This window comes from Elgaria multicarinata, chromosome 1 (genome assembly GCF_023053635.1).
Source record: "Elgaria multicarinata webbii isolate HBS135686 ecotype San Diego chromosome 1, rElgMul1.1.pri, whole genome shotgun sequence".
Lineage (NCBI taxonomy): Eukaryota > Metazoa > Chordata > Lepidosauria > Squamata > Anguidae > Elgaria > Elgaria multicarinata.
This window is the reverse complement of record NC_086171.1, coordinates 182947031-183523746: the sequence shown is the minus strand read 5'-3', so window position 1 is coordinate 183523746 and position 576716 is coordinate 182947031. Positions and strand designations below refer to the sequence as shown.

The window sequence follows — 576716 nt, the reverse complement described above, 5'->3', positions numbered from 1 at the left end:
GATAAGGAATGTTGAGAGAAGAATCAGGAACGTAGCCAGGGTCAAGCACAAAAGATAGCAGACAAGTATAATCACAATCCAGAGGCAGTGTCAGGCAGAAGACCAAGGTTGATAATATGGAGGTCCAAACATGAGACAAAGGGCATTTCTACACCAGCCCTATATTCCGGGGTTGTCCCTGGATTGTCCCTGTGCATCCAATTGATACAACCCAGGGTGACCAGGGACTTTCCTTAGGATATTTGGGTTTGCAGAAAACCCAATTTTTCCACAGTCTTGGAACCATCCTGAAGAGGTAAAAGATTTTTTTAATCCTCAAATAGGATTAAAGAAAAGAAGAAGCCTTCAGGATCAATTTACACACTCAGATATTGACCCTCCTAAAAAATGTTTGAACACCATTCAAGGTCTTTTTAGATGTGGGGGATGTACTGTCTGTACTCTAACCTTGCAAACAAGGGAATTCCAACATCCTTTGGATAACCAGATTTTTCCGCTATGGCATTTTTCAAATTGTTCCACAAAACGTGTTATTTACGTTATCATTTGCCCATGCAACTTAATTTATGTTGGTAAAACGATACGCAGTATTCGGACAAGGATCTTTGAACACAGCTCCAAACTGAAACATAATATTTTGGAAGCACCATTGGTTCAGCATTTCATTGACAATTCACATATATATGATGATTTAAATTTTTTGGTGATTGACAGGATCTATACTCACCAACATAATTAGTGTGATTATAATAATCTACTTCTCAAAAAAGAGGTGGAATGGATTTTCTGTTTAAATTGAACAAGCCTAATGGACTCAATATCAATATAGATTATTCAATTTATTTGGGTTAACCATGGCTGTTTGCCAATTAGATATCAGCCTTTCACTGATAAAAAGCCTTTAAATGAACTAACAGCCACCAGTTGCTATTAAGAATATTCTGCTTGAGGTGTTTGGCTGGGTTTTCAAGGTTGGAGTTTCTCTATTTCTTTACTGATTAAATACTAATGTTTAAGGATCACATCCAAGAATATATATCTATATACATATATACTTTTTTACAGTGATTATACATGGAATGGAGGTTTGAACTCCCCTTTTCTCCATGGCATTAGTTCTATAGTTGGTGGTGAGTCTTACACCAAACTGAATATTTCTCACACCAATAATATTATGATTGGATTTTCAATTTGTTTTTGGGGGATAATAATATATATTTTTTATCTTTCATTATTTCTTTTCAGTGTCTCTGATGAAGCATCTGCGAAAACAGGATTTTTAAACTGGTAGCCTGTTTAAATGTTTCAAAAACACTGAAGAGACAATTTTGTGTCTTAAAACACAAGGTTTAAAAACACTTAAGGGACCATTTTGCATCTTCACACTATGGATTCCTATTGTAACTATATTACATTGTATTTTTTTTGGTTATAATACTCTAGAGCAGCGGTTCTCAACCTGTGGGTCGCGACCCCTTTGGGGGTTGAACGACCCTTTCACAGGGGTCGCCTAAGACCATCGGAAAACACATATTTCCGATGGTCTTAGGAACTGAGCTACATAATTTTGCTACATAACAGTAGCAAAATTACAGTTATGAAGTAGCAACGAAAATAATTTTATGGTTGGGGGTCACCACAACATGAGAAACTGTATTAAAGGGTCGCGGCATTAGGAAGGTTGAGAACCACTGCTCTAGAGATTTATTCGTGTCTCAACACTGTAGATTATTATTATTATTATTATACAACATGCATTTGTTTATAATTTTCTTGTTAAGATTGCTTTTGTTACAAAATTGTTGAATTTTTGTTCTTGTTATAAAACCTTCTGCTTGTTATAATTGTTTACCCTATCTTTAACTTCAATTTTCATACTACAGTACTTGTGTGCCTCGTACACTAATTCGGTTGTATCTTGGGAGTTGTAGTCAAACACAACTGGAGGGCACCAAGTTGGAGAAGGTTGATATCAAGGATTTTTTCCCCTTGGAAAAATTATACATTAGAGCTAGTGGAGGTTGGTGGCTCCAATGTCAGTGGGGCAGTGAACCTGCTCCGGGCTTCAGTCGGAACCAGTCAGAACTCTAAAGCAGCACCTTGGATGGCTCCTTTTGAGTTCTGACTGAAACCCAGAGCAGATTTATCACACCACTGATATCAGACCCACCAGCCTCCACTGATTAGAACCCCTTCCCCAGAAGTTACAATTTCAAAGTCACAAGAGCAAAGTAGACATGTTGATTCTTACTGTAAGTCAAGGCAAGATGGACATTTTGTATAAGAATGGAAGATGAATTCTGCTGGATCAGACCAAAGCTACATCTAATTGACAATATTGCTTTTCATGCTGGCTAGCCACATGCCTTCAGGAAGCCCATGAGCAGGTCACAAAGGCAATGGCTAAACCATGCTTGTTAAGCATTTTGAGCTAAACATTATGGCTTAGCATGTGAACCTTTCCTAACTATGGTGGCTACATAACCACATTTTAAACAGACTCACTAACCACTTGCTGAAAAAAGATTAGTGGCCTAACCCAGTGTGTTTTCTGAACAGGCCTAGTAGTCCTCTCCTGCTATTGCTTCCAAGCAATCGCTATTCTGCCTCTGAACCTAGAGGTTTCACATGGTCACTATGTCCTTCGAAAGAAAAAAAAATCACATTGCTCTGCAGGAATTGTGCTGATGGGAGGGATGTTTTAATTGATTATGTTATTATATGGATGTATATGCTGCTGTTGAAATGCTCAGTGCTGCTCACAAAATAAAAATGAAAGTGCAATAAAACATTCAAAAACATAAGACACTAAAGACTAAAAGCAGTAGGATCCAAAATCTAAAACAGCAGTGTCAGATCCTTAAGAAGATAAAGCAGTTTAGTTTAAGAGACTAGGGCCATAGCTAGACAGGGCTTTCTCCTGGGGCGATCTCTGGGATCATCCCTGTGTGTTTACATGATGCACAGGGGATCCCGGGATCAGGGAGGAGTGATCCCTCTGTTGCCCTGGGATATGGCCCTACACTTTAGGCCCGCTTTTCCCGCAGTCTCGGGCTGATCCTGAGACCGTGGAACGTGTGGCCAGGTGTCGCAGTTTGTCCCGGCTCCTTGCAGTTACTCATGAGGAGCTGTGACCCGCGCACAGGGCGCAGAGCTCCTCTGGAGCTCTGTGCCCATTGGGGGTGGGGTGGGGTGAGCAGGATTTGTTTTTTAAAAAAACCCAGTTACCTTTTGCGCACTAGCACTCGTGCACTCCTTCCTTTTTTAAAAAAAAACACAAAATGGCGGGTGCGACACCCTCTCCCGCTGAGGTTATTGTGCTCCATGTGTAAACAGAGGGGGAGATCTCCTGATAAAATAATCGCGAGATCTTCACCCCTCCGTCGCACTAGACCGATAGGTCTAGCTGAGGCCTAGGAAAAATAAAGAAGACTTCACCTGGTGCTTAAATTATATCAATGTAGGTGCCAGGTGAGCTTCCCAATCAAAAACTTTCTACAACCAGGATACCACTACTGTACTGAGTAGGCCCTTTCCCTGCCACCCACAAATATTCCAAAGTCTGTTCGAATGGTGTTGTGATGGCAGGCTGGTCTTTAAAAGAGGGTAGCCTTCACATCCCTTTGAACATTCACTGGTGCATTACTATGGCTGAACAAAGGTGGCCTCCCCAGATTCTCCATTCTATATGTAGGCAGAAAAATTGGGAGGGGGCAATTCTTGTGGGTGGGTGGGTGGGTGGGGGAGGAGGTGAAATTCTCCAATGGTTTAGATGGGGGTGAAAAAGCAAATCTTCAGAAAAATTCTCAAAACAATCTCTTCTGAGAAATTTCAACTCAAAAGATTGAATAAAACTCTATTGTGACTGATTGATTAAATTTATATACCGCCCCATAGCTGAAGTTCTCTGGTGGATGGAAACAACAATGATGTAGTGATTCCAAACCCTCCCACCGAGATGTGAGACCATAAAGAGATCTGTCGTGCAATCCATAAAGCTTTATTCAGTAAACAGACATGTCTTTACACCTGAAGGGAGCATGATTGCTAGTGTTAGCATAAGGTGACTCCATTTTCAAAAGGAAACTATGAAGCAGCCATTAAGCAGCAAACGAGGCATCACGTACGCGAGAGTGTCTCCTTGTGTGTCTCCTTGTGTCTGTCTTATCTAACAAAAACATAGCCTCGGCTCCAGTGCAAAAGTTAGCTTACAGTAGAGCAAAGGGATTGTTTAACAAAGATTAGCTATGTTCCAGTGTTACGTTGTGATTGGCTCACGCTGCTACTGGGAACTGCCCTTTGCAGGCTTCAAATGCTGTACTGAATTCCCTATTTCTCTGTCTGACTGCTCGCCTTTGAAGAGACTCAGATCTTGATTATAATCAATAAAGCGCTTTTGAACCCTCTGTCGCTGAAGTGTGGAGTCGTGCTTAGGGGCTGATTGGATCTCGTCCCTAGGGCAAGAACATTTATCTAACACTAGGAGCTATCCTCTAAGCTTAATTAGAGTAACAAAGCAAGGCAGTTGCCTATCAACTAAATGGATGGTTTCCTGTCCGGCTCAACAGGGCTTTTACCAAAACCCTCCTTCAGGGAGGGTCTTCAAGCTGTAATCTCTGGCGAGTGGCTAGCCTATTGCCTCCCACCTCCTTCAATTCTGCCTGCTTGACCCTGTGGTGGACTCTGGATCTGTTGTGAGGTCTCCTTACCCTACCTTTTTCTACCCCTCCCAAGTCCAGGATGCTGTAAGCTTTGAAGAGATCAGATTCCTTTGACGCTAACAGAGTTCTGTCCAGGGAGACTCATTAGGATTGGAAGAAAACTGCTTCCTCTGCTCCTAGTTAATCACTGCTTCAAGGATTCTTTAATCTGTAAAGGAGCAAAGTACATTCACTCTCCCAAACATCACAAGGAAGGAAAGGTAAATGTATCCCCCCTACTCTGCACTATTCTGCTGAACAGCTCCCACTTCACCTAGCTCTGAACCTGTCATCAGCAGCTTATGGCAACTGCCCTATTGCTGCAGACTGTGGAGTTTCCATCCATGTGAGGAGGAAACAACGAACACGTGCTAAGAAGCCTCATGCTATTGTGATATGATGAAGGATATTTCTCAATCATTTATCCCCCTACCCCGTGATTCCTTGCAAATCCTCTATTTGCTCACCAAATTTTGTTCATTCAATTTTTTTCAATTTTGTGAACTGCCCAGAGAGCTTTGGCTATTGGGCGGTATAGAAATGCAATAAATAAATAAATAACATATCAATGTATTTTTAATCTCCACTGTTGTTGATTCTCTTGCTGCCGCTCCTAGCCCAGCGTTTATAAGTTTTATGATGGGATCAGGAGATACAATGCTAAGCGTTCTGTCTATTAGCATTGCTGGGGGATAGAAATTGACAAATCTGTCAATTTTGGTTTAAGTTCCTAATCTTTCCAAAAGTAAGTTTGGTTCATCCCAAACTTTGAGATAATTCATATGCATTTTAGTATGTATTTCTCCTAATATATGCAGTTCTCTATGCAATTTTGCATAGTCTACACTGTTTTGCATGCAATTTTGATAGTACAATCATAGAATAGAGTTGGAACTATAAGGCCATCAAGTATAAGGCCATCAAACTATAAGGCCATCAAGTATCAACTATAAGGCCATCAGGTATTTCAAAGCATACCTGAAAGATGGCTGTCCAGCTGCATCTTGAAGGCCTCTAGTGTGGGACAGTTATACTGCTCTAAAAGTCAGAAAGTTTTTCCTGATGTCCAGCTGGAATCTGGCTTCCTGTAACTTGACCCCATTATTCCATGTTCAGCACTCTGGGATGATGGAGAAGAGATCCTGGCCTTCTTCTGTGTGACAACCTTTCAAGTATTTGAGGAATGCTATCATGTCTCCCTTCAGTCTTCTCTTCTCCAGACTGAAATGTCCAGTTCTTTCAGTCTCTCCTCATAGGGCTTTGTTTCCAGACCCCTGATCATCCTCATTGCCCTCCTCTAAACCCCCTCCAGCTTGTCTGCATCCTTCTTGAAGTGTGGTGCCCAGAACTGGACGCAATACTCTAGATGAGGCCTCACCAGTGCTGAATAGAGGGGAGGGGAACCAGTACCTAATGTGATTTGGAAGCTTTTTTTAAAAAATGTTATTTTACAAATACACACGTTTCTGGGTGTACTTTCCCCAAATATGTTCATTTTTGTATACTTTTTTTTTGGGGGGGGGAGTGTGAATTCCAAAGGATAATGGTTTCAGTTTTGTTATCTTGGTTTGAAAGATAAATATATAAAGTGCAAAATTAAGTAATTTCACATTAAAATACGAACCAAATGAATTTCTTCCTCACCCTACTGGGGAATAATGATGAATTCTATTCTGAGCCCTTTCTTTCTTCTTTGAGTAATGCTTTTTATCTCCTTAAATTCAGTGAATGTTTGCATAGTCTCAAGCCATCTTTGATTTGCTAGTCTTTGTGCTGGGAACCAGAATAAGAAAAGGTATCTTAATTTTGTCTTTTTTTTGTTTACGGAGACCCAACTCGCTATGCCAAAGTGAGGTATTGTCTTATTTTGTCTCTAATAATAATAATAGTTATAAGTAGTAGTATCATCATCAACATACATAGGGTTTTACACAATATTGAAAGCAAAAAAACCAAATACAAGTCCCTTCTTTGAAGCTTTTAACAGTAAGGAAATACAAGAATGGAAGGGAAGGAAGAAATGGAAAGGCCATGGTAATAAGAGATTAATGTAGTCAAGTAAGGAAGAGGAGGATTATGTACGCAGTCTTGGGTTCCTTGGAAGAAAAAAGGTGGGATATAAATGAATCATCATCATCATCATCATCATTCTAGGTTCATATATACATGGAAAGGATTTGAACTGAGAGCAACTGTGACGTTACACTTATACTAGGCCTGCTGCATAAACTTTTCTTAGGGCTTTGCTAGACCTACCTTGGAATCCGTGCAGGAGGAGGGGCGAGCCCGTGCTACAATCTCCGTTCCCCCCCCCCATCTCCCCACCCTGCCCTGATGGCCGCAGCGCTCCTGTGGAGCGCTGAGCGCCGTCTGCTGCTTTTCCCGGCTACTTACGAGTAAGTGCGGTAGCCGGGCAAAGCAGCAGACCGATCTACAAGCCCGTGGTCTCAGGCTCAGCCCAAGAGCGCGTCTTTATTAATCTTATCCCTGCTATCCTCCCTTCCTTGCTTCATATTATTAATTTTTCTCTTTCCTCTGGTTCATTTCCTTCTGCTTTTAAACATGCTACAGTCTCTCCTATTCTCAAGAAACCTACTCTTGATAGGCTATCTCTGTCTAACTACCGACCTGTCTCTTTGTTGCCGTTTGTTTCAAAGATCCTGGAGCGTGTGGTCTACTCTCGTTGTCTTGACTTTCTGTCTAGTAACTCTGCTCTGGATCCTTTTCAATCTGGATTCCGTCCTTTGCATTCCACTGAAACAGCCCTTACTAAGATTACCAATGATCTTCTTACTGCCAAGTCTAAAGGCCATTCCGTTCTTATTCTCCTTGATCTAACTGCAGCCTTTGACACGGTTGATCATGATCTTCTTTTAGATTCCCTTCATGACCTTGGATTTTGTGGCTCTGTCTATAACTGGTTTGCCTCCTATCTAGCGGGTCGCTCTTTCAGCGTGTTGGCTAATGGCAGCTCGTCTTCTTCTTTTCCCCTTTCAGTAGGGGTTCCGCAAGGCTCGGTGCTTGGTCCGTTGTTGTTTTCTTTATACATGTTGCCCTTGGGTAATCTTATTCAGTCTCATGGCCTCCAATATCATCTGTATGCTGATGATACACAATTATATCTTTCATCTCCAGATCTTTCTCCTGATGTTCACGATCGTATCTTGGCATGTCTTTCAGATATCTCAGCTTGGTTGCTTCATCGTCGTTTGAAACTTAATATGGCAAAGACTGAATTGCTTGTTTTTCCTCCTAAACCTTCTCCTCATCTCTCATTCTCTCTTACTGTCAATGATGTTACGCTTACTCCAGTCAAGGAAGCTCGTAGTCTTGGCTTTATATTTGATTCCTCGCTCTCCTTTATTCTTCATATTGAGGCAGTAGCTAAATCCTGTCGTTTTTTCCTGTATAATATTGCCAGGATTCGATCATTTTTGTCTGTCTCTTCTGCCAAGACTCTTGTTCATGCATTGGTTATTTCTCGGTTGGACTACTGCAACCTTCTTCTCACTGGCCTTCCTTCTTCTCACATCAGTCCGTTGGTTTCTGTTCACCACTCTGCTGCTAAGATCATCTTCCTGGCTCGCCGCTCTGACCATGTTACTCCACTTCTGAAATCTCTTCATTGGCTTCCAATTCACTTCAGAATCCAATATAAACTTCTCCTGTTGACCTACAAAGCTTTTCACTGTCTAGCTCCTTCCTATCTCTCCTCTCTCATCTCACACTATTGCCCTGCTCGTGCTCTTCGCTGCTCTGATGCCATGTGTCTCGCCTGCCCAAGGGTCTCTACTTCCCTTGCCCGGCTTCGTCCATTTTCTTCTGCTGCCCCTTATGCCTGGAACGCTCTTCCAGAACATTTGAGAACTACAAGTTCAACCGCAGCTTTTAAAGCTCAGCTAAAAACTTTTCTTTTTCCTAAAGCTTTTAAAACTTGATTTTGTTCTGACTTTATACTGTTAGTTTTACCCTACCCTGTTTACCCTACCCTGTGCCTGTTTGCATGCTCTTCCCCTCCTTATTGTTTTATTATGGTTTTATTAGAATGTAAGCCTATGCGGCAGGGTCTTGCTATTTACTGTTTTACTCTGTACAGCACCATGTACATTGATGGTGCTATATAAATAAATAAATAAATAATAATAATAATAATAATAATAATAATAATAATAAAATACCGGGCCACAAGCGGTGCCGGTTACCCCGAGGCCAGGGAGGTTCGACCCCTGCCTGAACCCGGGATCCCCTGTGCGTCATCTGGACAGGCTAACCCCTCATCTAGCAAAGGCCTTAGGCTAAGCATCACCATTTGAAAACCTGAGGGAGGGTTAAATAAAAACCTTTCCCCTTGCTATGAGGGAAACAGGTTAAATAAAGGATCTATTTTTAAATGTACTGTGGGTATATTCTGGTGAGGGTGTTTGATAACTGTGAGGCAGGTAAATAATGCCAAGCTGACACGTGGTAATTGGTAGCTAACAAACTAATAATAAGTTTATTGTAATGTTAAAAGCTTTAAATGAAAATATAATGCTTCCAATCCTGCCTAATCCAAACTTTCCACACACCAACCACCTCTCTTTCTCCATCAATCCTAAATCCCTAGCAATTAATCTCTCACTCCACAAACAATTCCAATCTCCACTCTCAACAACTACTACTAACCCAACACACTAACACCAACTCCCTCAGTCACTCTTTATATACTCCTTACATCACAAACCACACCCACTCAGTTCTAACATTCCATACTCACCAGATATACTAATTCAGACTCATACAGGATACTCAATTGTGGGGTAATGCCATAGTAATTAACCAAGGAGGAGATCTTGGGATCTGTTTTAGTATCCCATTTCATGCTGTGGCAAGCAGCTAGATTTCTCTAGATGACGAGTCACATTCTAGGAATGAAGGAGCCACCAGCCTGGTAGTACAGGCCACTTTGGCTTCCTTGTGTGTTGCAATGCATGGAGCATGTCCTAAGCATTTTTAGGAAGGAAGAGAAGGAAGCATGGTTAGATGATGGCACTGCCATCATCTGGACAAGATGTCTTTTGCCTTCTTCTGCACTGCCACGGCTGATCATTTGCTCTTTCCCTCTTTAAAAATAAGGGAAAGGAGAAATCCAGTCCCTTCCTGTCACTGGTAAATGGTGTGGGTGCAACAAACAAAAGAATGAAAAAGGAATCAATTACCTACCTACCTACAATGCTACTTGCCAGTTAGCAGGAAGGGAACGAATAGGTTCCTTTTACTTTCTATTTTCAAAACACTTTCCAGCGACTGCTGCACACACTGACTCCAGGCTGGAGACAAAAAGTTTTGAAAAAGAAAAAAAGTGATCCATTTGATCCCTTCCTGCGGTACCACTGTCTCACCACCACCACCACCACCACCACCTTTGGTGGCAGGGAGTAGCAGTGGCAGTCAATGCAGCATTTAACTCCCTCCTTTAAAAAACAAAACTTCTTTGCAGAGTGGGTGTGCTGGCTGCTGTGGACCAAAGCTCAAGACAGTTGCGCCTGCCATTTTAAGTTCCCAGTGCACCTCTGGAGTTCAGAACCCCTGGAGCTGCAGCCCAATGGCACCACTGTTGTTAGAGAGGGTTATTTTGTTTTTCAAACTCCTGCTTTGAAGGCAGAGACAGCTGCACATAGTACCAAGAATCTCTGTTGTTATAAACCACAACACTTAACCAAAGAGAGTGTAGCTTTGTGTGTGTACTTGAGACTTACTTTCTTTAATGGTATTTCCCCTCATGCAGAGTGTCCCACATACAAATTGGGAACTTGCAGCTGGTTTTAGTAATAAACTTACTACTTACATCTCTACTTCTGTTCTCCCACAATCAGAACAGACTGTGTGTACACACACAGCGTCTGTCAGTGGGGATCACATATCTGAATGGTCCTCTACAGTGCAAACTCCCTGCACATAGAAAGTGAGGATGTCAGGAAGATGGCTAAAACTTCTCCCCTAACATGCTGCTTTTCTATTTGCAGAGACATTTTCATGGAGGGTCATTTAAGTATGTGATTTCCCTCATGAAGTCTGAAGTGATGCAATCCGGAAAGAGTTGCATTGCATGATTCTGTTGCATGGGTTGATTCTCTCCAACAGTGCAATCTTACACACATCTACTCAATGGGGCATACTTCAAGCTAAGTGTGGATGGGATTACAGCCTAAATCACTTGTCATGACGTAAGTTAACTTCAATTTTAGCTGATTCACAGGAGTCTGGCAAAAGAAATAGGAGATCAGGCTGTGAAATTATCCTTAAAATTCACATCAAGAGATAGAAATCTAATAGACATCATGCAGCAATGATGGAGCAATGCTAACAATGGTAGTTTTTTTTTTAAAAAAAAACATATTTATTTCGGGGAAATTTCAACACTGACTGTATTAAGTTTCTCCACAATTTCTATAGTGCATTTTAATGTTCATGGCCCTGATGCTGACTTCACAGCTGTTACAGACAACATTTTCAATTAGCATTTATGTTTCCTATGTGGAACCGCTCTTAATGGTGAAAACATCACCTGCAACAATTTGAGTGATTGTTTGTAAAATTTGTAAAATTTGTTTACCAAAACTAATAGGTTACCATTACTAATAGGTTGCCACATATAAGGAAATGATTGGAGGGGGGAAAGGAGAACGGAGAACTCCGCTTGCATTATGAAAAACAGCAGAATGAATTAAAATAATCTAGTTCGTTTCTTTAACAATTTGGAGATAAAAGGGACCTTCCAAAATATTCATGCTCAATTAGAGCATGATTTCAAACATTATATCTTGGGAAATATTTTTGACATCAACTTGTGTGCAGAGAAATTCCTAAATACTGCAGGGAATTCTGGGATGTGTTCCAGAGCACACACTTGTATGTGGTGCCGGGGAAGCCTGCTGGGCCTTCCCGTGACTCTGCACGTATGGAAAACAGAGAAAAACACAGTCAATACTCCCTTCCAGCTGAGCACTGCAGCATAAATTGTCTTTAATTGAGGACTGCCCTCCACTGATGACCTTCCTACTGGGGAAGCCTTGATAAGCTTGCAAGGAAACTCAGGATACCCCGGAACATACTTTGAAAAGCACTACTCTCGAGCATTGGAAATAGTTCCAATGCAGAATTTGTTTTTACCTATAAAGCCTTACTTGGCTCAGGATTACACTACCTGATGGAACACCTCTTCTGACCTAAACATACCCGGACACTACGATCAACATCTTTCCCCTCCTCTCGACTGACACCTCCAAGGGAGGCTCGGAAGGTGGCAACAACGGAGAGGGGCTTTTCAGTGGTGGCCCCCTGACTGTGGAATTACTTCCCCATAGAGATCTGCCTGGCACCAACACGCTGTATTTTTAATGTTGCATTTTATTGTCTTATGAATTATTGTACACTGCCTAGACAGCTTCGGCTATTGGGCAGTATAGAAATGAAATGAAATAAATAAATAAAATAGTTTTAAACAAACTATGTCAGCTTTTGAAAGTAGACTTCCCTCTTGGCAGGAAGTATTCTCTTCAAATCATTTCCTCCTCTTCACCGGCTTTTAAACTACTCAGCCCCGGAACCTATCTTGAACTAGATTTGCCAGGTAACAACTTTGAGATTTGCATCTTTCTTTAACGTCATGGTAGCTACAAGAAAAAGGGAATGTAACTGCAGTTTCTCCCATTTTGTTTTCTCTCCCCCCAAACTAGCTGGAGTAAGCAAGACTTTTGTTTTGCCCCAAGATATATATATATATATAGGAGGGGAAAGTGGGCAACAGGACTAGAGAAGTTGCATCCCACTTTTCAGCTGCAGATTTGTTAACAGAGATGATCTTTGCCCAGTAGCTCCCACTGTTGCTTTATTTTGCCAGATTAAGAGACACCTAACAAAACGTGTGAAATAATGTTTAAATGCCAGTCGCGGGGGGAAAGCCCCATTCAGACGTTAAGAATGATTACTGGGATCTTTGAGTGGAAAGGCTCCAGCAGCTTTAGAACACCCTGTGCAGGTTCATCAAAACCCCATTTTGGTGGGAAATAATGGAAGAAGTTTTTTTTATTATTATTTGGGTATCTGAATATAAGCATCGGGTCATCTGAATAGTGTTGTTACATTTCACTACATTTTATCTTCAGATGTTTTATATTTTAAAGTATCATGCTATACCATAAACTACCCTGATCTACAGGACGGGGCACCAATATATAAAAGCAATGTCCTGCTAACCAAAGACAACCTTATATAGAAGGATCAGCATCATCAGCAAAGAGTTGTGTGGCACTTAACTGATGTATTGTGGCATACACTTTCATGGGCTAGAGCCCATTTTGTCAAATGCTTGAAAATGCCCATCTCTATTGTCAGATAGATATAGACAGATGTAGGGATGGCCAAATCTATCAGTTTGGGATTTTCCTCAGTTTCTCATTTTCCAGTTAAATTCGATTTGTTCTAAACTTTGAGGTTTTTTTTGTTTTGTTTAAATACAGAGAATTTGTATGTATCCAACATGCTATATACCTACCTGTTTTAACTTCTGGTAAGACTTCATTTGAATTCCAGACATAGAGAAAACTGAATTCACAGCTGGGTGTATTATTATTATTATTATTATTATTATTATTATTATTATTATTATTATTATTTATTACACTTATATACCATCCCATAGATGAAGCTCTCTGGGTGGTTTACAAGGATACTATTTTAAGAATATAGTTATGCCAATTTTATTTACATAAAATAGGACTATTTCAAATTGCACTGTTATTTTCCTTTTTAATTGAATTAAACCCGACCTTGACAATAACAAATTTCTGTCCAAAGACATAAGATTGCAATATACATTCTAATACCTAATAAATGGTGAGCAATCATCAATCAATTTCTCCTTAAAATGTTCAACACTTTTTCCATTTGTGCCATTTCCTTTTATTTTTTCACAATGAATTATATCCAGGTTATTGAACTAATAGTCTACATAAGCCTTCAAACTGCTTTCATTGTTTTTCCAGGACAAATAATATATTTTTCTATGGGCGAATTTTCACTGTTCAATTAATTCATAAAGCAACATATTTTGATCTTCTGCATATTATTTACCATTTTTGCTATATTTTGGAAACTTTATTTTCTCCTTCCTGCAAAGAACTGCAGTAGTAGAAGAAAGAATTTACAGTCGCAGAACAGTTTAAAACTGCTGCAAATACGATTTTACTTTTTAAAATAATAATGAGTCATCTGTTGGAGCGAAAGGTGAATCCTACGGAACCTTATAGTCTAATTCAAAATGCTAATATTTCTTCTCTGAACAGTGAAGCAAACAAAAAGTACAAAATAATATTTTTCCTGGTGACAGACTGTTACTCCGTTTTTATTAATTTCCCATGTAAATACTCAGATATTGGAATAATTCTTGAAATCTCAAACAAGAACATTTCCAAGCAAAGATTCAAAAGTACTTTATAGTAAACTTTCATTGATCTGAAGACGTGCAGAAATGTGCTAAAAGCTTCAGGAAATAATAGGAAGAAGATATTAATGAATAAGAATTTAGTTTTCTATAGAACAACTTTAAATTTGGTACAGAAAAAGAAAAGAAATGAAAGATATACATGCATTCATGGATTAATAAAACAGAACCTACTGTATTAAAAGAGAAAATAAAAAAATCATGAATTTTATTGAACTGGAACCAAAATTCAAAATGTGAATATGCAAAACAATTATTTTAAGTTTATGGAATAATTTAAAAATAATTCTTTCAATGTTTTGTCAGGATTCACTAAGCAGAAAATGCCTCTAATTTAGCAACTGGTTAGAAAAGTATAACGAAAAGTATAATTTAAAAACAAATATATCCGCCTTTTGTTATTAATACAGATTGTAAGAACAAAAGAACAATGGGCACAGAAGGAAAAGTAGTCACTGTTGTCATCATGAGATTATACTGTGCCTTTCAGAAAAAACCAATGCATTTAATACTGCATATATACAGTCTCTATTTCAACAACTCCTAAAAATGCAAATGCCGCATCTATGTAGCTGATATACAAAATTAAAAAACAAAAAAGACACAACAAAGCAAAGGAAACACAAAACCAAAATGATAGTTGGTTGGGGCGGGGGAAGAAGGAGAAGCAATAAAATTGGAACAACTTTTATGAAGCAAGGCATTATGCAACATAATCAAATATAACAAATATTTGTTTTAAATGTCAAAATAAGAGCAAATAGCACAAAATATCTGAATTCTAAGAAGATTCGTTTTAGGTTTTGAGTTCTTGCTCCCCCCTCCAAAAAAAAGTTGCAGAAGTGTTTTGTTGCTGTTTAGACCTAAAATGTAAACATTTCCCTAGGATGATAAATTAAAATGCAGAGAAAGAATGATCAGTAGAGAAATTAGTTAATTTCACCCTACCTAAGTAGCAAGTGGTTATTGCATTCATCACTCACAAGTGCAAATAAGAGCAGCTTTTCTCTCTTGTCTTCCAGGTCTGCACTCTGTAGACAGTACAGGCAATGCTCCTAGAGCTTTTGCTACCTCCCCTCCCCTGGGACAGCTACAAAGCTTTCCTTTTCTATTCTCTAACCTCCTGGAAGAAACCCGCACAGAATCTCTCACAGCCAGCTCCATCAGGGTACCTGTGATGGCTCGTTTCTTCACCCGGTCCTTAAATTTACTGCATATGGTCAGGTATTTATTTTTCGCCCTTCTCTTCACTCTGCTGTTTTTCTGACACACACACACACACACACACACACACACACACACACACACACACACACGTCCCCCCTTCACCCCCACCAATAACAATAATAATTTGTAAACAGGAAAAGTGTGTTCTTGAGCTTGATCCTGTGTCATTTTAATTCATGGAAAAATTCCATTGACTTCCATGAAAAAGGCACCAGATGCAAGCCAGACACAAATAATTAAAAGGTGCATTAGTGCCCTCTGGGGTGGGGCGTTTAAATTAAATTAAACTCAGTTAAATTGAATTGAATTGAAATGGAATTAAATTAAATCAATCAATGTTAAACACCCTATATCCAAGCTTGAATATATATATATATATTTGTATGAACTCCGAATGTACATAGGTGATTATTATTTGATCCTTGTAACCAGAACTATGCAACAATAAACATTTATTTTTTAAAAAAAGGTGCATTAGTAAAATGCTCAGCTCTGAAGTCCTTGTGTAAGGACCAATCCTGTCTGATGGCTAGGAAGCAAAGTGTCACAGTCAGAGATTTAATAATTTGCAGCTACTACTAATACATTTCACGAAACGTGTTATCTGCTGCTTCTGTGTTGATTTACAGCCACTTTGTGGTATCATTACAATGTTGTTGTTTTTTCAGTGTTGAGCCAAAAATGCCGCTCTACTTCCACGATCCCATTTGCAGGCACCAAAACTGTGTCGGTGTTTTGACAATTTCTTGGGAGGTGTTAGAATAAATTCTAGAAAAATTCAGGGGCTGGAATGCTTACTGCAACAAGCTGTAATGGTAGTTCTTTTCCCCGCCTTGTTCTTAAAAACAAAACAAAACATAGGCATCCACCACCACAAGCAGAGACGGCCCTACTTTCATAGGAACATAGGAAGCTGCCTTATACTGACCTGGTTCACATATAGTAACAATCCATGGTTAACAAACTGGGTTGTTGAGAAGATAAGCAGGAGTGCCTACCTGCCTGCTCCCACTGCAATAAACAACTGTGGGATGCTTCATCCCTGGGTTGCTTATCTCCCTTTATTGGGGAATGAATAACCCGGAGTTTGATCCATCATCCCTCGGTTGTTTATTGCAGGATCGGGTGAACCTGAGGGAACCAGAATGTATTTATTTATTTATTGCATTTATATACCGCCCCATAGCCAAAGCTCTCTGTAAATTCAATCTCACTTGTTCTCTTAACAATCCATGGTTTGTTAACTATGCATTGTTACAATATGGGAACCAGGCCACTGAGTCAGACTTTTTGTTCATCTAGCCCAGTATTGCCCACAATTTCTGGAAGTATCTCTCTGGGATTTCCAGCAGGAATTTTTCTTGCACAACCAGGAGACACTGGATATTGAGAGCTCCATCAGATGAGTGTTTTATTGCATGCTCCTTACTGGGCACTTATGGATGTTCGTGGGTCCCTCTCACAATGTCGTTTGCTTCCCACACCTCCTGCCCCTTCCAACCTTCTTCACGCGACAAAAAAACACCCCAGTAAGTCTGACTTATTTTTAAAGACGGAAGTTGGCGCTGTCTCCTGCTGTGTGCAGGAGAAGCAGTGGGATCAAAACGGCCCACTGAAAATGGGCTACGTGCACATTGTTTACTTCCTCTTTCAAAAGAGGAAGTAATGAGGGACAAATGTGTTGGTGGAGAAGAGACGGTAAGCAAATGCGATTTTCTCCTGTGTGATGACGCTCTGAATCTTTGATCTTCTGATGTTAAGCAGGTTCTTTATCACTGCATATGGTCTTCACCTATATCAGCAATCTGGTGGTCTATATGGAATGTGTCCTGGACACAAACAGTTGTCACTACTGTTATAAACCATTATAAAGCAGCAGTGTAGATCCTGCCTTATTCAAAACCTGAGAAGTACTGAAAGAATGGGCAAAATTACTTGCTCATCCATGTACTTGTAGCCTGATGGCACTTCTTTTTGTTTTGAAAGCCAATTTGGGAGGCAAGAAAGAAGAGAGCGCTTAACCCTTTGCTTACCTGCTGGGTTTTTTTCTTCTCCAAATTGCCCCATAGCTTTCCCCCTGGACAAAAAGCTGCTTGAGGGTTGCTAATTTCTTCTTCATCATCTTCTTAATCATTAACTTTTATTTTATTTCAAAATAAAGTTAACCAAATAAAGGCAACAAAAAGAACGCACATAATAATAAATCAAAATCACGAAAGAAACAAAGAAATTCACTAATTAGAAAGCTTAGTCTATGAGCTGCATTGGACAAGCATTTTATTGCACGCTCATTAGTGGGCATTCATGGATTTTCGCAGGTCCCTCTCACCATGTTGTCTGCCTCCCATGCACCTCCCACCCCTCCTAGCCTTCTTCACATCACAAAAGCACTCCAGTAAGTCTGACTTATTTTTAAAGATGGAAGTTGCCACTATCTCCTGCTGTGTGCAGGAGAAGCAGCACAATCAAAATGGCCCACTGAATGGGCCATGCGCAGGTTGTTTATTTCCTCTTTCAAAAGAGGAAGTAATGAGAGACAAACGCGTGGGTGGAGAAACGATGGTAAGCAAATGTGATTTCCCCCCCCCCCCCCGTGTGATGACACTCTAAAACTGATATGCTTATGGAACATTTACAGTAAAATGACCTAAGTAGGAGCTCAGTACCTAATGAAAGTAAAAATACATGTTGTACAACACAGAAAAGGCATGTGAGAAAATGTATGTCATTTTGTATGTATTAGTCAGAAAAAATATGGACACTGTACTTGGTTGGATGTTTATCAAAAGTTTGAAATTCGGGCTAATTTCTATTGGAACAATGGCAGACAGGGATAACGTTAAGAATTGCCTGTCCGTGCTGCTTCTCTGCACTTGCATCTTCCAGAAACAGCTTTAAAAAAATAAAATAGAAAAGGCCATGAGGTTAGAGTAACATGGACATGAACTTTGTGTGATTTGGTTCTATATTGCTCCTACTGAACATGATCCTCCCTCCATTCTTTCAATGATCCATGTCATTTACAGAAAAGGGGGCTAGTTTATGTTGTGCGGAATTGGTGGCCACAATTTTCACACCTTCCTCTTGGTAGAAAATCAAAATGCTCTCTGCCTGAACAGCTCTCAGCTTTATTGATACAAGGTCTGCACGATCTTGTTCAGAAACCTCCATTTCTCCTATGCTTCTCCTTCCCTTTTTATTCTGAACATTTCCCTCATCCATCCACTCCAACAAAGCATTCTATGCAAATTTAAACCCTTTAACAATAGCTGATATAAATAAAAAGGTGGTGGCCAACATCCACAGAATGAAGCAAATAGTTCTGCACATCTATGAAAACTCTGAACGTATTTCTTTAACTCATGTTTTGGCAATGCCCCGTAGTTGCCCCTTTTGGGGAGGAGGTTATAATAGGATGAACTTTGTACTGAAACAAACAAATTCCATATAGTATGGAATAATGTGCATGTCCTCCTCCTAAATTACCTACTGGCTTCTTGGAAGGTTACATATGGTCAGCGCAGATGGATCACCAGAGCCCTTATGACAGCTAAAAGATTTATACTATCACATTGGAAGGACAAATTCACACCTCGCATAATGCAATGGATCGAGGACCTAACAATATTATCAACTATTGAATGGGTGTTATATAGCTGCAACTTGCAAGTGGATAAATATATGGGTATCTGGTCTGCTTTTCTTGAAACCTTTGTATAACTCCTCCCCCCCCCCTTTTTAATGGTACACATGGTGAAAAATGATGATAATCTTATATGTGTAATGTATGTTTTTTTTTTCTTCTGTTTTCATTATGTATTTTCTGTTGTTTGGTGATATTCAAAATAAAATTTAAAAAAAACCATTTGCTTGTTGCAGCCAAGCGCACCGTACTTTTGAAAGCAAGGGATCTTTCAAAAGTAGTTTCTGATGTGGCATGGTGGTGGTGGGCTGCTGTTCAAAGAAAAAAATAACTCCCAAGTCTTTGAGAACACCCCTTTGTAACAAAGTAAGAAACTGTGGTCTAATTTCTGTTTACTAACAGAATATGAAACCACTCAAACACGCAAAGGGAAGGCAGAAGGAGAGAGGTGACACACAGGACAGATCTGTGTTTCAGCCAGTTTCCCTGAACAATGGTCGATGAAGCCAGGATTGTTATTCCCAAACCAATCCATTTTCTCACTGAGTGTGCCTCAAACCTTATTTTAAGTGCTGAGAAAGACCACGTGTATGGATCCATTAGTTCATGTCACTCCATCTTCGCTCCCCCAAATAAGCATCCGTTATTTATATAAAAGAATTTCTACCCAGCCCTTCTAGGGCATACACATCCCTCAAGGCAGCTTAAAATTCCGATCACAACAACAACATCCTAAACTACAATATCAACAAAAGACAATGCAAAGGAGGCGGGCATAACCAATCAAGCAGGTCTAATTGCTCTACAAGTAGGTCGGACTTGCGCGTAGAGCAAATAGGACTGAAGTGAGCGTGGTCCATGAGGATAATAAAACAATAAACAAGTAAATATTATTGGAAATCGTCTTGCTTCATCCACCCTTTCTTAGGTTCTGCTGTGCACAGTGGCAATGCAAAATGAAGAAAAAATTATACAGGGAAAACCCCACAGCTGATTGTATTTTTGGCTTCCCCCCCCCCCGCCAATTTATAAACTTCGCTAAGTCTTCCAATAATGCCCCTTATGTTCCTCATAACTTGCACAAAACCACACTGTTTTTTTGGCATAATATATAGTCACAGCTAGTTTAAAAAAACAGTAAGATAAAAATACAAGGCCCCAAAGGCTGGTAATAAATGCAGTGGAGTAAGCCAAAGAAAGGGGCGGCATTGAGATCACAAGATGGGAAATTGCAAACAGAATAGAATGTGGGTTGTGTAGTCCCAGACGGTCTGATCTGAATAGGGAGAACGTTTCCTCATGTAGCTGCGGATCTTCTTAGGTCTGCATGCTTTTCTTCAGGGCTGACATCAAGATGTGTCAACCAGTTCTGGATGGGGTTACACTCCCCTTGAAAGACTGCGTTCGCAGCTTGGGGTGCTTCTGGATCCGTTGCTCCAAATGACAGCCCAGATAGATGTGACGGGCAGGAGTGCCTACTATCAGCTTCAGCTGATATGCCAGCTGCGCCCCTTCTTAGAGTCAGAAGACCTAAAGATGGTAGTGCATGCGCTGGTAACTTCGAGGCTCGACTTCTGCAATGCGCTCTACATAGGGCTACCTTTGTGCCTAGTCTGGAAATTTCAACTAGTTCAAAATATGGCAGCCAGGCTGGTCGTTGGTACACCTAGGGGGGACCACATTACACCAGTTTTAAAATCTCTTCACTGGTTGCCAATTAGTTTCCAGGCGAAGTATAAAGTGTTGGTTATCACCTTTAAAGCGCTACATGGTTTGGGTGTAGGCTACCTGCGGAATCACCTTTTCCTGTACAATCCGCCCTGCACACTCAGGTCCTCTGGGAAGAATCTACTTCAGTCAGTCAAAGTTAGGCTGACGGGTATTACCCAGAGGACCTTCTCTTCTGCTGCTCCCAGACTGTGGAACGGCCTGCCAGAGGAGACTCGTCAACTTTACAGTCTATTAGCATTCAAGAAAGCTATCAAGACTGGTCTCTTCCGGCAGGCCTACCCAGGGGAATTTTAGGATGTTTTTAGGATGTTTTAACAATGTATATTATGCTCTTAATTTAGTTTTATGTATTTTATATTTACTGTTGTTCCCCACCTCGATCAAAATGGAGAGGCAGTTAAGAAATAATAAGCCACTCCCCAGCAAGGAGTGGGGGCACTCCCTCAACTCCATGGCTCTGCTGATCCTCTTCCTTGCCATCGTCATCTGTCCGTGCATCCTCTCCTTTAGAGTGTGCTGATAAGCAAGCAGTGATAGAAGCAAGGAGAAGAAACACCACCACCTACCACTGCTACCTGCTTGCTTCAACTCTTTCCCAGGAGGGGACTGCTGAGCCAATCCATGTGGAGATGGAGTGGGGCCAAAGAGGTGGATCTAGCAGAGGGAGATTTCTCCTTTGTTCTGCCTCCAGTTTAACCAGTTGACCTGGACAATCAGTCAATTCTTTGTGGATGCTTCATTTTATAACAATTTTATAACATTTGTCACAACTTACATAAAGTGTGATAGGCACTGGTCTGGATCCATTGGTGAGGATTCATATAAGGGACCTTGGGGATAGACCAGGCAAGACCAGACAAGCATGGGGGATGCGAGCTGGCCATGTCCGTGATGGTGGAAAGGGATTCACCGTCTGTGCCGTGGTGTGTCCGAGGCCCTTCCATCCACTACCAGTGTTCCTGGCATGCAGGCCAGGAAGAGGAATTGGTCAGCGGGCAGGCTGGCCGATTACAGGATCCACATCCTATGCTGCCACCAAGGCTATTCAAGTGAGTCAATAAAGTTGTGGCCAATTTATTATCCCAGCTATGCCTGTGTGTCTGTTTTGTCTCATCGCTTTGCCACACAAGCACTGCCTACACAATGTTTCTCTTTCTTTAAACTGGGCTTGGACAAGATAGCCCTTCAAATAGAGGACTGTCCTCTGTAAAGGAGGACACATGGCTCCCCTAGCGGCTGTCCCTCCTCCTCAGTGCCATCATTGTTTTTCTAACCTTTCTCAGTCCTGGCAAAATAACACCCCTACTGAGTGTTAGCTCACATGCTTCTGCAGGGGTTAACCAAATTGGCCTGGCAAGACTTGCAGAGCCGTTTCAAACAGGAGTTAGAATCACAGAATCATAGAATAGCAGAGTTGGAAGGGGCCTACAAGGCCATCGAGTCCAACCCCCTGCTCAATGCAGAAATCCACCCTAAAGCATCCCTGACAGATGCTTGTCCAGCTGCCTCTTGAAGGCCTCTAGTGTGGGAGAGCCCACAACCTCCCTAGGTAACTGATTCCATTGTCGTACTGCTCTAACAGTCAGGAAGTTTTTCCTGATGTCCAGCTGGAATCTGGTTTTCTTTAACTTGAGCCCGTTATTCTGTGTCCTGCACTCTGGGAGGATCGAGAAGAGATCCTGGCCCTCCTCTGTGAGACAACCTTTTAAGTATTTGAAGAGTGCTATCATGTCTCCCCTCAAACGTCTCTTCTCCAGGCTAAACATGCCCAGTTCTTTCAGTCTCTCTTCATAGGGCTTTGTTTCCAGACCCCTGATCATCCTGGTTGCCCTCCTCTGAACACGCTCCAGCTTGTCTGCGTCCTTCTTGAATTGTGGAGCCCAGAACTGGACGCAATACTCTAGATGAGGCCTAACCAGGGCCGAATAGAGAGGAACCAGTACCTCACGTGATTTGGAAGCTATACTTCTATTAATGCAGCCCAAAATATCATTGGCCTTTCTTGCAGCCATATCGCACTGTTGGCTCATATTCAGCTTGGTTGAAGCTGAAACCAATTCCTGGTTTGAATTCTTAGCAGTTTCCTCCGAAGAAGTAACAACCCACTACAACGGTGTTTCCCAGGAAACGGAGTCCAAGCAATATAGCAAGTGTGTCTTCAAAAAGCCCTTCTACCAGTTTTGTGCTTTTCTGAACTGCCTCCTGATTTTCTGGAATGTTGGTGGCTTTTTATTAGCGAAGGCCTGTTTTCCAACTCGACCCCTTCAGCCTCCTTCTGAACCAGCATGCAGCTGAAGTAAGGATCATAATTGTTTTGAATGAGTGGGAGTTGCACTGAATCTCTGATGGACACCTTTGTTTGGGTATGGTAAGCTCCCTGTAAATGCTTTGGTTTTAGGTATTCCTCTCCTGGGGTTCTGATGATCAGACTATCCCTGCTACAAAAGTGTTATTTGAAGAAATTATCACGCATATAGAAGGACAAGCCTTGCTAAAGAAGAGTCAAACTGGCTTCTAGAGTTCTTTGAGAGTACCAACAAGCACGTGGTGGCTAGCTTAATGAAAATGTCGAACCAGTGTGCAGCTGCTGTGAAAAAGGCTGAAAGAGTGGCATGGGGATTTGGAAAAGTAATTTCCAAATGACGCACAGGGCATCCCGGGAGCATGGAGGGATGATCCCTCCCTTGCCCTGGGTTATCACCCTACAGTTCTAGCCCACTTTTTCCACTGTTTTGGGATGATCCCAAGACCACAGAACATGTGGGCATGCGTCGCGGTTTGTCCCGGCTCCTCGCGACTAACCGCGAGGAGCCGGGAGGCAGGCATGGGGCACAGAGCTATTCAGGAGCTCTGTGCTCATCGGGTGTGGGGTGGGGGAAGCAGGGAAATGCAGTTATTTTTTAAAAATGCTCACCTTCTGCGCACGAGCGCTCATGCGCTCCTTAAAAAAACAAAACAAAATGGCAGCCGTGATGTCGTGCGCCGCGAGTAAACCAGTGTGATGATCTCACAATCATAAAATCGCGAGATCGCCTCCCTCCAGACCCCCTTGTCTAGCTCAGGCCTAAGTGTTGTCACACCATAGATTTGCATAAAGGCAGTGTGACAAACCAGGCAGGCTTTGAGCTTTCTCGTGAACTTATCATTACGCATAACAAAGTGCTTTTGAAATTGAGGGGACTTTCAAAAGAGGTTTATTTAAAATATAATGGGATTTTAAAACAAGGAAAAAGAAAAGTGATATAGAAAATATCTGAAATAACATAAATAAATAAACATGGGGATGTATTGCTCAGAGAATATATATATCATACATACATACATACACACACACACACACTATGGGAGACGCTCAAGCCCAATTCAGTTTAATGAAGATTTTATGGCGCTTGGTCCACAAATTCAGAAGGATGATCTTCATGCAATGCTTTTGTCCAGACATCTGCCAGTTGTTTACACGATGCTCAAAGTACTGCTGGCAGTTTGAATGGTGTTGATGAATTGTTTGGAGATGGGGATGCTGAATCTAAAATTCTCCTTCTTTCCTCCCTGCTTGAGTAGCTGACTGATGTTACCAAAGCTGATGATACTGGCCACCTATTGGATGGGTATACTTGGGCTGGGTTTTCCATGTAGCATACACTGGTATCTTTGCAGTGAGCCTGAACTAAATTCCTATAAACAAATTGATGATGATGCATTGTTTGTGGTAAACCTTGGTTTATGATTGTGATGTTCAGCTGCCTTAATATGTATTAAAAGTAAATATATGCAAAGTTAATGGTTTATATTATGCATAAAGTTTGAGGAAGTAAGCAGGCCTCAATGTACTTACAATTTCTATGCACAGGTTGAGTATGAAAGTGGAATGGGTGGGTGGCTGGGTGAATGCCTGAGGGCTGATTGGATAGTGGCAGGGAGTGCTTGGATTGGCTGTGTGAGAGTGGGAGGAGCTGGAGAAATGTAGCGCTTTATATAGTCTGGACTGACAGGAAGTGTGTGTGGGTTATGATTCTGGCCCTTTCTACACCTAAAGATTACCCCAGGAAAATGGAGGTATCATCCTTGCCTCCCCTGGGATCCCCTGTGTGTCATTTGGATGCACAGGGATGATCCTGGGGGGGGAAAAAGGCAGGTATAGAAACGGCCTCTGTGAAGTGAAGGGTAGAAGTGGATGATTATAAGAGATTTAGTGTATGATTCTGTGAGAGGCAGATACTGAATAGGAAGGTTTGGTGTGGGTTATTGTGCTTTAGAATAGATAGTAGTATTCTATAGTGGAACCTTTTAAAGAAAGAACTGATAGAAACCATTACGCTTAGGAACCTTGTAACCATACGCATTTGAACGGAGGAAACCAATAAGCTTATGTACACACAATTACGTTAATAAATTCTAATTAATTAAAACAACTGGTGTGGTCTGTGGAGGAGTGACCGAGGAGAGAACAATTAATGGTGGCAGCAGAATGGGAAACGGAGGGCTAGGTTGCTGGGCCCTAAAGAGTAAAGGAGAGATAGGAGCAGCAGCAGTAGGCCAAAACCCTCACACACGTCATCAGCACAGGGGTGATTGAAGTGGTCCTGAGTGCTAATGTTGTGGATAATCCTGCCAGGTAGCTTGTGGGCATCTCAGGTGAAGCCAAGACAACACAAGTGTGTAGGACATCACAATCATGAATGATTGGGCTCACTGCATTGTGCCCATCACACAGTCAGTATGGTTGGGGAAAGTACTATCTTCCATTAATTTCCAGAATGCATTAATTAAGATCATAAAAAGAGCCATACTGGATCAGACCCAAAGCCTAACTAGTCCAGCATTCTGTTTCCACTGTTGCCAATCACATGCTTATGGGAAGCCCACAAGCAGGACATGAGTGCAATAACACCCTCCTGCTCCACTTCCCAAATTTCCCCAAAATGTCATTATTGTCTTAAATAAATCCAAATTTTACTTATTGGCAGAAAAACACATTTTTAGTAGAATAAACAAAAGTAGATATTGTGCAAGAGTTTTGGAAATTCATCCTCGATCAGCATGTACCATTTCAAAGATCCCCCCCTCTTTTTTCCTAGGATCTTTGTTCTGCCTGAATTTTTGTTTAACAAATTCTCTCCTGATGAACCAATGAGTGAACTAGAACAGAGTTGCACTCAAATTTCTCAAATTTAGTGCTACAGTTCTCAAAAAAAAAAAAAAGTGCACTTAAAAAAAAGTGCACTTAAATGTACATAATCATGAAAATATAATAAAAGTCAATAATAGAGAAAATAGTTTGCAAAAAATGTGTACTTAAGCAAAAGTGCACACAAAATGCATTCATTTGGAGTAAGTGAATATGTGTATTAGGAGTCTGTATATGAATTTTCATTTGGACTTGAAAAACAAATCATACTGAATTTAAGGTTCAAAAAAGGAGTAATGGAACATAACAAGAAATTGACAGATTCTCCAATCCCTAGTCAAGACTGAGATCTTGAAAGACAGGAGCTTTCTTTTCTCAACATGCTGTGAACCATCCCACATCATGCTTCAGAGGGACTGCTTAGAAATAAAAGAAACAAAGAAAGAAAGAATGCTTCTTGCCTCATTAAGTAGAGAGGGTTTTTTAAACCCATAATGAGGCTTATTGAGTAACCATGAATGCAAAGTGACTAAAAGGCAGGCATCATTACTGTAGCTATTGTCAACTAAAATGATCAAGGGACTGGAGCTTCTCCGCTATGAGGGAAGATTACATCAACTGGGATTGTTCAGCTTGGGAAAAAATGAGGCTAAGGGGAGATATGATAGAGGTGTACAATATTATGCATGGTATGGAGAAGGTGGATAGGGAGACGTTTTTCTTCCTCTCCCACAATACTAGAACCTAGGGTCATCCCATGAAGCTGATTGATGGGAGATTCAGGACAGTTAAAAGGAAGTAATTCTTCACACAGTGCATGGTAAACTATGGAATACTCTACCATAAGATGTGGTGATGCCCACCAATTTGGATGACTTTAAAAGGGGTTGGATTAATTCCTGGAGGAGAAGGCTATCAATGGCTGCTAGTCCTGATGGCTTTGTGCTACCTCCAGTATCAGAGGCAGTAAGCCTGTGTGCACCAGTTGCTGGAGAACATGAATGGGAGGGTTCTCTTTCACTCGTGTCCTATTTGTGGGTAACTGGTCAACAGCTGGGTAGCCACTGTGTGAACAGGGTGCTAGACTCAATGGACCTTTGGTCTGATCCAGCATGTCACTTCTTATGTTCTTACCATGGTTAGTGGTCAAGTAAAACTAATAGGGACACACTGTCTCTGCCCAGGGCTAGATCTACACCAAGCAGGATAAAATACTTTGAAAAAGTTTTGAAAACTGTATAGGAGTGTGCCCTGGGCCTCAACAGTTGTCAAAACTGTTAAAAACCATTTTAAAGCTGCAGTGTAGATCCTGCCCAGTTCCTGGTGTAAATTGTTCACCAAGGTGACCAAAGCAGTCTCCGTTTTATAACCAGGGCAGGATCTACACAACTGCTTATAACGGTTTATAATGGTTATGACAACTGTTCAGGCCCAGGACACATTACATATACAGTTTTCATACTGTTTTAAAAGTGTTATATCCTGCTTGGTGTAGATCGGCCCCAGGCCTGAAGGCAAATTGAAAACGATCTAGATAATCCATTTCATTCCCTGGAGCTGAGAAGCCACTACATGTTCCAGCACCTCAGGGCACATCTACACCAAGCAGGATATGTCACTTTGAAAACAGTTTGAAAATTGTATATGGAGTGTGTGTCCTGGGCCCCAACACTTGTCAAGACTATTATAAACTGTTTTAAAGAAGTAGTGTAGATCCTGTCACAGTAGAGGTCAGGGGTTTTGTTTTGTTTTGTTTTAAACAAAGGCCTCACCACTGACTCTTTTAGGCAAGACAGAATTATGCCTACCTGCATTTTCTCCTCTCTTCTGAAAGCCAATTGTGGATCTCCCAAGACTAGTTTAATTTGGCCCTCAGGTTCCTCTACCTTGTGTATCAAGTAAATCAATGTTTGAAAATACTCACATAAAATCAAGGAACAAACTAACACATGAAAAGAGTTAAGAAGATTGTTTCAGCTCACACAAAAGCCATGCATCTTTCAGACGCTGATTCATATCCCCCAAAACACAGTTATGCTATTATTTTCAAGGAAATATATTATGGGGCTGGAGCCTGGTATAAATCTAATCAATTAATGAGGGAGACTAATGTTGCCCAAATGTATTGCTTCGCTTTAGTAACATTATAATGGCATTTATATTGTCAGGGTTTTCCTCTAAAAATACTAGTTTTGCCTTTTTCTATATAACAATGAGGTCTACAGGTTTATTTTAAGCCCAGATCATGAAACTTTCCTGACATAAAAAGTCTCATTTCATTTTATACATACAGAGAGCATGATTTTATGCTTCTTCTAGTTTCTATGTTCAACTTATGGACATATTATAGTTTGAGGGGAGCTTTTTTTAAAATCATAAAATGGCGTATCCTTCTGGTCCCACTGCTATACTCAAATTTGCAGACTCTGCCTGCCCCCCCACCCCCAACACACACTTTGTGTTCCGAGGAAAAACAAAAACCAGGAGATCAGTTACAGATTTCTTGGTGTCGCATGTAGTTGACCTGAAAAGGTAAATGAGAAACCTAGGGGCTATACACTCTATCTATATACCCTGTTGAGGCTGCGCAGTTGCACCCTGTTATTTATCTGACACAGCCGCCAACTCTCAGCGGCATTGCACTATTCCCTGCGAAATTGTGCTTTTCGGTGTGTCATTGCTCCGATGTCACCACGGTTGTTTGCTGCTATTAGTGGTGGCTTCAGTTTGGAATAAGAGCATGGCTTGTAGTTGGGGATGGATCCCAGTGCAAGGTAGTCAAGGGAATGCAGACTTGACGAGGCTAGTAATGGTCACCATCGTGTTATTAAAGTCTGGGGAATACAGTTATGATGAATATTCAATGAACTTTCCAGGCTTTCAAAGTTGTGGACCGTTGCCAGAAAAAAAAGGGGGTTGGTTCCTCGATATCTGCTGCCCATTTCTTCTGTCTGATAATGGTGCTGCGATTTTTCCTGGATGAATATCCCGCACTCACTCTTGCCAAATAATCCTATCACTTCCATTTCGCAGCAATGATGCTATGGGGTTTTGGGGAATGAATAGGTAAAGCGGCATCGTATAGATGGGCCCCTATATTGTCTATAACAGCCTTCCACGATCTGGTGCCTTCAGATATATTCAACTACCACTCCCATAATCCCCCAGACAGCATAGATTATGGGAGTTGTAGTCTGAAATACATCTGCAGGGCACTAGGTTGGGCTAGACTGATTTGGAGGTGGATTGGATTTCCGCATGAACAATGACTCTACCCATGCCATAACAGAGACCTGAAGGCACTTTTTGTGTTATGTGTGAAAATGCTGTGTCTACAGAAACCTCACTCATTTCGAATTGAAGGACAGAAGGTCAACTACTTTGTGAATTTATGTTCTTGACTTCAAACAGAAATAAAAAAGAAAAAAATATTGGCCATAAAAGACTGTAAGAATCAACAGATGGGTAATGGTTTATATTTATTGGTCTGCTCCTGGAGGTATAACACTGTTCAGCTGTTCACTCAGGCTCAGGTTAACAACAGGATTTTTTTTTCATTCTTATATAATATGGCAACATTTATCACCTAGTTCATCTTTCGCTTTGTAAAGAACTGGACAATAATAACTTAATCTTCCCTGCTGAGATTTTTCTTCTTTTACCTTAAATTTCACAATTGCCCTTAGAACAATGTTTAGTTTTTCAATATAAAATCTCCCCCCACACCTCCCCACAAAATGACATGTTACAATAAATACTCTTGTTAAAAAACATGCTTTAAGTAGCCACTTATATTTTGAGGGAAAAGAAGCCAGGGGACCCTGATCTGGAATGTGCGTATTCAATCAGGATCAGGGCTGAGGTGTTTTTGCTGTGTTACAAAAATCCTGCTGCTGCTTTTTGTACCCAAAGATGCAAAAGGCAGTGAAGAGGGGTGATTTTTGGCAGCAAGGACACCCAATCTAGGCTGGGTGGACATTTTAAATTAGGACACCATATCAGCTTTTTCTTCAAACTATAAGTAACTAATTTAAGCACAATGTAAGCAGTTAAAAAAAGTGTGAACAATATTATGTGGAATTTAGCCCCAAGAAATAGAGAAAGACTGTAGCTCTATTTAGGCATTATTAAAATTAGTTAAGGAAAAATTCTAATAGGAACGGGGCTGCACAAGTAGCTTCTTTCGTGATCTTGTTATAGTATTATGTACGTTCTTCTTTTTGTTGCTTTGATTTTATTTTAAATGTTATGTCAAAATAAATTACATTTTCATGATAAAAAAAAACCACAAAAAAAACCTATAAATTTGTTGATGGTGTTGTAAATAATTTGCATATGTCTCAGGGAATACATTCTAGATTATTTCTCTGATCAATGGTTTATTTTTTTGACAACAGACGTATCTTTATTAAATGCCTCTAAAATACAAGGTTTTGAATTAGAACTATCAAAGGGCACTTGGGGTGTTGTTAGTATTAGTAAAATGTATCAAATGTTGCTTAATATGATGCTCAACCTAAATGAATGGGTGTGGATTTGGAAAAATATTCCATTTAGAGTGACTTCAGTTGACATAAAGGAATTTTTTACAAAGTTCAGTATCAATGGTATCTCATCCCTCATAGGATGTCATTAATGTATAATATAGGATATAATGGGTGTTTCCATTGGTCAGCAACTCCTGCTGAATTTTTCAATATATTTTAGACACAACTAGTTATTAATCAATTTTGGAAAGAAGTTATTTGATAATTGAATAAATTATAGGCTACTCTTTATCAGAAGATCTCAAAGTGAATATGCTATATTGTTTGAAGAATATAAGTAACAGAATCTGTTCTAGAGTTAACAATTAATTTACCGACACCAGCTAAGATGGGTATTGCTGGTCACTGAGGAAGAAAAAGTAATACTGCTCTAATTTTGGAATGATGTTTAAAGATATGGTATTTGCAGTCAAGTCTAAGCTTACTTATCTTGTATATTTGTAATTTTCCTCAAGAAAATTATGAACCATCCAGAGGACTTGGTCTATTGGCTGGTATAAAAATGTAATACAAATATTGAACTTTGTTAGTATTCATTTAAATCGGTTCAATTGATTGGCAACACAATCCTATATATACTTACCTTGAGGTTAAGTTGCACTAAGTTTAATGGGACTTAGGTCCAGGTAAGTGCGCACATGAGTGCAAGATATATTTTCATGCATTATCAGTTTTAGATTGCCTGTAAGGAAGGAAATGTTTTCAAAACAAGTTGGGCTTGAATAATTTTTGGTACTTCTGAGTATTATTTCTGCCCCGCTCATTTGCAACCTTAGTATACAAACCTATACCTGGGAGTAAGCACAATTGTATTCATTAGGACTTACTTCTCATTGTACCACAAATTAGTTAAAGCATTTTGTACAGGCTAAACTTTTAATCAACTTAAAATAATTTTTGAAGTCTGAGGAATTTTGCATACATGCACTATTTGGGTTGGAAAGTATAAATGCTGACATTTGAAAAGTGCTCAGAAAGTTATCTAGTAACAACTAACTAAGTAGTAAGAGACTTCAGATTCAGAAACTGGAATATGTTCTTTCCTCCAAAACAGTGGCCTGTTCATTTTGTCTTTAGGAATTATGATGAATGACAAATCATACGTGCAGCTTACAGGGGTTGAACATTTATAGTATTAGATTAGGTTTGATGTTAGAAATCCACTTTTCTGGATGAGTAATTTTCTTGAGAAAAACAGTTATTTTAAGAAATACGATGATTCCCTGAAACCACTGTTTGTCACAAGGCTGACTCCCTGATTCAAAGTGCATAAAGCGTGAAATCATTGGGATTTTCTTCCATGCAAAATATTAGGCTCAGCCAGTAAATCTAGGAATGGAAAGATATCACGTATGTCAAAATTAAGTTAGCAAGTTTTACTTAGACAGTATTGATGTATGAACAGAATTTTACACATCGATACGGGCTAACTGGGTTCTTTTTTTACTATTATCTTCACCAAACTTCAATGGCAAAATTTTAGTTCAGATTTTGGGATGCAGGAACGTCTTAAAAACATCACATAAGGTCAGAGTGTCTTGAATACTTCCAGCATAAGAAATATTACTTCCTACCAACAGTCATAAGTCTACAAACATAATTGCCACATACCTTTGTGTTGTTGCTGGCTACTAGATGTCATTCAATGATCTGCTTCTTTCCTTGCAAATAGCACCAGTTGGTGAATTAAAGATGCTTGTTGTCTTGTTTATATTGCCTATCAAATTGGCAGGGGTGGTGCCCTCAAAGTGTTATTCCGCCCACCCCTTAAATAGTTGCTGTCTTCACCCCATTAAGTTTGGAGAACTTTTGCAAGAGCAGATTTCAGAATGCTTTCATCTGCTCCACACATGAAAAAAACCAGAGCGCCTATAGGTCACCTTTCAGAGAAATAAAATGATTGGAATAAATATCCCTTCTTTCTCATGATGGAATGCAACGTGCTGCTCCTTGTATGGATTACTCATGATTCTCTGCACCATATCAGGCCAGGCTCAAGGCATTTTGCTGCCTGAGGCGAATGGAGAGATGCTCCCCCCACCCCAAAATTCCACATACAGAATGCAACTGGGCTGACCAATGACTCTTACTTCTACACAACCTCCACAGCACCAGAGAGCAGCAGGCTAAGTTACAGGTCTCAGAGAAAATGGGTAGGCAGATGCCACCAAACCTATAGCTGCTGCCTGAGAGAGCTGCCTCTGTGGCCTTAGCTAGACCTACCTGGTCTAGCGGGATGGAGGGGTGAAGATCTTGCAATAAAAATATTGTGAGATCTCCCCCTCTGTTCACACATGGCACGCGACGACCTCAAAGGGAGAAGCGTCACGCCTGCCATTTTGTTTTTTTCTTAAAGGGGAAGATGCACACAAGTGCTCGTGCGCAAAACATAAGTACTTTTTTAAAAATATATATTTTCCCCGCTCCCCCCACTCCACCCCTGATGGGTGCAGTGCTCCTGAGGAGCTTTGTGCCCCATGTGTGGGTCCTGGCTCCTCGCGAGGAACCGGGATAAACCGTGGCGCCTGGCCACACCTTCTGCGGTCTCAGGCTCAGCCCGGGACTACGGAAAAACTGCGCTCAAAGGGTAGGGCGAGATCCTGGGGCAAGGGAGGGATCATCCCTCTCTGATCCCGGGATCCCCCGTGCGTCATGTGGATGCACAGGGACGATCCTGGGGATCGTCCCGGGGTTTCGCCCCATCTAGCTAAGGCCACTCTGCCAGACCTGTATGATATTTTGCCACTTTAGGGGACAGCTTAAGATGTTGAGGGGAAAGAACCACAGCTATATACGGCGTTTCGTGTCGATGATTAATAATTCACTTGCATAATTCGATTGCACACAGTAAAGCCAAAGAGATTACTAGAAAAATGCTTCACAGCCTATAGAACACAAACTTCAGTTTTCCAGGTGGGAAAATGGAAACTTAACCAAGGATGTTCTATTTCCAGTTCAAAGATGCAAATCATCCTCCACATGATTTGGTCCTTTCAAATAATGTATGAAAGTGTAAGGTTTGTTTGTGTAAATTAGAATCCAGATTCTAAATTAGCGCTGCCTATTATTTATCTGTGTGATATTTACCTGTGTAATTTGGGTTTTTTAATTGTTATATGTGTGTGTGTCTGTGTCTGTCATGGAAATCCCTTTTATAATTTATCATTAATATTTTGTATTGGGATAAGGGAGTTCCATTAGGATTGCCAACGGCAAAAAGGAAAAAAAACAAAAACAGTCCTGCTTTTATCTCAAGAACTGCACAGTTCTGAAAAATAAGGTTGTTTAACCTCTTGGTCAACTGAGACATTTTTTAAAAAATGTTCCAAGTTAAGTTTCTTCTTTAGTTCAACTACTCTGGTTTGAATCAACACATGGCTGTTGCTGAACTTTGTCAGAAGCAGCTGGAAGTGCTTGGTAATTGCCTGATACCTCTGCTAAACACTTCTTCCGCAGGGGTTGGGATTTCCGCTTGGAATTTCCCCTGGAGCTGCTATTTACCAAGCATCTCCTCTACCCTGCTGGGTTGCATGATTGTAAGTAAACAGAGTAGGGGGAAGATGTGCGTTCACAATTTAGGCCATTAGTAGCAAACCTGTCACATACCCTCATCTTATTCCTTAGGGTAAGGACTGCAGGGTGTGATGTATCCAAAGCTCCTTAAGAGAAGGCCTAGAAAAAGCCTGGAAAAATGGTGAGTGTGTGTGTGGCGGTTCACCCTTCAAAGGAGCATTTTTTATTTTATTTTTCCCCAAAAAGAAAAAAGAAATATTGAACAATTTTGGATTATGAAATATTTTGTTTTAGATTTTAATATAAGGCATTTCTATATTACCTAGCCTTTACTCCCCCCTCCCCAAATATTTCTAAAACCATGTAAAAAGAGGCTTTTATAGAAAGACTAGAGATGTAAAATGTCTGGAAATAGTAAAGCTATGGGGAGTTCTTTTATTTTATTGATTGATTAGTGATAGTTCTATACCACTAAGGGCAGAATCCAATGCTGCCCACCCACTAGTGGAACTGGCTGATGATTCCAGTCTGTACATGGACACTGGCCAGCCCTGCCAATTTTGTTCCACAAGCCTTTCTGCTCATGTCAGGTTGCCCTGGAAGCACTAAAACATCGTTCCACAAGTGGTAGGGACTGCTTGAGGAATGAAATTGGTACAGCTGGCTGTGTGCGGACCAGCTCTGCTAGCGGATGGACAGGATTGGATTCTGCCCCAGAATCCCTAAGCATTTATTAGTGGCAAACATTAGATTGTTAGATTCCTAGCATAGTTATTTCTTCCGTTTCTTATTAAAATTATTGATCTTATATATCTTATCCGGACAGACATTTAGGAATGTTTCAAGTCATGCTCAGTTTCCCAGCATGTGAGTAGAGCCACCTGCCAATATTTTTTTAAGAAAATAACTTTGAGGCTTGGGTCTATTGTTTTTAGACTGCTACAGTTTTTAAGTACTCAGTTAGACCACACCTCTAGGAAATGCTCCCTCAGCTATAAAAACTTTTAACTCCGCCCACTAGAATAAACTCTCTCTACCTAAAAAGAAATTCAGTAGCTTGGTTTGTATGGTGTAGGTACGGGATTGAAACTACCACTCGAGACAAACTTTTAAAATGAACAGCAAAGAAGATGTTCATTAATGAAAATTATTTACAAAAGAAAAAAATCACACTTCAAAAAAATAGGTTGAGATTGCTTAAAGGTTATTAAATTAAACATGGTTGCTTATCATTCTTGACAGGTGATAAAGTTTTTCCCAGCTAAATAAAATATCACAAGCATTCCTTTCAGATCAAATTTCCCTAAACTCTACTGCACAAACTGGAACAGGTTTAGGAATTTCCCTAAACTTCCTTACAAACAGGAACAGGTGCTATACAACAGTCTTCCTCTGCTTCCAGTTCATCCTGCTTCTTTTGGCTTCTAGGATGATTCAGATGTTTCAGCATCTACTTGCTGAAGTTCCCTCCTGGAGAGAATCTACACGTCGTACTGAAGGCACTTGCATGCGCCCCCAGTACGCCCCCAAAACGATGGTGTAGATTCTGCCTAGCTGCAGCCCAGAAGAGACGGAGAAGGCGGCGGCTGGGGAATCCGTCCGCGTCCTTGCCGCCGCCGCCTCCCCGCCGGCCTCCTGCTGCTGGGGTAAGAGCGACCCGGGTCGGAGAGCTCGGTGGAAGCCCGGGTCACTCTTACCCCAGCAGCAGGAGGCCGGCGGGGAGGCGGCGGCGGCAAGGACGCGGCTGGATTCCCCAGCCGCCACCTCCTCTGTCTCTTCTGGGCTGCAGGTAGGCAGAATCTACACCATCGTTTTGGGGGCGTACTGGGGGCACATGCAAGCGCCTTCAGTACGACGTGTAGATTCCCTCCTGGTCAGACATAAACAGGAACCTAAAATATGTTATGTATAACTTAGTTTGCTCATAAAATTATCATGTTTGGTATATTCAATTTAAAAGTATAATTTATTCAGAAAATAATTACAAATTGACTGAGTTTACTTTCAAATGCTTTTAGACATAATGATAATTTTATAAGCAAGCCTGGTTATACATAATATAACTTTAGAAACTTAAAGGCTGTTTTATGTTCCTAAAGCAGCCCTTCCCCAAAACTGCTGCCCTGATCATTGGCCATGCTGAGGTTGATGGGAGCTGAAGTCCAAAATATCTGGAGGGCACATTAGGGAAGTCTGTCCTAAAGAAACAAAGTGCATTTAGATATGTGAAGACCATTAAAAAAATAAGTATTGCTTATTTTCAATTTTCCCCTTGAAAAATCACCAGCTGAAAAAAACACACACACCCCACTCATAACTTCACAATTTCCATAAATTTTACAGCTCTGTCTCTGTTGTCCAGGCATTCACAATGACCATACAAGTAATCTAAGCAGAATCTGACTCACAAGATAGAAATAATGTAGCATTCTGATGGATGAAACTAAAACAAATATGAACTAAAGTTAGTGCTGTGCCAAAATAGTCTTTCGTTTTCTCCCCAACCAACTATTGTCATTCAATTTAATAGAAAAGAAATTGCTTTTGAAAAGAAATTCGAAAGAGAAGGAATTTTTTGGAGTGATTCTCAAGGTTTGGAACCCAACCCATGAGAATGTCTCTGAACTTTTCTTGTGCTTTCTTTACTTATGAGGTGGTTAAGGGGAATGTATAAATGTACAATTGTATCGCCAGCAGACTGTAGCTTCCTTGGTTTCCTGCACTTCAATTAAAGCCCAGGGGAAGTCATCATGACGTAATTCGTCCCACAATGCTTTCTTGGATTAGAAAGCACAGGCAGTTGGGAGGCTTCAGCGCAATGTAGAGATGTGTAATAGAAAGAAAAAACACAAAGCACCTGTAGCCACCTCACAATGATTAGGTAAGCTCAATAATACTACCAAAATAAATTTTAAAAAATTATATAACGCCCTGCAAATGAGGCAGAAAAATGGTAGTCTTTTCCATGGGGGAATGAATTGGAGGATAGATAAGCATGGGCATTAGGGACAAGATGTGCTGCCAATCACCCCTCAGAAATGTAATGTTTGGAAGATTCTGGGGAAGGTTCTGAACTCTGAAGAAAGATTACTAGAGCTGAGGCAAAATTTCTCAGAAGACATTATTGTCTCTGCAGAATTTTCTTCATCATCCCCGCCCCTCCAGTACTGGCTACCTTCTTTCCTCCACTGCCATAACGCCCTAGAATACCAGAAAGTATGGGGCATTGTGGAAGATGCAAAGTGTGTGTGTGTCTGTGTAGGGGCATGCAGGCAATACAATTGCTGCTGTTGCCATCCTTAGGCAACAAGAATAAATTTGTGCTATTAGTCCTGACAACGGTGAACCCTACCTGTGAGAAACTGTTGGAGAATGTCTCTTTCCCTTGAGGAAAGTTGGTGACATTTCGCTTCCCACCAATAAGGTGCAGAATTTCAAAAAGCCAATATACAGTTTCTTACAACTATACATTTTTGCAAGTGATTTCCCTTGTGATTTTGCAAGTGATACAGATAAAAAAAAATTAAAAATGGGGCGGGGGGAGGAATGGGTCCCATTCCTCTCCCCCCCCCCCACCGTTTTAATTTTTTTTATTTACCAGGACGCACGGGGCTCTCCCGAGCTCCTGGAGGTCTGCCTCCTTCCCTGTCCAGCTGATGGCGACAGATCAGGGGGCACTATTGGCTGTGACCTGCCTCCGCAGCCAGAAAAGTTGGGGTAAGTGCCCAACTTTTTTTCAGTGGAGTTTCTTGGGTTTGCCTCTGGATGGCTTTGCAATGGCGGCTGCATCATGTAGATGACCTGCTGCTACCGTGAATCCACCCCAGGTCAAAGCCTTTGTCAAGACAAGTTTCTGGTTTGTGTGCTGGTTTGGAAAGCGCAAAAAGGAACTAACTGAATTTCTCACACATCTGTACTGTCAACGTAGGGCCAGTGTCAGGACTCAGTGTGGTCAGGCACCTGCCGAAGCCCACACCCCAAAAGGAGACCTATCACCAACTACCAGAGCACCCACCCATCCCAAACACCTTGTTGCTCTTTCTATTTCTCACCATTGCTGCTCACTCATCTACCCTCTCCCTTGGTCAAGAGGATCAGTGAATAAGAATGAGAAGGAGAACTGCTTCCTTCTGTATGCTTATTTTCCTGCCCCCTACCTTTGTGCAACAGCGGCAATTCAGTCCATGGTGGTCTCAATCCCCACTAACTGTAGGTGAAGCCAGAGGCCAGGTACATGATGCAATGGCTTTAGGAAACAGCAGTTAATCATGTGTCAAGAGCCTTTTTAGCAGCTTTTAAAGACTTACGTCTGGATATGTAACCCAGAATCAGACTTTGCAGAGCTCTTTCAAACCTGAAGGAGAAGGAAAAGATGAACTGAATATTTTGTAAGAAAGTTGCAGCCCATAGAATCATAGAATAGCAGAGTTGGAAGGGGCCTACAAGGCCATCGAGTCCAACCCCCTGCTCAATGCAGGAATCCACCCTAAAGCATCCCTGACAGATGCTTGTCCAGCTGCCTCTTGAATGACTCTAGTGTGGGAGAGCCCACAACCTCCCTAGGTAACTGATTCCATTGTCGTACTGCTCTAACAGTCAAGAACTTTTTCCTGATGTCCAGCTGGAATCTGGCCCAATCCTATGCAACTCTCTTGAATGCAAACTCCTCTGAACACAGTGGGACTTAGTAAAACTGCAGATGACTTCAAAAAAACCCTTGAGTGCAATCTTATTTAGCCAGAAAAAACTCCTACAATTCTCACCATTCCCCAGCCAGCAGTGCCGGGGTACCTTTTCCTTTTTAACCTGGCAGCCAGGGAGCACTGCAAAGGCAAGCACATGCCCCGATACAGATAAATTGGAATGGGTTCAGAGAAGGGCAATGCAGATGATCAGGGGACAAGAAACTAAAAGCATCATCAGATGGGGGAAAGTCACGTTTCCTCCCATCGCTTTGCCTCCTGCTCCTGTCCCACAATAGGGACAAACAGCTTCTTTCTTCACATGGGGAAGAAAGAGGAAGCAAGACATGACCACGTAGCCCATTCAGTGGGCGTTTTTATCACACTGCTTCTCCTGCACACAGCAGGAAATGGAGGCAAGTTTTGCTATAGCCCCCAAAATCTCTGTCTTATTTCATGACAGAAAAAAGACTAGAAGTGGAGATGTGTGAGAGGTGGACGTCATCATCAAAAGGACGTGCAAAAAACTGTGAGTGGCAATAAAATGCTCATCTGATGATGCTCTGAGACTGAAAGACTGAAGGAAGTGGGAAGAGAAAACTGAGGTGGAGACAGAGGGAGGGGGGAGAGGTATGACAGCACTTTTCACAGAAGAGGGCCACAGCTGATTCTCTTTCATCCAAGACTGTAGGACACAAAATAACAGGCTTAAGTTACAGGAAGGCAGATTCCAGAAAGGAAATGAACATCCTAATGGTCAGAGCAGTCAGACAATGAGGTAGTGGTGCCCTGTCACTGGAGGTATTCAAGGAAAGTCTTGACAACCATCTATGAGGGATGTTTTAAACTGGATTCCTGCACTGAGCTGTGGGTTGGACTTGAAGGCCTAAATGGCCCCTTCCAGCTCTATCATTCCAACTACTGTCTTTATTTTATGTGAATCCCTGGGGTACGGGTTAAGAATAAATAAAAGAAATGTAATGAAACCCCAACCCCCTACAATAATCCACTACTTATCAGTCTTTTAGCATTTAAGAAAGCTATAAAGACTGATCTCTTCTGGCAGGCCTATCCAGTGGAATTTTAGGATGCCTTTAGTATGCTTTGAGGATGTTTTTAGGATGTTTTAACAATGTATACTATGTTTTTAATCTGTATTTTATACTTACTGTTGTTCTCCGCCTCAATCCAAACGGAGAGGCGGGAAAGAAATAATAATAACAACAACAACAACAACAACAACAACAACAACCCATAAAAAAGATTTTTAAAAAAGAAGTGAACTATCTCCTCTGCTGTGCTGCCACCGATTCAGAAGCAATCACACAAGAAATCACTCTACTTGGTTGCTCTCTACTGAGCTGACTAAGCTATTGAGCTCTCCCATCACTGGCAATGGAGTGAGTGACTCTCACAGACCACACAGCTACTGGAGTTCAAGAAATGCAGCAACACAACAACAGGTTTGGCTTGGGGGTTCCTTAAACCACCCCATCAAAGCGTAAAATGCAGTCTCCTGATTGACTTAAGAGACACCTATGTAACCAACCCCAGTGAAGGTGTAGGACATTGCTGTGTAGTGGTGCCCAATGATTTTTTTTTCCATTTTTGTACAGCAGCAGCAGCAGCAGTCTCCTATGCTGGCCGCTAGAACAGACTGAGGGCAGGCACGGATTATTGGAACCCCATAGCACAATAATCCCCCAACACTGTCTAATGGAATTGACCACAAGGAGTGGGATGTACAGTGCAGTGCATTCTACTCTCAATCAACGCTGTCTACCCAGAAGGATAGCATGGTTGATGGTATTAAAAACTGCTGAGAAATCCAAGGGACCAGAATCTCCTGTAGGTTGTCTGTAGAGCAGAGCTCAGGTGCCCATGCCAGCCCTCCTGTAGTGCCAAATCTGGCCCTATGGGGTTCCCCAGATGGCCACACCTCCTTATACTAGTCCCACTCCTGTTCCTTCAATCACGGTCATTTGGCGGTTTCTTCATTTTTGTGCAGTTCTGCCCCACCCCCATTCTAAAAGACTGAAATGTCTCTCCTACAGCATAATTATCGGCAGTAAAAGTTTTAAGCTACAATATGCAGATGAGGGAATGGTATTAAAGGCAAAACTGAAGTACTTTGGCCACATAATGAGAAGACAGGATACCCTGGAGAAGAGGCTAATGCTAGGGAAAGTGGAAGGCAAAAGGAAGAGGGGCCGACCAAGGGCAAGATGGATGGATGATATTCTGGAGGTGACAGACTTGACCTTGGGGAAGCTGGGGGTGGCGACAGCCGACAGAAAGCTCTGGCGTGGGCTGGTCCATGAAGTCACGAAGAGTCGGAAACGACTGAACGAATAAACAACAACAATGCAGATAGTTCTGATATTTTGGCCCCATCCCTTTTTCATTCAGCTCCACTTACCACTGGAATGTGCCTCCCCCACAGCTTCTTGGAGCTAGACTTCAGCTTTCCAACTGAAAGAGGTTATGAACTCCTGTAGGGTTTCAATAGCCTTGGAGCTCTGTTAATCCTTGCAGCAAAACCCTGAGAAAAGTCCCAGAGCTAGCCAAGAGCTTATCTAGCGAGGGAAGCCCATGACTTCCCTCCCCAAATAAGAGACAGTGAAAAGGGGCGCATATGCCTACACAATTTGGTGTGTGTGGGTAGGTAGATTCCTGAGATTCTTAAATCTGCACTACTGTTTCATAGCAGTACTGAAGAGCACTGTTAGGGCACAATCCACATTCCATATACTGCTTTCACAATGTTATATCTGCTTTTTATTCCACGTTCGTAATTATTTGACACAAGGAACTCCATCATACATAATTTCCCCCCTGCCTTCCTTCCACTTTTTTTAACCTCCTGTGCATAAGCGCATCAAGCTTATGGTCCCTTTCACTTGAATACGCTTCTCTTTTGATTGTTTGCTCTTCCACTCCACCCCACCTTGCTCCACCTCACCCCTTCTCTTTCTCCCTCCAGTTCATTGGTTGCTCCTTCCCCTCTTTTAACAAGACATATACAAGCAGGTCCTGTTAAATGAGTACTTCAGCCTTTCTGCCTGACAAAAATGGAACAACCATTTAGTCTGGCTCTTTGGGGGCATCGAAGGAGTACAATCCTGTCTCTGCAGAGATTCAGGCATTGTACGATTTTAAAAATCACTTTCGAGCCTGGGATGCAAGGTTTGGGTTTTATACTGAGGCTTGGAGCCAGCTGCTGGGAAAGATCGTTTTTCCCTGCTAGGACCTGATGCAATCCATTCAAGCCAACAGCAAGACTCCCATCACAGCACATGCCCCTGACAAAGAAAAACATGAGAGTACAGCACTACATGGAGGCTTAAGGGTGCATTAAATGCGATTAGGAAAATAATCCAGACTTTAGGCATTCTAGGGAAAGACAGAAACAGGCTGGGCAAGAAGCAAGGTGTCAGCTGGACAGGCACGGTGTCATGTGAGTACCGTGCTGCAAATCCGCACACCACGCATGGCGAGAGTGTATTAAATTGCTGGTGTGATGGAGCCCAAGGTGTGGATGTGTCCTGAAGACTGTAGAAAAGGAACAGCAACATAGCTGTGTTAAACATGCCTGCTTATTTGGTTATGCAAAGAACTTGGCAACTTGTAAGAAGGGTGGAGTTTCGCGTTTATTCAATCATAAATCCATTCTTCCCAATTTCTGCATCAGTCTGCAATTTCTTTTAATGAAATGCATGGAAATAAATGCACGAAAACCTGTGTTTCATTTTTGTATGCTGCTTTTCCTAATATATCCATTTTTAATGCAGTTTTTGGGCTAACGACTCTGTTGCAAAATTTGGAGAAATGCACAGTCCAAACCGAAACGCACATTAGTCTCGGAAGTGCAAATTAGGCCAATTCGCTTAAGAATGTGGACCAAATGAAATTATTTCCTCTCCCTACCGCCAAGCTGAATATAATTGCAAGAAGCTGAATATAATTATTAGAAGCAGTTTCCTGAAAAAGCACCTAATTTTATTAGGGGAGAGACACACATATTTAAATGATGGGAGTTGTTTATTTCTTTTTTGTTGATGTGTTTTGAATTGTTTTTTACATTTTAATTATAATTCTGTATTTTATTACAGTCATTTATCTATTTATTTTTATTTATTTGTGACATACGCTGTGGTGGGACATGGGAGAGGGCTTTCTCTGTTGTGTCCTCACCTTGGAGGCTCGACTGGTGCCGGCACAGTCTTCATTTCAGTGCCAAGTTAAAAAGTGGATTTTTATCAAAGCCTTTGATGGCTAAATTCACCAAAGTTGCACATAGTTTATTGTTTCTATTGCTTTTAAATTCTATTCTGGTTTTAGCTTGATTAATGGTTTATTTTTTTAGCTGTATATATTATATTTACTGTTTTATACTATGTGTATCATTTTATCTGTATGCTGCCCTGAGATCCCAGTGATATAGGGCAGGATACAAATGTCTTAATGAATAAATATTCCATCTTTTCCCCAAGGCCCCTGAGGTGTTCTACATGATCTTCCTTCTCTCCATTTCATCCTTACCGCAGCCCTCTAAAGTAAGTTAGGATGAGAATCAGTGACTGGCCCAATATCATATATCAATATTGAGCATCATAGCAGAGCGGGGAATTGAGCCCAGTTCTCCCTAGTCCCAATTCAACACACTAACCAGTACACCACACTGGCTATTGTTTGATGTCTCGAACACTATTTGTAGTGGAAATATGGGATATGAATTTAATAAATAGATAAATAAATAAAATATTATTACATAGAAGAGCAAAATAAAATATGCTACTTGATGGGATAAACCAAACATTGATCCTGTTCAGAACACACACAAAGCCACAGTGGTTAAGCATTTTGAGCTAAACACTATGGCTTAGCATGTTGTGAGAACCATGAATTAGTGCACTGTGTGAACCATTCCTAACCACAGTGGCTACATAACCACAGTTTAAACACGCACACTAACCATTTACTGCATAAGGGTTAGTGGCCTAACCATGGCTTAGTGTGTAGTCTGAACAGGCCCATTACTAATAAAGACAATATATTACGACATATAAAAACAATTTTTAAGGTGACAAAGGAAAGAAGCTGACATTGATTGTTGCTAATGGTGAAAATCTCTTTCTTGATCTCAACAGCAGCGACTAGTTATGCCCCAGCTATGAGGCAAAAGCGCTAAGATTCTTCTTACAGGAAGCAATTTCTTAGCTTATCACAACTCCACATAGGTGTTGTTAGATTTGGTTTAAGGCTTGAAGGAAAAATATACCTAGAATTCCTTTCATCCTTGCAACTTTTTTTCCACAAACAATAACATTGAATCTCTCCTAGCCTAGGTGTAATCCTTCCATCTGTACTTGTTCCTCTGCTCCTCCACCAGCTATCATATAATTACTGTATGGTGCATAGTCATATGACAGACCGCACAAGTGAAAGTAACAAGCAATAATGAGAATGACTAGCAGCTTCCAGAGTAGGAGGCCTCATGTTTGGGCATGGTTGATGTCCAGGTCCTTTGCTCTCAGAATCATAAGAACATAAGAAGAACCTTGTTGAATCAGACCAAGAGCCCATCTAGTCCAGCACTCTGTTTACACAGAGGCCAGCCAGCTGTCGCCCAGGAACCCACAAGCAGGACATGGATGCAACAGCACCCTACCACCCTTGTTCCCTAGCAACTGGTGTATATCGGCTTAATTTTGAGCAGTCTGGCTGTGTTTGCACAATAATGGGCTGTTTTAGGGTTGTAGGTGGTTTGTTAACCACACCAACAGCGCCCCCTCACCAGGTTTGGACAACACAATGACCTGTGAGTGGGAGCTGGGCACCCAGGATTTCTACAAACCATGGAAGTTTATTTAATCCACCATGGGTGACAATGTCTGTGTGAACCAGATCACTGATTAGGGAATAAGACTCACTGAGCACAGTGGGATTTGCTTCTGAGTAAATAGCGGAGGTGGTGGAAGAAAAGGATGCAATTTTGTTCTATGCTATATATCAGGGATCCCCAACCATTTTTGGACCTGTGGGAACATTTGGGACTTGGAGAAACTGCTGTGAGCACCACCACAAAATGGCTCCTACAATAGATGTGGCTAGATGCATAATGGCTACTGTTGAGATCCAGCTGGTCAAAGGACAAGTAATTCACCTTACAAGAAGAGGGAAGATCTTAAATCCAAAGCCAATCCACTTATTTGACTCCACAGAAGTGTAACAGAATAGACATTTCACAGAAGACAAATTAGCCGTCTAACCTTTAATCAGAAATCCATCTGCCTCCCCACTTCTCTCTCTCTCCCTCCCTTTGGGTAGTTTTGGCACGTGCTTCATAAAGTTTTCTTTTTAAAATTTACCTCAGGATGCCTCAGGAGGCTTCCAAAACTGGAAGGCTAGGTAAGAAATACCTTAAATATATACACACATACAATAAAGTCAGTGTGGTGGCTTTAGAAACTAGCTGGCCTCTCACACACATGTAGTAAAGAGGCTAAAAATCATGATTTTCCTGGGACAATGAATCACCCCTAATTATCAACAGATATTCACAACACAGCCAGATGATTTGGGACAGTTAGAGGGTAAAGAGCACATCTGGAGCTTGCAAAAGGGTCTTGTACTTTATTACCAAGGCAGAGACCCCATGATTTTTACTAATAAAGCTATTAAGAGGGATTAGAAAGAGGCCCTGGCAGGCTGGGGGAAAGTTAGTTTGATGACCAAGCCTTAAGACCATAAGAAAAGCCATGCTGGATCAGACCAAGGGTCCGTCTAGTCCAACACCCTGTTCACACAGTGGCCAACCAGCCATTGACCAGGGACCCACAAACAGGACATGGTGCAACAGCACCCTCCCACCCATGTTTCCCAGCAACTGGAATACATAGGCAGACTACCTCTGACACCGGATGTAGCACATATCCATCGGGACTAGTAAGACTTCAGGGCTGGTGAGAGAAGAGAACTGGGGAAGAGGACTGCTCTACCATCCACAGCAGCCTGCTGCTTGTGCCACTGCCCCGCCCACCTCCCAGTTCCATTGATTGCAGAGTGGAGCCAACTGCCAAGGTTCTCTCCAGCCAATTGGCAGAAGAGTGCTGTCTCCAAGCCTGTTGAGACCTTGAGGTTTGAAGAGCATAAGAACTGCCCTGCCACGAGGCTGGGAAGACTTCAGGGCTGGTGAGAGAAGAGAACTGGGGGAGAGGACTGCTCTACCATCCACAGCAGCCTGCTGCTTGTGTCACTGCCCTGCCCACCTCCCAGTTCCATTGATTGCAGAGTGGAGCCAACTGCCAAGGTTCTCTCCAGCCAATTGGCAGAAGAGTGCTGTCTCCAAGCCTGTTGAGACCTTGAGGTTTGAAGAGCATAAGAACTGCCCTGCCACGAGGTGGCAGGCCGACCCGGTCAGGCCGTCCCCGAAGGGGGCGACACCAAAGGGGGTGTGCCCCTTTGGTTTGCCCCTTTGGGATGCCATGAGGGTGAGGGTGATTCTCGGTTTCTCTCTCCTCCCTGGGCTGTCAACCCACTGCTTGTTTTAACCATTACCTCGGTTGTGTGAGAATAGTTTCCCTGAGTGAGAGCAGGGATCTCATGGGAAATGATATAATTACTTTTTGTGTCCTCCCCACCCTGAGTGAGAGGCAGAGGTTGGGGGCTTCATATATTATAGCTGCTTCATCTGCCCAGAGTGAGAGGCTGTGGTACTTGAAGCAGGAGGCTCCCCTGTGTGAGAGACAGGGGGAGGAGTGTGGCCACACATCACGTAGTAGTAGAATTAGCCGTTACTAAGGGAGGGAGGGAGGGAGTGTGTGTGTGTGTGTAAGCACTTTATCACTTAGTTGGTAGTAGCCTGATGTCCATCTGTGACCAGTGGCTGGTTACCACAAGTGAGAAATGTGACTGTGTTGTTTGTATGGCTAAGTGTGGGTTTGAATGGTGAATGAGTGCATAGGTGGTGTAGGTAAAGATATTCTTGGGAAGCTGTGATGCAGGGACACATGGAGGGGAAACCTCTATTCCAGTGATTTGGGGCAGAAGGAGATATGGCAGGAGGAAGGGGTTGCAACATCAGCGTAGAACGGGTTTCAGGTGTCTTCACACAGTTTCCCTTCTACCCTCCTCCTCTAGCTCTCATGTACCTGGTAGCTCATCCACTGCGCCCTCCTTCCTTGTGGTGCTACTCCTTAATGCCAGGTCAGTCCGCAATAAGACCTCTCTTATTCATGATTTAATCCTGGATGAGAGGGCTGACCTGGCGTGCATTACTGAGACTTGGGTGGGTGAGCTGGGTGGGGTTGGTCTGACTCAGCTCTGCCCATCTGGGTACTCAGTGCAGCACCAACATAGATTGGAGGGATGGGGTGGGGTGGGGTGGGGTGGGGTGGGGGGTCGCCGCCGCCGCCGCCGCCGTGATTCATAGATCTTCTATCTCTATCACCAGGAAACCACTCCATTTTGGAGCGGGCCTTGAGGGTTTGCACCTGGTGTTGGGCCAGAGAGACAGATTAAGGATGCTGCTGGTATACCACCCAACCTGCTGTCCGGCATCCTCCCTGACCGAGCTGGTGGAGGCAGTCTCGAGTGTGGTGTTGGAGGAACCCAGGACGGTGGTTCTGGGCGACTTCAACTTTCATGCTGAGGCTGTCTCTGGAGCTCCAGCTCGGGACTTTATGGCCTCCATGACAACCATGGGGCTGTCTCAGTTTGTCATTGGCCCAACACATAAAGCAGGGCATACCCTTGATTTGATTTTTGCTCCAAGCTGTGAGATGAGTAGTCTGAAGATTGGGGGGGGGGGTCCAAGTAACCCCTTTGTCATGGTCAGACCATTTCCTGGTGAGATTTGAACTCATGGCATTACTACCCTCCTGCAAGGGTGAGGGACCCATTCGGATGGTCCACCCCAGGAAACTGATGGAATCCAATGGATTTCTGAATGCTCTTGGGGATTTTCCAGTGGAGAGAGCTGGTGATCCAGCCGAGGCCCTAGCCTCACTGTGGAACGGTGAGATGCGGAGGGCCATCGACTTGATTGCACCTGAGTGTCCTCTCCAGTCCTGTAGAGCCCGCTCTGCTCCTTGGTATACTAAGGAGTTGCGGTCAATGAAACAGGCTGGACGTCGGCTAGAGCGCAAATGGCGCAAGACTCGAAGTGAAGATGACCGAACACGCTGTAGAGCGCATAATCGTGCCTATTGCATTGCAGTGCAGGCAGCAAAGAAGGCTTATTTTGCTGCCTCCATCACGTTCTCGAGTAGCCGTCCAGCGGAGCTCTTCCGGGTGGTCCGGGGGCTGCTAACATCCTCCCCAGCAAATGGGGCCCTGGCCCCGTCGAGGGCCCGCTGTGACCTTTTTGCATCACACTTTGAGGACAAGATCGCTTCCCTCCACAGTGAGCTTGACGTTGTTGTTAGTGCAGCTCCATTTGAGGTGTCCTATGCCACCATCTGCCCAATTTTGTGGGATCAGTTCCAGTTATTGCAGCCTGATGATGTGGACAAGGTGCTTGCAGCAATGCGACCGACCACTTGCCCTCTTGATCCCTGTCCCTCCTGGCTTATAAAAGCAAGCCGAGGGGGTCTGACTGGGTGGGTCCAGGTGGTGATAAATGCTTCTCTCCGGGAAGGGGTGGTCCCTGCTGTCCTTAAGGAGGCAGTAGTGCGACCACTCCTGAAGAAGCCCACCCTGGACCCGATGGTATTAGGCAATTACTGCCCAGTTGCTAACACTCCTTTTTTTAGGGAAGGTACTTGAGAGGGTTGTGGTGGAACAACTGCAGGCACTCTTGGAGGATACTGATTATCTAGACCCATTCCAGTCTGGGTTCCGATCTGGTTACAGGACTGAATCAGCCTTGGTCGCCCTGATGGATGACCTTTATCGAGAGAGGGACAGGGGGAATGCAACCCTGTTAATCCTGCTCGATCTCTCGTCGGCTTTTGATACCATCGACCATGGTATCCTCCCGGATCGACTCCGTGGGATGGGCATCGGAGGCACTGTGTTACAGTGGTTCCAGTCCTACCTACGGGGTCATTTTCAGAGAGTAGCATTGGGTGACCAGTCCGAGGCCTCTTGGCAATTGAGCTATGGAGTGCTGCAGGGCACCATCTTGTCCCCAATGTTATTTAACATCTATATGAAGCCGTTGGGAGCGGTCATTAGGGGATTTGGAGATAAATGCCATCAATACGCTGATGACACGCAGCTCTATCTCCCTGTGACAACTGAATCAGGTGAGGCTGTGCAGGTCCTGGACCAGTGCCTAGACTCAGTAATGGGCTGGATGAGGGCCAATAAACTGAGACTGAATCCTGGCAAGATGGAAGCTCTGTGGGTGAGGGGTTCCTGAGTCCGGGAGACAGGCTCATTGCCTGTTCTGGATGGGGTTGCTCTGCCTCTGAAAGAACAGGTTCGTAGTTTGGGGGTACTCTTAGACCCATTTCTGTCGTTGGAGGCTCAAGTAGCCGCCACGGCTCAGAGTGCCTTTTACCATCTTCGGTTGGTTCGCCAACTACGGCCTCTCCTGGACAGGGATAGCTTGACCACGGTGGTACAGGCATTGGTAACATCAAGATTGGATTACTGCAATGCGCTCTATGTGGGGCTGCCCTTGAAGCTGCTCTGGAAGCTGGAGCTAGTGCAGAATGCTGCAGCTCGGCTGTTGTCTAGAGCTGCCCCTTTCCAGCATGTAACTCCTCTGCTGAGGGAACTGCACTGGCTGCCTATTCGCTATCGGGCCAGGTTTAAAGTTCTTGTACTTGTGTACAAAGCCCTAAACAACTTGGGACCAGGATACCTGAGAGAGCGCCTTCTCGCTTACCAACCTGCCCGGTCACTGAGGTCATCCGAGGGCCTGTTCCTGGTGGTTCCACATAGATCCATCCTCTGATTGGAATCCACCAGGGGAAGAGCCTTCAGCGTGGTGGCGCCCCTCCTGTGGAATTCCCTGCCTCTGGAGGTCAGGCAGGCTCCGACCTTGTACTCCTTTCGGCGCCTCCTGAAAACATCTTTATTCCAAGAAGCCTTCCCTTAATATGCAGCCTTGAATCTGTTTTTGCTTCTTTTAAATTTTGTTTTAACTGTTTTAGTCTGTTTTTATTTTCATTTTATTTTGTACACCGCGCCGAAATTTTTCAATGGGGAGTGGTATATAAATATTCTAAATAAATAATAATAAATAATAGTAGACCTCCAAGAATCTATCCAACTCCTTTTTAAAGACATCTAAATAGCCATATATACTATTTATTAAACTACCCAATAGCCGAAGCTCTCTGGGCGGTTCACTATTTTGGTTTCTGCCTTATGTATGGCACGTGGAAGTTAACGCAGTGAGATAAAAAATATTCCATTTACTTCACCCACTTACTGGCCAAGTGATTCACTTTCTGTGGTGGTAGTGTGGGCACATGACATTAATACATGATATTTATGTTTGTGGTGAACTCCATGTGGAAGCCAATACAGTATATATAATAAGAGTATTACGCAGTAAGAGCATTGAGTTCAAATATTCTGGTATTTGGGGGGTGTTTGCCCCCCTTTTGCCAACCCACTCCTGGAATGTGGCTCCCAAGAGCTTCTCATGGGATTTGGTGCTCAGACTGACAGAGGGTCAAGCCCTCTGCTTTAGAAGAATTATGTCAATGAGGCAGTTGTGTTTGTGATTTAGATTTATATCCCCCCTATCCATCAAATACTATGGTGACCATGTGGAAAGGAAGTCAGGACTCCTGCATCTTTAACAGTTGTATAGAAAAGGGAATTTCAGCAGGTGTCATTTGTATGCATGCAGCATTTGGTGAAATTCCCTCTTCTTCACAGCAGTAAAAGTTTATTTTTTTTTATTATTTATTTATTACATTTCTATACCGCCCAATAGCCGGAGCTCTCTGGGCGGTTCACAAAAGTTGCAGGAGCCCTGCCCTCTTTTGTATCTGGTCAAGTTTTGGAGTGCATTGTCATCAGTACACTGTTGACACGAAGCTCTATTTCTCCTTCTCATCTTTATCAGGGGAGGCTGTGGATGTGCTGAACCGGTGCCTGGCTGCAACAATGGACTGGATGAGGGCTAATAAACTGAAAATCAGTCCAGACAAGGCTGAGATGCTGTTAGTGGGTGGTTCTTCTGACTGGACAGAGGGTATTCAACCTGTTCTGGATTGGGTTGCACTCCCCCTGAAGGAGCAGGTTCGTAGCTTGGTGGTTCTCCTAGAACTATCTCTGTCACTTGAGGCTCAGGTGGCCTTGGTGGCACGGAGTGCCTTCTATCGACTTCAGTTGGTGGCCCAACTACGCCCCTATCTGGACAGGGATAACCTGGCTTCAGTTGTCTATGCCCTGGTAATCTCCAAGTTAGATTACTGCAACACGCTCTACGTGGGGCTGCCTTTGAAGGTGGTTTGGAAGCTGCAGCTTGTGTAAAATGCAGTGGCCAGATTGAACCAGAAGGTTTGAACATATAAGACCGACTCTGACCCACTTGCATTGGCTGCCTGTACATTTCCGAGCCTGATTCAAGGTGTTGGTTTTAACCTATAAAGCCTTACATGGCTTGGGACCACAATACCTGACGGAATGCCTCTCCCGACATGAACCTACCCGTACACTATGCTCAGCATCGAAGATCCTCCTCTGAGTGCCTACTCCGAGGGAAGCTCGGAGGATGGCAACAAGGGAGAGGACCTTTTCAGTGGTGGGCCCCCCAACTATGGCATGATCTCCCTGAACAGGCTCGCCTGGCGCCAACATTGTTATCTTTTTGGCACCAGGTCAAGACTTTTCTCTTCTCCCAGGCATTAAACAGCATATGTTGAGTTTCTTAACTGACCCCTGGATAGTCAGTGTATTTTATGCTTTTTATGGTTTTAAATTTTATATATTGGTTTTTAAATGTTCAGTGTTTTTAAACTTTGTAAATTGCCCAGAGAGCTTTGGCTATGGGGCAGTATATAAATGCTGCTGCTGCTAATCATCATCATCATCATCATCCAATGGAAAAATAAAGGCACTTGTTGATCAGAGGGACACAACACCTTACCAGCTTATTTACTTATTTGGAATAGAAATGATAGCTTTAGAAACAGTGACAGCTGTGCTCCTAAGCCACGAAAGATTGATTTGCCTCATATTTTAATCTCTTGCTGAAGTTTAATTTTCTTAATTTGGCTAAGCTTGGGGAATATTTATGCATATGTATTTTACTTTATAGTTTAGGGACAGCTCAGATTTTTCTAATTTGCTTTTGGGTTCCTGGGGGCAAGTTTAAACAATTGATTTGGATTTGAAATGATACATTTTTAATCCTCCACAATGTAATAGTTTGAGTTTAACTTTGGGTATAGATATGAGGAGATTTAGATGTGAGCGGATGTGGTTGTGAGTCATCTGCAAATAAGCTGGTAAGATGTTTTGTTCCTCTGAACGTCAAGAGTTACCCCCCCCCCCCCATTGGCTTTTAATGCTACCTCCAGTGGATTTAGCTGCTTTTTCTTCTTGAAGACTTGAATAAGTCCCCAAAGCTTACTTTCTTACTGTTACCCAGTTAGATAAATGCTTATTATACCTGGTTAGATTAAAGTAAAGGTAGGGCCAGTCTGAATTGTTTTGTTGTTTGTCATTGGGTTGAACAGTGCACCATGGCTGCTTTATAATGGTATTGAAGTGCACTGATAACTGTTGGGGTTCATTACACATTCCATATCCTGCTTTCATAGTGTTATTTCTTGTTTTTTATTTTGCATTATCCAAAATACTGCAATAAATGTCACTGAGCGTTTATTTCTCGCTCGCTATTGCCCAATCTCGAAAGTTTGCACGTCCTTTGGACAACGTCGTTTACCTCCCATGCACCTCCTGCTCCTTGCGCTTGTTTTTCTGTTGCAAAATAGACTTCTTTTAATACATCTTTTTTTATTTAAATAGAATGTGCCACCATTTCCCGCTGTGTAGAGGAAAAGAGGTATGATAAAAATGCCCCCCCCCCCCGAAAGGGCCACATGGTCATTGCTGCATCCTCTTTCTCGCCCCATATAAAGAGATCATCACTATTGTGGGACAGCAGCAGGAGGCCATAGTAATGGTAGGGAAATGTGAAAACCCACCCATCTGATGACGCTCATTGTGACTTACAAGGTATAAATGTGCAAGAGTGATTTAGCATTAACATGATGGGATTGTAGTGATTTCACACAAGGTATAGATCTGGCAACTGCTATAAAACAGTAAATAAGAGACCATATACACCAGTATTAACAAATGAAAAAAATGGGGCATCCTAGTGTAATCTTACCATGTTTATTCTCTCATCATTACCTGGGCTTCCCTTCCCCACTGACATATTGCTGAAGGCAACACACACTCAAAATTTGTAGTATGAAGACTATAGAAGTAAGACCATCCACAACATTAGAGAATGATGTTGTTGTAGGCCTTCCTTCCTCAGCCTGGTGCCCTCCAGATGTTGCAGGCTACAACTCCATCATCCCAGACCACTAGTCATGCTGGCTGGGGCTGATGGGAGTTGCACTCTAAAAGCATTTGGAGGGCACAAGTTGTGACTGCTATTGTACACATATACAACACCCAAAACTAAGGTGTGTTTCTGCACAGAGTTTAATGTTATAAAGTTCAACTTTATATCCAAATATGCTAATGCTAGTCTTTAATATTGTGAATGAGTGAGAATATTTCTGACCATATAACAATACCCTTTCAGTTGTTTACTGCAAAATTTGTGGTTTATTTCGGCTCCACCCACTCCATTCCTATTTCTCAGATGGCAAAAACAAAAACACATGTGCCTCATAGTTTTCACTTTGCGCTCTCTAGAATTGGGTATATTGTAATTTTGCCTGTACAAATCTAACACATTTATGCTGTTGATGCGGTAATTCTATGTGTACTTATCTGGCAGTAAGCGCCACTAAAGTGAGTGGGTTTTCCTTCTGCAAAAGTACGTATCAGATTGTTCTGTAAATTTGAGAAATATAGCAAATAGTACAGGCCTACGTTTATTGCAGTTGAAGCAATAAATAAGTTTAGGTTTGATAAGTAAATAACAGAATGGAGGGGTAGATCTCCAGCCTAGGGTGGCCATATGTTCTACTTTACAAAGGACAGTCTTCTCTTTGAAGGTCTGCCTGAGGACTGCCCTCTATTTTTAAGGTGTCCTCTATTTGAATGGCTGTCCAGTCCAAGTCTGGTTTAAAGAGAAACAACCATCAGAAGGAAGAGATCAGACTTGAACTTGCCTATCAAGAACACCTGTACAGCAGATTTTGCAAGGCACTCAGATCACCTGGTTCCAGTCTGTCTCACTATGGTGAGGTGATCAGTCTTTCTATTTAAATCACAGCAATAATGTCTATATTTGCATCTACGCATGTAAATTAGCACATGCAGAATTTATGCAAATTGGTGCCCTCTTTTCTCTTTTTTGGTGATGTGTTTCCTCTTTCTCGGTAATTCATAAGTGGCCTCTCTACTCCCATCCTATCCCAAGCTTTGCTAGCTCACACTGGCCAAGGCAGAAGGGTGTGTGTATGTGAAAAGGCTTTTCAGCCAGATCTTCATTTTCTCAGACAGTTGCTTGGGAACAGGAATGGGACAATACTATTGCATTCATGTCCTGCTTGTGAGCTTCCTATAGGTGTTTAATTAGCCAATGTGGGAACAGAATGCTGATCTAGATACGCTTTTGGTCTTATTCAGCACGACTCTTCTCATGTTCTTAATTTCCTCCTAACTGACAGCAACAGGTGTTGGGGGTGGAATTAGCTACCTCAGCTCCAGGGGATTGGAGAGGTTTTCGATTGTCATTTTGATTACCTATGTTCAGTAGGTCTTTCTGTTGGCTACCGCTAGTGGGAGAAATGCCAGCAGCAGCTTTCTGTCCAAGGCCCAATCTACATAGGGAATTTACTGCGCTGCTACATCATCACAGCTGAATGTATTGTAAAAAATGATTGTAAAAAAAGGAGGGAAACTTGTTGATGTCTCGAGACTCCGCCTACATAGCCAAATTAATGTGGTTTAAGATTATTTTTGCCTCACAGAAGTGAGATTTATATCAAGTCTACACTGGATTAACTGGCTACGTGTGTCACGGGAGAAGTAGATGTGAATTCAAGAAAATGTGTTTTTAAATGGCATCAGCATTGAAAGATGCTTCTGTGCAGATTGGGCCCATCTGAGTGCAGTGGTGGCTTCCACCATGACAGAACCTCCTCCCCAGCAGCACCTCACACTCACGACAACTCCATAGCAGAATTACAACAGATGTCATGATGATCATCATGCATTTCCACTTTTTTGGCAGTTCATAAGCGGCCACCCTTCTCCTGCCATATCCCAAGCTCTGCAAGCTCACACCGGCCAAGACAGAAAGTGTGCGTGCATGTGTGTCATCAGACTTTTCAAAATTAAAACTATAGTCATAAATGGATTCAGGGCTGGGCAAAGCTGGTAGTAGGCCCAGGCCAGATGGGAAATGTAGGCCCCATTTTTCAAACTACTCATTAAGTATTTTTTAATCAGTTCTAAATACATATGAACTAGAACGATTTATAAAAAAGGTAATGGCAAGCACTTTTATTCAAGATGTATACAAGACATCACTTCTTCACATTCAGAAATGCTTTACATGCTTTTCTTTGGGCAAATTCATCAACAGAGAAATCAAGCAACTTTGCCCAGTGGGACTTCAAGTAGGCCCCCTCAAAATCGTAGGCCCGTGCCAACTGCCCCCCCGAATGGATTAATAGCTTGTCCACAAAAGGAATGGTATTCCTATTATTGCACAACTTGGACTGCCATTCCTTTATTTTTCTATTGATTCTTAATTGATTTTATGGCTTTATGCCTTATTTATTTATTTAAAACATTTATATCCTGCCCTATATCATTAAGATCTCAAGGCGGCATACAGATAAAAGCATACAGTATAAAACAGTAAATATACACAACTAAAAACAAATTATAGCGATGCAGCAACTGTGTACCCAAATCACTGAACTGCTCAACTTGTTCCAATTTCTAATATGATACTGCCCTCTTGTGTGCACATTTTTATTGTTTTGAAATATAATCTTGGCGGTGTTAATTATTCTTCCCATCTCTCAGTGATAACAAGTGTATTCAGTCCTAAGAAGGCATTTACACAAGCAAGCTCAGCTTTTTATTCTCCCAGTATTTTAACAGTCTATAAATTAATTTTAACTTTGCTGTTCTAAATTTGAATTTAAATTTGTATTTTTGCATTGCTGCTGATTTTATCTTGGTTGTGCTTTTATACTGTATTTTACATTATGGTTTTATACTGCTGTTTTACACTTTGAATGGTCTTAATTTTGTAAACTGCCCAGAGAGCTTTGGCTATTGGGCGGTATAGAAATGCAATAAATAAATAAAACGTGGCTTTTTTAAAAAACAAAGCAAAATGCCTTTTCTTCTCTCTTCCCTAGTGAGACAGTTCTGCATTGCTGGTTCCTTATAAGGACGTTGGCTAACTGTGTAGAATGAAATGATCACAGCAACTGCCTAGGGAATTGGATTTAAGCTCCACTTTATTATAAATGGTATTTTGGACATTGTAAGTCAATTTACTTAACCATAGCAATGTGGGCTTAATTTTATGAGGTAACATCTGAAGACAAGAGAATGCATTCCTTATGTCTATTGTTAATAATTTCCAGAAAAAGTAAGCAAACCAACATTTGCTTTAAAATAAGTTTTTTTTTAATTGTAAAAAGATATATGTGCTACAATTTTTCATCATGTATGGGACCTTCAGGGCAGCTCACACAAACAATCATATCTAAAAAACAGGACAATAAAAATCAATTAAACACACATGCAGCAAATCCACAGCTGATCAATGATATACAGCAACCAGAGTGAAGCTGCAAATGAAATTGGCTCTACGCACATTTTCATGTCTAAATAAGATTATTTTAACCTGATACCAAAATGCATTCAAAGATCACATGGCAATTGAGTGGAAGAAAGTGAGTGGTTCCCGAGTCCAGGAGACAGGCTCATGTAATTTATTTAGTGTCAGTAAAGCTTCTTACTGACCAAAGACCGTGAGTGCTTCTTTTTTGTTCCTAAATTCAAGCTGAAACCATTTCCAGCTCCACGCTGCTGCTATTAGCACTCTGCTATATATTTTTGGGTAAGCAATTACCCCGATAGGTTATGCGCCCAGAGAAAGTCTGGAAGGCATAATTTTTGGTTGCTGGAAAGCTTGAGAGCAAAGGAACGCTGGAGGGAAAGACGGAGTCTAGCTCAGGCAGTTCATCGAGCTCAGACGGGTCTGTATCCAGTGTGAGTCGCACTCCAGCCCAGCCGGTGAGGATGGCCCAGGTTCAGATGGCATCCAGTATTCCGGTGGAACGGCTGAATGAGAGAAATTACTTAACGTGGTCATTCAAGATGGAAATGTTTTTGAAGCGGGACAGATGTTGGAACGTCGTGAGTGTCCCGAGGCCGGCTGGTCAGACTGCTCAAGAAGCACAAGTGTGGGAAGAGCAGAATGAAAGGGCCAAAGCAAACATTGTCTTGAGTATGGAGGACTCGCAAATTGTCCATATCAACAGAGATGAGACGGCAAGAGACAGCTGGAATGCGCTGAGACAGATTTATGTGCGTGCGTCGGCAAGCACACGGCTGAGCCTGACCAGAGAGCTGTATCGGTTAAAGTTGGAGGAGGCTGGAAGTTTGGCAAATCATCTCCAACAGGTGAGATCTCTATTTGTCCAGTTGCAGGAGGTCGGAATCGTTTTTACGGAAGAGCATAAGTGCTACCTGATTTTGGGGTCGTTGCCTCAAAGCTGGGACATTCTGACAACCAGTCTGGAAAGTATGAAGACTGATGAACTCACTCTTCATTATTTAACGGGTCGTTTGCTTCAAGAAGAGAAACAGCGTCTTTCCAGGAAGGAGGAAAACTGCCAGGAAAGGGTTAAGCAGTCAGCCCTTGGCAGCGGAGAAAGAATGCAGAAAGATAAGAGTTTCCAAGGCGACAGTGTGGAGAGAGCCGCAGTTGCAGTAAGAAAGTGTTATTTTTGTAAGCAGCCAGGCCATATCAAATGCTTCTGTAAAAAGAAGAAGGGAGTTACACAGGCTCGAGAGGTGAAGGAATGCTCGAATGCATTTGTCTCGGCCACAGTGAGGTGTAACGAGGCCCAAGAGGTTTGGCTGATTGATTCTGCGTCGTCCAGAACAATTTCTAATAATCCAGAGGCGTTTCGGAAGTTGGAACCAAGCAAGGTGAAGTCAATCACGCTTGCAGATGGACGAACGTCGAGGGTGGAAGGAATTGGCTGTTGCTACGTTCCATGTCTGCAAAAGGAGTGTGAACAGGTTCTGTATGTTCCAGATTTAGATTTTTGTCTCCTTTCTGTCAGTGCTCTAACGTCTGAAGGATACGTTGTTACGTTTCAGAAGGATGAGTGCCAAGTGATTAAGGATGGACAAAAAGTGGCACTGGGACATGTTAAAAATGGACTGTTCTACATGGGTGCAGGTAAAGAAAGGGTGGCACAAACTGGTAACGTGCCAGACCATAAAAATTGTGTTCATGAGTTGCACAGGCGTTTAGGTCATGCAAGTTTTAAAGTGTTAAGTCACATGCCTCAAGTGTGTACAGGGTTAAGCTTGCAAAACTGTAAAAATTTCTTGGATTGTTCAATCTGTCATCAAACCAAATCCCGGGTGCAGAACATCTGCAGGAAAAGTGACAGGGTGTCACAAAAGCCTTTTGAATTGGTGTTTATTGACTTGGTAGGGCCATTCACGCCTACACAAGGGGGATCCAGTTACGTGCTTGTAATTCTGGATGATTACACACGCTTTAGTTGGTGTTATTTACTGAAGCAAAAATCAGAAGCTTTTGAAACTTTTAGGGATTGGAAAACTTGGGCGGAAAAGTTCTTTAACAAGCCCATTATTTCTGTGCAGTCGGACCGTGGGGGTGAGTTTGTCTCTGGAGGGTTCTGTGAGTGGTTTAAGAAAACAGGAATCACACACAGGTTAATAGATCCCCAAACTCCTTTTCAAAACGGGTCAGTTGAGAGAAGAATTGGAGTACTTCAAATGAAGAAAGATTCTCTCATGGCTGATGCAAACGCTGAGCAAGATTTGTGGGGAGAAGCATTTTTAACCGCAAACTATCTGTGTAATAGAACCTGGAGCAGGGTTACAGGCAGTTCGCCTTACTGTTTACTTTTTGGTTCAAAGCCAGATTTGTCTCACTTGAGAACATGGGGGTCTTGGGCATACGTGCATATCCCAAAGTCCAAAAGGTCTAAAGGTGAAGCCAAGTCTGTGAAATTACGTTTTGTGGGTTATTCAGGCATGCAATCCAAATCCTGGCGTTTTTCCCTAAGTCATGGGAAGGTGGTTGTTTCTAGGTCTGCTACTTTTCAGGAGGCAGGTTGGGACAGGATTCAAGGTTCCCAAGTTCTGTTAGAAACCGTGAACAACCAGGAAAAAACAGTAACTCAGGGGTTAACTTCTCAGAGCCCTCACATCTCTGAGAAGAGTGTTTCCACTCCCAAAACTGGAAGGGAGGAGGGAAATGAAAAGGAGGAGGTAATTCCTCGTCGTTCACAAAGAAAAAACAAAGGAATTCCACCTTTAAGGTTTTCAGATGAATTCAGTGTTTGTTGTGTGAAGTCTGAACCCGAGAGTTACAGTGGTGTGTTGAAATTGTCTGAACAAGAGCGAGAAAAGTGTTTTCAGGCAGCGAAAACTGAAAGGGGGTGTTTTCAAACACACGTGTCTGTATGCAAAGGGGCAAGCAAAAGAGTACATGATTGTGGAGCTAGTGGTTCGTCTACTGGTGGCAGGGAGTTCCCAAGACCACATTCAAGAAAACTCAGCCCAAAGCTGCAGGAAGGGTTGAAACTGAAGTCTCTGGGGAAAGTTAGGTGTTACCTTGGTGTAGAGGTAGAAAAGTTTCCAAAGGAAATTACCTAAAAAAGCCAGAAGCAGAAAGTTTTAAAATTGCTGAAAGTTTGCAAGTTGGAAGATTGCAAAGTAGTTCAACGCCCCAAAGCACCAAGTTTTTCAACAGTGCTTGGAAGAAGAAGAAAAGAAAAACTTACATATAAATAAGTCTCTGGGAAATGTAACACACAGAGAAAGGTTACAATGTTGGGATTGTTGTAAACATGTAAAGTTGATTTCTTACAGGTGAAATGTAATGAAATGTAAATTGTATTTTTTCTGTAGTTAAAAATGAAAGGGTGTTGGGGTTAGGTTTTTACCCACAGAAGGAAAAGGACTCTAAAGAGTTAAAAAGATGTCCTTGGCCAGATTGTCTCTGCCAGGAGAAGTCCAGTATGAAGCAGATTCTTCCCTGGCCTACGTGTGGTACGAGAAGTACAAGATGAAGAGACTATTGGTTAATTGGGCCAAGGAGAAAAGTGTATTTAAGAAGTCCATGTTGTATGGCTTCTTACTGCTGCTGCTGAAACTGCTGCTGCTGTAACTGATGACATTATCTTCACTGCTACGTTGTGTTGCTGTACTGTTGGTGAAAGGACTGTATATATGACCATTTATTCTGTAAGTAATTTATTTAGTGTCAGTAAAGCTTCTTACTGACCAAAGACCGTGAGTGCTTCTTTTTTGTTCCTAAATTCAAGCTGAAACCATTTCCAGCTCCACGCTGCTGCTATTAGCACTCTGCTATATATTTTTGGGTAAGCAATTACCCCGATAGATGGGGTTGCACTCCCTCTGAAAGATCAGGTTCGTAGTTTGGGGGTACTCTTCGATCCATCTCTGTCGCTGGCGGCTCAAGTGGCCATGGTGGCTCGGAGTGCCTTTTACCAGCTTTGGCTGGTTTGCCAACTACGGCCTCCCCTGGACAGGGTTAGCTTAGCCACGGTGGTACAGGCATTGGTAACCTCAAGTTTGGATTACTGCAATGCACTCTTTGTGGTGCTGCCCTTAAAGTTGCTCTGGAAGCTGGAGCTAGTGCAGAATGCTGCAGCTCAGCTGTTGTCCAGAGCTGCCTCTTTCCAGCAAGTAACTCCTCTGCTGAGGGAACTGCACTGGCTGTCTATTCACTACCAGGCCAGGTTTAAGGTTCTTGTACTTGTGTACAATGACCCAAACAACTTTGGATCAGGATACCTGAGAGTGCGCCTTCTGCTCTATCAACCTCCCCAGTCACTGATATCATCCGAGGGCATGCTCCTGGTGGTTCCACATAGACCCATCCTCTGATTGCAGTCCACCAGGGGAAGAGCCTTCAGCATGGTGGCCCCTCTCCTATGGAATTCCCTGCCTCTGGAGGTCAGAAAGATGCCAACTTTGTATTCCTTTCAGTGCCTCCTGAAAATGTAATTGTTCCAGGAAGCCTTTCCTTAATGACCAGTTATGGTTCATGGTTCACTTTACATTTTGCTTCTTTTAAAAATCTATTTTAAGGTGTTTTATTCTGTTTTTATTTTATTCTATCTTGTACACCGCTCAGAAATGTTGAATGCAGAGCAGTATATAAATAGTGTAAATAAATAAATAAATAAATAAATAAATAAGAAAGGGCTTGTATATACTGTTCTGAGGCTTGAAACTTTGAGCATTTTAACCCATGGAAACACCCACTTCTGGTGTCTCTGTAGAGAACAACATACATTATTCCCAGATAATCTTTTTCAAAAAGATTAACTAATGCCATGTTGTGCATGTATGTGGATGCACCCCCCTTTATATTCTATATTTAAAAATCATCATTTGCATCCAAACATATATTGTGGCCTTCCCCAACCTGGTGCCCTCTAGATGTTTGGGACTACAACTCCCAGCATTCCTGATCATTGGCCAGGCTGTCTAGGAGTTGAGGTCCAAAACATCTTCTGAGCACAAGGATGGGGAATGCTGAGTGAGATGAGTAGGGCACATCCAGCGTCTAACTTTACTTCGGCATTGTGGCAGAGGTGTCTCTGGGCAGATGGCAAACCCTGATTGGTTGCCATCCACCTGGGCAGAAGGCAGGGGTGGGCCTGGCAAGCTGAATGGCCGCTGGAAAGCCTGAGCCCCCCCCCGTGTTGGGATTAGCCGCCACCACCCTACTGCAGAGAAAGTGTGGGTTTTCCCGAAATGTGGCGGCCACCCACCACCATCAAGACAGCCCTCCAGACTTGGAAGAGATGATTATTTGCAGCATTTGTAGAGCTGAAAGCTGCTTTTGATACCATTGATTGTGAGCTTTTGTGGTTTATGCTATCTAGTACCAACATTCAGCACTGACCCGTTTCTTGTTTGAGCACTCTATCCTAACTCCTCCTTGAGGGTGAGATTACCTTTCTTCTCTCATGGGATCAATTCTAGCTGATAGAGGGGTGATACAAGGATGTATATTGGTACCAATTCTTTTCTTTTTTTCCCCATCAATGACATTGTTCAATATATGAACAATGACAAATACTCCATTAATTAGGGCAAGAAAAGTACATCCTAATTGGACTTGGAAGATTTTTGGCTAATCTGGAAGTATTTTGTCAAATCAACAATTAATAGTTAAGTACTGAAAGACAAATGTGATAGTCTTTAGAAGTGGCTTAAACACACACACACACACACACACACACACACACACACACACACACACACACACACAGAGGGCAGGATCCAATACAGTTGGTGCACCTTCGTTCGTTCCAAAGCATTCACAGGACCTATCGTGAGCATGACAGGAACTAGTGATTCCAAAAGGAACCCAGAAAGAAGTGGAAATGTTCATTTCTGGAACAGGACAAGTCAGCAGTGCTCCATTCTCCTAACTATTGCATGAGAGGGAGGAGTGCAAGTAGAGTGGGTGGGTGGGTGAGTAACTATACCAGATGTATCATTTTTAGTAAATAGGAGCCAGCCTGAACTTTTTAAAAAAACTGGCTAGAATTTTATCAGCATGCAATCTCAAAATGAAAATGCTCTTAGTCAAATACATTAAAAATGGTTACTTTTGAAGTTCTGGTGGATGCGACCCACTTCTCTGATCCATATTATGGCAAGGGGAAAAGAAAGGGGAAAAAAGCTTTCTTCTGTTCTTTTATGAAATTGTTCCCAATATGGCTCTATTCAAGTTTGGCTCCATTTGTTGAAACTAATTCAGTACTGAGGGAATTTACTGTAGTTCTTGCTGTAATTCCAAGTTCTTAAAACTAATATATACTAATATATTCAGCAAAATGTATATATAGTATATCATTTCCCAAACATCTGATGGAATGAGGTAAACTTTATTTTTGAGTAAGAGTTGGAGACGTACATCACTGTTACTGCTAAAAAGCTATTTTTTGGGAGGGGGTCTTTTAAATAACTAGCCACTTTCAGAGGAGCCTACCTCTGCATTTTTGCATGGGCTACTGTTCTGAATGTGCCTTCTTCAAGGACTAATAACGCTATTGCACAGGACCAGCCTTAAGTCAAATGATGTCACAAACAAGGAATGTCTTTGGTCTCTCCTTCCAATGTTCGACTTTTAAATGTCTATTTTTAATTGCCTTTGTAGCCCATTTCACAGCTTTGATGTACAATCTGCATGCCCAGTTTATCCCAATCACAGAGGACAATGCACTGCATGCTCGGATCTGATCACAATCGCTCACACACATATTGTTTGTTAAATGGCACTGACATTGGAGGCATTCAGATAACACAATGGTCAATGCTGGGTTAATAGTCAACTCCAAAGTTGATTATTGAGGGGGTACTCCCGACGCAATGTGATTATAATCAACCATGGTTGGCCAGAATCGAGTTGACTATTAGTCAACAGTGTGTTTGATTGACACATCCCCTACCCTCTCTTCCCCCCTCAGTCCTTCTGCTGGTATCCCATCAACCATTGTAAGTTCTGCTAGCTGGACTAGAGTGGTAGCTGCTGCTTTGGTCGCTCTTGCCAGGGGACTTAGTAGACACAGAAAATAACCAACTGTGTGCGATGAAATAGTCAATGGTGCCCGACATAGAACACAATAACCAACAGTTGTTCAGATAATCAACTCTGCACAGTGTTGGTTATTTGTGTTGGTTATTTTGGCTGAATAACCAACTGTGGTGTGAAAAAGTTCTGACAGATGACACAATAACCCTCTGTTGACTATTTAGCCCACCATTGACTATTTAACACACCATTGGTTATCGTGTCATCTGAACCCAGTCATTGGCCATAGCTAGACTGGCCGAAATCCCGGGGCGATCTCCAGGACCATCCCTATGCATCCACATGACGCACAAGGGATCCCGGGAGCTGGGAGGAATAATCCCTCCCTTGCCCCGGGAACTCGCCTTCCCCTTTGAGCCTGCTTTTTCTACGGTCTTGAGATGATCCCGAGACCATGGAACGTGTGTGTGGGTGTCGTGGTTTGTCCCAGTTCCTCAAGGTTACTCACAAGGAGCCGGGACCCATGCATGGGGGTGAGGTGGGGTGAGCAGGGAAATTAATTTAGAATAAAAAACCCCTCACCTTTTGCGCACAACTGTTCATACGCTCTTCTTCTTTAAAAACAACCAAAAAATGGCGGCCGCGACATCCTCTCCCTCCAAGGTCATTGTGTGCCACGTGTAAACAGAGGGGGAGATCTTACGATAAAAATATTGCGAGATCCTCACCCCTCCATCGTGCTAGACCTGTAGGTCTAGCTGAGGCCATTGTGTGGTTTCCCATGACGAAAAAGTAAACATTAACTCAGCGCTGGCTGTGGAGGTCAGCATTGCCAGCTGTACTAGTGAAGATGAATGTTTATGTTTTGTGGTACTATTTGTTCCATGTGTTATATGGATAGTTGAGTATATGAATGAGTAATTTATTATAGTCACAGACCAATAAGAACAAATACAGCTAGTTAAGAACAAAGAGATAAAATAATTGCCTACACAGCTTACAAACTTTGGGCCTGCAACCGAAACAGAGAACAGTGTTCTGAATCAACCCGTTTGTAGAAGATCTCCTTCCAGAACAAGGCTAGTAGCTGCAGGCCATTGCCAGTCCCGTTCCCCCCCACCCCCCGCCCAGTTTGTCTGGATTTTGTCATGGTAAAGTTATCAATTAGGACCTCATACTTTACCATAATAAAAGAAAGTTGTCCTCAAATCTGCAGCCTAATTCACACTTTGGCTGCTGGAAGGAAGATATTGGGAAGATGCTGCTTCTAAGTGATGCATGGGCAAATTGAGTTGTGGGGGACAGGAAGGATTTATGACTTTGAAAAGAAAGTTTTAGATAAAACAATTGGGTTTTAAAAGGAGGCCAACACATTTCCCCCTAATTTGCAATGAAGTAAACTAAAAAATTTTTTGCAACCCTTTCACTAATATAGGTTCAATCATCCCTTGAGCAGAACAATACCAAATTTGAAGATCATCTTTGAAGAATTCTTATTAAAGGGAAAATCAACTCTCTCTGCAGTCTCCATTCAAATTATACTGCAGGATGACATGATCAACAGACTCTATAACTCTGATTCCACACAGATGTTTTTTCATCGGGAACTTATTAAATTGTCCACTTAACAGTGCAGAGGGTAGCAAGTTGAAATGAACAAGCATGAATGCTTTCATCATCATCATCATCATCATCATCATCATCATCATCATCATCATCATTAAATTCAGTTTATATCCTGCCTATATACCGAATACCCTAGGTGGTCTAAAAGGTGAAAACTTATTTGGAAACAGTTAGTGTATGCAGATACAATGCTCTAACAATTCCATGTTTTCAAGGATTACTTCAGAATAATGAGGAGCAGGATTTATCAGCTGCCATTCTCAAACACTGGATCTACTAATCGCTTTATAATCAAGAGTTGTGCCTTCTTGAAGGCATAATTGCCCAGAACCTCAATAAAAAAAAAACCCAGTCTAAGGGCTGTCTTCTCCATTTCCCTCATCTAATGGCTAACAAAAGAATATTAAAACAATATATGAATGTAGCTAGCAGGAGCTGCAGAAAAATGCAACTATAGCAACCATTTCAGGGCATTGATCCAAATCTGGCAGACAACTAATTGAATATCCACTTCCAGACAAATAGTGATATCTCCATGCAGGGAGGTAAACTGGAATCTTCTTAAGGAAACTAGATTGAACTCTTTCCACTTGAGAGTTAAATCCAGGAATCCAGATTGAGATGCCAAAGGTAAATCAGGCCAAAGTCTTAGCTTTATAAGCTTGGTTAGCAGAAGGTATGAAACAACTACCTTGCACAAAGAAAAACCTTGAAATACCTTGTTGGCTACAGTTAGTGTAGTTAATTGCCTCCTTCCATTGTTCAGACCAAGGGCATGTCTACCCCTAAGGGTGTAGAGGGAGGGAGGGAAGAGGATCACAGACTTACTTGCTTCCATGATCCTCCCTCAGCATCTAGATGGCCGTGCGACGTCCCAGAAAGGAAGAGGGACTTTCCCCACCATTTTTCCAGAAGAGACATTCGCCCATGGGGCGAAAAAGGTATAATAATCTCACCGCACCCAATCCCCCCATCCCTGGGATGGTGAAATTGCTGCCTCCAGACCCGAAGGACATGGAGCCTCCCCCTGCAGCTCTGTGCCCATTTCCAGGGCTGCACTTATTCATGAGGAGGCGGGATCGCGCACTACACCTCCTGCGGTACTCGGGATGGTCCCAGGACCACAAGGAAAATCAGGGATGACTCCGCGAAAATGGAGTCATCCCTGGTTGCCCCCCCCCACCTGCCGGATCCCCTGTGCATCATTTGGATGCACAGGGATGATCTAGGGACAAAAAGCTGGTGCAGACATGCCCCAAGAGTCAATGCTCTGCATTTGTACACCTAGCATACTTGATTAGATAGTTCCAGTGTGCACACACAAATACCAAACCTGGGACCCTGGGAGATCACTTGGAACACTTGCCTCTAAATCTGGTCCTGTAACTATGTATCTAAATGATACAAGCATGCTCAGTGCAAAGGCATGCCAGAATTTTACCCTGCCAGGGTGCTGAGCAGGAGGCAATGGCAGAGCAATTAATTACACAGACAGCCCATGGGTAGCCGCTTCCCCTGTTGATGGGAACTTGGGGCTCACAAGGGCTTTTAAATGATGTATTCCTCATCAATGCTAGTGATACTTGAGGATTTGTTCATTCCACATTTTGAAGTGAACCAACCTGATTCACGTTTCCCAGAGTAACTGCAGATCAGAACACATCAATCCTTTTTGTTTTCGTATTTCTCTAAATGTTATGATACAGTTCTTAAGCTCAAAAACATACCAAAATGCATATAAACATCTCCTATGTCACATTAGCCTCAGTCCAAAACAGCATGCTAGTCACATTTTGCATGAATATATCTATACATGCCCAGTGCGTTATACATGGTTGGTGCTTTTAGTTTTGATAATGCTACTAATCACCTGCTTTGGAAGATGTGGAGGGTGGTTAATCCAAGCTCTTCTTCCCCATGAAATGGAAGCTCCAGAAATTTACCCACTCCATAGGTGACAGGCATGGTCAAAGCTGATCTAATGTATATAGAATGCTCAAAGCACACAACTACACAACATACATGCAGTGATAGACAGTTATAATCAACCCCATTTATTTACAAATATATAAAAAACTGATGCATAACACCTGCATGGTCATCAATGGCAAACTAGTTGCCTAATAAAACTGTGTGTGAAAAGTACTCCTGATACAATAATTCTTTTTCAATAATAATTTCCAATGTATAATATACGTAAACCACAATCACAGTTTCTGGACACAATACAGTGCTAGTAATGGCATCAGTATGGTACCTTTTTAGACATATCTTTATAATAGGAAGTTATATTTATTATTTTCTAGTTCTTATCATATTTATTATTTTCTAGTACTTATCAGCATTGTAGATTTTATTTATTGACAGGTCTCCGTGGTTTATTTTCCTGTTTTCGTTTGAACAAATGCTGTTTAGAAAGGCTGGCTGATAAGTGTCCACAGTGAAGTATTCTTCCACGAAACTGTGCTGGTGGTTTCTTTCAAGAGAGTTGCCTCTCCAAGCTGCAATGTACAAAATTTCTTCTTCTACAGCACAGTTTTGTGGAAGAATAGTTCACTGTGGACGCTTATCAGCCAGCCTTTCTAAACAGCGTTTGTTCCGACGAAGCTCTCGCGAAAACAGGAAATAAACCGTGGAGACCTGTCAATAAATGAAATCTACTTTTCACGCACAGTTTTGTTAGGCAACCAGTTTGGAATTGATGACCATGCAGGTGTTATGCATCAGTTTTTTATATATATTTGTAAATAAATGGGGTTGATTATTACTGTCTATCACTGCATGTATGTTGTGTAGTTGTGTGCTTTGAGCACTCTATATACATTATCATTCACACTACTGCCTTCTTTTGTTTGAACGAATGGTCAAAGCTGATAGCACTAACCATCTGTTCAATAATACCTACCCCATGTTTTTCTCGCTTTTGTTGTTTATTTATATCATGTCTTTCTGACAAAAAATAGTGCTCAAGGCAGCTAACAAAATCCAGATTTAAAAAAAAAACTTATTTAAAACATAACAAATACATTCAAACACAACAATAAAAGAGCATAAAACACACCAACAAATGAATAAACAGCATCAACCAATTAAATTCTCCTTCAGCGATGGACCAGCTTATATACCAAAGGCATAGCTGAATAAAAATATATTTGCCTTCAGGCAGGCAGACAGACAGCTTAGAGGGAGCCATCTTGGCTTCCTTTGGCAGAGAGTTCCATAGCCTAGGAGCAGCCACTGAGGCCATAGCTAGACAAGGGCTTATTCCGGGGATCACCTCGAAATCATCCCTGTGCATCCACGTGATGCACAGGGGATCCCGAGAGCAGGGAGGGATGATCCCAGGATTTCCACAGAACTTGCCCTACCCTTGCAGCCCAGTTTTTCCATGGTCCTAGGCTGATCCCGAGACCTTGGAACATGTGGCTGGGCGTTGCAGCTTACTCATGAGGAGCCAGGAACTGCGCATGAGCCACAGAGCTCCTCAGGAGCTCACACCCATTGGGGGTGAGATGGGAAGGGGGTGCGAGGAAACATCCTCTCCCTCCAAGGCCATCACGCGCCACGTGTAAACAGAGGAGGAGATCTCGCAATAAAAATATTGCGAGATCCTCACCCCTCTGTCACACTAGACCCGTAGGTCTAGCAGAGGCCTGAGACATCCCTCTCACACATCCCAACCAAACTTGCCACTGATGGTAGCAATGGCCTAATCTACACCAAGCAGGGTATTGCACTATGAAAGCGGTATGAAAGTGGTGTATAAAAGGCAGGAGCCACACCAAGCAGGACATAGCACCATGAAAGCGGTATATGGTATGTGCCAATGGGCCCCAACAGTTGTCAGTGCACTTCAGTACCGCTATAAAGCAGTAGTGTGACTCCTGCCTTTTATATACCGCTTTCATAGTGCAATATCCTGCTTGTTGTAGACAAGGCCTATATTGAAGCAAGAGCTTCTGCTAAGATCTTAACACCACAGCAGGCTCATTTGAAAGAAGGCAGCCTTTCAGGTCAGGGACGTAGACTTTTCAATTTTGGAGGGGGTGGGCGTATGGTCCTAAATCTAGGAAAGGAAGCTAGGCTTATTTGTTTACATTTATGTATGCATTTATATTTATATTTTTGGAAACAATCCTTCATCAGTGGATCCTAGACTGTTTAAAGCCACATATTAAAATAACCAGTACTCAACAAAAATGTTACATTTTGATTATAATATTATGATAGTTTACACACTACCCCACCTCCTATACAATATACCATTCAGGTTGAAGCCTGAGGGGGGGGATCAATAAACTCTTTTTATGAATTAAAACACATTTATTATAGTTAACCACAGGGAGCATTGAAGGGTAGATAACTAAAAAAAGCACCAAGGAGAAGAAATACATTCAGGATATGCACTGCCTGCCAGTGGGACTGTGAGCTTACTGGTTGGGCATTGCCCCATCTGGGAAATCTGGGAGGGGGCTTGAGGCCTGCCCCCCTGTAGTTTACACCCCTGTTTCAGGTAGGGTGGTCCCAAATTGAAAATGGCTTTAGAGGTCAGAAACATCACTTTGAATTGTGCCCAGAAACAGGCCAGTAGCGAGTAAAGCTGTTGTAACAAGAGAGTAATTTGTTCCCTGTAAGTGGCTTCGGTCAAGAAACTAGCCACAGTATTCTGGACCAGCTGAAGTTTCTGAATGGATTTCAACAGCCCCATGTAGAGCATGTTACAGTAGTCCAAACGAGATGTAACTAAGGTATGTATGATCATGGCCGCATCAGACATCTCTAGAAATGGGAGCAGTTGGTGCAGTAGTCTCAGCTGTGCAAATGTGCTCTGGACAATTGCCTAAACCTGGGCATTCAGGTTCAGAACTGAATTTGGGAGTACACCCAAACTGGGAGCCTGACTCCTGAGGAGGAGTGTAACAACAACCAGCACAGGTTGAGTCCCTTTTCCCTGATTGTGTTATGCAGGGACAGGCTAATATCTAATCGCATGAGTGTGTGTGTGTGTGTGTTTGAGAGAGAGAGAGAGAGAGAGAGAGAGAGAGAGAGAGAGAGAGAGAGAGAGAGAGAGAGAGAGAGAGTTAGTTATTCTGAAATGGCCTAAGAGTTGCACCAATTAAGCAGAGGTTCTAGGGAATTTTATCAAATGCTTAAAGTTGTTTTGAGGTTTTATTAACAAAATCTTTCAGTTTGTTCTATAATTACTACCTCTAAATATGGCTATAAGAGTTTTTGTTGTGTTTTTCTCAGTTGTTACAAGGTTATTGGAATATGAATTTTTTTAAATCAATACAGTATTTTCTAATAATGTTGCCCAAACGAACTGTAAAACACTCTAACTTATATAATTGGACTCTCATCAATGGATTCAGCTAACAGTGAACTTACACTGCCACCTAGCTTCCAACTCTTCATATTTTCCCTAATATTCATTGCAAAATTAATCCTCAAATAGTTTGATTTTCCTTATACATCACTTGACATTGATCCTCTAAAAGAAAAAAAAGAAAGAAAGAAAAGAAGAAGTAAAAGATGACAACTGGTGGTAGTGGACAGATCTGAAGTGCTGAATCCCACACATCTTCTCTCAACCCTTAATAACCTCTCTAGCATGTGTTACAGAGAAAATTAAATTGCTCTGAACTCTTAACATTTGCAAAAAAGAAAAAAAGAAACATAGCAGCTATGATGTCTTATTCTGTGAAATGGTGGAGGAGATAGATCTACATCTTTGCTGTTAGGACTTTATTCTCGATGCTTTTACACTATGATATGTAATATATATATATATATGCAGATTTCCCCAAAAAGGCTGCTCTGAAGTGCTTCACAAACATCATCTTGTTCTAATCATTTACAACAGGCCTGTAAAGTCTGTATAATTATCATCCCCAGATGGGGATGGATGAAGTGGGTGGGAGACTGAGGCAGAGTGGCTTGCCTAATGACGCCTAGGAATTCCATGGCAATGGTGAAATTTGAAGCAGGTGTTTCCAGGTTAACAACTCTGTGTACTCTACTAATGGAGAGTGAAGTCAAGGTCAAGGTTACACACTGCGATGATGAAAAGTGCTTCACGGAAAGAGTGGAACAAGTCGTTAGTTGTCTAGGGCAGGGGTGGGCAGAAGGTAGATTTCCAGATGTCTGGGACTACAGCTCTTAGAGCCCCTGCCAATGGTCAGGAATGCTAGGAACTGAAATCCAAAATATCTGGAGATCTCATTTCTGCCTGCTTCTGGATTAGGGAACTAGGGAATAAGGAGTGCTCAGGGTGGGTGGGCAACAATAACAATGGAGTAAGAGCTCCTAAGAACTGTGCAGACATTACGATCAATGCATAGAAGGAGTGGCAATGGAGTTGCCTTTGCTTCCATCCTTGTCATGTGCAATTCAGTGAGTACACAGAGTACACAAAGACAAATCCCTCTGTGCAATTGAATCCTTGGAAAAAGGAAGGTTCTTAATTGCATGGAGAGAGCCCTATATGTGTAACAGTTTTAAGCAGGCTTGGTTCCATGCAGATATTAAACTGATTATTTGAAGTCAGGAGGTGGACAGCATACACAGTCCCTTTCCTTTTCTCCATGCTTTCATCATCAACTAAATGTATAGCTACAAATGGACCATGCCAGCATAGAAAGCATGGATGGAGCTATGCATGAGAAGAGACAACAGATCATTCGGTCCCTGGTTCTGCTAGACTTGATGCAGAAATGCAAGCAGCTGCATGCCGACTTTTCATAGAACTTTGGGCCTCTCATGGAATAAGGCCCACTTCATACTTCTAAACAGTTGTGTGGGTGGTCACTTTAAAATGTAAGTATACTGAAAAGGGTTGTGTTGCAGGCAGAGAGACAGAGAGGTTCTCTGTAGTTCTAGCAATTTCAAACACCCACCACAAACTATGAAAAAGGAAGGCTTGACTTGCTTAGGTTGAAATGATTAGAATCATTTTTCCAATATGAAATTTGGTTCATCCTGAATTTTGAGATTAAAAACTAACAAAAACATTTGAATGATAATTCATAATCATTTCTCCTAATACATGCTTTTTTTGGGCCCAATGTGTGCATCATTTCCCCTGTGTTTTGTATACATTTTTTTAAATGGGACAACTATATTGCAAAATCTGAAGAAGTGTGAATTTGGAAGGATAACAGTTTCAGTTCACATAGTGATTTGGAAGTGCAAAATTTGGAAAATTTGCATTAAAATGACATACATAAATAAATGCAGCCTGATTATTTTAGATGTAACATTATTTTACGTACAACTTCTAAAGCATCTTTCCAAAGAATGACAGAAACGTTTGAAGGAGGGAAGCAAGATTACTAGCATAAATAATGAATGGCAGTAAATTAAATGGGCACAGGTATGCCCCTTTGGTTAAGGTGAGTTGTAAAAAACAACAACTTTCCACTATTATAAACTTTAAAATTCTACTGCCTATAACAATGACATTTGTAGAGTTAATCAAGTGAAACCTGGCATCCACAATCTACCTAATGAGGTTGATTGTGGCACACAATTTCAAACCAAATCCAATACAAATTGCCACAGATACAGGAAGATAAAAAGTGCTGAAAATCGGCTCATTTGTAGTGCAATGTGCAACAGACAGGCATGGGTCAACTCATGGAAGGATTCTTCTGGCAATAGAGTAAAGTTCAGGTGCTTCACAAAGCAATACAGGACCAGGAAAATGTGAGAAATCTTTGCTGGTCCCAAGTTCCTTATCCTCCCCATCTGGATTTCAGCCTGAAAGACCAAAGAAAAGTGTGTGTGCATGGAGCGTACGTTATAAGCAAGCACAATTTGTGAGATTGCACAGCATCATTACTGATCACAGGGCAAGGCATCAGCCTTGGCTTCCAATTTCCTGGCTTTGTGGAGCTCAAGCCAACATGAAATAGCCTGAACTCTGGTCTTAATCTGGCAGGCTTTTTGTTCATTGAATAACTATTGGATTATTCTCTCTCTCCCATAATACTAGAACCCAATGGGGGTCATCCCATGAAGATGATTGGTGGGAGATTCAGGACAGGTAAAAGGAAGCACTTCTTCACACAGCGCAGAGTTAAACTGTGGAATTCACTGCCATAAGATGTGGGGATGGCCACCAATTTGGATGGCTTTAAAAGGGGATTAGATAAATTCCTGGAGGAAAAGGCTATCAGTGGCTACTAGTCCTGATGGTTAAGTGCAATCTCCACTATCAGAGGCAGTAAGCCTGTATACACCAGTTGCTGTGGAACATGAGTGGGAGGGTGCTGTTGCACCATGTCCTGCTTGTGGGTCCCTGGTCAGCAGCTGGTTGGCCACCATATGAATGAACCAGAGTGCTGGACTACATAGACCCTTGGTCTGATCCAGTATGGCTCTTCTTATGTTCTTATATACTATGTCAAATATTCCTCTTTTGGTGTTGGCTATCCGATTTTATGTTTAACTGTTACAGCAGGGGTGAATACCCCTCTCAAGGCCAACTTTGCTTTGGTGCTAATCTGCTGGGGGCTGCATCTAGTAGTAAAAGAGGCCAAAGCCAGCAGTGTGCAGAGTCACCCTGTTTCTTTCTCTTTTTCTGAATCCATCTCTCCCACTTCCTTTCTCCCCTGCCCTGTAAACCCCCCCCCCACTTCCCTGTCCAGCAGGCTGCTGGTGGGGAAAAGGACCGAGTGCTGTTGCCAGAGATCTGAACTGATTGCTTGTAGAAATTAGGTAGAGGGCTACATAAAATTAAGCTGAGGGCTGCAGGTTGCCACCCCTATCTTTGTTATTGAAAAGTACATGTGCTATATACTTGATAGAACTATCAGTGCTCTCAGTTGAAAGCACTAATTCCTCAGCCAGAAATGCCACAACTGTCCTTTCCCATAAACGCTTGAAAGGTTTTCAGTTTACTGTAGCTGGCTGCTGGCCTCCACACACTGTGATACTATTTTGATTCAAAATTATTTCAAATATCATTTACTTCCTAATAAATCATTCCTTTGAATTGCCTAGTGACTTGAAGTTTACATCTTTTTAGACTGGATTGTAGGAGTTTTTTTGACCCGTCCCTAATTTCAGGAAATATGCTTCTCCTGTAGATTTCTCAACACATCTGTTCATCTTCTGAAATAATAAAATGAAGGGAGTGGGGGTGGGCAAGACGTGCTGTATTTTAGTTTAACACTGACGAATAACTGTAAGGCATAAGGTTTTATATCATGTATTGCAAAGGGTGGACACACAGATTTATGGAAAGTTATTGGCAAGAGAGATCTTGAAAAGGAACATCAAACAAAACAGAATAAGACATAACTGGTCACAGTCTTCCACACTATGGTGAGATGTACTGTATTTCTATATAAATGATAATATAGCTAAATTTCCATCCATATAGATAAATTAGCATATGCAAATTTTATGCAAATTGCTATCCTTTTTTTGTGCTGCTCTTCCTTTAAAAAAAAAAAAAAAAAAAAATGATTCAGAAATGGCTACCCTGGTTCTGGGATGCCTTGCCTGAGGGCCCTAGACAAGCGACAGAGGAAGAAATGGTACTGACCGAAACACAAGAAATATTTAGGTCTCTTCTTGGAACTCTGGCCATTCACACAAGAACCCTGAAAGCAAACCCATGAGAATTTCTCTGAAATTTCTTCTCCCTTGGTTGAAAAATATGTGGGTGAATTTTTTAGCACAGCACTAATTTAAACCAGAGGAACAAAACCTCAGGGCAGATCTGGGCTTCCTGGGGTTCTATCCTGGCCCTCCAGATTTCCTCAGATGGCTGCATCCCCATCTCCTGTCCCCGCTCCCTTTTCCCATCAAACATTCGGTCATTTCCTGGGTTTCTCATTCTAAGAGCATCCTCAGACGAGTGTTTTATCGCACACTTGTTACTGAGCACTCATGTCTGGCTCCCATGTGCCTCCCGCTCCTTCAGCCTGTTTTTCTGTCACAAAAAAAGACCTGAAAAATCCGATTGTGGGGGTTGTAATGAAACTTGCTGCCATTTCCTGCTGTGTGCAGGAGAAGCAGTGTGCTAAAACCACCCACTGAATGGGCCACATGGTCATTGCTGCTTCCTCTTTCTTCACTGTGTGAAGAAAGAAGAAGGTGTTCATCCCTATTGTGAGGCAGAAGCAGGAGGTAAAGTAATGGGAGGGAAACCCGATTTTCCGCCTGTCTGATGATGCTCTAAAAAGTTGAAATGCTTCTCCTAAGGTGTAGTTACTGGCAGTGGTTTAAACAAACCATTTCTAGCTAATTCTTTCTTGGTACAGCATCTTTTGGGAAATGTCCTGAATGGGGGCAGACTTTCATCCTTCCTAGCTAACAAATGTTGGAATCCAAATGCCTGTGCATAAACCACAGTCCGTTTCAGACTGAGAAAGGACAGAGAGCTGAGGGCTTTTTTTTTTTTTAAACTCTGGGAACTACCAGCAGCTTGTGGTGCAGGTTGCTTCCCTGGGCATCTGATATGGGAGTCTGTTGGAATGGTTAACCTCTACCCTGACCTCTTCTCAACCTGTATATTGCAAGTACAAATATTGCAAAATGCCTATATACCTCCAGGGACCTCATTCCAAAGGAAACCAAGCCTGGCTAAGTGCTGTACCCCTGAAACTTCCTACCACTTGGACAATTGTGGGGGGCAACTAATAAGCCACCTTGGCGGCATTTTTTCTTGTTAGAAAGCCAGGATACAAATAATACATGAATATCTTTGGAGGATGACATTGGTCAGACCAATGCATTCACCCAAAGTAGAACCCTGTCATTTCAAAGAAAGATGTTAGTTTGCATTTTACTGAAGACAGTGGCAGAGTTATCAGTGCTACAGATTGTCTTAGATTGCACCTTTTGAGTGCACCCATTTAGGAATTTCCTCATGCTACTGGCTTGGCACTTCAAACACATCAAATGGGTCATGTTGCATGGTGTTTTATGCTACACTAGCGAATGGATCTGGCTTCACATGGGTTGGAATAGTCTGTTGTTTGGTATAGCAAAGCTTTCAAGCAAAGTTATGCAGCTATCAGAGTTGGACACATTGTGCCTGTCCTGTATAAGAGCTTCATCAGATGGAGGGGGGGGGGAATCACGTTTCCTTACCATTGCCTTTCCCCTGCATCTGTGCCATGATACTTTGTCTTTCTTTGCACAGGGGAAGAAAGAGGAAGTAAACAATGACCACATGGCCCATTCAGTGGGTGTTTTTATCGCGCTGGTTTTCCTGCACACTGCAGGAACGGGCAACACATTTTGCTTCCCCCCAAGAAGTCTGATTTACCAGGGTCTTATTTGTGGCAGAAAGAAGACCAGAAGGAGTGGGAGACATGCAGGAGGTGCTCGTCATCAAAAGGATCCACGAAAAACTGTGAGTGAGCAGTGTACTTTAATACCACTATAAAGCAGTACCGTAGATGTTGAGTGTCATCACATGGGGGGAAATTACCTTTGCTTACTGTCACTTTTCTTCCCACCTGTTTGTCCCTCATTTGTGGTGCGATGAAGGCTAGAAGGGGCAGGAGGCGTGCAGGAGGCAGACGATGTTGTGAGAGGGACCCATGAAAATCAGTGAGTGCTCAGTAACAAGTGTGCAATAAAACACTCATCTGATGGAGCTCCTAGCCTCAGAAGCCATAGGATGCTGGGGATATTTTACTTTGAGGCTGTAGATAATGTTATGAACTTGGATTGGAAAATCTAAGTGGGGATTTCCATCTACTCACCCTTGCTCCTCCCATCCTCCGTGATGAGCTCTGCAGAGGCTTCCTGTCCTGAGGCAGGTGTTGTGACCTTAGGAGGGGAGGAAATTTACATATAGGGGGACAGGCCAGTGAGTAGGAAGGGGAGAGGCCATGGATCCACAAGCTTCTTAGCTTGTCCCTGCCTCTGGCAGTGTGACTCAGCTAGTTGGGTTCAGGCACTGCTCTAGCAAGAAATGCAGTTATGGAGGATGGAGGAGTGAAAATAGCATTATCCCACCCTTCCAGCAAGAGCCTGGTAGGGCATGGAATACTCAGAAGCCTCTGAACTCAGAGGTGTCCATCATTGAGCCAGCAATCTAATGGGAATGTGCCCTAAATGAGAAAACTTGTGACTTGAACAAAAACTTCACTTAATATTTACCATGTTACCATAATTAACAGATGGAAAGTTTCCTGTCAGCTTCAAATCCCAAAAACCTATATGAGGAATCGAGATGGATCAATGACCTTACTTCATATGCATTCTACTTATATAAAGACTGCATCACATATTCCTACCTTAAAGTGTTATAGGAATTACAGTATCTTGTTACATGTATAGATACTGTAACACATGACAACCCTACATGTCAGTATGATGTAGTGGTTAGAATCAGTGTGGTGTAGTGATTAGAGTGTTGGACTGGGATTCAGTAGATCCAGGTTCAAGTCCCCACTTGATCATGAAGTTCACTGTGTGACTTTGGGCCAGTTACTGACTCCTTTGCCCCTCCCAGCCTCCGTGATAAGCTCTGCAGAGGCTTCCTCTCCTAGCTTACCTTGCAGGGCAAGACAAATATAGTGCTTTCTCCCCTCCCACCCCCACAGCCTGGTATCACACAGGAGGAAGTAAGCTTCAAAGATTTTAAGCCCTGCTAATACATTACAGCTGGTTTCTCATGCCAGCCATTAAAAAGCTGAATGGACTAGTTTCCTGGAAATGGCAATTTTAATTATTTTCAGAGCAAACGTCTGGATCCAGCTTGCTAGACTCCAGCATAGATTCTAGTCAAATGATGAGCTTGGCTTTAGAACTATAACAGACTGAAAAATAGGGGTGGTTCTATCTATTTATATTGATATATTCCTCTATCTAGGGATATTATATTTAAACTTAAACATTTACATCTCACCTTTCTTCTACTATGGAACCCAGAGAGGCCAACACCCCAAGAAATTAAAAATGTTCCCATTACAGGGTTTCTAATGATTGCTGCTTATATTACAGTAATTCAAGCTGCAGCCAACAACAAAAAAGAACTATGCAATGCTTTAACTGTTTTTAAGAACATAAGAAGAGCCATGCTAAGTCAGCCCCAGGGACCATCTAGTCAAGCACTGTTTACACAGTGGCTAACCAGCTGTCAACCAGGAACCCACAAGCAGGACATGATTGCAAGAGGACCCTTTCACCCATGTTCCCCAGCAACTAGGCTTACTGCCTCTGCTACTGGAGGTAGCGCATACCCATCAGGACTAGTAGCCATTGATACCTTTCTCCTCCAGGAATTTATCCAACCCCCATTTATATTTATCCAAATTGGTGGTCATCACTACATCTTGTGGTAGCAAATTCCATCGTTTGACTATGGGCTGTATGAGGAATTAATTCCTTTTATATATCCTAAATATCCTGTTAATCAGTTTCATGGGATGACCCCAAGTTCTAGTATTTTGAAGGAGGGAGAAAAATGTCACGTTCTCCACACCATGTATAATTTTTTACAACTCTATCATGTCTCCCCTTACCCTAACCCCTACCCTCTTTTTTATTGTTGACATTTATTGTTTTCAATTTGTATGGTGCTGGCCATTTTGGATTCTTAAAATAACAGTGTATATTGAAAATTATATAATTTTACGATTTATAACACCATGGCCATAACTCAGCTCAGTACAGTATTACATAATGTCATTGGCATTCATTCATTCTGTTTGTTGACAATTGTTTAAATTAAGCCATCCCCTGATCATTAACAGACATATTGTTAAATTTATCAGGAACATTCATTTCTTTTTAATAAGAGCTTTATTTCATCAAAATTAAACTGCTAACATTTCTATGGGCATATTTGGATGAAAACTTTCCCTCCAGTGGCGATACCCATGCATTTGGATGGCTTTAAAAAGGATCCCAGGACAGTGTACCTAACCAAATATAATGACAAATACCATGTAATAACAAAAAGAAAATTATAAAATATGAGGCATAAAATCTATTCAACTAGCAAAACAACAACAAACAAATGAATTCAATTTAAAACGCTCAGGCAAAAATGAACATTTTGATTTGGTGCCGAAATGTCAATAAAGCTGGGGCCAATTTATCTTCCTTGGAAGGGCATTAAAAAGTTGGGGTGCCATCATAGAAAAGGCCCTCTTTTTTCTAAGCACATAATGTATTTCTCCTGCTGCTAGTATAGGAAGAAATGCCTCTTCTGAAGATGTTATTATCGAATGATATGGGAGGAAGTGCAAGGTACAACACAGAAAGGATTTGCATGTGTGCTCATTAGTCACACAAACATATAAATCCTAAAATCCTTTCCACATTGCAGATGCAGTCATGGAAGTGATTTGCAACTGCCGAGATATATTTAAGGGATTTTTTTTTATAATCTTATTTTTAAAAACAACCCTCTTGTAAAACAGATGCTAATAATCTGTCAGTTTTATTTGACTTTTCAAATATTCTCCGCTTGAGAAATCTCAACGATTCTTCGGTTTCCTTTACATTATTTAATTCTAGTTGTTTCCTTACCATCAATAACCCCTTACATTTTTTAGCAGAACATATCTGTTTAACACATTTTTCTAAAGCCTTTATCTGATTTTCTAAGACTTTGACCTCTTGCTTTCTCTTTTTTGAAAGAAAGGGACTCTCTTGATAAATTACTTCCCAATTACTGTTTTGTATGTATACCAAAGCATTGGCCATTTGAAACAACAACCACTCAATTGTAGCGTATTTAATCCATCCATCTATCTCCTTTGTAGTTCTTTCATTAAATCATACTGCAGAATAAATATATTTTTAAAACAATAAAAAAGAAAAGAAAAAGAGCCTCATACTTATCTTGGCCGGCGAAATGGAGATGATATGTATGGATTGGGTGCAATGGACACATTTGGGGTCATGGGCTTTCTCTCTTATCAGGGATTTGCATGAACTAAGTTCACAGGGAGACCATCAAGCAAACAAACTTCCTTATGGCCCCTGTAAATGCTTCTTTTTTTGCACCTCATCCTGCCAAAGACATCTTCTTTCTTTAAAAAAGAACAAAAAAACTGCCTTATCTCCTTCAGTCTTTAACCAATTTTCCTGAAATTTACCTGTTCTGTAAAATAGACATTCCTTTCTGCCGTGTGCTATTTTTTTTTTTTTAGGAAGATTGGTAAAACTCTTTGGATTTTATTAAGGTTAGAACAACCCACCACCTTGATTTCCATTAAACCATACAGAGCCCTTATTTTACTGATCACCTTATCTATTGTGGCTCCAATAATAAGAAGGATTTTTGTGCTTTTAACAACTGCATCATCAGTTAAACATTTCTTATCACTGCATCTACATAAAGAGGCAGGGGAAAAGCTTCACTTGCAGAATTTTTGGCCTGTCCTCCACTGCTAAGTTTCTGCTTATTAAAGTCTCAAGAGCCAGTGTGGTGTAGTGGCTAAAGTGTTGGACTGGGTATTAGGAGATCTGGGTTCTAGTCCTCACTTGGCCATGGAAGCCTACTGGCCAGTCACAGACTCTTAGCCCAGCCTACCTCACAGGGTTGTTGTAATGAGGATAAAATGGAAAGGATTATGCACACCACCTTGGGATCCTTGGTGGAAAAAAGTCAGGATATAAATGCAAATAACAAACAAACAGTTCTGCCAGGAAGGAAAACAAGTTAACATCTCTATGTACATGAACTAGAGCATGTGGTAAGGCACTGGAATGATTGTTTTTAATTTGTGCTGTATTTTACGATATGGTGGAGTAATCATGACTGCTATACTAAACATGACATGCCTCAAATGGTAAGGGCCAGCCCACCCATGAAGCAGGGTGAAGTACACATATCAGGTGGCAGAGTGGGAGGAGTGGCAAATTGCACCACTTCCCACCACCACCACAGCCTCCAGTGGGTGCTCTGGAGAGTTCCACCAGCCACTCTCCCACCGTGGCATTTGCTGTTGGGGTCTCTAGAGTGGCCGACTGCCCTCTCCTTCCCTCATTTCACATGGCGAGAAGATGTAGCCATGTGCAGAGCTGTTGCAAGAGGTTGTCTGGGTCTCTTGAAACCCCCTGAGAGCTCTTGCAACCAGGGCAAGACCAGGGCGCTCAGTTCAAGTCCGGGCCCAGCGACGACGGAGCAGGAAAGTGGGGTGGGGGCTTGCCTGGAGCTGCCGCCGCACGTTCCCCGTCCTGCTGTCCCAGCATTCCTGACCATGGGACATACTGACTTGCATTGATGGTCGTCGCAGTCCAACACCTTTGGAGGGCACCAGGTTAGGGAAGGGCTGCTCTAAACAAAAAAAAAGAAGTAGGTGGCTCTAAGTTGTTCATCATCCATTTTCCACAACCCCACAGTCACCTCTGCATATCCTATTCTCCATCCTGTCCTCATGGTTTATCTACTTTGGAAGAATGAGAATTTCACTGGTACTTTCTGCCTCCTTAGGGAGGATGTGGCGTTAAGGCTGGTGAGCCTTAACTCCCAATTTCCCTGCTTTTTGGTGCTTGGTGGAAAACTGTACATCCTTAACGTTGTTTTGTAAACTGTAGGTTTTTTGTTTATTGAATACACACACACACACACACACACACACACACACACACACACACATTTTAAACGTTTCTTCTCTTTATAATTCTTGCTCTGCAAGCATATGTTAAAAATTAAGCTAGGCATGTCATAGCTATTTCTGGTCTAGATTCCAAACTCCCTCAAGGATAAAAGAGCTCGTTTATTATAGTGGCTAAGGGGCTAACAGCACAATCCTATATATGCCAACTGAGAATTCATTCCTGTTGAGTTCAATGGGGCTTACCCCCAGGTAACTGTATAGAATTGCAGCTTAACAGTGCAATCTTGTCTACTACTACATATATGTCTACTAGTACTCAGAAAGAAGACCCACAAGGTTCAATGGGACTTAATCCTAGGCAAGTCCTTATAGGACTATAGCAAGGTTTGGGATCAGTTCTTAATAGAACTTACTTCTGAGTAGAATAGGACTTGGTACTTCTGAATAGCTGAGGCAAAAAATCACTACAGATCATGAAGCCCCTGGTTCAAATATTACCTCTGGTTATAAACTCAATAGGTGGCCTTAGGTCAAAGATTTTCTGTCAGCTTCTTGACCTTCCACCATAACATAGGGATGATAGCACAAATCTACTTTACAGGGTTGTTGTAAAAATAGAAACACAATAATGTAGATGAAGCACTTTGTACACACAAGTGGGCTATATATAGATGATGATTGATGATGATGATTAAATGATGCACAATAGTTTTGCTGGTTGAGATGAGAATAAAAGAAACTTAGATCTGGAAGGATACTCCTTCCTGGAAGAAGTTGAACTGGTTCTATTCCTCCCGATTTATAAGCATGCAGTAGAGACATTTCTGTTTTGCCTGGCTTTTAATAGCTTTTAACATATGAAGGTTTTAATTACTTCACTGCCATAGGTTGTAAATCTCTTGTCTTAATTGTATTTTGTTGTCTAAATTGTGTTAGTCATTGTTTTAATGTTATTCATTGTTTTAATGTTATTTAATGTTACTAATATCTCAAGCAATAAGCACCGAATTGAGGGGGATCCAGATGCAGCAGGAATTGTCCTGCTTTGCCACCATGCTGAAGAACCACTGCCTCTTAGAGACCATTGTTGCTCCTGGCAGCAGAAGTGAGAAGGAATCATTCTACTGCGAGCCTCTCTGATGGGAGTTGCACTTCAAAGAGGCCAGGAGGAGGAACCCAAAGGCTAATATCATCTCATAAGCGCCTCCTTCAGCCAGTGTCACCACAAAGTGTCTCCTCATTTCCCCCTCCCTGCAATGGCCCTCCTGCAGCTAGACAAGCCAAACATGGAGTAGGGCGTCAGTGTCTACAGTGTTTAATAAATAAATGAATAAAAATAATGCCCTTTATGAATGAGTATTCTATAAACGTTCACCTTAAAAAAAATTCCCTGGATGCACACCCTAATGAAATGTGCTGCACATGCATATGATGTATTTTAATCTTATATCAATTTCTGCTGCGTGGTTTTATCCTGGTTGTGCTTTTTATACTGTATTTTGTATTTGTGTTTTTAGATGTTTTGTTGTTTTATTATGTTCTTCATGGTTTTAATTTTTGTGAACCACCCAGAGAGCTTCGGCTATTGGGCGGTATAAAAATGTAATAAATAAATAAATAACTTCTAAACTGCCTTGGTGGGTCTTTCTTAGGGCCAAGAGACAGTCTAGAAATGTTATTGGAAATAAATAAACTATGGGTAATCTCATACAAGAGAGATGGAGGTGGTCCTCCAAATGTTGTTGGACTCCAACTCCCATCAGACTCAGCAAGCATAGCCAATGGTCAGCAATGATGGTCATGGTAGTCCAACAGTATATGGAAGGCACAAGTTCCCCATATCTGACATATAGCCTCCTGTCTTGATCACATTGGAGATGTGTCCCAGAAGTACAGAAAGAAAAAAAAGGGAGGGCAAAGCTCTGGTGCTATAAATCTTTATTTTTATTCTTAAATTAGTTCTTCAATGTACTCAATGCATTTCAGACATTGTCCTTCGTCAGGAGCTACATATGAAAACAAATAAAACTGCCAATTAGAAACACATTAAATTGAAAATAAATAATAAAACAGCTCAGGATTAAATGTCTAAAACAAGTATAACTGTCAATTACATGAACAATTTTTTTTTAAAAAATAAAACATTAGATCGTTTTAGGTTAAACAATGGGTATCACCCATATGAAATAGTGGATCAACTTCGTACAAAACCTTTGCTGACATCCCAGGATTAGAAACAAAACATTGATCCATTGGCCTGAAATCAAAACAAATGAACTGACCCGAAGAAAGAAATGGAGAAGGAGAAAAACACTAGACTGTAGTTTTGCAAATCCAATTGAAATAGTCAAAACAATGATAAATTATAAAAGAAACTCTTAGCCAAGTATCTGTTGTTTCTCGAAAACTCTCCTTCTTCCGTTCTGTAGCCAAGGCCAGTTGGAAGCAATTTAAGTTAATCTTCGAACACAGTCTAGTGTTTTTCTCCTCCATTTCCTTCTTCGGGTCAGTTCATTTGTTTTGATTTCAGGCCAATGGATCAATGTTTTGTTTCCGGTCGTGGGATGTCAGCAAAGGTTTTGTACAAAGTTGATTCACTATTTCTTATGGGTGATGTCCATCGTTTAATCTAAAACTACCTAATGTTTTACTTATTTTTTTTAAAAAAAGTGTACGTAATTGACAGTTATACTTGTTTTATACATTTAATCCTGAACTGTTTTATGTTTTATTTTCAATTTAAAGTGTTTGGCACTTTAATTTGTTTCATATGTAGCTCCTGACGAAGCTAAATGTCCGAAATGTGTTGAGTACATTGAAGAACTAATTTAAGAATAAAAACAAAGATTTATAGCACCAGAGCTGTGCTCTCCCCTTTTTTCCTTTGGTTTGGTGTGCTTCTTTCCCTCGCTTCTGTCCCAGAAGCACAGCCACCCCTGTAGTTGATTATTAGTTGCCTTGGCTTTTCTTTGTAGATGAAAGGTATGTGCAAATCATTTATTGTTATAATTTAATACACGCTTCCATTCACACTCATCACTACCTCTCATCTGTCTCTATTCTTGCCAACAATGGCAGTAGCAAAATGACAATTACACAATATAGAAGGCAGCAGTTGAAATGAACAAGATTTTATATATTGTCATATTAGAACCACAATATATTTACAATATAACAGAAGATTGTTAACAATATCAGGCATGTGATATTTAGTGCTCCGACCACACAAAAAAAGTTTATAATTGCGAGACGCCTGATAAACAATGAAACATAAAGTTGTTCACAGTTAAACAAAAATAGTTTATAGTTGCAAGACGCTTGATCGAAAACTTGTTTTACTTGATTAAACAAAAGTTATTTATAGCTGCGAGATGCTTAGTAAGAAACTTGTTTAACAGGCTGCCGGCTTAATAAATCCATTTCGCTTTAAGCTTCTTCAGACTGAAAAACATAATAAGAGATATATTATCTTATAAGACCCCAACAAGGCAGAGGCTACATATCTAAAACATTCATATATCAGTTGTAAAGGCAATCAAACTCACCACCATTATAGTGTTTTTGGCTTGGGAAGGAATTAAAGTGTTCTTTCCTCAAATTGAAAAAAATATATTATCATCCGTAGTAGTTATTTACTCATACATTTCATTTGTTAATGATACTCTTAAAATTGCTGATAACATAAATGGATGGAGTAAAAAACTCCCCAAGCCTTGATTCTCGACCAACGCACGCCAAATGCTCCCGAGCGGTATATTCTTGACCAGCTGTAATTGATAGGAGTTGAGGGCTGCTATTTATGTGTAATCATAAGGATAAAGCGTCTAAAGTAGAAACAGATGGTAATCAACCCAAATAGGGTCAGTATTCTAAACTTGGATTCAAGCCGTTGGGCTGCAAGGAGTTTAACTGGAAAATCCATTCTGACTCCCTTCTCAGAAGTATATTGTCATAATCGCACCAGTTGTAGGTATGTGGATAAATTCTATCAATGACCAAAAATCTAAAGTCCTCATATTGGTGGGAATGGTCAATAAAATGTTGCACCAAAGGTGCCTCCAAAACTCGATGCTTTAATTTTGTCCGGTGTTCAATAATCCCAGTGCGGATATTCTGTGTTACTTTGCCAACATGATGTAATGATGTAAATAACTCGTTTTGTAGAGCAATTAGAGAAATGGTGTAAAATAAAATTCTGATTGTCTGCAGAATGTTAGAAGACTGTTGTTTGTACAGATAAGGCAAACGCTGTGCACCCGCTACAACGAAAATGCCCTCTGGTTTTTCCCAATGGTTTATACGGAGGTTCTATATCAGAATGGACCAATAGATCTCTTAATTTTTTTGTTCTTCTTAGTCCCAATTGTGGACTGTTATTGCATCCTGGAAGATGGTTCATCATGTGTCATTGTTTTCGTATAGTTCTCATGATGGCATGGGACAGATGAGAATGTTCAAAGGAACAAATAATTCTATTTCTTGGAGATCTAGTTGAACGTTCCAAGATCTAGACTTTTGAAATGTTCTATCTGTACAACAACGGTCTTCCAACATCCTGCAGACAGTTGTAGGTATTCACATACCTGCAACTGGTGCAATTATGACAATATACTTCTGAGAAGGAAGTCAGAATGGATTTTCCAATTAAACTCCTTGCAGCCTGACAGCTTGAATCCAAGTTTAGAATACTCACCCTATTTGGGTTAATTACCATCTGTTTCCACTTCAAATGATTTACCCTTAAGATAACACATAAATAGCACCTCTTAGCTCCTATCAATTACAGCTGGTCAAGAATATACCATTTTGGGAGCATTTGGCGTGCTTTGGACGAGAATCAAGGCTTGGGGAGTTTTTTACTGCATCCATTTATGTTATCAGCAATTTTGAGAGTATCATTAACAAATGAATTGTGTATTTGTGGGAGTGTGTGTATTTATAATACCTACTATGGATGATAATAAATTTTGTTCAATTTGAGGAAAGAACCCTTTAATTTCTCCCCACGCCAAAAACACTTTACAACTTTTGTTTAATCAAGTAAAACAAGTTTCTTATCAAGCGTCTTGAAACTATAAACTAAACAAGTTTCTTACTAAGCATCTTGCAACTATAAATAACTTTTGTTTAATCAAGTAAAACAAGTTTTCGATCAGGCGTCTTGAAACTATGAACTATGAATTTGTTTAACTGTGAACAACTTTATGTTTCATTGTTTATCAAGCATCTCGCAATTCTAAACTTCTTTTGTGTGGTTGGAGCACTAAATATCACGTGCCTGATATTGTTAACAGGGGTGTGCACGGACCCCCCGATCCGCTTCTCTTCCAGATCCGCAACTTCCGGATCGGATCCGCTCCACTCTGCCTATAGTCCACTCTGGTTCGCTGCGAAGCTCCGGATCCGGATCAGAGCTCCGTTCCCCCCCCCATTGGCTTGCATTGAAATCCAAAAAAACCTACAACTTTTTTTCTGTTAAAGTTAGAAACCTCAAGTTCAGCACCATGACACCTCATGGACGTATACACACGCATGCCAAGACTCAATCCAATCCAAGCACCCCCTGATTTTCAGGGAATTTTTGAAACTCGGACACCCCATTTTCAGACATGGGATTTACTCTGACATTTTGACAGATAAAAACTTGGAAGCAGGCACCCTCACAGCTGCCATCTAGATCCACATTTATGGCAAGTTTCAAGCAAATCCCATCATCCCCTGATTTTTGGCGGGGCTTTAACCTCTAACGCAGCACCCATAACCCCATTCACACCCCTTTCGATATCTCTGTCAATTTTCACGTTAGAAACCTCAAACTTGGCACCATGATAGCTTATCCATTGTATACACATGCATGCCAAGACTCAAGCCAATCCAAGCCTCCCCTGATTTTTGGGGATTTTTTGAAAATCAGACACCCTATTTTCAGACATGGACTGTTCTCCAACATTTTGACAGATAAAAAAATTGAAGTGGGCACCCTCACAGATGCCATCTAGATCCACATTCATGGTAAGTTTCAAGCAAATCCCATCATCCCCTGATTTTTGGTGGGGCTTTAACCTTTTAACTCACCCCAAACCAAGTCCCATGCTAGAACTACGTCAATTTTCACGTTAGAAACCTCAAGTTTGGCACCATGACACCTCATAGAAGTATACACACGCATGCCAAGACTCAAGCTAATCCAAGCCTCCCCTGATTTTTGGGGAATTTTTGAAAACCGGACACCCCAGTATCTCAGGGATTTAAAGCTGCAGACAGCTCAATGGGGCCATTTCAAAGGAAATCCCAACATGCCATGAATTGGGGAGTAGATAAACCTATATGAATCTTCTTCCACACTTGAAAAATTGATTTGGAACTTCAAAAAGTCTAAGTGAGCGCAGGAAGAACTTATCCCCTGAGTCAAAGCAAGACACACACAAACCATCCCTGCGAGGCGGGCAGGGGAGGAGGGAGGGAAGGCAGGCAGGCAGCAGACATTTCTGGGGGCACAAGGAAGTGAGCCAAGGATAGTTTCAAAGCCAGTAATGCAAACCATCCCTGTGAGGTGGGAGCAGCACAGAGAGATGCCTTTTCTTTTGAATCCCATAACTAGGAGGCTAGGAGGATAAGAGTAAAGCTTTGTGATCCTTGCTTCAGAGTTGATTGACTGCACTGTGATCACAGCCATTATTAAACAACAACAACAACAACAATAGTAACGTTAATAATAGCATTACTAATTAATATTAATAGCAACAACAACAACAACAACAACAATAAGGAGTTGAACCACAATGAAAGCCTGCCTGACTTCACTGAAGAGGAAAAGCCAGGAGAGCTTGGGCTATGGGGTGTAAATATAAAATGGAATAAATAAATAAATAAACAAAGGAGGGGTGGAATTAAAAGCAGCAGTGTTGCTGAATAAACAACAAGAAGATTTTTTTTTAAAAAAGGCTATGTCTGTCTTTTACCAGTAAGAGGAAAGTGGACATGCCCAGGGGGAGGGAGATATGCCATTTTTTAACTGGCCCTAAGTAAGTACCAGTCTTAAGAAGCTACCTGTCACTTCAACTCATGATAGGCATTAGTCTCCACTGGTTACTCTTTGGAGGGCTCTGATGACCCTCCAAGGGTGGGAGAGTGTGTGCACTGGGCACGTCCACATGCCCTAGGGGACCTCATCCCCTTGCACCACATCTATTCAGTTGTTCAACAAGGTTAGGGTGGGTAGCAGTGCTGTGATTCCTATCTGTTATTTATTTGCTTAGTATATGATTTCAGGTTGTGTTTGTGCATTTGGTGGGGCTACTGTTTTAAAAAACACTGGGAAAAGTCCGTTCAGACTAAGAAAGAGAAGTTTCCCAGTATCCCAAGTTACTAGTATCCCGTTTTGCCCATCCCCTCCTCCAACTTTGGGATCATGTGATCATAAATCTGCCTCTCAGCACTTCAAAAAGGTACCTCTCCCACTTTTTTTACCCGATTTTTAAAAAAATTCTAGCAAGCGAACCGCACCACGAAGAGTGCTGAGAGTAGGCTCAAAATGACCCCCAGCCACAACTCTCTAAGCACAAGAAATTTCAGAAAGATAGCTTTAAAAACAACACAGTTATGCCTTAATCTTTTCCGCAATGCAATCCTATGGGCGAAATGATCCGAAATGGCGGGCGGAGCGCTCCGTGAAAAGAGAAGCGCTTCTCCTATGGCCGCTTCTCTTCACCATGCTTCTAAGGGTCCGCGGCCCGCTTCTACTCCACCTCTGGGCAAGGCGGAGCAGGCCAATTCGCTTCTGATTCTCCGATTCTAAGCGGAGCGGAGCACATCCCTATTAACAATCTCCTGTTATATGGTAAATATATTGTGATACTCATATGACAATATATAAATCATTTCTTTAAATCATTTACCCCTTTTCTGTTTATCATTCAGGCCTTAGCTAGACCTACCTGAAAGTCCAGAGGCCAGATTGGTTAAAGTTATTCACAACATGAGGAGGGGAGACCTCATGTTGTGAATAACTTGAGATCTTGCCCCCATTTACACATAAGGTGCAGCGACCTCAGGAGGACAGGCATTGCGCCCGCCATTTTTTATTTTTAAAGAGACAATAGTGCAGGAACGCTCAAGCGACCCACAGTGAGTTTTTTTTTTAAAAAATAATGTCCCCTGCTCCCCCGATGGGCGAGCGCTCCTGAGGAGCGCTGTGTGGCTCCTGACTCCGCGCAAGTAATTATGTGGAGCCAGGTAAACCCGCAGAAATGGGCCACACGCTCTGCAGTCTCGGGCTCAGACCGAGACGATGGAAAAAGCGGGTCCAAAGGGTAAGCCTGTATCCTGGGGCAAGGGAGGGATGATCCCTCCCTGATCCCGGGATCCCCTGTGCATCATGTGGACGCACAGGGACAATCCCAGGTATCACCCCGGAATATAGCCTGGTCTAGCTAAGGCCTCAGTATTGCAGTTTGTATGCTAGTAGCAAAATGACTCCATGGCACACCTGAACAAATGCACCCACCACCCTAAATTATGCTGCTGAAATGGGTGGGTCACCAGGGATGGTTTATCTGGGATGGTTTTTCCATTCAGTTATGGTACTCAAAATTAATTCATGAGCTCAATTTTTTTTCAAAAATTTGATGTGTTAATCTTTTGCATCAGATTCTGGTTCCAGATCTCAGGATTCTAGTAAAAAGCAAAGCTTGAAGTCTCCCGATTACTGGCTTAGAGTTAAGTACGTTAATTTCCCCCCAAAAGTTAAGAAGCAGAATTATAAACAAAAACAGCAGGAGCACAAGTTATGTTTTTAAAGCCATCGCAACAAAAATAAAGTGTAGCGTTCAAAGCCTCTAGATCAACAAGGATACTTTAAAATATACTTAAGCACCCCCTGAGAATTGGGACTTTCCAAGAACTGTATGACAGAGTTTTGTTTCCTTTGGATCAGAAGGAGCTGGAGACTAATTGCAATATTTGTCACTTTTTACAAACATGCTAGCAGAGTATATTGGAAGCAAACAGACACTCTTTCAGTAGGCAGCAGATTTCTACAGGGACCCTTCGCTCACTTCACATCTCTCTCTCTCTCTCTCTCTCTCTCTCTCTCTCTCTCTCTCTCTCTCTCTCTCTCTCTCTCTTCCCCTCTCCAAAATTCAGAACTCAAAGTGCAAACTGTCTCTAAACAACAAAAGTTCAACAAGCATAGCACAATGCAAATACATGTTATATTTTAGACTACTGTAGATATTGGGATTGTCATTCCATCTCCATGAAACCAAGAACATTAAAACCCCAAGGAATTTCAGAAAGCCGCAACAATTGTGACCTTGAAAAAAATGATTAGATCACAGAGTCAGCACACCTAATGCAGCCAGTTCCATGGCTCATATAAAACTCTGACCGACTATATTTGTAATTGCTAATAAGAATTAACAACAAATAAACAGCAAGCCATAGGAAACAGGAACATATAAGACATTTTCAAGGAAAGCTGAAAAAAAAATCAGGTGGTGAGGCAGAGAAAGGACATGGAGACAGCAGAAGAGGGGTTAGGAGGGAAAGGATTTTGTTTGCAATTTAAGAAGATGCATGACCAGGTCTGTTCCTACCTGAAAAGAATGTGCCTCTATTTATTCTAACTTGGGAAACAAAAACCTCTAGATTCTCCCTAGTTATCTGGAGTGGCCTTCCCCTTTAATAAGTTGTAGGTTCACAGCAAGAGAAATCTGGCTCAAATGCCTATTAAGGGTGGGGGGAGTCAAAAAGACAAGGGCAAAAGTAGTGGGAGGGAAAGAGCACACCGGAGTTTGGAAGAGAATCAAACCCAATACAATAAATGAATAGGATCCACATATTCCCTGCACCTTGAATCCATCAGTCTTCTACCCCCTGGAACCGAATTCATCTGAGAAGAGGAGGTGGGGGATGGGAATGCCAGCACACAATCCTCTTAAATTCCCCCACCCCAGATGAAGACTCCATCTACTCAAGGAATGTAGTATTATTTTTTTCTATCATCTCTTCCCTGGTTCTAATTTGCAGTGAAATTCACAGGCCTTCTTGATTCATTTCCGGTCCCTTGTAAATCAAGGGCACAGGCTTTTCGGTGTAAACAAGAAGTTCACTGTTTTGCTTTAGGCCAAGAATGCATTTTCTACCTTTAGGTTGTCGACTATAGGCCGGATCTACACTACTGCTTTAAAAGTTTAAAGCACTTTAAAGTGCTTTATAACAGTTTTGACAACAGTGTATGTGTGTCCTGGGCCTCAAAAGTTGTCAAAACTGTTTTAAAGCAGTAGTGTAGATCCTGCCTATGACTTGTCAATAAGAAAGCGCTATTTGGTAATAAGAGTTACACTCCAGCAAAACTCCAGCAGCTTTAAAAACACACAACACCACTCAAAAGTATTATTATTCATTTTGTCTTATATATGTCGGAGAAGAGTAATGTAACATCTGTATAACAGAATATATGAATATTCTGCCTTGTGCATACGTCAGAGTTAGGTCTGGCACCACATCTATAGCCAGGGAAGTTCTCTCTGCAACAGTTGTTCATTTGCACATATTAATTTATTTAAATTAACATGTACATTTAAAATTGCTTGTTGGACAAAACCTGAGCTACAAATCCAGAACTGGGTGATAGTGTAAGGAAACAGGCACACAGCTTCAAAACAGGGCAAGTAGTCACCTTAGACAAGTGATCAACTCTCTCTGAAATAGAAGAACATTTCTGCATTTGCCAGACTGTGGATGATGCTGAGCACTATAGCCCCACTGTCCACTTAAAGCAAGGGCAGATTAACCAGAAGAACCTTTCTAATGAAAGGTCATTGCAAATTGCAATCAACTAGCAGGGTATTAACACTGACATAGAGCATAGGGGTTGCCACTTTTACTCCAGATAGGATGCTGGTCTGGTATTACAAAGAAGTTATAATACTATGCAAGCTGCTATTCAAAACGTTGAAGCTACAAAGTGTGTGATTCAATGGCTTCCTGTATTTGCAAGACCAGAAAGGGACCGACAAGTGAGTGACCACATGGAAAGTGAGGTAAGGTGAGGCCAGATTGGTTAAAGAGTTCTAAGTGTGACTGGCTGGAGAACCATATTCAAAAGGACTGCTCGCATGACATGTCAGCCCATAGTGGATTAATTTACCCATGGGGGCTGTCGTGTCATGTGTAGACACACCTCAAACAACTTCTGCTGCCTGGGTTGGCATGTCACAACAAGCCACAGAAAGCAAAAATGGCACTTCCATAATGCGACAACCCCCATGGGTAAATTAAGTGATGGTGGGTGGTCACGTTATGCAAACCCGTTCAAATAGTGCCCATCAATGGGTCCTCGTCAAACTGGAGGGAAGTATTGAGTGAGGTGCCATAGGGCTCGATTTTTGACCCTGTACTCTTCAATATTTGTATTAATGACTGGGAGGAAGGAATGGTGGGGGCTGCATATCAAATTTTCAGATGAAACGAAAGAGAGAGAGAGACAGGGAGATAGAGACCCACTTTTCTATGAGGAAAAGACAGCTGCTGTTAGCAGTGCTGTGACCCCCAAGCTGCCAGAGTTGCTACTTCTACACTGCCAATGGTTGCTACGATGGGGAGGAGACATTAATGTGTGTTTCAAGATGTATGCAATAAGTATGTATGTGTGCATATACAAGCATGTGCCCCCCCGATCCACTACCTGGCACTGCATGTGGGCCTCAGGGCTGAAAATGTGGCCCACCCCTATCCTAGGCCAAGGGAGAAGAGGGAAGTGGAGAAAAAGTAGACTGAGTTGTGGTAAAAGGGACAGCGCACAGCAGGCAACTAATGTAAAGTATTAAGCACATGCTTAACATGAGTCTAGTAAGGAGATATGGCAGGAAAGAAGTGAATAAAAATAAGTGGTGAAGTTGAGAAGTGATCACCCCCTGGTCATGGACAAGAACAGTGTTGAAAAGAAAGAACAAATCCTCTACACATGCCACACTTCCTCTTCATTTTATAGAGAACCAGTCCAAAATTCTATATTTTGGCAATAGACTCTTATAATGATTGAACACCCCTGGAGACACCTCAAGAACTAACAGATGAGGCAGTGCTCATTTGTAATCTATATTATTTATTTATTTTATTTATTATTGCATTTATATCCCGCCTTTTCCCCTCCAAGGAGGCATACATAATCCTCTGCCTCCTCTCTATTTTATCCTCACAACAACAACACTGTGAGGTGGGTTGGGCTGAGAGTCTGTGACTGGCCCAAAGTCAGCCAGTGGGTTTCCATGGCTGAGTGGGGACTAGAACCCAGATCTCCTGACTCCCAGTCCAACACTTCAGCCACTACACCACACTGGCTCTGAATCAATATCCCAATTGTGACCATTTTCTCCAAGGATTGAAAGAGCTTCCTGAATTATTTTCCCTCCTGTGCTAGAAAGATTAGCTTCAGATACTCTTTGCAACCCTTAATGAGCCCAACTTCTGCAGAACTGACTCTCAGTGATGTCTTTGGGAAGAATGGACTTAAAATGAATGATTCATAATTCCAAAATGGCTGAAAGGAACAGTCTATTGTAAAAAGAGGAAATACAGAGTATGTGAAAATGGTGTATGATAGACACATCAAAAATTAGTTTTTGGACTATGATAACTAAGCATATGCATTTAGGAATATTAATGGTGTTCATCAGCTGGTTACATGCTATTAATTTCATTCCGTGTACCTTACAGCAATATACCATGCCATCATTAAATGATAGTTTTATGTGTTCTGTATGTTGCTTTTTACGTATTCAGCTCTTTAAAGCTTTCTTTTCTTTTCTTTTAAACAAATATATTTGGGAGTGAGGGTAACACTACAAAGGACATTTGAAGGCTGTAGTAGCTCAAGGCAGTGGCTAGTTTCTGTCAATTCCTGCTGGTTACTCTGTACAGCACCATGTACATTGATGGTGCTATATAAATAAATAATAATAATAATAACTTTTCCTCAATTCATGAATTGTGGCCTAATAAAGTGGTCACTATGCCTGGGGTGAAAGGGAAGCCATTTTTCTTCTCTCTTTTAAATTGCATTTCAAAGGATCGACTTTCTGGGAAGTTTGGACATTTGGAAAAAATTACACTCTCACAATTTCTGTCATGATGCAAAGCTGACAGGAAGCAATGTGGTATCTTGTGAACACTTTCTGGCCTTTAAACATTGCAGATGCTTACTCATGTCATCTGGATCCACCGAATAAACTATTTAGGCAATTATTTAATTTTGGAAATGCTTGTATCCCTCCCGTCTTTCTCTTAATTTTTCCAAAAGTGAATCCAGAAACAACTGTTATGAAAAGGTAACTAAAGGGAGACATAATTGTGGATGATGATGATGATGATTTACACTACTCTTCAGCCAGAGAAGGCTCCCATACTGGCTCACAAATATCAATAAATAAGACATTCCCTTTGCTCAGTCTTACACAACACAAGACACAACACAGAAAATAGATTGGGAAGGAGAAGGGGGTGGGAAACTGAACTCAGGCACCAGTTCTTAGTTTCAAAGTTCTTGTAAGTGTTCTTACTTGCAGGGAATGGTGAAACAACAGTATGGAGAAAGTTGACAGAGGGGTGTTTCCCCAGCATTCCTCTCTTATAATATTGGATCTCAGGGTTATCCAGTGAAATCAATTGGCAGGAGATTTAGGACAGGAAAAAAGGAAGCACTTCTTTACACAAAGCACAAGTAACAGATGGAATTTGCTGCCACAACATGTGCTGATAGTCACTACCTTAGTGACAAAGAAGACTAATCTGGAAGCATCCTTACAGCCCTTGTGGAGCTTTTAAAGATGTGATTGATTAGATTTTTCTTCTTCTTTGGAATTCGTTTCCCAGGCATTGACCAGGTCCAAATCTGCTTGGTTTCAGTAAGGCAGATGCATTATGTTCTTTTAGACCATGCCCTATGCCTATTGTACTTACCTTTGCAGTTGTGTTAAGTTTTTGCCAAGTATTCAAGGGCTTCTCTAAATGAGCGATTTATATTACACTCATGGAAGTTTGTAGGTCAATTATATAACATTGTCAACAGTCAGGACGTCTCTTGTGCTATTCCCCCCCTTATCTTGATGTCAGAAAACACAGAGATAATCAGCTTTTTAAAAAATCTCCAAAATTGGCCCCATACAAAGTTGGCTTTGCGCTTTAATTCCACCACTAGATGATGGTGTTTTATTGAGTTTAATAGAGGATGCAGAGATGGGAGGTATTTAATCCAAACCATGTGGCTGCCCATGGCCAACTGTGTAATTGAGCTGATAGCAATCCTCAAATGAAAATGGAAGCAGATAGCTCTGGTTAAGGCAGCGGGGTTGGTGTTTTTTTGGGGTTTTATGTGTAGTGAAGCTCCAAGTGTATGTTGTCTTACCATGCTGCAATACATTTATCTGCCCACACAGTACATGTGCATTCTATTTCAGTACATGTAAGTTCTATTTCAGTACATGTAAGCTCTCTATTTTCCACTATTTCATCTCATTTCTCCAACATTCCTTCAAACACTAGAGTGACCCAAGTCCTGTTCAGGTTTTGCAATAGTGTGCAAGTTCTACATATGAGGAGGGGAATGGGGATGAGTGTGTCAGCTCTGTCCCTTCCATTGTTGTTGCCCCTGATCCCTCTTCTCACATGTAGAGGTCACATGTGATTACAACAGCTCAGGAAGCAGAACTCAGGATGGGACTATGCACAAAGAAGCAAGCTTGGCTCTCAGTATTGGGATCACCAGGGACAGAAAGCAGATTGAGTAGGTTGTCACCCTCCTGGTGCTACCAAATTAGGGCTGGTGTCAAGGGTACGTATCGTTGGGCACCTGCCGAGGTGCCCACACCTCAGCAGGGGCCCAGTGACAAGAGACCCCTGAACTTGTGCCTCCTCTTCACCATGGCAACCTGCTTGTACACCTGCCTCTTGCTCTGGCCCAGACTATGGCGGTGGTAAGAAGGTGGAGCAGGAGATGCCACAGCCTACGTCCTCCACACTGTCTGTCTGTCTGTCAAGCAAGCAAGTGGGAGCAATGACAAGAAACAGCATGGTGAACAATAGCAGTTGGTGACAATGGTGGTGAGAAGGTGGATTGACTGAGGGAGGGGGCCTACTGAGAAGGTCTTGCCCAAAGGCCCTAAAAAAAATGAATCCAACACTGACCCAAATACATATTCTTTCTTTCCACTGGTCAGAAAATGGCTACCTCCCCATCTTGGTTGTAGTGTATGAAGGTGCACAGTTATATAATTGCAATAACACATTATAGTTTCAAAGATTAGTTGTCATTTCTTCCCCTTCACTCGCTCCCTCTACCCCCTGCATGCCAGCATACTGTTGCCCAGCACATCACTTGTCCTATACACTGATGTGCTGGATGACAGTGTGCTGGGCTGCAGGGGACCATGGGAGATGTAGTTTTCCTGAAGGCTGCTACAACTTTTGGTGGAAGATCTCCAATTTCCAAGCTAATCCAAGGTGAACTTCAGATAGCACACCCAACTCGATTTAATCATGTTTCAAGAACTAAATGTCTTCTTTAAATGAAATCTGACTGTCCTTATGCAGTTTTGTACTGATATTATTCATTCACATAGACAATAAAAACAAAAGCACACTGATTTAGTTTAGCAGTCCCTCCATATTTTGTAAGAGGATTGGTTCTTGTACTCCCAAATCCTTCCTAGCTTAAAAGAATCTGAAATTGATTGTGACCCTAGCTGAGTCCATCGGCTATAGCCAACTATAGCCCTCCAGAATGCATAAGAACATAACAAGAGCCCTGCTGGATCAGACCAAGGGTCCATCTAGCTCAGCGGTCTGTTCACACGTTGGCCAACCAGCTGCATAATTCCCCATATGTCTACACATCCTTCCCCTGCTCCCATAACTTTTGCATAACCACTGATCACTTGGCGCTTTGTCGGCTTTTGTGCATTTTATTTATTTATTACATTTGTATCCTGCCTTTTTTCCTCCAAGGAACCCAAGGCGGCGTACATAATCCTCCTCCCCTCCATGTTATCCTGACAACAACAACCCCATGAGGTAGGTTGGGCTGAGAGTCTGTGACTGGCCCAAAGTCACCAAGTGGGTTTCCATGACCGAGTGGGGACTAGAACCTGGGTCTCCCAACTCCCAGTCCAACACCTTAGCTGCTACACCACACTGGCTCTCACACACCGCACTGGCTTTCTCCCCATTGTAAATGGTTGAAATGCCTCTCCTAAAGATGTTACTGGTTAAGTGACAATATGCTGGTGGTATTTTGGCCTCCTCCATTCTTCCTTTGAGCTACCCACTTTGCCTTTCACCCCACCCATGGCTGAATGCTCCACCCCCACCCCAAGCTTCCCGGAAATTGAATCTGTCCGTCAGGCTGAAAGAGGATACTTACCCTGTTGCAGGACTAGCAATATTTTTCAAGCCCCTTTGGGCCACTTTTAAACTGAAGTGTAGTGTGATGCTTCCTCTCTTCTATGCCAAGACTAACTAGTAACAGAGCACTTTGAACATTTTAAACACCAACAAACAGCTTGTTCTAGTTTTTAGGAAAAGGGCTCTCCATCCCCTGTTGTTATATACAGATCATCACATCTCACAGTTTCTTTGTACATAATCCTTTATTATGAATAAATAGATATTAATAATCCCAAATGTCTCAACTGTTCAAAGATCTTAAAAATAATTTTGGGTGGTACTTCTGGATAGGATTCACATAAATAATCAAGGCCTTATTGCAGATTCTTTGCAATTAATGCAGGATGTTTCCTGATGAAGTTGTAAACAGTGTTGCCGCTTAGGACATGTAACAATACACATTCCTCCTGTAGTGGGGGTGGGGATTAATAATTTCAAACAGGCAGCATTTGGAAGAGATTCTGTGCAGAATCTAGTCAAATGATTCAGAAACTTTGGCCTTAGCTAGACCTAAGGTTTATCCCGGGGTCATCCCTGCCTGCTCCCGGGATATCCTGTGTGTTATTTACATGAACAGGGATGACCCCAGGATGATCCCGGGATAAACCTTAGGTCTAGCTAAGGCCTGTATGTTGTGGCTGTTTGCAGGTGGTTGTACAAGGAAGACTATGAGCTCCATCACACCAGCGATTTATCACACACACTGCCTAATATGCAGTTTTGCAGCCCAGTACCCACATGATGTCATCCATGTCCTGCACTCATTTTGGCTATTATCTTCCATGTTTCATTTCTTTTTGGAGCGCAGAAAGTCTGGATTATGTTCCCTCCCTACAAAATAAATGCTCTCCTCCCTCCCATGTATTTCTGTGGTTGTGTTCTATTGACCATCCTATTCTTTGTTGGAGGCATGTGTGTCTAAGAGAGCTTTCACGAACAAAAGAGGAGGGTGGTGCAATTCCCCACTCAACCATGAAGGTGGAGGGAGAGAGGTCCCATTTAACTCTATGTTCTTACTCCTGAGTAGGCCTGACCAGGGAGACATTTTCACCTTAAAAAATGTGGATGCCCCCTCCTTACCTGCAGATCCCTCATTTTTAAAGCTAAAGAGATTAAAATTGGCACAGTGATAGCTCTTCACAAGGGTGTGAGACACCCCAAGTTTGAGTCAGATTGGGTGATCCCTTGATTTTAAGGAATTTATTTAATGGAAATTTAAAAATGCTTACATCTGAGTAAGTTATAAAGATAAATAGATCAAAATTGGCACAGTGACAGCTTTTACAGAGGGCTTTCAGGATGCCAAGTTTGAATTGTATTGGTTCATCCCTTGATTTTTAATGATTTTTTTAACTCCCCCCCTTAAACCCATTTTTCTGGTAGTTCTCAAGTGCGAAGGATCGATCTTCAGTCCTTTGAAGCTGTGTATCTTCAAGTTCATAAACTACAGGCAACTGCCCTCTTGATCACATTGCCCAAACCACGTAGGGCTTTACCAGGTTCTATCTCTCCAGTTCATTAAGCAGGATCTTATCAATAATAATAATAATTAAAAAAAACTGCTGGTTTAAAAGACCAGAAGAAAAGGCTTTCTCACCTTGGTCCAAACTCCACAAAGCCAGGAAATTATTATTATTTATTATTACATTTATATACCGCCCCATAGCTGAAGCTCTCTGGGCAGTTTACAAAAGTTGAAAGCAAAGACTGATTCCTTGACTGATATACTCCATGATCAGTCATGATGTTTGTACAATGTTACAAATTGTGCTTGCTTACAAACTACTCTCCATGCAACCACACTTTTCGCGGGGGGGGGGGGAGGGTTCCACTACCAAATTGAGTCCCAAAATGTTTTTATGGTTTGCCAGTTTGTTTGTCTTTAGTAGTCTGGGGTCTAGACCTCTTCAGAAGTGGGGGGGGGGGGGATACTGTTATGTGGTTGGGGTCAGTCTAAATTATCTCCAGGGGTACCTTACTCAGTGCCTCTAATCATAAAGAAATTTCCCCCAACTCTGTAACTCTTGAAGTTACGAGCCTGTTGAAATTTATTTATTTATTTATTGCACTTATATACCGCTCCCATAGCCAGGGCTCTCTGATATATTTTAAAATATAAACAGGAAAACAGTGAATACCCTTTTAACTTGTTAAATCAATGAAAACATGCCACACAAGAAGTCTTAAGATATGAATGGTTTATAATGAAAAGTAAATGCAAAAGAACATCAGATACAGAAGTAAAATGTGAAACATTGCTGTCCCAAGAGGGACAGAAGGTCTCAATTGAGTTCTGGATGCAGCCAGAGCAAGTTGCCTGCTTGTTGCTATCCAAGGTCCTGCCACCCTTCAGAGATCCTTTGTACAGCCTTGGCTCCTGCTGTTATCAGGGCGAGAGCAGCATGTACGGTAAGAAGATGTCTGCAAAGATCTTCTTATCAACAAAATGTCTTTCTCTGATTCTTAATAGCGACTGTCACACATTTTGTTGATAAGAAGATCTTTGCAGACTTCTCCCTACAACCCCCTAAAGACGGCCTTGAAAAGGTACAGGCCGAAACACGTCGGCCTTTACAACCAACTATAAAAAGTTCAGCATCCTAAGAATTCGTTTCTCCCTTCTTTTCACTTCATTGGATGCTTTTCTCCACTTGCTTTTGTTTTTGTAAATTGAAATGATGCATCTTTTTGCCCTTTCTAAAGGCCAAGGGAATGGGGCCCGATCTTAGTTCTTGAGGGAGTGCATTCCATAGTTTCGGGGCATCACAGGAGAAAGCCCTTTCATGTGTGCCTTACAAACAGACCACCGAGGGTAATGGTGCCTTCAAAAGGGCCTCTCTTGTATATCTTACTACATGGAAAGGTTTGTAGTGAGACAGGTTGTCCCTTGGATACCCAGGTCCTAAACCACTTAGGGCTTTAAAAGTTAAAACCAAAGCTATGGAGTCAAACACCTTGAATTGTGCCTGATAAGCATCTGGCAAACAGTGCAGGTCTTTCACGACAGGTATAATATAGTCCTGATACCATGTACTGGATAGGAGCCTAGCTGCTACATTTTCCATCTGTCAGGGTTCCTTCTATGATCTGGACCTCCTGAGCAACTCCTTAAGGATCTCTGCCTCCTTAAGAGTCTTACCTTCCTTTTCTTTTTACCTCCCACTTCCCAGTAACATGGGGTTTAGGCTGTAGTTGTGGGTTGAGTGACATTCCACAACAGTTTATTAGTGAATTAAAACAACCAAATTACAATAAAGGTGTTTAGTCAATGGAGCTGAGTGATACAAATGGGCTGAAGTGTCATCAGTATGGAGGATACTTAACTCGGCCTCTCATTTCTATCTACATGTCCCAGGGAGGCTGTGAAACTCCTGAACCAGGAGGCTGTTTTAGAGTAGATGAGGGTGAACGAGCTGGAGCTTAAACCAGACAGTACTGAGGTACTGTGAGTTGGGAAACCAGCTACTCTAGATGGAGGTTTACAACTGGACTTGGATGGGGTTGTACTCAAATTGCAGCACTATGATCTTTCTTTTTTCTTTCCTTTTTCTTTTTCCTCCCCCCCCCCCAATTGTCAATAAGACAAAAACAGGCGATGCAACCCTATAAATTGAAAACAGATGTCTTTTTTCCCTCTAGCAAAAACAAAAGCAAACAAAAAACAAAACAAAAAAGGCAAAAAGCAGCAGGGCAAAGCAGTCCTTAAGGCAGATTGAAATGACTGGAGAACTAGAGGACAGGCACCAAAATTAGGTGTTAAGGCCTCTATTAGACTTTGAAAATTGCCCCGCTCGTGCTCTTCGCTCCTCTAATGCCTTGTTTCTCACCTGCCCAAGGGTCTCTACTTCCCTTGCTCGGCTTCATCCATTTTCTTCGGCTGCCCCTTACGCTTGGAACGCTCTTCCAGAACATTTGAGAACTACAAGTTCAATCGCAGCTTTTAAAGCTCAGCTAAAAACTTTTCTTTTTCCTAACGCTTTTAAAACTTGATTTTGCTCTGACTTTTATACTGTTAGTTTTACTCTACCCTGTGCCTGTTTGGTGCATTCTTTCCCCCTTCCTATTGTTTTATTATGATTTTATTAGAATGTAAGCCTATGCGGCAAGGTTTTGCTATTTTATTGTTTACTCTGTACAGCACCATGTACATTGATGGCGCTATATAAATAAATAAATAATAATAATAAAAACAAATATTTTTATTTAGAACCCACTGTAGAGATATCTAAATAAATAGAATCCAGCCAGATTACGGAAGTCAAACAAACCAGTATTTAGGAACAGATATGCCTGTTATGAACAATCAGCGATTTTTAGGCTTCTTGTCTGTACTGGTAAGACTACATCTGGAATACAGTGCTTAGTTCTGGATGTCACAGGTCAAGAAGGCATTGACAACACCAGAGAAGACTTATGAAGAATGAAAATAGTCTAGGAAGGAAATGCTGTAAGGAAAGCCTAACCCTTAGCTGTTAGAAGAATTACATACTTTTTAGCTTAGATTATGAGTGAATAGTCCAGCATAATTCTTTGCCCATTCCCTGCAGTACATACACTATCCTTCCTCACTTCTGGGGTTGTTGAATGAGGTGTGGGAGACAGGGCCCAATAGTTCTATGGCTGAATCAGAGTGCACATTTTCTACAGGAGTGTGTTACATGCATTACATTCAGACTAGTGTAAAGGCCATGCCGCCATGGGCGCTAGTAGTCCTGCCCTTTTTACGCCCCTCAGTCCCCTCACCATGGAAGGACTCATGAACTGTGTGGCTCATTCATATTGATTCCCCCTTCCAAAATTTGAATGCAGTGTGGCCACCCTCCTTCCCACGTGCACCCTGATTGGCCGCCTCCATCCCCTTCCCTGGGGCCTACTTAGTGCCACACTGATTGGCCGAGCGGGGCTGTCCGTTCATCCCACTGGTGGAGAGGCTGCCCTATCTGTTTGGTGCAAAGGAAATTAATTGCTTTTAAAGCTCGAGCTTTGAAGTTTTTTGAACTTTTAAGATTTTCTGCACATCTTCACTGCTCAACCTTCAGTTTAAAACAAAAAATGAGCAAAATTGGCCTAGTAGATCTTGAGTACTAAGTCTTACACTACTTTATAAGATATGACAAGAGCCAGTGTGTTGGTGTATGGTTAGAGTGTCAGACTAGGAGTGGGGAGACCTGGGTTCAAATCCACATTCATCCATGAAGCTCACTTGAATGATTTTGCTATCTCTCAGGCCGTAGCTAGACCTAAGGTTTATCCCAGGATTGTCCTGGGGTCAAACCTGTTCATCTAAGTGCCACACAGGGCATCCAGCGCTCAGGCAGGGATGAACCCGGGATGATCCTGGGATAAACCTTAGGTCTAGCTACGGCCTCAGTCTAAAATACATTACACAACCAGCCTTGCAAACACCAGAAGTTTTGGATCTTTGCAGTGAAGTTTGCCCTGCAGCAGCTTGCAGGATATTAACGGGTGCTTGTTCTTGTATTGGAGAATGGAAGCCCTATTGAAAGCATCTGGGTAAGTATAGGAGTGGAAAACAAGAGTGATATTGTGGGGCAGTATACTACAGCTTGCTTAGTCAGTTGGAAGACATGGATGATGCTTTCCAAGAACAGACAACCAAACTTTTACAGAGGCAAGCTATAGTAGTAGGTAATGAGGAATTTAAACTATCCTGACATCTGCTGGAAGACTAACTCTGCTAAGAATGGAACACCCAATGCATTTTTTACTTGTGTTGCTGAGAACATCATCTCTCAGAAGATATAAAAAGGAACAAAGGGATATGGTGTGCTGGGCTTAATCCTGACAAGCAGGAAAGAAAAGGTTGAAATGAAAGTGGCAGGAAACTTGGGGGAAAGTGACAGTGTTGTCTTGGAATCTGGATTACTGAAGGCTGTGAAAACTGAGTTTAGTTATATATGTGCATTAGGGATTAGAAGGTGGAAATAAGATAAAGTTGGCTTTCCTCAGTACTGGTGATAAGCAAGTCCAAATCTCCAGATGACCTCACCCAGGGGTTTCGTGTATTTAGGTTGTTAGTTTAACTCTCATGGAATCTGAAAAATCCATTAAAGCAGCCCTGAATGAAATTTGGGAAACATGGCAAGGTAGCAGGACTACAAAGAAACTGGATGTACTGGGAATAGGTTTGAATAAAAACTCTAGGATAAATATTCAAATCGTATCTAAAATATCCAGGAGTACATTTTTTACATAATTTGAATAAGTTACTCAAGCTTAACTTTTATCCTTGTATAGTAAAACAAACCATTCATAAACTTAAAAGATGGTCAGTTATCTTTATCCTGGCTAGGCAGAGTAGCAAAAAATCAAAATGACCATCTTACTTACATGTTCTTATTTATTTCAAGTGTTACCTATAATCATGCAAGATGATTTGCTTACTAAATCGCAAAAAATAATAAATTCATTTATTACTGTGGGGGAAAGTCCAGGATTATCAAAAATGGAATGTATAAAGTATCAAATCAAGGAGTTGAAAAAATGGCATTATAATTATGTATGAAGGCCTTAATTGCTCATTGGTAGACCTGGAAAATAGCAATAAAACAGGTATACATGTAGTGGGGAGGGGTACCAGGTTCTTTTTCTCCTTTCACCCAGCTCTTGCAATTTCCCTGGTCTACTGGGAGAAATGTATGTAAAATGCTCCTGGAATCTCAGGAAGGAGACACACCACTGAGTTCATTAATTAGCAGCTACATCTGCCAGCAAACATTAACTGGAAGGAAACCACCAATAGCTATGTGATTGGTCATTCACGGAAGTTTATGGGTCCTTTACATGATGTCGTCAATATCCAGGATGTCTCCTGCACTTTTCCTTCTTTATCCCTCTTTCAAAAAGATCAGAGATAAGTTCAAACAAAAATTAACCCAGCATATTGGTGGTGTGTAATGCCAGCATAGTGCTATAATACAGCCACTAGATGGTATGTTTCATTGAACATATAGATCATTGCAGAGAAAGGAAGTTTTCAATTCCAAATCATGTGTTTGCTGTCTGAAGTAGCCCATCGTAAACCTGGAGAGACTCTGGAAGAAAAAGCGTCCAAATTGTCTCCAACCAGCGGACCTACTGCAAAAGATTAGGCTCTTTTAGGCTCCACATTAATTTTTGCTTAATGTGGAGAAGCTCTTTATCCTAGCGGCATGGGGTGATGGTGGCGAGAGAGGAAGAAGCTGAGCCAGGTCACGCCAAGGGAAGGTCTGGCCAATCTACCTGGTGGGCCCAATGTTGGCATCTGGAATTGGTTGCCATCCTTAATGTGCCAATTTGGGGAAAGCTGGATTATTCCTTCTCTGTACCAAAGGCTGCCACTGGGCGGAGAGTTCCAAGACGGTGGTTTGCAAAGGACCCCAGTAGAGAGCTGTCTTCAGTCTTTAGTTATAAAGAACTGTAAGTTTGCCAGTGTCTTCATTTGGACTGCTGATATCCTGTGGCTTATCCATCCACATTGGGGCTATCTTCACGGTGCCGAGTTGGCATTGCGTCCCCCCATAACCCTGTGCCTTCACTCCCGGGAAGTAGTAAAATGTTAAATACAAAACTTGTTTTAGATCCTAAACTGTCTCTGTGAGCTGGCTTTAAAGATAATAATGAAAGCCTTCCTGGAAAAGATGTGATGACATTTTTATCAGTAGCAGCACAACAAGGTTATTGTTAAAAATTGGAAATCTCAACAGAATCTTACAATAGCAATGTGGTATCATAATATATGGAACATCGTATTAACTGAAAAGTTAACTAAATGGCTTAATGTTACTCTGGGACAATAGGAAACAGATGATTTGGTAACAACATGGTACCACTTCATTAACTTTATAAATGCCACAAATATTTAAGGAACCTACCAAGTATTCATGGGAAACTCTGGAGAGATACTTTTGGTCATAACTCTGCATAGCAAGTTATGAGCTCTGTGGCAGTGGTCTAGTAGTGGTCCACCCCATGGCCTTGTAAATACCCTGGCACATGCCTAATTTAAGAGTCTTGCCACATAGCTGTATAAAACCATGCTAATGAACAAGTTATGCTGCCTGTGATATAGAAAGTAGCATATAGTCATCAGGACTAGTAGCCATTGATAGCCTTATCCTCCAAGAATTTGTCCAATCCCCTTTTAAAGTCATCCAAATTGGTGGCCTTCTCTGCATCCTGTGGTACCGAATTCCACTGTTTAACTATGTGCTGTGTGTGAAGTACTTCCTTTGATCTGTCCTGAATCTCCCACCAATCAGCTTCATGGGAGAACACCATTGGGTTCAAGTATTATGAGAGGGGGAGAACAATGTCTCCCTATCCACTTTCTCCAAGCCATGAATAATTATGTACACCTCAGTTTGTTCCATGGCTTCCGTCGGCTTCCCGTTGAGCTTCTGGCATTTCAAGTGTTCTCCCTCATCCTGTGCACTAAGGGCTGTTTACCAAAACGCATAACCAGTTCCACCTGGCAGACATTCCAAAGAACAAGCAGCCATTAATATCCTGCAAGCTGCTGCAGGGCAAACTTCATTGCTGAGATGCAAATGGTGATATCTACCAACATGTGTATCTGTTCATCACTGCAGCCAATAATGTGGTTGACTCTTTCTTCCCATTCTGCTCTCAGGGGAAATGGTGGTGGTGGTGGAAGACTGTCTAGGAAAGTAAAGAGAAGCAGTGCACAGCAATAATGGTTCATGAAAGTAGAGGGACCGACTATAAAGCAGGACACAGTTGTAGAGAAAATCTTACCTAATCACTGTGAGGTGGTTGAGGGTACTGTCTATATTTTTCTTTCTATTACACTTGCGAATGGAGAAGGAAGTATGGAATAAAGACACAGACACCAGAGCTTGGGATAAACTAGGGCCTCTTTATTTAAAAACAAAGGAGATTCAACCCCTCCCTGGAACTGCAGGTGAAAAGTGCGGGAATCAATAAGTACTAATCTCAGGCTACTTGCCCGGTTTAAGGGCGAGCCGAGCCACTCTCTTAAGCCAGGAGTCAGGTAACCCGGCCCCTTTACACACCCTCTTCAGTCATCTCATAAGGAAGGTAACCACAAGAACCCTGACCCAAAGCCATGAGAATTCCTCTGAATTTTTTTTCTCCTTTGAATTTTTTTCTAAAAGCAATTTCTTTTCTGTCAAATTGAATGAGAATAGTTGAAATTTTCATGGGAGAATTTTTTGGCAAAGCACTATGGAATACTGTGCTCCCATGTCACAGTTCAGGGAGCCTATGCAGGAGGATACCATGGTCAATAGGGTGAAAATCTGCTGAGAGATCCAGGAGAATCAGCAGGGTCATCTTCTCCCAAAGCAGTTTCTGTGACAAATCGGTGAGGATTTTCAGACAGGTGGGAAATTGCATTTCCTTACCATCACTCCATTTGCTGGTTCTCTTCCGCAATAGGGTCAAGCAGAATCACACAGGGAAGAAAGCAGCAACCACGTGGCCTGTTCAGTTTAGTGGGACAGCGCCCTCTAGTGAGCGTTTTATAGTGCAACTTTGGCGCATGGCAGGAAATGGTGACAAATATCGCTATAGCACAGAAAGTCAGGTTTTCGGGGTCTTATTTTGTGATGGAAAAAAGAGCAGAAGGAGTGGGAGATATGCAGGAGGATTACTGCGTCATCAAAATTACCTGCAAACAACCGTGAGTGGCCAGTCATGAGTGTGCTATAAAATACTCATCTGAAGAAGCTCTGAGTCCAAACCAGATTGAAATTGATCCAGACAATCAATTTCATCCAAGGCCCTAGCTAGACCTAACGGTCTAGTGGGACGGAGGGGTGAAGATCTCGCGATATTTTTTATCATGAGATCTCCCCCTCTGTTCACACATGGCGCATGACGACCTCAGAGGGAGAGCCGTCGCACCCGCCAGTTTGCTTTTTTTTCTTCTTAAAGAAGATGCGTACAAATGCTCATGTGCAAAAGTAAGTTTTTTAAAAATAAATTATTTTCCCCGCTCCCCCCATCCCACCCCTGATGGGCGCAGTGCTCCTGAGATGCTCTGCGCCCCGTGCACAGGTCCCAGCTCCTCGGAAGTAACCATTTTCAGGTCATCTCTAAGCTTTTTGTGGAGCCACATTGGTTTCCTCTGTTGTCTTCTATCTTTTCTCCTTGTTGGAATTGTTTGTAACTGTGCCTTTAAAATTTCCTTTTTTAAATACTCCCACCCATCCTGCACTCCTTTTCTCATTAGGCTCACTTGCCACTGGACCTTACTTATTATAGTTCTGAGTTTATTAAAATCAGCTTTCCTAAAATCCAGAGTACGTGTATGGCTACGCTCGACTTTTGTCTCCTTCATAATCAAGAATTCAAGTATGACGTGGTCACTTTCCCCCAGAGTTCCCGTAACTGCCACTTTATCCACTAAGTCATCCCTATTGATCAATAACAAGTCAAGGATTGCCGATCCTCTAGTTCCTTCCTCCACTTTCCTTCCTCCACTTTCTGTAGGAGAAAGTTATCACCCATACATGTCAGGAATTTCTTGGAAGGGCCGCTTTTGGCAGTAATGGTCTCCCAACAGATATCAGGGTAATTGCAAGTCCCCCATCACTACTACATCACACTTCCTTGAAACACTGGCAATTTGTTTCTCAAAAGTTTCATCCTCGTCTTCTCCTTGATTGGGTGGTCGGTAGTAGACTCCGATTATCATATTCTTTTTATTCCTTGCCCCATTTATTTTAATCCAGACGCTCTCGATGGGGCTCCCAGTCTCATCCGCCTGTATTTCTGTGCAGGGATAGGTATTTTTAACATATAGTGCAACTCCACCTCCCTTTCTATTTCTTCTGTTCTTTTTGAACAAGTTATATCCTTCAATTGCTATATTCCAGTCATGGGAGTCATCCCACCAAGTTTCAGTTATACCTATCAAGTCGTATTTGCCTTCATGTAATAAGAGTTCAAGTTCATTCTGTTTGTTTCCCATGCTCTGGGCATTAGTATATAGACATCGAAGACCATGCGTTTTATAGTCTGGCTTTGTTCCTACCTTGTTGCAGACACTATTTTGGGACACTGTTGGAGCTGTTCTCTGTACTGTGGTGCATTGGCCTTCATCCATTGTTGCCTCGAAATTTACGTCTCCCGCCCCCAACCATCTGGGGTCAGCTTGGGGAATATGTCTCGTACACTATGGAAATGTATTTTGTTATGGAGCTGTCAGTGAAGAAACCAAAATGTCAGGCTAAGAAGGGTTCTAAAGACTAGGCCCCATCTTTATGGCATCACTTTGGCATCACGAGGCGCCTTGATCCCACAGTTGCATTCCTTCCCGGCATCTGCATGGGGAGGAATGCAAATATGAACTTTCCCCTCTTTAAAAGTAATAAATAAATAAAAATTGGGGTGGGGAGAGGAATGGGGCCATTTCTTCCCCATTTTTATTTTATTGTCTGTATTTCTGCAGCTGTGCAAATACAGATAATAAAAATAAAAAAATGGGGGAGGGAGGAGGAACGAGGCAGCCAAAGGAGGACATAAGGAGAATGGGCAGGGACTCGGGGCGAACCACCTCTCCTCCCTCTGGCTGCCTGTTCCTTCCCCCATCATTTCTTTTTCTTATCTGTATTTGTGCTGCTGACAGATATCAGGACTCAAGCAGGCAGATATAGGGAGAGGCACTCCCTCAAGCATCGAGGTCCCAAGCCATTTAGGGCTTTAAATGACATTACCAACACCTTGAATTCTGACCAGGAATGTATTGGCAGCCACTGCAATTCCTTTAAGACTGGTGTTATATGGTCTCTATGAGGTGTCTCAGTCAGCAGTCTAGCTGCTGCGTTTTGCACTAGCTGCAACTTCCGAGTTGTCTTCAAGGGCAGCCCCATGTAGAGTGCATTGCAGTAGTCTAATTGGGTAATTACCAGTGCATGTAGTACTGTGGCTAGGTTATCCCTGTCAAGGGAAGGCCATAGCTTCTCATGGGCATCTGGTTGGCACTGTTTGAACAGCATGCTAGGCTAAATAGGACTTTAGTTTGATCCAGCATGGCTCTTCCTAAGCTCTTATGGTGCTCCTGGTAGACAAAAGAGAAAGGAAACCCCAGATAACGAGTGAGCAGAAAAAAAAGCCACCGCACATAGAACACCAGCACTCAGGAGATAAATGATTTTATATTGTTATAAGAATTGTCTTGATGAAGGACTGGATTTAGTCTGAAACGCATCAACAATAATAAATCCTTTCAGAACACAACTCCTGGTTCCACTCCTTGCCTTTGGCTTTTCCCCCCTGCTCACTTCTGGTAGACAGGCAGCTACTCAGGCCAAGGCAGGAGCACTTTAGGTTTGGCAGAATCACAAAGTAACACAATGATACAATTAAAAAAAAAACTTTTTCTTCCCTTTCAAAAATAATACTCCATTTTCTGTCCTCTAAAATAAACCAGGAAAGTGCTCTTAAAAAACAGAAAGCGAAATAGAAGAGTCATGATATCCTTTAAAGAATCTGTACACAATAAATGCTTCATATAGAAAAGCTCTTAGAGGGAGGAGTCCTTGGCCCTTTTGAATTGCACAATCTTGTGGGGAAAAGATGCAAGGGCTTCCTAATTATCCTCAATGTACATTTTGTTTGTAAAGTTTGTTTGAAATAATGCATCCTTCAGTTGTTAACTTTTGGAATTGTGTCACTCCTATTTGCATTTTAAGGGGTTACTGGAAGTTTTGTATTGTCAGGGCTTGATATGTTCACAGGATACCGTTACTGTTTGTATTTTAATGTGTTCAAGTCATGCATCATTTTGACATGCAAGCTTTTCGTTTGCTAATGCTTCTGTAGGTAACTGTTTTATTGTGTTAGCCTGTTTTGTTGGATGTGTTGGAGAGGTTGGACCGCCCCATCCCCCGCCCCCAAATTCTCTGTGAGTGGGAGGCCGTGGCACGTGGCTGCCTTCCCACGCCTGCTCTCTTCTATCAACTTTCTTTGGAGATAGTTGGCTTGTTGGAACAGGGACAAATATCAAACAGCTGGCCCCTTTCACATTCTAGCCTATCCAGGAGCTGGTGCATGTTCGCTGCGTACGGGATTTCCACTTGACTGGCAAGTCAGGAGGGTGCATATGTCACACTTTTGCCCTCCTCTTCTGGCTGGCCCTGATAAAAGGATGTGGCATGCTTTCTTCTTTGAGACTGGGGGTCCATTGGTAGCTGGATGTATTATTTATTCTGGACCTTGGCTCAGCTCCAGACAAGTGGGTAGAGGTGCACGAGGCATTCCCCAGTGACTGTCGTGGGGGAGTAAGTTTAGTGTCAGTGCAGGTTAGTTTAAAGCAGCCTTCCTCAACCTGGGGCGCTCCAGATGTGTTGGACTGCATCTCCCAGAATGCCCCAGCCAGCAGAGCTGGCTGGGGCATTCTGGGAGTTGTAGTCCAACACATCTGGAGCGCCCCAGGTTGAGGAAGGCTGCTTTAAAGGCTTATGTGATGAACCGACCTCACACAGAAGGCCTTGCCTAGCACACCCTTCTTAAGCCAAGTGCCACCTCTTGAAAAGCCTGAGGAAAGGGTAAAAACAACACAACCTTTCCCCTATATGTGAGGGAACAAGGTAAAGGGTTTTGAAAAAAACAGGTTCTATTGTTGAGGTACTGAACTGCACGTGTATTGGTAGATGTTTTTACACTGTGTAAAATAGCAGGTAATAAATCTGAGCTGACACGTGGTTTGTGGTAACAGAACACAAAGTAAAGTTTATTGAAATTGAACAGATCTTTGGTATTTCAATTTAGATCAAAGCTGCTTATTTTTATATTTAAAACAACAATCCCAAGTCCCTTAAAGTCCTGTCTCTTCTCACTCTTCACACACCAAACACTCTCAAGAAGCACAACCCTCAGACACTCCACAAGAATAATAATCAAAAACACACTCAGACAAGACTAAACCACAATCCCCTCAGCCAAACTATTTATACCCCTCCCTCCCCCTTTCTCACAGCATCACTAGCCACACCCACTCAGTCAAATATTCCGCACTTGCTAGACATACGAACTCAGACAAACCTAAGGGACAGAAAGGTGGGTATCGCTACAGCTTACATTTGTTTTTTTTTCCTGTTTTATGTATCCTCTATCCTTTTCTTTAGGTAAAAGCACTTTTGATAATGCATTCCCCCCCCCCCTTCCAACTTTAATGAAAATCCGTGATTGAGGTTTCTGACTAGGACCTCAGGAAGAGGGTTTTCTCTCCCCATGTGGCCTAACCATTCAGAATTACTACCAAGGCATTTGATCTGGCCTCTGAAAGGGTGTGTGTGTGTGTGTTGTTGTTGTTGCTGCTGCTGCTGCTGCTGCTGCTGCATAAAGGGACTCGGGTAAGCTGCATCTCCATCACATGCAAGTAAAAAACTAGTACATAGGGATGAAGTTCTAGTCTAGCTCCCTGCTATGATACATTTCTATTTGTGCACATGGTTTCATGCAGGTGAATAATCAAAAATATAATTACCACTTGCAGTCTTAAAGGCACCGCCCATTCCACCACATCTGCACTCTATCACTCATCCTGCTGCATGAGAGAGAGAACAAGAGAGAACCCAATCATCAGATCCATTGAGAGCTCTATTTGAGTCTTGTTTTCTATAAACCAGGGATCAACGTTATCTTCAACATGAGAGTTGTTTAGAACCAGACTGATTTCTAGCTAGCTCCAGCATGTAGAATTAATCCTTCATGGGAATCTCACAGTAACTAGTTATTTATGAACATTCTCTAACAATAATTGCAAAGTATATTGAATGAACAATCTACAAAAAATTCTGTCTTATGTTGCTGATTTCTGCACATACTCTGAGGTACCTTGGAGATCATGCTAATTGCATGGACAAATTTCAATATTATGAGCAGGTTATGCTGAAGTATAAATACCCTCCAATGTTTCTTGGAGACTAGGCATATTGCCCAGGGAATACGAAGATATGGAGAGGCTTTTGAAGTGTGGTGTTGGAGGAAAATTCTGAGAGTGCCTTGGACTGCAAGAAGATCAAACCAGTCCATACTCCAGGAAATAAAGCCAGACTGCTCACTTGAGGGAATGATACTAAAGGCAAAACTGAAGTACTTTGGCCACATAATGAGAAGACAGGACACCCTGGAGAAGATGCTGATGCTAGGGAAAGTGGAAGGCAAAAGGAAGAGGGGCCGACCAAGGGCAAGATGGATGGATGATATTCTGGAGGTGACAGACTTGACCTTGGGGGAGCTAGGGGTGGCGACGGCCGACAGAAAGCTCTGGCGTGGGCTGGTCCATGAAGTCACGAAGAGTCGGAAACGACTGAACGAATAAACAACAACAAAAAACTCCTGTTGGGTATAATGAATATTTATCAGTGAATGTGCATATTACCCAGATAATGTAAGAACCTAAGAAGAGCCTTGCTGGATTAGACCAAGGGTCCATCTAGTCCAGCACTTTGTTCACACACTGGCCAACCAGCTGTTGACCAGGGACCCACCAGCAGGATGTGGTGCAATAGCAGTCAAGATATGCACGGTCTGCAAGGCCTGTTGGAAATTATGCACAATGGCTGGAGAAAGTGCTAAATGCAGTTGAGGCATGCATACTCCCCAAGGCCTGTTGGGGATAATACATATTGGCCAGAGAATGTGCATAATTCCCTCTTAGTGAATAGATTATATGCACGTTCTCCATGGTATGTGCATAATGGCTGTTTTCTATGCACATGAACCATTCAACTCACATTATCCCTACTATATATATACATACATAAACTAGGGCTGTGCTCCACTTCGCTTTGGAGCATAGAAGCAATAGCGAGGCGGCCTGATTTGCCTCTGAAAAAGGCGGAGAAGAAGCGGGTTGGTAGGGGGGCTGCGGATTGAGGTGAAGAGGATCGAGATCAAGCAGATCCTTTTCCTAGACCCAGAGCTCTGAAAAAAAGGTAAGTGGGGGCTTACCTGGCGCTGTCGCAGTCTGTGTGGCGACAGCGGCAGAGCCAGGTAAGGGGGCAGAGGAGAGGGGGGCTTACCTCCCTCTGTCGCGGTCCAATGGCAGCTTCAACTGAGGCTGAGGCTCAAACTGGAAGACCAGGCTGCAACCGTGGCCTGCCCTTCCGCTTTGAGCCTTGGCCTCAGGTGAAGCCGCTGCCGGAATGCAACGGACGCAGGTAAGGGGGGAGGAGGGCCTTACCTGGCGCCGGGGATCGATGCGGGGTGGAGTGGGCCCAATCTGGAATTTGCGGATCGGGTGCGGAGCGGATCGGGAGGTCTGTGCACAGCCCTAACATATACATACATACATACTTTTACCACAGCCTGTTGAATGCTTAGCTAATGCATTTGTGTTAATGCTAACCTGGGTTTATTTTTATGTTCAGTACTATCCCAAGGAAAACAAATGAACCCTTGCACTGGGCTATGTATGAATTGACTGGAGATTCCCAAAACACATGACTAAATGCATTTCCATCTAAATAAAGTCATGTCTTGTATAATATCCCATGGAGACCATATGACACCGGTTCTAAAATCTTTACACTGCCTGCCAATTCCTTTCCGGGCAAAATATAAAGTGCTGGTTGTTACCTTTACAGCCTTACATGGGAGCTTGGATTGATGAATAGAGCGATGATCGAAGAAAACATGGGGAGAATCTAACTGAGCATGGATTAGAGCCCGATATCCTGTGGTAATTTTAAATAGTCTGATTTAATCTCTGATATTTTAATTTAATTTAATCTAATCTCTGATCTCTGTTTAATTTAATCTCTGATCTTTTCAAAAGTGATATTACTGGGGAAAGGTGCGGGAAATGTCCTGGACGTTGGTGGCATCATGTAAAGGATTCGCAGACCTCCATGAGTGGCTGGTCATGAGCATGCAATAAATTGCTCACGTAGGAAGCTCTTAGTGGCACTAAGGGTCATGATGCTTTCATCAAGGTAAAATCAACACCAACTCAAATTAAGATGGGGCAACTATACATCACAAGAATTCATCAACCACACAATAGCCATAATACAAGTTGGTATAGCAGAGTGGCTAACTGGCGGCCAAGAAGGTTCATATCCTGCCTTTCTAAGCTTCAGCCTTCCACCTGTTATATGGGGCTATTAATACCAATGCGTTTTACAGGGTGGTTGTTCGAATAACTAAGAAGAATTACTGTGAAGCACACTGAGTGTTCAAAGAAGTGTTCTGTAAATGCTAAGCATTGTGAAATGAGACTGCAAAAAAGTGCTATGTAAATGCTATGATTTAAGTACTGAGTTTGCGAAGAGCAACTGAGGTATGTGCACAGGCTTTCCAGACCTCTGGCTTGGAATATTATTCAGAGTTCAAAGCTCTTGGACTATTATTTTCTCTCTCTTTGATCTTCGATCACTGTCCTTTTGATAGCAGATTAAGTCTTTCCCCTAAAAGGCAGCCTATGTATCTTTTACAGAGAAATAAAATAAATGAGATCCTAAAGAAATATGTGAAGATAATAATAGAGAGCTCAGATACAGATAACTGATTGAGGAATGCTTTATGTATCCATCTGTGAGGATAGGTCTGGATTACATTTGTGTTTGGGAAATTTCAGAAACTAACAAAATCCCTTTGTAAGAGCGCCCACTGCCTGTGAACAAAGGGGGAAACGAACGCTTTCAACCAGAGAATCAAATGGCTTTATTCAAACCATGATATTGTTGGCTTCAGAGGTGGTGATAAATGAGGTTTGCTTCTGGCTAGTAAAAGATTTTGCAGCTGGCATATGAACCAATTCAGTTCTAGTTTAGAGGAGAAATTTTAAATTTTGTCTTTATTTATTTATTACATTTCTAGACTGCCCAATAGGCAAACCTTTCTGGGTGGTTCACAACAATATTGAATACAATATTGGATCTAGTCACTCGGGGCAGGGCTTCTGCAGCTTTAACTGTTGTGATGAAGAGGGGATTTCACCAGGTGCTGCATGCATACAAATGACACCTACTGAAATTCCCTTTTCTATACAATTTCTAAATATACAGGAACCCTGTCCTCCTTTTCATATGGTCACCCATGTCTGTGTGTGTATGTATCTGAAAGCCTATCCCTTCCCCCAGTGATCTCCACCAAGACTGTTGTATCTCCACTACTACTACTACATCAAGAAGACCGTGATCTCAAAAGCCAAGGAACATCAATCCTCCCCCACAGCCTAGCTTATCCAGTGGGCTGTTGGGAAAACTGGGTGGGGTCATACCAGGTTTGGAGGCTGCACAAAGATGGTGGCAGACTGTGCACACCTGATTTAGATGAAGGGGTGAAGAATATCTCTAACAAATTTGCACATGACACAAAACTGGGAGGCATAAAAACACCTCAAGATACGGGAATAAAACTCAAAATGACTTTGATAGAATGGGAAAGTGGGCCAAAACTAATAACATAAAACTCAATAGAGACAAATGCAAAGTTCTGCACTTAAGCAACACCAACAACAAATCCAACAAACAGGTATAGGAAAGGGATGCTTGGCAGTAGTACATGTGGAAAGAATCTCAGGATTGTAGTTGATCACAAGCTGAACATGAGTCAGCAGTATGTTGCAGCTGCAGAAAAGACTAAAGCGATTTTTGCCCGCATATTTAGAGTGACGATATAGAAAGGAGGACAGGGCTCTTGTATCTAACAGTTGTATAGAAAAGGGAATTTCAGGTGTCATTGGTATGCATGTAGAACATGGTGAAATTCCCTCTTTGTCACAACAGTTAAAGCTGCCGGAGCCCTGCACTCTTAACCAGATACAAAAGAGGGCAGGGCTCCTGCAGCTTTAACTGTTGTTACAAGAGAATTTCACCAGGTGCTGCATGCATACCAATGACACCTGCTGAAATTCCTTTTTCTATACAACTGTTAAAGATACAGGAACGCTGTCCTCCTTTTCATATGGTCACCCTATGCATTTTAATAGTACCATAGTTTCCAAGTTGTGGGAAGCAGGCATTTCCCTTTATTCCACATTAATCAGACCTCATTTGGGGGGGGATTCCACACGTCGTACTGAGGGCGCTTCCATGCGCCCCCAGTGCGACCCCAAAGCGATCGTGTAACTTGCCTGGCGAAGAGACGAGGAAGAGGCGTCCTTGCCGCCGCCACCCACCTCCCTCAACAGTGGAACCAATTACCTGGAAGCTTGGTGGGTTCTTCCTTGTTGGTTGTTTTCAAGCAGAGGTTGGACAACCATCTATTGGGGATGCTCAAGCTCTGGATTTCCTGCCTTGGTCAGGGGGTTGGAAAAGACTAAAAGACCCCCCTCCAATTCTATGATTCCATTTATTCCCATCCTAAGCTGTTTCCAGCTTTGAAGGTCCTAATGAGCACCTTAAATTGAGCCTAACATGTTCTGGACAACAGAAACTTTGCATGGTTAGTCTGCACACAAATGCATGCGAATGAAATAGCTTCTCTTCCATCCTCATAACTGCCTGCTCAGATATCAAAACTTGCTGCATGTTTGAGTTGCATCTACAACTTGATCCATCATGAGATTAAACATTTTATGAAAAATTCTTAAGGTTGTTCTTGGTTTTCTTTTTACAAAAAGAAAAGTGATTTGGTCAGTTTATTCATACACCGTGCTTCAGAAGGAAGTGTCAGGCAAAAAAGGGACATATTTTCAACAGCACATAACAGTGGAGGAGTTTTAGCAGTGTGTAAGAATAATGATCCTTTATGACATATTTTATCTCTCCCAGGAGTTCAGGGCGTCTTATATGGTTCTCCGCTCCCGTATTTATTATTCACACAAACCTGTGAGATAGGTTAGACTGAGAGACAATGACTGGCGAAACGGGAGGTTCATGGATGAATGGGAATTTGAACTCAGGTCTCCTTAGACTTTTATCTAACAGTCTAGTCACTACACCATGCTGGTTCCAGGAGTATTCAAGCCCACAAAAGTGCTCCTATTTTTAATCTGTGAAATGCTGGCAGATATGAAAGGGTATTCTCTATTGCCTGACTTCCGTTTGTTACTTTTGCTCATTCCGATGTGTCTCTCCCAGAAACGCTACGTCCAGTCAATTCACCGGGTAAAATCCAACATAACTCCTAATTAGAGTAGTCTCATTGAAACGAGTGGGATTTAGTTCGTGTCCATCGGATCCAGCCAGGAGAGGAAGCCTACAAAGCAAGGGGCCAATCAGCAGCTGCTGTTGTCCTGCCTTGGAGGTTTGCCTAGTCTGCGGAACCTTCCAACTGCCTCCTAGCAGACTCAGGCTCCCAGCACAGAACCATCTCACCCCCAGCTGCAACATCTTTGGGACTGGGAGCTTAAGAGGCAGGCTCCTTTGGGGGCGGGTCCGCCATCAGCGGGGTCACCACCAAGGCGAGGGCCTGTACCCCTTGTTTGTTTGTTTTGTTTTTCCCCTATTGACTTATAATTTTGTTGTGAATTTTAAACTTTTTTTTTAAACATTTCTTTTCCTATGTTTTAAAACGTATGTTTTAAACTTTGTAATACCGCCTTGAGGTCCATTATTGGGCAAAAGGCGGGATACAAATAAATATAATAATAATAATAATAATTAGTTAGTCATGACTCACTTAACTCCCATTCATTTCAATGGGTCTACTCCAAGTAGGACTTTCCCAGGTCTTCCGCCATGTGCTTTTCCTCTCCATCCAAACCCACGGATCATCCCACCGGCTGCCACACACGCATCCTTCTCCCCATCACAAATCACTCGGCCCGGCCTGTGCGAGATGCCCCGGCTGGCCCGCCGTTCACACACGCCCTACCCAGCCTCCCTATGACGTCATTCCTTCAGCCCCAACGCAACACGTGTTGTAGTCCGGAGCCACCGATGGCTGCTGCGCTTGCGTCGTCGCTGGACTACAATTCCCGAGGGGCCCTAGGGCGAGAGTACAGCGCATGCGTTCATCCGGGGTAGCGGGACTTCCTCCTGCTGCTGATGCAAGAGCTGAGCGCGGCGGCGAGGCAAGGAGAGCGAGCGCGCCGGAGTGACCGACCGACTTGGCGAGCGGTGTTTGGGCCACGCACCCCGGAGTCTGGCCCTTCTGCGCTTCTGTCTTGAGGGCCGGGAAGAGCCGCAGCCATGTCGGGGGACGAGGTGAGGGCACAGGCGCGCCGAGGCCTAAGGTGGAGCGAGGCCGGGGCTTGGGCTGTGGCCGCCGCCGCCATGTGAGGAGCCGGGCCTCAGGCCTGCCCGCGCCCAGCTCAGAGGCCGGCGGGGCTGGCCTGCTTGCGTTCCGCCTTGGGCTCCCGGTCTAAGCGCAGGCTGCCCCGTCCTCTCCCTCGCCAGAGTCGTTCTTTAGGGAGCGGCGCTTCTTTTGGGTCCTTTAATGGGTAGCAGGAGGCTGCCTCTTCGTCCCCCACTTGCTCCCTGCTCCTCTGGTCCTGCGAAAGAAGGGAGAGGCTGGAGCCCCTTGTCACGTAACGGGGTACCAAACCCGAGACTACTGCAGTGTGTGCCCTTAATATAGAGCTACGGGGGTGGCGTGTCACTTTTTAAAAGCTCTAAACAGGTCAGGTGTGAATGCGACAAACGTGGCTGAAAACACGTGTAATGTGCTTTGGAGAGCCAGGTTTGAATTGGGTGTGTGTGTGTGTGTGTTTCTAATTAAGTGTACTCTTGATGATAGGTCTGCGTTTGTCACTGCATAATGTGTCTATCAAGATGCCTTTTTTGTTTCGTTAATCCTGGCTTCCATCCTCATGTGGATGGCTTCTACTTGTACAAGATGTTCCCTTTGTGGATGCACTCTTGGTGTACAATGCAAACGTCCCAAAACGTGTAATGGGGGAAGTTGTGCTTTCATTGCATTTGTAAGAGTTAGCAGAAAACTCTCTTTGTACTTATAACATGATTTACTTAAACTTAAGTTCTAACCAAGGGAAGCTGGCTGTCTTGAACCAATTTTAGGTAGTCAAGATCTTGTGTGGACTCATGTGAATTATGGACAGTTTGCTTCTGTTTTGGTTTGATTGATAGAATGACTCAGTTGTAGCAATTCTTGCTAGGCTAAAGGTTCTACCTTTAAAGGGGGGGCTAAAATAATTTTAAATAAAAATAAATAGAATTACTTTTGTAGCAGTAGCACTACAAAACTTGTGACCCACAGAAATTTAAAAGTTTATCCCTTAAAAAACATGCGAGCACAAAATATGGATAACTAATGTGCTTGTTTAAAATAAGTTGTCTAGGAATGCACAGGAATGAGAACACTAGCTTTCTAGACATCTAGATTTCTCTCTCTCCTTAATTTGGAATCACTAATAAGGTTATCACAGTTATAATGGCTAGGACAGCCTTCCCCAACATGGTGCTCTCTGAATGTTTTGGGCTACAATTTCCAGCATTCCTGACTGTCTGGGGCCATGGCATCTGGAGCTGATGGGAGTTGAAATCCAAAACATCTGGAGAGTACCAGGTTTATTTATTTATTTCATTTTTATACTGCCCAATAGCCAAAGCTGGATTAGAAATTTATAAGTACAGATAATTTCTAGTGTTCTAACACATGTGGCCTGCACCATCATGTCTGTGTAGCCCTGTGGTGCATGTATTAGCAACCCCTGACTCATAATATTACAGTTCCAAGAATATAGCCTCTTGTGGCTTTATTCTATTATTGTTTGCAAACACCTGTTAACATGTGCTGGATTATAGCATATTCCAAAACCTAAAAAGTGTATCCATAAGGTACTACGATGGCATTGCATGCAAAATCAACAAATAAAGAATTGTGTCTGGTTACTTAGTAACTTTTCTCCACCCAGAAGAATTGTCATTCTAGCTTGATGCAAGACAGTGCTATATCCCATAGTTTTTCTGAATACTTGAGGCACTAATCATTGCCACTGTTCTTATATTGTTAACTCCCTGGGGTAAATATTATTTAAAGAGATTAATAAATTGTCTATTAGGAGCAACCCTACCAAGGTGTTGTACAAAATTTGAAACAACAAAACAATAAGAACTGTACATGTGAGCCATATACTGTTGTAGGCTCTTCATAGGACCGTAGACTACTATTCCTCCAAAAGCCAGAGTTGTGTATGCCATTCCATTTAAAATATGTTGTATAGAATCAGAATAGCAGAGTTGGAAGGGGCCTACAAGGCCATTGAGTCCAACCCCCTGCTCAATGCAGGAATCCTATTGAACAGTAGAAAGCTATTGAACCCCATAGGGTAATATCTTTGTTTGGGCCATCCAAAATGTTGCAACAGAGGTTACCTGCATGCCTCTTTATGATAGATTTTTGATAGATCTTTAGGGAGATTACCTGTGCCTCGTGTGAAATAATCACATGCAGTCCTTTCTGCATGAGGCTTGCATGTTTTCCAGTAATGTTTTAACTAATCTGCAGTATCATGGCAGGTACTAAGAGAAAACACTGTTCCTGTTCTAAGGATTGCACTGCATGTCAGGGGAAGGAATCCAGAAGTATGTCTATGTACACCAACTGCTCAAGAACATGAGCAGGAGGCTTTTCCATAGGCAGCTAGTTGGCCACTGTATAAACAGAATGCTGGACTGGATGGATCCTTGATCTCATCCAGCATGGTTCTTAAATTTCGAATGGCATTTAGCTACCATTAGTTGATTAAGGGCACAGTCTTATGGGATGTGCTCTGGGTACTTGTAAACCTTTGAACTCAGAAGCATACATGTGTCCAGTGTAGAGCACAAGGCACCTTGTGCCTCACACTCTGCATTTTAGCTAGACGGATGGCTTCAGGGAGGGAGAGGGAAGGAGGATGAGGAATACTGGGGATACCTTGTAGCCCCATGTCCCCAGCCACCTCCTCTCTTTGCCCCTGGAATGCCTCTTTTTCTCCATGCTCTGTTTTGCGAGTGTGGAGAGGTAGCCAGAGTGGTTCTATCTGCACTGGCTACAAGGGGGAGGGGATGGGGAGTGCAGTGTCCTGGCTCCTAGCTCAAAGCCCTGTCTATGAGCTCAGAGCCAGGAAACCAAACAATCTTATGTTCTCCCAGATGCTGTCTAGGGGATCATAAGATTGCTCCCTAAGATGAACATGGGGAGAGAAGTAGTCTCAGTGTTGAGGTTTGTATATGACAGTGGAGACTGTCTTAGGATTTCAGTTCTCTGCCAAAAAGGATAGCATAAATATACATTGAACTAACTTTTCATGTTAAACCTGGCCAAAGATTTGGTTACCTTTTGCCTTTAAATATAAATTATATGCGTTTGTACTTTATGGGGTACTGTGCTCTCAGGAATCTTTAGCTGGTGCTTCTTTTCCTCCTCACAAGTCCTGTTTAACCAGGTGGCATGATGAGACTCCCTTGTGTTACTAATCTCTAGTGCAAAACTGTAATTAAATTGTCAATGTATTATTTGGGCTAAAAGAAAAATGCATTACCACATACTTTATATTATCTGCTTTTCAGAACCCTTTGAACATACGTGTGTTTAAAAAAATATCTTCTGGCAAAATGCTGACATAAAGCATGTTCAAAATTAAATCCCATTCAGTTCAGTGGGACTGATTTTCATAGTTAGTGCATAAAATTGCAGGCGTGGTCCCCCAAATTCAATATTGCAGCTGTTGAAGTTACTGATTTAAAAAAATATATCTGTCAATCTCTAGGTTGAAAGTATGTTCCTTTTCAAATTAATAATTATATGTGCAAGACTTACTGCCTGAAAACAGAACTTGCAGGTGGCAAGGAACCCTTTCTGCTGCAACTTCCCTTGAATGTCAAATGAAGTTAGATTTTTTTAAAATTCCTGTGAAATCAACCTTGGGATTGTGGAATCTGTAGAGCATTTCTATTCTTAGGCTCCTTTCCCCATTTTATCTATATTAGCCTAACTTACTGTGTAGGTTCAGAAAGCAAGCTTAATTTGAACAGAATATTGGTTGTCTAATATGTGCAGTAGATTGCCTTAAGGTTGGAGAAGTGTCTTATAGAAATTGTTGTCAAGTTGCTGAAAGAAAATACTTTTTTTCTTGCAGATGATTTTTGATCCTACAATGAGCAAGAAGAAGAAGAAGAAAAAGAAGCCTTTTATGCTTGATGAAGAAGGAGGTGATGCACAAACAGAAGAAACGCAGTTATCAGAAACAAAAGAAGTGGAGCCAGAACCAACCGAAGACAAAGATATAGAAGCTGATGAAGAGGACAGTAGGAGAAAAGGTGAAAACATAATCTGTTGGAAAAGGTTGACTTCTCAGATGAAAGGCGTGGCATTTACTTCATGCTTTTGAAGCTATTCAAGAAAGCGCATGTGTTAAGCAGTGTAGTGGTAGATTTTGGGGAAGCCTGGATTCAAACTCTGCTCAGCCTTGAAGCTTGTTGGGTGGCTTTGGGCAAGTCACTCTCTTGCTCATCCTAACCCTCCAAGCAGAGTTGTAGTGACCATCAAATTGGATAACCATGTGTTTGCTGCCATCACTTCCTTGTAAATATCATAAAGAAAACATTTATTTAGGCACCAGTCCTGTGCAGAATTAGACACACTGAAAATCAGTGGGTTTAAGCAGACTTAATTGTTCATAGTTTTGCAGCCTTAATGGCCTTATTTGCTACATCAAGTTAGGATATTGAATAGGACTGGTAAATGGTTTTCCTTGCATTGGCCCATTTGTATGTTCTAACAGTCTGAACATTCTGCTGTAAGCATTTTACTTTTGTAGGATTGCTTAGGATTTGGCTCTTAGTGTGTATTCTCTTTATTTCATGAAGAAACGGGTTGGGCTACTTACATTATTTTCCCTTTATAACCTGGCTTTAAAAGAAAGTAAACGTACATGTTAATTTTCTGTCTTCTGTTATGAATATTAAAGCAATGGGGAAATGTGATTATAAACCTCAATTTCCTGTAGTAGGTTATGTCTGAAACAATGTAAGATCTTAGATTTAAACTAGGAAGCAGTTCTGATTCTCAGTTGGCATACTTTGACTACTAGTAAGCTGCCAGATGTGCAGAAGTCAGTGTAGATCAACATTTTGCACACAACTGAAGTAGTGCTGAATATTGTCAGCTTGCTTAAATTGTATTGATAAATGCATTTCAATGCCGCAGGTGTCTTCCTTCCATACTTGTAACATAATTGCTAACATTCAGACTGTTTTGTAATATATTGCCTTTGATTTTCAGATGCATCAAATGACTTAGATGACTTAACCTTTTTCAATCAAAAGAAAAAGAAGAAGAAAACAAAAAAGATATTTGATATAGATGAAGCAGAAGAAGGTATAAAGGTAAGTTGAAATAAGGTTAAAGGACATGTTTGTATTTTTGAATCTTGTCAGTTTTTTTTTTTTGTGGGGAGTGGATGTGGGAAATACCAATTTCAATATTTGTCAGATGCTCCATGGTGAATTCTGAGGTTAAAACAGGAAGAAACTAGCATTTCAATCTTCCTGTCTTTTGTCAACTATAAAAGAGGGTCAGTATTAAATAGTGTATAATTGCGATATGGCCCAGCTTTGGCGACTTATGTGCTCAACTAGTTGATCAATTAAATTTACATTTTCTCACTGTCAAAACCCCTGTCTTTCTTTCTTTGTCTTTATTGTAGAAGTTTAAGAATGTACAACTTAATAAAATAAAAGCTCCCTTTCATTGCTGCACGGAAATGCCATCTTTGATATATTCTTTCATTTACTATTATAGTAACAAAGAACCAAAAGAGCTTTCCAGAAGCTCTTAACATGCCCTTTACCCTCCGCACCAATGACTAAACTTGGAGGTGCATGGAACAAATGCCCATTTATACTCGTAAGAGGGCTCTTGCTTCATGTTTCATATCATGAAATGTTTCACATTGATTGCTATTGATGGGGGAAATGTTCATGTCATCCCCCATCATATTTCATATCTTGTCATATATAATCTGATATTTGGTGGTATGCAGTGTTTTCAAGATGTCCTTCCATGAGCTTCCCTTTCCTGTTTGCAGTGGAAGCTTTTGATTGCCTCATTGTGGCTGTACTGGAGGAGGAGAGGAGAGTGTATAATCTCAGAGGAAGCTCGGCTTGTTCTTACAACACTAAACCTTAGTTCAGCATTCCCTCAGAAACAGCCCAATGAGTGGTATTCAATATCTCCACTCTAGCTGAATGCAGTGACGGTATCTTAAGACGCTTTTATAAAACAGCTTTACTGGTGCCCTCCAGGTCTGTTGGGCTACAACTCCCATCATCTCCACCCATTTGGAAGGCACCAAGTTGGGGAAGGTTGTTCTACAGTATATATTAAGACTTGCTTACCCAATTTAAAAAACAAACAGTTGCTGGTATAAATGTCCTAGTACAGATTTATGGATGTCAGGTATTTACTTTGAGACGGGCAAATCTGCTTTTGTTTCTTGATTACTATCATTTTCAACATGTGAGGTTATTACTTATTTTTTAAAACGTAAATAATAAGTATACTTTGGATTTTTTTTCCTGTTGCCATTGCCTTGAGGTGTGCTGTCTGTTGTGTGTCATCTGGTTAACCCATAATATGAACATATCTGACTAGTTGATGCATGATGTCTTAGTGTCTAAAAGCTATATCAGCCTTCTCCAACCTGGTGCCCTCCAGATGTGTTGGACTTCAGCTCCCATCTTCCTTTAGGTAGGACGAGAATGAGTAAGATGGGACTTTTAACGCACCTGGAGGACACCAGGTTGGAAAAAGCTGGACTATATAGACTCAAACTGTCACACACTTGTACAATTACCCATCCTGAGAATTCTGTTGAATGGTTGGAAATAAAGCACTCTGATATGAGTACTTTTAACAAATAAGGCACTGTTGGTGTTGCTTATTTAAATGTACTTACAGGAAGTAATGTGTGTGTCAATGCACTAGTAAGTCCCACTGAATTTAGTGGGATTTACTTTCAAGTTAATAGGACTGCAGCATTAGATACTTAACATTTTAGTTCTAGAATTTCTAGATAAGGGTGTTTCAGTTTTCATGATCTACGTACTGTTGCATATTTTAGAACCGCTGAATAATATATTTTTACTGCTGCTTATTTATATCAATGGGTGCTTTCATGTCCCAACATATTTTTTTTAAAGGACCTGAAAATTGAGAGTGATGTGCAGGAGGTAGTAGAACCAGAAGATGACCTTGATATCATGCTTGGAAAGAAGAAGAAAAAGAAGAATGTTAAGTTTCCAGATGGCGATGAAGTATTGGATAAAGATGAAGGTAATTTTGAATTACTTTGTTTTTTGCTATGGATGATTTTTTAAAAAGTTTGAGCAAAATATCATAATTGAATCTTATAACAAGTGTAGGGTAGAAGGAAAACACTTTTTTAGACTTGTATCTGAGTGCTCCCACAGCAGCTTCAGTTTTCTCATTCCATTTTGCATCTAGTTATGTAACCACTTTTTGACCTTAACATCTCTTTGCTGTTGTGAACCAAAGTCTTACAACTTTCTCTCTCTTCCCATTCCCAGTGGGGTGCTGTGAGGGAAGTGGGGAGAGTTGTAGATAGAGATGTCAAAGAAATCTGTTTTGGTGGTAGATTTCAACAAGTTTTCCTAGGTTCGGCTCCCAGACTTCAGTCCAGCTCCTGCTACAGGACCCGACTTGGTCTGTAGTGAGTTCATGGATTTTTCTGGGCATTTTGCAATTTTTCCCCACAGTTTCTTCAACTTGCATAAATTTCTGAGGCATTTGTGCCAATTGCAGAACCTGTGGGAGAAATGTGCAAAAAAAGTTCCTGGAATTCTGCAAAAAACATGCAGCTCAACTTGCAAACGCAAAATGAGTTGTATATGGTACAGAACTTCCATCAAGTTGGAAAGGACTGGATTTCCCAGCAATGGACATCCCTTGTTGTAGGGCAACATCCTCTGTCTTAGAGCTCTGTCTAACCTCTTGGCTGATGGGAAGAGAAATAAGTTGAGAGGAAGGCTGCAGCTGTTAAAGCATTTCTGTTAATGTAATCACTGACAATTGGTAGTACGCATAAAATAAGGAAATTCAGTTAACTGAGAAGTTGTTTGAATTGTCAATTAAACAGTGGAAAAACATTTATCCCAAGCCTAGATCAAAGGTAACTGTAAACCTAAACCAGGGATTTAATTGTCACGACTTTTTCAGGAAATCCTTGGAGTCTTTTGGTGTGTGTTGAGAATTGTTCTTGGGATCTCTAGCCTCCTCCGAGCTAAAATTGTCATGGATGACAACTGTGTGTCTCACCCACCCCTGCATTCTGTTTTAAGCCTAAACAGATCTGCCTTTATGATGCAGTTGTGGTCTAAGAGGTTTCATGTGACTTAAAGGAGGTATAAATCAAGTTTTCTACTCAACTGGCATCTTACACAGTATACAAGTGGTGGCACTGTATCATCTTCTGGATGCTATATCCAGGATCCAAAGGAAGTGAGTTGGAGTGGTATTTCCCCCCCACAGAGTGTTATATTTTTTGGTTAAACATTTTCCATTTCTAAAAACACATTGCTTCATGAAGCTAATTAGCCATGCAGCAACCAATACAGTACCATTCCAACTGGTCAGTTTCAAAGTTGTAATTAACTTATTTCAAGTGCTTATCACTAGGAAGCACACATGGTCCCACACACATGTTCCAGTTATTGTAAACAACTGGGTAAATTAAAACCAAAAGTATACATAATCCAAACATGTTGTATCTGATTCTTATTGATTGATGGCATCAGAATTTTCTGATCCACTTTTTCTGGAAAACCCACATTGTTCAAAGAGGCTTCATCATATGTGCAAAGCACTTCCATGGAGAAGGTGCTCCATTTCCCCTTCTGGCTTCAACACTTCACAGCATTTTGAAAGCTACTTTGTATTAACCCCTCACTTTTTAGGAACCACTTTTCGAGGAGCACAAGGGGTACCATAGGAAAGACTCGCTGAAAAGTCCCAGTGCACTTTTGAGTGGTTTCCGCTGTACTATTAGTTTGAGAGTTTTATTTGCACCCCATATTTTTAAAAGAAAATTATACTTTTGTCATGCACAATGGAAGATGATTGGAATCTCAAGTATATATCTTGTTTTGCAGCATTAGAAGATGAAGACAACAAAAAAGATGATGGAATCTCTTTTAGCTCTCAGTCAGGACCTGCGTGGGCAGGCTCAGAGAGGGACTACACGTATGATGAAGTAAGTAGTTTCTATACCTCTTGACTAGTTCTGATGTGTTGTCTTTTATTTATAGCTTATTTGGGCTGGGACTGGGGATACATTCATAAATATAGTGAGTCTAGAATTACCTTAAATCTGTACAATGCCTGGAACATTGAGCTGAAGATGCATGAACAAAGGTAAATGTAGTCTTTTATGTAGAGGTTAATCATGAGGTTATGAGTTGTGCATTCACATAGACTTTAACAGGAGTCCATAATATTGTCTTCCCCTTGGAAGATCATGTTCAATGTAGTTTTGTGGGCTATTCTAGATTAGCTCTTTCCAATTCTTGCAGTGCAAGTAGCCCTACTTCCTTTTAGAGTCACTTTGGAAGTTCATATAAAATGTTCAGGTATAAGGTTCTCTGCAAAGCAGATTGCATGTCCTTTTTTCTTTACTTCAGCACAACTCTGTATGATTAGTATAGGAATGAAGAGTGTAGAGGACTAGATATGGTGTTAAACTAAAGCAACAACATTCATGTGAACAGGACCTTCTATTAGGGATGAGATAGAAAGAGGAGGAGAAAGTTCTGTTAGATACTATGCAAGAGCCAGTCCCTAATTGTGTTGTTATAGTTTCACTTGCTTTGTCAATGTTTAATAATGTAAAATGGAAAGTGATGTTGTATTGCAATCTCTGGTCCTAAAATGCATGGTGAGACTTACTAAAGAGGCAGTAGCCAAGGGGAAATGGTGATATATTATCCATGAAACCTCATGTCTCTGTTCTTGTCTTTCAGTTTTCAGCCAGTTGGCAGAGCACACACCATCTTAAGTCACTGATTGTTTAATGACACTTTGGGGTGTAGGTGGCCACTACAGATCACTTGATGTTTGGCCCTTTTTCTCCCCTGCTGTGCCTTTCCTAGGTTCCAGCGCTAGAGGGAGTGATGAGTGGCTCCAGATAAGTTGGTCTTAGTGAAGATTTGATCAGGGTTTTTCCCTCAGGGAAGCTCAAATTAGTTTATATTTTCTATCGGCCCTATATTCAGTATATGGATGGGATTGCGATCATGGCTACTGGCCCCCAACCTGCAACTGTCCGCCAGCTCTATCTCTGACCTCTACATACTGGATGGAAAGTGGGAGTGAACACTCCATGTACACAGCCCTGATGTAATCCCACTCCTGTCTGCCTTAGATGGACTGGAGCAGAAGCAAAACACAATTTTAATATGCTGACTTGTCTTGGGATCACTGGAGAAGTCTTGCTTTCCTGATAACAATCCCTTCCCCTTGCTACTAATTAAGAAGTATAGAAATGCAAGAGTTGAGAGATGGTTCATGATTGATGTTTATGAATATTCTTTACTGTGTGTTTCCAGTTGCTGAATCGTGTATTTAACATCATGCGGGAAAAAAATCCTGATATGGTAGCTGGTGAAAAAAGAAAATTTGTCATGAAACCTCCTCAAGTTGTAAGAGTAGGAACCAAGAAAACATCATTTGTCAACTTCACAGATATCTGTAAACTGTAAGTCTGGCTATATTGCGATTTAAGGCAGGAAGGTTTAAAAAACCCTCTCTTTACCCATGGTCTATTCTAGGGTTATGTGAGGGTAGTTAACCATCGCATAATCAATGCTCACTGGGTTGGCACAATATGACAACCCCGGAATGGGGTTTGCATATTCATTGTGGCATTTGCGGACACCACAGCTCGTCATGGGTTAAATAGCCCATGAAGAGCCCCAGCATATTGTCTGAACTCTGGTCATTCAGTTGTAGGTGTAAAATATTGTAGTGGTTTATTCCAGCATAAATGGTTCACAAGGTAGTCAGTTGGGAACCTCTTTCCCATTTATGGTGAAGTGAGTGTGCTGTATCTACTCTTGTGGAATCCTGATTAATTTGTACAAGAAAAATTCCCAGTGAGGTTGGTCCCATAGTATCCTACACTTGAAAATTCTTTAGGAGCACCACAATGTAGCCACCAGAGAACTCTATTCCCTTTTGCCTGCCTGCTCCAAACCTGCTTAGAATGTAGCTTTGGGCCTTTGCACTGAACATCTAAAAGTTGGGAGTGGTCAGGGCAGTGTGTGGGGATGGTGTGCCTACTTCCTACACTGTTTGTGTCCTCCTGTGCTTGGCTGAAAATCTGAATAGGACTAATGACTGCTAGGGAATCCAACAAAGTACATCAAGGTAAATGCTGTTTGACATGCGTCTTAGGTCTGTGCAGATGTGTTAGAGTTAGGGATAAGTTGGGAGAAATGCTCTGTTCTCCCCTCCCACCCTTGCCCCGGCAAACATCTAAGTTCTGCTGGAGCAAATTAGCATAGTAGTACTGGCTGTCTGTGGCAGTCTTGCATTCAAAACATCTTCGTATTTTTGAATTTCGTCCAAGAGCTGCTAGCACTGCTGTGAGACTTTACTGAAAACACTGAAATACCTGGTATTACATCAGTTTGTCATCTTGGTTCATACTGCTCAAAGAGATTTAATCTGATTCTTTCATTGATCCTGTTGAGGTGATAGTCCTCTGTTGTGTTATAAACTTTCCTTCCTTAATTCTTTTTCCTTGATTTTGATGCCTTTGCCTCCTCAAATATCCTAAAGCTGAAACTTTTTTGTTCCAGCAGGCCTTTGGAGAATAATCTGGCCCGCCATCTATGATAATGTTTTATAATTTTGTTGTGTATTTTAAATGTTTATGGTTCCCCCCCCCCAATGTATGTTTTTATCTTTGTAAGGCCGCCTTGAGGCCCAGCATTGGGCAAAAGGCGGGAAACTAATAATAATAATAATAATAATAATAATAATAATAATAATAAGGCATGTGCTCCGCTCCGATTAGAAGCGCAGAAGCAGGAGCGAATTGGCCTGCTCCGCCTTGCCCAGAGGCGGAGTAGAAGCGGACCGCGGACCCCTAGAAGCAAGGCGAAGAGAAGCGTCCATTTTCGGAGCGCTCCAGTTTCCGCGTTCCGCTTCTATCGCCATCTTGAAACATTTCGCCCATAGGATTGCATTGCGGAAAAGAAAGGGGGATAACTGTGTTATTTTTGAAGCTATCTTTCTAAAAATTCTTGTGCTTGGAGAGTCGTGGATGGGGGTCATTTTGAGACTACTCTCTGCGTGGTGCGGGTCGCGCGCTAGAATTTTTTAAAAAACCGGCGGGAAAAATACCTTTTCCGAAGGGCTGAGGGGCAGAGTCAACTCCCGGTCATGATCACATGATCCCAAAGGGGATAGGCAAAACGGGTAACTTGGGATTCTGGGAACTTCTCTTTCTTAGTCTGAACGGACTTTTCCCAGTGTTTTTTAAAACAGTAGCCCCACCAAATGCACAAACACAACCTGAAATCATATACTAAGCCAATAATAAGAGATAGAAACACAGCACTGCTACCCACCCTAACTTTGGGGAACAACTGAAAAGATGTGGTGCAAGGGGATGAGCTCCCCTAGGGCATCCCATGTGGACGTGCCCCCACTCTCTCCTGTACTTGGAGGGCCATCAGAGCCTTCCAAAGAGAGTAACCCGGTGGAGCAATGCCTATCATGAGTTGAAGTGACACTTCCACTTTTCAGAGCTCTCGTGGTGGAGCAATGGCTTTCATGAGTTGAACTGACAGCCTTGCTTCTTAAAAGACTGGTTGACCAGTCAAATTGGCAGCTGCTGCTTCCCCCTCCCCCGGGCACGTCCCCCTATTGCTGGTAAAAGACAGATATAGCCTTTTTTTAAAAAGTTCTTCTTGTTTATTCAGCAACACCGCTGCTTTTAATTCCACCCCTCCTTTGTTTATTTATTTATTTATTCCATTTTATATGCATTACTGGCTTATCCTTGGCTCACTTCCTTATGCCCCCAGAAATGTCTGCTGCCTGCCTGCCTTCCCTCTCTCTTCCCCTGCCCGCCTCGCAGGGATGTTGTGTGTGTCTGGCTTTGACTCAGGGGAGAAGTCCTTCCTGCGCTCACTTGGAGTTTTGGAAGTTCCAAATCCATTTTTCACGTGTGGAAGAAGATTCATATAGGTTTATCTCTACTCCCCAATTCATGGCATGTTGGGATTTCCTTTGAAATGGCCCCATTGAGATGTCTGCAGGTTTAAGCCCCGCCAAAAATCAGGGGATGATGGGGACTGCCTTGAGTCTGGGCGTGCATCTGTATCTCTGGATAAGCTATCATGGTGGCGAGTTTGAGATTTCTAACGTGCAAATTGACGGAGCTATGGAAAGGGGTGTGAATGGGGTGCCCGATTTTCATAAATTCCCCAAAAATCAGGGGATGACGGGATTGCCTTGAGTCTTGACGTGCGTGTGTATACCTCCATGAGGTGTCATGGTGCCAAACTTGAGGTTTCTAACTTTCACAGAAAAAAAGTTGTATACTTTTTTAGCTTAATGCAAGCCTATGGGGGGGGGGGGGGGAACGGAGCTCCGATCCGGATCTGGAGCTCCGAGCGGGGGCAGAGCGAAGCGGGCCGATCCGCAAATCACGGATCTGGAAGTGAAGTGGAGTGGGGGGTCCGTGCACACCCATAATAATAATAATAATGCGGTCTGTCTAAACTGTCTTTGTTGCAGATATATTGGTGATAGGCAACTTCTTGTCCCCCAGATATTTTGGATGGCTAATGCCATAATCCCTGGACATTGATTGTGCTGACTGAGGCTTTTGGAAATTATAGTCCAAAACACCTGGAGGATACCAGGTTGTCTACCCCTGGTTTATATCATGGCTTCTGTACTCTCGGATTAAATACCTGGGAAATACTACATGCCAGTTCAGATGATGGTGAAGTGTATAAGAACCCTTAACATTGAATTGCTGCTTTGTGCAATTCTCTTCAGCTATCTGCCTATAGAAACATGCCTTAAATGTGTACATCTTGTGATGGTATCTAGGTAAATCCCAACTCCTTTATTTTTAGATTACATCGTCAACCAAAGCATCTCCTGGCTTTTTTGCTTGCAGAATTGGGAACAAGGTAAGCATCCTAACATTTTAAAAATGTTTATCCTTTCATGAATATATTGAGTCCATGGATTTCTGAATTCATCCTTTAGATGTGGTATCAAGAGTTATATGAACATTTTAAAAGCAAATTAATTCAGCAAATTGATGGTTTACAACCTTCTCAAACTTGGAAGACTTCGCTAGTTTGAAAACTGGTTTTTGTTAACTATTTTGAAATGAATTAATTCTCTTCTTGAACGAAAAACACTTAGTTGCTGCTTTTGCAAATTTAAATTTGGAATTAATGTATCTAATAAGGACTTATCCTATGTGAACAGGAGGAAAGTTAGAAGCTGTTGCCAGTGGGTACCACTTCCATTGCTACTGTTGCACGTTTCATGTGCTTGAATGGAGCATGTAGGAGATCTTGCTTTTTGGCTCAGTGGTATATTGCTTGCCCTTTAATCACTAAAGTAATTAAATTTGTCAAAGGAGAAAGAAATGTACTTTGTAGAATAACCAGTTCTTCCTGCTTGTTCAAGTATAAAGCTCTGTCACTTAAGAGATAATTCCAACAAAAAGCTTGAATCCAGCTTCCACTTGAACCCCCCTCCCCCAGTCATCAGCCCTTCACACTGACCAAACTTCTTCTCTGGCTCCCAACTTTCAGTAGAGACTTCTTGGGATGAATGAGTGGGTGCCTGTCTGAAGGCAAATGGGAAAGCCCCTTTCCCCACGTGGCAGTAACCTTGTACAACTTGGAATGCATATATATTATATTTTGTACTGCTGCAGACCTTCTGGTTCCCCTGAGCATATTGATAACTTAGATGGCCCTGTTTTGAGCCACTAAGCTGTTGGCACTCTTAAGTTGAGCCATAGAAGGGAAGTATTAAAGTTTCCAGTCCCAATACGGCAGTTGGTTGCACATGCTATCATCATTAGGGAAACCTGCAACTTCTCTGCATTATGTGTAAATTGTGTCTTACTCAGTTCTAAACCATGAAATTCTTCTTTCAAATCAGTGGTTCAATAGATGGTAACAACCAGCTTGTAATCAAAGGAAGATTCCAGCAAAAACAGATAGAAAATGTCTTGAGAAGATATATCAGTAAGTATATTGTACAGTTGCAGGAACATGTTACTCAACTTTCCAAAAAAGTGCTTATCCTTGCTTCTGCTTTGTTTAGTGTAGATTTCTTAGCCCTGTTAGCACTTAAACATGAGTAGTACAACTTGCTAGTTAGCTTACATGTGAATGTTCCAAAATCCTGTATTTAATCCAAATATTCTAACAGTCAAATTATAAATCATAAACACTTCAAAAGAGAACAAACCACAGCAGATGTAGCACTAAAATAATCCTCTAAAAGCCCTCTGAAATGTCATTGGGTAGGATCCAGCGGGGACCTATTGCTGGCAAAAAGCATTGCTGGTTCCCAGTATATGTGTGGCCGGCTACGGTGGTGGCAGTGTGCATGTGGCCCCTACCACTGGTGGCAGTGATGTAGCGCTTCTGGGGGCAAGGCCCAGATGACTGCAAATGCAAGTTTCTGGAAAGCATAATCTGCCCCTTCCAAACCTGCATTTCCCATTGTTTGAGGGCTTGCCTCTAGAAGCACTACGTCTCCACCACTGTGGCTGGCTATGCGTGCACCAGGAACTGGTAAGTCCCCATTGGGTCCTAGCCATTGTGTTTGCTGATTGCCAAAAGTCAAGTAGTGTTTGGAGTATGTGGGTACTCCAGAGGGCATTCCACAACTTCAAAGGCCATATTGTGCATACATCTGCTATGTCTCAGAAGCTGGTGGAGGAGCATGCAAATGGTTTGAGTAAGTACATATGGAAAGAGATGGTCCTTCAATATTTTTGTCACAGACTGAACAAAATATTCATCCTACATTTCATTGAATTGCATCCTACCTCTTTTTAGTTAAGGTATTTTGCAGAATATGCACACACACACACACACACACACACACTGTTGTCCTCTATGTGTTTTCTGCTGCAGAGTTTTGCTATCATATAGTAGAATAATCAGCTCAGTGGCACAGCACATGCATTGCATGTGTGAAGTCCCAGGTCCAGTGTCTGCCATCTTTAATTAAGAAGGCTGGGTAGCCTAGAAAAGTGTTTGGAAACTTCAGCTGGTTCAGAATGCTGCAGCTAGACAACTGACCAGGGCTAGTCACAGGGCACATGTGATTCTTGTTTCAACAGCTTCAGTGACTACTCGTTCATTTTGGGACATAATTCAAAGTATTGTTTATGACCTATGAAGCCCTGTCCAGTTTAGGACCAGGTTATTTGAAAGGCCTCAGTCTCCCATGCAAGCCTGCTGGGTATTAAAACTCTCAAGAAAGGCTCTTCTTTCTGTCCCGCTGCTATCAGAGGTATATTTTGGAATGCGAGCCAGAACCTCCTTGGTGGCTGCTCTCTGGCTCCAGAATTCCCAGCTATGGGAGGCCAGGCTAGCTCCATCTCTTGTGCTTTCACCAGCAAACTTCAGGCATGCTGCTGCCTTTTAAGCTGGCTTGTTTGCCGAGACAGGTTTTAACTGGTGGGTGCTATTTATTTTGCCTTTATTGACGAGGTTTTAATTGATTTGTTTTATGTTTTAATTATAATTCTGTATTTGATTGTTAGCTGCATTAAGCCTTTTTTTAAATGGAAGTGCAGGATATAAATTTAATAAGTGCAATAGCAGGTGGGGTAAGACCTCCGAGTCTGGAAAGTCACTGATAGCCAATCAGTCAGTATAAGACAGCTTTATGAATTTAAAGATTAGTGACACAAACAAAAGTGGTATAAAGGTTGAACTCCAGTTTCTGAACTGATATGCAGTTAGAGCAATTCAAAGTGTTTCATTTTCTTTAATAATTCAGAGTATGTTGACAATTCAGAGTATGCTGCATTGATAAAAGACTAAAAAATATTGGAATTGTAACTTACATATGTGCACAAAGCCAAGTCTCGGGTTTCCCTCATGCAAACTGCTTCTCAGACCTATCACTCAATTCACCCTGTGATACATAGGTACATGCGGTGAGTGGGCTGGCAGGTGTAACTTTTTGTGGTGTCCTAACTCCTTTGAACATTCCTACTTACTTATACATACTAGAAAACTGAATAAATAAGCTAGGATTCAATACCACTTACGAGGTAATTCATTTTGAAACGTATTTGTGGGGCAGGTAAAGAGGTACTTTATCATTAAAGTGCTGCTTTGACAAAATACTTGTTCGTTCCTGATAGCAGTGTTTTAAGAACAGGATTTGCATGCCTTGACCCAGAAACTAGTCCAGTCAGTTTGTTGCTGCCTTTGAAAATTATGCTGCCTGAACAATGAAATGCTAACTAATAATTCTGCTTGGTTGATTACATGAACTTTTTTGTTAATTCTCATAACTAAACTCTTGTTGCTAATATAGCATGTTTAATTGTTCCCCCCCAGAGGAATATGTCACCTGTCACACGTGTCGGTCGCCAGACACAATCTTGCAGAAGGACACCAGGTTATATTTTTTGCAGTGTGAGACCTGCCATTCGCGCTGCTCTGTCGCCAGCATCAAAACTGGTTTCCAGGCTGTCACGGGCAAGAGAGCGCAGCTCCGTGCCAAAGCTAACTAGTTGGTTGGTTGACACTGGATTTTTGCAAGTGATCTGGGCACAAATGGCTGGACAGGCTTACAACCTGAGTGGAGTTCCAATGTATTAAAACAAGATTGTAAAAGCTGCTTGGCTTTGGGTTGGTCTGTGAAAATTCTTGCAACCTGCAGATCCTCAAGCTGTTTGACATTTGCTAACTGAATATTTTACCAACTGTCAATTGTGATGAGAAAGGAGGTGCTTTTTAATCTGTTCATAGAATTCTGTAAAATGCAAGAGAAATTAAAGTTATTATAACAGTGACTCTTTCATTTGAATTTTTCTTTTCTGTTATTGCTATGGCAACAACAATACGGTGAATACATGCGGGCATATAATTGTTCCAAATCATCAGATGACTGGGCAATATGCAATGGGTTGCACCCGCTAACGTAAATTATGTCATGCTAGTGAAAACTATTATCCTGAGAAATAGGCACAAATGCTCTTGTTCTACCAGAGTATTTTTCAATTGTGCAATGTAACTCACGTTAGCGGTTGCTTCAGTTTGATACTCTCCTTTCTTCTTTAAAAAAAGAAATACTTTGTCTTGAATAAGTATATTGTATGAGTAAAGGGAAACAGTTAATGAATGAATTGGTATACATCATAAAAATATTCTGTCATAAGAATAGATTTCTGTTGAATGGCTCCATCCATATTTCCAATTACTTTTACCAACCCCACAGATATTTATGCTGACATCCAGAATTGATTAGGCTATCGATGATCATATTTCGGGACTCGTTTTCATCTGTGCATTGCAGTTATCCAAGACAGTTCATTAATAAAACACATCATTTGATCATTGGGTGAGGATGAATAGATATGAATAGATGCACATTATGACTGCACATCACTGCCTTATCTATTTAGAGGGTTCTGCAGTGCTATCTTTCAGTTCTGTATTGGGACACTTAAATCTTCGAATTAAATTCTAAGGTTGACCTAAGTAAGAGAATTTAAATGAAAGCATCCAGTTACAAGATAATTATAGAAGTTAGCATACCAATTAAAGCTTAGTCCTGGGTCTTTCCCCTCTTCTCCCCACTGGCCTCACTCCCCACTTTCTGGGAGATAAATGGTATAATTTCTTTCCTTCCTTGCTAGTGTGTAACAAAACTGGGCTCTGATTTTTATACACACACACACACACACACACACACACACACACACACCCCTCTGCCAAACAGCTTGGTCTTTTTAAAGCATTAATTTGCATCCACTTTGAGTTTGAACACTCTAAACACCATTAGAGTTCTTTGGGAATGTTAATCTGGTAGACATTGTTGTACTTGGACTTGCAAAAAGATTTTGACAAAGCCCCTCACCATAATCTCTTGAGTAAACTTACCAGTAATAGGCTAAAGGGTAAGATCCTTTTACAGATTGGTGACTGATTAAAGAAGAGGAAGAAGAGCAGGATTAAAAAACACTGTTTTCACAAAGGAGGGTTGTGATCTGGATTAATACCGGTGCTTTTTAACTTGTTCATAAATGACCTAAAATTAGTGGTGAACAGTGAGGTGATCAGTTTTTACTGATGACACCAAATTATTCAGGGTGGTAAAAACAAAACGGGATTGTGGAGAGCTCCCAAAGAATCTCCAAAGTAGGTGAATAGGAATTAAGATGGCAAATGTGTTTCATTGTAAGCAACTGAAGATTGTGGGAAAAGATTCTGCACATATACACTGAGCTGGCAGTGACTCACCAAGAAAGAGGGCTTGTGATTGTGCTCAATAGACCTGGCAGCTGTGGAAAAAATAGGATTGAAATAAATCTTCTGATGCCATAATGCCTTTCTACAGTTTGCAGTGTAGCCACACTGGGAATACTGTGTACCGGTCTGGTCACTGCCTTGTAGAACTTGGGCTGATCCAGTGAAGTTGAATGGTGGGAGACTGGGAAAGGCAAAAGGAAATGATGCTACATGGAGTGTATAGTTAGGCACTTATGTTCTGCTTGAGGGATTCCCAGAGCCATCTGGTTGGCCGCTGTGGGAAACAGGATGCTTCCCTAGAAAAGCCGTCAGTCTGATCCAGCAGGGCTGCTCTCATGTTCCTTTGTCTTCTGAGGTTTTTAAAGCTGTGCTAGCTCATAAATAAATCTTAAAGCATTTGGAACATTAATACAGATAGGGAAGAGTAGCTTTTCACTTTTTTAGTACTTCAGGGTTCACAACTTAAGAATGGGGAAGTTGGAGGGTAAAGCAGTGGAAACTACATGATAACATAAGAATTGTGCTGAATCAGACCAAAGGTCCTTCTAGTCCAGTCTTTTATTTACATAGTGATCAAGCTGCCTGTGGGAAACCCAAAAGTAGAACATAGTTGTGTGGCTGCATAGGGCTGGCATGTATGCATAGTACTAAAGTTAACCAAAGTAGCTCTATAGCTAGATTAAACAAAAGTTTGGGTTGACTGTACTTACTGTCTCATGTTTGACACTGGAAGATGTCTTTTTTTAAAAATAAAATGTATGTATACTAACATACTTCAGTTTTGCCAGCAAACCATTTTTATTCTCTCTCTAAAGTCTACTTGAGAAGAGTAAAACTGAAGACTTGGGTTCCTAAATGGTTCTTAGCATCTGAGCTGTAATTAATGTTGGATGTATCTTTTAAAATGAATAAAGCTGAGATCAGTGCCTCTTGTGTAACATTAATATGGCATTGTGGTTATCTTCACAGACACCCTTATGAATCCCATACAGTGTTCGTTAAACCTAAAGTAGCCATTAGGGGTGTGCGCTCCGCAAAAAAAATTGGGGGTTTGACCGACCTTTGATGGACCTCCGAAAGAGCAGTGTGGTTGGGTTGTTTAAAAACCATCGGAAACCTGCGGTTTGGTTAGAAGAACATTCGGAGCCCTGAATGGATCCGTAGGTATTCAAAGGTTTTCTAGGCGATGTGAGGGCTCATTTCATGTTGATGGCTGGCTGGCTGAACACACTTCCATATTGGGAAGATGCCGTGGGGTGAAGGGGGGGGGGAGTTTTGAAATTGACTTCTGTGGCAAATCAATAGCCACAGTCTCCTCTCTGTCTCCTCTCCAATCACAGTGCTTAGGGGGAGGGAATTGCAAATGATAAAACCCACTTTTCCCTGCCCTGGAACTCATTCACTTGCTTTCTCATGGAGCGAGAAAGAGTTCCAAGGTCCACTCCCCATATTCACTTAATCTTCCCTCAAGAAAGCAGAACTTTCAGAAACTAACCTTCTACAAAAATTGAAGTTCCCCCATTTGTGTTGACTTGGTACCATATATTTAAATTATGGGAGCTGTGTCTGAACTAGAATGAAGCTACAACCAAGTTTCTTCACTTCTTGAAAAACTGATGTTGGCTAAAAGGAAGGATTTAGGAAAAAATGTCTCACATTATGAAAATAATAAAACCATTCCATGTAAATGAGTTGTCTCAGGAAGTGGTAATGACTGGCAGGCATTGTAGATCCATACAGTCTCACAAGCCAATATTAGAATACGGAAAAGAATTGTGTGCCAAAGGCTGATCTGTGAACAGTATGGCTACAACTAGGCTGGGCGTAATGTCAAGAGAAGGAGTGGCGAGAGAAAAGTTTGCTTGTACTAGCATATCTCCTGTTTTGAAGACAGGACTCAAGTTCATATGCTTCGGGGGAAAAAAGGTATTATATTTTTGTTCTTGTCTGACCTCTCATAGCACCAACCCATTTCACCCCATTGGAGCAAACAGGGAATAGATCTCTATTTTTATAAACTGAAGATGCACAACTGCATCAGGAAAGTAAAGGATAAAATGTCCTGCGCAGTTTCATGCGTGTGTCGTGTATGGGTGGGTTTGAGAGGGATTTTTTTTTAAAAAAAAACTCCTTAAAATCATGGGATGAAGGGATCTGCTTTAAACTAGCCATGGCTTAAAGCCCTCCTTAAGAGCTACCAGGGTGCCAAGTTTCATCTATCTTTAAAAATGACGTAGATGTATGCAGTTTGGTTAATTCCCATTGCTGATAATATCACGGTTCTCCAAAAATGAAGCAGTTTTCCAATGAGTAATCCAGTGGTGCAGGGTGACAGAGAAGCCCTGAATATTGAGGTGGGGAATTGCTTCATCGGAGCTCTGTCCCAAATTTTGGGGATGACCAGACCTACTCTGTGCACCTCTAGTAGTCATTTACATCCATGGGTTTGATTTACCCAGCTAGTCCTTGTACACATAAGCACAAATCCGAAGTAGATACTATGTTTCAAGTCTTCCAGCTCGATACATCACAGAGAAATAGATTTTGCTTGTGGGGACATATTCTGAAGGTGCATGATGCTGCAAACTTGCTGAGCAGTTCAGATCTGAGTCTGATCAGTGACTGAATGCGCAATTGCTCTGCTACATTAATCTCAGTTGTGATCTTGAGAAATCGTGTGCATGTATGTGTCCTCATGCCTTATGGAGGGGGTAGGCAACCTTTTTGGGCTGTGGGCACATTTGAGAAACTGTTGTAGGCATCACTGCAAAACAGCTGTGACGGAAGGCATGGCAAATGACACGGAACCTTCCCAAAAGACTTCAGTACAAGGCAGAAGTGCGGTCTGTGCCCTAATGCACTAAACTCCTTTGAACCTACAGTTTTCAGCATCAACACCAACCTCCCAGCAATCCCAGCTGCCTGTAAGTAAATGTGTTAATTAAAAAAGAAGGAAAGTGGGAGGGGTACAGTGTCTTCCTGCGTGCCAGGAAAGGTGCCCGGGGGCACATTGGCACCTCCAGTTGCCACTTTGCCACAGTGCTGCTCTGGAGGATTTTAAGGGCTACAAGGGAGTATCAGACGAGGGAGCTAAAAACACACATAGCACTTAGGATCCTTGCTCTGTGTTTAACGTTTCAGCTATTCTATCTCCTGCAAGCAGAGTAGACTGCTTTATTACACAGCACATGTAGCCATATGTGCATTAATGAAATAGTTACAGCTATTTAAACTTAAGCCAACTTTATCTGAAAAGCACCTAACTTTTTTGTTTGTCTGCATGCCCCCTCCCACCTTGTTTTGAACCTTATGCTTAAAATGTGGAGCAGGAGAGCTATTTAAGGGCTCCAAATAGCAAAATGTGTTGGCTATCTTGATCCTGGTGCTTGTAGCAAGCTTTAAAAGGCTAGTATAAGCACTTTATATCGTGGGGCTTAAAATCTGCTTCAAGTAAGCACAGTGTTGAGGTACTTTGATTATTTTGTAAATAGCAACTGATCCTCTGCAGCTGTTCCAAATGGTCTCATGGGTTTGAATGTCTTGGAACACCTAGAAGAAAAATTCTCACTGTCATGCACTATGTAAACCTCTGCCTTTCCCTAAAAAGGTTTTACCGCTAGAACTAATGTTTCCCTTTCTTGGGACAAATGAACAAGCCCTTCTCAATTCCTTCTCATAATGGGGTGTTCCACCTATCCATTCTTTAAGTTAAACACACGTGCACAGTTTTCTGACCATCTAAGTGCCTTATGCCTTTACCAGAAGAACTGGTAACCACGTGCAGGTGCAAAACACACAAGAATGCGCAGATGCCAGAAGTTCTCAGTGACTTGCACTTTATGTAAGTGTAGAAAGCTGTATCATGATACATTTAAAATAAATCCAAGTCCAAAAAATTGTTTTTATTACATTTTTGGGGGTGTGATTTGGATGTTGTTTCTGATTTCAATGACTATTACATATAAATGTACTTCATTTGTATTCTACATATTAATCTACTTCATTTCAAAGAATTCAGGGCAGTCTACATTTATTTACACCCACACCCACACACACCACATCTATACAGATTCTACAGTGGTGAACAAAAGTAGAATAAAACACTATATTAAAATTTTGTTATACCAGTAAAAACTGGCTGGTCATTCAAGGAAGGCTTCCTGAAATAAAGATATTTTCAGAAGACGTCGAAACAGCGCAATGATGGTGCCTGACTCTTCTACAGTGGCAGGTTGTTCCAGAGAAAGGAGGCCATGACACTGAAGTTTCTTCTCTGGGTAGACTCCAATTGGGCAATAGGTCCATATGAACCACCAGGAGTATGTCCTCAATGACTGGGTAGGTTGTTAAGAGAGAAGGCGCTTTCTCGGCTATCCTAGCCCCATGTTGTTTAAGGCTTTATGCACTAGTACCAAAATTTTAATCCTGGCCCGGTAGTGAATAAGCAGCCTGTGCTGTTCCCTTAGCAAAGGAGTTGTATGCTGAAGAGGGGCAGCTCCAGCCAACAGCTGAGCTGCTGCATTCTGCACTAGCTCCAGCCTCCAGAGCAGCCTTAACAGCAGCTCCACATAGAGGGCATCGCAGTAATCCAGTCTTGGAAGTTACTAGCAACTGTACCGCTGTGGTTATGCTATCCCCGTCCAAGAGAGGCTGAAGATGGTTAAAAGGCGCTCAAGCTGCCATGACCACTTGGGCCTCCAGCATTAATGATGGGTGTAGGAGTACTCCCAGATTATGAACTTGATCTTTCAAAGGGAGTACAACCCCAACCAGAACAGCAATGACCCAATCTCTGGGACTCAGGAACTACTCACCCACAGGGCTTCCATCTTGCCATGATTGAATTTCAGTTTATTGGCCCTCATCCAGCCCATTACCGAGTTTTCCCTTATTCCAACAACCCCCCTATAGAAGTACAGGTGACTGTCAGAAGGTTACCTTTGAACATGGGTCTTCATGCTCCTAGTCTGGCATTCTGCCCATTGGCCCGCACCAGTGGTAATAGTGGCTAGTAATAGTTGGATTACAAAAACATCGCCTCCAAGGATGAGTGTTCTACTTGTAGTTGCTCATGAGTTATTGCGTATCCACATTTGCATATAATCTTGGCAAATAGCAGCTATAGAATGAATACCACAGACCGTACATGTCTATCCAAATTCCATGTGTATGTACAGCCTGAGTCAGGCATTTCCTTGAATGCACGGGGGCTTGAAATGTTTACTGGGACAGGGGACAAGTGTGTGAGTCCCACCCCCTATATCTGTGGGCATGCCACCCCCGCCCCTCAGTTCAGACCTTGTCATGCTGAACCAGCATGGTTGCTTGAATGTGAGTAGAACCCTCCATGCAATCAGGAGCTCTGAACAGGCTTCCTGTGGGACTGAAACACACGCACAAACTTCAAGGTTCTCTGCACAACTATTTTTAATGGGGCTCAATGGCAGATCCAGGACCATGCTCAGTGGTTGCACTTGGAGCTGAGTGCAAATGGTCTCTTAAAATTCTCCATAGTATTTGTGGGCAGAGAAATTGGGATAATTTCACCAAATTTCTCCAAGTGGAGGAGACATTCTCCAACAGTTCTTCACAGATAGGGCTCACAATTGGGAGGGGTGGCGGCACAGCTTCTTTCTTTTTCCCTAAGTGGATTGTATTCCTTTATTTACAGTCAACAGACCAATATAAAACAAGAAGATACACCATTATATAAAACAATACAGAGTAGGGATAAAAAGAAGGAGTGTTACAAAATCACTAAAGATACTAGATGGTTATTTGTTGGTTTCTGAAAAGGGAACAGAATTGGGTTATTGGGGCCTAGCATAGTGAAAAAGGGAGGGATATATAGATAATAAAATTGCTAATCTGTGGATTTAAACGCAATCAACATCCATAAGCGATCTGGTGCGGATGGCCAAATTCAGGAATTTGGCCACCTGCTCAGTGGTAGATTTACTGGAGCCCTGAAGTAGACTAATCAGGAGTGACTCAGGGGATCGTCCAGGGAGATGTTGCATAATAGGACATAATAGGTCTTTTCTTGCCTGTTGGTAAAAATTGCAATGGAAGAGCACATGCAAAATGGATTCCACCTCGATGTTATTACATGGGCAGTATCTGTTTTTGGATGGAATTTTCTTATATCTGCCCTCCAGCAACTTGGAGGGGAGGACGTTAAATCTTGCTAGGGTGAATGCTTTCCTGTATTTGGGAATGGTTAACCAACCCAGGTATGGCATTCCGTCTTTGCAAGAAGGGACTGGGAGACCCAATGATTGGGGGGAACATGGTCCCCAGGCAGTTCCCCAGAGCTCTTGGTGGTCTATATCCAGTAGTCTCTGTTTGGTGATCTGTTTAGCGCTGTCCAAGTCCAGAGATAGCAGGAAAAAAGGGGATAGCCCTATTGAGGTTACTTTTTGCACCACTGCCCTAGACCAGTGAGATTCGGAGGGTTCTAACAGGACTTTGGTAACCAAGGAGTTGGGGGTGAGCATTAGGTGACAGCGGAGCCAGTAGTGTATGGTGAATATCCAAGCTTGGCATTTAAGTGTACTTAGTCCAGCCTCCAAGTTGAGGGCAGCACCAGAAACACATCTAGGGACTTCAAATATAAGCCTGAGGTAGAGATGTTGCACTCCTTCAAGAGAACTTTTGAAGTGTGGGAACCATATTGGAGCTCCAAATAGAGTCTGAGACACTATTTTAGCTTTGTAAACCTGGATGGCTGCCGGTAGATATTTCCCACCTTTCGCATAGAAGAATCGGGATAACGCACCAATAGTTTGTTCAGCTTTACTCTTGGTGTGTTTGCCATGTGCCCTCCAGTTTTGAGCTTCATGAAACCATATGCCCAGGTATTTATATGCGTCAATTTGGTTGATTCTGTTTCCCCCCATGGACCAGGGGAATCTTACCTTCCTCCTGGCAAAAACTACCACTTTGGTTTTTGAATAGTTAATTGTCAGCAGGTTTTTCTCGCAGTATTTGGCAAAACCATTTAGTAGTCTCTTGAGGCCCAGTCGAGTCTGGGAGATCAAAACGGCATCGTCAGCATAGAGAAGAACAAAAACTTTTGTTGAACCAATCTTGGGTGCATGCGATGGTAATGAAGCCAACCAGACAGGGAGGTCTGCCAGATAAAGGTTGAACAAGATGGGGGCGAGAACACATCCTTGTCTGACACCAAGTGAAGTGACAATCTCATTTGTGAGATGTCCTTCTCTACTGCAACGAACCTGGGCAGATGTTTTATGATGCAGAGATTGAATCAGGAACAGAAGCCTGCTTTCGATAGAAAGCTGTTCCAGTTTGCTCCAAAGATGGGCTCGGCATATTGAATCGAAGGCAGATTTGAGATCAATAAAAGCGGTGAATAATTTGCCTCCACTGGGTGTAGAATATTTATGAACCAGGTGAGCCAGTACCAGGCAATGGTCAAGAGTAGAGCAGCCTGCTTTAAAGCCAATCTGTTCTTCTCCCAATATATTGTTATCAAGGATCCATGTTTTTAGTTTCAAGGCCAAGAAACTGGCATAGACCTTACCAACTACAGATAAGAGGCTAATGGGTCGATAGTTGGATGGGTCATTTTTGGGTCCTTTTTTATATATTGGAATGACAATGGCTTTTAGCCAGGTTGCGGGAATTAACCCAGTTTTATTTATTAAGGAGAAAAGAGGTGCTAGCAGGGCAGTCCACCAGCTGATGTTGCTTTTCAGCATCTCTGAAGGGATGCCATCTGGTCCAGGAGCCTTACCTGACTTTAACTGTAGTATTAAGTCCTCTACAGTGCTGATATTGACATTGGGCCAGTTAGGGGAGTCAGGTGGCAGTCTCGGATCAGAATTTGATATGTGGCTGTCATTAAAGGCGATATGGAGATGATTCTCCCAGATTTCAGCCGGTATATGGCATTCCATGCTGCCATTGCTGTTTCCTAGGGCACCTGATACTATCTGCCAAAAGGTTTTACAATTGTTGGAAATGGAAGCCCCTATCAGTAGTTGCCAGGTTTCCCTGTCTGCCTCTCTTTTTTTGTGTTGCAGGAGCTTCTTGTATTTTTTCTTTAACTCATAGTATGTGCGTGGTAGTTGGCGTTCATTGTTCTCACGGTAGGAGCGGTAGGTGAGCTGAATTTTTCTTTTAAGGTTTACACAGTCCCAATCAAACCATTTATTAGTACGAGCTCTCTTGCATTTGGGGTTGCTGAGGTTGTTTAAGAGGGAGGAGTACAAGTCCTGCATTAGCTCCTCGTAAGCTAAGATTTCCAACTCAGGGGGCGCGTCTACTAAAATCTGTGCGATAGTGTTCCTATAGCTGGGAGAGAGGACTAGCCGATCAAAAGCCTGTGCCGTTTTGTCTGTCCATTTGAGCTTTTTAGCACACACAGCAAAGGGTGGGCTGGAGAGTGGGAAATGTTTCGCTTCCATCCTAATAGGCCCTGGAATATGGAGAGAAAGCTCTAGGGGCAGATGGTCACTGTCAAAACGTTCCGCAACTCGGAGGTTACACCCCAGGGTTTTCAGGTCCTTATGGACTAAAATGTAGTCGACCACACTGGCCCCCCTGGAGGAGATGAATGTGAATTCACCCCAGTTATCATCTGTGCAGCAGCCGTTCAAGATAAGCAGGGCGTTTTTTGAGACAAATTGGAGCAAACATTGCCCAGCAGGGTTTACAAATGAGTCCTTAGAATGACGTACATTGGCTCTAAGTTGCTCCTTGCTTGCAATCAAGCTATCACCGCGGTTGGCAGGGTCCACTAGGTAAGTTCCTGTTCTTGCATTTAAATCTCCTGCAATGATGGGGTAGGCGTGCGGATATTTGGCTATCGTTTCCAGATAGAAGCAATCGGCTTTAAGCCAGGAAGCCATTGCCTCCTCCTTGCAAGTTGCTGGAGCAAAATAGACATTAAATAAAAGTAGGGTCAAATTAAAGGCCCTCAGTTCCAGGATCAGGGCCAGCACAGAGGAGTCACAGCTAGGCAGCTCTGTTGTTTTGGCATCGAGGGAGGATGAAATCAGGAGACTCAGCCCCTTGCTTGCTCTACCCTTGCCTTTATTGGGAAGTGCAGGAAGACAAAAGGATACAAATCCATTCACATGTATGTGCTCGCAACACCAAGTCTCTTGTAGCAGGACAATATCAAAGTCTGTCAGATAGTCGAGAAAACTTTGGTTCCCACTTTTAGAGTTCCACCCAGCGATATTCCAGGAGAGGAGTTTTAGGGGAGGAGTTATTTTCCCCTTTCCTTGTCAATCTTGCTCGGTGATTGTGTCCAGGATTCCTTCCAGATTTTCCAGGATACAGCCGTTGGAAAAGTTTACTTGGGGGCTGGGTAGATCCCTGGTTAGCTTGCATGATTTGATAGGATCTGAGGAAACACCTTCATGGGGTTCAGGCTGTTTCGAGTTAGACCAAGATAAGTGATTTGAGCTTAAGATTTTACTTTTAGGGTCGTTTTTAGTACACCTGTGTGGATCAGCTAAGGGCTCCCTATTGCCCACACTGCCAAGTGCTGTGTTTTGGTGTAGATTGCAGGATTTTGATATCACAATCTTGGGGCTCAAAGCCACGCCTCCCTTGGAATATGGTTGCTGCAGATCGCATGTTCGATGCGCACCCTCATACGTATCACAGTGATCCTCTGCTGGAATTGCTTCCACGACAGAATAGCGGTCAGGGGATTTGGGGCTGATTGTCGTTAGGCACTTTGTATTGTGTTGGTTATTGTGCATAAGGAGCTTTCTAAGGTTGGAAAGTCTCAGTAAAATCTTATGTTGTTCTTGCACCGGTAGGGCGTCATAGCTGTCAATTAGCTGAATTTCTTCGGGTGAGAGGTCCTTGTTGACAGAGTTGGTACTGTCTGGTGTAATTTTCTTAAAGCAGTCGATTTTGTTATTGTCATTTGAGAAGCCTACACTATGGTTAATTTCGAATGATTGGTAGAGAGTAGGGGGATAATCATCAGACATATTTAGATCAATCAGTTCCCCTACCGGTGGAGCATTGTTAGCAAGTCTGGGGAAGCAATGGGTTCTTAAAGAGAAAACTGGGGATACATCCTCAAAATGCCTGCTCACCCTCATGCCAATCCTTTGGAATGTTTCTTTAGCCTTGTAGATTCTGGAAGCTATATTGGGTGACACAAATGTTACAATGGCTCGAGCTGAGTGGTAGTTATAAAAGATATATTCTACTTTAAGGACCGAGTCTGAGTTAAGCTGTAGTGAGGTGCAAGCTGTTATAACCTGTATAAGGTGTATTATACGCTCCGATTGTGCTAAGCACCCCTTGGGCTTCGGGTAATTGGAAAAAACTAGATTCTGTTTCAGAAGCTGAAGCTGCCATGGTTTGTTAGCTAAGTTATAGTTCGAGTTTGGATTGAACTCCAATACCGCTGAGGTAATAGGTATTACCTTTTTTGGGAGATGTGAGATTGACCAGGGGTCCTGGGTCACATCTTTGATGGAAACAGGGGTTTGAAGGCAAAGAGCATTTGGTTTCTGTTCCAGGCAGGCCCTATTAGCAGAGTCCTTATTTGCTTTTTTAATTTTTTTGCATGATCTCGAGGGGCTTCCCTGTGGGTTCCTGTCCCTTCCATTCTCGTTTTCTTCCAATAGCTTAAATAATCTATCAAATTGCATTTTGGGTATGCTTCTCGAACTAGGAAGGGTTTTTATATTTTTTGATTTCTTTGTGTTACAAATTGGGACCTTTGAAGTTTTGAGTTTACGTTTGCCGCTGAGCTTGACTGTTTTGTTATTATCTTTACTTTCATCAACATCAGCTTCATCATCACTCTTCATATCGTGAGTGTTTTTATTAACCTCCCTATTTGGATGATCTTTGGCAGAGAGCCCGCTGACATATATGACGTTGGAGGTTGGTGTCGATTTTTTTCCAGAAGTCCTTATTTCAGTTTCACTTGACTTGCCCTGGATTCCTTCTTTAGATCTGCCAAGCGCAAAGACTGTTAAAGTAGTCAGAAGCTCCTTGCATTCTGATAGAAACTTCTTTATCAAAGATATATCGTCAGCCCAATTCAGAAACAGTTTCTTGGTCAGCTCATGTTGGCTGTTAAGCATATTGACTACTGCGTGGAGGTCTTTGTTTTCAGAAGAGATAGAGTGAGTGTTTCGATATGAAGATGAAGAATCGAGTTTCTTGTCCGAGAATGCATCCCGGCCGATTGGTATGACAGGACTTGTAGAACTGCCTTGAGGAGTTTCAGATGCGTGAGACGTAGGTCTAGTCTCTGCAAGGGGAGCCCCCACAGATGCAAGTTCTGCGGCTAAACTGCATCTACGTTCCTCTGGGTTTTCCCACTCCATAACCCTCATTATACTCTGAGGACCCAGGGACCAGTCTAAGACCTCCAAATCAGGAGTCTTTGTCTCAGGCGTTGGATTGGGATTTTCCTCAGAGTTGGTGGCAAAGAAGTTAGTAATTTTTAATTGTTTATGGGCTTTAGTATAGGAGATCACATCATCAGTCACTGGGACCAGACCTAGTTGTTTATATCCATCCCTGGTGAGGACCATTGTGCTCCTTATCGTGTTGCACACAGTCAGGGAGCTGGAAAGAGCCCAGTGAGGCACAAGGAGTGATATCCAGTAACTGGTGGTCAATGTATTTTCGGCGATTCCTTTTTGTTACGTCTGAGTGGCGGTAGCTCTAAGGGCAGCAGGAAGAAACAGTCCAAGTTGCAGATAAGCTGGTTTACTAACAGACAAAGCAGTCTCCCTGTAAGCAGGTGAGGGCAGTTCACTAACTTTAAGAGTTAGTGATTAGATGATGATTAACAACTTTAATGCTTCGGAACCTCCCAATACTTAGCTCCTAATTGGACTTGACGTCCTGCCATTAAACACACCTGGGGGAATCAGCATCTAGAGAGTGGGATCACTTACGACAAGGATTTATGTATAGCGTAGTTACTGGTAATCAAATATTTTGTTTTGTTTGTTTGTTTTGCTTCTGCCTTTTTATCCGTTTCCTTCCTTCTTCTTTGTTTCTTAATTTCTTAATTCTTTGGTTCTTTGATGACTTACTTCTTTTAATTCCAAGTTCCTGTCTCTCTTATTTCATGTTTAATTCTTTGATTCTTGTTTGGTTCTTCTACCTCCTCGATGCAGCCTGAGAGGTTTGGTATGCGGGGGAGCTTCTCTAGAGATATCCAAGGGAGTCAAAACAGCCAGGGAACCCTCTATTTGCCGCTCCTTACTTGTTAGAGAACAGCCCAGCTTCAGCCCAGCTTCAGGTACAGAAGATTAAAATTCCACGGCTCCACAGCAGCAAGTAAAACATTAAAAAAGTTAAAAAGTTAAAAACAACAACTCTGCTATATAGAAACAGAGGAGGTCAAAATACCGCACAGCCTTCCTCCTTCTGAGAGGCTGCCAGTTTTTTTTTTTTTTTTGCTTTGGTTTTAAAATACAAGATAAAATGTTCAAGGCTTGTAAGAAAAAAGAGAGCTAAAATCGGTCGAGTTAAAAAAAAGAATACTAAAATAATTGTTGGTAGTTCCGAGAGCTCGGAGCAAGGTGTCCTCATATACCTTATATCCCTAAGTGTATTTGGGTTTTTCCGCTGCCGCTATAAGTGGCAACAGATTCAACTATTGAGGCTTCCACTTTTCTGCATTATTCTCAAGGCATGTTATAATTCCTTTTGGTGGTGTTTTTGAGCTTACCTAATACCTACGAGGTGGAGAAGTGTGTATGTGTGTGTGTGTGTGTGTGTGTGTTTACTTTCTATTACACATCTCCCCATTGCTCGCGATGTCCCAGGCTGCCTGTGCTTCCCGATCTGAAAAAGCCCTATCAGAGGAATTACTTTATTATGACTTTCTCTGGGCTTTAATTGAAGTACAGGAAGCCGGGGAGGCTACTGGCTACCAAAGAGAATAGGGAGTCTGTGAACCACTAATTCTCTTCCCTGCCTAGCTGAATTCTTAGCCCTTGGTCTGCTCTTCTGCCTTCTGTAGGGTGACTATATGAAAAGGAAGGTCAGGGCTTTTGTAACAATTGTAGAGGAAAGGGAATTTCAGCAGGTGTCATTTGTATGCATGGAGCACCTGGTGGAATTCCCTTGTTATCAAACAGTTAAACCTGCAGGAGCCCTGCACTCTTTTATATCTGATCACTCTAGTATAGCTCCTGCAGCTTTAACTGTTAGGATGAAAAAGGAAATTCCCTTTTTTCTAAAACTGTTGAAGATACAGGAGCCCTGACCTCCTTTCCATATGGTCACCCTACCTTCTGCTATGACATCATCTTTCATCATCATATCCCACTTTGAATATTCTCCTTGAGCCCACCTCACAAACCCCAGGTTACCATAGGAACAGCAATAAACAGCTTTACATCATTGCAATTGTGTGGCCTATTCCTTACCAGACATTTGGACGTTAAGGACTGCTGCTGCTTGACTCTACAGTGTTTGGGAAGATTTCCAGAGTTGTGGCCTTTTCTAGCATCATGGCAGGTAAGAATTTTTTTCTTAGATGTGGAGAATAGAATGAGGAATAATGTAATAAAGAATTTCTGTCTGTTAGTTTTATAAATGTTTTTAGACATAAGTGATCAGAATAGGGGTAAACCCATGTATCCCAAAAGGTAATCTCATTTCTATCTTGATGAGAGGAAAATTTGATGTTGCTATAGGTTACAAATTCAATGAAACTATGTGGATTTGCAGAAATTTAAAAAAAATCTATGTATTGTTTATAGAAAAGTATTTCCTTATAGAACAGGTTTTGAGCTGGATGATAGATAAAATTCTCTTCCAGCCGTGCCATGAATAAATTGGCCACACTAGGGGCAAAAGGGCTTCCCATGGCAATGCCTTGAATCTGCAGGAATTTTTTTCCCGTCAAACCTAAAATAGTTTTTTTCTAATATGATCTCAGTAAGTTCTAATAGGACATAGGTAGGTGGAGAAAGATTATCCCATTTATTGAGATACCGTTCAACAGTATTGCATGCCTCATCATGGGGGATATTAGTATAGAGGGAATTGACATCCAATATTGCCATAATGCATCGGGTGGAATATATTTACCCTCTATTTTATTGATGAAATCAGAGGTATCCTTTAAATATGAAGGCATTTGAGCCACGAAGGGGCACAAGAAATGGTCGTCGTATTGGGATAAGGGCTCTAAAATGGAATTACACCCTGAGATTATTGGGCGTCCTTGTGGTGGGAAACTTGATTTATGGATTTTAGGTAAGATGTAGAAAACTGGTATGCGAGGGTGTGATTTTTGTAGAAACTTTGCTGTTTGTTCATCTATATATCCCCAAAGCATGGCTTCATTGCTTGCAGTTCTTATAAAAAAAGAGATATGCTTGGTAGGGTCTGATCTGCAGGGTTTGTAGCAAGATGAGTCCTGTAGTTTATTTATTTATTTATTTATCATACTTATACCCCGCTCCTCAGCCAAAAAAGGCTCTCGGAGCGGCTTACATGTAGCAAAAAAAACACCTCTTTCAGATAATCCTGTTTGTCCAGTAGGACAATCGCACCCCCTTTATCTGCTTCCTTGATGATTATAGACGGATCGTTAGCCAGGTTCTTTACAGTTTCCCAATCTTTATTTGATAAATTGTGCCATGTTGATGGGATGTGTAGTTCCAGTTGATGTAAATCTTTTAACACAAGATGTTCAAATACTTGTATATGCGAATTGTAGGAATTAGGATTGAACGTAGAGTGCGGGCGGAAGATAGAAGAAGTATCAGGTGCACTATCACCGAAAAATTCTCTCAATTTTATTTGATGCACCAAACGAAATAAATCAAGCCTTGTATGAAATGCATTGTATCACGGTGTAGGGACAAAACTCATGCCCAGATTCAATATCCTTCTCTCTTCATTGGATAGTGTTCAGGAAGATAGCTCCACAATCAAATCTTGTTGCGACCTCTGTGACGTGGACGATGGGTGGAAAAATGCTCCCTTCTGGGGTGTAAAGATCTGTCCCAGGAGGTTCTATTTGAACCTTCATCACCAGAGGTCCCAGTGGATTCTTCTGTTGTATCCATATTATCCAGGTCTGTAGGAACATATGATGCATCCTGCCAAGACACTTTCTTCATAGGCTTCCTTTTACGGTGTTCATCAGACATCTGTTGTTCAGAAGGACCCTTGCTCTGGGGGCCCTCAGAGCACTAGAGTAAGAAATATGTGTGGGAATGAAGTGCCTATGAAGACTTCCTACTTTCCTGCTGTAATCCTAAAATAGCATTAGAAGACAAAGAGTCTGGCTTTGGTTTCCCATGACCGCAACTCAAATCTCATTGGGGCTTTTGAGTGATGGGTCCATGGGAGCCAGGAGCTCTTATGTATTAATTAATCCAGAGCAAAAAGTTCCAGAAAGTCAAGGAAGGTTGGGAGAAGAGTGTGATGTTTAAATAAATAGCTCTCTCTAACAAGAATCATAGCAAAATATAAAAGGCGAAGGAAATTTGGCTGGTGCCCAGGACTGCGCCAAGATTATCCATTCACATTTGGGCGAAGACTTTGGTCAAAGCAAACGCTTATTTCTCAAATTTACTGTGTGGTTTTGTTAGACAAATAGCCTTGTTCTTTCTTCCATGGGGTGGATCCCATAGAAAGGCACAGACCACTCAAAGAGGGTACAATCGTTTATTAAAGTTGCAACTTTGGTGCGAAGGGCAGTAAAAGCAGTCCGGACCCTTATCACAGTGTGTAAGGCCGTTTTAAACTTCTTTAGCGAGCAGCCCCTCCCTTCTTATTTCAGACAATGCCAACTCTGTTTCAAACAATGCCAGTGAGATCTTTGACTAGTACATCTTGTTCAAACTGGTTTTAACTACTTTGAAGATGCAGCTAAGAGAAGGTTACAAATAGGGCATATACCCATCATGCGTAGCAATGATTTTCTAAAATGGAGTCACTTTTGCTAACAGTTTGACTTACTCTTTCACTCCCCTAACAGCCTCCCTCTCCCCCTCCCAGCACCTTCCATTCAGGCCAAGCGACCATCCCTTCTTTGGACTCCTGTTTGCATTGTGAGAGTCTCTGGCTGGTAGAACCTTGGGATCCCAGTGGGAATGGCAGTAAGCAAGTGCAGAGGATGCCCGTTCCATGGGTTCCTCTTTACTTGAGGGTGACACCTCTTTGTGCCAATTCAGATGTTATTGAAACTGGCAGGCTGCAAAGCGAAGGGCTGCCCTCCAGCTCCATCTTGATGTGGGTTCGGGTGCTCATACTCCATGTCCGCCTCGTATGGGGTTCTTGGGCAACTGACCTTTCGTTGAGTCTTATTTTGTACGTGTGCCCAAAACACCCTTTCAAAATGCCAAATGTGCCCACCAAACCCACAAGGTTGGGCACCTGTGCCCTGGCAGCTCCTGTTGAAGCAGCAGCATGGGGAAAGGACTTTGCCTGGGGGGACCTGAGAGAATGGCTGCCAATCAGCAAAGACAGGGAGATCCAGTGGTTTGGCCCAGTATTAGGGGATTTCCAACACACCCACCTGCGGCAGCAAGTGGGCTATCACCTTTCTTGCAGGGGGAGGGGTACTAATGAAGAGAAGATGGAGCAGAGACAACCATCTCAATAATATTTATTGATTTATTAGAATTTATGGATGTTTTACATCCGCAGATTTCAAAGTAGCGAACACAAACCATAAAAACATAAACATGTAAAAACAATATGTAGAATAAATTGTATGTATAGTGTAGGATGAATTACACACAGAACGCTTGCATAAACTGATGTGTCTTCTTCCCAGCAGAATCCAGAGAGGATTCGCGACTGCCCTGGATGCCTCAGGAGAGAAGACTGTGCAGGACAGTGGGAAGACCTCTGCCAAGGCCACGTCCCGATCTATGGTCACTCCTCAAAACTCAACTGGCTCCTGTGAAGCCACTGCCAACTCCTCAGCCAAAGAAAGTGCCGACCAGACTGCCAGAGGTGGTGGAGGCCTCCTTGCCAAGGCCCCTGGATCAAAGCAAGACCACTTGGCCCAAGCCAATACAGGCCCTTTGGCGAATGCCAGCGCCAACTGTACAGAAGCTGGTGCCACCTCCAACCACTGTACAGAAGCTGGTGCTGCCTTGTGTGCGGACCCCAGATATCATCACTTGTGGGTAAACCTACTCTACATGTCTACTCTGAAGCCAGTGACACCCCCAATGCAGAGCCTAGGAACAACTTTGCTGAAGAAGCCACTCCTGGCATTTCTCCCAAAGTCGATGGCGACCTGCGTCGAAAAGGCAGCTGCACCAAAACTAGGAGAGAAACCTTGGAGAAGGTCAGTGGTGACCGATGGACCCAAGCCAGGGCCGTCCAACTGGTCCAGGCCAATGTGGCTTCATCATCCAAAGCCACCGCACAGGTCAGTGATGAGACTACGACGTTTGTAAGGATTCGCCAGGATTCATAATGATAAATCAGGGTTAGGGGGAAGGGGTTGTTGCAAACCATTTTGCCCATTTTGCTCATACCTTTACATTTGCTTTCAAAAATGGGTTTTTAATTGTTTGTACATGTTTTTTCAGTGTTGGAAGAAAGGGGATCGCCCTGATCATAGGGATGCAGGGGGCGCTTTCAATTGACACCCATGGGATTGCTGTCTTATGCCTAATTATTTTGAGTAGTTGCCTCAACTGAAAGGCATCAGGGTACAGCCTAAGATTTGGGACACCCAACCCCCCTAGTTTAGATGGCTAGAAGAGAGTCGCTTGATTGACACGGATGCGTTTGCCCCCTCCACTGAACTTGGCTAGAGCTTTTTGCCAATGTTTGAACTCATTTCCAGGAATCTCTACTGGCAAAGTATGAAACAGAGAAGACAGTTTAGGCAATAAAGTCATTTTCAGGGCCGCATTCCTCCCTAGTCAAGATAATTTAAATTTCTTCCACAGAATCACTTGAAAACCCTTTTGTTTGAATGGAAGACTAACACTTTATGCCTTCATTTTTCCAGAGCACCATAGGATTTATTCCATCCAGCTTGGGTCCATCGGTCAGCCCTGGCTTTGCCAGAGACATCTCCACAGCCTTTTCCACGAAGGTCGCCATTGATGTCGGGAGAAATGCCAGGCCTGGCTTCGCGGCAAAGTGGTCACTAGGCTCTGCACACGGGGAGGCAACGGTTTCGAGGTAGACGTCCGGGGTGGCTCTGGCCACCTGGTGATATCTGGGCTCCACACAGGAGGCAGCACCAGCTTCTGTACAGGCGTTGGCGCTGGCATTTGCCAAGAGCCCTGTACTGGCTTTGGCCAAGGGGTCTTTCTTTCAATCACGGGCCTTGCAAGGAGGCCTCCATCACCTTCGGCAGGCTGGTTGGCATTTGTTTCGGCTGAGCAGTTGGCAGGGCAGCTAGATGTATTTGGGGAGCATGCAGGGTTCGGGACATGGCCTAGGCAGAGGTCTTGTTGTTTCGTCCACTATGCACACTCCACTCTCCTGAGGGATCCGGGACATTCTCCAACCCTCTTTGGGTTCTGCTAGGAAGAAGACATATCAGTTTATTTCAGCATTCTGTGTGTAATGCATCCTACACTATAGATGCAATGTATTTTCAACATAGTTTTTTAATAGTTTATGTTTTTATGGTTTTTGTTCACTACTTTGAAATCTGTTGATGTAAAACATCTATAAATACTAATAAATCAATACATATTATTGAGATGGTTGTCTCTGCTGCATCTTCTGTTCGGTAGTACCCCTCCCCCTACAAGAAAGGTGATAGCCCGCTTGCTGACGCAGGTGAATGTGTTGGAAATCCCCTAATACTGGGCCAAACCACTGGGCCTCCCTGTCTTAGTATTGCCTGTGTTCCTTTGAAGTGGTTAACACTCTTGCTAAGAGAAAATCTCCAATTTATTTAAGAAGTCAATCACAGCTGCCAATACACACAGAGCTTTCTGAACTTGGCTAAAACATTTTAAAAATCACTAAAAATCAGTGGATGGACCTATATGCTTCAAAATTGCCATGTATCAAGCCCTTCTAAAGACCTACCATATTTAGAGACTATCATGGTGCCTAGTTACATGGCTTTACCTCTGGAAATGACTGAGATGAATGCATTTTTGTAAAGGGAGAATGGTAAAACCTTTAAAAACTACTAAAAATCAGCGGATGGACCTATATGCTTCAAAATTGCCATACATCTAGCCCTACTTAGGTTCTATCACACTGCAAAATTGCAGGTGTGTATCTTGAAAAATGACAGCATATTTTTAAAGAATATTTTTTAAAACTCAAACTTTAAAAAACCCCTAAAAATCAGCAGATGAAGCCATGTGCTTCAAAATTGCCATGCCTAAGGATATATTTAGAAGCTATCAGGTTGCCTAGTTACATGTGTTTACCTTTAAAAATGACGTTGATAAATGCATTTTGTAAATAGGGGGATGGTTTGAGGGTAAAATCTAAAAAATAATTCTAAAAATCAGCGGATGCTGCTTAGGTTCTATCACAATGCAAAGTTACATGTGTGTTTCTTGAAAAATGAGGAAGTTATAGCACTTTGAAATGACTGGAACTCACATTTTTAAAAATTCATTGCAAGAAAACCAATAGACATATCTGTCTAAAATTGGAAATGCTTAAGCATCTCCAAGGTATCTGTAAGCTCACCAAATATCATTTTTATATCATTAAAAATAAAAAAGTTATAGGCATTTCTTTAAGCCAATGTAATCCTATGGCAAACCTCCCTTAACAGGAGGGGGTTGCACTTGCTAGAGAAAGGTCAGCAGATGTGAAGAAAAGCATAGGGAGCTCTTCGTCTTCTTTTGTGTTCAATAAACTCCATTGAACTTACTTCTGAGTAGGATTATGCTACACTAGGGTGACCATATTTTGGAAACCAAAAAGGAGGACAAGATGGCCGCTCCAAAGGGGCGTACCCACCAACATGCCCAGCCCCCAAGGAGGCGTGCCCACCCAAACATGGCCTTGGTCACATGTCTGATTTCACAGCACACAATTAAGACAAACCTGTTCTACATAAAAGAACAAGTGAGACATTCAATGTATCTGAACAGATGCCCATTATTGCAATGTTAGACAAGTATCTTTCCCACCTTTTATCCAAATATCTCCTGAATTTACACTGCCTCAGTGTGCAGAGAACAGAAATCCCTCAAAGAAAACTGCCCAAAGAAATGACTTAAACAAGTCCCATTGATTTCAATAAATACTCCCAGATAATTGAATATAGGACTGCAGCCTCTTCACATCTGTTCACCTGACTCTAGCAAGTGCAAGTCTTTCCTGTCAAGGATAACTATGCACTCACAGAACCTGGCCTCATGGATCATGCAGCCAGCAGGTGCTCTCAAGAAAGATGCTTTCAGAGAGTATGAGATCCAGACACACTCAAACAAGTCAAGCCAAGCTACGCTATGTTGGGACAATTCTGGGACAAGGCAGTACTTTGCAACCAACCAGACGTAACAGTCATAAACAAAAAAGAAAAACACACATACCTAAATGACAAAGCAATACCTAATAACAAAAATGTTGCAGAAAAGGAAGAGGAAAAGAGAGGAAAATATACACCATCGGCTATGGAAGTTAAAGAACTATGGTAGCAGGGAAAAGTTACAATTATTCTGTTAGTCACATCTGTCACCAGCATCACATCAATATTTTTTTTTGAGAAAACTAGGCCTACCAAAACACATCCACACCAACATCCAGAAAGCAGTCATACTTAAAACATGCTCAATAGATAGGAAATTTCTGAAGCAGTAAAAGACAGCATGACTTGGCAAAGCCTGTCACTTTCATCTAGAAAAAAACACCACAAGCCAGAAAAGAGAGATAATAAGGACAACTCTGTTAATTTTTTTAAAAGATTTTTTTTAAAAGAAGGATGAACAATTATCAGCAACCGTTAAAAAATATACATCATGCCAATTATTTTAAACGAGCTGGAGAGGAAGATCTATGGGTCAAACTGGAGAGGAAGGTCTATTTTTTAATTATTTTAAAAATTAATTACTATCTTCTGGCACCAGCTAAAGACCTACTTCTTCCTTTTTACTACGGAGCAAGTAGGCACAAATCACGCAAGCAAGCGAGCCAAACCACATACCAAAGAGGATGGCTAAAAACAAATTTCCTTCATGACTCAAAATTCCAGCAAAGGTTTTAGGAAATCTTGCTCATATTGGCATAGGTGAGATATTTTGCTGGTTAGAATTTTCCTCAGTAGAATTCCAATAGAAATACCTTAATGGGAGGCTTGCTGGTGACAGGTTACATTCCTTCATAATGCTACAGTAATTGAATACACATGAAACTCCGGTGCACTGTGTGACATTGGAGTGTGCCACACACATGGGAGCTTCTAATAATGGATATTAGTGAGAACCACCAGCCAGTTGCCACAGTAATCAGAGTATTTTAGCCAAATAATAACATTACTAAACACCAAGAAGCCATTGTTTATATGTCAGACTGTTCTGGATCAGCCAATAAAATTTGCTCCCATAGGAAGCCACTTTTTTATTGTTAAACAATCATACAATTTTCTTATTTTCTTTGGAGTTGTTAAGAGATCTTGAACTTGGACTGGGCAGAGCTAAGGATGGTTCAGTGGTGGAGCACAAGCTCTGTTTGCAGAAAGTCCCAGGTTCAATCCCTGGATTCCCCAGGTAGGGCAAGGAAAGAATCCTGCCTGAAACCCTGGAGAGCTGCTGGCAGTCAGTGTCAACAATATTGGGCTAGATGTACCAGTGATCTGACCCAATATAAGGCAGCTTCCTCTGTTCCTAAGACTGTGTGTGTGTTTGTGTGAGTGCATACCCTGCTTTCACCTACATCCTTTATACTCAAGCTACCAAGACTGAATATGTGTTATCTGTATTTTTCCTATGATAAGTAATATGTTTTCTTACCAGACATATATGAAGAAGCCATCTCTTTTTCCTTTTTTTAGATGCTGCTGCTGCTGCTGCTTGTGGCCCAGTGGCAGGGTTCTGGGCTGGCGCTGGCTGAACTGGGCCTGCTCCTGGAAGAGTCTGTTGTTGCTCCTGGGGTTGCAGCAGCGGCAGATGGGGGGCAGCGCAGCAGCACAGCAAAGGGGAAGAAGGTGTCCACCATGAGGCTGGGAGTGCGGGCGGCCCCCTGCCATCACCCCAGTGCCTCCTGCCCGGTGCTCCCCAATGGAGAAGCTCAGCTTCAAAGCAAAGGCCCTGATGGGGCGGGCCAGCCAGCCAAGAGAAGGCACAGATGGGGTGCGGGAAAGGCTGGGGAAGGTCGTCGCCAAGGAGATGCCCCAATAGCCACGTGTTCCCAAACGCGGAAACACTTGGCTTAAGACCCGCCCACCTCCTCCATCCGGGTTCCTCCTATGACATCAACATCATAGGAAGGACCCGGATGGAGGAGGTGGGCGGGTCTTAAGCCAAGTGTTTCCGTGTTTGGGAACACGTGGCTCTCGCGGCTATTGGGGCTCCCCTGGCTTTTATCGGGGCCTCTCCTTGGTCCCCATGGTGACGACGACCAAGGAGAGGCCCCAATAGAAGCCGGGGGGAGCCTTTTTTCCCCCCGACAAAAGGGGGGGAGAAGGCCATTTCCGGGCATGTCCGGGCGAATCCGGACGTATGGTCACCCTAGCTACACTGTCTAGTCATTCGCACAAAGTTAACCAGAATTAACCTGAACTTCACACTGACTATCCATTTAATATTGCTAGTATATTAAATGTCTGACTTGTGGATTGTGGTGTAGTGGCTAGAGTGTTGGACTGAGAGTCGGGAGATCTGAGTTCTAGTCTGCACTCAGCCATGGAAGCTCACTGGGTGTTTTTGGGCCAGTCACAGACTCTCAGCCCATCCTACCTTGCAGGCTTGTTGTTGTGAGGATAAAATGAAGAAGATTATGTACACTGCTTTGGGTTCCTTAGAGGGAAATTGGTGGGATATAAATGGAATAAATAAATAAATACATAAATAAATAAATAAAACCTAACTCTTGTAACTTGTAGTCAGATGTTTTGATAGTGGTAGTAACAGAGTTTGGTAGAAACTCAACACTGAGGCCTTATGGTGGGTGCTTCTCACCAGTTCTCCCACTATTGTACAGATAAAAATCTGCAAAAGGCTATGCCTGGAGCAAGACCTTTAATAGAAATTGTGAAAATCTAGTTTATATTACATCTCAAATATTTTAAAGACAGACGCTCTTTCTTGCTCAATTTTAAATCACATTGAATGGGCCTGAGAAAAGATTGCTACAGTGACCCAATCATTCTTCCGCTCTTCTTTCTCCACCCTTGACTAGGAATAAGTCCTATTAATCTCAGTGAGGCTTGCTTTTGGTTAGGGCACAATCCTATGCATGCTGTCTGTGCAGTGCTGGGAGTTGTAGGACATTTCTTTCTTTACTGTCAGTTTCCCATTTTCTGTTTAGTCTAGCAGTTGTGTACCAGGTCCTAACCACAGTGTTCTTTGGCCTCCCCGCCCCCAATCCAGGACCTGTTTTCTTTAGAAAAATGGAAAATAATAGATTTTCTTTTGCATTGATCTGGTATGAGGACAGCAAAAAGAACCTCCACAAAGAAATTTGTACAGCAACTAAAAATACATGTTAATTTCAGATACATTGAATGGCTCACTTTATTTCAGTAGTTTTAACATTAACATATTTTGTAGAACATGTTTGTCTTAATTGTGAGCTGTAGAATCAGACATGTGATGAAGGCCATGCCCCCTTGGGGCCGGTCATATCAGGATGGGCCCGCCTTGGGGGCTGAGCATGTTGGGTTGGGCATGCCTCCTTGAGCCATGTTGTCCTCCTTTTTGGTTTCCAAAATATGGTCACGCTAACAGAGATGAGTGTACAATGGAAAACAAGACACTCATGTACATGCCTTGGCCACCTCCTGAGTAATGCAAGCACAAGAACCCTTAACACAACCCATGAGAATTTCTCTGAAATTTCTACTCCTTTGAATTTCTGTTCAAAAGCAATTTCTTTTCTATCAAATTGAATATGGGAGAAAATTTCAGCACAGTACTAGTAGCACTGCTCTTGACTTCCCATTGCAGGAGGTATTTGCATGTGACTTCACAGTAGCTGCCTAAGACTTCTGTAAATGCTGTATGTCCCTGCAAGCTGCCGATCGACCAACCTTGCTAGAATCATAAGAATTGGAAGTCATCTCAAAGGTCATCTAGCCTGATGTAAGAAATCCATTACTACAGCATCCTTGAAAGTTACACATCCAGCTTTTGCTTAAAAGCTTCCAATGAAGGAGAATCCACCACCCTCTGGGGCAGTTCATCCCACCAGGAAGTTCTTTTTCTTGTCATTTGAAACCAGTGTTTTGGGTCCTACCTTCTGGATCTCCATCTATGAGTCAGTCCTTCAAGTGTATGGACATAGCAATCGTATCGCTTCTTAATAGTCTATTCTCCAGGCTAAATATACCCAACTATTTCAACATTTCCTTGTAGGACTTGGTCTCTAGGCCCCTCACAATACATGGACACAAATCTGATATCCAAAATGCCAGTATTCAAAAACGTTTCAGCCTCCCAGGATGCTTTGTCACTGACTTTAAAGTGGCCTTTCTTGTGCAAAGAAACTTCAGAGAGAAATTGGAACAAGAAACTTACAGAGTTGCAATTCATCAAGAGAATCCATTTGATTTCCTACAGCTTGAATTGGGTTAAAGGTTTTTATCCCCACTCCCTGCCCCTAGTCACAGTGCAGGTGTTAATTGGCTTACTCAGTGCCAAGATGTTTCGGTTATCAGCAACAACTCTTTTTGTGGCTGCCATCTGTTAATATAATATGACCTTCCTTGGCCTGTCATGTAAGGAACTTTGACACTGCTCTGTGTTATTATTGTCTTTGCAGTTATTTATTATTTTAGATTGTTTTTACATTAGTTTTCATATTGTTTTACATGTGCATTTTATTGTGAACAGCTTAGGGATTTCATTGTATTACACAATATAGAAATATTCTAAATAAATACATAAATCAATTGATATCTATCATGTTCTACCCTGAGCTGTCCAGGGAGGCCCATCTGGAGTTATACAAAGACATGGTGGCAGTCAGTATCCTCTGAGGGAAGTTAATTGTGCCCTTTTGCAATGGGAGGGACTGAATAATCCAATCTTTCTTCCTTCTCTCCCCCCCCAGCCTAGAATTATACATTCCCCCTTAGTCTTAGTGATGAGGCCAGAGCACTGAATTACACAGAGATCCAGGAGGCAGCCTCTGCGGTGTCAATGGAGGCTTCAGGATTCCATTTATTTCTCACCTCCAACTTGCATCACTTTCATGGCATGCAGGACATTTCTACACGAGGCTTTTATCCCACAACTTTACCATGAATACTGCTTCTGGATTCTTTGCAGGACTATGTTTGGCACCTTTACACATGCTTTCTTCTTTCTTTCTTTTTGCCATTCTATATGTTACATTACACAGCCACTAGATGGCACTATGGTATAGCAGAATTGTGCAAATATTTGGAGGAGTGTTTCATGGTGCCATTCAGGATATTGCAGACTTTTCTCAATCTAATGAACCCCTCAATAATGGTTGCAAAGCACAGAAGAGGCCCTGGAGGGTGACGACAATGTCAAAATGACCCACAAACTACCATAAATGAGCAATCATGAGTGCACAATAAAAGCCTTGTGTAGAAAGGCTCACAGATGGAGAGTTACTGGCTAAATGGGAGAGCTGGGCCTGCTTCTTCTTTTTAAATTATGAGAAGGAAGCTTGAATAGGAGCAACATTCATTGGCTTAAAAGAAAAGCAACAAGAGAACCACCTACTTGCTTACCTTTCACTTCTTGGCTTAATCCAGTGGCTTGTGCTCCTCTGCTTCACCACTGCAACTTCCTCACTCAATCCCAGAAAGAAAGATGGTGGGGAGAGAGTGAGTAGGACCAGGTGTGTGTGTGTGTGTTGCCCTTTGCCATAGAGTAGCACAGACTGGAGATCCTGGGCACCTTGACATCATCTTTTACAAAACAAAGTATTGTTCCAGGCGCGATGCTATGGTGCCTTGTTACAGGGCCAGCCCTATGATTAGCCAGAGTGAAGCCGTCACCTCAGGCAGCAGATACTGTGAGGCGGCAGTGATGTGTTGGAGGAGAGAACAGTCAACCCCTAAGTTAGGCTGTAGCCTTCAGGGGCAGTGAAGGATGCTGTCCCATTATCAATGTTGAACACAGATCCATCTGCCAGTTCAGTTGTACATGGAATGGGAGGGGCGTCATCTTGTCCTCAGGCAGCAAAAAAGTATTGGGCCGCCACTGTCTGGTAGGCAGGGATGGGTGAACCTGTCAGTTTTGCTTTCTCCTGCATTCCTAATTTTTAAGCCTTAAATTAATTCTCTCCTGAATATGAAGAACTTCAGAAATTATGGTAAATACTCATTAAAAATGAACTGAAACAGCAGTTTTCATCCATCCCTACTTGTAGGGGATCAGCTCCCAATGGTGTGGATGTGTTTTGGGGTAGTGCAATGCTTATTTTAGGGTGCAAGGGCACGTACACCTCTGCCCCCTATTCAGGCAGCTTTATGGTGAAAAAAGGTTGGGGACTAGGAACGAACTTCAACCTGGTTTTTCTCAACTACTTTTGAGTAATCCCACAAGCACGCATAGACAAATTGCCTCCAAATGGGTTATCAACACAGGTTTTTTGAGGATACCTGTCGAGCAGGATTGTAGCCTCCAGCTGAATTCTTGTGAAGTCCAGAATAGTCTCCCTTGGGGCACACTGCTTGGCTGAGACAGACTTCAGTCTTATCTGTGTGGGCTGATTTCTCTATGTGTGGGAAGAGGGGAAAGTAGGTCGGCATGCAGATGGCAGGTGGCTGTGCTAGAGAGCTGCTTGGTTATGACTAACTCTGTGAATGATGCCAGTTTAGGCATTTAGACCCATCGTATTCACCAGAAAAATCAAGCACACCATTGCAACATTTTCATTTTGCAGAAACTAGGGATGGAAAAAGTGCAGAAAAGGGCAACTAAAAAGGGACTGGAAACATCTCCCCTATGGGGGAAGCTTACAACAGCTGGGATTGCTTAGCTTGGAAAAAAGGAGGCTAAGGGGAGACCTGATAGAGGTGTACAAAATTATGCATGGTGTGGAGAATGTGGACTGGGAAGACATTTTTCTCCCCCTCCCATGATATTAGAACCCAATGGGGTCATTCCATGAAGCTGATTGGTGGGAGGTTCAGGAAAGCTAAAAGGAAGGGCTTCTTCACACAGCACACAGTAAAGCTATGGAATTCACTACTGCAAGATGTATGATGGCCACCAATTTGGATGGCTTTAAAAGGGGGTTGGATAAATTCCTGGAATAGAAGGATATCAATGGCTACCAGTTGTGATGGCTATGTGCTACCTCCAGTGTCAGAGACAGTAAGTCTGTGTGCACCAGTTGCTGGGGAACATGGGTGGGAGGGTGCTGTTGCACCATCTCCTGCTTTGTCAATCCCTGTCCAACAGCTGGTTGGCCACTGTGTGAACAGAGTGCTGGACTCAATGGACCCTTGGTCTGATCCAACTCTTCTTATATGGGTTTATGTACGGATTTTGTTCAATCCATTCTGTCTGTGTTTTGAGGATTGACAGGCATCTTTCCTTCCATCATCTGCTCCTTGATGGAATTGGTTTTTTTAACGAACGTCATTCTATTGGTGTCAATTCACATTAGCGTTAATTTGCATCAATGCACTAATTTGCATCAGCACAAATCCCCACCAAAGTAAAAAAAAAAAAAAAGGTCCGTAGGTCCACATACTTCAAAAAAGTTGGTTTGCTGCGGAATCTGCAGGTTGGATTCATAGAAACCTGAACTCATTTGAATCAGATTTCTTTGACATCCCTAGCAGAAAGAGCCAGTGTAGTGTAGTGGCTATAGTGTTGGACTGGGTGTCAGGAGATCCAGGTTCTAGTCTCCATTCAGCCTTGGAAACCCACTGAGTGACTTTGGGCCAGTCATAGACTCTCAGCCCAGCTTAACTCAAAAGGTTGTTGTGAGGATAAAATAGAGTGGAGGATGATGATTATGTATGCCGCCTTGGGTTCCTTGGAGGAAAAAAGGTGGGATATAATAATAATAATAATAATAATAATAATAATAATAATAATAATAATAATAATAATAATTCTCTTTAAACCATCATTTGTGTAGTGTAATGGTTAAAGTCTTGGACTAGGACCATCATTTCTGTAGTGTAATGTAGCCAGTGTAGTGGTTAAAGTCTTGGACTGGGACTCAGGAGAACCTAGTCCCCACTTGGCCATGAAGCTTACTGGGTGACTTTGGGCCAGTCACTGACTCTCAGCCTAACCTGCCTCACAGGGTTGTTGTGAGGATAAAATGCAGGAGGAAGACAATGTTAGCTGACTTGGGTACCTTGCAAGAGGAAAAAAAAAGTGGGATAAAAATGTAAAAACAAACAAACCAATGAATAAATAAATGTGTACTATTAACAGCCTATGTGATGTAGATATAGCCTGAAATCAGCTTACATTAGATTTTTTCAAAACAGTATGCAGCATATTTGAGGGAGTAAAAAAAAAAAAAGCAATACTAGAAGATGAATCAAGTTCCTTCTTTTATTATACAGGATTTTATGTACAAAGCCCCCTCTTTCCTTCCATGCCTCAGCCTCATGGTCGGGTCATAGCAAAACAAAGCCTAGAAAGCAGGGTTAAAACAGCTCAGTACAACAAAGTGGCCAAACTTGGCAGGAAGAGCCAACAGAGAAAAAGGCAATAGAAAAAAGAGAGGAAAAACAAAAACACTCGCTATTTTTACTCTCCGGGATGTATTATTATCAATGAAGAAATGGATGTAAATTCTTGTGCTTTGAGAGCCGTGGGTCTCTCCTAACAAGCCCTAAGGAAGGGAAGCTCCCCTGTGTCTGGAATTGGTGCATGTCTTCCAGCAGAAATCCTTTGCAAAAATGGTAGAATCCTTTGGAACTGGCCCATGCAATCATGTGGTTCTCATCTTCCCTTTCTGAGCAGTATGTTGGGGTCTGTAGGGCTGAATAGCACTGCATTCATCACGTCCTCTGCCTCTGAAGTTGGTGACTAGGAGCAAACTAACTCGGAGTGGTATGAACACAGAAGGGAACATTGCAAACAAAATCCCCCTCCCCCCAAATGCAATCCTGCAGGATGTTTCAGTTCAACTAGCAGCACAACATACCTTGCTTACCTTTTGTCTTTATGAGTGTGAATGGGCAGGCAGATCCTGCATTTCAAAGAAGGGGATCCTTAGCTGAGAGTGATTAGAACTGTATTTTCCTTGCACCTTAGGTTTGTTGTATCACAACAGAAAATACGCACACGTGTGTGCGCACACGCACACTGCTATCATTGGCTTCAATTGTCATGTGATTTTTTTTGGGGGGGGTCTCTATTGTCATGTGATCATCTCATCCTTTCCTTTGGACCAGGTTTAGCTGATCTTACCTTTATGGACAGCAAATAAATGACTTCTTGGGACTTCAATGAACAGCATGGGTGCTGGCTGGTTTGTAAAGTGATCACTTCAGTCCTATCCCTCACTCTGAAATCTTTGAGTTGAATATGTGCCTCCTGTTATATCTTCTGTTCTGTGCTCACACCTGCCTTTATAGCACAGTCTTACCACCTGCCTTAACCTTTACATATGCCTTTACAGAAAACTGGGTGGAGAAAGATGATTTGTCACTCCAGTACAGAATAATCTGATGACAGCCATGTCCTCTGTCCATCTTTCCAAAGGGCACACTGCACATCCAAAGGCCTGCTCCAAAGGCCACAGTCTCTCTATAGCCGCAGGGTGGTGCTGGACCAAAACGATTTGAAAGAGGCAAGCGGACCAGTAAGAGGCACCGTGCCCCTGGCCATCCCCGTCACCATCCGGATTTCAAAAGCAAAACCGTAAATTGCACATGGCACCATAGTTTCCTTTCTCTTCATATTGCACATCATGGCCCTATCTGTCTCAGGAACATGTCTCTTTATGTCGCTTCTCTCTCCCTGGTGCTAGAAAGAAAAAATAAAATTCAAATCTTTGCCTGCCATTTATAAGACCAATTCCAATATTTGGCTCTTGGAGACCACAGGACAAGTGATACTTGTGCCGGCAGCAGGGCTCTGAGTCTGTAGTACAAGGATGGGTTGTTGGTGGGGGGGCGAGGGGGGAAGCAATGAGGAGGATCCACTGGGATGACTAGTTTGCTGTGTACTACGAAACGGCTTGGAGAGATTGGTCCATGTTTCTCCTTTTGGATGCCAGGCAGAGAGATGATGGCAGTCCTGCATGTTATGCTTGTCTGGCTCAACATGCCAAGGCAGAGTTTAACCTCTCGCTGTCCTCCCTCTGTTCATTGCTGCCGTTCTGAACATGCTAAATTGGAGGGGGCAGGAAAAGAGACACATCATTGGCATGTCTTACAGTCACTGTGGTTCATATTCGATTGTAAGGAAGCATTTCTTGTAGGGAAGGGCTGCAGCTCAGTGGTAAAGCACATGTGATGCTTCTAGAGGACCCCTGGTTAATCCCAGGCATCCCCAAGTAAGACTAGGACCCTGGTCAGCTGCTGTCAGCCACTGTAGATCAGTGGCCCTCAGCTGGTCCAGACCCGAGACCTACCTCGGACTCCCAACCTGCAACATGGGACCCACTTCCACAATTTTCTCTATGCCCAACGTGGCGGCAACAGCTTTGTCATGACCCTTCTGAACTGATCTTGTGACACACTTTTGGGTCGTGACCCACCAGTTGAAGACCACTGTGCTAGATGGGACATTGGTTTAACTCAGTGTAAGGCAGCTCTCTGTGTTCCTATGGAATCCACTTGTCTCTAGAGCTAGCATCAGAATATGGCATCTTTGGGTAGCTGTCAGGGCCCCAGAAATCCCACTGTTGATGCCTACTTTGGGCCCACCTTAACTTTTTTCCTGTCTGGGCACTTTGAGCAGCCCAATGCAGCTGGATCTAGCCACTCTTATATTTCCCCACAATCCTCAGACCTTGCATAACTCTGGGGCATTGTGGGAAATTAGAGAGACCCAGCTGACTACAGGGTCTTGCCACTGTAGTCAGGAAGCCCACTAGGTCTCACCTAAAGAGGAGGGACCTTAACAGAGGATACTTCACCTAAGTCTCCCCTTAATTCTGCAGCTCTGTAAGACTGCTTAAAAAAAAAAAAAACCTTCCCCAAAATGTATTCCTGCTTGCAAATCCTTTCCCCTTATCTGAGGTGAGCTCAGTGTTTTATTTATTTATTATTTTATTTATTACATTTATATACCGCTCCATAGCCAAAGCTCTCTGGGCGGTTCACAAAAGTTAAAAACAGTGAACATTAAAAACAAGTATACAAAACTTTAAAAGCATAAAAACAGCAATATCATTAAACACACACACACACACACACACACACACACACACACTATTGTTATTTTATTATTATAGAAACCACCTAGAATGCCTCCATTTTGGAAGTGGACAGGCAGGGTACAAATCCCTTATTAAACAATGTAGTGTACTTTATACAAAAGAGCTCATCTGCTAATCTTAATGGGTACAGAGAGAAACCTGAAAACACCTGGGGTGGGGGGGAGAAGGATATTTCTATTAAGCAATTGCAACAGGGGTGGACAACTGAAGGGGATCAGGGAGCCATTTTCATACACCCAAGACCCCCCCAGCAAGCCACATTCTGGGGAGAACCCCCTAATCTTTGGGGTGCAGTGTGGGTGAAAAAAGCTTCAGAAAGGATCTCATTTGGCTCTTTTAGAGCTCATTTAACCTTTTTAGAGCTTCAGACTAGTTTTAGTGGGCCATTTTATATCACGTTTCCCCTCCACTGCTGAATTCAGCAGTGCAGCAGGCGTGATGGGTGCAACACTAGGGAGCCATAGGAACTGCGTGCAGTCTAAAATTTATAGGAAGCTGGGTGAGTGATGGCTTCCAAGGACTACAAATGATATGGGGGCTTCATAATACAGTTTACTAGCCCATCTCCATATACCCCCTTTTTCCTTTCTGTCTGTCCCTCTACATGCCTATTGCTCCTGATATATGCTGCAATCCTCTTTATGTACTCCTTGACAAAACAAATTAAAAATCAGGACAACTTTTGCCAAAAAAAGGGGGCAGGGGAAAAAAACACCAGCAAACTGCACAATTGAACATAGGCATGAAAATCTATCCTATCTTATCTATCAGCTTACATGATTCATTCAGACAGCAGAATCTAGGTAACATGGCTGTAGCATATATAGATAGATAGATAGATAGATAGATAGATAGATAGATAGATAGATAGATAGATAGATAGATAGATTGTACAAGCTCTTAAATATACCTGGTTACTGTAGGCTGGAGTCCTCCACATCTGTGTAATGGCTATTCTCCTGAAATGGTGCCAGGGCAGAGTGGGGGAGAAAAAGAGAAAAGGGATTATTTGGTGTGTATTTTTGAGATGTTGTTAGGATGAGGGTTTGCTGTGATGAAAGAAAAGCAGCCCAACAGCAGGCCTGCTCAGAATTAAGTGCCACTGAGTTCAATGAGGCTTACTCCCAAGTAAGCGTGTAGCAGATTGTACCCTAACAGTACAATCCTATACATGTCTACTTGGAAGTAAGTACCATTGAGTTCAATAAGACTTGCTCCCAATGTAATTTTTGTGAAGTGCCCAGAGAGTTTTGGCTATTGGGCAGTATAGAAATGTGACAGATGATAGATGTTACGTGTTTGTAGGTTTGTAGCCCATGTATACATCTGCATGGAAACTCCCCACTGTCTTTGTTTGGGGAAGACCAAACCTCATAGCCAGCCTCCTTTATTAAGGAGGCACCCAATGCACGATGAAAGCCCACTCCCTAATTCTAAAATCAGCAAAAATCTCAGGTGCACCAAAAAGGGGGAGATGTTTATAACACCTTGGGGATTTGCAGGAGTGGGACCAAACCTCATACCCTACCTCCGGTACACTTCAGGCTGGGTCTAATGTGTTCCTAAGTGCTAAGCAGGCAAAGAGCAGACTGGCAGCTGTTTTGACTGCTCTTGCCACACAGCTCTGTAACCAGCTAAAATAACCCACAGTGACTGCCACATAACACGATAACCCACAGTGGGTTAAATAACCCAGTCTGCAGACATGTAACCCATGATGGGTTATTGTGACATCTGAACTCAGTCAGGAGGGCTCCTGAGTTGACAATGGGTCTTTCTCTTCTTCCTCACTGCTGTTGCCTGCTGCTCATTCATTCTCCTCTTCCTCTGGGCCCAATTGGTACCACCTCTGATAGAGAGAGCTGAGGCTCCTTCGCCTTTACCTTGCTCTTTTCACTGTTTACTCAAAGAAGGCAGGGGAATAGGGTGACCACATGGAAAGGAGGTCGGGGCTCCTGTATCTTTAATGGTTTGATAGAAAAGGGAACTTCAGCAGGTGTCATTTGTATGCATGCAGCACCTGGTGAGATTCCCTCTTCATCACAACAGTTAAAGCTGCAGGAGCCCTGCCCTCTTTTGTATCTGGTTTTGTATCCCAGTTTTTCAGGAGGGGTTACTCCTACCAGAAGAGGTTACCTCTCCACTCTCCTTTTCCTCACGAAGAGGTGCTGGGAAGATTTCTAACTTATTTATTTTTCTAAAAAAGAGTTATGCATGTGCTCTTTTGGGTTGGACTTAAGGCAATTTGTTTGGGGGAATTTTGCATCTGCTCTCAGTTACGAGGGCTACAGTACATTTCCCAGATGTGTATTCAGACAGTCACACATCTGAGAATAAATTATCGTGGATCAAAGCTCTTTGCATTCGCCAGGGACTGACAGCTGAGAGAGCCTGGATTTGCTGATGAAGTGAATTTGAAAGGGCCGAACTCATCCTTCAGCATCACTATGCCAAGTGCCTCCTGGAGCACCTTCTCCTAATGGACAGTAAAGGAGGTTGCTCATCTGTAACCAACCACAGTCTTAAAGATGGCTATTTACTCTGGTGTGTGTGTATGTGTGTGTCTGGGAAAAAGATGACTTCCTCCAGAAATCTGAGCCTTGTTAAAATAGTACAAGGCTGATTAATCTACACCGGTGGGAGGAGGATGCTTCCCTGTTGACTCTTACCAATTCATCTTCACAATCGTCCCGCACAAGGCCTTCCTCTTCTCCCTCGTCCCCGTTTAGTGGCTCCTCTGTGTTCATTTCTGCCTCTGATGCTGTGTCTTCTTGGGAAATCTCACTTTTGTTTCCATCTGCTTTCTTTCTAACCTCTGGAGGATAAGATGCACACACACAAAAGAGATTCCAAGGATGGCTCCAGGTTTGAGGGGCTTTGGGCAAAATGCTCTCTGGTGTCCCCCACCCCCTGCATCGCTGTCGGTGGGCCCTCTCCATTTACCTGTTAGTGGCAATGGGCACAGCAGAACTCCAAGCAAGACTGGATAACTGGGAACTGCTGTTTTTACTTCCCATAATCCTCCAGAGTGCTACATTGGGGCACATCATAGAGAAGGGCAGCTCAGATCCAGCTGCTTGGAGCACAAAAATCCAGCTACTTGGAGCACCAGAAAAGGGACCCCCCCAGGACAGATGTCAGCAGGGCCTACTGCTGACATCTGGGCCCCCAACAGTTGCCCTGGTATGCCAGGTGTTGACACGGGCCCTGTGAGATCCCATTCCTTCTCTGCCCCTCTCATAACAGTCACTCACACTAAACAATGGTCCACGACCCTCCATGATAGATTTTGCCTCTTATCCTGGTGGAGCGTGAGGAAAAGGTATATGCGAGGGATCTAGACAAGCTGCTGAGAGGGTAGAGTCTTAGAGGGATGTACACCCCTCCATGTAACTTTGAGAGGTACAGCCTCTCTGTGTTCAGTGCTAGAGAAAGGCAGCTGTTCTCCAGTGCTGAGCATTGGGCAGGGCCTGGAACAGAAACTGGCAGGCTTGAGGTGGAACCCCTGTGGACTGGAAGTGGAATCTTGTGGACTGGAGGTGGAAACCCTGTGGGCCAGAGGTAGAACCCTCATAGAATGGAGGTGGAACCCCCGTGGGCTGGAAGTGGAATCCTGTGGCTGGAGATAGAAACCCCATAGAATGGAGATGGAACCCCTGTGGGCTGGAGGTTCCTCTTCCTTCCATAGTGAATTGAAACCTGAGCACCATTTGGAGATGTTATCAAAAACTACTTTGCTTGAGGTTCAAGTCAAGGAAGGTGGAGAAATATCATCAGATGGATTTTTAATTTTTTATTACTGTGATTCTTTTCTTGTTGCTTTGGTTAAATATCTCTTTCTGGATATAACAGCTCAACAGGTGAACATCAAGGAAGCTGGCTTACTGCCATTAAGGTGTGTGGCTAGCTAGAAATGTATACCAGGATCTGGGCCTGGTGATATCTGGCAACAGTAGCCCATGAAAGTGCACTCTCAAGGACAAAACCAAACCAGCACTGTATCGTTATCTTCTTGTGGAAAGTTGTGGTCTTTTGAAACCACAGATTTCTAAGGGCCCTTCTCTTGAGCTCTGCTTTCACAACCTTTTTGATAAAAATGCAAAATATCCCCACTATCTAGAAGCTCTGGAAACAATCGCTTATACTTCGTAGCACTAATGTGTGGGAATAGCACTGTGGCACCACCTGCTGAATGACATCTGCAAAATAATAAATGAATGTAGTCCACCTCTCACCCACAATTAAGGAGAGTTGGCCATAGTTAGGTAGCTGGCAGTGAGTTTCTCCCTGCACCTGTATCCCCACATCTTGGCTTCATCGATGGGATATTTGCAATCAACTAACTGACCTGTCGATATTTTCTGTTGTTCAGCAATCTCCTCCAATCTGCCCAGAAGAGCGTCAATGTTGGATTTGATCTGCGTCAGCTCTGTTTTAATTGTCTGCAGTTCATTGCATTTCACTTGAAAGAGAGGAAGGTGCAAGTTAGCCTCACCCTTCTTCCTTATTTTGCAAATGAGTAATTTTCTTGAGCAGAGATTTAGGGTTTCTCTACTGGGGCTGTTTCTTCTGAAGTTTTTGTGGGATTATGATCAGCCCAATACATGTCTTCCATCCTCCACATTTTTTTTTTTTTTGGGGGGGGGCATATGTTTCATTTATACAGCCAGTAGATGGCGCTGCAAAATGGCACGATTCCAGAAATATTAGTGCATTTTTGGTAAGTTAAAAATGGTGGAATAAAACTTTAAAAATATGGAAACACCAGAGGTTGATGATATTGTGAAAAGGACCCACAAACTGCCATCAGTGACTGACCATGAGTGCACACTAAAAGCCTCATGTGAAGAGGGCCTTAGTCATTTCCCTTATATACCTTTCAGTAGCAGGTCCTGCTGGGCAGCCATCACAATATAAGGTAGTTGGATTCAGTATAGGACAGGGTCCCTTTGGCCTCTTATAGCTGTGAAGAAGACAGGAAAATTTGGGCACGTACAATTTCTCCCTTCATAGTGGTCCATAAATGGGATATGCTACCAATGCCCAAATTCTCTCACACAGCTAATTAAGGGTATGAAAGCCCTGTGCTATAATGACTCTGGCAAGATGATGACATTGCTAGGAAGATATCTCAAGAGGTCACCAAGGGCTTGTAACTTCGGACTCTGAAAAACAAAACAAAACCCTGCATTCTGCCATCCCTCTGCCTTGAACCTTTGGTTCCAAGTTGCTTTGTTTTGGTTCAGAGATGCTCTCCACAATCACTTTAGTGGGAGGAAAAGCTGGAAGATCTGATTATGAGATGCTGTTATTCAGTAAGGACTTTGGAATAAAGTGTGGCTAAGAAAGTGCCACCAAGTATTATTGCACACTGTGCATATGACAACATGTTTACTTTCCCATGGCAACATGTTTACTGTGTGTACCTTATGGTGTTTCCCACAGCAAGTGCATACAACTGTGTGTGATGTACTGCCATTCACATTCCTCTGGGAACCCTGATAAGCTCATGATCCCTCACCACCTGTGCGTAGGTATTAATTCATGATTACCTTAACACAAGTGGGGCTGGCGACAAAATGTTGTTTCTGTTCAGTGTGCCAGCCAGCCAGGCTTGCTTTTAGGACATTCCATTCCATTCCTTCTCCCCCAGGTGGTTTCCTGCTCTCCCCTCAACAAACAGTCAACATTCTGGGGTCACTGAGCATGCTAAGTTCTCATTGGGATGGGCTTCTCTGTCTGTCTGTCTGTTTCTTTTTTTGCGCCCGCCCCCATTTCAGCAAATCTTTGGGTTCCCCTGAGCCTGTTGATACCTCCCTGTTGATTCCCAGGAGAGCTATTTTGGCTACATAACCATCATAACTCAGCACCTGAGAGCTATTTTCATATACAAGTGGAATCTGCAACCAAATGTTGCAGTGTGGAGTGGCCTTGTTCAGGGTTCCTGCCGGCCTCATCATTTCCTTCCCCACTGGTTTTTTTTCCTCCCACCACCAACACATTTAATCGTCAGCCAGCATTTCCTGCCCACTGGGCATACTCAGCTCTCATTGGGCTGTTTTGCGTACCCAACCACATGAGTTCGCTATGAACATAGAGGATGGTGTTACTCTACTTTTCTTCTAAGGTGCTCAAGGCAGCACACATGGTCCATCCCCCTCCCATTTTATCCTCACAACAAGGTAAACCATGATTCCAAAGTCATCCAGTGAGAGCTTGATGGCTGACTGGGAATTTGATCCGCTTGTCTCCTCAAGCCTAGTCTAATATCCAAACCACTGAACCACACTGACTCCCATGTTTGAAGGCCAGTGTCCACATGTTTAATTTGTTCACTTCTTAGGCATATGCTGTGGAAAACACAGGTGCAACACTGCTGAACTCCATCCCTGGAAAGGCCTGGTTGGTTCCCTCTATTGCAGGATGCAGAACCTCAGGTCTGGGGGCGGGGGGGGGGGAATCCATCCTGCCTCAGATCTCAGTCTGGCCCTCCAGGATGCTCCAGATGGTCACGCCCTCTTTCCCTCAACCGCCAGTCATTTGGGGGTTTTCTGGCTTTTGTGCAGTTATTTCCCCATTCTAAAAGGTGGAAATGACCCTGTTCAGACAACCCATTAAACCACAGTGGTTAAGCACTTTGAGCTAAACGTGATGGTTTAGTGTGTTGTGTGAACCATTCCTAACCCTGGTGACTACATAACTATGGTTTAAATACGCTCACTAACAGTTTACCCTAACCATGGCTTAGCGTGTCTTCTGAACAGTCCCAATGTCTCCTAAGGCTTGGTTACTGGCAGCAAAAGGATTAAGCTACAATATGCTGAGAGGATTTTACTTTTAAAGGTGGCCTAAAATAATTTTAAATAGATAAAATAAGAATTTTTTTTGGATTTGGGATCTTGCCCCTTTTTGCCTTTGGTTTCACCACCACTGGAATGAGGCTCCCCAGAGCTTCGCTGAAAGTGAATTCAGACCTTGGCCTGAAAGAAATTCTACATCCCTGCTCCAGTGTGACGTTCAGTTGAGCTGTAAACAGTGGAGGCTGCTGGCTCTGATGTAAGTAGGGCAGTAAATCTGTTCCAGGTTTCAATCAGAACCAGGCAGAACCTTAAGGCCTCATCTACACCAAGCAGGATATTGCACTATGAAAGCAGTATGAAAGCGGTATATAAAAGGCAGGAGCTACACAACTGCTTCATAGAGGTACTGAAGTGCACTGAACTGTTGCAGACCATTGACACGTACCATATACTGCTTTCATATCGCTTTCATGCCGCTATATCCTGCTTGGTGTAGACTAGGCCAAAGTTGCACCTTGGATAGCTCCTTTAGAGTTCTGACTGGTTCTGACTGAAACCCGGAACGGATTTGCCACCCCACTGTTATCAGAGCCACCAGCCAACACTGGTTTGTAGAGTCTTTTTTGTTTCACCAAGCATTTAGATTGATGAGATTTCTGTCTCTGCTCTGTGCTTAACTTTTACCCGGATTTAATGCTCTCCGTTATTTGTTATTGTGATTTTATCTCCTTTAATGGTTATATTGTAATTATATTTCCTGTGATTATGAGTTGGCCTAGATGCTGGGAGGTCGGGTACATAAATGCTTTGATAGTAAATCAACACATAAAACACAGGCAGTTTCCACGCTTCCCTTGTAGAGCTGTACGGGGCACACATGACACAAAGAGGAATCGAAAGCAGATTTATGTTCTTTCAAGTGTGAAGGCTTTGTTTGTGAAGCAAGAGAAACTTACATTTTAATTTGGTGGAGCTGTTTGCAATGGCAGCCGAGCGGGCAAAGAGTTTGACTGGAAGTGTTGCTTTTACACGTCTTACTAAAGGGATGGTCAATCGAGGGCGCTTCACAGGAACCACCCTGGGTATGGGAGAGACCCGTCCCCGATACTCAAAAAGTCTGCAAGACAATATTATTTTAAGACAGATCAGCTTACAGTAGGGGAAGCTGCATATAACCAGACTGGGGAAAGATACACATCTCATTAACAAGCTCTGAGGAACGTGAGACAAAATTCATAGATAGCCCCTAGGGGGAGCTAGCGTTCCATCTATGCATGGCGGCCATTATTGCCTGGGATAGTAAAAGCCATTGGGGATGATATTTGATCATGAAGGTTCCGGAAGACGCATTCGCCAAGCCATTACGCTGTGAGATAATGCCGTTAAAACTCACACAGAAGACTTTTACTTAGCAAATCACTATAACCTGAAAGACTGTGACTTTTAATGCCTTTTTAAAATACTCACCTTAATGTTTCTGCTTTTAGAATTAATTGAGGAAGTCCCAAGGACTTCCAGACTGATATGCAAGGCCAACCCTTTTGGTTTTCTATGCCTTCCCCTCCTGTCTCAGTTTAGTGCCTACCTTAGGGTGGCCAGGTGTCCTACTTCACAGAGGACAGTCCTCTATTTGAAGGTGTCCTTTATTTGAAGGGCTGTCCCATCCAAGTCCAGTTTAAAGAAACCCAAAAGAAGAGAGAACAAGACCCTAGAAGTTGCCCATCTACAGGCAGCACCTGGACAGTAGCAGCCTGAGCAAGCATCACCTGGTTACTGTCTTCCCCACTAGGGTGAAATGTGTCATATTCCTATTTAAATTACAGTGATTATTTCTAAATTTTCATCTAAATCAGCATATGCAAATGTTATGCAAATTGGTGCCCTCTTTTTTGGTGATGCATTTCCTGGTTTTGGCAATGCATAAGTGGCCACGCTGTCCAAAATGCTTGGCTTGTGGTGTAGATCCAGCAAGATAAGGTTGTGTCTTTTTTATACCAAGAGGTTTGAAATGCAAAGAGAGGCACAACACATTGGCTCAGTTTGCTGGCACAACTAGGGTGGCTGCTTACACATGGCCCCAAAAGAGGAAATACGAGAGTACAAAAGAGGACACAGATTTGCATACAATTTACCTATGCTAATTTCTATATCTAGACTCATGCTTAGACATTATTATTATAATTTAAATAGAAATTCAAGACATCTCACCTTACTTGGGAAGACTGTGACCATGTGACCGGGTGTGTCTGTTTAGTCTGCAGTCCAGGTACTGTTGTTGGGAGGTTTCATGGCCCCGGCTCTCCTTTCCTATGATTCTTTATCTTGGACTGAACAGACCTTTAACTAGAGAATGACTTCAAATAGAAGACTGTCCTCTTTAGAGTAGGATACGTGGCCACCCTAGGCAGAATGATATTACCCAAGCTACCTGCAGACAGGGAAAAGCACTTGCTCAGTCCCTGTTCCCTATACCCTTGCGGTGTAATGGAGTCTTCCCCAGACTAATGGCCATTGGCTTTAGCTAAACTAAGAAGGCAGGTGTCATTTGTATGCAAGTAGCACCTGGTGAAACTCCCTCTTCTTCACAACAGTTAAAGCTGGTGGAATTCTTGGTTGATGTGGCTATTCTGGATACATGACAGGCAGGGTTTGGGACTTACCGTATTTCTTCGATTCTAAGGCTCCATCGATTGTAAGACACACACTAATTTCAGTACCACCAACAGAAAAAACCCTTTGATTCTAAGAAATAATAAGCGCACCCGCAATTCTAAGACTGTTTTTAGAGATGTTTATATGGGAAAAAAAGTGCATCTTAGAATTGAAGAAATACGGTATGTCTTAGTGGACATGCATAGGATTGTGCTGTTCAGCTTCCGGTTCTTTAAAATATATATAAAGTGTCCCCCCATCATGAATTTTAAAATAAAAATGCTGACGGTTTTAAAATTCAAATCTTCAGATTTTAGTTTTGAACAGTCGGATAACTTTCTGCAAACGTTTGTTCCGGCATTACATAAAACAAGACCAATCCATTTGACAATATAAAATGGCCATTAAAATATAGCAGTGTCACTGCCATCCTTCTTGATAAAGAGTAGACCCAGTACAGAATGATCAGGGTGCCCAGAATTTTGTGTACACAAGCAATATCAAGTCTTTGCTTTCTCATTGTGTTGCTCTTTATTCCATACAAAGGAAATGTTAAGCATTGTTCAGTCTAAAGATATACATTTGCTTAAGTCTAATATCAACCCATTCCTGCATTAAGAGCATCACAGGACACCCTTACCTGTATTCCTTCAATAAGAGTAATACATTAATCATGTTTGCGACACAAACTTGGTGCCGACATTGTACTTCCAGCACTGGTTTAAATTAGGGATGTGCTCCGCTCCGATTAGGAGCGTAGAAGCAGTAGCGGATTGGCCTGCTCCGCCTTACCCAGAGGCGGAGTAGGAGCGGACCGCGGACCCCCTAGAAGCAAGGCGAAGAGAAGCGCCCATTTTTCGGAGCTCCGAGTTCAGGCGGAGCGCTCCGGTCGCCATCTTGAAAACATTTCGCCATAGGATTGCATTGCGGCAAATAATCGCGCATAACTACGTTGTTTTTGAAGCTATCATTCTGGAAATTCTTGTGCACAGAGAGTCGTGGATGGGGGTCATTTTGAGACCACTCTCAACTTTCTGCGTTGTCTGGGTCGCGGGCTATATTTTTGTGAAAATCGGGTCAACCGCGCGGCTCAAACTGCGTTTTCGGCTTTTCGCCCATAGGATTGCATTGAGGGAAAGAATCGGGGATAACTGGGGGGGGGGGTTTAAGCTATCGTTCTGGAAATTCTTGTGCACAGAGAGTCGTGGATGGGGGTCATTTTGAGACCACTCTCAACTTTCTGCATCGTACGGGTCGCGGGCTATATTTTTGTGAAAATCGGGTCAACCGCGCGGCTCAAACTGCGTTTTCGGCTTTTCGCCCATAGGATTGCATTGAGGGAAAGAATCGGGGATAACTGGGGGGGGGGTTAAGCTATCGTTCTGAAAATTCTTGTGCACAGAGAGTCGTGGATGGGGGTCATTTTGAGACCACTCTCAACTTTCTGCATCATACGGGTCGCGGGCTAGACGTTTTTAAAAAATCAGCGGGAAAAATACCTTTTTCAAAGGGCTGAGGGGCAGAGTCAGCTCCCGGTCATGATGATCCCAAAGTTGGAGGAGGGCATAGGCAAAACAGGTAACTTGGGATTCTGGGAAACTTCTCTTTCTTCATCTGAACGGGCTTTTCCCCGTGTTTTTTAACACAGTAGCCCCACCAAATGCACAAACACAACCTGAAATCATATACTAAGCCAAGAATAAGAGATAGAAACACAGCACTGCTCCCCACCCTAACCTTGGGGAACAACTGAATCGATGTGGTGCAAGGGGATGAGCTCCCCTAGGGCATCTCATCGTGGACGTGCCCCCACTCTCTCCTGCACTGGAAGGCCATTAGAGCCTTCCAAAGAGAGTAAAACGGTGGAGCAATGCCTATCATGAGTTGAAGTGAATGGTCACTTTTCAGTGGTGGAGCAATGCCTGTTCTGAGTCGAAGTGAGCGTTTTACTTCTTCTCAGAGCTGTGGCTGTCAGTGTCTTGAACTGGCAGCTACTTCCCCCTCCCCCGGGCACGTCCCCCTATTGCTGGTAAAAGACAGATATAGCCTTTTAAAAAAAGTTCTTCTTGTTGTTTATTGAGCAACACTGCTGCTTTTAATTCCACCCCTCCTTTGTTTATTGATTGATTTATTCCATTTTATATGCATTACTGGCTTATCCTTGGCTCACTTCCTTATGCCCCCAGAAATGCCAGCTGCATGCCTGCCTGCCTTCCCTCCCTCCTCCCCTGCCCACCTCGCAGGGATGTTGTGTGTGGGGTGCCCGATTTTCAAAAATTCGCCAAAAATCAGGGGATGATGGGATTGCTTTGAAACTTGGCATGCGTGTGTATATCCCCATGAGGTGTCATGGTGCCAAACATGAGGTTTCTAACTTGAACAGAAAAAAAGTTGTATAATTTTTTAGCTTTCAATGCAAGCCTATGGGGGGGGAAACGGAGCTCCGGATCCGGATCCAGAGCTCCGGGCGGGGCGGAGCGGAAGTGGGCGGAGCGGGGGCGGGGCGGAGCGGCCCGATCCGGAAAATGGCGGATCTGCAAGTGAAGCGGAGCGGGGGGTCTGTGCACACCCCTAGTTTAAATCTTATTTATTTATTATCTTAAATTTAAACCTACGTTTTTAGCCAGTTGACTAGTTTTTATGCCTCACAATGTTATTGCACTAATTTTATGTTGTTTTTATTGTATTGAATGCAGGGCCAAGCCAAGAAATGTTGCTGTCTGAGGTGGAGCAGCAAATGCCTTCCTCACTGCTGCCTATTTATTTATTTATTACATTTTTATACCGCCCAATAGCCGAAGCTCTCTGGGCGGTTCACAAAAAAGGTGCATTGTACAATTTAAGGTGCATTGTACCAAAGCCAGCCAAGTCATTTCGGCACATGAGGTGAAAACCCCCACAATTACCTCTCTTCATCTCTGGCAGTAAAAATGCAATTAACACATTGAATAACTAATCTTTTGCTGCCCCTTCATGACACCCAGAATCTGCTGCCTGAGTCAGCTGCATCACTCTGTCTTACAGTAGGGCCAGCCCAGATGGAGTGTACATCGCCCTGAGATCCCCTTTGGGGCCAAAGTCACAGTTAATGAATTTCAAAAACAAATTAATAAATATCTCAGCTACTTACCTTTCATAGAAGTCATCTCTGTAGTAGTCATAGTCAAAATCATAGCCACTGTAAAAACAAAGAAAACTGATTAAGTATTATAACTTTCCCCACCATCTGCTATTTGTCTTTTTGTAGCAGCCTTTATGAAATAGCTGAACTTCACACTTGTAGATTTGGAAGAAAAGACAAGAAAAGTGCTCTGTCTTAGCGCTGGCTCCAGGGTTTTGAGGGTCCATGGGCAAGACATTTACAATAGGTCCCCTCTGTCACTGAGTCTACCTTCTCACTGACATTGTTAACAGCTGGTATTGCTCCTCACCCTCCTTCTCATCATTGCCAGCACTTGCTTGCTTGACAGGCAGAGAGCCAGTGAGCCCCACAGGCAATGGCGTCTACTGATACTCCCTTTCATTTTGCAATGGTGAAGAGGACAAGGAGGAGGAGCAACATCAGTCAGTGGACCCTGCTGGGGTGTGGGTCCTCAGAAGGTGCCCGGCGATGCCTACACTTGATGCTGGCCCTGCTCTGACTTGATGTGTTTCTGAGTCTCTAGAACCATTTTGCCACAAAATCTGCAGTTGCACACGTGTTATATCACAAATAGGAGTTCAACAGGAAATGCCTGCGGGAAATTATGTGGGTAGCCAGCTTTGAGCTATAGTAAGTGCTTCCTGTCCAGTAACCATTTTGAGCTATAATAAGTGCTTCCTGTCCAGTAACCTCTTTGAGCTATAGTAAATGCTTCTTGTCCAGTAAGTGCTCTGAGCTATAGTAAATGCTTCCTGTCCTATTAATAGGGGTGCAGAAACAGTCTCAAGCAGCAGTACTTGGGCTGCTAAAAGAAGAAGAAAAAAGGTGGTATAGCTGGCATTTCTGAGGGGCGCTGCAAAATGTTCTTGGCCAGAGGGGTCAGGTAGGGGAGGGGGGCTTCAGCCGGCTCTGCATGAGCACCTGTCATGGATGGTTTAGGTGGAGTCGCTACCGTCACACTGCGAGTGGCTGACTTGATAATCCACCATTTCCCCTTCTCTTCCGAGAGCGATATTTTATACACTGTAAATGAAACTATAATATTGAAACCCTTAATAGAAGAAAACTTTCAGCGTGAATCCAGCCAGCAAATAGTAGAAATTGAAAGCTTTGACATTTCCTATTGAAAAGGAGCGTAGCAACATATCAATTTGAAAGGTCGGCTAAAGAAGTGAAAATTTTAATTTTGGCTTGACATCTTTGACTTCACAGTGACATTGAAGTGGCATTTCAGGACAATAAAAACCACCAGAGATTTAAAGCTCAGCCCTCACCATGCTCCACAGATGCAAAATCCATTTCTCTTAGGCTGCCAGATAGTCTGCATAGGACAGAATGTTAGATTTTGACCAAGGAGGATAATTTTTTTCCTTAGCCACAGAGATCACTGGGTAACCTTGGGCTGGTCACTAACTTTTAGCCCAGGGCTGAGGAACCTGTGGCCCTCCAGATGTTGTTGGACTTCCACCAGCCCCAGCCATATGGCCAATGGTCAGGAATGATGGGAGTTGTAATTCAACTGTGTGTTCCCCAGCCTTGTTTTAGCTAAGCTTACCTCAATGGATTGTTCTTAGCCCCCCCCCCCCAAGTGTTCCCCCATTACAACTTTTGTTGCAGTTCATGATTCCTCTTGTGTGAAACTTGAATATAACATTCTTCGGCAGTAGGCTTTTCTACATAAGGCATTTAGCATGTTCTCATTGTTCCCTACTCATCCTTGTTTACGGGTTATTTAGGTGATATCATGACCCTCCAGTTTTGTTTCTGTATCTAAAGAACCCTTTTGCTGAGTTTTTTAGAGCAGGGAAAGTAATGTATTTAATTGTAAAATTGAAAGAAAACACTTTTTTTACTTGTGTATTTGTGCTAGTCAGATATACCACAGTGCCACCTAGCTCTTATGTAGTAGAAAAGCAGGAAAGGAATCACTCCTCGTGTAGTGCTTGGATCTCAATTCTGCAACAAAACTGAATAGGGTGACCATATGAAAAGGAGGACAGGGCTCCTGTATCTTTAACAGTTGCATAGAAAAGGAAATTTCAGCAGATGTCATTTGTATATATGGAGAAACTGGTGAAATTCTCTCTTCATCACCACAGTTAAAGCTGCAGGAGCTATACTAGAGTGAGCAAATTTAAAAGAGGGCAGGGCACCTGCAGCTTTAACTGCTGTGATGAAGAGGAAATTTCCCCAGATTCCACAGATATACAAGTGACACCTGCTGAAATTCTCTTTTCAATACAACTGTTAAAGATACAGGAGCCCTGTCCTCCTTTTCATATGGTCACCCTAAAACTGAAAGTAGGTACAGCTATTAACAGCCTTACATACTAAAGCTCTTAGTGCTGTCAAATTCTAAATTCTGAGGATGTTCTATCATCCTTTGTAGCCTTCTAAATGTCATGGAATGTGACCCTAAGTAACAAAACATGCATACATACAAGTACACACACAAGGAACATGCACAGTTGTGTTGTAGCATGTGACTCACAATCATAGGCATGAGCAGCACATTTCATTAGGGCGTGCACCCAGGGAATTTTTCTTTTAAAGGTGAACATTTATTGAATACTCAGTAATAAAGGATATTATTTTTATTCTTTTATTTATTAAACATTGTAGACACTGACGCCCTACTCCGCATTCAGCTTGCCTGACCACAGGAGGACCATTTCAGGTGTGTGTGGGGGAAATGAGGAGATGCTCCTCAAGCCCCAGCATTGGTGGAGCTGTGTGGTGACACTGGCCAGAGGAGGGACTTAAGAGGCTGTATTAGCTTTTGGGGCTCCTCCTTCTGGCCTCTTTGAAGTGTGGCACTTGGCAGAGCGATTCCTTTTCATTCCTGCTGCCGTGAGCAACAGCACGCTGTTGGTGGCAGCGGGGCAGCCGGAGGACCATTCCTGCTGCATCTGGATCCCCCTCTGGATCCCTACTAAATGGCCTCCAATTCGGTGCTTATTGCTTGAGACATTAGGGTGTGCCTGGGCACACCTGGCACACCCCTTGCACACACCTATGCTCATAATCCCATACCATTGTGCAGTTTTCTTTTTAACCCGGATATCACAAAAAATCTGGGTGGTTTTTTGTGAACCACCCAGAGAGCTTTGGCTATTGGGCGGTATAAAAATGTAATAAATAAATAAATAAATAAATATTCAAAAGCATTACCTCCATTAGCACTCTAGCTGCTGCATTTTGTGCCACCTGAGCTTTTCATATGCACAGATGATGCTATGGCAACACAATTCAAACATCAATACTCATGGACAGCCCTCTACAGAAGTGCTGCTTGGAATCAGGCTACAACACTGTGTTTGCTTACTTGAGACTATGAACCCGTTCAGTAGGACGTCTTTAGGAGGGCACTGTAAGCTCTTTAATCAAAATCAGCAGTTGAACAATAAATAATTTCTCTTTTAATAGTTAAGGGACGATGGATTCCCCGCTGATAGCAATAATGATGCCCTCTGTGGTTGATAGCTCAAAAATCAATGTGCTTCTAACTGTTCAATGCCACGAGCTTTTACCCCTGCATCCTCCTTCATTGTCAGAGTTTCTCTTTGCCCTCCCCTACTCCTCTATGGGAACCAACCTTAAGGACAGGCTACGCAATGTAATGCCAGCCACTCCCAAGCTGTATGTAAAGATTTACAAGGCTGTGGCAGACACTGATCCAGCCATAAATCACTGCTCTCTATAAACAACCCCTGTGGGCTTGATATGACAAATGCCATGAATCATGATATGACAAATGCCACGCAAATCATTATGATGCCCTCTTGTTTGTTTGATTTTAATTTTTACTATTTAAATTAGCCCAGGGCTCTGAAGAGGAATTTGAAGCATCGTGCATCAACATTACTTGGAATCTGGGCTAGTAAATACCTCTCAATAAAGGACAGGAAAATAAAGGGGGTAGACAGAATTGTTCATCCTATTCACTGGCCCCGTTCAGACAACACGCTAAACTGTGCTGCTTAACCACATGCATTCCATTTACCATTTTGTGGTTAAGCAGCATGGTTTAGCGTGTTGCCTGAATGGGGCCACTGGGCAAGAAACAAGGGCTGCAACACTGCACTGAATTAAGTGCATTAATCATTCCATCCTTTTGCACTTTTACTCAGAAGCAAGCATGGCTTTGTTCAGTAGGGCTTACTCCCAGGCAAGACTGCAAATGTAAGCTCACTTACTAGAAAGTAAATCCCATAGAACGCACTGGAACTTGCTTCCAAGTAAGTATGATTAGGAGGTTTATAGCTTAACTAGGGTGACCATATGAAAAGGAGGATGAGGGCTCCTGTATCTTTAACAGTTGTATTGAAACGGGAATTTCTGCAGGTGTCATTTGTATATATGGAGAACCAGGTTAAATTCCCTCTCCATCACAACAGTTAAAGCTGCAGGTGCCCTGCCCTCTTTTAAATCTGGTCACTCTAGTATAGCTCCTGCAGCTTTAACTGTTATGAGGAAGAGGGAATTTCACCAGGTTCTCCACATATACAAATAACACCTGCTGAAATTCCCTTTTCTATGCAACTGTTAAAGATACAGGAGCCCTGTCCTCCTTTTCATATGGTCACCCTAACTCAATCCATCAATGGAATATAGGCTTAGGTGCTGTAGCAGGAAACATGTCCTGACTACAACAGCAGTCTAGTAGCAGGGACTCCTGCCCTCTTTTCTTGCAGTATCTGATTTGGCTCCTTTGCACAAGCAAACCGTTCTCTGAGCACCTTTCTGAAGCACAGCTGCTCTCTGCTTCTTGGCAAGGCGTTGGATTAGATGGCTTTGTGGCCCCTGTCGAATCTAAGCTCCTCTTTTGAAAGGCTTGTACATAGGACACAATGTGTGAGCACAGATAGGCCTGCTGCCGCCTCAACTGGTGAATGGCCGCCACCCTACTAAATTTACCAGTGGGAGGGTATTAATAGAGGTAGATGCTGCAATGTGCATCAATAACAGCTGCTATTTACCTTTAGACTCCAGTGCTAATAGTCTCATTGACTGAAATGCCAGGCATGACCATGTGAGACGTAGCTTCTTGCCTTTCTCTTTCCCCACCTGGGATCTGAATGAGACAGCTGGCTGACTGCTGGTCTCTTGGAGGGGGGTGGGCACCATTGCCTCCCCCGCCCTTGTTAGCTAACACTTGACAGATGAGATGTGATTATGCTCGCTTCTATCTTTCTCTTGTGGAGTCCCTCTTCATTTTATTCCTGATAATTGTTTCCAGCATGCTCCTAATTTGGGACTGTATCAAAAGTGGAGGCTTAGGAGAAATCCACTTCCTTTCCGTGTCTCAGGCAATTAAATCTAGCAGATGCAGCAGCACAGGCGCAACGAACAACAACCTTGGAACAGCATTCTTTAATGACTCAAACTAATGACTGGCGGTGACCCATTACCATCATCTGCTCTCCTGACCTTAGCATTTCAGGCATTTCCATATGATGTGCCTTGCTCACAGGCAGGCAAGCTATGGGACGTATGCAGCTCTGGTCCCCTCTCCATGCGGCCCCTGGCACTGCTGGCATCTCTTGTATCTTTGGGCTGCTTGATCACAAGGAAAAAGAAGAAACTGTCTGGAAACCATTGAGACCAGAATGTCCTGAGGAATGATGCTTTAGGCCAGCTGAAACAACCTATGGCCTGTCTTCACTGTGCTGCTTCACCGCTCCTTCCCCCTGAAACTCCGTAGCATCGCTGTTGCAGGGTGGGAAATCCCCATGCCAGCAGGGAGCGCTGGGTTTTTCAGCCATCTGGGAACTGGAGCCCACCCACCCCTCTTCTGACGACAAATCAGGGGTCGACATCCACCCTGGATTCACCCCTGGAGTGAGGTCAGGCAACAGAAGGGCCATGATGACCTTGCTCCTTGACGTTTTTTTACAGTGCAGCTTTGGGGAAAAGCCCATGGTGGCTGCGAATCGGTGGCTGCACCATATAGCCCTTGCAGCACCGAATTTACAGGTAAAGAGGACATTTAGACAGCCACTTGGTGTCCTCCTGATGTTTTGGACTTCAACTCCCACATCATTGATGGTTGGCCAGGCCGGCTGGGGCTAATGGGAGTTGTAGTCCAAAACATCTGGAATGCACCAGGTTAGGGAAAGCTGCTCTAGGCATTGCCTCTGCGCTTTACACATCACTGTCCACTTGCTGGTCTCCTTCCCGCTGGTATCTTTTCTTTCTCTCCTCAGCTTGATTTAAAGTACAGAAGTTGGCAGAGAGCGGTGATCATCATGGAAAGGAAGAGTGCTTTGAAAATTGCAGATTTGGTGCAAGGCTGGCCAAAGATATTTTGCTGCCTGAGGGGAAGGGCAAGACAGTGCCTCCTTTCATTCCACATATGACGGCTGACCAGACTTGCACTTGAATCTTCCTTCAGCAGTGGTGCTGGGACAGTGTAGGGGGCACAGGGCAGGTCACGGGGCAGGGGCACCTCTGCTCACTCCCTGCCCCTCAGCCTTCATTGCCTGAGGTGGCCGTCTCACTCGGCCTCATAACAGGATCAGTGCGGATTTGATGGGATCTGCACTTTGAACGGGCTCTTCTATGATCCCTGAAGCTGCTCTTGTCTCCTTTGAAAGCACGCTCCATGTTCCTCCCGGCACCTCAGGGGCTCTTTTCATTCACTGCCAGCCAGAGTGAGCAGAGGTGGGGGGGGAGGGGCAAAGGGAGGCAGGTTGGCTGGCAGCTGTGTGTGTGTGTGTGAGAGAGCGAGAGCGAGAGTGAGAGCGAGAGAAAATATGAAGGGGGAAGAGAGAAGGGGTGTGCGTGTGTGTGTGTATATATAGATATGAGAGAGAGAGAAAGAGAGAGAATGAATGAATGCGAGGATGGATGGAGAGATAAATGAAGGGGGAGAGATAGATTGTTTGTGTGCGGATGAGGGAGTGAGAGGTTCATCAGACGAGTGTTTTGTCGCATGCTTGCTACTGACCACTTATGGTTTTGTGTGCATAGTTTAGACATCGTCTTCTGCCTCCCACTCCTTCTTCCATAGCAAAATAGACCCCTTTTAATCTGTTTTTTTTTTTTAAAAAAAAATAGAGGCACTGTGAAGATGAATGAATGAATGAATGAATAAATGACAGGGGAAAAGATGAATGGATGGTGTGTGCGTGAGAGAGAGAGGGGAGGTGGCTCCATCCACTTTTGTGTATGGTCCTGCTTGCTGGTGCTGGTATGTGGCCCTGAACCACTTGCACATGAGGAGATGTAGCTCTTGACCCTGAAAAGGTTGCCCACCCATGACCTAGCTGAAATCAACTTATGTACCTGGGCTGTGCAAGCGTCATGAAATAAATTGAACTTTATTTCCAACTACATATACTTAGAACTGGGGTGCTATTCAGATAGGGATAGATGAATCAGTCTGCTTCTGCTCCTAATCACTTTTGCATGCCTTCACCCATAAGTTTGTTCTTTCCTGGTTTTGCCTTATCTGTACTGTGTTGTAACCTGATCAGTTCACCTGGGGATGAATTTACTATGTTCAGATGGCTACATATGAAATGTCCATGTACAGATATTTAATGAGTGTCTGACCTGCTTTTTCAAGTGCCTTCAGCTCAGATCATTTGACCCAGCGATGGTCTCCTACCAAAGTGCTGAGACAACGGTTTCTGTATTGCTCCCTGAAGTATATTGCTAAGTCCAATTTGACAGTCCTTGCTGCTGACCAGGTGTAACAGGAAGTGTAGTGTAGTTAGTCTATTAATCAGTTAAAGTAATTGATTAAAAACTTTTCAATTGACCAAGTGGTCAGCAGATTTTGCAAGTAATTGCAAAAATGGCAGGGGGCAGGTGACATCTTAGAAGATGCATTCTCCATTTTCTCTCATGGATCAGAAGGAATATGTCCTATCAGATGGTATGTGCTGTAATATACACCTCAGTCATCTTCTAAAGAATAAGCATTTTCTTCAGAAAGACTGATCATGGAGTTTTAGATATGTATAAAACAATCTACAAAGACGTCTTTAATTGAATTGTAGCCCTGGGAGTAAGCGTTGTATGGCATCCTTTTAAAACTTATGTTTTTAAACAGGCCTTAAAGACCTGGACGTTTCAGTCTGCTGTTAAATAAATGGGATGCCCTCTTCCAGCTTACAATTTTTACTGTTGTTATTTTAAATGTTTTATGCTGCTGTTTTAGTTAATTGTATTTTGTATTTTATTGTTTATTGCATCCATTATTCATGCTGTGTAAGCCTATGCCTGGTGAAGCAGTAGAAGGAAGTACTTCTTCACACAGTGCATCGTTAAACTATGGAATTCTCTACCACAAGATGTAGTGATGGCCACCAATTTCAATGGCTTTACAAGAGGGTTGGATAAATTCCTGGAGAAGAAGGCTGTCAATGGCTATTAGTCGCAATGGTTATGTGCTACCTCTTGAAACAGAGGCAAGATGTCTATGTACACCAGTTGCTGGGAAACTTGGACCGGAGGATGCTGTTGCACTCATGTCCTGCTTGTGAGTTTCCCGTGGGCAGCTGGTTGTTCATTGTGTGAGCAGAATGCCGGACTAGATGGACCCTTGGTCTGATCCAGCATGGCTCCTCTTATGTTCTTATGTAGATTGTTACTTCCTCCCTAATTCTTGAGACCTAAACAATACCACTAACCAAAGCATTTATTTATTTATTTATTAAATCTCTATACCTCCCAATAGCCAAAGCACGCCACTTTCATCCTCACAAAGCTTGACCTTACCCCTGCAGAGCCGATGATTCTTACAGTGGCTTCAGAAAACCCATTTATTTTCTTACATGGCGATATGAACAATTGACATATATTACAACCCTTTTTGGGTGGTGGTGGTCTGTTCTGCAACGGCCTTTTGAAGCTGTCATGCTTTTGGCAGAATCCATGAGAACCCTGCCATCTCCGGGACATTTAATATATTAGGTGAAGGCAAACCTGGATTTACCATAGAGTGCTCACTCAACAGGGAGCCAAAGCATGGTTTAGTTCTTGGAATGCTGGATTAGGATTGGAGAGATCATGTTCAAATCCTGACTCTGCAGTGTAGCTCACTAAATGGGCTTGTCCAGTCACTAGCTCTCAGCCTCACCTACTTCGCAGGTTTTTTTGTGAGGATTAAAAATGGACAGGAGGTCCAGCACCAGCTCCATGTCTTTGAGGGCCCATGGGCAAGACACCCTCAATGGGGCTCCTCCCTCAGTACATGTACCTTCTCACTGCCATTGTCACCACCTGCTCTTGTTCCTCTCATCTTCTTTCTCATCCTTGCTACCACTTCCTTGCTTGCTTGATAGGAAGAGAGCCAGTAAGCAAGTATGACATGGGATCTACTGTTCCTTCTCCCTTCTCACCACTACCAATGTCTGGGCCAGAGTAAAAGGCAGATGAACAAATAGGTTGTAGCGGTGAAGAGGTGGAGTAACTCCTGGAGGTGCTTGTCAATGTGTCTCTGCTGGCATGTGGCCCTTGGAAGGTGCCCAACCATGCCTACTCAGTGTAGTGTAGTGGCTAAAGTGTTGGACTGGGAGTTGGGAGATCCGAGTGGGAGGTCTCCACTCGGCCATGGAAACCCACTGGGTGACTTTGGGCCAGTCACAAACTCTCAGCCCAACCTACCTCACGGGGTTGTTGTTGTGAGGATAAAGTGGAGAGGATGATGATTATGTACTCCGTCTTGGGTTCCTTGGAGGAAAAACGGTGGCATATAAATGCAATAATACATACATACGCCAACCCTGGGGGGAACCATGTGCACTGCCTTTACCGTCTTGGAAGTGTAGGACAGCAGTCTAATCCATAAATAATAAATAGTTGTATGATTTATGTATTTGCATGCATGAGTTTATCTCTGTCACACTTTATATTTCGAAGTGTACAATCAAATGAGCCCCAGCCAATATGGCCAGGGATCAGAAATGCTGAGAACTGTACTCTAAATAGCTGGAGGGCACCAGGTTGGGGAAGGCTGCTCTCATGAGTACGAGAGGGCAAATACTCAGAGCTTCATGTACTCTGTGAAAGAATGAACAAACAAACAGATCAGCACCAAGGTGACCCAAATCTGTATCAAGCCAACCTATTCTGTGATGTGAATAAATCAAGCAATTAAGCAAATTTGCATCCATCTGCTTAATTTGCATTTAGTTTGCTTCTGGTAAATAATTGCCAGTAAATAACTAAGAGGCTCTGCATGAGAGGGGGCTAAAAAGGGAGTCTCATTACATCCAATCCACTACATGTCAGCTAACGAGAAAGAATGGAGTCTATTCTGTGTCCACCAAGAGATCCACAGCCAGCCAGCTTTCACATTCAGATCCCAGGTGGAGGAAGAAAAAGGCTAGGAGATACTTCTCAATTGGACTATTAGCTCTGAAAAGTAGACTAAAAATAAGTAGCAGTACTTATATCTCTCCTTGTTCTATTTGTAAGATGCATATGTAAAAGATGCAGGTTTTCAAAGAAAAGTCTTCATAAATCAATATAACTTGTATCCTGCAAGTGTAGGTACTTTGTGGGACACAACTGATAATCCATCTTCCACATCCTGAGGAATTTTAAAGCATCTGAAGGAAAAACTGCCACATCTTTGCCTTTGGATAGAACCATTTTAATGTTATTATTGTTTTTCTCATTGTTTCATTGTGTTTTGTGGTTTTAAAGGATGTTTCCCTTAAAAGGTGGAGTATAAATCTTTAAATAACATGAATAAACCAGGCTTCTCCTGGTTTCAAAGGCCTATTCCCCACAGCCACTACAAATCCTGGTCTGCCCCAACCCCGCCACCCAATCTGAGGCCAGTTCATGTGTGTGAAAGGAAAATTCTCATAATCTGCATTCTTTAATACTCACATGGGCTTTGGCCAATTGCTGGAATGATGACTAGATTTATGAGAGAGATTTGGCCTTGCCCCCTCTTCTCCTGGACTTCTAGAACGTCAAACCAGAAGGTCACAACAGATGCTGTAACCAACTCCAGCTGAACAGGGTTAAAATCCTCCACATGAACAGGAATCCTGATTGCGCAGGGCTCTTCATCATGCAGACAACCGCAACTATGTTCAGCTAAACATCCCCATCAACATGGGGTGGTGGTGGTGGGGCATGCATTGGGTTGAGGTGGGGCCAATGGGTATGTCCCCTCCATGATTAGACCTTTGACCTAAACATGTGATACCACAGCCTTCTTTAAGCATTCAAACACTTGAAACATGTTATACAAAATCTTCCTCATAACAGCATTCAACATTCCAGTAGAGGGCAGTTTTTGTAAACACATGGGGCACACTTTAAAAATAAATGGGACCAGTTCAATCTGAAATCACAAAATAGCTCTGGCTGTCTTTTGTAAACTGGGCTTTGCTGCATGAGCTAACAGCATGGAAACCAGTTTTAGGACTTTCTTCCTGTCTACACATGCATGGGATTGAGCCCTGAATCACAGTACGAATATAAGACCAATGACAATGGTAATGCAGAATACACATAGGCCTATCTATACCTTCTCACCAAACTCAGGGCCATTAAACTCTTCTTCATTGGGTTGAGCTATGGAAGGTGATGTATTGATAGCTCAGTGAGTTCTACTCAAAAGTGGGTAAAGCCCCTCCCAACCACTTTCTCTAAATGCTCCCAGTGTTGCCATCTTATTTATTATTAGAGATGATTACCCTGTTTTTCATCCCTTAATCATACAAGTAATACATTAGAGTGTTTGATGTTATAGTTGCTTGAAGGTAACATAACAAAGATGAAGCCAAAACACCAGCCTGGGCAGAGAAGAAAGCCCCCGGGTAATAACAGCGAGAGGACCATGGTGTCCCTTTAATCTTCAGATAGGCTTTTTCAAAGTTACAGGAGCCGGGCTAAAGGGGCTACTAGGATTTACCTGAAGTAATGATACGATGAAAGAGGCAGAGTGGAAGAAATTATTGACAAGAGTGCTATTAAGTAGCGGGGCAATGGATGAAAGGCCAGCACATTCCCCTGCTGAGTTCCTTTGACTTGAACCAATATGAAGTTGGGAAGATAATGTATTCAGTTCCCAACTCACCCCCTCACCCCATACCTGCCCGTAATTATGCCCAACCTGCCATGTGGGGAACCCAATACAAAACCTACCGTTTCTTACCCTAAATAACTTTGCACAACTATTTCTCTACCTTGCCATCTGTTCCCCCTCTCTCTCTCCCTTTCTCTCCTATTCTGTGATGAAAAAGAGGTAGGAACCGTCTAAGTCAGGGGTCTCCAGCATTTTGGGGGCAGTGGGCAGATTTAGAATTTTGAGAGAGTGCTGTGGGTGCTCTTATAAAATGCCTGTCATGGGGGAGGGAGGCTCACCCATGCATAAAATGGCAGCCATGATGGTCACGGCTGGTCACAAAACAGTCATTTCCCAGAAGGCAAACTTTTGTGACAAAAAGGAAAGTAACTTGCTCGTGTACATAAGTGCAAGGAAGAGGTTGTTTCTGAGCTCCAAAACACAAAACCAGTGTTTTGAATCTAAACAAAGATGGTGGTGGAGGGCAACCCTTCACTTTGAAGCGTGCCAGTCTTCCAGTTTGTTTGTTTTTAAAAAAATCTTAAGAAAATAAAAATAAAAATCAGGAGGGACAAGGAGTCTGCTGGGTGTCAAGAGAAGTGCTCATAGTCACACTGGAGACCCCAGGTCTAACAGCTTTTCTGCTTGAAACTGTTAATCACTGTATCTACTTTTAGGTTTGTTGCAGAATTGTGATTCAACTTGTATTCAAAGAGCTTTTCCTTCCTTGCTGTCCCACTATATACTAAGCATGTGCTCCGCTCCAATTAGAAGCGCAGAAGCAGGAGCGAATTGGCCTGCTCCGCCTTGCCCAGAGGCGGAGTAGAAGCGGACCGCGGACCCCTAGAAGCAAGGTGAAGAGAAGCGCCCATTTTCGGAGCGCTCCGGTTTCCGCGTTCCGCTTCTATCGCCATCTTGAAACATTTCGCCCATAGGATTGCATTGCGGAAAAGAAAGGGGGATAACTGTGTTGTTTTTGAAGCTATCTTTCTAAAAATTCTTGTGCTTGGAGAGTCATGGATGGGGGTCATTTTGAGACTACTCTCAGCTCTCTGCATGGTGCAGGTCTCGCGCTAGAATTTTTTAAAAAACCGGTGGGAAAAATACCTTTTCCGAAGGGCTGAGGGGCAAAGTCAACTCCCGGTCATGATCACATGATCCCAAAGTTGGAGGAGGGGATAGGCAAAACAGGTAACTTGGGATTCTGGGAACTTCTCTTTCTTAGTCTGAACAGACTTTTCCCAGTGTTTTTTAAAACAGTAGCCCCACCAAATGCACAAACACAACGTGTGAAATCATATACTAAGCCAAAATAAGAGATAGAAACACAGCACTGCTACCCACCCTAACTTTGGGGAACAACTGAAAAGATGTGGTGCAAGGGGATGAGCTCCCCTAGGGCATCCCATGTGGACGTGCCCTCACTCTCTCCTGTACTTGGAAGGCCATCAGAGCCTTCCAAAGAGAGTAACCCGGTGGAGCAATGCCTATCATGAGTTGAAGTGAGCAGTCTACTTCTTAGTGGTGGAGCAATGTCTTTCATGAGTTGAACTGGCAGCTGCTTCCCCCTCCCCTGGGCACGTCCCCCTATTGCTGGTAAAAGACAGATATAGCCTTTTTAAAAAAGTTCTTCTTGTTGTTTATTCAGCAACACTGCTGCTTTTAATTCCACCTCTCCTTTGTTTGTTTATTTATTTATTTATTCAATTTTATATGCATTACTGGCTTAAACTTGGCTCACTTCCTTATGCCCCCAGAAATGTCTGCTGCCTGCCTGCCTGCCTTCCTTCTCTCCTTTCCTGCCCGCCTCGCAGGGATGTTGTGTGTGTCTGGCTTTGACTCAGGGGAGAAGTCCTTCCTGCGCTCACTTGGAGTTTTGGAAGTTCCAAATCCATTTTTCAAGTGTGGAAAAAGATTCATACTCCCGAATTCATGGCATGTTGGGATTTCCTTTGAAATGGCCCCATTGAGATGTCTGCAGGTTTAAGCCCCGCCAAAAAACAGGGGATGATGGGACTGCCTTGAGTCTGGGTGTGCATGTGTATCCCTGGATAAGCTGTCATGGTGGCGAGTTTGAGATTTCTAACGTGCAAATTGACGGAGCTATGGAAAGGGGTGTGAATGGGGTACCCGATTTTCATAAATTCCCCCAAAATCAGAGGATGATGGGATTGCCTTGAGTCTTGGCATGCGTGTGTATACCTCCATGAGGTGTCATGGTGCCAAGCTTGAGTTTCTAACTTTCACAGAAAAAAAGTTGTATACTTTTTTAGCTTAATGCAAGCCTATGGGGGGGGGGGGGGGAAACAGAGCTCCGATCCGGATCCGGAGCTCCGAGCGGAGCGGAGTGGACATGGGCAGAGCGGGGGTGGAGCAAAGCTGCCCGATCCGCAAATCGCGGATCTGGAAGTGAAGCGGAGCGGGGGGTCCGTGCACACCCCTACTATATACCCTCTAGTATAGAAACTCTCCTCCAGGAATTTTGATCACTTTTGGGATATTCTAATATTATTAATTAGGGCTGTGCATGGACCCCCCCAAACCGCTTCATGGCCTGATCTGCAATTTTCGGATTGGGCAGATGTGCTTCGGGCTGATCCGCCCCTCTCCCACTCCACAGAGTGGAGCAAGATCCGGAGGGGCTGATCGACATTTTGCCCCCCCTGCCCTACTTACTTGCCTCCATGGCGGAGGCAAGCCCCCCTGCCCCCTTACCTGGCTCTGCCGCCATCGCTACAAGGACTGTGGTGGTGGTGGAGCCACATAAGCCCCCCCACTTACTTGCCTCCATCGTGGTGGCCTACGCTTCTGGCTTGAGGCTTGGCCCTCAGTTGAAGCTGGTGCTGGACTGCGACAGAGGCAGGTAAGCCCCCTCCCCCTGCCCCCTTACCTGGCTCCGCTGCCATCGCTGCACAGACGGCAGCAGCAGATCCAGGTAAGCCCCCCTCCCCCCCACTTACCTGCATTCGGAACTCTGGATGGAGGCGAACCGCTTCGCCTTGATCTGGAGCTCCCCCGACCCGATCCTGATCAGCCTTTGGCAGAGGCAGATTGGGTCGCTCTGGTCCCACTTCTACGACCCAAAATGGAGTGGAGTACAGCCCTATTATTAATCAAATATGGTATATTTTGTGTCGGTTTTTGATATCTCACAGTACCTGTGATGCTATTATTATTATTATTATTTATTTATTTATTTATTTATTTATTTATTTATATAGCACCATCAATGTACATGGTGCTGTACAGAGTAAAACAGTAAATAGCAAGACCCTGCCGCATAGGCTTACATTCTAATAAAATCATAATAAAACAATAAGGAGGGGAAGAGAATGCAAACAGGCACAGGGTAGGGTAAACAGGCACTGGGTAGGGTACCCTTAGTAGGTTCGCCTCCTCCCTGACTAATTGTTATTTCAATGTTTCCATTAAAGCAAGACCAAATATTCCACCAGGATTTCCATGGGGTCAATCTTTTCATGGGTCCATTTTTAGGATGAAGTGTGTGTGTGTGTGTGTGTGTGTGCATGCATTTTAGTGACTTTCAAGGGATGTCCCCAAAATCCATTAATATTTATTCTGTTATTTTAGTTGAGACAGTGGTGGATTTTGACCTTTATTTTTCTTTTCTTAAAACAGAAAAAAAAATGTTTTGCTTCTGCTTCAAGTAGCAGATGGAGCTGTAGTCAAAACAACCTGGTGGTGTTTTGATTTCCCACAGAATGGTCCAGTGGGAATGATGCTACATCATGAACCCTTCACCTAGACGGAAGGAGCCCTGCTGAAGGCTGTTTTTTAGTTCTTTTAGGCACTGGTGCCCACACATTTCATGTGCAGCCCCCCCCCCCCCAAAAAGGGAAACTAGTTTGGTCCTGCACTCCCCCACAATGGCTATCCCAGTTTTAGTTGTGTGTGTGAATGACCTTGTTCAGATGACATGCTAAGCTATGGTGGTCAAGTATTTTGAGCTAAACATCAAGGCTTGGTGTGTCATGTGAACCATGGCTTAGTGTGTCATGTGAACCATCCCTAACCATGGTGGCTACATAACATGGATCAAACACCCTCACTAACCATTTGCTGCAAAATGGTTAGCAGCCTAACCATGGCTTAGCAGGTAATCTGAACAGGCCGTGTGTGTGTGTGTGTGTGTGTGTGTGTGTGTGAGACACTAGTTCAAGAGTGAATCCTGAAACTGGGGGTGGGGGGAAGCCCACACCTATTCTATATTAAACCACAGATTCCACAGAGCACAGGAAGGCAAACTTCAGGATTTTCAGGCAGGGGATCCAATTTCAGTGGGGCTGTGAATCCATTCTAGGTTTCACTCAAAGCTCTAAAGGATCTTATCCAAGGTGCTGAACCCAGGTTGGCAATTGGGTTCAGCACCTCCTGACTGGGTCTGATTGAAACCAAGAGCTGATTCACAGCCAGACTGAAATTGGAGCCACCAGCCTCCACTGATTTCAGGATCCATTTTTTTTAAAAACAAAAACCTAGAACCCGCAGATCTATCAACTGGAGCTAGATGCAAAACGGTGGCGCAGAGACAATCCCTACTGAAAACCATGAGCATATAACCTGCATGCACAAATACATATCTGCATCTGAGTTAGTAGAGACCAGAAATTGTAACCATCGAATTTAGACCTAAAATGCCCCTTGTTTAAAGAAGTGGGAGTTACAAAGCTTTACTGGTCAGCTGCAAATCATCCAAAGAACTACAAGTAGAGCCTGATCTGTCTTCTGCCCACTCCTGCCATAGAATATGACAAAAGCTTGGCCATGATGAATAGCCCTGGTTGGTTATGATGGATAAAATAGGCCCTTTTGATATGAACAGGCAGCCCTTATTCAAGCAGGCTTATTTAAACCATGATGCGTTGCAGTACATGTGGGCCGCTAGTTTAAATATTCAAGCCATGGCTGAAGCTTTTTGTGATGTTCAAACCTGGTGAGGGTGGTTTGCTGGCATTGTTAAGAAACCACACAGAACCCATGAGCTGGTTTAGGGTCGGGACAAGCTGTGTTTGTGGCTTGAATATTCGATTGTTGCCTGGCATGTACTGACATGCGGCACAACCCACCATGGCTTAAATAAGCTATAGTGAGCTGTGGTGGTTATGCAAATGGTAGTTTGTAAACCATCCCAGCCACTCACCCTAACCAGGTTTGGACATTACGACAACCCATGCCCAGAAAGGTTAACCAGGTTAACTAGACAGCTCAAGACTGGCATGCTCAGGGAAGGAAATTAAACCACTGTGGCTTCTTTTCCCTCCATGATTGGGTGAACTTGGTCACTATCTCACTTCACAAGGTGGAAATCGCAACACTGAACCTACCTGTACAAGGCGGATGCTGTCCTCTTCAGCCCTTTTGGTCTGTTAGGCTTTGGTTCTCCAGCCATATTTATATCTGCAATGAATAACAATTTGGAATTAATGCCGCATTGTTCCCTTTCTGTCCCTAATGCAGAAATTAAGGACAAATACAAGCTGCCTTGATCACTCTTTTGTAATACATGTTTCCAGCTGTTGTACTAGGCAATGGCTATTTGCATACCTTTAAATAAATCAGCAAGGGAACAGTTGGCTTTTTTCTTTTCTGAAAAGTATAAAAGCTATCATGTTTTATACGAAGATTTTCAACTTGGACTTTGAGATGACTTAAAGTTTACTAAACAAAGGCTACTATTTAGGATGGCTGCAGATGTAATGCTTCCTAACATTCTAACCAGGGTAAAGAGATCAGCGGGCTGTCTACACATGGGGAAAGCCCCACGGTGGTTGTGGTTCTGCACCCTGTCGGTTAGACAACGCAGGTGCAGATCACAGCCAACGTGGGGCTTTCCTTCGATGCTCCGATTTGAAAAAGTCAGGGATTTATCCCAACGTTTTCAAGGACAGCAATGTCATTATGGTGCTTCTGCTGTGTAACATTGCTCTGCAGCCAATCCAGGGCCAACCTGGGCATGGAGCCTGGTGGAAGGTGACCAGCAATTGGTCTCCTTCCACCAGGAGGAGGGGGGAGATAGCTCTAGGAACCAGATGTCTGACCAGAAACCCCACACTCCCTCCTCAGCATCAGGATTTCTGATGCCGCCCCGGGAGAGAGAATGTGCAGGGTTGAGGAGGGAGGCGGTGCTAACCCGGCACCATGAAGACAGCCCCCAGGAGCACCTTTGGGGCTTGAGCATTCTTTCCCATCCCCTTCTGTCCTCTCTCATGCAAATTCCCTCCTCACTTCACTTTTCTGAAGTTAATCATGGTTAGTGTTACACCTGCATCAGTATTTTCAGTAAACATTTTTTCACCTATTTAAAACATTATTCCCTGCTGTTCCACAATAAATGTCCAAATCAGTCAACAACACTTAAAACATAAAAATCAGAAATAACAATAACAATGGTTAGCTCCAAATCACAGTTTGCAACTGTGCTTAGAAGTAAATTTGCAAATCATAATTCATGAAAACACCGGTGCGGTTTTCATACTAGCTATGGTTAGCTTTGGGAAGGGAAGAGGAATTAGTGTAGGAGGGAAGCAACATGAGAACTCATGGGTTGCCCTGATCTTCTCAGCATCGTTATGAGCTCAGGCAGGATTATATCTGCACCAGCAAATATCCTGGTTTGTGTACAAACCAGTTTTCTTGATTCAGATAAAATGAGACACTGTGGTTTGTTGGCAACTGTGAATGGAAGCATCTCATCTCCTCTCCTCATGTGCAAAGAAGGGGGCAAAAGGAAGGGGGATCGCATAAGCCCGAGCTTGCTGCAGCTCATGTACATAACAAACCACGGTTTATTGTTATGTCTGAACCAAGTCTCCCTCTTTCTCCCATCCCTCAAAGCTACTCAAGTCAGATCAGCACACCCCTTCATAAAACTGGTTCATGAAGAATTCAGCACCCTACAAATGCATGGCTACTACAGGGGTATTATAGTCTGCCTTCACCCTTCTGTAAAAGGAATGCCAAATATAGAAAAGTTTGGTCATGCTCCTTATAGAGCACACAAAAAGGATGCTCATGTGTCTGAAATCTCTCTTCCACTCAATCCGTGTTACAGGCTGTGCTGGGTGCAGAAGCACGCCTGAGGTCACCCAACATGATCTCATGCCTGAGGCCACCTGACGTGATCAGTTTTCAATTCTAGCACTGGGGGAGAATGAGATTTCTTTCCTCTGCTCAGAAAATCACAGTGGAACGTGAGGATAGAGCAGCGCATCCAATTTTCACAGTCGGCGTGGAAAACCGAACAAAGTAACTCCAAGCACAAAGGCGCTGCTTTATAGAAGCAAAGCATACGGAAAGGTGACGCACCCTTCCATCCTGCTTTTTCTGAAAAAGCAAGGGGGAAATTCGCATGCTTGACAGAGCTTTCCACAAGGCTCTTTTTGCTTCGCCGCCACCCCCGCTCCACGGCAACACACACACACACACACACACTGGGATATTGCCAGCACCAAGATTACAGTGCCACAAATGACAGATGTCCTTCCTTTCTGAGCTAAGGCGACTGACAAATTAAACAGGAGCCTGCCAATGTCACAACAGGGGGAGCTGCCAGGAGGCAAAGTAGTTGTTGAACAGAAACACAGGACAGAAAGAAGCCAGTAATGAAAACTTTGAGTGGCCAACCTTCAAGGCGGGCACCGCCAGTAGTACACCCCAGTTGTGCAGTAGGGTAATTTTAGGCCCTTGACTGAGTGGTCTTATGGGGTCCCCCTTTAGATGGCCATGTGTATTACTAGCAGCTCTCTCTCCCCTCCCACTGCCACCCCATGCTTTCTGGTCTAGATTCCTAATATGTTAGAACAACAACAACAAAAGTGTTTGTCAACAACAACAACAATAAATCAGTAAAAGACAGCATGACTTGGCAAAGCCTGTCATGTTCATCAAGAAAAAACACCATGAGTGAGAAAAGAGAGATAGTAATCATCATCATCATCTGAGCATGTGCAGTTTGGCATTTTAAACTCACTGGAGTCATAGCACTATAATGACCACAGGATTAAGATGGAGCTGGCGTCTGCTGCCCTGATGTCCTCCTCACCTGCCACTCTCCAGGTGGTCATGTGGTCCTGGACTTTGGCCCCAAGCTCCATCCCTAGAGGCCTCTCTGGAACATCCCCACTGGAGTTTATGGCGCTGCTGCAGAGGGCAAAAAGGGTGTTGATCCTCAGACCTATGGGCCAAATATGGCCCTCCTGGGGTCCCAATCGTGCCCTCTGGGGTGGGCAAGTCCACTTCCCAGGGCCTCTCCTAAAGCTTAGTTACTAGCAGTAAGAGCTTTAAGGTAAAATCTGCTGATATTTGTTTTGTTGTTATGTATTTTGCCCCACCCCATTGTCCCACCTCCTTGCCTTTGCTCCACCCCTGTGCCCCGCCTCCTTGCCTTTCACCCCACTCCTTTGCATTTGCCCTGCCCCTTTGCCCTTGCCCCACCTCCTGGCCTTTGGCCCCACCCCTTTGCCCTTGCCCCACCCCTTTGCTTTTGGTCCTGGCCCACCCCTGGAATGCAGCCTCCAAGAGCTACTCCAAAACTGAATTCAGCCTTGAGGCTGAAAGAGGTCTGACCTCCGCTGGCTACGTCAGAGTGCTGTTTCCCAGGCCGTAGCTAGACCTAAGGTTTATCCCAGGATCATCCCTGCCTGAGTGCTGGATGCCCTGTGTGGCACTTAGATGAACAGGTTTGACCCCAGGACAATCCTGGGATAAACCTTAGGTCTAGCTATGGTCCCAGGCAGTAGACTAGAGGTGCAGCCACCCCAAGGCATGAAGGTCCACTACCTTGGATAGCTCATTTAGAGTTCTGGCTGGTTCTGTCTGAATCCCAGCCACCAGCTTCCACGGGTCTTAAGAGTCTAAAGAAAATTTCAGTGGTTCTCCTCTGAGTAGGGCTAGCATTGGATACAACTCTCAAACGTGGCAAAAAACAAATGACTCTAAATACATGCACAAACAAGCTCAATGTGGCACTGCGCAGACCACATTTCAGTTCTGCTTCATCTTTGCATAAGGAGAACGCGACAGCCAGGGAGCAGTGTGCGTCATTCTGGACAACAGCAACACTCCCTCCTCCTCACCCCAAAAGAGATGGCTGCTAAGTAAAATACAATATCTATTGTTTGAATGGATCACAGAGTGTTGGGAGTCCTTATTTCAGGTTGTTACACCAGACTTTGCGCTGGGTGGGAATAGGTTTTGAGCTGCTGCCCAGGTGTGTCTAGCACCCCCGCTGCCTTCAATATCACCACCACCTGCTGGGAGATCAAAAATGCCAATTTTTGATTGAAAAAGCTACCTTCAACAACAATTCTCAGTTTATGCCTGGTGACAAGAGGCTTCTCAGCAGGTGACATTTCAAAGCATTGTGCAAAAAGGGTTATTCCGAGACACAGTTTGTTTCAGGCAAAATTGTTATTGAGATGGATACTGTCACTCTTCTAGGTGGCTGCTTGGAGCCTCACTGCACAACGGCAGCTGAGGTTCGAGCCACGTGTGAAAAGTTGGTTATTACAATACCAGTTAAGAGATGTGCTACCTTATTTTATGCTTGAGACTAAAATGGGTTGTATGGACCAAACTACACACTATATTAAGGATGCAATCCTGTGCATGTTAGACAGGCAAAAGTCCTACAGCTCCCAACATTCACCAGCCAGCCATGCTGGCTGGGGCATACTGGGAATTGTAGGACTTTTTTTTTTTGTCTAAACATGCTGGCTGGGGAATGCTGGGAGCTGTAAGACTTTTGTCTGTCTAAACAGGGATAGCATTACATCCAGAAAGTGAGCTCTCAAGCAGGGCTGGGAAATTTTAGGAGGTCTCGGGGCCATGTGTGCCTCCCTTGGACCCCTCTGTAGGTTGCACCACCACCATGGGTGCCAAAAATGGTTTTTTTAAATAATAATAATAATAATAATAATAATAATAATAACAACAACAACAACAACAACAACAACAACAACAACAAAAGGGCATCTGGAGTTGCTACAGAACATCAAAAGGGTAAAAAATAATTTGTTTGCCAGCTAATTTTAACCTTTTTGGGACTTTATTATTTGTATTATTCTTATTATATTTATTTAGGGTTGACCATATGAAAAGCTGGACAGGGCTCCTGTATCTTTAACAGTTGCATAGAAAAAGGAATTTCAGCAGGTGTCATTTGTATATATAGATATATGGAGAACCTGGTGAAATTCCCTCTTCATCACAACAGTTAAGTGCAGGAGCTATACTAGAGCAACCAGATTTAAAAGAGGGCAGGGCACCTGAAACTTTAACTGCTGTGATGAAGAGGAAATTTCACCAGGTTCTCCATATATACAAATGACACCTGCTGAAATTCCCTTTTCTATGCAACTGTTAAAAATACAGCCCTGTCCTCCTTTTCATATGGTCACCCTAATTTATTTGTATCCCGCCATTTGCCCAATACTGGGCCTCAAGGTGACCTTACAAAATTTAAAACATATACATTTTAAAACCTAAGAAAAGAAATATACAAAAGTTTAATAAAAATAATTTAATATATTATGATATCAAAACAATAAACTTTTAAAATACACGTCAATTTTACAAGTCCTTAACATAAATGGAGGTCCAGATTATTCGCCAAAGGCCTGCTGAATAATAGCAAGTGTGGATGCCGCTTCGTTGCAAAAAAAAAATCCCCCTGTTTTGGGCGGTATCCTCATATTTGGGGGGACAGGGACCACACCTGGGGCTGTGGGGGCTGCATGTTGCAAAACCCTTGCTCTAAAAAGTTTGCAAAGGGTATACATGTGTGTTATAGATGTGATCTGAGTCAGAGGGTTTCATTTATTTGTGAAACAGTAGCGAGGGCTTTGTACAAGGTACTGTAAATCACCCGCTATATTAAAGCTGATCTATGGGTCAGCTATATTGAAAGTAGCTCTCATACATTTCAATCAAAACAACGTTTGAGCGCAATCACAATATCCCTCAGCCAAATGTTTTTCACAGCCAGCTTGCTTGCATGTTATGTTTGCAGTGGAGGTAATCAGGATTATCCCTGAGGAAATCCTGTGGTTTCTCTACAGTGTTCTCCCATTACACTTCTAGTAGCACATGATTAAAAACCCTTACTGCACTGCGTGATCATTCACGACTGTTTAGTGGAGAGGCGGCTTTTTGTAATTGGTGAACATTTGGGGGCTGTGGTGCTGTTCTAATGGCACCAACGCACTGAGAATGAACCTTTTGTGTTTTTCACAGCGCTTGCCGCATTAGGTGCCTAATTTGATTTGGGACCTCTCAGTGCAGCTGTAGTGCACATTACAGCAAACATCATCATCACATCCAAGGCTTCATGTTCAACAGCTGGCCGCCTCACTGCAAAACATCAAATGCTAAAGCAACACCCACACACCTGGTTTTTGAACATCTGTCTCACAGCAATGTCTCAATCAGATATATAGCAATCGGCCAGAAGTTAGTTACAAAGCGTTATGGAAGATGAATGTGGATAGCCGACCTGTAAGCAGAGTTGGCCTACTTCACCAATATCTGTTAAATTAGGGCTGCAGTTAGCTTAATTGGTACATTAATTTATGAAAGCTTGAGTTGCTTAATCAGCAAGAACCCACGGTAATCAGTCAGGCTGTTAGTTGACCAGGCACTTTTCTATATTTGAGCCTATTTGGCTGTATTCCCTATTATTCCTCTAATAACAGGGAATTTTTATCATCTTTCAATATTAAAAGAGAACATTTTTTTAATATTGTAATTTTGTACTTCCTTCAGTATGAGTGCCTTTGAGGTTTGTGTAACCTGTACATGTACTTCAACTGAATGAACTAAGGATGTACGAGAAATTTGTTTCAGTTTGCTTTTGTTTGGGATTTACATAGGCTGACCATATGAAAAGGAGGACAGGGCTCCTGTATCTTTAACAGTTGCATAGAAAAGGGAATTTCAGCAGGTGTCATTTGTATATATGGAGAACCTGGTGAAATTCCCTCTTCATCACAACAGTTAAAGCTGCAGGTGCCCTGCCCTCTTTTAAATCTGGTCACTCTAGTATAGCTCCTGCAGCTTTAACTGCTGTGATGAAGAGGGAATTTCATCAGGTGCTGCATGCATAAAAATGACACCTGCTGAAATCCCCTTTTCTATGCAACTGTTAAAGATACAGGAGCCCTGTCCTCCTTTCCATATGGTCACCCTAATTTACACAGCTTGCACCTTCCAGGCAAAACATGGACCCAGGCACACACCTGTACATTTCTGAGCTTGCAATGTGATCTGTGGACCAAAAAACAAAAAATGCATTCAACAGCATGGGTACATTTGAAAAAAAGAAGAAGACTGATATTATTATGTTGGAAGGATAAATGTTACCTCCCATAATGCAATGGACTGAGGACTTAACAACATAATCAACATTTGAAGAAAAAAGGAGATAAAATGCATACTGTTGAAAAATGCACACACTCTTTAATCAATGGAATAAGAATGTGTGCATTTCAAAGAGGTACACAATTAATGCATGCATTTAGAAAATGCATGCATCTACCACAGCTTTTCATTTGAAAACACACACCAAAGCTTGCAATCTGATATGGAGTTCAGTCAGAATGAGCTCGAGATGGAATTCTGAGAACTTTGGCACGCTTGAATTTTGCTGATGCACACATTCCTAGAATCAACCAATTAATTGATTAAATAGTTTAAAGGCAGATGATCAATACATTCCTTAGTTGAAAAATAGCTGTAATTTAAAATCTGAGAGTGCTTGTTCCTGTCACACCAAACCTTATTAGTTAGGCACTTGCAGTGTAAAGTTGTAAAATCAAACACCTTTGATTGAGTTTTCCTCTCTTTTCTTTTGCTGCAACAAGTAAGCTGTTATTTTTCTCTTACTGTTCTCCTCTGTTTGCTTCTGTTTTGTTTTGTATAATTTTACTGCATCTGATTGCTTGTAGCCCACTTTGGGATTGTTTTATAATGAAAAGTGGGTAAGGAAGTTCTTAAATAAAAATAAAATAAAAATAAAACTCATGCAGGAGGAAAGATATCCAGAATAAGGGTGCAAATTAGAGCTGACAAGCAATCAACATTTGCTTTAAAGTATGTGAGAATTGACTCAGGAATAAGTGTCAGGTTGATTCTTACAGGGTTGCTTACTGATTAATCTGGGGGTGCTGGTGCTGGTAAGGCATCAGCAGAAATTCATACTCCTGTCTATGACCTAAACCAGAAGAATATTGGCCCTTTCCACCATCTTTACTTATGACCTCAAAAGGACGTGTTTGGGAATGGGCTTCTGACTTCCTTTCTCAGGAAAACTGTGGCTTCGACTCTCGGCTCTACTGAGCTGCCCATACCTTTAAATAAATGAAGGGAACATTCTTCTCTGACTAGGAGAAGAGGGATATCTCTTAGATGAAAACTTTCTAGATCAATAGAGCTGTACAGAAACAGGGCTGAAACAAAAACATTCATACAGTTGTGTGTTTGACTAGAATGAAATTTAGGGTGGAATCCAATGAAGTCTTTCCACTGATGGAATTGCTTCAGTTGGCAGAACTGGGAGGGGAGCAATTTCCTATTTCCTTTCCCCCTGTATTTCCCCTTGCCCTTATAATCTGCTATGGAGGGTTGGGGCATCCTCCTCTGGTTTGGAGGGGGCGAGGAGAAACTCCTATTGTTCAAATGACTGAGGAACTTCTTTCACTGCATGCCTTCATGGATTTGGGGAGATGTCATCACCTTTTAGCAGAATCTGCAAACTTCCCTAGTCTTATTCTTCCTGGGTTCACATTGGGATTGCACAGCTATTTAGCTGAGATTGTGGAACATTTTCAAGTACGTCTCTTTAGGGTCAATGCAAGGCCAGCACAAGGCATTTTGCTGCCTGATGCAAGGAACAAGATGGCACCCCTCCCATTCCATATACAAAAGCCGACCCAACTGGCAGGTCAATAGTTCAATACTGACAATGACACAACATCCTTCACCACACCTCAACTCAGCAGGCTAGCTTAGTGGGCATGGAGTGGGCCACATGGCACACAGCTCTCTCTTTCAACATTTGCCACCTGAGGCAACATCCTCACTTTTCGTAAAGGTAGCCTGCTCTGCCTCCAAAACTGGGAAATCACTTCTCTTTAAACAGCTTCAAAGACACCAATGTTTGCATTAGTTGCCTACTTTTTCTACTGAAAGTTCTACCTTGGAGGACAAATTTTAGGGGAAAAATCAAGGTTGAGCATATTGCTTTTAGCCCTACACAGGAGGCCTTCCCACAATTCCAAAGTGACTTTCAGCTTTCTGAGAGCTTTTTTTCCTTAGGACACACATATAAAATTCCACACAGGATGTCAGAGAAAGATGTGAGGAGACCTTACCTAAGGTTTGCCCGGCGAGTACTCTCCCATTCTCCCCCAGGACAGCAGCCCGTGCGTGCCTCTCGTTTGAGTACTGTACAAATGCATAGCCCTTGTGAACGGAGCAGCCCACCACCCTGCCGTATTTAGAGAAGATGGTCTCTACGTCTGACTTCTTGACCACTGCTGTGTTGAGGTTCCCAATGAAGACTCTGGAGTTGATGGACTTGGGGTCATTCTTGTTTGTGATGTTACTCGTCTGCACTTTCAGTGACATCTTGACACCTGAGTAAGCAAGATAGGGAGGGTCAGGAAGGCACTAATATCCTACAGAAAATAGCCTGAGGGGGCATAAATGGAGGCAATGGTGGCCATGTGGGATTAGAACAAAGTTGACCCACCAGAGTTCTGCAGAGAACTAAGTGAATTTAGTACTGGTGAAAACAAAGGAATTCCATTTGTGGGATATTGTTCATACAGAAATCATTCCTTGGAGAACCCCAGAAGAAATAATCTTGTGGCACCTTAAAGAAACCTCATTGGGGCTAATACTCCTGTTTTAAGTATACTCCTAACAACTTGACTCTAGAAGCGTCCATGTTGTGTAGGTCTAAGGTATGTCAAGTAAAACTTGGACATACAGGGCAAAAAAGCAGATGCACATGGCCTGTCTTCTTTTGGTGTACAAAACAGGCGGGTTTTCCACTCCTGTGCAATGGGTATGAAACTTCTGGAATATCCAGAAGTCCTCCTGCTGACCAGTCCCTATCCCAATCAAGCCACCCAAAGCCCCAAGAGAGAACATTCCTTGCCAAGGCACTGCCATGACTGGGAAACACATTAACACTCATTAGAATCCTCTAAGATTATTGACCTACACACAAAATTTGTACACAGACCCCCCACTTTGCAATCTAGGCATTTGCATTCACTGCCCATGGTACGTCCACTGCTACCCTGGATACCCCTCACTCTTGTTTGGATCTTAGATTGAGCTCTACTATTCTATGATTGGATGAGAAATCCTCCCAACATTTTAAGAAGGATTTCTTTCCAGTCAAAGTCCAGAAATTGAATCCTAAACCATGAAAGAAGAATAGGTTGTGCCAGCGGTGCACTTATAAAGCTTGCTCCAATATTTCTTAGCATCCCAGTCAAGAAACAATGACTGCCCCCACCCCAACCCTCCTCTATCTCTGCCTGTGAAACCCATTTATAGAACCATAGAACAGTAGAGTTGGAAGGGGCCTATAAAGCCATCAAGTCCACCTCCTTGCTCAATGCAGAAATCCACCATAAAGCATACCTGACAGATGGCTGTCCAGATTTCTCTTGGATGCCTCTAGTGTGGGAGAGCCCACTACCTCCCTAGGTAGTTGGTTTCACTGTCATACTGCTCTAACAGTCAGGAAGTTTTTTCTGATGTCCAGCCAGAATCTGGCTTCTTGTACTTTGAGCCTATTATTCCATGTCCTGCACTCTGGGATGATCGAGAAGAGATCCTTGCCCTCCTCTGTGTAATAACCTTTCAAGTATTTGAAGAGTGCTATCATCTATTGCAACCTTGAAAGGTTGCAATAGATAGTTGTCAACTGCAGTGGAAGGGATGCCATTGTTTGTTCTTCAAATCACCTCACCTCCTTGCCTCACCAACCACAGCCTCTCAGCTGAAAGCTGCCTCCCTCTCCCCTGCCAATTCCAAGGGGCCCTCCTCCTGATTCTGTGGGCCTAGGGCCCAGGCTTCCATAACCCACTCCCTGACACCTCTTGTGTATGTTCATGCCCATATTGACTAGAGTCCTTGCCAAGCACTTCTGCTCTCCAGGAAGACTCTTCTGCCTGCCAGTTTGATCGCACATGGCCGTAGAGAGAAAGACCGAATGCTGTTTTTGATATGCAGAGCAGTGCTGGCCTTGGAATACTATTGGGCATGTCAGACTCACCTTTCCTGCTGCTCTCATGCCTGATGAATTATGCATGCTGCCAGATCAATCTGGATAGATTTGTACTCTGCATACACAATCCAAACAGAGCACGGAGCCAGACTGGCTTCCATTTTCACTCCCACAATGCAGTGTCAACACAACCAATGTCAGTGGGCTCAGCTGCCAGTAAAAATCGGACTTGGCTACTCATCTTTCCCAGCAATGCCAGCTTACTTGTTGTCCTGGGTGGCATCCTTCCTTAGGTGCGGTGAGACATGTTGGTGCATGGAGTGTGCCTGTGTGTATGAGGATGTCCAGAGGATGCTTGTAATGGTACTACAATATTAGCAGACACACACTAATATGGTTTCAAGAAAGGCTTGTTATGGGAGAAGTGCAATGGAATGAGGCCACAATATTTACAGATGCTTTAATATTTTGTTTGCTATGTTCCCAAAGCAAATACTGCTTTTGCTTGATCAGAAACAGCTGCAATCCTAAGCATGATTACTAGAGGATAAGTACCACTGAAGTCAGTGACACTTATATCCAAGTAAATATACCTGGAATTGCACTGTGCAACAGTCTTAAACAATCATCATCATCATGAAAGCTTTGTCCTGATTCTCCTCTCCTCTCCTTCTTTCTTGGAATGGGTGTGACGATTACAACAGCATCTCATGGGCCAGATCTTCCATTATAGTAGGGGTGGGGTATGTGTGGCCCTCCAGATGTTGTTGGACATCAACTTCCATCAGCCCCAGACAGCATGGCCAGTGGTCAGGGATGATGGGACAATCCAACAACATCTGTCCGGTCACTGATTCCTCACCCATGCATTATGCAATAGGGCTGTGCAGTGTCCCCCCAATCTGCTCTGGATCCCGATCCAGACCTCTTCCGAACAGATCCGGATCTGGATTGAGATCCAGAGGTCCGGATTTCCCCCCATAGACTTACATTGGAAAAGAAAAATGCCTACAACTTTTTTAGTTTTCAAGATAGAAACATGAAAATGGGAACCATGATAACTTCTAAATATATCCTTAGTCATGGCCACTTTGAAGGAAATGGGGTCATCCCCTGATTTTTTGGGATTTTTTTATTTCCCCCCTTTACAGAAATGCATTTATCTCCATCATTTTTCAAGATACACACATGTAACTGGGCACCATGATAGCATCCACATAGGACCTTAGGCATGGCCACATTGAAGGAAATGGGATCATCCCCTGATTTTGGAGGCATTTTTAAAGTTCCCCTACTTTACAGAAATGCATTTATCTCCATCATTTTTCAAGATACACACATGTAACTGGGCACCATGACAGCTTCCACATAGGACCTTAGGCATGGCCACTTTGAAGGAAATGGGATCATCCCCTGATTTTGGGGGAATTTTTAAAGTTAAACCTAAATCAGAATCTTCCTCATTTGTATGTGTTATTATCTACAGTTCCTCTCAGGTTAACCACTTCAAAGGAACACTGGGAACTTCAAGATAGAAATATGAAATTGGGTGAGTGTAGAGCACATAGCTCGTCATGTGAAAAAAAGTCAGACCTTGCGGTGCCATGCTAGTGTCTCAATACTTTCTTAAAACTTAATTTTTTTCATGCCATCCACTCATTTCAAAGTGCCTTAACATTTTTGTTTTTCAAGATACACACATCAAACTGAGATGCCATTGAATAGATGATCCTTTCAGGGTCCATCAGAGTTCACTTACTCCAGGGTAAGCCCAGCCAATAACAACAACAACAATAATAATACTAATGATGATGAGCCTACATTGTCGCAGAGGATTCACTCATGATAGCAGCATCATGTACAAAATGCAGCTGCCTTTTCATGACGAGGAAGGACTAATACCCTGAGTCAAAGCAAGACATGCACAAACCGGCCCTCTGAGGTGGGCACAGAGGAGGAGAGGCAGCAGGTGGCTATGTCCCTGAAGCACTGGGAGCAAGCATGCCATAGGCTTGTGGGGTTGACACACCCAGCCCATCTACATCTCCCAGGCACCAGGAGGGCAGAGAGGCAGGCAGGTAGATGCTACACAATGCATGAGTAAGCCATAGTTCTCTGGGGAAGTAAGTCCCAGCAGATCCTGCTACCCCACAGAGTTGGCAAAGACAGGCAAGCAGAGAGAGGCTGGCTGGCAGGCAGGCAGGCAGGGAGGGAGGTGCTATGTAATTCACGAGTAAGCCATAGTTCTCTGGGGAAGTAAGTCCCAGCAGATCCTGCTACCCCACAGAGCGGGCACAGACAGGCAGGCAGAGAGAGGCAGGTAGGCAGGCAGTAAGGGGCTGGTATGTTGCATGAGTAAGCCATAGATCTCTGGGAAACTCCCAGCAGATCCCACTACCCCACAACAACAGCACCCAAGCAAAGGCAGGCAGGCAGAGAGACGGAGGAGGTAGGTAGGTTGTGCATCACCGCTGAGAAACCTCCATTTCCCCCTCCTGTTTGTATTCATTAAATAAAAATTCATAGCGACCCAACTGCTGAATGGATTTTTTTTGGTAAATCTCCACAAATGACCCCCAATGAGCCATCTCTAAGCTCAGTTATTTTCAGGTTTCTGTTTTTAAAAATAAATAAGTTATATGCATTTTTTTCACCCAATGCAAGACAATGGGTGACCCAATGCAAGTCAGTTTGACTCAAAATGGCGTCCAGAGCTCCGGATCGGTTCTGATCAATCTGGATCGATCTGAACTGATCCGGACCTCCCCTGACCCAATTTGGATCCAAATTTAGGGGGTCCGGATGGGCCCAAACTGCTCCGGATCCAGGGATCCGGAACGGAGCAGAGTACAGCCCTATTATGCAGTACAACACCATGCAATACCTGAGCCAAACTGTGACTTCTGCTATGGTTTGCTAGCTGCTAATTTTTTAAACTAATGTGTTCATCTTGTATTTCTCCTTCTTCCCTGCCAGGCTTCTTTAGAATTTCCTGTAAATCAGTACATAGAGGCCATTCTCTTTTTCTAAAAGCGAAAGTACAATGATCGTTTCCACAGCTAGAGAAAACTGCAGATGATTGACAGTCTGCAAGAAGGGAAAGGAAGACACTGTTCATGCAGGCATTTCAGGGTAGGGCTGGATGATATGGTCACAGAAGGGAGGGGTCTGTGGATGTGAGGGGTGACCATTTGTCTGTGCCTCTTTATAATGTGAACACTTTATTTATTTATTTATTTATTTATTTCTATACCACCCAGCAGCTGAAGCTCTCTGGGCGGTTCACAACCATGAAGGACAATTCAAAAGATAATTTAATTAGGGTGACCATATGAAAAGGAGGACAGGGCTCCTGTATCTTTAACAGTTGCCTAGAAAAGGGAATTTCAGCAGGTGTCATTTGTATATATGGAGAACATGATGAAATTCCCTCTTCATCACAGCAGTTAAAGCTGCAGGAGCTATACTAGAGTGACCAGATTTAAAAGAGGGCAGGGCACCTGCAGCTTTAACTGTTGTGATGAAGAGGAAATTTCCCCAGGTTCTCCATATATACAAATGACACCTGCTGAAATTCCCTTTTCTATGCAACTATTAAAGATACAGGAGCCCTGTCCTCCTTTTCATATGGTCACCCTAATTTAATAGTTGTGAATTGCACAGAGAGCTTCATTCCAAGGTGAGGCATAGAAATGTAATTAATTAATTAATTAATTAATAATATGGAGACATGAAAAGGCATGGTCTAGGGGCTGAGAAGAATGAGGACCCTGGGCACGTGGTGCAGTACAAGTCTTGTCATAGCATTCAGTCTCACCCTGGCAGCCTCAACACAATGCTGTATCCACAAAGGCGCCCTCTAAAGAGCCACTACTTCTGCAAAGGGATGAGTGGAACCGTCCATTTCCAGCCTGAATTACTTTCATATGAGTTCATTCATTGTTCCATCCCACTTTCTGCATTAAGCTGCACATTATATAAAAAAAATGCACAAAAATTTGCATTTAAATGCATATTTAAATATACATCTTTAATCTATTTTCTCCATTACGAATGTATTTTCTCTCAAAATATGTATTCTGAACACATTTTCTCTCAAAATACACATCTCATAGATTCTTTTAGCCAAGACTAGCATCACAGCAATCGGAAAAGTGTGAAACATGAAGAAGAAACCACATCACAACCTGCACATTTATCTGGGAGGTGTGGATCAATTCAGTTCATATTGGAATCCCCAGAGATCCAATTCTCCAAGCATCTCTATTTCCATTAGCATTTTGCTCCTTGTTCCTTTTTCTTTTCCTGGTCAAAATCATCATCATTATTATTATTATTATTATTATTATTATTATTATTATTATTATTATTATTCAGAAGTTCATCCAGCTTAACCACCAACCAACTCCAATGAAGAGACCAGAGAACTAACTGTCCATATACTCTAGCAAGTCCTGGATGTCCTTCTTTTTTGTGTTTTGCGTGGATGCTGCTTTGATGCCTTTTTATGGCAAGCCTGCATCAGGTTCCATGTTCTAGCTACTGCCTCCATCCCAACAGTGAGTTATCACTGCATTTCAGCATCTGATATGTTTTCATTTTGTCTTGTCATCCGTATTCTCATGACAAGCTGAAAGAGAAGAACGGAAGGGAGTGAGTTATTTCTCACTCCAGGAGCACTGGTTTTCATCAGGCCTTGACTTGATTGATTGCAAAAAATCTCCCGGTCACTTGTTAAAAGCACCAGTGGATGTGTTGCCTTCCATTCCACCCCCTCCCTCAATGAATTATAGTTCGCCCAAGCAAAAACATTCACTTGCTTTTCTCAGAGAGTGGAGAAGCAGTTCTCTCAACTACATAATGGCAGGTGAAAACTAACATTGCATTATTAGGTAATAGGTTTGACCCACATTGGGTGACGTTCACTGCTGGAAGAGAAAGCCATGGCAATGCTGCAGCCTACAAGGCTTACATAAAGTCCAGATTCAGCTAAAACAATCCAGTGAAAAATGAGTATCCCAGAAAAGGCCTGCCTATACTAGTGCATTAAGTGGGATACAGTCACATTTTCTCTTTCTTTTTGCCATTGGCACTGTAGCAAGCTGTCATTTAGTGGTCATATCATGTAGCATGAGAGAAAGAGGTTCAAGTTTTTGCTACTGCAGACCATAATTCTTTGGAGTTGGAACGGAGACCAATGCATTTAAATTTTAACAAGTTTACCGGAAACAAATAGAGCTTTGTAAGCGTCCTACATTGGGGCAGAAGGATGTCTGCAGGCTTTAAAAATGTGACACTGGAGTGGGAGACTGGCATGGAACAAACCTGGCTAGAGAAACCTGACGGGATCAAACAAATCTATGTGGTAAGTATCTTAAGAACTCCAGACATAAGTGTTTCCCACATGGAGAAAAAAATGATGTGTGAACTGACTCCACTGCAGCTTGAGATTAGGGAGCCAATTACATGTCCAATGTTATAAACTCAGATAAAAGTTCTCCCATATTCCAAACTTTCAAAACATGGCCAAATTTTAGTACATGCATGTCGGTGAAGTGCATGTTGAGAATATGGTGTGTGCTTAGCATGGCATTCTTTTTTCATCCCTTCTCTGTGATTGGACAATATTATATGTGCTTCACTTACAAACTGAGTAGATTGATGTGGAGCCATAGGTGGAGGCAGTGGCTATGATGGAACAAGCAGAAGACTTTCTACCCAGGGGACAACCCAGATATTTTATTGATACTGTAGAAAATTGACAGCCACCAGTCAACTGGCCACCAGTCAACTGGCCACTTCACTGGAAAAAAGAAGTCCAATGCAAGGGAAGAAGGAACATTTAACAAGTTGATTGTTACAAATGGATTGGATACAAATTCAGAAAAGGGCTATCAAAATGATATTGTAGAATTGGAAAAAGTGCAGAAAAGGGCAAATGACAGTGAAATTCTATGCATGTTTAGACAGAAAAAAGCCTCTGAACTCCCAGCATGCCTCAGCCAGCATGACTGGTTGGGGTATGCTGGGAGTTGTAGGATTTTTTTTCTGTCTAAATAGGCATAGGATTGTGCCTATTAATGATTAAGGGCCTAGAGCAACTCCCCTCTGAGGAAAGGTTACAACCTTGGGGGCTGTTAAGCTTAGAAAAAGGGGATATAAGGGCCACAATAGGAGTGTTAATCATTATGAATGGCATGCAGAAAGTGGATAATGGAGAAGACAACCATGTTTGGAGGCCTGCGGGTTTCATAACCCTGTTTTATGAGATCATCCATCCATCCATCCATCCATCCATCCATCCATCCATCCATCCACAAGATCATTTCCAGGTGGCCTTTTGGTTCTAACAAGGACCTCAAGACAGTTTGCAACAACATTAAAACTAATAACAGCCACTGATACCATTTAAACAACAAAACACAATTAGAATGAGAGATTTACAACCTATAGGAACAAAGAAATTAAAATCTTCATACACTAAAAACCATTACAAGCCAGGTGAATCAGAAATATATTTAATGCCTGCCTATAAACCATCAGGAATGGGGCCTGTCCAACTTCTTTCAGAAGGGAGTATCCTTCTGGACCTGATTCTTTTATTTTCGTATCAACCAGTAAAACTATTGTTCATCTGATTCTTCCTAGATGACTGGTTGTTGTATACAAACCTTTTATATTGATTGGCTTCTTTGGCCAATAATAATGAAAGGATTAAAGTAACTTCATTCTATTTGCAAACAACAGACCTTTGAATATGCTGTATTATGTGTTGAAATACAACTCCCAGCATGCTGGCTGGGATGGGAGTTGTTGTCCAATATATCTGGATGGCACTAGGTTGCAGCAAGTACTATCTGAGCATGCATGCCCTAAGATTGAGTTTGCATGCCCTGAGTTTGGCAGCTCAGTCATGCCATCCACACAGGCCACACAGATTGGAAAAGAGAAATTAATTTGTAATAAATCACGGTTTTAACTATGAAAGTGTTACAATTTCAGTAGATCAAAGTTGGAGTTCATTAGACATATCAGAATTACAAAGAGCCTAGGTTCAAAGTATGGATCGACTAATTATGAGTTTGGGCAGCACCACTAGACTAAATTGGCCTCGTGTAGGCTTATGACGTCAAGTTCAGAGTCTTGTGAAGGAGGCTGTGGGTCTTCTCTTGAACAGTAGGTGCCACTATTACATTGGGAACATGCAGCTTGAGAGAGACTCACTGGCTCAGCTGTTTAGAATGCTAATTTATTCTTCATACCTCACCTGGCCCTTGAAATCTCCACAGTTCAGGTACAGCAAAAAACTGAAGGCAGCCATCGACCCTCCTGCCCTTTTCCTTTGAGGTTGTACCATTTGTGCTCTCCTTCCATCATTGTGGTGAGCAAGTCACCAGGTGTGGTGCGCAGCAGGTGAGGGCTGGGTGTAGATGACAGGATGGCAGAGGGAATGGGCAGAAGCAGTCACTGCTGCTTTTTCTCTTGCTTCAACAGTTAATCTCTAAGGCAGCATCTAGTGTCTTGGGCAAGTAGTGGCAACCAACCATAAACTAGGGTGACCGTATGGAAAGGAGGAGAGAGCTCCTGTATCTTTAATAGTTGTACTGAAAAGGGAATTTCAGCAGGTGTCATTCGTATGCATGCAGCATCTGGTGAAATTCCCTCTCCAGTACAACAGTTAATGCTGCAGGAGCCCTGCCCTCTTTTGTATCTGGTCAAGAGGGCAGGGCTCCTGCAGTTTTAACTGTTGTGATGAAGAGGGAAAGTCACCAGGCGCTGCATGCATACAAATGACACCTGCTGAAATTCCCTTTTCTATTCAACTGTTAAAGATACAGGAGCCCTGTCCTCCTTTCCATATGGTCACACTATACTACACCATTGACCAAAATGTCCTACCAAAAAGAGGCAGCTGGTTTAAAAACATGCCCACAACTGCAATGCTGGAGTGTTTACAATATATCCAATGAGAATAAAAATATGCTTCAAAAATCAGATGAGATTTTAATTTTTTTTATGTCCATATCAATTAAAATGGTGAAGAATATATTAACTGTTTGCTGTTGCCTGTTTATGTCAAAAAACATACAGTCAGATAGAATACAAGTTGTATCTAATCTACATGTGTTGAGAATGGGCTTGTACTTAACATGCTATCTAAACAAAACCACCCAATCCTGATTTCCCCAAACAAGCTATAAGTGGCAGAAACACCTCCCCCCCCCAATTAAAAATGGATCTCTTCTACTGCCTATGGGCATTACTCCTCACCATAAGTATCTATTTAGAAGCAAAAATACATATTAATCAATTAATTGGTGTAATCAACTGATGAATGGGTTGTTGATTAAAAATAGAGCTCTCATTAAGCAGAACTTGCCACCTGGGCTCTCTCACTGCTTCAGCCGGGAGCCATCCAGCGCTGCTACTTACTGCTTCCTGTTCTCTCATCTGTTTCACCACATGTCTGCTGCTGGAGGAATCTTCCAGGACACAGTGAGCCAAACCAGATGTTACTTTAAATTTGTGTCTAGCAGCTGCATCTTTTTAATGTTTACTCTAGAGTAACCACAGATCAGGACCTTAACGTGAAGGGTAAGAGGGCTTTAACGACCTGGATTGGGGCCCCTGTGCCTATTCTTGAATAAAAATGAAGAAAAGATATAGCTGCTAGGCACAGATTCAAAGTAATGTCTCTTTTGGCCCTGTGTGTGTTTTTGATCAGTGCTGCACAGTAAGTAGATGAGCCACGCAGCTTTGGCCTTGCTGGCGCAACGTGTCTTAGCAAGATCTGCTCCAAAGAGCTTGGAACATACTACATTTCAATGCTCAGAGGCAGTAGATCGCTGAAAATCAGAAGCACGAAGATGCTGTCATTGTTTAAGAACTTCCAGGAGACAGCATCTAGTCTCTTGCTGAAAACAGGTCGCTGGACTAGATGGATCCATCATGGTAGTCCTTACACTATTGTTTTGCTAGGTTTGGTAGCCAAGGGTGAGTCAATCTGTAGAGACAAAGTGCGAAGCTTGTAAGGAAGGGATCTAAATGCTATTGTCTGAATGAAGCTAGCGTTTGGCAGGAGGGCATGAATGGAGATGAAAGGACTGGAGAACAGATAAAAGCCAAAGCAAGCTTGATGGAGTTTGCCAAAGTAAGAAAGGATTAGCCATAGGAGTGGACAAATCTGTCAGTAATGGTTTCTTTTGGTTTCTCATTTTTTTCCCCAATTTTATGTTTGGTTTTCTCAAACTTTAATAATTTCTCTAGTTTTAGCATGAGTTCTTCTCGAGCGATGACAACTTTGCATTTTTGGGCTCATTTCTGCTAATTATTCTTCCATTATTCTTGTATGAATCTTTGCCTAATATACACATTTTGTTGTATGGCAATTCCTAATGTAATGCATTTTGAACATTACCCCCACCCCCACCCCCTGTGACAAACACATCACATTTTTGGATTGGAGGACTCCATTGCAAAATTCAGAAAAGTGCAAATTTCAAAGGATAACTGAGTTTTGGTTTGCAGAGTGGTATGAAAGTACAAAATTGGGAAAGTTCATTTAACATGACATGTTTCTTCCCCATCCCTGGTTAGCAACCTCATGAACAAAGTCGGGAGCTGATCTGGCAGGAGTATGAATAGCTATTCAGTTGGAACTGTAGAGAGCAGGGACAATATTGTGAAGAGATATAATACCTGATTTAGGCATTACTCAACTAGGAGGGGATCTACAGTAGTATATGAAACGTTGTTTTTACAGTCATTGAATGTTTTGTTTTTGAACGATTTAAAAAGTAGCAGTTTTAAAAACGTTTACTTACTTTTCTCTTTCTGTGGGAATGCTTTCCTTTTAGCCACACACACACACAAAATCTGTTTGTTCTATTCCCCCGTCTGCCAATTTCCCCTCCCACTTCCTCTTCTCTCCGAGACAATCCTCCACCTACAAACAATCCAGCAAGCAGCCTCCCAAAAGTGAAACTGGAAGTGTCTGCAAAAAAGAGTCTTGAAAGAAAAGAACGGCTCCAACTTTGGGTGCGGAAAGTACATAAACATGCCCCCAGGAATGCGATTGGTTAATTAAGAACTACAGGAAACCCATTTAATACAATGAAATCGGCCACATCATACCAAATAGAACAACTTATTTCAGAGAAGTTCAAAATAAAAACCGGAGAACAGACAACAATAAAATGTCACAAACTGAATGTCATGTGGCGAAATACTACCAAACGCACACTTAAAAATGGTAAGACACGTTCTAAATTGACTAGTGTAGATCCCCTCTAGGAATACATGCTTGTTTAGCTATGTTTACTGATGTAAGGTATGCTAAGGTGACCATATTTTGGAAACCAAAAAGGAGGACAACATGGTCGCCCCCAAGGGGGCGTGTCCAGTACCAAGGGCGCATGCCCACCCGAACATAGCCTTGGTCACATGTCTGATTTTACAGCACACATTTATGCCAGACTTGACAAAGCCAGAAAAAATGTGAGTGAGTGAGGGAGGAATTATCAATAGAACAATGTTAATTGCATATTATTATTGAATAATTTCTTTTAAAACAACTGTTAGGGAATGTTTTCCTGATGATGGTTCCAGTTTAAGAAGAATGCCACCAAGGGAAGCAGTGGAGCTCTCTATTACTCTGCTATACTTTCTTGTTAACTATCCTCTGGTATTGCTGGAGGGCAGAAGGAAAGAGCCTTCCCATCCCCGAACAATTTGGGTGCAACTGTAAGCTCTGGCAAGATATATCACTTGGAGCCAGAAGCAGATAAACGGTTTCCTTCATAGTGCAAATGTCTCGGGACTGTGGATCGATAGGAACTCCTCTTCATTGATCAGGGTACACATACAGGGGTAGAAGGGAGGGGAAAGTCACAAGAGCTTGATGTATGATGTATTTTTTTAAAAAATATATTGATATACCACCCTTCACCAAAATTGATTCCAGAGAAATATGATGTACTGTGACCTTCGCCAAGGCTCATACATATAAATATGAAGTTGCAATATACCATTGTGACACATGGGGAACAGTCTCCATTGGAAAGATTATGGAAGGGGAGCCATATATGTCTTCCTACGCTTTGAAGCTCAAGCACTGAGCATCTTCTGTAGGTTCTTTATTAGAATAATAAGACCAAGGAAGAATAAGGTTGGCAAAAACTTAATATTTGTGCCCACATCACTGAAGGAAATGGAGTTCATGTTAAACTTGCACATTGCATCCAACCCATTTATAAGCTCCTGGGAAGATTCCTCCTTGACTCCTGGAGAGCCTTGGATAATTTCATCCCCTGCTTCCTGTCTTTGCTGGTGTATTGCTCCTTCTTCTTCAGCCTTCAAGTCTTATTCAAGCTCCAAAACCCAGTCCCCCACATTAGGGAGAATGAGGCGGATCTTCACAAAATATAACATAAATGTGAATAATGCAAATATTTCCATCATATAAATCCATAAATTGGGGAACTAGGATTGGCTGCTGTTTCCTTTCAAGTACACAGTTAGTTGCCAAATTTGCTGACGCATGAGTGTGAAATGGCACTGGAAGGCCCCTTTCTATCCTAATTTGACAATAAACATTTAACGTTATGAGTCAATCTCTTGCTTTCTAGACCTTCTGCTGAAGACTTCACCAGACCTCTCACCAAGAGGGCACTACGTTCTTACTTGCTTTCTTTGAATTTAGGTAAGTTGTGATCAATATACTTAAGCTGGGAAAAGATTAGTGATGTCAGAGGACTCAGGCCTAGAAATGAGCTGTGAGGACTTTATGTATGTATTTCCTATCCTGATACAAAACACATGGAAATAAAGGTATTTATCAAGACCTTAAGACAGTCCTGAGTCTGAAGCTTCCAATCTAGTACAGCCAAGCCCAGGATTGAACAACCACCCAAAGGAGAGGTGAGCACTGGAAACCATCTGATTTCTTTTTTCCAGCTTGGAAGAACTGACTCCAGGAAAACTGGGGCTGGGACCGAGAAGGCAAAAGCCTGCCATTGCAGAGGGGATGCTCTAACCCAGAGGGTCCTCTGTAGGCATGGACTGTTGCCCTCAGTCCTGGTTTTGTCAGAGCCAGCTCTTTGGAGAAAACCCTTAGCAAAGAAGCAAAGATGTTTCCCCATTTCTTTGATAAGGATCTGCCTTCAAGAACCGCTCAGAGAAAACTGAGGGAAATCATTTTCAATAAACCCATGAGAGGAAGAGAAACGTCTCAAGTCACCAGTGAATTTTAGTAGAAGACGTTATCACAGGGATTTCTGCAGATGTTTTTATAACCCCTTGAAGAAGGCCCTAAAATAAAAATGGCAGATGTTGGCAGACATTTCTCTTCCTTGCATGGGTTTATTTTGGCTGCTCTCCCATTTATTATTATTATTATTATTATTATTATTATTATTATTATTAATTTATTTATATAGCACCATCAATGTACATGGTGCTGTACAGAGTAAAACAGTAAATAGCAAGACCCTGCCGCATAGGCTTACATTCTAATAAAATCATAGTAAAGCAATAAGGAGGGGAAGAGAATGCAAACAGGCACTGGGTAGGGTAAACAGGCACAGGGTAGGGTAAAACTAACAGTATAGAGTTCAAACAACATCAGGTTTTAAAAGCTTTAGGAAAAAGAAAAGTTTTTAGCTGAGCTTTAAAAGCTGCGATTGAACTTGTGGATCTCAGATGTTTGTAATTTTTGTAATTTTTGTGGGTCCACCCCCTCACTTTCTGGTAAACATTTTCAGTAAGACATTTCTCAGGACATTTCCATCTCTTTGGGTCCTTCATGCCCAAATTATAGCCAGAATCTAGCACTGGGGCCTGACAGCCCTCCAGGAGTGCAGGGCCCCCAAGTGGAAGACCTGTAGCTCAGTGGTTGAACACATGCTTTACATGCAGAAGGACCCAGGTTTAATCCCTGGCATCTCCAGGTAGGGATGTATGGATTTGGTTAAATATATTCCATCTGTATTTCAAAGGTTGTTCTGCATCTTTCATTCTGTTGTCCGCCCATTGATGGAAATGGATGTTTTTTACAAGAATTTTGTTCAACTTGTACTCATCTGTATTGGCACTAATGCACATTAATGCATTTGTGCAAGTGTATATTAGCATTAATATGCATGAAGGAGGTGAAAAAACAGTCCACAGGTCTGTGGAATCTGCGAGCTTGGAAAAAAACAGTTCACCGAGGGATCTGCAGGTGGGCTTCATAGAAATCCAAACTCATTTGAATCAGTTGTAGATGTTGCTAACATCCCTATCTCCATGTAGGGCTGAGAAACATCCTGTCTCTGAAACCCTGGAAAACTGCTGCCAGCCCAATGTAAATAATACTGCGTTAGATGGACCAATGGTCCAACGTGGGATAAGACAGCTTCCTATGTCCCTCCTAAGCCGATTTAGAAGACCTGTGATTAGATTTATAGCCTCACTCTTTACATGACTCAGAAGCTGATATTTCAGAGGAGATTCTGAATTGCAGGATTGAGTTTGCCAAGAACGTGTACGGGAATAGTCTCGAGCTGCCTGCTGTGTGTGTGAAATCGGACACACACGTAAAAGTTGCATTGCATCAGGTTTGCCAACAGTGTGAACCAGAGTCGTTTTTCTTGAGACACCTGCTGTGTGAGTGAAATCGGCCACACATATAAAGTTGCATTGGGTTTGCCAACAATTTGAGCTGGAGGAGTCTTGAACCAGCTGCTATGTGTGTGAGATTTGCCACGCACTGCAAAGATGCATTGCATCACATCTCACTGCTCCAACATTTCCTGGACTAGGCACCCACTCAGGTATGTATTAACATCCATTTGTCTAGACATTTCAGGGTAAAGGGCCTTCAAAAATGTTGTTTAAGTTCTCATTAGTTCGCATTTTATGCTGTTTTTTTTCAACTCCCCATCTGCTCCATTAATGCCTTCTTATCCTTTCTGCTCTAGGCTATTCTCAAAGATTCAGGCATGTGAATTCCCATCTTTATCATTAAGCCTGAGAAAAGCAGATAGGGGAAAAAATCCCTCTAAATATCTCAACATCTTTTAAAATAAAAAGAGCGAAGTACTACTTCGCAATTGATGCTATGCCTCTAAAGAACTTAAATGCCAGTATCTCAAGCACCAGCTTAGGAAAGGCTCATTCTGCTATTAGTCTAAATGCTTCCCAAATTCTAATGGACCCTGAACAATGATATTTACAAAAGCTCAAATCTCTGACCAGCTGGCTTTACTGTAAACAATATTATCATAATCACTGCCAGTATGCTGAGTTCAGATTTGGAAGCATGTGGATAAACTGCCTGCAATCTCATTGAAAACAATGCATAGCAAAGGGTTGTGTAGGGTGATGAAGAAATGGAACTTGGTGGTAGATTTGGATGAGAGCCACTGGCTCAGGTGGTTTTTAGAATAGGATTAGGAAAATCCAGGCAAGACATCTATGAATGGATATTAACCACAATAAGCCAAAGAGAGATGATAACACATCTGACTGATAGATTGATGGAACCAACACTAGACCATAAAATCTGAGAGTTGGAGGCATCTAGACCAATCCCCTTCTGGATTCAGGAAATCCAGAGCTAGATCATCCCTGCCCACCCTCTGTTTAGACATCTCCAGCAAGAGAGAACTCACTACCTCTCTAGGTAATTCGTTCCATGCTCAAACTGCTTTTTACCATCAAGACATTTCTCCTAATGTTCAACCAAAATGTATGCTACTGTAACTTAGAGCTTTTCTACGCTCTAAGTTACAGTACACTCTGTAGGCTGTTAATCAGCTCTTAATCTGCTGTATCTACTTTCAGATTCACCGCAGAATTGAGATTCACACTGGTATAGTGGAACAGTGCACATACGTAAGTGACAAAAGTGGTTGCTTTCGCTCTCTCAATTAAATGCTGCATTTTCCATGATCTAACAAACAGTAGCAAAGCTGGAGGGTCACGACATCATCTAAAGAACCCATAAACAACCATGAGTAGGGAATGATGAGCACATGATAAATGTTTCTTGTAGAAAAGACCTTAAGAGAGCTTCGGCTATTGGGTGGTATAGAAATGCAATACATAAATAAATATAAATAAATAAAGTTCATCAGATCTAGCCCTACCCCCTGGGGCAACAGAGAACAAGTATTTGCCCTCTCCTGTGTGACAGCCATTCAGGTATCTGAAGAGTGCTATGGAACAGTCTGGACTCAAACCGCCCAATGTCCACTTCAAGCCCACTGTCACTGTAGTAGGGCTGATCTCAGGCTGCTCAGACTTCCCCATCATCTAAGTCTTCTGTTTTTACCTGGCCAAATAGCATTTCTTTTTTTAAAAAATAGAATTCATATAAAAAAGTATATTCTTTTTGTGCATTCATCCAGAAAAAAAATATGCTTGCCTGTTTTTAGTTCCAGAGCAATGAAAATTCCATAAACTTGCAATATCGTGCACCAGAACCTCTGCTGATGCAGTACAAAACCCATGATGCAGTACAAAACCCATGATGCAGTACAAAATGGGCAGTAGTATTTATACACAAAAGCATCTGGGGACTGTAATATGAAACAAGAAATTGCTAATGCAGGAAGTATGCCACAAAAAAGACCAGCTGATTTTTTTTTTAAACAGTAGCTTGTATAGATTAATCTATCAGTCATTAGGGAAAAAGTCCTCCCCTTTTGGAACGTTTTGCAGAGTTTTTGTAAAAAAACACACCCTGTAATAATTTCACACTACTTAGTGCCCCCTTTACTGTGACAAGTAAAAAAAGAAGAACACATTAAGCTACCGTGCATTAATATTTCATGCTCTGCATAATTGCATTGTAGAAATGAGAGTATTACACACTGTATGTAGATTAACCCCAGCATCGTATCAGCCACACTGGCTTATTGTTCCTTTCATTGGGGAAACAATGTTCTTAGTAACATCTTGGAACTATGCAGCATGCTACTAGATCCCCTTTCTTTGTAGTAAAGCTGCATGAAACAAAGAGGAATCCTTCTATTGGAAAGAGAATTTGGTACACACGTACTCCCCCACCTGTCAATATTGAGGTAAATGTCTAATCAGGATCTTTTTAGGATGGGAATTGATCCCGACACATGGTAGTGACTTGGCTGGTATAGCAAGTATGTGTGTCTATATGTATGAGAGGCATAGGCCCTATTCATAAGCACTGCTACACTGTGTTGCTGCTTCTATATGGTCTGGTCTCCATGCAGTAATGTCTGCAACCAGGAACAGTGTGGAATGGGTGAATCACATGGAAAGTTCCTTCCTATACCAGCCCCACAGGAAGGCAAGAGATAGTGGGAACTTTAGGCGATCCACTTTTCCTGTGTGATTGCCTGTTGTAGATGTTACCGCTATGCTGTGGAAACTGGACTTTCATACACCACAGCAGGATGTATGAAATTGTCAGGAACTCTTAACCACCGTCCTATGTGGTGAGTTGTGTTATTACCACTTGTCAGTGAAGAACCTTCTGCACTGATTTCATCCAGACTGGCCATTGGTTCCTCCTGGACAGGAAGGAGCTTAAGAGAACTTCCTGTCTCAGTGGAACTTTGCTTGACTTTTCTCCTCTCCCAGGCATTTTACAGCATATATTGAGTTTTAATCAACCCCAAATCTATCTTTAGGGCTAGCTGAGAGTTCAAGGTTGTTTTTAAATGGATGTTGTCATTGTATGTTTTTTAAAATGTTTTTAAATTTATGTTTTAATGTTTTGTAAACCGCCCAGAGAGCTTCGGCTAAGGGGTGGTATAGAAATGTAACAAACAAATAAATACTAAATAAATAACATCTGCCTGACATAGCTGTTGCTGATGTGTCTTGGGCCCTTTCTGAACTTTGTAGTCTTCTGGGAGGGAGGGGGGAGGATCTCATGATCATGAGATCCTCCCCTTTGTCCATGTGCCTTACATGGTTTGGGTCCAGGCTACCTGAGGGATTGCCTTCTCCCATATAAACCACCCTGTACACTCAGGTCCTCTGGGAAGAATCTACTGTACTTCAGTCAGTCAAAGTTAGGCTGACACTGTTACCCAGAGGACCTTCTCTTCCTGCTCCCAGACTGTGGAATGGCCTTCCGGAGGAGACTCATCAACTTAACAGTTTATTAGCATTCAAGAAAGCTATAAAGACTAATCTCTTCTGGTAGGCCTATCCGGTGGAAATTTTAGGATGTTTTTAGAATGTTTTTAGGATGCTTTAACAATGTATATTATGTTTTAATTCAGTTTTATGTATTTTATATTTACTGTTATTCCCTGCCTCGATCAAAATGGAGAGGCGGGTAAGAAATAATTCTTCTTCTTCTTCTTCTTCTTCTTCTTCTTCTTCTTCTTCTTCTTCTTCTTCTTCTTTTCTTCTTCTTCTTCTTCTTCTTCTCCTTCTTCTTCTCCTTCTTCTTCTTCTTCTTCTTCTTCTTCTTCTTCTGCTGCTGCTGCTGCTGCTGCTGCTGCTGCTACTGCTGCTGCAAGCGCAACATCCCGGGAGAAAGGATGGATGTCGCACCTGTCATTTTCTTTCTTTCTTTCTTTCTTTCTTTCTTTCTTTCTTTCTTTCTTTCCTTCCTTCCTTCCTTCCTTCCTTCCTTCCTTCCTTCCTTCCTTCCTCTCTTTCTCTTTCTCTTTTTTACATGTGCTCCAACGAAAAAAACACCACTCTTGCTCTCCTGCCAGCCCTGATGGGCACAGAGTGCCTGAAAAGCTCCATGACCCATTCTTGTTTCCCGCCTCCTTCTGTTTACTCATGAGGAGGCAGGACAAAGCCAGGATGGGCGGCCACATACCTCCTGTGGGCTTGCGACAATCCTGAAATTGCAGGAAGAACCTGGTTTTCCCAGGGAGTACTTATCCCTGGGAAAACCTGCGCTTGTCCCCCACTTGCTCCCGGGAGTCCCTGTGCACCATTTTGACACACAGGAACTCAGCTGTGACCAGCCCAGATTTTCGGGCTGGTGTAGCAAGGGCCTTGTTCTCCAATCCTGCCTTTTGGTTTGTCCTCTTCAGTCCTCCCTCTTTGTCTCCAGCTCCTCAATTGCTGCAGACTGCTGCTCACAGCACAGCGCTAAGAGAAACAGGCCACAGAGGCTTTGGCGGCAGCCTGGTGGCTAGCCACGTGAGACTTGGAGCTGGTGGCTCTGATGTCAGTGGGGTGGTGAATCTGCTTCGGGTTTCAGTCAGAACTCTAAAGGAGCCTTCCAAGGTGCTTTCCACACTGGAGCCAAAAGCCTCCACTGCTTGGAGGCTATGGTTCAATGCAGTCCAACAACAGGGGCAGATATTGTTAGGCACCAGCTGACACCCACAGTATAGTTGGGGGGGGGCACAGCTACTTTCTGGAGCCTCCAGGCCCCACTTTTCCTTGTTGTTGCTCCCTGCTCACCTGCTCCCTCTGAGTGACTGAGTAGTGAAAGGATAAGATGCAGTAGCCTCTGTATGCCCTGTCCCCTTTCTCTCTCTCTCTCTGAGAGGTAAGTGCTAATTTTGCCTAGAGTGAGAGGTGGTGAATAAGGAGCAGCAACAGTGGCAAGGAGCAGGAAGTGGGCGCATTCAGGGAGGGAAACCCAATGGGAACATCTTGAAAATATAAAATCAAATGTCACAATTCATATCAACACCAAGCAAGGATATAACACTTTGAAAATGGTTTGAAAACGGTACATGTAATGTATCCTGGGTCCGAGCAGTTGTCAAAACCATTGTAAATTGTTATAACACAGTAGTGTAGATCCTGCCCAGGAGGGGATCTACACTAGTATATGAAACGTACTTTTTACAGTCATTGAACATTTTGTTTTTGAACGATTTAAAATGTAGCAGTTTTTAAAATGTTTACTTACTTTTCTCTTTCCATGGGAAAGCATTCCTTTTGGCCACACTAAGAAAATAAATCCATTTGTTCTATTCCCCCATCTGCCAATTTCCCCTCCCACTTCCTCTTCTCTCAGAGACAATCCTCCACCTACAAACAATCCAGCAAGCAGCCTCCCAAAAGTGAAACTGGAAGTGTCTGCAAAAAAGAGCCTTGAAAGAAAAAAACGGCTCCAACTTTGGGCGCAGAAATTACATAAACATGCCCCCCAGGAATGCGATTGGCTAATTAAGAACTACAGGAAACCCATTTAATATGATGAAATTGGCCACATCATACCAATAGAACAACTTATTTCAGAGAAGTTCAAAATAAAAACTGGAGAACAGACAACAATAAAACGTCACACACTGAACGTCATGTGGCGAAATACTACCAAACATGCACTTAAAAATGGTAAGACACGTTCTAACTTGACAAGTGTAGATCCTGCCCAGGTCAGCCTTTCCCCACTCCTATTCTCCCATCCCAACCTGCTTTTTGTAACATCATCCCTGATGAAGAGATCTGGAGATCTTCAAAGTTTGCACATTTTTTGTGACCTTTGAGTTGTCTTATAGCTTTTGGATTCCTCCCCCCCCCCCCGACCATCATGGCTACCTTCATTTTTTGGGTGACTTAGAGAAATCTATGAGTGGGATTTGAAACAGGGAAATGATGTCAAGCTTCTAATATGGACATTTGTGTGCTATATGTGGTTAGCTGCTTAGGATAGTGAATTCTGCACTCCACACCGGTGCTTCAGTGAAATCATAAAATAAGCACAGGAGAGTGAGGCCTGGGGCAGGCCCAGAAAACAACATGAGCATGTGTATCCTGTATGCCTCCCTTAAGGTGCAATCTTATGCATGTTTAGATAGAAAACATCTCTTACAACTATAGGGTGACCATGTGAAAAGGAGAACAGGGCTCTTATATCTTTCACAATTATATAGAAAAGGGGATTTCAGCAGGTGTCATTTGTATGCATGCAGCACCTGGTGAAATTCCCTCAGAAGCCCTGCCCTCTTTTGTATCTGGTCACTCTAGGCAGGGCTCCTGCAGCTTTTACTGTTGTGATGAAGAGGGAATTTCACCAGGTGATGCATGCAAATAATAATAATAATAATAATAATAATAATAATAATAATAATACTATATTTATTTGTTACCCGCCTCTCCCTCTGGATTGAGGCGGGGTACAACACAAATAAAAACACCATAAAATACATACAACTAATTCAAACATTTTAAACCAGTGCATCATTAAAAGCAGCACACCATTAAAAAAGGCATCTTAAAATTCAACTGGGTAGGCCTGCCAGAAGAGATCAGCACATATGACACCTACTGAAATTATTTTTTCTATAGAACTGTTAAAAGATACAGGAGCCCTATCCTCCTTTCCATACGGTCACTCTATACCAACTACCAACTATGCTGGCTGAGGAATGCTGGGAGTAGTAGGACTTTTTCTGTCTAAACATGTATAAGATTGAATGCATGCTGGTTCTTCGTAAAACTTTCTTTTAGGGGCCTCTTTGCAAGTTTTATCATGCAAGACCTGAACCAATACTATGGGTATATATTTTCTCCATTCTTCCAGAAGTACAAAACAGAGCCATTTAGAAACCTCTTTGGCCAGGAAAACGTTCAAGATAGGGGGATATTAACATTTCCAATAGTAATTAAGGAAATTGTAAGTAATTAATTATGTTGAATGAGGAAGATGATTCTGTTGAGAACACCTGCACTGTATTTAGTCATTTGAATGAATGTTTTTGTAGATTTCTTTTATAAAACATGCCACATTCCCCACCTGGAGAGCTGAGCATCTTTAATGTCTTTTTAATTGCCTGCTTGTTAACATATAGGTTGACATGTTGCTTAACATGGATACAAGTGTTGTGAAATACGGCAGGTACTGCAAAGGCTGTGTCACATAAGCCACTCACTATGGGGTTAGATTAAACTCTCAGTGGCGCTGGGATAAACCCAGCATAAATCAGCAGCCGCCTGTGGGTTTATTCTGGATTTATACCAGCATAATAAAAAGCAGATGCTTACTCTATGGGGAGGAAACAGATTTGTGAGGGTGAGGCACATTAATCACAGGTGGTTGGAAAGTGGGCTAATGCCCCATCCTTAATACTCATTTTGCCAGCAAATAATTTGCTACAGTTGGAACATATTGTTATGCACACTCCCCGTCTCCAAGCAGGGATGTCTTCTTGGGGCAATGCACTTACCTGGGTTTGGTTTTCTTTGGAAGGAGAACACTTGTAATGTGTGCTTATTTACAAATAGAGCATAGGTGGAGGTACAGCTGAAGCCCTCCAACAGACAGCCAAGTCCACCATTTCTGCATCAGATATCCAGGGAGATAGCCAGCCCCTTAAGGCACCTACAGAGCCATAACACAGCCTTTCTCAGTTGCCGTCTCATTCTCAGAACTGCAGTCTATCCTTTCCTCCCATGGCTTTTTAGACACCAAGATTAAAACACCCCCTGCCAGGAATTGGGAGGAGGGGTTTCTGAACCACTCAGAAGGCCAGCTACTGAGGACAACCAGGCAATCTCCTCAACAAAAGGAAGGCACTTGGAAATTTTGCCAGGATTATTAAGTCAGTCTCCAGCACCCAAACCATTTCATTGGGTGAACCTGAGTTCTACTGTGATGAGCAAGAGAGAAAATGGTCTCGCTACCCATTTTTTCTATGTCATTCATATTTTTATAGACCTCTATCACATCACCCCTTAGGATTCTGATGTTTTAGCTTTCCCTAAAGAGAACATGCTCCTTGATCATTTTGGTTGCCTTTTTTTTTACAGCTTTTCCAGCTCTTGCATTTCCTTTTTCAGATGGGGTAAACAGAACCATATGCGGTATTCAATATGGGATGGCATCATCAAGGGATCTAAGAGCATTATGACACTGCACATTTTATTTTCTGTGCCTTTCTTAATAATCACTAACATAGAATAGAGAGCACACCAAATCAATGTTTTCATTGAGCTTTCAACAATGACCCCAAGATCTCTTTCATAGAGATCCCTTTCAGTGCACATAAGAAATTAGGAATTTTTTAAAACATCATTTTAGAACATGGTTGGGGAAACTTTTTTCAGCCCAAAGCCTGCGCTGTCTTGGCAAAAATAGGCAGGCCAAACCAAAGCATGGGACCCCCTCTCCCCTCTCCCTCTCACACACACATCAAAACACACATGTATTCACACACAGAGACACACAACCAGTTCTTACACATAACACTCACCCATTCATTCACACACTCTCATTCTCATATATATTATATTATTATTTTATTTATTTATTATTGCATTTATATCTCAGCTTTTTTCCTGCAAGGAACCCAAGGCGGTGTACATAATCCCCCTCTCCACTTTATCCTCACAACAACAACCCTGTGAGGTGGGCTGGGCTGAGAGTCTGTGACTGGCCCAAAGTCATCCAGTGGGTTTCCATGGCCGAGTGGAGACTAGAACCCGGATCTCCCAACTCTGACACTCTAGCATCTCCACCACACTGGCTCTCAATAACCCAATTATTATAGTAAGTATTTATTATTTATATACTCCTTTCCACAAAGAGCTTATTTAGCTTCTCTGCAATCTCCCACTCCTCTTTCAATCGCCAGCAGCCTCCTCTCACACTGCCGCCCGCCTGACTCTTGCCGGCAGGGTACAGGCTAGGTGAAGGGTCCTGAACTCAGAGCCCTCCTTCTACATTTATGTAATACCTCCTCTGCCAATTGGTACTATGCCAAACTCAAAACGGAAAGTCCCCTTTGTTGTCAGCCACAGTTAAACACGTGAGAGTGAAGTCTGTCCTTTGAGACTAAGACAGGAAAAATTAATTTAGCTTTGCATCCCTTAAAGGCCAAAGAATCCTGATATCAATTTCACTTTCGGAGCTAGGGGAAGCCACCGGAATGATTGGCAGCCCCCAGCAGTTGCTCTGAGGCTTTTGTTTTATGTACCTTGAACAGGAGAGAGGAAGGGAGGCCAGAATGATGAGTCACTTTTCGCTTTCAACTCCACAGAACTATGTGAGGGTTTCAGATGGATGCAGCTGCAGCTGTGAAGCAGCCCTAATGATAACCCTGTGGCCTGTACAACAGGGGTGGAGAACCTCAGACTCAGGAGCCACATTTGGCCCTCCTGGGGTACCAATCTGTCAGTGGATGCTGGTGGCTCTGATTTTGGTAGGGCTGTGAATGCATTCCTGCCAGAACTCTAAAGGAGCTACCCAAGGTGCTGAACCTGACCTCCAAACTAGGTTGAGCATCTTGGGTAGCTCCTTCAGAATTCTGGCTGGTTCTGACTGAAACCTAGAATGGATTCACAGCCCCACCAAAATTGGAGCCACCAGCCTCCACTGCAATTTGGCCCTCCAGGGTTCTACAGATGGCCACGCCCCTTCCCCTGGCCACACCCCCTTTCCCCTACCATTGATCATTTGGTAGTTTGCCAGCTTTTGTGCATTTTTTCTTTCCATTCTAAAATGTTGAAATGCCTCTCCTAAGGCTTAATGACTGGCAGAAAGAGCTTTCAGCCAAAATAGGTTGGTATGTTTGGCTCCACCCCTTTTGCATTTGGCTCCACCCACTACTCAAATGCTACACCCAAAAGCTTCTCTAAAATTGAGTATGGCCCTCTACAGATAGTACAGACAGAGCATTCAACTACCTCAGACTGGTGGGGGCAGTGGGATTCTCATATACTATTGAATGTTCTTTCCTATAAAATGCTCCCTGCATGTAGTTAACCAGCACATCAGGGAGAGGGCTTCACTTCACTTTTCTTCCTAATGTGCTAATTTACTACATTCGGGGCATTTTTAACATTGAGAAGTACACACACACACACACACTCCCAATCTCTTCTGAGTGTACCCTGGAGTGTATGATCCAGAATTCCACCAGCTACCACTTCATCCTACATAATACGTAGAAGAGTTTTTTGGCGGCTCCTGCAGTTGCTTGCTACCATGCTGGAATCCTTTACAATTATTGATGTTCTCCTCACTGATGGCCTTAGGCCAGGGCTGGTTTATTTGATAAGCTATATTTCCTTCCTGGCGTTAAGTGTTTTGCTTCACAGATTAGCTATTTAATTGAGAGCCAGGTGTCTTAAAGCCCCCAGAGGCCAGAGTCTTAGTGATGAACTGTCAGGGAAGAAGACAAGAAACCCTACTTCTCCCTCTTTGCAGAAGGCTCTCATTATTTCAGTGCAAAGACAACACATGGCCCAGCTGTTATTTCCTTCTTATCATGGTTGTTCACAAATGGGAAACACGATTCTTCATCCTGTACCTAAACTTGACACAGTAACAAGTTCCCAACAACTCGGATAATTAATTGACCAAAAAGAATCCCAGCAGGGCGTAAGTTCTGCAACAGAGGCCCTATTCAGAAGTTTTACGAATGCATAGGGACGTGCAAATCAGCAAAACGCAAGCTCGTAGAGTGCTCTGCATTCCACCTTGAAGCTCATTCCAGTGGGTTCATAGCTCTGTTTCTTCGTATGCACACACATTTGGTGCACATTTTCCCCCAAACATGAGCACACATTAGTTGTGCTCTTTTAAAAACGTACACACTTTTCTCCCATTGTTTGAAGTGTATTTGTGTGCATTTTTCAAATGTAAACAATTTTCATGCAGATTTTTCAGATGTATGCACTTTTGAATACTCTTTTTGTTCTGTGAATCACATCTCAAGATCTGAACTGTGTGGATTTTGACCACAGGTCACATTCGGATCTGCGTTGGGTGCCGGGAGGTGTGACCAGGGTGAATAGTGATCAAAAACAAACTGAAATGAATTTCTCATACATCTCTACTGATGAATTCTCCCAACAGATGCATGGGAAATGGGGCTCCACTCAGTAGACACACCCCTGATGCTACCTGTACTGACTATCTCTGCCCCCTCGGCAGGGATGGAGCCTTCAGGTGTACAGCTGGGTGTGCCAAGGCTTCCATGCAAGCTGAAACCCTGTAAGGTCAGGGTTCCTGATTGCATGGAGACCTTCATGCTGATGGCTGTATGCGTGAAGGCTCTACCCTACAGATATTTGTACTCTGTGCAAAGATGTCTGGGGTTAGGGCTAGTCAGTACACCCCCACTTCCCATTCGTGTGCTGGGAGCAGACACGAGTAAAATTTCTGAAGACAGCTATAGAATTAACTCTCTTCCTTCTCCACATCTCCCACTCCAAATGGAGGCCACATTACTGAAATGATACAGCAATGGAAATCAGAGCTAGGCATTCCAAGGCGGCTCCTGGGATCTAGAACTAAAGAAGCATTGACTGACTTTGAACAAGGCTATTGCCATAAAAAAACAAAAGCCACAAGGAGTTAATTTAGTCCACGGTCCACCATATATGCCACTTCTCTGAAACATGGAAAGGCATAAGAAAGAAAGAAGCCTTTCCCTTAAACAAAGGAGTAAGCTTTTTCTTTCTTATTGAGTAACTACTGTAAGCCCAAATACATGTAGAACTAGGGGGAAAGACACTCAGGTCAGGAGATATTCATTCATTCATTCAATTTATACTCAGCCTTTCCACCAAGTAAATGATGATCAAGGTGGCTAACAATCATAAAAACATTTTTAAACAACAACAACAACAACAACAACAGTACAGTTAAAACAAATACATTAAAAACACATGGCATGCAACATAGGCTTAAATCCCTTACATGGTTTACTCTCTTAAATTAAGCACAGTGTACGAACGCTCATTCTCAAGGCAGTGGGGCCAGCTCACTGCATCAACACCTGGCCAACCAGTCAATGAAGTACAGAACTACAGTGCATTTTGCTACTTTCAATAGGGTGACCATATTTTGGAAACCAAAAAGGAGGACAACATGGTTGCCCCCAAGGGGGCGTGTCCAGCACCAAGGGGGCGTGCCCACCCGAACATAGCCTTGTAAAACATAGATTTTACAGCACACATTTAAGACAAATCTGTTCTACATAGCATCTTAATGTTGAAATCACTGAAATAAAGAACAAGTGAGAGATTCAATGTATCTGAAATTAACTTCACTCACTCCTACTTTTGTAGGTTTTGCTGTACTTTGAAGCTTTTGCTCTACTCTCTGTGTTACATTCTCTCCTTCCCTCAAATATATTTTCTGACTGTATCTTCACTCATTGCAAGCTGCTGTTGTTGTTAACAAGGTTTGCTACTGGCCCCAGATCTGTTTCAAATTTTGTATGGCTAAAGCTCTACCTAAAAGCTATCATGGTGCCAACTTTCAGCTCTTTATCTTTAAAAATGACAGTTTTAAAAATAATAATTTTAAAACCTCATTTTTTAAAAAAATACCTAAAAAATCAATGGATGAACAGATCTGTTTCACATTTGGTGTGGCGTCAGCTCTACCTAAATCCTATCATGGTACAAAGTTTCATCTCTTTAACTTTAAAAATGATGATTTTAAAAATAATAATTTTAAAACCTCAATTTTTAAAAAATTCCTAAAAAATCAATGGATGAACGGATCTGTTTCAAATTTGGTATGACTAAAGCCCTTCCTAAGAGCTACCATTGTGCCAAGTTTCATGCCTTTATCTTAAAAAATGACGGAGTTATAAGCATTTTTGTTAATTCCCATTAGAGCTGCTCTTTGCAAAAAATATATATCCGGATTTCCCCTCCCCCTCCCGGATTCGCCATCACCCTACTTTCAAGGCAGAGTTGATATGCTTGCCCTTTGCTGAGATTTCTTCCCCTCTAGTACTGATCAAGCTGCTTCTTCCTGTGCCAAGCTGGGCAGGGAAAACCCCAGTTTATCAATGATCTCTCTGATAGGAGATAACAAAGGGATTCCCCTTTTATCGCTCAGCCTCAGGGGGGTGGGGCATAGGGAAGGGGCGGTGCTTGGACAGGGCAGGAAGTGGGGGCTGCAGAAGAGTGCTGAGCCCTCTGCAGGCTGGATTGGGTCCCAGCACAGGCTGGATTAAGGCCGTTTGCTGGAGGTTACGCTCACCTGTTCTAAGATGTATTTTCTGTTCGCCTTTTTGTGGGCCATGACAGATATTTTGCTACCTGAGGCAGAGCAGCAAATGGACCCCTGCCTCCAAGTCAAGACGCATATTTTCTAAAAATAATAACAAAGAATTTGCTACCTGTTCATGACCCCCAAAATCAGATGCATGTGGTGGCTGCCTCACCTTGCCTAATGGTAGGGTGACCATATGAAAAGGAGGACAGGGCTCCTGTATCTTTAACAGTTGTATTGAAAAGGAAATTTCAGCAGGTGTCATTTGTATATATGGGGAACCTGGTGAAATTTCCTCTTCATCACAACAGTTAAAGCTGCAGGTTCCCTGCCCTCTTTTAAATCTGGTCACTCTAGTATAGCTCCTGCAGCTTTAACTTTTGTGATGAAGAGGGAATTTTACCGTATATACAAATGACACCTGCTGAAATTCCCTTTTCTCTGCAACTGTTAAAGATACAGGAGCCCTGTCCTCCTTTTCATATGGTCACCCTACTAATGGTAGAGCCAGCAGGCATTGCCAACACTTTGAGAAAAAGGAAACTACACCCTGTAACTTCTCCCAGAATCCTCTGCATCATGCAAGTATTACTTCAATGAAAGATGTAGGAGATTTTAATTCCACTGTTATACTACACAGCAGTCTTCCCTAACCTGGTGCTCTCTAGATGTTTTGGACATCATGTCCCATGAGCCCCAGTCGGCTGGGATTTGGAGTTCAAAACCTGTGGAGGCTACTAGGGGCAAGGCTGCTATAGAAAAATGCACACCATGATAAAATCTGCACATGCATATTAATATATTGTATTAAAAATCCCAGTACTAGCCATTCCCCTGAAGAAGGCTCAAGGAGTTTTACAAAGAAATTCCCAAACAGTCCTGTAAGTTGCAAAATATTTGTTTAAGAGCAGAGCAGAGACTGCGGTCTGTTTAATGACTCAATCCCCATCAGTTCCTCTCCAGATTGTTTAAGGGTCTCACTATCTCTACCAGAAGATGGATGGACAACCTTTGGGCTCTTGTGTAATTCAGTAACTTCATTGAACTAGAATGACAGAACTGTGTGAAATAGTCCTTTGCTTGGCTGGGAATTTGGTTCTGATACTTGAGCTTCTTGAGGAGAAAATTGCTGGGAGAGTAGAATGTTGTTTAAAAATGAAGGGGAAATATTTAAGAGTTATTCAACTAAACTTATGAAACTGATGTTGCTTTCTGGGATTTCTTGAATGCTTTCTAGGGAACATATCCTGAAACGTGAATTTTTAAAATTAATATGTAAGCAAATAGTTTTTTGTAGGTCTCGAGAGCCAGTGTGCTGTAGTGATTAGAGCAGCTTTTCCCAACCTGGTGTTCTCCAGATGCTTTGGACCATAATTCCCATCAGGCCCAGCCAACATGGGCAATGGTCAGGGATAGTGGGAGTTTTAGTCCAAAAATATCTAGAGGGCATCAGTTTGGGGAAGACTTAATTAGAATATTGGGCTAGGACTGGGGAGATCGGCTTTAAGTCCACACTCAGCCATGTAGCTCACTGGGTCACCTTGGGACATCCACTAACTACCTCAAAGGGTTGTTGTGATGATAAAATGAGGCTGGGCTGGGCTGAGTCAGAACCACGTAGGCTGCCTTGAGGACAAAGGAAGAAAGGAGGAATATCAAAAACATCATTATCATCATCCCCCCACCCCATGGTTCTTGTGAAAGTGGTAAAAGTTCAGAACCTCATTTTTCCAAAGTATAATCTCCAAAATCAAGCTCATTCTGTGGCATTCTGAAATTAGGATTCTCTCCATTTCATTAAAGAGGTACAGTTCAACTTCTGCACCTTTCCCCTCGATGTTCTGATTATCATCATCAGTTTATGTATTTATCACAGTGATATCCCACCTTTTTCCTCCTAGGAACCCAAGGCAGTGTTCATAATCCTCCTCCTTTCCATTTTATCCTCACAACAACAGCCCTGTGAGGTAGGTTGGGCTCAGAGTCTGTGACTGGCCCAAATGGGGACTAGAACCCAAATCTCCTGACTCCCAGTCCCAACACTTTAGCCACTAACCACACTGGTTCTACCTTTCCTAAATCTACCTTTCCTTTTTTTTAAACGAAACAGCAGGAATGGGAAAATTGAGGGAATTCATATTTATTTATTTTCAGTATTTATATGTATCAAAAGAGATACATGCAATGATAAAAGAAGGAAAGAGTTCATGATTATGAAGCACATTCTAGTTGCATAGAGAAAAAAGAAGTAAAGGAAAATGTTTGATAGAACAGGGCTTACAAAGAAGAAAAGTACCGTATTTTCCGGCGTATAAGACGACTTTTTAACCCAGGAAAATCTTCTCAAAAGTCAGGAGTCGTCTTATACGCCGGGTGTCGTCTTATAGGGCGGGTGCTGTAACTTCCGAGCCGGACTGGAGAATCTGCGGTCGCCGCATATGGTTCAAATCCCCATCCTTCTGTTTAAGGCTTGCCTATATATATACACGCACACCGTTGCCCCCCTCCGCCTCTTTCTTTTTCTCCTCCCCCCCCTTTTTACTGTTTGGGTTCTGAGGGTGTCGGTGATTGAGGCAGGCAAAGGGAGCGCGAGCTGCTCACCTTCAACCGAAGCCACGAGCTCCTGAATTCTGTGTGTGTGTGTGTGTGTGTTGGTGTGTGTGAGAGAGAAAGCGAGCGAGAGAGCGCGAGCGAGCAGGAGGGAAGGAAGGAGGAGAGCGAGGGGGGGGAGGAGAGCGACCGAGCGAGGGAGAGAGGAGAAGCGGCTCAGCGAGCAACTCCTGATGGAGTCTAGCCCGGCAGCGCGCCACAGACACAGACTCGTAAACCGGGAGAGAATGAGAGCGCGAAAGCAGCACCAGCCTTCCTCAGCTCAGGCAGCCGCTTCTCGCCAGCTGCAGGCGCACAACTTTTTAATTTTTATTTGGTGTGCGTTGGAAGAGGGGTAGTCTTATACGGCGAGTATATCCCAAACTCTATATTTTAACTGGAAAAGTTGGGGGTCGTCTTATACGCCCAGTCGTCTTATACGCCGGAAAATAGATGTATCAAGACTGAAACATCATGGAAATCAAGGGGGAAAGAGAAAGGCCAAGTTGTGGACAGTTTAGAAGAATCAAAAGTTTTCATTAAATAAAAATAAAATAAATGGGAGCCATATGACATTTATCTCCAAAGTAAAATGAACTGAATCAATCAATGCAGAGGACAAGTGGAATAAAGAGAGCAGAATTAAATAGCAGTACAAGGATAGCAGGATGTATATTATATGATCTATCCTGCTAAGCTCCTCCATTTAATTTTGGAAGGCAGAGTAGTATAGCAGAAGTAAATGATCCATATAAAATACCATGACTAATTTTTGGCATGGAACCGTAGGTGGAGCTGGATTAGGAGGTGTCAAGCCAAGAGTCAGAACTAGATGCCAAGTCCAGAGCCTGCAAATTGTATTATGAAGTCCCAGCACAAACAGGGAGCAGTTAAAACACTTCCTATTGAGGAGAGCCAATGGCCAGCTTGAGTGGGTGGAACCATGCAGCATCCAGGAATCTTTTACTGCCTACAAAGTTGTTCTAGCCCAGCCTTCCCCAACCTGGTGCCCTCCAGATGTTTTGGATGCTAACTCCCATCAGCATGGCCAATTGTCAGGAAGGTAGGGAGTTCTAGTCCAAAACATCTGGACTAGTCCAAGTTGGGAAGGATGCTCCAGCCTGTAGCCCTGGTGAAAAACCTCCTATTGGTACCAACGGGCACTATACTACCATTACAAATGACAGGTGTGGCCCTGATTTCTAACTGAACCAATGGCAAAGGTTTAAAGCCCCACATGCTCCAGTTCTGAACTGCCTCCTCCCCGCCCCACCCCTGCTGGCTATTCATTAAAAAACAAACAACTCTGCAAGTCCAAACAACGTGAATAACGTCATGTCTAGTTTGGTTCCAAGACTGCGAAAACCTCAAAGATTTCAAATTACACTTCTTTCCCCCTAATGCTGGCGGTACCTCTCCATGCCTGGGAAAGCATGCTGTGTCGGTCTGTGTGGCTGATCCTCTCTCCGTGCCTGTGAGATGCAAATGAAGCACTCTGCTTGATAATTTCCTTAGAGGTACTTCTGACAATTCATGAGATCTCTCCCTTATGCGCCATTTCACCGCTCAGGTGGAAAATAAACATTTCTTCAATTTTCTTTTAACAAGCACTCAGCCTAATCCCCAACTACTGTGATGGCAGCGGTCTCCCTATTGTCTGTGAGCTGTCTTTGCGCCGTAGAGCAGATGATGCAACAGGATTTTGTTTGCTTGCTTGCTTTGCTTATGGTGTCTGCAAGGTGTTACATGGTTTCAAAGCGTTGATCAGAATAAATATCGACAGAGAATGGGACTGAGACACAAGAACTGCCAATGGTTTATCATGGAGAAGAGGGGTAAATAATTTCTTGTGCAATCAAGAGATGAGGGAGAAATTAGTCTAGTCTGCATTTCTAAGTAAATCAACCAATTCACACTTCATGGACTAATATGTGTATCAGAACACAGTTCTTCTTTGGATAGTGCACATCTCCAATTTCCTCAGCTCAAACATTGTGTCCCAAAATGAATATATTACAGAATGTTTTATGCAACTTACGTTAGGAAAAGTTGCAGACAAAATGGCATATGCTAGGTGAAATTGCATTCAAAATAAAGGAAAATGTTCATGCATTTGAGTTTTTTTTAATCATGGACTTATGCAGAAAATAGATGGGACCGATTTCGGATTGAATGCATGGGACATTGACACAGAACAGAAATAATGCAATTCTGTACATGTTTCCTCAGATATAAACCCCATTGAATTCCATGGGACTTACTCCCAGATAAATGCATATAGGTCTGCAGACTCAATGTTCTTGCTCCTCAGTGCCTGTATCTACAACATGCAGATTTTGGGGCAGCATCCAATGGCGTCATTCCACAATTTGAAATAGTGCTCTGCTGAATCTCTCCATTGCACAAGTGGTTTCCTGTTACGCTTGCACAACTGTTGTACAAGGTCTTGCATAAGATTGTGTAAGCGTGATATGCACAACAGGTTGCACAATGAGTTTCACAAGAGTTATGCGCAATGAGTTGCACAAGCATAATGAACAACCGCTTGTGCAATCATGCTTCTGCAAATGTAAATTTAGCTGGATTCTTGTGTTCAGAGCCTCGCTTCCGCTAATGCAGCAGCCAGATTGATAGCTGGAACAGGGAGGTTTGAGCATATAACACCAATTCTGGCCTGCTTGCATTGGCTGCCTATATGTTTCCGAGCCCAATTCAAGGTGCTGGTCTTAACCTATGAAGCCCTACATGGCTTGGGACCGCAATACCTGATGGAACGCCTCTCCCGACATGAACCTACCCGTACCCTGCGCTCAACATCTAAGGTCCTCCTCCGAGTGCCTACTCCGAGGGAAGCTCGGAGGATGGCAACAAGGGAGAGGGCCTTCTCAGTGGTGGCCCCCCGACTGTGGAATGATCTCCCCGATGAGGCTCGCCTGGTGCCAACGTTGTTATCTTTTCGGCACCCGGTCAAGACTCTTCTCTTTTCCCAGGCATTTTAACAGCATTTAACAACGTTAAGTTTGTTTTTAATGAACCCCAGAATTGTTGTTTTTAAATGGATCCTGTTGTTTTTATGTTTTTAATTGTTAATTAATTGTTGTTTTTAAATGTTAATTAATTGTTAATTAATTGTTAATTAATTAATTGTTTTTAATTGTTAATTAATTGTTGTTTTTAAATGGATACTGTTGTTTTTATGTTTCTGATGTTTTTTTAAAAATTTTGTATACTTTTTAATGTTTACCATTTTTAACTGTTGTAAACTGGCCAGAGAGCTTCTGCTATGGGGCGGTATATAATATAATAAATAAATAAATAAATAAATAAATAAATCATCATTTGCCCCAAAGGAATGACACAGTTGGATCCTGCCTTTTACCCCAACTTTGGCTTTGCAATCAGCAGGCCTCAGTCATGATTTGGGAACTTGGGTTAGCAGTTCTTCTTCTTTCCCCCACCCTTCCTCCAGTTGTCGCTCCTTCTTTGAAGGTAAGCATTGTGCTGGGGAAGGTGTGATGGAGGGAGAACACCGGGGAGCAAAGCACCAGGACTTTTTTCAGACCAGGAGTGATTATCACATCTCCTGGACTGCCAGGATAATTGACAGACCCTCCTTGCTCCAGCAAGTGAATGAGGCGATAAGGAGCCTTTTTTTTTTTTACTATTGTTTTTAAAATGAGGCTTTTTTGCTACAAGTTTTTACTATTGTTTGCAACAGATTAGCACAGAGGAAGTCAAGTGATGTAGAAAATAACACAGCAGAGTCTGGTTACTTGCCCCCCCTTTTCTTTGATGGGGTTGTGATTTTATGGTTCCAGTTTAAATGGTAACAACGTGTGGTTGGTGTTTGTTGTCATCAATGCGTATGCCGCTTCACCAGATTGCAGACTGCTGGTGGAGAGAGCGCAGGGTGGCCCAAAGCCCACGAGTCAGTTCAAGGCCATCTCTGGCATCTTCAGCTGTGCCTGCTGAAAGAGTATGCAGATGAGCTGCCTCCTCACCAGACTTAAAATACATGTATCCCTAAAATGAAATGCAGTGCAATGTGACAAGACTGTGTGAGTGAATGATTTTCGCTCTATATCTGATAGGGGCTTAAGATGAGATCCCCAAAGCCAATATTAAGTACTCTAAAGGAGCACTCATATTCAACAATTGGTCCACATAAATCTTTTGTAGATTCTTGAATACTGTCTTTTGAGTCCCTTATTAAAATTCTTTTCATTCATTTCTCATTCATTAAACAAAAAGAGAGGAGAGAAAGCAGCACGGACTTCATGTTCTGCAGATAAATGCAACAAGTAGACTTTTCTATAGTTTCCATTCCTAATCGCCTCAGAAATCTCTCGTGTAGGCCGACATGCTTTTTGACAGAAGCAAAATAAATGGTAAAGGTCAATTGAATCAGATAAGCTCCTTTTGGCTGCACTTGCATACTCAGAATTTTATGGCTAACATTTAGCTTATGCTAGCAAAGGTGCAGGGGAAGAGTGGAGGGACGTTCTTTGGAAGAAACAGAATCTTAGAGGAAAAGTTGAAAAAATAAAGAACAATTAAACCAGAATGTCATATATGGTCCCATTGGTATGCATGATTACATAGTGAGCAATGGGACATCCGGTCATGAATTTATCTCATTAAAAAACCCACACACTTTTCTGTGATGGTTTGGATCCAGCTCATTAGAGGCCTAAGAGGACCATCATTAATGGCTGGCCATGACTAATTTGTCTGGAATTACTCTGTAATTCTTTCTCAGTCATGTCCTAATAGGCAAACACGATGCTCTCTCTTCCCTGTCTCCAACTTGTCCTGTTATGCACCTCATGAGATAGCTTCTCATCAGTAGCCTATTGACTAGATTTTAGTTAATGAACCAATGTGCCAAGAGCACTAATGTCATGTTAACTGCAGAGCGATTTATTCCAGAGCAAACAGAATCCTTGGCACATGAACTTCCTTGCAATGTTCGGCAGCAACTTTCTTAATTGAATATAGCCAGATCTAAAGATAAGCATGTCATTCAGAGAACGTGGGACTTCACAGTGTGTGCATGTGTGTGACAAAGGGATAGATTAGTTGCAAGCACCAGTTGCCAACTGTGCTGCATGAATAGGAGCATCCACTCCCACGATACCTTAAGGAACGACTAAGTTCAAGAACAAAATTGCTATTTTCAGGGGTGAAAAGGCTTTTGTTTCTGCAAGATTTTGAAGTATTTACAAATTTAATTTTACAGTAATACGAGGTTGCTTTTTAACCATTCCTTTTTAATTTCCTGAAACCCCTTTAAAGGTAAAAGTATCTCCAAAAGATAAGGAACAGTTGCTTTCAAAATGGGCTAAATTTGTCCCTGGGAATGGTGCCGCCTCATCCTCTCATGGTCTTTTTGGGAGGCCCATGGGGTCAGCCATCTTGTTTCTCCTTCTGTCTAGCCTTTGGAAACAACATAATATGATCACATAGTCTCATTCTCAGGGATAATCCCACTCCCATTTTGACAGAAATCTCTGGCGTGGGCTGGTCCATGAAGTCACGAAGAGTCGGAAACGACTGAACGAATCAACAACAAAGCAGGTACTATGCCTCCTAGCCTCTTGGAGAGGCTCTTAGCTTTACAAATATTGTAAAAATAAAGAAGGAAATGGGTTTAATCTATATTACCACAGGTTTACCAAGAACCCCCACCCCTATGAACCACACAGTTTGAATTACTAAAAATAAAATGAAGTTTGCGAGATCTAAGTAAGGGCTTGTTACACATGCCAGATTCAACTTACGAACTGACTAATTTTGAATTTCAGCAGTATCACTAATATAATAATAATAATAACAATAACAATAACAAAAACAACAACTTATAGTGATGTTGATAAGGCTCATAATTGTAACCTATGGCTGCGAGAGCTGGACCATAAGGAAGGCTGAGCGAAGGAAGATAGCTGCTTTTGAACTGTGGTGTTGGAGGAAAATTCTGAGAGTGCCATGGACTGCAAGAAGATCAAACCAGTCCATACTCCAGGAAATAAAGCCAGACTGCTTACTTGAGGGAATGGTATTAAAGGCAAAACTGAAGTACTTTGGCCACATAATGAGAAGACAGGGTACCCTGGAGAAGAGGCTGATGCTAGGGAAAGTGGAAGGCAAAAGGAAGAGGGGCCGACCAAGGGCAAGATGGATGGATGATATTTTGGAGGTGACAGACTTGACCTTGGGGGAGCTGGGGGTGGCGACAGCCGACAGAAAGCTCTGGCGTGGGCTGGTCCATGAAGTCACGAAGAGTCGGAAGCGACTGAACGAATAAACAACAAATACATTTGAGACATATACATGCCTGTGTTCCATACCACCCTCTTTTCTCATGATTCTGCAACTCAAATTACAATTGGAAGCTGGGGGACATAGGTTGCTCCTCTGTCTCGCTTATTTACTTGGCTTTTACTGCCACCGTAGTGGGTGGGCAGGGAATGATGTGTCTCCTCCCCACCCAAGTTAGTTTTCTAAAGCAGCTATCCAAGGTGCTGAACTCATTTTGGGGCTGTGATTGAACACTTTGGAGAGCTCCTTTAGAGTTCTGACTGGTTCTGACTGCAACCCAGAGTCGATTCATTGCCCCACTGAAAGAGGAGCCACCAGCTTCCACTGCCTCTATCCCTGGTACTTAGAATACTGTTATGGGTGTGTTCCAAGCACCAGGATCATAGGAAATTTATGACAATTCTACATGAAGCTTTTATCCCTTTATCGAGGCTTATGCTTCAGAATTATTTATGGAATTAAGATCGGCTCTTTTACATGTGCTTTCCCCAGAGGTTCGTTCTCTCTCTCTCTCTCTCTCGTTCTATATGCGTCATTATACAGCCACTAGATGGCAGTGTGATATAGCAGAATTGTGCAAATACATGAAGTATGTCATAGCGTAAAGCCCATGTTGCCACAGGTCCTAGCAGTGTGAGAATGAGCGGATAAAAACATGTTTGTCTGTTTCCATTCTGACTGGAAGAACTGTACACTTTTTAAACAAATCTACTACAAATAATCAGGCAAAAGTGGAAAAAAGATGTTCTCTTTAAGAAGAGCATTTATAATTTCTTTAAGTTGAAAAGCTAAACCTCCAGTACCACAATTCCCAGAATTCTTTGTGCATCCCTTGACTGAGTATTACCCTCTACCACCACCAATATAAATATTTTTGTGGCGATGCTTGAAGCTTGTTTTCCCCTTTCATAATTGGCCCCTTCCCCCCATCACCTCCTACCGAAAACAACTCTCAGGATGCTTTGTGCTCACTCAGACTACTTTACCTCAGCTTCTTCTCACTGGGCCTGTGGTGGCTCTTTTCTTGAGGGCCTTCCTCCTTCAGCCAGTCTTGGCTCAGGGCTTTGGGGTAGGCCCAGGATGGACCTGAGAGGGGCTGCGGAGGACCAGTTTCAACTCCAAAGGGAGTACATTCCAAACTTTAGGAGCAACACAGAGGAAAGCCATTTCTGCTGTGCCTGACAAGGAGAACTTTGCAAGTGACTGTGACTTTAAAATGGCATTTCCTGCTGATCTTAATAACCAAGCAGGTTCATACCGAGATAGGTGGCCCCTCAGATAACCCGGCTCTAAGCTATTTAGAGCTTTAAAGATGATAATAACACCTCGAATTGAGCCCCGAAAACTATTGGGAACCAGTGCAATTTTTTTTTTTTTTTTTTAGTATTGAGGAGATGTGATCACAATCTCATGCACTGGTAGCAGCCTGGCTGCTGCATTTTTCACCATTTGAAGCTTCTGGACACTCTTGAAGAGAAGCCCCAGGTAGAGCACATAGCAATTGTCTAACCATGATATAACTGAGATGTGGATAAGTGTTGCCAGATCGGAGGATATTGGTCGCAAGTCAGCTGATGGATGAGGAGGCCTTGCTTTTTTGTCTTTCCCTTGGAGGCAGCCAAGTAGAAGGACTTCGGATGGAGACAGTTCTGGGGGAGCCAAATGGTAGTTGAGCTCAGCCAAGGTGATGGAGGGGCCCTACTGCTTTGCGTCTCCTTCTGGTGTGGCCATATGGCTGCAATTGGTAGCAAGGCCTGCTTAAAACTCTTCAGTGCATGAGACATTTGAGATGTTTCTTTTTCCCCAAAAGAAAGATGAGGCAGTTATAAACAGCCATTTACCAAGTGGCAACTTTCCACAATCTGTGCATGTCATCGCCTGGTAAGCCTCTCATCTATCTTGTCAGTTTTGTCCTGAAAAGCATTTAGGGTTGCACCCTGTACATAAAATTCTATTGATTTTCAAAGGGATTTAAGTAGTTCGCATGTAGGATGAAGCTTTGGAGTGAACATAACCCTCTTGCATATGTACTGTTTTCTCAGGGTCCCTTTTAAAATTTCCTGTATGTCCCCACCCAATCCCACCCCCATGCACACACTGACCTTGTTTCACAAAGAGCAGCGACACAAAACCTTCTACATGCCAATTTAACAAACCATAATGACAAAAGATCACCTCTTTTGAATGTCTACTTAACCAGAAAAGGACACATGCTAATCATGTTTCCTTTCACATGCAACCCCAGTGGCACAGAATTCATGTCCCTCCAGCACAACCCCATGTGGCTGCAGACGGCATGCGGACACGTGAGAGGACCAATCAGGTGGGTTCCAGCTCTTTTAAAATCGCTTGTCTGCCTGTATAAATAACTGTTGCCAGCTATTGTTACCTCCCAGTCCATAGCAGCATGCAAGGGGGATTGATGCAGCTGAAATCAACGTAGGAAAGTCATTCTCTTTGTTCCATCCCCAAGCTGTTTCCTAAAGAATGGCAGGTGAGCATTCAAATATATTCAAAAATATTTACGGATGTGTATGCAGTATACTGTGAATGATACAGTTTGTGACAACAGTAACATATAGCACAGACCGACCCCTGCTTGGCACATATACAAGAGTGCACCATTTTTCCCCCCCCAGGCTGAAAATTGGCCATGTACAAAATTAACTTTTCAGACAGTATGGCTAGGAGCATGAGACACAATGCCAGCAAAATGGAAGCTAGGGCATAATGATAATGAGGACAACCACAGGGACCACAATAATGCAAACCTATTATGAGTCAGGTACCAACCAAGAGCATGGGACAAACCGATCGATTGGTTAACAGTATGTGATATTTGCATATTAAAGAATCTGTAACATTTAGAAGTGGCGCTTTTGTCAGGGGAACAACAACAGACATGAATAGCTGCAATTACACCAGGGCAGTTGGCAGCTTTTCATCAGGCACTAAATGGCGGAGCGAAGTGATTGAGTTATCCTACAATGAGTCACAAAGCGCAAAGGCGGAAGAAAGGAGGTTTCCCTGGAGAATGCCTACCATCGGCCACTTGCCCAAATAAAACCTTCTCAGCATCTGTAACCACTCACTGAAACTTCAGTCTGTTGCAGCAAAAGTTGCTTGTACTTATTCAACCATGCCATCTTTCCCCTATGTCCACAGAAATTACGAAAAGGTAAATATCATGGACACCAGGGATGGATGACTTGTGGCCCTCCAGATGTTTTGGCCTACAACTCCCATCCACCCTAAGAAGCATAGTCAAGAGTGAGGGATAATGGGACTTGTAGGCTGGAGGGCCATAAGTTGTCTACTTCTGATGTACACTATTCAGCCAGCCCAGAACATTGCTCATTTTATTTCGTTTAATTTAATCTCATTTCATTTCAGAGGATTTTTGATGAGCTTAAAAAATAAATAAATAAATCCTAAAGTGGTTTATAAGGTGAAATCATGATAAAATACAATAAAGCCAATCATTAAAACAATAAAGCAGAAATGAAACAATAACATCTTATTAATATAACTAGGGGCTAGCTGACAATCTTAGTGGTCAGGGAAGCACTTGGGCAAATGAGTGCTTTTAAGTTGTTTGTGGAAATACTCCACAACAAGGCCCTGCCTTACCTCAATGGAGAGATCATTTCAGGTAGTAGACATTACGACTGAGAAGGCTTTCCTCTGCACTATGGCCAAACAAGCGTCAGTAGATTGGGGCAGTCAGCAAGGCCTCCTCCTCAGAATGTAGACTAGACACCAAGGCAGCCTATATGGGAGAAGCTGGTCTCTCAGATAACCTAGGCTTGAGCTGTTTAGGGCCTTCTAAACTAGGGATGTATGGATTTTGTAAAATCTATTCCAACTGTGTTTCGTGGATTGTCAGGTGCCTTTTGTTCCATCATCTGCTCATTAATGGAGTCAGCTTTTTTCCAATTCCCTGAATGTGCACAAATGTGTATTTGTGCAAATTTGCATTTGCAAAAATGCATAACCCCCAAAATTACCAGGCAGGAAGACCTGTGGGGGATTTCTATGGCAGAACTCTCAGGGATTTTCTAAATGAGGCTGTTAATCCGCTGAATCTACTTTCAGTTTTGTCGCAGAATTGAGATCTGAGCACTACGCAAAGAATTTTTCCTTTTCTGCTTTTCCACTACATAACCTCTAGGTGGCACGATGGTATAATGGAATAGTGCATACACACAAGTGGAAGAAGCTTTTTCTGTTTGCTTCAGAAATAATACCACAGTTTTGCTGCTCTAAAAAAGTTACCAAAAGTGCTGTTTTAAAACAAAAGCGAGTCACAACATCATCATGGACCCATGCGTAGGGAATGATGAGTGCACAATAAATACCTTGTGTAGAAAAGCTTTCAGTATCTCCACCAACTAGCATTAACAAGTTTTTTTTGAGATTCAAGAATGGAGAGCCATAATAAATCAATTTCAAACAGGTTTAGATTTGTTGGATGTATGTGCTATTATTGTCATTTGAGAGCCCCAAGACTCACAGCCTAATTCCACTGATATTTGTTCAGAAGTAAGCCTTACCTCCATGGAACTATGTATAGGGCTGTAATCTTAGGACCCTTTAGCAATGGGTGAAAAAGAACAGTTGTAATTTCAAGTTTCACACCATCCCCCCAGAGTGAGAGTTAATCCTTTAGTGGAGAAAAGCATATCTGTGCTGAGCTCCAATTCTTTTTCTGGTCAAAGTGGGAAACTGTCATCAGTAAAAAGGTAAGAAATGGTTGCCGGAAAGAATAATGAACACAATAGGCATAACAATTGTTCACCTCTGCCATAAAAGTCCAACATTTATTTCCTTCTTCAAGGAGCATAAACCTTTACCGGTTTGCAGCAGGCATTGCTAAAACCAGCCAGTCAAGGTTAATGCACATCCTTGTACTGGTGTGTAAATGCAGCCCAGAGAATTCCTGGAAATTGTAAACTTGGCCTACTTTGTTAACCCAACTATGCAGAAACAATCAGCAGTCAAAAGAGATGCAATGAACTGTCCCCTGCCGCCTCTGCGGCTGCTACGGCAAAGTTCTGTAATGCTAATCAGACAACTATTTTTACTGTCGCAAGCCAAGCTTGGTGGCATCGCTTATGTAACCATCGCAGCCAGACAAAAGAGCTCCCCCTGTCCTCAAAAGAACAAACAAAAGGTAGGAGAAAAGAAAGAACAAAAAGGTAAAGGTGAAGTGAGAGGGGCAACCAATGTGCTTAAAGCTCGCTTTCCCAGCCTGAGGACACAGGGGCGGATCTGCAGAGGATTTTAAGGTACCAGAATTTTAAGGGGTTAACGGAATGGAGATCAATGCATGATTGCTGTTCTGCACAACTGACTCTAGTAGACTATTAGTATTAAACTATGCGCTCATGGAATTTTGACGTTAATCTTCTTAGTTCCTTATCAATGTTAGCCCATTATAGTTGGCTGTCTTGCAATGAACGATCTACATTTATAAAAAAACACTTCAGTGTAATGGAAAGTGGTCTGAAACAGGACAGACAAGGGTTGTGAATTCTACCTTCAGTACAATTCATTCCATTATGGGGAAAGAGCGCCTTCTCCCCTACCAACCTGCCCGGTCACTGAGGTCATCTGAGGGCATGCTCCTGGTGGTTCCACATAGACCCATCTTCTGATTGGAGTCCATCAGGGGAAGAGCCTTCAGTGTGTTGGCTCCCCTCCTACAGAATTCCCTGCCTCTGGAGGTCAGGCGGGCACCAACTCTGTATTCCTTTTGGTGCCTCCTGAAAATGTCATTGTTCCAGGAAGCCTTTCCTTAATGACCAGTCACAGCTCACAGTTCACCTTTCATTTTGCTTTAAAAAATCTATTTTAAGGTGTTTTATTATTTTTTTTATTGTATTTTATCTTGTACACCACTCCAAAATTTTGAATGGGGAGTGGTATATAAATATTGTAAACATATAAATAAATAAAATTATACTCTTTGACTCCTCAAAAGCACCCCCTCTGCATCTTGAATAATCACATAGCAATGGGCTTCCTTCCCCTCCATTTCTGTTCCCTTCAAACAGTTGCAAACTGAAAAATGAAATCGAATGTGCTCTAACAATGGAAGTCCTACAATCGTAATTGTACTCATTCGTCTCCCCCATCCCTGTACCACATATATAGTCCATATTTCTGCACTTATCGGCCAATGTACACTAGTATCTCAGCTGCTGTTCATTCACGTATATTAGACAGCCCTGAATTAGAATGTCTATGGATTGAATAGATATTCTTGGACACTTGAATTTTTGAGCAATAAAACTGCAATTTCTTGCCTAGTAGGTGGGGCCGTAGCTCAGTGGTGGATCACATGCTTTGCACGCAGGAAGTCCCAGGTTCAATCCTTAGCATCTCCAGGTAAGACAAGGAAAGAATCCTGCCTGAAAAGCTGGAGAGACACTGCCAGTCAGTGCTGACAATACAGGGCTAGATAGACCCAGGGTCTGTCTCAGTATAAAACAGCTTATTCCTAGCCTAGATCTATCTCCACACAATATTTATAAGACATAGGCAGTGTCTGTAATTCCTGAATAACTAATCTGAGAAACATGCCCCACATGGGCAAATCCCTCTCTTTCAGCTTCAATTCCCCAACTGCATTATAGAACTAATAGACACCTGCTTCACAGGGTTGTTGTGAAACAGTGGAGGCTGGTGGCTCTGATTTGAGTGGGGTTGTGAATCCATCTTGGGTTTCAGTCAGAACCAGCCAGAACTCTAAAGGACCCATCCAAGGCATGGAATTTATTGGAGGGAATAGTGTTCAGCACCTTGGATAGCTGCTTTAGGATTCTGGCTTTCACAACCAGCCTCCACTGTTGTGAAAGCAAATACAATAAAGCACTTTGGAAGAATATTTTAACATATTTATTTATATGCTATTTATTTATTTTAGCATAGAATATTTTATCAGTGGTTTGTAGTAGATGCAGGAGGTTCCCTGTCTGCCACCCCCACCTCCAAATCTACTTAGCAAACATTGCTCTTTCAGTCCTTCTTTGCCAATCCACTTTGCCTCACTGTATAGTCTATCAGGTCTCTAAGAATTCGTTCCTTTATAAAGGGGTTGAATTCCACATGCTGCCCTACATCCCCCTTTTTAAGAATATGGAAAGAGCAGTAGCCCATCATTGTTTGTAGATTATGATCATTCTTTCCTGTAAATGAAGTTTAGAAGTCATTAAAAGATTTGTCAGCTGTGACTTATGAGCCCTTCTTGCTGCAGTGAAATAAAGCAGTGACAAATTCCCTCCATGGCCGCATCATCTGTTATGTGCTAAAAGTTGCAGTGTTCCAATTACCGGGGACTTACACAGTCTATGAAGAAAAAGCAACTCAAATATCCTCCACGGCTGCTCTGCGCATTAGTCAGAGCTACTGCATTTTGTTGGTATGCAGTGTCAGCCCAAGGGCTGTTTGGTAATAAAAGAACACTATTCATTTTGGCAGCACGGTACCCATGTCGGGGATGAGTGGCAGTGAAGTGCAGAGTATAGTGGTATGGGACACGTTGGCATCATGGCTCTTCTCCTAGCTTTCAGTGACTTGAGTCAAGTCACTTCACTCCTGTGTGGTTTATGGTGCCTTTGATGCATGCCTCAATTGACCCAGCACATCAAACACTGGAGAGTCAAGCAAAGCCCTTGAGACACAATTGCCATGTGCCTAGTCTCACAAAATACCCCATAGGAGAAAGTAAAGGGTTAATTGAGAGTCAGGATTCCAGGTAAATGAAGCAAAGAGATACTCAGGGGCATGGCTAGATGGGGCGATATCCCGGGGGTCACCCTGGGATCATCCCTGTGTGTCCACATGATGCACAGGGGATCCCGGGAGCAGAGAGGGATGATCCTTCCCTTTCCCAGGATATTGCCTTACCCTTTAATCCTGACTTTTCCTGTGGTCCCAGGATGAACCTGAGACCACGGGATGTGTGGCTGGGCATCCCATTTCTATCCTGGCTCCTTGCAAATAACCGTGAGGAGCCAGGAACCAGGCATGGGGCATGGAGCTCCTCAGGAGCACCACGCCCATCAGAGGGGTGTGTGTGTGTGTGTGTGTGTGGGAAGCGGGAGGCTTTTAAAAAACCCACTTACCTTTTGCGCAGGAGTGCTTCTGTGCTCATTTCTGGGGGGGGGGAAGGCAGGCGCAACATCCTCTTCCTCTTGGGATGGCGCGCGCTGCATGTAGATTGAGGTGGAGGATCTCACGGTTACTATATCGCAAGATCATCCCCCTCCGCCACCCTCATCCAGCCATGCCCTCAGTGACTTTCCCCCCTAATTCTGCCCTCTAGTAGAGTCAGTTTAGCTTTCTTCTGTGTGTAGTTTTTTTTAATAGATAGATAGATAGATAGATAACAAGTTCTTTTGCTCCTGAATATGAAGCACTTTGCAATTCTTGGTAAATTCCTGTCAACAACATACTGAAACAAAATTCTTGTCCATCTCCACCAGCCAAATTCAATTGGTACAGCTATTCCCAGGATGATGAGGACCATGTTTTATTTATTTATTTATTTATTGCATTTGTATACCGCCCCATAGCCAAAGCTCTCTGGGAGGTTTACACAATATTGTTCCTGCCTGCCATGTAGCTGTTAAAGATGAGGAGTGTGTCAGAAAAAAAGAGGTGGCAACCCTTAATTAAGCACTAACATTGTTGAATCCCTATCCAAAGTACTCAAAACCTATTTGGATGAATACGTCTCCTGGTTTCAGTTTCTTCCACATTCGATCCCCCTCCCCCCCCAATCTTGAGTTGTTTTTGTTCTGAGTGAATATGGTGAATTGTGGTAAATTCTTATCCAAACTGAACTGAACTGAAATTCTCACCCATCCATCACAATGCTATATGTTGCTATTGTGATGCTGTGGGACACACTTTAGATGTACTCCTCATCTGTAAGTGGGACCCATGTGGCTTGGAGAATGTTTGAATGAGCTGGATATATGGCAGTGGAAAATGGTGGCTCCAATGTCAGTACAGCTATGAATCCACTCTGGGTTTCAGTCAGAACCAGTCAGTACTCTAAAGGTGGTGAACCTATTTGGGGGTTAGGTTCAGCACCTCGGATAGTGCCTTTGAAGTTCTGACTGAAAACCAGAGAGGATTCACACTCTTGCTGAAACTGGAGCCACCAGCCTCCACTGATTTATGGGCAGGGCTCAACGCGTGGAATTGGAATCACACTGGAGAGCTGAGTTTATGGAAATGACCCACATGATTGTTCTGTGCCCATCTGGGTTGGGTCTGTGAAGCATTCTTCTAGCTGCTTGGGATTTGCTCACAGATAAGTAGCTCCCATGCGGCTGAGAGAATATCTAAAGGGCACCTCAAACAGGCATGTTTTCCCTATGAACTGATGAGATGTGGCAGCAGAGCAGGACTAGGTGGCTCAAAACAAGCTGCAGGGAGAAACCTGCTGCTCCCTCGACGATTCTACAAAATGTGTGCATGTGTGACATCAGGTCAATTCACCATTTCAAAGTAACATCTCCTGGAACAGTGGAAAAGGCCTTATGGGCTCCTCCAACAAAGCTTTTTCGTCCTTCTTCTTCCCAACAACCTCTTCCTTTGATGCTGCTGTTTTGTCATTCCATTTTTTAAAATAATTGCTTTAAAGTGTTTTATTGTTTTAGGGATGTTCTGCTGTTGGCCCCCATTGGGACCGTGCATATGAAATGCAGAAGAATGAAGCTTTGCATTTTTATTAAAGTTTTTATATAAATTTATGGGTTCTTTCGAGATCTTTAGTTATACATGAGCAGAAAAACATGGCATTACTCATGACAGTAGACTCCAACTTCATTTGGAAACTCACAGACCTTCACATTCATGTGGGAAATGCCTTGTTGTTGTTCTGGTTGTTGTTTTGATGATGATGCCAGATTATTATTATTATTTTGCCTTCTTTTCATGCCAAATATGTGACTATGGCCCTGTTCAGAAGACACCTTAAACCACAGCTTTATCTATGGTGAATAAGGCAAAATGATGCTCTTTTGGATATGCTCAGTTCACTTTACAGTTCACTTATGCATTTTTGTCCCTCTGAGATGTTTAGGTCACTTAGAGAGCAAGCCTATGATCCCTGGGAGAGCATCCCAGAGACCATAGGGTGGCTTGGAAAACCCCTCCAAGGTCCAAGACAGCACTCCAACCTTGGAAAGTGTAGTTGGTGATCCAACTCCAGACCCCACCACCCTGACAGCCACCATGGAGCGAACTGGGCTGGGTGCCTCTCTGAAGTTGGAAAAGTGACTTCAGAGGAGGAGGAAAGGGAGCATTCTGGTGGGCAGGGAGGGGAGGAGGCAGGAGATGCCAGGATATGAGGTATCCCAAGCCTCCTCCAGCCTCCTCCTCTCCCCCTCTGAAGTGCCCCTGCTAGATAGGCTAAAAAGCCCATCTAGCAAAAACATCAAAGATGGAGGATGGGAAAGTGAAGATTGCCTCTACTGCTCTTCCAGTTTTGCCAGCTTCAGCCCAGCAGGGCATAGGAAACTTGGAAGCCTCTGAGCCTTCCAAGCAGCAAGGGCACAATCGTTAGGATTGTGCCCTTCGTTTCAGCTTTGGTTTAGCTCTCATTGAAGTGAAAAGTTGTTGTCTGTTCTGTACCCCTTTGTTAGACAAAGGTTCTTCAAGATGTAATAATAATAAACTACTTCCAGTTCCTGTGCCTTTGAATACTGGACCACACCTTCACACTGAAAATGTGGGTCCACATGACTGAATACTCTCCCATAGATTTCCCCCACATATTAAACTGGCATGTCAGGAAGAAGTGTCCTTCCTTTCTAAATAGGAGGCATGCCTCATAAAACCTCTGCCCCCTGAAAAATGTGCCTCCTTGTTTTGGAGATATTTTGTTTTGAGGGGGGATGAAATGGGGGCAAACATGTTTGTCCATTCAGTGAGGGCAAGAGATATTGTTCTCATTTTGATTTGGCTTTGCGATGTCATCACATAGCCACATTTTGTGTCATAATGTTTGGCTGTACAGTCCTCCTTGACTGGCCATAGTCAGCAAGAAGAAAAACTCACTTTATTAAAGAATGGTGCAAATGCAGATGACAAGAGGGGTGGCAAACTGGAGTGAAGTATTGGGAAAAGGTGGAGTTTATAGGGGTCTTCAGTAGAACATTTTCCCTCCCCACTCCATTTTTTTAATACCAAAAATAATCACTCCCAAACATCCAGTTCAGACCTAATTTACCATCAAATAATGTTGTCACAGCCAGAGAATATTCAGAAAAGAGTCAACAAAATTCACAGGGATGAATTTTGAGAGGTGTGTATGTGTGAACAATTTCACTTTAGCTCTAGGTTTGGGGGGGGTGTTAACTAAACTAAGAGCTAGGGTGTAGGAGCAGGAAAGGCACAAAAGTTAGTATCAAAACAACAAGAGATAAAATATTAGAATGCAATAAACTGAAAAATACTGTGGATCTGGAAGCGATCTTCATGAGACAGGCTCGTTCAAGCTACCAGGCAACTCATACATATACTGCAGGACACAAGCACAAGAACGTTTCATAGGTGTAAACATTATAGTCCATAGCAGTTTTACTTCTGAAGTCTCTGTAGGCTACCGGGGAATTTGATTCCTGTTTTATTTTCATGGCCATAGACTGCATATTTTACAACTGTCAAAGAACTCCAAGCAGAAACTAGGCCTGTCTTAACACTGCTGCTCCACAATTATTCACTCTAACAGTAAGAGTTGCTGGAAAAGCTGAAGAATGATTTTGGTTTTCTAACCTTGAGTTCTCTCTGCCCTCTTTGGGCAAGAAACAGTGCGTCCGTGTCGTTTTCATTTACATGATTGAACTGATCACATTCCACGAAAGGCTGTAGAGTCGTCGTATCTGCACAGCAGTCAGCTTTTTGCGCAACCAGCACTCACAGTAAAACAAAGAGTGGAAGTGAATAAGTTGCAATGGGCTGAAGCTATGGTGGACTTTCATTTGCAATTCCCCCCCTACCCCCTGCCACTAACTTAGCTCCCAAATAAGACACGTGGGTAAGCAAGAGGATGGCTGCTACTGGACCTGCAACAACAACCCCAGCCCTGCAATCCTTCCGTTGAAATCAACGAAGAAGTCAAGTGCATGATCTCCAATGAACCACACTGCTGCATGCTGAATTTTGCACAGCTAAAATGGGGTGGCAGGGTGGGGTTTGGGGAAACACACTGATTTTATGACATTTCCAGCGTGCAGCCTTGCAGAGATTCAATCCTTTGCTCAGGACGATGCATATATCTCCGCTGTCTCAGATGGTTTCTTCTACAGCAGGTGCCTGCTTTTCAAATTAAGTACCTGGAAACGCTAAAAGGAAGTCGGCAAAGTGTGTCTCGCTTGTGCCCCTGGGGGATAGTTTACTACAGCCCTAAGATGACTGTAGCATCAGAACTAGAACACAGGAGTCATGGATAACTACTACGACTCCAGTGTTGCTGTAGTCCTCCAGATGGATCGTGCTATATGTGTAGTGGGGAGGGGAAAGGGTAGAGAGAAGGGAGGTAACAGTTGGACTAATGCTGGCAGTGTCCTACTTATTCCGATCACTTGGGCCAGATCTACACCAAGGAGGATATAACACTTTGAAAACATTTGAAAACTGTATATGCAGTGTGTCCTGGGCCCCAACAGGTGTCACTACTGTTATAAAGCAGTAGTGTAGATCCTGCCTTGGTAAATAACGACTGATACCCCCTAACTTCTTGTTTCATGGCAACCCAATGGAAGTCCCCCACCACCCCACTCAGGATTGCAGTCATTCCTCCTCCTTTGGGTTTGGATTTTCTGGGAGCTTAAACAAGAACAGGCAGAGGGTGCAAGCTGGAGGGGAGAAGAACAAGGTATGCTGGGAAATGTAGTTAACTATAAACCATGCCTTCAAAGATTTCAGGGCGGTTTATATGAAATGATCTAAAAACAATACAACTAAAACAACCTAAATCTAATGCAATAAAAGCCTAAACTTCAAACAATGAAACTGAGAAGCAGGAGTTATTTGAAGCAGTGAAAAAATATACTAATTTGAATGTGAAAATATAAATTTTTGAAAAATTGTCTTAAAATGGCTGCGCAAATAAAAAGGGTTTAACCTGGTGCCCAGAGGAGTACAATGTTAGTGCCAGGCATACCTCCCATTGGATGGTGTTTCATATTCTGGGTATCACCACAAAGAAGACCCTCTCTTTTGTAGGTGGCCTTATCAAAGGATCAGAAAGAAGGGCCTCTTCTGAAAATCACCCCACACGCCTAGTAGCTTTAGGAAGAGGTGGTGTATGTGCACTTGTCATCCGCAGCAGTAGAGGGCAGTGTGTGGGTTGTGTCCGGGTGTCAGACCCAGCCACCCATCATGGCTCACAGTACTGTTGCTCCTGTTATCTCTGCTGTCCTCTGCCTGTTTCTACTCAAGACTGACTCTAGCTAAGCCCATTAGGGACCACTGATGGAGGACAGGATTGGAGAAACCTGACCATTTTGGTTTCTGTCAGTTTCTCATTTTTCCAAACTGAAATTCACTTTGTTTTGAACTTTGAAAATTTCTGCAGTGAAGTCCGGTTCATCTTGAACGTTGAAATTTTATTGTTAAAGTTCATGTGAAAAATCACAATCATTTTTGTATGTGTCCATTTCTCCCAATACATGTATATTTGTAGGCATTTTTGCCTACTATACACATCTTTTGTGAGCAATGTTCCTAATATAATGTAGTTTGAACATTATATGTGGTTTCCCTCAAATGCATTTTTTCTACATGTTTTTCCATTGAAGAGCTCTAGTGCAAAACTTTGGAGAAGTGCGAATTTTGAACACTTAAGTGAGTTTTGGTTCGAAAGTGCAAAATTAAGTACATTCACATTAAAATGTACTTAAATGGGAACTAAACAAATTTCTGCCCCACCCTAAATGGCTTAGCTTGCAGTAATCATCAGTATAATTCACACTGCAGTTTAGAATGTATGATATGATTAACATACATTTCCTTAATAATGTATGCCAGACCTACAACAGTTTGTTTGTAAGGTATGTCGGAGAAATGGCTCAATCCTATTGCTTAGATGTATCTGTTAATCCAACTCATTGACTGAGGCTGGGTGAATGAAAAGAAACTTAGCTTTTTCTCAAACCCTATGTTTTATCCCCCGGCTCTATTGGATTTCATTGGTCCCAGCAGGCCTTCTGAGGGGCTCTTAAAATTCTGATTGCTTTTAAATCTTAGTTATTCAGGTCTTAAACTCTTCAGGGTCAACACAATATGAAAAAGCAATCATTCAGTAGTCATCCAGGGTATAGAGCCCCTGTTGCAATCAACAGGGGAGCTCTCTGCACAGGAGGAAAGCACAGGTTGATTCCATCATATGCATAGACAAGAATGAAAATAGATGACCGGGAATTGACTCTCATTGGCAGCAAGGCCAGGGGAGAGCACCGGGGGAGCTGCCATTACGTGCCTTTGTTCAAATGAGGAGATAGCACAGGAGGCTACTGGATGGTACTCGCTCCCTCAATGTCTCAGGGCCTATTCAAACATTTCTCCCCCCTGTAGCTGTAATCCCTACCTCAAAAACAAATTGGAAACCAAGTGGAACAACATAGTTTCTCCACTAGGTGGCTAGGCATTTCATAGAGTTGTACGGAATTATTGGCAACTATGGAAGAAAAGGCAGGAACCAAATGATGCAGGTAACTCTCCTGCTTCCTGAACTGCTCCCTGAACTGCTGAATCAGCTGAAGGAAGGAAGCAGCAGGAGTCCCTCAGAAACCAGCGAAGTGTCCAAATGGAATAGGATGTTCTAAGATTTGTTATCTCCCTTTCAGATGTCCTTTTCAATGAAGGTGAACATTGGCCTGGCCTGGCTCATGCAGCCAGCTGGTAAGACCAAAAAAGGGCAGACCCATAGGAGGGAGAGAATGTCACTCTTCCAATATGCCGCCACCTTCTGGTCCCGCATCCTCTCGCTTCATGGTAGGGCTGGCCCTGACTTTAGCACAGTTCTAAAGAACTTGATGTTCACTCTTCCATCAAAAGTGAGGAATAAATATCATTTGAATTGCTCCCCTTGGAGACATGTGGTTTCTTAATCCACTCCTTTTGGACTAGTGGAATGCACTCTATGTGTGGCTATGCTTCTTGCAGTGTGAAGGGTCTCATTATTAAAGGCTCCAAGTACTAAGGTGTCAGAGCAGGAAGTAAAATGTCCAGTTGCCCAAGACAAAAAGTTGCTATCATGCCATCTCCAGTGCCAGGAGGTGACTTCATTCTCATCTGCATTCAATTTCTGACTCAGTGGGGACAAATCTTCTTTTCTACTCAAGTACAATAACACAGCAGCACTTGCAAGATTCTGATTATAGACCAGACTTGATAAATAGCAGGAGTCCAATTCATTATAAAAAGTGCTGGTGCCATTTACAAGGTACTTTAATCCCCACTTTTCTGAGAAAGACACAGTGGAAAGTGAAAGAGAAAGGCACTTTAAAGAGAAAGGCACTTTAAATGCCCCTCCCCCAAGTTTTCCCTCCACCATATTCCTATTTCATAATAGAGGTACTCAACTTGCTTAAGATCTATTCTAGAGGATTTCATTTTCAGAAATTTCAGGCGGAGTATATGTGGGATGGGGGGTTAGCATATACCAACATTGGTTCATTTAAAATCACATTAGGATAGCATGGTGGCTGCTGGGAACCTCAACTGCATTTATGGGTAAATCTGTGCACAACCATTTGCAGGTGAAAGAAAGTGGGGGGGATAATGAGACGAGAACTGTATACGGTATCAAATTTGGTCCACATTTATTAAAAATCTGGAAAGGAAAACTGGGTGGCAGAAACTAACTAGGCGTATCATGTGAAGCATTCTATGCCTGGTGAGTGATGCCTGGGTGATCACCGCCCCCAAGCCAACCCCTTTGGGGTGGGTAGCCCTTCCCATGTCATTTCCCCCCACCCCCGGGCTGTAAAACACTTGGTGGAGTGAGGTGAGTTGGACTCATAGATAACCCTCATCCCCCCACTGGAGCCACAAAACCCTCAACGGAAGGCCTCAGGAATCACCTGTCACCAAACAACAGTGCCACAGAATGATAACCATCCCTGTTCCTCTAAGTCTGCCCACACCTACCAGCCTAAATAAATGTGACCAAATTAACCTAATGCCAAAACAACTTCCTAAGACGGTGTGAAGTAGGTGAAAAGACACATAGCCCAGGCCAATCAGAATGTGTCAAAAATTCCTACTCGACACCCCAAAGGGCAACTAGGTGAAACCCACACTGCATACAGGGCGGGCGGGCGGGCGGGAACCACGATTCTGAAGAGGCTGGAGGGCTGAGTGTAGATGAGCACATCTCCCCCTTGCCCGCAACTGCCGCCCCACGGCCATGTGACCAGGATGTGGGGGAAGGGCGTTTGTGTAAAGCAGCACCCTCATGGTTCAGACCAGAGATGGGGAACCCCATTCAGCCCAAGGATCGAAGTCAGAACCTGCTTAGCTTTGTGAAGGATGAAGGTGCAACTGGTAGCAGAGAGGGCTCACAGGAAGGCTTTCATGCCTGCCAAACTCTTCAGCTTGAAACAACACTTCTGAGCCTGCCCAAGAGCATCATTTCCTGTGGTAAAATGGGGTTGGCTTGTTTTGTTTTAAGGATGTTTTAATCATGTATGCTATGTTTTTAATTTTATTATTATTGTCTAGGCTGTTTTTTTAAGCATTTGATAACAATGCTCACAAAACCAAGTTGGTTTTTGAGGTAAGCTGGGAGTGTGTGTGTGTGTGTGTGTGTGTGTGTGTGTTGCACATTGCAAAGTTAAGCTTGACCCAAGCCATGCAACAACACTGTTTCACACTGATCTTCCTTCAGCCCATTTGCCTATGCCCCAAATCTTGCCGGCTTCACACTCCTCATAACCTTATTCTTCTGTATGAACCCATCTATTCACTGAGGCCAGTACAGATGTTGTAAATTCCTCATTGATGGAATAGGATTTTTCCAATTCTACAAATTTGCACTTACAAAAATGTGCAAATCCCCCCCCCCATGTGCAAATCCTCCCAAAATGCTCATTGCCACTCTTTAGCATATGGGAGAAATGCACATTTTCAGACGTTTTTTAAATAATAATAATAATAATAATAATAATAATAATAATAATAATAATATATTTTTCTACAATTAAATTTGTGTGAAATTCCAGAAAATCATCATCATCAGTCCAGAGGTCTGTGGTATCAGTGTGATTCGGGAAAAGCTAGTGCACTATGGAATCCATGTTTCAGATTCATCAATACCGAAGCTCATTTAACTCCATTGTGGATTTCTCTGACATCTTACTGAGACCTTGCTCTGGGGCACATGGGTATTGCTGTGCCTTTGTATCCATGATTAAAATGACTGCCTGTGCTGCTGCTGCTGGTTCTGTTACTATCTTGTTAATTTTTTTGTTGGATTTTCTTTAGAAATATTTAATTTTTGTGAACCGCCCAGAGAGCTTCATCAGCTATTGAGTGGTATAAAAATGCAATAAATAAATAAATAAATAAATAAATAAATAAATAAATAAATAATGCATATGGATTATATTTGACATTTGCTATATTATCAGCCTGCCATGAAAAGACGTACTATAAAAGTCTAAATAATATGATAAACATAAAATATCATGCAATTTCACCATGTTCGCTATCCCTTGGCATGCAAGAGAAAGAATCAGCAGACTTTATAGAAACCAGAATCTCTTTGACCCCGGTGAAGTTTACTCCAATAGGTATCCTCTATTTTATTTGTGAGTGGGTTTTCATATGTTTGGCTGGCAAAATTATTATGGTGTGCTCCTAAAGGACATTTCAGTCCACTGATGCATGAAGTTTCAGAATACATGTTAGATTATCTAGGATTATCTTGGAAGGAGCTACAATTCTATTACATCTTTGTGACAGTTTAGGAAATAAGAAGCATGTGGTACCAGTGGGTATTTCAAGATGGAATGTTGCAAAGGAACATATACAACCATGTAAAAAGTATGTAGATAAATCACATTTAATACAATAATCCCCATCAAAATGTGATGTCTGCAGTCTTCAGGTTGCTTGTGTATTTTGTTATGGTAGGGTTTCTCAAGTGAAATCTTATAGCTGGAGCACATATTTCAGTTGCCATGGGGATGGTGTCAAAAATGGCTCCCCCTTGGTGAATCATTCCTGCCCCTGATATAACTTGCTGGAATACTCACCACAACAGTTGAGGCCAAAATGTTGACAAAATCTTCTGCTGGGACCATGGACACTCACAATGTGATGGTCCTGATCCATCTTAATTTTGTGTGTTGTTTCACATGTTACATGCAACAAACCCAGGTTTGCGCTGATGTGGCAGCATTCACATATTACATTTTTACTTTAGTGTAAGATATCTTATGTATGCACCTAAGTAATGTAATGTAGGAGTTCTGAGTTTTCTCAAGATATAATTATTAGTATATACGGTAGTTATTAAACAACTACTACTATCATTCCTGTCAATAGCAAAGGTTTTTTTTGGGGGGAGGGGTGCATGCCTATCATTATGAAACCAAAATGACACCATCCACAACTAAGGGAGTGGTCACCGCATGCCCGGGGGAACCCCAAGATTTGCAGAAGTTCATCATGTTACAAATTGAACCCTCCTAAGGGGGCAAAAATCCCCCTAGAAGAAAAATGGCTTACTCCTATTTGACTACCTCACAAGCATCTGAGATTATTTGTTTTCTGTGCTCTGGGATTGTGAGGCAGAAGAGGGATGTGGATTGTATGCATTCTTTTTCTTTTCAACAGGCAGACTACAAGGACCTGGCATAGTCTCACAGTGTGGAAGGGATCATTGTTTAAAAAAACTATTCCTAAACATTGGCATATCAGCCAATGCCCCTCCGGCAATGGTGCAGTGGTAAATAAGTGCAGGTTCTCACCATGACAGCCTCCATAACCACACTCCCAAGGAGAGTTCAAAAATGCAGGTAGCTGTAGGGGTCCATGTCAATGAACCAGTTCTAGTGGTTTTCATCTCCACCAAAAGCAGGTCTATGGTAAAGCTAATGGGTCTTGATTGGTCATTCAAGACCAAGCCATGCCCAAATATTTTGCATTATAACAGGAGGCAATATATTGTTTTTGGGGAAATTCTTTCCCACACAGCTACTGTAAGGAGTACAGCTAAGCTCAAAGGGCATGCTGAGGGGGGTGGCAGATGATGTCAGAGACCCTGCTAATAAAAAAGTGCTGGTGCTGCATTCCTGCAAATCTGGCTCCTCTGCACCACTTCCCTCCAGACTCAGAATTTGGGAAGCAGGAGGTACAACATGGTGGCATATGTGTGTGTGTGTATCGGAGTTTAAAATGAGAATTGGTGAAAGGCAGAAGCTAAAACCAAGATGGAGAGGAAAGCCAACAGTCAGAAAATGAGAGATTATCAGTGGGAGAGGTTTGAGGGGCAGGGGGAAGAGGAGAATGTCTGGATCTGAGGAGTGGCTGTTGAGTCTGGCTTTAAAGGGTGGGCTCTCTAATTACAGATGGGCTGGAGATGAGATCAAGATAGTATTATGGGAGGAGTGAATTGTGCCTGGGCATGGCAAAAAGTGGGCACTTATTTAGGAATCAGCAGCAACAGTTAGTTGCAAACCCTACTTATTATTATGTTTGTTCTTTTTGTTTGTTTTTTGTTTCACACAAAATAGGGACGGGTTTGCCCTATAGGAACCACAATGTGTGTCGTACTGAGGCCGCTTCCATCCGCTCCCAGTGCACCCCGAAAACGATCGTGTAACTTGCCTGTAAAAGAGACGAGGAAGAAGCGTCTTTGCCGCCGCCGCCACCGCCACCCAACTCCCTCCGAGCCGGCTGGCTCGGAGGGAGTTGGGTGGCGGTGGCAGCAGTGGCGGCAAGGACGCTTCTTCCTCGTCTCTTTTACAGGCAAGTTACACGATCGTTTTCGGGGTGCACTGGGAGCGGATGGAAGCAGCCTCAGTACGACATGTGGAAGTGTCCTAGGTCATTGTTCTGGCTGACTTTAAGCTCTGGATAAAGGGGCTTTCCCAAACATGTGGAAACGTTCCTTTCACTCTTTGCCTTTGATTAAAGGCAATTCACAAGGCAGAACGTTGGCATGGATGTTGATAATTTGGGAAAGAGAGGCTTGCTTTATCTGCCTCTTGTTACCATCTCACTTTTAAATATGGTAAATTAAAACAAATTACGCTTAGAAAAGGCATTCCGATTTCACCCATGCTGGGAAGTCAACTGGCAAAGCTCAGAACATCTGCTACTCCTTGGCACAGGGGCCACCAGATTAACTTTCCCTCTGGACTCTCATTATCCACAGCTATATCTTTTATATCTTTTCTCTCCTGCAATGCTACCTTGGCTCACAGCAGCGTCCTGGGGATTAATTAATTTTTTTTAGCAAAAGTGCTTGTATTTAAGATGACATATCAGTGTAAACGATGATGATAATCTGATCTTGGAATGGGTAATTGATTAGGCCCTTGTGGTCTTCAGATCTGCAGTGCTTGGTCAGTTGACTTGAAAGAAGGCTTGAACGTTATCACTGGTAGGAGGCACTATTGGAACAGATGCTGTGCTTTGGAGGCCATGGGTTAGAAAAAGCTACACTATCAAAGAACTTAATTAAAAACACACATATAAGCATATGAAGCTTCCTTGTTTGGCTCATTGGTCCATCTAACCCAGTGCTGGTAGTGGCTCTCCAGTCTCTGCCAGATGTCTTTCCTCAGTCCTGCTACTTGAGATGTTTATAAATGGGAGATGATAGGGAATGAAGCTATGATCTTCTTCATGCAAAGCATGTATCCTACCACTACATTATGGGGCCACCTCTAGGAATGCATGGGTTCAGCTGCAGGGTCATGTCAGTGACTTTTCTGTTCTCCAAATCATAACATCCCATAGCAACACTCTGGACCAATCTCTCATTGAGGCCTGAAGAAATAGATAGTAATAACTTCCAGTTATCAGAGAGCCAGAATTTCAGCCTCTGGGTCCTTTGCCAAGCAGGATGGCTAGAAAGCTACCATTTCAAGTGCTGTTGCCATTGTGTTCCTGCAAACAAAAGGCTTGCCCTTGCACAGTAGCATGAAACCTAAGCACACTGATGCAAAAAAAGAGACCCAGAAGCCACGACAAGTTGGGTCTCTAGCATTATCACTTGCTGTTTTGCAGTCTACAAGCTTCAGTCTTCCCTCCCTCCTTCTTTGGAGGCAATATCATGCAAGACCTACCATGGGACAATTATACCCATCGGGTCACACTCCTGCCTGCCTGCCTGTCATCTTTACCCACTCCACATTACTCCAAGGCTCAGATCTAGATTACATCAATGGTCACCACAGAGATCAGCATCCAGGAGAGGAGTCTCCAACATACAAACTCTAACTTAGTGATGCCACACCATCACATAGTAAGTAAACTTGCCCTCCCCGCTGGCATCCACCAAATTTGGGCATCAACCTGCTATAGGGAGTGGGTGGTGGGATAAATAGGACAAATTTACTTTGAAAACAAGCTTGAAATTAGGAAGCAAACTGCTGGTCTTTTTGCCACTGCAACTGAGTTCGGTGGTGGTGGCAGGAATGTGGCCTGCTGGTGAGTCCAGGGGGGAGGGATGAAAAGTGGTCCCCAGACTCCCAAAGTTGCCCACCCCTGCTCTATCATGTGTGGAGATGGTTTCAGATTATACCCAGGACTCTTCCAAGGGCTGCTGGGATAAACAAACAAACAACAATGTTTGATCACCATTTGGGGACATCAGCCACTTTCCAGTCTTTTGCCTAATGATAATGTAAATTCTCCCACATTTGACACATAGGTACTCAAAATGTGATGGCTGTTGGCTCTTAAGTGGGTGGTTGTTACTGAAAGGCAACAGGTGAGTTAAAGTTATGCAGCTTGTTGTGGGAGCCACTCGCCCAAGTGACATCATGAAAGAGTAACTAGAGCCTGGTAATGCTTTATATATGCATCATGACTCTCCTTAAATTATTACACAACTAAATAGAAGGCAGTAGTTTTTAAATGACTAATATATAAGGTGCCTGAAAGCACGCAACTTTCAGGCACCTTATATATTACTCTCCTTAAATTATAACAGAGGAGACACAGGGCATCTTTGCTAAATGTAAATTAATTGCAGGCTTTTCAAATTGCAGTTGGAGCCACACTTTTGCATGAAGGACTCCTGCTGAATGGTCTTTATTGAAATGCCCTTACTCTTTACACCACCACAGTCTTAAGAACCTCTCCTGCCCATCTGTGCACATGCTTCCAGGTTATCTTGCACACATGCTCACAGGTAAAGCAGATGCATAAACCCTTCTCAGAGCCAGCTCTGTCTTCATCTCCATCTCAGCCACTTGCCATGCACCCCCGTGGATAGGGAACACTTATACAAGTAGTAGGGTTTGGCAGAGCAGCTTATTTTTATCTGGTAATTTTTATCCTAAGGAATTGAGACTACTTCAGAATTCTTGCCTTCCTGATAAGGCTGGAATGAAATGGAGAATATGCTTTGAGGGATGAATGAGAGCTTAACAGAGAATAGAGATATCCTGTGCATTCTATAAAAATGCTGTGCTTTAGGAACCATGCGTGATTTCTCTTTTCTGCCTGCCTATTCAGAAGGCTAAGGTGGACTGGGGGTGTGGAATCTGTTAATTTTATTATCGGCATAGGCTTAAAGAAACAGTGACAGTATACTACACAAACACACACACACACACACACACACACACACACACAGTGTGCATTCATAACATGCACCAACCGCCATTAAGAGGAAGAAAGTATTGGCTGAAAATGTCTACTAGGGCTGGGCACTGTTTCAGTTCTGGATCTGAATCCTGAACCAAAACAGGCCGATTCTGTCTGAATTGGGGCCGAATTGGTCTGAAGTGGTCTGGAGTGGAACGCACCAGGTCCAAAGAGCTTTGGATTGATTCGAAGCAGCTGCCCCCACCCACCGAGCTACATGAGTGGCTAGGACTTACTGGACCCATCCACTCACACCCGGCAGCCACTTGTCCTCCCTGCAAGCAGCCATTTTTATGGAAGATGGGGGATCGGTATTTACATAGATTTAATGCTGTGCACAAGGGCGGCTGTAGAGGACCATTTTGGGTCAGTCTCAGCTCCTCGCCTGGCTCACTGGACTATGATACAATCAAAGCTATGCTGAACATTTCTAGACAATAAAGGAGTAGACTAGCGAAGAGCTCAGACAACGTCAGTATAGTCCTGCTTCCTTCTTTAATACTACATACATGCATCCTTCTAAGCTTAATAGCTTCACCAATACAGAGTTTTACAGCCCTTTCATGCTTATTAAACACTCTGTATTCATTTTCTTCCAGCTAGCTAACAAAAGCATATTTATTTAGAAATTTCAACCATTCCAAAAAGTACTATAGAGTCCTTGAAATTAATGGGATTTACATAACTCATGAATCATGATTAATTTATTCTATTGGTTTCAGTGGAATTTAAGCACAACTAATATTATCTGGATTGGGGCCAATAAAGAGTACTAACATTTAGCACTGTGTAAATACATGATTAAAAAACCCCAAAAAACTTGCAGGGCCTCATAAAAGGCTAATTGTCAGATTCTTAGTGGATTTACAGCCTGGCCTTAACCATGTTTACTCAGAAGTAAGTCCAATTTATTTCACTTCCAAGCAACTCTTTTTAGAAGTGTGACCTTCCAATTTTGCTTACTTTCCCGACCTCAAATTCTCATGAACACATTGAGTGCTATCTGGAATTTCAGAAGGCAACAAGATTTTTAAAGCAACAAACAAAAATCAAAACTTATTTTGTATTCATTTGGATAGCATTTCGTATTTTAAAACCAGTACTTGAATGGTAATTTCCCCACCATAAGTGCTCCCACCACACATTACAAAAGGCAGACAATCATATTGAGGAGCTGCAGTTCTGGAGAGCTATGTTCATTCTTCTTGTAGCACCAGTTAGGAGAGTTTGGATATCATACTTAATATCATCACTGCAATACATTGTTCTTTTTTCAGTGCAGGGCTAAGATGGGTGCCATTTAAATAGGCCAAAGTGGGCATTTCCCTCTGCCCATTGTTTCTCACTATAGATTGATAAGAACATAAAAAGCCCCATGCTGGATCACACCAAGGGTCCATCTAGTCCAGCATTCTGTTCACACAGTGGCCGACCAATTGTGCATGGGAAACCCATGATCAGGCAGTAGCATGCTCCCATTCCAGCACACACATGTTCCCCTGCAACTGGTGTATATAGGCATACTGCCTCTGTCATTGGAGGTTACAAATAGCCATCAGGACCTGTAGCCATTGATAGTCTTATTGGCCATGGGTTTGTCTAATCCCCTTCTAAAGTCATCCAAATTGGTGGCCATCACTACATCTTGTGGTAGTGAATCCCATAGTTTGACTATGTGCTGTGTGTACTTCTTTTTATCTGTCCAGAAGCTCCCACCAATGAGCTTCATGGGGTGACCCCTGAAGCTGATTGGTTCTAGTTTATGAAAGAGGGAGAAAAATGTCTTCCCATCTACTTTCTCCACACTATGCATAACAATGTACACCTCTATAATGTCTCCTTACCTGTCTCTTTTATAAGCTAAGCAGTCCCAAATGTTGTAACTTTAGGAGTATGTAGGACATTACTCACAAATGCATATAGGGTGGAGGCATGTAAAGGGGAGTGTAAAAGCAAGCTCCACCTTTGATTTACTTGCACCCCACCCCCCAGCCAGCCACCTTTGGGGTCCTACTGTAAAAACACAGGCTAGTATAGCTGGTCAAATGAATGTGTGTCGGTCAAGGAGCAGGACTTGCCATTGTGCTCCTGCTCTCCCACTATGTCAGGGTGGCCCATAAAGAACAGAAACAAGGATACTTTTTGAATTGAATGTGCATATTCTAGTGCAAACTTAGAAAGAATTACTAACTCATCATTTAGGGAGAAACACAATACGTCAAATCATGGGGAAGAATGTGACCAAGTGATCTGTGTGCCTGCTCAGTCTGCAGTCCAAGTGCTAAGTGTAGACTTCCTTCTTAGGGTTCTTTGTCTTCAAAGTGGACTTGGACGAGCCAGCCCTTCAAATAGAGGACACGTTCAAAGGGAAGGCTGTCCTCCAACCACCCTTCCAAGTGAGGATTGTCCTCTGTAAAGCAGGGGGGATTCCACACGTCGTACTGAGGGCGCTTCCATGCGCCCCCAGTGCGCACCCAAAGCGATCGTGTAGCTTGCCTGGAAGAGACGAGGAAGAGGCGTCCTTGCCGCCGCCGCCGCCACCACCACCCACCTACCTCCTCGCTGGCCGGGTCGGAGAGCTTGGCCGAAGAAGGCGGAGTCTCCACCCCGCCTTCTTTGGCCGAGCTCTCCGACCCGGCCGGCGAGGAGGTAGGTGGGTGGCGGCGGCGGCAAGGATGCCTCTTCCTCGTCTCTTCGAACAGGCAAGCTACACGATCGCTTCGGGTGCGCACTGGGGGCGCATGGAAGCGCCCTCAGTACGACGTGTGGAATCCCTTGCCGCCGCCGCCACCCACCTACCTCCTCGCCGGCCGGGTCGGAGAGCTCGGCCAAAGAAGGCGGGGTGGAGACTCCGCCTTCTTCGGCCAAGCTCTCCGACCCGGCCAGCGAGGAGGTAGGTGGGTGGTGGCGGCGGCGGCGGCGGCGGCAAGGACACCTCTTCCTCGTCTCTTCCAGGCAAGCTACACGATCGCTTTGGGTGCGCACTGGGGGCGCATGGAAGCGCCCTCAGTACGACGTGTGGAATCCCCCTAGGTTACTGCGAGCTTGGAGGTCCGTTGATGGTCTGTCGAACACCACCCCCACATAGATAAGTTTGCACGAACCATCCATGTGGTTGCCACATTCAGTCTTCACATTGTTAGGTGTCCTCTTAAAAATGCAGTGTCCCAACAGCACCATCTATTTTGCAAGGTGGTGGCAACTGATGTGTTTAGGTGTACAGCTGTCATGCTAAACAGATGTACCTTGACTTGGGCAGGATCTACACTACTGCTTTATAGCAGTATTGAAATGCACTGACAACTGTTGGGGCCCATGACATATCTACACCAAGCAGCATATAACACTATGAAAGCTGTGTATGGAATGTGTCATGGGTCTCAACAGTTGTTAGTGCACTTCAATACTGCTATAAAGTAGTAGTGTAGATCCTGCCTCTATATGCTGCTTTCATACCACTTTCATAGTGCAATAGCCTGCTTGGTGTAGATCTGGCCAAAGTTCTACTCATGTCTTTCACAATTACTTTAAAGAAAATGTCAGTCATCAGAAACAATGATCAAATGTGACAGAGCACCTCTTAAAATATATTCTTTTTTTGCATTGGTTTTGTAAGATCCTTCATCGAGAGGGTTTTTTTCCTTTTCTTTTTTGCATGAAGCTCAAGTTACAGTGAACCTGTGCAAGTGTGCATAATTCTGGAAGGAAGGCAGCATGATTCATTAGAGGGGAAGGACAGGACAACTTATCTGTTTCCTGCAATTCTGCTCACAACTAAGAAAAATGAGCTAGTTTAATAGAAATTAGGTGTGACAGCAAAGGACAAACTATTCCAATTGAAACAACAGCAGCTCAGAGAATCCCTGAATGGATCTGCAGGCCAGGGCCTGATGCTATTTGAAGGGTGGCATCAGTTTGGGATGTATTTAGGACACTGCTGTATAAAAGCTCCCTAATTTAAAAATCAAAACAAAAAGAGGGGGAAAGATGAATAAAAGAAGAGGAGTGGGAGGAAAGGACCCCGGCATGCTGACTGATTTCCCGTCATAATATTCTGCGGATTTGCTGCAGATGCGATAGCGATAGGAGGTAGTAATATGATTTAAGGGCACAAACAAAGAAATGAAAAGGGTTCCATCCAGACTGGAGGCTGGGGCAGGGGGTGGGGAAGGAAGAGAGAAATAAAAGCAGAAGATAATAATGGAAGCCGGAGAGAACGACCGACTCCTAGAAATGCTTCAATTCACTCCTGATGGCAAATCTTTCATCCTGGTTCTCCAATTCGTTGTTTATTTTGCTCCAGTGAAATGTGAACCTTGGGGTCAAGAGCATTACATGTAGACTCTTCTCAAGTTAGCTGGTTTATAAGCAGAGCGAGGCAGCTTTCTCTGGCCATTGTTAGCAATGATCAAGCGTCGAGCCTTCTAAGGTTTTCATTTTCTTATTTTTCTCCTACAGGAATTGGCGGATTGGGAGGAAGGGAGGCAACTGGTCATACCCTTCAGCAACTGCTCTGACATATATGCGGACGAGCTCTGAGATGATGGTGCCTGACCAGGAAAGGGATCTTGGGGTCATGATAGGTGGATAGCTCGATGAAAACAGTCGAGCCAGTGTATGACTGAGCTGAAAAGGGCAAATTTCATGATTAAGAAAGGAATTCAAAATAAAGATGCCAATGTCATAATGCCTTTATACAAATCTATGTGGGTGACCACACTTGGAATGCTGTGGACACTTCTGGTCACTGCACTGCAAAAAGGGTACTGCAGAGCTGGAGAAGGTGAAGAAAAGGGCAACCCAAACAACCAAGGGGCTGGAGCAACTCCGCTGTGAGGAAAGGCTCCCTAGAAAAAAGCTAAGAGTAGCGGGATATACATTATGCATCATTTGGAGGAAAATGGTTAGGAAGAAGTTTTTCTTTCTCTCTCATAATACCAGGAGGAACCCATGGTCATCCAATGCGGTGAGATTCAGGGTAGATAAAAAGAAATACTTCTTCACACACAATGAAGTTAAACTATGCTGTTTGCTTCCACATGATGATATGATGGCCATCAACTTGGATGGCTTTAAAAGGGAATTAGACAAATTCATGGAGAATAAGGCTATCAATGGTTACTAATCATGATGGTTGTCTCTTACCTCAACTATCAGAACCAGTATGCCTCTCAATACCAGTTAATGAAGAAAATCAACAGGAGGGTGCCATTGAGCTCATATTCTGCTTGTGGGCTTCCCATAAGCACCAGTTTGTCCAATATGCGAACAGAATGATGGCCTTGATTGGGATTTTGGCCTTCTAATGAGGTGCTCTGCCATGAGAACATGTGCTTTTGTTTGGTTGAGACTGTGGGATGCTATGAAATTCAGAGTAAACAGATTAGAGAGGGGTCCACAACCTTTTTGGACTCATGTGGAAGCATTTGGGAATTTGAGAAACTGCTTTGGGCACCACCACAAAATGGCTCCCATGGAGGATGTGATTAGTCATATAACGGCTGCCATGGAGCCTGGCTAGTCAAGAGGTGTGGGGGTGGGTGGGCAGGAGGGAGGGAGAGAAATAGCAAAGCTAGAGGTTTGGAGAGAGGGGAAAATGGAAAGAGTCCGCCCAATCTTCTTCTGCCCACACAATCTTCTGCCCCCTTCTCTCTCTCTCCACCCAGACTCTAGCCTCACTAGTTATCTTCCACCCATCCTTCTATCTCATTGCTTCTCCTGCTTCTATCTTCTAGCCCCCCTCTTTCTGTCTCAAACCCTTTGCATTGTTTTTTCTTCCTGACCACTGAAAAGAAGAAGGAAGAAGAACCTGGCACCCCAACATTTTTCAATTATTTTATTAAAATATTTTTTTGAAGGGAACAAGGATTGGCATGCTTTGCAGGCACCATGTTGGGGAGCCCTGGATTAGACAATACTGGACTAAGTGGACAAATCATCTGACGTCATACAAGGCGGCTCCCTAGGTATGTTCTAATCAAGTGTGCTTAAGAATTATCCTCATAATAATTCGTGAAAAAGAAATTAAGGAATTGATAACAAATTTGCTGACTGCAGCAAGGTTAATTATAGCTAGGAACTGGAAGATTCAAGGTGATTATTGTATTGAAGAATGGTATAAAGAAGTATGGGATATTGCTATTAATGATAAATTGACATGTAATATTAAAGTAAGAAGAGGTATAGCAAAAACGAATGAATTTGATGAAATTTGGAAACAGTTCCTAATATTTGTGTTCTCTAAGGGAAGTGGGAAACCACCATCAGAAGAGGTGTTAAGATTTTGGAAACAGGAATGATCCCGAACGGAAGGGGGAGCACTTGTTGGATTATGTTGGATTATGTTGAATTATGTTATGGATAAAGTATTATATGTAAACATCTATATACTCAAATTTGTTATGTATTTGATTTTTTCCCCTCTTCTATGTATGGTTTGTTAAATTGTTATATTTGTTTGTTGTATTTAGTAGTCTAATAAAAATTTAATAATAATAATAAAAAGAATTATCCTCAGAGGAAAATGCTCAAGGGAAGACCATTTATGTTACGGGGTTGTGGCCTGAAGTACTCAAGCAAATACCATATTGATATTTTTGACTTCCCTGTTTATCTCTTTCAGTTATACAACTTACAGCCTAATTGGATAATTACATCTCATGTCGCAGAACTGTTTTCTACCTTTATAAAATGGCTGAGTTGAAATCCACTCTCACAGACTGCTTGTGTACAGAAAATTGTATGTGCACCTCTTGTCTGCTAACACACCTTGCCTCATGACAACCAATTCAAGCAAGTGGTGGCATTGACCAGATTTAGGCATTGTGGCACTTAATGAAATTATTGGAAGTCTGATTAGCTTAGTGCCAGAGCCTGTTTTGTTGACATCACTGTTAATCTGCTCAAGTCACTCATCCTCAATAATGCACATCTGGGATAGGAATATTATAATATTAGTGACAGTGTGCCTTTTAACAGTTAAGATGTTTTTTCCCCCAAGGCATTTTTACATATAAATGTATAGTTCCCCCAGGGAAGAGCCTTAGAAGCTTGGAGGATATTGGATGACTACGAATGACTTCATTAAAGACCAGAGGTATAGTGGTAAATTTTGAAGTACAGGCAATCACTGTTCAGACAACATGCTAAGCCACCGTGGCTAGGCATTTTGAGCTAAACATTATGGCTTAGCATGTCTTATGAATCATAACTCAGCATGCCATGTGAACCATTCCTAACCTACTACACCACTGTAAAAAACACATCTGTAGCATTGTTTTAACTGTTTTAATTGTTTTTACTGCTTTTAAATTATATATTGTTTTAACTTGGTTCATGGTTTAATTTGTTTTTAGCTGTGTATATTTATTGTCTTATACTGTATGCTTTTATCTGTACATCACCCTGAGATCGTAATGATATAGGACAGGATACAAATGTTTTAAATAAATAAATAGCTGGGGTAGCTCTTCTTTTCCTGCAGCTCATTGTGTGGCCCTTTCTTCTCTCACAAGCTGGGGGCTGCTGATATAAACAGCATTTCATCATGGCAACTTAAAAACCCACTGATTAGGTAGATCAGTACAGAGCTAGTTGCAGAAGGCAAACGTAGAATCATAGAATAGTAGAGTTGGAAGGGGCTTATAAGGCCATGGAGTCCAACCCCCTGCTTAATGCAGGAATCCACCTTAAGGCATCACTGACAGATATGTCAGGGTTGGATTTTTATTGTCCAGATTTTTGTGACAACCAGAGCTGAGGCAAGTCTTGAGGAAGATTGCATCAGGCTAAGTCATTGCATCAGCCAATGTCAAGGGTTAATTGACAATTGGGATATGGTGTTAATTGATTGATTGAATCATGTGATCTGCTATATCTGTATATAAAGAGTGTCTGTACAGTTTGTAAACTCTCTCCTGTGTGATGTATTTCTGAACGTGTTACGTTTCGTGAGTATTGATTGTATGTCTTGATCCTGCAAATATCTACCTCAAAGTAAATGTTATATTCGTGTTTACTGAACCTGTTGCAGTGCTTTATTCCTAAATCCTGTGGAGCATTAATATTATTCCTGCTATAAAGCTAACTCACTATCCTGAAAACATCTGCTGAAACTCTGCTATCTACAGGCTTTGCTTTCAACTGAGCTGTGTTGAGCCATAGAAGAGAAGTCAGTAGCTTCTAATAGTTTTTCTCCAAGCTCAGATTGTTTGCAATCCCTGACAAGATAGTTGTCCAGCTGCCTCTTGAAGGCCTCTAGTGTGGGAGAACCTGCAACCTACCTAGGTAATTGGTTCCATTGTCATACTGCTCTAACAGTCAGGAAGTCTTCTCCCCACTGCAGCTGCAGCATTGTGGAATATCCTAAAGAACATGAGGTCATCTACTCTGCTTTCTAAAGGGATATGCTCTGGTCAGGAGCTTTCCTGGTCTGTGTCCACTGCTGTGTGTGCCACTCTCATCCACATCATGACTTTCTAAAATAGTTAAATTCTCCATGCTCAATAAATCATGAGCAAAGTAGGTTGGAAAGAATTCCATGAATGACATTGGGATCACATTGGGGGATTTCCTCTGGGAATGCTGGCCTGAAATAAAGTGTGGTTTTAATGGTATTTGTTTGCTTGCAACAGAGTGAACTCACGCAATCCAGAGTGTTATAGGAAACATATAACAAGACAGGGAAAATTAGACTGAGTTGTTTTCAATCATAAAAGGGCAAAAAAACAATCACCCAGCTGTAGGAGACAGATGAACACTCCCTATGTTAGGTTGGGTGTCTGTCTGTGGATGGGATGTACATCACTTGATGGGCAGGGACCATATCATCCAATCATCATCCCACCAGATTCCTGAGCCACTGGGGCATTAGTCTGGACCAGCACAATTGTTTGGTTTAGATCTGTCCTATACCCCAAACAGTAAAGGTCACATGATTCCCAACTTATTGGAAGAAGACCAGTGGTCATTGCAAGGATCTAAGAGTATACATTCTCCAACACTGAGATACACAGGAGGGTTAGGAGACAATCACATTTAAGATGGACCATCACCTCCACCTCTGTCCAGGAACAATTACAGCCAAACTCTGCTAGGTATGATCTGCTTAGCAGTAGCAAATTGGGATCCTGAGTGAGATAACATAGTATTCCTTTATCTGCGAGTGCTAGCTTTTTATACCATCAAAGAAAATATTCACTCATGTGTGCAGTGTATCTTCTGAGTGTGTGTACATGAATAAAGCTGTGCACGGCATTCTGAGTTCCATCAGATGAGCGTTTTATTGCACGCTTGTTACAGGGTACTCACAGATTTTCACAGGTCCCTCTTGTGACATCGTCTACCTCTTGCACATCTCCTGCCCCTTCTAGCCTTCTTCGCATGACAAAAAACACGCCCCAGTAAGTCCGATTTATTTTTAAAGACGGGAGTTGCTGCTATTTCCTGCTGGGTGCAGGAGAAGTAGCGGGATCGTTTTGGCCCACTGAATGGGCCATGTGCACATTGTTTCCTTCCTCTTTCAAAAGAGGGAGTAATGAGGAGCAAACCGATGGGTGGAGAAGTGATGCTAAAGAAATGCAATTTTCCTCCATGTGATGACACAGTCTGACTTGGGGTTCAGCTTGGAACATTTCTATCCTTGAGCTGGTAAAAAAGGACTCATAAGTGATTGCAAAGGAAGACTTCCATGGGGCAAGCCTTGCCTGCAAGAGACAACCAATCTGCACAAGGTAACACCTCTAGATAACTGAAGATAGTATTAAAGAGCTGTTATTGTCCATGGTGTGTCTTATAAACCTACAGCACCAGTTTGACAGAGCAGAGAGTGCAACAAAAGACATGAAGGTGTATATTATATCTGTCTCCATCTTAAGTCACACATTTAAATGCATGCACCAAACTTTCTTTAGATTGCTTTATTTATTTACTTATTTATTTATTTATTTATTACATTTCTATACCGCCCAATAGCCGGAGCTCTCTGGGCAGTTCACAGAGATTGCTCCCTATATCTGGATTGTATTGTATTCAAACTTGGGAGTAATATGAACAAAGCCTAAATAGGAGAGCTACCACTCCCTCCACTGCCCCTACAGTTGAACAATCATTCCAACAATAGCAACTACAAGAAATCACTTCTTTGTTCTCCCACTGAAATTTGTCAAGGAATTATGGTAAAGCCTGTTACACAAAAGCTATGGAAGATCATATTCTCTTTCCTTTGCAAGAGGTCATTTTAGTACTGAAACAAATAATATACGAACAAGAAAAGGCAATGCTTTCTGTGCCATTATGTTATTTTTAAAACATTCCCTTTCCCCCACTCTCTGCAAACATTACTTTTAATTAGACTGTGATGAGGAATAAAGCAGTAGTCATAGAACAGAAGAGTCAAGGGAATCAAATCTTGAGTAGAAAAAGAAAAATTTTAAGTGTGGATCTGTAAGGTATATAAACTGATGTGCTTGTGTACCCACTGATCGATGGAAGTGTGGTTTATGCCATATCAGATCCAGTCCACACATGCATGTTGTTACTCAACCACAAAAAACATCAGGTCCTGGCTTGCATGTATGAATCAGGTCAAACATCACAGACAGAGCTTTTGTATCAGCTGACATCAGCATAGAGAATGAGCTACTCAATGGAGGCAGTTCAAATTTAAGGCATTAAGACTGGGAGTTGTAGGACGTTTTTCTGTCTAAACATGCATAGGATTGCACCCTAAATGAGGGGCATGCTTGTGTAAATCAGCCATGAAAGAGCATTCCTAGAACAACTTACACATCCGAAGACCCACTCATCAGCTACTTCAACATGACAGCCCATAACCTCCCGCTGAGGTTGTTTTAAAATGAGAACAAGTTCATGCATGCAATCTCTCTGCTTTTTCTCTCTGCATGATTCCTCACATAATTTTAAGGAGAAAGATTAAGATGGACCAAGCTATACGCTGATGCAATCCACAGCAGCTCAAAGAAGCTACAATTCCCCAGTTCATTTGTTTTTCAGAAAAAGCAGAAGGTCTTCCAGGTCAACTTTACAAAACAGACAAAGGAGAAAGTTGGCTTCCAATTTCCTGAAAGTTTTCTTCTTCCATGAAAGATGCTTCTATTTTTCTGCCTCGTTCTCAGAGCATTCTAGAATGTCTTTTGGTGAAGTTTTTTTTAAAGTGCACATTATTGTTGCAAGGTGGCTCAGGGTGCTCTGCATGCGCGTTTCCTTTCTATTACACACCTCTTCATCATTCTGCACCCTTCCTTGCTGCCTGCACTTTGTGATCAGAAAAAGGCCCATCGGAGGAATTACCTTATGATGTTTTCTTTTTGGTTTTAATTGAAATGCGGGAAGCCAGGGAGGTTGCAGACTCCAAGAGAGATGATTGTACAGTGGAAACCAGGACACGGACACACCCACACCCACACCTGGGGACATCTAATTAGGGTAAGTGCAAGAAATCCACACCTTACCCATGAGGATTTCACCTTGTTTTTCCTTTAAGGTTTTCCCTGAAAACATCCCACCTCCCCAATTGAATGAGAATGGTTAAAAAACTGAAAGACGTTTTCACTATAGCACTGGAGGAAAGCAAGCCCATTTTACAAGTTTGCCCTGGGCCAAGAGCAACAATGCTTAGGCAATGATTGCTGCTGTGAGCTTCATGCAGAACCTGGTGTATATGGTATATGGGAAGGATTTTGTAATGAAGAGAGCCTCCAACTTATACGAGTGAACTGACCCTCAGCTGAAGCATCCTTTGTCAAAAGTTATCAGTTTAGCCCTAAAGCAATGAACCGAGAATGCAGGAAGCCAAAGGTTTCAGGCGCAACCAAAGATCGCAACCCACAGGAAGTTTTTATGTATCTATATTTAGGTATAGAAAAATTCCATTCCAAATTTTCACTAAACAGCATAGCCACAAATTAAAAGAAAAGAAAAGCCACGGATAAGACAACAAATAAATTAAACACAATTTGAAGATGGAGAACAGCAGATAGCACTACCACAAAAAAAAAAAAACTGATCAACAACTAGCCAAGTTACCTGCATATCTAAACAAAAAGGAAGTGCAAAAAAGTACAATTGGTGTGAGATTATCTGCCCAGGACAAAGAGTTCCAGAAACTGGGCACCACCGCAGAGAAGGCATTCTCCTGCATGACTGTCAAGCATACCCCACATAAAGGCAGGACATGCAGGAGACTGTCTTGAGTTGACCTTAGGAGTGAAGTAGGTTTCTAAGGGAGGAGGTAGTCCTTTAAGTCCCCCCTCCCAAGCAGTTTAGAGCTTTAACCAACATGGTGCACTGTTTTCTACGCAAAGTTCAAGGAAATGAATGGGAGATACTCACTTCAGGTAGGAGACATTACTTTCATTGGCTCTTGCAAAGGGGAAATCCCAGTGGATTGTGTCCTAAGCATGTGTATCTGGTGCATTTTTTGACAATTGCATGACATGGTGAAATGTTATTTGACAAATGTATTAGTGGTGGTCTTAATCTATGAAGCCATGCAAAACAAACACACACACACACACACAAGCTGATCATCTTTGAGTTGCCACAGGACTCTATTTTAGTATTTGATGCAACAGAGTAACATCACTTCTCCTCTGGAATTTATTTGATTTGGAATTTTGATCTGCAGTTTGTCACCAGGTGTTGCCTAAGTGAAATTCTATTTAAAATGGAGGTTACACACACACACAATCCAGAGATGTCAAAAGTGCTTGGACAAGAGTTATTTTGTTTCTCAAAGGTAGTGACAAGCAATCCTATGAATTATAGAATTTAGACAAATGAAGAGTCTCTTGGATGGTCTAGTTGACTTCGAATATGCAATTCCCTAAATCAAATTTTCAATATTTCCTCAGGCTTCTCTCTCTCTTTCTCTCTCTGTGTGTGTGTAGGTGCACATATAGCTGGACAACCATCTGTCAAGTATGCTGTAGGGTGGATTCCTGCATTGAACAGGGGGTTGGACTCAATGGCCTTTTAGGTCCCTTCCAACTCTACTATTCTATGATTCTATATTGGTTTTCAGTAACAGTAAAGCTCTGCTTGAACTAGTGAAGAATTTAATGCTTAAAAAGGGAAGTGTTATCTTTACAGCAAGCCAAATGCTCAGGAGGGGAAGAAAACTACTTTCCCCTCACACTTCAACAGATTTTAAATAAACTTGGGTTTATAGTTTTGATAACAAGGAAGATCAACCATCTGTTCTGAAGTTGCTAAAGTCTTTTTAATTAACTTTTTTTTTGTTAAAAAAAAATCACCATTTGCAGCCTGCAATTAAGTTCTGATTTTCCTTCTGCCTCTCACTAGAAACAAAGTCTGGTGGATTCCCATATTGACCATCTGCTTGTCCTATTTATATGTGCTGTTGAATGATAACATACTGATTGTCTGGATTGTTTCCGTCAAAGCCTTTACTCAGGAATTTACACGCACCTTCTGCATTTGCTGAGCACACCCCACCCAGGTGTGTGAAAGCAACAGGTGCAATTCACAGGCCACTGAAATGGTTACAACTCCACAGGGCCCAGTAGATTGACACTGAGGTGAGCAGAAAGAAATAGGAGTTTTCAGAAATATCAGAGAATCCATTCAAATCAAAGACAAAGCTCTCATTTACTTATAATTACTAAGTTGTTCACCTACATACCCCATATCAGAGATTCTACCAACAATCAATGCAAACTCTCATTAACTTGAATGGGTATAGAGTTTCAGACATTCAGGTGCATATTAAACATCCAAAACCTCTTGGAATCAATGAAAAACTCCAATTGACCTCAACAGATTCAGGGTTTTATCTACATATGACCAGATTCAGCTCTATATACTTCAATTAATTTGGACTTGAGGGAGTAAAGTAAATCAAACTTACTTCAGCTAGTTTAATTTGTTCCATTTAAACACCCTACTGGCACTAATCAAACTGAAGCCAAATTAAAACCAAGTCAGATTCTGTGCAAATACTCTCAAAGGTGCAAATTTGAATTTGAGTGTTCATTAAAGAAAACAAACAAATCTGATGAGCAAAAGAAATAACAAAGCAAAACATCTATTTATTCTGGCTCTAGTAAACATGCATTGTTATAATATTTATTGTACAAGACTCTGATGGTGAAATTTGACTTGTATGCAAACCTTGAAATGGAATGAAATTGACTCAACGAATGGGGAAGTTCCCCTATGGATCGAGGTTACTGTACACAGTGTTCTATATATAGCACTGGTGAAATGACATGAACTTATGAGCTGCTATGCTGATGCATGGTCTCATGAATTCAGGAGAAGGACCCCATCTCTGACCCAAAGAGAATACCATTGTCTTCCATTAAACCCCATGACCTAGCTTCAATCGCAGCCCTGTTCAGGCCTTTTGGAATGGATGGACCCATGTGACCTGAAAACTGTTCGGGTTCCTTTGTGTGTGCATATGGTTTTCATCAAAGCTGTAGACAACAGGGGTGTGTTCCATCCTGGAATTATCTGGTAACTGTGAACATCCGCGGAGCATTCAATCTTCCAGAGCAGAGATTGGCGGCTTCCAAAGCCATCGATTAATATCAGAGTAGAGACGTACCTAATCAGAGCTTCTAACATCTCTGAAAGTATCCGACTGTTTTTCAAGCTCCAATGCTGTGTGTGTGTATGTGTATCTCAATTGAATATCTCCATATTTGGAAGGTGCTGAGTGGGGTGAAGGGTATCTTTGATATTGACATCTGTGGCTAACCAATTAGGAATTGCCACAGCACTGTCTGTGACCATGTTCTCCTCCAATCGCAGTGTTCAAAGGAGTGGGGAACACTAACTGCTTGCTGGTTCTGGCCGTGGGGGAGTGAGAGGGAGTGCGTTTCTGTTTGGAGTCATAGAAGTCAATCATCCATTGTGAAAGTGCTGCTGGCCTGGCTGGCATCATGAGTGAATAAGCTTCTACACCTGAGTCAGCCAGCTTCTTTATTTCAGTTAAACTATTACTCCTATTGGCTGGCTGGGCTTCCAGTGCCAGGGGCGTTGTTGTCCGTTCAATAGATCTGGAGGGCACCAGGTTGGAGAAGGCTGGAGTAGAAACTTCCCAAATGTCTCTCCCTCTCGCTCAGACTTTTTGGTTCTGGGACAACAATTGGGAAAGTGGGTTTCTAGCCTTGTGATGGTTTTGATGGAGAAATTTTTTTTTTTTATTTATTTATTTATATAGCACCATCAGTGTACATGGTGCTGTACAGAGTAAAACAATAAAATAGCAACACCCTGCCGCACAGGCTTACATTCTAATAAAATCATAATTTTATCAATTATCAGTTATCAATTATTTTCCCCCTTTCCCCTTCTGCGGGGACCTTCTGCACGCAAAGCCGGTGCTCCGTCACACCAAGCTGTAGCCCCTCCCACGCGTTCCCCTCCGACTCATACAGAAATGAAACAGAAAGCACATTTGTCCCATTTGCTCCTACTCTTTTGAGAATTATTTGGGGCCTTATCCATACATGACAGGGTTCATGCTATTTGAGAAAGTCAAATTCACTTCAACTAGTTTGATTTATTCCATTTCAACAGACTAAACACACAACTCACACTTCGGTGTGCCTAATCCTCAATTATCATGCAGCCAGGGCAGGAGTGTGAAGCAGAGATCCCTTGAAAAGTGGCAGAAGATAAGCGAGGAACGTACAAGGAAGGCAGCAATGCATACAAATTGGCATGATGAGGTTTTCCTTGCATTGCAACTCCTGGAAACAAAATGAAGAAACTCCCCTCTCCCTTAGCTTCTATTTCCTGCAGCTTCTACCTCATGCATCTTGCTGGGCTGTTGGTATATATACTTGTTTTACCCAGAGAGATACCTCAGTTTTCTTATTTCTAGTGATATATGGTGCTCGGGAATGCTCATATATCTAGTGGGCAGGCTCATTTATACACCGTTTGAAAAATAGATGGTGTATGAAGTGCAATTTGGTGTTTTAGCAGAGTTCTGTCCCCCTTGGGGTGCCCGGGTGTTTGATTAAAGCCCTTTTATGGGAAATCAATAGGTTCTTCATTACAACTCTCACTCTCCTTCCCCTAAAACACCAAGACAGACTTGCATGGGACTGCCCTACTTGTGACTTCCCCTTCCCCGGATGCAAATGAGCCCTTCAGCTTTGGCTATTGGGCAGTATAGAAATGCAATAAATAAATAAATAAATAAATAAAATATTTATTTTTTATCCCATGGTTACATATTCAGGGAAGTCAATGGGCTTTCTTTCTTTCTTTCTTTCTTTCTTTCTTTCTTTCTTTCTTTCTTTCTTTCTTTCTTTCTTTCTTTCTTTCTTTCCTGGCTTGTAAAAGATGGCAGCAAAAATTGACTACAAAAATATAACTGAAAAGTCTGTGCATGTTCAGAAGGGCAGTGCTTTGTAGGTTGTGTCAGACAGGGATTGTGAATCAGATAGCTATGCAGGCACAACTAAGAAATGTGGCCTACGTATAGGCCATTTCCATTACAAACTAAATCAATGGAGGCTGGTGGTTCTGATGTCAGTGGCCTCAGTCAGAATGAGTCTTAGGTAGCTCCTTTAGAATTCTAACTGGTTCTGATTGAAACCAGGAGTGGATTCACTGCCCCACTGTCATCAGAGCCACCAGCTTCCACTGTACTAAATGCTTATTATGCAAAGGTTCAAAAGTAAAAACAGGTTTCCATCAATGAAATTGGCGTAAGCTACACCTTACACTATGGGTGCAGAAGCTCAGGCACAGGGACCCAATCCAGTCCTCTGGGAGTCCCAATCCAGTGTTCCATATTCCCCAGAAGGTCACACCCCATTCCCTCCACACAATGATCATTTGGTGTCTTCCCAGCTTTTGTGTATCCCCCACTTCCAAAAGACTGAAATGCCTCTTCAAAGGCTTAGTTAATATTGTTGGTTTTTTGGTCCCACCCCTTTGTCTTCAGGCCCCGCCCACCACTGTAATGCAGTCCCTGCAAATCTCTCCAAAATGGAAACCAATCCTCGGGTTGGAAGAGGTTGTGCATCCCTGGGTTAAGTTGTGCACTTTTTACACAGGGAAAAATGAAGCTGCAAGCAAAGCCATCTGATTGAAAAAGAATGCAGTGTGTACTCCATCAGTACCAAGGACAGCACCAATTCCATTTATGAGAGGGAATGCCAAGGTGGTTAGAACATAAGAAGAGCCATGCTGGAAGTGACCAAGGCTCCATCTAACTCAGCACTTGGCTCACACAGTGGCCAACCAGCTGTCAGCCAGGAACCCACAAGCAGAACACAGGTGCAAAGCACCCTCCACCCATGTTTCCCAGCAACTGGTGTATTGCCTCTGATACTGGAGGTAGCACCTAGCCATCAGGACTAGTAGCCATTGATAGCCCCCTACTCCAGGAATTTATCCAATCCCCTTTTAAAGTCATCCAAATTGGAGGCCGTCACTACATCTTGTGGTCATGAATTCCATAGTTTAACTATGCACTGTGGGGAGAAGTCCTTCCTTTTATTTGTCCTTATCCTCCCACCAATCAGATTCATGGGATGGTTACTACATCTGCAGAGTCTGTTGGGGATGACCTGTATGTGCATGTGAACTTGCTCCCCACTGACATGCAGGCATGTCTGAAGGCTCCCTTTAAATTTTTACAACTGTCAAGGGGTTGATAACTGGCCTGAATATTAATGGAGGGAAATGGGAAGTCTTTTCTTCATGATGGAGATGAGGGCTGCCTGGGGTAATGGCGCCATTGTATCCACTTCGGCAAGCATGCTTTTACTGTATTTACACACAAAATCTGTAGGATATTTACAGCTGGCACTATTAAAGGCATTATTCAATGCTCTCCAAATTCAAATTAGGGTTGCCACTTCTTTTTTTAGGACAGGCTCCTCTTCTTTAACAGCTATTTGACCAATGACAGATACATCATGATCTTTTCCATGCTGGGAACAGCTGTACAGTGTTGAAAAGAATTTAACCCCCCCCACAAAAAAATAAAATAAATTCCAAATGGTGTTCATACTCAGGAAAGAAAAGACTTGAGATTTAAAAAGTTCAAATGCAGCAGAAAGCGAAACTGACAGAGTTGCCCTATGAACAAGCATTCCGTAGACTCATGAGCCCCTTTGTTCACCTGTGCATGTGTAGGGCTAAACTGTGGACACATGAGTGCACCTGTAAGGCCCTCTCCAACATCAGTGTGTGCTTCTGTGTAGACCTTCATGCATTGAGCACAAAGGTCTGTAGTGGGCTCTGTAATCGTGTTCAGCTATCACATGGTGGAGGAGCAGATAAGTTAGTTACCCATCTCTCCAAGATACATGTCAAAGAACCTGACAGCTCAAGTGCCTGGGCAGCAGCAGATAGACTGTGTGGAGACATGACTTGCCCAATATCTGTTGCTTGGAAACAAGGGTGGGGCTTGAATAGGGCTTCCCTGTAATTGCCTTTCAGTAGAGCAACACTGGCTAACATATTCTTTGAGATGTTTAGCAGAGGGAAGAGATTCCCACCTGGTGTTCCACCCAAGAGAGCCACCAGTGTCAGCACATCAACATATGACTCGGGGGTCATTTTCTTAGTCTCATTTTTAGCAAACTGGATTTTTAATAGTGATAGCAGTTATCCCAAGCGGGATGTTCTGGCAATTTAAATATAAATCAAGCCGGTGAAGAGTTGCAACTATTAATAATTTCTGTACCGCTTGTCAGTGTACAATGTTCTTGATCAGTCTGTTCTGGTGTCTCCTGGCAACAAGACTATAAGATAACATAGGCTCAGAAATAAATTATTTGTTTAAGGCCTCCAAATCAGTTTTGGGGCTGAGTTTAGATTGAGACATGATTCTCCCAGGTTTAAACTCCAGACCCTGTCTACTATAACAGTGTGGATACCATAGCAGGACTCTTCATACATCCCTTTGAACATTTCTGAGAGGTGATGTGAATACTACTCCTGCCCCCTACATGTATTTGCCATTACCTGTGAAAGAGCCAATACATATACATATGGTGGGCCCTTTACTAGTCCACGTAGAGCAGGGATGGGTAACTTTCGAGGGTCAAGTTCACCTTCCCCCACCAAGCCCACCAGGAACCACACCCATGCTGCACCACCACCAAATTCGCTGCCGACACTGACAGCAGCAGAAAAAGGGGGGAAATGGCTGATTTCCAGCTGAATTTGGGCAGCAGAGCAGTGGCAAAAAGGATTCTATTTAGCTTTGTTTTAGGGCTAAATTGGCCCTTTATGTTGACACCACCACTCCAGGTGGCAAACCAAAGATTCCCCCCCATGTTCCACAGCCATGGCAAATTTGTGTGGGGGGGTGCTGAGTGTGTGTGTGGGTGCACAGAAGAGTAGGGGGCCGTATGCAGCTCATGGCCCATGTGTTGCCCACCCCCAGTATACCTCATACATTCATACACTTCATACACACATAGATCAGGTTAGGCTTATCTTGAAAAAAAATTATCTAATCTTGGTTTTATATGCTGTTTTAATTAATTTTATATATTTGTTTTATATTGTATTGTTGAACAAATGTTGTTCCCTGCCTCAATCCAAAGGGAGAGGCAGGTAAGAAATTATTAAATACTTCAAATAGTTAAAAGGTTGTCACACAGAGGAGGGCCAGGATCTCTTCTTGATCCTCCTAGAGTGCAGGACATGGAATAACGGGCTCAAGTTACCGGAAGCCAGATTCCAGCTGGACATCAGGAAAAACTCCCTGACTGTTAGAGCAGTATGACAATGGAATCAGTTACCTAGGGAGGTTGTGGGCTCGCCCACACTAATTTATTTATTTATTTATTTATTACATTTCTATACTGCCCAATAGCCGAAGCTCTCTGGGCGGTTCACAAAAACTAGAGGCATTCAAGAGGCAGCTGGACAACCATCTGTCAGGGATGCTTTAGTGTGGACTCCTGCATTGAGCAGGGGGTTAGACTCGATGGCCTTGTAGGCCCCTTCCAACTCTGCTATTCTCTGTTTCTATTATTATTATTATTATTATTATTATTATTATTATTATTATTATTATTATTATTATCCATTGTGTCATCAACACATCTTGTGTCAGTGAATTTCATATGTTTCTTACATGTCGTGTGAAGAAGTGGCTCCTCTTGTCTATCCCACATGTACTGCCAAACAGTTGCGGTGCTCAGGGCAAGTGGCTCCCACACTGCAGCATGTGGTTGTATATGAGAGAGAGAGAGAAGGGGTGTGTGTGATTCAAATAAGGAAACAGTTGCATGGGAGCAGCTTTAAATGCAACCCACCAAAGTTGTTCATCAGCAGGCAGTGGCCTTGCAGTTCCAGCTATTTCCCTTGTATCCACATAAACTGCCAATACAGCTTGTGGTGGTGGCGGCAGAGAAAAATCTCTGTAACAAACCGCAGCCCACAAATCATTTGCTACAAAGAGCCTCCATTGGCTTCACCTGGCCAACAGACTATTGCTTGTTTGTGCAAATTGGGCCTGAAAGTGAACTTTCAGAAGACGACGATGTGCTAGCCGGATTGGATCAGATGTTTAACTAGTGCTGCTATCTTCAAGCAGCAGCTATGGCAAATCATTCTTTGCATTGCTCCTTCATTGCAGAGAGAAAAAATGAAGCCAAAGAAAGGCATCCAAAAAGAAATAAGAATTAAACAATGTGCCAGTTAAGACTGCCCAGTTATATAAATGGCTCTTCTGAGATCATTCTTCATGCAAACGTGATGTGAACATTTTAGGCCCAGGGGAAAACATACACACGTGCGCGCACGCGCGCGCGCACACACACACACAACCACCTTCTTCTTCTTCTTCTTCTTCTTCTTCTTCTTCTTCTTCTTCTTCTTCTTCTTCTTCTTCTTCTTCTTCTTCTTCTTCTTCTTCCAGGCACTTTGACGAGGAGACAATAATCTTCTTTTCATCCATCACTATCATCGGACTGGAAAACACAGCTTGGTTGCCAAAATGCTTTCTGCTGCTAACCTCATTATAAACTCATTTAATTGTTCCTGGGTCTGTATTCCCACTGTGCAGTATGTCTTGTTTATTTGCTCACCAGGGCTCAAGCAACTCATCTCAGGACCACCAGTGGCGATGTTTGCAAGTACAGGTGTGTGTGTGTGTGTTCCTCTTTTGCTTAAACAGCATACAGTATATACAATTATGCCTGGACTGCTAGACATGTATATCTCTCATGTTTTTTATAAACCAAAAGGATTTCTGTGCTGGAAAAGAATGTCTCTGCATCACTTTCCATTACCAAAATTACATCTGTCCAAATTGTACTTTCACCAGCAGTGCCAGGTTCCTCTCTCTGCATAGTTATTATTAGAACTGTGTGCAAAATGGCATCTCAAATTTTTCCACCCTATTTGTGGGTAGGGAAACGGGAACAATTCCATCATTTTTTTTTCTAGAGAGAGCAACAATTTTGAACTGCTTCTTGCAGGTAGGGCTCATCATTAATTTGGCAGAGGTTGTAGCACAGTTTTTTCTTTTTTCTTTTTGTGGTCAGGCTTCTTTGGGTTTTTTTGTGCTGCTACTGCAAGTGGCAGATAGGTAAATCCACCACAATGCAGATGTGAGGGGTAAGTATTGTGGCCAGCTCCAGGGAAGAGGTGAAGCTCATTCCTTGCCTAAATTTATCCTCCAATTTCCTGAAAGTTTCCTCCCCCATGAAAGAGACTTCCATTCTTCTAGCTTATTCTCAGGGTGTTTTATAATTTCCTTTTCTGATATTTTTGAGCTTGCCTAATCACTGTAAGCCAAGGGTGCTGTGTGGATGCTTTCTTTCCAGTGCACATCTCTCCAGTGCTCTGCAGACTCCCAGGCTGCCTGTGCTTCCTGATCTGGAAAAATACCTTATGGGAGGAATTATCTCATGATGTCTTCGCCTGGGCTTTAACTGAAGTGTGGGAAGCCAGGGAGGCTACAGGCCGCTGGGGAGATGATTGTACTATGTAAAAGAGAACACTTGGATGCACTCCTCAATCACATCTTAAGTAAGGTATGTACAAGAAACCCAACCCAAGCCATGAACATTTCTCTGAAGTTTCCAACACCCATCCAGATGAATGGGAATTGTTGACAAAAATGTGGCAGAAGTTTTCGGGCCAGCACTGGTTAGTATTATTTTCCAAATAAAATATTTTATACACTGCCCTTAATGGTGAAAACCCTCCCAAGGTAGCTCCCCAAAATACAAGTAGCAACACCATAAAACATCACTACTACTACTAATAATAATAATAATTCTGCACTAAAACAGACAACTTCCAGCCAATAAAAATACTAAAATCAATAAACAAATACAGATAACAGAAACAACAATAGTACAATAAAACAGAAATGGTCCTTTATGGCTGTTGTTATGCGCAACATTAGATCTACAAAACTCCAGAGCCCCCTTTTTGTAAAAGTGGCAACTCGCATGAAGGATCACGTGACTGCCTATGCCAGATGGAGGCGAGTCTGTCCATCCCTATCAGGGCTTCTGAATCATCTGGTTTGGTCCAAAGCACTTTGGATTGATCTGGACCCCCTTCGGATTTGGACCAATCTAGTTTGAATCGTCACACTTCGGTTCAGGATTCGGATCCAGAACCAAAGTGGTGCACATCCCTACTGTTAAGCTGAAACTGTGATCTTCATAAACACACATCATTCATATCCAATGCAATACTGCATTATTTATTCTAAGGAGGTGATTAATCAATTAATAAGTCAACAGAAGGATTATTAAGGAACTAGAAAGAAAACAATCCTTGTCACTTCACTGCCTTTACTATCAATGTCTTTAGCAGGGAAAGGTCCTGATGGGTTTAATTTTGTTGCCTTTATTTCATCCACTTAACAGCCATTAAACCTTTGCTGGTGTGCAGGTGTCATTTGGATGCTGATAATTAACTAGCTCCTAGAGTAGTAGAGCCTGGTTAATTATTTGACCTTTGGCTTCCTCTTCATTGGGAAATACTCAGTAACAATTAAGCTCATCAATCCTCCCCACAACCCCGGTCAGCTTTACTGGTATAAAGACATGGAGCTTTTTCCGCATTCAAATGCAACAATGCCATGTGAGTAGCAAGTCACATTTCCTCCTGTAATTTTAGGATTTCCATGCTGCTTATTGGCACTCAGGGAGCTGAATGCAGCCCGGCTGCTTTCTGGCACAGATGGGATTTAGGGGAGAGGGTGTTATGTTACACCAGCTTTATTTAGTCTCATTTCAAAAGTGCCACTTTCTAGTGATTGACCCATTTCCCAGTCTCGCACATGGCTCTGAGGATTAACTTTAAGCAGATTGTGTGTGTGTGTGTATGCACACACACATGTGTATTTTGCATGTGGTTCCCTTGGCTTGATCAATCCAGGTGCAACTATTTGCATAACCACTCGGGGAGTACAGCTGCTTGCAACTGACTTTTAAGGAGTGCATATATGCCTGCACACACCCATGCATGTGCCCACCCACTCACATGATGAATATTCTCTTTTATAGCACAGAATGGCAGCTAAGAGATGGCAAAAAAAGAACACTACCAGAAACAAGTACAGAAAAATCTAATTGAAATCAGACCAATGTCCATGTAGCCCACCATTCTGCTTCCAACAGCAGCTAGCCAATTGCTCACAAGCAGGACATGCTGGGGACAGTCATAGTCACCTCTGTTGTTGAACCCATGTTTCCATTAATTACCAAGGCATTTTATGTGTTTTTTTGCTGCAAACAACTGACAACTCAGCAGTAAAAGAGACTATTCTCAGGCCATATAATTCTCTCTCTCATAATACTAGAAGTTAGGCTTATCCCATGAAGCTGATTGCTGGGAGATTCAGGAAATATAAAAGGAAGTACTACTTCTTCACACTGCTCATAGTTAAGCTGGCTGGGGAATACTGGGAGTTGCAGGACTTTTTCCTGTCTAAACATGCATAGGATTGAACCCTTATTTTATTTATTTGTTTACAATATTTATATACTGCTCCCCATTAAAAAATTCAGAGCAATGTACAAGATAAAATAAAATAAAAGCAGAACAAAACACTTTAAAATAGATTTTAAAAGAAGCAAAATGTACAATGAACCATGGCTGGTCATTAAGGAAAGGCTTCCTGGAATAATGATGTTTTCAGGAGGTGCCGAAAGGAATACAAAGTTGGCATCTGCCTGACCTCCAGAGGCAGGGAATTCCATAGGAGGGGGGCCACCATGCTGAAGCCTCATCAATCCTTCCCCCAACCCCAGTATACAGTATATATATCCTGGAAATGGGGCTCTTTAGTATGGAGAAGGAAGATCATTTCAGTACAATTTAAGCCACAAAAATAAAAGAATGAAGAAACCGCTTATATTGAACTGGATGTTCAGAGCCACCTGTTCCCCTATCCAATTCATATTTACTGAGTTTTGAGTCTCATGAAGGATGAAAAAGCACAGATCAAAAACTGTAGAGGGAAGGATTAAAACTTGGAGTTGACAGAATGAAAAGAATGTCAGACTCAAAAGCTTTAGCCAAGAGCAACACAACCTGTGGACATTTGGCTAGAAGTTCCATCTTCCCCAGGACCTTCTTTGGGTAGTCTACATTTGCTCCTACTATTTCAAATTTACAATACAAGCCATAAAAGGCAACGTAACCCATCAATTTAATTTCAGATAGTTAAAACAAAAAAACAAACAAACACCTTAAACATAATTAGTATTTAAATCTTTGAGTCCATATGGAGGACAATCCTATGGTTCCAGGAGAGCATCCTGGGGACCATAGGATTCTTCAGTGCCTCCTTTCCGAGGCTGTAGACACTGCTATGACCTTGGAAATGGGACTGTGGAATCTGATTCCTCCGCCACCCACTTGCAGACCCCATAGAAGGAACCATGCCAAAAAGCAGCTTTGGAGGACTTTGGAGGGGTCTGAAAGAAGGTGTTCAGGTATGTTGAGAGGGGAGCGGAGAGGCCAGGATATGATGTTTCCTATGCTCCACCCAGCCCCAACCCTGTCACTGGCAGCACAACTTACTTTAGATGGGCTCAGAGGCCTGTCTAGAGGGGAAAAAAAAAAGGATGGGGAAGGATGGGAAGGTGAGAATTGCCTCTGTTGCTCCTCCCCTTCTCCTGACAACAGCCCAGCAGAGCACTTAATACTCAGCAGCCTTTGAGATTGGAGCATCTGTCTAATGTGGGTACAACCCATAGGACTGCACCCTAAAGTATACGATTGCCCACTCATGTCTAGTTGTAGCACTTTCAGTTAAGGTGTGACTGTTATTATAGCTTACCATGATGCATGCAGGGCTGGGCAGAGGGGGGCCCAGTGGGCCAGTTGGTATGGGCCTATGATTTTGAGGGGGCCTACTCCGAGTCCCCCTGGGCAAAGTTGCTTGATTTTTCTGTTGTTGATGATGAATTTGCAAAAGAAAAGCATGTAAAGCATTTCTGAATGTGAAGAAGTGATGTCTTATATATATCTTGAATAGAAGTGCTTGCCATTACTTTTTTAATAAATGGTTCTAGTTCATATGTATTTAGAACTGATTAAAAAATACTTAAGGAGCAGTTTGAAATGGGGCCTACATTTTCTATCTGGCCCGGGCCTATTACCAGCTTTGCCCGGCCCTGGAAGCATGCAAAAAAGAATGCCTGTCCATATTCCCATGTTGTGCTAATATCAAACCAGATTTGGTTTGTTCTTACCCTATAAGACTCTAACCCAGTAAAAGTTAATGTAAGCTTAAGATCAGTTCACATTACTGATTTTTTCTCTCTCAACACAAGCTGTGTATATGGGTGCTAGCCATTCTATTCTTTTGCTGCAAGTTTCCATGACAGTGCAACCCTATATCCGTTCGCTCAAAAGTAAGCCCCACTGAGCACTCTTAGACCAAATTCCTATCTAGTCTAGCGTTCTGTTCCCACAGTGGTCAACCATCTGCCTGTGGGAATCCCACAAACAGGACATGAGTGAAACAGCTCCCTCCTGCTCATAATCCCCAGCAGCTGGGGGATACTACTTCTGATATCACAGGTAATATATACATTATGACTAGCAGTCATGGATAGCATTATTCTCCATGCATTTATTTATTTATTACATTTTTATACCGCCCAATAGCCGAAGCTCTCTGGGTGGTTCACAAAAATTAAAACCATTAAAACCACTTGTCTAAACTCTTTTCAATAACAACAGGGTACTGTTTTTCTGACTCAACCCCTACATAACTAATATGGTCTACCTTTCAGAGTTTGCTCTAACAAGTACTGAGATACTTGTTCAGATTATGTATATGAAGTGCTTTGCATCATTGAAACGTCCTTTTAAAATGCTAAGCTTTATAGTACGGGATCAGTGCAAGAACAGCTATAGTCATCAAGTAGGGCACAATCTACTGCGGAGTCTTCCTGCACATGGCCCATTGGTATGGCTGGGAAAAGTGCAAGTTAGGCTGGAGAATGTCTATATAAAATGCCCCCATATTTAAACTCACAACCATGTATCAATATTCCAAGTCGATTGATCACATAGCTGTATGCATGTGAATAAAATATGCACAAAAATCTGATCAAGAACAAGATACGCATAAACTCCTAACATATTAATTTCCATTAGCTATATATCTCATAATAGTATTTAATCCTTTCCTGAACTGGATGATCTAGTTCATTAGCTGCACCTGAAACACATATAGATTTTTGAACTTCCTCTTTCGACAGCTATCTGATGTGTAATCAAGAATCTTTTCCATTGAAGCCTTAAAAATGTATCACAGGCTCCCCCTGTTCCTGCCACCCTGCACCAGCATCTGTCGGGGATGCTTTAGGGTGGATTCCTGCATTGAGCAGGGGGTTGGACTCGATGGCCTTGTAGGCCCCTTCCAACTCTGCTATTCTATGATTCTATGACTTTCTGGGCAAATGACCCCTAACCCTCTCCCCCCAAATATTTTTTTAACAAGATAAAAACATATGAAAATTACAATTAGCATAATTATTTGAGAGCATGGAGTGCTTCTAAATTCATGAAAAGAATTTTGTTAACTAGACAAGACAGACAGAAATAACAGGTAACCAGTACCCATCATTTGCACCCTCGGTACGTTATACCTTCCGGTCCATACATCATAGGCAGTGCTAAATTAAGTTAGTTAGAAAAGATAATTTAATTTCTTTTGATTAAGTGCCAGGAATAAACGCCAGGTGAATGGCAGAGTATTTTAATGAGCCCAAAGCCTAATGAATCTTTCTCTTCCTTGTGTTAATTAGAATTTCAAAGGAGAACTCTGGAGGGACCAATTTATTGGGAGTGCAAAGAAGAGCCTTTTGTTCCAACACTCCCAGGCTGGCATGCACACTCGCTACCTGACCTTGCATCTGTTTGCTTCGCAGTGATTCTGCTTACTCAGATAAGATGCTGAAGGCGCCAGCAAAATGCCTTCGGGAGTTAATGCTCTTTCTGGCTCATAATAATAAATGTTTTTGGAGTGATCACTGAAGAAAAGATAAATGTCCCATGAAATGTTCTAGTCACACCTAGCCTAATCTCTAGGCACCCATGCCACCAGCTAAAGAGAGGCAATACTAAAATGCATTTTCCAAACAGACCAGCACTCTGGGCTGCTTTTGCCATCATGATTATGATCCATATGCCACTCAATGGCCAGCAGGAAGAAGTTAGAAGCACAGTGCCACTCTGCTAACTACTTTCACCCCCACAAAATTAAATCTGTTAAGAGCACAAAGAGGTTTGGACATAAGCTTGTGTATGTACATGTTCATGAGTGTCACACAGAGCATGCTCTCAGATCATGCATCACTTGTGAATGTTGTTATCAGGGTACATACAACTTCACTTGTAATACTCCTCTTGGATTGGAACATTCTCATCATTTTTTTTTTTAATGTCTTCATCTCCAAAATTATAGGAATTGATCAACAGAAACTGTCTAAGGATGAGAGGACAAGTGGAGCTTCACTTGTTGAGGTTCTCCAAGTTCCACCTGGAACTCTGGTCCATCTCAATTCCATTTCTGATTTTGAGTTTACCGTTGTTGTTTCAATGGGGAAAGTATGCATATGGGTGCACACTTTTTAAAAGTTCACCCCAAATGCATAGAGATGCCAGGGAAATCTGCAACAGAACCAAATGAGTTCAGATTTTTATGAATCCAACTCACAGATTCTGTAGTGGACTGTTTTTCCCCCTGTTGGATGGAGTCCATGGACTTGTAGACTGTTTTCCTAACCTTTGATATTTTGGGGGCAAAATTAGTCATAGAAAAATACATACACACACTGGCCAAAAATGTTCATTTTCCCAATAGCCTAAAATGTGAAAACATGCATTTTGGGGGGATTCACATTTGCATAAATTCAGAAACTGAAAAAAAAATCTGATTCGGGTGATGGGTGGATGGCTGAATGAAAAGTGCCTGACAGTCTGTGAAACAAGATGGAATGTTTTTGGCACTATCCGTACATCCGTACGAATGTGTACTTTCCTCCCATTGACAGAAAAATGCACATATTTTTGAAGCGTGCAGTTTTCCAAAGTATACAGTTTTTGAACCAGCATCACAAGCTTGGGTATGTGTGAACTTTGCCAAATGCACTTGCATTTGGGAGTGCAAGAAGGGCAATTTCTGGTAAAAACAACAACACCACCAAGTCAAACTTCTTGTACATCCCTGCTTCCACATTTATGTAACGCAATTGCCAACACCTCTATTTCCTACCCACTTGCATTCTTGAAATATCCTTAGTTCATATAATACCCAACCCCCATAGCCCACATTATCTAACACCGAGTGAGAGAAGAAGAGACTTTCAATGTGTGAGGCCTTCTTGTTGATAGCTTGCTGTTTTTAAATAGGGTACCCATATGACCGGATCTGCATGGATTTGTCTGGGTTTTGGGGGGGACAAATCCGGGAAGGGAGGGGAAATCCGGATTTTTCCAATCTTCCCCAGCCAAAGAGCAGCTCTAATGGGAATTAATAAAAATGCTTATAACTCTATCATTTTTAAAGTTAAAAAACATGAATCTTGGTACAATAGTAGCTCTTAGGTAGGGCTTTAGTCATACCAAATTTAAAACAGATCTGTTCATCCATCGATTTTTTAGGATTTTTTTTAAAAATTGAGGTTTTACAATTATTATTTTTAAAATCGTCATTTTTAAAGATAAAGAGATGAAACTTGGCAGCATGATAGGTTTTAGGTAGAGCTTTAGCCAAACCAAATTTGAAACAGATCCGTTCATCCATTGATTTTTTAGGATTTTTTAAAAATTTGAGGATTTAAAATTATTATTTTTTTTAAATGTTATTTTTAAAGATAAAGAGATGAAACTTGGCACCATGATTGCTCTTAACAAGGACTTTAGCTGTGCCAAGTTTGAAAGAGATCTGTTCATCCATTGAGTTTTTGGATTTTTTAAAAAGTTTGAGGTTTTAAATTATTATTTTTTAAAATGACATTTTTAAAGATAAAGGGCTGCAAGTTGGCACCATGATAGCTCTTAAGGAGAGATTTAGTGATGCCAAGTTTGAATCAGATCTGTTCATCCATTTTTTTAAAGGATTTTTTTAAAAGTTCAAAGTTTTAAAATTATTGTTATTTAAAACTGCTGGAGCCATATCCTTCAAACTCAGGTTGTCAAACCTCCTCTTTGGGGTGTTGCACATTGAGCAGTTTCAGCCCTTGGCATTAAGGGGATCTCCAGTCTTTAGGTAAGAAGTCCTGGGCAAGCAGGGCACCTTTCCTGTTGCAGATTTTGTGTGCAGTCAGGTACCTGGAGCTCAGCAGAGGCAAGGCATCCACAAATAAAAATGTGGGAAAGGAGAGGTCAGTCAAAGCAGCCCACAGGGCAAAACAGAATGGGCCAGAGGCCTTTTTCTCAAATTTCCACATCATGGGCGATGAAGGGTCATCCTTAGAGAAAAACTCTCATGACCAACAGTAAGGTGCCAGTCAAGAGAGAGAATCTCTTCTTTGTGGATGCCCTGTTGCTGCAAATGTTGGAACCTGGCATATCATTGCTTTGCTTCGCTACCATTTCCCTTCCACTTCACTTTGTACACTTGTGAGCTAGGCTCTGACTGCACTGCCGGGATGCAATGCAGAACATTTGAAGTGCATACCAGAGAAAAATAGATAGATTTGTGGCTTTGGCTGGCTGGCACATCTCTTAGGCCATAGCTAGACCTAAAGTTTATCCCAGGATTGTCCTGGGGTCAAACCTGTTCATCTAAGTGCCACACAGGGCATCCAGCGCTCAGGCAGGGACAAAACCGGGATGATCTTGGGAGAAACCTTAGGTCTAGCTAAGACCTTAGAGACAGAGTTAGACTGAAGACACAACTCAGAAATGGCTGTAGCTGAGCCCTGAGAGGCTGCTGTACCACACAGAGCCTTTTAAAGAGTGTCTCAGAGTCCAGTTTTGGTGCAGGCAGAGGCGGCTGGCAGTGGAGGTTTTTTTACAAAACAAGAGTCACCAGATGCAACCAAGCTATAAGCTGTTGCCCTACCCCCAGCCACAGGGTACAAGTGCACAGCCTGGCTGGACCGTTGGGAGACTTTGGCAGAGAGAGAGAGGGGGGTGGGGGATTATTTGAGGCTGGAAATGTTGGCAGGCTGGCATAAGGCAGAGAGAGGCTGAAGGCAACCCAGATGCACCTGTGGCTTGGCCCTGAGGCTGGCTTGCCACGCAGAGTGTTTTAAGAGTGCATCAAAGTTGTGCAAGAGGAGAGAAGGTGGAGGCGGCTGGTGGCAGAGGTTTTTAAAGTATTGGGCAAAAGGCGGGATATAATAATAATAATAATAATAATGATAATAATAATGATGATGATGTAAGAGTCACCAGAAATGACCAAGCAATAACCTGCAATAAGCAATATCCCAAGCCACAAGTGTGCAGCCTAGCTGGACCATTGGGAGACTTTGGTGGGGGGGAGAGAAAGGGAGAGAAAGAGAGAGAGAGAGAGAGAGAGAGAGATTGTTTGAGGCTGGAGGCTTTGGTTTGTCTGCAATGACTTAGAGTGAGAGACAACGGAGTCTGCACAGACAACCCAGAGACATCTATTGTAACTTAGCCCCATGGTGCTGGCATGAAACGCAGGGCATTAGGAAGAGGGTCTCAGAGTCGCATGTTTGTGCAGGAAGTAGACAGGAGTTCAAAGTCTGGATGTGCAAAGTGGTGCCAACACACAAGCCTTGAGAAGCTAATGTATATAAGTGAGAAGTGTGAATGGGCAAAGTAGTGTTCACTGCCACAACACCCACCCTAATGTTAGAGTAGAGAAACTTGTGACAATTATACACAAGCTTTTTTTAAAAATTGAAATTTAAAAAAACCAGCCATCCAGACGGCCAGCAGCAAACCCTGTTAACAACAACAGCAGCTTGCAATGAGTGAAGATACAGTCAGAAAAGATATTTGAGGGAAGGGGAGAATGTAACACACAGAGTATAGCAAAAGCTTCAAAGTACAGCAAAACCTACAAAAGTAGGAGTGAGTGAAGTTAATTTCAGACACATTGAATCTCTCACTTGTTCTTTATTTCAGTGATTTCAGCATTAAGATGTTACGTAGAACAGATTTGTCTTAAATGTGTGCTGTAAAATCAGACATGTGACCAAGGCTATGTTCGGGTGGGCACGCCCCCTTGGTGCTGGACACGCCCCCTTGGGGGCCGACCATGCTGTCCTCCTTTTTGGTTTCCAAAATATGGTCACCCTATTTTAAACCATTTTCAGAAGAGTGTAGCCATGTTAGTCTGTTACAGCAAAAACAACAGAGTCCTTAAAGATAAGTAAACATATTATGGCATAAGCTTTCTTGGACTACTTCATGTATTAATCAACTCACCACTGCAAGGTTGCCTGTGTTATCACCCAACTACTGTTTTGTGAATGGTCACTTCCTACAAATCAATACCCTCTGGCCTCGGTGCTTTCCTTCTCTCTCCTGCGCTTCAACTCCCAAATGTGTGTGTGTGTGTGTGTGTGTGTGTGTTTATACACTTGGAACTCAGGATAAATCTTTATATATTGGAAGTATTGGATGAACTGGACTGTAATCTAGGAAAATGTATGCCCTAATATATTTGATAGTCTTTAAGATTCTTTGTTCTTTCTAAATAATTCTGAGAAAAGTTATTTTGAAGGTGTAATTCTTAAAAGGAAAGGCCTCAGTACCATGCAAAATACCATAACTGTCGTAATAAAATACAAAATAAAATTATTTTGTAATAAAATACGAAATCTTTCAGCCCCCAAATTCCAAGACATTAATTGTGGTGCATTGTAATATCTTGCATGTGGCCATTGCTTTCCCACCTTCCCTCTTGATCCTGCTTGTAGTGAATCAGTTTTAACTGTGCCATAAACAGACACATAGACTTTGAATACCATCATTCAGGGGATAGGAGGGGTAGAGGGTGCCGAAGGAAAAACAGGAACAGAAGAGGAGACATCAGCAGTGCACTAGAAATGTGTGTTATATTGGCCTCAATGCATTGCAATTGATGAATAGTGTGACCCTACCCACAAAAGGAGGAGGGACAAAAGACAATATAAATTTACATAAAATATCCATATACTAATTTATATGAATAAATGCAAATTTGGAAGGGAAAAAAACCCCAGACAGCATTGATTGATTGTTTGATTAATTGATTGCATTTCTATACTGCTCAATAACCGAAGCTCTCTGGGCGGTTTACAAAAATGCATTACATCTCACCACAGTATGGAAGACTGTGACCAGGGCAAGATCTACACTTTATAGCGGTATTCAAGTGCCCTGAATAACTGTCGGGGCAGAATTCACATTCCCTATTCCACTTTCAAAGGGTCCCCCCTGCTTTTTATTCCACATTCGTAATGGTTTGAGACAATGTGTAGATCTGGCTACATGATCTATTTGCCTGCTGTGTCTTCTGTCCAGGTGCTAACTACTGATGGATAACACCAAGGCCTCTGCTCTGCCTTCTGATGGGTTTTTATCTTTAAATTGCACTTGGACCTGACAGTCCTTCAAATAGTGCATGACTTCAAAGAGAGGACTGTTTCCCGACAGCCTTCAAATAGATGACTGCCTTCTGTAAAGTAGGACACATGGCCACCTAGTGATGACTCTTCAACGGGACGCTGAAAAACAAAACAAACTTCTGCCCTTACTTCCAGCATTCTGTATTCCCTGTTGTAAAGTAATTGCAAAATGAAGGAATCCAACATTTCCAGGGAAGCAAACATAAACCCTAAGTTAAGTGAATTCAATTTACACATACCTGTGATTTTAATTAATTAATTGATTGCTGAATTAATACTTCCCGAACCCTGCCTCTCCAAGGATTTCAACAGAAAATAAACTGTAAAAACAAGCACTAAAACATAAGAATGAAAAATAACAATCCATTAAGTACCAACAGGAGCAACATGAGGCTACGAGGTCTAGTTAACCGCCACGGTTTTTTTGAAAGAGGTAGGGATTTTATCGTTTCTGATAATAGAGCAGTTACTAATCACATTGTGAGATTGCTTATTTATTTTATTTAAGTTATTTATACATTGCCTTCAAAACTATTTTTTCCAAAGCAACTTACATTTAAAGAAACTTATGTTAGTTTATTATATTAAATTAAATATATTATATTATATTAAAAAAAATCACACAAAGCACTACAAGTACATGGCAGCATTAAAAAACAACAAAAAAGGTAAGTAAAATCACAGTGATTAGGAACTAGATTAAGGTTGCAATCCTATTGTCTCTGCACAAGGGAAGAGGACAGCTCTTGTACTTGTAGGAGCTGCTTTCACCGATAGCCCTCTCCAGACCTGCAGAATTCTACTCATGGAGGGCCCAGGAGGATGCCTGCTCCAGCCCTGTTCCCTCCACCCTGATCTCCTCAGGGAAGTTAGAGGAGCTAACCAGAGCTGTGCATGACTGGCAAGGCTGGGGTCAAGTGTAGGCATGGTCGGGCACCTGCCAAGGGCCCACACCCCAGTGGGGGCCCATTCACAAGAGCCCCTGGACTTGTTCCTCCTCTCTACTATTGCAACCTGCTTGTTCACTTGCCTCTTGCTCTGGCCCAGACAATGGCAGTGGTGAGGAGGAGCAGTAGATGCCAAAACCTACTTGGTCATTGGCTTTCTGCCTGTCAAGCAGACAATCATAGAATCATAGAATAGCAGAGTTGGAAGGGGCCTACAAGGCCATCGAGTCCAACCCCCTGCTCAATGCAGGACCCCCTGCTCAATGGCAGCAAAGAAGAGGCAGGGGATGAGGAGCGATAGCAACTGCTGACAATGTTGTTGAACAGGTAGACTCCTAGAGGGAGCAGGGCCCATTGAGGGTCTGTTGCACAAGAGCCCTCGAAAATCTGGAGCTGGCACTGGGGAAGAAGCATGGAGAAGGGCTGTAGCTCAGTGGTGAAACATGCTTTACAGTCAACAGGTCCCATGTCTAATCCCTGACTTCACTGAATAGGTGTGGGGGGGTGCAACCTCTTTTAGCCAGATTGTGTGTCCCCCCATCCAAGCCAGCAGGAAAGATGACATCAAGGGATAGGACCTCTTCTCGAAGTCTTGTCCTCAATTCTGATATCATCCAGTCCCACCCTGGCCTCTTTTCCTTTCTCCATGCAGTGAGGGCAAGGACCTCCGTGCCTCAGAACAGAAAGGAACTCTTGGGCATCTCATTCCTGGGCTGCTTGTCCAACTGGGGTGTGAGCAGTACAAGAAGGGGCTCAGCTGACTCCTGCAAGCATGGGCTGAGTTGGGTGCCTCCTTCCCGCACTGTTCATGTTTCATTTGGTACAAGAATGGATTTAGCTGGTGATTGCAGACCCAGCTGCTGCCAAATTAGGCCCATGGGCTGATGGGAACTGGTGGGCAGGAGATTGGGAAAGGCTGGAATCGATAGTCCTGAACTACATTGGACGAGTGGTCTGACTCGGTTTAAGGCAGCTTTTAATGAACCTAAGCATTTGTCACCAATAAAGGGATTGGCTCACACTTCAGGACTAGCAGTTTTGATTTTAAAATGCAGATAAAACCTCTTCCATTATCTGCAGTGCAGATAGCAAAGGTTTGCAGAGGTCTATGATACCATTTCAGTAATATGAACATGGTGTTTTAAAATATTTCTAGACAAGCTGCATCTACGCTAAAAACGTAACCTTGGTTTACAAGAGGCAGGCAATGGCTGAACCTGCAGATTTAGACTTTGTGTTAAATAGCTGATTAACCGAGCTTTAGAGAATGAAAAATCAGAAACTGAATGAGGTACTTGTTCAATGCACTCAAGCTCTTGCTAAGCTTTTAAAATTGAGGAAGGGTGATAAAAGGAGGAGGGAACTGTGCAAATGCATTTGGTTTTTGTTTTAGTGTTGGGAGGAAATCATTCCAACCAGGGCCGGTGCCAGACTATTTTGCGCCCTAGGCAAGGTGAGCTACTTTCACCCCCCCCTTCCAAAAAAAAATTCAACTTTGATTTTTAAGAACATATGTTTCCTGGAAAAAATAAGAAGCACAAAACTTGAAACTGCTAAATTTATTTTAAAGTGCAAGAAATACGTCATGCCATTTATAGCAAACAAATTGGAAAGGAACGTCTATGGGTCTAAAATGCATTATTTAATAGGAATATCACCTCCAAATCATCCCCCCCAACTCACACGCGCGTGCACACACACATTCAGCATCACTCACTCCAAACAAACACACGCATGAACACATGCATTCACTCAAAGGCCCCATGCACCCCACTCCCATACATTCTCTCTCTCTCTTCTGGGCGTGTTCCGGAAGTCCAAACCTGGAGCCGCCACACCCCCACCCCAGCATCCCTGGCTTCGCTTCGGCTGGGCAGGCACGGGGCACCATCTCGCCTGCCCAGGTCCAGCTGAATCCTTGGGCCGGCCTGGCTCACAGCCAACGCGCATGAGTGCTGAGCTGTGCCCGGCACCCCTCTTAGCTTGGCGCTCTAGGCGGCTGCCTGAGTGGCCTCTATGGTAGCACCGGCCCTGATTCCAACAGTGGTTTAACAGAAAAGAGGTGGACCAGTTCTGGAACTACAATGAAAGTATGGGTACTTCTTTAGGGTGTTGTTGTTGTTCAGGGAGGAAATTGTTAACTAATGTCAATTTGTTTAGCCTTAAGGGGTCCCAGTAGAGCACTTGAATGCATCCATCTTTTCACATCTCAGAAATCAATGCAGCTATAATACCCTCTATAGGAAGAAAATGAGCTCTGTTAAAAATCACTCAGGGCGGATCCGCATTTATGCGACTCTAGGGCACCCCAGAAACGATAGTCTGTACTTGTCTGTAAAAAGAAACTAGGAAGAGATGCCGCCGCCGCTGCCACCCAGCTCTCCCCGGCCGGCTCGGAGAGCTCTTTTTGAAGAAGGCGGGAGTAGAGAGCTTCTTCCGCTGTCCACCCAACCTTCTTCTGCCGAGCTCTCCATCCCGGTCGAGGAGCCAGCCGGGGAGAGCTGGGCGTCGGCGTCTCTTCGTAGTTTCTTTTTACAGGCAAGTACAGACTATCGTTTCTGGGGTGCCCTAGAGTCGCATAAATGCGCTCTGGGGCCGACGTGCGGATCCGCCCCCAGGTATTAGCAACAAATGCAATAGGAATGAAATTGCTCTGTCTTTTGATGAAGCAGTTTAGGAAATGCAGAAAATGGACACAAACTGGACCTGCTTCCATACTTGGAATCTCTAGATGCTCTAGGTTGGGCGTGGGCAGCCTGTCGCCCCTGCCACTGCTCTGCACCACTGAATGTTTTGGGGAGGTGGGGAATTGGTTGTTTTAGGGTTACACACTTTGTTCTCAAGCAAAATTTGACCCATTTAATGCACTGTAGTGGTTTGCCACCCAATTTTGCTGATTCTCCTGGTTGGCATGCTGCAGAGTGTGCAGCAGCCTGTGGAGGGATTGGGGGGATAATGCCCCCCCAGACCCCTGGAGTTGCCCATCCATGCTCTAAGTCATTCAAATATAAACCTCAGTACCTTTACCATTTTTTCCTCCCAAATCACATTTTTTTAATTAAGTAATTTTCCTTGCATGCTTTTTTCTTACTCTTTTACTTAGTAATGAGACTCAAAATGATGGAGAAGTAACCAAGGATGAAGTCATTGGCTCCTATATCGGATGCTCAAGAGCTGCCTTGTGCATGTGAGTCTAGAGATGTAAAGCTTCATCCCACGTACCTGCTTCCCTCGGATTATCCTCATAGCGGTTGTTGTTGTTTTTGCTACCGGGTGACAGCGATCCTTTGCATACCAGGAAGTGAGTTTAAGGGGGGAAATGTAAAAAATCATTAAAAATCAATGGATGACCCAATTCAATTCAAATTTGGTATGCTTAAAGCTCTCCCTAATATCTATTACTGTGCCAATTTTGGTGTCCTTATCTTTAAAGCTTACACAGATGTAAGCATTTCTTTAAAATCCTGCTCCTGTGCCGCAGCGGTGGCTTGGAAGATACGTTCAAAAAGTAGGGGCTAAATACAGCGAATCTTTTTGCTTTATTGCACAATTAAGGCAGGATTCATGGGAGTACTTCACAATCAAAGCAGATTATAAGGTGGAAAACGTCTGAGTCCTTTGCATGCAATTCACAGTGATTGCACAGTATAATGCTGGTGTGATAAAGCTCGTAGTTAGAGATGGATAGGGGCTTCGGAGAAATCCACAATGGACTCAGATAACTTTTGATTTCTATAAATCCAACCCGCAGATTCAGCAGTGGATGGCTTTTTCTGAATCACATGGATTCCATGTGCTTGTGGACTTTTTTTTTTTTTTTTACTTTGGAGAGGGGATTTATGCAAGTGCAACATTGCAAACAGGACAAAATTCTCATACGTGCCTTTTTTTTAAAAAATAGACTTCTACCCTAAATGCATTCTTTACATTTAGAGCAGCAAGTATTTTAAAATACAAATGGTAAAATATAAAATTTGATGGCATATTTTAATTCATTCAATGCCTGTGGTTGAATTATTATTATTATTATTACTATTATTATTATTATTTCATTTCTATACCACCCAATACCTGAAACTCTTTTGACAGTTTGCAACAATTCATGAGATAATAAAATACAGCATAAAAATTCTGCATAAAATTTAAACATACAAAATTGAAAACGTAGACAACTCAAAACAGTTTCAATAAAATTCTAGACCTGTTGCATCATATTTCATTAAATGTCTGGGAGTATGCAGCTTTGCAATGGAAGAGGAATCTTTCCCCACCCTCATCCCCCCACAGTCAAGTATGTGGGTCATGTGGATACAGATTTAAAAATAGAAAAATGTAAATCACATAAACTCCACCAAGCACTGACATGATTTTGTGTGCGATTTCATTCAATTCAATGCAATTGGAGGACCAAACATCTGGAGGACCAAAAGTTGCCATCCCAGATCTAGAGGATGGGACTAGCCCGTGTTTTCTTGATAGCTTCTTCACATGTTTGGTGAAGAACTCCTGAACATTTGCTCAGTCTAACCGACCTCAACAGTTGCCTTGAGGGTAAAACGTGGAAGCTTGGACCATGTACACTGTTTTGATGAAAATATGTGATATAATCAGTCAATCAATCAACATTTCAGAAAACACAGACACTGAAGTGCAGGGCTGGGCAACTTATCACCATTCAGATGTTGGCCCCAAACTCCAATAATCTCTCATAATCTCTTATGTTGGTTAGGATTGAGGGGTGCTGTAGGACAAAATATCTGAAGGGTCACAGGTTGCCCACCTCTGGTTTATGGATGTGTGAGAAGTCCTTCCTTTTGTCTGTCCTGAATCTCCCACCATTCAGCTTCACTGGATGACCCAGGGATACAAGAATGGGAGAAACACTCCCCTCCTAGCTACATTTTGCACAGAACAAAAACATCCTCTTCCTATTCATGGTGAAGCAAGCATAGCTGAATATAAGAATGTTAGAAGAGCCTTTTTGGATCACGCCGAAGATTGGTGTTAATGTCATCCAGCATCCAGTTTATTTGGCAGGGACCAACAAGATGCCCCTGGGGAGAACAGAAACAGGACATGGAGGCAAGATATTTCTCCAGCTGCTGCTCCCCAGGAATGGACACTCAGAAAGGCATACTGCTGTTGAATCTGGAGCAGATAGCTATCAGGGGTGTTGGGGGGGGGTGGTGATGAAGGATGGATGAATTTGTCAATTACAGTTTCTCTCAGTTTCTCGAATCTTAAATTTAGTTCATCCCAAAGTGGGTATGAAAAATTGTATGCCTTTTTGTATGTCTCCTAATACATTAATTTTTGCATGCAGTTTTACCTAATATAACCAGTATTTTCAAGAAATTTACCAAATATTATGCATATTTAGCATTATTTTCATGAACATACTCATTTTTCTGTGTCTTTCTCCTAGTATGCACATTTTTGCACAGAGTTTTTGATTGGAGTACACCACTGCAAAATACAGAGAGGCGTGAATTTCAAAGGATAACTTAGTTTTGGTTTTTGGAGGGGAAAATATTAGTATATAAATGTAATTAATCATCACCGTCATTGGTAAATTGCTTTCAAATACTGGGTATATTAGGCAAAACTGCAAACAAAAATGTATGTATTAGGAGGTACACAAAAAGGCATACAATTTTTCATACATAACTCTCATTGTAATCCTCTCTCTTACACTCCTCCCCACTTTCTACTTAACACTCTTGAAGAAGAACAGACATAGCATAAAGACACTGTTAAAGGGAGCACAATCATAAACCGAGAGCAATCTCCCCTAGAGGTGTACTCTTTCTCTCTCTTTTTGTGACTTGCCAAAGAGACCAGCTTCCTCCACGCGTTTCCCATGTTCTATTTTGCCAGGTGAGGGTCCTGCTCAGAATTTCCACAGCTAAAGGGCAAGGCAGTACATATTCATGAAGCTAGTGGCATTTATGGCTCTAATAATATTTATGCACTGTCTGCTGAATGGTATTTGACAGGGTAAACATTTACACACAATATTGCTGACAGTCTCACTAACCATGAACAACATCATCTGAGGATGAATCAATACTCTGCTTTAGCTCCAGCGTACCAGTACTGCATCCTAAACAACACAGCTTGGAGGAAGAATCCCAGTCAAAATTTCTTTTATGTGGTGGGCCTGCTATGAAGGGTGTATGTTTACGGTGCCCCCCTCCAATGCTTTAATGGTTTTGCTTTTTGGTAAGGTGATTATTAGGATGGAGCTACACCTGCCACAACAGCAGGGGTGCAGGAGAAAACAGCAGCTGTGCATCATGTTCCTCCATAAAAGTGGAGGCAGGTGAATCCATTCTGGGTTTCAATCAGAACCAGCCAGAACTCTATCCCTAGGGGTCAGAACTTTGGACAGATCCTTTAGAGTTCTGGCTGGTTCTGACTGAAACTCAGAGTGGATTCAAAGCCCCACTGTCCTTAGCACTGTAGAAAAACTTACCCCAGATTCCCTTGACATCATTCTGCTGTGTCCTTCCTTGCACCTGTCAGTGGCAGCCAATGATGTGGAGCTGAGGTGGAGAAACACACAAGAGAGCCAGTGTGGTGTTGTGGTTACAGTGTTGGGCTGGGAGTCGGGAGATCTTGGTTCTAGTCCCTATTCAGCCATGAAGCTCACTGAGTGATTTTGATCCAGTTCCTGACTCTCAATGAACCTCGTGTGGTGCAGAGTGGTAAAGCAGCAGTTTCTGCAGCTGAAACTTCCCCCACGGCCTGAGTTCGATCCCAGCGGAAGCTGGTTTCAGGCAGCCGGCTCGGGTCGACTCAGCCTTCCATCCTCCCAAGGTCGGTAAAATGAGTACCCAGTTAGCTGGGGGAAAGGTAATAACGGCCGGGGAAGGCAACGGCAAACCACCCCGCTATAAGGCCTGCCAAGAAAACATCAGCGAAAGCTGGTGTCCCTCCAAGGGTCAGTAATGACTCAGTGCTTGCACGAGAGGTTCCTTTGCTTTCCTTCCCTTCCTGACTCTCAGCCTAACCTACCTCACAGGGTTGTTGTGATGATGATATGGAGAAAAGGAGGACTATGTGAACCACCTTGCAAGATGAAAAAAGGCAGGATATCAAGGTACTAATAAATAAAATAAAATAGGGTTGTCCAGAAGTGAAGCCCACAAACATTCAGTGAATGTGTGAAAGGGGAATGGGGCACACCTCCTAGCCCTACCTATTAGGTGCATCTACTAGCCACATCTCCCAGTAGCTGTAGGGACAGTGGTGTAGTAGGAAATTTTGAAGAGCAGGTGTTCGCCATAGCCATACCCCTCAAACAGAGTCTGAAAATGCAGGCAGCTGTGTGGATCAATATCAACAAACATGTCCTGGCAGTTTTATCTCCAATAAGAGGAGGTCTTTCATAACACTAGTGGATCTTAATTGCTCATTCAAGAACAAGCCATCCCAAATGCATCACAACAGAGAACAATATATTGGTGCTGGGAAAATTCATTTCCCATGAGCTGCTGTGAGGATTAAGAACATAAGAGCATAAGGAGAACCATGCTGGATCAGACCAAGGTTCTGTCTAGTCCAGCATTCTGCTCACACAGTGGCCAACCAGCTGCTCTTGAGAAAGCCACAAGCAGGGCACAACTGCAAGATGAACATAAGAACCGTGCTGGATCAGACCATGGGCCTTGCTAGACCTACCTGAAAATCGGTGCTTCAGGCACGGCAAAGCTGCGCTACAATTAGCACAGGCCGTCGCGCCTATCTACACGTCAGACACGATGAAGCCCCGTTGTGTCTGCCATTTTTTTTTGTTAAAGGGGCTGGTGTGTGCAGGAGCACACCACCGGAAAGGTAAGGGCTTTAAAAAAAAAATAGAGTCCCCCATTCCCATCCCCGATTTCCCTCCCCCACAACCTCCCCTGGCCTGTGATCCCCCTCCCCCCTCCTGTGTCCTGCTGCCACCGCACTGCTGATGTCCCCAGCCACTCTGTCCCGCCGCCACTGACCCCAGCCAGCGTTTCCTGTTGTCACCTTGTCCGGCCTGTGATGCCTGCTGTCGCCATGTCCTGCAGGCCGGACACGGCAACAACAGGAAACGCCGGCTGGGGACAGAACACAGGAGGTGGGGATGGGGGGGGGTTTGAGACATGGACGTGGGGACAGGGGGGGATCGGAGGCCAGGGGAGGTCATGGGGGGGAATCGGGGGAAGGGGGCGGGAGCATTGTGGCCCATCCGCCGCTTTTCTCGGCTACTCAAGCATAAGTGCGGTAGCCGGGGAAAGCGGCGGAACGGTCCACATGCCCGTGGCCCTGGCCTCAAGCCGAGACTGCAGGAAAAACTGGGCTAAATGGGATTTCATTTACCCCGCGCCCAGGGAGGTTTCACCCCTGCCTGACCCCAGGATCCCCTGTGAGTCATCTGGACGCACAGGGGCGAGCCCGGAGCGAGCACAGGGCTAAACCTCCTTCTAGCAAAGCCCCAAGTGTCCATCTAGTCCAGAACTCTGTTCACACAATGGACGACTAATTTTAGATCAGGGACCCACAATCAGGACATGGTGCAGCAGCACCCTCCCACCTATGTTCCCCAGCAACTGGAGGTTGCACTTAGCCATCAGGACGAGTAGCCAATGATAGCCTTCTCCTCCAGGAATTGATCCAAACTCCTTTTAAAGCCATCCAAATTGGTGGCCATCACCATATCTTGTGATAGCAAATTCCATAGTTTATGCACTATGTGAAGAAGATGGAATTTAGAGAACTTTGGCAAACTAATATTTTGCTGATTCACACATCCCTAGTGTCACTGCAGCAGTTGTGGGGATGGTCCTACATCCTCATGCATTCACTGAGTGTATGTTTGAGGGGGGGGGGTTACTTCTGAACAACCCTGGACTATAACATTAGGACACAACGTAAGTTGTACTACATGTGAGAGAAGAGGAAAGGGAAACTTACCATGGAGATGCTTATTTTCAGTAGCAGCCCACTACTTTAAAAAACAACAATACCAAACCATGTAGTTGGGACTTTTATAGCCTAGAATTGGATGCTCTTGTTTATTTGAAACATTATCAAGCATGTTGCATGCTGGAAAACTAGAGATAAATGGAACAGCAAAAGGTCTAGTGGAGTTTCAAAACAAGCTGTTGGGTTGATGATTCAAGGTTCTACATGTACACTTGGTACTGAAATTCAGAGAGAGAGAGAGATCAACTAATTTCAATTGTAGTTAGATCAGAATGTTGCACCAGAATGTTGAACTTCTCCCTCTTCTTTATTTGGTGGAAGGCTTCAAATATTATACTTGTACTTCCAAGGAATGTTTCATATTGAAGTATGCAGAAACATGGTATGTATTTATCTGACTTGGAACATTCAAACACAGTAATCTAGTTCAGCAAAGAATTTAAGATTAAAAGGTCAACTGATAAATTCTGAATGTCAAAATGTGGAAGCAAATTTGAAATCTTATTAAGAATTGATGCTTCCTCCTAAATTCATTTCAGGTCAAACAAGTCTCCCACAGAAACCTCCGATGGGATGAAAAGAAACTACCCAAGCTTAATATGAGCTACAATCTGTGAGCCCTGTCTCCTGGTGGACAACCGAACTGAAGATGTTACTAACAATTATGAGAAAATGAAAGAGAGGACTCTGGGGGACAAAAGTGAAGAGTTCAGCACCTTGAAATAGTCTGAACAAAAGGAGCCGACGTGGGCACACTTTTGGCCACTGGGATGAATTGTATTGCCGCATCGTCATGGAAACGAAGCAAATGTCTTCAAGAAAGACAGTACCAAGCATTTAACAAGCTGAGATCTGCGAATCTCTGGCACCTGTGCGTGTATGTTTGATCTGTGAACAGCGAAGGGAAAAAGTTCAAGGACTAAAGTCTATTCCCGGTTTGCCGATTCATCACTGTTATCTTACACAGCTAGCACAGCTCTTGCTATGTTTGAAAGTGGGTTTCTCTCTACTGATGATAAGAGAGTGTGAGAAAAAAGAGCCCACAGAAAACTAAGTGACTCAACATGGACTTGCTGCTATGAATGTAGCAAAGTTGCTCAGGGCCACCACTTTAGATATTATATTTGAACTACTCAGAGATAATCTTTATGTAAGAAAAATACAATGGTACAGTAGCATTGTGCTTTCACTACATAAACCGGGTAACTGAGGTGAAGAACAACAACAGTGACATTCTGTGGTAGCAATCCTTCAGAGCACCAGGTGGTTGACCTAACCAGGTATATCTCCACAGGCCTGTTCAATCCTGAGCACAGCTGTATTCTGTCATTTTGGTTAGAAAGCTCCATTGAAAATTAATGAATCTATATTTTTATCATATCAGTGCTGACTACTTTTATAAATGAGAATTTGCCATTCCTTAAGACAAGGAGGGAACCTTTTTTTTGTCAAGTACTGCATTCCCTCGTGGTAATCTGTTGGAGGCTGCATGTGACCAATGGGCAGAACCAGAGTCAAAAGTGGGCAGGGCACCTCTCCCCCTCCCCTACTTCCCTTTCTCTCTTTCTGTCCCAATAATTCTCACCTCCTTTTCTTCCTTGCACAAAAGGATGCTGGGAGAGGGACAGATTGCTCTTGCCAGAGGTAGATTCATTGAGTTGGAAGGGGACATTTAGGCCATCAAATCCAACCCTCTGCTTGCTGTAATCCAGTTTGAAGCAACCCTGACAAATGGCTGTCCAGTCATTGCTTGAACACATCCAGCAATCGAGAGCCCACCACCCCCATAAGAAGTTGGTTCCATTGTCTCACTGCTCCGACCATTAGGAAGTTTTTTTCAGATGTTCAACCAAAATCTGCCCTCCTGTAACTTAAGTCCATTATTTTGTGTCTTACAGCCTTGGTCTGTACTGAACGCTTGCAAAGGGCTTTGGAAAATAGTCTGAGGCATGCTCACCTCTTTTTTCCAGAAATGGCTTCAATGCCAGCAGTCATACACAAACATCCATTGCTAATATCGATTTGATGCTACTCAGAATCACTATTTTGTCCCCCCTCCTTTACTTCACTTCCTTTCTATGCCTTTACTGGTTAGAGAAAATAATCCACCCCCACATGTTGTTTCAAAATGATGTCTTAAAAAGAAAAAGGGCCAGACCTACTATGAAGTCATGTGAAGAAGTTTCTTTGGGCAACAGATTCCATAGGTGGTGCCATATTCTTGCCTCCTACCTCCAATTCTGCATGCTGTTTTTAAAGAAAATGAGCCACGGGTACCATTTTGTCTTCTAGCATAAAGCCCTGAAACGTCTAAGGCTGCCAAGTGTTCCTGTACCTAGGCCAGTATTGCATGTGCACAAGCCCACTTAACGACTCTTTGGATCCTGCCTATATGTTAATAATATGGGTCTAAACCACCGCTTTTCCTTTCATGATTTCCATCCTAGCCCTCACTACTCATCAAGTTGCCCTCTCCCTGCACTTAATGAAACATTTCTTATATCATGGGAGGGACTCTTTCCATCTCTTCCTCCTCGTGTAAAGTCAAGCCTTTTCATCGATTCCCAGTATGTCATGTCAATTTCACCGCCACTCAGTTCGATTCGATAAATTAGTCTTAGTGGCGAGTGTTGCCTCGCACTGAAGTACTTGTTAGTTTGAGGTTTTATAGAGTATAGATCTGTTTCCCTCACAGCCGTGAACTTTGCTGACTCAAAGGAAAGTGATCTTTAACAGTCCCCCAGACAGATGTATTTTCCCTGCCTAAGTGCACACAAATTGCAACCTACAACCAATTAAACATACCATTTCTCATTTTTTGCAGTAAACATAATTTTAATTCCCAAATGTCAATAGAGAGTCCTTTGCTTTTATTTTCCATATTGTCTACAGCTTGTCATGGTAATTTGGGAAGTCAGTAAAAGGAAGGCAGCTGAAGTGGTTAATTGAGTGCCACCTATTTTCTTTCTATAACACGCTGTATCTTACACCCTTGTGTATTGTGTTCTAAAAGACAGTATATGCGTAAGTGTTTTCTATAGCTGCAATTATGAGGCTTAGCCAAGACTACCTGAAAACCTTGGATTTGAGTCACCCCACAGTTGGGAGCTTTATTTATTTCCCCCTTACCGTTTTAGTTATCTCGGCAATGCAAACCGTTATAATCTTTGGGGCATAGGGAGAGAGAATGCTACAATGGATTCAAATGGGTGCAGAGTTCTGTGAAACCGACTTATGCGTTCTGCTGTGGACTGACATTCTTGCACAAGTGGAATGAAATTCTCGTATATCCCTAAACAAACAAAAACAAACCAACCAACACACACACACAAAATGCTACTCAAGTTGGTAAAATGCAACTAGCTAAGTTAGATGGCATCTATACCTATCTCCCTCTCTCTCTAGATATATGAATGTTTCTCTGTGTTTTTCTTGTCTTCCCTTCTCTCCACTAAGCTCAACCCCTTAACCAAATAAACTTTATTTATACACCAACAGTTGGTTTCATTGTTGTTGTTGTTGTTGTTGTTTAAGTGTATTTCTCTGAATTTTATCACTAAAATCTTTCCCCATGTGCTAGACTGCACAGTTGCTAAGCTAGCCTTTGTGACCAAAGGGTATTTCACAAGGTTCTATTAAACTTCTGGACTTTGGGAAAGTAATCTAATGTTCCCTTTAAACACCCCCCCCCCATTTCTAGAGCTGGATTAAAGGGAGGGCCCTTATTATCAGGCTTTAGAAATCCTGCACCCCACTCAAAAAATAGCCAGATAGCCCAGAATGTCTCCGGCTGGTTTCAGCCTGAGCGGTGGCAGCCTAGCATGATTCCTTTACAAGGAACCCTTGCTCAAATGGGAATCTGCTGCTAGGGGAAGACTACCCCCACCACTCCATCACAGCAGGCCAAACTAGGCAGGATGGTAATTGCAGTTAAGATGCATGTTTTTGTTATGTAAATAGCAAGCACAGGAAAGCCTGAAAACATGGTGAATGGGGAGGGAAAGTATCACTATTTATCTTCCTGCCACAGTCCTGACCCCTCCCCGCAAATCCCCTCTCTGAAACTAGTAAGAAAAGTACCCATTGGAACGTGCTATTTACATAACAAAAATGTGCCTTTAAGAGCCAAAACAGACATTAGGTCAAATGTGTATCTAGCACAGCTTGATCCAAGCTGTAACTGAAAATATATTGAGTAACACTTGCTCAACCAACAAGAAGTGTTGACACATTAGTCAGAGTATGAGCCTCCAGCGAGGACAGGAATGGTGTGACCACAAAGAAACAGATGGCCAGGATTGCAATACCCATCAACATCTTGTTTTTTCCTACCCTTAGAATTCTGCACATGCATATCAATCCTTGCCTATCATTGGTTGCATATCAATCCTTGCCTATCATTGGTTGAAAAGAGTATCTATTACTGTATTATGATTGGTTTATTATATAAGGAAGTTCTACCATTGTTTCTGAGGATGTTACCCTATAAGTATGTTAGCTTTGCCTGAAACTAGTGGGCAGTCCTTCAGATCCTCTAGGGGTTGCCACCTTGCAGCACTGCAGGCTGCTCGTAATAAACTTTTTCTAAAATGAGAAAAACTGTGGCTTAGAGTTTTTGGCCGCCACTCAACGAATCCCAATTAGAGGGAACCTGCCTTTTCAGGGTTCCTCCACAAGCAGCTACGTCTTTTTCCATTTTTGCTCTAGAGTAGGTGCAGGGCCCTCATTCTGGATCAGGATCCTAGCATGGTGGTATGTAGGGGGGGGGGCTTTTAAGATTTGGGTTGGGGTTCCTGCATCCATTCCACAGCAAAAATGGAAAGAAGACATGGCTGCATTTAAAGTAAGACCTGTTTTGGCCCTTTGTTGCCTTCACGCAACTGCATACAGATCTAGTTTGGCACTCAACTGACTGGGGTAGGATGGCCAAGTTATAAAAGCTGAAGCCCTACAGATGTTGTTGGACCACAACTCCCATCATCCCTGACCACTGGCCATGTGGCTGGGGTTGATAGGAGCTGGAGTCTGACAACATCTGGAGGGCTACACTCTTCCCACTCCTGATTTATATAAAAGCTGATTGTAGGCATTGTTCCAGAGGAGAGAGAAAAAATAACACCCTGAGATCCTGTTGTACTATGCAGCTGGCCCTCTCCACTCACATTTAGGGCACAGTCCTATGCACATTTAGATGGAAAATGTCCTACAACTCTCAGCATTTGGGGAGTTGTAGGACTTTTTTCCTGTCTCAACATGCATGAGATTGGGCCCTAACTGTGTTAATGCTAGATTTCTGAAATCCAGCATCTGAATATGGCAACATGCTGGAAATCATTGTGAAGCCAGCCCGGCTGAAAACAAATAAACAAACAAACATTTCCCACTGTGAATAGAAGCATCAAATTCAAAATAATTTCATGAGACTGAAAAAGAAAATGCAAGAGGAGTGAACTGTTCATATGGATGTCCCCTCCCTCCTTTACTGCAATGAAACATTCTCAAAATTCAAGATCTCTTTCGTTATTCTTTCTTTCTTTCTTCTTCTTCTTCTTCTTAAACACCAATATACATATTTTTAGGGGGCATTATTGATGTGACAGATTCCTTCCAGACTCAAGCAGGAAGTCAAAGCCCAGCCAGAGCCTACAGACATATACACGGAAATAAACGCTGCGCATACAACTTCATAATGACTTCACCCGCAGGGATATTATTCTGATACCTGAGTGTTAATACAAGTCCAGCAATGTTATGGCTTGGCAGACCATTGCGTGTGGCACTGAAACATCCAAAAGCCTGCTTTCTCCTTATACAGATAAAAACAAAACAAAAAAACAGAATAGCTACAAAACTGAATACATTAGGTTGGATACAGATTCGGAGGTTCATCAGACGAGCATTTTATCGCACACTCGCTACTGCCCACTTACGGATGTGTGTGTGTCGTCATCCGCCTCCTGCTTGCCTCCTGCTCTTTCCACTCGCTTTTTCATCTCAAATAGACCCCTTTTAATCTTTAAAAAATGGAATATGCTGTGGTCTCCTGCTCTGTGCAGGAAAAGTATTGCGATAAAAATGCCCCCTGAATGGGCCATTTGGTCTTTGTGTACTTCCTCTTTCCTCTCTGGGCAGAAACAAGAAGTAATGAGGGACAAAAGTGGGGGTGGAGTAAGGAAAACGATTTCCCCCTGTGTGATGAAGCTCTATGTTAGCCATGCTTTAGTCCCATTGAGATCAATGAAAATTGTTAGCCATGGCTAATTTATTCCATGAATCTAATCCATCGACGTTCACCAAAACACCCATTGATGTCAATCCAATTAGGTGTGGCAGGCTGATTTTGGGGTGCTGCTGGCAACAGAGGAAGAAGTTACTTCTCTTATCAACCTCAATATACTGATGTTACCCTATTATTTATTTTTAATTGGGCACTGCACAAAAATTAAACATAAAGCAGTAAGTTCTTGGAGCAGAATCTTTTCCCTACTGGCAGATGGGCATTAACTTGGGATATTGTTGCACAAAGGCCTTAGCTGGTCTCCTCTGTGTTACACAAGTCTAAGCTGGATCCATGCTGGAGGATCTAGACACACAAGCTGTCTGCTTCAGTTGCAGGTCTGATTGCATGGCTGTTGTTGGAAGCCGGGCTAGAATTTAAACAGTGCAGGAATTGTTGTTTACATTTCCCCCTCACTGTAACTTACAAACTGCAGAGAGCTAAGTGTAATGCGCCATGAACTAAAAGCCACAAACTACAGTGGGAAGGGCGGCCATGCCAAATAACCCATTGTTCTATCGGTAACAATTTTTTCCCATTCCAGCTTCTTCTTTCTTCATTCTAAAAGCCATGATTATGAACAGCAATGGAAGGGCAAATAAAGCATAAGCCAGATAGCAGTGATCTGATGGCTGATTGCAGCCCTGTTCTCTATAGCAACTGCATTCAATACTGATAAAGAACGCTGAAGGATTTCTAACAGTAATCGCTGAACTCTGAATGTAGTATCTGATCTATGGATTTCTTTAAAGTTTATCAAGGAAACAAAGCTGTGCAGGAAAAGGTTGCCTAGGATGAAACATGGGAGTTTTCCCTAACCTTTCCATTTCCTGATCTTCAGCCACCTTTCTTGACTAACATCCTAAGCCTACGTGCTTCTAATTCAACCACTTTCTCTTTCTTTCGCAGTAACTGCACTGAAAGTCAACATACCATTCCCTCTCAGAAGTTAGAATGTTTGTGAATATTCCATGATATATCACAGCAATGGCCAGGGGTGTTTTGTAAACTCTTTCTAGACTGCACCACTTCAGGCTGCAAGTGTATGTGAAAGTATGTGTGTGGGGTGGGTGGATGCAATGGAAATGTCCACCCCTTAAAAATAACAACACAAACTACTTCCCAAGGGGCCGCATATGAGTAAGAACACACAAAAACACGAACGGACACACACACACACACACACAATCCTGACACAGAGTGCTCTTTCCCAGCTGCTGGTAGTTGTGGTGAAAGAGTGATCTGTATGATGATCTTTGGGAGAGGGAGTGGAGGGCTTTTTCTCTACCCCTCCCTCAGCAATTTCTATATAAAGCTATTAATATGCTGTATCTACTTTCAGTTTCATTGCAGAATTGAAATCTGAGCACTACATGAAGAACGTTTCCTTTCCTGCTTTTCTGCTATATAACCTCTAGATGGCACTGTGGCACAGAAGAGTAGTGCAAATACACATCTGGCAAAGCATTTTCTTCCAGTTTCGCAGATAATACCACATTTTCGCTGCTCTAAAAAGAGCTTTTCTACACAAGGCATATCATTCCCTACTCATGGTTGTTTACAGGTCCTTTAGACAATGTCATGACCCTCCAATTTTGCTTCTGTATCTTAAAAACAGACAACTTGTGAACAACTGTGAATAGGGAATGATGAATGCACAACAAATGCTTTGTGTAGAAAATCTCACAGATTGCTTTTTCCTTGTAGCAGCAGTAGCAGCAAGAGAAAAAGAGCAATCTGTATCAGGACTGCTGTGTGATGGGGTGGAGAGAAGGTAAATCCCATGGAGAAGGGCATGCAACAGGTTGTGTACAGGCTGCAAGTTGTGCAGCACTGATGTATTGGATTGCAGCCTTATTCTTTATTTAAAATTTCTACCCACTGTTCAGCTCAAAGGCATCTCAGAGTGGCTTAAAGCAACATAGTTTCCATAAAACATTAAAGTGCAGTTCCCATAAAACAGTAAGTATAACACAGACAGAATAAAAGTTAACAATGAACCTTAATCTTAGATACCATAACCCTGAAAAGAGGAGACCAAAATACCCACCTGGCATAATAACAGCACTTAGCTTAACTATCCCCCAATGTGGTACCACCAGAGAGATGTAAATCTAAGTGACAATATTTTTAGCATATCGTTGTCACAATTTTGCCAGGCATGGAATGGGGCAGGTGTGCTGGATTGAGGCCTGTATTTGGGGATAGTCACAATATATAAATTTGGAGCATATGGAAATATCTGCAGATCAATCCACTGATTTTGGGCAACTTCTGAGAGAGAGAGAACCATCCTGAACCTACCGAGGCTCCCATTAGGGCAACACCAGGGTAGGGGGCTCAGGTGTGAGCTGAACATCAGAGGCCCAAAACTAGGATGGACAATTATGCTGGTGCCTGGATAAGCTAAAGTAATAGACTCAGAGGCCTTCTCGGTCATCCCAGAGTGCAGGACACGGAATAACGGGCTGAAGTTACAGGAAGCCAGATTCCGGCTGGACATCAGGAAAAACTTCCTGACTGTTAGAGTAGTATGACAATGGAACCAGTTACCTAGAGAGGTTGTGGGCTCTCCCACACTGGAGGCATTCAAGAGGCAGCCATCTGGACAACCATCTGTCTGGGATGCTTTAGGGTGGATTCTGCATTAAGCAGGGGGTTGGACTCAATGGCCTTATAGGCCCCTTCCAACTCTACTATTCTATGATTCTATGAAATCCTCCCCCTTTTGCTTATTACCCCGTAAATGAATAAAATTTGTGGCCAGTTTTTAACCCAAGACTGGTGTCTGCCCCTTCCTTCTTGACCCACCTCACTTCTGGGGGTGGGTGCCACAACACAGGCTCTGAACACCAGACCTTACCACTACCACCACTTCTTATGGGGCGATATAGGCTCTGAACACCAGACCTGGTCGAGGCTACTCCCTGCTCAAGCCAAGCACCACCACTTGGTACGTCTGAGGCAAGGGATAAAGCCCACCTTCCTCCAAACTATGTGGAGAAAGGGGTTTAAAATGGAGAATGGATTTTAATATATATAATAATGCGCTGTGAGTTATATCTGCTTAGGTGAATGATTGTCAGAGTGGGTGCTGAATGTGTAAACTTAAGATGATAAATGCCAAACAGACCCGTGGGATTTTTGTGGTAGTTTTAAAAACAAAACAATCAAAATTTATTTTAAAAAGTTCATAAGCTTTGTTTCAAATAACAACATTTAAAAACCTTTTTGAAACCTTCCATACAATCCTGTCACCCTCACATTCGCGCTTTCCTTTCTCTCACACAATCACTCTTGAACTTTATTATCAGTATTGATTAATATACTTCCCCTACGTGCACACCACACCCTAAAGACACCACTCACTACACTGACTCTCAAATTTCCCAGAACTTAAGTACCATAAATACAGAGAGCACTACAGACTCTAAGAGTCCCTAACAAGTCTCCCTGAAAAGCTTTCCTGAAAAGAACAAGAACAGAACAGAACTCACAATCCCCTCAGTCATTCCCTTATATATCACTCCTCCCCCCTCCCAAGACATTCTAACTCCGCCCACTCAGGCCAACATTCTAAAAACCACAGACTTACACACTGCAGACATACATTTGGAATTGACTTGTGGGGTGTAACGCCACAGTGGGGACTTGAAGAAACACATCAGCAGACATCCATGATATTCGGGCAACTTGGTATGGAGACAGGTGTTAGTTTGGATACCTGGGATCCAAGCTAAGATCAGCACCAGCACCTTGAATTATGCTCAGGAAGTCTCCATTAACCCTCTAGTGAGCAAATGGAGTGCTGTACAACTGGCAAACAAGGCGTCACTTTAATTGGGAATAAAGGGGGCAAGTCACAGGACACATTGCAGCCACCCATGTCACAAATAAAGGGCCACAGGATGCTTTGCAGCCACCCATGTCACAAATAAAGGGCCACAGGATGCTTTGCAACCACCCATGTCACAAATAAAGGGCCACAGGATGCTTTGCAGCCACCCATGTCACAAAGTACTGCTGGCCTCTTCTCTGTTGCAAAGTATTGGACAAGTGAGGGATGGGAACGGGGTGGTTCAACCCAAACTCCACCCTTGCTTTTATTTCTGCAAGTGCATTTACTTCACAATCACAGATCTGGATAATATCTACAGTGGTAAAAGCAGGAGAGGGGAGGAGTTCTGGGGATACATGACTGGCAAAGGAAAGGTTAAGCATTTCCTTCCTTCCTGTCTCTTCTCCAGCATAAATCCCACCTGCCTTCCTGAGGGAGCTCTGCAGTGGAGAAGGGGCAATCAGGACCCCATATGCAACATGTAGGTAGTTTTCCTTTAAGAATATACACAACATGCCCATGGCAGAGTACATACAGCTGTCCGACAACATTTCTGGGTTTTCGAGGGAAATGCCACCCTTCAGAGCTTGCCTGTCTGTGGGAAGTTGAGAAGAAAATGTGCCAATAAAACATGCAAGCCTTATTTTTAGTTTGGCAGCTGGGCATCATTGTGAATTCCTTCTCGTTTTCAAAATCCACAGTGGTCCCCCCGTGGTGTGTATAAATGTGTGTGTGTGTGTGTGTGTGTGTTTGTGTTTTTCTGATGTGATGATGGGCTTTTTCTTGCCATTAAATACCAGCACATTTAGGCTTTCTAAATTACACCACATCAAAGACTGACAGCTCTTACAACTGCCTTTTTCAGCGGCAGGTTCTGTTTGCAATGTGCTTTAAAAATTGCTCTGCTCCCCCCCCCCCTTCTGGAAGTACAGATTTAAAAACGAACACATAGCCCTCTCTCTCTCTCTCTGAGGTGATTGAAGCCTATAAAACTGAGATGCAAAGAGTCATTTCTAAGGAATAGCAAGTATGTTATACAACTCACAATGCAATGCAGAGGGAAGAAATGCATTTCATTAAAGATCTGCAGCATTACAATAGCACATAAATGATCCAAGAGCTGTTAACAACTTCTCCAGTGCTTTGCTGTCACAAAACAATCTACATGCGTGGTGATGTAAAAAGCATACGCGTGTAGAGAAAAAAACTTCAAGGATGCAAGCTTATAGATTTAGCTGGGAGTAAAGCTCATTGTATAAATAAATACATAAATAAATAAAATTCAGTGGAACTTACTTCTGAGTAGTAAGTCCCATGAAGCTGATTGGTGGGAGACTCAGGACAGTTGAAAGGAAGGACTTCTTCACACAGTGCATAGTTAAACTATGGAATTCACTACCAGGAGATGTGGTGATGGCCACCAATTTGGATGGCTTTAAAAGGGGGTTGGATAGCCCTAAGGGTTATGTGCTACCTCCAGTATCTGAGGCAGTAAGCCTGTGAGCACCAGTTCCTGGGAAACATGGGTGGGAGGGTGCTGTTGGACCATGTCCTGCTTTGTTGGTCCCTGATCAACAGCTCGCTGGCCACTGTGTGAACAGAGTGCTGGACTAGATGGACCCTTGGCTTGAACCAACATGGCTCTTCTTATATTCTTAAATGTATAGGACTGTGATGTAAGCTTAGTTCGAAGAGGAGACATGGGCCATGGCTTGAGGCCGTCACCTTTGCTGCTCATTTCCTCAAAATCCTATGACATCGCAACTGCATGGTGGGAGCGCTAAATCTCGATTGCAGGAGGGAACATGGCACTGGCGTCCATTTGGCTGGTTGAACCGCCCAATGAGCCCCAGCTATTGGGAGGTATAGAAATGTAATAAATAAATAAATAAATAAATAAATAAATAAATAAATAAATAATTTGAGCCCACACCCACCCTCTTCCCTGCCTTCCTGGCTTACCCCAGCCTATCCTGGGCATTGTTCCTTCCCTGGGAATGCCCACAGCTTGAACCTGAAGCAAGGTCACCACTGACAGATGGTGGAAAGAGGGTGGTGACCTTGAAGCAAAGGAAAAAGCCATGGTAAGTCAGCAACTTTTAAAGCACATAGATTTTGGGGGAAAGCCCATGGTGGCTGTGAGTTGGTAGCTGCATTGTTTATACTACACACCCACGGTCTTGGTATGTAAAGGGGAAAATATACATATACGTTATATATAATACTCTCAATAAATAGATTTAAATCCAATGCGTTTATTTTTATTTATTTGGGGCTTTTTTCTGTTGGTTTGCATAATCTTGTTTTGGAAAACTAATAAGAGAGAAAGAGAGAGAGAATGGAAGGGGACAGATACCTATTCTCCATCTTGTAATTTCCCCAACAGCAAAATCTGTAGAAATTCAAGAGAATTTTCCTTTGTGTGTGTGTGTGTGTGTGTGTGTGGAACAAAAAGCACTGCATGATTTTCAAATACATTCACTATACTTTAAAATCCTCAAAATCTAGATATCTAGCCTTCCCTGCCTTCATGAGATCCAATATAAGCCAGGTGAAATTTGTCATTTGATTGCATATCTTCTCTGGAGCTGACTTTAGATGACTTGAGGCTTTGCCGCATATGAGCAGAGCACAAGAAAAAAATATCTGCCAGCCTCAATTAAATATTTCTCTGGTTGTGGACCTTATATGCAGAGAAGCCTGTGCATACAGTAAATGTGATGCTGGGCCTCCACTTACTCTTTGAATGATCCATGTACCCACATTGGCCTATAGGGCTGTTTATATGGACTAGTATCTTTCTTCCAGCAGACTACGACCTGGGAGACCCGGGTGAAAATCCCAGTTCTGCCATAAAGTCACTAGGTGATCTTGGGCCGGCCACTCTGCCTAACCCACCTCGCAGGGTTGTTGCAGTGATAAATGTGTCAACCTTTCTCTTCCAGGGAAAGGAATGATATCAGCATGGTCCAATGACACACTTGTTTGCATGTGTTCAGGTATTCAGACAACCAAGCTGAAATAATAGAGATCTGAGTTTAGTTATGCATGCTTAAATGAGATTATGGATTAGAACACTGGAATGTGCATGAGGAGACATTTTGATGGCTGAAGCCAAGGACAAGGTGGCACCCCTTTTTGATCTACTGGAAGGATTGGCAGTTGACTCTTTCATCAACAATGGTGACCTGAGGTGAGGAGCATCCTTCACCTCACCTCAGGGCAGCAGGGCAGTTTAGGGGGTGTAGGGCAGGCGGAGTGGAACACACAGCTCTGTCCTCCCACAGAAGGGAAGAGTGACACTTCAGTCCACTTAAAGAGCAGCCCTAGCATGGAATTCTGGTCTATACCAGGGTTAAGAACATAAGAATGTAAGAGTCCATGTACTCCTTCATTCTGTTCACACAGTGGCCAGCCAGCTGCCCGCAGGAAACTAGTGCTGTGTCGAATTTATCAAAGGAACCGTCTCAAACTGGGGAGAGGCAACGAGTGGGGTACCGCAGGGCTCAGTCCTGGGCCCAGTGCTCTTCAACATTTTTATTAATGATTTGGATGAGGAGGTGCAGGGAACGCTTATCAAATTTGCAGATGACACAAAATTGGGTGGGATAGCTAATACCCTGGAAGACAGAAACAAACTTCAAAGTGATCTTGATAGGCTGGAGTGCTGGGCTGAAAACAACAGAATGAAATTTAATAGGGATAAATGCCAAGTTCTACATTTAGGAAATAGAAAACAAAGGCACAGTTACAAGATGGGGGATACTTGGCTCACCAATACTACAAATGAGAAGGATCTTGGAATTGTTGTAGATCGCAAGCTGAATATGAGCCAACAGTGCGATATGGCTGCAAGAAAGGCCAATGCTATTTTGGGCTGCATTAATAGAAGTATAGCTTCCAAATCACGTGAGGTACTGGTTCCTCTCTATTCGGCCCTGGTTAGGCCTCATCTAGAGTATTGCGTCTAGTTCTGGGCTCCACAATTCAAGAAGGACGCAGACAAGCTGGAGCGTGTTCAGAGGAGGGCAACCAGGATGATCAGGGGTCTGGAAACAAAGCCCTATGAAGAGAGACTGAAAGAACTGGGCATGTTTAGCCTGGAGAAGAGAAGATTGAGGGGAGACATGATAGCACTCTTCAAATACTTAAAAGGTTGTCACACAGAGGAGGGCCAGGATCTCTTCTCGATCCTCCCAGAGTGCAGGACACGGAATAACGGGCTCAAGTTAAAGGAAGCCAGATTCCAGCTGGACATCAGGAAAAAATTCCTGACTGTTAGAGCAATACGACAATGGAATCAGTTGCCTGGTGAGGTTGTGGGCTCCCCCACACTAGAGGCCTTCAAGAGGCAGCTGGACAACCATCTGTCAGGGATGCTTTAGGGTGGATTCCTGCACTGAGCAGGGGGTTGGACTCGATGGCCTTGTAGGCCCCTTCCAACTCTGCAATTCTATGATTCTATGATTCTATGACATTTCAGAGAAATTCTCATGGGTTATGTTGCGGGTTCTTGTGCTTCCCTTACTTAGGAAATGACTGAGGAGTGTGTGTGAGTGTTATGTTTTTCATTGTGCAATCCTTTCTCTGCACCTGCTTTAGGGACAAGATGTATCCATAATCACTCCTCAGAAATTTTACATTGGGTTAATCCTGGGGAAACTGCTGAACCCGAAAGAATGACAAATAGAGCTGAACCAAAATTTCTCAGAGGACAATTGTTGGAGGTTGGGGAATTCTGAAAGGCCATTTGTACACAGCTGTTCAGGAAACCCTCAAGCAGGATATGAGTGCAACAGTACCCTCTTGCCTATGTTCCCCAACAACTGGTGTACATAGGCATACTGCCTCTGATAGCAGAGGTAGCATATAGCCATGAGGATAGCCTCCTCCTCCAGAAAACATGTTGTGGCTCCAGTCTAGTAGCTCACTCATTTTAAAGCCCAATATAGGTAGATAGGAAGAGAAGGTAGGGGGTCAGGAAGGTAGAACAGCTGTAATAGCAGTAGTTGAACATCCCATAGAGCCACCGCTGGGGAATAAATTCTCACTTTAATTTAAATGGTGCAAAGTATTTGATGGGGAATTGAACCAGGCAGTGGAGGAGTTAACAAAACCAATCCAGTTGTGTATGTGTGTGTGGGGGGGGGGGGGGGGAGGGAGTGTTAATCAGCATGATAGCAAAATGGAGAGAATTAAATGCTGGAGGTACTTGGTGAAGAAAAACCTGGGAAGTTTGGAATAGGATGAAATGGGAGGGATCAATAAAGGATAAATGAAACAACAGGGGAATGGGAAGCACAGAGAGAAAAATTAGGTTGCCCAGACGTTATGATGGCCAGCGAGCAAGGCGTTAAAAAAACAGGGCAAATGGGACTAGCAGGGGGGTGGGGAACTAATTAAAAGAAAGCAAGGCAGAGCCACGGCGTAAAACATGCAGGACGAGAGGAGGCCTGGCAGAAAAAAATACAGAGTGCCAGAATGATAACAAGAGCCAAGGTTGAGACTGGAGAGGCTCAAACTTCACACAGGGCTCAGATAAATAATAAAGACATGTTTTCAGGTACATGCAGAGCCGGAGAAGATTGAAAGAGCCAGGAGGTTATATCAGAGGAGGCAGGAGAACTTATTGGTGGCAGAGGTGGAGGCACTGTTGTAATAAGCCAGGAATATTGGATTAAAAAAAAAATATCAGAAAGATTCCAGCCAAGGAAGCCTTCCTGCTTTACTTAAGGGGTCCCTGATCTGTACACTTAAGAACATGCTTAACTCTTACAGTTTTACATGATGAGCAACACCACTTCTGCTTTCATCTTGGGACTTTTATTTTTGATTTATAATTGCATATATTACATACACTGAATAAATTGGGAAACTGGAAGCAAAGATGAGTCTGTTGCATTCTTGAACCACCTACATTTTCTTTTCCGCTCCTTTCCTTTATTTATGTAAAGCATTTGTATCTCTCCTTTCCTTAAAAAAGACCAGGGTGGCTAGCAATGGAACAATAGCCAAAAAAGTAAAAATAAATAAATCATAATTAAAAGCAGCATTAAAAGCCTAAAAAGTGGGAAAATAAAACGTAAACTCTAATTAAAAAAGAGCACTAAGTAAAATAATGGCCAGTCAGAGAGAATAATCAGAATGAATCCTCGTCATTAAAAAAATCCCACAGCGGAGATGTTGTTGCTGATGATTAGGATAATTAGCCCACCATTTAGGATGTATAACCTTCCAAAGGGGGTTATGGGAAATCAATACAATATAACATTAAAATCCCAAAATTAAAAATAGCAGAAAAAAAGAACGATATTAAAATAACAGAAGCAGATAAAACAGTTCTTAAATAGAAGAATCAGTCAGATCTACACCTTGTGTCAAATCATTACGAACGTGGAATAAAAAGCAGGAAATTACACTATGAAAGCAGTATATGGAATGTGGATCTGCCCTAAGTTATCAGTACACTTCAATGCTACTATAAAGCAGTAGTGTAGATCAAGCAGCAGAGTCAAAAACTAGAAAACTAGAAGCAGAGATTACACATCTTATAGCCCAAAAGCCTTCCTAAAATCAGGGGGCAAGTAGTCGCCCAGATTCACAACTCCATGCAGATAGATGGAGATTCATATCCCTTTGTAGCCACAAAACTCACTGGGGGGCTCTGGACCTGTCACTATCTCACAGAGTTTTTGGGATAATACTATAGGGGGAAAGATAGAACCCTATAGAGTGCCTTGTACTCCTTAGAGGAAAAGCAAATTTGGATTGAGGGAAACAGTTTTGTCCTGCTATGTCAGGTGTGAGTTAGGAGGCCGCAGTGCCGGGGCCCACAGCAGATTGCCACTGGTAAAATTACATTTATAGCCCCCCTTTCTTCCATTATGGCATTCAAGGTGGTGTACATGTTGCTACTGGTGAAGTTGCCACCCAGTTTGTGGCTACAGTGGTCACAAAGCTTATTTGCAAGCAGAATTATGCTCCAGGGAGGGTTTTGGGAGTGCAATTCTGCTTGCAAACAAGGCGTGCACTCGTTGAGTAGGGTGACCAACTGTCAAGATTTCCCCAGATTTGTCCTGGTTTTTGTTCTTTCCATGGTGTCAGGGGGGATTTTCTATAATTTTCAATAATGTCCTGGAATGACACACCTTCCCCTTTAAGGCTGCCATTAGCATGGCAGGAGGGAATGAGATGCTTTCTTGAGGCACATCATTCCCCCACCCCGAGCTCCAATTGAGGTCTTAAAGGGGAAAGTGGGTCATTCGTGGACATTATAGAAAAGGCCCCAATTGGAGTGGATGGTGCTGGTGCAGAATGAAATCCTTTCCCCTCCTCCACTCCAATCAGGTTCTTTAAGGTGGCGGGGGAATAACGTACTTTCTGCAGGACTCAGAAAGCTGCTTCCCCACACACACACTAGGTGTCCTCTTTTTTGGTTTCCCAAATATGGTCACCCTATCGTTGAGTGCCTTGTTTGCTTGCTTGCAAGATCACCCCTTTTTTGCCACTGCCATGGTTGAAATCAGCAGCAGTTGTGGAGAGGGTGGCTGGCAAAATAGCTACGGGTGCATGCAATCTGTGAGCTGCATGTTGCCCATCCTTGCCCTATGAATAGGTTTGACTAGCATTACAGACATTGGAAACAGTGCTATTGACGCCACTCTGTAATAACTAAATTTCTCCTTCCCTGCAGACCCCACCACAATCTTCTCTAGAGGGTCCCTCAACCCTCCAAAGAAGATTTGAGGTGGCGGCAGGGAATGGAAGGGAAAGTCCATTCTGCCAACAGCATCCATTCAGTTTGTGGACAAACATTGTTAGAGTTCACACTTTTTAAAGAAGTATGGTATCAAAACACAGAGGTGTGCATGAGCTTCAGTAAAAATCTGCACGAAAAAACTCAATACAATCATATGTACAGTCATATCAAGAATGAGTTCTGGGTTCTTTGCATGTTTCATCAATGCACACCCGAACATTGTTAATGCAGGGGAAAGACATGAATTAATGGAAGGAACCAACAAAGTTTGCTGCAGCAAATGTTGCATGCACAGCATTCTGTAAAACTGTGGAAATAAGAATGAAACAGTAGAAAATTGGGATTCTGGGTTTCAGAGAGACATTTGGAGTAAAAGAATCATTGGAAGCAACCCTACACAGAGATTTCTTCACTTTGCATAATAGAACAGCACATATTTCGAACAGCGCTATATCTGTACCTGTCATTAGCACATAACTGGCCATGATTCGGATAAGTACCTCCATATATTATCTGTATTTTAAATTAATTGTTTGGTAAGGCAGGATCTATTTAGCACTAAGTCCACGTGCTTGCAAATTGCTTTGCTCTAGAAGATGTCTGATAGCTCATACTAATTATGGCAATTAGAATATAGAAAATATTCTCTCTTTCATATTTTAAACTTACATAAAAGTAAGAGCAGGCATTTTTTGCTGAAAATTATTCCTCCATCCAAATGGCTTTCTTGTGATCATCATCTTGCAGTTTGCCTTTAGTGATAGTGACATCATTAACAGTTACATATACGTGTATGGGTTTAAATGTCTGAATCAGTACTTTTTTCTTTTCTTATTTAGCTTCCCACAACCTGGCTTCCACCAGAGTTGTTTGTTATTGGTGTGAACTGTCAGCCACAACAGCTCATAGCCAGAGGCCATGGGCCAAGTGAGAGAACCCCATTTTTCAAGGACTTGTCCATTTGAGTTCCCAAGATTGGACTGGGAGCTTTGGCAACTGCTCCGACAAAATATGTCTACTGCTGTGATGCCAGGACCACGTTGGGCCTGGAACTCACATATCCATATGTTTGCAATGGTTCTAGTAGGGCAGAGGTGGGCAGCCTACAGCCCTAGAGTCACATGAAATGAGGCTGAAGGACTCGTGTGGCCCTCAGCCAAATTAGATGACCGCAAATTGCTCTATGTAGGGCTGGAATCATTTTTAATAATGCATTTTAAATGTGATTTACATATTTTGATGTGAACCACTTAGGGATTTTTAAAATTATATTTAACAGTATAGAAATATCACAAATAAATGAATTAAAAAATAAGGGCGGCCATTTGCAGATTGCCAAAAGAAGAAATGCATCACCATAAAAGAGGCCAAGAGAAATTGAGTGTAAGTACATAAAATGTGTTTATGATAGTTTATTTATATAGATGAAAATTTAAAAATAATCACTATAATTTCAAGAGAAATGTAATATGTGACACCCACTAACCAGGTGACCTGCTGCCACTTGCTGTTCAGGTGCTGGTCTTCCTTCTTAGTTCTTATGGCTTTTAAAAAATCTTTTAAGCAGGATGTGGATTGGGCAGCTTTCGAACAGAGGATGCTTTCAAATACAGGACTGTAAAGTAGGACACCTGGCCACCCTCAGTTTCAAAAGCCCACTGCAGTCAGTTCAGACCTCTGGCAAGAGCAACTTACCCCTTCCCTAGCAGCCTGGTGGACGAGAAGGAAGAGGGAGGAAGAGAAAAGAGGGTGGCAGGCAGAGAGAAAATGAAGTGGCAGAAAGAGAAACGGGGGTGACCACTTTTGGTTCTGGTCCCACCCACCACAGGCTTCAGCCCTGTTATCCACTGGCATGTGGCCCGTGACATTACCATGTAGCCCTTTATGGGAAAACAGCTTCTCATCCCTGTGGTAGAGGGAAGGGTGAGCATGGAAGAAGTGGAGGGACAGGAGTTACAGGGAAGGCGGGAGGCAGGGGAAGGATTAAGACCCCTCTGCTCCTTCTTTGTAGAAAATGCCCCTCTTGCAAAGCTGCATTTCCCTGGAAGAAGCACCCATTGACCATAAATAGACACAATTACATATAACATGCACTTTCTCCTTAAGGATTTGTAACAGACTAGCACTGCAGTCTGTTACAAATGTAAAACTGCCTGCTGGCCCTAATTTTTCCTTTTTTAAAAAAGTCACTGAAAGTAATTTTCAAGAGGATAATTGCCCTTGCAAAAATTGCAGTCTTTGCAAATACACCCTAAAGGGGGGTGGGGTGGGGGTGGGGTGGACTGGACATATTTAAAGCCCATCAACCGTGGCAAAATCCCTCTTAAATTAATCAGCTGTCTCAGTGTTCACAGCAGAGTATGGGAAACAGATGCTAGCAAGAAGATACACATCCCAGAGGGGAAAATCAGAAGTGCGAAAAGAATTTGACGCCAAGCCAGAAACAGGTGATCAAGTAATTAGACTGACTCCCTCATGACAAAATTAAATTAAGCAAAATTTCTTTAAAGCATGAAGAATCTGTGCATAGATATGCAGCAGGACTTTGTGCAGCAACAGTAGTAGCAAAAGAGGACAGTTACCCATAACAGTTGTGCTTCGACACCATTGAGTAATGTACCATCCCATCCTGTCATCAGTGGGGTTTGCTCCCAAGTAATGGTGCGCAGGAACTGCAGTTTAATGGAGCCAGAGAACTACAGCGGAAGTTCTGTGCCACTTGAACTGGGAACGCTGTAAGCAGATCGCAGGTCCATGACAAGTTGTTTATGTTTGTTTGTCATTATCAGTGTATTCAAAGTTTTTCATTTTCCAATGGTATAAAAATCATAAAATCTTCCCTCCTTCCTGTTCCTCCACCTCCTTCCTCCAGACCCCCTTTGGGTTTTCCCCTCCCTCCTTCATAATGACCTTTAGGTAAAGAGTTTCATGTTCCAATGGAGGCTTTTTAAAAGTCTATTTGCAGATGGGGAACATTTTTGGGGGTGGTAGTGGCTGTTGGGGGGGGTAACAGTAATGAGTCTCCCCATCACTGTTCCCTCCCCCTCTTCAATCAGGCTTTTGTAAAATCCTGATTGCAGTTGGGGAGGGGCAATGTATGAGTGTGTATGTGAGCTGCATCAGACGAGTATTTTATTGCACACACATTACTGGGCACTCATGGATTTTCACCTCCTGCCCCTTCTAGCCTTTTTTGCGCCACAAAAACACCCCCCATTAAGTCCAACTTATATTTAAAGACGGAAGTTGCTGCTATCTCCTGCTGTGTGCAGGAGAAGCAGCATGATCAAAACAGCCCACTGAATGTTTTTTACTTCCTCTTTCAAAACAGGGAGTAATGAGGGACAAACGCATGGGCAGAGAAGTGGCGGTAAGTAAACACGATTTTCCTCCATGTGATGATGCTCTCTCAGTGTGGCGAGGTGGTGTGTTACATGCTTACAGTGGGGTGGCTCCATCCACTGTGGGCACATAGACAGAGGGCCAAATTGCTTGCCTGGAACCCATTTGGACATTGGCCTAGAAAATGTTTCCCATTCTCTTTGTTTTGATGGGAACATGCATTTACACAATCTGAGGGAAACTGAAGTCACCCCTAACTATAACACTTCCTCATTTAGCTGTCTCCCTAATTTCTTTCTCCATCTCAAGAGCACCCTGGGCATTTTGGTCAGGGGGTTGATAGCATGCCCTCAATACTAAATTAGTTTTGGAGCCTGGTGTTGTCATCTGACCTGATTCTGTGGAGAAGTCTGCCCCTTTAAAGGTTTCCAGTTTCCTTGACATGGTGCCCTGTTACACAACTAACTCATTTGTAACTCATTTTTCCTCTCCAAGTATCCCTGGCCAGTGAAGCAGATTATCCAATTTTATCATTACAACAACCCCGAGGGAGGGAGATCAGGCTGAGAGACAGTGGACTTGCCTGGGACTACTCAGTGAAATTTATGGCAAACGTAGGATATGAACCCAGATTTTGCTGCTCCACAGTCCGACATTCTGTCCCCTATAGGATATTGCCTCTGACTCACACACCCAAGGTTGGGTGAAAAAGAAACTGTACTGAAGATGTTGCGATGCATCATACAAAAGATAATGCAAATTGAAACATTTTCACACCAGTTAGGATGGCATATTCTTGAAGTGCTACATCTGTGTTGTTATGTTTGGCTGCTTTAAAAAAAGTCTTCTTTACAAAATAGAAAACTAAAGAAAAAATGCAAACTGGGAAGCCAGGTAAATGTCTTCTGTTAAGAAGACAGGCTGGCCTGTCAAGAAGCAAAATGTCCTACTGAAAAATGTTGCAGCCAAAAGCGTCTGTCCGTTCTGTCTGTCTGCCTCTTCCATGCTCAATATAAACTTTATTTGTCTTTGTATTTCTGGCCCACATGTCATTCTTGATACATCAGTAAAGTTACGATCAGTCACTTCTTATCATGTGTCTTTTGATGAGTCAGGGGAAAGCTGCATACAATGAGATTTTAAAGGACCTTTATTATTATTTCTCTTTCTTTCTTTTACTTTTAAATTTCCAGCTCATGTTGAGCAAGCTATCCCTGAGGCTATTATTATTTCCTTTCTCAAAAACGTTTTTCAATTTTTTATTTTTTTATTTTTATCCCCAGTTATCCCCAGAGATGCAATAGCTAAACCACCTGCCAAGGTGGTTTGAAGCTGATAAAAGAGTGAGGACACAAAGAGTAACATTATGAACCTGAGGTTCAGTTTTCACATGCATTTTCTGATGCGGTAGCTGAGTCAAATCTATTGGCTCGGAGCAGCTCCATATGTTTAGCCATTGTGACGACTCCCACCTTATACTGCTCCTTTATTCCTTTCCTGAATCGAAGGACCCAGCGCAGGTGCAGGTGTCAAGAGGCTTGGAATGTGCAGCCATCCCTGTGACACGCCTTTCCCTACTTAGGCCCACAGCTATACAGCTCAGCACCCTAGCCCCAAATTCTCCCTTCCACTGCCACCATATACCTGTACCCTTCCCAGGTACTCCAAGGACCACACCAGTTGTAATGAAATGTAATTTATTAACAAGTAGTTAGTGCAGGTACAAAACCTTAATGGTTTCCTCAGGTCTCAAGCGTATGGTTACAAAGCACAATGTGTATTGGTTTCAGTCAGTAATTTCTCTTAAAAGTTTCAAATGTGACTTAAATGTTCTCCTGCCTACTCTACCCCTACTAGGCTATACTATTCTCTTTCCCACACACTAATCCACCAAAACAACAAAACACGCAGACCCTTCCTATCTCTAATCCAAAACTCATCCAACAACATCATACCTTTTCTCCTGTCAGCAGAAGCCTATATACTCCACCGTCCTCCGACTCCTCCCATTCTCTCACGCCAATCCAGACACTCCACACAAACATCCAATAAGCACTCTCCTGTCATCCAGCACTCCCTCTCCTTCTATGGCCTCATACTTACCAATCAGCTATAAATACACAGTGACTACTTTCTTTAAACTTTTCAATCATTATTATTAATTAATAAACTTTTATATTAAACTTAACATCATAGCCTCATGCAGTAGAACATCACAGCCATTTGTGTCAAGTTTGATTTGGGTGATATTCACAATGCCAATGGAAACGTTAGGAAAATTAAAAGAACCAAAGTGACTCCATTTTGTATTAAGACATTTTATATTGATTATGCTGTCCGCTGCTTGAACATTTTATGCCTGTGTAATCACTTAGTCAAGGAACAAAGAACAATGGAGGTAGCAACAGGAAGATATAAACTATGTGTTACTCGTTAGCTGCTATACCTCAGTATCCAGGAAAACATAGTATCCAGGAAGGATAACAGCTGCAGTTACCAGATAAGCACAAAGTTTGGGCATTTCAGTCAAGTTATTGTATAGCTGAATGTATAAGAAGAACTGCTTTTAGATTTGTTTGGCCTCACAGCTGATCTATTTAGCAAAATAAAATCTGGTTGCAACCTCCTCTGGATCCTGCTTCCCTTCCTGAAGGAAAATTGGGGAACCCCCCGCCCCAGGAAGACACCCCAGAGCGTCTCTGTTCACGCAACAGAAATAAATAACAGGAAATGGATGTTTGTGCTGGCATTGTGAATATGTATTTATTTATTACATTTATATCCCACCTTTCCTCCAAGACATTCAAGGCACCATAGTCTTCCCCCTGTTTTAACAGTGTAACAACCCTGTGAGGTAGGTTAGGCCAAGAGACAGTGACTGCCCCATGGTCACCCAAGGAGCTTCATGGCAGACTGTGGGCTTGAACCTAGAGGTCCACAGACCCAGACCAACATTTTTTCTAACCCCTCCAATACACTGACCAAATCACCCACATCTATACTGTCCAGTAGCCAACAAATAGTTCACAAAACAAAACTTAAAACCATAAAATATATTGCTATAGTAAAGCATAACATAGCAATCTTAAATTTAAAATAGAACAGAAAGCAGCACAAAGATCTAAAGAATGCACTAACACAGTTTTTTTTTAAAGTGAAAGACTAAAAAAAACCTGGGAAAATAAAAAGACCTTCATCTGCTGCTGAAAAGACTACTATGTAGGAACCCAGTGAGCCTCTCTGGGGAAGGAATGCTACAATTGGACTGCCACCACTGAAAAGGCCTTCTGCACTGTAGCCACACACCTCACCTCATTCAGCAAGGGCATGAATCACAAATTGCAATGCATGTGGTAGGGTTTGCCACATGAAGAATTCCCAATTGGCTGCATTTTCAAACTATATTGAATGCATGTCTTGGGCTTCATTTAGATTCTTTTATTAGGCCAACCCACAAGACACAAAATACAAAGCAAACTTTCAAGTTCTTCATTGGGCAAGATGCTAGAGCAAAAAAAGGGGGAGTGTGGGAGGGGTGAGGTGAGGTTAAAAAAAAAAGTGGCCAGCTCTTCAAAGGGGGGGGGGAGAGTGTGGGAGGGATGAGGTGATGTAAAGAATTGACCAGCTGTTCAAGCCATGAAGTTTGCATCTGGTTACAGTGGTAAGTAGAAAGTGGAAGCAGGCTGCAGGCATTCAGTTAGGCTCTACCAGGTACAACCTGACACTGTCTCAGAACCTAGGAAAGCCAAATTCGAATGTCTGTGTAATGCCTGCCTCTAAGAGCCTTGGAATGTGGTTTCTGTAAAGTGGGAAGGACATGGAACACAAGGACGAGAGAGTGAAATGCCAGTTGGAAAGGGTAAGTGCTCGGTGCCAGAGAAGAGGAAGAGGCAGCAGGAGAGGGAAGGAGGAGAGCTGAGGAGGACATTCAGGGAAATCAGCAGTGGGATGAAGAAGAGAAGGAAACAGATCAACCAGTCTTCAGCTAGAAGAAGAGCAAATCTCCACGATAGAGATTGGCAACAAAAGACTAAAGGAACCTGGGGCAAGGAACTGCTGTTGGTCTAGCAAGAGTAGCACAGCGCTTGCTCTGCAGTGAACTGTGGTCTAAAGTTAGAGTTGTTCGTACTTGGTTTATAGTTCTACTAATCATTTTCTTAATATTGTTATTTACCAAACACTCTGAAAGTTAAGCACGTGCTGTTAAATAATAAATATCCTTTTTGCCTCTGGAGTGATTGCAGTCTACCGCTTGTGGGGAATGTGGAGTGTGCGAAATAACGAGGCAGACATAGGATTGGGATTTAAACAGGGCCACATTTATTAATAGATCTGCAGAAAGGGAAAACCTAAGCGGACATCTTCTCTAATCCGGCCTAATGCTGTGGTTTTATCAGGTGAGACATTTACGGGCCTGAGAGTGGCGCCTCAACATTCGCCATCTCACAGGCTTCCCCCTTTTGGGGTAGGGAGGCCTTCTGTGCCGCCGCCCCTCGTGCTGTAAAGTTCCCAGTCGGCGAGGAAGGTTGGCATCAAAGGTAACCCTTATCCCCATCCGCTGGGCCATAAAACATCCAGCTGGGGAGCCTCAGGAATTACCGATCACTGCAATGGTACCTCTGAATGCTCACTGACCCTAACCTGCTCAAGATACCTGCACATACCTGCCTATCATCAAACGTAACCAAATTGTTAACAAAGCCAAATCAATCTAATTATTTTACGCTGCCTGTCATTACAGTGTGAAGTAGGTAAAAAAACCTCATAACCAATGAAAGATTATGAGCAAAAAATTCCTACTCGGCCTCCCTAAAGGACGACCAGCAAGCCCATACTACCTACAGGGAGGGAGAGAGGGAGCTGCACTGCAAAAACGAGGAAGAGGGGAGGGGCAAGAGCCATTTTATGGTCTTGGATTCCCCCTTCCCTCTCCATTGGTGTCACCAGGAGGCTGCAAATGGCGCGACTCCATGCCTTGTTTCCCACCCCCACCCACAGTAGCCTCCCCACGCCCAGGCTGTGCCAGGCGTAGAAGTAAGACATTCCTCATCATAGTTATAGAAACCAGAAACATTACATCTGCAACCTCCTCTCACTTTCTATCTTAAGACTGAAACCAGCTGCAGACATCACGGCTTGAACATCATCCACACATACCTTTCTTTAACACAGTGCCTGAGAAAGAGTTCTGGAGAACTCAAAACCTTGCAGAGTCTTTTGTGACCATCAAGCTGCCTTCATAAAAGGTGTTCCCTTGATATGGATTTTGTAAATTTTCCTTACAATCATTACATTATTACAACTGTATGAAAGCCAGGGAAAGGCCATTCTAATTCCCTATCTTTCAAACTGTTCTCAGTTCAAGTTCAACAAAAATTGATGATCAGTAGTATGCACTAAATGAATATTCATGAAAGTCATTGACTCATTAGGCCAAACATTTTGAAGAAGAAGAAGAAAGAGGAGGAGGAGGTGGTATCCTGGTTTTATTAGAACATAGAGTGGCATCACCAAAGTAGAGGGAGAGCGTCACTGAAAAAAGAGGACACTGATTTCCATAAAATGTGCATGTACTAATGTATACTTGTAGATGCTAATTTAGAAATAATTCCTATGACACATTTGAAATATACAATTCCAATTTGAATCTCCCATGGCAATCAGGCTCCTGCGTTCTGAAAGTAAATATGCCTAGGCAAATGTGAAGCCTACAAACCAAATTTCATTTCCCTTGAGTCTTGGGTAATTACTCAAGCCTGCAGAATTCAGGAGATGGGAGCATATCATTTTCTGGCCTTTCTCCTTTGGCCTCTCTTATGGTTGAAAGCACTAAACCTCCCGATTCCACCAAAAACAATAACATTTGTATCACCGTGTTTCTAAACATTTATACAGTCCCTCCTGATTTTCTCATTCTGCAAGTGGAACCCCATTGTCTTAATAAATAAAATAAAATAAAATAAAATAAAAACACTGGCTCAGCAGAAGGCAGTTTTAAATGAATTCTCTGCCAAAGGAATAAGCATCATTTACTCTGTTGCCGAAGAATAATGCAGTCTTTTGTTAACTAATTCTTTTCAGCTCAGACAACTCTGGGCAGTCTTTGGCCCTGAGACCACCTGGAAGAGCCACCTGGTTGTGTTTCAGTATTTGCTGATTCTCAGGAAGGATTTAGGGATCTTGCCAGAGAATTGGTGGAATAAAACATCCCATTGTCCACAGTTCACTGTGTATAGTCTGCTAAACAGAGCTGCCATTGTTTTTCTAAATCATTGTTTTCCCTGAAACAATTTTGATTTATTTCATGCATCAGTTCATTGTAGCTGCTAAAGAAATGATCCACGATGTCTAGCTCCTACATATAGTGTTTGCTCTGTGCATGTAATGCCATGTATGTAACTTGCTCAGAATTCCTGGAGAGCTTAACATTAATTGCATGGAGAACAAGAGGATGTAAATAAGAGGGTCTGGGTCTGTTGGATATATAAGGGCTAGTGCCTCAGAAGCTGTGGGCTGGGCTGGGCTGGGGGAGTTGATGTAAGCCAAGAAGTGGAGACAACTGCTTTGAAGATGCAACATGTTAAAGATATTGCAGGGGACAGAACCAGCTGTGAGAATCAGAATACAAGCTCTTAACCAAAGTGGAATTCAGGGCTGGCCCTACCATTAAGCAGAACGAAGCAGCGGCTTAGGTTGCAGATGCTGTGGGAAGTGGGAGGGCCACAATGATGCTCCTCCAGACCCCTGGGCATTTCCTTCTATTGGAGGACAGAGCTTTGTGTGTCAGGTGGCCTACCCTGCATCTCTCTTAACTATCCTGCTGCCCTTAGGTGCAATGGAGGGTGCTGTCCCATCACTGGTGTTGAAGTAAGACTCAGTTGCCAGTCTTGTCAGCTTCTGTACATGGAATTGATGAGGTGCCATCTTGTCCTACACCTCAAGCAGTAAATGTTCTTGGGCTGGCCATGGTGGTGCACCTGTGCACCCTCAGGGGAATTTCATAGAACCAGGGTTGGCTGAGTGTTTCACTCTAGGGATGTTCTGTAACATCATTAACTACGGTGGCTACTTATGCACCTCAAAAAAGAAAAGAAATGAGGAAACACATGATCAAGAGAGAACACAAGATGAGACTGGTTTGTATATTCTAAATTATATGAATTAGACGCAACTTTAGAAAGGATCACTATACTTTTAATAGAAATTCAATACTTCTCACCATATTAGGGAAGAGTGTGAACAGGTGACCTGGGTGTCAGTCTGCTGTCCAGGTGCTAACTGTGGATGGGCAACTTCAAGGCCCCTGCTCTCTCTCTTTATGGTTCTTTATCTTTCAACTGGACTTGGAGTAGGCAGCCTTTCAGACAGAGTATGCCTTCAAATAGAGGACTGCTCTCTTTCAATTAGAATACTTGTCCATCCCACCTCCTGCCTCTAGCATGCCTGTCATGTGTCTTTGAAAACCCAGTGAGACAGGTGCAGCCTGTGAACTCCATCCTGTCGGAATAGAATGAACTGGGGAACTGTGTTGGGTTATTGTGCCAGAACTTTTCTCTCTCTGGAACTCTGTTTGTGCTCAGAAACAAACACACATCACACAGGTCTTACACAGCAGAGCTGGTTTATTTCCTTCAGGCTTCTGTGCAGTTCAATTCAGATCAGTTCAGATCAGCACACTGAGGCATGCACAGAGAGCAGTGATCATAGAGCAGTGATCAGTTCCATTTTACACAAGTGAGAAACTATATACACATCTTACACAATTCTTATCTACATTACATACAGCTGTGATGAGGCTAACTTAGAATCTTGGCAAGGTTCCCAGAACAGCCTCTATCTCAAGGTAATTGCCCACAGATAGACTTTCTCTGTTTAACCCTGAGATAGCCATACACACACAATTTTAATGACTAAGCAAGTATTTCTTTTCATATACTTAACAGTCCTCCTCTTGCGCATGTTGTTTAAATTGTGTTACAATCTGAGACCCAGCTTTAAAAGCATCTCTTTGTGTTTTACCATTGAACGTTCCACCTGTCCTTTCTCATTTTGTTTTATTTTGAATACCCATTTACAGGTAATGGCTTTACAACCTTCAGGTAAAGGTACTAGCTCCCACGTTTCATTTTTTTCCATTGCTCTGATTTCCTCTGACATTGCTTCATGCCAGCCCTGAGCTTCTGTAGGTTCCATTTCCTGAATTTCCTCAAATGAAGTAGGTTCATAGGCTATTAGTAAAGCTCTATGAGAAACCTGTTTGCTTTGGTATTCATCTGAATAACGAATTGGAGCTTTGCGTTCCCTTTCTGATCTTCTTGGCATAGTTACAGGCATAGTTTCCTCCTCTACAGTTTCTTCCCCCTCCCTCTCTTGCTGAGATTGTTCAGGAATTTCTTCTGTTTCTACAGCTTTCTGTTCTACAGGCAAACTTACATACTGTTTTGTTTCCTGCATTTGTTCATGAAAAACTACATCTCTGCTCACAATTACACTTTTGTGATATGGAGACCACAAACGATAGCCTTTTGTTTGTGTATCATATCCCAACAGTTTACATTCCAAACCTCTCTGAGCTAGTTTTCCTGGTCTGTTTTCTTTCTGAATATGAGCAAAACATTTACTTCCAAAAACCCTTATATGTGACACTCTAGGTTTTCTTTTGTAAAACATTTCATATGGAGTTTTTTCATGTACAGAGTGGTAAAGCCTGTTTAACAAATAATTTGAGGTGGACAAAGCTTCTGCCCAGAACAGGTTAGACAATCCTGACTCTTTCAATAGAGCTCTTAACATGTTCTGCAAGGTTCTGTTTTTCCTTTCTGCAACTCCATTTTGAAATGGTGAATATGGAGCAGTAAGGTCATGTTGTATACCCTCATCACTGAGGAATTTTTTAAATTGGTTGCTGAGAAATTCACCTCCCCGGTCCGTTCTTAGATTAGCTATAGGTTCTTTAAATCTATTTTTACTCCACTTAACAAAGGCTTTAAACTTTCCAAAAGTTTCACTCTTCTGTTTTAACACATACACAAATCCAAATCTACTGTAATCATCAACAATAGACAAGAAAAATCTGTTTCCTCCTTGACTTGTCTCAAAAGGACCTGCAAGATCTGCATGAATTAATTCAAAAATTCTTTTTGTTGTTCTCTCACTATGTTTTGGAATGTTTGACTTATGATACTTGGTTTCACTGCATACATTACATTCTACATAGTTAGAACATGGTTTGATTTTCACCCCTTCACACAATTCTGGAATCTTAGAAATTGTTTTATAGTTAGCATGACCAAACCTTTTATGAGTTAAATGGATACACTCTTGGTGTGGTTTGCAATTGGCTATTGTTTTTGTTGTGACTTTGCTGGCTACAACTTCATTTTCTGTACAAGTATTAATCACATACAAAGATTCTTTCATTATTCCCTGCACACACACCTTGTTTCCCTGTTTTATAGTACAATTTTCTTCAGTAAAACAAACCTCATACCCCATTTCTGTTAACTGAAACACACTTAGAAGGTTTGTTTCTAATTCTGGTACATATAAAACACTTTGTAGTTCAACTCCCAGACAATCAAAATATACATTACCCACACCACATATCTGGATTTTTGTTCCATTTGCAAGGGTAACACACTTTTGCTCTGAAGTAGAAGTTTCCAAGGTTACAAATGAAAGTTTGTCTTTTGCCATACTTTTTGAAGCCCCAGAGTCCAAAAACCAAGGATTCATTGTCTCTTTGACTCTTGCTAGAAGACACTTCTTTGTTGATTCAGCTTCATTCATGTTGTTTTCTTCTCTCCACTTTGCTGTTGACTGCTTTTTCTTCTTGTTGTTGCAATCCCGCCTTAAGTGTCCTGTGGAACCACAGTTAAAGCATTTCCTTGCCTTTAATGCAGCCACCACATCAGAAGATTTATGGCTTTGTTGAAAATCAGCCACAGGAAGTTTAAGGCTCTGTTGTTTTGAAGCTTGTCTTCTTTCATAGGTTTCCAGTAGTTTTCCAGCTACATACTCAAGGGTTAAATTTTTCTCCTCTTGACTTTCCATCATGGTGACAACCGCGTCGTACGATGAATCAAGACTTGACAAAATCACATAGACTTGGTGTATAGTTGTAAACTCCATCCCTCGTGCCCTGAGTTGATTGAAGATTTCTCTCATGCTTTTCAAATGGTTTGACATAGACTCCCCTGGTTTCAGCTTCATTCCATACAGCTTCCGGGTCAGAATTATTTTACTGCCCGCTGTTTCTCTTTGATATACAGCTTGTAGCGCATTCCAGCACTCTTTTGATGTATTCAAAAACTGAATGAAGGAAATTTGAGAGTCTTCCACAGCTAATGCAATAACTGCCATTGCTTTTGCATCATCCTTAAACCATTTAGCATTCTGTGGATCTGCTCTATCTGGTGGATCCTCTGTGACTACATACCACAGTTCAGCCTGAATCAGATACATTTGCATTTTGTAAGACCATAATGCATAGTTAGAGTCATTCAGCTTTTCCAACAATTGATGCAAACCAGACATATTAGCTCCTGCCATTTCCTCTGCTTTAGGAATTGGTATCTCACCGTCCCGTCCTCCTGCTCAGAGTCCTCCTCAGAGTCAGCCGACTGAGATTTTTCCTCACTTTGCAGCACTGGCTTTAGCTTGATGTCTTCCTTCATCAACAGTTTTCTGTTTTAGCAGACTCCTGGTTCTGGTTCTGATACTGCACCGTTCCCACCAAGTTCTGGTTCTTCTGCCTGGGTTAGGCTGGCGTAGGCTTCCTGGACTGGACTGGGCCCATAACCTTTGTTGGGTTATTGTGCCAGAACTTTTCTCTCTCTGGAACTCTGTTTGTGCTCAGAAACAAACACACATCACACAGGTCTTACACAGCAGAGCTGGTTTATTTCCTTCAGGCTTCTGTGCAGTTCAATTCAGATCAGTTCAGATCAGCACACTGAGGCATGCACAGAGAGCAGTGATCATAGAGCAGTGATCAGTTCCATTTTACACAAGTGAGAAACTATATACACATCTTACACAATTCTTATCTACATTACATACAGCTGTGATGAGGCTAACTTAGAATCTTGGCAAGGTTCCCAGAACAGCCTCTATCTCAAGGTAATTGCCCACAGATAGACTTTCTCTGTTTAACCCTGAGATAGCCATACACACACAATTTTAATGACTAAGCAAGTATTTCTTTTCATATACTTAACAAACTGTTGATCTGCTTCCAGCATCACAGCACAGATGAAATGAAGCCTAGCAGGGACACACAGAAAGCAAAAGGACAGGAAAGGAAAAGGGGGCTCTCACCTGACTCTAAACTAGCCTGATTTCACCAGTTGCTGTAGCAGGTAAGGAAGGCAAAGTAATTTGTTCCAAAAAGCAACAACAGGGATATAAGAAGAACGCTGCTGGATTGGACCAATGGCCACCTAGTCAAACTGCACTACTCAGACACCAATTCCTGCCTTCCTCTATGCCACCCCCATGGTACCATCAGAGGCAGGTGACTGTGGGGCAAGGCTGACAATTTCCCCTCCACACTTCCCATTTTGGAACTTTTGTAGAGGGAAGAACTGGCAGCAGGGAGGGCTGTCTAACATCATTGGAGGCCATGTTGCTGGGATACATGGGAACTCGAATTTCCTATGCTCCCTAGTTTAGTGAATGTAGGGCAGGACCCCAGGAAAAGCCAGGTCACAAAGTTTGGCTAATGAGGATTTTGTTGTAATTTTACATATTACCAATATACCTGCTTAAGAGACAATACAACCGACGGAAGGGATTACTAGCCAATCCAGAACTTAACTCAGCACCCTCTATCATTATTTATTAAAAGCATTCTCCCTTTAATACATTCAGGAAGCACAGTTGGAAAGCTACATATCTAAATAAAATAAAATAAAATAAAAACAGATTCAGGTAAAGGGCTGACGAATATGGCGTAGTTCAGCCTTCCCCCAACCTGATGCCATACAGATTTTGTTGGGTTTCAACTCCCTTCAGCCTCAGCCAGCATGGCCAGTGATGAGGCATGATGGGGGTTGTAGTCCAGTAATAGGTGGAAGGCACCAGGTTGGGGTAGGTGAGTGTATTTCATGTTGCATTTATTCGCAAATATTTTCAAGAAGTGAAACAAATAATATTGATGAGTAATCCCGAAATAAAGATTTCATTTTAGCAATATTAGGATCATTTTATAAGAACCTTAACTGAACCCAGTGGCTATCTTGAGAACAAGTTGCATATGTAAAGAACACGCTTTTGCTGGAGTCAAAGATAGGGTATACGTTTATAATAGCTGTGTTTGACTTGGGGGTCAAGAGGATTATCCTCATGCAGCATTGCTTAGTAGGTCTTTTTCTAAAGTTCAGTTCTTGTGGCTTATGACATCAGCTGCCACCCCAAAGAGCAAATTATAGCTTTGTAGTACTTAAATATTCTGTTATCCTACTGAAGGCTTTCTTCCCATGACTTCGCAGGGTCCGTAGAAGGGAAATATTACCAATCCCTGCCCATACACTTAACCTTTTCCGGACTTCATTAAACAGACAGCTCTTTTTGCACAACTGACAGTATCTATGAAAGATATGATATCCATTAATTTAGGACGTGTGAATTGTTTGACCGAAGGCGGACCATAAACTGCTCATTCACTTTCCTATTTACCCATCTCTCGAAATGCCTTGTCGGAATGTGGTTCACTTTTCTTCTATCTTCAGTGGGTGCTAAGGAGGTCACAGACAGGCCAGGGCTTAAAAGGTGATGGAAGGCAATACTAATCCACTGAGGACAGGATAATGTGATACATGCAATAAATGACTAGGACAAGTGATTAGAGTCTGGATTAATTTGTGATTAGACACGCTGACTGAGCTCACAGACGCCAGAGGTACCCAAAAGGGCATTCACAGGGAGGTAATAATTATGCCCCAAACTAGAGATGACTAAAAAAGAAAAGAAAAAAAAATCACCAGTTTTACCAGCATACAATTTAGAAACAAAACAAGGCAGGGACTGCAACACCCTTAAGTGGAAACCTTGCTTTCATAGTCATAAAGTATGAAACTTTGTAAAGTTTTATGCAGCACTTCAGATCCTTTGCTTGAAGGCCAATAAACATATCTCGTATATCTCTCACTTTCCCCCCTAAATAGATGCATATATTTCTAGGCAAGCAGAAACTGAAATGTGTCAAATTACTCACCAGGAACGGTGTTGGGGATGTGAGACAGTAGTTCCTCCTTGCCCACTGGATGAGGGGGCTAAACGAGTGTAGTATTCCTTTATAGCCCTGGTTTTACCTACAATAAAGAGGACAACAGAAAATCATGTTACCAATTACGGCATATCAACAAATGTTTTGTCATCTGCTATACACAGATGGGGACCTGTTTTGTGTTAAGTAAATACATCATTTATTAATACTACTTGAACTGTGTTGGGATGAATTTCCAAAAACAGACCAGCAGATTTCTTTAATGTAGCAGTGCGAAACTTCCCTTTTTTGAATTAGGGATAGGAGAACCAGGGCGGGAGAATCGGGGATGCTTGAGCTTGCTAAAATTCAGCAAACTTTACCTCAATGTTTGGTTTGGCTTGCACGCACTCCCATTTGAGATCCCACCCCCAGTTGTTAAAACAGGAAAAGTGCACATTGTAAAAGGGGAAAAGTGTGCATTTCAAAAGGGGAAAAGTGTGCATTTTTCAAAAATGCACTATTTTTCTCCATTGACTAAAGCATGAAAATGCAAATGTTTTAAAGTGTGCATTTTTAAAAATGTATTTTTAAAATGGTGCATTTCTTTAAGTGTACATTTTCCAAGTTTGGAACTTGTGAATATTTTGAAATGAAATTCTTGTACATCTCTATTTTGAACTAGATGAGAGGTTTTGTTAGGAAAGGACATGCAATATTTTGCCTCATTTAATCCAAACAGCAGACTCTCTCTAAACGGGGGATAGGATGTGTGCGAGCACACCCATCTTTCTCCAAGTGCCCTGCATGCCTGGCTAGCTCCTGACTGTGGGAGCTGTGTAAGCACATTCAACTGAATGCACTTACAAGCCCCTTTGCAGACCTTCACATGTTCTGGGCTGGCCGGGGGTGCAGGATACTTGGGGGCAGGGCATGCAAGCTCACACACATCCCATTCCCAGTTTAGTCCTACACATGATGCAGGTGAATGCCTGCATAGGGCATCTAACTGCATGTTTCTGGCAATAATGTGTCAGAATATCTCTGATTAAACAGAACCAGATAGGTTGCCATATCACCCTAGGTGTGGCATGGAGAAAGATTCATCTTGAACACTAAAGGGTGGATAACAAATATATGGATGTTACATGGTTATATACAACATTTGATGACTAAATGTGGGAATTACTTCCATTGAAATGCAGTATATAGTGAAATATACCCAGTAGTGTCCCTGTGTTGGTGGAAGGCTCATTGATCCACCAAAATGGAACGAGACAGGAAATTATTTTTGTTCATCCCTGTAGGCCCCTATGCCACTTACCAAGCTGCTTTCATGGGTCCCCCAACCACCTGAAACAGATTGGCTCAGGAGAGAGGTGTGGGTTGGTTTGTTTTTTTAAAGGAAATTCCCATTCCACTGACAAGCTTCTGGTGACCAAAGAGACTTTCATCAGTGGAAGGACCTTAATGGGTGAACCCACTATGGTAAGGTTTTTAGAATAGAAACACAGGTGGCTCAGAACTCTTCAGTTACCTTTGGGTTCTCCCGTGCCTACTGATACTACCCTGCTCTGCATGAATGGTGCCAGTTTGGCTACATATGGACCCACACTCGGAGAATGAGCTTATTATTATTAGATTGGCTAGGTCATTGAAATGTGCTATATGAAATGATTAACATCCCTGGGTGTGCTGGGCCAAAGAAGTTTTTGTGGTGTGTAGACATTGTTGAAGAAGTTCACTTTCTTCCCAAGCTCACCACCAAAGCCCAAAATCACAGAGAACAGTACAAAATCATAATTTTAATGGTGATCTCTTAAATCATGCCCAACTGTTATACCAAGATAGCAATGAATTTAAATGTACAAAGACTGAATGATAGATTGATAGGGTGTTGTGTTTTTTTTTAAATAAACGTCTCTCTCAGGTCTGAACAACAGCTGATTCACACATGCATATATATCACTTAGTTTTCCATCACTTATGTTAATTGCCTCCCTTGAAAGTGTTTGAAGTGATGTCAGGAGATATCAAAGCTCTATCTTTAGCTTTTGATCTAGGATGGCCAAACAAGTGTTCGTGTGATATTGCAGTAATTGAGTGATGAACATTACATGTATGAGCTCACATGGACATGAAAGGTGGCCGAAGCAAAGGATGAGAGAATGTGTCCTCTTATTTCTTCTCTGTATATTTGATAGCAACTGAACACAATATGTACTCATTATATAAATGTGTGTATGTGTTCTGTGGGCCTAGAAACAATACTTAATGTTCTTTAAACAACAAAAGATCCTGCACCCAAACTATCTAATTTGAATGGCAACAGAGAAAAAACAGACATGCCCATGTCATTTGTGGTAACATGCTAAGATGGAAGGCCAGTTCATTGGTCTGAGATCAGGGCTTCCACTGTGCAAATGGAAGTTTCCCTCCACCCTCCAGAGCAATTTGGGGGGAGGTGTGCACAGGCAGACAGTGAAATCTATTCTACCACTGGTGGGTTATACCATTAGGTATAACCGAAGAGCTTCTTTTTGCTCCTTTGATAGTTAAAGGCTCAAAGTTGTAAGTTCATCCCTCCTTGCAGTCTTTTAAATAAGTAATAAAATGAATAAATTGATGGATATTATTATTATTATTATTATTATTATTATTATTATTATTATTATTATTATTATTTACATTTCTATACCGCCCCATATTTGAAGCTCTCTGGGCAGTTTACAAAGACAGCACAACTTGCTAATTTGACTGTCATGTTGAATGTGGGCAATGTGCCACAGGCTCCTTCACAGACAGACCTTTCCCTGCCTCTCCCTTCCCCAGAACCATTCTATGCACTTTTTTAAAAATGGATCAAATATAATTCACTTCCCTGGCTCCCACATAGTCTTCCTTTGTGCAATTCTAGTATCAGAAAGCTCTTCCAGCTGTTTAATTGTAATAGTAAAACAAAGAGGTGAAGAGCATCAAGGTTTTCCCCTCCTAAATACATTGCCATTAGAGATATCTTTACAAATGTGATTTGTTTAATCCCTTAGAGGTTGTGTTACTCTCTGTTCCTACATTGGACTGCAGATCCACCTTTCATTTTCAAACAAAGCAAACATACAAAGCTGCCTTAGATTGGGTCTGGCCATTGGTCCATCTAACTCAATATTGCCTGCACTGACTGTCAGTGACTCCCCAGACTGTGGACATATGCCCAGGCCTATTCAGAAGTAAGTCCCACTGAGTTCAATGGGGCTTACTCCTAGATAAGGAAGTCCAGGATTGCAGCCTGAAACGAGGCTGGGACATGCATTGACTACATGTAAAATGGCCTATAGAATAAAACTATAGGTTTCACTATATTTCCAGATGGCAAGCAACACTAGTACCAATCTGGCAGTGGAAGCTGGTGGCTCTGATGGCATCTGCTCCAGGTTTCAGTCAGAACCAGGAAGAACTCTAAGGAAGCTGTCCAAGGTGCAAAGCTTGGCTATCTTTGCGAAGTACCTTGGAGAGCTCCTTAGAGAGCTCCTTGAAACCTGGAGTGGATTCACCACCATGATGACATCACAGCCACCAGCCTCCACTGCATTCTGGGGAAATTAGTCCTGGGGGGTCTTTCTATTCTGCCTCTTATTCTTTAACAGGGTGCAGAACTTCAGGCTGGGGCTCCACCGATGACCCTACCCTCTTCCCCAAGTCTTACCTTCCTTTCCCCAGACCATTTGAGCAGTTCCCCCCGCATTCTCAAGGTGGAAATGCCTCTCCTAAGGCTTAGTTATGGGCGGGAAGAGTGTTAAAGTAAAATATGCTGGTAGTTTTTGCATTTTGGTTCCACCTTATTTGCATTGAGCCCCTTTCACCATTGGAATGCAGCCTCTGAGAGCCTCTCTGAAATAGAACTCAACTCTTGAGTTAAAAGAGTTCTAACACCCGGGCTATAAAACATGAACTGTTCTAATAATCGTATATTTGCAGATTTTTTTAAAGAGAATAATTAAGGTAATCAACATGATTAGTAAGCAGTAAGGAGGACCTGAAGCTAGATGGAAATAACAACAACAATAACAACAACAACAACAACGGAACTGGCAACTGAAAGGTGGAGCTAAACAATGGGCCTCTTCAGATGACACACTAAGCCATGGTTAGGCTGATGGTTTTGCAGAAAATGGTTAGTGAGCATGTTTAAACTGTGGTTATGTAGCCACCATGGTTAGGAATGGTGTGCATGACATGCTAAGCCATAATGCTTAGCCCAAAATGCTTAACCACAGTGGCTTAACCACAGTGGGCCTGTTCAGACAACACGGTAAGCCATGGCTATGCCAGTAACCATTTTGCAACAAATCATTAGTCAGGGTGTTTAGACCATGGTTATGTAGACATCATGGTTAGGGATGGTTCACATGACATACTAAGCCATGTTTAACTCAAAATGCTTAACTACCATGGCTTAGTGTGTCATCTGAACAAGGTCAATATGTTTATAATCTTTCTTGCAAAATGATAAGAATGGTCCATATAAAACTGCATTCAGTATCAGTGATACCATCAATATTTAAGATTTTAGTATCACTGTCATTGGGTATGTTTATTGGCCCCCAAATAAGGTTCTCCTAAATCTGAGGTCACATTAGAGGATTTCTGACCCAGGTCACAAATGTACCAGGTTGGCACACAACTGTTTCACAAACTCTTTGCATAAAATCTACAGTAATAACAAAAACACTAATAGAACTGATAACTTAATCCTATGCATGTTTACTCACAAATCAGTTTACTCACTAGTTTCAATGAAACTTTCCCCCAAAATGTGTGTATAGGATTGCAGCCTAAATCTCTTTCTTTTCTGTTTCTGCGATAAGCTAATGAAGACTTTCTTATTGCTTTAATAAACTTGTAATTATGTTTGCCTGTTCCGAAATGTGATGCCTATTACAGATTTACAATCCAGGCACCTGCAGCTTTTGGGGAAAAATGTTCACTCTTGTTCATCTTTACCCCACAAACAGCAATTTTTCATTTAGCATTCCTTCCTTTCCTCCCCCTCTCTGACACAATATTCAGATGTTCTAATTAGAAGCTATCTGCTCCTCTAACCTTCATGTGGTTTTGTTTAGTAGCTGTGAGCGCCAGACACTTATTGAATCAGCAGCACTGAACTTTGCAGAGTGCCTTCTCACAGACTGAAGAAGCGTCTTATTTGTTAATTATTTTTGCTGGATGCTCTCTGTCTTACCTTTTACTTCTGTCTTCTTCTCCACTGATCCGAACAGAAGAAAACAGAGAATTTAAAGCACAACTACAGGGGACATTCATTGCTCTCCTGTCCTATAGAATGGGGTGGACCAGTGGGGGCTGGTGGCTCCGATGTCAGTGGGGCAGTAAAATCACCCTGGGTTTCAGAACTCTGAAGGAGATATCGAAGGTGCAATGCATGACAGCCTTTACAAAGCACCGAGCGTCACCCCCCAAACAGATTCTTCCAACCGCCCAACTGTGAGCCTGCTCAGTCTGCTGTCCAGGTGCTAACGGTTGATGGGCCATTTTAAGGACCCTGCTCTTCCTTCTTATGGTTCTTTACACTGGACTTGGATTAGATATTCCTTCAAATGCAGGCCACTACCACTGAAGGCCAACTTCCCAGCAGGAAACCTACTGCTGATCCCCAGAGCAACTGGTGTGTTCCTCTATCTCCTCCTCCTCCTCAATTTTGCTGTTGCTCCCTCTCTAAGTGCATGAGCAGTAGTAAGATACAGGAAGAGGAACAGCAGCCTCCGCTTACCCTGGTCATAGAGGGGGCAGGCAACGGATGGGCTGCGCAATGGATGGGCCTCCCCACACCCCAAATCTGGAGCCAATGCTCTTGAAAAAAATATGGAAAATCCGCTAGCCAAACACTGTCCTCTGGTACCCCCTGCCAGTAGGCAGACTTTGAGGAATGTCCCAGTTCCCCTAGGTCAAAAGAAAATATGGGTCATGGCCAACACAGCTTGGGCAACAGCCTATGTAAGTTGTATATAGAAGATGTCATATTTAAAGTTTGGCTTGCAATTAGGGATGTCGGAGGAATACGACTAGGTTCTGGCATCCAACGACCTTCAGCTTGTTTTCTGCTAGCTGCCCTGTCCTGCTTCAAGCTGAACATCCAAACACCACAACCACACAGAGAATTACATTTCCCAAGTTTTCCTGGGGAACAGGATGGTTATCAAACCAATTTAACTCTGTAGCATGGATATGCGCAGAGTTTCACAAAACCTTTATGTACCTACAATACTATAGCAGCTAAGAATGAGCCTTTAGGAGCACTTTGCCACAATCATCACTTCAGGAACTAGCTAGATTTTAGGGCTGGAGAGCTAAACCAACGTTGCTTTTTGATTAATACTGGCCGTACTTTCTACCACATCATAAACAACTTCTCCCTTCACAGTCTGTATTTTTGTAAACAGACAACTATGATTTTGAACAAAGGCTCCATTTCACTTCTCCCTCTCTCTTCTCCAAAGGAGACCACAGACCTCCCACTGCCCCCCAAAGTGAGAGTGCATTAATAAGGGACAGCTTCCAATCAGCACACCAGGAAGGAAGGAATCTACCCATTTTTTTTGGTAACAGCGGGTTAAACCAACCCCACCCATCCCGCTCAGGCAAGGATCCTTTCAACCCACAAAAGCACATACACAGTGGGCAAACCCCAGGGAGCTCTGCCTTAAATACAAGAAACCATCTGCTAAAGTTAATTATGCCAGAACCACAGAGAAAGAAGGAGTGGAGCACACCTGTCGCAAATTTAACAGTGGAGATAATTGGCTTTACTCCATTTATCTCTGGACTTAATTGTCAAGCCCATTTACAGTTTGATTTTTAAATAACCACGCCTGGTCTGCTATATAGCTAGATATTCTTATTTTATTCATTCGCTAAATGTCTCCCAATAGCCTTCTTTTTCTATTCTCCTTGCCGCCCCCACTTTTAATTCCAGAATCACAGGCAGGGTGCCGATAGGAGCAGGAGGCTGACATTTCTCTTTGAGCAATTTGCTCTGGAATTTTCGATGGAGCCATTTTGTCCGCTGCACCAATGTGACATTAATTGTTGTTAAATATTCTTATCTGTTACGTACAGTTCTGTTTCGATAAAGGTCAGCGGCTGCGTTCATGACAGGGTCTGTTGTTGCTGTGTGCTAGAACTAATCAGTCACTCCTCGGCTGTATTTGGACTCCTTCTTTTTCTCCTCATTAATTCAAGGCTCAGCAGATAGACTTTAAAAAATGCAAAACATCTCAGCTGCTCAGATGGGTATTAGGATATGAAATTATTAGCTCAGCCAGAACTGGAAGGCTGGTTAATATCGCCTGTGTGACTCTAGCTACAACACCTCATTAAGGGGCCATGTGGCTGCCCATGGAAAAAAAATCCTTCTTTAATTAAAAAGTCAGTGTTGTCGGCAGGGATGAAGGCTAAATTCTGTCACTGGGGGTTGCACAAGATGGCTTTTTCCTCTCATACTTACTGGTAATGGGGTAACATTAAGCAGGGCTATTTTTCACTTGCCACATACCATACATATATAATAATAATAATTAGAAATGCAATAGAGGAGGAAAACCTCAAAGGTATAGCATGCATGTTACAGTAATGCCAATCATGTAGCTGGGGACTGAAGAATACTTTTGTTCTGTGGCAGGGTTGTTTTTTGGGGGCATGTATTCAATCATAAGTCTATTTCATCCAATATATCCTCATCAATTTGTGATTAAAATCAACAATCAAATGTGAAAATTCACATTTCACAAGTTCTCCTGACATACTGATTTTTGTTCAGAACTTCTCCTAATATACACACTTTTGCACCCGCCTTTCCTTAGCATATGCATTTTTGTATGAACATTTGTATGAGCTGAAAGCTGCATTGCAAAATTCGGAGAAGGATAACTGTGTTCCCAAGAGCATATTAGTCTGCAAAGTGTGAATTAGTTCTGTTCCTTTAAATTGGCTGACCAAAGAAAATGATCCCCCATTCCTACACTATGTCTTGTTTGTTGGTACAATAAGATAGGGACTTTACTCCAGAGATGCAGCTTCTTCTTGGTTGTGTAAGTGTGATGTCATAGTAACAGCATGAGAAAGGAAGAATAGCTAGTGTTGTATGGTGTAAGTTGGATCTGAGTTAGGAAGCTGTACTTTACTTTAATAAGCAAGACTTCACAGAGTATCAAGAGAAGAAGGCAGATATCCTAAGCAACAAGACCTTCCTTCTCTATCTAGCTTAGCTCAAATGGTGGTTCTGAGCTCTGGAAAGAAGCCATGGATTCTCACACAGCACCTTTCCTCTTCGTCCTTTGTCATACGTAGCTTGACTTTCAATTTACTGTTTAACTAGGGTGACCATATGGAAAGGAGGACAGGGCACCTGAATCTTTAACAATTGTATAGAAAAGGGATTTCCACAGGTGTCATTTGTATGCATGCAGCACCTGGGGAAATTCCCTCTTCATCACAACAGTTAAAGCTGCTCTAGTAGCTAGAGTGACCACATACAAAAGAGGGCCAGGCTCCTGCTGCTTTAACTACTGGATGCTACGTCAAATTGCAAACTGAAAGTAAAGCTACAGAAGAGCAAGGAGAGAGACCACACTAAGCAACCAACCCAAACAAGCAAACAACTAGGGTATGATCTACTTGTCAGGGCCAGGCTTGGGATAATGGAGGTGAGTCTTTGAAGGCAGCAGGCAAAAATTATTGTTCTCGTAACCAGTTAAAAGCAGAAGGCCAGGCTTCTCTCTTTTTTTTAACTGGCCTTGTCAACTTAGTGACCCCCATGAAGTTCAATGAACTTTCTCCATTGCATAGGATTGCAGAAGATTGTATCAGTTCATTACAATAAAGACTGTATCAGCCGATCAATACATCCTGCTTTTTATTTGAAATGATTTGACATAAGGTGAAGATCTGTCCCAGAAGAGTGAAATAATGGGCATTGCAGTGGTAGAAACAGAATGTTAAAGAGATGAATTTGCAGTGCTTGAATTCTGGGGTAGGAGATGTGGGGAGGGGGATGATGAAATCCACAACTCCTACCTGATTGCTTCCAATTTGAGCCAAACCAGCTTTCTAAAAAAACAACAGTAGCTTGGCTACCAAATTACCCTTGGCTCCCCAGGGTAATTTGAGCACCATGAATCTTGGAGGAAAGGGTAACCCCAGAGAAGACATAAATGCATGAATAGATCCACTCCATTCAGTGGAGCCATTCAAATGCTAAATGTAAAGCAATGTTCTTAAGCATTTCGTTGGCACAGAGCATAGCTAACCATGTTGATATCTTGCATTTAAATGTTATTTTCCTTCTATTAAGCAGCTGACTCGGCTTTGCAATACTTTGGTCTCTGTAGCATCTTAGATCAGTAAGAAGTGCTTTCAGGTGTAAAATGACCGAAGGATCCGAGTGTTCAATGTACTTTGCTATTTTAAACCAAGGCCCTTGCAGTATATTGTTTGTAATAAGCTGATGTGCGTCGGCGTGGGATTGTATGACTGCAGTCTCCCTTGGGATTGCTTCACAAAAGGTCACATCTCATGCATGCTCATTGTTTTGCCTCCAGCAACTCAGTAACACATTTATATTTATGTATCCGAAAGGAGATACATGTTGTTTATCTCAAAGAGACACACATTTATCCTATATTCATGGATCTAAGAAAACAGCCACGCATGGTACTGATTGACAACACGACAAGCATATTCAAATTTAGGAGATTAACCCCAGGTCCTAAGAGCTGCTTTAACTCAGCCCAAGAACTTGGGTTTGCCATGCAATATGGAGAGCCACTGTTTGATAAATGAAAGCATAAAGCCCCTCTGAGCATGTGGAACCAGCTGCAGGGTACTTTGGAACCTGGGCATATCTTCTAAGTTCACATTCTCACCCATCCCTAGATGAAATGCTTTTTAAGGTTTGAATCCCTGCTTTCTCAACAATGTTTGTGATGTTGACTGCCACCTCTTATCTCATTCTGTCTCTCTGTCTCTCCCTCTCTGTGATAGTCTGCTTATTTTTACTAGCTATATGGCAGGCAGGTACTATGCTACCAGGCCAGGTTTAAGGTTCTAGTACTAGTGTATGAAGTCCTAAACAATTTGGGACCAGGATACTGAAGAAAGTGCCTTCTGCCCTATTAACCTTGCCCATTCACTGAGGTCATCTGAGGGCATGTTCCTGGTGGTTCCACATGGACCTATGTTCCAAATGGAGTATACCAGGAGAAGAGTCTTCAGTGTGGTGGCCCCCTTCCTATAGAATTCCCAGGATCAGCTGTGTGTCATTTCAACATGCAGGGCTGACCTCATGACTACCCTGGATAAATGGCAGGTGTAGATTAGGCCTCAGCCTAACCTACCTCACAGGGAGATTGTGACGACAAAAGGAGAGGGGGAGGAAAATGTACACCACCTTGGACTCCTTGGAGAAAAAGCAGGATATAAGTGTAACAAATAAATAAATAAATAAAATGGACCTGAAAAAAGTCTGATTCGCCCTTTCCTTGTAAAACCTGCATTGGTTGGGATATATATTTGAATCTTCTTTGTACTTCTCTGCTGATATACCTGATTCCATACGTGATTCAAAAAACCCACAAGAGAGGCTCAAATACACTTTTCATTTCCTTTTCACACAGTGCACTGCAACAGACACAGTTTTGTCACTAAATGTGAGCCTGACAGGGAATCTCAGACAACTCAGTTCTCTGATGACTGGACCACCATGGTAAATGTTTTCAAGCCCACACCATTTCTCCCAGGCTTCCCCAAAGGATCTAGGGGGTTGTTGTGGGAAGGAGGAGTTGGCCAAAATTGGGCAGAAGACACTTGCAGGATGGGAGGAGAATCTTGCACAAACTTATGCAAGATGCCACCTTACCTTGATACTAGCGCAATTGCGCACATAATGCATAATGTTTTGCCAGTGTGGCAGGCAAATATGTCTATACAAATGTTTTGGATTGGGATGCTGTTCTAATGTCCTGCCAAATGTGGAGACAGATTGTTGAGGGAATAATAATAATGCAGTGGCCAACACTAGATGCGAAAGCCAGTGAGGGGAATGTACAACTTGATAAAGACTCTGCCAATGTATTTATTTAAGCAAAAACATTCCAGAGGGTGTGAGTGAAAGCTTCTCACACATGCTGTCTTCATGACTGACAGACTCTCACCAGCTGCATGCAAGGAGTATTGGATTTCCCCTTTCAAAGCAGAAGGACTTCCTCTTTGCCTTGACTCACCCAAAGCCAATGACTTTTAATTATATTTAGCCTCAGGATAAAATGGAAGACTGCACATGAAAGTGAGGAGTGAGAGTGGGAGAAAATGGATTTTTTCTGGATGAAAGATTGACCGTGGAAGGGGGTACCAGTCATCGCTTCAGGAGCACCAGATAAATAATCTGGTTACTTAGCAATGTGTCTCTTTGGGCTGATTTAAATGTTCACTTTCCGAAGTGGTATAGTCTTCTCACGATAATGTATCATAGCAGTTTCTAGGTGGGGAGGAGTTGCTTATTCCATGTGAAAAATCTCACCTCATGACAAAAACGTGACACCTTGAGTACCAAACAACATGTGAGGGCAACACCCATGTTTTGCTGCTCACTTGTTTGCCCTATTCACATTTAAAACATGAGTGTGTGTGGTGGTGTTGAAAATTTAGCAGAAAGAGGTGCATGGTTTAGAAGAAATGCTTTACCTCTCCACAATATGTTGTCCCAGACATTTTTCTCCCAATATCAGAACTAGGCAGGAGGAAAAGGAGTTTGTGTGAAGGACACTGAAGAGGTAATACAGGGAAAGTTTCACCCACATTCCCCCTTTGATGTTAAAAACCACATGTTTCCCTTGCTTTCTTTGTAAATGAGATAGAAACATAAACAACAAAGATGGCTGCCTACCACCATCACATCTAGTTTGGCTCAAAGAACTTTGGCTATCAAACTGCTCTGCAACGCCTGGTGTTCCTTGGAATCATATCAAACATTCCTCAGTAAGATCCGTAAAGGAAGTCAAGCATCCCTGAAAGACAGCTTGTCCATTCCTACACATTTCTCCCTCCAATGTTCAGCTTGTCCCTTCCTATCAATCTCTCTTGCAATCTGCAGTCACACAATAGTGTTGGATGCAGTCCAAGTATATATAATATTTAGATTCAATTGTGAAATGAGTGGGCCCCCGTAAACACATTCCACAATAATCTGAAGTGCTAGACATGTTGAAGTGATTCCTTGAAGGTAGCTTAAAAAGCACTGACTTAGAAAGAGGACTTAAAAACTCCAGAAATTTAATTCCCAAGCTGAGATGCTTTCAAACAAGCACTTCTTCATTATGTCTCAAGAAAGGAGGGCTATAGCACCTTGGACATTGAATTTTGATCGAATTGGCCCTAACTATGCTCTTTAAATATGCTTTGCTCTTCTCTTTGGCAAGGATTTGAGCTATGGTGGAAGCCATGTCCTCATGCGGGTTTATTTGACTCGGAGACATATTCATTAAGCAGAACAAATTCCTGCAAGCCGCAGGTACCCAAATGCCACCTATGTGTATCACTACCTGACTAAATAGCATGTGAAAAGCTTCAGGGGATATGAACTGGATGATCATTCTGCATGGTAGGTGTGTGGATAGAGAGAGATATGGATGAAACCCTCCCACCCCACTCCCAGCACTAAAGCACTGTCTTTCAAAAGTCCTACAACCTGAACTTCTAGTGTGCCTGCAAAGGAATATACTGGGAGAATGGGACACTCTAATATGGCTATGTGCCCATTCAGAAGACACCTTAAACCATGGCTTTAACCATGCTGATTAAGCCAGAAAGCCAGGCCATGTTCAGAAGACACCTTAAACCACAGCTTTAACCATAGTGAATAAGGGTTTTTGCTTTATTCGTCATGGTTAAAACCATGGTTTAAGGTGTCTTCTGAACACAACCTGGCTTTCTGGCTTAACTGCCATGGTTAAAGCCATGGTTTAAAGTGTCTTCTGAAAGGGGCCTATGAGTACAAAATCTGCAAAGCTAGAATATGCTGCATAGCAAGCACTTGTAACCTAGGGTTACAAGTTACAACTTTGAATCCAGTTCACAAGAGGAGCCAGCCGGCGCTAAAAGTAGCAGGGGCCTTTGCTCCTGTCTACACATAAGACGGGATGGGCTGCTGGAATGACCTGTTGCGTCCGCCAAGCGCACCAACAACAAAGGCAGGTGTTTTTTTTAAAAAAAAGGGTTCCCCGCTCCCCCTGCCCCTGATTTCCCCCCACGATCTCTGATCCCCTGCCTGCCTGCGATCTCCGATCCCCCCCCGGCTCCGGTTTCCCACCCCGATGTCCCCTGGGCCATGATTCCTGCCCCCCGATGTCCCCTGGGCCACGATTCCCGCCCCCGATGTCCCTGGCCTCTGATTCCCACCCCTGATGTCCCCACCCTAGCCCTGATGGCCACAGTGCTCCTGTGGAGTGCTGTGGCCCATCCGCTGCTTTTCCCGGCTACTTGGGAGTAACTGCGGTAGCCGGGAAAAGCGGCAGAACAGGCTACATGCCTGCGGTCTCGAGCTCAGCCCCAGACCGTGGGAAAAACTGGGCCACAAGTGGTGCAGGTTACCCAGGGCCCAGGGAAGTTTTACCCCTGCCTGAGTCCGGGATCCCCTGTGCATCATCTGGACATACAGGGATGAGCCCGGGCCTCACACCGGGCTAACCTGCTGTCTAGTAAGGCCCCTAGTTTCAGAGGACAGAATCTGAATCACTTATCCGAGTGAAACTGTACTGGCTTTTCCATTTCTTGCAGGTTCATAAGAACATAAGAGCCATGTTCTTCTTATAAGAACATAAGTAGAGCCATGCTGGATTAGATCAAGAACCTACCTGATCCATCTTCCTGTTTCCCACAGTGACAAACACAGATGTTTTTATACTGTTGTTTTTAAGTTTGTGATGGTTTTTAAATTTTGTACAGTTTTTAATGTTTACTGTTTTAACCTTTGTGAACCGCCCAGAGAGCTTTGGCTGTGGGGCGGTATATAAATGTAATAAATAAATAAATAAATAAATAAGATGTGTTTGGGAAGCCCAACAAAAGCAATAGCCGCAGCACATGTGTCCTGTCATAGGAAACACAGGAAACTGCCTTATGCTGAGAGAGCCGCCCAGTATTGTCAAGAGCAGTGGCTCTCTAGGTTATAGGCAGGATTCTTTCCCAGCCCTACATGGAGATGCTAAGGACTGAGCCTGGGGTTTCCTGCATGCTCTACCATGGAGCGATGGCTCCTCTCTCCACATCTGTTTCTTTGTCTAGTCCCAATAAACCATGCTGTTCTTTCTCCCTTCCCTCTCTCCCATCCCAGGACATATTCAGCAAAGCCTGATCCAATCCGATGAAATCACATAAAGTTAGTGACTCGATGCACATTTGATTGCCTGGACTCATTGGTACTAATTGCCAAATTTGGGTTGTTTTCATGGAGCCGAGCTGTAGGATCATTCCCAATGGCTGGCAGGGGATGGTAGAAGCATTGAATCAGCAATTTAAAAGCAGCCTGCTTTCTACACAAGTTAAACCCATCTGTATCTTCTCAGGCATACTAAGGCCGTCTTTCTGGACTGTGTAGGATTAAGAGTGAATGCTAACTCTAACGAGAAAGCTCCTCTAAGCCAATATGTATGATAATGCTTATTCAGCCTAGGTAGTACTAACTGCTGTTAGCTTAGTCTCTCATGATAACTGTATTGCAGGTTTGCCTTGCCTTACAACAGCGAAGACACTTCGTGCACTCATAGAATCATAGAATAGTAGAGTTGGAAGGGCCTAAAAGGCCATCGAGTCCAACGCCCTGCTCAATGCAGGAATCCACCCTAAAGCATACCTGGCAGATGGTTATCCAGCTGCCTCTTGAATGCCTCTAGTATGCTCTCTATGCTCTCTTCTACCTTCTGATTGCTCCAAAAGAAACCATGCAATGTGAAAGCAGATCCCCGCCGCCCTCATATTTGGTAGAGTATATTTGTGCTAAATCATTCCAGTAACGATTTAGTGGTGACTAAAAGATTTAAGACTTCACAGACCTTTTAAAATAAGGACCTCCCACAACTATATTGCAGGGTGCCTCTTGAAATCCAGGGAGATTAAAACAACAACAGCAACAACTAAAACCAAAACAGTGGATTTAACTAGCTTGTCCTCTGAAAACACTTTCTCTGAGGTGCATCCCACTAATTCAGTTTGCAACTTGGAGTGCTGGAGATTTCAGGTATAAAATAGCCACATCACCAGGCTATTTTCCAAGTTATCCAGAGTCTGCAATACTTCAGCAAAAAATAGAGGCTCATCCAGTGGAGGCTGGTGGCTCTGATTTCACTGGGGCTATGAATCCCCAGTTTTAGTCAGAACCAGCCAGAACTCTAAAAGAGCTATCCAAGGTGCTGAACCTATTCCAGGATAGGGTTTGGAAACTGAAACCCAGAATGGATTCACAGCCCCACTGAAATCAGAGCCACCCGCCTCTATTGGACTGATCTGTGGTCTCCTTTCTTTGTGCTGGGACCTTTCCAAATAATTCAAAAGCCCTCAGGTTTTATGCTTCGCTCTCTATACTTAGGTTGCCCTGATCTAGGGCCTGCAGTATGATATTCCATCCCCATGTAATGGGATAGGGTGGGGTGGGGTATATGATTGTTCTCCCTTTAAAAAAGAAGAAGGCGTTCAGGACAAATTTGCACTCCAGATCTAGTGATGAGTGCATTCTAAGATTGAAATTAAAATATTGGAGCCACAGTAGTGGCTCCAATAGATAAGGCGATCAGCAAAAGAAGGATTCTGTAAGGTTAAATGGAAATCAGGGGGCTGGGTTGTCATAACTTTACTAAAATTGAAAGGATTTCATCAATCTTCCTGGAAATTGCATGTGCCAGAAAGAAATGCCTATTTTAGATAACCTGAAAAATTTCAGGACAATTAGTTTAAGATTGAGGGAGAAGGGACAGTCAAAGAAGAAGGAGGAGGAGAAGAAGGAGGAGGAGGAGAAGAAGAAGAATCATCCCAATTTGGATTTGGGACTGAAAGACCCAGGAAAAGTGTGGGTGCATGAAGGGTAAGTTGTAAGCAAGCACAATTTGTGACATTGCACAACTTCATGACTGATCATTAGATAAGGCATCAGCCATAGCTTCCACTTTCCTGTCTATGTGGAGTATGGACCAAGGTGAGAAAACCTTATCTTCTGGTCTTTAAAACCGGCAGGTCTTTTGATGATTGAATACACTTTAAGAACACACCCAGAAGGGGCCTTGCTACCGAAGGTGAGTGTGGCCTTGCTAGTGTTTGCTACTTCTCTGTTCAACTTATTTCAGCCTGATGGCCAAATTCCATTTTGGAGAAGCTTTCTCTCTCTCTCTCTGTGTGTGTGTGTATGTGTGTGCACATTCTACTCATGGGTAGGGCAAAGGCAAAAGGGGGTGGAATCAAAGGCAAAAGAGGCAGGGACCAAAATACCATAATAATAATAACAACAATAACAACAACAACAACAACAACAACAACAATTTCTTACCGAACTCTCCTCTGGATTGAGTTGGGGAATAACATTAAATACAATATAATAAAACTCTTACTGTCAGTCATGGCCCTTGGGAGAGGCATTTCAACTAGATTAGATTGGGGAATTAACTGCGGAGAAGACAGAAAACCACCAAACAACCAGTGGTTGGGGAAAGGGAAGAGATTTAAGTTTGCGTTGATTTAAGCATTAAATGAGCACCCCTTTTTTTGCTGTTTTGGTGTGGGGCGTGCTCAGAATCTAAACTACAAAAGTTTCCAACCTGGTGCTAAATTTGGCAGAGGCCCACCAGCACACAAACATCTCACACAGCTTTGGAGTTGTGCAGATCCCGTTCCAACATTACAAACAACAACATGTGGCCAATGTGCAATGGGCCCAACTTTTCCATCACACCGATCAATGCACCTCACTTGAACTTCACACATCTATTTATGCCCGGCCATTAAAAATGAGACTCAACAAGGACATTTTCCTTGTAGTCCTAGAAAACATTCTGGCTGGCCAAACAACAACAGCAGCAACAAAACTGAGCCAAATGCTACACACATTTTTTCTGTTATGCTGCTTTATCTGCTCCTGGACTGGCTGTAATTGCTAAAAGCAGAATCATGTAGAATTATACCAGATGGGGAAAAAAAGGTTGATGTGAGAGATGCCAGGGCAGGCATCACACCTGCCAGGCTACAGACTCCATTGGCACTGCAGTTGTCCCCATCAACAATTAAAATGGATGTAGGACCATTATGGGTTATCAGCTGCAGTGTAGATCACAGAGTTTGGATGAGGGATGTATGGATTTCGTCAAATCCATTCTATCTATGTTTTGTGGATTGTCAGGCATTTTTTGTTCCATTGGTTGGGGGAATCAGACTTTTTTGTAGGAGAAGTTTGTTAGTTTACAAATGCACATTTGCACTGATGTGCACTTGCAAAAATGTGCATTTGCACTAATGCGCACCCATGCAAGTGTGCATTTCTGACCCACCAAGTAAACACACACACAGAGAGAGAGAGAGAGAGAGAGAAAGAGAGAGAGTCTTCAAGTCTGTGGAATCCACATGATTTGTAAAAAGCACAAATGGTGCAGAATCAGTAGGTTGGATTAACAGAAATCTGAACACATTTGAATCCATTGCAGATTTCTCCAACATTGTTAGTCTGGATACATGTTAAAAAAAACTTCTGTGACAGGAGAACTCCTCAATACTGTCCTGGTTAGGCATACCCTAAAACATGCACTTAGAATTTGGATTCAAATCAGTCCTTTTTCAAGCACGCACCATTGATTCCAAATCAAAAGCATACAATGGAATAAAGCCTCTCCAAGGCTTTTCAAATGAGAACCAGGGGACCTCAAATGGAATTTGGCCAAGTCCCTTTTCCAAGGAGCACCTGTTACATTTTATTTAACAAGGTTTAATATCACCGGTCGCTTGCCAGCAGGTGTCAGGAAAACAGCAGCTGCACCAAGGCACTGGCGGCATTGTCCTATACATTATGGAGATGAAGAAAAGGTATGCAAAACAGCAACATAACTACAATGAGATCTTGTACTTTAAGACCAACCCCCTCTTCTCTTTCCAGCTGCCTAGCTGTTCCAAGGGCCATTAGCCATGATGCAGGATCTAAATTTGGCAAACAAACCAAGAAAATATTTGCTCTTCCCTGACCATTATCACTGCACTGAATATCACTTCACACATTGACTTTTTCCAATAAGGCCGCATAATGTCTTCTCCTCATCCCAGTTCCCTGGCCACTCTAAAGGCCATTGGCCAGAAAGCAGGCATTATATTTTAATTTATTTACTACATTTCTATGCCATCTAAATATCGGAGGTTTTCTGAGTGGTTTTCAGAACAGAGGTTAATATACCATAAAATATAAAGCAAGAAAGAATAAGACAATGGGCTTTTTTTGATCAAGGGCAACTCTAGGATAAAGAGCCCCCTGGGTGAGGAGTGTCTTCAGTGCCTCCACACCCCTGGTAGTCAGTTTTTTGTAGTTAGTACCCAACAACCTGTAGAACCTTAAAAGAAAGGTTACAGGTGCTTGCTTTTTGCCACCCTTGCTCACTGTAGACCATAATTCAAAAACAGAGCCATGGAGCTCATCTTGGTACCCCCCTCAGCCCAGCTTGGCACCCCGGATGACTGCTGAGTTCACTTACCCCTAAGGCCCACCCTGACTATGGTGTAGGGAAAAGCTTGGAGGGGGGGAAGGTGACTAAGATGGGACATTATAGTGGTGTATAAAAGTTGCCCATCAAGAGTTGTCACATCAACCTGGATAGCAGACTGAACAGGCAGACAGGTGCCCTGGCCAAAGTCTTTCCCACTATGATGGGATATATTGTATTTCTTTTAAAATTATAATTCTTATTTCTAAATTTGCATCTATACATATAAACTAGTATAGGCAAATATTATGCAAATTGGTATCTGCTTTTGTCCTTTTTTGGGAGTGATGCATTTCCTCTTTTTTGGCAATGCAGATGTGCAGCCCCCATAGAATCATAGAATCATAGAATAGCAGAGTTGGAAGGGGCCTACAAGGCCATCGAGTCCAACCCCCTGCTCAATGCAGGAATCCACCCTAAAGCATGCTGAGTACTTATTCAAAGTAAATCCTATTGAATTCAGTGGGACATACTTTTGATTAAACATACATAGGACTATAATGTTTGAGTTAGCAGGGCAAAGGACTTTGAGTAGATATTGTTTGGAATAGAAGGATGTGGAGTATCAATACTGGGGTTCCTGGTCACCACCCACCTAACCTCAGATGGTGGTGGGACTTGGCGAAGTTCCTCTGTTTTCAATGTTTGAAAATCTTGTGAATGTGAATAATGTTCCCTTGTCAATTAGGGGATACAGAATTAGGGTCAATGACCATGTTACTTTTTCCATGTTGCAAAAAGTAGCACAAGAAGTAGTGGTAAGTATTCTACTGAATGTTTTTCATTCATACTAAAACTCCCAGACGTTACACGCTCCCCAAAATATAAACTTTCATAGAATAGAAGAGTTGGAAGGGGGCTGTAAAGCCATTGAGTCCAACCCCCCTGCTAAATGCAGGAATCTTTGAATGAGTATACTAAGTATAATGAGAACTTCCAGTTAAGGAACAAGATCCATGTCACCTCAAATATTTAGGCTGTCTCACAAGTGATGTTTAAATCAATTGTTGCCTTTTTCAAGGCTGATATTATCTACCTACAGTACATTGTCTAGATTCTAGCCAATGGTTTAAATGTTCATTCATTTTGAAAAATGGCTCCATTCCACTTTGAATCCCACATTAACAATGGTTCAAGAGATGCACTCCGAACTAAAATATGTGCTTGCCATCATTTGTGAAAATACCCTGAAGCATTGCCTGTCACAAGCCAAGCCTAGCACTGAATGGACACAGGTTTCTGTAATAGTGACTGATACTTTGGTCCAGCCCATATATAATATGGGCCTATAATAATCCTGCCAGAAGATAGCAAGCTACAGCATAGAAGAAAGGGTACTAAAAGCATTACAGTAATTTGGGAAATGCTTTCTCATGACAGGTAGAGTGTCAAAAGCCTGCTAATCCAAAAGCTTTGTGTAACAGTGTGTGAAACACGTGACTTTTCCTTGTTCTTGATTGCACAACAGAGTAAACACGAACAGCAATTTCACTCTAGAGGAACGCAATTTGTTCATGCCTCTGGGAATCTATGCCAAATCCAAACCTTATGTAAAGAAGTTTCAAATTCACATGAAACATATGAACAAATAGCAATTTCCCACCCCCTGCTATCTGAGTAGACCAAAACTAGCATGCAAGATGGGTGAGTATCCAAGATGATTACAAAGAGAGAGAATAGTTTTCAGCAATAAATCCATTAATAGCATCTTGAGACTATTCTCTCTTTTTGTGCGCATTGCACTAGCATAACTATTAGCACCCATTCTAAGCATTAATGTTTTGATATAGCAAGTTTAGGGTCCTTCCAAGGTGCTGCTCACCACCCCAATTGGAGTAACCTGCAATGTGAAGAGGAGGCCCATAACTGTTGAGAATATTGCAACCATGTCTGCAAGTTACTGGAAGTGGACAGTGTTGCATTTAGTTTAGTTCATGTGAATTTGGACTACAGCTCACTTTAGGATCTGAATAGCCTACAGTGTAGTTTCCTGTGATTTCTTCCTTTTGCTTGTCCACTTCTTTCTTTCACAGAATTCACATGTGCATGGGACTGGTAAACATTCATTCTGTTTTGCCTTTTGTTTATTCTCTGCTAATTGCCTTTCTAACAGGAGGCATCATTACTAAATAATCCCATCATCAACTCAGGCCTTAGCTAGACCTTCTTGCTATCCAGGGCCGGTGCCAGACTATTTTGCGCTCTAGGCAAAGCGAGCTACTTGCACACACACCCCAAATTGCACGGAAGTCCGAACGTGTGCGCCAAGTGGAGAGCTGGGACTGGCCCACTTCGATTTGGGACCAAGCCATCTGGAATTCACCGGGACTTACTTCCATGCAAATGCATCCTGGCATCCCGATCCCCTCCGCACATTTACTCGGGGGAATAAGGCTTCTGAGTAAGGAGGCATAGGTGGATTGGGCTGCACTGGTGCCTCCCGGTGCAATGCTTTCTTGGATGCAAGTCCCGTTGATCCACGCACGCAGGATCGGGAAGCAGGAGAGTTTGCCTTGTGAGGAGTCCACAAATCCCTAGCTTTCCTGGGGGAAGGGAGAGGGAGTCCTGCTTGCCCGCCTGCCTGGACATTGCGGCCTGTTTGAGGAGAGAGGCGAGGCGACCCAGTGCCCCTTCCTCGGGAGTAAGGCAGAGGCTGGCTTGAGCCAGGGTTGAGCTTGCCACGTGCTTTTTCTTCTTCTTCTGGCGGCAGCCTCCCAGCTCTGGGAGGGCAGCTTCTGGGTAGCTAGAGTGGCTCTGGGAGGGCGGCTTCCGGGTGGAAGTCCGAACATGGAGCCCCCACCCTACCCCAGCGTCCCTGGCTTTGCTTCAGCTGGGCGGGCGCAGGGCTCCATCTCACCTGCCCAGGCCCAGCAGAATCCTGGGGCTGGGCCGGCTCATAGCCAACAACACGCGTGAGTGCTGCAATGCGCGGCACCCCTCTTAGCTTGGCGCTCTAGGCGGCCGCCTGAGTGGCCTCTATGGTAGCACCAGCCCTGCTGCTATCCTGGGATGGAGGAGGGAAGATCTCGCATTGTGTTTAATGTGAGATCCCTCCTCTGTCTACATGTGACACGCGACGACCTCAGCAGGAGAGGCATCGCATCCACCATTTAATTTTTTTAAAGGAACAACTGCGCATGAATGCTCGTGCGCTAAAGGTAAGTTTTTTTTAATTTAACTCTCTTTTCCTGCTCACCCCACCCTACCCCTGATGGGCACAGCTCCTGGCTCTGCACGAGGAATTGCGTGGAGCCGGGCCAACCCATGGCACCTGGCCACCCATTCCGTGGTCAGCCCGAGACTGCGGAAAAACTGGGGGCAAAGGGGAGGGCTCTATCCCGGGGCAAGGGAGGGATGATCCCTCCCTGATCCCAGGATCCCCTGTGCATCATGTGGACACACAGGGACGATCCTGGGGTTCGCCCCAGGATAAAGCCCCATCTAGCTAAGGCCTCAGTTGTCACTTGAAGGAAACACTCTTCCAAGCTCCAGCCAAATCCCTTTCTCTGTGCAGAGAAAGGCACAGAGCTTTGTGCCTCTTTGCATGGAGAAAGGAAAAATGGGGTGGAGTCAGATAATGTCAGGGGAGGGACTTTGGGGGAAGATCCTCGCCCCTTGACATCATCCAGCCCATCAGATGGGTTCAGAGGAGCAATCTAGCCCCAGGACCAAAAAGAATTCCCTGCCCTGTTTGAAGACATACCCCTATTAAGATGCAAAGCAATTTAACAGTCATTTTTTGTTTCCTGGTATTTCTGGGAACTATAACTCTACTGGAGCAGAGGAGCAGGAAGAAGGATATTTGAATATTGTCAACAACATAGCAAATCATAATTCTCAGCATAGTTTGAATGAATCTGTGACAATTAGGGTGGCCATCTGGCCTACATTACAGAAGACAGATCTCTGTTTGAAGGGCTCTCTGGTTGTCCAAAGGTACTTCAAGACAGAGGATTCTTAGCACTAACACTCCAAAGGCATTGTGTAGCTATTCCACCTTTGTTCCTCTTAATGGATTTTTTTTCTTGGTAAGAACAAGATGGAAGTACCACTGAGGAAACATTGAAGATGACTGGACCTCCCAAAAAATCCAGTTAAAGAGGTATTGCAGTTGCCCAGTAAAAGCCTCATCTGAATGCTTGTCTGCTTTAAAGAAAAAGGACCATAAGAAAGGAGACCAGCAGGGGCCTTGAAGGTGCCTATTAGCCACGCCTGGACAGCAGACTAAGCAGGGACATGGGTCACCTGGTCACACAGTCTTCCCCACTATGATGAGCTGTACTGTATTTCTTTTTCAATGACAGCAATTATATCTAGATTAGCATCTGCACTTATAGCTTTGGCTAAGCGGCCACCTTAATTACCATTAAAAGTGGTGTGTGTGTGTGTGTGTGTGTGTGTACATATATATATATATATATATATATATATATATATATATATATATATCCTAGATAGTGTAGACTCTGGCAGGATCAGAACCCTAAGTGGAGCAAAAAAAAATAAAATTCATTCTCCTTATGTCACAAAGCAAAAGTCCTATATGAGTTCAGCCAGTGGAAGGGAAAACAGGAGAGGGGGAAAAAGTCATCCAATTTTCACAGGAGGAGCTTTGAAGTAAGCAGCATTGCCAAAGAAATCCCCCACCCCTATTAATAGAAAATGTCACTCAGGCATGGTAGTGTATCAGTTCCCATCCCAGTCTGCAGAACCTGTTTCATGGAATACCGTTTGTGTCTTGTTATAACAAACAGTTTCCTTCTGGTAGGACTGCTGCTGGAGCGCTTATAAAAATGGGCACTGTATCACCACTGATAGGAGGAACCAATAGGCCATTTTTCGGTTGTGATAATGTTTTAATCTCTTAAAATATGTGGGACATGTACTAATGAATTGTTACCATATATTGTTTTATTCATAGTCCCATTTTATTCCATCGGTTTGGGAATATTATATGTGCTCATATTGTTGTGTTGTTTTGCTGGTCTTGTGACCGTAAATAAAATTCATTCATTCATTCAAAATGGGCACTGTATCACCACTGATAGGAGGAATCAATAGGCTGTTTTTTGGTAAGTAAGGTAGTGACAAGCTATCTGGCAGTTAGTTTGGCTTCTGCTGCCTGCCAATGCTTAAGTTGGTTATTTCCTGCTTTCACTTTACTGATGCCAGGCAAACCTCCTTAAAACTGACCTAAGAGGTTTTAATACAATGTAGATCATTGAATACAGTGTAGATCATTGAATACAATGTGTTTTGAAAGAGAAGAGCTTTAGCTTATATAAATATATGATTGTTTGTGGCTTTGAGAAGAAACCCTGAACTTCAAACAGAAGTGAAATCAAAGGTATGCTGTTTATGGTATTCCCCTTCACAATCTTTAGAGAGAAAATAGTTAGCAAGGTTCACAAGCGACTGGCAATGGGAGAAGGAGGATAAGAACATATAAGAACATAGGAAGTGCCATGCTGGATCAGACTGAGGGTCCATTCAGTCCAGCACTCTGATCACGCAGTGGCCAATGAGCTGTCAACCAGGGACCAATGAAGCAGGACATGGTGCAACAGCACCCTCCCACCCGCGTTCCCCAGCAACTGGTGCACACAGGCTTCCCTGCAAATCTCAGCCCTGCAAATTGGAATGACCTTTTGCCTAAGAAGAGTAGGGTTTTCGTATCCATATATATATATTTAAAAAATTAGATTGGGGCAGATTTTCAACAACAACAACAACAAATGAGCCAGAAGATAGCTGCATGTTTGGATGTACATGAGATCTGGAGCCATGAAATCAGACAATGGACACTGCTGATGGATCAAAGTCCCTCTCCCTCCTGGATCCACCACCAAAACTTTTCCAGAGAGTTTGGGGGCCATCTGGGGCAAATTGGGAGGGTAGGGGAAGATGGGGAAAGGGAAACTCTCAATACATGAGTGGAAGGTCCCTATGCATAATGCTGGATTTAGCCTCAGACCTTAGGGATGGGTGAATTCGGCCATGAACGATTCGTCAGATGCTCGCCCTGCCCCCAATACCACCATTCCCTGTTCATTGGGCTGCTTGAGCTTCTTTTGAGGCTCAGCGTGATCCGACAAGCACTTGGCAGCCATCCATCCTCACTCCAGAAATTACATATTTCCTCCATTGCATAAATGGCATCCATAAAGGCCCCATTTATGTGAGAGTAAAGGTACAAATGCTCTGCTTATGCAACAATGCATCATTATGTGCCACAATGGAGGCTCTGGAAATTGCGTTTTTATCCCTTGCTTAAATGGCCCCATTTATGCAAGACTAAAGGTGTGAACGGAGCATTCACACCTTTACTCTTCTGTGAATGGGGCCTTTATGCACCAGGGGGAAATATACAATTTCTGGAGCCTCCATTGTGCCACACAATGAAGGCTCTGGATGAGGGCAGACAGCTGCTGAATGTTCATTAGGCCTTACTAGCACTCGGAGCACTGATCTTAAGATATGCTGCATGCACCCAACTGGGTCCAAAGGGTTGGATGCGGGAGAGTTTGTCGGACTTCTGGACTCTGTCAGGAGACCACAACATCCCTACTTATGATACATTACATACGAGTTCTAACTGCCAGTTTCTATATTGGATGGCAAGGAAGTGCATGGAATCAACTATCTTCCTTAGCCATAGTTTCAGCCTGCACTGTACTTCAGTTTGCAAAGTTGGGGAGTAGATCAAGGTTTTCTTTAGTGTGCAGTTGAACACAAAATGTGCAGTTGGGAAAAATGTGCAGTTGGAAATCTGATAATGTGCAGTTGAAAAAAGTGGTGAAAAAAATAAGACACGTGTTATGTGTATGTGTCTATTAAGAACTCAACAATAGACAAAGTCAGGGATGGCATGCAACACAAATTATATAAGGATGCAGGTGAAAGAGCCCTTGGTGGTGTGACTGATGTTGTTGGGTCCTGTGACAGTGTTGCCTGAATAGATGTGGGGGCAGAGTTGGCACTTGGGTCTATTGCATGGTCTGGTCCCTCTGTCTGTGTCTTTGTCCTGTGTACTATTGTTGGTTAGCATCCGCTTCAGGTTGGGAGGTTGTCCAGAGGCCAGGACTGGTTTGCCTCCCCAGGTTTGTGAGAGAAAAGTATCTGTGCTGCTGATGGGTTGGAGTTCATTGGTGATCCATTACAGCAGTTTCAATTGGGGCCTGTAGGTGACAAGCAGTGGTGTACTTCTCTTGGTCTGTCCTCCTTCCTGGGTATCCATATGGCCCTGTCAATCTGTCTTTAAGTTTAAGGTGCTACTAGTGTCCCGTTGTGAAAGAGAAATAATGTGTTTGTCTTGGGAAAGGGCAGAGGGGGGCGGTCTGACAGGGCATTTGTGCAGTTAGAAAATTTGCTTTTAAAAAACCCTGGGGTAGATCAACTTAGCCTTGATTTGTGATACACAGATTGAGCTTCAGTTCTGGTATCCTGTTACTGCGCAAAGACTCAGTGAACAGAGGGAACAGAGCCTATTGTTAGCAATAGCAATTACAGATCAACTTTTCTATCTGTGCATATCCAGTCCTGCCATGAACAGCAAACAGCATAATCTTATTAACCTTCATCTGACCTTTGCAAAACAAGCGCTTCCGTCTCTCTGTTCCTAGCCTAGAGTGAGATCATTTGTCTGTGTGATGGGATCCCCTCATAACACATGCGTTGGATGAAAATGAAGATATTAATTTCAAGTTAAGCCAAGAAGAAACAGAAGATTAAAATGGGTAACCAGGCTCCATGTAACAGGCTTGACACTGTGTGAAGTGAAGAAAGAGTGGGGAAGGCTTGAAAGCAGGAGTGTGAACATTTTTTTCTGTCAAGGGCTGCATTCCCTCACAGGTAATCCGGGGTGGTGGGGAGCTATTGGCAGCAGCAGAGCTGAAGTCAAAGTTGGGCAGCTCCAGAGCCAAAAGTGAGCGGTGCCACCAACTTCTCTCTCTCTCTCTCTCTCTCTCTCTCTCTTCTCTCCACCTCTCTCTCTTTCTCATCTTCCTTACTGCCCAACAACCTGGCAAGGCAGGGACAGACTGAGCCGGCATTGGGTCCAAAAGCATTGCTTGTAGACAGCTCTTGAAATTCAGCTGAGGACCGAGATTGCAAGGTGTCCACCAATGTATAAAAATGAAGGAACTAATATGTACCGTGACTGGGGAGGGGGGGATCTACTGCCATCTTGGCCCTGTGGGGAAGAAGAAGGACCGAGGGGACAGGAGCAGGCAGAAGTAACATCGGGGCCTGCTCCTGCTGGACTCTTCCCCCCCCACAGGGCAAACTGCCATCTTAGCCCTGTGGGGAAGAAGAAGGACCGAGGGGACAGGAGCAGGCAGAAGTAACATCGGGGCCTGCTCCTGCTGGACACTCTCTCTCTTTCTCTCTCCTCCCTCCCTCCCTCCTTGACTCCTTTTCCTTGTGTGTCATGTCTTTATTAGATTGTAAGCCTGAGGGCAGGGATTGTCTTTTTTGCTAAGTGTAAGCCACTCCGAGAGCCTTTTTTGGCTGAGGAGCGGGGTATAAGTATGATAAATAATAATAATAATAATAATAATAATAATAATAATAATAATACACTACTGCTTTAAAGCGCTTTATAACAGCTTTGAGAACTGTTGGGGCCCAGGACACACTGCATATACAGGTTTCAAAACGTTTTCAAAGTGCTTTAAAATGCTTTAAATGCAGTAGTGTAGATCCCCCCTGGGTTTACACAAAACACTTAACCACACTTAGTGGGTTGTTTGCTGAACTGTGTGAACCGAGGACATTTTCCGCAGGATGGCTTGTTATTCATGCAGTGTAGCTTATTTTTCCTCAAACAAGCCACATTGAGAAGCCATGGTTTGCTGTTGGGTTGTTCACGGTGGTTAGCAAGCCACCCTGCAGAAAAGGGAAGAGTGGTGGGGTGGTAGAGAGAAAGACAAAGGGGTGGCCCCACCCACTTTTGGCTTCAGCCATCCACCTCCAGAATGCAGCCCTGGATAGCTTGCCTACCTTGAAATGCAGTCTTTGATGTGTGTGGAGGGATATATCCCACCCCAGCGTTAGTGCAACAAGATCTCACCACAGGCTCAGTTTTGGGAGACCACCATTCTGCTTCTAGAACTTACAGGATAAGGCAACTTAGGTCCCAGCCAGGGTTGGACCATAACACTTTCCTGCCTGAAGTGGCACCACACTCTCGCATCTATCTTACCAAGTTATTTTGATTTACGAAGCAGAAAATCCTACCAGTGCTTCTCCTTGGGGGGTAAAAATACAACAATAATAAATTTAACAACTTATAGTTCAGTGCCCTTTCATAACACCCCCCAACATCAGCTGCCTAATGGCAGGGCTGCCCCTGGTCACAGTGCAACAACTGCTTTGGTGTCACTGTGCCAATTGGGAAAGGCCCACAAGGAAAGGAAAGGAAAGGTAAAATTAAAGGGATCACTATGTTGCTCACAAGAGATCCTTGGTTTTTACGGTTCATAAGAAGCTGCAGAACAGATGTGTTCTGTTCTGTTGCATCCTTCCTCAAGAACAATAACTCATATTAGTGGACTTTTAGTACTCCACAAGTGATAGGAAGAACAGGAGACTTATGGAGGTTCCCCCCCCTAATATCTGTTTCTTTTACAAATAGACAAGCATAAGGGGGACAGATATACAGACTATGCTAGGAACCCTGCAACATCATTTCCCTCAAAAGCAGCAGCATGCCCTTGACACCCTGGCAGGCTTTTTTTAGGAGGCCATTTCCGTTGAGTTGGCGCAAGCCATTGCTTGCTCTATTACTGCTTAATCAGTTTTACAAGGTCAAGCTCCCTTCTCTATTACATGAAAAGGTGTGTGCGTGTGCAGCAGTGGCTCAGCATGACAGAATTTGAGAACTTCTTGCATAAATCTTCTGCGCATTTCAGTAGGGTGGGCATTCCTCCACACTCTCTGTTACAACATCATAGTGCTGGTTCAGAGAGCGGGAATAGAACCAATGGGTGGAAATCGCAGGGAGGCTGATGTCAACCAATCCTAAGGACAGATTCCTCACAGTAAGAGTTGTATGACTTTGAAATAGACTCTTCCAGGATGGCTATCTGTTAGGGATGCTGTAGTTCCATGCTGCTTTGGAGAACTTGCATTAAGCAGTTGGTTGGACCAGGGCAGGATCTACACTACAGCTTTATAATGGTTTTGACAACTGCTTGGGCCCAGGACACATTCGATATATGGTATTCAAAACATTACACCCTGCTTGGTGTAGATCTCGCCCAGATGACTTTCAAGGTCTCTTTCAAGTCTCAATGCTTATGTGGCAGAAACAAGTCTCTTCCTTAAACACACAGAGAAATCTGCAATGGAATCAAATGAGTTCGGATTTCTATGTATCCGAACTGTTGATTCTCCAGAAAGACCAGCTTTTCCCAAGTCACACAGATTCCATGTTCAGGACTAGGTTTTCTTAATCTTTCTAGAATTTTATGCAAATTTAGTTGAAGAAAAATACATCAGATACACCAGTCAAAAATGTGCAATTCCCCCATAGGCTAAAGAATGTAAGTGCATATTTTGGAGGGACTTGCACATTTTGGGGAGCATTTGTGCATGGTGTGTTAAGTATTTTTGCAAGTGTGAATTTGCACAAATGTGAATTTGCACACACTTGGAAAGTTGAAAAAAAAAGTCCAGTTCTGTCAGTGATAGAATGAAAAGTACCTGATAATGATAGAATGAAAAGCACCTGATAATCAGTGAAACACAGACAGAATGGTATTTACAAAATCCGCACATCACGACTTCAGGGATACAATAGTCCTGAGTACTAAAATATTATATTCTCATTGATTCCACATCCACAACTAAAGTACTGCTTTGTAACTTGATCAAACAGAGTGTTGAGCTCCATGGCGGGGGGGGGGGGGGAAAGGACACGAAGATGTCCAGGACTCATCCTGTCAAGGATTTTGGACAAGGAACAGATCAGCACTCTGCTAGGTTAAGTCCATATGACCTTCGGACAGAACAGCAATGTTTTATTGTAAATGCCATCAAATTTGGCCCAGACTGTCTTTGGAAGGCAATGGTCTGATACTAACGAAGATGGTCAAGTGCTTGTAGAACCTTTCACATGCCCTTCACACACCATTTAGGCTATTAAAAGAACATAGTGGCACCATTACAGAAAAGCTGTGTCCCAGATCCTCGGGAATGAATGATTAACTGGCACAGAAGGAGAGTGTTGGCGTGGATTAAAACCCAGTCAAGCGAGCGGAAACAAAATAGTCTTAACGAGAATGACTGCTCCTTGGAGTGGTGTGAACTGTTCTTGGGTCAGAGCTATAATCAGTATTAATTTTATTGTACTTATTAATTACTGTCAGATCATAACCTCGTCTGGGCACATTGGCGTTCTCCCATCCTAAAAACAACATGGATCTTTCTTGTGCAATATAAGCCACAGTGAAAGGACAAGAAGGAGGGAGCAAGGATTTAGAGATGGATTTTTAAGTGATGGTTTTAAATGATGTTTCTTTGGGAGCACTCAATCAATAACATTCTCTCGGTCTGACTGGCTGCTGTATCTAGGTCAGCAGAAAGGAATTTTCATCTGGATAGATAGGCAAGATTATTTATTTGCACTTGCAACATCAGATTTGTCTTAATTTTATTGTGTGGTCTGGTTGTATTTGCCCTTCAAGAACGCTTCTGTAGCATGCACAGCATAGTGTATGTACAGCATGAGTTGCCCCTTGGGGTTGGGATGGAATGCCCTGTTTTGAACATGGCATTGGACTGATGGGCTCATGAGTCCTTCAAATTCTATGATCCCATATTGTTTCAATTGACATGAATTATGGACTTTCTGCTCTGCAAACGTTCCAGACCAGAATACGTTAGGAAGTACTTTTTCCCATATGCATTTCCCTGTGCATTTAGAGCTTGCATAATGTCCCACCACCACCTGAAATGCAGTGAGAGGTTACAAGAGGCACTCTTGGTTATGGTATTTCTGCTGTGAACATGACCGCTTAGGAGGCCTCCTGGTTCCTTTTTTGTTCTGCTTCCACAAGGTGGTGGAAACCTGATTTGATACTCTTTCTGTCTTTCACAAAGTAATCTGTTGGCTTTACTGTTAGTTTGTTCTGCTATTTTCATTGTGTTTTGGGGAGAGAAGTTTGGTAATGTGCTGGGGTTTGGTTTTTTAGTGTTTTTTGTTTTTGTTTATTGGTATTATGATTTGTTTTGATTGTATTTTCTTCATTAGCCTTGATTTTCTTTACAAAAAAATGAGATCTATATCTATATCTTCGTGTGTGTGTGTGTACATCTTCTTTAGACAGTAGAGCATCTATCTATCTATCTATCTATCTATCTATCTATCTATCTATCTATCTGCCCTATATGGAAGCTCTATCTGGCAGTCAATTTTAACAGAGAAGTTGATGCCACTCACAATGGAAAGCATGGAACTATTATTTCATTCAAAGTGCTAGAACTCAAGGTTCATTGGCAATAAAACAAAAACAAAACAAACAAACAAAAGGAAGCATTTCTTCAGAGATCATATACTTACTTTAATTAATAGATGACTAGGGCCAGATCTACACCAAGGAGGATATGACACTTGGAAAACAGTTTTAAAACTGCATATGGAGTGTGTCCTGGGCTCCAACAGCTGTCACTACTGTTATAAACCATTTTAAAGAATAGTGTGGATCCTGCCTAGAAGAGCTGGTGGTAACTGCTTATTGAGATAGTCTTTTAAAAATGATTACATTTATTCGTATAATTTCTCTATTCCAGTGGACAGGACTTCTGTGATCAGCTAATGCTGGGAACAGTCTCAGAGGAACAGATATTTCTGCCATGACGGTTTGTGAGCTTTCCAGAGGCACCAGGCTTGCCATTGCTGTGGAGTGCTAGACTAGATATCCTGGATGCCACTGAAAGGGACAATGCTTTCCTTTTTCTTTTCCTCAAAACATTCTCCAAAACTGTTTATGGTATTCATCAAGCCTTCTTTGTTTCCTCTTAGCCCAAGGATAGAGAACTTTTTTCATACAGATGTCCACCAATCCATAGAAAATCAGTTCAGTGCCACACCCAATAATAGGGTGGAATCAGAACTGATGGTAGGCAGAGCTAAAGCCAGACATGGGCAGAGTTTTCTGTACTGTATTCTCTCTCTGTGCCACCCTCCAACCTTTGCATACTTTTCTATCTCACAAAAGCTACAGCATTTGGAGAACTGGATGGTGCTGAGAGTTACATGGAATTAGGCTGAGGACTGCATGCAGCCGTTAGAACACAGGTTTGCCAGCCCAGTCTTTGATCACATAGAATCATACAATAGTTGAGTTGGAAGGAGCCTATAAGGCCATCGAGTCCAACCCCCTGCTCAATGTAGGAATCCACCTTAAAGCATCCCTGACAGATGGATGTCCAGCTGCTTCTTGAATGCCTCTAGTGTGGGAGAGCTCATGACCTCCCTAGGTAAATAGTTCCATTGCCATACTGCTCTTACAGTCAGGAAATTTTTCCTGATGTCCAGCTGGAATCTGGCTTCCTGTAACTTGAGCCCATTAGTCTGTGTTCTGTATTCTGGGATGATTGAGAAGAGATCCTGGCCCTCCTCTGTGTGACAACCTTTCAAGAATTTGAAAAGTGCTATCATGTTTCCTCTCAGACTTCTCTTCTCCAGGCTAAACATGCCCAGTTGTTTCAGTCTCTCCTCATAGGGATTTGTTTCCAGACCCCTGATCATCCTCGTTGCTCTCCTCTGAACCCCCTCCAGCTTGTCTGCATCCTTCTTAAAGTGTGGTGCCCAGAACTGAACACAATACTCAAGATGAGGCCTAACTAGTGCCAAATAGAGGGGAACCAGTACTTCTCACGATTTGGAAGCTATACTTCTATGAATGTACCACAAAATAGCATTTGCTTTTTTTTTGCAGCCACATCACACTGTTGGCTCATATTCAGCTTGTGGTCTACAACAATTCCAAGATTTGTTTATCAATCTCAAACTGCAATCCTTCCCCTTCAGCTTCTACTTCACTTTTGCCGGGGGTGTGTGGGTCATAAGCCTGCTTTTGGGAGAAGACTGAGCCAAATTAGGAATTGAGCATTTTGGCCTTTTCTTTGTCGTTTGCTATCAATTTGCCATCCCATGATTATGGGAGATAGATGCCAACTTACATGATTATGGGAGGTAGAAGGGATGCTATAAGATGGCTTCCCCTCCATATTTGAGCAATGAAGTGGTAATTGTGAAAGGGATAATACATGATAAAATTGCAGGCTGTCCCATCTTGAAGAAACCCTAGGAAGCAAGTGTGACCTCATTGCAACTCCAACTCCAAAACAGCTACATGGCTTCAGACCCTAAAGAAGGTGATCATTTCATGCCTTACCCATCTCTAGCCTTCACAAATACAACTCCCTGAGTGTAAGTTTAGGAGAAAGAAAAACTGAGTGAATCTGCAACCGGTTTCATAACACAGCAAGTGGCTGCCAAAAATGTCACTCACAGGCCCATATAGAATTTGACAGCGAAGTCATGGCTCTATTCTCCCCTGCAAGAAGGAACATGTCCCTGCTGGGGCTTGAACCAAAAGGCCTCTGATTCAAAAACAGATGTTCAGACTTCTTAAGTCCTGAATACCTAATGCAAAATGGTTCCTAATACATCATCTATCTATGTATCTCACATGTGGGCTAGAGCTTGTGGGCTTCTGGTCCCTTGTAAAGGCTTAGCTACAGACATGGTGAAAAAAACAGTTGCTGATACATGATTCTACTTTAGGACCATCATTTAGATGAAAATGAGTTCTCCAACGTTAGGATAAAATTATATTTCCTGGGGTTCTGTTTATAAAAGTGAAATAAGGGTAGAACATGTTGCTTTGATAAAACCACAAGGAATTCTGTTGCTAAGGAATTACAATAGCAATTGATGCTTCATATTACAAACTTGAAATCTGCTAGGGACATAGAAAAGGATGTGTTTCTTAACTGAATGCTGTCAGTAACTGACCCCACCTGGCTCAAAAACACTGCTACAAACAGGCATGTTATTCCACAGAACAAGACTAAAAGAGTAGCTAACAAAACAGCTGGCAGGGGGCAGCAATTTTGGAGTGTGAAGATAAGAGCTTCCCTACCAACCTGGAACAATGATTCTTTCCCACTTGCTCCAGACTCTGGCAGAGAAAATAGCAGAGAGACTTTCTACAGTCTGTCGGTGGTGGGTTACTTGGAACTGGGTGTATATGCACAAATACCAGTGATCTGAAGACAAATATTTAGGCTGCAATCCAAGCACACTTACCAAGAAAGTAAGTCCCTAACAGAGTAATCCTACCTCAGGAGATCTGCAGGCAGATGGATCACAATATGCAAAGCCCTACTAGACTCATGCTATCCATAAGGATGTATGAGAATTCCATTTAAGGAATGAAATTTTGAAAGATTTTTCTGGATTGGCCCTGGTATGTTTTGTTCCATTTCCTCCCACTGCCGTCAACTCGATTTGTAGTGGGTCCATCTAATAGGCAAATTATTTGTTTCTTTTTAATGGTGGCAATGTGCACAAGTTGGATCTTTTTATTTTTCAGGGGGCATCTTGAAATTTGCGCAATTTTCCCCAATAATAATAATAATAATAATAGGCAATTTTGTGCCAGTGCGAAGGTCACAAGTTTGCCTGCCTTGCTTTGTAGCCCCACATAATTTCCTCTTGCAAATATCCTTGTCAGTTCCACCCTCTCCACACAATACTTTGTCATTAACCAGAGCAGAACCATATTTCCTAGTTGTAAAGGAACTAGGGGTGTGCACGGACCCCCCGCTCCGCTTCACTTCCAGATCCACGATTTGTGGATTGGGCTGCTTTGCTCTGCCCCCGCTCCGCCCATGCCCGCTCCGGATCGGAGCTCCGTTTCCCCCCCATAGGCTTGCATTAAGCTTAAAAAGTATACAACTTTTTTTCTGTGAAAGTTAGAAACCTCACGTTTGGCACCATGACACCTCATAGAGGTATACACATGCACGCCAAGTCTCAAGGCAATCCCATCATCCCCTGAATTTTGGGGAATTTATGAAAATCCAACACCCCATTCACACCCCTTTCGATAGCTCCGTCAATTTGCACGTTAGAAACCTCAAACTCACCACCATGATAGCTTATCCAGGGACACACATGCCCGCCCAGACTCAAGGCAGTCTCATCATCCCCTGATTTTTGGGGAATTTATGAAAATCGGGCACCCCATTCACACCCCTTTCGATAGCTCTGTCAATTTGCACGTTAAAAACCTCAAACTCACCACCATGATAGCTTATCCAGGGACACACACGCATGCCCAGACTCAAGGCAGTCCCATCATCCCCTGTTTTTTGGCAGGGCTTAAACCTGCAGACATCTCAATGGGGCCATTTCAAAGGAAATCCCAACATGCCATGAATTGGGGAGTATGAATCTTCTTCCACACTTGAAAAATGGATTTGGAACTTCCAAAACTCCAAGTGAGCGCAGGAAGGACTTCTCCCCTGAGTCAAAGCCAGACACACACAACATCCCTGCGAGGCGGGCAGGGGAGGAGAGAGGGAAGGCAGGCAGGCAGGCAGCAGACATTTCTGGAGGCATAAGGAAGTGAGCCAAGGATAAGCCAGTAATGCATATAAAATGGAATAAATAAATAAATAAATAAACGAAGGAGGGGTGGAATTAAAAGCAGCAGTGTTGCTGAATAAACAACAAGAAGAACTTTTTTTAAAAGGCTATATCTGTCTTTTACCAGCAATAGGGGGACGTGCCCAGGGGAGGGGGAAGCAGCTGCCAATTTGACTGGTCCTAGTGACCAGTCTTTTAAGAAGCAACGCTGTCAGTTCAACTCATGAAAGCCATTGCTTCACCACGAGAGCTCTGAGGAGTAGAACTCTCACTTCAACTCATGATAGGCATTGCTCCACCGGGTTACTCTCTTTGGAGGGCTCTGATAGCCCTCCAAGTACAGGAGAGAGTGGGGGCACGTCCACATGGCATGCCCTAGGGGAGCTCATCCCCTTGCACCACATCTATTCAGTTGTTCCCCAAAGTTAGGGTGGGTAGCAGTGCTCTCTTATTATTGGCTTAGTATATGATTTCAGGTTGTGTTTGTGCATTTGGTGGGGCTACTGTTTTAAAAAACACTGGGAAAAGTCCGTTCAGACTAAGAAAGAGAAGTTCCCAGAATCCCAAGTTACCCATTTTGCCTATCCCCTCCTCCAACTTTGGGATCTTGTGATCATGACCGGGAGTTGACTCTGCCCCTCAGCCCTTCGGAAAAGGTATTTTTCCCGCCGGTTTTTAAAAAATTTCTAGCACACGAACCGCAGCACGCAGAGAGCTGAGAGTAGGCTCAAAATGACCCCCATCCATGACTCTCTAAGCACAAGAATTTTCAGAAAGATAGCTTCAAAAACAACACAGTTATCCCCCTTTCTTTTCTGCAATGCAATCCTATGGGCGAAATGTTTCAAGATAGCGATCGGATCGGACCGCGGAAACCGGAGCGCTCCGAAAATGGGCGCTTCTCTTCGCCTTGCTTCTAGGGGTCCGCGGTCCGCTTCTACTCCGCCTCTGGGCAAGGCGGAGCAGGCCAATTCACTCCTGCTTCTGCGCTTCTAATTGGAGCGGAGCACATGCCTAAAAGGAACGTTTCAATTTCCCATCTTTCTTGGCTTGGAAAACTTTGATGCAGATAATGAAATTGACAGGCTTTTTGACAAGTATGGAATGTGAGCTAAACAAAGTAGTTAGCAAAGAACTGATCACAGAGGTTTCCACAGTGGGTGGGGCAGGTGTTTTCCAAGGTTGTATTCCCCCCTCCCAGATCAGACCTCTTTCTCTGCCCTTGTTGTGGGGGTGGGTGGGATCCAAGATATCCTATGGCCCTGTGATGCTCTCCTAGGGACAATATGGATGCATCTTGAGTAATTTGAATGGACTTACTTTTGAGTAGGGAAGCTTAGGGTTGTGCAGTTAGTAGTCTGTTTTGAATTGGCATGTGCTCACAGGGAAAGAAATAGCAAGAACCACTCAAAGCCTTATTTCTTGGAATAAAAACTTAGGCTAATACATCTGAGACATCATGTGCCTGCATTCTGTTCGAAGGGTTTTGCTTCCACATACAATTATCTAGCATGATGTGCTTTTTGTCTGAACACACTGTTCTGCTTCCTTTCAAACTTTCTTCTTCCTGCCCGTTACTTTAGATGTAAAACCCTGTGTACAGTTTCCTGTAGTTCAATTTCATGCAGACCTTCAAACACTGCATAAATATACATCTAAATGCTAAGTGAGCAACACTAATTATGTAAACAAGAAACATGAAGAGACAAGATGAAAGCTGGGACACAAGCACTTGCTAAGCAAACGAAAACAAGTGCTAGGAACTAAAGGCCTGTGTGCCTGTTGTCTTTAGCAGATTCTACAGCATCTCTTGAGAAAGATACATTTTATGCTTCTAAAACCATTCCAGCTTGTGAACACTGGCTTCTCCAGAGCTATTGGTTTTGCCTAAATAACACACAAAAGCAATACCGCCCGCCGCCCACCACCCACGCATTGTGAAGACCTTCCAAAACCAATAGAGATGAAAACTCTGATGAATAGGCACCATGCTTAGTACATCTAGGGTGACCATATGAAAAGGAGGACAGGGCTCCTGTATCTTTAACAGTTGCATAGAAAAGGGAATTTTAGCAGGTGTTATTTATCTGTATGCAGCACCTGGTGAAATTCCCTCTTCATCACAACAGTTAAAGCTGCAGGAGCTATAACTAGAGCGACCAGATCAAAAGAGGACAGGGCTCCTGCAGCTTTAACTGTTGTGATGGAGAGGGAATTTCACAAGATGCTGCGTGCATACAAATGATGCCTGCTGAAATTCCCTTTTCTATGTTAAAGATACAAAAGCCCTGTCCTCCTTTCCATATGGTCACCCTAAATACACCAACAGTGAAATCCTATGCATGTTTACTTGGAAGTAACTCCACTGAATTCAGTGGGGCTTATTCCCAAGTAAGTGTACATAGGATTGCAACCTAAGCATCACCAGATGGAATAGTATAACAAACATTTAGTTACAACCTTCCAGAGATGCCATAAATAAGCATTATATATTAATAATGCCTTTATCCAAGATCCTCTCCAGGATGTTGAATCATTTTGCATTCAGAGCAGGGCCCTTTCAGTGGTGATATGTGCACCAGGCCTTCTAAATCCCCCACCCACTTAGTGGAAATGCATCACCCAAAAGAGGATGAAAGAGGACGCCGATTTGCCATAGATTTGCCATTTAATCATATGCTAATTTATATACATAGATGAAAATAATTACTCTTTAAATGCATTTTAATATATTCATGGTAATAAAAAAGAAATCATGACCCAGTTCAGAAAAAAATAGTCCTTTTCATGTGTTGAAGATGCAAAAATAGGCTACAGATCTCTCAACCATTATCATTTTGCACATTGGTCAATGAATGATTCAGTATCTGGCAGACTTGCAAACAAAGTAGACCTGCAATCTGCCCTGGAATTTCATGCAGAATCAGTGCTTGCCCACATGCATTATTCCTCAATTGCAATTTCTCCCCTATAACAACAACAACAACAACAACAACAACAAATCTCATCACCACAGCAAGTCAGAGAACCAGTTTCTATAAAGACCAAGCTTGACATGATATTTGAACCAAGGGAAGGGTTAAACACCTGCCCTTAGTGCAACTCTTCTCTGATCTTCAGAGCTTAGCAAAACAAAACCCTGGGAGATCCTAATCAGGTATGAGTCATGTCTAGTTTGGCCCGTAGTGCAAGTTAGAGGGAAACGTTTGGGCAACAATAGCATGTTGCCTTAAGTTCTCTGTAAGCCTCATGGCATTCCTTGCATTTCACAGGCAGGTCATGTAGAGTATCCTTTAGGCTTGTTTCTGTGTGAGGTAAGGCAGCCTAGGGCATGGTTCAGGAAGGCAATGTTCCATCTTTGGCTTAAGATTAGAAACTTCTGCAGAGCAAAGATTTCATAAGAGCAGCAGTCCTAGCAGGCACACTTCTAGAATCTAAGGAGCAGCCGCTGCATGTGTGGGTGCAGGAAAACGTACGATCACAAGAAGTGCCCTGCTGGATCAGACCAAGGGTCCATCTAGTCCTGCACTCTGTACACACAGTGGCCAACCAGCCGTCAACCAGGGATGAACAAAGCAGAACAACAGCACCCTCCCACCCATGTTCCCCAGAAACGTGGTGCACACAGGCTTCCTGCCTTGGATACTGGAGGTAGCACAGTTCTATCAGACTAGGGTGAAGAATGCCTTAAGTGTTCTACAGCACAATCCTAGGGATATCTACTTAGAACTAAGCCCCAGACTGCTCAATGACACTCTTAGTAAGTGTACACAGGATTGCAGACTCATAGATGTTGTTTTGTTTTTTAGAGCACAATACTATAAGTGTTTACTCAGAAATCAATCCCATTGAGTTCAATGAGGCTTACTCCCAGGAAACTCAGTAGGCTTGATATCTGAGATTGCAGTTTGTGCCCTAGAAACTCCAGGTTCAGGAAACACACATTTGTTAATTTCCTCTTAAAATGCAAAGCCAACAAAATTGCTCACCCATCCCTAGACCACACTGTTCTCAGAATGTGTAAAACCTTACTGAGCATCATCATTAAATCTTACTGTAACTTAAAGGGCTTCCCTCAATTTTTCTCAGATATTTTGCCTGTAGGGGAACTTCCGAATTCTCTTTGAATTTCATTTTAGATGACATCTACTGACAACCTAAACATGTGCAAAATCTCCCTGAGAAATTTCACTATGTCTTAACTGAAACGCAAGGGACTACCTCCGACCTCAGCTATTTCACACTGCATTCGCTCCATGCAAAATTTGGGCAGGCATCCTAGTTGGAAGGAAACTGATCTACTGGATTAAGCCAGTCCAAGATGAGAGGACATGTTTGTGCATCATCCAATTTGTGAATACTGTAGTGCTGCTGGTGGGTATTAATAGCATCAGTTAAGTCAGCTGGAAAATAACATAGGATGGACTTTGATTTTACCAACTATAGAGAACAATAACAAAGATATAGTCAGGGTTGTTCTCCCCCCACTAAGCTGCAGGGATGGAATGGTGGATACTTTCCCCCAACTATAAAACAACTGGTGCTCTCAGAAGCTGCGTTCATGGTAAAATGTTTATTGGGTTGGAGTTCTGTGAAGCTGTGTCTCATTACCCCGGGGAAATGTAAGCTAGTTCCTTAATTATAACCCATTTCCTTACTCTGGCAAAGTAAGTGCCAGAGTAAAGACTGGAACTTACCAAGTGCTAGTCCTTACTAAAGCAGGATCTACACTACTGCTTTAAAGTGCTTCATAACTGTTTTGACAACTGTTGGGGCCCAGGACACACTCCATATACAGTTTTCAAAACTGTTATAAAGTGCTTTAAAGCAGTAATGTAGATACAGCCTAAGTGCCAGTTTCATGAGGACTAAGGATGATGAAAATACAGTTTAGTGGTTTGTTTTTAAAATAACGTTTGCATTTTTTTTCATAAGTGAGATGGAAAGAAGTTGAGATTTTAAACTATTTGAACACGGGAGACAACAAAACAGACAAAGGTAGGGTGACCGTATGGAAAGGAGGACAGGGCTCCTGTATCTTTAACAGTTAAAGCTGCAGGAGTTATACTAGAGTGACCAGATGCAAAAAAGAAAAAAAAGAAAAAGAAAAAGAAAAAGAAAAAAGGCAGGGCTCCTGCAGCTTTAACTGTTGTGATGGAGAGGGAATTTCATCAGGTGCTGCATGCATACAAATAACACCTGATGAAATTCCCTTTTCTCTACAACTGTTAAAGTTACAGAAGCCCTGTTCTCCTTTCCATATGGTCACCCTAGACAAAGTACTTTTTCAATCCCTGTGTACTCTGCCTCAAATATAGTGCTGAATTAGGGTTGTTGACTCTCCCCCACCTTCCTGACAGGCTCATCTTTAGCAGCTACATGGCAGGCAGCAGATTCAGCATGGTCCTCTCCACGTTGGGAATAGCTGTACCTGCTGAATTTGGCTGGTGCAGATAGCTGAGAACTTGTTTTTGTTTTGTTTGTAAATAAAAATTTACCAATTTTACCATTTACCATTAAATATATATATATATATATATATATATATATATATATATTTACCATGTACACATTTCTTCATAAACGGAATGGAATGAATTTGAGATTAAAAGAAGAAGAAGAAGAAGAGGAGGAGGAAGAGGAGGAGGAGGAGGAGGAGACAAGAATAATATGGGAGAAAGTGAAACTGATAGATTCATCCATCTTGACATAGCACTAAAACAAAATTTGGGATTATTGAATACGAATTTACCATATTCAAATGCAAAAGGAATTTCTTGCCCAAGTTTAACTACTTCATTATTCATTCATTAGGAAGCAATGCACATGAGCCATCCACCATGATATTTGCTCATGTCATTATTTAGCAGTTCTTCTGGAGGCCTGTTAAATTTGCTGACCATAAAAGGAAACCATGGGGGTGTCTTCATGGTACCAGATTGGGCCACCTCCCTCTCAAACCCCATGCTTTCCCTCCCCTGGGGTGACGTTGGGTTTCTGAGTGGCCATCTGGGAACTGGAGCCACCCCAACCCTCTTCCTGGTGGAATACAACCAATCACAGGTCACCTTACAGCAAGCACTGCCTGGTCACACCTCCGATGCGACTCCAAAGTACTGAGTACTCAAATGGCAAAACAACACTTTGAAAGACAACACCATTGGCTAACTATTGGTGCACATGGATACCCAAGTTCAGCAAGTGCATTCAAAATGGCCAATTCATTTCACCAGGGATCTCAAAAGAAAGACCCTATTGAAGTTGGTGAAAAGCCTTTCAATTGGCCAATAAAACACTTTAGTACCCCTAGGTATAAGTATCAATAAGTCCACTTGTATCATTGAATACAATTCAGTGGATGAAAGACTGCACAAGTAGGTTCCAAATACACCTTTTAGAAGCTAATTTGGTTGTGAGTTTAACAAACGATGACAGTTTAATGTCATTGAATTTTTGGTACCCATTCTTGAATGGGTGCTATTTATGTTAGGAGATAAAAAGGGCAGAACTATAGAGGATATCAAGGTTCTAGTCTTCAACCAATGCAGGAAAAGAGAAAAGGAATCAAATGCAGAGGTTGTTAGAACTGCGAGAAAAGGAGATCCTTTGTATTTTCACCCACAAAGGGATAATGGGAAGAATGAATGCAAATTAGAGGGAGACTAATTCTTCACTTGTGTGCTGGTTTCAGCAAACTAAACTATCACACTGTTAATGTTCTTTAATTGGGAACAAGGTGTCATGACTCATGTTTTCCGTTGTCCCTCAATTTTCTCCACTGAGTTGAAATCACCACTTTTTTTGTGCTGGTTTGATTACATTCTGTTTTTTTTAACAGATTGTGTTCCATTTGGCTACTTCTTCTTGTACTTCTTCTTTCTCTGTCACTTATAGTTTATTACGGCTTACTGAATCAGGTGCCAAAAATGCCATTGGAGGCTTTAGCAGCTTATTACCGTAGGCCAGTAAACAGCCGGCTGTCTTGCCCTGGGTACAGATACAAGCTTTATACTACTGGCAGCTTGGGACACTTAACTCTGTTGTCATGGCAGGAATCTGCTGGGTTTTATTTCACTGTCCATTAGCTGAAGTATTGCCAGGGGACAGCATTCGTGACTGCTGAATGCATTTCTTACATGGAGAAGCCGGGTTGAAGCTGCCTGAAAGGATATGTCCATGCAGGCAGATTTTTGCATGCTTTCTGCTACCAATTCTCACAAAGTAGGTGTGAGGATCTTTGAGCTCCTCCTTTCAGGTTCCTCAAAGGCAAAAGGGGGGAAATTCTTGAACTGCGGCTCCAGCACATTGCTTCTTGTGCCACCAGCACTTTGTTTATTCAACACGCCTGAGAAAGTCTGTACTTCAGGTGGAGCCATGGCAACCAGGCCGCCATACCAGCTTGCCTTGAGCATCCAGTCAGCTGACCCAAGGGCCAATCCCAGTGCACCAGGCACTATAAAGTCCTGGCGTCAGGGATTAGACTTCAGTTCCACAGATAGCCTATTCACCTCAGTTAATTCCACAGATACCCTTTGTGTCCAGGGTCAGATCCCAAACAAGGCAAAAGGAGACAGCCTGGGCCTAACCCCCTCTTATATACTCGACATGCCTCTGCAATTCACTGCACATAGAACACCAGCGGACAGGAGATAAGTGATTTTATATTGTTATAAGAATAAGTATTATTATCTTTGTAATATGAAATATACCTTTTGATTTCACTTTATTTTAAAATGTTCTAAAAATTATTTTAAGTGTTTTCATTATATTACATGAATAGTTATATATCATGACGTCTCATCACAATAAATTTTAGAAAACTGTTTTAAAGTATATTGTATGAGCATTTATGATTGTACAATTCCCTACTTTTGTAAAAATATATATCGCTTTTTTAAAAATTTCTTTTAGATTGCCTTGATGAAGGACTGGATTTAGTCCGAAACGCGTCGGCAAAAACGTGTCAGAACACAACTTCTGGTTCCACCCCTTGCCTTTGGCTTTCCCCCCCTGCTCACTTATTATCTGGGCTTTCCTTTCTCTTTCGCCTATCCGTCTCATTGCCAGCACTCATGGGTGAACACTAGTTGGTTGCCAGCTACCCCACAGTGGGTTGTGCAGTCTGCAAGTAGTGTTGTACTTGGTCCAGACATTAGCACCGCTTCTGTTTTGCAGGATGGAGAAACACCCCTTTTCTGTGTCTGATCCTAAATTAATTGCAACCACCCTGGATTATTTTAGAAAACAGATGTTGGATGTCTAAATCCCCCCCTCCAAGTCTAATGTGGAGGGCCCTAGGCCTTTTTGCGATGATGTCATTGGAGTACAGCAACAAGGCCAGCCTTAGGGTGGGCGAGCTGAGAGAGGGCAAAGCTCAGCACAGAGAACTACCAAGATGAGCTCAGGGGCTGTTTAAAAAAAAAAAAAAGTTGTACTGTCTGCAATAAGCTAGGGTGGTAAAATACAAGTATCTGTAGCCTTTCTTTCAAGGTTCTAAAGGTTGTTTGGGTACTAACTATAAAAATGACCTTCCTTTAATTATCTATAAAGTATGTTTCTCCTTCAATTTCCACTTTGATGTCATTTGCGCTAGGTAAAGATCAGCGGAACCCCGTTTTGCTTTGAGACAATGTCACTGAGCACTGAGCACTTCAAATACTGTAAACTCTATAAGCACTATATAAATAATAATAAATTAAAGCTGTAAGCTGTCAGAGGTCAGCTGGATAACTTTTTTTATTCATAACTTTTCTTTATTATTTTTTCAAGTTAAAAATAATGGATAATCTGAAACAAAGAATGCTTACCAAACGCTAGGAGTTGCTACAAAACAACAAGAAAAAAATATTATTATAAGTAAAACTTGTGATAGTTCTGCTGTATTGCATAGTGCCCTGCCACTGCTCAGAATGTGGCTTTTTGAACTTTGGCTTGTGCAAATTGCAACGCAGTGGCTGAGAGATCAAAGTTTTGAGCAATGTTATTCTCAATGGATGTCACACTTGCATCTGCCCCCATAATTACATTGGGTGGCCCTACGAAATTGACTATGTGGAGTAGGCACCAAATGCACTCTTCACCCAGGGTTCTAATTACTCTAGGGCTGGCCTGCACAGCAGAGCCTAGAACTCCTGAATTTAAGCACTCTGGTGTCATGAACCAGGACTCCAGACCCTTGTTCTCAGTAGGGATGGACGAACAAGCAATGTTCAAAATTGGCAGGATTCTTTTATATCATTTCACCACTTGTCTCATGCCCAATTCCTGTCTGTGTTTGTGGTCGCTGCTTGCTCTGTGCAAATGCCGAGGAGCGATGAAATGGGAGATTTGTGCAAATCTCAAATTTGCAGAAATTTTCTAATTCGCACAAATTTCCTCCATAGCCCAAAGTGGGGCTGATTAGGATTTTTTGCGCAAATCCAACTGGGAATCAGGAACGAGATGAACACAAGCATGTATTTGACAAATTGTGAATATTTTTCATGGACACATGCTTGCCCTTGCATTCGAAGCTTCAAACAGTGCATGCTCACATTTTTGTGTGCAAAAATGAAATTCTCATATATCCCTAATCTTTAAAAAAAATGGCTCTGAAGTTCATGAGTCAGGAATTTGTTTATGGAAAGGATTCATGAAGCTTTCACCTCCACAGTCCCCTGGAAAGATGCCAGGGTTCAGCTCCCCTTCATTCAGAGGAAGTCACATTCCCTTTATCAGATTCTGATCATGGGAACACTAGCCTGCCACTCCCTCCCTCATTGTTACAGCTAAAACAGACTAGGCCCCTTTAAGAGACAAAGCCTCAGTCAGTGTTGAAGCAGGGCCAACCAGTGTAAACATGCCAAAACTCTTATTTAAAGCTCAGTATTGCTCTGCTCCTTGTTGGAGCAATATATAGACAACCCTGTCTGGCTTCTAGCCTCGGCTTCACTCACAGCATACTGTAGTGCTCATCTATTCCCATTTGGCCTTCCTGTGAAACCTGACCCTCCTGGATCCCTGCTCAAGACCTGACCCATAGTCAAACTCTGCAACCCAAGCTACAGCAATGACAACTGATATGAAATCCTTGCCACTACTGAGGCAGTGCAGGGTCTTGACAGATCATTCAGTCTGAAGTGAACTTTTGTGCCACACCACCCATCCATCTGAACTTTTCTGGAACGTACTCTGGGTATAAACCACCTTATGGGAATTGGCTGCTAATGGATAATGTTGTGCCTCAGCTTGGGATAGAGCGGGAAGGAGGAACAGCTGAGCCCGGGAGTGTGTGCCTTTCACAGGAACAGGCAGGAGCCAGCTGCAGGCCAACACAGCTGAGAGCAATTCCTAATCACCATCATCCCAATATAAGACATAGCAGAAGTCCTGAGTGGTGCTGGAAGCAATTGTTGTACTTCCATGCCTTGCATACGAGCTCCTGAATGTTGCCTGATCTTGGACAGGACTCAGAGTACCATTTAGCACATTCCTGAACCCAGTATTGTTTGACCCGGTTTCTCAGGGATACTTTTGGCTTTCAACCTCAGACTGCTTATTGATGTTTCCAGCCTGCTTATCTCACTAACGCCAGTGATTTACGATAGACAACAGTTCTTAAGGTCCTTTCATTTTTAATCCAGAATTGGACAGGACAGCCTTTCAAACAGAGATGCCTTCAAATAGAAGATGGTTCTCTGGCAGTAAAAGAGGCCACGTGGCTATCCTAGTCATGTCATGGAGCAAACCATACTTGATGGGATGCTTGGAATATGGAAGCCAGCCAAAGGAAAGGGATTGGTTAAAAGACCAAGCTGGGCAGAAGGGCTTCCCAAGCCATTTCCCTTCCCGAAGTCAGAGTGTTGGAGATTCACAAGAACAATGATGTTGTTTATTTATTTATTTATTTATTACACTTATATACTGCCCCCGTAGCCAGGGCTCTCTGGGTGGTTTACAGAAAACCGGTTGTATTTCTCTGCAGCCTTGGAGCTGGAGTCAGGAAGAGATTAACAACAATGCAAGTGCTTAAGAAGGAAAGAAGGGCACCAGTCAGATCTGACACAATCGCATTCGACAGACCACCTCAGGCTAGGCTCACTTGGCAAGAAAAGCACGGCACTCCTCAAAATACCACATGGATTGAGATGTCTTTCCCGTTCGGCCACTCCATGCCACAGGGCTCTTGCCTTGCCTCCAGTGGCACAATTTGCCAACATGGAAAATATGACTCACATCTTCTCCCCATGCATACTGCATGAATCCCATCTGCTGCCACACCACACTCATTTTTAGTTTGCTTATCTAAAATTACTCCTAGGGTGCCTTTAAGGGGAAAGCCCTCTTGTTGCAATATTTCTTTCTCTGCTTAATTTGAATGGGGGGAGGGGAGAGAAAATGACAGATGATTGTTTTGATGACAGGTGCCCCATGTATCTTCAGTGGAGGCTGGTGGCTTTGATGACAGTGGGGCAGCTAATCTACTCTGGGTTTCAGTCAGAATCAGACAGAACTCTAAAAGAGCTACCCAAGGTACCTTGAATAACTCCTTTAGAGTTGTGACTGGTTCTGATTGAAACCTGGAGCAGATTCACCACCCCACTGACTTCAGAGCCACCAGCCTCCACTGTGTAATTTTCGTCGTAATGGAATTCAGGAAGGACTACTGTATGTATTACTGGCATCTCTCTTTCTGCCGCGGACAAAAAAATAGCTGCTGTTAAGTAGCTTTGTGCTCTGCTTCCGCCCTGCTTCAAGACTTCCTGATGGTAGGGCCATATTGATCAATTTCTAATTAAGCACTAAAGTGCCTGGCACATCAGCCGTAAGGTCAGCAGAAGACTATCATGTGGAGTGAATCCTTCCTGACCACTTGCCAGCTTTTTCAAGTGCATCTCTGGACAGTGCTGCTAAGGATTTATGCACTTCATCGCCTGTCATTTTCTACCCTGGAGGAAGCAAGCCTCTAAATTGAATTATCACAAAGAAATCAATTGCAGATCAAACCTCTGTGAAATTATAATTGCTTTAATGGTCTATGGGCTGGAAAGAATGGGAGACGGGAAAGGAGAAGGGAACCATGCAGTTAGTGTACCATTCATATTGCTCATATCAGGGTTGCTTTTTGTTTGTGGGACAATTAGAGCCTCCTAATGATGCATTAATTTAGTCTCCTATTAATTCTCCATATATATATCTCATGGCTGCCTTTTTCTTACTTTGACTAATGGGACTGCAGTGTAGGATTCCAAATTCTGAGAAGCTCTGTGGTTATCAGAAAGAGCAGTCACACCAGGCTTGATTTTATTTAAGCCTAAGTAGCTGCCATTTTGACGAAAACATTCTAACAGGAAATAAAACGGGAAAGATACATGAGCCTTTATGACTCATCCAAAATGTTATCAGCAGCCTGCTTTAGCCTCTAGCCTTAAACCACTTAGGTATAGCATATCTGTGGAGACTCTCATTAGGATTGACATTTTGACAAGTTTATAGAAAAATGCAACAACAATGACAAAAACAACACATCCTGCAATGTCTCGAGTAATTTAAAAATAATCGTTGGCAACAGAACCAAAGCACACAGGGAAGAATTCATCTGTGATGATAACTTCTTCCATCACCTTGCAATAGAACTGTTCATTTAATAAACAACAACCAGAACAGAGCACCTAGTTGTTCTCTTTTATTAATTGTATCTCTGCAAAAGGGCTCAGGGTTTCCTGCTTTATATATGAGGGGGAACACAACCGATATAGCCATGGCCAGAGCCAAATGAATGGAGGAACGCATATGAATGTGAATGGAATTAATTCCTCTCTCCTGCATGCCAAGGATCTTGCTCACTTGGGAACAGGCGGCAGCCCAAGTGAAAAATCCTCTTTGCTATGGAAGGAATCCAAGATGCCATGGGGGATAAGAGCTGCATTGATTTATGCCACTGCCAGCAGCAGCCATGTTCTCTGCTTCATGGGGGGTGTCGGCAAGATCATTCCATAAGTAAAAATGAATGAGGCATGATAGGTAGAGATAAACTGAAGGTAGAAATGGGCGGCTGGTAGGACTGGGTTGCTAATGCAGACCTTCAGTCTATGGCTTGTAGGACATTCCATTCTATGGTTTCTTAGTTATCCTTCTGCATAAAGCAGAGCTGTGAGGAATTCCCCCAACCTGTATCCCTTGGCTTCCTTGCCTTTTCCTTGAGCCCTTGATGGCTGACCATGCCAGAAGGAGAGCCTGGGACATACTTTGACTGACATGATTCACTTAAGAAATACAGTCCCATCAATGTACCCCTTACCTTGAGACCAATGAAGAGCAAAAAGGAACTAGGGATAGATGCTATGTTCTCTCTTTACCATTAAAGATAATAGGTGGTTATTTTATTTTTTTAAAAAAATCACTTACTAATTAGAGCAGGAGTGGGGAACTGGTAACCCTCCAGATGTTTGGGCCTACAACTCCCATCATTATTGCCTATGCTGGCTAGGGCTGATGGGAATTGTAGTTCAAAATATCTGGAAGTTCACAAGTAGCCCATCTTAGAATTCTAGCTAGAAATAACTGCCAGGAACATTAAGAAAGTGTAACCAACAAGAAATACAAACACATACCTGCAAACCTTTAAATGTCCCAAAGAATGAGAGAATTATACATCTACTCTTCACACTGAAGTGAACCATATTAATCAATTTCAAAATACATACTTAAAGGGAAAAAAACATGTCAGCTTGCTGTACCTTAGATATGAGCTATTAAGCCACTTGGGGCTTGTCGTGATGAAGTGTTAGCCCCAGGGTGGATTCGGAGTGCTCATCTACATGACACAGCTGCCATTGCGAAGCCATCCAGGGGCAAACCCCAGAAACTCTGCTTAAGAAAAGTTGGGCACTTACCCCAACTTTTTGGGTTGTGGAGCCGAAGGCGCCCCCTGATTGGATGCCATTGTCTGGGCTGGACAAGAAAGGGGGCTGACCAGGAGCTCCAAGTTGGGCTGCACTGTAAATAAATAAATACCAACCCCCCCCCCAAAAAAAACTGGGGTGGGAGGAGATGAACTGAGCAGCCGGGAGGCTGCTGCTGCTGCCGGGCTGAGCACTGGGGAGGGGGGGGGGAGGAACAGGGTAGTCAACTCTCCTCCCTCTGGCTGACCTTTTCCTCTCCACCCCAGTTTTTATTTTTTAATCTGTAGATGCAAAGGTTCACATCTACAGATGAAAAAAATGTTGGGGAGAGGAACGGGGCAGCCAGAGCGAGGTCAGAGGGAGGAGAGCTGGCTGCCCTGTTCCTTCCTGTGCAGATGCCAGGAAGGAGCACCAATTTGGGAGCCCAAGGCCTCATGGTGCAGACCCGCCACCCTCAAGACAGGGGCTTGGATTGAACAAAGTTTTTGTTAATTCATTTGTAAATATGGTTTCGTGAAGGATATTTGGATTTCTGCTTTGGTCTCCTCAACACTGTTCTGATATTTTTTATACTGAATGTTCTTCAGGGAGTCCATGAATGGTCAAATGTTCCCAGAATATTTGCTACCCATAGCTGACACCCAATTATATTTGAGTTTAATATTTAATATCTGAGAGTTAATAGTTTGCAAGTATTTGACAGCTGACATGCAATGATGCCTTGTGTTTGAAAGTAGTAATGTCTGGAATGTGATATATTGTAATAGTTTTCAAAATGTTTACATTCACTGAAGAAAGACTTTCCATATCATAGGAGCATAAGAAGGGGTGCAATGAATCACACTGTTCCCACAGTGGCCAAACAGATGACTATGTGAAGTCCACAAGCAGGGCATGAGTGCCATAGCACTGTCCCAGCAACTGATGTTCAGAGGCATATATTCTCTGATAGTATTTAGTATTTGACATGAATTTTTTAAAAAATCTTACAGCATTTGACAGTGACTAGTATTTGACAGTTGACAGCCAAATCAAAACAGCTCAAGGAATGCCAAGAGTTCTAAAACATCCAGATTTTGAATAAAACCAATATATCACATTCAAAATGCAAATTCAAATCTTATGATGAAAGTTGTCATCCAAAAATGTGCATGCCAAAACTGGAAATTCCGTGGAATTGGTGAAAATTAATTTCAGGTCTAGAAAGCTCAGTTTTAGAATTGTGCATCTCACATGCAAAGCAGGAGAATTGGAATATCTGAAAACATTATAATGAATCATCCTTCTTCCTATTATTATTATTATTATTATTATTATTATTATTATTATTATTATTATATTTGTATCTTGCCTTTTGCCCAATGCTGGGCCTCAAGGTGGTTTTACAAAATTAAAACATATACAGTTAAAACCTAAAAATAGAAATATACAAAAGTTAAAAATATGTTAAATACGTTCCAATATTAAAACATTTTAAACATTTAAACTACATAACAATTAAAAAACATAACAGAAATCCAGACTATTCACCAAATCCAGACTATTCACCTGGCAGAACAAAAAACTTTTCACTTGCCTCACGGAGGGAGCCAGTTTAGCTTTGCTGGGAAGGGAGTTCCAGAGCCCCAGGGCACCCACCGAGAAGGCCCTCTCCTACATTCCTACCAGGCGTGCCTGTGATGGTGGTGGGACTGAGAGAAGAGCCTTTCCTGAAGATCTCAGAGGATAGGTAGGCTCATACAGGAGAATACGGTCTTTCAGATAACCTGGACCTGAGCCATATAGGGCTTTATAGGTCATAACCAGCACTTTGAATTGTGCCCGGAAACAGACTGGAAGCTAGTGGAGCTGTTTTAAGAGGGGAATTGTATGCAGGGCTGGGGCTGCCATAGAGGCAGCTCAGGCCACGGCATAGAGCTCCAAGCAAAGGAGGGCACCGAATAGCGCACCCGGAAGCCGCTCTCCTAGAGCGGCTTCTGGGCGTGCTGTTTCAAAGCTGCCGCCCCAGTCGCCCCCCAACCCCAGTGTCCTGGCTTCGAAGCCAGTGCCCAGCCGGAAGCTGCTCCTGGCTTCGAAGCTAGGGTGCTGGGGTTGGGGAGCGGTGGCTTCAGAATGGCACACCTGGAAGCCACTTCTGTGTGCGCCGCTTCGAATCCTCCAACCTGCCCCCCAACCCCAGCATCCTGCAGGACGCTGGGGTTGGGGCGGGGCAGCAGCTTCAGAATGGCGCGCCCGGAAGCCACTTCCGGGTGCGCCACTTCGAGGCCTCCGCCCTGCCCCCCAACCTCAGAGTCCTGGCTTTGAAGCCAGGAGCGGGCGCGGGGGGTGGGGTGGAGGTTTCAGTATGGTGCGCCTGCCTAGAGTGCAAAATAGTCTGGCACCAGCCCTAATTGTATGCTCCCTGTAACCCTCCTATGTACACTCTGATTCTCAGTGTTTAAAAATAAAACACCCCTGAGATCCACAAGAGCAACTAGTCTCATTGACTGAGTTTCAATTCACCCAGGGAATATACCCCATAGTGGAACTGATTAGGAATCTCTTTCCATACATATCTTGGTTTTTATTAGGGATGTGCTCCGCTCCGATTAGGAGCGTAGAAGCAGTAGCGGATTGGCCTGCTCCGCCTTACCCAGAGGCGGAGTAGGAGCGGACCGCGGACCCCCTAGAAGCAAGGCGAAGAGAAGCGACCATTTTTCGGAGCTCCGAGTTCAGTCGGAGCGCTCCGGTCGCCATCTTGAAAACATTTCGCCATAGGATTGCATTGCGGCAAATAATCGCGCATAACTACGTTGTTTTTGAAGCTATCGTTCTGGAAATTCTTGTGCACAGAGAGTCGTGGATGGGGGTCATTTTGAGACCACTCTCACCTCTCTGCTTGCTGTGGTTCACGTGCAATATTTTTTTAAAAATCGGGTCAACCGCGGGGCTCAAACTGCGTTTCGGCTTTTCGCCCATAGGATTGCATTGAGGGAAAGAATCGGGGATAACTGGGGGGGGGTTTAAGCTATCGTTCTGAAAATTCTTGTGCACAGAGAGTCGTGGATGGGGGTCATTTTGAGACCACTCTCAACTTTCTGCATCGTACGGGTCGCGGGCTAGAAGTTTTTTAAAAATAGGGTCAACCGCGGGGCTCCGTTTCGGCTTTTCGCCCATAGGATTGCATTGAGGGAAAGAATCGGGGATAACTGGGGGGGGGTTTAAGCTATCGTTCTGAAAATTCTTGTGCACAGAGAGTCGTGGATGGGGGTCATTTTGAGACCACTCTCAACTTTCTGCGTGCTGTGGTTCACGTGCAATATTTTTTTAAAAATCGGGGTTTGGGTTTTTTTTTTTATTATTATTATTTTTTTGGAAGCGATGACAGGCACATTCAACTCCCAATCCTGATGAGAATTCATCTCCTCAGAAAGCATCCTCCTCCAATCCCAGCGTTGGAGGGGGGACTAAGGCAGACCCACCCTGAGAACTTTCTGTTTTGTGTCTCTTTGTGGGTTGGCGTTCGTGGAGGGAACACTTACTTAGCTAGTGCTCCTGCTTTGGAGATAGATTAATTTAATATAGGTTTAGTTTGGCGCGTGTGTGTGTTTGTTTGCTTCTTTCTGACTTGTAGCTTAGTTTGCCCTGTGTTTTCCCCTTACTTTGATTTAATATAAACTTTATTTTTGAATTTTGGAGTGTGTGGTTGGGTTGGTTGCCCCCCCCCTTCCCTGTATTAAAGCCTGACTGTTCTGCTTTTGTGAAAGCTTTCTTTTGAAAGCATACACACACTTTTTGTCCCATTTCCCTACATTTATATTCTTAAACATATTTTATTATATTCTTTCACATAGTCCATTAGTATATATTCTCATACATATTATATTAGTATTCATATTTTGTTCTTCTTATAGTAGTGGTTGGTTCTTTTTCCCCCTCCCCTCTCTTAAATCCTGATTGTGTTTCCTTCTATCTTCTATATACCAAATATACCAAAAAAATTGGATTCTCTTTTTCTTCTCTGTGTAACTTCGACGGAGTGGGCTGCTTTTGTCAAGTTCAACAGGCAGCCACAGATTGAGCATTTTGGGGAAAGCATACGCACACCATTTCCCTATTCTTAAACATATTATTATTATATTCTTTGACATAGTCTTAGTAGTCTATTAGTATACATTCTCATACATATTAGTAGTAGTATTCATATTTTGTTCTTCTTATAGTAGTGGTTGTCCCATTTCTTGTCCCATTTCCCTACATTTATTAGTAATATTCTAAAACATATTATTATATTCTTGTAGATATTCTTAGTAGTATATTCTCATACATATTAGTAGTAGTATATTTTATTGTTCTTGTCCCATTTCCCTACATTTAAACATATTATATTCTTCTTATACATATTCTTAGTAGTACCTTATACATAGTATTAGTAGTATTAATATTTTGTTAGTCATCATGAAAAGAGAAAGCAGGCGTGCTGAAAGCAGCAAGGCTCAGTCTGCCAGCAGGGCTTCCTCTCCTCCTGTGAAACTCAAACGGGCAACTCCTTGGCTGACTGCTCCAAAACAGAAGCAGGACAAGCAGCAGGCAGAGCCACTCTCTTCTGCAACTTGTGCCCGGCGTTCTCTTTTTGAGGGTGGGAATGGGAAAAGTGCCCGTTTGCAAGAGGCACGTGGCAGCAGTGCCATTAGAGGAGGAGGAGTATCCCCAACTCCTTCATTCTCCTTTCAGCCCACGAGCCCGCTGATGGACCTAGACGAGGTCCTCAGCACAGTGGAGGGGGGGGAGGAGGAGGAGGCGGTGGGCCTCCAGGATGTGGGGGCTGAGGAGGAGCAGCAGCAGGCCGAGGCTCTCTCCCCAGTCTCATCCCACACCCCTGTTTCTGTGGCAACACCAGAGAGCTCAGGCGGGCAATTGGTGGTGTCACCACAGAAACGAAAGACAAGCATCGTGTGGGACCACTTTGAGTTGGGAGCGGATCCCCGCTTTGCTGTCTGTCGCCACTGCAAACTCAGCCTAAGCAGGGGTTCATCGACAGGGCATTATGGAACCAGCAGCATGAAGATGCATCTTCATAGGCAGCACCAGGCGATCTTGCTGGGGAAAGAGGCGGGCAAGGCGACTGGTTCCAGGGGAAAGCCGAAGGCTGCTGCTGGCACTGCCACTCTAAGCTCTCCATCTCCCATCCCCACAAGGGTTAGGCAGGCAACCCTGCAGGACATGGGGTGGGGGAAGTATTGACCCACAAGATGGCGTTTTCCAATGCCCACCCAGGGTGCTACTGTGTTGGGGCATCTGCCGGGACTGACTCCTCCCCAATACTAGATCTATGACATGTCACTCTGCCTGCCCCTCTGCTAGCCTGTCCTCCTCGGTGACCGACTCGCTGGGATGGTTTGCGTTTGCAATGCGTGACTAACTGCAATGCTGGCTTAGAAACCAGCCATCACTTCCTTGTGCCCCCAGAAATGCCCGCAGCCTGCCTGCCTGCCTGCCCGCCTCCCCCGGGGTGCTGCTGTGGTGGGGCATCTGCCAGGACTGACTCCTCGCCTACTCTGCCTGCCTCTCTGCCCGCCTGGTGCCTGGTTTGCTCCCAATCGTCCTCCTCTGTGCCCCTCAAGGCGTAACTGCTGGCTTAGAAAGAAACAACCAGCCATCTTTGCCTCACTTTGCGCCCACTTATGGGTTGGTTTGCTATGCGTTAGTGCTCAAGCCATCCTTGCGGCACTACAATGCATGCTGCCTGCCTGCTTTCCATTGATGGTGCTATATAAATAAATAATAATAATAATAATAATTCTCCCCTTCCCGCCTTGCAGCGATGGTGTATGTGTCTTGCTTTGACTAAGGGGAGAAGTCCTTCCTGCGCTCACTTAGACTTTATCAAATTCAATAATCCCTTTTTCAAATGTGCCAGAAGATTTAGGGTTATCTCGTGGCATGTTGGGATTGCCTTGGAACTGGCCCCATTGAGCTGTCTGCAATTGCAACTTTAAATCCCTGACATACTGGAGTGTTCAAATTTCAAAAGTTCCCCTAACATCAGGGGATGATGGGATTGCCTTGAAACTTGGTGTCCATGGGGACACATGGGTAAGCTGTCATGGGACCAAAGGATAGGTTTCTAACGTGCAAATTGACGTAGTTGTAGAATGGGACTTGATTTGGGGTGAGTTAAAAAGTTTAAGCCGCGCCAAAAATCAGGGGATGATGGGATTTGCTTGCAACTTGGCGTGCATGTGGACACATGGATAAGCTCTCCTGGTGCCGAGTTTGAGGTTTCTAACATGCAAATTGACGGAGCTATCCCAAGGGGTGTGAATGGGGTGCCCGATTTTCATAAATTCCCCAAAAATCAGGGGATGATGGGATTGCCTTGAAACTTGGCGTGCATGTGGACACGTGGATAAGCTATCATGGTGCTGAGTTTGAGGTTTCTAACGTGCAAATTGACGTAGTTGTAGAATGGGACTTGATTTGGGGTGAGTTAAAAAGTTTAAGCCGCGCCAAAAATCAGGGGATGATGGGATTTGCTTGCAACTTGGCGTGCATGTGGACACATGGATAAGCTCTCCTGGTGCCGAGTTTGAGGTTTCTAACATGCAAATTGACGGAGCTATCCCAAGGGGTGTGAATGGGGTGCCCGATTTTCATAAATTCCCCAAAAATCAGGGGATGATGGGATTGCCTTGAAACTTGGCGTGCATGTGGACACGTGGATAAGCTATCATGGTGCTGAGTTTGAGGTTTCTAACGTGCAAATTGACGGAGCTATCTAAAGGGGTGTGAATTAGGGTTATGGGAGGTGCGTTAGAGGGTAGAGCCGCGCCAAAAATCAGGGGATGATGGGATTTGCTTGCAACTTGGCGTGCATGTGGACACATGGATAAGCTGCCCTGGTGCCGAGTTTGAGGTTTGTAACATGCAAATTGACGGAGCTATCCCAAGGGGTGTGAATGGGGTGCCCGATTTTCAAAAATTCGCCAAAAATCAGGGGATGATGGGATTGCCTTGAAACTTGGCGTGTGTGTGTATACGCCCATGAGGTGTCATGGTGCCAAACGTGAGGTTTCTAACTTCAACGGAAAAAAAGTTGTTTACTTTTTTAGCTTTCAATGCAAGCCTATGGGGGGGCAAAAACGGAGCTCCGGATCCGATCCGGAGCTCCGGGCGGAGCGGAGCGGAAGTGGGCGGAGCGGGGGCGGGGCGGAGCGACCCGCTCCGAAAAATGGCGGATCTGCAAGTGAAGCGGAGCGGGGGGTCCGTGCACACCCCTAGTTTTTATGGTGAAATATACTGCTTCTCCTTCTTTCCATCCCTAGAAGAACTACTACAGCCAGGCGAGACTGGTTAAGTAAGTATATCTTGGCTCTCAGTTGTTAATAAAAGTTCTGGAGCCAAGTTCTTGTCTTGTTTGCACCTCTTTAAATACAGATAGACTTCTTTTTGGTTTTGCTACTGGTGTAGTTGCCTCCAAAGTATGTTGACTAATAGAGACACTGTTGAGAAACGTAAACATGTGCTAGCTTTGCTCACAAACCCCAAACATTGGCTGAGTTTGCACAACAAGCTATCCAACACTCAGTGGTTGAGTGTGGGTTGTTGTTGAACAGTTGATCATTTGTTGAATCATGGGTTAATGTGATTGTTCGAACCTAGGGTGGCTAACCATCCATCGTGGCTTTTTTTCTTTCTTTCTTTCTTTCTTCGAACAAGCCACCTGGAGAACCATGGTTTGTTTTGGGGATGTTCAGGGTGGTCAAAAAGACACACTGCATAGTCAACAACCCACCCTGCGGAAAATGTCCTGGGGTCAGACAACACATTAACCCATGGTTCTACAACAACCCACACTCAACCACTGAGTATGGGTTAGGCTATTGTGTGAACACAGAGATTGTGCGTCCCTCTGAAAAGTGAAGTTTATATTCAGGGTTCCCAACCACAAGGGAGCATATGTTTGTACAGTTGTTGAATGCACATAGCCTACCCTTTTAAGATGTTGTATTGAACATGTGCAGACATTTGAACAGGAGTCAGCAGCCATGGTACTATGCCCCCTCCACACCTTTAGCCAATGTATGGAGGCGAGTTTGTGAAAAGGGGTAGTAAGGGGAAATGGTTGGATGGCAGGCCAATGAGATCTAAGTTCAATATGAATTGGCATGTTACAGCCCCTTACTTGTATTGTATTGTATTGCACAACTGCTTCATTCCAGTGAAACTGTTGATACTTTTAGTCAAGGTGTTTCAAGCTACATTGAGCCTTTGTGATACCACAGGCTTGAAAGACAATTTAAGAAATCAGGGAATCAGGACAAGCCCCTCAATTTTTTATTTTGGAGTCTTGTAACCCTCTCATTTTCTAAATAACTACAGGAGCTTCCTGTTCATTGCCAGCTCCAGGTTTTGAGTACAGATGCCACTGAATTTCGTAACTGGTTCATTCACTGGTCATAACTTGTCTGTTCGTAATGCTCACCTTTGTAGTGAACTTGGATCAATGTATTAAGAATTCATGATTAAGTTCAGAATTGATTGCGCAGTAAAGTAGTACCCAGACCTCCATCCTTAATTTCTAGTCATCCTACTACCTAGACCCACAAAAACCTTACACGAAGCAGTCTTATTTGGTGCCTCTCTTATTGTCACATCGCCGGGTCCATCTTCACGCCAGCGATTGGCATCACATGACATCATGCAAGGCAGGCCACATGAAAAAACTGAGCGGAAAGGTGGCACATAACATGGTGACACATGTCATATTGCACTATATGATTCCTAACTACAGCTCCCAAGATGCACTTTGATATTGTGCATATGCAAAAATGCATATACATGGAATGAAATTTCATATTATGGCCGTGCTCACACGGATGAATTCATTACTTTCTGAGTAAGTAACAAAATCACTTGGGGTAAGTTCACACGTCACTAGTTTGGAGTGGGATTTGGGCAGGAGGCCCTCAGTGGCTCTCCTCCCTGAGTGGGCCAAACTCTTTTTTGCTGCAGTCATCACTCCCCATTCACTTGCCCTCTCTGACTCCACAACCAGTCTACATGGTCTTCCACAGAGTTAGCTGCGTAGCATTTGCTGCTGTTTTTTCCTCACTCCTGTCATTGCTTTTATACTCAGTGGGCAGGTCACTAGGCAACTACAGCAAGAAAGAGGAGCAGGGTTGGGGGATGACGATGGGCCCCTTGTTGGGTATGGGCCTTTAGCAGATGCTAAACAATGCTGACCCATGATGCTGGTCTTGTTTGTATTCACAAAATAAATCTGTGGGAAAGGGCTTCTCTAGGAATGCTAAAAACCACCACGACCACCACAACAACCAGTAATGGGAGGCTTTACAACATCCATAGGCACTGTGCAGTATTAAATACCTCTTTGCACCATATTCTTTTGATTTAGGAGGTACAAGTTTGATTCATAGTTCCATGAAAAGCTTGCTGTGTGACCCTGGGACTATCATTTCATCAGGCTCTGCCCTGGCTTCCCATTCTATATAACAATGATATGTTCTATTATCAGTCATGGCTGCTGATCAAATGTGTTGCTGTGCAATTGGAAACAAACAGGCTATCTATGGGAAAGCCCATTATTGTCAATGAGGCATTTCCCATTGGCTTTAGGGTGTGTGGCTAAGGCCTTGGAGTGATAGATTAGCCCCGTTTGTGAGCATCCAAGACAATAAAGAGAATGAATTAAGCAATAAAGTATAGGAAATGCCACATAAGGGCAGAAGGCTGTCATTGACAGTGTATATGCACCAAGAATCATGGCCTCACTGAAGTCTTTGGAAACACTTCTAAGCCATCATTTCATGTTACTTGAAATTAACTGATAACCGCTCTGTATTATGGACCGTTCTCTTGTTTCAATGAGCAATTCAAGAAGCTCTAGTGCTGATGGTCATGTCCCATTCTGCATCTCCTAGTCATTGTAAACAGAAGTGGTATAGAAGTATGACAGAGATACTAAGTCCGATTCTGGAGGTCAGAATCTGACCAAGTAAGCCATACATACTGAAATTGAAATTACTTTCCTGATTATACCATGGACAAAGGATATTGTTGAGTTGGAAAAGTGCAGAAAAAGCCAACCAAAATGATCAAGGGTCTAGAGGGACTCCCATATAAGGAAAGGTTACACTGGCCTTAGCTAGACTTAAGGTTTATCCTGGGATCGTCCTGGAGTCATCCCTGCCTGCTCCCGGGATATCCTGTGTGTCATTTACATGAACAGGGATGACCCCGGGACGATCCCGGGATAAACCTTAGGTCTAGCTAAAGCCATTGTCAGGGACTGTTTAGCTTAGAAAAGAGATGAGTATAGGGAGACATGATAGAGGTATACAAAAGTATGCATGGTGTGGAGAAAGTGGATAGGGAGATTTCTCTAGTAATGGTCATTCCATGAAGCTGAATGGTGGGAGATTCAGGACAGATAAAAGGAAGTACTCCTTCACACAGTGCATACTTAAACTATGGATCTTGTGTGGTTTAAACCTGGGCCAAATCTACACTTTGTTTCAAATCATGATCCAATGTGGGTAACACTATATCCCTGTTGCACATTTATACCTGACAGGACACACTTACATTTGTTGGAGTATTTTGGATAATGTGGAATAAAAGTCAGGGAATTACACTATGAAAACAGTTTATGGAATGTGTCATGTGCCCCAACAGTTCTCAATGCACTTCAATACCATTACAAAACAGCAATGTAGATCTAGTCCTGAAATAGGAGAGCTAGAACTAAATGTGACAAAACACATTTTTAAAAAAGATTGCAAAGTGTTGAATTTCCGAGCTTCGAATTCTGAATGTTTAAGAGTTAATTTCCACTTTTGAAGAGTTCATATGTTTAGCAATAGTCCACTTGCAACTGCAAAACTCAAATGGTGACATGAAGATTTTAATATATCAGAGAGCTAAAAATAAATCTGGTTTTTTCATGTTTTGTTTCTAATGCAAATATGTAAACACCACCACTTCCTTTTCTTTTACATAGGGCCTTGCTAGACCTACTGGGTGTTCCGTGCTTGAGGAGGGGTGAAAGCGGATTTTCCTGTTTAGGTGTGAGGCCTCATGGTCCACACGCTGTGTGGATTATCCTGGTGTTGGAGGGGCTGGTTGCGGGAGTTTTCTCTGGTTGTGGTGCTGTCAGGTTGAGCATGGGTTGCACAGCCACACTGGCCTGATTTCCGGAGGTTTTTTTCCGCCCGCGGCACGATTTGCGCAAGTGCGAAAGAGCGCAATCCCCATAGAGCAGCGGCGACAGCTGAAGTGCCGCTGCTGCTTTTGTTCCATGCTGCCCCCCCTCAGGCTGGGCATAGGGGATCCAGTTGGGATTGGGGGATGACCCACAGGGGTGTGGCCAGTGGTGGCAGGAGGATGGGAACGAGTGTCATTGTTGAATGGCAACATTGACAAGGCAGGGATGCTGTCATTTGCTTTCGGGGGATGATGACAGGCGTATTGTGATCCGAGCACAGTCGTCTGCATGGGCACTCTGCGCCTACATATCCCATCAGGCCTCTGAGTTTTGCTGGCGATGACCGGCCCTGTGCCCTTCCCCCCCATCCCACGGAGCCAACCCACATTATGGTTCCTCACACGCTGGTACTCTGTCCGCATGCCCTTGGTTTTAGTGCGACACTATTCTGCGGTTCGCTTATGGCCTCTCTTGCCCATCTCCCATGCCACTTGTTGGAACACATTAAAGTTGCGGTGGCTAGCCCTCAGCTACTCTTGTATCCTCTGTTCTCCCCAAACGTCCAGCAGATCTAGAATCTCCTGGTGGTGCCAAGTGACCCTCCTCCCCTTCGGACACATTCCTGATACCTACACAGGGGCCAAGCAGAAAGAAGGGGGGCTCGTCAGTTTCCGCACCAGCGGAGGTGTGAAACCAGCGTCAGCAGCCTGACGCCATCACTCCCCCCCCCAGCAAATGCAGTTGGAAGGATAGGGGAGTGTATTGACACAGTGCAAAGGGCCCCCAGGGCAGGTGCCCACCCCTGGGCTGATGCTTCCCTGGCCTTCTGCCTACCGCTGCGTGGCCGCTGGAAAATGGCTGCCCACCCTCGCTTGTTGCCCCCTTACAGCCAGCTGCCACGTACACACACCAATAGGCACACAGCCCTGCGTGCCTCTACCATGCCCGTCATTCCCCGCACGCCTTTACATCATCCGTGCAGCCTACGCCACCGGCATTAGGACAGTACCTGTGGCTGCCCACCGCGACAGGTCACCAACTTCCCATTACAGTTGGATGCCCGCCTTCCCAAAAAGTGACCCACACAGAGGTACCAAGCTGCACATATCCCACACATCCACCCCCCCCAACAACTCACCAGACAGTTTTTCGGTCCTCCATTCGTGAGCAAAGCGGACCTGTTTGGTAAAAAAAAGAAAAAAGCCGCCAAGCTGCTGCCACAGCTGCAGATGGGGAGCAAATGGAGGAGGAGGTTTGGCCGAAACCGCTGGCCACTCCCCTTAGCACGCCTTTTCCTGACCAGTGCTGACCTCGCCGGAAACTGCGCTGACCTCATTTTGTCCCACACCTCCGCCTCCCGTATCCAAATTAGTGCGTGCTGACAGAAAAAGCTGGGCTTAAAGCTGTTTCATAAAACATGCCACAACAGAGGTTTCACCACAGGATGAACACGGATCCCGGTGAACGTCAAGTGGATCTGTAAAGATGCCGCCGGTATGTAACGCGTGCTACAGTCCCATCTAGCAACAGCCTTAAACATGTTTCACAATTTGATTTCTGCTGTAACATAAGCAGAGTTTATTGCAACTGACTAATGTCAAGCATTAGATAATCCTCAGAGCAGGGACAGAGGCAGGATCTACACTACTGCTTTAAAACCATTTATTCAATGAACAAAAAACCTACGGTTTATAAAACAACGTTAAGGCCCTACACTTTTCCACCAAGCACCAAAAAGCGGGGAAATTGGGAGTTAAGGCTCGCCAGCCTTAACGCCACATCCTCCCTAAGGAGGCAGAAAGTACCAGTGAAATTCTCATTCTGCCAAAGCAGATAAACCATGAGGACAGGATGGAGAATAGGATATGCAGAGGTGACTGTGGGGTTGTGGAAAACTGATGACGAACAACTTAGAGCCACCTACTTCTTTTTTTGTTTAGAGCAGCCCTTCCCCAACCTGGTGCCCTCCAAAGGTGTTGGACTGTGACGACGGAGCAGGTAAGAAACCCCACCCCCTCCTGCCTGGCTCTGCTGCCAGGTAAGCCCCAACCCACTTACGTGTTCCATTGTCACTGGGCCTGAACTTGAACTGAGCACCCTGGTCCATCCAGAACCTCAATTCAAGCCTGGGCCCGGGGACGACGGAGCAGGTAAGCAACCCCCTCCTGCCTGGGCCCTTACCTAGACCCACTGCCACTGCTGTGCAAACTGCAGCAACGGCTCCAGGCAAGCCCCCACCCCAGCCCATCCCACTTACCTGCTCCGTTGTCGTTGAGCCCCGGCTTGAATCGAGTGCCCTGGTCCACCCGGAAGCAAGTCCGCACCTGCAGCCTTGCTTCTGGGTGGACTCAGGGGCTCGATTCAAGCATGGGTCAGGCCATGACGGAGAAGGTAAGTGGTGGGGTGCGGGGGGGGCTTGCCTGGAGCTGCCACCGCAACAGTTTGTGCAGTGGCAGCTCCAGGTAAGGGGCCAGGCAGAAGGGGGGTTGGCTGGAGCTGCTGCACTTTGTGCAGCGGTAGCAGCAGGTCCAGGTAAGGGGCCAGGTGTGTGTGTGTGGGTTCTTACCTGCTCCGTCGTCACCTGGCCCAGGCTTGAATTGAGCCCCTGGGTCCACCCAGAAGCAAGGCTGCAAGTGTGGCCTTGCTTCTGGGTGCACCAGGGCGTTCTGTTCAAGGCCGGGCCCAACGACGACAGAGCAGGTAAGCGGGGTGAGGTGGGGGGGGCTTGCCTGGAGGCGCCCCCCTACGTTCCCCATCCTGCTGTCCCAGCATTCCTGACCATGGGACATACTGACTTGCAATGATAGATCGTCGCAGTCCAACACCTTTGGAGGGCACCAGGTTGGGGAAGGGCTGCTCTAAACAAAAAAAGAAGTAGGTGGCTCTAAGTTGTTCGTCATCAGTTTTCCACAACCCCACAGTCACCTCTGCATATCCTATTCTCCATCCTGTCCTCATGGTTTATCTGCTTTGGCAGAATGAGAATTTCACTGGTACTTTCTGCCTCCTTAGGGAGGATGTGGCGTTAAGGCTGGCGAGCCTTAACTCCCAATTTCCCCGCTTTTTGGTGCTTGGTGGAAAAGTGTAGGGCCTTAACGTTGTTTTATAAACCGTAGGTTTTTTGTTCATTGAATTTCATGGCTTTTTGTAAAGGATAACGAGCCCTTCCCTCTTTTAAATGCGGTTACTCTAGTATAGTTCCTGCAGCTTTCACTGTTGTGATGAAAAGGAGATTTCACCAGGTTCTCCATATATACAAATGACACCTGGTGAAATTCCCTTTTCATCAGAACAGTGCACGCTGCAAGAGCTATACTAGAGTAATCAGATACAAAAGAGGTCAGGGCTTCTGCAGCTTGCACTGTTGTGATGAAGAGGGAATTTCACCAGGTTCTCCATATATACAAATGACACCTGCTGAAATTCCCTTTTCGATGCAACTGTTAAAGATACAGGAGCCCTATGCTCCTTTTCATATGGTCACAGGGGCAGGGGGCTGGTGACTCCAATGTCAGTGGGGCTATGAATCCATGGGTACATAAATCCTACAATCCTATGCAAGGTTAGACATAAAATCCTACAATTCTATGCATATACCCACGGATTCATAGACCCACTGACATCGGAGTCACCAGCCCCACCTTGTGACCATATGCAACGGAGTACAGGGCTCCTGTATCTTTTACAGTTGCCTAGAAAAGGGAATTTCAGCAGGTGTCATTTGTATATATGGAGAACCTGGTGAAATTCCCTCTTCGTCACAACAGTTAAAGCTGCAGGAACCCTGCCATCTTGACCAGATACAAAAGAGGCAAGGCTCCTACGACTTTAAATGTTGTGATGAAGAGAGAATTTCACCAGGTGCTACATGCATACAAATGACACCTGCTGAAATTCCCTTTTCTATGCAACTATTAAAAATACAAGAGCCCTTTACTCCTTTGCATATGGTCACAAGGTGGGGCTGGTGACTCCGATGTCAGTGGGTCTATGAATCCGTGGGTATTTGCATAGAATTGTAGGATTTTATGTCTAACCTTGCATAGGATTGTAGGATTTATGTACCCACAGATTCATAGCCCCACCGACATTGGAGTCACCAGCCCCCTGCCCCTGTGACCATATGAAAAGGAGCACAGGGCTCCTGTATCTTTAACAGTTGCATAGAAAAGGGAATTTCAGCAGAGGGGAACCTGGTGAAGTTCCCTCTTCATCACACCAGTTAAAGGTGCAGGAGAAAAATATTTTTTTTACTTAATTAACATTAAAGAATGCACAATGGTGCATTCTTTAATGTTAATTAAGTAAAAAATATAATTTTTTACAGTTATATTTATAAATATAAATTTCAGCAGATATCATTTATATGCATGTAGCACCTGGTGAAATTTCCTCTTCATCACAACATTTAAAGTCGCAGGAGCCTTGCCTCTTTTGTATCTGTTCAAGATGGCAGGGTTCCTGCAGCTTTAACTGTTGTGACGAAGAGGGAATTTCACCAAGTTCTCCATATATACAAATGACACCTCCTGAAATCCCCTTTTCTAGGCAACTGTTAAAAATGCAGGAGCCCTGTTTTCCTTTTCATGTGGTTAGGGAGACCATATGCAAAAGAGTACAGGGCTCCTGTATCTTTAACAGTTGCATAGAAAACGGAATGTCAGCAGAGGGGAACCTGGTGAAGTTCCCTCTTCATCACACCAGTTAAAGGTGCAGGAGAAAAATATATTTTTTACTTAATTAACATTAAAGAATGCACAATGGTTGTGCATTCTTTAATGTTAATTAAGTAAAAAAATATAAATTTTTTACAGTTATATTGATAAATATAAATTTCAGCAGATATCATTTGTATATATGGAGAACCTGGTGAAATTTCCTCTTCATCACAACAGTGAAAGCTGCAGGAGCCTTGCCCTCTTTTAAATGGAGTCACTCTAGTACAGCTCCTGCAGATTTCACTGATGTGATGAAGAGGGAATTTCACCAGGTGCTGTATGAATACAAGTGACACCTGCTGAAATTCCCTTTTCTATGCAACTGTAAAAGAGGCAGGAGCCCTGTACTCCTTTGCATATGGTCACAAGGTGGGGCTGGTGACTCCGATGTCAGTGGGTCTATGAATCCGTGGTATATGCATAGGATTGTAGGATTTTATGTCTAACCTTGCATAGGATTGTAGGATTTATGTACCCACAGATTCATAGCCCCACTGACATTGGAGTCACCAGCCCCCTGCCCCTGTGACCATATGAAAAGGAGCACAGGGCTCCTGTATCTTTAACAGTTGCATAGAAAAGGGAATTTCAGCAGAGGGGAACCTGGTGAAGTTCGCTCATCATCACACCAGTTAAAGGTGCAGGAGAAAAATATATTTTTTACTTAATTAACATTAAAGAATGCACAATGGTTGTGCATTCTTTAATGTTAATTAAGTAAAAAATATAATTTTTTTACAGTTATATTTATAAATATAAATTTCAGCAGATATCATTTGTATATATGGAGAACCTGGTGAAATTCCCTCTTCGTCACAACAGTTAAAGCTGCAGGAACCCTGCCATCTTGACCAGATACAAAAGAGGTAAGGCTCCTGCGACTTTAAATGTTGTGATGAAGAGAGAATTTCACCAGGTGCTACATGCATACAAATGACACCTGCTGAAATCCCCTTTTCTAGGCAACTATTAAAGATACAGGAGCCCTGTACTCTTTTGCATATGGCCTCCCTAGCCACATGAAAAGGAAGACAGGGCTCCTGCATTTTTAACAGTTGCCTAGAAAAGGGGATTTCAGCAGGTGTCATTTGTATATAGGGAGAACCTGGTGAAATTCCCTCTTCCTCACAAAAGTTAAAGGTGCAGGTGCCTTGCCCTCTTTTAAATCTGGTCACTCTAGTATAGCTCCTGCAGCTTTAACTGTTGTGACGAAGAGGGAATTTCACCAGGTTCTCCATATATACAAATGATATCTGCTGAAATTTATATTTATAAATATAACTGTAAAAAATTTATATTTTTTACTTAATTAACATTAAAGAATGCACAACCATTGTGCATTCTTTAATGTTAATTAAGTAAAAAAAATATTTTTCTCCTGCACCTTTAACTGGTGTGATGAAGAGGGAACTTCACCAGGTTCCCCTATGCTGAAATTCCGTTTTCTATGCAACTGTTAAAGATACAGGAGCCCTGTACTCTTTTGCATATGGTCTCCCTAACCACATGAAAAGGAAAACAGGGCTCCTGCATTTTTAACAGTTGCCTAGAAAAGGGGATTTCAGGAGGTGTCATTTGTATATATGGAGAACCTGGTGAAATTCCCTCTTCGTCACAACAGTTAAAGCTGCAGGAATCCTGCCATCTTGAACAGATACAAAAGAGGCAAGGCTCCTGCGACTTTAAATGTTGTGATGAAGAGGAAATTTCACCAGGTGCTACATGCATACAAATGATATCTGCTGAAATTTATATTTATAAATATAACTGTAAAAAAATTATATTTTTTACTTAATTAACATTAAAGAATGCATTCTTTAATGTTAATTAAGTAAAAAAAATATTTTTCTCCTGCACCTTTAACTGGTGTGATGAAGAGGGAACTTCACCAGGTTCCCCTCTGCTGATATTCCCTTTTCTATGCAACTGTTAAAGATACAGGAGCCCTGTGCTCCTTTTCATATGGTCACAGGGCAGGGGGCTGGTGACTCCAATGTCGGTGGGGCTATGAATCTGTGGGTACATAAATCCTACAATCCTATGCAAGGTTAGACATAAAATCCTACAATCCTATGCATATACCACGGATTCATAGACCCACTGACATCGGAGTCACCAGCCCCACCTTGTGACCATATGCAAAGGAGTACAGGGCTCCTGCCTCTTTTACAGTTGCATAGAAAAGGGAATTTCAGCAGGTGTCACTTGTATTCATACAGCACCTGGTGAAATTCAAAAGGTACCAAAGAATAAGGGCAGAGGCCCATTCCTTATGCATCAGAGCTTGCTTTCAATAGTACAACACACTGGAATTAATAATACTTTATACTGTTAGTTTCACCCTTCCCTGTGCCTGTTTACACTTCCCTGTGCCTGTTTGCATTCTCTTTCCCTCCTTACTGTTTACTGGGTCTTGCTATTTACTGCGTACTCTGTACAGCACCATGTACAGTTATGGTGCTATATAAATAAATAAATAAATAAATAAAATAATAATAATAATAATAATAATAGGGTTGATTCCTGCATTGAGCAGGGGGTTGGACTGGATGACCTTGTAGGCCCCTTCCAACTCTTCTATTCTATGAGTGGGCGGAGAGCGAAGGGAGGTAAGGGAGCGCGCGGTGGGGGGGGTGGGGGGAACGTTGGGGAGTGAGGGGTGGGGGGGCATCGCGCGGAATCCTCCCCCCCCCACACACACCAGCAGGTCTTAGCCTCCCGCCGCTGCCACGGTAGGCAGCAGCGGAGGCCAGGGGATACATATACACACACACGCCGGGGGGGGGGGGAGAGGCAAGGCTCCTGCACACACCCCACTCACCCACCCACCCCACCCACACACCCACCCCACCCACCCCCCCCCCCACCCCCCCACCCCCCCACCCCCCCCCACACACACCCCCCCACCCCCCCCCACACACACACCCACCCCCACACACACACCACACACACACCCCACACACCCACCCACCCCACCCACACCCCCCCCCCCCACCCCCACACCCCCCCACACCCCCCCCACACCCCCCCCCCACCCACCCACCCACCCCACCCACCCCCACCCACACACCACCCACCCCCCCCACACACCCCCCCACACCCCCCCACACACACACCCCCCCACACACACCCCCACTCACTCACACACCGCGCGCGCGCACGCGCCGGGGGAAAGGAAGGACTTCCCTTACCTTCCATGTTGCTGCTCTGGCAGGAAATGTGCTTCCCTGCCAGAAGTGACGTCACTTCCGTTTCCGGCAGAGAAGCCCATTTCGCGCCAGAGCAGCAACGAGGAAGGTAAGGGAAGTCCTTCCTCTCCTTCCCCGGCGCGTCTGGGTGGGGTGGGGTGGGGTGTGTGTGATGGATGGGTGTGTGTGTGTGTGATTGATTGATTGATTGATTGCATAGCCTCCGAGAGACCAGGGAATCAATCACTCAATCACACACACACACACACACACCAGCGGCCCGGCTCTTCCCTACCCTCGCCGCCGCAGTTCGAGCTGCGGCGAGTCTAAGGAAGGTCCCCCCGCACCCCCACCCCAGCTACGCAGGGCCCCCTCTCCTCCCCCCCCCCCTCCGCCCAAGTCGACTGCAGCCCAGGGTTTCAAGTGAGCGCCCGGCTTGCTTTCGGGTGCAGCCGGGCGCTCAATTGAAACCCCGGGCTGCAGCCAACGGACAAGGTGAAACCGGGGGGCGACTTCCCCCCCCCCGATTCCCCCCCCCGCTACGCCTGGGCCCGCCGCTGCACGAATGCAGCAGCGGCTCCAGGCAAGCTCCCCTAACCCCACTTACCTGGCCCGTCAGGGATGAGCGCCGGCCGCGCTCTCCCTGCTCTCAGTTTCCCTCTGGGGATTCTGAAGCTCACGCGCATGCGTGAGCTTATCAGATTCCCCATTGAGAAACATGGGGATTTTAAAAATTAATTAAAAATTGATGGAACGGTCTTTCGAAAAAAGAAAGGCCATTCCATCAATCGGATGGATAGGGGAATTTAATCCTGTTTTTGGATTCCACCGGGAGGCTTCCCCTTTTGCGCTACGAGTGCGCAAAAAAAAAGTCGCCACCCCCGAGGAAAACAAAGCAGATTGTGACGGACAGCGTTTCTCTCCCTTTTTCTCCTTTAAACTCCCACCCAGACCTCAATATTTCAGGAATCTCCCTGAAACGCGCAGGGAATGTAAAGCCAGCATTTCTTTCTGGCAGGACCGCGTTTCAGAAAGATTCCTGAAATATTTTTCATTTTAGGACCCTAAATTCCCCTTCCCCCCCCGCTAATAAATTATAATGGTAGAATGCTCAACTTACTCATCGGCCTTAACAACAGGAATCACGACTGTGATTCCTGTAATAATGGTACTGACAACTGTTGGGGCCCATGATACAGTTTTCAAACCATTTTCGAATTGTTATATCCTGCTTGGTGTAGATCTGCCCAGAGAATCACAGAGCAGGAAAGTGGGCCAGCATGTGAACTAGTGGTGGAGACAACGACATTACTGCATCATTACCTAACTGGAATTCAGACAGCAAAATGTTTTAGGCTCTTTTGTTACTCAAAATGTTTGCGCTCACACCAGGAGCAAACAACTGGATCTGGGTGGTGGTGGTGGTGGATGGGCAGGGTCTGCTGGACTCCCAGACCCAGTTAGGTACTCATGATATTCCTAGTTGCTTTGCAGAAGAAACTCATGACGTAATATCTAACATGGGTTTCCCCCAAGTCATATCATAATCAGTGCTTCTTCCTATACTTCTGTTTGATGCTACAGGACTGAAGTGGGGACCAATTCCTGCATTAGATGACAAAACAGAATGCTCACCATGTGGTGGTGGTGCAGGGGGCAGGGCACAACATTTGGAGTTATTCATCAGGTGGCTAGTCCTTATTGGAAAAGTAATTTCCATGATATAGCTGTATATTTCTTCTACTCAGGGGTTCTGGCACAGAGACTAGTTGGCAGGCTCCTCAACTCCCAGATCTATTCCTTGCAGTGGCCAATCTACTTGGTCTTTATATAACTTCATTATGGAAGAGAGTCAAAGAACTGGTATCTGAATTCACTTCTTGCCTTCCTACCTCCCTGTTCCTTTTGCATCATGTCTCTTAGATTATATTCCATTATTTTAACCTGTAAACTACCTTGAGAGTTTTGATGGAAGTGAGGTTTATAAATGTAGTGAATTACATCCATCATAATCATCATTATCACCACCACTCCATATGAGGGAAATAGCTTTCTAATGTCACAGTCTGGAGACACATGGAGACATATGGCTCCCACTCCTTCATGGAGACCATACCATGGTCTGATAACACAATGAACTTGCCTCTAGAATAGGAATGCTTAAGGCTTTTGTTTGGTCTGCATTTAGTAAGGAATCCTGTTGCCACCCAGCTGCTTGTGGGGATCAGGCAATCAGAGCACATAACATCAGTTCTGTACTGGTTGCCAGTGCACTTCCAGACCCAATTCAAAGTACTGTTACCTTTAAAGCCCTAAATGGCTTTGAATCAGGTTATTTGAAGGACCAATTGTACCCATACAAGCCTGCTCCACCATGAAGATCAGCCCCCAAGGCCCTGCTCTCTGACCTGCTGCTGGAGTCCATCAGACTGGCAGGTACAAGAGATGATGCTGTTGGTGTCCCTACCAGTGTGAAACTCCCTTCCATGGGAAACTTGCTTGACACCCTCTTTGTTTTTTATTTATTTTTAAAATAGATTTTAATGACCTGGCTGTTTACATCCACTTTTACTGATTAATTCACAACTCACACAAGTTTTAGAAATATTTGAAGATGGTTGCTGCTTCCTTTACTGTTTGCTTATTGATGAAACTCTCAGAACTCCATAAGCCCTTATTTTGTTCATATCATTTCCCCACTGCAATAGCCACCAAAACTGAGCTTCTAAATCTCCTGGAATAATATACAATCCAACCTACTTCTTGCCTTTTCTCTTTCCCACTACTCTTCTTTTGGTTAAATTCCTGATCTAAGAGCAAACAACCTATACACGGTCATTTTTATTAAAATTAAGATGGCAATACAGTCTGTAAAGCTAAAATCTCTCCAAGCACCAAAAGGAAGTTAGTGATTTAGCAGAGGCAGCCTGGCACAATTGACATATACCCATTTATTGCCAAGGGGGATCAAGGCAGAGCAAGTGAGCGAGAAGGATCGTGGACTCTGTTTTAATCCCCCAGCAAAGACATAAAGCAAAGTTTGCCCTAAGCTCTTGAGGTGCAGGAAGCTGAATCAAACCTTATGTTAAATATGATCTCCAGGGTCCATGACTGAGAAATCCCACTATTTTTAACTCTGATGGAAGAAGAAGAAGAAGAAGAAGAAGAAGAAGAAGAGGAGGAGGAGGAGGAGGAGGAGGAGGAGGAGGAGGAGGAGGAGGAGGAAATTAAAAACATAAGCATTTTCCCTGCTGGATCAGACCAATGGTCATTCTAACACAATGTTTAGACCAATGGCCTATCTCAGGCTAGACATCAATACCTGGCATCCTGGGGGCATTTCCAGGCCCCACGTGATCTAGCAGGACTCTCTGAGGCTGACTCTGCCCACCCCACAAGCTCCTACTGTTGCTAGGACCACCAGTAGTTGCACTACTGCAGTCACCAGTACAGATGGGTGAATCTGTCTGTTTTGCTTTCTTCTGGATGAATCTTAATAAAAATAAAATAAAAAGATCTCCAGTTCTGGCTGTCTGAAATACAAAGGATTTTGCAAATTTTGGCAATGCTTATAAAACAAACAAACGGAAACAAAATTCTCACCCATCTACGCCAGCCAAATTCATTAGGTACAGCTCTTTCCAGCCTAGAGAAGACCCACCTGGCATATAGCTGTTAAAGATGAGGAGCATGTCAGTAAAGAAGAGGTGGCAACCTTAGTTAAGCACTAATGCTTGAGTACACAGGGATTCAAATGCAGATGTTTAAGAGCACATGACTCAAAGCCCTGGGCCTGGATGGTGAATCTGTCAGTTTCAGTTTCTCCCACATTCACATTTTTTAAAATCTCAACTTTTTATCCTGAATTCTTATCGAAACCAAGCTGAAATGAAATTATGACTCATCCCTAGTAAACAGTCCCTCCTTCCACCTCACTGGTGGATATGGGAGCAGTGAAAGCACTGTCGTGGAACAACAGCTGGGCAAATAAATGAGTGAGTGCATGGTTGGTGGATGCAGCTGCACCACCAGAGGACCCAAATGGCAACAGATGCTGGGGGACCCCAGTTCAGTGTTGGGGGGCACAAAGGGCAGCCTAGCCCTCTTCATAAACATCAGAGCTGGGCCTGATGATGTTGCACTCATCTCCTGCTTGTGGGCTTCCCATGCTTCTGATGCTCCAAGTATTGTCTACTCTGACTGCTATCCAAGGTTTCAGGCAGGGGTCCTTTCCAGGCCTACCTGGAGATGCCTGGGATTGAAGCTGGGACCTTTTGCACACAAAGCATATGCTCTGCCACTGAGGTACAGGCAGACCCTCCATCATCCACTAACTACCACTGATTACTAGCTTCAGGTGTAGTCATAGAAACATAGGCAGCTGCCTTACACTGAGTCCCAACCATTGGGCCATCAAGCACAGTACTGTCGACACTGACCAGCAGCGGCTTTCCAAGATTCCAGGCAGGAATTTTTCCAGCCCTACCTAGAGATTCCGAGTATTGAACCTGGGACCTTCTGCATGCAAAACATGTGTTCCACCAGTAAGCCACAGCCCTCTATGCGCTCTCCATTGCACAAGCCGTTTATCATTTCACCACATTATACTCAGTATTGGGCAAAAGGTGGGATACAAATCATCATCATCATCATCATCATCATCATCATCATCATCTAAACATTTGTTTCTTTCCACTCCAAGATAAGTCAGAACACTCAATGCATAGGAAATTCTACCTTCTGACCAGCATTACTTTCAATCAGTTCTGTTGGACACTGAATTGGACATGTTAGTCTGCCCCCTCTGGGCGTTGTGTTATTTTGTGTGTAGATTTGGAAAGTGCAAATTTCGGTAAGTTTGCATTAAAATACAAACCTAACATATTTCTAAGCCATCTCCACCCCTAGTCTTTGCATTTAGAATTGCTTTAAACCACCACCACCCCGCTCCTCTAGATCTGTTGGCAACTCACCAGTTCTTAGTATCTGTTTTTGTGCACTGATTGGTTCTTCCTAGGTAGAATTTCTCTCCTTGCTTAGACCAAGAAGAAAAACTACAGTCTGGCTAGTTCTCTGAGTTGCAGCCAAGAAAGTTGCAACCTTGTATTTTCTTTTCACCTCTCCCTTCCCCCTATCTCCCCACCCTTTTATTTTTTTTTAACCTCTGTCCCTCTGGTTCAGCCTCTCATTTGTCTGCCTTCCGCTAAGTATTTGAACCTCTGCATTTGCAAACCCTTGGCTGTTCAAGTTGCGGTATCAATCCATATTGATTTTTATGGATGCATGGATTGGATGTGAGTTTAGCTGATGGGATAGATGTACAGCTTAATGTGCGCTGAGGCCACAAATCATGGAGGCTTCTAACTGAGCTTTCTGACCCGCTGTGTTCTTCAAAGCTGAAGAAGTTGGCTCTGCAGGAATTAGTGAGCCCATAAAGGGAAGGCATGCTTAACATTTACAGTCTGGAAATATCACAAAGCGCTAAGAACTAAGCAGGGGACCTTTAAGAAAAATAAAAAACATGACCAAAAAGGGAGAGGTTCCTGCTGGCAGCGAGACAGAGAAGCATTTAATGTTTTCGTATGGTAAACCTAATGCAATGTGACATTACTCTAAACCCTGGCTAGACAGCTCCAATGAGTCTTTCATCAATAAAGCTCATTGTCACCACCTGAAGCGCCTGGCAATACTAATGCATTTCACCTGTGTGCACTTCTCCTTTAGGGCTGCTTGCTTTAGTTTAGAATGCTCCTGATGGAGATAGCATGATAATTTGGTAGGGGTTGTTTTCTTTCCTTGCACAGAGGAAAGGCTGTCAACATGAATTTTCATAAGGAAACTAACACATGTCTGACCTATATAAGAGAGCACAGCTGTGAATGGCCCTTCACAGCATCACATATATTATTGCACACAGATATTATGCTTTAACCTATCTGCTGCATGTATTATTCCTTGGAGATGAATAAGTATTGGTATGGTGGGAGTGTGGGGGGGATAGAAGCAGCATTTATATGTATTTATTATTCAAATTACAATATAGGACTCTGATCTACAGTGTTATCAGCAGGCTAAATGTAGCTTCCTATGAACAGTTTAATATAGATGTATCTAGGGATATCTTAGAAATATGCAACAGATTCAAATGAGTTCAGATTTTGATTAATCCAAGCTGCAGGGTTCACAGGAGACCGGCTTTTTCTGAGTCATGCGGACTCACAGACCAATTCTTTACTCTTGGGGGGATTTGCATCTGCTAATGCACATTTGTGCAAGTGAAAAGAAATTCTTCTACATCTCTAAGAACCTCCATCAATGAGCAGACAATAGAATAAAAGATGCTTGACAATCTGAATGACACAGATGGAACAGACTTAACAAAATCTGTACATCCCTAGGTGAAGATGCAGGTTCAATTCCTGGCTAGCTAAGTCTGCTAAAGACCCTAGCTGAAACTCTGGAAAGTCACTGCCAGTCAGTGTAGTCAGTATTGAGCTAGATGGACCAATGGTCTGAGTCATTATAAAGCAGATCCCTTGGTAAATAATCATATTTGACAATAATTGCCCACCTTGCAGAAGACATATGACATTTGGCTCAAATACTAAATGCTCAAATTAGGCTATATAGGGGCAATTCAAATTTTGTCTTGTTTGCCAGTGGTTACCATTTTCAAAATGCCTGCCCAGGCAATGGGTAGATCTCAAATAATTTGTTACAGTGGTTGTCAAAAGCAGAATTGTGAACTAAAGCAAGCCCATCTTTAATGTTACATCAGCCTTAACAGATTTAATAAGATTTATAACGCACCTGCATTTTTTCATATATTTCTCATGAGTGCATCACATGCCAAAATTTTATCAGACATGTACATTGCAATTCATTCTTCTGACGTGAACAGTTTCCAGAACAGGCTGACTGACAAACACAGTGAATCCATAGGGATACAGTTCTTGACAAGTGGTTTCCACTCCATGCTGATAGAGGTGGAAGGATCTGTTTCTTCACCAATCATTTTTGGCATACATAAATAACCTGCTATTCATGGGATGTTGGCCCAAGGCATCTGATGACATATGCTCAATAGATCTAATATTGAGCATATGTTATATAAAATAATGTCATATATGTCTAATATAAAATAAGACTTCCCTTTCCTCATACATGATTTCTGTTTACTCATCAGTATGGAGTATCATTCAGTGTTAACCTAAACACTGCTCAAGCTCATTGCCTTTCAATGCTGAGTTGAATGCATTTTTGAAATCTTAGTAAGTTTTATCCTGATCACTGAGTTTTACTTTTATAGCAAACAATGATGCAATGTCACAACCTTTGGATGCAAGAAAGAGCTTTGGTTTCCTTCTCACTAAAGTTTCATGTCACAGTCCTAAGCAGCTTCTTCCCAGGACTAAATCCAAATCCACAGTTGCTCTGCAGAATGAACAAAATACCAAGGTCTATGGCTTCATAATCAACCATCCCGACCAGAATGTATCAAGCATCAGTGGCAGGACCATCTCATGTGTAGGGAAACACACTCTTTCACAGTTGCATGGAGCAACACTAAGTTGTGTGAAAGTAACAGACACTGGGAATTATTAGCCCTCCATATATGTTGATCAGGACCCTGCAGCAACTATGTTTCAAGATAATCCCTGCATTTAAGTTGAAGTCTTGTGTTCATATGAACTCTTCAGAAGTTGTGCCAGTTGGTGAGCAGTTGTGCTGAGGGTGTCACTCTACATTTCGCACCTGCATGTCTATTCTCTTCCACACTTCTCTTCAGGCTGTCTTTCTGTTACATATCCCATGGCATCAGTTCAATTGAAAGCTCATTCAGCTATATGTGGCATTTAAACCATCCTCTGAAATACCCAAGAAGTACCAGCGTTGAACATTTTTGCCAAGGCAGAACTTTCAATAAGCACTTGCATTGACATCTGGTTGAGTATACTCTAAGAAGATAGGAAGCTGCTTTATACTGACAGATCATTCATCCATCGAGCCCAGTAATGTTGACTCTGACTGGTAGCAACTGTCCAGGGTTTCAGGCAGGATTCCTTCCTAACTCTACCTGGAAATACCAGGGATTGAACCTGGAACCTTCTGCATGCAAAGGATATGTTCTACCTCTGAGCTACAGCCCTTGCAAAAAGTGAAAGGCATTTCACAACATTAGACAATGGCATATGATTCTATATTACCACCAATATCAGAGGCAGGATGCTGCTCTATACCAATTGCCAGCGAACAAAGTGGTAGGGTGCTGTGGTGGTGGTGCCCTGCTGTAGGCTTTCCAAAGTCATCTGGTTGGCCACTGGTGGGAAACAGGATGCTGGACTTAATAGGCTTTTAGTCTCATCCAGCAGGACTCTTAGGTGTTGAGTTTTCCAAGTGCTGAAACAGATGTCAGCCAATGATGCTCATCATATTTGAAGAAGTCTTTGAGATGTCATATTAGTGACTGGCAAAAGATGAACAACTAGATTCAGGTCCTTTCATCTTAGCATTTTCCCTCTTGTTTAGGAAATGCACACTTTCCTGATTTTCTAAATAGTGGCAAAAGATTCTTAGATTTGGAATCAGCAGTTTGGTCAAAAAGTCTTGTTTACCAAAACTTTCTGAATGAAATTAATGAACAAATGCTTGGACCCGGCACTTCCAAATAAACTTATGATTAGTATGCAAAGAATGTTATTACCAAAGCTGTTCAAAATTAAAACTGCTCCCATATTAATATTTATTGCAAGCAAAATACCATAACTGAGCCAAATTCCCTAAACTTCTACTGATCTCCAATTTGCTTGGATTGCTGTTTTCAAACCCTACTCAAATTGATCACTGGGAGTGTAGGATCATGAGTGTTATTTATGAAGCTATATTGTATTAGTTTAATATTTTCATGCAGCAGCACAAACCCTTGTGTAAAAATTCCCCTCAAAATCTCAGGAAAAAATGCAGAGGGGGGTGAGGGAGATGACCAAGGTGGCTGTATATGCAGTGGGGCTAGAGAGCTGCTGCAACTCTTTCCTCTCAGAGGATGCAAGTGTGTGTGTGTGTGTACTGGGCAAAAGTATATGGGGGAAAGCAGCCCCTGAGCTCTCTCTTATTAGTTCAGGATCTAATCTATCGATGAAATCTCAACAAAAGGAAGGGAAGGAGAAGAGAGACAGAGACACTGAAAGGACAAGAGTGATCCATTCTGGATAGGCTCTTAAATATGCCTCAAGGTGGAAGTGAGAGCAGCCCATAGAAATCAGTGGATGCGTCAAAGATTTTGAAGGAGCCATGATTGGAGTGTGCCCCCGTCCACCTCCCAGCAAAAGCTAGGAGTACAGGGAGAAGATCCTGTTATTCCTAACTCTGGTCTTATTAAGCGTGAAACATTTCAATTGTTTTAGGTTGCAATCCTATGCATGTTTAGAGAGAAATAAATGCTATAACTCCCAGCAGGCAGCCAGCATAGCTTCTTTCTTATTTCCATCTAAACATGCATGTAGGATTGCACCTTTAAAGGTCTTTAATTCCTGAAGTGTAGCTCATGCTGAATACTGTAGACTGGGAGTCAGACTGAGACTCGTGATATACCACAACAACACTGAAGTACTGCCGGGTGGCATTAGAGCCCTACTGCAGGTTGGGACAATGATGCTGAGTGAATGGCACGCAGTGAGCCTTGCTGTCTAGTGCTGTTAACCCCATGTTGCAGGTTGAACTGAGAGAGTGGTGGACTATCACATTGCTGTATAGTTGGCTGCTGTTGTTATACACACCCAGAGAGCTTCAGCTATTGGGTGGCATAGAAATGTAATAAATAAATAAAATAACTTGTTACCATTTGGGGGGATGTGCTGAGAGAAAGTCTCTTATAGTATAGTCTTCTACCCACTGTTAACATAGATGATCGGAGGTGGGGTCGAGGCTGGTTTGTATTCCCAGTCAAATTTCCCCATAAAAGGTACTCCTCAAATTGCAACAATTCAACCAATCAATTCAGGATTAGCAACTGGGATGGGAGTCCAATGGACTCCCAATCAGCCTCATGCCCAGAAAACTGCAACAGCTGCTCCTGCGGGTTAGCCCAGGTCCAAGGGACCTCGAGTCAAATTGGGGCCAATTTGGAAGCTCCAAATTGGCCTCTGAGTTGAATCGGGAGAGCTGTGCATAGTCTTAATTAAAACATCCTGTCTTCTGGGAATAATGACCTCTGCCTGGCTCTCAGGGATGGTGCCAAGGGTAGGTATGGCTGGGGCCCATGTGCAGGAGCTCCCTGGAGTTGCTCCTCTTCACTGCTGCAGCCTGCTTGTATGCCTGCCTCTCGCTTCGGTCCAGGCAATGGTGGTGCTGAGAAGGATGCCATTGCCTACTGGCTCCTTACCTGCAAAGTAAGCAAGTGGCAGCAATGATGAGAAAAAGGCTGAGAAGCAGTAGCGGCTGGTTGCAACGGTGACGAGAAGGTCGACTCACTGAGGGAGGGGCCCCATTGAGGGTGTCTTGCCCAGGGGCTCAGAAACCTGGAGCCAGCACTGCTGGCTCTGATGCTTGGCAGGAAGGAACTACTTGCCAAGTGGCTCTCTGCCACTATCTTGTGAATCCCCATATACCTCTCATGCCTGTGACCATCTGGAATACGATGTGTTTGCATTTCGGCTCACGAAGCAATGACAACAATCCGTGGGGAAAGTAGTTCCCGCTGCTTCAGTTGGTGTAATTGTAGCTGTAAAAGCAGTAGGTCACTGAAGCAGGCTTCCAAGGGAATCTCCCTCTATGGGAGTCTGGAAGAGTGTACTAAAAACATGGTATAGAATTCATAATTTCGCCAGTCCAGCCTCGGAATTATGTCAATCTGGATTAGATGACTATTCAGATCCTGTCCATCTCTGATTCCATGGTAACAGCAGGATAGTTTAACATTTGGATGTAACAAAACTCTTTATTAAAAGTGCCGATGCCAGGATTCAACCTTGCCAAGAAGAAGCCGTGCCCTATAATCCCAGATGTATACAGCAGTGGTGTTTACTCAGTGGTAAAAGAAAGGGAGCAGCTCAGCTAAGGAGCCATAAAGAATATCCAAGGTCCAGAACTCAGCAGTGACTTCTTAAATAGTTTCCTCTGGCTATGTTATATCTCTGATGATGTTTTTCATATACTTTTACTGGCTTGTGGCAGTGGCTACCATTGTATGCATTTGTTTTGGTACGGGTTGGATATGAACACTGGCTGTATAAAGCCACCATGGCCAGAGAGTGAAAATTTGCGGTACCCATAGTCAGGGGCTGGTGGGCCTGTCCTGTCATTGGCATTGAACCAGGCCTATCTTCCAGCCTCTTCTCTCTTGCACTGGCTACTACCTATACCCTGGCTCAATAGACTAGAGACAACCCCCCAAGGCCATAGCTGCACATATACTGCACATGTACCATACTACAGGGGTGGTGAGATGAGAGGCATGTGGGGGGCAGCTCTGGGGCCGGCCAGCTGCACCCCCCTACACCAGGGATGAAGCCAGTTGCAAAACAGCAGGGGCAGTTCCAAGAAACACACATGGGCTAGAGAAGCCTTTCCCATCCTGGTGCCTTCCAGACTACAACTCCCATTATCCCCAACTATTGTCCATACTGGCTGGAGTTGATCCAAATGATCTGGTGGGCGCCAGTCTGTGGAAGGCCTGACTAGAGTGACATTAGACTTGACTTCTACGTTGGCCAAAAAATTGCACCATGTACATTGATGGTGCTATATAAATAAATAAATAATAATAATAATAATAATAATAATAATAATAATAATAATAATAACATGCTGAGTTTTTACTTATGACAGGGTCTGTCTGAAGTGGTGAGCCCAAGGCATGCATCAAGTCCTGCCACATACCTTTACATATTCTTGTTGTACACCTTACAATACATTGACCATGTATTCTTCACACTTGAACTTAGCCAAAATGCCAAGAAACTTTGAAATATTATTCTGTGGAGTCTTTGCCCATTTGTCACGTAGCTAATGTGGTTTTAAACAAGACGTATTTTGTTTTGCAATATGGCTTGGTGCAGGGAGCAAAACATTGGTTCACTGGGACCCGCATGCTGAACTGTACATTCTGAGGCTGATTTACTTTGCTTCCTGCCTTCACAGACTCTAATTTTTAATTTTGTCAGACCACTTTGCAGGAGTTTCAGGGGCAGCTGGTGGTAGTGTGGAGGAAACATTCCCTTCCTGCACTCAGGAAGCCTTGAAGGTCTTCTGGAGAAAGGTTTGAAGCAAACAGCAGAAGTGAAAGAGCACCATAATTTATACTTAACGATGAAAACAGGCCTATCTGTGAGTACACAGAGCTTGTTCACTCAGGGAAAGAAAAGGTAATTTAAGGTACATTTTGCAACATTTGCTGACAGAACAAAGAGGGAGGACTATAAGAGATGATGAATGTTTCAAAGTGATGTGGCCAGACACAGAAAATAAACAAGCAACCAAGACTAAGAAGAGTGGGTAAAGGCTGACAAAGAAACTGCATTTTCCCCTCCTAAGCAAATATTGCACTTTCTAGCTAAGCTTGGAGAGGCCTCGTGGCTTCTGCATATAATGTAGACTGGTAGCACTTAACCCAGAATAGTTGCCATCTGTCCATTTCCTTTTATTGTTAGTCTTCTTGAATTACAATGTTGTCAGAATGGCAATGGATAAATGGGGAAACAATCAACTACCTCTGGCATAATAACTGGAAAGCAAGACTTAAGAACATAAGAAGAGCCATGCTGTATGAGACCAAAGTCCTAGAGCATTCTATTCCCACAATGGTCAACCAATGCTCATGGGAATCCCACAAGCATAACAGCACCCTCCTGCTTTTGTTCCCCCAAAATTGCTATACACAAGCATCCTGTCCCTGATGTTGGAGTTAATATACAGCCATACGGACTAGTAGCCATAGCCTTCTCCTCTGTGAGTCTAATCCTTTTTTAAAGCTGTCCATGTAGCCTTCACTACATCTTGTAGTCAAGAATTCCACCATTTGATTATGCACTATGGGAAATGCTTCCTTTTATCTGTTCTGACTCTTCCACCACTCAATTTCAATAGATGATCCAGGATTCTAGTATTATGAGAGAGGGAGAAAAAACATCTCCCTACCCTCCTTCTCTACATCATGCATAATTTCATGTCTTTCCTATCTCACCATTTTTCTAAATTAAACAGCCCTTTCCTCATAAGGCAGTTGCACCAACCCCACCATCATTTTGGTTGCCTTTTCTGTACCTTTTTCAGATGTACAATATCTTTAAGGAGTGGTGACTAGAACTATACAGAGTATTCAAAGGGCTTTGCTAGACCTACCGGGTGTTCCGTCGTTGAGGAGTGGTGAAAGCAGATTTTCCCATTCAGCCGTGACGCCTCATGCTCCACACCTGCCTTCGATTTGTGGCGGAAGTTTGTGCCGGTTGTGCTGCTGCCGCCGCGAGCACGGTTGCGCAGCCACACCGGCCTGATTGCCGCGGCTTTTTTTTTCGCTCGCTGCACGGTTTGCGCACGTCCGAAAGACCGCAAAGTTGCGCAGCCGTCAGCGATGCCGCCGCTGGCCCCGGCGGCGGCGGCAGTGGCAGTGCCAGCTGAAGTGCTGCTGGTGCTGTTGAGGGTCAACATTGGTGCGCTCACTTCCTGATGGGGGTCATGGCGGGTGTCATATGACCCGAGGTCAATCGTCTGCATGGGCACTCTGTGCCTACATCTCCCATCATGCCTCTGAGGTGTCGGCGGCGATGACCGCCTCTGTGCCCTCTGCCCCATCCCAAGGAGCCAACCCACATCTGGCCGTAGCCATGGCAGCAGCCCACAAACAGCTCTGCCCTCTGCCAGCCTGGTACCCACACTAACAGGCAGCGTACAGCACCGCCATTATGCGGCCACGGTAGCTGCCCACCGCAAGGAGTCACCAGCCACTTTTCCGGTACTCCGTTCCTGCGCAAACTGTCACTGGGGGAATAAAAAAAAACCACTAGAACAGGCGCACATCCCCCACCCATCCCCCACACACCCCAGCAGCACACTAGCCACTTTTCCGGTCCTCCATTCCTGCGCAAACTGTCACTGGGGAGTAAAAAAAAAAAGCCGCTCTGCCACGCTGCCCCAGCTGGCGGACTGCACGCAAATGGCGGAGGCGGCTTGACCGAAGCCGCTGACCACTCCACCTTAGCACGCCTTTTCCTGCCCAGTGCGGACCGCAGTGACCTCACATCCTCCCACACGTACTCCGAGTTACCGCGGGACGGCAGGAAAAGGCGCACTAGAACTCACTTTTTTAAAGTCGGGAAAAGAGGCTTCACCACAGGATAACGACGGATCCTCCTGAACGTCATCTGGAAGCCTCGACGTGACTGCGGAAGGTAACGTGCGCTACAGCCTCGTCTAGTAACACCCAAAGTGTGGTTGCACCATGAATTTGAAAAAAGCCATTATGATATTGCCAGTTTTAATTTCAGTTCTTTTCCCTAAGAATCCCCAACATGGATTTTGACATTTTCATAGTAGCTGTCAAAGAAAAGTGTCCATTTAGAAGTGATTGTAGGTGTGCAGCAATTATACAGAAACCAGGGGCTAAAATATATCCTTTTTCCAGACCTCCATTTGCACTCCAATTGGCACATACTGTTCTTGTAGAAACCGAGTTCCTAGAAGATGGAGCAACTTCATGGACCAATCACTTGACTGATGGCTGTTCCATTCAAAGCAATGCCTTGCGGGCAGGATACACATTGAAGATCACATGCCCATAAAGACCTTCTGAGTTGCTTGCAAAAAAGTCTGCAATTCAGACGATTTTGAGAACACAAAATTCCTGTACTCCATTTATATGACATTTCTTCAGAGCAGGTCAGAACCATTTACTTTGATTGGCAGTTGCTCTCTAGAGGTCCAGGAAGAGTTTTCCTTTCCAATGCCTGGATACTCAAGATCCTTTTCACTAGACATGCCATTAATCGGACCTAGCATCTTCTACACACAACTCACGTATAGCTCCTCCATATTGTTAGCTATAGAAATGCATGATGGCGCAAGGTCCTAGAAGAAGATGGTCCACCCCATTGTGAATATACACAAATAATTTGTGTCTGTTTTCCAGGAGCTAAACAGATGATTTGGAAGGTTCTACTAATCCCACTTCAGGCATGAACTCATTGACTAGCTTTGAGCAAGTCATGTGATTTCAGCTGCAGGTTTAGATTTATAAAATGGGAACCATCATATCCTATTTCACCGGGCTTTCACAAAGGAAAGCTAAAATATTGCAAAACATTTTATACATATGTATTTAGCAGATGTCATACATCTGACATCAAATATATGGCATGTGGAGAGGGAAATTTTAGCAAAGTTTATTTGTTTATTAGACATTTACATATATATGATCTATTTCATCATTTTTACAAACATTAGATTAGGTTGAAATACTCGCTATTAAAATATAAAGCTGAAGTGTCATCTCATCTTGAAATATATATTGCATTTCTTGATTCCAAGCTCTACGTATTTCTTGGAAATCTTCACCTAATTTCAGAGAAGCTGTCAGTCTAACTAATTTCACCAGTTTTAGGTTTTCTTTAACCATTCTTATTCTGCAGGTCTATATCCAAAAGCAGACCTTTACCCCTTAAACCCCCCAAGGGTACATTCTTGGAATATAGTAAAGAATAGGGCACATATTGTATATTATATTATACTGTAGTAAAGAATAAGATCCTACATACACTTAGAAACAATATTAAATTGCAGAATAGTGTATTTCAAAAACATTTGTGGTTGGTAACATTTATACTTCATTAGTATGATGGTGGTATTATCAAGATAAATCAGTGTTGTTGTTCCCCCTTAAAAATGTGGGGTAGATTGGCGTCTTTGGCATACCTAATGAATGCTTAAGGCCCATTTAGGGTGCAATCCTATGGATGGTTGGCCTTTTTAAATTGATGTGTTTTATTTATTTACAATATTTATATACTGCTCCCCATTCAATGCAGTGGTATACGGATGTCACGACCATTCAAGAACAGGTGCTTGCATAGGCGAACGACAGCCCTCCTCAAATTCTCATGACCAGGATTAGAGCAAGCAGGGCTTTGTTCAGCCAGATCTTTCCTGTGAGCCACCAACACCACGTCTGCCTGGCCCAAGCTATAACCATTCTGCGGGTGTATCTCTCAGAAGGACTTTTCACAGGCTGTGGCTTATTAGTACACAGCACAAGCTGGTGATATTACAATATTTAGACCATGTTAAAAAGACTGAGCAGCTGCTTCTTGGATACGAGAAAGCCTTCGTTCCCATTTAAGATTAAACCCAAAAGATGTCTTTTTGATGTTGCTGCATTGTCAATAATGCTTTTGATGTTATGCAGCGGAATATTAGATTCATGCAGAATCCTTGTCAGTGGATTTTTTACCATTCAACAAATTTGCCCCCTGCTCTTTGTTTTCAGTTGCTCCTGAGAGTATTGGCCAAGAAATGTAGGGGACTCAGTACACAGGTGGATAAAAAAATGCCTTCTGATCATTGTGCAAAAGAAAAGATTGAGATCTCATTTTCTCCACAATGTAGGCCTTGATCCTGGCCAGGGTGGTGGTAGTGTGTGTGAACATCATAAGGCTAACCCCTTGCAGGCACAATTCTTAGTTTGCTTTGCTCATGTGTTATGGATGAGTAATTAAGTTTTAGGTCGTAAACCATGGTTAAGGATTGGATGCAATACCATGGATTTACAAACTATGCTTCACATTTACCATGGCTAAGTACTACATTTGCACCAAACAATTATTGTTGAGGCAATTTTACTGCTTTTCCATTTGTAAAGTGGCATTTAAGTCATGCTGGTGCCTCTCCATATGCTCCCTTTGGGTGCAGGGCAGGGCTTACCTTGGCATGTTGTACATTTGGGATCTTTCCTATTATTAGGCAAAACAACAAAACCAAAACCACTGCACCCATGCCTGTTGATCATGAAGTATTATGTCTACATGAAGCTTGCCTACTTGATGCATCACAGCCGGAAACGGAGCATAGCAAGCACGTATACACATGCAAATACATACAAAAACAGGTAGGCACCACCTAGAACAGTCTTCCCCAACCCTGTGCCCTCCATATTTGTTGGACTACAACTATCAGGATCTAGGGAGATAAGACATAAGGGTGCGTAGTTTTCTAGAAAGCTAAGAGGAAATGGATGTATAGATTTCAGAAATGTCTTTTTAACACATCTGAATGATTTCAGGCTTCTTTCTACAGCCTCATACCTCATAATGGAATGTGCGTGGCAGTGAATCCTCCCCTCTCCCCAAATTATATTCCTTCAATGACATAAGCAAAGAAGCTAGGAACCATTTTCATAGCTGCTGCATTGTTCAAGAAATGACAGGAATAGGGACACATACACCCACCTTCACCATTCTCTACTGCTACTAGAAAGTGCAGCATCAATCTCTAAAGTACATCACAGAGGGAGGGGGGCACCCAGCCAGCTATATATAATTCATCTTGCTGGAGATGGCCCCAACTCTGCTACCAGAAAAGTGAAGTGTGCTGTAGTTAAAACTCTGCAAAGTTAGGTAACTTGACACAAGGTCATTTGCTTCTGATAGTATGTTCTAGCTACTAGATAGCAGTGGCTTCAATGTCAGTGGGGTGGTGAATCTGCTCCAGGTTTCAGTCAGAACTTTAAAGAAGCTTCACACCTGAAACCCAGGGCAATTTTACCGCCCCACCGACATCAGAGCCATCAGCCTCCACTGGAAGATAGTTAATTTTTTGGGAGGAACTGCCTATATGAAGCCTCACCCTGTGGAACTGAGAGCCCTAATGATAGAATTACAGTCCACTGCCACCACCTAATGCACTTCTCTATTCTTACCCTGTACCCTCAAGTATGCTAGGGCAACTATGCTGCTGCTGTATAAACTACCAATGCCAGTTCACATGGATATTGACCTCCACTAGGGTGATCATATTTGGGAAACCAAGAAAGAGGACATCCAGTAGAGGAGGTGGGAATTAGCATGGTGAGGCAAAATGACGTGCTTTTTGAAGGTCCTGGAAAGCACACTTTCCCCTCCTCTGCTCCAGTCGTGCCCTTTTCTATAACATCTGGGAATAACATGCTTTCCCCCTTTAAAGCCCCAATTGGAGCAGTGAGTGGGGATGTCACACCTCCAGAAAGCGCATCATTTCTCCCTGCCACATTAATAGTGGCCTTAAAGGGGTAAGTGTATCACTCCAGGACATTATAGAAAATTACAGAAAATCCCCCGACACCCGGGATAGAACAAAAACTAGGACAAATCCTAGGAAATCTTGACAGTTGGTCACCCTACCTCCACTAAGCCACACTAGATAAATAAGTGTTTTTCCCTTATAAAGCAATAGTAACATTTCATGTTCTTCCCAAAGCCAAGTAAAATAATAAAACAAGCATAGACCAAGATATCTATCCCCTTTTTCCTTCAGCTACCAGACCAATTGGAAAGGTTTGAGGCTTACTGAAGCAAGGTAATAAAGGCAGGCCTTAGAGACCTGGAGTTTTCTGTTGGGATCCCTGAGAGGAGTAGCGTCATTTCTCCAGTTAAGGTTCATTCCCTGGTTAAGTTTCATTTCTTCAAAATGCGAATTCAGGGTATATATAAAAGTGAGCGACCAAAGCCAGGAGACAGACCAGAGACAGAGAAAGACCACAGCTTATGGAAGGAACAGAAAGAAGCAGTTTACGGTAAAGAACTTGTATTTTTGCAACTCGTTTCTTTTGATGCCGGTATCACTCAGCTCTATTGACTAAATACCTTTGGTTGTAATTTGCTTGTTTTACTTTATTAGTAAACTGTTGTGTTAAACCAAGGAGTGTCTAGAGTGTCACCCACCCCATGTGCTTAAACCCTATGTAACAGGGAAGGTTAAAAGATGGAAAGTGGGACTCTTAAGGAGGCGGAGATCCTTAAAAAGTTGCTCAGGAAGGCCAGGCTATAGAAGGAACCCTGACAACAACAAAGTATAACTACACTTCACATATTGCTGTGCGAGATACAAATTTCTCCCCCATCCATACTAAAACCCTGGAAAGCCCCTGCCAGTCAGTGGGTAGACAAGACTGAGCTAGATGGACCAATGGTCTGACTCTGTATGAGACAGCTTTAAATTTGTTCGATTTTGGTGTCTGCATTTGTTTGGAGTAGTTGCAGGGAAGGTAGGGAATACGGCAATGCTCACTCAGGCTGACAAATGCCTTTCATATATTTCATCCTGTAACAAAAATGTTGACAAAAACGTTGTAAGTCTTCATTGCTTCTTCTCCCCAAGGAAACTTTGTGTGCAAGTTTGAATTGAACACACCACCATTTGGAGAAGGGAAAGCAAAACATTATTCATAATGAGAGCTGCCTTTTTGGCATATATGCTGCATGACCCTGTAATATTTTCCTCTGGAGAGAAGTAGCAGGGGGCTGACAACCCTCATTGGCCATGGGGAGCTGGCTTGCCTCTCATTAACCATAATTACTTGATATAACACTGGAATGACGCAGCAATACCACAACCAAGCTAGTTCTGAATCTCCCCTGGTATCAGCATATGCCAATTACGTTTCTAGTGCTGAATTCTATATGAGCCACAGAGCTTCAAACCTGCCCTCTGGCCTCCCCCCATCCTCACTCTTAACACTCAAATGGCCTTTCAACATTTACAGTTACTTAAAGAATATTTTGGTAGGTATTAGAGAAAAGGGTAGTACAACCACTGCACATTTCAGAAAGGTGGTCTGTAAGAGATGAAAAACCACTGGAGGCACATAAAACATTTAGGTTGAAAACCAAAGCGCTGGTGGACAGAGATGACTAATCAATATTTCCAGAATCACAGGCACTGTCAACCTGTGATACTTATGCAGTAGTTTTATGGATCTGCAGGATTATTCTAAAATGTGTAACTCCCCTCATAATTATGTGGTTTTGGCGTTTGAAGTGGAAGAACAGCCATCCCCTGCTGGCAAAAACAGTATATAAGCAGGGAACTTAGACTGAGTCAATAGCCCATTTTGCCCACTGCTGTCAAATCAGACGACAAGGCCATCTGAGGATATCCATCTGCTTTTCAAGGTCTCAAGGTGGAGGTATTTCTCAGCCCTGCTTTGCAATTCTGCACTGGAGATGCCACTTTACTTAGATGCAAGTCCCACATAGTCCCATAAAACTTACTCCCAGGCAAGTATGGACAGGACTGAAATCTTAGATGACTTTGATCCATTTCCTGCACCTGTAATTAGATCACAAAAGCTTACATTGCTTTTGTTTCTGATGGAGATGACTTTAATAGTGGCTTTGGTTTTCCTGTTTTTTGTTAGTTGCTTTGATTTCTTTGGAGGAGAGAGCAATATATACACATTTAAAAAATATAACCAAAGATGCAGGCTAGAAGTAGATGTGTTCAGTTTTAGAATGGCTCCTTTCATTCCTGCCTAAACAACATTGCCACAAGATGCATTCCAGATGAAAGTTATTATTAGCGTTACTTACAACCTTCACCCAAGAGACTGAGTGGATAGATAAATTCCTCCCTCCTTTTTGGTAGTGAAGACTAGATCACTAGGCTCTGCAACCTGATCACAACTATTCAGCTTTGGTCTCTCTTTGTAGTCATTACACCCTACAGAGCAGAGAAAATCCTACTAAGGCACCTCTACACCAGGTTTACTTAGGGAACCAAGCCTATTTGTTTAGCCCATCCAAGACCTCCATGCTGCTCATGCTTCGAGATCCATTCTTATGTCTCGTGGAACCAGAGCAAACTTTGCATTCTGGGATAAAACATAACCACCCTTTTTGTATTATTACTTCTCATATGGCATTTGTGTAATGGAAGAGTACTACCATACCCTAAAGCCATAAGACTTGGGCACTTGGCCAAATGCATTGAGATTCAATTTAGCACATAATCATTCCTGAATTTTAGCTATTTTCTTTTGCAGCCTAGTAGAGAAAGTGTAGCTCCCTTGTTGTATGCATAATTAGTGCATTTTTTAAAATCTGACAAGATGGCTTTTTTTGCAATGGATCTAACAGGTCTGGGAGCTATTTTCAATGGAAATGGCAATTACAGATGCTCATTAGATCCCTATCAGGAAGGCTACTTTTAACAAGGAAAGAGATAAGTGTGCTGATAAAATCAGTAATGGAAGTATTTACTCTTTGCAGTCTTTGTGTCTATGGCTGACTATTAACATTAATACAAACTTTGATTTCCCTTATCTTCTTGATGAGGTAAATTTGTTGTAGTTAACATACTTTATAATTATCTAGTATTCCTTAGAATGGGTGAAATAAAGAATGACCAGCTGTGAAATATTAGATTTCCAATCTAAACCTATATACATTTTCTCTGAAGTGCATAGCACTTGGCTCAATGTGAGTTACTTCCTAGTAAGTGTGTGAACAACTGCAGCTTAATTTTCAGATTTTTTTTTTAAAAATAGCTATTTTACCTACAAAAATATCATTTAATTTTTTTTTATGGTTAATCATGATTTAAAGAACATCTTACAGGGGAGCATTATGATTGAAGGGTCTATTAAAAGGGAGAATACCCTGAACACTAACTTTATTATTAAATATGATGCTCTTCCATATCATCGCATTGCCCATTCTGCCATGCCCGGCATAGCCTGGGCGTGGGGAGGGATTTGCGGGCGTGGCAAGGGGGAGACGTGCCCATCTTGCATTGGGCAGGATTTCGTGCCACTGGGCTGGGAGGGGTTTTAGTCTGACTAAAAGCTGGCCACTTACCCCTCGCAGACCCTCTTGCTTTCGCGGCTCCCTCCCTCCAGGCAGTGTGAGCTTGCTGGTTGCCATTAGGGGGCCGAGTAGGAATTTTTTTGATCACATTCTGAATTGGATGTGAGTTGTTTTGCCTACTTCACACTGTAAGATAGGCTGGGAGCATAACTAGGTTGATTTGGTGGCAAGCTAATTTGGTCACATCTAACTCATGGGCAGGTAGGAACGGGCATCCAGAGGGATTTGAATGGCGAGCATTCATAGGCACTGTTCCAGTGATAGGTGATTCCCGAGGGCTCCCAGGGTTGAGCCTTGTGGCCGGGCTGGGGGATAAGGACCACCTCTGAGGCCGACCTCTCTCACCCACCTTGAGCCTAGGGGGCATGGGTTGGGGGTGACAAGGGAAGGTCTCTCTACACCATAAGGGGACGGCCAGGAGGGGGGCGAAAAGCACAGCACCACCCACTGGCCTAGAAAGCTTGCCCTTTACATAGAAAGGTCTGTAAGCAGGCCAGACTGGATGCCCGATAGGTTACCCCTTTGCAGATCTTGAAAAAATGTGGCCCAGTTTAAATCCAACAGTTTGTGTCGTCTCTTATTTCTTGCCTCCGTCCCGCAATTTCTATTTTCCTCAATTTTGTATGAATTTCTCTCCATACATAAATATTATAGAATAGTAGAGTGGAAGGGGCCTATAAGGCCATCGAGCCCAACCCCCTGCTCAATTCAGGAATCCACCTTAAAGGATATGTGAGATGGTTGTCCAGCTGCCTCTTGAATGCCTCTAGTGTGGGAGATCTCACAACCTCCCTAGGTAATTTGATTCTATTGTCATACTGCTCTAACAGTCAGGAAGTTTTTCCTGATGTCCAGCTGGAATCTGGCTTCCTGTAACTTCAGCCCATTATTATGTGTCCTGTACTCTGGGAGGATCGAGAAGAGATCCTGGCCCTCCTCTGTGTGACAACCTCACAAGCATTTGAAGAGTGCTATCATGTCTTCCCTCAATCTTCTCTTCTTCAGGTTAAACATGCCCAGTTCTTTCAGTCTCTCTTCATAGGGCTTTGCTTCCAGACCCCTGATCATCCTCATTCCCCTCTTCTGAACACACTCCAGCTTGTCTGCATCCTTCTTGAAGTGTGGTGCCCAGAACTGGATGCAATACTCAAGATGAGGCCTAACCAGTGCTGAATAGAGGGGAACAAGTACCTCACGTGATTTGGAAGCTATATTTCTATTAATGCAGCCCAAAATAGCATTTGCTTTTTTTGCAGCCACATGTCAGCACTGTTGTTGGGAGATGCCTAAAAACAGGCTCCACATGATGGTTCCACCATATCATTGCTATACAGTATAGCACAGCTGATCATACCATTTTCCTTATCACACAGGGGTCTCCAGTAAATGCCAGTTACCACCTAGAATGACAAGAGAGTCTGAGCAATATGGAAGAAACACTTCATTGGGTGTGCTACATGTTATGACAGCAGTGGGGATAAACCATTTTCACCTCCTTCCCTCTGAGGTTGATAACTAAGTAAGCATGACTAATCCTATAGCCCATTGCATCAATGGGGATGTGCATAGGATCAGGCACAAGAACTACTGTGCCAGTGTAACAGGTTGGGGAAGGTCAACATAGCATCTTGCTTTAGCTGAATTCCAGCCGTTGGGTAGAATCTTAAGATAGTCAGAATGGCAGAACAGCTACATCACTGGATGCCACTTTGTGTGCCAAGTGGAGTTAGGAATTTCTTTTTAACCTAAAACATTGCACACCACCTTTCTACCACATAGTTGTATTCAAAGCAACTCACTAGTTACATTGCTTAATATGGTTAGGGTGTTCCAACAATATTTTTATTTTATTTATTGCATTTTTATACCACCCAGTAGCCGAAGTTCCCGGGACGGTTAACAAAAACAATAGTTGTATCACCATTCATAAATCCTAGAGAATTCATTTTGTTTCCTTTCTGATTGAGGAGTCTGTCCCCATGCCCAAGAGGGTGCAAACATCTGAAGCAATCAGGCTGACTTTCCTTGAGCTCAAACAGTCAGGCGTCAGATCTCTTGAAATTAACAAAAACAGATCCTGTGTAATGACATCATTAAAATCAGACCACCCTGAGACATTCTGATGGTCAATGAACAAAATGTCAGTGAATCCCAGCAATGTATCTTTGGAGAGGAGCCCAGCAATCATTCATTTGAACATCCTGCACTGAGGCAGGATTATAGACATCCAAATTTTGTTTGTGCTTATAAAACAGCAGAGCATGCCCCATTCATGAGCAGAAGAATGTCTCACAAATTCTCAAAACATGTGCTCACATTTGAAAAATCAATTGTAATTGCATAATTTGAAATATGTCTGTGGGTGAGAGTTGCACATCTTTGAAAAATACTCCGATTTTTGCAGTTTCCCTGTTCAATTGTGTTTGGTTTGCACAATTTTCTTGTCCATGCAACTCAAACAGTGATTGCAAGCACTCAGGGAAACTGAAGGAGAGACAAGCATCAAGTTGATCCTCAGAGAATTTAGGATAACATGAATGTTGCTCGTTTTCCTATCCCTAATCCAAATACACCTGCTAGATTGGCCCAGATCAGCAGAGGCTAGGATGGGTTAACAATGTAAGTACTCGACTTTTTTAGTGCGGAGCTTCGGGGCTTTGCCCCTGGATTGCTTCGGAGTGGCAGCTGCATTATGTGGATCACCTGCCACCACTCCAAAGCAATCCGGGGCAAAGCGCCCTTGTAGACAGGCCCCAGGACACCATATTACTTGACTTTATTTGGAATACTGTGTTAACTTTGGACATCACAGTTCAGGAATGCTAATAAATGTAGGAGGAATTACTGGAAAGGTACTGTTGAGAAGGCTTGTGCTTGCCCCGGAAAAGCATTTGTACCTGAGCATTCAAAGTGAATACTCATAAAACTTCATGGGGGTGGGGAGCTCTCTGGGTATTCAACCAAATGCTCTAAGGATGGAAATTTCAATTCTCTATCAGCTGCTACCCTGTCCCTCTTCCCCAAGGCCAAATTACCTGAATATATTTGTTCCGTCTGTCTGTAAATGACCCATAAGCTTTATTTCTTGTTACAGAATCATGGGGTTTGTACTCCAGATCATGACTAGAAGGCCCACTGGGACCTTCCAGTCATTGCTGGAGCCCTCTGCTGACTTACCCCATCCTTTCTTGAGAGGTAATTGTTTTGGCCTTGGTGGGAGGGAAGGATCTAGGGTATCAGCCAATAAAGGCCTGGGAATGCAGGCCAAATTAAAATGTTTGTGTGTGCATTGCTACTTGCAGCAAGCTTTAGCCTTCCCAATCCTGCTTGCAACAATTTGAGCAGGAGTGCTTGCATGAACAAGCAAGCATCCCCACTCTAATTCCCCCCCGCCCCATCCATGAGATCAAAAGTAAAAGCTGGAGGAAGACTGGCTGCATATAGTCTACCAAAGAAAGGTTGGGGATAATTTCCAAATATTGAAGCCAATAGTTTCCAAATATTGAAGCAGGAGCAGAAGCAACTTCCCATGCTTTTCACGGAGATGATGACAAGAAACAATGGGACTAAACTCCCCACCCCAACTCCAACAACAGTTTTAATTTCAACTGGACGAAAGTGCTGGCATGGAGGAACTTCTCATTGTGGAAGATTCCCGGTTTCCTTTTTTCATAAATGTCTTTTAAAATTATTGCTATTGTTAAAAAGCAGAGAAGATATTTAGAAAGGAAAAGTTTGCAATAAATGTTTTTGGCATAGAGTAACCTTCGCCAACCTGGTTCCCTCCAAGAATGATGGACTACAAACCACATCATCCGCAGACAGTAAGCCCATCTGTAGCATGACATCATACATATTCATCACTTGATGTGACAGATCGCCTGTGTGTTAACAGCCGTCGTAGCTCAAAGATCACAGGCAGCCCTTTCGTATCACTGAATCTCAGAACACCAGACTTTTCAGTGGAGGTTGCTGGTGCACTGAGGTGTGAGTCACTGAACAAAGTGATGCCACATGGTGAGATATCACATGGTATCTGTGCATGTGTGAACCAGCTCTTCTTCAGCCTTTGGGTTAAATGAATGAGGTTACATGTTACCATGACTGAGTAGGAAGATGACTTCAGGACAGTTTGCAGCACTCAAATCATTTACACCTTCATGGTTCAGCAGACTGCAAATGGGCCACAAGAATAAGCAGTTTTAAGATTAGAAAAAAATGGGAAGTGTTGGGTTTTTTTTTAAAAAAAGAAACACTTCAGCAACTATTTTCTCTTCCCTTGCTTATGCGAATTATGCTTGACCATGAAGCACCCCATTTGCAAAAGTAATCCCACATTCCTTTGCTAAGAAGTTGCTCCTTGGCAAATCTTGGTGCCACCTGTTCTAATATTCTGCAAAATGAGCCAGAATTAAGTTTCTTAAGGGATTCAGCAAGTGGAAAACGTGACCTTCTAATTAAAAATGTACACTTCAAAGTCAAGGCCTTTGATACTACAATTCACCTGAACTTCTAAGAGCATTAAATAATGGAAGGAAGAAAACAGCTAGAGCTCACTATCCCCCAGAACAGCAGAGTGTTCTTATGCAACACAGAGATCAACTTAATCACAGATGACAACTTCTGAAAACCTTTGCTTTGAATTTATCCCTGGGATTTTTTTTCTAGGCCAGCTTGAAAACAAAAACTTTGTCTTCTTAAAATGCAGTAGCCTCAGGCGTCTTTGCAGGAAAAAAAAAGTGACGCATCTCAGGTTTGGGGGGGAAATGTCTGTGCCTATCGCCTTTTAGCATCCCTCTCTAAAAGCTTCTCTCTACGATTTAGCTAGATTCAGATTATCCAGATCAGCATGAATTCTGCAGATTAACCTACTCCTATAAATATAGGTATGAAAAGTGTAGGTTTAGGATTACATTTTAACTACCTCATTACAGCTTTATGGGTTAGAAGAAAATCGCTTGTTATTAACCCAAGACACTTTTGCCTAGCCAATTTTTATGAATTTAGAAAGCATTTGCCGTGCCAATGTATGTGAATCCTACATTGATTCAGCTCATTATTTCAGGCTTGGCTCCTCTTGTGCCCTCCCCCTCTGTGCTAGCCTATATCACTTTGCTAGTTAAATGCACCCTTTCCATCACTATATTCTTTCCAAGGTCCTCACACTTTTTCGGATGCATGCCCGACAAAAAGAAATCCTGTGGACATATAGCCTGTATTAAAGCCTGAAATAAAATTCATCTTAGTTTCTAAGTTTTGAAATGCATTTCTCCACACGCCAGGTAGAGAAACAACAACCCCAGGCTGTTTCTTGAGAATGAAAATGGACGGTAATGCAGGGATGGGGAAACTCAGGTAAGAGCCCCAACCTGGCCCTAGCTCCCCCCATAACCATGTCCACTTCTCCAGGCCCCACTCCCATTCCCCAAACCACTGGTGCAGTTCTGCCCCATTTTAAAAGGTTGAAATGCCTTCCTCCACCAAGGCTTAGTTACTGGCAGTAACTAAGTGATTTAAGCTAAAATAGGGCTGCTACTTTTGCCTTCAGCCCCGCTCATCATTGGAGCGCCACCCCCAAGAACTTCTCCAAAATGGAATTTGGCCCTCAGCCTGAAAGAGGTTCTGCACCTCTGCTGTAGAGATCAGGAGTGTCAGCTAAGAAAACTATCATTCCAATCTCTCTTCTGCTGTTAACAAAGGGCCAGGGTCAATGGAACAGAGTTTATAAAGTGAGAGGAACCAGAGAAAGGCCACGTACATTTCCCTCCACACCCTAACTTCACCCCCCTCATGAAAAAAAAACCCCACTGGCATTTCCCACAACTAAGGATTGTATGTTGAGCGATTTTATTTCTGCAGGGTCTTCTCAATACTGCCCCATCCCATCCTCAATCTGTAAGAGGGGAATAGTATTAGTGATCTACCTTACAATGGTATTACAGGGACTGAAATAAGGCATTTAGTGCACTTTGGATACTGCAAGGTATTCAAATACTAAGAAACATATTAATAGTTTGAGAGGATTATGGCTATCGAGGAACTACTCTGATTTTATATCCAGACACCATTGCCTTTGGCTTGATCTTTACATTTAATCAAAGGCTTGAAACTTACAAATACAATGAGCATTATGGGATGTAGAACAAAATGCTCTGGTCCTTGTATTGAATGAATTGTTGAATTGGATTGTTGAAAGCTCTCTTGTTGGCAATCTTTGCCTTTCTTTTCTTTGAAGAACTGAATCACATCACTTTTGCTTTCAAATTAAGTGATCTCCATTCAAGAATGTTAATCTTCACGTTGAGTCAGCTAGAGGCCTGCAGTTAAGGTTTTGGTTGATAAATGTGCACCTCCACAATCCTGCCCCCCCCAGTCACCAGAGAATCTCTCCATCCCCTATTGACTCCGATACCAGTCTCACATTCTAAGCCCTAGACCCACTCTTGCCCTCTCCCTCCTACCATCTTCTTCCCTGCCACACAGGCTCTCCTCCTCCTCCTCGACACATCTGGTGTCAGTGGCAAGTGTTCTTAGCCACAAGCACAATACAAGATAAAACATCCCTCCCAAATCACCGACTGTTATCTGCCTTTTCAAAAGAAGCAATCCCCCTTCTGAGACTCACTTTCTTTGTTTTGCCATTCCCTTGAAATCCATCTACAACTTTATCTTGACAGTCAGAGCCCACATACATCCTCCACTGGCGTTCTGCAAGGAAGCGGAGGAATATTAGTCTAAGGTATGTGCCTCTTGCAGAGACGCCTTACATGCTAACCAAGCCCCATTTTTCTCTGCAACGAAAAGCATCTATAAATATGAATAATACCAGTGACAAGCCACTATTGAGAGTGGGAAGCTTTTAAGAGGCTCTAAAGAGCTCTATTCTTGCTCCATTATTGTGATGTTGTCTAGATTTACCTCACACAACATGAACTCCTTTGCCAGCAGAGTTATTTTCTTTTGAGGTTTACAAAAAAATAGAAAATAAAGCAGCAGCAACAAAAACCAGCCACATAAAATCTTAGTTCCTTGCCACAACAGGCATGAACCAGCCAAAGTTCTGAAGATCGAAACTGTCTTGATTTCAGCAGGACAGTGCAGCATGCTGTTAACATGAAACGAATGGGACTCAAAAGTGCTGAACTTTGACTGGGTCATTCCCAATGTGTGTTATTTCGTTGGCTTATTACAGAAGTCAGCAGGAAAAAAACCACTTTCAAAAGCAAAGAAAGAAAACTACACAAACACACAAAAACACTCCTCGCACAGTGCCTACTCTAAGCAACTAGACAGAGGCAACCAGGCACAATGCGCCTGAAAAAGCCAAATCGAATACCACAATGGAATCGAGACATTTCAAACAGCACGTTCTAAGCAGCCCAACCTGCACACCAGTTAAACTGAAGTGGGATTTATTTTCATTGAGCTAGTTCGTACATTGGGCTGCATAAAAAGGTAAACCTAGCCCTCAAAACCATCTATTCAACATCGCTCACTTTGACCAATCTGACCTCTTTAGAAGGTGATGCATGAGCCCACCTTGCCTATCACAGCTTATTTGGCTCAAGAGACCATGCAAACAAGGTCCTGCATTTGTCTCCATATTGCCTCTTTCCTGGATGTTCTTGGCATGTTTGCAGGACTTCCAGTGTCACACCAATTAAAAAGAATGCCTGTTTATTGAGAACAACAGGTTTTCAAATGCAAGTAAGGGAAGCTTCTTTCTGGTCCAATCAGGAAAAGTGTATATAACAATGGAGCTTTTGCCAAGTTGGGGCATTTTCTAAGGCTCAAGAGCATCCTTATTTTATTTCAAGCTGCAGCCGTATTGTGGTATTTGAACTGACCGAGCTATGTGAAGATTGTCTGAGCTTATGTGAGCCCGATTTAATAATGTCTAAACACTGCTCAATTTTGCAGTGAAGATCAAGTGTTGTATAGGTGCGGGAGTGTTGTGTTTGACTGAGAAATTCACAAACTACTGGGTTATGAAGCTCAGTTGCATGCCTCAGGGCAAGTCACTACCTCTGAGCTTGACCTACTTCCCATGGTTGTGGTGAGGCTAAAAGGATCCCGAACTCTTTAGAGGAAGGATGGAATAAACTTAACAGGAATAAACTCACATGACAGAGAGCCCCTGAGTAGAGCTCAGGCTTATCTGTGTTGAATAAACCATTTCATTTTGGAAAGAACAGCGTGGTGTCAATTATATTCCCCACCCTCCCAAAGTGCCCAGATTCAAATATACACTGTACGCTTGACTATGTACATGTAAGACAATAACTGTTGAAATTAGCAAGATGCACATTTCTAAGCAGCAAGATGGAATTCCCACTTTGAGAGAACAGTGCAGGAACTACTACAATGTTTGATTTAGATGTGAGAGAGCAAGGTTCAGATTCCTGCTCAGTTCATTGCACAGCCTTGGGCAAGTCACGAACTCTCAGCTCCACCATCTCAGAACCCAGTGAAGGTTCTTCAGAGGAATGAGGAAAGAGAGAAGGGGGGATTGTAGTGCATTTTGTATACAGAGATGTACCTTTAAAACAGTACTAGACCTGCCTTAGCATTACCTCTTAAAAGGAAACCGGGCAACTTTGCAGGACATGGGGAGAGACCATAGGTGGGTAGAAGTGCTGAGTACATACCTCACATGCAGAAGGGCTCGGGTACAATTCCCAGCACCTCCCGTTAAACACACCAGGGAGAAAGTGGTGGGAAAGACATCTACAGGAGAACTACTGTCATCCAGAATGGACAATAGACAGACAGGTAGCCTGACCTGCTATAAGCAGCTCCCTATATTCCTGTGATAGAAACATGTGTTAAAGTCCACTTGCTAAATCAACTCCTGACCCTTATAAATATAGTCCACAGTGACCCATGGAGTGGATCATTCACAGAATATTCTAGCAGCATTGCCCCAAGAGCAATCTTGACCTAAGAAAACTTAAAGAGGTTACATTTTGAAATTTGATTTGGGCCATATCCTTTCACAACAGTTCTGCAAATAACATTCTCATCTGCAGCCATCAATCAAACTGTCAGGTATCAGTCAGGATAAGCAGCCATGCAATGTATGCCATAAAGAAGCCAACACACCTGCAACAAACACACATTGGGTTGTTGTTGTTTCTTTATTCATGTTAGTGCTTCTCTTATACAGAAAGCAGTTTGTCCTACATTTGGGTCCCCCAAGATTCAGAAAAAAAACTTTCCCCCACAACTCCCTGCCTATCTCTGTTGGCACAGTAGCACCTCTGTTCTCTTTGCCCCTTCCAGACTCACCACGGGACTTAAAACAGGTGGAAAGTATTGACAGCACAAAACATAATTGAAATCCAATTTGCAAGGAACGGTTTAAAAAAAAAAAGAGGGGAAAAAAAGATTTCATTTCTGATAGGCATGTCCAAATCCATAAAAAAAAAGTCCAAGAAAGTGCTATATCATCTGGCAGACACAAGAACTAAAGACTTTTTTTTAATAACAAAGAAAGGGGGAAACATTTAAAAGTTCAAAGACAAAAGAGAACCACACACACTTGTCAAGCATTTGAAGAAGAAAAAGGGAAATGGGTTTTTAAAATAGAGAGGAAACAAGTTTGCAAAAACAGAGCTAGATGTTTTAAAGGGGAGAAAAACAAAAACAAAAGGGAGTTAAGCAAAGGAAAAATTAGTTGAGGGGGTAGGGGCGTGGGGAAGAGAGCCAAAAAAAGAAAAGGTAAGTTCAGTTGCTAGACCTCACACTGCATGTAGAACAAACGGACAACCAAAAGTGTCTCTTTAAAAAAAAAGGGAGAAAAACATAACCAAAAAGTAATTCATAATTAATCTTTCGTTGGCAATCGAAAAGAATAAAGGGGAAAAAGCAGTTGGAGAAGGGGAAGAAAGAAGAAGGAAAAAAATACTCACCAAGCAAGAAAATTTTCAGAAGTAAAAATGTCAAAGAAGAAGTGAGTGAGAGACAGGGGAGGAGAAAAGAGTGAGAGAGCCACCAACACACACACAGAGAGTAATAGCCCAGCAGCAGCAGCCCGAGCCACCGCCAGGTTCCTGAGCCAGCGCCCTCTGCCAACTCTACCGAGCTGCGAACACACTGATCGAGCTTAGAGTCCAGGCGCTAAGAGTCCTTCCAGCAGAACGTACCATTGCTAGGACTGGAGGAGGGGGAGGCGAGCGCTGAGAACTCCACAACCGCCAGGCTTCTGCGCCAGAAAGGGAGTGCAAAGGACGCCCTGGAAAAGTTGGAGCAGGCAGTGAAGGGGATTCGCTAAGAGAGGCGAGGGGCGCCAAGCAGGACTAGAAGGAAGGGCTGTATGTTTCTTCTGCCCCCCCCCCCCGAACGAGTGATTTTGGAAAAGTCCTCTCTTGGAGGTAGCAGGTGGGGAGGAGGGAAGAGGAAGGAGGAGGGGGGAATGGGAGGTCGATTGCTCGGCTGTATCACAAGGTGTGATCCCTGAACCAAGCGGCGCGTAATCATCACAGTTCCAACATCTTGCCGGGTCCTCCTCGGTGCTTTTGCGGTGACATAAAGACTTGGTTAAGCAGGCGGGCTGGCAAGCAGGAAACAAGAGGGCTTGATGCTTCTGGAAAACCTGGACAGTTCTCTCTTTCCGATCACGGACCGAGCCTCCTCCCGCATCTCTAATACAGCCATCAATGTTCTCAATATGCGGATTGAGATCAAGTCTAGTAACGATTTGTGCGGAAGGCAATTGGTTAGAGAGAGCGAGAAAGAGGCCGGCAGGAGAGATCTCAGAGCGTCGCCACCGGACAGTTTCGGTCTTGGCTGAGGTATCAGTAATCTTTTCCATGAAAATGATACACGTGTTCGTGTGTGTGTGTGTAAACTCGTATATAGGGCTTCTTCTGACAGATAGGTAAAGTGGACATTCCTAAATTATTCCTCCTGCCCCTAAAGACTGATGCCAAATATCATACACCGCTGAATTTTGGATCAAACCAGTTTAAGGTGCAATCCTTTGCATTTTTAGACAGAAGAAAGTTCCTTCAATTCCCAGCATGCCCCAGCCAGCTGGGGCATGCTGGGAGTTGTAGGACTTTTTTCCAGTCTGAACATGCATAGGATTGCACCTTTAATCCCTCTGAAGATATGAGATGATTAAAGTATGTCAGCCTTCCAGATACATTGGATATATTTTTTGGACTACAACTCCAGGATTCCAGACCATTGGCTATACTGGCTGGGGATGATGGGATTATGCCTGGAAGGAACCAGGCTGGGGAAGCCTTGTAAAAGTGGCAATCCATTGATCACCCCAGCGCTGCAATCCCATGCTGTGCAGAATAAGTCAAGTTAAGCCCAAGGGTCTTTTCCCTAATTCTGAATTGGACTGCAGCCTTAAATAGGCAGTGTTGTCATTGTGGCCTGAACCTGTGGTCTACCATGCAGGGGCAAATGTGGAGAGGACCAGGTACAACAGCTATTTCGCTAGTGAAGCATTGAGAGTGGTGCACTAGAATACCTAGAACAATGCTCCAGTACAATGCTCACACAGAGGAGGGCCAGGATCTCTTCTCGATTCTCCCAGAGTGCAGGACACGGAATAACGGGCTCAAGTTAAAGGAAGCCAGATTCCAGCTGGACATCAGGAAAAACTTCCTGACTGTTAGAGCAGTGCGACAGTGGAATCAGCTACCTAGGGAGGTTGTGGGCTCTCCCACACTAGAGGCATTCAAGAGGCAGCTGGACAACCATCTGTCAGGGATGCTTTAGGGTGGATTCCTGCATTGAGCAGGGGGTTGGACTCGATGGCCTTGTAGGCCCCTTCCAACTCTGCTATTCTATGATTCTATGATACAGCAGCCCCAAATAATGCTGCTGTACCCATTTGTTTTCACCAAAGAAGTTGCTTTTAAACTTGCAGCTTAACTTGCCATAAGTTAGATATGTGCAGAAAGGAAGCATGGATGAGCCAGGATAAAGAGAGCGAGTGGCAACATTCCTACTCATATTCATAAAGAGATCTTTGCACGAGTATAAAACATTTCAACCAAAAACACAACCATCAAGTGCCAAGCTCCTTATTAGCCTGAAAAGAATTACATGATGTTGTGCAATTAGAAAGGAGTTGACTTGCTCCATCAGAAGCTTGCAGTAAGTTGTTTCCAGGGCCATCAAATAGCCCAGTTTACCCCTGGCTTAACAATTAAAAAAAAAGTTAAGGTGGCAAATGGATTCAATGACACAAATGTGTTGTTTAATGGTAGTAGTGAATTAGACAGAGAAGTAAGAAGACCAGCACAGCAAAATTTATTTATTTAAAGCATGTATGCCCCACTTTTCAGCCAAAAGGGCTCACAAAGTTTCTAATAATAGTAACAAGACAGCCCCTATACTCAGTTTACAATCTAAAAGGAAAGGAAAGGAATAAGGGGCAGGAAGGGAAAAGGAGAATAAGAAAACTCAAGTACCATTTCTTATAGTTCTTATAACAACTAACTGTAATGGGATTGACTGTTCACAGACCACCAAGTAATAGCCTGACCTTCATCAAAATGGCTGTAATGTCACTAGAAGTTGTTGGCCTTACTGTGTGGAGCCTAGATGGAACTTACTGGCTTCTTCCACCACCACAGGTAAGGCTTTTGGGGCCCAGATGATACCCCTCTTGTAGAGCAGATGGTCTTGCACAGGGTGACCATATGGAAAGGAGGACAGGGCTCCTGCCCTCTTTTGTATCTGGTCAAGTAGGCGGGACTCCTGCAGCTTTAGCTGTAGTGATAAAGATGGAATATCACCACATGCTGCATGTATACAAATGACATTTGCTGAAATTCCCTTTTCTCTATAACTGTTAAAGATACAGGAGCTCTGTCCTCCTTTCCATATGGTCACTCTAGGCTAGTGAGCTACTCAAGACTCCTTGTTCACAGATTCCAAAGCTATCTAACATAATAACCCAGCAGTTCAAGTCTACTCTGGACTAACCGATGGAGCCAAATTATGTGCCTGCTACACTCTAGACTTTGGCTCCTGCACACAGGTACACTGGCATTATTGGACTTGTACTGATGCTTGGCTTGCCCACCATCCTGGCCCTGTGGCTGCGTGCAGGTTGATCTGGTGGGAACTTGCTGCTATTTTGATTTAGTTGCATGATGCCTTGAAATATCTGATGTAGCATTGCTCTGGGCATTGTGGGAAAAATCAAAATGGTGGGCAACTTCCTGGACTTAGCTACTTTTGCCAGATAAGCCCATGGCTGGAGGAGCAGGTGGGGAGCACTGAGCATGCACTATATGTTTGCTTCCTGGCATGGCTGCCCATATCATCAGTCTGCCCTGCCACTTACATGGACCTATGCAAGCTGACTAGCAAAAGAATTTTACCTCCTTCTCCAGCCTTCTCCTACCTGGTGTCCTCCAGATGTTTCAGCCCACATCTCCCAATATTCATACAAATGGCCATGCTAGGTGGGCCTCCTGGGAGTTGAAGTCCAAAACATCTGGAAGATACCCATCACAGATCCATTCCCCACCATAGCACCATTGACCTGGCAGCAATGGAAGCACCAGAAATGGATTAAACTACCCGAGACACTTGTCTCGAAATCTAAAAACTAATGAATATCTGATATCTACTTAGGTTGATTTTCTAGTTGATTTCCTGAATGGTACACAGCTACATTTCTGGATTCAAACAACTAATTCCCATATTAATTTTCAACATTTTATACTTTCTGAGTTTAGATTTTTAACTGCTACTACAGTCTCCAAATCCCAGGTTTTATACACTTTAACAATGAAAGTAAATCTGTTGCTTTCTTCTTATTTTCTGCTAGGAGAGTGAAATCTCCATAATTAAGAACTACATTTCTACATGCACAGCACTGCATCTTTAAATGGATATTTTGTTGTGCTTTTATAGGGATCAAATATGTGAATTGGCTTTGGAGTTTCTCTGTTTGTACTCTGTTACTTGGCTGATTTACATCCCCTTTGACTAGCTAGACCACACAGCATATGACAAGCCACACCCTCTGTGGGAACCATCTTATGGTGGTGCCCACAGCAGTTTCCCAAATTCCAAAATGTGCCAGTGGGTCCAAAAAAGGTTGGGGACCCTGGTTTACAGGACATAAGCAATATTTAGGCTACAATCCTTTACTCACTTACCTAGAAGTAAGTGCCATCAAAGGGACAACAAGGGAGAGGGCCTTTTCAGTGGTGGCCCCTCAATTATGGAATGATCTCCCTGATGAGGCTCGCCTGGCACCAACATTGTTATCTTTTCAGCGCCAGGTCAAGCCTTTTCTCTTCTCCCAGGCATTTAACAGCATTTAACAACTTATGCTAAGTTTGTTTGTTTTTTAATGGACCCCAGAACTGTTGTTGTTTAAATGGATGCTGTTGTTTTATACTGTTGATTTTATATTTTTGATGGTTTTAAATTTTGTATAATTTTTAATGTTCACTGTTTTTAACTTTTAAAAGAGCTTCGGCTGTGGGGCAGTATATACATTTAATAAATAAATAAATAAATAAAACCAATGGGATTTCTGAGTAGACAATGTATAAGATTGCATTGTAAAATTGTGTAACTCACTGATCTTTGGATTGCACATTGTTATCTTGTCCTTATCTGTTCCAGTTCCAGTTCTTCATACATCTAGGACTGAAAAGTAAATCAAGACAAAATATTTTAAAAGTTTTCTTTTTTAAAAAAAGCCTAAATATATTTGTGACTTCAGACTCTCCTTTCTTTGTCTATATTCATCTGCTTTGCAGCAAAAAAGCACAATGGCCATGCAATCCTTTTTTCCTTTCTTTCCTTTTAATGAATTTTTTATTTTCTTCTACAGGTACAAAAAGAATAACAATGAAGCAAACAATGTCAAAGTCAAGAAATTCATTCCCAAATGTTACATAGCAGCGAATCTGCCACAACCACAACAAAATAAACTATAAGAATTCCAATAAAGAGAAGATTTTGGTTTTTTCCAGCTCAAGTACATATCACAGTCATTTGTACTTCTTGAACAGTGAAGCCACTCTGGGGAGTTACTAAAAAGGGATGGCTCAACAGAAGTGGCTTCTCTAATAAAAGTGGAAAGAAAAATGTTGTAGGGTATACTGGAAAAAAAGGGATGACCTTGGCTTCTATGATAAGAAGATGGCTTACAGAGCCATCTTATAGGATTGATTCCCATTTCTAAATGGTGGGTTGGGATCTCCCAGAAGGCACATAAGTGTTCTCTGTCAGTTGCAGGTGTTATTATTACGTTTGCACAATAATTCTATGCCCACTGATATATATTGTTTTATGTTTGGATATACAACAGCAGACAAATTGATCTTGACATTAACCACTTCCATAACAGGATTGCACCTTGTAATCTGATCCTAAATCTTCTTGTTGTTATTAAAAGTTTATTGAACTTTTGCAGGGGGAAACAATAATGAAATATGCCATAGCATAGAGACAGCAGTGCTATCTCTTGTGTGTGCTTTGATCACCTGTTTTATTGGTTTGCTTCTGGACAAATTCAAATTTAACCCTTAAATCATTAAATAAATAAATGGGGAAAAGTACTAAAGCTATCATTTGGTTCATTGGCTTGTCTGGATACACATCTTATTGCCCGTGAAATATCAGACATACAATATAAGATATATTTATATATAAGATATCAGCAATTATAAGCTCAACAAATAATCATTTCCCATGTGGGTTAAACTCAGAACTAGCAACCAGTTCATATGGCTCAGTGTCCTCATGAAAGACACTGAAAGAAATGTAAAATGTTAAGTGAGGGAGGGGGCACAGATTTCTTTTCTTTTTTATCAAATTCAAAACAAACACTCCAAGTGTAAGAAACCTGACAATACTGCACTGGACCATATTATTTATTTATTTATTTATTTAATGTATTACATTTTTATACCACCCAATAGCCGAAGCGCTCTGGGCGGTTCTCAAAAATTAAAACCATACTAAAACAACCAACAGGTTAAAAACACAAATACAAAATACAGTATAAAAAGCACAACCAGGATAAAACCACGCAGCAAAATTGATATAAGATTAAAATACAGAGTTAGAACTGTAAAATTTAAACTTAAGTTAAAATTAAGTGTTAAAGTACTGAGAAAATAAAAAGGTCTTCAGCTGGCGACGAAAAGAGTACAGTGTACTCTTATTATTAATATTTATTATTATTATTATTATTATTGCAAAGTTCATAATACTTGATTGTACAATTATACTAAATGGTTTTTCAGAACAGCCATATCAATTATAGACAGTCTTTTTTTTTCAAATGCAACAATATTAGTTATATTTGGCAGTCAATTTTACAGAAAGGTTATAGCTGGCAGTCTGTGGAGTCCCTGTGTTAATCCATCTTGAGTATAGGCTCCTATAGACACAACACATTCTAATAACAGTTTACATACACTGATAAGTTTCACTTTCCTGAGTGACTGAATTCTTTCAGTGGTCTACCAGTTGGTAAAGAGCCCACTAAATGTTTGAGTTAAGAGTGAGATAATCTATCTGATTTTTCCAGCTCACCCTTCCCAGTGTGTAGATATTCCCACAACCAGTTGCAGCCACAATAGTAAAAAAATATATTAGCATTCTCCCTAGACTATGGGTAAAATCTAACATAAGTCCTGCTTAGAGCAGACCCATAGAAATGAATGGATATCAACCCCACTTCCCACCCACCCGTTTGGATAGTGCTAGTTAAAACTTTGCTTGGAGGGAGAAACAAGCATGGATCTAGAGGAAGAATATGAGGCTCTGGGAAAGATAACGTGACATAAGCAGGCACAAATGGTGTGCACCAAACCCTGAGCTGTCTCAGACATTGTGCTGAAGGCTTTACATTTAGGGAGATCTATTGAACCAAACTGGAAGCTTGTGAGGCAGAGAAAGTCCGACTGTGAGCAGGCCCCCATCTATTCGATAATGGGATTGTTCCTCATTAAATATAAATCTGAATTTTCATTGATTCGAATGTAGGTAAAGAGCATCACACTGCAGCAGCAACTCTGATTTATTTCCTGAATTTATTTTTTTATAGTGAGTTACAAATGCACACATGCACATTATCCCATATACAAAGCTATGGAGGAGAGAGGAGCGAAGCTATAAACTTTATATGCAGAGCTCCGCAGATAACACAGCAGAAGGAAAGGAACGAGGCAGCAGAACACATCTCCTTCATCTGGCTGCCCTCTTTCTTTTTGTGAACTGCCCAGAGAGCTTCCCATATTGGGCAGTACAGAAATGCAATAAATATAAAAATACAGGAATAAATTTGTTTTAAGAAGCTTTCTCTGCGGAAACAAGAAGTCTGACTTCAAACTAAAATCGGTGCAAATGAACGAGGCAGCCGATTAGTGCAAAATTGGGAAATTGGCCAATCACATTGTCCTACCCTCAAAGCTCCGCCCACATGTCAAAATCCGATTTAACTCCCCCAAAGTCGCATAGCCATAATGCGGTGCAAACTCAGACATGATGTAAAAGTTGCAGTAAATTGCAAATGCGAAGATGTGCATTATTGGCCCAGTGCTGCAGCGAATGGATGGCTGTGTCATGTAACCTAAAATGCACATTTAAGTCGGGATAAACAAGGCATATAGACAAGCCCCAAGAAAAAAGAAAAAGATATGAAAAGCAAAGTCTTGCTGTAGATGTTCCAAGGCATTGGGTGCAGAAGCTCTTTCAGCCCGAGCTCCATTTTGGAGAAGTATTCCCCACCCCTGCCCCAAATACCAGAATAATGTAGCTTCAAAGTGCAATCCTATGCATGTTTAGCCAGAAAAAGGCCTATAATTCCCAGCATGCCCCAAGGTTGGCTGGAACATACTGGATGTTGTATGTTTTCTGTCTAAACATGCATAGGTTGCGCCCTAATGCTCTTATTACGGTGACTGTATGAAAAGGACGACAGGGCTCCTGTATCTTTAACAGTTGCATAGAAAAGGGAATTTCAGCAGGTGTCATTTGTATATACGGAGAACCTGGTGAAATCCCCTCTTCTTCACCACAGTTAAAGCTGCAGAAGCTATACTAGAGCGACCAGATTTAAAAGAGGGCAGGGCACCTGCAGCTTTAACTGTTGTGATGAAGAGGAAATTTCACCAGGTTCTCCATATATACAACTGACACCTGCTGAACTTCCCTTTTCAATACAACTGTTAAAGATACAGGAGCCCTGTCCTTCTTTTCATATGGTCACCCTACTTCAACCTTTTAGAAAGGGGGCGGGGCTCCACAAAAGGCGGGAAACCACCAAATGACCAGTAGCTGTGGGAAAGCAAGGAGAGCTAGGGGCATGGCTACCCCAGAGGCATGGCTACCCCAGAGAGGTGGTTTGTTGTTTTTACTGCTCGTGCTCATTGCGAATTGAGAATAATCCTGCTTGCCATACTTTAATTTTTTGTTTCTTAATGAACTTTCACAGAAAGAAACAAAACCAGACAACAACATCAACCCTAACGACAAAGGGAGGGGGAGTTACTGCTGTTTGGCCTTGAAAAGAGCAACATCCATTAGCAACGGGATGGATTAGAGATGAGCGCCAGTTTCTTGGGAAAACACGGGTGAGAGCATATACAACATTTGGCAGTGACCCTTTAGCCTCTCATTAGGTGCACAGCTGCAACTAGATTTATGCACTTTAATTAGAACTGACTTTAGGAACTTGCTTGCTCAACCAGAAGAACATTAGAAGGAATAAACACAGGGCAGTGGAGTTTAAAATGGTGACATTTATTCTATGGTGTAAGCAGTTCCTAATGCTGCCCCTCCCTGCCTCCCTCTCCAGTCCTCCCAGGTAAATGAAAGAAACTTAGCCATGTGCAGAGCAATTAAAATCTCAAGCTGCCAAAGGAAAGCTTCTCAAAGCTCATATGCATCAGCATGTGTTGTAACACGATGCTTGAGAGCATGCCTCAGAAGTGTCAGAATCTGCTGCCCTCTCAGTTCTTGCACTACTGGGGAAGTGGGGGAGGGGGGCGTAGGCTGGGTGTTACAGTCAGGAGACTATTGGAACAACAACACACACAGACGCACACAGACACACTCCTCCTCCTAATGAAAGACAGATTGCGGCGGTGTTTTGAATTTTTGCAGAAACACAGGAAGCCAATCTACAAGGGAGCGCTGAGAAAATAAGAAACACCTCGGGTAATTTATTGAAGTTGGAATAGTTTCATCCAAAGAAAGCACCCAGATAATAAAGTGTAAAATAAAAGCGGCAGCAGCAACAACAATGGAAAGAGCGATGCACAGAATAATGGCATCCTGGCAATCCAACAAATCACTGGAGAGAGAGAGAGAGAGAGAGAAAGAAAGAAAAAAAGGAAAGGAAAGACAGGAAAAGATTAAGTGTTTGGTTCCTCATTTTCGTCTGCTTTGGAAGTGGATATTATTACTTGCAGTTCAAATGGATAGGACATGGCCTTCCTTGGAGCTCTCTTTTATTAAGAGTACATTAGCTTACATTATACCATAAAAGAGTAAGATATAAAAATTTCTTGCTCCTTGCCACTATATTGAAAACCGTAATTATTCATGGCCCTACAGGACCTCCTACTTTACTTAAAAAAAGAGGAGGGGGAGAATTTCATGTTTCCATAAAGCAGGGGTGGGCAACACATGGCCTGCAGCCTTTGCTGCTCCTGCACTGCTGAACTGGGCAGCAGTGCCCTCTCCACACACACATGCACACACACACACAGAGGCCCCATTCAGAAGACACGTTAAAACATGGCTTTAACCATGGTGGTTAAGTGAGAAAGACGGGCTGTGTTCAGAAGACACCCTAAACCACAGCTTTAACCATGGTGAATACGGCAAAAAAAGCCTTCTTCAACGTTTAGAATCATGGTTTAATGTGTCTTCTGAATGGGGCAAGAGAGAAAGAGAGAGAGAGAGAGAGAGAGTCCTTAGCTAGACCAGGTTATATCCCGGGGTGATACCCGGAATCATCCCTGTGTGTCCACATGACACATGGGGATCCCTGGATCAGGGAGGGATAATCCCTCCCTTGCCCCAGGATATAGCCCTACCCTTTGGCCCCGCTTTTTCCACAGTCTCGAGCTGAGCGCTGCGTTCATCAGGGGTAGGGTGGGGGGCGCGCGGGAAATCTTTTTTTTTTTTTAAAAAAAAAAACCACACTCACTATTACTCGCTCAAGCGCTCCTGCGCTCCTGTCTCTTTAAAAATTAAAAAATGGCAGGCGCAACGCCTCTCTTCCTAAGGTCGTTGGGCCTTACGTGTAAATAGGGGCAAGATCTCTTGTTATTCACAATGCGAGGTCTCCCCTCCTCTCCCCTGGACTTTCAGGTAGGTCTAGCCATGGCCAGAGAGAGAGAAAGAGATTGAGATTTTAGTGCTGTGGAGCACTAAAAAGATCAAAATTAGACTGTTCTCAAGCTATATTTGATCTTTGCAGTGCTCCAGAGCAGCTTGCTGCAGATTATTTTGCAGGTGCATCGTGGAGTGTTTGGCCTCATGGAGAGCAGCCCAAGTGGAAGGAAGGTAACAGAAGGCAAAAATAGCCCCTGGCACCACAAACCCCCACCAAAGACTTGGACAGAAAATGTATAGCTACCTGTTATTTCAGTTTCCTGCTATGAGAGAGAAAGTGAGAAAGAAGTTCTCCCCCGTTAATTTCTGCATCACCTTAAACAAGCTGAGGATGAGTAACACACTCATTTTCTTCCATTATTGGTAGTCATTTTCTTTGTGAAATAGCTCACATAGCTTGAACTCAATAGAAAGAGGTTCATTAGCACCTCACATCATCTTCTGCAAAACACTATTCAATGAATGGAGATCACTGAGATGTGTTACCAAGCCACGCACATGAATTTGTCCATCAATCCTTAACATGGTTGGTTGATTTGTACATTTTCTGGAAAGCATGCCTTTTCTCCCTTGCAACCATAGGGACATGTGAGGGAAGGTGGTATTGTGTCTGCCCCAGAGGGAGGTACAGCACAGCAGGGACATACAGTTGCACACACAGATGTGTGTTGGCTGGTGGGGACTGAGCAAGTAACTATATAAGCCAGTTCCATCCTTTCCCAGTCCTCACATCTTCTGCACTTTGGGTGGCAGCAGTAGAGGAAAGACTGTTCACTTCATGCCTATGTAGGTATTCCTTACCTGCACATCTGATTGGCTGTGGGAAACAGCGTTCTTTGTTTGTTGGCCTAGTCTATAATGCACCCTGGAGAAAGACAAGGATATTGGCTAAGGTAATGTCTGAAATAAATAAATTGGTCACAACTGGCAGGACATTGTGGGAAAGAAGAGAAGTAGGAGAAAAACTAGAGAGAACCTTGAGGCATCTCAAAGGTGATCGGGAATACCCTAGATTGGCCTCTTAGGGCTGTGGGAGCCTTGAGGCAGGAAAAGGACCCACTTGAGGCTTAGCCACATCACACATCAGGCCTGTTCTGACAACACACTAAGTAAGCCATGGTTAGGTAGGGTAACCATATGAAAAGGAGGACAGGCTCCTGTATCTTTAGCAGTTGAATTGAAAAGGCAATTTCAGCAGGTGTCATTTGCATGCATGCAGCACCTGGTGCTCTTTATCACAACAGCTAAAGCTGCAGGAGCCCTGTCCTCTTTTATATCTGGTCACTGTAGCTTTACTTCTGCAGCTTTAAGTAATGTGATGAAGAGGGAATTTCACCAGGAGCTGCATGCATGCAAATGACACCTGCTGAAATTCCCCTTTCAAAACAACCGTTTAAATAAAGTTGTGACTATAGTTACACAAGATTTCTGTCTCTCCTTTTTCTGGGTGCAGACTCACAACTACTGTGAAGAACTGGCAGTGGGTAGTTGGTTTGGGTGGGGGGAAACAAAGGCTTAGGTCATGATCAGCTATCATGTGCTATGCGCAAATCACTATCTATAAGGGCTGTTACGTAGCAAATGGAATTGCAGATGTGGCAGTCAATCATATTTCCACATCCCCTGCTTGCAGTCTAATATCCAAAATCTTGATAAACAGATTTCACCTGTACTCAAAACTATGTGCCCCAGAATAGTCTGCAGTGCACTACATTGGATGAATTTTTCATAGATGATTTAATTATGCCTCCAAATTTGGAATATTTTCAAAATTGACCAAGTAAACTGAAGCCTAATAGATATCTCAAACATGTATTAATTAGGGATGTGCTCCGCTCCGATTAGGAGCGTAGAAGCAGTAGCGGATTGGCCTGCTCCGCCTTACCCAGAGGCGGAGTAGGAGCGGACCGCGGACCCCCTAGAAGCAAGGCGAAGAGAAGCGCCCATTTTTCGGAGCTCCTAGTTCAGGCGGAGCGCTCCGGTCGCCATCTTGAAAACATTTCGCCATAGGATTGCATTGCGGCAAATAATCGCGCATAACTACGTTGTTTTTACAACGTAGCTACTAGGAGGAGGGCTTTCTCCGCTGTGGCACCCCGGTTGTGGAATGAGCTCCCCAGAGAGGTCCGCCTGGCGCCTACACTGTACTCCTTTCGTCGCCAGCTGAAGACCTTTTTATTCACTCAGTATTTTAACACTTAATTTTAACTTAAATTTAAATTATACTGTTTTAACTCTGTATTTTAACCTTATATCAATTTTGCTGCGTGGTTTTATCCTGGTTGTGCTTTTTATATTGTATTTTGTATTTGTATTTTTAACTTGTTGGTTGTTTTATGATGATTTTAATTTTTGTGAACCGCCCAGAGAGCTTCGGCTATTGGGCGGTATAAAAATGTAATAAATAAATAAATAAATAAAAGTTTTTGAAGCTATCATTCTGAAAATTCTTGTGCACAGAGAGTCGTGGATGGGGGTCATTTTGAGACCACTCTCACCTCTCTGCGTTGTCTGGGTCGCGTGCTATATTTTTGTGAAAATTGGGTCAACCGCGCGGCTCAAACGGCGTTTTCAGCTTTTCGCCAATAGGATTGCATTGAGGGAAAGAATCGGGGATAACTGGGGGGGGGGGTTTAAGCTATCATTCTGAAAATTCTTGTGCACAGAGAGTCGTGGATGGGGGTCATTTTGAGACCACTCTCAACTTTCTGCATCGTACGGGTCGCGGGCTATATTTTTGTGAAAATCGGGTCAACCCTGCGGCTCAAACTGCGTTTTCGGCTTTTCGCCCATAGGATTGCATTGAGGGAAAGAATCGGGGATAACTGGGGGGGGGGGTTAAGCTATCATTCTGAAAATTCTTGTGCACAGAGAGTCGTGGATGGGGGTCATTTTGAGACCACTCTCAACTTTCTGCATTGTACGGGTCGCGGGCTAGAAGTTTTTAAAAAATCGGCGGGAAAAATACCTTTTTCAAAGGGCTGAGGGGCAGAGTCAGCTCCCGGTCATGATGATCCCAAAGTTGGAGGAGGGCATAGGCAAAACAGGTAACTTGGGATTCTGGGAAACTTCTCTTTCTTCATCTGAACGGGCTTTTCCCCGTGTTTTTTAACACAGTAGCCCCACCAAATGCACAAACACAACCTGAAATCATATACTAAGCCAAGAATAAGAGATAGAAACACAGCACTGCTCCCCACCCTAACCTTGGTGAACAACTGAATCGATGTGGTGCAAGGGGATGAGCTCCCCTAGGGCATCTCATCGTGGACGTGCCCCCACTCTCTCCTGCACTGGAAGGCCATTAGAGCCTTCCAAAGAGAGTAAAACGGTGGAGCAATGCCTATCATGAGTTGAAGTGAATGGTCACTTTTCAGTGGTGGAGCAATGCCTGTTATGAGTCGAAGTGAGCGTTTTACTTCTTCTCAGAGCTGTTGGTGGCTGTCAGTGTCTTGAACTGGCAGCTACTTCCCCCTCCCCCGGGCACGTCCCCCTATTGCTGGTAAAAGACAGATATAGCCTTTTAAAAAAAATTCTTCTTGCTGTTTATTGAGCAACACTGCTGCTTTTAACTCCACCCCTCCTTTGTTTATTGATTGATTTATTCCATTTTATATGCATTACTGGCTTATCCTTGGCTCACTTCCTTATGCCCCCAGAAATGCCAGCTGCATGCCTGCCTGCCTTCCCTCCCTCCTCCCCTGCCCACCTCGCAGGGATGTTGTGTGTGGGGTGCCCGATTTTCAAAAATTCGCCAAAAATCAGGGGATGATGGGATTGCTTTGAAACTTGGCGTGCGTGTGTATATCCCCATGAGGTGTCATGGTGCCAAACATGAGGTTTCTAACTTGAACAGAAAAAAAGTTGTATAATTTTTTAGCTTTCAATGCAAGCCTATGGGGGGGGGAAACGGAGCTCCGGATCCGGATCCGGAGCTCCGGGCGGAGCGGAGCGGAAGTGGGCGGAGCGGGGGCGGGGCGGAGCGGCCCGATCCGGAAAATGGCGGATCTGCAAGTGAAGCGGAGCGGGGGGTCCGTGCACACCCCTAGTATTAATGCAAATCTTTCCATGCAATGATGTGGCTAATGGGCTATAGATTCAATTTAATTCAGGAATTGTTAAAGCTGAACTTTGTGTCTTGATTTGTTCATGTGCTAAAACCATTGAGGCCAGGGATTATTCTTTATTTTACTCTGAATGTGTTTACTGATGAAAGTATTTTATACCTTTTACTGATGAAAGTATTTTATGCCTTTATACCTGGTTTCTTCAAAGTGAAAATATAACTACTGAACTATGCAGACACAAAATATGTTTTATTGACCCTGTTCAGATGACACACTAAGCCATGGTGGTTTGAGCTAACCACGAAGGCTTAGCATGTCTTGTGAAGAGCGTTTCCTCTAACCATAACCATAACCATGGTTTAACCATAACCACATGCTGCAACAGGGTTAGCAGCCCTAACCATGGTTTAGCATGTCAACTGTAAGGCCCCAGTGGTTAAATGAATGCAACCATACAGCTCCATGGCAAGAACAGCTGAAATAGGCCAAGCCACTCTGTCTGGCCAACAGGATCTCCACTGCCAAGATCTGCATAGCAGTTCTGAATGTGCCAGCTGCCATTTCACATTTTCACCCCAAATCCCCACACACGTCATGCCTGTGCACCTGTACTGGGGCCAGCAGGATGGACATATTATGAGGTGGGGGCATCTCTCATAATGACTGCCAGGAGCCATGGTGGGTCTTGTAGTGGGTGCCTGCAGGCACCATAGCCTCAACATGGCCACCAGCAACAGCCAGGGAATGGCTGCCCAGGGCCATGCCTGTTGCAAAGGGATGCTGGGGTGAATAGACCAGTCGGTAGATTGCAGAGATCAGTGGAAAGGTTTGTGGTTAGGGTGTGGTTAGGCAAACCACACAGCAGGGCATAGTTCTATGGTTGTGTGGCAGCAGCACTAGGCGTGGTTAGTGATAACCATATTGTTCAAAGTGTTGTCTGAACAGGGCCACTAAAGCACATTTATATTCCAGTGAAATCAGTGATGTACATCCATACTTGAACCATCAGTTGTATTGATTATATTGAAGATAATCAATACTTGATTGATTCTGTTTGATGGTTTTATGGTGGTTTATTATATGTTTGTGATTTTAGAGTCATAATTTTATGTGGTGTACTGGGTTTTATATAGGTTGTTAGCCACCCTGGGCTCTTTCTAAGGAAGGGCAGAATATAAATCAAATAAATGAATAAACACTTAATTACATAAGAGCCCATGGCTTTTTTTTTTTTTAAGGGAAACAATTTTTTTAAAATTGATGTGGTTCTCCCCCCTCCTCCATTTTATAACACACAGGACTGCTATAAATTCCTGTGCAAGGTGGATGCCTGGTACCTCAGAATCCAATTTTCTCTCCAGATTCACATAACATCCTTGATCTTCCAGCGGATTCAAAAATAACATGTAGCGAGCATATAGCTAAGTCCTTTCAAATAGCCACAAAGTGCATAAAACTGCTCAAGGGGAAAGAGTATTTCTTCTGTATCCAGTGTATGAAGTCGGCTTGCTCTGGAAGAGTGAGCAAATAGACCTGTTACACCTGAAATTGAGCCTGACAGAGAAGGCAGAGTGCTGCATATTAAACGAGACCTGGACTCTCTGCTCCGAAGCACTTAACCATATAAGGCTCTATATGTCTAGGCCTCTGATGATGTTATAATTACTGTCATATCTCTAGAACTGAGTAGCGTTTTCTAAATATGCTTAGTGCTGGGTTTTTAAAAATTGAGAATTTAACAGTATGGGAACATTTGGGGTTTCCTTTTCTAGAAATAGAGTAACAAATGTTATCATGTACTATTTCTTGGAAGTTTTGGAAGATGGTGGCATGTGGTGTCTAAAATAATAACCATTTCCCATGTACAAAAAGCCTAATATGGGTCTCTGATGTGTTGATGGGGCAAATAGTTGGTGCTGTTAACATTAGGGTAATTATATGAAAAGGAGGGCAGGGCTCCTGTAACTTTAACAGTTGTATAGAAAAGGGAATTTCAGCAGGTGTCATTTGTATATATGGAGAACCTGGTGAAATTCTCTCTTCATCACAGCAGTTAAAGCTGCAGGAGACCTGCTCTCTTTTCTATCTGGTCACGCTAGGAAGGACTCTTGCCGCTTTAAGTATTGTGATGAAGAGGGAATTTAACCAGGTGCTACATGCATACAAACAACACCTTCTGAAATTCCCTTTCTCTGGGCAGTTTACAAGAGATTAAGACACTTAAAAACAATATACAATTCTAGTAGGACTCCTGCAGCTCAAACTGTTGTGATGAAGAGGGAATTTCAGCAGGTGCTGCATGACTACAAATGACACCTGCTGAAATTCCATTTTCTATGCAACTGTTAAAGATACAGGAGCCCTGTCTTCCTTTCCATATGGTCACCGATATGGTCACCCTAATTTACATTGTACTAGTAGAAAGCAATGCTTGTGCAATGTTAAAAGCATTTGCTAGTGCTATTGTGAGTAGGGCCAGGTGAAGGGGGTGTGGCTAGCTGGGGAATTCCAGTGGGCAATAATGAAACCCCAGGAGGGGCACTTTTGGGTCCTGGTCCTGAGAGTGCCCACCCCTGGCTAGCCTAATACAAATAGCACTAATGGCTGGACCCATCATTGGATCCTTCCCAATTAGGGAGGTCTGCCATTTGGAAATCTGGCCCTTTGGGGGCTTGATGAACTTCTGCTGCCTGTCCCATTCAGCTTGCATTTGTGAACTGAGCTGTGGCTTTTCCTCAAACTCCTTTTCTGCATTTGGGGTATGTGTTTGGGCCACAATGTATGCAAATTGTGACTGCAATTCATGTAAATTAAAGTACTGAAAATTCGTTAACTGGCTCAACTCACTGCAGACTGAGTCAGGCCAGTTAGCGGAAAACGGATTGAAGTCTGGTGGCTTAGCTAACAAAAGCTTGTCAAAATCCACCCCATAACAACCTTATTCACAATGCCATTATTTTTTACTGGCCCCGTTCAGAAGACACCTTAAACCATGGCTTTAACCATAGTGACTAAAGCAAGGTGTCTTCTGAACGGGGCCAGTGTTATTTAAAGCTAAAGTGGATGACTCATGTGAGGGGGGAGGGGACTCTTAACCTTTTCTCTTCCAGAATATTTTTCTGTTAAAATTTCCCCCAGTTGCTGTTTTACTCTTCAAGGGAAAGGACCTGTGACTTTTCCCCATAGGAGAAAAGCAACTGGAAAGATTTTCAGTAGAAAAACTGCCAAAGGAAAATAATAATTTTATTCAACAACAACAACAACTTGATCCATCTCAAAAGCACTTAGAAAGAGCATCCGAGATGAACAGCTGTTTAGGGAGGCAGTATTATCAAATGAATTATTGTGTGAATCTCTTGATCAACAGAGCAGAAATTTTGGGGATGCAGGTCACAGCAATAAAAATGCTTTTAGTTCCTGGATGAAGATTACAAAAGAACATCATATCTAATCAATATGGAAAAGGAGAGGTGAGGAGTTTATTTTTGAGAAACAGACCTCCTTTCAGTAATCTTTGGGGGGAGGGAATACAATAGGTGAAAATGTTCTCCTCCTTTAAAGTAGCAGCAACTATCACTTTCAAAGAGACAATCTGCAAAACAATGTCTAATGAAGCCTTCTCCAGCATAGTGCCTTCCAGATGTGTCACTCTGGGAGTTGTAGCCAGAACACTAAAGGAGCTGCCAATTTGGGGGATAGGATTCAGCACCTTGGGCAGCTCCTTTAGAGTTCTGGCTGGTGCTGACTGAAACCTGGAGTGGATTTACAGCCCCACCTAAGTCAGAGCCACCAGCCTCCACTGACACTAGCCACTACATGCATTCATCTACTAGGTGCTGCAACCAGTAAATTTCAGGTACCTGGAGGCAGACCTAGAAGCTGCCCTCCCTCTGTAAATAAGAGCAGGGTACAAATATCATACATTAAATATTGAGCCATTTTAAAAATATGAACCATTCAAAATAAATTTTTATGTCTTGTTGGCACCTGCCATACAGGCTGCTTCCCCACAAATATCTGGCTTCTAAACTATAATTATTTCATTTGGCATTTCCTGCAATTTTTGAAACATTTCTTACTCCAGCTGGCGATGAATTATTCCTGCTTGCCTATAAACAAAGGCCTTATTAGATTCACAAGTGTTTTCTCTCTTTCTCTCTATTTATACCACTGTTTTGTATTAATATTTAAGGACACAGTGTGCAACACCTAAATATCTTACTCTGCTGCCTGCTGTTTAGATTTTGTTATTTGTAGCTTTGTTTCTACACATGTAGCTTTTATTTTTGTATTATTGAATCATTTGTGTGTGTGTTGATATTGAATTTTACCTTTATTATAGCGCAATCCTGGGAAAGGTATCCCAGTATCGTGAAGGAAGACAGCAAACCCTCCCAGAGAGGGAAGAGGCGTAAGAGGGTTAATACGGGTTACTCCCAAACACCGAACTCCCCACTGCTCTGTGGACAGTGGGCAAAGAAATAAATCGAGTACAATTTCACAAACAATTAAGAAACCCAAACCAACAGAGCAACCCCTTGAAACAGTGCTGCCGGCAAAACAAGAAAGTACTACCTAGCCAAGCCTATACTTTACCAAAGTAAAGGGTCTTCCAATAAGACAAGCTCCAAAGTTCCCAGGCCCAAAAGCCAGCTGACAGATGAAGTCTGAAGATCCAAACCAGGACCAGATTGAAGACCAGATGCACAGATGAAGAGTGGAGACCTGGGGGAACACCAAATGACAACAGTAGCCCCCCAAGCTTTATAATCTCCACCCCAGGCCCTAATGATATGTGAGGTGGGCTTCCATAGCTAAACACTGTAAGGCTGGATGACGACTTTGGCTTCCGAGAAGGGAGGGGGGAGTGAAAGGCTCTCACTCTAACGTAGCCGGAGTCTGTTGGTCTATTTTTTGCAGAACTCTGACCTTGAACGCCTGAAGGCTAGAAACCTTGTGATAATAAATACACACAGGTGGTTTTAGTGAGTGCAGGCCAGACCCTCCTAACAAAATGAAGCTTGAAACCAGCAGGTAAATTTCCAGAACAGCACCTGGTTTCTTCACAGGTGGGAGAGTGCTGTTGCACAGTGTCCTGCTTGTGGGTTCCTGGTCGACAGCTGGTTGACCACTGTGTGAACAGAGTGCTGGACTAGATGGAGCCTCGGTCTGTTCCAGGATGGCTCTTCTTAAGTTCCTATGTTCTTATTTTAAGGGCACAATCCTATGAAGATAGGTAGCAGCCTCTGAACTTGGAGGCTGCCAGGTATCCAATGCAGGGCAGTTGCAGCATAGAGGTCTCAATCCACCTTGCATTTCTGTTAGATGGGCAATTTCAGAGTGGGAGGGAAGAAGGCTGGGGTGGCCATAGGAAATGTCATATGACCAATGCCCCAGTCTTCCTCCTTCCCCACTCTGGGAACACCCTCTTTTCCCAGTCTCCACACTCCACATGGAGAGGTACTCAGTATGGTTCTCTCTGCATCAGCTATGAACAATCCTATGCCCAACCACCAGACACTGTCTAGAGACTATAGGATTGTTCTCTCAAATACATCAACAGATCCATTATTTTATTCCTTGCCCACATCCCATTCTTCTCCTTTTCCTTCTTCACAACCCTCCTCTCTTAACTTCATCTCCTTTAGGATGGCCAGGAATCCTACTTTATGGAGGACAGTCCTCCATTTGAAAAGAGGTCAGAGGACAATCCTTGATTTGATAGCATCCTCCCTTCGAAAGGCTGTCTAGTCCAAGTCCAGTTTAAAGATAAAGGACCATCAGACGAGTAAGCAGGGACTTAGCCTTAAAGTTGCCCATCAACAGCAGCTGGACTGCAGACTGAGCAGACACACAGATCTGCTGCTCACAGTCTTCCTCACTATGGTGAGATGTACTATATTTCCTTTTCAAATTTAGATAGTTCTAAATTTATATCTATATATGACATGAGTAACTACTTCTTGCTCCATCAGGCTGGCTTGTTTCCCAAATCTGAATGGGAATATCTGAGATTCACCAGATTAAGAGAAAATTACAATGGCTTTAAAGGACAGACCCCACTCATTGATAGATTTACACATCTTTACGAAGTGTTTGGGCTTCAAGAATTAATGTATGGGTAGTGATCCCTGAAACTTCTCTCAAGCCAGCCAAATCAAATTTGATATTAAAGAATACATAGCTGCCTCATTGTACCTAAAACTTGCTATTCTTTTAGATTGTTTGTGCTCTAAAAATTCCAAAGTACACACAAGTTATAATCACTAATGAAAATAGTAGCAAGCATATTGTTAGCATAATAAAACCTTTTTGTGAACTCCCCCAGAGAGCTTTGATTATTCGGTGCTATAGAAATGCAATAAATAAATAAATAAAACCTAAGTTCCTCTCAATCTAAGGGCTCATCTACACCAAGCAGGATATGCCACTATGAAAGTGGTAAGAAAGCGGTATATAAAAGGCAGGAGCCACACTACTGCTTTATAGAGGTATTGAAGTGCTCTGCAGGATCTACACTACTACTTTATAGTGGTGCTGAAGTGCATTGACAACTGTTGGGGCCCATGACACATCTACACCAAGCAGGATATAACACTACGAAAGTGGCATGAAAGCGGTATGTGTCAATGGGTCAGTGCACTTCAATACCAATATAAAGCAGTAGTGTGGCTCCTGCATTTTATATACCGCTTTCATACCACTTTCATAGTGGAATATCTGCTTGGTGTAGATGAGCCCTAAGTCAATATTGAAGTTTCGTATTTATCTAAATGGAAGGCACGGTTGGAGAACCCATAACCATGTATGGTGGGTTTCTTATACTCTCAGGAACTTTCTCCCAAACTAATGAAACCCTGGCCTTTTATAATGCCCGAGATGTTGATGACCTCATCTTTAGTTTCAGACTTGGTCATACCACTATTCCCATTGTTCTCAATGGAGCCAGGTCTGCCACGGATACAAGTAACACCTAGATGAAGGTACGGCTGCTAAGCCAAGCAGTGTGCTGCTTCTGGTACTTGACTGACCTATTTGTGGCAGCCTTCCTTCATTTCCAAGAATACATTCCAATACTCACAGTAATCTCACATAGAACTAGTCACACCTACAAGATACAATGAATAATTATCAGTTTTACACACAACCATGCGTATTCCGCTACATGCATGTAAATTCACATATGCATCTTTCATCCTATTTTTCAGTGAAACATTTCCTGTTTTTTGCCAAAGCATAAAATGGCCACCCCAGTCTCCATTCTTCCTACCTTGCTTTGGCATTTCTACAGAGTGCTGTTGAATGATCCATCCTTCACAATCACACTTTCAATGTTAACTGCTTTATCCTCAGTCGGACCATGATCCATCTAGCCAAAGAGTGTCCATCTCAAAAAATTCTCCTGGGACGGGATCTTGCTTTATGCTCTGTCAGAAACTCAGAGAGAGTAAAGTGAGGATGCTTAGCATTGGGGAATAATAAAAAAATAAATGAAAGACTTTCCTTGGCTGTAGCAAGGCTTTACTGGGCAGAATCCATTGGAAGTGGGAGTGGAGAAAGGGGGCACCCAGTATAGCAGAGGGAAGGTTGGATTTGAACCTATCTGAAGAGAAATTACCACCATCTACAACAGCTGGCTAAGGATAATATAGGATTATCATTTTTTTTTAAGTGCCTGATACATACGGGAAGCTAATACAATTTAGATGCCCAGCCTCCCACACTCAGACTTTCAAAAATGGATTTGAACCTATCTGGAGAGAAATTATCACCTTGCTACAAGGTTATTTTTTTTTAAGTCTGATATGTACTGGAAGCTAATGCAATTTAGATGTCCATTCTCCCACACTCAGACAGTCACACCTTCAATTATTTCCCTCTCAATCCAAGAAGGTAAGGTAAAGAAAGTTTTTATTCCCACTATGTTCTGAACAAGAATAATGTGCCAGGCTTCCTGTAAGTGACCTTAAATTCCATGTTGAACTTCGTTCTGAAGTGTGAACCATTTACCAGTGGTTTCGCTCAACTATTTCTCACTCCAGGTAGAAAGCATGCCTCATTATTATTTCAGTATTACAGAATTCTGGGGCCTTAAAATATAAGGACAACATTCCTCTCTCATATCATTTGCATCAGGAGAGAGTGTGTGAGTGAGTGTGAAAGAAAAAGAAAAACTGAGAAAGAGAAAAAAGACTGTGTCTGTGTGGTCAGATCTACCTTCTCGACAAGCTTTTATGAATTGCTGTTAAAATGGAATAACATTGGAATACCACTGAAACCAATTAAGGGCAAATTAAATTAAAATGGCATGCACAAATATTTCAGCCAACTCAGTCTAAAGGAAGTGTATGCCGTTGATGTTACATTACTCAACCTGCCATAATCTGTTTCATTCCCACATCAACCCCACCGATTACCTGGAAAGGAAAAAGAGAGAGACTGACACTAAAGCCAGTGAGATAATTCTCATTTACATAATAATTTCCTTGTACTGTGCTTAATAGTCTGAGAGTAACGTCAAAAGTATATATCATCCATTCTTGAAGAAGCTTCAATGCACTAATTGAAACTAAATTACACAGGCTTCCATTTTGTCTTCTGTTAGTTGGGAGATATTTTGTGAGCTCTAGTTTTATGTATTGTTGCTAAAACTGACAAATGTACTTGTCCTTTTCTCTCCAAAAGACTCCTAGATATGGCTTCCTTCAGCTATGGACAAGCCTGAACATTACATTTCATGCACAAAGAAATGCCATCTATTTGCATTTGACATGCAGATGGCAAATGCCTACCAAAGGATCTCTCCAAGGGTAACAGTAGCTGTTTTATCTTACATTTCCTTACACATGGTGTAAGGAAATGTAAGCTCAATTAATCTGTCAAGTTGACATTTTCATTTCAAAACAAAACCACTGACGAGAGCTTCATGGTGGATTGGCAGCCAGCACAAGTGAATATTTTCTGTATGCCTCCCTCCTGCTTCAAAAGCAAATGGGATTCTGGCTTAAGCAAGGACAAGGTGTTTTTCCAGAACACTGCTTTGGCCATTCCACCTTCCAGCTGACCTGGCTGAACCACATGTTTGGGATGAAGAGTTTAACGTCAGTCTCTTGAATTCCTTCACTTCTTGGCCTAGCTGCCAGCTAGGGAACCAATTAGTGTCACTTTGTGATGCAAGTGTTAATCTGTTAGTACTTTGACTGAAACCACAAATCTGTTCCACATAGGAAACAAACATTCTCAAACATGGAAAGTCATACAGACATTCTGGGAGATTTAGGACTTTGCTGTTTGTGGTATATGTATATCTGTTTATCTACATGAAAGCTCTTTGCTCCTCACTTGAAGAATTCTCAGATTGTGAATCAGATGAGATCACCAAAGAAGGTCTTCGTTATGAAGGGCATGCATGGAATTTCTTGATGTGATGATGACAATGGCCCTGTTAAAATATTAGGTACTGGAAGGGCATCTGGCTAGCCCTGCCCCCAGCTGCCAAAGTGAGCATCAGCCATACCCAGATGTGTATGTACGTGCAAAACATGAGTTCATTGAAGTTCTCCAAATTCCACTTTGAAGCTTGTTCCATCTTATGTCTGTACCAGATAGTAATTTTTGTTTTTGTCTTTTCACATGAAAATTTGTGCATATTTTCATACATCCCCCCCTAAATGTATACATCCATTGTGAACATCCTGTGGGTGGGAAAGCAGCATTTCCTCACTGATTAAAGTGTGTTTGTGTGTGCATTTTTCAAAAGTACATATTCTTTCATGCACATTTTTCAAATGTACACATGCTGTCAAACACATTTGTTTGGTCTGTTAATCACATCACAAGCTCGGAAAACTATGGGCTTTATTTATTTATTTATTTATTTATTTATTTATTTATTTATACAGACTGCACCCCTGTTTACACGTAAGGCGTGACAACCTCAAGAAGAGAGGCGTTGCAGCTGCCATTTTTTATTTTTAAAGGGCTGGCAGTGCACAAGCCCTCGAGAGACTCAAGGTAAGGTTGTTGTTTTTTTTAAAAAATTGATTTCCCCACTCCCCCCATCCCAGCCCTGATGGGTGCAGTGCTCCTGAGGAGCACTGCACCCCGTGTGTGGCTCCTGGCTCCACGTGAGTAAGCCCGAGACCGCAGAAAAAGCAGGGCCAAAGGGTAGGGCTATATCCCAGGGCAAGGGAGGGATGATCCCTCCCTGATCCTGGGATCCCCTGTGCGTCATCTGGATGCACAGGGATGATCCCGGGTATCACCATGGGGTATAGCCTGGTCTAGCTAAGGCCTTAGAATCATAGAATAGTAGAGTTGGAAAGGGCCTATAAGGCCATTGAGTCCAACCCCCTGCTCAATGCAGGAATCAGCCTTAAAGCATACCTGACAGATGGTTGTCCAGCTGCTTCTTGAAGGCCTCTAGTGTGGGAGAGCCCACAACTTCCTTAGGTAATTGGTTCCATTGTCATACTGCTCTAACAGTCAGGAAGTTTTTCCTGATGTTCAGCAGAAATCTCCCTCAGTCTCTGGCTGATGTACAAATGGGTTTTGTGTGGTCCCCCCCACCCAATCTGAAAGGTTAAAATGTCTCTCCAAAGGCTTAGTGACTGGGGGTATAAGCCTTAAAGTAAAATATGCTGGTATTTTGGCCTGCCCCTTTTTGTCTTTGCTTCCACCTACCATTGGAATTCCACCACTGAGAATTTCTCTGAAATTGAAATTAGCCCTCAGGCTGAAAGTGGTTCAACATCCCTAGTTTGAATAAGACCTTTTACAAAACAAATGATATCCCATTCTAGAGATGGACAAGCATCCCACTGCTCAAATGCCTAAAGGTTGAGTTTTTGATGGCACTCCTGCTCAAATACCTGTGACATCCTTATCCCCTTTGCTCTTGTCCTCCAAGCTCATGGACCTCATTAAAGCATGGACTTCTTGGAGTCAAATCCTATCTCAGGTGTTCTTTCAACAATCCTCCAGCCACACAGGAACTGCATACCTGTGAACAGCTCCCATGTGGCTAGGAAGACCTTTTATGTGACTGAATCACAAAGGATAGGAATGGTTCTATGGAAAGCAATTGATCCCTCTCATTTGTCCATGTCCTTTAAATGTTCTCCCAGCTACACAAGAGCAGCTAACAGATAAGAGCTCCCACATGGTTGGGAGAATATGTAAAGGGCACCTGAGTTTCCATCGTCCTAATTATTTCATAATAATCTCTCCTAATGCATTTCTAGGAGATTGCAGAGGCTGCTTTTATGCCTAATTGCAGGGCTTTCAATCAATGCTAAGTGGCATATCCTGATTCTGAAGGATTGTTCTATTTCCCCACCATCTCCCATTTGAAATATCAAGCTGAGAAAGCATTGAAAGTTGAGCTCTCTTTTCTTTCTCCATCACAAAGATGATCTCCTTTTACCCCTTGTTTTTTGTGTGAATTTGGAGCCTGCATTAGCAAGTCCGATAAACAAAGAAAACAAATCAACACAGGAGACAGCCTTAGGCCAGATCTACAGCAAGCAGGATATAGCACTATGAAAGCAGTATGAAAGTGGTATATGGTATGCATCAATGGGCCCCAACATTTGTCAGTGCACTTCAATACCTCTATAAAGCAGTAGTGTGGCTCCTGCCTCTTATATACTGCTTTCATACCACTTTCATAGATCTGGCCTTAGTGATTGCTGTATGAATGGGTCATTGTGCTACTCAGGATGGAATTGTACATCACACTCCATCAATGAATTTATTAATTCTCCTCTCTTCTTTGTAACATTTAGTTACACATTGTCAGGTTGTGTGACATCAATCCATCAAGCACTCTTCCAACTATGACTGATCCTACATCATTGACTACTGTTGGCAGTGACATAACGTGATAAGTAAGGCTGTGCACAAGCCCCCTAACCCACCCCAACCTACCTTAGCCTGATTAGGACCTGATCTGACTAGGTTCGGATTTGAATCTGGCTTTGGACATCCAAATTACTGGGATGTCCATCTTCCTGGCCACCGCTGCTGTAGTAGCTGCTGGCATGATGGAAACCTAGGGAGGTAATGGACTGGATGAGGGCTAATAAACTGAAACTCAATCCAGACAAGACGGAGGTACTGTTAGCGGGTGGTTCTTCTGTCCGGCGAGGTGATGTTTGCCCTGTCCTGGACGGGGTTGCACTCCCCCTAAAGGATCGGGTCCGTAGTTTGGGGGTGCTCTTCGATCCAGAACTGTCACTTGAGGCACAGGTGAACTCAGTGGCAAAGAGCACCTTTTATCAGCTCAGGCTGATATACCAGCTGCGCCCTTATCTGGACAGAGATAGCTTAGCTACAGTTATCCATGCTCTGATAACCTCTCGTTTGGATTACTGCAATGCGTTATACGTGGGGCTGCCTTTGAAAACGGTCCGGAAACTTCAACTGGTGCAAAACAGGGCAGCAAGGTTATTAACAGGGACTGGCCGGCGAGATCACATTACGCCAGTCCTTTTACAACTTCATTGGCTGCCAGTCCAGGTCCGGGCCCAATTCAAAGTGCTGGTATTGACATTTAAAGCCCTAAACGGTTTGGGGCCAGGTTATCTGAAGGAACGCCTCCTCCCATATGTACCTACCCGGACCTTAAGATCATCTACAGGGGGCCTTCTCCGTGAGCCCCTGCCAAAGGAAGTGAGGCAGGTGGCTACTAGGAGGAGGGCTTTCTCCGCTGTGGCACCCCGGTTGTGGAACGAGCTCCCCAGAGAGGTCCGCTTGGCGCCTACACTGTACTGCTTTCGTCGCCAGCTGAAGACCTTTTTATTCACTCAGTATTTTAACACTTAATTTTAACTTAAATTTAAATTTTATTGTTTTAACTCTGTATTTTAATCCTATATCAACTTTGCTGTGTGGTTTTATCCTGGTTGCGCTTTTTATACTGTATTTCGTAATTGTGTTTTAAACTGTTGGGTGTTTTACTGTGGTTTTAATTTTTGTGAACCGCCCAGAGAGCTTCGGCTATTGGGCGGTATAAAAATGTAATAAATAAATAAATAAATAAATAAATAAATAAATAAATAAGAGGTTGTGGGCTCTCCCACACTAGAGGCATTCAAGAGGCAGCTGGACAACCATCTGTTAGGGATGCTTTGGGTGGATTCCTGCATTGCGCAGGGGGTTGGACTCGATGGCCTTGTAGGCCACTTCCAACTCTGCTATTCTATGATTCCATGAAAAAAAGGAAGCATCCTTCTCCTCCTCTCATCCCAGCGGCAGCAGCACTTGTGGGGCAGGCCCCTCCAATGTCGCTACTGCCACAGTAGCCAGAATGAGAGTAGTAGTGTGGCATTCTCTTCTCCTCCTTTTAGCCCAGTGCCTGGATTGGTCTGAAGCACCCCAAAGCTATTCGAACTGATCTGGCCTTGCTCCAGATCCAGACTGATTCAGTCTGAAGCAGCTGGGATCAGAACTCAGATAAAGATCCGAAGCGGTGCACAGCCATAATGATAATGTTATTTTACAATGGGAGGAAATCTCCCATTGGCAACAATGGAGGAATTCCTCTCTCTCAAGTAAATATCAGTGTCAGAAGAGGGGTTTTCCTCAGGACTGTTGCAGGGCAGGAAAGAATGAAATGGACCCTCTGGACTTGGTCTGATTCTATTCATTATCAGCTTATCCCTCTAGCTGATGTGATTTGCATTAATGTAGGTATGTATAAATCATCAAAAATCGAGCTTACTGAAATTCTCTGAATTTTATCTCAAACCTCGTTCCAATTTTTGTATTAGATTGTGAACTTTTTTCTTTCTGCATGAAAGTCCATGCATATTTTTGCACATATTTTTCAAAATGTATGCATCAATTGTGTGCATCTCTGAAATGTACACATTCTTCTCCCATTGATTAAAGCATATTTGTGCATAGTTTTGAAAAGAATACATTTTTCATGCACGTTTATCAAATGTATACATGCTGATGAACACATTTTTCTTTGATTTATTCATTCATTTATTACATTTATATCCCACCTTTTATCCTCCAAGGAACCCAAGGCGGCGTACATAATCCTCCTCCTCTCCATGTTCTCCTCACAACAACAACCCTGTGAGGTGGTTTGGGCTGAGAGTCTGTGACTGGCCCAAAGTCACCCAGTGGGTTTCCTTGGCCGAGTGGGGACTAGAACCCAGATTTCCTGCCTCCCAGTCCAACACCTTAGCCACTACACCACACTTCTGGTCTGTAACTCACATTGCAAACTTGGAAATGTATGGAGTTCGACCACAGTTTGCATCCACGTTCAAACTGGATAAATCCTGACCAAAAGCAGACTGAAACTAATTTCTCATACATCCTTATCATCGGCAGTGTTACAGTGAGGGGTGGAGGGGAAGGAACATTTAGCCCCCTCGGGCTTTTATAATGTGAACCTCCCAGAGAGCTTCGGCTATTGGGCGGTATAAAAATGTAATAAATAAATAAATAAAATTATAAGCGCTTCTTGATTGACCTCCATTCCCCACACTTAGATAATCAAATTTCATTTAAATGCAGAAAAAAGATGGGAGAATTAATTCCTTTTCAGCCCATCTCAACCTGGCATCCTCCATGACCAAAGGCTGGCAATGATGGGATTTGTAGTCCAACACACCTAGGGGGCACCAGGTTGAGGGAAGGCTACTCAAAATGATGTGGTTCTAAGTTCTAACCACCAAGATGCTCACAAATGGCCTTTTCATCGTGTTTGCCTCAGTGTTCCACTTTGGTTCCAAGCTCCTGAAGATATTTGGAGGGTGGGAAAAGCAACGATTGTCAGCTTTCCCAGATGTGTAGTTTTGCACAGGATGTTAGAGTAAAAAGGGAGGATTGCCATTGATTCAGTCTATAAGAAGAATCATAGCTGCTGGAAATAAACTGTTTTGAAGAATTTCCTCGTAACAGAAGATAAGTTAGTGGGGCCTGTATTGGAAGCCACACAGGGCTGAAAGAAACAATGTTTGGGGGCAATTTGAACATAAAGATGAGAGCACATCCCAAATGGAATTAATCAGCTGATGGGTTCACCATCTCCAAAGGACCCAAGTTGCCTTTTTCAGCTATTGGCAAAGGACTCAGAGGGCTCGTCTTCAAGACAAATGTCTTCTTTGGGCCTGCCTTGATATACAACTTGTGTAGAATTTTCAATTGCACGTCTCAGATCTTAGTGACCTGTGAGATTTCTTTAATGCAGAACATCATTTTACCCTGTCCGTGAGCCTTGGTTTCCAGGCCCTGACATCCCTCTTGGTTCAACCTTAGTTTCATTTGGCACTTAGCAAACAAAAGGAAATTAGATTCTTTGCTTTGCTGGCACCACTGCCTAGAACTTTTCTTTTCTATTGAAAAGAGTGAGGAAACAAGCAATCAAAGCTGCACATGGTAAATATACTTAACTCTGCAAATGAAGCCTGACTAAAATGGCATTGTCCAAAAGACAGAGTAATGGCACACATACCCCAAATTAGAGTGTGGATCCATTGCTTGTCTGAGATATCAGGAGTGTCCTCCTAGGAAGCACATGATCTTCTGTTTTAGATCTGGTTCCAGTGCTGCAACAAAAAGTTGAGGTATATCCCAACCGTCCCCTAAAAGGAATGCTACTGTTGAGCCTGGAACAGGAGCCTTGTAGCGCTGGTGTTCCTGACCCTTGAAAGAGGGGACTATTTCAGAAGTCGGGAAGGGACAAAGACATCTTCTACTCCTGTACATTCCCAATGTTCTATGGAGCAAGTTCTGAGTCCAATTTCCCTATCTCCCCACTGTCTCCCAGCTGTGCCCTATCGCATTCTGACTACTAATTTTCTCTAGGCCTGAAGAGGAGGAGGGAAGCACTCTTTGGACTCTCCCACCAGTCAGGGGACTAGCAGCCACTGGAAGGTTACACACCTTTACTTTGATGCAGAACATCACAGCAAGGAGAAAGACCAGACTGGTTGGCCCCACCCCATTGGCCAGAGAAGAAGTAGTTGCCGAGAGTTGGCTTCCACCCTTCCTACCAGAAAGAACACTCGCCTTCAACTGTCAGTTACCCTGGGACTGAACAATTGAGGAGCAGCATACTCTGTGCTGCTTGGGTCTGTATTATTACCCGCATCTTATGAGCTACTTTGAGAATAATTTGATTGAAAAGCAGGGTATAAATCCTCAAAATAAACAAATAATTAAGCGAGCAATCCTATGGTCCCCCTGATAGCATCTGGGGGACCATAGGATAATTCAGATTTGAGGATCCGAGATCCGAGACAATGCTCCAAACTCGGACCCAGGAGTCTGAGCTTCCCACCCCCTCCCCCTTGCACCCCATGTAGAGAAAATCATGCTGGCTGCTTCTCTGAATTCACAAAAGCAACCTTGGAGTGAAGGTAAAAGGGGTGCTCCTGTGAGCAGGGAGGGACAGGAGGGGACTGGGGAGGCAGGCTTATAAGGAATCCTCAAACCTCTCCAGCTTCCTTCTCTTCCCTTCTCCAATGCCCCAGCTGTCTAGCTGAAATGCAGAGCAAGAGAAGCGCGGAGGAGAAGATTGCCTCCGCCGCTTTTCCCGTTCTGTGTTAGTTGGCCACAAGCCTCCGAGTTTGGAGGCTTAGGGCCACCCCCAGAGGACTGAGCCTTAAATATATAAATTTGCCACGAGTTCTTCCATTGTCTCCATCCAACCTCTCTCTGTCTTATCACATGGAGATGGTCAGCCCTTTAGGTATGGATAGAAACCAGGATTTAACTCTGGCTTTTAAAATAGGATGTTTTGACATCCTTTGCACAAATACTTGGCCAGATTATGTGAAAAAAAAGCCAACTGCATCTTCTCTTTGACTTCCTTTGAGAGAAAACAGAAAGAAAAATGGAGGAAATTATTCAGATAAATGGGTTACCATGTGAATGCATTTTATGAGGCTTGAAGCTGTTGCTTCTTTCCATCAACAGCAATTAAAGGCAAACAGTAGCAATTGGGAATTAATACAGAGTTCCCCCACCCCCTGTTATTATGGAAGAATTCTTGATTATTATTTCCCTCTCCTACTTTTTAAGACTAATTATATGGCAATGACATGTGAGCTTGCAGTAACGTACAAAATCTAGTTAAGTGCACCATTATTACGCTATATTATTTACCAGCAATACTGACAAAGACTTGGATGTTTGAAAATGCTCCCCAAACGTTAAGGTAATTAACTCTTTTTCTTTTCTTTTTTGGGAGAATATGCATGTAGTTAATTTTCAAGTCAAGAAACGTTCTTTATATTCTATTGAACCATTAGCTGTTCTTTCTGAGCTTCTCACCTTTCTCTAAAACATGCTGTTAAAAAGTGATATTTATGTGCGAGGGAGACACTGGGCTCTCCCTAGGGTGACCATATGGAAGGAGGACAGGGCTCCTGTATCTTTAACATTGTATAGAAAAGGGAATTTCCACAGGAGTCAGCTGTATGCAAGCAGCACCTGGTGAAATTCCCTCTTCATTACAACAGTTAAAGCTGCAGGAGCACTGCCCTCTTTGTATCTGGTTAGTCTAACTATATTTCTGCAGCTTTAAGTGTTGGGATGAAGAGGGAATTTCACCAGGTGCAGCATGCATACAAATGACACAGTTTCTATGCAACTGTTAAAGATACAGGAGCCCTGTCCTCCTTTTCATATGGGCAGGTTCTACACTGCTGCTTTAAAATGGTTTATAACAGTAGTGACAACTGTTGAGGCCCAGGGCACACTCCATATACAGTTTTCAAACTGTCATATCCTGCTCGGTGTAGATCTGGCCATGGTCACCCTAAAAACGTCTCCCTCTTTCATTCCAGCAGCCTTCCATGAGTTGGGGACTGAATTTCTGCATTAGGGAACATTTTTTACTCAAGTAGGCTTCCTGCACAGTTTAGGACTCAGAGTTCCCCTTATTTTGAAACATGGTAAATATTAGAAGTGTCCACTGACTGCCCTCCCCCCAAGTTGAGACTTAGATCCCAATTCCGTGCTTCAGAAAATGGATCACTTCATCAAGGGTCCATTCAGTATTTAGTCCACTTTGATTTAATACTGTATCCAAGGCCGTTGCTAGACCAGGGTTTAGCCCCAGGGCTCACCCCGGGCTCACCCCTGTGCATCCAGGTGATGCACAGGGGATCCCAGGGTCAGACAGGAGTAACCCTCTCTTGCCCTGGGGTATTTGGCTACAGTTGTAGCCCGGTATTTCCCGTGGTACCACGGGACCAGTGTGTAGACCGGTCCGCCACTTTTCCCAGCTACCGCAATTACTCACGAATAGCTGGGAAAAGTGGCGGACGGGGCGCAGCACTCTGCAGGAGCGTAGTGGCCATCAGGGCAGGGCAGGGAGATCGGAGCCGGGGGGGGCAGGGAGAACTGAGCTGGGGGGGGGCAGGGAGATTGGAGCCAGGGGGGCAGGAGATCAGAGCCAGCGGGCGGGCAGGGAGATCGGAGCCAGGGCAGGGAGATCAGAGCCAAGGGGCACAAGGAGATCAGAGCTGGGGGAAGAGGTCGGGGCAGGGGGGGAGCAGGGAAAATGATTTTTTTTTTTAAAAAAAAGACTTACCTTTGCTGCTGGTGCGCTCCTGCGCACCCAGCCCTTTAAGAAACAAAATTGCAGACATGACGGGGCTTTCCTTTAGCCCATCACGTCTGACGATAGACGGGGCGACAGCCCACGCTACTTGAATTGCGGGCTTACCCCCTCCTCCCGCACAGATTTAAAGGTAGGTCTAGCAAAGGCCCAGGTCAAGGTTCTGAAAACAGTAAAACCTTGCGCTATAATCGACTATCATGGAAATGAAAACATGGCTATAACCCTCCCCACCCTGCCAAAGAACTGGATGATAATTGCAGTCATATTAGCCCCTCAGGAGACGGTTATGCCTGCCCAGTGTCAGAAAAAATAGGTGCAGGTGTGTGTATATATATATATATATATATATATATATATATATATATATATAATCTTTAGGTGGTTGGACTTGATGGCATTATAGGCCCCTTCCAACTCCACTATTCTATGATTATATGATTTTATTTTTTTAAAGGGAACCCTTGAGAACTTCTTTATTTGTGGGCAGAATTAGTTGAAGATTGCAGAGATAGTTGCCCCTTCTGACAGGATCAAGCCTGCAAATTCTTATTTATGCAAGAGCAGCCATGACATTTTGAGGGTCACCAAAAGAGGATTCACTTATCTGTCCATGTTCCTTGTGGACTAAATTTCTGAAAATTACAGGCAGCATAATGATATCCCCAAGTAAGAAACCTGCACAATTTTAGAAGGAGAGGTGCAACAGTTTATGTGGAATGTGCAAGGGCTAGAGAGTCATGTAGCTTCATCACACCAGCGTTATACTGTGCAATCACTGAGAATTGTGTGCAAAGGACTCCAAAGTTTTCCAGCTTATAATCTGCTTTTTCTGTGAAGTACTCCCATGCATCCTGCTTTAATTGTGCTTCTTAGCCGAAAGAAACGACGTATTTTACTACCCCTTTAAGAGCTAATCTTTTGTTGTTCTCCGAGCGGCCACTGGGGGCGCAGGTGGAGGATTTGATATATTTAAACTACAAATTAAACAAATGCTTACATCTGCGTATATTTTAAAGCTAAAGACTTCAAAATTGGCACAGTTATAGATATTAAGGAGGGCTTTCAGCATACCAAATTTGAATTGGATTGGGTCATCCGTTGATTTTTTAATCATTTTTTTTACATTTCTCCTCCTTAAACCCTTTTCCTGGTATGCAAAGGATCTTAGGAGCGCCGCCGCCTGGTTTGTGATTTAGCTAACAACAACAACAACAATGACAGCTTTATGCTATGGGGATAATTCGAGGGAAATGGGTACATGGGATGAAGCTCATGATGCCTGAAAACCAGTGAAGCCTGTTGGTATTGGAAGAATGGTGATCTCAAGGCCCTTTCCTTGCCTTCTTGCAAAGCAGTTATTGAGCCCATGGTAAAACATGCCCTAGGCTAGGATCAGAAGTGGACATGGCAGATATTCAGCTATACTCTCTCCCTCCCTGCCCCAGCATGTAGAAAAATGAAACCAAAAGATACCATTTGCAGAAGTCTGTGGGTGCATATTTTACCAAAAACACAAAAAAATAACAAAGCCTTATTCTGGAGCAGCATGCTGGCTTTGAAGGAAAGCCTCAGGACCCAAGGGAACTGATCTGAAGTGGCCCAATCCTGCTTGGGCTTTGTCTGAATCCAGTGCAGATGCTTTAGTAAATATGCCTGCTTTCATTTTAGGAAATCTTCTAAAATGGCTCTAAATCCATCCATTCTGCCCCTCACATGGTCCAGCCTGTGTCATTAAAATTCAATGAGGTCCCTGCTGAGTATAGCCTCTCAACCTTTGCCTCGTCATTTCTAGGGGTGTGCACGGACACCCCACTCCGCTTCACTTTCAGATCCGCCATTTTCGGATTGGGCCGCTCCGCCCCGCCCCCACTCCGCCTGTGCCCACTCTGCTCCGCTCGGAGCTCCAGATCCGGATCGGAGCTCCGTTCCCCCCCATGGGGGGGGGTTACCGGGCCCTGCCGCCATCGCCGCCCATGGGGCGACGGCAGCAGAGCCCGGTAAGGGACCAAGGGAGAGGGGGACCTTACCTGCCTCCATCCGCGGTCCGTCGCCATCTTCAATTGAGCCCGCGGTTCCACCAGGAAGTCTGGGCCGCAAGCGGCCCAGACTTCCTGCTGGAACCACGGGCTCAACTGAAGACGCTGACGGACCGCGGACGGAGGCAGGTAAGGGAGAGGAGGGCGGGGTGGGGGATTACCGGGCCCTGCCGCCGTCGCCGCATGGGCGACAGCGGCAGGGCCCGGTAAACCCCACTTACCTTTCCGGCGGAGCTCTGGATCGAGGCGAAGGATCCGCCTTCACCTCGATCCTCTTCGCCACGCTCCGCCGGCCCCCCAATCCTCTTCGCCTCCGCCTTAAGGGCAGGCGAAGCGCCCCGCTCCGCTCCTGCTTCTACGGTCTGATTAGAAGCGGAGCACATCCCTAGTCATTTCCCTAGTGCCCTCCCTGCTCATTATTTGGTGCATCTATTTGGAGAGCCAGTGTGGACTTGGGAGTTCTAGGATTTAGTCCCCTCTCAGTCACAGAGGCTCATTGGGTGACTTTGGGCCGGTCACTGACTGTTAGCCTAACCTACCTAACAGGAGCCAGATCTACACCAAGCAGGATATGACACTTTGAAAACATTTTGAAAACTGTATATGGAGTGTGTCCTGGGCCCCAACAGTTGTTACTATTGTTATAAACTGTTTTAAAGCAGTAGTGTAGATTCTGCCAGAGTTGTTGTGAGGATAATATGGACAGGAGAAAGACCACGTAAACCACCTTGGGTTCTTTGCAAGGACAAAAGTTCGGATATAAATGTAATAATAATCATAAAACAATGAATTCTAATTCCCTTCCTCCATCTCTTTTATCAGTACTAGAATAGTGATAAAATAGTGCCAGTCTAGTGGTAGAGGCTTGGTACAATAATCGAATCTTTCGGTAAGCATTCCTTCCCTCATTATCTTTGTCAGTGAACTAATTTCCCAGTTTTGTTGGAGAAAGGTGTGATCTGCTGGGCGTGCACCTCACTTCTGCAAAAGATCCCTGTATTTCTGGGACTATTGGACACACACACGGAGGCCCTGTCTACACCATACGGGTGTAGAGGGAGGGGAGCAATCCTGGACTTATCTTCTTCTGGGATCATCCCATGTGTCCAAATGGAAGTGCAATATCCAGGATGGGAGGAGGGATGGTGCATGAGTCACGGCCACCATTTTTTTTTAAAGAGACAGGTGCCGGAGAGCACTCATGCTCCAGCTCAAGGTAAGTTGGGGAGCAAAAAGCTCCGACCCTGCTCCCCTTCCCCCGATTCCTCCCGGTTCTGCTCCTTCCCTCTACAGATCCCCACTACTCGCAGGGAGGAGGGAAGAAGCCAGGACGGGCGCCCACATGTCCTGTCATCTCAGGATGATCCCAAGACTGCGGGAAGAATCAGGTTTTCCCAGGGATTATTTATCCCTCAGAAAACCCGTGCTCATCCCCCCTTGCTGCCAGGAGTCCCTGTGCATCATTTTGATAATCAGGGACTCAGCCATGACTAACCCAGATTTTTGGACTGGTGTAGAAACAGCCACACACACACACACACACACACACACACACACGCATGTGAACGAGGACAATCGGTTAACTTACCTGCCTGTTTTCCTTCCTTGGCAAGCTTTGGGCAGGGAACCAGAATTGGTGAATTGACATTGGGGAAAAGAAGTTAAAGATCCTTCCACTATGGGGTGGGGAGGACATAGTAATAGAGTCAGACAGACAACTGTTTTGAAATCCAAACCAGTTGAAAAGAGGTGTTTGTTTCAGGTTTTACCCAAAGCAGTATGTGGTATGCTTGCCTAGATGAGCTTCAATTTACTGAAGACTTTAGGATTATGGCTGTGGGGTGGTGGTGGTGGGGAGAGTGCTCTAAGTGATGCCCCAGATGCAAATATTTTCTCAGTAGGTTTGAGCATAGCAGATGTCAGCTAAGGGATAGGGGAAAAGAACACAAAGGAAGACTTCAAAGGAAGTATTAGGACAGCTAAAAACAAACATCACAAAAATAAGTCCCAACATCTTCACACCAAACTAGGAGCATGAGCGATTTATTGCATGCCTGTGACTGGTCACTCACGGACATTTGCGGATCCTTTACATGACATGCACTTTTCTCCTTTTCTCTTGCTTTCAAAAAGATCAAAGATAACCCAATAAGCAAGGTTAACCCAAAATATAACCAGCACCATTTAGAGGCTGTATAATGAAACATATAGAAAACATATAAAATTTACTGAGAAAGAGCATCAAACCACATGTCCGCCCATGTAAAGGAGCCAATGTTTATCCCGCAAAGAATCCAGAAGCAGAAGCTCAGTAAGGATGCAGGATTGTCGCCTGGTGTGGTGAAGCTCAAAGACAGATTTCTGGGGGTCCCATCTGTGTACAACAGCCTTCTTGAACTTGGTGCTCTTCAGGGATGTTGGACTACAGAGGCCATTACCTCCAGCCAGCATAGCCATTGGCCATATTGGTTTTTTGAGAGCAAAAAACCAATATGATGTTTTTGTTGGATGCTGTTATGGTTTTTATTCTGTTCTTGTGCTTTAAATTCTGTTTTTTAACCCATTTTTGTTATACTGTAAGCCATCTTTTCTACCAAGAAGATCAAATAAATAAATAAATAGTTTGCTAATGCTGCAGCAATTTGCTGATATTTTGTTGGACTACAGCTCCTATTAGCCGAGCCACCATGGTGATCATTTGGGGTGATGGGATCTGTAGTACAACACATCTGGAGGGTACTAGATTGAGGAAAGATGCTTTACCCTTTAATCTAAATATGGAGAGGGAGGTTTGGGGCCAATGGACTAAAGCCAGGTTTCAATTTTGCCTATTTTATTACGTTCAAGATTTCAGTGCAATTTCATTGCAAAAGAAATTCCCTCACTGCCCCAGCAGATTGCTCTCAAAAACATTTCCCTTAGTTGAGGAAAAAGGAGGCTTTCAGTTTGAATATTACTTCCATTGGCAGTTGTTTCCATGTCCGCACACCTCATTCATCTTCTTTTTTAACAAGGCCACGCTCCTTTTACTACACAAGGGAGTGAAATATGAGCTGCTTGCTACCTTATTTTGTAAGAAAGCTAATAGAGAGGTGAGCCAAGGTCACCCTAAAAAACAGAACACAGAATTCTATCACCATCTTGCACTTAAATGTTGAGCTAAGTAAGCCGTAATGCTGCATATCAACTCATCCACCCCACACCATGAGTTTTTGTCAGGCCCGTGGTCAATAGTGTGGTTTTAATCCTGGTTGTGCTTTTTATATTGTATTTCATATTCATGTTTTTAAATTGTTGGTTGTTTTTATGCTCTTCATGGTTTTAATTTTGTAAACCATCCAGAGAGCTTCGGCTATTGGGAGGTATAAAAATGTATTTTTTAAAATAATAATAATAATAATAATAATAATAATAATAATAATAATATGCAGACAACTTATATCCACCATGGCCATGATCAAAATTAATGTCTCTAGACAATATTGCTTCCCTTAATAAGAGGGTCACAGGATTACATTCCCCTCAACTTCTGCTGTGTTGCATCTGGTTGTCATGAAGGAACTTTGAGGAGAAGCTGGGACTTGGACACAAATATAGATGAGCCAATCAAGTTCTCTAGAGCAGGGGTTCAGAATATCAAGCCCAGGAGCCAAATCTAGCCCTTGAAGGGTCCCAATCCAGCTTTCCAAGGATTCCCCAAATGGCTGTTCCCCCTTTCCGTAGATAACCTTCCGGGCTATTGTGCAGTTTTGTCCCCATTCTGAAATTTGTGCTATGCCAAATCCTGCCCCCTATTTATTTCTTCCTGAAACCTTTTTCTCTTCCTATGAAAAAGGCATTGCTTTTTCTGCCTCTTTCTCAGGGAATGGGGGAATTTTGGAGAATTTTTCTCCTTGGGGAGGGGGACAGGGTTTCCACATTTTTTGGTATAGCTGTTATTGAGGCGTTTTCTTTCTATTTTTTAATTTTAGAAAACACACAGCCCGACATTTGGATGCGCCTGGGAGTTCTTCATGAAGGCCTATTAGAGACCATGGCCGGATCTACACTATTGCTTTAAAGCGCTTTATAACAGTTTTATAGCGCTTTAAAGCAGTTAAAGCGCTTTATAACTATTATAAAGCACTTTAAAGCAGTAGTGTAGATCTGGCCCATGTGACCTTGTCCTCTCCAATAGGCATTCAGGAAGATCTCCTGGGCTCTTGGAAGTGCCTTTTTTAAAAAAAAAAGAAAAAAAGAAGACCCCTCAACAACTGCCTATACTTAAAAAGATATGTGTAAATCTTGTCCCCCTTCCCAAGGAGAAAATTCTCTGAAATTCTCACCCCTCCCAACCTCTTTTGTCAGTTTTCATTTCCCTCCCACACTCCCCCCTCCCCCATGAAATGCTGAAAATGGAATAATCAAATTTTTTTTCACAGCACTAGTTGAAATGCTTCTCGTAAGGCTACATTACTTGCAGTGAGAGCTTTAAGCTAAAATATGCTGGTACCATTGCCCCCATTTGCCCATCTACCACTGGAATGCTCCCTTGAGGGCTTTTCCAAAATGGAATTTGGCCATCCAGGTAAAAGAGATTCTGCAAACTTGTCCTAGAGAAACCAGGGCCCTCTTCATCAGAGGCCCCATACTCCCCAGTTTCTGCACACCATTGCTGGCAGCAGAGCAGGTGACAGTGGATGGATTGGTGACAAAGTGCGCTCCTCCAGGCTGGAGGGCACCCAGCTCTCCACTCCTTGGCCAAGGGGCTGGAACTTGAGAGGGCTAATCAGGGCCAGAAAGTTTATAAGGCAGGAATGGCGAATATGTGACCTTCCAGATGTTGTTGGACTGCAACTCCATTGGGGCTGATGGGAGTTGAAGTCCAACAACATTTGAAGGGCCAAATGTTCCCTATATCAGAAATAAGGCCTCAGTTGGAGTGGAGAATCTAGTCCTATTCAGGCATGTTGAGAAGTAGTGAAATGCACCATGTGATCAGGAATGGGGCCAGGCTAAATAGCCTTGTCTTATGTTAGCTCCACCAATAGGCATCCATGTTTACAGCACGAACACTTGCAGCAGGGAGGTCTTTGCAAGTGCAGCTATCTGTGTAGGCTCTCATGTGATTTCAATCCCTGATTGCCTAGGGTTCTGAATCACACAGAAACCTATGCGTGTACAGCTGTATGCACACAGCCCTTCCCACTTCAGGCATTTTGATAGATCAGTGGTTCTTAAATTGTGGGGCACCAGGAGAGGAGGGAAGTACAAAGTTCCAAAAAGGGATAAGCTCTTGAATAAAGTGGTGGTTTCCTTCCTTCCTTCCCAGCCAAGACCTGGGTGAAATGAACGATCCTTACAGCCAACCCTAATTGGATCTGAACAGGTGATGGCATTCTCATTGCCCCCCCCCCATCATCCCAGTGGGCTGTGAGAATAAAGGGGCTCCAAAGGAGATGCTGTTTTGTTCTTGCGATGGTTCTCTGTGCATAGTTTTAGGAAGGGGTCAGAGATATCCCGTCCCATTCCTCTTCCAATGGCAGTCTTGAGATTTGCATCCCAACTAAGAACATGAATGCGCGCAAGGATCTTTGTATGCTCACCTGTGGAATATATGCTTTAAACTGTGTTGGGGACATCTTAGGATGTGCGTTCATTTGGGGTGAATGGAAAACTGAGCTAGATGGCCACATTTAGTTCAGTTTCTATTGGAACTAATGCAGAGGGGAATAATACAAATGAGAGTCCAATGCAGGTCTCCTAGGAGTCATTGCCTTTGGCAGCAGCAGAAGCTGTTTTCAGAAACTGCTATTGGCAACTGCCATTTTCTTTTTCTCCACAATACCCTGGATGTTGCATTGTTCTGGAGCATTTCAGAAAACAATGGCAGCTGCCAATGGAGGGGCAGTTCCCCCCCTCCTCCGCCATGCCCTAGAGCAACATAATATCTGGGGCACTGTGGGGTAACCCAGACAGTGGCAAAAAAAGAGGGGGAGAAGTTAAACATTAGAAAAATGAAACAGCTACGCCCCAAAATGAATGTGAATGTGAGTATTAACACGCTAACAAATGAAACATAAAATGTATTACATTTTAGTGAATACAATATGAAATGAATGGACTTTCATTAACAAAGATGAATGGAATCCAGAAACAGACAGACAGATAAACAGACAAGCACAACTTTTTCTTGGCTTTGAGAAGGTAGAGCCTGTTTTGAAGGCAGGCCTGAGTTTAATAAGTAAGGGTAACACTGTGATAAATGAGAGCTGCAAGGATAATTTGAAGCCATATCAAATCACTTTCCAGACAACATATATCTTATGCTTCAACTCAAGTATATAGATTTATTGCAGCCATATGAATATTCTGCCTAGGGATGTGTGAATGAGGAAACCTCAAGCTCTTCAAGGTTCTCCTGTTTCCACTCAAAGCTTGACTCGTGTCCATATCAGATTGTGGCATTTGAATATATGAAAATTGGTGCATACTTTTGTGAACATTTCCCCTAAATGTTTGCTACAATTGATATATATATATATATATATATATATATATATATATATTTCTCCCATTGACTAAAGAATGTTTGTGCACACTTTTCAAAGGTATGCATTTTTTTATATGCATTTTTTTCGGATGAATGGAATCAGACTGCTGATTGTGTTCAGGTCTGTGTTCAGTTCCAGGAAGCGCAAATTCTGATGTAAAAGGGGGTGGGGGTGGGGGTGGGGGTGGGGGAAGCTGAAACAAATTTCTCACCCATCCCTAATTCTGCCATTGCAAGGTACCTGTTAAGGTCTCTGGAACCTACCTGGCATGTCCACTGGCAAAGAGCATTGCACGGATCCTAAACCCTTTTCACAATCTGCTATGTGGTAGCAAATTCCCTAAAACATGTTTTTCTCTTCTCATGCCTATGAATAGCTCGTAACGTTTAATACAAGATTTCCCCCCCTTGATGCTAGATTCCCAGGTCCATTGTGTCAATCAGAAATCATCACTTAATTTAGCTCTCTCAAAGGATGGAGTGCTTCAGTGGAGGTATGTATGGTCAAGTCCTTCCCTAATGAATAGATGCTAAGTCAGGAGAAAAGAAGTCATGCAATTTCGCCCCACTAAAATGGATGGGGATGAAAAAAATATGACTTTGATAGTGTCACAATAGCATCTTAAGGCTTCTTAATTAAATTCCTCTAGTTTAGGCTTAAATACTTTAAACTGGGAAATATGGGGAACATTTGAAGCACAACCATCTGACAGTGTATCTGAGGGTTTACTTTGTATGTGCACAACTAATTTAGTTCTTCATATTTTTCACATAAAAGAAATTGGAATGAACACTCTGACTCCAGTTTTTTTTTTATTAAAATTAGAAAAGCAGAACAAGGAAGATGTCAATCAGTTTTACCCAGCATTCTTCACTAGAGAAAGAATGTAGACGAAGAGGGTCTCTTTTAAAATAGCATGTGGCTGAACGCAAATGTGAGAAAGAAATAAAGCAATTGTTTTGCACATAGAACTTCAGATAAAGCAGAATGAACTGATTCATTGCTTTTAAATTCACCCAGTGGAAGAAGTGTTGATGAACAGTAGTGTAATGTCAGGCAATGGAAGCTTGATTGACAACATCCTTTGTGAGGTAACTTAGCAATAACCATTTTAATGTACAATGTAGGACCTTCACAACATCTTGTTGTAGTGAATTCCATGTTAGGGTTCACCTACAAAGTTACTTAGAGCATTGTATTGGGCCAATTGTAATATTTATTGTAACATTTTTTGATTTGTTTGTTTTATCAATTTGTGCCGTACCTTTCAGCATTAAAACATAGTAGTATGATCCACCGCCAAACAAGTGCAGACCCATGAAGAGACATGCATGACATGACCCATTTATTTATTTTAAAATTATTTATTTATTTTCTTTAATTATTTTCTTATGTAACTATTTTTATTCCATTTCTGCATAATGGATTTACTTATATACATGAAACTTTTACTCTTTAAATATAGGATTTATGAAGAAGGGGGATTTCTGCAAATCTACACTTATGCTAATGCACATTAGCACAAATGCATGTCTGCACTGATGCACACTTGCACAACTGGAATGAAATTCTGGCACATCTTTTTAAAAAAACTGATTCTGAATGAAAGATGCACTGATTTATTACAATCCATACATCGCTACTTGCAAAGCACATTGTGAACAAGCCCATTACACTCTATAACCACCTCCAGGGCAAGACACGAGTCCCAAAGTACAAGGCCTGTGAATGGGCATGTGGGAAACCATTAACTGGAAAGATGGTGACAGGGGGGAGTTTAACCCTTCTCCATCCTCACTATTTTCAAGATCTAAATACCCCCACCAATGCTGTTGGTAGCCCTGTGATGGACCAGGGGTGCCAACAACTGCTTTAGAATCATAGAATAGTAGAGTTGGAAGGGGGCCTATAAGGCCATCGAATCCAACCCCCTACTCATTGCAGAAATCTACCTTAAAGCATACCTCACAGATGGCTGTCCAGCTGCCTCTTGAATGCCTCTAGTGTGGATCAGGAAAACAGTGGCCCTGTTCAAAAGACACCTTAAACCACGGCTTTAACCATAGTGAATAAGGCAAAAGCCTTATTCGCCATGGTTAAAGCCATGGTTTAAGGTGTCTTCTGAACACAGCCAGTGTGTGATGGTTAATCTTCCCCTTCCCCCAACACAAATAGTCTGATCAGTAAACTAAAATAATAAATAAGGTTAAAATTATTTGATGGGGAAAATTAAAATGTTGGTAGGTCCAATTATGTTTCTCTCACATAACATGTAGCCTACTATTTATATTGTTTCTCACCTTGATGAGAACTAAAAACACAGCTCTGAAGTAATCCACTAGATTGACCAAGGCAGATGCAGTTTTTAAACATGTGTTTAGGAAATGACTTATACAAGGTGAGAAGCTCTGTCCCAGGCTCTTCATAAAGTGGCAGAAATGTGGGTTTCTATTAAAAGGAGCTGGTGACACATGCTGAATTATACAGTAACTGAAGTCGGACGGGGCATAAACCAGCTGGATTTGTTGTGCTTCTTCTTTAATCTCCAATTTGGAGAGGTTTTCATTTCTGTATATCAAGCTGCTCTACTCTTAGATATGCTTAAACGTGTCTTTTGTTGTGAAGAAGGTCATGCATTCTTGACACATAAGAGCATGTTTGCACTGTGTTTGTTGACACACACTGAAATGTGTACTATTTTCTGACTCCACCAACACACTACCATAATGGTGTGTGGGTGTGTGTGGGTGTGGGTGTGTGTGTGTGTGTGTGTGTGAGAGAGAGAGAGAGAGAGAGAGAGAGAGAGAGACTGTCTGTCTGTTTGTCTGTCTCTGTATGTCTCTCTGGCCAAATCTACATCTTGTGTCAAATCATTATGATCCCATCATGGTAATGCTATATCCATCTTGTACATTTATACCATGTAGGACACACAATGACATTTGTTGCGGCATTTTGGAGAATGTAGTTGGCAGGATAAGAAGGCACCACTGTGCAGGCGCGGATTGAGAGACCAGCTCTGGTGCCGATAAAAGTGTTAAAAATCTTTAATAATTCTTGTCTTTGTCCAGAATGCTCGATGTTTCGGATTAAAAATAATCCTTCTTCAGGAGCTGACGCTGAAAACCAAACCTTATTCTTATATTTTAAATATTTTCTGGAGCCTTTTTCCTTTTTGGGCGTTCTGCTGAACTGCCTCTAATCAGAACAAGAATACATTTTTACTCAGTGAAGTTCTTTCAAGTGGCATCTTCTCTTGAAACAAGGGAAGATACAGGCCCAAGAACATCAGTTGACCCCAAACTGATCTATGAGGGCCATTGACTCATTCCTTTCTAGAAATGAAAGTAACTTCTCTAGTCTGAAACTTATACCATTTTTCTACGGAATATGCTGGATATGATGTGAGGTGGGAAGATTCAGAACTCCAAACCGCTGCCCTTTGGGTTCCTGTTCAATCCGGAAAACCTGTGAATTTCTCGCAAAACTCTCCATGCTGCAGAAACCATCAAAGATCCCACTGAAATGGTTTTGCGAACCTTAGCAAAGGCTTTGATGAAAATGGCTGGAGTTTCAAGTGTGTAATGAGCCAAGTTTCACATGGTTGCAAATCTTTCTCCCAGCCCTGATCAAAGGTGTATTCAGCAAGGATGAGGCTTTGATTCTGCGAGACAGCACGTCTCCTGAAATGTTCAAAGTAGCGCCCTGGGATTCGGCTGAGCAATTCCTGTTGGGAGTGCTGCAGCTAAACTTAGCAATGCTTAGTGAGGGCTTGGGTGGGGTGGTGCGGGGAGATGTCATATTTTCAGACCATTCTGCATTTCTCCAGGGGCGGCTTTTTAATTCCAAAGCCTTCACATCAAAGTTCAAAATGCAGTCTGAACCTAAATGCATTATGGAAGGAAATAGCTGCCTGTCATGTAGCAATTCCACTTTCCCCTCTTTTTCTTTTCTGTGGCTTCAGTCAACAAGCAGTAATAAGAAGTGTAACCAAAATTATTGCTCTGCTCCTTCAAAATGCAACTTGAAAAGAAGCAGAAGAAAATGAAAAAAAATGTCAGTATGTTCAGAGAGAGAGAGAAACACACATGTTACTGTTCAAATATTGGTTTATGACCCACATTTCAGTTTCCCGGCCCTGATGAAGTTGCAGCATAACTGATAAGAGCTTCTGCCATCACCTGACCATAGAGAATGTATGTTTACTTGTTTTCTGGACTACACATAAGAAGTACTGCTGCCACATTCGGCGTTGCCTGCCATTCTTTCTAAGATTAAAAGCAGGTTTGCCTATTGATGTGTTTTTTATATAATTAAAAGGAAAAACACACAAAACCAAACCTTGCCCACTGTGTAATGCCTGGTTTGACAATACAACACCTGCAAAACACATGCAGCCTGTTAGCTCCTCCAAGCCTGCTCACTGGATAATGCATGCGGATGGCACACATGTAAGCACATAAAGTTAAATTTCAGGAAGCCTTGAACCATGGTCTCTGGAGTGGGATATAGGAGGACTGTTTTGCCGAGGGCAGGGGGTTCATTAGCTTTGTGTGAGCTGTGTATTAACTAGTTTGTTTCTTTGATTTTAGTGTGTGCATGTTTTGCCTGAGTTTGTGTGTTTTGCCAGGTGTGTGTGTATGCCATATTTTTTGGTGTGGTATGTGTTTTGCCTAGGGTGCTTTGCATGTGGGTGTGGGTGTTTTGTCTGGTAGTGGTTGTTTTTAATCTAAGCATCACCACTTTGCCTTCTGTGAAATGGGTCTTTTGCTGTGCTTTGGCATTTGGGATTTAACTCCTCAGCTCTGCCTTATACTCATTTTCTTGGCCAAGTTATTTATCTCTGAGCTTCATCAGTTTGCCTTCTGTAAAACGGGTGTTGGAGCAGAGATCGGTGGATTCAAAAGAGTCATTCTGTGCTTTGGAGCTCATCCCTCATCTCTGCTTTGTTCTTAGCCAAGTCGCTTTTCTTTTATGTGACCAGGTTGCTTTCTGGGAAATGAGTGTTGCGAGCGGAAAGCGAGAAATAACGAGACGAGACGGATAGCTGGGTTTAAACAAGGACCACATTTATTAAAGATCTGCAAAAGGGGATGAAGGTCTAAGTGGGCATCCATGTTTGGCCTATCCACAGGCCATTCCTGGATTGAGCGATCCATTCACAATCAGAGAAGTGGCGCCTAGCTCTTCGCCACCCTTCTGACTCGCCCCTCATGGGGTAGGGAGGCCTTCTGGTGTCACAACACCCCTGCCGCAGGGCTCTGAGTGTGTGAGGAGGGTTGGCCTCAAAGGTAACCTTTATCCCCGCAATGCTCCCAGTTGTGGGTGTAGGGGAATACCGATCACCTGAACGGTGCCTGTGAATGTTCACCAATAGCTAGCCCCACTCGAGATGCCCACACTTACCAGCCCAGAACAAATGTGACCAAATTAGAAAAGCCAAATTAACCTAATTAATTCACCCCTGCTGTCTTACAGGCCTTTGCTAGACCTACCGTGAAATCCGGGCGTGAGGAGGCGTGATCTTGCGTTGTAAATAACACAAGATCCTGCCCTCGTCTCGATGTCAGGCGAGATGACTCTAGTAGAGAGCCATTGCGCCCGCCATTTTTTTCTTTTTTCAAGGGGCAGCAGTGCAGGAGTGTTGCTGCGACAAACGGTAGGGATTTTTTTTAAAGAAAAACTTCCCCGCTCCCCCCCCGGCCCCAATCTCTCCCCCCGCCTGATCTCTCCTCCCCTGCCCAATCTTCCCCCCCCCCCGGTCCCAATGGGCACAGTGCTCCTGGGGAGCACTGTGCCCCGTGCGCGGCTTCTCCCGGCTCCTCGCGAGCAATTGCTGAAGCTGGGAGAAACTGCGGAACAGCCCTCACGCTCGCGGTCTCGGGATCAGCCCGAGACTGCGGGAAATACCAGGCTACAAGTGGAGCCCATTGCCCTGGGGCAAAGGAGGGTTGACCCCTGCCTGATCCCAGGATCCCTTGTGCGTCATCTGGATGCACAGGGTTGATCACGGGTCTCAGCCTGGGCTAACCCGTCATCTAGCTACGGCCACAGTATGAAGTAGGCGAAAAAACTCATAACCAAGTTAGGATATGAGCAAAAAAATCCTACTTGGCCCCCCAAAAGGGCAACCAGCAAGCCCATACTGTCTACAGGGAGGGGAGGGGAGGGGAGGGGAGGGAAGGAACCGCGAAAGAGGAACCAGGAGGAGCAAGCAGGGAATAACAGGTCCCTTAGTCTCCTCCCTCCAATGGCGAGCCTCCCCATCCCATCTCTCTCCCCCCACCAGCAACTGGCCACCCCGCACAGGCCAGCCGAGCATGGGAGGGGGCATTTTTGTGAACATAGCTGTCATTTTGTGAGTGCCTCCATCCCTCTCTCAAAATTCCAAACCCACCAGAGCAGCCCCCCCCCCCAAAAAAAGATAGGCCCCCTTGCTCTGGTGGGTTCCTCTCATGACTCGGATCCAGGAATAGTCAGAAGGGCAGTATGGGAATCATGCATGCATAACATGATCTTACCCCCATTCAGGCCTGGCCTAAAAAAAATGGAGTGGGAGAAAATGTCCAGAGTTCTATGCTGAAGAAAGAAGCATAGGCTCTAACAAGAACTAGTGATAGACATTCTGGGTGAATCACTTGGGTCAGTACATCTTATCTTTCTCCCTGTTGTGGATTTCTTTTCTGGCTAAGGTCTGGCAGGACTTAACAAGGACTAAGGCCTTTTCAGTTGTGGCACACAGCCTGTGGTATGCCCTCCCAGTTGAAATACAGATACTTTGGTTTAGGTGTGTGAACAAAATCTGGTTGTTTAGGAAGCCCTTCTACTGAAAGCTTTTTTCTTCGTGTTATGAATGTGTCTATTTTCCTTTCGCTGTGTCTTCACTTTGGTATTTTGGGTTTATGAGTTGCTAAGTTTGATGATGCGGGGAGGCAGTAAGGGTTAAGGCGTTAGTATTTTGTAATGGACATTTATAGCATTTTGTGAATTTGTTTCCTTGCGAATATAATTGATTGTTGTAAGCAGTTTTGAATATTTTTGTTGTTGTTGTTAACAAAAAGAAGGATAAATGTTTGGGTTTTTAAAATAACAAATAATAAATCAAAGAGATAACCAAGTATTTTGCCTACTAACTACAGCCACCCAGATGCCTCAAAGAGTCTCGTAAGAATGAAATGACAGCTGTATTATGCCATATTATTAATTCTAAAAATCTAGTAGGCGGAAGTGTACTGTTCCTGACACAATGGCAAGATCTACACTACTGCTTTAAAATGGTTTATAACAGTAGTGACAACTGTTGGGGTCCAAGACACACTAAATATACAGTTTTCAAACCGTCATATCCTGCTTGATGTAGATCTGGCCAAAGCGTAAAAGCTTCCTGTTTGCAATATTTGAAAGTGCTTGTCATGTAACTTTGTTTAGTCAATGACCCTAAGCACACTTTAATAGACCGCAGTCAAATTAATGTGCTTATCACAGAAAGGTTAGTTGATATTCTTCACATTCACAATTACTTAGGCTGTTGCTAGACCAGGCGTTAGCCCAGTGTGAGGCCCGGTCTCCCTCCTGTGCTTCCAGATGACGCCTCCCTTAACCTGGCATAAGCGGATTCGCTTATGGCCCGGTTTTTCCGCAGCCCCGGCCTGAGGCTGGAGCTGCGGAAGGTCTAGCAGGGTCCGTGGCTTTTTCCGGCTGCTCGCTTACTCACGAGTAGCTGGGAGAAGCCACGGACTGGGCACAGCGCTCATAGGAGCGCTGTGCCCATCGGGCTGGGGGGGAATCACGGGGGGGGGGGGAGATAGGGGCTGGGGGAAAGGCCAACCCGGCAGGAGGGAGCGGGGGAAGAAGGATGGGCACGGGCACAGGCATGGCGGATGGGGGATGGGGGCGGGGGAAGAAGGATGGGCACGGGCACGGGGGGAGGATGGGGGACAAGGCATCGGGCATGGGGGGAGGATGGATGAGCGAACAGGCGGGGGGCATCAGGCATTGGGGGGAATCGGGGAGCGGGGGGGCCCTTAATTTTTTTTTAAAAATCTTACCTGCTCCAGTGGTGCGCTCTTGCGCACATGGCCCTTTAACTGTTAAATAAATGGCGGACGTGACGGGGCTTCCCCTTGCCCCATCGCGTCTTACGTGTGGAAAAGGGTGACGGCGCGCGCTAGCTGTAGCGTGCCATCGCCCTGACTCCCCGCCGGATTTTCAGGTAGGTCTAGCAAGGCCCTGAGTCTCTAATAGGTAGGTCCAAGTAGTTTCCACACACTGCCTTTGTGGGCTACAAAGAAAAACACAATGCAACAGTCCCAGATGCTTACAAGCACGTGTGCAAACACCTTTCTGACTATTGATCAAACACGGAAGTCATTATTGTGATGAATTTGTATCGCCAGGTACATTTCCATAGCAACAGGCTGTGATATCTCTAGTAGGATTATGGTCCCACAGAGGCAGGGCATGCAGAAAGCCTGTTCTGAGAAACGTTGTGGAGAAGGCCTAGGCCTGAATAGAAAATCCCTCTGACAAACACAAGCTTCATTAAGCGGGAAGGCTTCCCTGTATGTGAGGGTGGCCTCGGAAACACTTCAGGTATCTCCTTTTCTATGAAATCTGGCATCTGGCTCTGCCTCGGACTTGCAGCCGGTTTGTATCTTTACATTGTTGCCATGGTCAGATTTGCTGACCTCTCAGCAAATGGCCTCATTAAGCTGCTCATTAACACTGCTTATCAGCCATTAGTGGCCTGGTGTGCTGTTCTCAGGGGATGACTTCACATTCACAATCTCTGCAAAACAACTGATTTTCTCACCTATCTCAACTTCCCAAACGCTGGAGCCTCAGCACACCTGGAAGCAGCACATACTTAACCGGAGCCTTCTTTTGTTACACTGCAGGGTTGTGGGGACTTGTGCAGTGTTAAGAGGAAGGTGCTCATCTACATAAGCTCAGAGATACACACACCTCCCCCAATCAACCTGCAGATACAGCACTCAATAAATTGGAGAGACCTGACATGGCCTTACAGTATTTTCAGCAATATTCTTCCCTGCTTGACATTTTAAAAATACTTACAGGGTTCACCCACCCACCCACCGGCCTGCTTATTCAGAAGTTGAGAGCTAGTGTGGTGTAATAGTTAGAGGGGGAATAAGCAGCCTTTTTGGAGCTTGTAGTAGGGTGACCATATGAAAAGGAGGACAGGGTTCCTGTATCTTAAACAGTTGTATTGAAAAGGGAATTTCAGCAGGTGTCATTTGTATATATGGAGAACCTGGGGAAATTCCCTCTTCATCACAACAGTTAAAGCTGCAGGTGCCCTGCCCTCTTTTAAATCTGGTCACAGTATAGCTACAGTATAGCTCCTGCAGCTTTAACTGTTGTGATGAAGAGGAAATTTCACCAGGTGCGAAATGCATACAAATGACACCTGCTGAAATTCCCTTTTCTATGCAACTGTTAAAGATACAGGAGCCCTGTCCTCCTTTTCATATGGTCACCCTAGCTTGTAGGCACATTTGGCAATTTGAGAAACTGTCTTGGGCAATGCCACAAAATGGCTGCCATGGGAGCTGTGGCATGGGGAGCGCCTTTTCTGCTGTGGCATTCTGGCATGGAATGACCTGAATGACCTACGGGGGTCCGCCTAGCACCTACATTGTACTCTTTCCAGCAGCACGGGAAGTGCTTTTTTATTTTCCCAGTATTTGAGCAGTTTATCATCCAAGTCTTTTAATTTCGCTGTTTTAAATCTGTAGTTGCATTGCTGCTCAGTTTGATTCTGGTTGTACTTTGGTACTGTGGTTTTATATTGTGGTTTAAATTTCCATATTTATACTTTAAGCTGTACTTTATGATTTTAATTTTTGTGAACTGCCCAGAGAGCTTTGGCTATTGGACGCGAATGGAATGGAATGGAATAAATAAATAAATAAATAAATAAATACAAGTATCCCAGAAGCCTGGGTGGGAAATGAAGGTGGCAGGTGCTGGGTGCCTTCACTTTGCTTCGAAGTGATCCCAGCCACTAGTAAGAATGTGTGTTACTTTTTTTTAAAAAAGGGAGGGGTAGGGCAACTTAGCAGGAACCATGTCTGGGGGTGCACTGGTGCATACAGGTGCCTCACTGCCTACCCCTGGGTTATAGTGACCAATCTGGACTGGCGACACTCGCATCTAAATCCTTGATAAGCCTCAAAATCCGGTTTGGTGGAGTGGCTAAAGTGCTGGACTGGGAGTCGGGAGATCTGGGTTCTAGTTCTCACCCAGCCATGGAAACCCACTGGGTGACTTTGGGTCAGTTACAGACTCTCAGCCCAACCTACCTCACAGGGTTGTTGTCAGGATAAAATGGAGAGGAGGAAGAGGATAATGTATGCTGGCTTGGGTTCCTTAGAGGGAAAAAAGGTGGGATATAAATGTAATAATAAAATAAATAAATAAATAAAAATTCAGTGGGCCGACCTTAGCTGACCCCTGTCTCTCACTGTAACATACCTCAAAGGGTTGTTGTTGTGAACATGAGGGGAGAGGGGAAGAAACAGATATACTTCCCTGAGCTCCATGGGGAAGGATATAAAAATGTAAGGAATAAATAAATCAGGAGGCCCCTAGTGGCAAAACAGAAAGAAGCCTTGAGAAGGGTCTGTGGGGAAATGTTTATATGTTTGCTCAATTTCAACAGCTGAAAGGCTTAGACCAGGGATGGGAAACTCTGGCCCATGGAGACTCAGACAAGGCCCCTCCCTCTTCCCAAAGCCCCACCCCTGAAGGCTAGTGAGGAGGGGGATCTCCTCTGTCATCTGCAAACAGTGATTGGATATGACATTGGAGATTGCCCTCCGCTATTGTTCTCCCTGCCCATTGGGAGGTCCGAACCTGAGACATCAGAGGTAAAATAAGAAGGTAGGGTGGTCTATTTTATGTTAAAACTTCTTTCTTGAATTGTGAGGGGTGTCTTCCTCCCTACCCCTCTCCTACCTCCTGGCTAAACTTCTCAGTTTTGGGGAGTTCAAGTCCAGGTAAGGAAAGGTAGGGAAAGACTGGTCTGGAGTCTGGGCCTTTACAGAGGAATACTGCCAGTTGCACAGGGACATGTCAACCCTAAGGTAGCTACATAGGCAATAAAATGATGATGATGATGATGATGATGATGATGATGATGATGATGTAATGGATGCTGAATTTCACATTTGAACTAAGTAGTTTTTTATCTTCAGGTTTCTATATAAAGTGCTAGTTAAATATATTGATTAACTTCAATGTACTGGAAGGCTTTGCTTACCCTTTTGCATATATATAGGTTGGTGGAAAGCGGCACAACAGCAAAGCAACAAGGAGGCTCTGGATGCCATCAGTCTTAAGGTAAAACGTATTAGAAAGCTAGAAAGACCAACAACAACGTTTTTTAAAAAATAATTTTTAAGCTAAATGTTTTGGCTTCTGCCCCATCAGTAGCTGTGCTGTTAGTTTTCTTTGGTTTCACTGCAGTGAGGATAAGAAATGGTAAATTTTAAACCAGTGCTGTGGTGGGACGGTGGTGGTGGGACACCATCTCCCTTGTTTCAGACTATGAGCAATTATTCGTTAGGGATGCTTATATATTTCCAGATATTATGAGATATGGAAAGCAACCACAAAATACACTGCTTAAAAATGTAATCTCCATTCTGTGCAAGAGCAGGCCATTGAGCCTTGTTGCATTCCCCCCACCCCACAACCCCTCCAACCTGAAATCTCTTGTGTTTGGTGACCTACTCTTATTTTATTTCATTTCATTCTATTTTTTTTTAAGTCTTTCATCAGGACATTCAATCCCATCTCATTCTGTTTCGCTGGTATTTAATATGCTCTTCATCTTTATGCAAATGAACATTTAATTATGCATAAGTCCATCCATGCGGCTTTATTTTATATGCCAACATATCCACAACGTGGCATTTGTTTCATAAAAAACCTGTGATACTTTTAAAAGGGGGAACTGTGAACCAGGCCTGAAAAGATGCATTTGTTGTGGAAAAATATTAAGAAACTGTTAGAAGGCAAGACATAAAACAGACAAAATGGCTGCCATTTATTTTTTAAAATAAAACAATCCACAATTTCATTTGAATAGTTAATGCAACCAGAGCTTGATAAGCTGGCTCCTTCTTGTCAATGTAACTTGAGTTAGTAACTTGGAAACCTACAGCCCACTGGCCATGTGCATACCTGGTGTCACTCTGAATTCTTGATATTATTTACTCCAAGAGTAAGCAATCTTTTGGGATCTGCACACACATTTGTCAATGTGAGAAATTGTCCAGGGCACCACCACAAAATGGCTGCCATTCAAGGTGTGGCTTTCCAGACCAAAGTAACAGGAGTCCCTTTTCCTTCTCCTCTTCTTTTTCTTGGTGGCTGTGGAAGAAAACAATGGCCTGCATCCACCCACCATCTTCACTTTCTAAGAATGTCTCTGAGCCCCCATGTGTGGCCCAGAAGGGTTCATGCAAAATGAAGATTGCAGCACCTAGAGGCCCTGACTTTGCTTTGCAGTGATCCTAGCTACCAGTAAGGACATTTGTTAATTTTTAAAAAAGTGAGAGTGGTAGGGCACCTTGGTAGGTGCCAAGAAAAGTGTCCGAGGGTGCACTAGCACACATGGATACCACATTGCCAAACGCTTATTTGCTCTGCTTTGGTTTGTCCTCCAAATATAACATTGACAGAGTTTGATAAGCTAGCTCATTCTTGGCAATATAGGGTGGGATACAAATGTTTAAATAAATAAATAAATAAATAAATAAATAAATAAAACTTGTTAAAATTGAAGAACACCTGTTCTCCATTTTGTACTGAACAAAGCTAAGAATTACATCTAGGGATGTCATGGCTGTGGAATCCAGCACTTTGGGGGCTTGACAGACTCCCAGTGAGCACCCAATTTGGCTTGCTGAGCCGGGCCCCCCAGCTTTTCCCAAAATCCAGGAACTTTTTCCATTTTTTTTTTTAAAAATCATAAATAGAAATGGGCACAAATTGCAGGATGCAATTTGAGTGATTTACACAAATTTTGATGGCAATTTCCATAATTTATGCACATGTTGTGCAAATTGCATACTTTACATAACGTATGGCTATAAGGGGGAGTGAAACACACACACACACACACACACACACACACACACAGAGTAACATGTGTAACTAGGCATGGAGAAATCTATCAATTTCAGATTCTCTGAGTTTCTCATTTTTCATCAGTTCATCTCAAACTTTGAGAATTTCTCCCCCTCCCCTTTTTAAAAAATGTTTGCTTGAAAGGAGTCGAACAGGGAATCGAATGGACTCCTGGTGAGCCTTGTGCCTGGCTTTCTTGGGTGCCTGCTGTGTGGGAACACAGAGTGGGCACCCAGGAACCCGCAAAGGCTGACCCACTTCGGGGGGTGGACCTCACTTTAGCTTCAGTGCCGAAGTGAGGTGGCCATGCCCTAAGTGGAACTGGGGTCATTTCGGAGGCTATGAAATTATCTCCAAGGTGAATCAGGGTGTGGGTGTGTACAGCCCTAATTATATGACAGCATTATATGGACTAACTGCTTCTGTCCCTTAACTTGAGTCGATGAATGATTAGGCTAAGCATCCTAGTCAGCAAAACAGATCAAAACAAAAGCAAATTCACATAATATTAACAAGCATTTCATGGCAGAAAGTCTCTCTCTCTCTCTCTCTCTCTCTCTCTCTCTCTCTCTCTCTCTCTCTCTCTCTCTCTTCCCCCCCCCCTCCAGTAACCATACAAAGCCATGGGCCAGAAAACTATTTCCACCTTTAACAAGTCCTGGGATGTCATGCTCAGTAGAACGGATCATTTAAAGTTGAGAATGGTTGGTTTTTAAATTAAATCACTGCATCGGAGTGGGGAGGAATCATCTCCTCTGATCTGTGGAACAGATCGCAGATACACTACTAAACTGAAGCGTATGCCAAAAAACTGGGGGGAAAGACGCTCATGTTTGTCGGATCTTCCATGATAATAATTGACATAACTAAGTCATTGTGAACTGATTGCTTTTGTCCTCTCCAAAGCAGCTGTTGCCAACACTACGTATACACTTCAGTTCACTCATTAATGTTTAATGTTTGTTTAGGCTGCATTTGTTACAATCAAAGGGTAGCAAGAAAGCGAATTGGGTACAATTCCTCTCAGCTGTAACTCCATTGATTTCAGCGGTTGTTCTGTCACACACGATTGTTATGAAGCACCATGAGAAGAACACTTACCGCATCATCTTGAGAATCCAGGCATCATCAGCATTATGTGTAGGCCACACTTCACAGCACAGTCACAGTCGTACTGAACAAGCAATGAGACATGTGGACAGTGAAGTTATGTAGCTGTAGATAAATAACAGTATGGCCATTTTAGGAAAGTGCCAACATAACCTAATCCAACTGTCAAGCCAGTCAGCTTCTGTAGATGTAATGGGGGAACACCATCTTCTCCTCTGCCACAGGCAGCAATATGACTTGGGCCAGCCCTGGGACCAGTGGTCTGACTCAGTAAAAGTTTGTTTTATATTTTCACTGTGCGGTTGAGCTAGGGCTCCAATATTAGAATTATATCTCGTGCTCTAGAGCAACATAAACATCACTATGGATTCCTGGCTTGGGTTTCCAGCTTCCACCTTATTAAAAAACAATACCCTGTTGTGAAAACCATGCTTTCAATGGGAGGAATCTTTTGAAAAGCAAACATCTGTTAGGAAAAGCTGTAAAAGCACACCACTCCCACCCAGTGGAGGCTGGTGGCTCTGATTTCGGGGGTGCTGTGAATCCATTCCAGGATTTAGTCAGAACCAGCCAGAACTCTAAATGAGACATCCTAGGTGCTGAACCTATTTTGGGGGATAGCACCTTGGATAGCTCCTTTAGAGTTCTGACTGGTCCTGACTGGAACCCAGAATGGATTCAGAGCCCCACCGAAATTGGGGCCCCACCATTGCTCCCGCCTCCTGCCCTGGCCACAGTGAGAGGATAGGGATCTGGAAGTGATGGATCTTATGCCATTAAATTCTGTCTCTCACACACCCTTTGGATTGTTCAGCATGGCTGAAATCTAATGGCAGTAGTTCCTATTGTGTTCAATGGTACTTAGGCTGAAGTTGCCATGCAAACAATTGTACTGCATAATAATGACAGGGAGCCAAAGCAAGGAGCTCCATAATATGGATGCCCTAATAGAAATGGCACCAACAAACTTTATATATATATATATATATATATATATATATATATATATACACACACACACACACACACACACACACACACACACACACACCACACCAAGCTACTCACTAGCTTCTCATGTTAATTTCACACCGATAATATTGTCTTTTCCATCTGGAGTAAATAAAGACACTTGCCACATAGCTCTTGATGGGGAAATCACACTTCTCTCTCTGTTTCGATGACTTTCAAACATTTGCTGAAGTGAAATCTCATTTTCAGTTAAATTAAATAGGGTTTTGTTGTAATGTATAAAAGACCCATTAGCTTGTTTCATCTCTTTTAAATTCTGTTAAGTTTTTTTTCTCCCCCTCTCCAGGAAATGTGAAGAAAATTGGATTGATTGCTTATAGCATCTATCTTATGCTGCATTGAACGTCTCGCAGTGAGTGTGTGCTGTGAGTGGTGACATCAGTGTGATAGATTGCAGATCTAGATGTGATATGCTGTATTTTTCAAGGTCTCTTGACAGCCTTCCTTGCACTCTGTCCATTAATCCAGTTCACTGAGCAGCTTCCAACAGGAACTATTTTTTAAAAGTGCTGTGTTAAAGAATTGTAATCCTCTTTCCACTAAACATGAATTTCTTCTCCCCTTAAAAAATGATCTTGAGGATGGCCAGTAATTTCAAGCTTCATTTTGTACCTTAGCTATTCTAGAAGGGATTTCTAGTTATTGTTCCTTCATTTGGACTGTCTCTTAAAGGGAATTATGTTTCATGTCTTCCCTGTCCCTGCCACTCTTCCCTCCCTTTCTTTCACCTAACATGGCTTTCCTTAGGGCTTGGATATTGTTACCGTGTTATGGAAAGGCCTACTTCCTTTTCAGCTTGTTGTAACTGAAGGATAATTACCTTGTTACACTCCACTAGTACGATCGAAAGCCCTATTGTGTTTTGATGCGTACAGCATCTAGCACACTCATTATGCACTTTCCTTTTCAATCTAGAACTTTTTCAGTCTAGTTTCCAACTTCTGTTGGGGAACAAATTGCCACAATGGGCAACTCACACCGTGGCCTTAGCTAGAAGGGGCAAAATCCCGGGAGGATCGTCCCTGGGTGTCCACATGATGCACAGGGGATCCCAGGATCAGGTAGGGATGATCCCTCCCTTGCCCCGGGATCTTGCCCTACCCTTTAGGCCTGCTTTTTCTGCAATCTCGGGCTGAGCCCAAGACTGTGGAACATGTGTGCAGGTGTCGCAGTTTGTCCCAGTTCCTTGCGGTTTCTTGCGAGGAGCTGGGACCCGCACATGGGGCGCAGAGCTCCTTAGGAGCACTGCGCCCATCAGGGGTGGAGTTGCGCACCACGTGTGAACTGAGGGGGAGATCTCGCGATAAAAATATTGCGAGATCTTCACTCCTCCGTCCCGCTAGATGGAGGTAGGTTTAGCTAAGGCCTAGGAGATGGAGAAGGGGAGTGTGACCCTGCTATTTCTTCTGAATGTCTTAGTGGTGTTTGACGCTATCAGTCATAGGCCCCATTCAGAAGACACCATAAACCACGTCTTTAACCATAGTGGTTAAGCCAGAAAGCTGGGCCGTGTTCAGAAGACACATTTAACCATGGCTTTAACCATACCTTATTCACCATGTTTAAAGCTGTGGTTTAATGTGTCTTCTGAATGGGGCCATAGTATTGTTATGAGCTGCCATACCGGGATGGGATAGGGCAGCACATTTTTTTCTGACAGTTTGTATTATTTCCTCAAGAGGGTGGTGTTGGGGGAGTTCTGATCCAGTAAAGTAGCAGAGGCAGTAAGCCTCCAGTATCAGAGGCAGTAAACACCAGTTGCTGGGAAACATGGGTGGGAGGATGCTGTTGCACCCAAGCTGCAATTGTGGCTTCCTGATCAACAGCTGGATGGCCACTGTGTAAACAGATGGACCCTTGGTCTGATCCAGCATTACTCTTGTTATGTTTTTAAAAGTGGAAATAACCCCAATCCCTCCTCCAATAAAGCGGGCCTGATGAGCCATTGAAGAAATAATGTAATTTGTTAAACAACTACACCAATTTTCTATTTTTACACCTAACATTTTCTGAGCATGGCATCATAAATTAACTTTATGGGAGAATCCAGTTTCCCCCCTTTAAACCAGACTTGGACTGGGCAGCCCTTCAGTCACCTTCAAATAGAGGACTGTCCTGTGATAGCCTGTTCAAGAGAAGGCTACCCCCTGCAAAGCAGGACACATGGAGACCCTATTAAATCTCTCCTCACCCTTTTCCCTGCTGATAGAGCTTTTGGTGGTAGAATTTTATTGGTGGGTGTAAAATGTATGCCCGTGGAAATAGTGTTTCAGGCAGCAGTCCTTTGAAGAAACATGGAAGTTTCTTCATCCATGATCATAAGCACATTTATTGATTTCTGCATGCTTTCTGTTGAGCTTATCTTCAGGAGAATGTGTCACTAGACATTAGCATCACAAAAGGCCATGCAAATATCAGCTCTTACATGCAGTCAAAGATAAGAATGTTAGTGAACCAGGGATGCTGGGGGGATTCGATATTTGCGAATTCTGATATGGACTGACCTGATCCGCACCTCCCAGGCTAATGTGCAGATGGGAACACAGCTATCCATCAGATTTCACACTTTTCCAAATGCTGTGACACAGTTTTCAGGTATGTAGATAGACACACACATGAGTACAATCCTATATTTGTCTGCTCAGAAGTAAGCTCCATTGAATTCCAAGGGGCTTCTTCCCAGGAAAGTGTGGATGAATTTGACATCTAAAATGCACTTTAAAATAAGTAGGTTGAGACAAAATACTATAAAAATGCATATTTTGAAAGAGAATTCATTCAAAACTATTTGTTTAAATGCACGTATTAAAAGAGCTCCTCACCCAGTATTTTTTTAAAATTGGCTGACTGCCATGCATTTCTTTGGGAGAAAGAGTGGTATATAAATAAAGTAAGTATCTAAAAAAATAGTGAATTTAGTGCAGACTTTTTAAAAAAGCATTATCAGTTTAGTGCAGAAACAGGGCAGGAGGATGAACTTATGAATGAACACATGTGAAGGTGACATGGACTATAAAATCTGGTTTTGTACATCCCTAGTGAAAACATTTGTTCTATGACTAAAGGAACTAATAATATTGAAGCGATAAAAATTGCAACTATCTCCCTTTCTACTTTCTTTGATAAAAGTGTTCAGTGTAAACTCGAAAGTTTGCATACTCTTATACAATTCTATGTCCATTAAAAAATATCACCTTCTTTATGATTGGAGACAAACAACAACCTTTTCAGTGGGTTGATAGTGATATAATAGTTGACCTACTGTTAGCCCTGTTTACAGGTCCTACATGTTTTCATAGTGATTCAAAATCCTACATATCCTGTTCGATCAAAGATGAAAAATAGACCAAGAAAAATGAGTGCTTGCACTAGAAGAAATCAATGATTCCTCAATCGTATCACCTTCAACTCTCTGAAAAACCCTTGTTTGTCTTGCCATCTATACTATTATCTCAGATTTTCTGAGACAAGTATGGCCACAGCTGTCAATACAAAGCTACTGTGAACATTTTGAATTATTTCTTGACATTGACAAGAAAATAAGGCAAATTCAACCAGTGAGATCTTTAGAGCACATGGTTTGCCTCGACATTCTAACAGCTCTTACAGAACTGTAAGGAGAGTGACCGCCCTTACTCCATTTTTATAGCTGTAAGAAATTACAGCCTTCTGCTTAATGTCTGCCTGTGCTATAAGGAGGGACTTGTAGAGTACTGACCTTGTAGCTCAGCTAACCTTATAATTGAGTAATTATTACAAATGAGCTTTCATGGGCAGAGCAATTTGTTGAGACACAGGAGTGCTGATCCCAAAATAAAACAAAATGGCATTTCTGTGTGATTCTCAGTCTGCCGGCCTTCAATTCCTCCTTCTTTTGTGCTCCTTTTGTTTAATATTCTCAAGACTGCCGTTGGGTCCCCCCCCTCCATTTTGCAGGAAAGAGAAGGCTTTTACCAACAGAGGTTTTGGGGTGATTCTGGGGCAGGGCGGGCAGAGATGTTTTACAGCAATCTTGCATCATAAAATGAATGCATTCCCCTCAGAACTAGGGATGGACAAATCTGACATTTTTGGTTTCTGTGTTTCTCATTTTTCCACTCTTCACTTCATCTCAAAGATTGGGAATTTCTCTAGTCTTAAATTCAGTTTTTCCAAACTTTTTTAAAAAAAATCTCATGGAAATTCGTAAGCATTTTTATGCACATTTCTCCTATAGGGGTGTGCAAAATAGGTCTTCTCTGCCTCGAAATTCAATCTGGAGCTCCATAGAGGTGATTCTCTGCCTAGATTTTGGACCCCTCCCCCTCTCTCTGCCTCATTGAATTACCCATCAAAGAACCATTCAGTATTTGGGTAACTGGTAATAATAGAAATACTTTCAGCTCCCTCATTTTTAAAGATAAAGAGATAAAACTTGGCACAGTGATAGCTCTTAATGAGGGCTTTAGCCCTGCCAAGTTTGAATCAGATCCAGTCATGGCTTGATTTTTTAGGAATTCATTTAAAAAATTTCCCACTCCAGCCTTCTCCAGCCTGGTGCCCTCCAGATCTATTGGGCGGAGCCCCCCTTGAACTGGAACCCTAGCCACTGAAATAAAGAGCCTGCCTGTGCCTGACTTAGGTGTAGAAGCTTTCTCACTCACCCTGCCAACCATCCAGCCCAACAGCACTTTCACACTGTGGAAATGTGGATGATTCATTTCTTTGAGTCCGAGCAGAAATGTGCTCCCTCTCTCCCTCCCCTCATGATGGCTAGAATCAGCAGCCAGTTAGTGTTTCCCACTCCCCCAAACACAGCGATTGGAGAACACAGTCACGGACAGCGCTGTGGCTATTCCTAATTGGTTAGCCACAGATGTCAATGTCAAAGCTACCCCTCACCCCACTCAACATCTTCCAAATATGGAGATATTCACTTTTACATTGTATTTTATATCATGTTTTTATACTGTTTGTTTTATACTTTGAATGGTTTTAATTTTTGTGAACAGCCCAGGGATTGGGCTGTATAAAAATGCAATAAATAAATAAATTTAGACACACACACACAGAGCAGGATAATTCTGGAGACTTTAGAAGTTTATTTATTTTATTTATTTATTTATTATACTTAAATACCGCTCCCATAGCCAGGGCTCTCTGGGCAGTTTACAGAAATTCTAAAATTGAGATAAAAACAAGAATACAAAATTTAAAACTCTAAAACACAGTACATACACACATAGAGCATTAAAAACCAATTAAAAAACTAAACATGTGGGTAAATAGGATGTGCTGCCATATGCCCGGGCAAAGAGGAAAGTCTTAACCTGGCGCCGGAAAGATAGTAGTGTTGGTGCCAGGCGAGCCTCATCAGGGAGATCATTCCACAGTCTGGGGGCCACCACCGAAAAGGCCCTATCCCTTGTTGCCACACTCCGAGCCTCTCTCGGAGTAGGCACCCGGAGGAGGACCTTAGATGTTGAACGTAGTGACCGGGTATATTCACGTCAGGAGAGGCGTTCCATCAGGTATTGTGGTCCCAAGCCGTGTAAGGCTTTATAGGTCAAAACCAGCACCTTGAATTGGGCTCGGAAACATACAGGCAGCCAGTGCAAGCGGACCAGAACAGGTGTTATATGGTCAAACCTTCTGGTTCCCGAAATCAGTCTGGCCGCTGCATTTTGCACGAGCTGCAGCTTCCGAACCGTCTTCAAAGGCAGCCCTACGTAGAGCGCATTGCAGTAATCTAACTTGGAGGTTACCAGAGCATGGACAACTGAAGCCAGGTTATCCCTGTCTAGATAGGGGCATAGCTGGGCCACCAACCGGAGTTTGTAGAAGGCACTCCGTGCCACTGAGGTCACCTGAGCCTCAAGTGACAATGATGGGTCTAAAAGAACCCCCAAGCTACGAACCTGCTCCTTCAGGGTGAGTGCAATCCCATCCAGAACCGGTAGAACACCCCCCATCCTGTCAGTGGAATCACCTACTAACAGCATCTCAGTCTTGTCTGGATTGAGTCTCAGTTTATTGGCCCTCATCCAGTCCATTGTCGCAGCCAGGCACCGATTCAACACATCCACAGCCTCTCCTGCTGAAGATGAAAAGGAGAAATAGAGCTGCGTGTCATCAGCATACTGATGACAGCACACTCCAAAGCTTTGGATGACCACCCCCAGCGGCTTCATGTAAATGTTAAACAACATGGGGGACAAAACCGACCCCTGCGGGACCCCATACTTGAGAGTCCACGGGGCCGAGTAATGTTCCCCAAGCACCACCTTCTGTAACCGACCCGCCAAGTAAGAGCGGAACCACTGCAGAGCAGTACCTCCCACTCCCAGCTCAGCGAGTCGTCCCAGAAGGATACCATGGTCAATTGTATCGAAAGCCGCTGAGAGGTCGAGGAGAATCAACAGAGTCACACTCCCTCTCCTGTCTTTCTCCTGACATAGGTCATCATACAGGGCGACCAAGGCTGTTCCCGTGCCAAAACCAGGCCTGAAGCCCGACTGAAATGGATCCAGATAATCAGTCTCATCCAAGAGTGTCTGGAGCTGGCCCGCCACCACTCGCTCAAGGACCTTGCCCAGGAATGGAACATTTGCTACCGGCCTGTAGTTACTAAGATTTTCCGGGTGCAAGGAAGTTTTCTTCAGGAGTGGTCTCACTACCGCCTCTTTCAGACGGTCTGGGACCACTCCCTCTCGTAGAGAGGCATTAATCACCTCATTGGCCCAGCCGGCTGTTCCATCCCTGCTAGCTTTTATTAGCCAAGAGGGGCAAGGATCCAGAGCACAGGTGGTTGCGCGGACCTGTCCAAGCACCTTGTCCACATCCTCGAGCTGTACCAACTGAAACTCATCCAAGATAACAGGACAAGCCTGCGCTCTGGACACCTCACTAGATTCAACTGCTATAACACTGGAGTCTAAGACCCAATGGATGTCAGAGATTTTGTCCTGGAAGTGCCTGGCAAATTCGTTACAGAAGTTCCAATCGGGACGTCTCTGATATTAATCGATGGATTTGGAAGCGGCCAATCTCTCCTCTGGAAAATCGAATGCTCTGTGGATGTTCATGGTTACCAGATAATTCCAGGGCAGAGTGCACACCCCTATTCTTTTAATATATGCATTTTTGCATACATTTTTGCCTAGTACATACATTTTTGCAAGCAATTCTAATATAACATATTTTAATGTTACTTTCCCTAATATATGCATTTCCGTATGCCTTTTCTTTTGAGAACTCCATTGCATAATTCTGAGAAGTGCAGATATCAAAGGATAATTGAATTTCAGTTAACATCATGCTTTGAATGATTAGGCAAAATCAGGTAAGTTTGCATGGAAATGTGAACTGAACAGATTTCTCTCCCATCCTTGCCTGCAACACACGCAAATGTCCTTCCAGGAACTGAATGTCTGCTATGAATTCTGAGGCAGTTTTGGAAAGCATCCAAATCCTAAGTGAAATTTGCTGGAACCTTTTTTTAATGGCAGGCCTAAACAAAATCTATTTGATCTATTTGATCTATTTGATTAGTAGCTAAATATTTTATAGATAGATAGATAGATAGATAGATAGATAGGGTAACATCTGAGCTGAACAAGGAAATATTTACAGAAATATGAAATATATTTGCATGGGTTAACAATGGGTCCTGTGATGAGAATAAATTACATACTGATATTTGGGGGCGGGGAGAACCTGAAAAGAATTTAGGGCTGATCTGTATATCTCAGCCAGTGTCATGACTAGGCCTATTCCCCTAGGCTGGGGGAAGGAGTTTCAGGCGATCAATCAGAATCAGATTCTGAAGCAGAAGAGACAGCACCAGAAACATTCCAGCCTATACGGGGAGTGGAGGAGGTGACTCTCACGGGCTCTTCACCAGCTGGGAATGAACTTTAAGCAAACCTTATCTCTGAAAGTGTAACCAAAACACAGGCCTTAGCTAGACCTACCTTCTATCCCACGACTTAGGAGGGAAGATCTCGCATTGTGATTAATGCGAGATCCCTCCTCCGTTTACACGTAAGGCACGACAACCTCAGGAGGAGAGGTGTCGTGCCCGCCATTTTTTAAAGAAGAAGACAGAGTGCATGAACGGTCATGTGCAAAGGTAAGGTTTTTTTAAAATGGTAACTTAATTTCCCCGCTTCCCCCACCCTACCCCTGATGGGTGCAGCACTCCTGGCTCCATGCGAGTAATCGCACAGAGCTGGGTCAAACCACGGCAATGGGCCACACGTTCTGCGGTCTCAGGCTGAGCCCAGGACTATGGAAAAAGTGGGCCCAAAGTGGAGGGTGAGATCCCGGGGCAAGGGAGGGATCATCCCTCCCTGATCCCGGGATCCCCTGTGCGTCATGTGGATGCACAGGGATGATCCTGGGGTTTGCCCAGGGATTTCGCCTGGTCTAGCTAAGGCCACAGTCTGTGGGAAATCAGTATTCTTCTGAGCGGGAGGGCACTGAAAGGCTAGTTGATCCTAGAGTATGCCGCAGACTCAAATGGGCGGAGCTAAAGGAATATGAGAGAAGGTCAGCCCAGCTAGCTTCTTGCCAAAGGCTTCTACAGACATTAAAGCATTCTGGGAAAAGGCTTCCTGTTCTTCTTGAAAGGACAATTGTCTCGCTTAGTTTGCATAGTTTTGCCTAGAGGAAAATTCCTAGAGGTTAGTCGGACTCCTTTCAGTTGGGACGAGATGTTTATTGCCAGAATAAAGCTTTGGGGGATTACATGGCAGACCCCTTTATTGTTTCCCAGTAAGGCAGGAGGTGTTGGGAAACGCGATAGCCATGTGGAGATTATAGCGAAATACTGCCTGGAGTATAACACGTACTTCCGCTTATCTCGTCTTCTTCTTTTCCCCTTTCTGTAGGGGTTCCGTAAGGACTACAAGTTCAACCGCAGCTTTTAAAGCTCAGCTAAAAACTTTTCTTTTTCCTAAAGCTTTTAAAACTTGATTTTGTTCTGACTTCATACTGTTAGTTTTACCCTACCCAGTGCCTGTTTACCCTACCCTGTGCCTGTTTGCATTCTCTTCCCCTCCTTATTGTTTTATTATGATTTTATTAGAATGTAAGCCTATGCGGCAGGGTCTTGCTATTTACTGTTTTACTCTGTACAGCACCATGTACATTGATGGTGCTATATAAATAAATCATCATCATCATCATCATCATCATCATCATAATCACATGGATGTTTTGCAAAACATGGAGAGTCTCCAAGACAGCTCTGTCAGCATCAGCAAGTAGAGAATCTCATTACCTGGCCATTATACAAGTAAAGGCAACGTAACCCGAGTAGGTGTTTTAATGTTTACAGTCATTTGGATCTTATTCCTAAAAGCCTTTCTAAAAGCAAAAACATGAAGTTGCATCATATCGCCACACTAAGGCTGCAAAGCAGACTGAAAGTTATTGCTATTCTGCACTAGATGTAACTCCCAAAGCAGACACATTTGACTTATCCTGCTTCCAAAGCAGTTGAGGCAAACAGAGGTCAGGAAACAGCAATCTGCCTTGCAACTTTTGCATCTTTATTTGCACTAACTTAGGGGGAATCCACACGTCGCTCCCAGAGCGCTTCTATGCGATCCCAGTGCACCCCGAAAATGATAGTCTGACTTCCCTGTAAAAGAAACGAGGAAGAGCCGTCCATGCCACCGCCACCGCCAACGACGACAAGGAGAGCTCTCCGCCGGCGAGGAGTGCTCAGCAAAAGAAGACGGGGTGGACTCCACCTTCTTTCGCTGAGCTCTCCTCGCCGGCGGAGAGCTCTCCTTGTCGTCGTTGGTGGTGGCGGTGGCATGGACGGCTCTTCCTCGTTTCTTTTACAGGGAAGTCAGACTATCGTTTTTGGGGTGCACTGGGATTTTATAGAAGCGCTCTGGGAGCGACGTGCGGATCCCCCCCAATAGAGCAACTGAGGTTTTACAATGTACTTTGGACCTGCAAACTCAGCTCTTGCAATGCTTTTCTTCATTTGCACTGCCTTTGTTTTGGTGATCACAACAAAACTTGAAAATAACAAACAGAGAACTACTAGAAGAGTTTTCAGAATGTAAGGAAGGTTAGATCACCATCGAAAGTACATAAAAACTACTCATTCTGAAGGCTAATTGAGTTTTGGTCTGAAAGTGCGAAGTTAGGAAATTAGGAAAGTTTGTGTTAATTATTTATTACATATTTATACTGCGCAACAGTTAAAAGGTGAACCACACAAATTTCTCCCCAATCTTAGATGCACATGCTTTTGGACAACTTCATAGCATCCATGCTTTGCGGTTAAATGTACACCTGATGAAATATTAGATAAGAACATACCAAGGGTCCATCTAATCCAGCACTCTGTTCACACAGTGGCCAACTAGCAGTCGACCAGGGACCCACAAGCAGGACATGGTGAAACAGTACCCTCCAAGCCATGTTCCCCAGCAACTACTGCCTCTAATACTGGAGGTAGCACGTCAGCATCAGGACTAGTAGCCATTGATAGCCTTCTCCTCTGGGAATTTATCCAACCCCCTTTTTAAAAAATCCAAATTGGTGGCCATCACATAATTTAACTGTGAAGAAGTACTTCTATGTATCCTGAACCTCTGACTAATCAGCTTCATGGGATGTCCCCATTGGGTTCTAGTATTATGGGAGAGGGAGAAAAATGTCTCCCAATCCACCTTATCCACAACATGCATAATTTTATACACCTCTATCATGTCTCCCCTTAGCCTCCTTTTTTTTCCAAGCTAACCAATCCCAGCTGTTGTAAACTTCACTCCAGGGGAGATGCTCCAGTCTCTTGATCACTTTAGTTCTCTTTGCACTTTTTCCAGCTCTATAATATCTTTTTTAGGTGTGTTCTAAGTGTGGATACACAATAAATTTGTATAAAGGCAGTATGATACTGGCAGCTTTATTCTAAATTCCTTGTGAAGTGTCCCTTCATCTACCCCTTTAAGGCCTTTGCTAGACCAGCCTATATCCTGGGGTGATACCCAGGACCGTCCCCCTGTGTCCAGATGACGCACAGGGGATCCCAGGTTCAGGCAGGGATCAACCCTCCCTGGGCCTGGGATATAGACCTACCCTTTGGCCCCGGTTTTTCCCATGGTCTCGGGCTGAGCCCAAGATCGCGAGCGTGTAGCCCATTTCTGTGGCTTTTCCTGGCTTGCATGGAGCCGGGAGCCGCCCACGGGGTGCAGCACTCCTCAGGAGCACTGCACTCATTGGGGATAGGGTGGAGGAGCGGGGAAATCAAGGTGTTTTTTTTTTAAAAAAAATACCCTTACCTTGCCGCTCGTCCTCTCGTGTGCAGCCAGCCCTTTAAAAGTTTTTTTTAAAAATGGTGGGCGCGACGGCTCTCTTCTTGAGGTTGTCGCGCCTTGCGTGTAAATTAGGGCGAGATCTCGCGTTATTCACAACGCGAGATCACCCCTCCTCTCCCCCGGACTTTCAGCTAAGTCTAGCAAAGGCCTAAGTTGGACAGCATAAAGGGGTAGTGTGTTCGTAATTGGTCTGGGGTGGATGGAGGCAATCCCGTTTGACAATCATACCACTTCTTGTACTAACCTCCCTTTTTCCCTGTAGGACAGTATTGCATGGCCTCATTTGATTTCCTGAGCTCCATAGCCAAGCAGTTGACAGTTGGTAGAAAAGATTAATTCTCTGGGGATTTAAAGTATAACAGTAGAGTAGCCTCAGCTATGATATAAACAAGACTCTAAGATGGTAAACCAAGGGAAAACCATAAAAGCTAGCAGATGCCAGAGAAATCTCACAAAAGCAAAGAAGCACATTCCAAAGCAATGCAATTGCTCACAAAGTCATCATCTCTGTAATCATCTTTGTTGCTGCTCTTTATTTTAAGGAGAAAGAAGCAGTCTCAGCAAAGGTTAAGGGGAGGGGGGGAAAGGAACTAACCTGCCTCCAAATTCTGAGACTGAGTTTTAAATGTCGATGAAATTCCTTCTTATGGGAAATTAAGTTACCACTTACTGCATCCCACAAAATTGTGCTTTCAATTCAAAAAAGCTCTTAGGATTATATTAGGATATATGCTTCTCTGTGTCTTAAAATGTTCAGCAAAGTCACAATTCATTTTTTTCTCACACAGCCGACATGCTCTATAAGAGATGTCTTTCCTGATCTACTTCCTAGATATCAAGTTGATAATATTGTAATTGCATTGTATTGATTTTTGTAATTTTGATATATGTTGACCATCCCAAGAGGAAGTATTAGGGTGTCTTACTGTACAGAGGACAACCCTTTGTTTGAAGGCATCCTCCAGGCCCACAGCCAGCCTAAAAGTTGTAGGGGGAGGGGTGCCAAAAAAGTAGTGGGGGCACTTCAGCTGGCTTGCAGGCCTTGTAAAGACAACATTGTCAACTGTTTTTAATTATTTGTTTGTAAAAACATCGGGGGGGGGGAGAAAATTTAGGGGAGGACAGCCCACCCCCTGGCTACAGGCCTGATATCCTCTATATGAAGGGCTCTCCAAGTTCAGTTTAAAGACAAAAGAACTCGTACTGTGCTGAATTTTTCTATTTATTTTTCATCATTAATTGGGCGGTGGCAGAGGGGAATAATAAGAACTGACAATTGTTGGAAGGAGTTGGAATTTCAGAGAAATTACTCTGGGCACAAGACTTTAGTACTTATCTTACTGTAAAGAGGCAGCTGAGGGGTTTATGTGTGCTTTTTATTTATTTTTCACCCCCTCCCCCCAATTTTGGTCCAATCTGTGCTTTGCAACTTCCTAGCTGCTTGTGCTTCCTGGAAAGCACCCTACAGGTCTTAACCATGACTTCCTCCCTTGGGGATTTCCAATGCTGCTGTCTGCTGAGTGCCAGAAAGCTGAATGAGGTCTGACCTCCTCCTCCACCAACTCCTCCTCCTCCTTGTCAAAAGGACATTTAACAACAACAAACCCAAAATGCCTATTTTCCCTAAAACCAGGGAATAGGGAATCAAAGGGATTCTTCAGATGAACGTTTTATCTCATGCTTGCTACTGCCCACTTACAGATGTGTGCAGTCCTTAGACATTGTTGTCCACCTCCCACACACTTCCTGCTCCTTCCACTCACTTTTCTGTAGCAAAATAGACCTCTTTTAATCCAATTTTTAAAAAGAAAAACAGAATGTGGCTTGATGTCCTGCTGTGTGCGGGAAAAACGGCGCAATAAATAGGCCCTTGAATGGTACATGTGGTCTTTGTTTACTTCCTCTTTCCCCTCTGGGCAGAAAGAGGAAGTAATGAGGGACAAAAGTGGGGCGGAGAAGTGAAATTAAGGAGATGTGATTTCCCCCATGTGATGATGCTCAAAGAAATCATGGGACATGCATCCAAAAATGTGTTGTGCCATGATCTGGTTAAGTCCCCAAACACCACATTGTATTGGCTTTCACCATATTCAACTGATTGTGAGAATTATGCTGGCAGTGTGGAGTGGGGGACAGGGTATGGGAAAACAGAAAGGTCTTCCTCTAGTGTCCAGATGACTGAAGTGTAGGTGCCTGGTGAGCCTATCTGGGCAGAATCTGCTTAAAGACACTGGAGCAGCGCCACTGAGGGCGTTCCTAGACAAGGCCTTAGCGCGCCTTGAGAGCCGGTTTCCCTGCTGTGCTTCCACATGACGCACAGGGGAATCCAGCTCCAGGCCGCACTGAAGCCTCTAACGCGCCATAAGCGAAGTCGCTTATGGCGCGCCTTTTCCGCAGCTCTGGCCTGAGGCCGCTGCTGCGGAACGTCTAGACTTCCGTGGCTTTTTGCAGCTACTCGCTTACTCGCTGAGCGCTGTGCCCATCGGCTGGGGGGGGGGGAGAAGGGAGCACAGACGACACAGAACACACACACACGGAGGGAGAAGAAGCACAGATGACACAGAACACACACACACACACGGAGGGAGAAGAAGCACAGACGACACAGAACACACACACACGGAGGGAGAAGAAGCACAGACGACACAGAACACACACACACACACGGAGGGAGAAGGAGGAGAGACGACACACGGGACACGGAGGGAGAGAAAGATCAGGAAGAGATCAGGAGCGGATGGGGGGGGTTAACTAAAAAAAACCCCTTACCTTCTCCGCAGTCTTCGGGCCGCACGTGGCCCCTTTAAACTTTTTTTTTTAAAAAATGGCGGATGCTGCAGGGATCCCGACGTCCCTGCGCGTCCCGCATCTGGAAGCCTGGGCAGCGCGCGCTAACATCAGCGCGCCGTCGCCCCGCCTCCCTGCCGGCTTATCCCGGCAGGTCTAGCAAAGCCCTGAGAAAGCTTCTCCCTAGTAGCCACTCATCACACTTCATTTAGTAAGGGCAGCTGAAGAACAGCCTCCAAAGAAGATCTTAAGGTTTCAGTAGGCATATGTGTTAGGAAGCAATCTGTTCAGTAACCTGCCCCAAAGCTGTTTAGGGCTTTAATGGTTAAGGCTGAAGGAAGACTTTGAACTGGGCCCCAAAATGGACTAGATATGATGGATCATACAGGAAAAGAACAGAGCTGGAAAAGATTTCTGCCTCAGAGTTTGAGGATCCAGGGTGCTCCTGTTGTTGTGTCTCTGGTTCTCTTGACTGGATAGTCACTTCTGCATCCCTGTAATACCTGCTCAGTTAGTAGAAAGCCCTCATTGAAAATGGACTAGATTCTCTAAAGCCTCTCTAGAACCTCCTACTTCTCCAAAAGGTGGGGAACATGAAATATACCAATCAGGATCTGGGCTTGATAAGTTTGGTTTAGATAAGGAGGTTGGCTTTTGGTGCACAGACTCACTTAGCTTGGATTGTCATGCCCTTTCTTAGAAGGAATTCAATGGAACAGGGGTCACTGGGTGATGCACTGGAGAGAGTCAAGAGATGCTGCAGGTATTTTGCGGTGCTGCTAAAAGCTTACTGAGGATCCTTCTGCACAAGACATATGCTGTGAACAGCTATAAGTTGCTGACTTCCATGGTTCATCATGATAGAAGCTACTGCATGAAAGTAAAACTGTCCGCATCTCTGACTGACATATTTTGCTTCAGCTGTCAGCATTGTAAATTATGTCTGTGCTAAAACTAATTTGTAACATGCATAATATTGTCATGCTGACTTACAGTTCACCCTTTTAGTCTACTAGGTGCCTAGTAATCGTATTGTTAATGATTCCTAGAATAGAACTGAGAGACAGAGAGTGAAGGTTGCAAATTCGTTGGGAATTCTCATTTCTCAAATCAACCAGACTTTCATACACCACAGCACGAAGCCATCACTAGAGAGATGCCCACCAGATAGGGATGTTGGAGGAATCTGCAACAGAATCAAATGAGTCTATGGCCTTAGCTTGACCTACCAGATAATCCTGGATGGAGGAGGGGTGATCTCACATTGCGATTAATGCGAGATCTTGCCCTCATTTACACGTAAGGTGCGATGACCTCAGGAAGAGAGGTGTTGCGCTAACCTTTTTTTTAAAAAAAGGGAACGAAGTGCACAAACGCTTGTGCGCAAAGGTAAGTTTTTTTAAAAAAAAATTAACTACTTTCCCCACTCCCGATGGGCGCAGCGCTCCTGATGAGCACTGCGCCCCATGCACGGCTCCCGGCTCCGCACGAGTAATTGTGCAGAAACGGGCCACATGCTCCATGGTCTCGGGCTCAGCCCGAGATCGCAGAAAAAGCAGAGCCAAAGTGTAGGGCTGTATCCCAGGGCCAGGGAGGGATGATCCTTCCTTATCCTGGGATCCCCTGTGCATCATGTGGATGCACAGGGACAATCCTGGGGTTCGCCCCGGGATAAACGCTGGTCTAGCTAAGGCCACTATTTCTATGAATTCACCCCATGGATTCTGCAGCAGACCGGCTTGTCCTACCTGCATGGATTCCACAGAGTTGCAGTCTGCTCCCCCACCCCAAATTTACAGAATTTTATGCAAATTTAATTGTAGAAAATTTAATAACAACAACAACAACAATAATAATAAAAGATATGCCAAAAATGTGCATTTCCTTTGTAGGCTAAAGCATGAAAATGTGCATTTGGTTTTTTTTTGCATATTTGTACGTGTGTGTGTGTACATATGTGGGTGTGCATTTTTGCAAGTCTGAATTTGTGCAAATGCAAATTTTCAAGAATTTGGGGAATTCAGAAAAATCCAATACCATGAGGGGACAATTGAACGAAAGGCATGTGGCAAAATGCATACAGTATGAATTTAACTAAATCTATAGTTTCCTATAGATCTATAAATCTATAGACTAAATTTCTAGCACTAATTGGTTGTGATATGCACAAAAAAATATATGTATAAGCTAGTGGGTACTCTCAGTTGGCTTTGCCACACCCCTTCTCACTCTCTCTTTGGCGTTCTTTCCTCATCTACCCCCTGACTCTCCCCTTCCCTTAGGTTTCTGCTTTCTTTACCTCTGTTTCCTTGTTTCATTGAGTCCTGGAGCTTTGCTAGACCTACCATAAAATCCAGTGGCCTGTCAGCCCCATCTACACGTGAGACACAATGGGGTCTAGGAAAGCCCGGTCGTGTCTGCCATTTTTATTTTTACTTAAACGGGCCACCTGCGCAGGAGCGCACCACTGGAAAAGGTAGGTGTTTTTTTTTTAAAAAAAAAAATCGGGTCCCCTGCTCCCCCTTCCCCCAATTTCCTCCCCCCATGATCTCCCTTGGCCTCTGATCCCCCGACCCCGATGTCCGCAGCCACCATTACCCACCGCCGTCAATGTCCCCAGCCTCCATTGTCCCCGGCCTGCCATGTCCCTGGCCTGTGATGCCCGGCACTGCCATATCCCCCAGCCGGGCACAGGCTGGGGACATGGCAGTGCCGGACATGGCAGTGCCGGGCATCGGAGGCCTGGGACTCAGCGGTGGGGGGTAATGGGGGCTGGGGACATCAGCGGCAGCGGGAGCACCACAGCCTGTCCGGTGCTTTTCCTGGCTACTCGTGCATAAATGCGGTAGCCGAGAAAAGTGGTGGACCCGTCTACACGCCCGCAGTCTCGGGCTGAGCCCAAGACTGTGGGAAAAACCAGGCCAAAAGTGGTGCCGGTTAGCCTGGGGTCAGGGTGGCTTGAGCCCTGTCTGAGCCCGGGATCCTCTGTGCGTCATTTGGATAACCTGCCGTCTAGCAAGGCCCTTGATTTTACTAAGCCTACTGGCTAGTTCTGTCCTACCTTTCTATCCTTTGCTTCCTTAAGGACGTAAACATTAAAAAGAGCCATACTAGATCAGATGGAAAGTTTATCTGGTACAGCTTTCTATTCACAGAGTGGCCAGCCAGATGTTTTTGGGAAGCCCAGAGCAGGACATGAATGCAGTAGCACCATTCCACTTCACTTTTCCTAGATTATCAACTTAACCTCTCATTAGCTCAGCTTAGGCTTTTGGGCGCATGAACTTATACATTTTCTACTTGCTGTCGTCTCTTCAGTCTTACTCAGCTGTCACCATGTATTTAGCTGGTGGTCAAGGAATGGGATTGGACTATAGATTGCTGATATTACAAAAGCACTTATACCTACTTGCTTGTCAACCTCATTCCTATTTGGGGGTGGGTAAAGATGCTAGTTCCTGAAAATTGCTAGTCCCTGAAAGCTGCTAGTATCCTCTCCGGCCCTTTCTACACCTAAGGGTTATCCCAGGAAAATGGAGGGATCATTCCTGCCTACTCCCAGGATCCCGTGTGGCATTTGGATGCACAGGAACGATCCTGGGACAATCCTGGGATATAGGGCTGGTGTAGACAAGCCCTCCATTTTCTGATGGCATCTCTTCCATCCATGGCCAGCAAAGACCAGATAGATGTACTACAAAGAGGAGAGATGTACATGGGGACCCACACAAAGAGATATCTTTAGCATTATGTAGGTATGAGGGAGACAAACATTTCAGTTTATTTTTTTATCAGGATTTATTAAATTTGCTCTTCTTAGAACACAATCTGTACTCTCAAGTTTATATATTTCCAAGCTTGCAATATAATTTGTGTAACAAAAAAAAAATCTCTTTGATAAATGTGAGTTTTTGAAAAAATGTGCCTGGAAAATGTGGGCGTTTGAAAAATGTGTCTGGACATGCTGTAGTTAATGGGAGAAAGATGTGCCCAATTGATGCATACATTTCTGAAAATGCAAGTGAAAATACACATGGCGTGTGTGTGTGTTTGTAAAAAAGCCTAAACTTGCAATCTGGTATGGACGAGAGTCAGAATAAGTGTTGAGGTGGAAATGACATACTTGAGTTTTGCTGAGTTGCTTTATGTGTCTTATATTTTTCCTCATAAGAATCTTGTGATGTGTGTTAGTATGTAAGGTAGTGACTTGTCCAACAACTTCACAGTGAACTTCAGAGATTAATAGAAATTTGAACCTCAGTTACTCATTGCAAAACCTGACTCTCTCTCTCTCTCTCTCTCTCTCTCTCAAATGGCACAAAATGAGCTTTCACAAAAGCTTTCTGTGTTAGGTACAAATCTTGGCTTTTATTTGTACCTTAAAACAGCAAAAATGAAAATCAAAACTGAGTCTTGTTAGGATAAGTATTAGCTACTTTTCTGTTTCTACATTAATAGGACCATCGCTCTCCATTGTAAAATGCCCTCCATACAACTGTTTTCAAATTATGTCTTCAAATTCCTGAGCTTGTATCCGGTAGTGTTATTCCGAAAGTGGAAAGTTTCTACCACTTGTGGAAACCCTGTTTTTGTCTTTGCCCAAGAGTCAAACCCAGAGGGGATCTACACTAGACAAGTTAGAATGTGTCTTACCATTTTTAAGTGTGCGTTCGGTAGTATTTCGCTACATGACGTTCAGTTTGTGACGTTTTATTGTTGTCTGTTCTCCGGTTTTTATTTTGAACTTCTCTGAAATACGTCATTATACTTTGTGTGATGTGGCCGATTTCATCATATTAAATGGGTTTCCTGTAGTTCTTAATTAGCCAATCGCATTCCTGGGGGGCATGTTTATGTAATTTCCATGCCCAAAGTTGGAGCCGTTTTTTTCTTTCAAGCCTCTTTTTTGCAGACATTTTTAGTTTTGGGAGGCTGCATGCTGGATCGTTTGTAAGTGGAGGATTCTCGAAGAGAAGAGGAAGTGGGAGGAGAAATTGGCAGACGGGGAAAAAGAACAAACGGATTTCTTTTTTTAGTGTGGCCAAAAGGAATGCATTCCCACAGAAAGAGAAAAGTAAGTAAACGTTTTAAAAACGGCTACGTTTTAAATCGTTCAAAAACAAAACGTTCAATGACTGTAAAAACAACGATTCATATACTAGTGTAGATCCCTTCCCAGTACTTTGAATCTGCTTTTGCAAGCTGTTCTACAAGGTGTCTCACAATGTGTTGCACAATCTGTTGTGTCAGCTGTTTCACCAGTTGATGCATGAGCTGTTCCTCAAATTGATGCATAGGGAATTGCACAATTCATTATGATTTCAGTGGACTAGGTAATGCTTATGCTAGTTCTGGTTGTTCTGGTTCTTATACCACATTATGCTTCTTGGGGCTGTTCTGCTACTTGAGGTGCTTTGCGGCTGGTTGCAGAGCCATTGACAGAATTGGCACAACTAATGCAAGCAACACCTAGTCATCGTGAACTTCACAGTGTCTTGTGTAACAATTTGTGGAACAGTTGGTGCAACACCATATGCAACAGCTTGCAAAATGTCTTGTGCAACTTGTTGTAAAACAGTGTTGTACCATAATAAATAAATAAAATGCCTTGTGCAGTTGTTTATACAACAGCTTGCACAAGCGGAATCCAACTATTGGATCTGACAATTGAATTTCACAAAATGACTTCATTGGATACAGTTCCTGGTTCTTGCCTGTAAGCTGAAGTCAGAAAACATATCCTAAAAGGACATCTTTGGCCTGGTTCTGCATTGAACACAGGTGTTTGCCTTATTCTGGACTCACAAAGAAATTGAATCACAATCTGGAATGAACAAATTTGAATGTGGATAGTCTGCTGCCAACTTTTGGTTAGCTAACCAAAAAATGATACATGGTTTGATACTAATTCTCAGCTAGACTCTCCAAGCACTGTCTTGGAAAAAGTTTGTGCACAGTGTTGGGACTCTCCATTAGGCAGAGAGTGAGGCAGGGCCTCAGTCAGCTGATTGGGACATCATGAAAGGGCAGAAAATTATTAGTTTTTAAATTTATTATTGTATTTTTAGTGCCAAGGAGTGGGGAGGTGCTTGTGAGAATATCTGCCTGAAGGTGCCAAAATAACTTGGCTGGTCTTGGGTTCTATGCATCTTGAGTTGGGTTGGAGGAGATGCGATTTGGGGCTCCACCTCAAGCAGCCAAATGTCTTGGGTTGGCTTTAGTGACAACTTCAGTTGAGATCTCCATTACAGAATGAAGCACAAAGTTTCAAACTGGGTGGGGAATAATCGTATTGTTACACTTCCTTAAAAAAAAACCCACACAAAAGTGGTTAATTCTGTAAATTACAGCTAAATTGAAGCTTTATGTAAAAAACATTCTGTGTACTATTTACATCTGTAGCCGAGCAGATGATTGTAGTCACTGTATAATTTAGCACCGAAAAGTTTATAATTAATTTCCTCCACATCAGTCATTTCTACCTATAATGATACACATTTTCATGTATTACTTAGTATGAAGGTCATGCCATCATGTTATAATAGGTGTTTTTGATAAATCTGTTCTTCTACAGAACAATTCCACCATTGATTGTATTTAGAAGGCTCGCCAAAAATTTTACAGAATGTATGTGTTATGATTCTTTTTTGGAAATTAACGTCTAATAGGATGCTGGAAAATGTTCACGAATTATGCGTTACAGAAAAGTTTCACAACTTCCCAATATCTATACTGAGAGTGGCCACCTACATGCTACCCCCACCCACCCCCCAAAAAAGAAAAAAAGAAAACAAATTCATCATCAAAAAGAGGATGTTATATCTACATAAAACTTGCATTTGCTAATTTATATGTATAGATGCAAATTCAGAAATAATTGCTGTAATTGAAATAGAAATATGATACATTTCACTGTAGTGGAGAAGACCATGACCATGACCATGACTGTGTGCCTGCTGCTGTCCAAATGCTAAAAATTGGTGGGAACTTCAAGGCTCTGTGGCTCTCCTTTTATATTTATTTAACCTGGACTAGGAAGCCCTTCAGTAGGACCCACTGGCCACCCTACCTACATCCACTATGGTGATACTGTTTACCCATACACACCTAGAAGAAATGCCATTTTTCTAGCTTTCTTAACACAGGGCTGAGTAAATTGTGGCTCCCCAGATGTTGATGGACTGCAACTCCCATCATCCCTAGCCAGCATAGCCAATAGTAAGGGATGATAGGAGGGCTATGAACTGCATACATCTGACTTATCCCTTACTGTCATAAAATTGGTTCTAGCTTCTAGAAGCATAAAATTATTGATGTCTTGGAGAAAGGAGACATGGATTTTCCCTGACTTTCTCCATTGATGGCCTACAAGTCTAGGCCTTCATTCTAGCTTGGCCCTCAGTAACCTAAGAGAGAGATGGGGGCATTGAAGACCAGTGCTTCTGAGCACAGAAGGCATACTGAAATTGGATTCTTGGTGATCCCTGGCGACCAGACATCTAGGACAAATGTCCCAGATGTACTTAAATGGGCCTACCCTTGTTCCTTGATCAGCAGGAAGCTTTGACAAAGAAGATTTTCTATGGAATGAAAAGTCTGCTTCCTCCACACATAGATACCATCTGCAAAACTGCAGCAAAAGCCATTCTGGTTTCTAAAAGACTTTTAGTTTATTAAATTGAACGATTGCTTCTTCCATATTTAGGATTTATTTGGGTTGCTCTGCTGACTTATTCATTTATTGTCTGCAGTTTTACAAAAGGGTTTTGTTCTGGTTTTGGTTTTGTTTCTTTTTGTTTTTGAAAAAGACACACCATACAGTTCTTTTGTTTTAAAAATAATAGATTGACTCAGAAATGGCTAAACTGCATCGCAAGAGTTGGTGGATGAGGCTCATTACAAATCAGATAACAAGAGCAAACTGATGGTAATGAGCTCGCCAGTGTTCCCCTAGTGCGGAAGGACCTTAGACTTCATCCGATTACAATAGATTGATATGGGGAGGCTGCCTGCCTGTTATGCTGAATATTCACTGCTTTCCTACCTGCATACAAAAACCTATGTCTTGCAAGGGGAAACATACACTGATACCATATGGGTGCCTATGTGTTTCCCCCCAATAATAGCTTTGGAAAGGAAGGAATTTTAATGAAGAATGTAGCATAGGATGGAAGGGTTAAAAAGACACACACACACACCCAAAACCCGTCTCCTAAGTACTATTTCCCCAACTGATTTTGGGCTCCCTTGTTCACCTGCTGCTCCTACTAACTTACAAACAAACAAACTTACAAATACAGATGTCACATTTAGTGTTGGTTTGTTTTAAAAGCAATTTCTTGGCCGCCTTTCAGAGTAGAAGCCTTCGCAAGGTGCCTTACAACGATAAAATACATAGAAACAGTTAAAATATGAAAAGCAATGAAAAACTTAAACACAATAAAATAGCAATAAAAACAATAAAGGCCAACAATAAAACTAGTAACAACAATGGCAATAGCTTCAATAACAGTAGTCAAATCGCGAAAAGGCCACAATAAAATAATGAACCATCCAGAGAGCTTCGGCTATTGGACAGTATAAAAATGCAATAAATAAATAAATAAATGTTTTCAGGGCCTTCTTAAAAGTCTGCAATGACGCTCGGCCGTTCGTGTGCTTGTTGATAGCTTGGTCTGTCATAAATTTACAATTTTATTAGCATTTCCATTAAACAGCTTGTTCTAAAGGTTCACATCTTGCTCTCAAGGTGTTTTTGCATGTTAGCAGGAAGTGTTGACTGACGTGCTTGTGAGTAAGTCACCCGTCCTCTTTGATGCACACTTCCAAGTATCATGCGAAGGGGGCTGTTACCTTCCTTGCATCCCAGCTAACCAATTTTGTAAACCGCCCAGAGAGCTTCGGCTGTGGGGCGGTATATAAATGTAATTAAATAAATAATAAATAAATAAATTTTCTTTTATGGTAACACAAATGTGGCACAAAACTTCAGAGGACAGGTGCAGGGTATGACTCATGTGGGAGAAGGCATCTTTTAAATCAGATTTCCCCAATCTGGTGCCCTCCTGACGATTTGGACTACAACTCCTATAATCCCTGATTATCGACCATGCTGGCTGGGGATACTAGGAGTTGTAGTCCAACATATCTGGAGGGTGCCAGGTTGGGGAAGGCTGGTTTAAATATCTGCAAATATACTTCAGCATCATCTTTCAAATTTCTTGAAATTTCTGGTTCAGATCATGCAGTGGTTGACTTGGCTCTGACTTTGCATTCAGTACTGTTTAGCTTTTTATTTTCTCGCCCTACAAGATTCGGATAAGTTGAGGTACTGTCTGTTGGTGCGAATGTGACAGCTTCCAGGGTACATTTCATGAAGGTTTCACTGCTGTATCACATATTTTTCTGTGACACTCATCATCCTCTCCCATTCATCTCTCCTTTGTATGCTCAGGTATCCTCCTTCTTAAAGTCTCGCCACATACAAAAACCTTTGACATCCTCTAATCATTGCTTGTGCCTATTCAGTACTTTCCCAGTAATACCACCATTACTTGTGGCTCCAGGGGTGCACATAGCATTCAAAGGGACATCAATATATTGGGCAGTATTCAACATTGCTGGTCCACTTACACTATTGATGTACTGCTAGCATAAGCAACCTCTAGCAGTACACCAGTAGTGTAAGCTGATACAATTGAGTTTTCTGGGGTTGCTTATGCTAGCAGAATGTCAATAGCGTAAGTGAACCACTAGTGTTGGATATTTGCCTATATATCGACGTATACAATATGCAGAATAAGGCAATTGATTAAGACATGGCTGGCCAAGGACAAGATGACACCCTTCCATTCCATGAACAAAGCCAAACCAGACTGGCAGCTGATTAAACTGGCAGGAGCTTGAATCTTACTTCAACACTACTGATGGAACAGCATCCCCCCTGCACCTGAGGGCAGCAGGCTAGCTTAGAGGTTGCAGGGCAGTTAGATGGCACCCACAGCTCTGTCCTCCAGCACTTCCTCCCAGCTCTCTGCCTCCCAGCATCTGCTGCCTGAAGCAGCTGCCTCACACTGCCTAATGTTAGGATCAGCCCTGGGCTGAGGTGACAGAAGTCTGAACTGTTATCATTTCAGATTGCAGGTGGGAGGACATTCTTCTAAATGCACCCCAGATGCACACATACCCCACCCTGCATGTAATAAACTAGCATGTAAAAAGGGGGAGATTTGGCATAATCTCCCTGACATGCTAGTTTATTTCATGGAAGGTTTTTGATAGGTGGAGGAGCATTCAAAACTAGTGATGGCCAAGCTCCTACCAGCTTGATTGATAATTACCTGTGGTTTTAAAAGATTTTCTGGAAAGGTTTTTTCCCCTTAGATTTTTCTGAGAGTTCTCTGAGAGGGCTCAGAGAGATGAATCTCAGAGGAGATTTCTGCCAGCCCTCCACTTTCATCAACTGTCTGCCATTGCTACTGATGATGATGATGAATAGTGAGACCTCCTCCTTAAATCCCCATGTTCCTTGTGGCAACGGAGCCCCCCAGCCATGGGAAAGGCTGTAGCTCAGTGGTAGAGCATGTGCTTTGCATATAGAAGGTCCCATTTTCAATTGCCGGCATCTCCAGATAGGGCTGTGAAAGACTCCATGTCTGTTATGAGCATCCTTGGTGTAGACCAGAGTTAGGCAAGTAGATGCCCTCCAGATGTTTTGGACTACAACTCCCACAATCCCTGATCATCAGCCATCCTGGCTGATGGAAGTTGTAGTCCAAAACATCTGGAGGGCATCAACTCGCCTACCGTTGGTGAAGACAATAGTGAGCTAGATGAACCAATGGTCTGACCTGATGTAGGGTAAGTTCCTATGTCTGGAGGTATCTATTGCCACTGGGATGCCTGGGAACTCTTGTTTTCAAACCCTTGTAGTTTAATAGGCATCTCCCCAAAGTGAAGCAACACTGGCATTGGAAGGAACCATGTTGTGGACTCCTCCCATACAATCTGGGGACTTGTAATGTGTCCAGAATGGCACAGGAAGGAGTTACAACGCCTGACTCCCACACCGAAAAGGTAACAGTAGACTTTCAGTTCTATCTTCTCCTAATTGTGTTTGTTTCAGTGATGCAAAGATATTTTCACACCAGTAAACCATTTGCTGCAGGTATTCACACTGAACAGCCATTAATATGATTTAAATACAGATTTGGAGGCAGGAAAATTGATCAGAGGTGAGCCATACATGCCAACAAGTCTAGAACAAACTTCATTCCTGGGTATCCTGAGAACATTGTGTATCCAATCCTTACAGTATCACTCCTTGAAAAGGAGAAGGCCTTTGCAATTTATTCCCTGGATTAATTCATTGAAGAAGAATGTAGTCCTTGTTATTATTAAGGTGACTTAGCTTCCTATTTCCTCCTTAATACAAAGATACTAGCGGCACAGGCTGTGCTGCAGATAACTAGACTGTCTGTAATTTTTAATAACTGCTTCCAATGGTAGAGATGAGGATAATATTTTATTTAGATAATATTTTATTTAACTGCTTGTGGGCTGGGCTTTGTCTTTTATTTTAATGCTGTTGCCTTATAATGTTCAAGTAGTGAGTTCCATTCTGCAGTTCTTCAAACTATATTTTCAAACAAATCCCCTTATTAAAATCATATAGGTCACTCTTTGAGTAAATACTTTAGTATGAGGTGACGATGAAGGTTGCAGTCCTATGCACAATTTACTTGAGAGTAAGTTCCTTGAGCAAAGTGGACTTTACTTCTGATTCAACAGGGTTGCACTGTAAAGCTGCAATCCTATACACACTAATTGAGAGTTAGCCCTATTTAACTAAATGGGACTTAATTCTAAGTAAACAGGCATAAGCACTGTAAAGCTTAAGACTGATCCTCATTGAGTTTGCTTCAGGTAAGCTGCAGGAAGATGCAGCAACTTTTCTCATTTTAAATAAAGAGATCTAGTTATTCCATCTCTAAATAGATGTGAGAAAGAAACTGTTAGCAAGCAACAAAAGGAAGCTTAAATGATATGCAAAACACAAGACATCAGGGCTTGACATTTATCATCACTTTATATGAAGTTATCTAATAAGATATAAGTAGATGTAAATGTCACATCGCTGGAAGCACCTACTCCCTTCCATCCCCTATAAATAAATGTTTACAAACACACTTACACATAAAATACCAGCAAAAGTGGAATGTGAAATAAGCTTAAAGAGAGCATGAAGATAATATTGCCATACTGCCATATGCAAGGTGGAAGGCAGCACTCAGTGGCATGAGCCATTGCTCTAGGACAGCCTTCCTCAACCTGGGGCGCTCCAGATGTGTTGGACTACAACTCCCAGTCCAACACATCTGGAGCCCCCCAGGTTGAGGAAGGCTGCTCTAGGAGGAGTTAGGTCTAGGCAGGATTGGGGTCACTAAGATGAAAAGTAGGGCTGTCCACAGCCCCAACTTACCTCAGAGGCCATTTTGGAGTCTCCAAGAAAGCCCCAATTTGACCCTGGATGATTTGGGGCTGGGCCGCCTTATTTCCAAACAGAATCCAATGCGAGGTTTGCCCTTTCCCCCCTGAAGCGGCTCAGCCCTTGCGGGTTCCTTGGTGCCCACCATGCGGTGGGTGCCCAGGAAAGCTGGGTGAAAGGCCAACTGTAAATTCATTGGGGTCCCTGCTCATTGGGGTCCCTGCTCACCCTCCCTCCCTGCTCCCTCAGCTGCAGCCCACAGGAGTTACCTTTGCTGTCTATCCTCCTCCATTAGAGCCAGAATTTAAAAGCAAGATGGGGACTCTGTAGTTTTCATAATCTATGGCTGCAAACTACAGAAATGCCCTTTATAGCCACCATAGTTTGCAAATGTGCATCTATGCAAATGTCAGAGCCCCCATCTTACTTTTAAATCTCAGCTCTAATGGAGGAGGAGGACAGATAGCAAAGGTAAGTCCTGTGGGTGGCACGGGTGATGGCTCCAGGTTTAGGGGCTGAGCAGGGGGGAGGGAGAGGAGTCCAGTGTACTCATGGTTGGCCTCCATTGATTTTCCCAGGCAGGAGGGGGGAAGTGCTCACTACTTCTCTGAATCAGCCAGAGGCATCCCATGGCATTTTGGATCTGTTCCTCTTTGCTTTGGGGTGCTTTGGGCCAACCCGGTACTGCTTCATATTCAGCCCACCCTGGCTTGGATTTGGGGGGGGGGGGTTGGCTCGAGGTGATACACAGCCCTAATGAAAAGCAGAGATCTCCTTCTGTTGAGGTTTAGACTTATGGCAGCTTTCCCCCTCTACAAGGGTGGGGACCTATTAAAATGATCTGCCCCAGGGACTAATGGATCTGGATAGTTTCCAGACAGCTCTGAGGGGTTTTCTGGCAGATATGGCTAGCTCTACTGTCAATAGCCTTGTCGATCGATGGAATGGAGAAATGACCTTTGCAGTTGACATCATCACTCCTGAGCACCCTCTCCACACAGAACTCATTTGGCCTCACGGTATACCCTAGAGCTGAGAGTGATGAACCAAAATAGGAGATGGCGAGCGTAGATGGAGGGAAACTGCTGATGGAGCCAATCAAACACTGGGCTGTGGCTATGCTCAAAAATATTCAGGGGCAGTGAAGGCAACAAAGAAACACCATTTCTCTGCCCGTATTGAATCTTCCATATGCTGACCAGTAGAGCTTTTTAGGATTGTTTCAGGGTTTTTATATGCTGGCACTAGGAAGGCTGTAGAGCCATTATTATTATTATTATTATTATTATTATTATTATTAATTTATATAGCACCATCAATGTACATGGTGCTGTACAGAGTAAAACAGTAAATAGCAAGACTCTGCCGCATAGGCTTACAATCTAATAAAATCATAGTAAAACAATAAGGAGGGGAAGAGAATGCAAACAGGCACAGGGTAGGGTAAGCAGGCACAGGGTAGGGTAAAACTAACAGTATAAAGTCTGCGCAACATCAAGTTTTAAAAGCTTTAGGAAAAAGAAAAGTTTTTAGTTGAGCTTTAAAAGCTGCGATTGAACTCGTAGTTCTCAAATGTTCTGGAAGAGCGTTCCAGGCGTAAGGGGCAGCAGAAGAAAATGGACGGAGCCGAGCAAGGGAAGTAGAGGCCCTTGGGCAGGCGAGAAACATGGCATCAGAGGAGCGAAGAGCACGAGCGGGGCAATAGTGTGAGATGAGAGAGGAGAGATAGGAAGGAGCTAGACCGTGAAAAGCTTTGAAGGTTAACAGGAGAAGTTTATATTGGATTCTGAAGCGAATTGGAAGCCAATGAAGAGATTTCAGAAGCGGAGTAACATGGTCAGAGCGGCGAGCCAAGAAGATGATCTTTGCGGCAGAGTGGTGAACAGAAACCAACGGACTGATGTGAGAAGAAGGAAGGCCAGAGAGAAGAAGGTTGCAGTAGTCCAACCGTGAAATAACCAGTGCATGAACAAGCGTCTTGGCAGAAGAGACAGACAAAAATGATCGAATCCTGGCAATATTATACAGGAAAAATCGACAAGATTTAGCTACTGCCTCAATATGAGGAATAAAGGAGAGCGAGGAGTCAAATATAAAGCCAAGGCTACGAGCTTCCTTGACCGGAGTAAGCGTAACATCATTGACAGTAAGAGAGAATGAGAGATGAGGAGAAGGTTTAGGAGGAAAAACGAGCAATTCAGTCTTTGCCATATTGAGTTTCAAACGACGATGAAGCAGCCAAGCTGAGATATCTGAAAGACATGCCGAGATACGATCGTGAACATCAGGAGAAAGTTCCGGAGATGACAGATATAGTTGTGTATCATCGGCGTACAGATGATATTGGAGGCCATGAGATTGAATAAGCTTGCCCAAGGGCAACATGTATAAGGAAAACAACAACGGGCCAAGCACCGAGCCTTGCGGGACCCCTACTGGAAGGGGAAAGGAGGAAGACGAGCTGCCATTAGCCAACACGCTGAAAGAGCGACCCGCTAGATAGGAGGCAAACCAGTTATAGACAGAGCCACAAAATCCAAGGTCATGAAGGGAATCTAAGAGAAGATTATGATCAACCGTGTCAAATTCCAAAATAAAATCTCTTGAGGTATGGAGAGGACAGTCATGTCCAGTTTTGGGGATGAGACGGTACAGCTTGAGGACATTGACAAAGTGCTTGGAGAGATTCGAGCATCCACTTCTATATTGGATCCTTGCCCCTCTTGGCTTATAAAACCGGCAAGGAGGGAACAGCTGGCTGGGCCATGGAAGTGATTGATGCCTCATTGCAAGAGGTCGTGGTCCCAGGCCACCTAAAAGACGGTGAGACCTCTTCTGAAGAAAACCTCCTTGGACCTGGAAGATCTTAACTGCTTCAGTCTGGTGGCAAACATTCCTTTCCTGGGTAAGTTCCTTGAACTGGAGGTTGCCAACCAACTCCAGATGCTCTTGGATGAAACCAATTATGTGGATCCATTTCAGTCAGGATTCAGACTGGGTTTGGGCATGAAAACAGCCTTGGTTTCTATGTATGGTAACCTATCTCAGGAACAAGATGGTGGTGGTGGGAGTGTGAACCTGTTGGGTCTCTGCAATAGCGTTCAATACCATTAGCCACGGTATCTTTCTGGGGCAATTGTCTGAGTTGGGAGTGGGAGGTACTGCATTACAGTGTTTTTGCTTCTTCTTTGATGTTGGATCCAAAAGGTGGTGTTTGGGAGGTATTGCTCAGCCCCATGGATTCTCCAGTATGGGGTTCCACAGGGTTTGGTTTGTTCCCCATGCTAATTAACATCTATATGGAACCCCTGAGTGAGGTCATCAGGAGTTCTGAAATGTGTGGTCATCAGTATGCTGATCATCACATGCAGCTCTCTTTCTCCTTTTCATCATCATTGGGTGAGGCTGTGGGTGCCTAAATTGGTGCCTGTCTGTGACAATGGGCTCCAAGGATGAGAGTGTGTCCCCTGATAGGGTGTGGGTCTCGGCTAGTGTCCTGAAGGCAGCCCTGCTCTTCACCATTGCTCACCAATTGCCTGGTCCTTTAGATCTCACATCACTCTGAGATTGGTGGGGCTTCTGTGGGGAACAGCAGGAAGAAGCAGGCTGCAGGCAGTGAAATACCTGCTGCAGAGAAGCGGGACGAACTTGAACATTATTTCTGAAAATGGAACAGGCAGCGCATGTGACCAAAGAGAAAGGTGTTGGGGTTCCTCCTTCACAAAATGTGATAAACTTCAGTTTGGGAGGGGAAATTTCCATTAGCGGCTAGAACTGTATCTATACTTCCAGAATACAAACTGCATAGTTGTTGTATAACATTGCTTTTAGTTAAATATCATCATCCAGCAAATTACATCAGGAAAGACAAAGGAACTGTTAATAAAACACCATAATATGGTGCCTACATCAATTTTCTATACATGCTATTTCCTTTATTACCTTCCCTTTCTACTTGTATCATTAATTAGTACATCTGCTGAAAGCAGTTTGCATTAGGTTTTGAGTGCAAAAATGTTCAGAATACCATTTTCTTTGATCCTTTAGAAATCCAGATATCTTTAATTTCCCCCCAAAACCTAACAACTCATTATATGCAATTGGAAAAAAAAGTTACTAAGGATGGCTCTGCACACACACTAGTTGGTCACTAACTGCATTGACATTTCTGGTTTTATATTATTCATGTGCTCCATTCTGCTAATTTCAAGTCTGAGCATGTTTTGAATGTAGCAAAATTAATTAAATAAAATACAAAACTCTATTTTCCTGAAAATTAACTTGTGCTTGGGAAATTTACTTCTTTGAGTTTGTTTCGATTGGAATTGTGCTGTAAAGTCTGATCTTTGCCAATGTATAGCAGCAAAATGAATGCCAAAACTCTGGACAAAGTTTCACACAGGATGCAAACCTTTATGGATCACCAACAAATCCACACATGGGAGGGAAGTGAGTGGGAAGCAGAACAAACCATGAGTGTGTTTTGAACTTTATTCATGGATCATGTCTTGGGGAAGCTGCAAGGGAGACTAGCCCTTGAACATCAAAACTTGGGGGAAATCGTCATTTCAATCGGAGTTCCTCTTAAAGATCTCAGGCGGAGAATGCAAATAAGAGTGAAATCTTTGAAATGACCTTTCATCGAGGACAGTTTAAATGGGAGTTTAGTCTTTCATGACACTTTCAAGAATCCACACAGGAGATGATAATCTCAGTTGTGGGGAGGGGAAAAGAACTGCAGTCAAGGGTTATATATTAGAAGCTGAAGAATCTACACGGTGGAGGGAGAAATTTACTTCTTTATAGTAACCAGCCTGCATCTTAAAGCCTTTATGTAAATCTATAGTGTGGCTGCATTTAGAATTTGTACACTTCTAGTTGTCTCATTTCAGAAAGCTGGAAAAAGACGCAGAAAAGAATAACCAAAATATTCAAGGTGTTGAGGAACCTTCACCCTGTGGAAAGGCTAAAGCATTTTGAACTTTTAGTTCAGATTGAAGAAAAATAAGGGAGGGAGGACCTGATCAGGATTTATACAATGATGCATAGTGTAGAGAAAATGGCTATGTATTGTAACAGTAGAACTCAGGGTCACGCATTGAAACTGACAGTACATTCAGGAGAAGAAGAAAAAATGAGCTCTTCTTTATTACATTTCTACCTCAGCTTCCATCCATCATGGGACTTAAGGTGGCTACGTGTGGTTCCCACGTGGTCTCCCCTCCAAACATTGACCAGACCCTCACCCGCTTAGCTTCAGCAAGATGGCTGCCTCATGTGCTTTCAGACCATGCCCTTCATAATTCCAGATGCAATTAACTGCTGAAATACAATGCCACGGGATGTGGTGATGGCCACCAGTGACGGTTTAATGGATGATTGGTCAAGCAGCTGTTAGCCATGATAGCTAAATGAAATCTCCAGGTTCAGAGGACGTGTCATTCCCTTTGTTTCTAAAGTCCAGAGGTTAGTGTGGATCCGTATGGACTCAAAATGGCACCATCCACACACAGTAGGGAGGTATTGGCAGCCTTGGGGAGAATCCCAAGATTTGCAGTAATACAGCACAATCTTGAGGGTAGGCTTGCACAACCTCTTTCAGCCACATTCAGTTTCAGAGAAGGTCTCAGGTGCTGCATTTCAGTGGTGGGTAGGATAGAAGGCAAAAGGGGATGGTGCAAAAGGAGATGGGGGCACACAGTGCTCCTGGCTTGATTGGTCTGGCATGGAATTGTGTACAAGACACACGTTTGCATACACATTTCTCCATCTAGCTAGGGATAGTTGCAAAGAAGCTTGATTCTCTCTGTGTGTGTATGAATGATTCCTATCTAGCTGAGGAATTTGGTGTCTCTGAGCATGTCTACACCATGCATATATCCCAGGGTCATCTCTAGGTTGTCCCTGTGCATCCAAATGATGCACAGGGGATCCTGGGGTCAACCGGGGATGACCAGAGACTTTCCCCAAGATAACTGCAACCACAGATTTCCCAGTTTTTCCGTGGTCCCAGGACAACCCTGCAGACCACAGCCAGTGTGGCGCAGGCTCCCGGGTCCTCAAACGGGCACGGAGCTGCCCTTCGTGGGTGGGTGGCAGCAATTTCACCATCCCTGGGATGGGGGGGGGGGTTGAGCACGGTGGGTTTTTTTCTTATCTTTTTCCCCAGAGCGGGGCCACATGGCTCCTCTTATAAAAATAAATAAATGGTGCCCACGACATCCCTCTTCTTTTCTGGGACATCACATGGCCATATAGAAGCTGGGGGAGGATCGCGGAAGCAGGTAGGTCTGCAATCCTCCCCCTTCCTCCTGCTACACTTTTAGATGTAGATGAGCCCTCTGTCTACTGGTCCCTGCCATCTCTTAGTAAAGAAACAAATGGTTTCTTTTGGAAGATTGTCTATTATTAAACTGTAAAAAATAATAATACACACAAAGCAACCATGCTAATGCATTCTGTGGAATTGCATTTATTTATTTATTTATTTATTGCATTTCTATACCGCCCAATAGCCAAAGCTCTCTGGACGGTTTACAAAATTAAGACAATTGAAGTATAAAACAACAGTATAAAACCATAATATAAAATACAATATAAAAGCACAACCAAGATAAAAGCAGCAGCAATGCAAAAATACAAATTTAAAATACGAATTTAAAACAGCAAGTTCAAATTAATTTATAGACTGTTAAAATACTGGGAGAATAAAAAGATCTTCACCTGGTAGCCAATGAAGCTGGAAAAGGACTGGCATACATTTCAAAATGCCTTTAAAAACAGGTTTCAAGCAGACTCTTCCTTTTACTAGCAGCATTTTTTAAAAGTCTTTCTTAAAGCTGCTGTACTTACCAAGCATTTCATTCATGACATGTACCAAGTTAAGATGACTCTGAGGGCCCAGGATAATGACTATCCAGTCCTTTTGTCAGACACACATTTCCTGCTATGCTCTGAACCAGATCATACATTTTTGGAGTTACTCTATTCTGGGTCACTGGCCAATGAGTCCGGCAGACCTGATGGCATATTTAGAATGCGCAAACTGGTATGTATCCCTCATGAATAATTCAGCAGGCCTTTATCACACATCAGCAATCACCTCAAAGGCCCTTACTCCATTTCCAAGGTGTATTCACGTTACGCCTTCGTGAGCCAGGCAAGCGAGCCGGAGCTAGCGAGGAGAACGTTCCTGCCTCTCAATGAAATGGATGTTTAAAGGAGATAGCGAGGGCTGAAAAGGAGCTCTTAAGTCAACTCTAATGACCCACCTGTAGCTGCCTCTAGGGCCCTAGTGGAGTGAGTTGTGTGAATAGAATGGAGGTGATCTGCTCTCCTGTGATGCCGGGTGGGGCGCAGTGTGTTTGGAGCACTGGCAGCAGAGCTGCCTTTTCCAGCTGGAAAAAAGAAAATATATGGCACCCACTGAAGCTTTCCTTCCATTGCCAGTAGCAGGCATTTGGGGAGGCCGATTTCAGCCAGGACTGCAGCAGGGGCAAGGGGTTAAAGTCCCTCGTCGCCTATGGCACAGTCCCAAACTAGCTTGCCCCTGTGAGTGGGAGGAAAAGAGCAGTGCATCTATGTAAATATAAATGTGGGGAGAGGGGTGTCAGGAGCATGGCTGACTTTTGATCTGACATATGTGAAATGATGGAGAGTATGTTTCTGTGAAGATGGATCTTAGGAGACTTAGAAGTCATGCTTCTCTTTGAGGTCTATGGGTGCCTGATATCTCATTACACTGCTAAATCTAGACAAGAGATTTCAAAGCATTCTCTGAGCATTGTTTTCGTGCAATTGGTGGAATCTTTAAATATCTTTGTGGAAGCTTTGCTGCAAAAAGTAACTATGGGCTCATCTACACCAAGCAGGATATTCCACTATGAAAGTGGTATGAAAATGGTATATAAAAGGCAGGAGCCACACTCTGCTTTATAGCGGTATTGAACTGCACTGACAACTGTTGGGGTCTATGGCCTTAGCTAGACCTAAGGATTATCCCAGGCAAATGGAGGGGTCATCCCTGCCTGCTCCCGGGATCCCCTGTGTGTCATTTGGATGCACAGGAAGATCCCGGGACAATCCCAGGATATACGCCTGGTCTAGCCATGGCCTAAGACACATACCATATACCACTTTCATACCACCTTCATAGTGTAGATTGCTTGGTGTAGATGTGTCATTGGCCCCAACAGTTGTCAGTGCACTTAAATATTGCTATAAAGCAGTAGTATGGCTCCTGCCTTTTATATACCACTTTCATACTGCTTTCATAGTGGAATATCCTGCTTGGTGAAGATGAGCCCTTTGTCTCAATAAATGTCCATGTTAAGAATATGCTATTAGATATTTCCTGGCATCACAATGCCCTTAACATTTTCTAGAATTATTTGGTTCATATTTGAAATATTGGTGAATACTCTGTGGAGTGGAGCAGTGGAGTCTGCAAGGAGTGTCTTCGGCAAGAGGTGGAGAAATGGCTGTGCTTGATCAGGGCTTGGGGTTCTAGAAGAGGCTGCATTTCTTGCTTGACTTTTCACATTGCTATCAATATTTTTTATAGGAATGTCTGAGAAATTTGTTTCAGTTCATTTTTTTATCAGGATTTACCCAGTTCACCAATTCTGGATGAAATACAGAGATGAATGAATCTATGGTAGAGGTGTGTACATTTCCAAGCTTGCAATGTGATTTGTGTGTATTTGCAACAGCATGTGTGTATTTGAAACAGGCAGATGAAAAAGTGCATCAGGTTTGGAAAAATGCACACAAATACATGTCATTCAACTGGAGAAGGATTTCAAAGATGCACATTATTGATGTGTAAATCTGGAAAAATGCACATGGAAATTTGCATGTATTTTCATGCAAAGAAAAAAAATTAAGTTCACAATCTGATATGGACTCAAGTTACAACAAATTTTGAGATGGATATCAGGGAATTTCAATGAGCTCAACTTCTGCTGATTCGCACATCCCTATTTATTTATTTTGGCATCAGCTAACAAAATGCAAAATACAAGCTTAGGGATGCACCAAGACCTTGATGGAGAGATGGCCCCGTTTCAAAATCTCAGTGAAATGTGCAGTCTTCAAAATTAGAACTAAAATAATACCCTAAGGGATTTGAACCTTCCCTGGAGCTGTTCCTCTGATCCAGTTCAAGTGGGGATATGGACTCACATAACATTCTACCAGGTCATGAAGCTTGATGACTCCAGGATTCCCCCTTCCAAAGATGGGAAAGTCCAGACAGCTTTACTTCTGCATTTTACCTTATTGTTTCAATCTCACTCCAGCGTTGTAATGCTTTCGCCAATAATAAAGGGGGAAGACAAAGCCTGGAAAGGCACAGTGAATTCCCTACGGATACATGCAGTTAATCTTGTCTCCTAGCTCAGATGTATTCCCTCCTTCCTGCAAGCTTGTAACATACTTCCAATATATTTCTTCTTAATAATGCATCAATACGTAGCCCCTGCGGGAGAGCAAATATTAAAACAATGTGTAAAGTGACCTGCAAAGACTTCGGTGTTAGTTTTTCACTTTTTTTCATGCGAGTTTAATACTTGTACTGACAGCCCGGCAGACCAAATGGCTCCTTTCCTCTGGAATACTAACCATGTGGCCAATGGCAGTTCCAAGACAACCTTTTCTCTGTGCTTGAAAACAATCCATCTGGAGGGAGAAGCGAGTGGGAAGGAAAGATTAATCCATTTCCAGCAGCGCATCAATTGCACTGTCTCTATATCTGGTAAGGAATTCAGAATGCGGGGTGGGCGTGGGGAGGTAGGCTCCTTTACAATAAGGGATACCTTTGGAGAAGTACAAGCAACACCATTCTGTTTGTCAGAGGGTACCTTTTTGGATGGAGGCATACACCAAGATGGCATGACAGCTGAAGGCTAAGTTGTGTGCCACAATGTTCCTGGTTTGAATCCCACTCCAGCTGCAAATGTACAAAGCCCTGTGTAGAGAGACTGAAAGAACTGGGCATGTTTAGCCTGGAGAAGAGAAGGCTGAGGGGAGACATGAGAGCACTCTTCAAATAGAGAGGTTGTCACACAGAGGAGGGCCAGGATCTCTTCTCAGTCATCCCAGGGTGCAGGACATGGACTAATGGGCTCAAGTTACAGGAAACTTACTGACTTGTACTGACTTGAGCAGTACAATAATGGAACCAATTACGATATATGCCTGCCCGAGACTTGAGATCTGTTGGAGGAGCCCTTCTCCGCATTCCACCAGCACAACACATTTGCTATGATGGGACAAGGGAGAGGGCTTTCTCTGTTGTGGCATGCCAACTGTGGAATGCCCTCTCCTTGGAGGCCTGACTGGCGCCAACGTTGATTTTATTCCGGCGCCAAGTGAAAACATGGCTTTTTAACAAATCTTTTAATGGTTGAATTCACTAAGTTGGCACATTGTTTTAACTGTTTTAATAGTTTTACTGCTTTTAAATTATATATTGTTTTAACTTGGTTTATGGTTTAATTTGTTTTTAGTTATGTATATTTACTGTTTTATACTGTATGCTTTTATCTGTATGCCGCCCTGAGATCTTATTGATATAGGGTGGGATATAAATGTTTTAAATAAATAAATAAATAAAGGAGGTCACGGGCTCTCCCACATTAGAGGCATTCAAGATGCATCTGGACAGCCATCTTTCAGGGATGCTTTAAGGTGGATTCCTGGTCTTCTGGTTTGAGTCCTCGGGCTCAGTTGAAGCCGCTGCCGGAACGCGGTGGACTCAGGTAAGACCCTTCCCCCTTCCCTGGCTCTGCTGCCTTTGCTGCATGGACTGTGGTAGCAGCGCTGGTGCCAGGTAAGGCCCTCCCTCCCTCCTCCCCCCTTACCTGTGTCTGTTGCATTGCAGCAGCAGCTTCACCTGAGCCCAAGGACTCAAACAGGAAGACCAGGCCGTTGCAGTCTGGTCTTCCAGTTTGCGTCCTTGGGCTCAGGTGAAGCCGCTGCTGGAATGCAACAGACGCAGGTAAGACCCTTCCCCCTACCCCCCTTACCTGGCTCCATCACCGTTGTTGCATGGACTGCGGTGGTGGCGCCACCAGGTAAGGTCTCCCTCCCTCCTACCCCCCTTACCTGCATCTGTCATGTTCCGGCAGCAGCTTCACCTGAGGCCGAGGCTCAAAGTGGAAGGGCAGGCTGCGGTTGCGGTCTTCTGGTTTGAGCCTCAGCCTCAGTTGAAGCCGCTGCTGGACTGTGACAGAGGCAGGTAAACCCCCCTCCCCTCTGCCCCCTTACCTGGCTCTGCTGCCATCACATGGACGGCGGCAGAGCCAGGTAAGCCCCCACTTACCTTTTTTCAGGGGCTCCAGATCGAGGCGAAGGATCCGCTTGGTCTTGATCTTCTTTGCCTCGATCCGCAGCCCCCCCGCTTCGTCTCTACCTTTGTTGGAGGCGAATCAGGCCGCCTCGCTATTGCTTCTACACTCCGAAACGAAGTGGAGCACAGCCCTATTCTTTTCACAGCTGTCATTATTATGACTGAATTGTATCTTGGTATTTGGTGAGTTGATTTTTGGTTGCTTTTACATTGTTTGTTTCCATTAGCTATTGTGTAAATAGCTTTGCGTGCCTATGGGAGAAATGTTAAATGAATGTACTACATATTGTTTGCAGCACCCACACAAGGGAGAAACCTTCACCTGAGCTCCTTTGACCTTGATGTCATGATGCATAACTATGGCAAAGGAAACCCTAGAGGGAAGCGTTTCTCAGTCTCCCAATATACAAATGATGCAGACCATCAAGAGATTGGGTCAGCCAAATGGTGCAACCTGCCCTTTTCTCTGGCTGCCCTTTCTCCTTAGATCTCTAGAGTACAACAAGTTTAATTTTATTTTAGAAAGTGATTTTATTTTAGAAACTGTGATGTGTTTTTCTCCACCTCCACACAGAGAGGAGAAACAAAGCCTTCGTCTTTTTGTTGCACTCAAGAGAGTTGATTGGGTCTTACCACTTCACCATGGGGAGTGGGGTGGGATTCCTCCTCTTTGCAGCTCATCCAATCTGTGGTTTACATCAAGTATTTTGTCTATTTTATATGTGTAGAATAGGGGTCAGGGATGGGGTGGAGAGAGAAACTGAAACAAAGAAACTGAAGTTTTACAAACAAACAAACAAACAAACAAACAGAAGAGATAGCTTGGTCCACTAGTAGGAAAGGGGAATGACAGAAACCATCCATTCCATTTCCAATTGCTACCCAACAATTTTTCAACAACATCACTGTAAACAGGAGGTAGATGCAACGGGCATGAATTCAAACCAATGGCTTTCATTTCAGTATTACTGATTGTCATTCTGCTTCCTCTTATCTTCAAGAGCCTGCTCTTTAGAGTAGCCAAAGCCAGTTAGAAAGCACTTTAAATGATCTCATTCCTGGCAGCATTTCACATTTTGCATCAATAGGTGCAAAAGCGGCTCTAACGGTTTGGGGGGGGGGTTCCCCCCCAAAAAAAGAAAAGAAAAGAAAAAGGAAGCATTTATTATTTGTTGTGGGTTTTTTTGTAGGAAATTGTTATGAAAATGACTCATAGCATAGAGATGACCCTAGGCTTTTTAAAAAATGCAAAATTTTGGAAGGATAGCTGATGCATATTTTGCGTTGAAGAGGAGTGCTCAAATTTGGGGGGAGGATAAGTCTTTGCCTTTCCCTCTCTATGGCTTTTTGGTCAATTTGTTTGAAAATGGTATATGTCATAGATGTGTCCCTAGGCAAGAAATCTGCAAAATTTCAGAAGGAGAGGTGCAGGGGCTAGGGAGTTATGATACATAAATGTGAACCAGTTTAAGACTTGTTTCTTTTCTATCAGCACAAAAGTCACAGAAAGTGTGATAAATGTGTAACATATAGGCCTTAGCTAGACCTAAGGTTTATCCCGAGATTGTCCTGGGGTCATCCCTGTTCATCTAAGTGGCACACAGGGGATCCTGGGAGCAGGCAGGGACGACCCCGGGACGATCCTGGGATAAACCTTATGTCTAGCTAAGGCCATAATGACAGAAGAACTTGAACATCCAGCAGTACTTTCCAAGCAAGTACCTACTGCCACACCCTCCCAAGTACCATAGACTCCACAAAAACATTCCTGGTTTTGGGGAAGAGAACTAGCAAAAAGCACTGAACATTGCATCAGTCCTATGATATATTACTTCAACATCCTTCCCTCTAGCACAGGGATTGAAGAGCCCTGGTGAAACATTCACTGTGATTAGAAACTAGAGCTTCCAGTCATAAAACAATCCATCTTCTCCCTCCTCCTTTTCTCCACCCTGGTGTTTCCCTTATATGGAGAGCTTAGGGAGAAGGGTATCAGTTTTTGGAGGCACAAGGTCTGTGTTCCTCCAAATTACAAAACTTCAGGAGTGTTCAGTTTGGATTCAGTCCACTTCAGAAGAACCCAGCTTCATACGAGCATAAGAAGAGCTATGATGAAACAAGCCAACACCCCATCTAGTCTAGCATTCTATTCACCCAGTGGCCAACCACTTGCCTGTGGGAAGCCCACAAGTAGGACATGAGAGCAATAGCACCCTCTCACTCATGTTTCCCAGCAACTGGTATATAGAGGCATTGAGCAGGGGGTTGGACTAGACGGTCTTGTAGACCCCTTCCAACTCTGCTATTCTATGATTCTATGCCTCCAATATTGAAGGTAATATAGAGCCAACATGACTAGTAGCCATTGATAGCCACCATGAATTTGTCGAAATCCCTTTTAAATCCATCCAGGTTGGTGGTCATCACTACCTCTTGTGTTAGCAAATTCCGTAGTTTGATGTGTGATGTGAAAAATGAAGAAGTATTTCCTTTTAGCTGTCCTCAATTTCCCACCATTCGGCTTCATGGAATGACTCTGGGTTCTAGTAATATGAGAGAGGAAGAAAAATCAATCAGCCCAATTTGGTTTGATTTGGACATTTCCTGAATCTGTCAGAATCAGCCCAAATTGCTTTTAGATTAATCTGAATCCAAAGAATACATCTACAATCAGGGGTCAAGCTTTACTATAAGTAGGCCTATATCCCAAGTAGGACAGGAAAGGGAGATAGGACAGCTTAGAAATAGTCACATTTATTTATTTATTTACTTATTTATTGCATTTTTATACCGCCCAACAGCCAAAGCTCTCTGGGCAGTTTACAAAAATTAAAACCATGGAAACCATTCAAAAAACAAAACAAACAGTATAAAAGTATAATATAAAATACATTATAAAAACACAACCAGGATAAAACCGAGCAACAGTGCAGAATTTAATACAGATTAAAAATACAAATTTTAAAAAGCAAAGTAATAGACTGTTAAAATGCTAAGAAAAAGGTCTTTACCTGGCATCTAATAGAGTATAGTGTAGGTACCAGGAAAACCTCTTTAGGCAGCTCATTTCACAGCTGGGGTGCCACAGCAGAGAAAGGCCTCCTCCTGGTAGCCACCTGCCTCACTTCCTTTGGCAGGGGCTCACGGAGAAGGACCCCTGAGGATGACCTTAGGGTCCGGTCAGGTACATATGGGAGGAGGCGTTCCTTCAGATAGCCTGGCCCCAAGACGTTTAGGGCTTTAAATGTTAGATTTCATACCTGGAAGTCATTCTTCTTTTTACCTATGGCTTTATCTTACCACAAATATTTTCAAAATGACTGACTTTATGGCAAGAACTCAATTACTGAAGTAAATGAAGAAGACTCTAGATAAGTTTACTTACCTTGAAATGTTGCCTTACTCCAGGCCTGAATTTGTGTGGATCCAATAAGCATCTCTCTTTCGCTCCTTCCAAATGGTAGATGAAATGAAGGTTGTAAACAATTGACTACTACTTAACATGTTTCAATTCCCAGAAAGATCACTGGAATTTGGCCTTGCTGACATACAAACATCCTGCTTAACAAAACCATAAATAGCCTGCAGGAAGTTGCATCTTCCTAGAGTATCTTCAAAGATTTCAAGCACATGTAGTTCATTTGTCAGTAACACATGTATATATCCCCCCACCCACGCACCCGCTTTCTTTATTCCTCAATTTGTGTGTGTGTGAAGTTGGATGTCAGCCACATGGCAAGGTTATTCTGTTAGACAAGCTGGCAAATGTCAATGACAGGATTATAATTAAGTGCCAGGACATGCAGCCAACACAATTACCGTGCTGTTATTATGCTGTATGATGTGCTAAAGAACCTCATAAAAACGCCGTAAAGAATATAAATCAAGGGGCATGTATACAATCAGAAAAGAAAAACCCTTTCTCTTATGTAGAACAGACATCCAATTTCTGGAGCATTGCAAAATTTGAGAAATGGGAGTGTAGCTTGTATTTCCTCAACACCTCACCCCACATGTCTCTTTTTCACACTAGTTCAATTCCAAAATAGGAACATAGAAACCCTCCTTGACTGAGTCAAGCAGTTGGTCCATCTAGCTCACTATTGTCTACACAGACTGGGAGTAGCTTTCCAGGATTTCTGGCAGGATTCTTCCCTAGTCCTTCCTGGAGGTGCTGAGATTTGATCTTGGGTCCTTTTCCTATGCAAATCATATATTCTTCTGCCACTGACCTAAAGCCCTTCCCCCAATACTGTCTACTTCCTTATTCTCCTGTTTACTGTCTCAAATGTTAACACACCAGGAAGTGACCTTTTCCTGATTATCACATATATATATATATATATACTTGCGTCCAGGTCAATAACTTTAGATATGTGTTGTGTTGTGTGAACTTTTAAGATTTATCTCTTCTTTTCATCCAATCCAGATGAAGCAGTGGCTGTGCTGAATCGGTGTCTGAACTGGATGAGGGCCAATAAATTCTGATGCAATCCAGACAAGATAGAAGTACTCCTATTGGTTAAGTGATGTTGGGTGCTTCTAGAGTGGGTTGCACTCCTCCTAAATGATCAAGTTCATAGTTTGGGGGCACTCTTGGATCCAGCTTTGTCACTGGAGGAAAGGAAAGGAAAGGAACCTCTTGTGCAAGCACTTGAGTCATTGCTGACTCATAGAGGGATGCCTGCTTTCGCTGATGTTTTCTTGGCAGACTTTGTAGCGGGGTGGTTTGCCATTGCCTTCCCCAGTCGTGGTTACCTTTCCCCCAGCTAGCTGGGTACTCATTTTACCGACCTCGGAAGGATGGAAGGCTGAGTCGACCTGAGCCGGTTGCCTGAGAACCAGCTTCCGCTGGGATTGAACTCAGGCCGTGGGGAGAGTTTCGGCTGCAGTAACTGCTGCTTACTACTCTGTGCCACACTCTGCACCACACTAGAGACACATCTAGATTCAGTGGCAAAGAGCACCTTTTATCAACTTAGGCTCAGGTCCTCTAGGAAAAATTTACTCCACTCAACAAAAACAAGGCTGACAACTATTACCCAAAGAACCTTTTCCTCTGACGTTCCCAGATTATGGAATGACCTGCCGGGAGAGATGCGTCAATTTAACAGTCTTCCGGATTTTAAGAAAGCTATAAAGACTGATCTCTTCTGGCAGGCCTACCCAGTTGAATTTTAAAATGCCTTTAATGTGCTGCTTTTAATAATGTATTAGTTTTAAATGTTTTAATTATATGTATTTTATGGCATTTGCATTTATGTTGTACCCCGCCTCAATCCAAAGGGAGAGGCGGGTTATTATTATTATTATTATTATTATTATTATTATTATTATTATTATTATTATTATTATTATTTGCAAGTAGGAGATAGGGTCAGGTTGAAAACAGCTTTAGGTTGGATGCCAGCATCAGTAGCTCAGAAAAGAAGAGAGCCACGCTCATATGTAGTTGAGACTCCCCAAGGTCAAACTTATAGAAGGAACAGGGGGCACCTCAGGAGGGATTGCTTTTCCCCTGTGGGTGCAACCAATGTGGATCTAGGGGTTGCAGAGGAGCTGGCATCCCCTGAGGCAGTGGTCTTGCCAGAAGGACCTCAAGGTGAGCTGGAGCTTTCGTCAGATGTAACAGCAGATGGAATCGAACGGACACGGAGTGGGCGAGAAGTGAGACTACCAGCAAAGTTTAAGGACTATGTTATGGGATAGTGGTGAAGAGCTGAGATTGACGAGTTAAGATTTAATTGAACAAAAGTTATTGTTTTTATGGAGAAGGGGGGATGTGATATGTGGATGTATATACCTTTTAGAGGTCTGTAGCTGCTAGTCTCCAGGTCCTCATCGAAGGCCTGGGCGGGGCCTCTGTTTCAGCCACTTGGTGGTGTGGGCCTTGCTACAGGGTTTTGGAGTGTCACTGTTCTAGGAGGTTTTAGTAATAAAGGAATCCAGCAAGGAAAAGACTCTGAAGTTATTGCCTGGTAGTCTAGGAGCAAGTGGCAGGCTGAGCAGGTAAGCTCACCCGTATGGTCCCTATGCCTGAGGGATACTACATGGTAGACTGCAGAGGCCACCAGTGAGGGAGGAAGCAGCAGCCAGGCACCTCTCCACCGTGCCTGGGTCCAGCTCCAGCTGAGAGCCCCCTCCCTCCTGCTACCAACTGTCTCTGCAGAGGCCACCAGTGAGGGAGGAAGCAGCAGCCAGGCACCTCTCCACCGTGCCTGGGTCCAGCTCCAGCTGAGGGCCCCTCCCTCCTGCTACCAACTGTCTCTGCAGAGGCCACCAGTGAGGGAGGAAGCAGCAGCCAGGCACCTCTCCACCGTGCCTGGGTCCAGCTCCAGCTGAGAGCCCCCTCCCTCCTGCTGTCAACTGTCTCTGGAGAGGCCACCAGTGAGGGAGGAAGCAGCAGCCAGGCACCTCTCCACCGTGCCTGGGTCCAGCTCCAGCTGAGAGCCCCCTCCCTCCTGCTACCAACTGTCTCTGCAGAGGCCACCAGTGAGGGAGGAAGCAGCAGCCAGGCACCTCTCCACCGTGCCTGGGTCCAGCTCCAGCTGAGAGCCCCCTCCCTCCTGCTGTCACTTGTAGCTGCTGAACTTTCCAACTAAGATTGTAGTGCCTGAATTTGCTTTCCTTTTCCCCCTCCTCCTCCTCCCTCCCAAACCCCTTTCCTTTTGTGTCATGTCTTTTAGATTGTAAGCCTGTGGGCAGGGACTGTCAAGAAATACTTTTGTAAGCCGCCATGAGAGCCTTTTTTGGCTGAATGGCGGCATAAAAATCCTTAAATAAATAAAAAATAAATAAATAAAAAATTATTGAACTATGTCCTTATCTGGACAGAGATAGCCTAGCTATAGTTATCCATGCTTTTCAAACCTCTCATCTGCATTACTGCAATGCATTATGCATGGAACTGCCTTTGAAAATGGTCTAGAAACTTCAGCTAGTCCTAAATAGGGCAGTGAGATTGGCCAATGTGGTCATATTACACCAGTATTTTTCCATCTGCACTGGCTGCCAGTCCATTACTGCATTGGATTTAAAATGCTGGTATTAACATTCTAAGCCCTAAATGGTTTGGGGCCACGCAACCTGAAGGATCATCTCTTCTGATATATGCTTCCCTGGATCCTAACATCATCTTCAGCAGTCCTTCTCAGAAGCCCCACCAAAGGAAGTGAAGTGAGTGGCAACTAAGAAGAGGGCCTTTTCTGTTGTGGCACCCCAGTTGTGGAATGACCTTCCCAAAGAGACTCGCCTGGCACCTACATTATAGTCATTTCAGTGCCAGGCAAAGACCTTATTTTCCCAGCCATTTTAGTATTTCAGTTTGGATTGTTTCATATCTGTTAATGTATTTTAAATACTTTGCACTGCTGCTGGATCCAGTTGGGTGCACGCTGTGTGAGCACCCCCTTGCTTGTGCGCTCATGAGGCCCCTAAGAGCGCTCAGCAGCTGTCTTCCCTCACTGCACAATTTCTGGAACCTCCATTGTGAATATAATGGAGGCTCCAGAAATTGCACCTCCCCCCCACTCACTGTGGCCATAGCTAGACCTAAGGTTTATCCCTGGATCGTCCAGGGGTCAAACCTGTTCATCTAGGTGACACACAGGAGATCCAGTGCTCAGGGAGGGGTGAACCCTGGATGATCCCAAGATAAACCTTAGGTCTAGCTGTGGCCTGTGTCAATGTTGTCTGAAAAAGCCCCATTTATGCATGGGTAAAGAGATGATAAAGGTCAAGCCAGAACAATAATAGTGCCATAGACTCTCCTCTCCTCCTGGGAAGCTACATGGGATCTCAAAGTAATTGATTTATTCAACACTTATATAAGGGGCTGATGCAGCAGGAGAAAGTCCTCCAAATCTGATCCATCAAGTTAGCCTCACCTTCCAGTCTGGCATGATGGGTGTGTGGGTCAGAAAGGCCTTGTAGCTGAAGGGGGGGGGGGGTCAACCACATTGAAAATGCCATTAACAGTCTTATAGTAACACTTAGTAGATGGCAGCTGTTGGTGGCATTCTAGGTCAGATTTTTGACCACATCTCTGTGATGACTTTGCCCAAGTCTTTATTGCAGGCTTTTGTATAGATCAGCTTAAATTAGGCATGCCTGAAAGGAATACCAGTATTTTTTAGAGTATAGAAGCTACTTCTTCTGATCAAGCAAATGTCTGAAATGTAAGTGGCTCAAAACCAGTCAAGCTCCTATTCACTTCATTAAATATACATTTAACTCTAATAAAACATTGTAACTGTGAGTATTGCATTGAGGAAAGCATCCCCCCGATCGCAATCATGCTTTCATTTCACTGCAATCCAATACTTGCCCATTGTATATAATATGAATTAAATATTGCATCTGGCATGTCCCTTATCAAGGAGGAATTTAAATTTTGGTGGGGTTCCCACGATCTGAAGCCCTGTGCATCTAACTCTGTGAACCCTAGGAGGCTTTGGACTTCTACCAATTGAACGACAGCTCCTCCTCCCTGTTACTTTTGGAAGTGAGTAAACTTTCAAGGGGGCATGGGGATTGGCTGTTCTCTTTTACACATCTCCAGAGTATTTCTTAGCATGTCCAGCTGCAATAGAATCCAAGTCTCTTGTACCTGTATTATCTGTGATATACAAGACTGAATTTCAACAACTGTAGCTTTTCTCATGTCCTGTAGCATTGTGATATAACAAGTTGTACTTGCTCAAACTTTCTCTTCTCTGTATCTTTTACAGTAAATGTAGAGGAGCCCCTAGGTATCATTGCATCTGGTCATCCTATAAATTCCAGGACACACTTTATGAGAGTGCATGTTAGTAAATGTGATTCGCCACGTAAAAAATGCTGGGGGAAAAGTCATCTTGTACTTATTTTGCCATGTCAAAACATCAAAAGGATAAAAGCATCCAAGTCAAATCAAAAGAAGAGAGAAACTAGTCCTCAGGATACAAAAGAATTTATTTGTATGAAGCCAAACGTGTTTTGGCCTGTGTCCTATTAAAGGTCTTCTTCAGGGGAGTTGTTAGAAGATGTCTGCAGATTTTCCTCTAGCAATAAACAGCCTCCACTGTTGGCCAATGATTATTAGAGGAGGCAGTTTATTGCTAGAGGAAAATCTGCAGACATCTTCTAACAAGCCCCTGAAGAAGGCCTTCAATAGAAGACAGGCCGAAACGTGTTGGGCTTCATACAAATAAATTATTTTGCATTCTGGGAACTAGTTTCTCTCTTCTTTTGACATGTCAAAAATTGACATGATAATTGAGTGATTCCAATGCCCATTGTTAGACTGATTAGTATGAGGAGCAAGTGTTACTCCAAGGATGGAGAGGAGGTCTGCTGGTGCAGTGGCCCAGAAGGCCTTGGTATGACCACTAGGGATGTCACGAAAGTCCGCAAGGGGGCTTGTGGAGTCCAATGGACTCCCACGTGCTCAGCCTCCCAGCCCCCATGCACTGAACTGCCGCATGCTTGTGGATCCACTGACCAAGCACCCTGTGGCTCGGCGAGCACCCAAGCCACCATTTTGTGTAGAAATAGCAGCTCATGCTTTCCCATGAATTTAATGTTACTTAAATGGCCCCTTTATGGCTGCCATTTACATAATATTAAATTTACAGAAAAGAATGAGTCACCATTTCTATACAAAATGGTGGCTCAGTGAGGGAGTGGATGGCCCCACAGTGCTCCCCGGGTGCTCGTTGGACAGACCAGCAGCTTGCACTGGGTGGCGAGTGGGGGGGGCAAATGGTGTCAGCTTGGTGAGTGCCTGGCAAAACTGGGCCTGGGTGAGTCCAGCCATCCCTAACAGAAAGCTTCTCCGGTATAGGGGTCCCACCGGCAATGCTCCCATCAACAGTAGGGACTAAAGAGGTCATGCCAGAGATATGTTGGGGACAAGTCAGAGGCAGCCTTGGATTTGCTGGACCAAAAGAGCCAGTGTGGTATAGTGGCTAGAGTGTCAGACTGGGAATCGGGAGATCCGGGTTCTAGTCCCCACTCAGCCATGGAAACCCACTGGGTGACTTTGGGCCAGTCACAGACTCTCAGCCCAACCTACCTCACAGGGTTGTTGTTGTGAGGATAAAGTGACGAGGAGGAGGATTATGTATGCCACCTTGGGTTACTTGCAGGAAAAAAGGCAGGATATAAATGCAACAATAAATAAATAATAAATGAAAAGCTCCCTCATTCCCCCATCTCAGCTGCTTAACTGTTGCATAGCTGTTTAATTAGTTAATGCCCTTCTATTGATTCCAATGGGATGGAAAACTTAAAGAAAAAAACAAACAGGAACAGTAAAAAATCCTGGTGAAAAGCCACCCACCTCTTGCCACGGTTGCTGTGAGCCATTAAGGCTCTGTTGCAGTTCTCCCTCCCCCTTCTCCCGTGTTCTCAGAATTGCTCTGCCCATTCCTACTTTTGCTTTTCACAATTTCACCTAGAACTCTACAAGTGATGCAGCTTCTGCTGTGTTTCTTCTCTTTGCTGATAAGATGGCTAGCGCACAGCTACAGAGTATAGACACAAATACGTGAGGGCATCAGCAGATCCAAGGTGCCTTTCTGAATTATGTCTTACATAAAGTTCTCGTTTAATAATGCATGCTTGCCTGTGCTATTTCCCTTCTTTCCTAATCTGTAGATAAATGTTGAACTTGAAGCTCTTTCTTGTCGACCTTTCCCAAATTTAGGTTGCTAGGTAGGAGATTGAAAGCCGTCTACCCATCCCACAAGCAGGGCTAGTGAGACACGCAAAGCTGAGAGGTCTCAATGCATAGATGAGATGGTGGTGATGACAGGAGTTTAGGCTTCGTAAGCATTGGAGAACAAGGTAGCAGGGATGTACAGATTTTGTTAAATCCATTCTATGAGCTCTTTCAGATGGGGGTGGGGGAAAATCACGTTCCCGTACCGTGGCTCTGCTTCCTGCATCTCTTCCGCTTCTGTAACAAGCTGTAATTACACAAGGAAGAGAGCACGAAGAGAGCAGCAACCACAGCCTCAATGCAGTTTAATGGGGCAGTGCTCTCTAGTGGGCATTTTATAGCATAACTTCTCCTGTACATGGCAGGAAATATCGATAAATACTGACATTTTTCAGAAGAGTCGTGTTTTCTGAGCTTTTTTTTTAATCGCTAAAACTGTGAAATGGATTGGGAGACATACAGGAGGATCACTGCATTGTCAAAACAACCTGCAAACGACTGTGAGTGGCCAGTGACAAGCGTGCTATAAAACATGTTTATAGAAGCTCTGTACGTGTTTTGCAGATTGTCGGGTGTCTTTCATTCTCTTGTCTGCTCATTGATGGAATCAGATTTCCATTTAGGGATGCACGAGAATTTCTTTCCTGCTTGAAAATGTGCATTTGTACTTAATTGCATCAGTGCAAGTGTGCCCTTGCGCAAAGGCACAGTTGTGCAAATCCCCCCCCAGTAAAAAAAACAAGTCCACAGAATCTGTGAGACTCAGAAAAAGCCAGTCTGCTGCAGAATCCACAGGTTGGATTCATAGAAACCCAAAGTCATTTATTTATTTATTTATTACACTTATATACTGTCCCCATAGCTAGAGCTCTCTGGGCGGTTTACAGAAATTCTAAAATTGAGATAAAAACGAGTATACAAAATTTTAAATTCTAAAATGCAGAACATACATACATAAAGCATTAAAAACTGTTAAAAATAAACATGTGGGTGATTAAGATTTGAATCTATTGCAGATTTTTCCGATGTCTCTACAAAATGGGACAGTTTCCAATTGAACCAAAATGGAGCCAGATTGCTGGTGGTTAACATCAAAAAACTGGCATAGCATCCTTTAAATTGACTCCCGAGGAAAATCTGACATGGGGCTGTACAACTGCTTAGGCGCTGAGGGTGAAAATGTTTTTAATTATCCAAATGTGGATTGCATAGAAATAGGCCATGTGCATGCTTATGGAGGCTAAAGATATCAATGGCTTGTGGTCATTATGGCTGTCTATTAACTCTAGTGTATTTATTTATTACATTTCTATCCCACCTTTTTTTCCTTCAGGGAATCCAAGGTGGAATACATAATCCTCCTCCCTCTCCATTTTTATCCTCTCAACAACAACCCTATGAGGTAGGTTGGGCTGAAAGTCTATGACTGGTCCAAAGTCAGCCAGTGAGCTTCTGTGGCCGAGTGGGGACTAGAACCCAGATCTCCAGACTCCCAGTCCAACACTTTAGCCACTACACCACACTGGCTCTCAGTGTGAGTTCCAGTATGCTTCTGAATAGCTGGGTAACAGAACCAAGACTGTGCTGCTGCAGTCATATCTTGCTTGTGGGCTTTTCCATAGACTTCTGGTCAGCCATCATGGGAACAGAATGCTAGACTACCCAGGCCTTTGATCTGATTCATCATGGCTCATCTTAAGTTCTTCCCTCAAGTAAACACATTCTGATAATTTGAAGGCGAAGCTGAGCTCTTACTCAGTTTTATAGACTTCTGAAAGAGACCCAGAGTGGGTAATGGGCAGGTTTGGCCTGAAATAGCTCCATTTTGCAGACTACATCTTAACTTTGAACATCGAGTTAATATTAAAGTAATTGGAATTCAATATTAATAATGAATTCCAATTACCTTACCCAGACTCATGAAAATGAGTTATTGTATTGAATGAGATCTGGAGGAAACTGAACACTTTCATCTTACAAATGTGGGTTTGTGAATGTGGAAAAGACTCATAGTCCAATACTGACTTGATTTGTAAGTGCCTTCTCCATATATCTATACAAATGAATCTCAGTACTCTGAGAAGAAAACCCCCCATTAAGAATTGAATTCTTCCTGAAAACTGATAGAGGAAATCTGCACATCTTGAATTTGATTGATTGATTGATTGTATTTATATCCTGTCTTTTATCTGCCAACAAACTCAATGCTAGCATACATAATCCTCCTCCTCTTCATTTTATCATCACAACAACAACAACAACCCTGTGAGGTAGGTTAGGTTGAGAGTCTGTAGCTATCTCAAGGTCACCCAATAAGCTTCCATGGCGAAGTGCGGACAGGAACCTAGATCTCCTAACTCCCAGTCCAGCACTCTAACCACTACACCACACTCACTCTTCACACCACACTGGCTCTTCACTGGCTCTTTCTGACTTACATGAGGATGTCGAAGGCCAAGAGCCTCTGTCAAAGACCAAACAAACAAGGAGAGGGATCATAGGTGGCCCAATAGCAGAGTGTACAGGTTGCATTCAGAAGGTCTGTTTCCATTCCTGACATCTCTATTTCAAGGGAACTGGTAACAGGTGATATGAAAGACCTCATTCTGAGACTCTGGAGAGTTGCTTCCAGACAAAGTAGACATTTTGCTAAATAAAATGGGCAAATATTCTGACCTAGTATGAGGTAGCTTCCTATATTCCTAAGGTGGAAACTGTACCCTTGGCCTCACAGCTTAAGCATGGATACATCAGTCCGTGTTCCATCCATGTCACTTCTATATATGTTCATGTATATCTCTGTTCTTTCCTGATTCCACATTAGTCTGCCATTTCTAAAACATCTGCATGAAAATTCACTTTTAAATCCATATTAAAATATGAAATGTTAAATATATTTTCTCTCAAAACACACATTTCTAAACATGTTTTCTCTCAAGCTATACCTATGTTGTTGTTGTTAAAAAGGATATTAATATTGTTTTGAACTGAGAACTCCATTGGAACATCCAAGGAAGCGTGAACGCTGATGGATAATTGAGTTGCAATCCACACATTCGTCCGGGAGGTATAGGTCAGGTCATATTTGAATTCACAAAGACAGAATTTATCAAGCATCCCTCCTGGGGTGGACAAGTTTCCCCTTCAAAATAATGGACTCTTCAAGGGTTAGTGTGAAATCTGCCCTGCGATGACATGACCTTTTCCTTATACACATTGTAATTGCATGTAGACAAGGAAAAGGTGAAAGCCTGTAGAGCTATCTGGCTTTGATTCAGTTATCACTTTCCTAAGGAAAAAAAAAAGATGATGTGGCTTGACATTTCAATCAATTCACCCCTCACCCCCATTTTACAACTTAATGAGGATCCTGACCTGTAACGAGATGCAAGAATCTGGCACGTCAACCAATCGTGCTTGGGGGCACCACCAACAATCACTCAGTATGAAACTTCTGCCCATGCCAGCAAGCTGTGGAACAAATGCCAAGTAAGTCCTTGTATTCAAGAGACAACCTTAAGCTCAGATCCCCAGGTGGAAGAATTCAAGCACCCAGTCAAGCTGTGCATGCAGCTTTTGCTCAGACCCAATCAGCCCAAATGAGGTCCATTGAGGTTTATATCTGAACCATCAATGCTGCTGACTTACCAGATTCAGGTGCTTCTATTTGCTTGCGTGTGCTTTTTCCTTTTTAACTGAAAATCAAGCTCACGTAGGATATTTAACTGAAATAAGCACATTCTCTGTTCCTGTTTATCCTTCCTCCATTTCTTTCCTCTTCCTCTGTTGACTCCTCTGTGTCGAATATTAAATTGTATGCACTTTGGGGCAGGGGACCTGTTCTTTTGTATTTTGGTAAACCCCATGCACATTGATGAATGAGGCTATATAAATAATGTACAATAATCATAATCACAAGAGCACCTCCACAATTCGTTGATGGAAATATAGGGCTTATTTTTACGCAGGACTGGTTCATATGGCAATCTCAGTGTACGGCAGCTGTGGGGAAATGCTAGCAAGAGCTGACTTCTAACCTGTGCCAAGCTGGGTGTATGCATTTTACCACCTGAAAGCTACTTACAAAAAACCAATCCAGACTGAATTCAGCGAAGAAGACCTGTGGTGGTGGGGTAGCAAACCAACTCAGGACAGGCTGCCATCACTAAAGTGAGTACAGTCCTGGACAGCAATTTCCTCTGAAATATGCATTAAAAATGGCAAGCACTTTCCTCTAATGACATGCCCTTTTGTACATAATTCCTCCCCCTAATGTCTGCTGTTTGTATGCAGTGCTTTTAATTGGAGAACCTTATTGGAAAATCCTTAGAAGTGCAAAACAAAGGATAAGTGTGTTCCACTTCACATATTAATTTGATTCATATTAAATGTGAACCAAATGAATTTTGCCCCACATTCCTAGTCTTTACTTTTACTTTTTATTTATATTGAGACATAATTAAGAGCAGAATGAACACCTGTGCAACTCGCACGTCTCCACCAATACACACTTGTGAACTGTCTTGCTGCATGCAGTGGATTCCCTATATGAGATTTCCCATATACATGGAGGCAAGCAATTGCAACCACCATGCCTATTAATCTAGACCCCTGAGTATCTGAACATTTTTAGATAACTCAGCCATTTTGCTATATAAGATTGTAACACATTTTTTCCATGTTATTTTATAGACTAATGTAGGGATGGTGAATCAGTCAGTTTCACATTCAGATTTAGAGTTGCAACTTGTATAGAGGTGGGCTGAACCAGGGGGGATGGGACTTTTTGCTTCCTGTGATAAATGTCTCCCATTTTTTGCAATGTGTGTGTTGAAAACAGGTGCAAAAGTGTTCACCCATTCAAAGTGAGGGCTGGATGGGTGGGAGCAGGAAGCATTCATCTCACTTTGAACTGGCTTTGTCATGTCTTCCCTATGTAAAAGAAATAATGACATCTCTGTAAAATAACTGATGGCAAAGCAACTAAAAAGAGGGGCAGCAAAGAAGGACAAAAAGGTAAGCATTTCAGAGTTTGGGGAAACCTTTTGATCCCCTAAAAACACCCCCGTCCTGCTTTAAAATATTCATTTGCAAGACCTGGAGTTTCTTTCTTTTATTTCGCTTATACACTGTCTTTCTCCTATGATGGAACTCAAGGATGGCAAAGGCATGACTCCCAGGCACCCTCTCATCTAGGCATTGATGAGACCTCGGCCCACTTAGCTTCAATGAGGCATCTGTGCCCTGGACTGGTTTGCAGAACTGAGATATATGCTTTAATATTGCAGATGTGGTAAGGTGCAAGTTAAAAGTAGGGATGCTTGAAGGTTTTGTTCAGTCCACATTTCAAAGGAAACTGGCCTGATTCACAACTATTGTGCAACCCAGAATCCTTTTGATTTTACCCTTTCTCAAATTTTGCAATGCAGTTCTCGGCTCAAAATAAAAGTAATAAAATGCATATAAAATGCACAGTTCACGATAAAACGTATTTACAAATGCATATTTTAAGAGAACCTTTGTTTAGAAATGTGTATTTTTGGAGAAAATAAATTCAAATATATGAATTTTCAGTGCACTTTTTAAACCTGCAGATTAATACAAAAACAGGACATAACGGATTTAGGAATGAAGACATGTGACACTAACATGGATCAGAAATAGACTGGTTTGTGCATCCCTAGTTACAAGACAGCAATTTCTCTCCTCCCCATCAAGAGTGTTGTAACTGTAAGGATTGTCAGCAAACATCCAGATCATTCCGATTGCAATTGGAACAGCCGCCTCATGGTTATTTGTGACTCTGCTTTGTTTTGAAAGCAAAGTGAAAAAGAATGTGCAGGCATAGAAAGTGGGGGAAGATCAATGGGTGTGATTCAAACATATTATACAGCCTAGAAAGTTTTCATCTACTGAGGGAAGAAAACAAAAACATTCCAAGATGAGTGGCACCAGGTTGGCGTTTGCAGCAATCACATCAGCTGACCTTGTTCCCAAGCTGTCACTCTCGCCCTGCAAAACATTAACCATGAAAGACAGGAGACCTTGTGAAGAATTATGCTATCTGAGGGGCAGATTCTACCTTGGAAATGTTCAAGGCGTTTTCCCCCCTTCACATCTCCTGCCACCAGGTGAGTCTCAAAACATGTTTGTGTTCCTTTAATTCTGATGTCTAGTATTATCAGAAATAATGATGAGATAAGCAGTTGCCAGTGGAAGTCAGGGTCTTCTTTTGTCTGTCAAAAGCACGCAGGAAAGAGATTTAAAACCAAACCAAACCCAGGATGACAGAGAAGGGGAAATTATGTCACCCCCCTTAGCTTTAACTTTCCCATGAAGGCTATAGTCACTTGAACTATGGGCTGTTTCACACATCACAAAGCAACAAATCTGGGCTTACCATTGGTTAGCACTAGAGTTAAGCAAGGAGAGGCTGGTGGCTCCGATTTCAGAATGGCTGTGAGTCCATCCTGGGTTTAAGTCAGAACTCTATAGGAGCACTCCAAAGTGCTGAACCCTATCCCCAAAACAGGTTCAGCACCTTGTATAGCTCCTTTAGAGTACTGGCTAGTTCTGACTGAAACCCAGAATGGATTCACACCCCTACCAAAATCGGAGCCACCAGCTACCACTAGCTTAAGCTTTAAAAGGCTTAATGGCCCAGGTACCTTAAGAATAACCTTTCCCCATACAATGTCAAGAGCCATAAGCCCTGGGCCCTGTCACCATTGGATGCATAGGAAGCGGGCAAGAGAGTTGGGCCATTTTCTGGCATGGGTGTTGGCCTGGATGTCTGTTCCAGAAGGGAGTGCTGGGGGATTACTGCTCAACCCCTTGGCAGTTGCACTTCAGGATCCTGTAGAATTCTATTCCATGGGATACCCACTGGGATAGGTTATTTATTTATTTATTTATTACATTTATATACCGCCCCATAGCTGAAGCTCTCTGGGCGGTTTACAAAAGTTAAAAACAGTAAACATTAAAAAAGTATACAAAATTTAAAACCATCAAAAACATAAGAACAACAGTATAAAAACAACAACATCCATTTAAAAACAACAGTTCTGGGGTCCATTAAAAGACGAACTTAGCATTGTTAAATGCTGTTAAATGTCTGGGAGAAGAGAAAAGTCTAAGATTTAGACTGTCACCAATCTGTGGGTGATGTCCAGCTATAGTCCTCCTTTTGAAATTCTGGTGAGGCAGTGAATGTCCCGTGGATATGGTAACGGGCAGGATGAGGCCTTAACAAACTGAGGCTCAATCCAAACAGGATGGAGGCATGGTTTTGAGGTGCTTTGTCCATCCAGGTAAATGGTGTTCATCTTGTTCTGGGGGGGCTTGCATTCCCCCCAAAGGATCAGGTTCATAACTTGTAGATGAACACTGATCCAGCGTTGTTGTTAGAGGCACTCTTGGCTTCTGTGGCTCCCATCACTTGGTATAGGTTTCAGCTGATATGCCAGCTGAGACTCTGGCTGGAAATGGCTTAGGTGTGCATGAGAATCTCATTTCTATTTGGAAATCCCAAATGAGAATGTGAACAGGAGCACTTTTTTCTTTCTTTTAGCAAAATACTTGCAGATTCCTGAATTTTTGATCACATCAAACAAACACATCTTTAAGTGCTGTTTGAAATACTATATATTGTTTTAGTCAATGGGAGGAAAGTGCATACTTTTTTAAAAAGAATGCACAGAAATGTGCACTTTATCTGTTCACATGTGCCCCAAAACAGGTCAAAACCAAAAACAGGACGTAACTGAAATGAGCTTCAAAGTGATTTTTGGAAAATATACATAAGCTTGAAAACCACTGAAACCTACTATCCCTAAGCTAGGCTTATCATAATTATCCATGCTCTGTAATGTGTTGTTCATTAGGCTGCCTATGGAAATGGTCCAGGAACTTCCAATAGTCCAGAAGAAGGTGGCCACATTGTTAACTGGGACTGGGCAATTAAGTCATATTAAACCAGTACATTGTCATCTTCAGTGGCTTCCAGTCTCTTTCTGGGGTGAATTCAAAGTTCTAGTTTTGACCAGAAAGCACTAAATGGCATGGAACTAGTTTACCTTCTCATACATATATCTACCTGCACACTGAGATCATTTTCAGTGGCCCTTATTTTGTATCCCCACCGATTAAGGTGTTGTGGTTGGCTACTAGGGAGAGGTCTTTTTTCAGTGGAGGTACCCTAGTTATGGATTTCCCTTCCCAGTAAGGCCTACTTTGTTGTCATTTTGGCATCAGGCATAGATCTTAATATTTTCACAGGTTTTGAAAGTTTTCTTAAATTTTTCAATCCGTTAAAATCTGCTTACATCTTTTGGTGTTGTTCCTGAATGTTTTGATTGATTTTGGTCTCTGCTGCTAGAGATTTATGCTTTTATATTCTCTTATGGTTGATTGCTGTATTTTGTCATTTTATCGGTATAATAAGCTATCCAAAAAAATTGGGCAGCATTGGAATTTATCCTCTTCCTCCTCCTCCCCACCACCACCACCAACAAAAAATAGTTACATTTGAACTTCAGAACAGTCTTCCTAGAGAGATCCACGAAGGTCTTCCTTTGCTTGTATTAAGACAGGGCACTAGAGCCAGATCTACACCAAGCAGGATATGACACTTTGAAAACGGTTCAGAAACTGTATATGGGGTATGTCCTGGCCCCCAACAGTTGTCACCACTGTTATAAACCATTTTGAAGCAATAGTGTAGATCCTGCCCTACTTGTCTTAGCATGTTTCTGGCCTTTCACAGTTGTTGTGTTTTTAATTGTATAAGATTAACTCTCTTTTTTGTCATGATGTTTTAATGAGACATTTTTACTGATGTTAAATTTTCATGGTTGGTTCTTTTAAATAAGTTTATTAATCAACTTCAGTATAGCCCTTTCCAGAAAGCCATTTAGTGAACACATGGTGAATAGAGGGACTGTACTGGTTGGACCTGCCTCTGGTACCGGCATGCTCTTCTGGTCCTACCTCCTGACTATGAACTTGGACCTGGGGTTCTGCTTCTATTAACAAATTGACAGTGGAGGCTGGTAGCTCCAATGTCAGTGGGGCAGTGAATCTGCTCTGGGTTTCAGTCAGAACCAGTCAGAACTCTAATGGAGCTCACACCTTGGATAGCTCCTTTAGAATTCTGACTGGTTTTGACAGAAACCTGGAGTGGATTCACTGCCCCACTGACATCACAGCTGCCAATTGCCACAGCAAATTGGTTATTATAGATAGATTCCCACATTATGAATATACCATATACAGCTCTAACATATGGAGTTTTTACTTTTGGCTTAACGTTTGTTGCAGTCACTCAAAGAGCAGCCACCAGCTAATGTAGCAATTCCTCTGCTCTTTCAGACCCTTATCTCACTTGTCTCTGTCAATCCTCATAACAGCATCCTGCTTAGAAAGTTCACTGAACAACAAAATATAACAAAACCTTAAAATAGGAATATTCTTTCATTTGCCCAGTCGACAAAGAAGTTGATATTCCCAAATCCTGCTCTTTCAAGCAAATGACAAGTTAATTTAACGTTGGTCACAGTCTAGACTGCCATTACCAGTGCAGTTGGTTTTGACTAACACACATTCAGCAAATATATCACTTGGAAAGAGGAGTATTTAACTGAGATAACTGACATAGGTGTACAGTAGGGAGGTGCCTCGGATCTGGCCTAAACCGGAACCAAATGGCCTGCATTTGGACTCCTCCTAGTGGTTCCCAAGGCACACTGGGCTTGCCTCCGAAATGACCAGAATTGAAGCTGGATCCTGCCTGAGGTTTCATTCACAATTTGGGCTTCAGAAAGGCAGATGGTTTGCTTTCTTTGCTCTAAACACTAACAGCGGGTGGAGAGAGTGCATGTTTCAGAATAGGCTTGTGCATTGAATTCGGACAAAGTGTGGAACTTGAGCAGAAGCAGGCTGCTCCAGTCCAGTTCTTTTAGGTCCCTCTGAAGCCAACAGAACTAAAGCCTCTCCAGAATTAGACTCCATTTACCAACTCAAGTTTCAAATATTCTACACACCCACAAAGTTTATGTCTTCAAATTGCATATTTTGCTTTCATTTCTCTAAATTCTGCAGAGGGAGTGGGGGAGAATGGAGTGTGGTTGAGTGACGGACAGGGCCACCTTCTAAAGCTAAGGCACATTTTGCCAGGGGCACCAATCACTGTGTTTTGGGGATGGCAAGAATGGGATTGTGAGATGGCCATTTTAGGATTGCCCATGATAGTCAATGGGAAGCTTTTCCAAACTTTGGCTCCAGTTTGGTATTGAGTTGAAGTGGACTGAAGTAGTTTGAGAAGTAGCAAGTCACCAAGAGAGAGAGGGGGAGCAGGGGGGGAGGGGAGTCATTTTATGACATGCCAAATCAGGGTCCAGGACAATAATGTTGGTGGCCCATGCACTACTGTATTTCAGAAACTATTTTTGCACTTCAGATAGTATGGAGTTTAGAGATTTGGACTGATATCTTGTCTCAGTTTAGATCTGAAGCAGAGCATCATTTTGATTCATTTCCTGAAGCTTCAGATATCTCTATTAACTATAATGTAGGAATCAATAAATGGCTATAACGTATTTTATTTTTTACCAAATTGGATCCAAGTTGCAAGCATAAAAGCCACTTCTGAAGGAATGAGGCAAATTAATGTTTTGTGCAAGGAACCTTTTGTGCAAGGTGTCTGAGGTTTATTTTAAGGGTTAGGGGTGTGCAGAGCGGGTCTGCTCCTCCCCAAAATTTGGGGCAGAGCTCTGATGAGACAATTCCCTGCCCTAATTTTTGGGGCGGCTATGTCTCCCTGCACCATCAGATTACCTGGCAGAAAACTACTCATTTTATGAGAACTGCTCTATTATCATCAATGGTAATTAACAGAAATGCTTACATCTCCATCATTTTTGAAGATAAAGAGATGAAACTTGACACCCTGGTAGCTCTTAAGTAGGGGCTTTAGCCATGCCAAGTTGGATGCAGATCCCTTCATCCCTTGATTGTTAGGAATTTTTTTAAAAAGTCCCCCCTCCATCCATTCCCCACCCCATACACACACACAGAGAGAGAGAGAGAGAGAGAGAGAGAGAGAGAGAGAGAGAGAGAGAGAGAGAGAGAGAGATCAGATGCACTTCATCTTCTCTCAAAAGAGCTTGCAGGAGTTTCAGAAACTAGAAACCTCCTATAAAAATCAAAGGCCCCTATCTCCATGTGTGGAACAATAACACACACACACACACACACTAACACACAAAGGGTGGTACTACAAGAAGCAAATAAAAGCAGACAGGCACACACAGAAAACCCAGCAAACAAAGCTGGCTCCAGCCACGTTCGGAGAGGGAGAGGTGTTTCTTCTAGTTTCCCCCCACCCCATGCCTGCCCAAAATTAGGTGCAGGAGAAGAAGTTGGGGTGAGTGGTCTAGAGGCTCCACCTGCACCCTCTTCTTCAAAATGCAAGTCTAGTGCCTGGGATAATTTCTCTTTGGTGGCGGAGGATCCCAGGTATGCTAGATCTTAAGAGGCTGCACCCCCTTCAAGCCAGCGGTCAGTCTCAGGATGGCGGCAGCAGCAGCAATGGTAGTTCTCCCACTCCCTGTGCCCAGAGGCAGACCACTGGCCCTGATGAATCAGTGGGGCATGGGCAGAGGGGGCTTCAAAATGCCCCCAGATAGGAAGGTGCTAGGGAAAGCTGATAGAACTTCCCTATTTTCCAGATGTTCAGCCAGCCTCAGCCACATTGTGAAAGAGCAGTGCTACGGGCTCTTTCTTTTATAACTTGCAATCCCTCCCTCTAAGCAATGTGATTGGAGGGGGGACAAGGCGGAAGCTGTGGCCACAGCTGTCAATCTCAAAACTAACCTCCTTCACCCCTCAGTGTCTTCCTATTATGAAACGAGCCCTCATGTCTCCTAAGAAACTTTTGCATACCTACAGATCCATTTGGGGCTCTGAACGATCTTCTAATCACACCGCAGGTTCCTGATGATTTTGAAACTGCCCCCTAACTGCACCGCCATTTTGGAGGTCCATCAGACCCCTGGATTTTTGGTGCGGAGCACACACTCCTCTTAAGGGGAGACTTCTAGCTTTATTTAAAACATGAATGCCCCACCTGTCTAGCAGAGAGTTCAGTTTGGAGGCATAATAGGATAAACATTTGCATAGCAACCTGTTGTGCGGTTATCACACGCCGAAGTATAATATTTGAGTACAAGAAATCTGATTTGATCCACAGAAACGTCTGCACATTTTGAAGCGAGAGTATGAATAGTAGTCTGAGATGACTGTTTTATTGTATTTCTACTTCTCTGTGTCCCTGTGCAACTGTCTAAAAACCAGAGGGCTGCTTATAAGGTGGCGAGTTGCCACCGCAATAAGCAAAACCCCACACTTTTGCTGCTTCAGGGGGTGGGGGTGGCAGCTAATCCCAACACAGCAGCAAAAGCGTGGGTTTTCTGGTGTTCGGGCCCACCCACTGCCCTCTGCCTGGGTGGATGGCGACCAGGGTTCGCCATCCACCTGGCCACACCTCCGCCATGATGCCGGAGTAAGGATAGATGGCAGATGCGCCATACTCACCTTGCTACTGAGGAAGAAGTCGGGGTAAGCCCCCAACTTTTTTGCTTTGCAGCTTCATGGGAAAGGTCTGTGATGGCTGCAAGGTGGCTGCTGCATCATATAATCAATGCAGCACCACCGTGCACCCACCCCAGGACTTCCCATGTGTATAGACAGCCCCGAGATTCAAGAGAAAACAACAAGAACAACTGGTTTTGTTGTTGTTGATTGTTTCCCGGAATGTTTTCATATTTAACATGCTAAGCCCCCTTTCTCAAGAAATTTTTGGACATCGCTGTGTTGGTTTTCACAGTCAGGTGAAGGCATTATGTGGGTTTATATCAAGGCAGCTGGATAAACTGCCATGCTGATGGAGCATAAAATGAGCTCAGATGCATTCAGGTTTAAGCAGCATTCTTGGAGTCATTTTAAGGGAAGTCGGCCAACCAGCCTCAAATGCAGCTCCCTATCTTTTTGGCCCACTTGGAGGTTCTCAGTGTTTTGTCTCCTCCTCTGCTGAATGATTCCATTGCCTTTCCAGAATTCTAATTGCTCCCTTGAAAACGAAGCTGTCTCTCTAAATAAGGAGCTGAGCCCAGAGATCGTCTCAAGTCATTCAACAAGATAATGGCATTGGGTGGCGAGGTGGAGAGTGTGGGGAGAAGAACATTCAGCTGGGGGAAAAAAAGCTTATTAACAGGGAATGTAAAGGACAGGAAACACCAACATATGTGAGGAATATGTTTTGAACATGACTTGTTCTTGCAAGATTTAAGAAGGCATGAGGTCTTCTCTGCATAATGTGCATATATAAGGCATCAAAGCTTCACTGGAAGAGTTGCCAAGACTTACACAATGTCCCTGCATGGCAAGAGAGAAGTGTCCTGTCGCTGTATTGGAGTGACCCTGGGGCCTGGCTAACACATGAAGCAGAAGGAAATGAGAGGATCTAGAAGTGGCTGTAGGGATGTCACAAGCACCCAATTGGCTCTGGGAGTCTGGCAAACTCCTCCTGCCTGTCCTGTAATGTTGCGTGAATGGCCCCTTTACAGCTGCCAGTTGTGCAACATTACTTTTACAGAAATCCCTGAGCTGCCATTTCTACAAAAAATGGCAGCTTCCTGGGGTTGGGTGGGATTGGCAGCTGCTGGATCAGCTCATTGGGCATGCGGCTGCTCAGCGAGTGGGTCTGGGGTGGGACGACCGGCAGCTCATTGATCCCCCAGAGTAACTGGACGGCAGCAAGTCCTTCCATTCCCAGGTGGCTGATGGATTGCCCCACTTCATGGTGTAGGTACCATTTGTGAATGTGAGAAAGGTTGTGTTCAATACCATGCTGTGCTAAGGAGATTGTCACACATGCACGAATTGGACTTGAAACCCAAATACCTGAAGGTGAAAGTCTGTTTCCTTCCATGCTATCTTGCCCCTGTATTGAGTTCTTTAGAGAAGGCCCCTTTTCAGAGTATAATCAATGGGAGAAATACACTATGCATTTACAAAAGAGATGGTCTTCTTTGGAGGGGTGTGTGCACCGACTTTGGAATGCCCCCCCCCCAGAAGATCTGATTGGTGCAAAATTATTTTCCTTTCAGCATCAAATTAAAACATTAATTTTCGTTTAGGCATATTAATATTTTAGAATTTTATATGTTTATTATATTTTTGTTTGGTTTGCTTGTTTTGGGTGTTTAAATTTGTCATGGTATTGGTTTTCTATATTGTATTTGTTCTTTTAAAATGTGGTGTCAGATCCAAGATTGGGGAGGTCGGGGTCTCAAGCAAGATGCCCTCAATAGGGCTCACCTTCTTGCTGTCATCACTATGCTTGTGCAACCCATTGTGCAACTCATTCTGCATTACATTGGTGTAACCCATTGTGCAAACAGTTGTGCATTATGCTTATGCAACTTGTTGTGCAACTAATGCAACTGGTTGCACTACCAGTTATGCAAACGTAATGCACAACTGGTTGCACAATGCAAAGATTTGGGGGAGCTCCACCAGTGGTGTTTGAGTTTGCTGAATGCCACCATTGGATACTGTCCATCAGTGTGGTGTAGTGGCTAAAGTGTTGGACTGGGAGGCCTGGGTTCTAGTCCCCACTCAGCCATGGAACTTTGGCCAGTCACAGACTCTCAGCTCAACCTGCCTCACAGGGTTGTTTCTCAGTCATTTCCCCACTTGCTGTTTCTCCACTCCAAATCACCCCCCCCCATTTTTGTCCCTCAGGACATATCTTTGGCTCATTGGAGTGGTTAGTTAAGCTCTGAGTGGGTTTTCTTTTTTCATTTGGGATGCCCTTCCTTACGTCGCAAGTATATAAATAGCAGGAATGAACAGCATCTCAAGATTGTAAATATGTCCTTAAAAGATTTGGGGATTATGGTTTGAGGGCTCACAAGTACATAGAGGAATTCTCCCCAGCATTAAGTGGAGTGTTTGGGTTCTATTAAAATCATTTGTTTTCAGTCTATCAGTCTTCTTTTCTTTCTTTCTTCTTCTTTTTTACAGGAAATGCAATGATGCCTCAGTGTGTGTGTGTGTGTGTAATATATATATATATATATATATATATATATATATATATATGTGTGTGTGTGTGTGTGTGTGTGTGTGTGTGTGTGTGTGTGTGTAAGAAAATAATCTCCTAAAATGGCCTTAATTCGGAGGTGTGGGTAGGTCTACCTTGTCATCCAATTGGTGATTCTATTAGCTTTGAAAATGAAAACAAGCTGTTTGGGAGGGTTGGGGGAGCTGAATCCATGATCACTCTCCCAGTGGGGCTGTGTTTGTGATTCCAGTTCCAGTTTCAGCAATTCTGCATATAATCCTGACCACCTGCTAGATGCCAAAATTAAGAATTCTTAACCAAAATTGAGAAACATGTGCATGAGTTTTTTCCACCTGTTTTTCATGGATGGGGGTTAATTGGATTTTGATTATTAGTATATTTCCCAGATTGGTAGTTAAATTACATGGCTTGGGACTGCAATACCTGACAGAATGCCTCTTGCAACTTAAACATACCCAGACACTACAATCAACATCTGCACACACCCCCACCCTCTGAGTGCCTCCTCCAAGGGAGACTCAGAGGGTGGTGGCAAGAGAGAGGGTCTTCTCAGTGTTGGCTCTCTGACTATGGAATAAGCACCCCACTCAGGACCACCTGGTGCCAACAGTGTCATCTTTTCAGTGCCAGCTTGAGACGGCCCACTATTCCCAGGCATTAATGGCATTTAGTGGCATATGATGGGGCATTTATGGCAGTCGTCTAAACAGGTCTAGTATTTTATTGAAACTGTTTTAGAAAAATGTTAGTGACTGTTATTGTAGTGAAATTAACTAGCCTTTGTTAAGGAGCTGCTCCATATCCAGCTGGGGGAACATGAAAGCAATTAAAATATTTGTCAAGATGTTTGTCTAATTCAGAATGCTCTACCCCTACATGTGAGTTGCCTACTTGAAGTGTCTTTTCTAGCACTTCTTCCCATGAGAGCCATTTTACCATTTTTAACTGTTGTAAACTGCCCAGAGAGCTTCGGCTATGGGGCGGTATATAAATGTAATAAATAAAAATAAATAAATAATTATGCTGTATTTTTATATTGTAACAATTTTATGAATTGTTGTAAACTGCCCATAAAGCTAGTGGGTGGTGTAGAAATGAAATAAATAAATGAATAATTTGGGTCACATTTGCATCCAGTTCTGGGCACTACAGGATGCAGACAAGCTGGAGCATGTTAAGAGGAGGGCAATGAGGATGATCAGGGGTCTGGAAACAAAGCTCTATGAGGAGAGACTGAAAGAACTGGGCATGTTTAGCCTGGAGAAGAGAAGATGGAGGGGAGACATGATAGCACTCTTCAAATACTTGAAAGGTTGTCATGCAGAGGAGGGCCAGGATCTCTTCTTGATTATCCCAGAATGCAGGACATGGAATAATAGGCTCAAGTTACAGGAAGCCAGATTCTGGCTGGACATCAGGAAAAACTTCCTGTCTGTTGGAGCAGTACAACAATGGAACCAATTGCCTAGGGAGGTTGAGGCATTCAAGAGGCAGCTGGAGAGCCATCTGTGGGGGATGCTTTAAGGTACATTCCTGCAATGAGCAGGGGTTGGACTCAATGGCTTTATAGGCCCCTTCCAACTCTACTATTCTATGGCTCTATGATTGGGCCCAGATAAGGATATCACTAGGTAAGCACCCTGAGATACCTTGATTGGCCACACCTGAAATCCGGCTGTGGGACCTGGAGGTAGTGTAGAGATGGCCTTTGGGGCTATTCTGTCTCATTTACTTGAAAATGTGAGGTACCAGAAGGGAATGAATCAGAAAGGCCACTCTCCCCACCTGCTGAAGCTTGGCTTGAAGGAAGGGTGGGAATTCATGCCCACCTGAAAATCAAGGTCAAGCTTGCCCAATTACATAGGAAGTTATTTGCCAATGGCATAATGGATTAGTTCATCCCACACTTTCTCTTCTACTATTGCAGATCCTTTGTTTAATCAATCAATGTGGCTCTTATTTAATCCAGCTATGGTGTTTCATGTCTTTTTTTCCAGCTCAGACCACAAATATTTATTTCCCACGTCTTTGAACCTAAAAACGGATAGGCATGCAATTTATTCATTTCTTAGCCTGGTATAGATGCAATGGAAAGAAAGCAGGGTGACTGGGAACTGGATTAAAGCTGGCTGTTTGGAGGCTATTCATAGAAGATTTGTTTTTTTGCAGGTGGGGGGGAAGGCTAACTAAATAGTAAGCAATTTAAAGGAAGAACTGCACTGTGAAGGAGGAAAAGATGTCAGGGAAAAATAGCCATTGCTAGAGTGGAGGAGGTTGGTGTTTTAGATGGCTGTTAGTGAAGGGGCTGGAACTGAGGGTCATTGGGAAGGATCCAATGGTGTTTGCATTAGGCATATATGGATTCTGTAAAATCCATGCCATCTGCGTTTCATGGATTGTCAGGTGCCTTTAGTTCCACTCATTGATGGAATAGGAATTTTTCCAATTTCCCAAATTTGTGCAAATTCACACTTGTGAAATTCACAAATCCCTCACAACACACCAAAATGCACATTTTCGTGCTTTAGCATGAAGTCCACATGGGAGAAATGCATATTTTAACTGTTGTTTTTATTTTAGTTTTTTTTAATGTATTTTATGTATTTTTCTGACTAAATTTGCATAAAATTCCAGAAAGTTAAAAACAAACCCAGTTAGGGATGGGTAAACTCTCCTGTGCCCTGTTTACACTCTGCTCATTAGACTGTCAAGGGTTGTGCCACCCCGGTGGCTGTGTGGGTGGAAATTATGATTTGTGGAAATTTGCAAATATAAATATTCCCACCCATAATTTTGCACAAATGCTATTTGCACACACACACACACACACACACACACACACACACACACACACACAGAGACAGGAGGAAATTGTGGGCTTGCCATACTCATTGCATGCCAAATCCAGCCAGTTCAGGGGGCTGTGAGCTGGCCTCCATAGGGCTGAGCTGGGGAAAACCCATTGAGCTCCCCCCTAAAACCAGATTCCTCTGACATCCCTAAAAACAGTCTGCAAGTCTGCAGAATCCATGCAACCTGGGAAAAGCTGATTCACTGGGTCAGATCCATACTTATTCATGCTCACTCAATTCCATTGCAGGTCTCCCTGCCATCCCTAGTCCGTGTGGTAGCGCTACTGATGTTGCACTAGCAGAAACTGAAGCCCATTCAATGGGAAACCCGTTGCACTAACAAATGGTATTGATGTTGCATAAACATTGCTTTCTGCTAAAGCACCACCGACAGCGCTAGGGCACGGACACCACTGGATCCTTCCCAATGTTAATGTTTGCTTCTTTGTGAGATCCAATTTCAGAAAGCCAGTCCTGGCTCATTTCGGATGCCTTGCCTCCAGGCTCAGCCATGCAGTTTACTTCAAGCTCTGTATGGAGAGTGTCTTTGCATGTCTGAGTAGGATTCCACTTTCACTTGAATGAATCTAACCTAATTATGCCATCTCCAGATGGTATGTTTAAAACGTTCCTGGTAATCCTGGCTGTTTTAGTGTGAACAGCAGCTTTGCTCACAGCAGTACAGCAAAGGCAAAAGATGTGAGCATTAGAGATTCTGGCAGGGGTGGTGGTAATGGTGGCGAATAAAAATAATAAGCTCGGCTTCCATTATCATGCAGACTTATCCTAAAAAGAGGGCAATCTCTGCAGAAGCCATCCCCAGATGTGTCCTATTATATTAATAGCATTTGGTGGGGGAAAGTGGAAAGGCAGCCCACGTAGCAGCATGTGTGCATGCTTGTTGCACAACACACATACTCAACTTTGATCCTTATGCCATATATTTTCCCAACCACACTTTACAGGGAGAGGAGGGAGAAGGTAACATGGATGTTGCAGCCCTACTATGATTGCTTTCATGCCTCCTGGGTGTTGCAGTTTAAGACCAGGGAGCAAAGAGAGTCACAGAATCATACCATTGGGAACTACATACACAGTGGATACATGTCACTGCTTCAGTTTGCGAAGCGTGTCTGCATTTAGACGTTTTTGCCTCCTCTGCAAGGAGCTTGAGGACCCCTCCTCTCATGCCCTGACACTGATGATCCCTTAGCAGTGTTCCACTTCCTGTTGCTGCTGTTTAGGGAGGGTCCTTAGCTCAGTGGTAGAGCACATGCTTTGCAGGCAGAGGGTCCCAAGTCCAGACCTTGACATCTCTAGTTAAAATATCAGGTAGCAGATGATGATAAAACTGGAGAGCTGGTGGCTCGGTTTCTGGTGGGTCTGTGAATCCATTCTGGATTTCAGTTAGAAGCAGCAAGACTCTAAAAGAGCTATTCAAGGTACTGAGTCCTCTGGCCAAATAGGTTCAGCACCTTGGATAGTTCCTTTAGAGGACTGGCTGGTTCAGACTTAAGTCCAGAATGGATTCACAGCCCCACCGAACACTTGTAATTCGGAGGATAATAATCATTTGTGTACATTCAACATTAAAAATTAGCCCACTGTCATGAAAGGAAGAATTGTGTGTATACCAAACCTGTGCAAAAACATAATGTTTGGCCAGTGAGGGCCAAACATGCCCTATCTGGTGTGACATGCCCTATCTGGTGTGATGGCATGGGAGGCTGCAACCTTGAGGAAGCTAAGCAGGTTTAGGCCTGGTCAGTTTCTGGAAGGGTGACTACCCGGGAACCCCATGTACATTGATTCCTGCATTGAGCAGGGGGTTGGACTCGATGGCCTTGTAGGCCCCTTCCGACTCTATGATTCTATGCTCAACCCGTAGCAAAATATGTCAGGGACACACTGAAATGGAATGAAATTGTATGAGGCATCCAGTGAATAATCTTTTTATATTGATTATTATAAAAAGATTACTCGGGGAAATTTTAACTTGCCCAAAAAAATGGGAATGTGAACCTGCAATAGTCAGTAATGACAGACAGAGGACATGTGGTTTGTTCCTTCCATAACTGTAAACATGGTTGTGAGAAACAGGTAGATGGATGTGTGTTAAGTGTAAGATCAGGAGAGGGTCCATAACTCAGTCATAGAGCATCTGCTTTGCATACAGAAGGTCCCAGGTTTAATCACTGGCATCTCCAGGTGGGACTTGGAGTAACTCCTGCCTGAGATTTTGGTGGTTGTAGGAGACACTGCCAGTCAGTTTTAACAATACTTGGACCAATAGTCTGACTCAGTATATGACACTTTCCTATGATTCTCATTATTCTCTTCCTCCTGAAGATCAGGAATGGATGAATCTGTCAATTTTGGTTTCTCTCAGTTTCTTATCTTTCCAATCTTGAGTTCAGTTTGTCCAGACTTTTTTTTTAAAAAAAGTTTGCACGCAAATTCATATCCATTTTTGTGTACATTCCTCCTAATACAAGCATTTTGTTTGCAATTTTGCCTGATATACCCATTTTTGGCAAGCGATTTTTCTTCTTTAATGCTTTTTTAAACATCATTTTCAGCACATTTTCCGAGATAATATACACATTTTGGTACATGTTTTCTGATTCGAGAACTCCACTGCAAAATGCTGCAAGGTACAAATTTTGGAGGCTAGCTGTGTTTCAATTCACATACTGGTTCAAAAGTGCAAAATTAGGTCAGTTCATGTTAAAATGTAAACTGAACATATTTCTCCCCCGACGCTAAATAGGACTGACTTGTTAGAAGAAACCATTTTACAGAACTACAAAAAGAGAGGCAGAAGTGAACCCAAAGCAACTGGAATCTCCTCCATGTTTATGACTCCAGCCACATTTGATGCATCAGCTGCATCTTCATGAGGTCAAATATAAAATAAATTGTCCTATGCATAAGCTATCTGTACGTAGTTCTCTCTCTCTCTCTCTCTCTCTCTCTCTCTCTCTCTCTCTCTCTCTCTCTCTCTCTCTCTCTCTCTTCCTTCTTTCTCTTCCTTTCTTTCTTTGATCCCTGGCCATTTTTATTCTTTCCGAGGTACAGTAAGTTCCATTAACTTGGAGTTAAACAAAGGTTATGCTGTCATATGAGAACAATAAAATGCATCACCTTGACTATAGAAACTATATCTTTCAGGCAATTTTAAGAGGGCCATAAAAGCTGTGATAAATGGTGTCTAAGTTTAGCCCTTCTCCAGTGTGCAGCTAAAAATAGAATCAAATCCACATGGGACTCTCCAACTCCCTCTCTTCTTTTGCAATGTTCCACCATCCATGATACCAAAGAGAACAGCAATGCTGGGAACACAGACAGAGGTGGCTGGCTTTATTTAAACTGTTGGTAGCTGACGTGCTAGTACTTGCAGGGTCTAAACTTGTGACTTGACACCATTTTGGCAAAGTAGGGCTCAATTTCTTCCAAATTTGGATGGAAGCAAAAACCTGCTCATGCTGTCAGCAAGTGTCAGATGCCAGCAAGCCAAAGTTCAGGAAGTGTGAGAAATGCTACCTAAAGGAAACAGTAAAGAGAGCATGTTTAAATAGCTGCGGTGAAAGTCATAAGCCAGTCACTAAGTAATGAATCCTGAGAGCCAACTGTCTTGAACTTGTCTCACAAGTGTACACATTTCAATCAAACTGAGCATTAATGTCTCCACAGTCAGAATTGTTATGTATAGCATCTGTTATATTTGAGGGTCAGGAGGGGGGAGTGAACTGGGATGGGGTTAATTTGGGGTCTACTAACTTCCTTGCACCCAAAGGTGCAAGGAAGTTAGATAAACAGAGAAAAGGAGACTACATTTCAGAACACATTTTCCTGTTTATTAAATAGATTCATAATATTGATCCTTACCTAGATTTGGGGAGACTCCAGGATAAAAAGAAGTTTTGGGGGAGAAAGGGGGCAGCAAAGACCTTTAGTAATTCCCATCACTTTGTGTCCCCAGTTCTCCCAAACACTGTGGTCTTCCCCCTTTTTGTGAGATTGCACTGCTATTCAATGTTTTGTTAATGTTCTTTGCTGTCAATGCTTATGCCTGCTAACTCCTCTTCCATGACAACTTTTGGTTCCTTAGGGTACCAAAACCAGAGGTGCAGAACCTCAGCCCTGGGGTCCCAATCCAGCCCTCCAGGACTGCCCAGATGGCCCCATGCCCGTCCCTGAACTCAGGAGACATGTTCTTCCCCTTGACCATCAACTATTTGGTGATTTCCTGGCATCAGAGCAGCCCCCCCATTCTAAACATTTGAAATGCCTCTGCTAAGGCTTAGTTGCTTGGCAGTAAGAGCTTTAAAGTTAAAATATGCTGGTATTTCTGGGCCTGACCCTTTGTGTTCATCTCATTCCTGATTCCCAGTTCAATTTGTGCAAATTTCCTAACTTGCACAAATTTCCTAATTTGCACAAGTTTTCTCCACAGACTATCCGATTCACTTTGGATCCCGATTTGGACCTTCTGAATCAAGTCTGATTTGATTTGGATCAATTTGGACCCAGTCTGCCTCACCTCAGATCCGAATCTGAGATTCGGGTGTCCAAATTATTCAATTTTTTCATATTCCCATAGACTTGGATTGGGGAAAATAAATGCCTATAACTTTTTTATTTTTCAATATAGAAACATGAAAGTTGGTGACCTGAGATGCTCATTTGTGCCAAATTTCAGACACATCTGTGCATATGACACTTTCCATTCAAGTGCAAATCTCCCCGACTTTTCTTTCATTCTGAAGAAGACAGATCCACAGGCTCTTCCCATTCAGAGAGTAACAGGGTAAGTAGGCTGCCTACAATACACATTACCTGGCTGGGAGCAATGTGCTTAGAAATTGAGTCAAAGCAAAGCCAGAAACACAAACCAGCCCTGCAAGGCAGAACCAGACAGATCATATTGGAGAAGTGTGCAGGTGCTCAGCAGGCAGGCGGGCAGGCAGAGAGGCAAGGAGGCACCTATGTGGGTGGGCACAGAGAGGTTGGCAGAAAGCAAACAAACCAGCCCTGCGAGGTGGGCACACAGGAGAAAAGGCAGCAGGCAGCTATGGCCATGGAGCACTGGGAGCAAGTATGCTTGTGGGGTTGACCCACCCAGTCCATCTACATCTCCCAGGCACCAGGAGGGCAGAGAGGCAGGCTGGCCGAGAGAGGCTGGCAGAAAGCAAACAAACCAGCCCTTTGGGATTCATGTTTCTATCTTGAAAAATAAATAAAAAAAGCCATTTATTATTTCTCCCAATGCAAACCTATGGCGAAAAATCACATTTTAAAAAAATCATTGCAACCAAACTGCTGCACGGATCTTTCTGAAAGTTTACACACATGACAAGCATGACTCTATCTGTTACCTCAACAAGTTTCATGTTTCTATCTTGAAAAATAAAAAAAATATAGCCGTTTATTTCTTGCAAAGCATAGCTACAGGGAAAATGTGTGATCTGAATCACGATTTGGACCTCCGAATCTCGCTTCGGATCTGGGTCTGAGGTGGATTGGGGGAGGTCCAGATCGATCCAAGGTGCCAAACAAATAACATAAAAACAAAAGCCAACCCCAAACCAAACACTGGTGTTACTTCAATGTTGTCCAGCACCTCTTTGTTTTCCTGGATGCTCTTCTTTCTACTGACATTTCCGCTCTTCTTCTTTGTCCTAACTGCCATCAAACATATGTGTGCATGCTGCCAGTAAATCCAATTGGGTGGCCCACTTGATTATGTTTATGGGCATCCATAACAACATAGCATCAGATGTAGTGTTGTGGCATTGAAAAAATCTCATAGAATGGCAAGTTGGTCCAACAGGACCAGGAACTGTGAAGATGAAGAAGGAAAATGGCACCAAGAAGAACAGCATTGTGAATTTCTTCGCCACGAATGCTGAAAAATGCTAAAAAGTGGAGACACTTTACAATGCTTGCAAAAATATGA

The 576716-nt window shown here is 43.0% G+C and overlaps 2 protein-coding genes and 1 long non-coding RNA gene across 4 annotated transcripts; 2 read left to right on the top strand and 1 right to left on the bottom strand.

The window, feature by feature from the left end:
- The first annotated feature begins 112461 nt into the window (after nucleotides 1-112461).
- LOC134411508 (uncharacterized) lies at nucleotides 112462-240865 on the top strand. Its single transcript, XR_010026355.1, has 3 exons — nucleotides 112462-112477; nucleotides 240119-240203; nucleotides 240773-240865. It is a non-coding gene; the product is annotated as an uncharacterized LOC134411508 (long non-coding RNA).
- On the top strand, nucleotides 119120-137122 carry EIF2S2 (eukaryotic translation initiation factor 2 subunit beta). Its single transcript, XM_063145133.1, has 9 exons — nucleotides 119120-119273; nucleotides 123152-123332; nucleotides 124297-124400; nucleotides 126216-126348; nucleotides 128184-128284; nucleotides 129636-129784; nucleotides 133185-133241; nucleotides 134236-134321; nucleotides 136665-137122. The coding sequence occupies exons 1-9, from the start codon at nucleotides 119259-119261 to the stop codon at nucleotides 136838-136840; spliced, it is 1002 nt and encodes a 333-aa protein (XP_063001203.1). The 5' UTR covers nucleotides 119120-119258; the 3' UTR covers nucleotides 136841-137122.
- RALY (RALY heterogeneous nuclear ribonucleoprotein) lies at nucleotides 168346-447316 on the bottom strand. 2 transcript variants are annotated; one of them, XM_063145266.1, is made up of 11 exons: nucleotides 447145-447316; nucleotides 346973-347069; nucleotides 241833-241891; nucleotides 209049-209312; nucleotides 200007-200079; nucleotides 182613-182660; nucleotides 177787-177947; nucleotides 174379-174492; nucleotides 172700-172845; nucleotides 170941-170989; nucleotides 168346-168974 (listed from the first exon to the last, which is right to left on the bottom strand). In XM_063145266.1, exons 3-10 carry the CDS (start codon nucleotides 241852-241854, stop codon nucleotides 170945-170947), a joined length of 873 nt encoding a protein of 290 aa, XP_063001336.1. In that variant the 5' UTR covers nucleotides 241855-241891; nucleotides 346973-347069; nucleotides 447145-447316; the 3' UTR covers nucleotides 168346-168974; nucleotides 170941-170944. The 2 variants fall into 2 exon arrangements, with proteins under 2 accessions (XP_063001336.1, XP_063001347.1); XM_063145277.1 differs by lacking the exon at nucleotides 241833-241891.
- Nucleotides 447317-576716: the final 129400 nt, after the last annotated feature.

Coding starts and splice junctions, on each gene's coding strand:
- EIF2S2 (XM_063145133.1), top strand. Junction 123,333..124,296: donor AGAGGACAGTAGGAGAAAAG/GTGAAAACATAA, acceptor TTTGATTTTCAG/ATGCATCAAATGACTTAGAT. Junction 133,242..134,235: donor CTTGCAGAATTGGGAACAAG/GTAAGCATCCTA, acceptor CTTTCAAATCAG/TGGTTCAATAGATGGTAACA.
- RALY (XM_063145266.1), bottom strand. CDS start 241,854: ATGCTTTCCCAGGCATGGAGAG. Junction 209,313..241,832: donor GCTTTCCCAGGCATGGAGAG/GTACCGCCAGCA, acceptor TTGCTTACTCAG/GTGTCAAGATGTCACTGAAA. Junction 177,948..182,612: donor AGAGATGACTTCTATGAAAG/GTAAGTAGCTGA, acceptor ATTGTCTTGCAG/ACTTTTTGAGTATCGGGGAC.